At 43.1% G+C, this 566,010-nt stretch overlaps 13 protein-coding genes, 3 long non-coding RNA genes and 1 pseudogene across 40 annotated transcripts; 8 read left to right on the forward strand and 9 right to left on the reverse strand.

Annotated features, from left to right (window-relative positions):
• Window positions 1–16,153: 16,153 nt before the first annotated feature.
• On the reverse strand, window positions 16,154–47,631 carry TBC1D10C (TBC1 domain family member 10C). 4 transcript variants are annotated; one of them, XM_020806049.3, is made up of 9 exons: window positions 46,423–47,631; window positions 33,423–33,522; window positions 31,620–31,727; window positions 30,416–30,522; window positions 26,966–27,080; window positions 26,677–26,742; window positions 25,918–26,107; window positions 24,978–25,132; window positions 16,154–20,400 (listed from the first exon to the last, which is right to left on the reverse strand). In XM_020806049.3, exons 1-9 carry the CDS (start codon window positions 46,620–46,622, stop codon window positions 19,981–19,983), a joined length of 1,461 nt encoding a protein of 486 aa, XP_020661708.3. In that variant the 5' UTR covers window positions 46,623–47,631; the 3' UTR covers window positions 16,154–19,980. The 4 variants fall into 4 exon arrangements, with proteins under 4 accessions (XP_020661708.3, XP_078239620.1, XP_020661710.3 ...); XM_078383494.1 differs by lacking the exon at window positions 46,423–47,631 and adding an exon at window positions 33,736–40,651; XM_020806051.3 differs by lacking the exon at window positions 31,620–31,727.
• A 5,099-nt stretch (window positions 47,632–52,730) lies between these two features.
• PPP1CA (protein phosphatase 1 catalytic subunit alpha) lies at window positions 52,731–64,168 on the forward strand. Its single transcript, XM_072985384.2, has 7 exons — window positions 52,731–52,983; window positions 56,080–56,211; window positions 56,412–56,642; window positions 57,415–57,519; window positions 58,930–59,153; window positions 59,499–59,633; window positions 63,752–64,168. Exons 1-7 carry the CDS (start codon window positions 52,929–52,931, stop codon window positions 63,860–63,862), a joined length of 993 nt encoding a protein of 330 aa, XP_072841485.1. The 5' UTR covers window positions 52,731–52,928; the 3' UTR covers window positions 63,863–64,168.
• A 2,301-nt stretch (window positions 64,169–66,469) lies between these two features.
• On the reverse strand, window positions 66,470–77,744 carry RAD9A (RAD9 checkpoint clamp component A). Of its 3 annotated transcripts, none has more exons than XM_020805997.3 (13): window positions 77,458–77,744; window positions 76,211–76,308; window positions 75,425–75,599; window positions 74,857–74,927; window positions 74,070–74,210; window positions 72,362–72,476; window positions 70,864–70,963; window positions 70,274–70,383; window positions 69,926–70,032; window positions 69,588–69,652; window positions 69,134–69,232; window positions 68,449–68,656; window positions 66,470–66,777 (listed from the first exon to the last, which is right to left on the reverse strand). In XM_020805997.3, exons 3-13 carry the CDS (start codon window positions 75,456–75,458, stop codon window positions 66,673–66,675), a joined length of 1,155 nt encoding a protein of 384 aa, XP_020661656.3. In that variant the 5' UTR covers window positions 75,459–75,599; window positions 76,211–76,308; window positions 77,458–77,744; the 3' UTR covers window positions 66,470–66,672. The 3 variants fall into 3 exon arrangements, with proteins under 3 accessions (XP_020661656.3, XP_020661657.3, XP_020661654.3); XM_020805998.3 differs by having other exon boundaries at window positions 76,242–76,308; window positions 77,458–77,578; XM_020805995.3 differs by lacking the exon at window positions 76,211–76,308 and having other exon boundaries at window positions 77,458–77,715.
• A 36,221-nt stretch (window positions 77,745–113,965) lies between these two features.
• Window positions 113,966–179,351, forward strand: CLCF1 (cardiotrophin like cytokine factor 1). 3 transcript variants are annotated; one of them, XM_020806025.3, is made up of 3 exons: window positions 113,966–118,103; window positions 168,546–168,712; window positions 177,338–179,351. In XM_020806025.3, the coding sequence occupies exons 1-3, from the start codon at window positions 118,088–118,090 to the stop codon at window positions 177,821–177,823; spliced, it is 669 nt and encodes a 222-aa protein (XP_020661684.1). In that variant the 5' UTR covers window positions 113,966–118,087; the 3' UTR covers window positions 177,824–179,351. The 3 variants fall into 3 exon arrangements, with proteins under 3 accessions (XP_020661684.1, XP_020661683.1, XP_072841486.2); XM_020806024.3 differs by lacking the exon at window positions 113,966–118,103 and adding an exon at window positions 118,596–119,089; XM_072985385.2 differs by lacking the exon at window positions 113,966–118,103 and adding an exon at window positions 155,254–159,494.
• Window positions 179,352–195,187: 15,836 nt separating this feature from the next.
• On the reverse strand, window positions 195,188–208,301 carry LOC110085627 (glycine N-acyltransferase-like protein 3). Of its 2 annotated transcripts, none has more exons than XM_020805985.3 (6): window positions 208,054–208,301; window positions 207,532–207,674; window positions 202,478–202,585; window positions 198,389–198,515; window positions 197,741–197,861; window positions 195,188–195,760 (listed from the first exon to the last, which is right to left on the reverse strand). In XM_020805985.3, the coding sequence occupies exons 1-6, from the start codon at window positions 208,094–208,096 to the stop codon at window positions 195,340–195,342; spliced, it is 963 nt and encodes a 320-aa protein (XP_020661644.3). In that variant the 5' UTR covers window positions 208,097–208,301; the 3' UTR covers window positions 195,188–195,339. The 2 variants fall into 2 exon arrangements, with proteins under 2 accessions (XP_020661644.3, XP_020661645.3); XM_020805986.3 differs by having other exon boundaries at window positions 207,532–207,974; window positions 208,054–208,294.
• LOC140703050 (uncharacterized) lies at window positions 207,969–236,311 on the forward strand. Its single transcript, XR_012082350.2, has 3 exons — window positions 207,969–211,448; window positions 229,341–229,500; window positions 236,189–236,311. It is a non-coding gene; the product is annotated as an uncharacterized LOC140703050 (long non-coding RNA).
• LOC110085668 (glycine N-acyltransferase-like protein 3) lies at window positions 225,019–239,190 on the reverse strand. 4 transcript variants are annotated; one of them, XM_020806045.3, is made up of 6 exons: window positions 239,101–239,190; window positions 231,758–231,895; window positions 231,186–231,293; window positions 229,351–229,477; window positions 226,888–227,008; window positions 225,019–225,603 (listed from the first exon to the last, which is right to left on the reverse strand). In XM_020806045.3, the coding sequence occupies exons 2-6, from the start codon at window positions 231,833–231,835 to the stop codon at window positions 225,201–225,203; spliced, it is 837 nt and encodes a 278-aa protein (XP_020661704.3). In that variant the 5' UTR covers window positions 231,836–231,895; window positions 239,101–239,190; the 3' UTR covers window positions 225,019–225,200. The 4 variants fall into 4 exon arrangements, with proteins under 4 accessions (XP_020661704.3, XP_020661702.3, XP_072841492.2 ...); XM_020806043.3 differs by lacking the exon at window positions 239,101–239,190 and adding an exon at window positions 232,141–236,195; XM_072985391.2 differs by lacking the exon at window positions 231,758–231,895.
• Window positions 237,076–245,572, forward strand: POLD4 (DNA polymerase delta 4, accessory subunit). Of its 5 annotated transcripts, none has more exons than XM_072985395.2 (5): window positions 237,076–237,173; window positions 238,201–238,316; window positions 241,430–241,540; window positions 241,796–241,907; window positions 243,693–245,572. In XM_072985395.2, exons 2-5 carry the CDS (start codon window positions 238,220–238,222, stop codon window positions 243,715–243,717), a joined length of 345 nt encoding a protein of 114 aa, XP_072841496.2. In that variant the 5' UTR covers window positions 237,076–237,173; window positions 238,201–238,219; the 3' UTR covers window positions 243,718–245,572. The 5 variants fall into 5 exon arrangements, with proteins under 5 accessions (XP_072841496.2, XP_072841500.2, XP_020661707.3 ...); XM_072985399.2 differs by having other exon boundaries at window positions 241,433–241,540; window positions 243,693–244,089; XM_020806048.3 differs by lacking the exon at window positions 237,076–237,173 and adding an exon at window positions 237,180–237,408.
• A 1,103-nt stretch (window positions 245,573–246,675) lies between these two features.
• On the reverse strand, window positions 246,676–268,504 carry LOC110085667 (MLX-interacting protein). Of its 2 annotated transcripts, XM_078383495.1 has the most exons (18): window positions 266,938–268,504; window positions 261,928–262,034; window positions 261,200–261,282; window positions 261,028–261,117; window positions 260,029–260,070; window positions 259,682–259,835; window positions 259,337–259,432; window positions 257,935–258,066; window positions 257,278–257,315; window positions 256,203–256,662; window positions 253,784–253,827; window positions 253,467–253,569; window positions 250,998–251,080; window positions 250,733–250,849; window positions 250,462–250,589; window positions 250,225–250,348; window positions 249,959–250,088; window positions 246,676–249,073 (listed from the first exon to the last, which is right to left on the reverse strand). In XM_078383495.1, the coding sequence occupies exons 1-18, from the start codon at window positions 267,360–267,362 to the stop codon at window positions 248,952–248,954; spliced, it is 2,478 nt and encodes an 825-aa protein (XP_078239621.1). In that variant the 5' UTR covers window positions 267,363–268,504; the 3' UTR covers window positions 246,676–248,951. The 2 variants fall into 2 exon arrangements, with proteins under 2 accessions (XP_078239621.1, XP_072841488.2); XM_072985387.2 differs by lacking the exon at window positions 257,935–258,066.
• Window positions 268,505–270,640: 2,136 nt separating this feature from the next.
• On the reverse strand, window positions 270,641–307,001 carry SSH3 (slingshot protein phosphatase 3). 2 transcript variants are annotated; one of them, XM_078383496.1, is made up of 14 exons: window positions 306,957–307,001; window positions 299,945–299,985; window positions 298,860–299,049; window positions 289,497–289,615; window positions 281,738–281,809; window positions 278,636–278,701; window positions 277,307–277,501; window positions 276,755–276,848; window positions 276,338–276,466; window positions 275,126–275,172; window positions 274,085–274,231; window positions 273,049–273,249; window positions 271,897–272,332; window positions 270,641–271,661 (listed from the first exon to the last, which is right to left on the reverse strand). In XM_078383496.1, exons 3-14 carry the CDS (start codon window positions 299,034–299,036, stop codon window positions 271,161–271,163), a joined length of 2,184 nt encoding a protein of 727 aa, XP_078239622.1. In that variant the 5' UTR covers window positions 299,037–299,049; window positions 299,945–299,985; window positions 306,957–307,001; the 3' UTR covers window positions 270,641–271,160. The 2 variants fall into 2 exon arrangements, with proteins under 2 accessions (XP_078239622.1, XP_020661659.3); XM_020806000.3 differs by lacking the exon at window positions 306,957–307,001 and adding an exon at window positions 305,581–306,098.
• Window positions 307,002–309,281: 2,280 nt separating this feature from the next.
• ANKRD13D (ankyrin repeat domain 13D) lies at window positions 309,282–332,407 on the reverse strand. Its single transcript, XM_020806011.3, has 15 exons — window positions 331,937–332,407; window positions 324,156–324,291; window positions 323,165–323,289; window positions 322,298–322,343; window positions 321,434–321,577; window positions 321,127–321,316; window positions 319,858–319,924; window positions 319,392–319,473; window positions 316,712–316,773; window positions 316,401–316,531; window positions 315,855–316,012; window positions 315,242–315,406; window positions 314,190–314,353; window positions 313,409–313,488; window positions 309,282–310,375 (listed from the first exon to the last, which is right to left on the reverse strand). Exons 1-15 carry the CDS (start codon window positions 332,024–332,026, stop codon window positions 310,090–310,092), a joined length of 1,926 nt encoding a protein of 641 aa, XP_020661670.1. The 5' UTR covers window positions 332,027–332,407; the 3' UTR covers window positions 309,282–310,089.
• A 150-nt stretch (window positions 332,408–332,557) lies between these two features.
• LOC144586007 (uncharacterized) lies at window positions 332,558–345,327 on the forward strand. The gene is made up of 2 exons (XR_013540681.1): window positions 332,558–339,347; window positions 343,168–345,327. It is a non-coding gene; the product is annotated as an uncharacterized LOC144586007 (long non-coding RNA).
• On the reverse strand, window positions 341,040–386,889 carry GRK2 (G protein-coupled receptor kinase 2). The gene is made up of 21 exons (XM_020805992.3): window positions 385,949–386,889; window positions 373,475–373,551; window positions 367,932–368,005; window positions 366,471–366,572; window positions 364,355–364,429; window positions 363,533–363,594; window positions 362,585–362,636; window positions 361,784–361,875; window positions 359,176–359,275; window positions 358,128–358,206; window positions 357,815–357,945; window positions 356,394–356,488; window positions 354,851–354,958; window positions 354,557–354,623; window positions 350,910–351,010; window positions 348,636–348,702; window positions 348,395–348,490; window positions 346,381–346,543; window positions 346,091–346,227; window positions 345,730–345,843; window positions 341,040–343,063 (listed from the first exon to the last, which is right to left on the reverse strand). The coding sequence occupies exons 1-21, from the start codon at window positions 386,059–386,061 to the stop codon at window positions 342,893–342,895; spliced, it is 2,076 nt and encodes a 691-aa protein (XP_020661651.1). The 5' UTR covers window positions 386,062–386,889; the 3' UTR covers window positions 341,040–342,892.
• Window positions 386,890–413,969: 27,080 nt separating this feature from the next.
• LOC140703051 (uncharacterized) lies at window positions 413,970–420,260 on the forward strand. Its single transcript, XR_012082351.2, has 4 exons — window positions 413,970–414,084; window positions 414,915–414,967; window positions 417,490–417,556; window positions 418,349–420,260. It is a non-coding gene; the product is annotated as an uncharacterized LOC140703051 (long non-coding RNA).
• A 3,484-nt stretch (window positions 420,261–423,744) lies between these two features.
• KDM2A (lysine demethylase 2A) lies at window positions 423,745–492,692 on the reverse strand. Of its 7 annotated transcripts, none has more exons than XM_020805987.3 (22): window positions 492,598–492,692; window positions 491,640–491,667; window positions 489,708–489,812; window positions 476,175–476,313; window positions 464,241–464,319; window positions 462,966–463,012; window positions 462,481–462,659; window positions 460,534–460,640; window positions 459,613–459,706; window positions 451,363–451,516; window positions 449,944–450,059; window positions 448,412–448,538; window positions 447,093–447,484; window positions 435,622–435,705; window positions 434,860–435,126; window positions 434,427–434,558; window positions 434,226–434,315; window positions 431,554–432,263; window positions 428,412–428,575; window positions 427,781–427,939; window positions 427,371–427,586; window positions 423,745–426,193 (listed from the first exon to the last, which is right to left on the reverse strand). In XM_020805987.3, the coding sequence occupies exons 1-22, from the start codon at window positions 492,639–492,641 to the stop codon at window positions 426,012–426,014; spliced, it is 3,615 nt and encodes a 1,204-aa protein (XP_020661646.2). In that variant the 5' UTR covers window positions 492,642–492,692; the 3' UTR covers window positions 423,745–426,011. The 7 variants fall into 7 exon arrangements, with proteins under 7 accessions (XP_020661646.2, XP_020661650.2, XP_072841501.1 ...); XM_020805991.3 differs by having other exon boundaries at window positions 492,559–492,656; XM_072985400.2 differs by having other exon boundaries at window positions 492,563–492,652.
• A 48,193-nt stretch (window positions 492,693–540,885) lies between these two features.
• Window positions 540,886–546,284, forward strand: LOC110085661 (olfactory receptor 4S2-like). The gene has a single exon (XM_078393326.1). The coding sequence runs from the start codon at window positions 544,680–544,682 to the stop codon at window positions 545,649–545,651; it is 972 nt and encodes a 323-aa protein (XP_078249452.1). The 5' UTR covers window positions 540,886–544,679; the 3' UTR covers window positions 545,652–546,284.
• Window positions 546,285–548,853: 2,569 nt separating this feature from the next.
• On the forward strand, window positions 548,854–558,536 carry LOC110085656 (olfactory receptor 4S2-like; annotated as a pseudogene). Its single transcript, XR_013540682.1, has one exon. The product of XR_013540682.1 is annotated as an olfactory receptor 4S2-like (transcript).
• Window positions 558,537–566,010: the final 7,474 nt, after the last annotated feature.

Below are 566,010 nucleotides of genomic sequence, written 5' to 3' on the forward strand. Positions count from 1 at the left end.
TAAAACATGGCAATACTACAGGCGCAAAAATCTTAGAAACAACATCATGGCAAGCAGCAGCAACATCACCATCGTTTGCCAACATCTCCCATAGATGTCTGGGAGGAATCCCTGCCATAAGAAAGCAGAGAATACCAAGAATTGTACTCTCTGTGCCTCCTTGAGCTTTTCTTACTCCTTGGGAAACTTGAGGTTGCCACTGTTTTGTGCTGTCAAGTCACCTCTGACTTATGGTGACCTATGAATGTGCAATCTCCAAAATGTCCTGTCCTCATCCGCCCTGCTCAGCTATTGCAGACTCAAGCCTGTTGGCTCTTTTAATGAATAATTCAGGGTCTTGAACTTCAACTCATCGCTGAGGCACAACATGTGCATCAATCTCTGATTCTTTCTTAGCTGCCAGGAAGCTTTCCCACCCTGCTCTCCCCAGATATGATTCTCCCATTTCAGTCCCCAGGCTCTCCAGTTTTAGAGAGACTCTCAGAGGAGGGGAAATCAGAGGGTGAGTTTTTCCCTGGGATCCTGCAAAATTGCTGCCCCATACGTAGTTGACGATAGTGAGCTGAGTGGTCTGATTCAATATGAAGAAACTCCTGTTTTTATCCTGTTTATTCGTATTCACCCATGTACACCTGCCACTGCTAGCTTTCTGGCGATGACTGCATTCAGCAAAGGATCAAAACAGAGCAGGAGGAAGGGAGGGTTACTGGGGGAACTGGCAACAAGATTCCCTTGGGTTGAATTATGTGTTCCTAATGAATAATAATAATCCCTCATCTGGGAATGAGGTTACCTCAGTGCACAGCAGAGCGCTCAAAAGACAGATCTAGAAGATATAGCATGAAGTCAATCTTCTGTGCCCGTCAGAAACTGCTTTACAGCACCTGCTGATCTGACGGGAATGTTGACTTCTGTGAGAACCTCTGTGGACCCTCTAATCCCACTCTAGAGGGCAGACCAGCTCACAAGGGGTCAGTAGGAAGGTGAAATTATCATGCTGGGCCACTTGCCTGTCCTTGGCCTAAAGTTTTCACTTGCATAAAGCAAGGTTGAAGGCCTTGTCACTCTCCTGGTGCTGTTGGACTTCATTTCATATCACTCCTGGCCAGCAGAGGCAATGGTAAGGAATTATGGGAACTAAAGATGAAAGAACATCTGAAGTTTTGTGCTAAAATGACCATTTCAACTGGAAGAGCTGTGGACAACTGCAGAGGCACTAAGGGGCTTCACAAGCATCCCTGTGTGGGAGACCATGGCCCCAAAGGAATGCTGGCAGACAGCAGAGCAAATGGCGAGAGAGAGAGAGAGACTGGAATGCAGGATCTGTAAGCCAGGGCAATGCTCTATGTATTATCTGGTCATTTAATTTGCTTCCCATTTAGTTTCTGCCAGTTGTCTTGGGATTGCAGAGTGGAACGGAAGCATACACAGCCCCCACCACTGGTCAGTGGATTTGGTGACCTGGTTCAAGTCAGGAAAGGGCTCCTTTATTGTTAAACAGGTATGTTGAAGCCGAAATTTCAGTAGGTGTAAGTGGTCATGGAAAAGTACCGTGCTGAAATCCCCTCCCTTACAGAAATATAAAGGGTGAAGGAGACCTTTCCTCTTTTGCCTCCAGCCACCCTGCTTCATGGACCATGCTACCTTGGCCCCATCCACTGGCCCCAAAAAAACAAAACAAAACAAAAACCCCTGCAAAGAACTTGTTCTCCATACCTCCTTTCTACAATAACCACCCAATTCCTTTTTCCTTTCATATTGTGCTTTTTTTACACAGGATGAGGAAGCAGGAGCAGCACATTGTGACCATTCTTCTCTAGTAAGCTTATCTACTAAATTGCTCATCTAATAAGTTTATTCTTTAATTTTTTCAAGCTACCATTAAACACACCTGGAATTTGGGAAAAAAAATGTATCATTTCCGCTGATACGGTCGCAGCTGTCCCCTCTGCTTCTTCCCTGAGCCGAGCGGCTGATCACAGTATTCTGGTGCCAATGGCCTTGATAGACCAGGGTTCTTCTGGGTCACCAGCGCTCCTCCTGCCTCTCTAGCTCTTGGGAAGCATGTGCTGACACTCTCGGCGGGCTCTGTACTGCGCGGGGGCACCTGAGGCCCTGTATACAAAGGCAGCTCTGTGGGCCCCATTGGCTGGGAACTGCCTTTATCCTTTGTTTACGGGAACACTTGCCATTTGTTTCTTTAGAGACTAGGCCCCTGCTCTGAAGACTTGTGATCCTTTCTTTCTTTTGTGCACCCTCTCCCATCACACTTTGTCAACAAGGCCATGGATTAAAGGAAACCCTTACTGGAGACAGCCCTGCTGTCTTCCGTAAACATGTACCCAGTGAAAAAGAACCACACCACCGCCCGACTCCCTGACTCCTACGACACACGGCCACGGCCACAGACCCAATGGAGATGACAAGCCAGATCTTGAAGTAGCAGCAAGTAACAGTTTGCATTCACGCATGTCGAGCTTTTAAATGTTCATTATGCTTTTAAACATAATCTCATGGTTGCAGGACTAGTCTACAGAAGGAGATGGACCTGAGCAAATTCCTCCCTGATTAATTTAGTGTTTTGTATGCTATGTGTGAAATTGGCTAGACAGCTCAATGGTTTAAGTATCTGTTGTATGCTGTCAAGTCACTTCCAACTTCGTGGAAACTCTAATAAGGTTTTCAAGGTTATATTGCAAGGGGTGGTTTACTGTCCACTGCCACCCTGCAGTGCATTTCCAGACCAAGCAGGGATTTGAACACTGTTATTATTCTTTGCCTGACACTTTGGTGCAGACTGATTCCTAGGTAAAGGTAAAGGTTCCCCTTGACAATTTTTGTCCAGTCGTGTCCGACTCTAGGGGGCGGCGCTCATCCCACTCTTCAAGCCATAGAGCCAGCGTTTGTCCGAAGACAATCTTTCCGTGCTCACATGGCCAGTGTGATTTAGACACGGAACGCTGTTACCTTCCCACTGAGGTGGTCCCTATTTATCTACTCGCATTTGCACGCTTTCGAACTGCTAGGTTGGCGGGAGCTGGGACAAGCGACGGGCGCTCACTCCGTCGCGTGGATTCGATCTTACGACTGCTGGTCTTCTGACCCTGCAGCACAGGCTTCTACGGTTTAGCCCACAGCGCCAAACTGACTTTCATAATTTATTTTAAATTTATTTAATAATTTGCCTAATAATTGCATAACACCACACATATAGTATTGGGAGGATACACTATGTGACAGAAAATGATGTCTGAGGGAAGCTACACTATCACGCTTGTCAGACAAGTCTCAGACTGATCACACATGACAGCAGGGCAAGGCAAAATTGCACAACGTGATTTTCTTTCTTTACTTAGGGAGGACTATTGGCATACTCAGCATACATTAACTTTCTTCTATTTATTTCCCTGTCAACTCTTTGAAATGATATTAAATTCTCACCTGCAAACTTGAATGGGTGTTTGTTTATCAGCCGTTGTATGATGGAACACTCAGCTACATTGTCATCTGGTGTTTTTTTTTTATTTTGCAATTGGGAACGATCAAGTCAGGAAAGCAAATGAAAACCCCAGGAAAGTTGCTTTGTCTATAAGCTACAATCTAAGTCTCAAGATCCGATTTCAGACATTTCAATAGGGTGAAAGAAAATCAAACTGGTTGTGTAACTTTCATTCTCCCCCGCCCCTCACGCCCTACTTCTGCCTCAACAAATACCATATAAAAGGTTTAACTACACAGGCTCTGATTAAATATGAAAGTCTTAAATGACAAAGGAGAGGCGCTCACACTGGCCAGGGGAGAGAAACAAGAGCATTAGCAACAAATATATCGGGCCACATGAGTATCAACCACATTTCTATATGACTTAGTGTGTGAGGGCATGTTTTAGCCTGCTCAACCCAAATGCTGCATAAGCATGGGAGGAAGGTCAGGAGAAGATGGATGCCAGGGAGTCCCCTTTCCAGAGCTTGGTGAAGTCTCCTGTTGGGACTACAGCTCTCAAAAATCCCTGTGAAGCTGGGTATTGTAGTCTCCCCACAGAAGAAAAAATTGTCCAGTTCTACTCATGCCATGAGCCAGTCCTTGAGGAGTGCAGTTGAACTTTATCCTAGTTGCCAGGTTGTTTTAGGGCGCTCCAAGCTCCAAGAGGGAACCCTAATCTCTATGGTCATTGGCAGCATACAATTAATTAAAGGTATAAATACTATGTGAAACAAAAGAGCATGAGTCCTAATATAGAGAACTTTTTCATTGCTTTCGCTTATCACTTGGACACCATGATCTTAAACTCTTGCAGCTTTTGAAATGAGATTCCTATACTCTGCATTTCATGTGGACTTTATTTGTCTACAGCACAGGAACCCAAGGAAGTGGTAGATTCTCTTCAATATTTGAACATGCACATTTTCAAAAGGGATGCAATAGAAGGCTAAAATGTGGAACAAACAACACCCCAAACTCATTCTAACCGGTGTCAAAATGGAAACAATCCTAACCTTCAATTGTCTGTTGGTGTTTCCCAGAATCATTTTCTTCATGCTTCCTCATTTGGAACCCTGGTTCCTGCTATCATCTTATTTCTTTGGGTTTCCTTTCAGGTCTTTTTGCCTCTTGAACAGTTCTACCTATAATTGAATAAATCAATCCTGTGCACGCTTACTTGGATGTAAATATGACTGGATTCAATGGGGTTAACTCTCAAACAAGTATGCAAGAGAGTGCAGTCTTTATGAGAGGCTCAGCTTCAATATTATTCCTTCTTGTCAACAGGGCAGAACAGTAAAAAGGGTTCTGGTAGTGTTGATGTTTTCATTCTACTCCTCTTGTTGTTTGCTGGGCCTCACTTTGCATGGTATTTGTTTTAAAATCCTGCCTTGAATGAAGGTTGCTGCTTGGGTTTCGAAGGCATATGTTTCTTCTCTTGTCTTGCTTTGTATGCATTTAAAGGCAACTGCTAAGAGCCAGATAGTCCAACACTTTCTGGAAGTCAGTGAGGCGAGCAACTATTTATGCCCTGGGGTTGCGCGAGTGTTTTAAAACTTTTTATCACATACAGATGTGATTGTAGCTTGCTTTCAAATCTGGAAACAAATGTGGGTATCAATCAATTTTAGTGGGGTGTTAGCTCATCTGAATCTGATGCATCTCAGATTAGAGGCAGTGGGGAAACTATCCCTCTCATGTGGGAAATACCTATGTGACAAGTTGCTAATATAATTCCACAGGCACTTCCTTCTTCCAACTGGGTGCAAGGGAAAAGTGACTAATGCTGAGCAAACACAGCTTACTCGATAGCTGTGCGGGAAGATTTATGGTGAAATGTTAGTACCACACCTTTACAACATTTTAGAATACAACAGAACTAATAAAAAGCATACATACATTTATTAAAAATATTTTAGAGTGTTTTTTTTAAAAAAACCAAACCCAAACCCAATTAGTCAAGATGAAACAATAGAAATTAAAGTGAAAAGCTAGAGAAACTTTTTGAGAAGTGTTTGCCTGCTGTCAAAATCACACCCAAATGGCTGTCTGGCAAACTTCTCTATGGAGAGCATCCCAAAATACAGCCACCAACACTTTCCCACTCATGTTGTTTCTCCTAGCTGTTGGGAGTTGATGCTAAGAGCTTCATTTGTACAGAGAGAGACCCCCCCCCCCGAGTTATCCACCTATGTGCTCCTAGTCCTCTAGACATGGGTGCAGAAGAAGTAGTCCCTGCCACAGGTAGTGTACTGTGATGGCCTATAGAGATGATTGACATCTTATCCGCCTTTGAGTTTCTGAGGATCAAAGCTGGTAAAATTTTCTTTTGTGGACTGTTACTTCCAGAAATTCCTCCAATGGCCTGGCTGGGAGATTCTGAGAACATTAGTCAACTTTTAAAAAATAATCCAAGCCCATGGCTTGCCATTGACTCTAGTGGGAGTGGATTAATTTACACCTCTTCTCTGGCAAGTGTAACATTATGCTGTTTTAATGAAACTGACCCCTAGTGGAAGATTCCAATTAATGGTGGCATTTCACTTACCAGATATTCAGGGTCAATCAGTTTCTTGCCTTTTGATAATGGGAAACCTACACGTAGAATCCAATCAGCATAAGGACAATGCCACCATTCTAGCCTGTACATAATATGTAGGGTGCAAGATGGAAAAAAGGGGACAAGACTCCTGTACCTTAGATGGCTGTGTGGAATAGAGAATTTCAGGAGGTGTTGCTTTGCATGACAAGCTGAAGGTGCAGGAACCCTGACATCTTTTGCAACTGGCCGCCCTGTAATGTAACACAAGGAGATGATTGCTCTGTATAAAAACAAAAGAGATTAAGTACCAATTCATGTAGTTTTCAGGGAATTTCCAAAAGTGTATTCTTTTCTGCCTCCATTCCTTGCTTTCATTTTTTCGATCTGTTTGTGTTGAAGCCCAATTCTTTACAGGCTGGAAACCCAGCCTAACAGAGAGGGGCTGGGTGTCCCATGTCCTCACTCCCTCTGCATTTCAGCCAACTGAGTGGAACATATTTTGGGAACAACACAGAGGCCTCCTCTGCAGTTGCCAGGCACTCTCAACACTCTTGGTCCCCTCTGATTTCCATCCTTCATCAATTAGGACAAAGGGAGCAGCCCAGGTATGAAAACATATTTTATGTATGCAACACAGTGCACACTATTTTAAAAACCATGTTCCACATGTGCAAAGGTTCTGCTTTATTCTGTGCTCTTATTAGCTTTCCTAGCACTTTTCTCAGGCTTCTAACCTCATCAGTTGAACAGGTGACATTTCAAAGCCTATCTCTGCATCCCCCGCCTATTGCTTTTTCCTGCATGACCTTTTCCCCTTTGAAACCCTGTTGGCCTTTATGGAATTAGAACAGCCCTCCTTCCACCCTGCCATCCATCACCATGTGGTTGTCTTTACCTATCTCTCAACTGACTCCCCTAGCACTCTCAAAGTTGGAGCTAGTAAATGTCAGTTCTAAATATGCACGTTCATTTTGGAAATGGAGATTTTCCAAGGACACTGCTTGCTTGAGATGGGGTTAGAGGGTTACTTACAGTTATTGTGCCAAAAAAACATTTTTTGTTTGTTTTTGCCTCTGACAAAATTGTCTGTCCTCTTTGCTCCCCCCCCCCGCTCTATGGGAATGTAATCTGAAAAGAGTCATAGGCTCATGCAGTTGGAAGAGACCTATAAAGGCTTTGAGTCCAATGCCCACTCAATGCAAGAATTCAAATCAAACTATATCCGACAGATGACTGCTCAACTTTCTCTTAAATGCCTCCAGTGTCAGAGTGCTCACCACCTCCTGAGAAAACTAGTTTCATTTTTAGAGGAGCAAATGAGCACAGGTTTGTAGTCTTTACAATTACACTTTGCATACTTGACACCAATGCATCTGGGGGCTGCTGTAGGAGGATGGCGTCCAAAAACCCCCCAAAATGTTTTGTTTCATGGAAGGAGTATGTGTGGCAGAATGAAGTATGTCATACTTTGCCTCCTAAGCAATATGGGTAAATAAATTTGTATCACCAATTGAAAACATGCAAAAAACACAATCAACATTTTTCAAGTCTATCAAACATTCAGTTCATTTGTGAGACACATCTAGAGCATAATAAATCCAGCTAGATTGGAAACTTTGGTTTTCAGTTACAATTAGAGTGCAGTCCATAGCCCCAGATATATATCAGGGTTGTTTTCCCACAGTAGAGACCATCCAAAAAGTAAATAACCAGGTTCCGAGCAAATAAGAAATAACACAGTTAAAACATGTGTGCATTTGGGCAAATTTATTTATTTATTTATTTATTTCAGTTTCTATACCACCCCATTACTGTTGCCACTCTCTGAGAGATTTACAATATGCAGTAAAAAGATTACAACATTATATAATAAATAAGAAAAAATACAATAAAGTACATTTAAACTCAATGACTAGCTGAAATTACTTTTAAATTAAAATACACAAACTAAAACCCATTTGACCATCTTCAGACAAAATTACACTAGTTGAAGTCAGCTTTGTATAATTCAGTCTTAATTTGTTCCCTAAAAATACCAGTACGACTCAAAATAAACCTTATAATGGAATATGTTTCTGTTTTCGCACACACACACACAAACCCCCCAGTTCCATCTAAAGTTACTTTTTAGACTTGGACAGATGCAGAGTTATTACTGGTCTTACTTTTTTCACCAAATTCTCATCAAAAGCTTTAATCTCATGCTGAGAGCTTTGTACCTTCCAGATGTTGTTAGACTACAATTCCTATTATCCCACACACACACTGGCTGTGCTGACTAAGACTGATGGGAACTGTAGCCCAAAAACACCAGGCAGGATACAAACTGCCCATCTCTGATACCATACAGTACAGTGTTGGATGCAAAATTTTAATTTCTAAATATATATTGAATATATAATGTAAGAAGCATTACAATTACTGAAAAGTAACAAAATGTTGGATTGCCCCTGTTTCCTCCTTTTGGGGCCATGTGGGCACTAAACAAGACTGCAATCCAAGAAAAAATTCAATGATTCAAGGAGGAAGTGCTGGAGTAGTGTTCAAAGGTCTTATTGCAGAGCTTTGATTTTTTTATTTATTTTTATTTATTTATTTTTGCTTAAGTTCCTCTAGCTGCTCAGCAGAAGTGCAGGAATTCACGGAGCAGAATAGCTTTAAGCTCTTGAGAGTAGTCAGCCCCTTTTCTCATTAACTGACACAGTTTCAGTAACTCACGCTAGACATTAGTAGTAGAAACAATGAAAACCATTGTATTTACTTACAGTTTTGGACAGATCAAACATGACTGCTTTCAGCAACAGACCTCAACAGACTAAAGCAGTGGTCCCCAACCTTGGGCCTCCAGATGTTCTTGGACTACAACTCCCAGAAGTCTTCACCACCACCTCTGCTGGCCAGGATTTTTGGGAGCTGAAGTCCAAGAACATCTGGAGGCCCAAGGTTGGGGACCACTGGACTAAAGGAAAGGAAAGAAAAAAAGTAGAGGAGAGAAGTGAGGCTGTCTCTGAATTTTGAGGCAGAACAATTAAGTTAGTGCTGGATAAATTGACAGTCACCTCAGCCCAGAAAGGCCCTTCCCAGTCACACCTTCTCCGGGCAGCATGCAAGGTTGCCAAAACTCCAATAGGACTATGATATCGGCAGTAGTCTGTTTCACAAGACACTGAATGAACAAGGAATCCAGAGGGCTCAATCAGGACCTCTTTTAGATGTTTAAAGAAGACTTTGTTGACACAAATACTGGAGGCACACCACTCACCATTGCGGTAGCACAAACAGATTATATGAATGGTGCAAGAATGTTACTTTTAAACTACTCTTCATTGTCCCTTGAACTGGGTGGGAGGGAAACGTCCTGCAGTGGCTCGATGGCAGGCACTATCAAGGGGCATGTTTTTTTGCTTAAAAATGAAATGTTATTTTTAAAAAAACCAAACATCCCCAAATACCTAGCCAGCACAGCAGGTGGAAGTCTTGCTAAATAGGGTATTCTGGGAATTGTGGCTTAAAAGTAACTTTTTGCATCTCCGGTTATGCTTTGTCTCATCCCCTTCTCTCTTCTAGGCGTTTCTGTGGGAATATGGCAAGATCCAACATTCTACCCATTGTGGGTTATAGTGCTTAAAGACCTCACCTGCCCCTTTTTTTTCAGTGAGGCTCTATAAAAAGGGATTAGTTGTTTTTGTCTCTCTCTCTCTCTCAAACTCACACTTCACTGGTGCTGACTGAGTGAGCGAGGCAGAGACTGTGTGGGCTTGCCTGAGTTTGTGGGCGCTGCCTGAGCTGTTTGGTATGTTTTCTCATGTAGCTTTAGTAATTTTATTGTTTTCTTAGGTTGTCCTGTTTACCTTTTCCTAAGAGAATTACAATAGACAAAGATTATTACTTACATTTTGTCTCAGTGTCTCAAATTTTCCCATCAGTTTGTTCTACAGTTGAGTCCAGGTTGTGGCTGGGCTGTTTCACTCCTTTTTCCAGGAATACATGGCATACATGTCATTGTGAACCACCACTGATAGATGCCTGCTTGCACCTTTTTGGGTTGCAGTCAGAGGCTTTTTGGGGGGGGGGTTCAATGCAAGTAGGATCACTTCATTTTGCTTCATTTCCAGCATTTGTGATCTCCGGGACCGAACCAAAGTTGCTGCATGTGGTCCCTTTGCTTAAGCTGCTTACTGCTCTCGAGAGATGAGACGTTCCCTGGCTGCTCACCTGCAGAGGAGAAGGGAGAGGGGTTTTCCATTTCTTTTTCATTGTTGCTCATGCATCAGTGATGCTTTGAAAGCCCTCTTAAGGTATTGCTGATACACTGAGTCTGTTAGCAATAATGGAAAAGAAGCAGAAAGCTTCATCTCCATTCCCCTCTGGGCAAGTGGAAAGGAAGCCTTCCACTTCTCAAGATCATTAAGCAGCATAGGGAAAACACTGAGGAGGAGATAGGAGGGAGGAATTATTTCTCCTTTCCCTTTAAAGGGAAAGATGATAGATCTAGATCTTGCTAAACAGAATTGCTTGAGGAACAGTGTGGGCAATCCTTATATGCAAGGATGGTCGAAAATGACACACTGCACCTCAAAATGACCCAATTTAGCACAATTATAGACCAATCCAGGCCAAGATAATTGGGCTACCTAACCACTCTTCACCTCCCCTCAGTCCAACATACCTCACAGAATCGTCCTGAGGATAAAAAGGGGGGAGGTGGTAGGAGCTACCTATATCTGAGTGCTGTGAGATTGATGGAGGAAGCACAGCACATCAAAAAGTGAAATAAATCAACACATCTGTATGTCCAGAGGTTTTTTTGTAACTACTGTAATAGGTTTTGCATCTGATAAACCAAGCTGCACTCCACAGAAGTTTTTGCCTAAATTTATACATAATAAATATTTGACTCTTTGTTGATTGTGCTGGAACAGATTAATGCAGCTGTTCCCCTTCCCCTGAAATAGCAATTCCTGTATGTGTGTGCAGACCAGCACCAGCACCTTCAAGCAGTGGTCATGGCCCCATGGGGGCTGATGCCTCGCCGTAGCTTTACTTGGCAGTGGCCACAAAGGATACTGTTGTAGTTTTCCTCCATTGGAATTGGCCCTGTACTTGCATTTCTATCCCCTTCTCCTGAGGAGAAGAAAATTCACCACCTCTGTAAACATAGTAGGGCAGAGCTGGAGAACCTCATTTTCCCATTGAGTTGGGAAACTTATTTTACTGACATGTTATGTTTAATCAGTAGTCACCGAGAGGAAGCTATTTAAAAACATTCAAAGAGGGTCAAGAGACCAGTGTAGGGTTGCAGGTAGAATAGCCCTCAGACACATGGAAAGGTTCAGTAGGAATGCCATAGAGATGATTCAGCGTGTAGAAAAGGTTATCTGTGGAAAAGGTTCTCTGCGGAAGCAGGGAATTTGAAACTGACGAACTTGAGAAATAATCTGCAGGTCTAGAAGGAGTGTTATATAGGTAAAAGGACTTTGCTTATCTTTAGCTGAGATGAATTTAATGGAGAAAATGCTCAGAAAAATACAGTAGTTCTATTTCCCAAATGAACTCCCAGCTGGCTGGGTTATTTTCGGTATTATGGTGCAGAGAAGTACTGTAATATCCTGTAGCTCTGCCCACCCCCAGCCCCCAAGTCTGGCTTGTAACGGTGGAGGTTACATTCTTAAAAACATTTCCAAACATGAGGAAAACTCCTTAGATCTAAATTGGTGCCCTGGCTTACACACAAAGCCTTCATTCTATATATACACTATAATGTTTTACTGGTTGCCTGATATGGAGTCCCGATATGCAAGAGCTGCAAACTGGGAATGTGATTATACATTTTTTCCCTCTTTCCGACAGCAGAGTATATTTACCACTTAAAAGTGAAGCAAAGAAGATCAAGAGATCGTAGCAAGGTGCAGAAAGTCCTTGTAAGGGAAAGACTAGGAAAGCAAACCCGTCCCCACCCAAACTGAAACCACAGCACGATCCATTCCTATGCAGTATAGAGACACCTTGTGGTTGATTAAAAAATACCCAGGAGATTTCCTCACAGCATTTTACTTTTTCATCACAGGGTCACCCCTCTGGAATTTGTCATATTTGATGTGGAATGTTGGGCCAGGTTTCAGGGTCTAGGCAGGGGGGAGTGCTCTAGACTTCTCCTCCGACATCCCTGAGTCTGCCCATCCTGAGTTTCATCACAGAAAATATTGTGGCTTTAAAAATTAAATTATAGTGTTTGTGAGAAAATTTTAAAAGCCTGCTTTGTGGGATAGTAGCTGAGTATTTGGCAAGGACTGGGAGATCCTGGTTCAGAGCTGTATTTGGTCATGAGGCTCACTGGATGCTCTTGATAAGGATGGTAGAAAACTATGCATGTAAGCTTGAGTAGCAGCAAAGAAAATAGAAGACAGAGTCATGAAACAGCTCGAAAAGTTATTCAAATATAAGGAGTGGTTACTGGTGACGAAGGCCATGACCATCCACACTATTGTCTTCCTGGTTACTATGTACAGATGTGAAAGCTGGATGGTGAAGAAAAACTGGTGGGAAAAATATTGATTCATTCCAAACATGGTGCCAGAGGAAGGTTTTGTAGAGTCAATGGACTACTAGAAAGACAATCCAGTGGGTCCTATCTGAAATCCATCTTGAACTCTCTTTAGAGGCAAAAATGATGAAACTGAGGCCGTCTTACTTCGGGCACATTAAGACTTGCTGGAAAAGACAGTAATGCTATGAAAAGTTGAAGGCAGCAGGAAAAGAGAAAGACTAAGTATGAGATGGATTGACTTAATAAAGGAAACCACAGCCTTGAGTTTGCACGAGCAAATGTGAGGACATTTTAGAGGTTGCACATTCATAGGGTCAGTACAAGTCAGAGGTGACTTGAAAGCACATGACAAAACAACAACAACAAAATTTGAGCTGCTGCTCGCTTCGGCAGCACATATACTAAAATTGGAACAGAGAAAAACTGGGATAAATGTATAGGGGTGTGGGGTGGGAAATTAAGAAAGAAAGAAGCCAAAGAATGGTATACAGTACAGTATTTAGTCCCCAACATGTCTCTGCACTGTCTACTGACCTGGTGCCTGCAGGTTAATTAGGTAGCTTTCTTGCTTGTTAGCAACAATAAACTTCAGAGGGTGAAGGGTTGAAGGAGTGTTACAAATTATAAAGTGCTTTGAAGGCTTAGTTCATGCATCATCTAATGACATGATAAACGGTGAGCCAGCCAGTAGTCCAGATTGATTAGTAATTGCACCTTTGCATGTGACTTTGATCAACTCAGAAGAAATTTGCTTCCATCATTCCTAGGGTTAACTTCCACAGAACAGAACAATTCAGCTCAGTTATAAAAAGGGTACCTGAATTGTGTGTGCTAAATCTAGGCTTTGGTTTTGAACGCACATTCCATAAATGCTCACATTGTCTATTTTGTTAGAAAAATCAGGACTCCACCCCTGTTAAATATCTGGCTGGGGAACAACAAGGCTTAGATACATGGATCTACAGCTGGCATTTGTAATCTGAGTCTTAAGAGAACTAATCCTGTCCTCCGGCAAAACCTGAGCTACCTCTGTCCTTTCCCTTCATTAGAATGCTTAGCTATGTGTAACAACATGAAAGGAGATACTAGAAGTGTCCTGAACGGGTTGTGTTCCCAGGGAGGAAGACGGAAACCGGGTGGGAGCACCAGCCTTAGACTACTCAGACCTAACAGACAGGGGCTACAGTGAAGAAGAGGTTGGTCAGACTATCCATTTGTATAAATGCAAAGTCTGTCTGAAAACAAATCTGTGTGATGCTAGAAGGGGTTGACTCACAAACATTGGGGCAGTGGTGGCTGAATCCTAAACTGGACAATGGCAAACCAAACAAACAAAAAAAGGTGATCAAAAGTGAAGAAGTGGGGGAGGAATTGAAACCACCAAGTACATATTTAATGTGCAAATTCAGAACCCAAACCAGGCCTGAAAACCTGGAGAAAGGAGTTTAATGGCCGTTCCTGATTCGTGTCCATTTATTCTGTTGATCAGAGATGGCTCCATTACCTATATAGAATGTAGAGGGGCCCTTCTGACAAATCAGGAATCTGGACAATAGCTGATGATGTGCTAATAGTGGGGAAAGGATGATGACTTCCAACAAGCACAGCTGGATCATGAGAGTTGCCCAAGGGCCATACTTCTATATAACACACTCCACAAAGTTACTGTCAGGCTAAAACATAAAATGGAGGGGTAGAGCCATACATACTCCCTTGAGAAGTGGCAGGCTATAGAGTTGGACAATGTTTGGTCCCTACTTTACAAACTGATTTTCGCTAGACAACGATTTTGACAGCTCCCTCCGCACTCGCAAACAGGTGTTTTCGGGACCTAAGCTTCACAAGATAGCGATTTATACAGCTGATTGGCGGTTCGCAAAGCGGCTTTCCTGTGGCCGATCTTCGATAGACAACGACGATTCTTCCCCATTGGAACACATTAAACAGGTTTCAATGCATTCCAGTGGGGAAATGCTTTTCGCTAGAAAATGATTTCACTAAACAGCGATTTCAGTGGAACGGATTATCATTGTCTAGCGAGGCACCACTCTAAGTAGTTACAGGTAACATAATTATCTACAGCTAGTTACTCTTAGGTGACAAATAACATAACTATTTGTTCTCAAAGGCTTTGACATAACTATTTGTTTGAAAACTATTTTTAGGTGTAACAGGTAACACCTAATTATTTTAAAAAGTTACTCTTTAAAAGCATTTAAATGCATGTTGGCAGGGATTTTTCCAGATTTATGCTATTATACTATTGTATAATATTAACATTCTCAGAATGTATCTACTTCTCACAAAATAGGTATAATAAAATTTCATGCAGCTTTGAAGAATCTTCTCTAATGTGTTCTCTTTCACGGCCAGGATCTGACGGTTGTTGTGGGTTTTTCGTACTGTTTGGCCATGTTCTGGAGGTTTTTCTTCCTAAAATTTCACCAATCTCTGTGGCCAGCATCTTCAGAGGACAGGAGTTAGAACTCTCCCGCTTCTAGTATCACCCAGAACGTTACCTTCTTGATCCACCCCCAACTCCTGCCCCCATTATTGTTACCCTTTTTTCCAGGCTTCTGGGCCAGCTTGGCTGCTGACTTATCTAGTAACCATCAATTACAAGCTGAGCCATCTGAACAAGCACCAATGTAGCTGGGATTTCCCAGTGCCTTACCTGGAGGGCCTTTCTACTCATAACACAGTGAAAGAGAGAAATGCTGGCAGGCTGTTAATTACAGGTGCTGCTTGGCTGGTGCAGCAGTGTCCCGTTGCTCTCCTGGTAGAGCTGCGTGGCGGGTGACAGACTCCATGATAAATTGACATCCCTTTTAGCATCCATTTTCCCTTCTCTGGTGGGGAACAGCTGCACTAATGGGAAGGGACAAGCGCAAATGAAATAACAGTGGTTGGCAGAGCTGGTGCCCCTCTTGTGAGACAGACATGGGGGTGCTAAGAGAGCATCAAGTAACTAGAAGGATGTGGGAGAGTTTTGGCTGCAGGAGTGTCTCATTTGCCATGTGATTTTCCTGAGATTTGGGAAGCAAAGCAGAAGTGGCCTGAATGTAAAATACTTAAGACAGAAGATACCTGTCACATAGACTTGCCCAACTTGTGGTGGACAGAGTCTCCCCACAGCTTTTGAGAACCAAAGCCTCACAGATGAAAATGTTGTTAAACCAACGTTCAGTTAAAATTGTGCTTTTCTACATGAGGTAAACTTTAAACACAGAATAATGCTCATCAGGGTCTTTTACCTGTCTTAGTCTTTCCCCAAGGTCTTCTATCAGGAGTCCCTTCCAAGCTATTCACTAAGAGCCCTAGGGTTTCCAACTCTTTCTCCTTAGCCCTTGATTAACAGGTCCCTCAGACTCAGAAAATTTCTTTTTTTCCCCCTTTGGCTCACTGGAGTTTATTCACATCCTGCTGCACCACCACTTTGTCGCATTCCCCCAGTGTCACCTGTTTGTTTTCCCTCAACCAAAAGTCCACCTTCGGACACAATGTACTATTTTCTCTCTTTACCCGCTGCCACCAGTGGATCTGTATCCACCCTGTACCAAATATGTTTCTTAGACCCCGGCTGCCAAATATAACAGGTTTATTGTGTGCTTGCCACATGAATGGACACATGACATACAATTCGCACTTTGATAATTAACTGCAGTTTTCCATAGTGACTGACACAATTTCACTTGGTCTAGAGTAAAATCCCAGCACGAATCTATCATACAGGGCTTAGAAAAGCTTTCTGGACTACGACTCCCAGAATCACACACATATGCTAGTAGGAGGATTCTGTGGGTTGTCATCCAGAAATTTGCCTTTTACCACCTATGGGCTGTCAGTATTTTAAAATATGATTTAGTGATTTGATTCCATATGCCAAAAATCTGAGGCTCAATATGCCATGTATGAGTCTTGCTTACACATATACAGTAACTAGCATATCATAATGCCAGATCACTCCTTGACTTGCTTATAGTATAGTATAGTATAGTATAGTATAGTATAGTATAGTATAGTATAGTATAGTATAGTATTAGTATTAGTATCAGTATCAGTATCAGTATCAGTATTAGTATCAGTATTAGTATTAGTATAGTACTGTATAGTATAGTATAGTATTTCTGTTCAGAACTGTCTTGGCATAAATAGATACTTTCAGTCCTCAGACAGTTTGCAAGGTGGACTTAATCCTGTTTGAGCACTAATGCTAAAAGGAAACTGAACAGGTGCAGGTATCAGGTCAGGCTAGGGAGAGGATTAGCTGCACCCAGAGGACATCCCCGCAGGTGTTCTGCTGTCTCACTCCATATAATCGGACAAAGGGCTAAACCAGTTACTGCTAGTAAGGACATTAATATTTCTCCAGAGAGACACAGAAAATCATCTGCAATGTCACAAACCTCTTTCTTGTGGTATATTTACTGGGTTGGGGAGTGTGAGATGATCCCTGCTCACAGGAGTACATTAAAATGTCTGCTGCTGGGCCTTTTTTGGGCTAAATTTTGAAACATACATACACACGAGAACTTTTACAAACACAGGCAGTTCACGAACTGCTGCAGGAGGGCACCTCCGCCACAGGGTCATGAGCTTCTTACAATCCCAACAGAGGATATTATTAAGGCAAAGTTTTGGATGTAAGCACTCTGGTGACCTTTAAACTGCCATTCAAAACCTACATTCCGTCAAGTTTATGTCTTCTGTGAGGCTCATTATTCTGTGTGAACCTTTTCCATGTGCCACCATTGTGAACACTTCATTGTGTGGAGACTTGGGGGAGGGCTTTCTTGGGACGGAAAGCCCTCACTTTGGAGGTTCAATTGCTGCAAATGCTGGCATCATTTGAGTGCCAAGTCAAAACGTACACATCTGTTTGAGCTTTTGGTGGTTGTTTAGTGGCACAACAATTTTAATGTCTTAATTCGGTGTTTTAAACTAATTAATTTGGATTTTTTTAAAAAACAAGATCTTATATTTTTAAGCTGATCCCAGCAGAGAGAGGGCTGTGCTGATATTAAAGTCAAGATAATGTCAGAAAAAAAGGTAGCAATCTCAATACAGTATAGCACTAAAGTCATGGTTGAATAAAAGGGATTTGTAGCTAGAAATTTAGGAGTTGAGCACTGGAAGGGTTCTGCCTTGAATAGGTTAATCTCTCAGATTTGCTTTCTCCCAAATTCATAATTTTTTAAAACCTCTTCTTTGAAACTGATGAGGAGATTTGCATATTTTGAGAGGTTCTTACCTAAAAATGAAGTCTCCTTATCCCCAGTCATGAAATACTGAATACTGTACTTCCTTAACCGTCAACAATAGCTTTAATGGGTACAGTCTCAACTGATAACAGCTTTCCCCAACTTGGAGAGGAAACTTGGTAGGAAAATTGTTTCCAGTCAAATTTTGGTGTGTTATGCACCCAGAACACCAAGCACAAGAGAAGTCCATGTTTCCCCGGTGCAGTGAATCACAGAACACTCCTATTCCCTTTTACTCTGTTTATCCTGTGCCCTCCCCATTCTTCCCACCTTGCTCAAATATAAACCAGATTACACATATCTGCTTTGGAAGCAAACGCCCTTCAACAAATGTCCTTCACAAATACATAATCCAAAACAGTTGCATTACAATTGCTGTTTTAAAAGGAGGTGGGGAGCACTTTCATGAAAGGTCACTTTATTATTTTATTGAATGCCTCGGTTGGTTGGTTACCCTTTTCAAAGTATCTGAGTTTGTTTGCATCTCAGTTCTACACAGAAACTGGTAAAATAAATCTTATTTATTTCTATTACCACCTTAGAATCGTGGTGCCAGTTCTCTGGTAGTACTCAGCTAGAGTTCAGATACATAAAGTGAACTTCAGGTTGGATTTCATTTGTATAAGGACTCAACAGTGGCACACCTTTCACACTGACATGGCTGGAGACTAGAATATATGTAGAGTAGATGAAAAGTACCTGTGAGCAGACCTAAGGTATATTTCCCTCACTACAGAGAGTTCATAGTTATGAATGCTCGAATTATGAGGAGAAATATGCAGTGGTACTTAATGATATCTACATATCTCATAACTTGACCAATTTTAGCCTAATCATAGAATTCTACTGTATTACCCTGTTTCCCCTAAAATAAGACCTAACCTGAAAATAAGCCCTAGTATGATTTTTCAGGATGCTCGTAATATAAGTCCTACTTCAAAAATAAGCCCTAGTTAAGTGAAACCCTGCCCTCCACCATTGTGCAGCAACCAGAAGATGACATGACTGCATTTGAATAAATGTAGGTGGTTGTACGTAACAAAAATAAAACATCCCCTGAAAAAATAAGCCGTAATGCATTTTTGGAGCAAAAATTAATATAAGACCCTGTCTTATTTTCGGGGAAACAGGGTATGCACCAACAAGTTGATGCAAGTGAAGGCAATTCTCCCAGCGTCTGTAGGTATAATGTGTCTACCACACATCCTTCTGCTGTTACCATGCAACCTGCTCAAGGCCACATAGGTGGCAAAGCATGTAATCCACTCAGGCACACCTGTTCTGGGTGATCTCAGCTGGATCTGTTTTTAGGGAGTACCATGGGGATTTGAAATCCTCACTCCACCTCCATAACCAGGCTCTCCAAACCAATCATAATAATAATCACCATATGCCATCAAGTCACTTCTGATTTATGGCAACTGTTTTCAGGGTTTTCCAGGTAGAGAGTACTCAGAAGTGGTGCACCATTACCTTCCTGTGGGAACATCCTAGCAGTGTGCAGTTTGCCCAAGGTCACACAGACTGGCTCTTTTCTGTGGAGGGACTTTGAGGAGTCAAACTCCCAAAATCTGGCTCTGCAGCCAGATACCTAACTCACTGAACTTTCCAACCAGCTTTCAAAAACCATCATACTCATCTTAACATAGTAGCTAAGAGGTCTGGAAGGGCAGTCTACCATTAAGCAGAGTTAGGTTCCTCTCTCAGGAATCAGATCCTGTACGTCACAAAAGGGAAGCAAATGTTTATGTACGTTCTTCTTGACTGCATTTTTTTTACTGCAAAGAATGAGGAGATATTCTTATGGGATTTTCCACCTCATATTCCAAAATAATTATGCCTTTTCGTTTGGGTAGATAAGAGGTGCTGTTCTACCTCAGATAACAACATTTCTTGGGAGGTCCCAGCCCTGTCACAAAAAGTAGACAAGATTCCCCTGGTCCCAGTAATTCAAGAACTGTCACACATAGGGCAGGGTTTCAAATTTACAGGCGTTGAGCATCTCTGTTCTTCAAACTAAAGCACCAATGCCAAGGCAGCATGCACGACCTACTGTATTATCATCTTTGGTTGCATTTTCAAAACAGACCAGTGACAGTGTCTTCAAGTTTGTCCTCTCAGAGGCCTGTCTTTCCTTGAGCCCCTGGTCAGAACCAGGTTTCCAGATAAAAGGATGATTTTGTCTTTGGCTCCGGCCTGTCTTCTGTTCCGCGAATAGGGTGCTGTGTCACGTGGAAGGTCTTCCCACGGGTGTCTGGTTTCTTCCTTGTTTTGCCTTTTGTCTGGCCTTGCACCTCAGAGGCTTTCTCCAGCTTTTTATGTTTTTCGGGGGATAGAGGGGGCGGCTCAACCTTGATCTCGGGGATTTGGAAAGTATGTGGGTGGCTGCTGCAATCCCCCACCTCATTCTTTGCATTTGACAGCTGCTGTGCATCAAAGACGGCCTTTGCGCCAGACAGTCGATGCTCTGGTTTGTATTGGAATTCAGGCTGAGTTTTGCGCAACTTTGCTAGCTGGTTTTTATATTCGCGTTCCAAATCACGGTCTGAGATGGGCACATCATGGACCTGCCAGAAACAGAGAAACAGAGTTTTAAGCTTTCGAGGTCTCGACCCGGTACCTCTAGGAAGCTAGGAATTTGGAACTGGTGCAAGAGAAAGGGAACTTCCAATAGAGCAGTCTGGGAAGACTGGGTGCTAATGCCTCTCAGCAGATTGGACAATGAGTGGGCGGAGGAGAGAAAAACAGAGGATATTAGAGACGGCAGATGGAAGATTTTATTTGCAGCAGAGGTGGGCAGGAGATCAGTGGGAGTGTAGTGACAATAAAAAGTTGCCCACCTGCTTAAGCTATATTGCTGAAATGAAGAACATTTGTAGGAAACAAAAGATGATTTGCACGTGAGACAAGTTGTGCCTTCCCTGTTCAGGGCTATAGGCATCTTTTCATAAAAACATAAGAAGAGCCCTGCTGGATCAGGCCAAGGGCCCATCCAGTCCAGCTTCCTGTATCTCACAGGGGCCCCAGTAGATGCCTCGAGGAGCACACAGGACAGATAGATCTGTCACCTGATACCCCTCCCCTGCACCTGGCATTTGGAGGCATCTTCCTTTTAAGCTGCATATTATACAGCCCCATCATGGCTTGCAACCTGTGATGGACTTTTCCTCCAGAAATCTGCCCAGTCAGATTTACGCCAGATGCCATCACCACATCCTGTGGCAGGGAGTTCCACAGACTAACAACACGCTGAGTAAAGGAATATTTCCTTTTGTCTGTTCTCACTCTCCCAACACTCAGTTGGAGTGGATGTCCCCTGGTTCTGGTATTGTGTGAGAGGGAAAAGAGCTTCCTTCTATCCACTTTATCCATCCCCTGCATAATTTTATATATCTCAGTCATGTCCCCCCTCAGGCGCCTTTTCTCTAGACTAAAGAGCCCCAAACACTGTAGCCATTCCTCATAAGGGAAGTGCCCCAACCCAGTCATCATTTTAGTCACTCTCTTCGGCACTTTTTCCAGTTTCACTTTTTTGCAGCGACCAAAACTGTATGCAATACTCCAGGTACTTTACCAGAGTTTTATACAATGGCATTATAAGGTTGGCTGTTTTTTTTTTCAATCCCATTTTTAATTATTCCAACCATGGAATTAGTCTTCTTCACTGTTGCCGCACACTGGGTTGACACTTTCATCAATCTGTCCACCAGCACACCAGGATCTCTTTTCTGATCCATCATGGATGGCTCAGAATCCGAACCTATCAGCTGATAATGTTTTGATTTTTTGCTCCAATGTGCATTACTTTACATTTTCTCATATTGAAACACATTTGTCATTTTGCCGCCCATTCTCCCAGTTTGGAGAATCCTTACTGCTTATCCCTGTCTTCAGGTCATTTATGAACAGGTTGAAAAGCACCGGTCCCAGGACAGATCCCTGGTACACACTGCTTTTCACCTCTCTCCATTGCAAAAACTGCCCATTGGCACCTACCATTTATTTCCTGGTTCTCAATCAATTTTCAGTCCATCAGAGGACCTGCCCTCTTACCCCCTGACTAGGGAGTTTTCTCAGCAGCCTTTGGTGAGGGACCACATCAAACACTTTCTGAAAATCCCAATAGACAACATCCACTGCTTCACCCACACCCACATGCCTGTTGACCTTTTCAAAGATTTCTAAAAGGTTTGTGAGGCAAGACTTACCCTTACAGAAGCCATGCTGATTTTCCCTCAGCAAGGCTTGTTCTTCAAAATGTTAATGATGACATATAAAGCCCTAAACGGTTTAGGACCTTGATACCTAGCAGAACGCCTTCTCCCACCTAGATCTAATCGAATCACTCACTATAGCCAGGAAAGACGGCTGAGGGGCCTAACGCCAAGGGAGGCCCGGAAAGAAAGAACAAGAAACCAGGCCTTCTAGGCAGTGGCCCCTCGGCTCTAGAACAGTCTCCCATCAGAGATCTGCCTGGCATCCTCGCTAGGTGTTTTAAAGAGCCAACTTAAGACCTGGATCTTTAGGCAGGCCTTCCCTCCTGTCAATATTTGATCTTTACTTTTTTACAGTCACTAAACGACGACCCCGCTAAACAACGAATTTGCATAACAATGACTTTTTGCGATCGCTATAGTGATTCGCAAAACAGTCATTCCAATGGGGTTTTTCCGCTGGACGTCGATTAGGTCCGTGCTTCACGAACCGTTTGTTCACAAGATTATGATTTTTTTCGGCTTTGCAAAATGGCTGCCCTGTGTTTTCCGGACCCATGCTTCACAGGGCAGCCATTTTTACGGCTGATCGGCACTCGCAAAATGGCTTCCCTATGAGCGATCTTCGCTGGACGACAAGGTATTTTCCCCATTGGAACGCATTAAACTGGGTTTCAATGCATTCCAATGGGGAAAGGGTTTTTGCACGACGACGATTTCGCTAAACAGCGATTTTCATGGGACGGATTATCATCGCCATGTGGGGCACCACTGTATTTTAATTTCTGTCTATACTTTTTCCATCTTGAATGATACTAATATTACTGATTTAAATTGTTGTTTTTAATTGTTTTATGATATTCCTGTTGTAAGCTGCCCATGTGGTCTAAATGGGTGAGATATAAATTTAAACAAACAAATAAATAAAATATGTGTTTTAAGATTTTATCTTGGATGAGGCTTTCCACCATCTACCCTGGAACAAACGTTAGGTTAACCGGCCTGCAGTTTCCCGGGTCCCCCCTCCTTCCCTTTTCCTTCAATTCAATGCCAGCATTTTTGTCTCAGCCAGTAGTTTTGCCCCTGATCTCAGTTAGTGAACTGGAGGGTTCTTATGCAAAACAAAATACATTATTATTATTATTGCTTCAACTTTGGCACAAGCCTTTGCAGACCAGGTTTACGAAGGCTGCCCAGTTCAAGACTGAGCAGCCAGGTGGTCACTCTGCAGGGGGTGGCAGCAGAACTGGTGGCTGCGGAAGTGGATGGGCAGCGACTAATGCCTGTCCTCAGAGCTGCTTAACGCAATGCCTTCACAGCTGGGATGGGGCCAGGAATGTTTGGCTAGTGCAGGATTGCCCTTAGAAGCCTCCTTCCTCTACGTACAAGTAGTTTTGTTGTTTTTTATAGAAAAACATATAATGAAAAATATTATATGTGAATGTGACAAATACTTTTGCCAGGATGTGTAACACACAACACTCAGCAAGCCTTTAGATGGAAGGCAAAGATGTTTCTTATGAGAGAGCAGGGGTGTGGTAAGGTGGACTGCTTTTAGTACCTGGAAGAATCACGAGGCTGTAAAGGGACAATGGCAACCCTCCTCTCACTCCCTGTTTAGCTCCCAACCCCCTTCAGTACAGCAGCCCAAGACGACTGGCTCAGATCTCCATGAAATCCTATATCTTCTCTTCCTTGTTCTGCTTCCTCTACTTGCAGTTTAGTAGCATTCATGCAACATACACTGCAGAAACTACAGGCTGTGTGTCAAGGTGAAGGGCATGCAGCCTTGGAGATGATGCTGGACTATAAAAAAAATTCCCATTCTCTTCCTCATTAGCTATACTGACCGATGGGTGTTGCAGTCCAAACACATCCCTTGCTATATACAGCCTTTAAAACACCGTATCTTTCTCCTTTCTGTGATCCTGTATGTGGCAGCAGGGAGATGGAGAAACCAGGTGACTTTTTTGACTATGCCAAAAAGCAGTGTCAGATTGAGCATATGAGGCTATGTAGTTAAGGATTGTGGATTCAAAGCTCAGCTGAAGCTTGGAAATTATCACCTCTGCTCAACATGCCAGGGCTGCCAACTTGTTATCATATCTCACATAGGCAATTTTGACTCTGGCTGGATCTGCAGTCATTAGGATTCACAATGCTGTGAAAAAGTCTCCTTTTCTACACATGAAGACACATGATCCAGGAACAGGTCAACTGGCAACCTAAACCACGCAGGAGCCCATTCTGCATGACAGGCAGGAAGAGGCAAGGGGCGGGAGGGAGCTGCTGTTGCCAGTGTATCAAGTGACATAAGTAGGTTCTGCTTCTGCTTCCACCTCCACAAAACATGTTCTCAAGCACACAGTGTTGTGCATAAAAATCAATAGCACATGCAAAAATCTGCAAGATACAGACATGTGGCTTCTGGAGCTCTCAGCCAACATTGATTTCTCCCAGGGAGCCATCCAGAAATTAGAAGTGGAGAAAAACAATGTACAGTATAAGGTGGGTGTTAGTTCCTGAGAGGGAGAGAAGAAGGGCTTATTCAGGACCTCATAAATATTTATACTTGGAGAATACGTCACCCATCCTTGGCATGTGTTATCAGTCACTGGTGTATGTGAGTTAGATTTTTGGAACTTTGTGTTTAATCATATCTTTCATATGTATAATTCTCAGACCTTGCCTTATTTTGAGCTGAGACACGCAATTTGTTATTTTTAATGGACACAATATTGGTGTGTGTGTCTTTTAACCTGTGACTGCCTAACGCAACATTGTGTGTGTTTGGTAGCCTTCATGTGGAGACAACTTATCACTCTTTCTCTGTGGCATCCCTGCCTCTGCTTCCAACCGGAGTCACTAGTGGAAGCCCTTTATGATCTGGAGAAAAGACCCAGAGGAGGAGGAATTCCAGGGGTTTGTACCTCAGCCATGAATGAGTCTTCTTGCAAGAGGTGAGCTGGGATACAACGCAGCTTCTCCAGAGTCTCCACCAGACCTGCGCACCCACGTAGTTTCTCTGAAGAGCCCAGGGCCAAACGGACTAATAGCAGTCCCACACGAAACAGCACTTTAACCCCTGTGAAAGACAAGGTGAAAGGAGGGTTTCAGAGCTGAAGTTTCACATGGAACTGCCTTGTATCAGGACAGTTTCCCTTCTGTTGATATCCTGATTTTAGGAGAGGCCCCAGGAAGAGGAATGTTTCATTAAACTGTGTAAAGCATGGGTGGTAATGGTTCACTACTGAGCAGTTAGATGCTTAATGGAAGCTACTTAATTGTCACTTTCCCAGCCACATAGAACAGGTCATTTAACATAATTACAGAGCACTCCTGCGGTATTTGGATTAGAAAGCTAGTGTGGTGACTTGTTTCAATGTACCTACCAGCCCATCCTATATGCTCAGAGCAAGTGTCTTAAAAGAAGAGTGAGGGATAGGCACCCTTCTTGATATTGTTGGACTACAGCTCCCATCACCCCTCATTATTGGCTGTGCTGGCTCTGGCTGATGGGACTGACAATCTAACAAAATCTGGAGGACCACGTGTTGCCCAGTAGTAGGATAAGCCCTCCCCCTGCCCCATCCCTAAATCCTTCAATTCTTTTTTCCAATTTCTTCCTCACAGTCTTTCAGAAAGAGGAGACAGGAGACATTTTAACATAAAACTCCGTCTGCAGAAACCACCTCTTAAAATAAAGATTTGTCTTCTTTATTCAACATGGCCTCTTCCCATCCTAACCCCCCACCCCCCGTGTTGCCAAAACTGGTGTGCTCTCAACCATCTCACGCTGCTGTTGCTCTTTCCTTGCCATGGCTGGCTGTGAGCTTCCGACGTGCTCCCTAAGCACGGGTTGCCCCTTACCTTCACTCAAGAAGGCATCCCAGACTCTGAGCGCTGTGGGGAAGGGCAGCGTGCGGACAAAGAGGCAAAGAAACCACTCTGGGAGGTAAAGCAATGGGCCCACTCCATGTTTCTGCAGGTGCTTCTGTGCTTTGGGGCATACACGGCGCAAGAGGGCAACAAACACTTCACTGTCCAGGAGAAGCCCCTCCTACAGGAGAAGGGAAGAAAGTGTCACTGCCTTTTGTATAGCAGCTACACAAAAGGCAGAAGTTTAACTGGCAAAGCTCCTTGTTTTTCCTGAAAGAAGAATGCAGCTGGTTAAAAATTCAGAAGAATTACTTCCCCTCCAAATGCAGCAGTTCTACTAATTCTTGAGCCACTTGCCCCTCAACTCATGGCCCTCTCTAGCCCACTCCACGGGTCAATCCTGTCCCTTCATTAACCTGGGTTGTCCCCTTCCTTTTATTATCTTTATAGCTCCCTTCAGATGATTAGCTTTGGGCAGGCTTCCCCAGCCTGCTGTCCTTGAGGTGCATTGGACTAAAACTCCATCATTCCCAGATAGTACAGTCATTGGCAATGCTCTCTGTGGATGATAGGCACTCTATTTTAATGTGTCCAGAGGGCACTATGCTAGGAATGGATAGTGAAAAGGGTGGCCCCGCACTCTGTCTTCACTGTGAAGTGTCTTTGACTCCTTGCAACAATTCTGGCAAAGCAGTGACCCTTCTCCCATCACAGCTGCCCACTCCCTGTGCCTAGGGGAGAATTGCTCACCATCTTCGGACTGTAGTAGCCAGGCAGGTAATGTTCACAGATCTGCACCAGGCACCAGAAGGCTTGCTGGAAAGGACAGGCAGAAACAGTCAGTAATGTTTGCAGGGAAACTGGGAGGGAGTTGGGCAACGGTGGATAGAGGAAGATGGAATGGAGACAATAGTACAATTTAGAGGGAAATCCACTGAATCGAAGGGAAGACTTAAGAGCAAGGATGCTGTTTTGGTAGCAGAAGGGACAGTGGTATCTGCAGAGGTGAAGGGAATTTGGAGGTCTGCACGAGACTCACCTCTGGGGGCATGTGCATGAGTAGCAAGGCAGCCAGTGGTCCTTGGGCCTGACAATAGCCCTCCTGGGGTAGATATACAGTGTAAGCCTTCAGCACCTGCAGGAGTCCTTGTTGCCTATAAGAGAAGAGAGGCTTAGAGTGTGACCTGGAATACACAGACGCATCCTCACTTTAGCTCCTCCAAACAAGATCTGACCCTTCACAGCAACCCGGCTCTTGCTCTTCTCTTTCCTTATATTCGACCGAGACACACTCTGCCCTCCATCTCACTTCAGTCACTGGCTTCCTCTGACATGTCCTCCTCCCCACACACCCTCTGACCAGGATGACCTTCAGGAGAGTCTTTATTCCATATATTAATGAGCTTCCCCATACAAATATGGACCTGAATGCAGCTGGTTGTCCCTGCTGAAACACACCCATCTAATCAATGGGATTTACACACGTGTTGGCTCATCATTCAGCAAAGTATTCAGTGGGTCTACTCTGGCTGAGACTAGCAATTCAATGTAGTTCATGGAAGCAGCTGCTAGAGTACTGGGCATCTCAATATATGTCATTTAAAATTAGTTAACCCTCCATTGCAAGATGCTGTGCAGGGAGGAAGGCAGCTTGAGATGTTTTTGTCTGTATTGAAGACAAACACATGCAGCTTTTGGAGACTCTTCAGTTTCAAACTTGGTGATGTCTGCTCTGCAGAACAACGTGAATTTACTGTTATGGCTACTATTCTTTTGTTTCTATGGCCATCTATTATCAAACTTCATTGCCATTCTTTTCTCCACCCCAACCCATCTGTATCCTTCCTGGCTCTATCCTTGCTAGACTGTTCCGAACAGTGTCAAAAGCTAAAGCTTGAAACAAGAACCAATTATCCAAAGGAAATCAATGCATGTAGATACCATTTACATAACACAACAGGCAGACATAATTTGGGTGATGGATTTGCAGGGATGTTGGCAAGTCTTTGGTTCTGAGTCTGAATCTTTGGTACCAATTCTCAAGTCCCTATTCAAATCAAGCATCCCCCCCTCCAGAAAAAAAGAGAGTGGGTAGGTGGGTTATGAATCATGAACCAAGTCTGAGTTGTTGGGGAAAAACAACCCTGAATCGAGTCACTGATGCAATTTAAGTCCAACTTGACAGGGAGACCCCTGACTCGCGTCTCGATCCCTGCTGATCTTTTTTTTGGGGGGGCACCAGGATGTGTACACTTTTCTGAATGGGATTCTACAAGCTGTTGTACCTGGTGTTTGCCAAGTTCTTGGTGTGTATTGGGCAGTTGGGAAAAATGTTCCAGATGATGTCTGATTTTACATTTATTTCAATATTCTGCCTGATTTTCACCTTCTTAGGTTCCTAGGCCACCAACATGATATAAAAATCTCATCTTGTACAATTTGTACAGTTCTACATCTGTCTATTGTGAAGTGAAACCTGTGAGCCAGAATCCTGTTGGGGGGGGGAAGCGCATGTGCAAGAAAAATTAATCATGCAAGCCATTGCTCCCCTTTGGAAGGGTAGCCATCATATGACTGTAGCACACTTGTAGTGAAATCAGATGTGAAAGGACAAATCACTTGCATGGTGACTCCTTTGCACATCATTTATTACAACACGATTCTGACTGCAGAGCTCAAATGGGCTTACTCCTTAGTATGTGGGTACAGGATGGTACTCAGTACAGGCCTGTTAAAAAAGCAAAGGGAAAAAACTATTTTGAACACCTTAATAAACTATTTTATCTGTATCTCTACTGGCAGGAATAAAACTATGGTAAGGAAGCTCAAAGATGAAGCCTCATGTCTCCCTCTAGAGGAAAGGAAGCAAAGAAGAGACTCTGGATAGCCTTACATTATAGTTTCACACACCACCTACTCTCTACTAACTCAGCCCGTGCTTGACAGAAAGCTGGGTTTGCATCTATTTCAGAATAGGTTGGGGGCTTTCCAATTATAACTGCCCCCTCCCTTTCTTCAAATGTGTGCATGTGGGGGGGGGGTCACAAAGGTTTCCAGAAGCAGGTGCCGGAAACCATATGAGCTTTGCTTATGATGTACAGTCACAGTGCCCTTTCAGCGCAATCCACTCCCTCCACCTGCTGCTTATGCCAGAATCCCCATTAAGACTATCAGGATAACCTTGCTGTAGGATCAGGTTGATCTACTCCAGCCTTTTCCTCTCGGATGATCCAGACACCTCTAGAAATTTATAGAAGGGCCACTGCTTCCCTTCATTAATTTTGATAGGATAAAAGAGTATCTTTTCCTGTAAGATTTAAAAAGTCCTGAGCGGCGTATGTGAGACTAAGGGTGCAATTAGATACCGTATAGGATTGTGTTGGGTCATACTGGAAAGGATTGCTTTTCTGGGAGGGATCTTCCTTGAAATTACTCTTCTGTGGAAACAGAAATTACTCCAATCCCCCTCAAAAAAGGGGGACCAAAAAAGTCTGGATTGGGCATGAAGCAGGGCTGAGCTGGACTGCTATGGCCCATACATTGTGTGATTGCTGGGAAACAGCTCACCCCATACCATGTCTCAAACAATCCAAAATATGAGCTCTATCGCTCTCTGATTGCACCCGTAGTCTAGAGAAAGCCATTCTTAAACTCCCATAGAGTCACATAGCTCTTTAGGTAACCTTGCTTTGTTGGGTTGTTGGAAAGAAAAGATAGAAAAACAACCTTATTTGCTGCCTTGAGCATCTCAGAAGAAAGACAGAATACGCATACAAAAAAAAAAACAATTTCAAACAGATAGAGTCACTGCTTTATCTGTGATGGGGCTTGTGTAATTTGTAAACTGTCACTGAAGTCTTCCCATCTGTAAGCTAATCGGAGGGATATGGCTTTGCTGCAGCTTGATTCACAGCCTGTTTGATGCTTCAGTTCAGATTAGGTGATCACACGGAGACCTGTATTCTTTCAGTGCCAGGATGCACATGGGTTCCTCAATCCAATGTGGTTTGATCCGCACCACAGCTCACAGGCCCCCACCTTCCTTTACTCCTGTTTTTTTTGCCAATCTCTGGCTTTCCTTTTATCAGTCACTGTAAAGCCAATGGGCTGTTTAAAGTGTTGCACAGCAACAGGAAAAAGGGACAGTTTTCCAACGTTCTCCATAACATACAAACACATATACACATACTGCGGAAACATAGTAGTCTGCTGTGCAGTAGCTTGCTGGAGATCCTTCTGTTTCACATTGATCTCTCTCGCTCTCAAAATATCACATGAACCTCCGCCCCCCCCCGCCATTTCCTGGTTTCTCTTTCCCTATATCTCCCCAAACCTGCCCCTACTGGAAGTTCAGGACTGCAGTGCTAGGACACTGGGAGCCAGAGCTGGGCAGAAGGCTGCCCTCCCCCCCCCCGGGTCATCCCACGCCTTCTTGTAGACTTTTCAGAAATAAATCTGCTTCTTATGCTCTCATCTCTCTCTCACTCACCCAGGTCCCTCAGGTGAAAAGAACATCTCATGCAAAGGAAACTGGCGGTGAATGTCCTTTGTAATAGTCTCCACCCACTGTGGATCACCCGACGTATTATACAGTTCCTGCAACAAGAACATAAACGTTAGCAAAACATGTTCAGGATGCTCGATGCAGAAGGGGAAATCAGGATACGTTGCCCATTCCTTCTTTCTCCCATACAAACGCATATTAGAGCAGGGGGCACCATTCTGACCCCATGTGTTCCTTATTTCAAAAGCTAGCTTTAAGGGATCCATTTTGCTCTCTGGCAGGAACTATCTTTCTCCATCTTGGCCTGATACTTCAGGGGAGACTCTCTCTCTGTGTGTGTGTGTGTGTTTGACTGTGGATTAACTGACTGTCTTTAGTTTCATCCATGGCCTCTATAGCTTGCCCACCTGCAAATGAAAACCTTGGCAGAAAAAAAGAGAAGGGTTGCCCGATATTTGAAACTTTTGTAACTTAAGAACTCTTTCCAGTAGAAAACATGCATGGCCACATCTTTGTTTGCTTTTAAATATAACTTTACCCCAACAATTGTTTATATTTTGCTGAAAATGGACTAAGCTCTTAGAACACTGTTGTTTTTAATTTTGGCATTTTAATTTTAATTATGTCAATTGAGTACAGTTTTATGAATCTTTTAGATTAAAACTTACACTGTTTTAATATCTGCAAGCTATCTCGGAAGCATTTTGCCTACAATGCCAGCACAAAATGTCTTAAATAATTAGTAGATACAAAAGGACACATAAAAACAAAGCTTAGCTTTTCTATTTCTCAACACAAAACACAGGTTTAATATTCCAATCTTCTGCACATTTACTTAGAAGTAAGTTCTGTTCTAGTAAACAAGACTTAGTATTTCCATGTAGGTGACCTCGAGACTGTGTTGATCAATATTCTCCTATTATTAGAAGAACTACAGTATTCTTATTTGGGTTGCTATCTTTAAGAGGCATACAACTTATGATAATGCAAAATATTCAAATCCACAGCTTCAAGAAAACACCAGCCTGGAAGAATATGGAGATGAACTATGAAATAAATGGTGAAATTAAAGTAGACCTTAATTTTTAATAAAGGGGAAAAATGGGCAAGGAGAAAGCCAAGGGCAGAAGCTGAAGCAAACGAAGAGCAGGAATGTGTGAGTGTAAAATTATAAGCGAGGTGGCCTTACTTGGTACTTTCCTGGGTTCTTCTCCATTCTGGCATGTCCTCCACACAACAGAGGCCAACAGCGGGCACGTACAGATGAAGGGATCCCTTTCCGGCACAGCAGTTTTACCTGAAGACACAGCCTCATCACCAAAACAATGATCTTGCCAAGAGCCTTCCTATCAAATGTACTCCACTACACTCACAATTCAGAGTCAGCAAAAAGTACATGATATCCAGGGAGACAATATTCAGTTCATTCTCTGTGGGGCTAAATTCTCCTAAAATCCTCAGGTTCATTATGAGGGTGATTAAGTAATATGGCTTTAACTTTTTAAATAATGGCTTTAGTAAACATCCAAGTGACATTTGGCGCTTGGAAAGTCTTCCACTGACCGAGGTTGGTAGGTCAATCGTCTGCCTTTCTTGGCAGAGACAATTTGGATAGGCTTCCCAGCTGACCTCCAGATGAGACTACACTGGTGTGTTCAGTGTGGGGCTCCCTTTCAAGACTTACTGGAAACTGTGGTTCTATAAAATATAACAGTTAGGCTGCTACCTACGACCAGCTGAAGAGAACATCTTTCACTGGTGCTTAAGCAACTACATTGGCTCCCATTCCATTTCTGGATATAGTTCCAAAGTCCTGGTATTAGCCTTGAAAGCACCAGTTTAGGACTTGGGCATTTGTACTTTCCGGACATTTATATTTATTTCATGTATACTTTGCCCTTGTTCTGGTTCCAGGGACAGCTTAGAAAAAATTAAAATGACAATAAAGCAAACGAAAACAGTCTCATACCACAGTAGAAAAGGGCAGTAGAAAAGCAATCAATAGCATGAAAAATAAGCACCAAGCAACATGATAAACACACTGCACAGAGAAATAAGATTGGTTTTAAGTTGTGTTTTAAAATGTTTATGCTTTTATTCAATTTATATTTTGTCTGTATTTGTTCCATCTTACTGTACACCAACATGGGTCCTAATTCATGAGAGAAAAGTGAGATACAAATAGAATGAACAAACAAATTAACACATAAATAAACAGACTGTAAATATATGGACAGGCTTAGAAGATGAAAAATGGTTTTGCCTGGTGTTGAAGAGGACAACTGTGCAAAAACTTCCCACCTACTGAATGTCATTTTAGGTGGTTCCCTTCGTGGGGTCCCAAACATCTGGACTAAGGTTGGTGAGAATAGGGAGAGGGCCTTCTCAGGGTTGACACCCCTTTACCTTGGGAAACTTGCGTGGGGGTTTTCCTGGGAGGAATGCTTATCACAATACTAATAAAGTTTTTCAGGTGGGTGTGATGTTCAAATAGTGGTTTATCATTGCTGCCTTCCCTCCCCAGTGAGTTTCTGCAGCTGAGTGGGATCCACTCCACTCCACTGAATCTCTTTCCCTTTAATCTGATCAGGTTTTTTGTTGACTAGTATCCACTGCGTTCAGTCTATTGTGTTCTTTGTTGTCTATTGTTACATGATTTTATTCTTTCCATTGTCTATTGTGTTTGCAATGTGTGACCTGCCCTATAAACAGTGTTACAGACAGGTGGGAGGAAACTTCCCAAGGAAAGAAAGAGTAAACCACAGTTTCCCTGAATGTATCACAAAAAATAACTGCTATGTCATGTATGCAACACCTGAATTGCCTGAGTTGTGACTTGTGTAAGTATGTGGGGGGGATGAATAAGAGAGAGAAAAGCTCCTTGTAAAATTTATTTTGGGAATGTAGCAGGACTCATAACTAAAGACAGGTCAAAACTGTAGAGCAGAAACACCAACAAAGGCAATATTAATATTCTCTGATTCCCTCCTACCTTTCTGTAGCGCCGGGCCATGGTTTTCTCCCAATGAGCTGTCATCTCCAGCCACTTGGTCTCGCGGTGCCGGATAAGCTCAACAGACAGCTGAACTTGGCTGCATTTGGAGAAGACAAAAAGAAAGCTGAGAACATCTCCCTGAGAAAACGTCTGGAGAGTGCAGGGCTTTCCATGGCCTCTCCTCTCATACTTTGATTGCTTTCTTACAACATTTTATCACCTCTATTCATAACTTTAAAAGTAACAAGTAGCAACATTACATCTAATGCATTGCTTTTTAGATAACGATGTTATGAATTCTAATGCAAACCTGGTGTTTGCAGGCTTAGGCCTTGGCCTGTGTAGCAGCTGCTGGGCCACTCATGAGGCTCACCTGGAAACCTGGTTCTATTTAAGAAGTGGTTCCCCCTCCCATAACTTGCCTCAGCAACAAAGGCGTTTGGCTGTGTTTACTGCCTTGCTGCTTCTAGAGCTCTGGACTCCCTGTGTTCCAGTATTCCTACATCTCTGCGTCTTGACTCCAGTGTTCCTAAACCTGCTTCTGTCCCTGCCCCTGCCTTGGCCCCTGCTCTTGCCCTCCTGTATCTCAGCACCTGGTTCTGGCTCTGTGCACCCAGCCCTGTGCTCCCACCACTGCTTGGTCACAACCAACTGTGGAATGAGTGCCTTTGGACCTGATACTCTGTGTGGTGGATTGGGTCCTGGTGCCTTTGCCCCTGGTGAGAGGCTGCCTGAGATATCTTGGACAGTGATAGCACTGATCATCACAATAGCATAAAGCTTGCCTTTTAACACTTGACCCATAACATTAACCAGAAGGTGTCCATTTGCAACTTCAGCATTCATGGATGTATTTAATACTTACCTTGACTATGCATTCCCTGCCACCCAGTTCTTTCCCTAGCCCTCTCCCTTCCCTTCTAATACAAAACTACCTCTCCCCCTAGTTTTTTCTCACTGGTACTCTACCCCAGTGGTTCTTAACCTTTGTTACTCGGATGCTTTTGAACTGCAACTCCCAGAAACCCCAGTCAGCACAGCTGGTGGTGAAGGCTTCTGGGAGTTGCAGTCCAAAACTCCTGAGTAACTCAAGGTTAAGAACCAGTGCTCTAACCGACACTTAGACTACGAATAAGCCCAGCAGAGTGGTGCGAAGAACCTGGTAAGAATTGCAGTGGGGAAGCAGATCCATAACAAGCACTTCTGGTAGCCAGGGCAAACGGCAGTGTCTCTCACCTACTTTGCCCTGAGGCACTGATGTGAGCCCTCACCAAGAAACAGGAAGACCACATGGTACCTCCTAAAGAAAGAATATTTGTGCTTTCAAGAACATTGTTGTTGTTGTTGTTTAGTTGTTAAGTCGTGTCCGACTCTTCGTGACCCCATGGAGCAGAGCATGCCAGGCCTTCCTGTCTTCCACTGCCTTCCGGAGCTGGGTCAAATTCATGTTGGTTGCTTCAGTGACACTGTCCAACCATCTCATCCTCTGTCATCCCCTTCTTCTCTTGCCTTCACATTTTCCCAATATCAGGGTCTTTTCCATGGAGTCTTCTCTTTTCTCATGAGATGGCCAAAGTATTGAAGCCTCAGCTTTACTGTCTGTCCTTCCAGTGAGCACTCAGGGTTGATTTCCTTCAGGATGGATACGTTTGTTCTCCTTGCCGTCCAGGGGACTCTCAAAAGCCTCCTCCAGCACCACAATTCAAAAGCATCAATTCTTCAGTGGTCAGCCTTCTTTATGGTCCAGCAATGCTGTCATCACTAAAAGTCAACACGGGTTTCTCAAAAACAAGTCATGCCAGACTAATCTGATCTCTTTTTTTGATAGAGTTATAGGCTTGATAGATGAAGGGAACGCTGTGGATGTAGCATATCTTGATTTCAGTAAGGCCTTTGATAAATTTCCCCATGATACTCTTGCAAGGAAGCTAGTAAAATGTGGGCTAGACAGTGCTACTGTTTGGTGGATTTGTAATTAATTGACTGACCGAACCCACAGGGTGCTCACCAATGGCTTCTCTTCATCCTGGACAAGGATGAAGAGAAACTAGTGGGGTGCCTCAGGGTTCTGTTCTGGGCCCTGTGCTATTCAACACCTTTATCAATGACTTGGATGAAGGAATAGATTAAATTAAATGCTGATTAAATTTGCAGATGATACCAAATTGGGAGAGGTTGCTGATTCTCCAGAGGACAGGATTAAAATTCAAAATGACCTTGAAAGATTAGAGTCCTCGGCCAAAACTAACAAAATGAATTTCAAGAAGGAGAAATATAACATCCTACACCTAGGCAGAAAAAATGAACTGCACAGATATAGGATGGAAGACACCTGGCTAGACAACAGTACCTGTGAAAGGGATCTAGGAGTCTTGAAACTGAACATGAGTCAGGAGTGTGATGCGGCTGTCAAGAAAGCCAATGCAATTCTTGGTTGCATCAATAGGAGTATAGTGTCTAGATCAAGGGAAGTGATAGTATCACTCTATTTTGTTTTGGTCGGACCCCACCTTGAGTATTGTGTCCAATTCTGGACACCTCAATTCAAAAAGGATGTTGACAACCTGGAATGTGTCCAGAAGAGGGCGACCAAAATGGTCAAACGTCTGGAAGCCATGTCCTATGAGGAGCAGCTTAGGGAGCTGGGAATGTTTAGCCTTAAAAAAAGAAGGTTAAGAGGGAACATGATAGCCATGTTTAAATATTTGGAGGGATGTCATGTCGAGGAAGGGACAGGTTTGTTTTCCAGGGCTACAGACACTAGGACAAGGAGCAATGGTTTCAAACTACAGGAAAAGAGATTCCACTTGAATCTCAGGAAGAACTTCCTGACAGACAGAGCTGGTCGGCAGTGGAATAAGCTGCCTCAGACTGTGGTGGAGTCTCCTTTTTTGGAGGCTTTTAAGCAGAGGCTAGATGGCCATCTGTCGGGAGTGCTTTGATGGAGTTCCTGCATGGCAGGGGGTTGGACTTGATGGACCCTGCGGTCTCTTCCAACTCTGTGGTTCTGTGATTCTATGAAATATGAAAAACAAAACAATGGTCCATGAACAATGGTTATTTGTTCATGATGTACACAGAACATATCAGGTGGAAAGCCAGATTAGATTCAGATGAAGGAGGAAGGAAAATGAGCAGAAAAACATCAGTAATTTATGATATGCAGATGATACCATCTTACTGGCAGAAAACAGCAATGACTTGACTTTTAGTGAAAGAGGAAAGTACCAAAAAAAGGACTACAGCTGGACATCAAGAAGACCAAAATCATGACTACAGAACTAAACAACTTTAATGTCAAAAATGAAGAAATTGAAAGAGTTAAAGATTTTGTTCAATATTAAATAATAATCACAAGGACATAATAACAGTGCAGAAAATCAAATGAGCATATCAATCAAGTCAAACTAAAAAGAAAGATGGCACAAAAAATTAATAAAAACTTGGTGGCAGAATTGATAACAGCAGAAGGAACCTCTGCACTCTGTTGATGTAATACCTTGAAATGCCTGTCTAAGCAGCCATGTTTTCAGTGATCTCTTAAAACTCTCCAATGAAGGGGCCAGATGAAGTTTGGGTAGGAGTTTATTCCAAAGGTGGGGGGGGGGCAACCACGGAGAAGGCCCAGTTCCTGGTCTTCTCTTTCAAGGATTCTCTTGGTGGTCAATGACCTCAACCACCCAGCTTGAGATGATTTGAGTAGGTTGGGCAGATCTCAGTGGAAGAAGGCATTCTGCCAGGTATCAAGGTCCCAAACCATTTAGGGCCTTATATGTCAGCATCATCAGCTTAAAGCTGGCACAGAAATGGACAAGCAGCCAGTGCAAGACAGCCAGAATAGGGGATATAGGGTGCTCTTTATTTATTCCACACCTCTGGACATCATATTCTGATCCTGTTGAAGTTTCTGTAGCAGCTTCACGGACAGCCCCATGTAAAGAGCATTATAGTAGTCTAATCTTGAGACCACCAACTCATGGAATGGCATGGTGAGGGACCTGGTGTAAAGGCAGGGGCACAACTGGGTAATCTGCCTCAGGTGGAAAAAGGCAGAACAGACCACAGACACTACCTGAGACTCCATTGACAGTGCTGTGTCTAAAAATACACCCAAACTGTGAACCTCATCCTTAGCAGATAGAGTAGCCCCCCAAAAAGAGAGGGAGGCCCCCAAGCTACAGACACTGGGACACCCACCCGCAGAACTTCTTGTCTGGGTTCAGCCTCAGACTGTTGTCTCGCATCCATCCCAACATGGTGTCAAGGCAGCACTGAAGGGACGAGACTGCACCCACTGTAGAAGGATGGAAGGAGAAATACAGCTGGATGTAATCTGCGGGGTATTGGTGACACAAAGCTCCAAAACAACTGATGACCTCCCCCAGTGGCCTCATATAGATATTAAACAGCAACAGGGAGATGAAATACGGTGCTGGGGGAGAGCTTTGCAGATACCCCAGAATGCCAGAAAGACCAAAAAAAAAAAAAAAAAAAAAAAAAATCAGCCCTAGAAGCTTGAACCATCTCTGAAGGCAACACAATGAAACTGAGGCTGTCATATTTTGCATACTCTGGAAAAGACAATAATGCTGGAAAAGGCTGAAGGCAGCAAGAAAAGTGGAAGACCAGATACAAGATGTATTGACTCTCTAAAGGAAGTCACAGGCTTGAATTTGCAAGAGCTGAACAGGGCTGTTGATAACAAGACATTTTGGAGATCACTCATTTGCAGGGTCATAAGTTGGAGGCGATTTGATGGTACATTATAACAACAAATTATGGTGTCCTGGTGCAAAGTCCTAGTTGCCCTGACCAAGTTACAGCCTGTGGGGAAGGATTTAGCATATTTTCCTACCTGATTCTCTCCTGCAAATTCCGTTCTGCTCCTGCTTTATCATTAAACAGCCATGTGCTGAAGACCAATGGGATGGTATATAGTCAACTTTCTTTCTCAGAACTGGTGAAAAGATTCCCACTCTACCTATTCGAGGAACTGTGTATATGTTTACATATCATCATATATGCTCACAAAGTGCCAAATGTGATCCTCAGGGCTACATACTTTGCCCAGCCTTATTTTAGCCACTTGCATGGAAATGGGATTTAGATCTGAGTAGATATGCATTATAGGGGATTGGAATGCTAAAGTAGGGAGTCAAGAGATGAAAGTGCCAGCTTTAAGCTGATGATGCTGAGGTAAGTTTGGCCTCCGAGTTCAAAGCGAAGCAGGGCAAAGGCTAATAGAGTCTTGTCAAGAGAACAAGCTGGTCATCACAAACACTCTTTTCCAACAACATAAGAGGCGACTCTATACATGGACATAACCAGATGGGCAATACCGAAATCAGATTGATTATATTCTCTGCAGCCAAAGATGGAGAAGCTCTATACAGTCAGCAAAAACAAGACCTGGAGCTGATTGTGGCTCTGATCATCAGCTTCTTATAGCAAAACTCAAGCTTAAACTGAAGAAAGTAGGAAAAAACACTGGGCCACTCAGGTATACAGTAATCTAAACCAAATCCCTTATGAATACATAGTGGAAGTGAAGAACAGATTTAAAGAACTAGATTTGGTGGACAGAGTGCCTAAAGAACTATGGATGGAGGCTCGTAACACTGTACAGAAGGCAGCAACGAAAACTATCCCAAAGAAAAGGAAGTGCAAGAAAGCAAAGTGGCTGTCCACCAAGGCCTTACAAATAACAAAGTGGAGAAGGGAAACAAAATGCAAGGGAGATAGGGAAAGTTACAGAAAATGGAATGCAGACTTCCAAAGAATAGCAAGGAGAGACAAGAGGCCCTTCTTAAATGAACAGTACAAAGATATAGAGGAAAATAATAGAAAGGGAAAACCAGAGATCTGTTGAAGAAAATTGGAGATCTGAAAGGAACATTTTGTGCAAAGATGGACATGATAAAGGATAAAAATGGTAGGGACCTCACAGAAGCAGAGGATATCTAGAAGAGGCAGCAGGAATACACAGAGAAATTTATACCAGAAAAATCTGGATGTTCCAGACAACCCAGATAGTATGGTTGCTGATCTTGAGCCAGACAACCTGGAGAGTGATGGCAAGTGGGCCTTAGAAAGCATAGCTAACAACAAGGCCAGTGGAGGTGATGGCATTCCAGTTGAACTATTTAAAAGCTTATAAGATGACGCTGTTAAGGTACTACACTTAATATGCCAACAAGTTTGGAAAACTCAGCAGTGGCCAGAGGATTGGAAAAGATCAGTCTATATCCCAATCCCAAAGAAGGGCAGTGACAAAGAATGCTCCATCTACTGTACAATTGCACTCATTTCACATGCTAGCAAAATCCTCCAAGGTAGGCTTCAGCAGTATGTGGACCGAGAACTCCCAGAAGTACAAGCTGGATTTCGAAGGGGCAGAGGAACTAGAGACCACATTGCTAACACGCGCTGGATTATGGAGAAAGCCAGAGAGTTCCAGAAAAACATCTACTTCTGCTTCATTGACTACGCAAGAGCCTTTGACTGTGTGGACCACATCAAACTATGGCAAGTTCTTCAAGAAATGGGAGTGCCTGACCACCTTCTCTACCTCCTGATAAATCTATATGTGGCACAAGAAGCAACAGTTAGAATTGGATATGGAACAACTGATTGGTTCAAAATTGGGAAAGGAGTATGACAAGGCTTATATTGTCTCCTTGCTTATTTAACTTATATGCAGAATATTGTACATCATGTGAAAGGCTGGACTGGAGGAATCCCAAACCGGGATTAAGATTGCCAGAAGAAATACCAATGACATCTGATGATGCCCCTCTGATGGCAGAAAGTGAGGAGGAATTAAAGAACCTCTTAATGAGGGTGAAAGAGGAGAGTGCAGAAAATGGTCTGAAGCTCAACATCAAAAAACCTAAGATCATGGCCACTGGTCCCATCAACTCCTGGCAAATAGAAGGGGAAGATATGGAGGCAGTGACAGATTTTATCTTCTTAAGCTCCATGAGGACTGCAGATGGTGACAGCAGCCCCGAAATTAAAAGATGCCTGCTTCTTGGGACGAAAGTGATGACAAACCTAGACAGCATCTTAAAAAACAGAGACATCACCTTGCTGATAAAGGTCCGAATAGTCAAAGCTATGGTTTTTCCAGTAGTGATATATGGAAGTGAGAGCTGGACCATAAAGAAGGCTGACTGCCAAAAAATTAATGCTTTTGAATTGTGGTGCTGGAAGAGGCTCTGGAGAGTCCCCAGGACTGCAAGGAGAACAAACGTATCCATCCTGAAGGAAATCAACCCTGACTGCATACTGGAAGGACAGATAGTAAAGCTGAGGCTCCAATACTTTGGCCATCTCACGAGAAGAGAAGACTCCATGGAAAAGATGCTGATGTTGGGAAAATATGAAGGCAGGAGGAGAAGGGGACAACAGAGGAGAAGATGGTTGGACAGTGTCATCGAAGCGACCAAGATGAATTTGACCAAAGTCTGGGAGGCAGTGGAAGACAGGAGGGCCTGGTTTGCTCTGGTCCATGGGGTCACGAAGAGTCAGACACGACTTAACGACTAAACAATAAAGATATGCATGCAGTTGCACTGTATATCAGCGAAGTGTGGTCACTAAGTAGCAAAAAGGGAAACATGGAATATCTATTATATGACGACGTAAAGAAAGACGTCGACAAAGGGCACCAGCTTTGGAGATGCTGAGTAGGTATGACTAAACAGCATGTGACCTGAGTTACATTCAATCTGCTTGAGCAAATCTGAGTAAATATCACTTTTGTGTCTAAACAGAGTAAATATTTCATTTGAAGTTAAGTGATAAAAAACAAATTATTACGCAAATGCAGAGCCAGGCCTAAACAAAAGCAAGTACACGTAAACCCTCACTACCTTTTAAAAGATGTGAGGTTTGTTCATTTCTCTTTAGAAAAATATGAGTCAAGCAAACGGTCACGTTGACATCGCCTGCTCGTATTCTAGGGCCATACCTGTTTGGTTCCCCTGTTTCTACTCTCTCTTGAGCTCTGGCTCTCAAGTCCCTCGTGTAACAAGGGTACAAGAGATACTAGTCGTTATTGTGCTGGTTCTCACTGAGATTGTGTCCATCTTTTCAACCGATTGCATGCTTTTTCTCCCCTAGTTTTACTCTTCCCCCTTTCCCCAATTTTGTTTTACAGCTTGCTATGTACTTTTGCAACATCTGCCATGACCACGTGGATGTGTTAAGGATTTCTTTGAAAAATGTGTGCAACAGGGATGTTAAGAGATTCAGCAAATGAAGCCAAGTTTGCACCCACCAGAGTTTCCCCAGACCTGGGTGTGTGGTGTACCATGTGACACACTCACTTCCTTTCAGTTGGGATTGGCTGGGGAGTAAGCGGGTTATGATTGCTCTTGAAAACACTAGGCTCTCTTTCCATGATGTTATTATGCCATCATAGCATCAAAAAGGAAATACAGTGAGTCACACTTCTTGTGAGGCCAGAACTGGCAGTGGGCTGTGTGCCCAGCGTCAATCATGATTCTCACACTGTTCTACTGACAGGTCATCATGGTGGCAAGTGTGGTCAGTGCCAAGGAGAGAGAGAAAGATTAGACATATCGTGGAGATGTATTGAGTATGCTAGATTAAGCAAGAAAGAACAGGATTTAGCTTTGGTGCAGTGAAGACCAGGCTCCAGTGGCAGAGTGGAGGGAACAACCAGACAGACCATTTTAGACAATGTTAACAAATTTGTTGTGAGGTTAAAGTACGAAAACTGCAACACTGTGCTTTTAGGAAATACAGCATGATACAAATGTGATGTTGTTTAGTTGTTAAGTCGTGTCCGACTTGTCGTGACCCCTTGGACCAGAGCACGCCAGGCCCTCCTATCTTCCACTGCCTCCCAGAGTTGTGTCAAATTCATGTTGGTTGCTTCGATGACACTGTCCAACCATCTCGTCCTCTGTCATCCCCTTCTCCTCTTGACTTCACACTTTCCCAACATGAGGGTCTTTTCCAGCGAGTCTTCTCTTCTCATGAGATGGCCAAAGTATTGGAGCCTCAGCTTCAGGATCTGTCCTTCCAGTGAGCACTCAGGGTTGATTTCCTTTAGAATTGATAGGTTTTGTTCTCCTTGCTGTCCAGGGGACTCTCAAGAGCCTCCTCCAGCAGCACAATTCAAAGGCATCAATTCTTTGGTGGTCAGCTTTCTTTACGGTCCAGCTTTCACTTCCATACATCACTACAGGAAAAACCATAGCTTTGACTATTCAGACTTTTGTTGGCAAGATGATGTCTCTGCTTTTTAAGTTGATGTCAAGGTTTGTCATTGCTTTCCTCCCAAGAAGCAGGCGTCTTTTAATTTCGTGGCTGCTGTCACCATCTGCAGTGATCATGGAGCCCAGGAAAGTAAAATCTCTCATTGACTCCCTATCTCCCCCTTCTATTTGCCAGGAGGTGATGGAACCAGTGGCCATGATCTTAGTTTTTTTTTATGTTGAGCTTCAGACCATTTTTTGCACTCTCCTCTTTCACCCTCATTAAGAGGTTCTTTAATTCCTCCTCACTTTCTGCCATCAGAAGGGTATTATCTGCATATCAGAGATTGTTGATATTTCTTCCGGCAATCTTAATTCCAGTTTGGGATTCATTCAGTCCAGCCTTCCGCATGATGTATTCTGCATATAAGTTAAATAAGCAGGGAGACAATATAAGCCTTGTCGTACTCCCTGGACTACAAGGAGAACAAACCTATCAATTCTAAAGGAAATCAACCCTGAGTGCTCACTGGAAGGACAGATCCTGAAGCTGAGGCTCCAATACTTTGGCCATCTCATGAGAAGAGAAGACTCCCTGGAAAAGACCCTGATGTTGGGAAAGTGTGAAGTCAAGAGGAGAAGGGGATGACAGAGGACGAGATGGTTGGACAGTGTCATCGAAGCAACCAACATGAATTTGACACAACTCTGGGAGGCAGTGGAAGATAGGAGGGCCTGGCGTGCTCTGGTCCATGGGGTCACGACAAGTCGGACACGACTAAACAACTAAATGACGATGACGATGTACTGTATGATGAAGGAATACTTTACTGGGAGAGTATATTCAACACTGAAGATTTATTCAGAAGATAAACTCCCAGATGAGGCATGCCCCCTCGATTCTTATCAAGCAGGGCTATGACAGGCCTTCTCCCTCTGCATTCTCTCTCTCCCTCTCCCTCCCTCGTAGCATGCTCCTATTTCACAGGCTTGAACTGTTTCAACATACATGCCTTTTCCCAAGGAACACTGGCACTTCATTTCTGCAAAGAGGGGGTGGTCCAAGGGAATTTTACAGACATACTCATAACATCTCACTAAACTTGAGTTTCTACAGCATAAAGTTGAAGTGGGTTTGCAGTGCAGATGTAAAGCTAATATAATTTTTCAGAGTTTATGTTTCTCCTGTGTGGTATAATACTATAGGCAGAAGACTCAAGAAAACTTTGTGACTACTAACCACTGTAACCACTGTCCCTGTTGCCATGGAGCACGTTACTATGGGTTACGGTGAGAGGATGTGGCTGCATAGGATTGCTAAAACAGGACGTGTTAGTTAATATATCTGCAAAGGCACTTTCAATCAACTCATCTTCTGATTCTTTCTGTGTTACAGTAATTCTTGATCTCATGTTCATCGTCACTGCTGCTGAGCCAGTTTTCCATGTCACTGTTGGCAGCCAAATTACAAGACAACTCTGCAAACCCTCTAGGATAAATAAACATATAACAACAAGGCTACACAGACCTCTCAGTTTGCATTGTACCAACATGTGTAAAAATGAAAAGTTATTTAGAAGGGAGAAAGAAAGGCGGGTGGTCTTTTCATAAAAACTAAAATAGACTTTCTACAACCATCTGAGCTGGAGAATGTGTGAAGCCATCCAGATCCAATTTATCTCAGACAGAGAAAGAAATATTTTCTGGACTTCATTTCTCAGATTCAAACAGGCAACAAAGCCCACTGGCTATGCTGACCAATGTACCATGAGGATTGTCATCCAGAAGAGTAAAGTTTTTAAGCTAGATTTGACCTTTTTACATATTCTGTATCCATGCTGATTTTTGATCCAACATGTGAAAATGCATTACTAAGACCTTTAATGGATGTTATGAATTGTTTTTACATACTATCCAGTAACAATATTAGCATTACACTGAAAAGCAGCCACCTCTGCACAGCTTAGTTAATTTGAGTCTATGCAGAGACTGTATTTCTACCACCTCTTTAGCAACCCTCTTTCCAAATGTTGCCATCTCAAAAGGGGGCATTTGCCAACCTCATCGTTTCCAGACATTGCAAAGAGTTGTGATCAAAGAATGATGGGGCTCTGATGATGATTTAAAATTACTGAAATAAAAGACCCCCATGGGGTCAATACAAAATACAAATGCAAGAGCAGGCAGTATCTTTATAGACTAGGGTTTTTTTAATCATCATATAGTCTGTGAGCTTCGTGGATCTGGACCATCCACTTTATCAGGCATGTACTCATGTGAAGAACTTAAGAGTCAAAAAGTTCATGGTAAGATGGATTTTGCCAGGAAAGTTATTCTTAGATGTAAAGTCCAAATGTTCTTGGCAAGATTGATTTGTGGCCTAGCAAAATTCATCTTGCCATGAACTTTTTGATTTTAAGTTCTTCACATGAGTACATGCTTGACAAAGTGGCTGCTCCAAATTCACGAAAGTTCACAGATTGTATGATGACTTTTTAGTGGTCTATAAAAGTATTGCCTACTCTTGCATTTGGATTTGAGATTAGGATCTGAGGGGGAAAAACATATGCATTTGCCCCTTTGCTTAAGAGAAGTTTTTCAAACAAAACCTAGCTGATAAACCTTTGTCATGGCTAAAATTAGGCATAAACGCCAAGTGGTTCAGAAGTTGGAGGGGGTAGGGAAGGATCATTTATCTTACATATTTTTTGAACTTCTGGCTAACGGATTATGGGGCTTGTGATCTAAAATGTTTGGAGGTGGCAACAAAGGATTCCCACCCCTTTGCTAATTGAGTCAGATGGAATTGCTAGGAAATGGAGAGTGCCAAAGGCTGGCTCAAATAGTGGCAGCCCTATATGATTGCTAAACACCAGACCAGCTTTCCCCATAGTAGTTGACACCAGAGGTTTTGGATTACCCACCACCACCACCACCACCGTGACCTTCCTCACTGACTGCAGCCCATTCTGATTGAGGCTGCAGTTAAAAACATGCAGAGGATGCCAGGTTGGAAGAAGCAGTCCAAAATATCCAAATCTAGATTCACTGTGAAGGGTTTTGCAAATAAGCAAATTCTACCTCCTTGTCTGAGTGCCCCTAAAAAGCTGGACCTCTGCACCCTGCAGCACCAAGCGATAAACTAAAATGAGCAGAATTACAAATACAGGTTGGAAACAAATGGGGCCTTGGAGTGATGCAGGGAAATGTAACTGTTTAAACATGATTATCTATTAAAATTGTCTGCAACAGAAGTAGCCAGACTGGGAAGAAACTGTGATTAATATATGCCATTATAGCAAGACACAAATAGATGACAGGATGATAGTCTGTTATCTGTATAAATATTATGAGCTCTGTGTTAATGGACTTTGAACCAGGCATAAAGCCCTGTTTACCATGAAAGGCAAATTAGGGCTGCCATTTTGATTCAAGGCAGGAGATCTCATGAGCTCAGCTGGTATCAAGAGGAGTACCTAGAGAGGCAGATGGTCACTCACACTACAGTGTTCATCCACATCCATCATGAATGGACTGGATGCTGTTTCTTGCTGTGGATGTGGATGAACTGCACTGAATCAAGGCCTGTGTCTTATGCCATAGAAAACTAGGGTCGGACTACATATGTTACTGGGCGGCAAGCACAAGAGTGTCCACACCCATTTCCCCTTTGGTTGTCATTCCTTGTACACAATAAACACACACAAACAGAGAGACACACACATCGTGCCCATCCAATGGTCTTTGCAGAAAAAAAAAGCACACCTTACCTGTTCTGGAGGCTGTTGCCCCCAAAAAATCCATACCGATCCGTCTGGCGATAAGGAGGCATCCCGTTTAGCTCAGAATCGGAGCCCAGGGAGCTGGCATCATCGCGCAGGGAGAAATCAAAGGCATCTGGTAGGTCAGCCACAGCGTGGCTTATGTTGCCATCATTGGGAAGCTCTGCGGAAAGGCAGAGGTCTGACATTGTCCCCTATGAGATCTTGGGAATCCGTCTCCCTTCTTGTCTATCCTGTGGGCTCCAATTTAAACTTATCTCATGCGCCCTTGGCTCTGAGCAGCTCCAGGCACACTTTGCATCTGTGCATGTGCCCCTAGTCACTACTGTTGTGACTTGAGTTCCTCTCATGGGCTTTGCAAAGCTGCTTCCTCCCACAACCATTTCCTGATGCAAGGGACGGTATCAAAGCTCTGCAAAAAGTAAACAGGGCACTGGGTGGAGGTGGGGAGGGCAAGAAATGTTGGAAGGGCACAGAAAATACAAGGGAACCCAAATTCCAGGCAGCTTGGGAAGCAGCAGACATCCCCACCAGCTGATGTCCTCACTTTGCCATCCATTCCCCCTCCCCCCCACGCGCTTTAAACAGGGAAGAACAGGTTGCATCTTTGAGTACCTCTCCTTGCCTGTATGTCTATAGCATCCCCTGCTGGAAGATCTCTCTCTCTCTCTCTCTTTTTTTAAAAAAATCTATTTATATATTATATCACCCTCTTTTCTGAACTACAGGGGCACAATAAACAGAAAGTCCAATGGGCTTGGAATCCTGTCCCACAAGTAGTTGTCTTATCAAAGTTAAATCCTAGTTATACACACCCTTTTTCCTCCTCCTTTAAGGAAGCTCATTAGTAGCTGTTGTTCTCCCTGCGTTAGAGGCAGTTACCCTTATGAGTTCTCTGCTGCATGTAGCTGTTGCTATGTGCTGCCAAGTAGCTTCTGACTTAAGGTGACACTATGAATGAGTGACCTCCAGAACATCCTATCCTTAAGACCCTGCTCATCTCTTGCAAACACAAAGCCATGGTTTCCACTGTTGAATCAAACCATCTCCTATTCCCATTTGGTCTACTTATTTTGTTGCTGCCTTCAGCTTTCACCTACATCGTTGTTTTTGAGTGACACTTGTCATCTCATGAGGTGCCCAAAGTGTGACAGCCATGTCCATGGCACAGCTAGGGAACTGGATCCAGGTCTCCCCAATCCTGTGTGTGTGTTTAGTCGTTTAGTCATGTCCGACTCTTCGTGACCCCATGGACCAGAGCACGCCAGGCCCTCCTGTCTTCTACTGCCTCCCGGAGTTGTGTCAGGTTCATGTTGGTTGCTTCGCAGACACTGTCCAGCCATCTCATCCTCGGTCGTCCCCTTCTCCTCTTGCCATCACACCTTCCTAACATCAAGGTTTTTTCCAAGGACTCTTTTCTTCTCATGAGATGGCCAAAGTACTGGAGCCTCAGCTTCAGGATCTGTCCTTCAAGTGAGCATTCAGGGTTGATTTCCCTTAGAACTGATAGGTTTGTTCTCCTTGCAGTCCAGGGGATTCTCAAGAGCCTCCTCCAGCACCACAATTCAAAGGCATCAATTCTTCGGCGGTCTGCTTTCTTTATGGTCCAGCTCTCACTTCCATACATCACGACAGGAAAAACCATAGCTTTGACTATTCGGACTTTTGTTGGCAAGGTGATGTCTCTGCTTTTCAAGATGCTGTCAAGATTTGTCATCGCTTTCCTCCCAAGAAGAAGGCGCCTTTTAATTTCAGGGCTGCTGTCTCCATCTGCAGTGATCATGGAGCCCAGGAAGATAAAATTTGACACTGCCTCCATATCTTCCCCTTCTATTTCCCAGGAGGTGATGGGACCAGTGGCCATGATCTTAGTTTTTTTGATGTTGAGTTTCAGACCGTTTTTTGCACTCTCCTCTTTCACTCTCATTACAAGGTCCTTTAATTCCTCCTCACTCCCCAATCCTAGTCCATTACTGTGTCCACTACACCCCACTTGGTACCCTGATTTGATCTAGCACCCACTTATTTGTCTTTTTTGGCAGTCCGTGGAAGCCATAAAGATCTCCTCCAACACCACATTTCCAATGAATGTGTATTTTCCTGTCCACTTTCTCCACTGCTTAGTTTTCACATCCGTACACAGTAGCTGGTAATACCACCGTCTAGAGATGATTTTCACCTTACATGTGAGGATCTTTCCTAGTTCCTTTCTAGCTGCCCATCCAAGTCTCAATCCTCTTCTGATTTCTTGGCTGCAGTCTCCATTGGGATGGATGACAAAACAGAGGTATTAAAAATCCATCATACTTTCAATGCCTTGTCAATATCAAAGGCATGCATTTTTTCTGTAAACATGATTTTTGTTGACATTGATTTCTGCAGATGTGGCTTTTGCTGAAATCTCATTGAGAGAGGTATAGATAATGAAATGAAATTAATATTGCCTGGATATTTAGCGGCTGCCCTTCTTGCACCTTCCTCCCGCAGTAATTTCAAGTCATCATAGCTTTCTGCCACCAAGATAGGGCCATCTATATGTCTAGGATCACTGATATTTACCGACCCTCACACCTGCCATACATAGAGGCCACCTGCAGAGGCTTCTGCAGCTGAGTCCAGAGTCCAGAGTTTTCATCCTTCATTATTTCTAAACGGATCTCCTTAAGCAATAAATGTACATTTTCTATTTTTAAGTAAACACAGATTTGCTGAATAATTACTAGTGTGACTATTTGCATATCACAAAAAATGAACACAAGAGAGAACAGTGATACCCACAAAACTGCATGTGCTGGTGTATATGTACAGATGAGAAATTAGGAATGAGCTTTATAGTTTAAACGGAATTACAGTGCTTCTCATGGAGGAGGGGAGGGGGCAAGCAGCCATCACAGGACTTCCATGCTTTCTGGATCTGCTGCCCAAATGCTAGCTGTGGTCGGGCACTGTCAAGGTGCCTGATCTCCCTTCTTAGAATTGCTTATCTTTAAGTCACACTTGAACTTGACAGTCCTTCTAAGAGATTGTCCCCTAGCTTCCCTTTGAATGGAGGATCAACTTCCCTAAAAGAGGACACGGTGTATGTTAGTAGTTACCACTATTTAACAATTATGAGGTCAACAGTGGCCTACTGTACTCTGCTAGCATAAAATACCAAACATTCTTACATTATTGTGTCTCATGGTGCAGTGGTTAAACTGCAGTACTGCAGCCAAGACTCTGCTCATTATCTGAGTTCAGTGTCAAAAGACTCAACTAGCTGGCTCAAGGTCAACTCAGTTTTCCATCCTTCCGAGGTTGGTAAATTGAGTACCCATCTTGCTGGGGTCAGAGCAACGTGTAGCCTACAAAATTAAATTGTAAACCACCCAGAGAATGCTCTAGCTAGGGCAGTATATAAGTCAAAATAATAATAATAATAAAAGCAATAATTCCCATATTGATCCTGTGAGATAGGCTAGTCTGAGAGAAAGTCAGTCAGAGAAAAAATCAGTCTTGGGTTTCACTACTGAATCAAGATTTGAACCTGAGCTTCACCAGTTCCTCCTTATTACCTGGCTGCAGCTGAATACTGATGTAACAAGAATCACTGCTGGGCAAATAAAATGGGAATCTCCAGCTGCTGATCATCCCTAACCTCATATGAAGGAGCTCAGATTATGTACCGATCAGCCACAAGCTAATATGTCTGAGATGCTCTTGGCTGAGCCAGAAAACACTCAGGTTAGTCAGTGACCATTCAAATAAATAAATCAATGTGACGCGATGGAAAAAGTTTCATTTACACATAATCCTCATGAGTCTGTGTAATGTCACAATTCAGACTGGACCTGAATCGCTGCCTGTATAAGGACTCCTACAGCACAGAACACTGGCTGGAAATAAAGTGCTGAAAATAGAATCACTGGGGCCCGCCTGCACAATCCCCTTTCTTTCCCAGCATCATCTTAGAAGAGCTGGAAACTGTTGCAACTCCCGTTCTTCCACACAGATAATGTTGTAGCTGCCTGCCTCTTTCATGGGTGTGTGTGTGTGTGTGTGTGCCATCTGGAAAGATGAGGTTGTTGTTAGGGGGCCTGTGATTTTTCACTGCAAATCACCAGATGTCATGCATATGCACGTGCATTTAGGCAAGGAAAAGCTCCATTTGGGCAGCTTCATACTGTATATTGTTTTAAGTAAAAACCACTTACTGTATCTATAGTCTTACAGGCAAAATCCAAAGAAAGAAAACAAAACAAAAAGAAAACATGTGGCACCTTAAAGACTATTATATTTTAATGCAAACTTTTGTGGACATCTCCACTTCATCAGACATATGGGAATACAGTAGAAGTCTTGTGATCTCATGCACAGATTTCCCATGCTGCATAATTCATAGATGGAATACAACTCCTATATGCCCTAGCCAGCAGAGTCAAAGGCAAAGGAAGGATGACAGTTACAGTCCAACAGCTGTTTGGTAGGCTTCAGGTTGCTGCTAATTTATATTTGCATTTTTACTTTTTGTGTGAAGTATATTATTTGATTGTCATTGTTTGTTCAATACATAATGGTTGCCTGTACTGTGGTGCGTGTTGCTCTGGGTGTCTTTGGACAGACGAATGGCACCTGGATGAAGCAGATGAATAAATAATGGGTGGTGGGCTGCATTTAGCTTGTCCCTGGCCATACCTCAAGGTTTCTGAACGATATGTGTGCTGTGCCTGAATAATACACAGCTATTCATCTGTATACAGGTTGCACCTACAGTACTTTCCTAAATCTGGGGTTGGGCAACCTATAGCTAGGGATGGGACTTTGAGGGACAAAGAACTCTCAATCCCATAATTTGATGGGAACTGAATTATGGGACAAGGAGCTCTCCCCGGCTTCCTGAAAGTCACATTCCCACTTATAACCCTCATGCATTTCTTGCCCAATTTTTAAAAAATCTTTGCAGCTGATCAGTTCTGGTCTCTGCAAGAGTGATCTGTCCCTTCTCCAGGATCTTGCTAGGTAGGATGGAAAAAAAAGAGTCAACAGAGTGACAGAAGTAGCTGCGAGAGGGAAAGATAGAAGGGGTTTGCCTCCTTTTGACTATACTGTAGCCCTCTCCACGGCTGGAATGTAACCCTTAACAGATTATCCCTGAAGAGCCGTGGCTCCCAACAACTGCAACAACAAAGTTGCTTTCCCAATTCTAAACCAACAAGTGCTTTCCATATAGGAATTTAATAAAGCAGAACGGCAAAGAATCTTGAGTGATTATGTGTACACAAAAGCTCACATTAAAATATAATAGTCTTTAAGATACATTTTTTTTCTTTTTGTTTTGTTTCTTTGGATTTTGCCTGATCTACACACAAGGAGTGGTCCTAAAATTCTAGAAATATATGTGGAGGGGAAAAAGGAGATTTGAATACAAAAAAAGAGACTGGTACCCACAAGGCAATGACAGGATTTGTAGCTTATGTTGGATGAAATGGTTTCTTTCAGTTTTTTCTTCCTATAGAATAGGAATATAGGAATGCTAAGAAGTGGCCTGACAGGATTGCTATGGAACATGCTAAACATCACCTTCTATTTTTGAATAGAAGAATTATAATTCTTTTTGTATTATCAGTAATATCTACATGGCGTATTCAGAGACCTAAAAGGTTTTGTGACTGTTTTGTCTGAAGGAAGTTGGTGTAACCACCACATGCAGGAGCACATGAAACCTTTAATCAACCATTAAGAATATAAAACAATAAAAGAGTGTGCTTTTGATGATAAATAATCTTCAAGGCTGTGCATCAAGTTCTTGTGGGCAGTTCCAAAGTTATGCACTGTTTTTAATGTTCCAAATTCACATGGCTGATTGTGTGACCACGGGCGGTCAGTCAGTCTCTCTCTCCCCCCCCCCCCCCAGTTTCCAACTAGGCTCTCTGAATTAATCGGCAGACTTCCTGCTTGTCATCCCTGGGGCCATTTTCCTTTCACATTTCTATTCCTACCCAGGCACCTAAATGTTGTGTGCTAGCTAGTCAGATTGATAAGGAGCCCTGGCGAACTCGAAAGCTTGTTGTGGCCTTTCAGTTATTCCAGATAAAGGTTCTTGCCGGCTCTGTCTAGGGGTGATGGTTTACAAAGGCAGAGCTTCAGGCTTCTTCTTCCTCTCCTCCCAGAAACAGCCCTCTTTCTCGGGAGGAGAGCGAGAGGAAGGGAGGGAGGTTGGCGCAATCGCTGTAGATACGCGCACGTCCGGGCCCGCGTCGAGCCCTCCAGCCTGTAGGTGGTGGTGGCGGCAGCAGCAGCATCCGCGGCAGCATCCGCCAGCGGGGCCTGTGTGCGTGTGTGCGCGCTGGGCTTCCTTTCCTGCTCGCTACCTTCGGGGGGGCTCCTCGGCCGAAAGGAAACGAAGAGGAGGAGAGCCGGCCCTTCTTTCCTCCCCCCCCTCCCCGCTGCTCGTTTAGGAGAACCCGCGAAGGAGCCCCGGCGCCCGAAGCTTCCTTCTCCTCCGGAGGGCCGCCATGTCGGACGGCGAGAAGCTCAACTTAGATTCGATCATCGGGCGCCTCTTGGAAGGTGAGCGGCGGAGACTTCGGGGCGGGAGGCCGGGCGCGCCCGCTCTGCAGGGCCGGGGGCGGAGGGGGTGGTGGTCGCCTCCCGCTAACCTCCCGGGCCGGGGAGTGCTGCTGGGCCGGCCGGCGGGTGGGCGGGCTGCCCTGCCCGGTCCCCCCAAGCCTTCCTTTCCCCCCAGAACCGGGACGCGCCGCGGCAGCCCCGCTGGTTTTCGCTCCTTCGGCCCCAACTCGCCGGCAGTGGAGGACTCTCCTCCCGGCTCCCAGCGGCCGCTTCCCGCCCCCGTCCAGGGCGGTAGGGGTGGGGATGAGCCGAAGGGGGTCGTGGCGCCCCGGGGGGGGGTCTCCTCTCTTCTGGCAAGTTCAGAAGACACTGTAACACGGATTAGGCGTCCCTTAAACGCCCCGTCTTCCTCCATCGCTTCCAACTCAGGAACCCAAGGAAAGAGTTTTAACTAGGGCGGGGGCGGCGGGGGCGAAGGGACCCCGCGAACCCGCTGCATGAGTCACGGGTGGCGTTGCTACTATACCGCGCCGTGGAAGCCCCCGCTTGGCACGAAAACAAATACAAGGGCAACCCCGCGGCTGCGCCCTCCATTTAACCCGCTCCTTGCCAGACCCGTGAATTCCCCACCCCACCGCTCCCCACACCACCGGCTACAGTCTCTTTGCTTCCTTGTGAAGACCCGGATAAGGATCGGAAGAGCTTGGGATCGGGAGCGGGCATTCCGCAGGAGGGGGCGGGCGGGGAGGGACGGCTTCCTGGGAAAAGGTGTGGGAGCGCCTGCCCGCCCGCCCGCCCGTGGGATTTCCGCCAGCTGTAGCTGCGGTGGGAAGGGTTTTGTTGGGGGCATTGTTCCTGGAGGCGTGCCTAGAAGAGTAACGATGACCCAGCCCTGTAACGAATAGAGTAGCGGGTCGGCTCGCACCTCGTCACCTTTTTGGTGAGAGCGACGAGCCCTTTCTCCTCCCCCCCCTCAGACTGGGGGGAACGAAGCCATCCAAATACGTATCGCAGCCGAGGTGCGGGGCCGGAAGCCGCCAAGTCCCGCCTCTGAGGAGGGAGAGCCGGCTTGGTGTCCTCGGTGGGATTTGTGGGGCGGGGCTGGGAGGCAGGTGTGGGTCTCCCCCCTCTGCCCGCGGGGGAAGACCTGGCAGCGGCTTGCTGGGGGCGCTCCGGCAAGCCTTCGGAGGGGCTCCTGGCTTGGGCCTTGAAGGGGGCCGGTCCGAGCAAAGCTGGGCAGCCCTTTCTCAGGGGGGGTGACGCGGGGCCCCGACAGCGTCTGCCCGCGGCCTTGGCTTTGCCAGGAGAGCTGCAGGGGCGACCCGTGGAACTCAAGCCGGTGCGCCTCCTGGGAGGCTGGCCTGCGCTGCCTTCCGGGGCGGGTTGTCTCCCCAGGGAGGGAAGGGGCTGGAGCCGCTGCGAAGGAGGCCTTTCCTGGCCGCCTCCAGCCGGCTGCACGCATCCTGCAGCTACTGAGGTGGGGTTCAGCCTTGCTGAGACTGATCCAAACAGCTCCTTTCAGGCTCTCCTACCGCGCGCGGGGGAGGGAATTTGCCAAAGGAAGGAATGGAGATCGCCTGGGGTTTTCCCATTGGGGCTTTTGCCTAGTTTTCAGGCAGACTTTTGCGTTTGCTTTGCTTGCAGCCTCTGCCTGATGTATTGGTCAGGGCTGGTTTCTCCCAGGAGCCTAAACAGGGGAAGGAAAAATCCGCACACACACCCCTTCACAGAGGTGCCTCTGCACTCTTATAGCCAGAAATGAGGATGTGATTTATTCTTATTCTGAAACTGTTGTGTAAACAGATCATATAAAACAGGGGCTTTTCATATTGTTTTGTCTCCAAAATGCCCTCTCCCAAATTTTCTCAGCCTTCCCCCCCCCAACTTCACATGCCTGCATCAGCCTGTTCCAGATGGTGGAGGGAGATGGAAGGCCTTGTGTTCATCCAGTGGTTCCCAGCCAAGACTGAAACTCTCCCAGTCTGAGAGTTTCAGTCGTGGACTGAAACTCTCAGAAGCCTTCAGAACTAGCTGTGCTGGCCAGGATTTCTGGGAGTTGTAGTCCAAGAACATCTGAGACACAACCACTGCACTCACACCATTTCTGCATATGGGTGAGTTTGCTGCAGTTCCCCTCTTATCTAAAAGGCAGTGAATAGCCAGACAGGCAACCTGATTTCTGTTCTCTCTCCTTTTCAGTATGTCTATGTCTTTCTGCCCAACTCATGGCAGGTGACAGATTGGGGGGAAGGGGATGGGCTTCCCTATTTACTGTTCTTACGATCCCCTGGTAGCCAAGCCACGTGGCCTGGGGATAGTGAGAACTAGTGCATCCATCTGATGGGCTGATCTGGCTAAGGATTTTAAAAAAGGGGGGGTAGGTGGAAGATAGATAAAATTTTAGTAAGGTCAAAAGGCCAGCCACCAATAAAACATCTAAAATATATAAATATACAGAAATTTACAAAAATATTGAGATCAAATGCAAAGCAATAGTTAGTTCTGAGGCAAACACCAACAGTGTCAATACATCTCTGAAGCAATGCCAAAATGTCTAGCAGCAGACTATGCTCTGACTACAGAGGGTGGTGGTGGAATATTCTCCTGCTCCTCTGGTGGATTCTTGCTCTGAAGGGGGAAGGCTTGGTTAGGCTTTGTCCAGTACATCACCTAGCTCTCCCCAGGCACCGAAGTGAATTGGGGCTGCCTTTTGGCAAAGTCCCAGGGGAAAGAGGCGACACAACTGGCCACCTCTCTGGCAGCAAGTAACATGGGTGCTGAAATAAAAGCTGCATGATGCCCGGTGCTGGTGTGGATTTAGGGCCTTCCCTGGGACCTGTGAGTTTCCTTGGTACAGTATTTGCTGCCAAGGTAGCTGTGGATTGGGGACCTTTGAGGAACTGGGTTTTCCGTGTCCTCCAAACAGGCCCAACATGGGTCCACCTTCCCAAAGGTCCAGGGATGGACGTGTGTGGGGCTTCTGGAGGCTTTCCACCCTGGCCTGTAGAATAGCATCCAGGATGGGAGGCACTCAGATGGAGAATGGTAGGTAGTGGTTGGGGTGTCAGCAAGTGTGTCTTTTGTTTGCTTTTTCAGTGCAAGGTTCACGCCCCGGCAAGAATGTGCAGCTGACAGAAAATGAGATCAGAGGCCTGTGCTTGAAGTCGCGGGAAATCTTCCTGAGCCAGCCCATCTTGTTGGAGCTGGAAGCCCCGCTCAAGATTTGTGGTAAGTGGAGGCCATCCCACCCACCTCCTGCTCTTCTCCTAAGAAGCACAAGTGGTCCCTGAAGTCTGGTAGGAGGTTGGGAGAAGGGGACCTCTGTCGGTTCCTCTCATTACTTCTCCATGTGGAAAGGAAAGAGGAATTTATTGTAATGGATTGACCTGCCCTTTTCTTCTTTCTTTTTTTGTGCTCCCGCCCTGCAGGTGACATCCACGGGCAGTACTATGATCTGCTCCGACTCTTTGAATATGGGGGCTTCCCCCCAGAGAGCAACTACCTCTTCCTGGGTGACTATGTAGACCGGGGGAAGCAGTCGCTGGAGACGATCTGCCTCTTGCTGGCCTACAAGATTAAGTACCCTGAGAACTTCTTCTTGCTGCGTGGCAACCATGAATGCGCCAGCATCAACCGCATCTATGGCTTCTATGATGAATGTAAGTGTCTGGTGGCCAACACTTTTTGTGGCTTTAAAAGAGGATGGGATAAGTGCATAGGCGGTGATGACACTTGGGTCCTGCCAGCATGCTCCCCGTAGGCCCCTGGGTGCATAGAGAATAGGACTAGACAAGATCTTGGCAGAAACCGGTGTGGGGGGTCTTCTTGTATTAGAATTGCATGTGTGCAAGCACCACTGAAGGAATGAGGGACCTTCCACATGTTACAAACACAGGAAGATGTTTGCAACCCCAGGGGCCACCACCAAACAGTGTGCCATTCTTTGGGTGACGTATTTTGTCTCCCCACAGATCTTCAGCAGAAAGTGAGTCAGGAACCCCTTTCCCTGTTCAAGCAACCCTGCTTGGAAACGTGCTAGAACGGCACGGAAGGTGGATTTAAACATCCCTGTTCTTTAAGGGGAAGAGGGAGTGTGAAGGAAAGCCATTGCGGCAGGTCTGTTCTCCCAGGACAGTCTGACAGGGCCTCAGTTTTGCAATGGAATGCAATGAGTGAGGATGACCCCCCTCCCCTTGATGGCCATAGGTGGGGTGGATGCAGGGGTGCCCCTGTAGGTTGGCCTCTCCTGGCATAAGAGGGCATGGCAGTCTATGGTTCGAAAAGGGCTGTGCCTTCCTGCTTCTGTCCCCACTGACCAGCTAAGCTCCTTTATTCCCCTTCTCCTTCTGGTCCATCCCCATGCAAAATCACTACTTAACCCATTGACCCCACCAACACCACTTTTGCTCATCCTTACCTTCATTTTCATAGGTAAAAGGCGCTATAACATCAAGCTGTGGAAGACCTTCACGGACTGCTTCAACTGTTTGCCTATTGCTGCCATAGTTGACGAGAAGATCTTTTGCTGCCATGGAGGTGGGCTTAAAAAAAAAAAAAGCATGAGGCTTCGGGGGTTGGAGGCATGACGAAGCCAAAATGTTGCTCTTGGTGCTTGCCAGGGGTACGTAAAACACCACTGGAGAGACTGAACGGCTACAGAGCCTGTCCAGCAGCCGAGAGGCAAAGAAAGAACAAGCGCTGCAGGCAACGGTTACCGGCATATTCAGGAATTAGGGGCCTTACCTTGCCTTGAGTTGGCTGGTGAACTTTCTCTGGGGTAAAACAAAATGTGGAGAAAGCTACAGTGAAGGGGAAGAACACCTCCCCTTTTTTTCTGAAGACTTGCTTTATTTGTTGCAGATGTTTAGCTCTGGGGAGGGAGGAATAGGTGAGTCCTCAGATGTCGTTGTCCTGCAGCTCCCACTAGTCCTGGCCAGCACAACCCAAGCAAGAAGGATATAAAAACCATGTTCTAAAAAACAAAATTTAAGAAAGCTAAGCCCATAGTAAATAGGGTTGCAGTCCAGCAGTATCCGGAGGGGGCCACACAATGAAAGCTTTTTCTTGGCCTTTTTGTTTTTGACGCCATAAGGAAGAGTGCCATCTTGGGGCATATAAAGCAGGGTGGAAGAAGGAGAAGCACAGAGAGGTTGATCTCTTGCTTGCATGTTTTTAAAAAAATCCCAAAACTCCAACCAGAGATGGTGGGCTTTGGTAGCACCAGCAACCAGTGGCATGGCAGTGAAGCATATGCAGGTAGGAGCTGCCCATAGAAGTCCAGATGTACACCTGAGGTTCTGCAGAGAGAGTATTCTAATGCTTCTCTCTACAAACTAGCCAGCAGACGTTACAGAAAGGATGAGTCAGTTAATTGGTCAGCATGGCTGAGAATTTTTCTTTCACTTCCTGTTTCTAAGAAATACCAAACTCTTATCATGTTAAGCCCCATTTTGCAGCTGCGGACCCCCAAAACTCCCAAGATTTTCAATGCATTTTCGGTTCTGACAAGTCAGTATGCAGGGAAGTGCACCTTTTTAGTTGTTGCCAGTGAAAAACCATTGGTCTGGTACATACGTATCTTGCTTTCCCTCTGGTGAGTGCAAGGTAGCATTGTGTGGCCAGCAACCTTTGTGAGGTGGCCCAACTTCACCCAGTGGGTTTCATGGCTGAGTGGGAACTTGAAAGTAGATCTCTCAAAGCCCATTCCAGCAATGGGACTAATATCCCACACTGGTTTGTGCGCCATCCAAATAGGCCAGAGTCCCAACAAGTAGGGCAAAGGGATCAAATTTTGCAAGATAAATCCCTTGGAATTCCTGGGAAATTCAGTGCATGGCAGCAGAGGAGTGCGCTGCTTAAAGAAAAAGTGGGTGCAATGATTAGAGTGGGGGCTCAACTCCCCTTCTGCTCTTTCACAGTCTTGACAGCATCCATCCTCTCTTCTAGGACTCTCTCCTGACCTCCAGTCCATGGAACAGATCAGGAGGATCATGAGACCCACAGACGTCCCTGACCAGGGCCTGCTTTGTGACCTACTCTGGTCTGACCCGGACAAAGACGTGCAGGGTTGGGGCGAGAATGACCGTGGGGTCTCCTTCACGTTTGGCTCAGAGGTTGTCGCCAAATTCCTCCACAAACACGATCTGGACTTGATCTGCCGAGCACATCAGGTTGGGGCCCTGGAAGTTGGCCTAGAAGTGGAGGGGGAGGGTGCCTGTCTGCAGCTGGGCTGGAAGCGGAAGAGGTGGAAAGCCTGGGGCTAGAGGTACCTTTGCTTAGGGTTTTCAACAAGGATGTTCTTCCTGCAGGAGTTTGCACTGGATGACCCTTGAAAGCCTTTCTAACTTCTGGGATTAAAGGTCCATTTCTCCAGTGGTTAAAAGCTGAGGCTAGTGGTGGTTGGGAGTGGGGAAGTAGAGGGGCTGAACAGAGGTGGGGTATAAGGAGAAACAAGGGTTGGGAAGATGTGTAACTACTTTTCTTGTTGATCCCTTGTCCTTCTCCCCCGTTAATAGGTGGTAGAAGATGGATATGAATTTTTTGCCAAGCGGCAGCTGGTGACACTCTTTTCGGCTCCAAACTACTGTGGCGAATTTGATAATGCAGGCGCAATGATGAGTGTGGATGAGACCCTCATGTGCTCTTTCCAGGTAAAGACCTTTTTGCAGCTCTTCCCCCATCTTCATTTTTGGCATTATAGGCATCACAACTGGGGTGGAAGGCGGCAGAGCAGAGTTAAAGGTTTGGAAATCTGTTGTTTTCTTTTTTTTTTTTTTTTACTAAAACCTTGAGATCTGGTTTTTGCTTAGTGCAAAATAAAATGTACATGTAGAATTAAAGAATTTGGAGCCCAGGTGTTTGTGTGGGAGGCTCAGAAGTGAGCCATGCTCACAGTCCTTCCACCCAAAACCTGATTTCTGGATGCCCTTAGCTTTCGACAGTTCCAAAGCATCATGTGAATCTTTTTGTTTTTGCTACTTTTGAACAGTTAAAAGTCAGACAGCCCTTCCAGTTTGCTGTACCTCATTTGTACCTACATTTTGCAAGCAAAAAGGAGAGAAACCTTTGAAGAGAAAAAGAAAAAATTGTGAGGGATCTCGGGAATCCAGTATTGTGTGATAAATGTCAAAGCAAACATGTGAGATCGCTGAAGATGAGCAATCCCTCTGTATAAATGTCTTTAAAAATTAGTCATCTCTCAAAATGATTTATGCAGAATCCAGGCAACTGCTGTTATATGTAGAGTGTGTTCTTGTACAAGGTGAACTGAGATAACTACGTAGTCAGGCTTGTCTTTCAGTTTCTGTTTTTTGCATCAGTATATTACTAATGCATACTACAGTAAGATATAGGAACATTAACAAAGTGTCTGGAGTTTGATGTTTTTGTGTTAGAATTTTTTTGTTGTGTTGACTTTCAAGTAATTTTTACTCCTCTTGAACGTCAAGCAGCAGGAAAGTTAGAGCCAGAAACCACAGAGCTTTAGAATTTGGGATTTTCTCAAACGTTTGGGTTTTCCTGAGTTCTTCATCGGGCTGGATGCTGAGCAAAAGTGAACAAAGAAAGAGAGAGAGAGAAAAGACTCAGTGCCTTAGGATGGAGCTAGAACTCTTTAATTTTTCAGGAGACCTTACAGCATAGTAAAGTGGTCATTACATGGGGGAAGGTCCCCATCCTATTATGTGCCCTTGAAGGAAGGGCTTCAGTGAAATACATTGATCCTTGTGATTTTAAATCTTTTGAGGATTTCCTTAATAAATAAAAATCTAAGTATGGAAGGAGGGATGTAAGGAGCCCATTCAGGGCCACCCATGTTGATTGGGGAAGGTCTGAAGTGAAAATAGTCAGAGGCTATTAGTGTACTTGAAGCAGCTGAGAACCCTGCATGGTTAGGATTCATAATCATCTAGAGCAGGGATCTCCAAACTTTTCAGAGTGAGGGCCACAGCATATATTTCAAACTATTTCGAGGGTCGAACACACTCCTGCCCACCCGCCAGGCCGGATGTGGCCTGCAGGCCATACTTTGGTGACCTCGATCTGGAGCTCTGACCATGATTAGTTGAACATAGTTACAGGATTATCTGTTCCCATAAAACAGAGTTCAACAACCCCCGGTCTGTGGCCCGCTGCTGGTCCCCGGCCTGAGTCCGACCGGGCTGCGAAGACAGACCTCCCACCTCACCCCTGCCCTCACTCACCCCTGCAAAGGCTGTTTGCAGCTGCATGCGCACTTGTGCACATGTGCAAGTGATGGCGCTTGTGCGGGTGGGTGCACTCATGTGCATGTGCAAACAGCGGTGCTGCCGTCCGTGCTTGCACATGAGCGTGCGCCCGCCCGCACAAGCGCTGCTGTTCGTGCATGCGCACAAGCACAGGGGATGCCCTGCCTTCCCCAGCCAGTCTGTGGACTGAAAAAGGTTTGGGACCGCTGCCATAAAGGACTAATGTATCTATATTTTCCAGATTTTGTATTGAGAGGCCATGTTTCTATTCTTTTTTTTTATTTTAAAGTACTGTTTTGTGGGGTTGCCCATGTTTTTCTGATCCCTTTATTTATGGAACTCTTTCCCTTGGTATATTGAGCAACATGTATATCTTTATTTTTCCTCTGTTGTTGATGTTTCTGTATTCCTCCATTTCAGCATACGAGGAAATTTCCAAATGAAGCCCACCCCAAACCTTCAGTTTAAATCAAAACCTTATGTTTTGTCTCCCTCCATAAGGAAATTCAGAGCACAAATGACCCTAACACCACCACTGAAAATATTAGTAATGAATATTTCCTTTCAAGTCAATTCTGACTTAGAGTGACCCTTTCCAGGTTTCTCTAGGTAAAAAGTATTCAGAAGCGGCTTCCCATGCCCCTCTTTTGGGGCTTTTCTGGCACCGTGAAGCTTGTGCAAGGCTACACAGGGTGGCTTTTCTCCCAGGAGGTGCAATGGGGAACTAAATTGACACGTGATGCCAAACTCACTCAGCTATCCCAGCCAGCACTAAAAATATTGGCATGTTTATATTCTCTTCTAGTTGCTTAACTTCCACCAGTAACGCAGGCTATAACATAATCCCAGTAACCACTTCACTTCTTATATAACACTTAACTACTAGCTTCAAAAACCTATAATAAATGCTAGCATCTACAAATAGCAGATTTAGTCTTTAGTTAGTTACATAGTTTTTACTCCTACAATGCACATTTTCCTTGTTGAATGGAAGGAAGTTTTGTATCTAATAGGCTTTGCTATGTTATGTGCCTTTGATTCAGAACCAATTTACAGGAAATCTTAACAGCTCTTTCAAGGTAAGTGAGATATTTAAGGAGTGGTCTTTCCAGTTTCGACTCCCCCAGTGAGTTTCCATGGCTCAGCGAGGATTTGAATCCAGACATCCCTGGTTCTAGTCTCTTCATCTGTCCACTAGTCCACAATATTCCAGTAGGCTTAGTTCTAGTTTTTTTGTTTCTAGGAAAGGGTGTATCAGTGTGTCAATGCTTTGAGTGAAGAAAGAAGAGTGGATCTGCAGTTTGAATTTTACTTTTTTGGGGGGGGGGGTTGCTTCAAACTGACTGCATTAAACAACAGATGGGTCTCATTTTCAGGAATGTGGAAAACTGGAGTTGGTCTCCATTCAGATAGCTTAACAGAAGTTCTTAAATTAAAATTGTGACTAATTTTCCCTGGAAGACGAACAAAATTCAAAATGATCTTGATAGGCTGGAGCGCTGGGCTGAAAGCAACAGAATGAAATTCAACAGGGATAAATGCAAAGTACTGCACCTTGGAAAAAGAAACCAAACACAGTTGCAAGATGGGGGAATACCTGGCTCAGCAATACTACAAGTGAGAGAAGGATCTTGGAGTTGTTGTAGATCATAAGCCAACAATGTGATGTGGCTACCAAAAAAAAAAAAAAAAAAAAAAAAAAGGCAAATGCAATTTTAGGCATTAACAGAAGTATCTTTTTTCAAATCCTGTGTGGTGCTGGTTTCCTTATATTCAGCACTTGTTAGGCCTCACCTTGAATATTATGTCCAGTTCTGGACACCACACTTCAAGAAGGATGCTGACAAATTGGAACAAGTTCAGAGGAGGGTGAAAAGGATGATCAGGTGGCTGGAAACCAAGCCCTGTGAGGAAAGACTTGGGCACGGTGGAGACATTCAAGAAAAACTTAAGACAACCTGCCAGATATCCTTTGATTTGTATTCCTGCAGGGGGTTGGACCTAATGGCCTTATAGGCCCCTTACAACTTCACTATGATGTGATTCTAATGAGTTTTTATCTCTAAATAATTTTCTTCATCTTAGAAAAGGGTTCCAAATTGGTGTAGTTTTGGTGAGGGGAGAATATTTCCCAACCATGCTTATGTTTTTTGAAACAAAATAAACGGATGGCTGTCCTCAAGGATCTTGCAACGTTGGATAGTGAGGGAGGACAAGGGTTGAATATAAGCAAGTGAGATTTTAAGTACTTACACTTGGTTATAGCTGAGAATGAAGCTGAAAGCATTAAGCAAAAGGGGCAAGGTTTAATGGTGGAATGGAGTTGCATTTTTCCAATAGGATTCTATTTTTGAGTTGGCGAAAACTTGACAAATTGGTTGGCTTCTGTACTTGTTACTTTGTATGTTTTGTTAAATCAAAATTGCTTCGATGGGATTATTTACCCCCTCCCTAGGGGTGAGGTCCAGCAGAGTTACACAATCCCTGCGTCAGCATCTCATATCCCCTTTTGTCTTTTCTCCTTCCAATCTCTCAATCTACAGATCTTGAAACCAGCTGACAAGAACAAGGGTAAATATGGCCAGTTCAGTGGCCTGAACCCAGGTGGGCGCCCGGTCACGCCTCCACGCAACTCGGCCAAAGCCAAGAAGTAACTGGCCATACCTACCTGCCTGCCTGCCTGCCCGCCCCCAAGCTCTAAGTGTGGGGCCCAGGCTGTCATGTGTAGCGGTTACACTGTACAGCGGCTGCCTACCTCCCCAGGGCCTGGCCATGTAATTTTTTTTAAATGTCTGAATAAGAATTCAATACCAAAAATTCTGCTCCCCTAAGAAAAGGGGATGTCTTTATTTTTGGGGGTATTTTTGATTGAACTTTTTGCCAACTTTGTCCCGATGAGTGCTCCCCCCTCCCCCATGGGGGGTACTGCATCTTTTTGAATAAACATGTAAGATTCTTAAGCATCTGGTCCTGTTTTACTGCTTTCGGAAAATACTGATGTGTCATGCAGAAGTCCCATTTTTCTCTCTCTCTCTCCCCCCCTCCATTTTAGCAAAGGGAACATTTCCCTTTTCTCTCCAAGATCTGGCTCATGACAGAACATTTGAGGATGTCATTCTCCCCTGTCTCTCCTATGGGATGCATGAATGTGCTGATTTGTGGAAGCGTGTTAGTGAAGGGGTGAAATGTCCTTGGGAACAAGAGTCTGTGCGCAGTGAGAAAAGATGCCTTCATGGAGATGGACCACATTGCCCTTATTTTTATGCCAAAACAACAGATCTCTCTCGCCCTAGCTTGTTTCAATACCATTGTTGTCTTAATTTATTTCCACTTAGCATTTCTGTACTTCCAGATTGTAAACTGAACAGTGCAAGCAACTGCTACTAAATTAGATAGTAAAAGTCAAGGGTAACCTCTCCTCCTAGAGGCATCACATCCCAGAAGTTTGACAGGACTACCATGAGCTGCAGTAGAGACCTGTTTAGAAGAGGGTGGTCACAGGTTCCCTACTCCTTTTCTGTAAGGTATTGCTTCTGTAGCTGGCTTCCTCAGACCAGTTTTTTCCCCCCACAGATATGCACTGTATACATCACTTCACAGTGAGGTTATTCCAGTGCATCTGGGGTAAAAGCTACCATTCTGTCTTAGCACGTGGTCCTCCAAGCAGGGTTACCTAACAAAATCCCCCATGTTATAAGCTATTTAAAGGATTGCTTGGCCCTGCCTGCCTGATGTGAATCGCTCTGTTGTTGCTTGCTTAAGCTCTAGGTAAATCCCAAGGCACGGCACAGCAGTGCCTGCTAATGCCATTTGCAGGAATTAGCTTTAGTACTGAGTCAAGGCAGTCACACAGAGCTAAGACAAAGAGAGAGGTGGGGACACTGGGAGCTGGGTGCACATGGAGGAGGACAGCATCTCCAATACTTGGGACAGGGTTGATGGGCACTGTAATCCAGCACTGTTGGAAAGTGCAGGACAAAACTAAGTTCCTAAAAGTAAACAAAGATACATATTTTATCCACAGATGATTATAGCCCTGATGGGTTTGGGCAACCAATAGCATTTTAAGGTACAGGGGTGATGCTGTTAAATCAGGCTGCAGACCTTTTTGGCCCTCTCCAGGTCAAGATTTCCTGCAACACTTGATTGTATGACTTGGTTTGGTTTCCAGAGACTTGTGCAAGAAGGCATTTGGTACTTTCATGCCCAAGCAGTTCCCTGCTGTACCATCTGCACCCGAGCTGGCCTCTCAGTCAGTGGGAGGAGCAGAGGCTCTCAGCTGACTTTACAGAGGCCGGAACATCTCTGTGCTGTGGCCTCCATCCTTCCTGGCAGCCTACGTTAAGTGTGCAAACGGCACTTTCTCCTCTAACTGGAGGTCACAGGAATTTGTCCTGGAAGTTTTGGACTGTGGCTCTCACATTAATTAACCCTGCTCCCTTGGACTTCTGGGAGTTGGCAGTCCAGCAGATTCTAGGCGTGGAGTTCCCTTGTCCCTCCTTCAAACTGGGTACCTTCCTTTTTGACTCCTACCTGCACCAGGGCATCTGGCTTCTACCCATCTATCCTGTAGGCAGATATACCTGGAAGAGGAGCAGAAGCATTTGTTCTAAAGTGACAGCACAGCTCAAAAAGTGCTTTTCTACTTTTTTTTGTGGGAGTGCTTATGTTGAGTACTTGGCTACCTCCCACAGTACTGCCAAAGCGTTACTCAGTAATGCAGCTCTAATAGTAACCTAGCTGACAGCTTCTGTTCCAGTTCCCAAGTAATTTTTAACAAATGATAGGTTCAACAGTAATGTCAGCTAAATGCAAGAGGAGGAAAAGCTGCCCCGGAAGATGCAATGTAAAGGCTTAAAGGTTCATCCGTATCACAGCTACAGTTCACATCATAGCCAAAACAGTTAGAAGCGTATCTATTACACAATGTTACTGTAAACTCAGAGCAAGCCATTTCCACACAGATTTATTCCTCTTTTCAAAGATATGTGAAATGCCTTGTGGAAAAATGGAGAGAAAGTGTGTTTGTATGGATATATGCACGTATGTACTGTGTCCCTGTGATTTAAGTTCGTCCCTGTGATTTAAGTTCAGAAGGTAGGTTGTGTGTGTGTGTGTGTGTGTGTGTGTGTGTGTGTGTGTGTGTGTGTGTGTGTGTGTGTGTGTGTGTGTGTGTGTGGTGTGTGTGTGTGTGTGTGTGTGTGTGAGAGAGAGAGAGAGAGAGAGAGAGAGAGAGAGAGAGAGAGAGAGAGAGAGAGAGAGAGAGAGAGAGATCATTTAATTTTAAAAACTCTGTAAGAAGAGGTTGCTGGTTTAAGTGATTGGGGAACAAGAAGAAAATTAGCTGGTGGGAGTAAGATGAGTCTCCTAACCCGCCAAAAGGAAACTTGGCTTGAAATGTCTTTCCTTGCAAGCTGTAGGAGTTGAGGGGGCTGGTGTGTGCTGGTAGTTGATAGAAGGTCTCTCATGATTCTCCTTCACTGTCCTCTGCCAGCACCTCTTGGCTCGAAGACGACTGGACTGCAGACTGTGACTGGCTTAGAACTGATCCAAAGAACAAAGACCGAAACTGAAGGACAAAAAAGGAAAAAGAGACTAAGAACTGACTAGGCTCAAACAAGGAATAGCAACATAAGTTCCCACAGAAATGCTTGAAAAGAGGCATATGGTACAGTCAGGGTGTGAATGTTTGCAAGGGACATGGAGACTAGCCAGTCACTCCAAGCCTCACACCATCTCCCAAATGTAGTTTCTACCACACCCTTTCAATGTCTGAAAGCCCAGATTTTGCAATAGTAAGATTAATGAAGCCTGACTACAGCTTTTGGAATAACAGGATGCAATCAGCGGCTCTGCTCCAGCTATATTTGTCATGACTTAAGGTGCAGTGAAACTAACAAGCTAGCGGAAAGTGACTGAGGTCCTGTCCCTTCCCATGGAAATCAACTTTGAATTGGATCAGAGTAACTAAGGAAACTGCATGTTACAGTACTAGCTGGAACACATTAAAAATGTTCTATGCACCGTCTAGCTGATGGACAGACATATTACTCTCATTGCAAAAGCATGCTGTGCCAATCCCACCTTCTTGCACTGAAGTGAGTGGCCATGTTTGCTTTTTAGAGTACAGGAGCAGAATTTAACATGCACCACTAGATCAGTAAAATGGTCAAGAGAGTCATAAGTCTACAGTGCCTTATGCTCCCAACCAGAGCTTGGGGGAAATAAATGAATGAATGAGATAATGATGATGATTCCTCAATTTTTGGAGGGAGTCCCAGTTTTGCATTTAAGTTGTTCCCGTAGCTTTGCAGCAACCTGTCCTGATTCCTCAACAGGGTCTGCTGAGCCCTGTAGTCCATTTGTCACCAGATGCCCAGAGGCTACAGCACCTGACACAGTCGTATGGGTTTCTGTTTATTTCCTCTCCTCATAGTTGATGGTTGCTGGACACAGTTGGTCTGGCTTCTCAGCTGAGACCTGTGGGGCCTGGGAGAACCTTCAGGCAGCAACACTACCACCAGCATAGCTCTCAACCTCACTGAAGCACACAAGCCCCTCTGCCATAACGAGATCTGGTCATTACGCAAAAATACTAACTTGGCAGCCTAAAAAAACCCATGGGAACATCAGGTAGAGAAGATGTCAGAAAATAAGGAAGTTAAAATCGTGTGGGATTTTCAGATCCAAACATACACCAGACATAGTAGGAACAGAATGAAGAAATATCTGGATCATTGGCATTGCAATTCCAGGGGATGCCAGAGTTGAAAATAAAGAATTGAAAAAACTAACGAAGTACAGAGACCTGGCAACTGAAACATCTCGCCTCTGGAAGAAACACACCAGTGGTCCCCGTAGTCATTGGGGCTTTGGGAACAATATCAAGAAATTTCACACAGTCCTATAAGCAGTTGCAGATCACAGAAATCACACCATCAGAGCTACAAAAATGGCAGTATTAGGAACAGCATACATACTGTACCGATATTTAACAGCTACTTCGGTTTTTGGTTAAAACTTGTATGTTATATAATACCAGTCAATGTTTTTATAATTTTGATAGACTCTGCCTGGTATTTTTGAGTAACAACAACAACAACAACTTTATTATTATTATTATTATTATTATTATTATTATTATTATTATTATTATTATTATTATTATTATTATTGGACAAAGCATGGCCAGTCTGACTGAGGAATTCTTATAAGTACAGCGGGGCCTTTCAGTACCTACCCGTTTTTGTGGTGGGGTGCCCGGGATGCTTCCCTCGTGATCACTGTCTGACTCCTGTGCACCAGAACTGGTGAGCTTCAGAGGGAAGGTGGGGCTGGGAGACAAACCTGCCCCTTCCATGCCACCGCATGTGGTTTCCATGGCGATCATATAGTCATCAATGTCGTCAGTGGTGAAGTCATGGGCAGGGGCCAGGGGCTTTGGTGTGCTGGCAGGAGAGAAGTGGGAACAGGGACTGTTAGGAAGCCCCAAGCTCTACCTCCCTGGAGGAGGCATCCAATTAACCACAGGAAAGGTTTCCCTTGGCAGGATGTATGATGAATTCAGCAAGTCATGATCTCAAACATAAGACATTTGATATTCCCCCTCCCCCCCATACACATCATTAAAGTTAAAAAGGAGATAATTACAGCAGAAAGTGCTTTATATAAGCTGGAGACACTGAACTATTCCAAGAGTAACCAAGGCAACCAAATAAATGTGCTTCAAATGGCAGCTAACCAAAGGACTAGGGTGTGGCAGAGATCTACTCAGCAGCCACCACTAACAAAAATCTTATACATGACATTGACCGCCCAAAGTTATCCTGCTGTTGAACGAAGGTGGCGCTCCCATTTAATGCCCCTGTCATTTGCCATCTTTCCCTCCATCCTGCCTGTGTGTGAAGCAAAAGGGCCTTGCTTACCAGCTGGTCACCTGCGAACTGGGGCTCTCTGGCTCGACCAGCGTGGCTAGAACAAGGTGTACTGTGAGCACAGGATCCTCCATAGTGAAGATAGCTGGCCTGCAAGGAGAAACGTGAAGTGGGCAGAAGTTTCCAATAACAAGCATTTGGGCTTGAAATGGATGCAAGAATGAGGCAGAGGCATCTCTAGCAAAGCTAACTGAAGTGCTCACTTTTGCGGTACGGAAAAGCCAGTCACTGGCTATTGAAAATAAAGTATAGTATGAAAAACAAAGGATGTTTGCTCTTAAGAACCTTAGAGCAGTAGCAGTGCTACTGCTTAGCCCACCAGCAGGGCATGAGGGCAACAGTATCCTCTTGTGCCTCCCAACAATGAATACACAGTGGCACAGTGACTCTGAATATGGAGCCCCCCTGGAAATTCTCATCCAGAACTTCCTCCCTGAACGCTTACCTGCCAGGAATGTCAAAATAGATATTAAGGGGAAGATTTGAAGACTCAGCAAAACTCAAAAGACCCTGAGAAAGCAAAAGAGAAATGACATATGTCAGAAAGAGTGAAGACATATGAAGACCACTGGTACCTCTAAGCCCTGTATTGTCCATGACTTCATGTAGGATTCTTTTCCATCTCTGTCTGGAGAGCCCCAATATTCCCTGGTGGTCTCTCATTCAAGTACTGACCACACCTGACCCAGCTTAGCTTCTGAAATCAGACAAGAGGGCGTGTCTTTCAGGATACTGTGATGGCAGCCATCTCTTCTGCAGCCAGGAAGTGGGAAGTGCACTCACTCTGAACTCCTTGAGGCAGAAGGTGATTTGGGTCTCTTGCTTGATGTGAAAGGCCTGGAATTCTTCCTCACTCAAACACAGCTCTGTCACCATCGTCCGACTCAGTTCTGAGGCAGAGACAACAGTCAGAACAGCCTGGCCTTCCAGTTTCCCCCGCCTCCATGTCATACTCTTTCCTGCAACACAGCTCATTAAAAAGTGAAGCAATAAGGATATGACAATCTGTGTTCTGTTAAAGAAACCACTACGCCAGAGACTCAGCAGCCATTAACACTGGCTAAGGAAATCTCAGCTACGTTAAGAGGCTGTGAGGACAAGCGGCAAGCCGAGTCATGGAGGCCGGCTCACCTGTCTCTTCTTCCAGGTAACTGCGGAGGCTCACTTTCCCTGCAGGGCTGGCACTCAGGATGACCTCCGCCAGTGTCAGTGGGAAATGCACTACAGCGTCTGCCAAGAGTCTGATTTGGATGAAAGGAAAAAAAGGGTGAACAGAGAGGCAGATTTCATAGTTGCATTCCCCAGCTTCTCCCCAACCCTCTGTACTTTCTGTTTATGAGTATTGCCCTTATTTAAACTATTAAAGAAACAGCCAACACAAGGCTACACATCCATGCCCCTGTCCAAATGGCCTCTACCAGTCTTATACATACACATTGATGGTTTAGTGCTAAACCAGTAATTGAGGGAAACATCTCCTAGGCAAGAAAAGACACATCTTTTCTGAGAACATTCTTTTCCTCTAGATCTATACCTGTGAATTATGTCATGTTGGTTGCACTGTAGCCTTGCCTACCATGTGGATAAGCAAGTGAAGTTAAGGTCCATATAGAAATGCTTGGCTCTGTCTATCTATCTTTAACTATCAAAACTGCCAGCCAGCCCAGCTCTCTCTCTCTCTGCTGGCCATGCAGTCTCACCCAACTACATCTTAGCCCCACCTGGGAGAGGCACGCAGAGTATGAGCACATTGTGCTGTGTCAAAGTCAGCCTGTAGAGATTCACACTCCTGGAAGGACAAGTCATGGGTCTTGACAACACCTGCACAGAAAGAGACAGATGGACGTAGTGGGAGATGGATCTTACAGCAATCTCCTATGATGGAAGAATCTGAACTACACTAAGTATGGAGCAAGATGGACAAAGTACAGACTGTCCATCACACCTGGCCCCCAGGGGACCAAATGTAGTCTCCAGATTCCTGTCCCCTCCACAATTCTTTGTACACAAACACACACACATTTTTAACAATAAGAAGTCACCTTTTGCCTTCTAGAGATGAAGAGCACTTTTGCTTCCTTTTGAGCAACACTGGCACCCCTACCCTCTCATCTGTTTTTAAATATATATACGGTACATCAGTGACTAGAGAGCAGAAGGGGGCTTCTTCAATTTAAAATAATGTAAAGATTTTTTTTAAAAAAATATGTGTTGGGGAGCATTAGAGTGGGTACAGCCCTCCAAGGTCTAGGAATGGCTATTTGTGGCTCCCCAACATTCTCTAGAATTTGCCCACACTTCCTATATGCACCAAAGCCATACCTAAAGACGTAAGAACTGAGGAGGAAGAAAGACAGCTGCACTTTTCCTCTACCAGGGCCTGAACTTGTGGGTGGGTAGGAGACATGAAGGAATTAAAATCTGTCTGAATCACCTTTTCTTCTAAAAAGAGCTCTGTTTAAATATCATTTTGTTACAGCAAGTTCAATCTGCTTGATAAACTTGGAGTTAAAATTCAAACCTAGTAACATTACTGTGCAGAGCCTGAAAAAGTTACTTTTGGAACAACAGAGCTCTCAGCAGCCACCAAGCAAGCGTGATTGCCTTACTTTCTCAACTATAGGGCCCCGTGACAACATGTGCAACAAGGTGGGCAGTTTCACCATCTCCGGCTTTTACAGAAAATAGCCCCTGCTAGTTCCCCCTCCCCCGTCTTCAAAGGCCAAGTTGAATCACAATCTCCAATTAAACGTCTTGGCAAGCCCCACTCCAACAGTGGCTATCAGCTCTGTGTAGCCCTTTACCTCTCAACGCAGGGATGGGGAACCTTTGGCCTGCCTGATATTTTTGCATTCAACTCCCGTAACTCCTGGACTATTAGGCTGACGGGCTATGCAGGTGAAAAGAACTGCCAGGCCACAAGTTCCCCACTTCTGTTTCAGAGGGTGGTGAGGCAAAGGGCATGATGGACTCCTACAGCTGAGCTTCACTGGATTCCTCCTTTCTTGCCTGGACTCTTTTATTCCAGATGCATTAGGAAACTCCCTGTTGTAACCCAATCGCTGCTCATTCAGGATTCCTCCGCTGATAAGTCTTCCATCCAGATTTCTACAGCACCAACATCCAGCTACATTTTGCATGCATGCACACACCACTGGTCTTACACTTTATCCACTTTTCACATCCAGGCAGGATTCCACCCGGTCTCCCAGCACTCACCATACTTGCAGTGCAGCTGCACACGAAAGCGGCTAGCACGGGCATTCAGTGAGATCAGACATTTCTCCACCGTCTTCTCCAGGGAGGGAAGTGAACGGAAGACAGATAGAAAAGACTGGAGGGCAGGAGGAAACGGAGAAGTTATGTGCCTGTGGCTGCTTCCTATCAAACAGGACCCCTCATGAAAGTCAGTGAGTACTAGTTATAGAGTGACAAACTAATTATTTATTCATTATATTTATAACCTGCTTTCTTTCCAGCCAGCTCAAGACGGCATATATACTTTATCTTCACAACAGTGCTGCGAAGTAGGCCAGGCTCAGATAAAGGCCAGACCCAAGCTCTTCTGTTGAGCTTCATGCTCAGTTTAAACCTGGACCAGACTTGAAAAATAAGTCCCTGTCCATTGTTCTAACCACTGCACAATGCTGGTGCTTTAGAGATGGGGAGATCCAGCTTCACATCCCTATATTGCCATGAAACTCTATGGGTTTCTTTCGGATTCACTGATATTTTTCAGACTAGAGAGAGGACAACCTCTAGAACTCTTGGGTTCTTTAGAGGAAATAAATGAAAGGCAGACTATAAATACAGGTAAATAAAATGCGACCCTGTGGTGGCTAGTTCTCACTCTCATCTCAGAGAACTGAGCTGGGGCACCCTTACTCTTGCAGAGTAACTTCCAGGCAGAGTTAAGGCAATTCAGTTTGGAATGTCTCAACAACTACATTTATTTGAATAATGATGGGGGCATGGATCAGTTTCCAATGTGAGCTATAACAGACCGGAAAACATGCTTGCTTCTTTAATCCTTGGAAAGTATTTGGCAACAACAGGGGGAGCAGAGATTGTGAAAAAACCACAGTGGATTACCAAGCCACAAGCAATTCCTAAAAGTGATCTCGGGGAAAAAGGCCACCCACCCTCCAACTACATAACAAAAAGAACCTTGCTGGATCGCATAAATTATTTCCCTGATGCACGATTCTGATTCTACTAGAAATAACCCTGGTGCCACTGAGATGCTCATAAGCTAGATGTGAAGGCGATGGCTTGCCCCCAGATTTGTCTCTAGCATTTGCTCCTCCAAGGCATGGTTTCTTCTGTACATGGAAATTTGTTTACTTGCTACAGTGAACAGCTTATCAGCACATCAGAGCTTGGAAAAGTGTGGGATTCTTGGAGCTACGGTCCAAACCAGTAATATGTCCTGCTCTGCAAAACATTTGTCCTCCATTATTACATCAGAAACAGAGTTAGGGGGACATCAGTCGATCACAGCAAAATGTGCTGCAGTTTGTTAAATGGCATCCACAGTACAACGCACTTGCCATGGAAGAAAGCATATGGTTGCGTACTGCAAAGCTTGGTGGGTATCTGCTGGTCTCTGTGAATAATAGGGGAGATAGTCAAGCTGTGGCTAGATTGCAGGTGGGATGTTCACATGAGCAAGTGCTCCCCCACACTTTTAAAAAAAAGGCCAGGGGAATGGTTAGGCTAGCCTCCTCTGGGACATGCTGGTTTTCCATAGGTATCATTTGTCTCCCTAAGTGGGGGGGGAAGGTGTTCAGACATGCTACTTGTGCTGCCACCTGCAGTCTCAAGTGGTGCATATATACAGTTTGTTCACTAGACCAGTAATGGGATACGAAGGAAAGCACAAGGACTAGGATGGCTGAGATTCGTCCTCTGTCCATGGGCACCTCACCTTCATGTGCACTTTGCACCTGAAAGCACCCACATCTGGGTTGGATCCAGATTCTCCTGGCTGGTACTGCTGGAAGAAGAGCGGGGCAAACAGGAAGCAGGCATAAGCTGAGTGCGATGCATTTATTGCCCGCAAGGACAGCTGGAAAAATGAGAACAAACAGGGTCACTAAGTCCATCACTATGGCAGAGCAAAAGGCACATTTCACAACTTCTTCTCAGCCCTAACACTTGGATCTAAGGGAGGAATGCCTTCAGATGCTGTGTAGTATGCATAGACTATGGGGTCAGGCTCCTCCCCACACCACTCCGGGGTATCTGCCCAGTCTTCATCCTCCTCCTTGTTGACTGCCCCAATTATTCCCGGGTCTCCCTTTTTTTTTTCTCCTGACAGAAGATTTCTTTGGTGGGCCTTTTCCTGCCTTCCTCATTTCCCCACCCTTTTGGCATCCCTTGTCTCTTGGCACCTGAAGAGAGTTTACCCCAGAGTAATATCCAGTAATCCACCCCATACTTGCCTGGTATTCTTGGCAAGGACCCATGGAGGGCCAATGGGATATGAAAGTAGACCTTTCCCATGTGCCCAAACTCGCCCACTCACAGGTGCACACCCAGGTCACAAACAGTATCTCCTTAGTGGCTACAAAGGAGCAACAGGATTCTGATCTATGTGTTGTTGTTGGCAGGAAGTCGGTATATTAATCACACTGTGTGACACTCCCTCCCCATTCACAAACCACATTCCTCTTTTCAATGCTCTCCCCACATTGTTAAGCCTCTTGCCTTACCCCTTCTTGTAGTGGCTCAATATAGATTTCATCTCCAATGCGAGAGAGTGAGTGTACCGCTTTTCCCAGGACTGCAGGAGAGGCAAGAAGAAAATTATGGTGGAACGAATCAATTGAAGGATCTTGAAGTGTCAAGTGTGCTGTATGTATATCACCACATGTTCCCTCTTTTATTAAACCATTATCTGGGTTTATTGTTTACCCACTAATGAAGTCTATGCCCACCCGGGACACAGAATTCTTTTCATTTCACTCTCCAATACAGACCATCACATTCTACTGTACTTGCCAGTCTCCCAAACCGAACCACTCACTTATTCCTGTCTTGCCAGGAAATTCATTTTACTGACAAGGATGAGGAATCTCTTCTTCTATTGAGGAATACATTCCCTTAAAGAGGGGGAATCTGTCAGGGGTCACATGCCAGCAGTATATAAGGTTGGAACGAAAAGTAAAGAGAACCACCTTTTCTAGAATGTCATGTGTGTACACACATGAAAGACTCTGTTTTTGTCAAAGGGCCAGAGGTGTATGTGCCATATACCCAAATCATCTTTTTTTGATTTACCTTTCACATTGCCCCCAGTGACGACACACTTCATGCCAAAAGAGAGAAGCCAGGAAGTCCCCCCACACCAAGCCCAAGGTGAGGGGACCAAACATTTGCAATCTTATTCAACTGGTATCCCGTGGCCAGCTTCGTTCTGTGATATAAAGAATTCTCTAGGACTCGGCAGTGGATGCTGAAAGAAAAAAAAATATAAATTACATACATATACCAAATTCATTTCTTACAGTGCTTGGATAGCCTAAGGAAAAGTTCTGCTAGTGCTGTAATCATCAGGATGTTTTATAACCAAGTACTGTATATGCCTAGAGGATGGCAATCCAGATAACTAAGTGCATATAATTTACCCCAACTCTTTCTCTAAAACAAGTTTTTCTCCTAAGCTGAGGAGGCATTAAAAATTATGTATCCATTCTGATGTATGGCCATTACAGTAAACATTGTTCAGATTCTTTAATCTTTTTATGCACAGTCCAAACATCAAGTATTTTACTCATAAGTACATTTTATTGAAATTCACTATATGTCATTTGCACTTAAGCGTGCATAAGACTGCAGCCTCCATATCTGCTGACTCTAGAAAGCAGGTGGATTTGCTTTGTTTTATTTTGAAAGGCATCTGGAATCTGAATAATAAACATACCATTGTTACTACTCTGTTTGTTCAGTTGGGGATATATGCATATCTATGTATTTACATTAGATCTTTGTTGCGGGCTTTACTTCTCATACACATTCATAACATTTGGAAGATAAATATCACTTCAAATAAGGATGGTCACTTACTGGCTCTTTCTTATTTATCCAAGGAACTTACATATAATCTTATCAGATATCAGTTGCTAGACATGAGACATTCAAATCTATTTGACCAAAAAAGAAGTCTGAAAGACAAGTCAAATGGATGGATGGGTATGAAAAAGCAAGTTTTCAGACACATGCAAATTAAATTTTAAGGCCCATTTTAGTCTTATTGAAAATATAATAATCATAAGCTACTTAGCTACTCCTTCTAGAACAAAATACTGCAAAGTCAATTTGGAAGTTGCTTGGGTAGCAACTGGTTTAACACCCTTCACATGCCTTTCTTGTCAATTCTGGGGGAAGGGATAGTTGCTACTACAGTACTTTGGTAGGAAGACTGGAGATGGGAGGCCAATATCAGGAGGGCCACAGATTCTCCTTCACTGCCTTATATGTTGTACGGGCAAAAGAGCCTTGGAAACAAATTCAGCAGGTGTCCATTAACACTACTGTACAGTAGTAGAAGACTATATATGTGCAGTCAGAAATAATCCAGTGATCAGGTGCTGTATGTGCAGGATCATCACTTTAAAACTTCAGGATTATGGCATCTCTGTCAGGTGTCACTTAGCACACTTAGGAAACATTGTGCCAACCCACAAGTCCACGCCTGGGCAATCCCAACTCCTTGAACCAGAGAGCAAAGGTGGGCAAAGTGCAGCCCTTTAAATGGGCTGCAGCTTCCGTCATTCCTCATCGCTGGCTATGCTGGCAGGCTGATAGGGGCTGTGGTACAAGGCCATCTTGCGGACCCCCGTTTGCCTTTCAAGAGAGGATACCAGTCAATGGAGATCTCAATAATGGATTACCCAGCTGGCGGAGTTTGCAATAAGGTGGGTTAATTAGCTCTTCTCTTTAACTGCTGTGCAATCTCCAAGCTGCTTATGACTCATGGAGACATAATGTGCACAAATATGTGCACTGTGCAACGTTCAAGGAGCGTTTTATCTTTGCCCCCCCTCCTCCTCCTCCCCCAGTGAGTTTCCTGGAGAGGATTTGAACCCAGATCTCCTGGGTCCCAAACCGAAACTCTGTCCACTACGCCACACTGGCCGTTAGACAGAAGATTATAGATCCCAGCTCCAGAAAAGGACACCCCTCTTATGCGCCAATCACTGCGTTAGGAGTTGGCCTCCGAGCCAAAAGACCCCAGCTCCCGAAATGAGGCAGGCGGGCGGGCCGGCCGGCCACCCCCCACCCCTCCCTCTTTCCCCCGGAATAGCTCCTACCTTTCCCCCGAAGTCAAACAAGTGCGCCAAACTCCACCTTTCTTTAAGGCCCGCCTTCTCACCACCACGCTGCCTTCACATTGGACAATACGCCTTCCGTCATCGGGAAGTACGCAAGAGTGAAAGAGTTAAGAGTCCGCTCCAGTATTTCCGCTCACGTGAGCCAATGAGCTCGCGGAGACGACTTTCCTCGCTTCTTCAGACCATAGATGCTTTTTTTTTTTTGTGGTCGTTGTCCTTAGGTCGGGTTGGCTCCAAACGCTCCGCCCCGGATCAGAGTTGCCTCTGGGAAGGAGGGAGCGAGGGACTGCGCCTGCGCCATATGTAACAGGTGGTGGAGGTTCTGGCGGGGTTGGTGATTATGGGGTTGAGTACCCTCGCTGTCCGTTTTTCCGTTTACTGCTGGGCAGGATCCATTCAGTTCTCCCGATTTTTGTAATTTCTTCTATGCCTGTCAGTAACGGGAGGGCAATTATTTCTTTTACTGTCCAAAAAGAATTAGAAATTGGCCGTGTGGTTCAAGATTACGCAAATGCAAGAGTAAGGTGATCCTTTAATTGAACTACTAAAAAAATCATACAAATTGCAAGCTTTCCTGAGTAAATCTCACTTCCTCAGGCTGGGCACATTACTTGATAGATACTAACTAGTTACCTCAGTAACTAGCTACCTGTGTGTGGTTTTTGGATGGATTACTACTTTGATTGGATTTTTAGGGTTTTCCATTTTCCCAAGTGATTTTTTCTTTTTAATATTTATATATTTATTGTTTAATGTTGCTTTTTATTGATGTAAGATGCCTCTTTATACTCATTGTTCTTAGCTTTGAATATTGTCTTTTAATTGTACTAACCACTGTTGTATACTCATTGTTTTCAATTTTAAATACTACCTTTCAGGCAAGCCACCTTGAGTCCTTTTCAAGGGGAATGGTTGGATAAACATATTTTAAATAAATATAGTGCAGAAAAATTGTAGGTAAAGTGTCTTAAAATTCATGGCAGATGTCCATGTTGAGTTTGTTGGCATGAGGTGAATTCAGAGTTTGTAAAGTCAGCTAGGAGGTGTGATTTTCAGCATTCTCCCTTGCAAGAGTGGTTGGAATTTTCCATCCTAAAGTCCAAAGAAAGTATTTGCTAATTACTCTTGTGACTGCTTTCTTTTAAAGTGGTTATCTTCACTTGGGATAATCAGACAAACATATTCCACAAAAATAATTAAAATTTGCACCTGTTCTGCCTTCTCTCCAGTGATCTGTTGACCTGGGTTTTTTAGTTTGATCCTGTCCTTACTGCCTTGTTTATTTTAAAAAAACAACAGAAGTAGCTATACTGATCTATAAGAACAGAACAAAGTCCACTAACTGTAATTCTAGAATGGTGTGAAATGTTGAGAATTCTAGAACTTCCTTAAGTTCCAGTAAAATGCACAGCGGAAGGCCAGCTCCTTAAGGTTAGAATTAGCTGTAGAATTCTCCTTTACCCAATTGTTTTTGGTATCCACACTCACCAAAGCCTAGCAGCTTTAGAAAGTAAGACTCAGGAGGCGATATTTAAGTATGAAAGGTTTTGTGTATTTTACTCAAATGTCCATTTCTAAAACAGGCACTCATTGGGTCTAAGGTTGATAGAAAGGAAAATAGTAAAAATAAGGTTTGTTTCCTCAGCCCATGTGGCTGGGAGGATCTCTACGGTTCAGAGATCCAGCTTCTTCCAAGGTGAAAAAGGGTCTGAGACAAAATGGAGTCTCTCAAAACAGGTGAGGAGAGAGAAGGGAAGAAACAAGGGCGAAGCTTATCTAGCCCAGCAACAACAAACCCCTCTGATTAGTTAGCATGCAAACAGGTTAGTCTGTGATGGAGGGCCTTCCTCCCATATCTTGAAATTTACATCAGGATTGCTAACTAGCCAACATGAAAGTCAGTAAAACTTTATCTAGGAAGAGGGAAAGTATGGATATTCAAAAATTCTGGCAATATAAGCTATGGAGTCTGCAGGTACACCTCACCCCAAGATGTAAGATTTATGAATGCCTGGTAGATGTGGAAGTACTGAAACAGTTAAAAGGCCTGTTGCCATCTCTGAAAACCCAAAGCAGCTTGTAACAGAGGTCTGTCTTGTGCTCTAGGGAATTTACACACATTTCTTGTTGGACTCCAAACATTGTCTCTTAGCCTGTTTTCAGCCAGGATCTCTGGCTTCTCAACTCCCAAATGCCCTTGTGGTCATCTGTCTAGCCCAGGTAACCGTAAGGGGCATTTGTGAGTAGAGAAGCCAGAGATCTTGTCTGTCCTTTAGACTCTCTGACTTCTCCTGACTGTTAGACTGGTACCGTACAGTACTCTCAGCATCTGCCTATCAATCTCATTTTCAGTCTTTCCTGCAGACCATGCATGGTTGCTTCTTATGTGCCCTTGTCGGCACATGCTTATCTAATTGGGATTATAGTTTAGACTTTTCTACCTCAAAGGGACGTGGTGGCACTGCGGGCTAAACCGCAGAAGCCTGTGCTGCAGGGTCAGAAGACCAAGCAGTCGTAAGATCGAATCCACGCGACTGAGTGAGCTCCCGTCGCTTGTCCCAGCTCCCGCTAACCTAGCGGTTTGAAAGCATAGAAATGCAAGTAGATAAATAGGTACCATGCAAGTAGATAAATAGGTAACAGCGTTCTGTGTCTAAGTCACACTGGCCATGTGACCACGGAAGATTGTCTTCGGACAAACGCTGGCTCTATGGCTTGGAAACGGGGATGAGCACCGCCCCCTAGAGTTGAACACGACTGGACAAAAATTGTCAAGGGGAACCTTTACCTACCTCAAATGTACATTTTTAAATAAAGGTTAGTTTGATTTTAACTGTTTTTAACCTTCTTTATTGGTCCCCGGTGTAGTGTAGTGGATAGAGTGATGGACTAGGACTCTGGAGAACAGAGTTCAAATCCTTGCTTGGCCATGGAAACTCACTGAGAGAATGAAACTGGTAAAACTTCTCAACTTTCTCACCTTCAAAGCCCTGTTGAGGTAGCACTATAAGTCATTTTCAACTTGAAAGCACAGAGCACGAACATCTCCTTATTAAGAGACTAACAGCCCATGGGTTGAGGCAGTGCTCACTGGTGCTGAGAAAAATGTCAGTAGTTTTTCTTTTCTCACCTTAGAAACACTCAGAACATCTTTTAGGTGGCATATTGCAGAACAAAAAAAAACAGCACAGTCCTTAAATAACTAAAGTTGATATTAAATTTTAAGTTATCTACCAGTTTAAAGAGTCAACTGAGACTGAATTGAAAGTGTTACCTAGTTCAGTCCTCTTTCAATGGTAGACTTTTCTCTGGTGGTAGATTCTTATTCATTAATGAGATGCATTTATACCCTGTCTTACTGCCACTGTCATTTAATTTATTTATTTATTTATTTATTTACAATATTTTTTAGCCGCACCATTGCCAGTGGCTCTTCTCCTCCCAGCTCTTTCTTCATAAAACTCCTGTGTGATAAATGAGGGGGTGGTTGAAATCCTGTTGCATAATGTTGTAAGTCACAAAAGTGTAGGGTCATCGAATCAATGTAGATGTGATGAATCAATTCTTTTGTAAGTTCCATTGATACATGTTGGCTTATATGGTGACTTGCTAGGCTAAAGTAAGTCATAACTAGAGTAGGCCAATTAAATCAGTGGAATCCATAGAGGAGCTGGTTCACCGGCTCTCCACTGATTCAGTGAACTTATGATTTATTATGCTAGGCAGTAGGATTTTAACTTGGGAGTGATGAGGTCCACCCATTGAGTTCCAATGGCTTAGAATGATCTGACAAGATCCAGTCCAGTACTATAACTCCAATGTCATACTGGGATTTTCTGTGTTCCAGCCTATTATGTGAAATTGTTTGTCTGCTGCCATTCAAAATAATTATTATGTTAGGCAACATAAGAAGAATGTATTTTAGAAATGCCTCTGAAGGGACAGTTAGTCTATACCAGGAGTGAGCAACTGTGATCCTTTGGATATTGCTAGACAACAACTCACAATATTCTTTACTGTTGGCTATGCTGGCTAGGGTCAATAGGAACTGATTTTTTAAAAAAAAAAATTAAAATCAGGGGGCCAGAGTTACACCACCACCCTGGTTTATGCTGAAGTCATCTTATTTGAAAGTCGAGTCTATCGATGTCTTGATACATTGAGATGTTGTGGTCGGTGCTACACCTTGACCAATGATTTGATCTTCAGATGTTCCTAGGTGAACCTTCATATCATAGAGATACTATTATCAACTAAGCTGGGTGCTGGATAGCTTAGTGAATTGGAGCACCACAAAACCAGGGGCAAGGAGCTCAATTTTCTGCCATCCATCCTGGGAAAGGAGCTAGCTTGTTTGGCCTTGGGTACATTACAGAGTCTCAGAATGTCCCTAGAATAGCGGTTCCCAACCTTTAATCTCCAGCTGTTCTTGGACTACAACTCCCAGATAACTTGCCCAGCACAGCTTCTGGGAGTTTTAATCTAAGAACATCTGGGGACCCAAGGTTGAAAATCACTGCCCTAGAAGAAAGGAATGATAAACCACTTCTGAGTACTCTGCCTAGAAATGGGTATGAAAACAGTTGTCTTAAATGTGACTTTACAGCACATAAATATTATAATGTCTGCATATTAAACTTCAGACGCAGCCACAAGTTGGTTCAAAGGTCCGCAACATTGGGGTCAGAGGGAATTGAAATGTAAAAAAAAAAAACCTACAATTTTCTTCCATGTCTTTATTTTTTATAATCCCCCTTTTCCCATAATCATGTAAAATACTTAATTGCAATTCTCAGCTCACCCAAGCATATGTACACTAACCTGCCAACTGAGACAACAAGTCATGGATCTTATAACATGGACTGTAAGTCACCAAAGTTTATATTAAATAAAACATTTTGAATGTTAATGTGCCACAAAATAATTTCCTGGTTTTTCTGCAGCAGACAAATAAGGCAAGCCCTCCTAAAAATAGATAAGTGAAAGCTATCGGCTTTCTGTCAAATAAATCTTGGACAACTCACAGACTTCCTCATTATGTTGATTGTCATCCATATTTTTCATGAATCATCTCTATCTGTGGGGTGTTGTTGGCTTGTACAGTTCCATTCATTTCAAATAACTATTTATTTTACAGTATTTTAATATGTATTTATTTAATATCCCACCTTTCTGCCAAAAAAAAGCACTCGAGGCAGCTCCCTAATAAAATTCAAATAAAAAGGCACAATGAAAACATATTAAAAACACAATTTATTGATGTAAGATTGGATTCACAATCAGCCGGCTCAGTTGCTCTGCTCATAGAAGGTGCCTCCATCCAGTGTTTGAAGACCCTTTCCCATAACATAGTCCCACCATTTGGCAGGGTTTCCCTGTTCTCTGGGGAACATTATTTGTGGTCAGATTTCTGTGGGGGGTGGGAATGGACAGGCAAATACACTTCTATTAGGCCAGCTGTACACACTAAACTTGTGTTGTTTTAAGTGACACAACGTATATGACTTTAGGATCACCATAGTGGAACTTAGAAGAAAAGGCATGTGACTATGTGAAATTATTTTTGTTCTTTATAACAGCAGAGAGTTTAATTCAGTTGGAGGATAGTGGAGCTGGGAGGGGAATGTAAATTAAGACCGATTCTGTCATTTGTTTGGGAACAATTTCCACTAAAGGCAATGGGATTTACCTCTGAGTACACATGCTCAATGGGATGAGGGACGTGGTGGCACTGCAGGCTATACCTCAGAAGCCTGTGCTGCAGGGTCAAAAGACAAAGCAGTCATAAGATCGAATCCACGCGGCGGAGTGAGCTCCCGTCGCTTGTCCCAGCTTCCGCCAACCTAGCGGTTCGAAAGCATGTAAATGCAAGTACAGTGGTGCCCCGTATAGCGAGGTTAATCCGTTCCGGATTAACCCTCGCTATACAGAATCATCGCTAAGCGGGTAGGGGAAACGTATTGAAATGCATTAAACTTCGTTTAATGCGTTCCAATACCTTTGTTACTTACCCGTTCAGCGAGGATTCCAGGTGCCGGCAGCCATTTTCGCGCCTTCGCTAAGCGAGGGCAGGGCGCGAAAACGGCTGCCGGCAGCCATTTCCGGGCTTCTGGCGGCCATTTTGGAACCGCTGATCAGCTGTTTGGCGGCTCCAAAATGGCCGCCGCAATACCCGATCTTCGCAATGCGGGTTTTCCCCATTGCGAAGATCGGGTATGTTTCCGTATAGCGATCCCGAAAAAGGGATCGCTATACGGAAACATCGCTATACGGTGCACTCGTTAAGCGAGGCACCACTGTAGATAAATAGGGACCACCTCGGTGGGAAGGTAACAGCGTTCCATGTCTAAGTCGCACTGGCCATGTGACCACAGAAGATTGTTTATGTACAAACGCTGGCTTTATGAGCACTGCCCCCTAGAATCGAACACGACTGGACAAAAATTGTCAAGGGGAACCTTTACCTTTACACATGCTCAAAGATTTGCTGCCTTTTTGTGTCAGGTGAAGTATTATCGCTGCACAAGAATTCAGCAATAGATGCTGTGCAACAGCCCTATTCAGCAATCCATAAGACAACTGAAAACATAGGGGTGCCCCAAACAAAAAATAATAACTTTGAAACTGGACTTTGGATCAGCACCAGATTTGGCACAGATTTAGGTGCTCTAGCTCTGTGCCAATTTTGGGGATGTTGGGGCAAACTGTTTTCAAGTTATGATTTTTAAAAAGTAGAACTGTCTCCCGCCCACAGACATTGCCAACCTTTTCTGTCTGCAGATTTAAAACAGATCAAATACATTGAAAAAATCCCAAACTTGCTTACCTTGAATCTGCACCCTGTTAAGGTGGTGGGGAGGAGTAATATGCTTTTTCGTGCACTCCTCCTGTTCCCACAGCAAATTGCTAGCCTGATCAGCTAGCAGTTGTGCACATTCCCTGATTCTCCGTCGAGGGACAGGGAAAAATGGGTCCTCCAGTGCTACATATCCATTTAAAGCAAGGTTTACATGGTTTGCTCATGAGTAAGGAGGCAGCTGCAGCGTGAGAGGAGAACATTGGTGAGACAGAAGGGAAGTAAACCCCCCATTGCTCCCCTTTTCTCAGCTGTGGCTCTGCTAGGGCTGTCTGCTTTATATGGGTAGAGCCCATGGAGTCACTATAGCACCCTTGCCTCCTTTTTCTCTCAAAAAAGCATTCAGGGAGCTGGGATGACTCCTTTTTGTTTGATAAAAACGTAAGTAGCATTTTCAAATGAGTGTATCAGTCTGGCGTAGTTTTAGAATGTCATTGCTTCGGTTAGAGAAATATTAAAAATAAAAGATGAAAACAGAGGAGTGGGGGTTCTCTACCCTCTCTTTCAGTGCTACAAGCCACCTAATGCATGACAGGTTTGTCTCCTCACTTAACACTACCCCCAGTGTAATTTTGGTGAAAGTACCCATACAGGAAGGCTAAGCCAGGGGTCTCCAAACTTTTCAGTGTGAGGGCCACATAATGTATGCCCCACATTTTCAAGGGCCAAAGGAACACGTGTGTCCCTCCGTGCACAGGCTGAAGGGAACGGACCTGAGCCTGCAACGTTCACTGGGCCAGATAAAAAGGCATGGCGGGCTGGATGTGGCCATAGTTTGGAGACCCCGGGCTAAACAGAAAGCTGTTTCGCATCTCAACAAATTGTGCCAAACAGATCGAGTGCACTAGCCTTGTGCTAGTTTGGTGCAGGATAATTCTTAAAGGGGAAGGAGTAGAAACACAAACGGATGAGGTCTTTTATTTCATGCCAAAGAGGGCCATCAAGGTTTCCTATATCATAACTATATGCCAGTGTGGACAGGCTCTATATGAGTTATTGACTTCCAAAATGTCCTGTCATTAGCAGCTCTGCTTAGATCTCTGCAAACTAATAGCATCTCATGTTAGGTTGTTCTCTCTTCCTACTTTCCCTTCTTCCTAATAATATTGTATTAACTTCTGCTCCGATCTTGCGAATTAACAGTTATGGCTTCCTCTGTTGAGTCAATCCATCTCATGTTGGATCTTTTTCTGTTCCTACTGTCCCACTATACTTTTTCCAGCAATGTAGTCTATTCTGGTCGCTTATGTAATGCCATTATATGTGCATCGTAGGGTAGGCTCAGTTGACTCATTTTTGCTATGGTGACAGTTCAGGTTTCACTTGATTGAGCACCCACTTTTCTGTCTTTCTGGCTGTGGTATTTACGTATACACCTATCCTCCAACACCACATTCCAAATTAGTTGATTTTTGTCCCTGTCTTTCTTCACTGTCTATCTTTCAAAAAGTATGAATAATTTTGACCTTGGTTTCCAGTGACATTCTTTGCAAACTCTGACCTTTTAAAATTTCAAAATGCAAATGGACATCTTTTTGAAAATATGCACACAACATGTCCATAGTGTTTTTGGTTTGATACAGCTTTTCTTCTTCAGCTTGCCTACTCAAAGAAAGGTTTGGAAATTGGAATACAGTATAGCTTTCTAGTCTGCATTCTGCCAAGTGGGTATGGCAACATTAATTTATCTGAGAGGTTAAAAGGTATGTATGTTTCTCCACTGTACATGTTATACCTACTCACACCTTTGCTTCACCAAAACCGAAAACATCTCTTCAAAATATTTTGGCACATTACCATTCACATTTGTTCAAAAACAACCCGGACCATTGCCTTATGTTTGGGTGAGAAGTGGTTGCCTGAAGAAAAAGGAGTCAACTTCTGGAATTTTCCTTTGCATCGTGTCTCTTTGTGAAAAATAATGAGCAGAAGAGGATATCCTGCAAATTGTCTTGACTGTGCTGCCATTGGTGTCATCAACATGCAAGCTGCCTATTGCTATGTAAAGCTTGCTATCCTTTTTCCTGCTGGCAATGCAGACATGCTATTATGCAAGAATATTGGGCCACTTCCTGGCATTTTGAATCCTGAGTGCAGAAGCACAGTATCCTGCATTCATAAACCAGAGTTTTTTAAAAAAATAATGGAATTAGCCATATTATTCAACATTATTATTTCACTGTTGTTTTCACTAGATATCACAGCTATTGTGGGAAATTTTACTTTTTAATATTCTGAACTTTAAAAGTCTGCATGTTTCCACCACTGGGCCCACCTACTAAAAATGTAAATTTGATTGGCTTCAGAGGTTGTCTGTTCTTTGTTAGCTTTACTATAATCAGCATGGACTATGAAACATAGGGAGGGGGGAAAGTACACTCTAAACAAACACAGGTTATATTTAAATGGTTTCAAGAGCTGCATTTGAGACTGTTCAAAATTGCCCCCTTTCTGCCCTTCCTTTTTTCAGCACCCCCACCCCAAAATAGTACCCCTGGGATACATACCTTAAAAAACCCTATTAAAATTCAAATAGATTTCTTCTCTGGAAATAAAATCTCTTGCCAACACAAGCAGGCATTAAAAAAACAAACTGCAGAATAGGGTAATATTTGCCTATTTTAAATGAGCACCTGGGATTAAACTTGGCACCTGGATGCTACAAAATATAATTAAAAGGTAAACTCATGACCTCATTGCAGCTATGCACAATTTAATCAACTGCAGGATATATATATTAGCAAAAATAAAAGCGGCCCATAAAACTAGTTGCATAAACTCTGGTTTCTAGTCGCAGTCAGCTTGTATGTTAGCTTTCTGTGAAGCCAGTCACCAAGGCCAGGAAAACATTTGGAAACCTAATTGTCCTTTAACATTTACAGTAGTCAACTCTACTCAAACACCAGGCAAACTGAAATTACTTCAATTTGAACTGAGTGGGTTATATAATGGGATTAAGAAATCCAAGTATTTTGTCTCATCAGAGGGTATCATGGATCAGGCTATTAAACAGAAAAAGCAGCACTCCGAGACCCCTTCTAGCTGCCCTGTTGGGACACGAGTCTATTTTTCTCATGAGTAAATCTCCATGTTGTGTAGGAAACACTATTAGAAACTCAGGAGAGCTTTAAAAGAAGTTTGTGTTATGAAATGAATGATGTCTTATTTCATTTTGTCTCTCAAAGTGTCAGCAGTTCTACAATAAATACCCAAAGGAATTTCCTGAGGGCTTAACCAGATGTGTCATGGGAAATCTGTTAGAAACTCTCTTTCTTCCTTTCTTTGAAAAACTTTAAAGCAGCCCTTGGAAGAGGACTAGATTAGAGCAGTGGCAGGAGGGGAAGAGGGTGCTTAGCCCCCTTCACTCACTGTTCCTCAACAGAAATCCCTTCCTCTGAAACAGCTATATTTTAAGCCTTTTGCAGAAGTGGAAGCGGGCAGAAGAGAGCTGCGATTCTAGCAGAGAGGAGGTTATTGGTGGAGGGAACGGGGGGGGGGCAGTCTGAACCTCCCAAGGAAGAAAAATGCAAGGTGGCAATAGAACGCCTGTTGCTGCTGCTGCTCCTTCTCCTCCTAGCAGTCCCCAGTATCTGCTATCTGGTAAGGTGACTGAGAGGAAGAAAAAGGATTGACAAAAAAAATTACCTCTTGTACTCCCTACTGTGGAATCACCCCATTAGCTAGTTTTGGTTAGTCAGTTTTGGTTTTCATTTTTCCTGGGATTACCTTGCTATTCAGTGCTACAAAAACCTGCCTGCACTCAAGATCATCTTCAGAGGCAATGCTTTTGGTTGATCATAAAACCTCTGGAGAATGAACATAAAGGGCAGGGCTTTTTAGTGGTGGCACCATGACACTGGAAATCCCTTCTGATTATGGGATTGAGCCTCCTGTCAGAACTCCAGAAAGGGGAAACCTGCTTGTTTCGATGTTTGAAAAAACGGCTGTTTTAATGTTCTCTTAGGGGCTCTTACAGAAGAGACATCTTTTCTTCTTTAAGTCCTGGGTTCTGCACTGAGGGAAATCCTAATAGGATCCCTCCCCCTCTACTTTGCATAGCCCCTTTTCTCCCTGATTTTTGCTCCTTTGTCATTCCTCCTGACACCCTGGTGGGTTTTTTTTAAATTGCTTTCTAGATGAAAATGAAATGTGGGGAGCAAGACTTAACACTTTGGCTCTTTGCCCCCCCGCCCCCAAAAGTGATGAGTGTGTATTTGGAGGAGAAATGCAAGGGCAGAGAAAAACAGGTCATGGGTATAGTGTGTCTTTTGTACGTGAGAAAGAATAAGTCAGGGCTGGGAGAGGAGGAGACATGACAGTGAAGGGAGCGAGTAAGGAAGCCCTTGCAGCAGGCTTGGGGCCAAGAAGGATGGGTGCAGTTGCTCAGGAAAGAGGAGGGCAAGGCTTAGGGCCGCAGACAAGAAAGGAAAGAAGAGCAGCAGCAAGGGTTCAAGGAAGGACGGGAACTTGCTCTGGAAGGGGGGGGGGCGCTGGGAAGCTAAAGAGACCGGGGGGGGGGGGAGCTCTGGAGAAGCAGGGAATGAAAAGAGGGGAAGAGTGAACAAATACAAAATAATATTACCGTGAAGGCTTACCTCAAAATCTTTGGGGAGCCAGCAAATTATTTAACTTCTCTGGAAGTAAAAGGGTTTAGAAGAAGAGCCTTCACCTTGGCAAGGTGCTCGGCCCTCCTTCCCACTCTACTGAAGGGGAAATACAAGGCTACCCCTTTCACTGGAAGGCCTTTGTCCCTGTCCCTTAAGGGAGGTCGAGAATACACAGCACAGATTCTTCACGTGCCCATATTATGAGGTGGCCCGTAAGGAGATCATCACCCCACTGATCAAAGAAAAATTCCTGGCCATTCAGAAAAAAAGAACAGACCTGCGCTTCTTTCTGATACAGACCCCAGAGATCACTTACCAAATTCTACGGTAAACTAGATATTAGATTTTTAAGTCTTTTAATGCTAAATGTATTTATGAAGTCTTTGGGATTTTCGAAATCTGTAAAGGTTTGTTTTTTCTGTATGATTGGTCTAAGGACTGCTATAATAAACTGACTGACTGAGCTGAACCAAGAAAGAAATATTTGGAGGTGGGTTGCAGGAACAACCTGTAATGTTTGTCAACAAGCATTTAAAAGGTGGGTAAAATAACAACAGCCTGGAAGACACCTCAGATTTTAAAAAAGCTAGGATGGATTCTAATTTCTGTTTGTAGTTTTTAAATGGTGTTTTCAAGCATTTCTATTATTGCATTTTATGCATTTTGGTATAAGCTGTTCTTAATACAATAGTAGAGTAAGATACGAAAAACTATTGTGTAAGTAATCCATAGGATCCTTTGCAAAGTTTGAGTACTGTTCCTTTGTAATTTCTAAACTCCTTTTTTGGTATGGACTGTGGAGGGACCATTGTTGTTATTTGCTTTCTTTGGCCAGTAGGGGGCAATCTCCACCTGAACTGGAGCTTCCTGTGAGTTCAGGATCAACTTGTAGTGGGATGAGAAGCCAACAAGGTAAGCTGAAAGAAAGCAGGGTAAGAGGACAGTGAAATTTTTTAAAAAATCTGTTCCTAGTGTTTCAAGTTTCTGCTGGAAGGTTGTTAGTCATTAAGTCGTGTCTGACTCTTCGTGACCCCATGGACACGCCAGGCCCTCCTGTCTTTCACTGCCTCCCGAAGTTTGGTCAAATTCATGTTGGTAGCTTTGGTGGCACTGTCCATCCATCTCGTCCTCTGTCGTCCCCTTCTCCTCTTTCCTTCACGTTTTCCCAACATCAGGGTCTTTTTCAGGGAGTCTTCTCCTCATGAGATGGAGCCTCAGCTTCAGGATCTGTCCTTCCAGTGAGCACTCAGGGTTAATTTGCTTCAGAATGGATAGGTTTGATGTCCTTTCAGTCCAGGGACTCTCAAGAGTCTCCTCCAGCACCACAATTCAAAAGCATCGATTCTTTGGTGGTCAGCCTTCTTTATGGTCCAGCTCTCACTTCCATACATCGCTACTGGAAAAACCATAGCATTGATGATGTGGACCTTTGTCGGCAAGGTGATGTCTCTGCTTTTTAAGATGGTGTCAAGGTTTGTCATTGCTTTCCTCCCAAGAAGCAGGTGTCTTTTAATTTCATGGCTGCTGTTACCATCTGCAGTGATCATGGAGCCCAAAAAAGTAAAGCTTGTCACTGCCTCTATATCTTCCCCTTCTATTTGCCCAGAGCTGATGGGACCAGTGGCCATGATCTTAGTTTTTTTATGTTGAGCTTCAGACCATTTTTTGTGCTCTCTTTCACCCTCATTACGAGGTTCTTTAATTCCTCCTCACTTTCTGCCATCAGAGTGGTATCGTCTGCATATGTGAGGTTGTTGATATTTCTTCCAGCAATCTTAATTCCATTTGGGATTCCTCCAGTCCAGCCTTTCATATGATGTATTCTTTATATAAGTTAAATAAGCAGGGAGACAATATACAGCCTTGTCGTATTCCTTTCCCAATTTTGAACCAATTAGTTGTTCCATATCCAGTTCTAACTGTTGCTTCCTGTCCCACATATAGATTTCTCAGGAGATAGATAAGGTGGTCAGGCACTCCCATTTCTTTAAGGACTTGCCATAGTTTGCTTTGGTCGACACAGTCAAAGGCTTTTGTGTAGTCAATGAAGCAGGAGTAGATGTTTTTCTGGAACTCTTTGGCTCTCTCCATAATCCAGCGCATGTTAGCAATTTGGGCTCTAGTTCCTCATCGGGCTCCAGCTACCAACCCTGGATGACATCTTCACATCCCGCTGTCTGAGGAAGTCACACAGCATCCTGAGAGACTCTTCCCATCCTGCTTATAACTTTTTTGAACTGTTACCGTCTGGCAGAAGATATAGAACAATTAAGACTCGGACCACACGTTTTCTAAATAGTTTTTATCCTAGAGCTATAATTGCAATTAATAATGAGCTTAAAGACCACCAGTAGTGAATAATTAGTTGGACTGTGTTACTTGGCCTGAGGTGTAGATGTTTGTATTTTTAGTGGGGGACTTCTAGTGGGTGGGGAGTGTTTGGGGAATGTTATGTGTGTGCATGTGTCTGGTCTCTGGGTGTCTGTGAATTTCGTTGTATGGTATACTGTGTATATACTTACAATGACAATAAATATGATGATGATGATGATGATGATGATGATGATGATGATGATGATGATGATGATGATGATGATGATGATGATGATGATGATTACCGGTTTGGAATCTAGCTTTTACTTCTGGGAGTTCTCGGTCCACATACTGTTGAGGCCTACCTTGTAGGATTTTGAGCATAACCTTGCTAGCGTGTGAAATGAGTACAATTGTACTCTAGTAGGAGCATTCTTTGGCACTGTCCTTCTGTGGGATTGGGATGTTGACTGATCTTTTCCAATCCTCTGGCCATTGCTGAGTTTTCCAGACTTGCTGGCATAATGACTGTAGCACCTTAACAGCGTCATCTTTTTAAGATTTTATATAGTTCAGCTGGAATGCCATCACTTCCACTGGCCTTGTTGGTAGCCATGCTTTCTAATGCCCCCTTGGCTTCACTCTCCAGGATGTCTGGCTCAAGGTCAGCCACCACACTATTTGGGTTGTCTGGGATATCAAAATCTTTCTGGTATAACTCCTCTGTGTATTCTTGCCACCTCTTTTTGATGTCTTCTGCTTCTGTGAGGTCCCTACCATTTTTGTTCTTTATCATGTCCATCTTTGCACAAAATGTTCCTTTAATATCTCCAATTTTCTTGAACCAATCTCTGGTTTTTCCCTTTCTATTATTTTCCTCTATTTCTTTGCACTGTTCGTTTAAGAAGGCCCTCTTGTCTCTCCTTGCTATTCTTTGGAAGTCAGCATTCAATTTTCTGTAACTTTCCCTGTCTCTCTTGCATTTTGTTTCCATTCTCTTCTCTGCTATTTGTAAGGCCTCGTTGGACAGCCACTTTGCTTTCTTGCATTTCCTTTTCTTTGGGATGGTTTTTGTTGCTGCCTCCTGTACAATGTTACGAGCCTCTATCCATAGTTCTTCAGGCACTCTATCCACCAAATCGAGTTCCTTAAATCTGTTCTTCACTTCCACTGTGTATTCATAAGGGATTTGGTTTAGATTATACCTGACTAGCCCAGTGGGTTTTCCTACTTTCTTCAGTTTAAGCTTGAGTTTTGCTATAAGAAGCTGATGATCAGAACCGCAATCAGCTCCAGGTCTTGTTTTTGCTAACTGTATAGAGCTTCTCCATCTTTTGGCTGCTGGAAGGTAAATAGCCATAACTGGAACAAGCTATGCAATGGCTACATGGCCAACACCTGCCCATAATGGAAACATCATTAACCATTTCTTCTTATTGATCTTCAGTGACTGTCTGTTCTCCTTTAATGGTACAGTTAATGGGTAGATTAATCAATTCAAGGTTTATTGTCATTTATCAGTTGGGCTCATAGCTCCAAACAGTTTCCCATTTTGAAATACCATATTTCTGGAATGAATGTTCATTTTGAGTTATTTTAGTGATTAGACTAACATTTTGTTTTTGCTATTGAAAGGCATTTTTGTGTGTTCAGAAGTAATCATCCTCATCATCATCTTTGAATTGCAGAGCTGGAAGGGACCCTATGGATCGTCAAGTCCAGCCCATCCCAAGGGAAAATTTAGTGTACGTATGTTTTTTTAAATGGCTGAATTAACGTCCACTGACAGACATGAGATACACACCTGCAAGGATACGAAGCAGGGTGACTTACCTGAAAGCTAAGGCTTTGATTTTCCTCTGTGCCCTAACCTGGAAACAAGTCTCACTAAACAAAGTAGAATGTGTTCTTGAATGCTTTCATGGCTGGGATCTGATGGTTGTTGTGGGTTTTTCGGGCTATTCGGATGTGTTCTGGAAGTTTTTCTTCCTAATGTTTCACCAGTCTGTCAGAATTTTGTCAGACAGAATTCTAACTCCTGTCCTCTGAAGATGCCAGCCACAGAGACTGGCGAAATGTTGGGAAGAAAAAACTCCAGAACATGGCGAAACAGCCTGAAAAACTCACAAACATCAAACAAAGTAGACTTGACTTTGAGGAAATCAGATTAGAATGTAATAATTGTCGTAACACAAAGGATGGTTGTTGCTGGGCAAAATAATGGTATTTCTTCATGAGACAGAAAGTGAAGGTCTGTGCCCTTTGGCAGAGTCCTAAATATTAATTTTGGGAATGAACAAAAACAGTTCAAGTAGCTAGAAAAAGTTTGGGTAGTCATCCGGTAATACTGCCGCATGTCTTAAGGAAGATGATTCAGAGCCAGAGGGAGTCAATGACTAATCATAGTAAGATGCCTCACCAGATGATCTACTAGTGCTTGGCTGGTGGCCCAAATAACAAGCCATAATCCATAGGTACAATACGAACATGTGCCATTTTTCTACAACGATCAACAATGTTGCCCTAACAGTTTCTGCTTTCTTTTTAAAGGCAAGCAACTTTTCATATATGCTATTTAATATCTATATGAGGCCAATGGGGGAGGTCATCAGGAGTTTTGGAGCTTTGTGTCATTAATATGCGGATGAGACGGAGCTCTATCTCTCCTTCCACTCTTCTGCAGTGGATGCTGTCCTGTCCCTTGAGCGCTGCTTGGATGCAGTGCTGGGATGGATGAGGGAAAACAGACTGAGGCTGAATCCGGACAAGATGGAAACCCTGTGGGTGGGGGCCTCTAGTGTCTGTGGTCTGGATGCCTCCCTGCCTTTCGGGGGGGTGTTACTCTTTCCACATAGAATAAGGCGCTTAGCTTAGGTGTACTTCTGGACCCAGCGCTATCAGTGGCATCACAGGTAGTGTCTGTGGTCCCTTCCACTTATTTCCACCTAAACTGGATTGCCCAGCTGCACCCCTACCTTGACACTGGGTCCCTCACCATTCTGGTCCATGCGCTGTTAGTCTTGAGATTAGACTACTGTAATGGCCTCTGCCTTGGGCTGCCCTTGGGACTGCTATGGAGATTGCAGCGGGTCCAGGATGCAGCAGCCAGATTAGTCAGTGGGGTTAGAAAATACCAATATAACCCCCCATCCTGGCCACTACACTGGCTACCTGTTCATTTCCGTACCTGTTTCAAGGTGATGGTACTAACCTATAAGGCCCTAAATGGTTTGGGACCTTGATATCTGGCCGAGCGTCTCCTTCCAGTTAGGTCTGCCCATCCTATAAGATCATCGCAGACAGGGTGGCTGAGAGTTCTGAGCCCGAGATAAGGCCGGAAAACAACTACTAGAAATTGGGCCTTCTCCATGGTAACTCCACAACTATGGAACTCTCTTCTGCCTGAAGTCCGCCTGGCCCCTTCACTGGACACATTTAGGAAGCTGTTAAAAACCTGGCTATTTAAGCAGACCTTCTCTGAACAAACAACTGTATGATACAACATTGTTTGTTAAAATACAGTACCATCCCATTACAGTGTCATGCTTCTTGTCTTCTATATTTTATGCTTTTAATTGTAATTTATATTCTTGTATTTGTACTGCACTTTATGATATTTGATTTATGCCCCAATTGTATTACTGTATTATTATTTTGTACATGTATTATTTTGTTACTCTATCTGCTGTAAACTGCCCAGAGTGGGCCTGGCTGCCAGATGGGTGGTATATAAATCATCATCATCATCATCATCATCATCATCATCATCATCATCATCATCATCATCATCATCATCATCATCATCATCATCATCATCATCATCACATGTGCTTTAAAAAGGTGATTGTATTTAATTTCTTTTAAAACAGAAATTTATAGGTAACTTTTTTAAAAATCCAATTTTAAAATGTTAAAATATGATTATAAGATATCTGTTTTTGTTCACCATGGGAGCAAATTTAACTCCCCCACTCCAAAACTATTGTAATTATCATATGTGTAGCGAGGAGTATAAAAAATCTTTAACATTTAGCAGTGACTGGCATCTTTTGGTTACTTTGTATATTTCAAAGCATGATATCCATTTCCTTTAATTCTAAGATGGCACTTCTACTGAAATTCTAATTGACACCGACTGTTAAACAATTAAATGGCATAGGACCAATTAGTATTATTTACCCTCTGCTTAACTTCACCAGCCCAGAAAGAACAAGTCTATTGTGCATTGAGATCAACGAGGCAAATGGCTGTTCCTTCAGCTCCCATTCATGGCATTTTTGCTTCATATGTGAATGTACCATGCAGGAGAAGCTGATGCCTTTGTTCAGAAGGAGATGCCTTTGTTCAGAATGTCTACTCTGGAAAGAATGAACCATTCAAAGTGCATAACATAGGTGTACAGAAAGGTTAAGAAGGAGAAGAGCAGTGTGTCACACCATGCACAATTAATATACATAACTTCTATTGCCACAAGATTATTTATTTTGAAATGCTATATTCTTCCTACTTCCCTGAAAGGGAACTCCAGTGGTGATCAAAGTCGGCAATCTTCCAAACAAGTTTGAAAACAACTGAGTAATGATAATAGCCAGTGTCCTCGTATAATGTAAATGTCCCTTTCCTTGCTCCAGGATGCTGTCATGGAGCCAGTTTGTGTGACCATTCTTGCAACCAGTGTAAGAACAGGCACATGATGGGCAGTGGGGGATTCTGCCAGAGGGAAAGGAGGCACTTATGCAACTGCCCTTGTGGTGACATTGAGGTAATAGGATACTGGCCAATAGGTTCATAAAAATGGCTTCTCTGAAGCATCAAGTATATTTAAGAACTATTAAAACATACAATCAAATGCCTTCCTAAACTGTCAGATTTTTTTTTCTATTGCCTAAAACCGTACACCTTCTGGAGCCTATTAGATTTTTTTTTTTTGCATCCCTTTTCGCACCCTTCCAAGGATCACTCCCTCAAATTGGGATACTAGACACTAGGGACTCACCATGGAGGGTGTGTTGCTGCCAACATTTTTCCTCATAGGCTTCCCAGAGGCATCTAGCTGACCCCAACTTAGAAACAGAACTCTGTATTGGATTAAGCTTGCTGTGATCCAGCAGGACTTCTGTTAAATTGTTTTGAGGAAGTTAGAGAAAGCACACAGAATCAGACAGAACACGTTTGTGCAGTCTAAGGTATGAATTCCCATAAAATGAGAAAGTCACGAGGGACACTATGTGTGACAAAAAGCTACCAGGTGAAGCAGCAGAACCAAGACACATGAGTATCCCACTCAGGGTTTTATAGTATAGATGGAGGCAGATTTGCAGAAGAAAATGCAGATTGATGGTTTCAAAACTTCGATTCTGTAAACTTTTCCTAAGAGTAAACCCAGTGTAATTTGCTTCAGAGTAAAGATAAGTAGGATTGAGCTGCAGTCCTGTAAAGCACTTATGTCAGCCTCCCAAACTTGGTGCAGAATTGCTTTCTCCAGAGATCAAGGAAGAGGAGCAAAGGGTTAGGAGGGGGAAGGTGCCCCACTCTGCCCTCCTTGTCCAAGGATTTAGGAATCCCTAAGTGAGCGTTGAATTATCCACATCCCTGTCCTTCCTGGAGGAAGGATCGGCAGTCAAAACAGAAGGCTGTCTGTGCAAGGAATCCCATTAAAACAGAGAACGTGTTTGCTCCATTTAGCTTGTAACATGCACTAGTGGCTTTTGCTGTGGGTTACAGCAAATATGTTGTTAGGTCCCAGTGTGGTCTCTAGTGGATAGAGTGGGTGGACTAGGATGCTGCAGAGCTGGGTCTCAAGCCCCTGCTCGGCCGTGGACACCCATGGGGGTGGGTGATGTCTATGTGTGGCAGGCATGGGTAAAACCAATCCTTAAGCCTCTGTTGAAAATACTACCAGGGTCATTATAAAGGGCATGTGAGTTGACAGCATGTAATGCACACACTCTCCTTATGGTAGCACCTTGATCCATGAGCAAGGCTATGACTAGCATTGTGCGGGTTGGGTGAGACTACCAAGAGCCCCTGTGGCCTTTAGAGCTGTGGGGAAGAGGGAGCTACATCTGCTCCAGCTCCCTGCCCCACAGGATTGTTAACGGGGGCCCTGTCTGCTTTCTAGCCACCCCAAAAAATGACACAGAAGAGAAAGGCATCACCTCCAAAAAGAACTAAATGAGTAAGCGCTGTATAATAGGAGCCCCTTCCTCCCGTAATACTGTGGAGACAAAAGGGCTACCTCGCTGGAGGAGATTTGCAGAAGGATGGGGATGGAATGAGTCTGAGGAGGAAGGGTTAACTGATCCGCACCATACCTTTGCTGTATTTCAAAGAGCTGCGGACTTTGTGTATGGTAACTATAGAAACTACAGGAAACCGTTTTCCAGTTTAAAACAAAGGAGGTCACTTGGCAATTTTTATTGATGGATCCCGTTAAAGCAGCCTGGGAAACGGGAACATCAAAAGTTCCAACTCGGCTTTCGTTCAGATCGATGCTGCCAATGACGTCCGTTGAGGTTGCTTAACTTTTCCACTGTGATTCCGCTTCCAGTTTGCTCAGATCTTCACCCAGTTGTAACTGTTAGTGCATGCCCTTTGCAAACACCAGGGTTTCCCTTAGGCTGCTTTCCCCCTCGCGCCAAACGTTCAGTCATCATGGTAACGCTTGTGAGAACGATGGGCCTGAGGCATGAAATGCACGTTCTGTATTAAGCAAACAAAGCAAAACAAACTCGGTTCTTCCGATGTTTTCATTGAGAAATTCCAGCACCTCCGTGCTTTGGAGCAAGGACTTGAAATTTGGCCACCGCTAGGTTTCGCTTTGGTGTTAGGCAGGAGCCTCGCTTTTGTCGGCCTCGGAAAAGTCTGCCCACATTTGGCTGGACTGGAAGCCTCCAAAACACTGAAGCTTATGCATGCTTAGCAGAGACTTTTAAAAACTTGGCAAACGAATTTGCCAAGTTGTCTGCTGTGAGGGCGCGCCAACACATTCGACAGTCCGAACGGAACTCGGAGCTCCCTTCCCTGGCCACCAGGAGGCGCTGCGATGCTGATGAGCAGAGCGCCCCGGATGATCGGCAGGACTCCTCGTCCTGGGGGCAAAGGGGAACGGGTCGATCTGGGGAGGGAGGGGGAGCTACACGGTGGCTGGCTTTTTTCGACAAGTTATGATGTGCCGTGAAAAACCTAGAAATCTAACGATCATTAAAATAAAAGGGTTTCCCCCCCCCCTCTGCATCCCTGTTTGACTGTAATATCTTCATGAACCGTGCCCTTAGGCAACGTGAGGGAAGTGATATTGGCTGGTTTGGGGTTCGTTGGGTGGATTCGGGAGCTGCAAAGACCAACCATCTTGAGGCACCTTAAAGACCAACATGTTTTATCACAGGTTGCTTCATCAGATGCAACTTTTAGCAGCTGGAGAAGTGAGTGGGCTGGGGTCCATGAATGCCCCTGCCAAATTAAATTAATCTTTCTTTAAGGTTCCACAAGAGTCTGTTGTGGTGTTTTGCTGCAAAAATTGAGCTTGTCCAGAGAGCTCTGGTAAACCTGGTTCAGCACTTTGTTGGTTGATTTTTCCTGCTGCCGAGACAACACAGGACTCCACCTGTTGATTCTGAGCCTTTTGACCTGACTCCCCAAACTTTTTTTTTGTCCTGTTGTTTTAGGATTTGTTCTGGGAGTGGAGCTTTAGGGCCATAGCGCTTCTTATGGAGTGTACGTTTCTGCATCTAGTATGAAACTGTTAATTAGGTCTCAAACTTAGCTTTAAAATGGTGGAGAGCTAGAATAGCAAAGCTGCAGTAGGGAAAGTAAGAATTTGTTTCCTAGGGAAGTCACTTTCAAAGTAGCCATGTGGATATGAACAATGGTAAGCCGCCATCCACTCCAGGACAGACCAACTCAGAGACCAGTGGTAATGGCGTGGCTAAAAAAATCTTGTAAATAAAATAAACAAATAAATAAACTCAGCCCCTCCCTGCTTCTTTGATGCAGAACTTTCTGCCCCTTGGGTCAAACCCTGCCATGGCAACCCTCCTTGGAAATGGTTGGAGTGTGCAAAGTACAATCAAAATCCCAGGTTTTCTTTATAGGCTAAGTGACTGAGATGCTGCACAAACTGTACAACAGGCAGGGTCAGTCACAGTCAGTGAGAAGCAGGTATGTGAAAAAAGATGTTGGTTCTGATGTTGAATCACCATGCAAATTTGTCTTGCCAGGTGTCTCTGCTTGCTCTGGTGGTGCTTCTAGCTTTGCCATAACAATCCAGGGCTATTTTGCTGCAAATTGTGTAACGATTCCAACTCCACCCCACCTCCCGCACCCTCAGAGACACTGGCCTCTAATTCTCATGCACAGTCAATTGGACATGCAGGCTGGAGAGGAGTTTGTAGACCAACACATTCAGAGGGTACTGGAGCGAAGAAGACTTACCGGTACATTACACTCTATTACTGGCCTGCTGTGGCTTAGTTGCATCGGAGCTATAACTGTTTATTTGAGAGTACAATAGGTGATAAGTGAAGAATGCTGTCTTACAGGGTAATCTCGAGCACTTTACACAGCAACAGAAGTAGAATTAGTTGTAAGGATTGAGGAGGGGGAAATCATTTCTTCAAATATAGGTGCAAGAATCATAGAAGTAGATACGAGTGTAAAGTTCCGACATCTCTTTATTTCAGGCACAGATGAAATAACAACAGTTGGAGAGCTAGGAATTTAAGCATTTCTCAATCTGGATATACTAGGCTTCATGGGATCCATGTGGAGAGATTGGAAGGCTAAGGAGAAAGCAATACACACTGGGGTATAGATTCAGCTTGTGAGTGCTAGACTTGTATCCCTTAACTTTTCTCTGGAATTGCTGTTCTTTGTTCACACAATTTTTATGGAGCATCCAGACACCATTATCACACAGTGCTTTCTGTGTTGCCCTCCCATATTTATCTGGGCATGACTTGTGGCAATATTTAAAAAAATTATGGGCTTTTATGCCTTTAATTAAAGTTGCCTTTCCATTTTATGGTTTCCTGTTGAACATGGCTGGGGAATTAGTAACAAATTGCTTCTTTTCCAAGGATGCAGGATAGAGTAATAGAACATAGGAAACAAAGACAACAGCAATTTTTTTTCTTTTATCCTTTTCACTAGTTTTAAACTGTGAAACAGCAGTTTTACTGTAAAAAATGACCAAAACAGTAATTAATTTTTTTTTATTCCCAGCATAAAAACAAACTGACATGGGGGCAATTAAAGGAAGCTATTCTAAGGGCAATTAATCATTTAACCCTCCAGCTGCTATGCATAGCAAAAAAAAATATGAAAACAGGAAATGTAGGGCCAAACAATAAATTGTATCCAGTACTTTGTATGCAGATAACTGACCGTTTCTCGCATTAAAGTACGCATGTGGTGTGCTGATCTGTATTGGGATCACCACATGCAGAGAGTTTAAACTTTCCCTTCATGGCCCACAGGCTCTGAAATTGGAAATCTCTTCAGGAGGGGAGAGACTGGTCATGGTGGGTGGGAAATTCTGAGAATTATAGTCAAGAGTAATTTTTCTAAGCTCCAATTGCAGACTCCACAACTTCTGAAAAACAATTTCTCTGCCTATTCTACTGCAGCTTATTTTCTTGACATTACTACTTGGGTTTTTAAAATTGGATCTTGTATAGTCACCAACCCATCCCACCCCTTCTTTGCTGACAGAGAGGAACGCATGAAGCTGCTTTAACCTGAGTCAAAATATTGCTTAAACCAGATGACAGTGGCTCGGTCTTTCTCAGATGGCTTCCAAGATCTTTTCAACAGGACTGAACTAGGACTGACCTGGGTCCTTTCACATGTGTTCTACCACTGAATTTCAGTCTCTCCCTGAGGATGATCTTGCCTCTCTAGAGAGAGATCAAATCTTTGTCTTTCCAGGAACCAAAATATTGTTCTGGGCCAAACCAAAGGCGATGCAAACAGCAATGAAGGCCATTTTATTAAAACAGTCTTCTTCTGAAATATGGACACTGACACCTTCAGCGGCTTGATAATTATTTTAATTCTGCCTCCTTGATAACATATACCAGGGTGATGCGAGGTACAAAATATTAGGAATAGGGCTACAACTCACAGAGTGTCTTTGACTAGACATTATCTCTTACTTAGAAGGAAACAGTGTTACCTGACCCCTTCAGATGTCAGAGGCATGTGGTGCTTATTAGCCAGTGCCCATCATGGCACCAAGAAGCCATCTTCTCAGGGGGAAAAACACATCTTTCAATTTCAAAATTCTTTTTCAAAGCAACCATCATGAAACAGATTTTTAATTGTACAAATTCAAAAGCAGAGCTTTCAGTTTTTCTTTTAGAGACAGATATACCAAGTGAAGCAAGCGCCAGGGGTGAATAAGTGGAAGATGCTGTCAGCACTGGAATAGGAAGCAAAGACATCTTTCATCTGTGGCTCAGAGATGGAAATAAACCTGGCAGGAGATGGAACAGATACTGATTCCTGTTTTCAGATGTGCCGGTATGTCCTTGTTTTCCATTATGTAATTCCATGCTAGCTTTCCCACCAGGAGTCTGACACATCTTATGCCTTCCATGCCAGTGCAGCATTGAGAATACATCTGACTTTGGCAGTAATGAAATCCATTGTCTCTTCAGACCTTTTATATTCCTTTTCAGCAAAAGTGGAGTATTTGTAGAAATGGGAGATAGGGGAACCAGGAAGATGCTACAGGAGTGCTTACAGATAACACCACAAAGAGATGCATTGTGATGCTACCCAGTGAAGTAGGCAGACCAGTCAAATTACCTAGAAAAATACTATGTGCCTGTTGTCCCCTCCTGTAAGTAAATCTAGGTTTGCAGGAGATGCAAACATTTTAAATACTGTGCCAAAATCCTCTTGGGTTGCACAATCACAGATGAATAATCATACATGTAGTGCTAGCCATTTTTCTGGCTTCCCACCATCTTCCCAGTTGTGCCCTGTTTGCACAATTGGACATGTACTCAGGTGCACAACAGATGACCTGCTGGGTGGGGTAAACCATTGCATGGCTGCCCTTTCACACACAGTAAAATGCATCAGATCTGGGCCAGTCCTTCTTCCACATTTTCTGTTACCTCTCCAAGCAAGCCAGCATCCAGTGCTATTCAGGAGATTTGCTTAGAAATCCCTGTGTACAATCATGTATGTACAGCTAAATATGACCAGCTGCAGGGCAGGATATAGAAATATTAAAGACTGAATGAGTTTTTATTTGTAAACAGCCCGGAGTAGTTTTTCTACTAAAGAGGGGGTATAGAAATCAAATCGACCATTCAAACAAACAAGCAAACAAACATACACATAATACATACACAGAAAGAAGATGGGAGCTGGTGCTCTCACAGTCCTGAATATCACATCCCAACTGCCTGCATCACCAAAACACCACGCACAAAAATGTCCTGTTTGTGTGTGTGTGTGTGTGTGTGTGTGTGTGTGTGTGTGTGTGTGTGTGTGTGTGTGTGTGTGTGTGTGTGTGTGTGTTTTTACAAGAACAAATCAATGAATCACATGGAAAAAGTAAATTCCAATTGTTCAGGCTCAGAAAAATTAGAAGCCTACAGTGACAGAGAGGAAAAAAACCCACATTGGGAGCAAAAAAAGGGCCAGACCCATTTGAATCTGACTTTGCATTGTGTGAAAAAAAAGTACTTAAAATTGACCTGTACTAGAACAGCTGCAAATCCCATTGTATTTGATCTTGTTGTCACAGCCCAAGGCGGTGGGGACTCAAAGGAATTGTTCTCTACTTATTCCTGCCGGGTTTCAATATATTCCTTAGTGGTATAGCACTTGTGTACAAGCCTATTGATACTTTTCAAAGCAAATTCACCAAGGAAGGTAGCCACCATTACTACTATGTAGCTGCCCCTTTTATATATTATAAAAGGATAGTACTGTATATAAACACTACCCAATATTGATATATTATTTTAAAAAAATTAATAATGTTAAGTGGCTACAGTGCCCAACAAAAGAGAAAATAAATAAGTGTAGCTGGCTGTAATGATTCAAATAGAAGAAAATCAATCAGTAATGTTAAAACACATTGGGATGTTCATCCAGGTATATATACTGTACCACGTGATTGCAATGCATTACAAGAAAGGTATGGAAAGTATAGTTAGAAGTGGATAACATTTCCCTGGTGCAACTGCGGCCAAAGTTACTTATCTCCTGATGACTAATTGCAAAAGCTCATTTGCAAACTAAAGGAGGTACCAACCACTTCTGCTGTGGTAATCTGATGTTCTCAACACCAAAGAATTCACTCTTCTAATGATGGGCTATTTGTAGTTTATAGTTTGGCCCTTACTCATTTACCAAGTCTAGTTTAGGAGGCAATGAGGATGGCTTGAATAGGTGCCAGGTGAAAGATCAGGCATCCCCCAATATACTGGAAGGTCTGGAATTCAATCCTTCAGCTTACATACACCCAGAAAAGGGCTACTTCGTAGTTTGAGAAGCTGAGTAAAAGCAACCAATCTGTCAGTCTCAATCCAATGTTAAGAGACCGCTGCAAGAGATAAGTTATAATAATTGCTTGTGAGAGGAATAAGTCCCTCCACTGGCAGCTTGCTGAGTGAAGATCAGGCGGGGAGGGGAGGGGAGGGGAGGGGAGAAAGGACTGGCAGAAAGAGAGAGAATGGCCTCTGCAGCACCTCCTGCCAAAATACAGTCCTTGAAAAAGGTTCCCCACCCCATCTTAGGGCACAGTAAGGGAATTCCCAGCTTTGAACATAGACAATGCTGTGTAAGAACTATTACTAATCTGGACAGGAATCTTAAGGAGGGCACCCCAAATTAAATGGGTGTTTTCATCACTATAAAGTATACCTCATCAAGATGCTGTGAAGATAAAAGCCTTGCGTTGATAAAGAGGCTACATGAAGAGTGATGTGGGACACCCTCCGGCAGGGAATGAGTAATTCTCTAGTCAGTTCAGCATTTAACGATTCCAGTAAACAAAGCTTGGGGCCATAAAATGAATGATGAGAGTAACACCAAACAGAGAAGGGAGCAGAACAGAGTGAAATATTTCAGACAAAGCCTCTTTCCCCTCATATAGCCTTTGGTTAAAAACAAAGCAAATATATGTAATAACAGCCTAAGATAAAGGTTTCCCCAAATCTGTTTGCTTCAGGTGGAATAAATAGACAAATAAATGAGCTGAGAATTGAGCCAGTTTTGCATATGCACTACAGAAATGATTCATCATAACATTATTAGTGTTTCTCCCACATTCATCAGTTGCTGAACTGTCTCTTTCTTTACTTTTTACCTTTAAACTATGAAAACTTATTCAACTTTTTTTTTAAAAAAAGGAAAAAGATACGCAATCATATTTTTCATCAGATATTGCAGATTCACATTATAGCAATTTTGTTTATGTTTTAAGATGCCATTGGGCTCTTGGTTGTTAATCCTATTTTATTATTGTCACTCACAATGTTTCTGGTCTTTGGGGAACAGGAGAATAAAGCAAAATCAGTGTCTGAATTCTCTGCCATAAAAGCAAAGCAAAAACCAGCCTAATAAGCATAAAGTATACTCAGGGTGTATCAGCATGGGGTGTGGGTGGCAAGTTGGAGACACTGTTTCATGCCCATTCAATGCCATTTCTATAGAATCCTGCCGTTTTGAACCTAAGTGCATATGCTGACTGGCCCAAATGCTTTTATGATGCAAGCGGGAGTGTTGTATGATCTGAGGTTAAGCCTTAAACTCTGTGTCTGATACACCCTTAAAAAGAGAGCTTCATTTTATTAAGCATAACGTATTGTAAATTATATCCTCTTTCTATACACCGTATAAGTCCAAAGTATTCCTATATATATTTTTATATGTATTCACAGTCCAAAAATAGCTCCAATATTCAACATAATTCCTACATAATATTCAACATAATAATTCCAACATAATAATTCTCTGATTTATAACATTTTATTCTGTAAACTTTTCTCTTTTAAGCAAATATGGCTAGATTTGCATGTCACAGTAAGCCACGGTTCCGTGGCAGCCCCAGATTATCTGGAATGAGCAGGAGGATGATATGTAATTATATCTAATTATATAGGGAGGGGCAAACCAAACCATAGACTTTCCATCTGTGGTTCATTTACTTGATGTCTGAACCCAGCAGAAGCCAACACATCAGCTCCTCTTTTTCTTGATACACTAGCGTAACAGCTACGGGTTTGTTGCAGGATAATTTCTCTGGCTTGTTGAGGAAGGAACAAACCATAGTGCCACTTCTGGCCCAGTTCCTATGTCACAGTAAACTATGGATGGAAGATTCATCTGCAGCAAAGCCAGAATTCTTTAGAATACCAAGTTGTTGTGTCATCTGAATGCAGCCACAAGTTGATGGGAGAAAAAGTTTCCAAAAACACTTCTATATCCTGCTCATAGATAAGCAGTGTTGTTTGGCCTTTGCAGACTATATGGAAAAGTCTCATGAGTTAAGGAACAACCTTAATTATATCCTATTTTTACAATTAGCAATAGTGAATCAAGCTTTATGCTATCATACTGATTAGAAATGGGCCCAAGTTTTTTGTAATATTAGGGCAACAGGAATAACTAGCTAAATTCTGATTAAGGCAAGACAGGAATACGTTGCTTTATTACCTATACTTTCATAGTAATTATATTGGTGGAGAGGTTAAAAAAACACCACAATAACAACTTGTTCTAACAGTGTAAAAATAATAAATAAATGATAAATATTTATTTGTCAAATGTTAAGGAAAATGAACATGTTTTTATTTTTAAAGTCTACTTACTGCCAGACAACCAAGAACATTTAGTAAGAGTTACCTGGCACTGATTGAATTTAGCAATCTTAAGTGCTTCAATTTTTAGTTTTCTCTGATGCCACAAATCAAGTGCTGTCCTCAAAAAGAACAGAGAAAGTAGTAGCACAGACAGTGTAGAGCAGACCCATGAACATGTTCACTGCTGGAAGAACTTGGAAATTTGAAACACTTGGTTTAAAATGTATACATTTGAATTTATACGCCTGCATGACTCATGCTCCACTCAGTTAAGCTCTCCATGCCTTGAAAGGAATGGCTAACCCCTTAACTCTCTTGTAAGCTACCAGTTCCTACACCTGGAGAGTGACAACACTACAGGAGAGATGTTCCTGTTCATGTGTAGGATCCATCTGTGAACAAGAACCTTGGAAAAATGCATTTTTGCTCTGCATTCTAGGAAGTCTGGAATGGAGGGTATGCCATGTGCATGTGAGAGATGTATTCATTACAGGAATACCATAAATATAAAACCAAAAGAAAATATGCAGGTGATTGCATCTTATTGTTGTTTTAGCAGAGTGTGCTCTTAGTAACTGCGGCTGCAAGGCTGACACCTCTCAAGCACCGGAGGTGTGTCCAACAGCAAAGCTGGCCATAGTATGGATCAGAGGCTCTGACATGACAAGTCTGAGTAGGTGAGGTGAGCCCCATCCATCATCTCAGAATATTAGCTTTAGGGATCCAATGACATCATTGCCCTGTCATGTACTCCCCCACATTTGCCAGCCCCGAGAGTGAGTGGATGGGAACCAGGTAAGAAGGGGACCTCAAGCAAGCAGGTTACGAACAGCGGCTGTGGGAATAGCAGCCAAAGATGGCACAGGCATGTTGCGGAGGGAGAGAGGACGGAGAAACAAGAGGGAGGATCCGAGAAGGCTGAGAGCATTATCCTCTTGTGACAGCAGTATAATATTTTCAGCCCTGAGAACAGAATAAACAGCCATCTGTAAACTTCAATTACTAAAGTTTACATTATTGAATGGCTAGGATTTCACTCTGATGCCTGTGGGATCTTCCTAGTGCTATCACTACAGAGTGAGGGAAGAGCCAGAACCCTATAATTCTCATGTCCCACTGCCCTGATTTAAACTTCTGCCAAAGGATGACAAAGAAAGCTCTGCCGAATAGCTACAGGGGTGGGGAGAGAAGAGGCTGGGAAGGAGCTCAGTGAAAGGTCGGACAGTGGGAGGCTTGGCTGGGGCTGGCGCCACTGGAGGGCGAGGGAACGAATCACCCTCCTTTGGTGAGTTCAGCCACCCACCACACTTCCTGTGAGTATGAACTGGAGGGTAGGGGGGAGGAAGTGAGAGAGACAAGGCTGGGGATGACAGAGCCAGGCAGCGTGCCAGGTGGTGCCCTATGCATCCAATGTATGGAACGACTCAGCCTTATGCCAAAGAGGCTGCTGGACTAAGGGTCACGCGACCTCTTCACAAGAAGGCCAGGGAAGCAGCTGCCTCAAAGAGAACCCTTTAAAGCCCTGAAAATCCTCCCATTCCATGTAAGAAGTCTCTCCTGCTGCTGGGAGTGATCCAAAGGGCCTGGGACTTTCCTGGTGGCTCTGCTCTGGAAGGACATTTTAAACGCTGGCCTGTATGCCCGACGTGGGAGAGGGAGGCTGAGGGGGAAAGGAATCCCTTTCTTTAACAAATAACCCTGGATACATTCTCCTCTCATTTAGGGTTGACCCTGAAATGGGGAGTCACATTTATTAAAATGGTGAGGGCAGATTTATTAAAATTTAAGGGAACAAAGGCAGAACATGGTCTACAGGCGCAATGTGGGTCATGAAAACGAATGAAGAGGGGATAGGGGCAGTGGGATGGGGAGGGGGGGAAGGAGTTCAAGAGAGCAGAATAGTTCTATCGGGACACAGATTTAGGCCTGCAGCAAGATAGCCACGGGCGCCTGCCAAGGAAGAGAGGCCCTGCCTGCTCTCTAGCCAGTCCTCAGAAAGGATGCCATAATTTTTCACCCCACAGCAGCGTTTGGATGTACAACCAGGCCATTCCTCATTCTTGGGAATGTTCACAGGAACATCACCAAAACAGTATCAGGGACTTGTTTCGAGAATTATTCTGTACCTTGCTTCTGCATTGTTCATATACATTTTAGAAATGTATAGAACTACATAAAGACAGGGAGAGTGATTCCATCCAGTGATGTCATGTGTATCATAGAATTTCTCCTAGCTATACTTCCTTGAGTGCAATTAAACCATAATTTCTGCCATTGTTAGAGGCACCCTGTGAAGGGGGAAATGCAAGTTCTACTACTACAAGATTTGCACACAAATGTACGGAGCAGGAACTATGGCATTTCAGACGAGTCCTATGTTCCTGCCACTCCCTCATTTAAACTTTTCTCAATTTGAACAGCACACACATTAGGAAACATTATTTACTAAATTTGCTCCTCAAATGTAAGACGATGTTTGCATGGAGACAGCCTGAGGAAAAGTGAGATTATAGAGCATTGCCTGAGGAAAAGGACTACTGGAATATACCGTATTTTTCGCTCCATAAGACGCACCTTTCCATAAGACGCACCGATTTTTTAGGAGAAGAAAACAGGAAAATATAATCTGTTTTCTTCGCTCCATAAGATGCACAGACTTTCCACCCCCCTGTTTTGTGGGAAAAAAGTGAGTCTTATGGTGCAAAAAATACAGTATATGAGATTCTGTAGGACACTGTTCAGTAGATTTAGGGAAATAGTCTTAGAATCACTTAACACCAATAAATTACACTTTAAAGCACTTAATTTGACTTACACATGCTTTTCATATACCGTATATGTCCTCATTAAATCATCCTGGGAATGCGCTTGGTCCATTTTGTATCTGTGACGATTCTAAAATACTAACTTTATTTTTTTAAAACTGGGGACTGGTAAATCCACTATTTAAATACTTACTTTGAAAGTCTATTAGGATTGCTATAAGTTGGTTCAGATGACAGCCTATAATAGATATCTGCTTTAAAAGGTGAAAACAATATTTGTTAACTGGGTAAAGCCAGATGTGACGATTCGGTGTGGGGGGGGCAACTCTGGCTGGGTCAAAAGGAATGCTTCAGACCAGGATTGCTTTTCTAACAAAGGAACATTTATTGTGCTCTTAACAAGTAAACCAGAGTCTTTAATTGTATCTGAGTTCTTATCTCCTTCAGCCAAGGTGGCCAACAGGGGTTTCCAATCATCCATAACAAAAGGGTTATTATAACTACCCTGTTTCCCCCAAAATAAGACTTAACCTGAAAAATAAGCCCTAGTATGATTTTTCAGGATGCTCCAATGTAAGCCCTACTCCCAAAATAACCCCCAGCAAAGTGAAACCTCACCCTTCACCATTGTGGAGCATTGTGCATCAACCAGAAGAAGATTACATGACTGTAAAATAAAACATCCCCTGAAAATAAGCCCTAATGCATTTCTGGAGCAAAAATTAATATAAGACCCTGTTTTGTTTTCAGGGAAACACGGTAGTGTTCCAGGGTCCTGGGAGATCAGTAGATGTCCAATGTTTCAAAGTGGGGGTCGGCGAAACCGGCAACAGGGACACAGTGTCATCTCTGGGAATCTCGTCCCACTGGGTATTCCCCAGATTATCCAGTACTTGCCATCCCTTTTCTTCTCCTCCATTCTCATCTCCAGAATCCTCCAACCTGTCCTCATCTGTCTTTCTGCCTCAACTTTCTCTCTTCCTTCAGCTTTCTCCACTACTCCTTAGCCTCTCTCTCCCCCCAATAAGAAGGATGAACCAAAATGGAGGATCTTCTCCTGTAATCTACCTCCTCACAAGGAACTCTGATTCTCTCCCATCTATCTGTCCAGGGTTCCTTTGTCCATATATATTTCCACCATGGAGGCAAGGGCTCATCTCTTTTTATAGCTTCCCCTTGGCCCGCCTCCCGGGTCTCTATCTTCTTCTTCTGGTTTCCCGCTCTTTTTCCTTCCCCTTCTCCAATACCCATCCCCCTCAAGTCTGACACCAGGATATCAGATTCCCATTCCTCAGTGTGCCTATCCTGTGCCCCTCTTTTGGGCTCTAAACGTGCTTTCTTCTTTCTACTTTTTGGGTCTGTGATGGACGGTGCTCCAGCAAGGGAAGCCTTATCCTTGCTGTCTTTCTCACATACCCCCCCTCCATTCGAGAGGGCCGTCCATTCATCGCAGCTCTTCGCCCAGGGTCTCTGCAGGGAGAAATAATCTACATTAACATGGTCCCTACCCCTCCAGTACTGGGCATGGAAAGAGTATGACTGGTAGGCCAAATACCACTGATGCAACCTGGGGTTGGTATCCTTCATTTGAATCAGCCACTGAAGGGGGGCATGGTCAGTAACCAGGGCAAATGATGCCCCCAAAAAGTAATACAGTACTTTAAAGCATGAATTGCCCACCTAATAGCCAATGCCTCCCTCTTGATTACAACATATTTTTGTTCCCTTGATGTCAATTTCTGGCTCAGATATAATACTGGGTATTCCACCTCATCCCTGACCTGAGCCAATATAGCCCCTAACCCTTTGTCTGAAGCATCGGTGAGGAGCATGAATGGTACCTTAAAGTCCGGGGTAAATTGTATAGGTAGTTTGAAAAGGATAGTTTTCAAGGTTTGGAACACCTTCTCGTGAGTTTCATTCCATTTCACCAGTCTGCTGGCCCTCTTCTTTGTTAAATCAGTCAATGGAGCGGCTATTGTGGCGAATCTGGATACAAATTGTCTGTAATATCCGGCTAACTCCAGGAACTGTTGAACCTTTCTTTTGGTTGTGGTTCGATACCACTGCGAGATCTTTGATACCTTCTCCTCTTGGGGTTGTATGTCTCCACTACCCACCCAAAAGCCCAAATAGTTGACCTTCAGTCTAGCAACCCAACATTTACCCGGATTAACTGTCAAGCCGGCTTTCCTTAACTCTTCCAATACCCATCTCAGGTGTTGCACATGTTCCTTACAGGTATCATTATACATGATTATATCATCTATGTACGCAGCTGCACAATCCTGCACTGATCTGAGTACTTTATCTATTAGTCGTTGAAAGGTGGCAGCTGCCCCATGTAACCTGAATGGTATTCTTTGGAATTGGAAAAGGCCCACAGGTGTGGAGAAAGTGGTTTTCTCTTTGTCTTCTCCTCTCAGGGGAATTTGCCAGTATCCCTTAGTGAGGTAGATTGAAAACAAATATCTGGCTCCACCCAGCCTATCTAGCAAATCTTCCACCTTTGTCATGGGGTATACATCGAATTTAGACACGGCATTCACCTTGCGGTAATCTATGCAAAACCACACACTCCCATCTGGTTTAGGCACCATCACAGGGTAGCTGCGCCAAAGTCCATTGGCTGGTTCGATCACCCCTAATCTCAGCATCTCCAATACTTCCTGTTCTATAACAGACACGAATTGCTGGGGCCAGGTACAGCCAGCTGACCTTATCACCGCCCCTGGTTGGGTCTCTATGCAATGTTCGATAAGGTGTGTATGACCTGGTTTTTTTGAGAATACCTCACGGAAATCCTTTTCTAATTCCTGTACCTGCTGCATTTATCATCTGGCTTTCCATCACTTGGTAAGGTTCCTCTTTCTTTCGAGTTCTCCTATCTCTGGGCCAAATTCCTTCTCAGTGCACTCTCCAAACAAAGACTCTCTATCCACCCACAATGTTAACAAGTTCACATGTAAGACCTGTAATCTCTTCTTGTTCGGCATTGTCCAGCATAGCTATTTTGTAGTCCACCTCACTAACTTTCCTGACCACTTCATACGGCCCTTGCCACTTTGCAAACAACTTAGCTGCTTTGGTAGGAAGCAGTACCAGGACCTTCTGGCCTGGTTCAAACTGCCTCAACTTGACCTTGTGGTCTTACGTAGCCTTTTGTAACCCCTGGGTTTTACACAGAGATTCCTTAGCCATATCCCAGGTGGTGTGAAGGTGTTCTCGCATTTCCACAATCTGTTGGAACAAGGACCTCTTCTCCCTTTTCCCAACATTCCTTTACCATGTCTAGGATGCCCCGGGGGTTTCTCCCGTACAGCAGTTCAAAAGGTGAGAATCCCAAGGAGGCCTGGGGCGCTTCTCTCACCACAAACATCAGTGGGGCTAGCAATGTGTGCCACTGTTTCGGATTGTCCTGTACCAGCCAGTGTGTCAACTATTTCTTGAGGCAATCCTGTCAGGTAAGGCATCAGGATCAGTGCCTAATGTTCAGTCAGCCATTTAGCTGTCGTGGCTAGTTGCTCGAAAGTATTAGGGAATGCTGCGAGGTCCCATCTCTGTAAATTTATGGGGGTTGCTCCCAAAATGTGTGTCATGTTCCCTGTGGTTGGGGTGTTGTTCTGGGTTAAGTGCATCACCAGTAGTTTCTGCTGATCGATGAGTTGTTTCATGAGCACTTCTTGGCCTTCTGACACACGTTGTAGCCATTGTTCCGCCGGACTCTGAGACCAGAGTGGCTCTGCACGTTGGGCGCCAATATATGACAGTTTGGTGTGTGTGTGGGCCAACTCTGGCTCGGTCAAAAGGAATGCTCAAGACGCGGATTGTATTTCTGACAAAGGAACATTTATTGTGCTCTTAACAAATAAACCAGTGTCTTTAATTGTATCTGAGTTCTTATCTCCTTCAGCCAATGTGGCCAACAGGGGTTTCCAATCATCCATAACAAACGGGTTATTAGATTCTCTCACATCAGGATAATCTGTATTTGGGTAGAAATTCATTCTCTGCATCCTCTCAAATAGCAAGCACATGCAACATCCCCAACCCAAACTCCCCCTGCTCATCAAGGTCCCTAGGTAGTGTAATACTTAGAAAAATGGTAGTCAATGGAACTGAACAGGGAAGTGGGAGAAACAGAATTTAATCCATGGAAGTCAAGTATCTTTCTCCTTGTCCTACCTCAGAGGCTTATTCTGAGGACAAAGTGAGGAAGGGAGCAACACACACAGATTTGAGCTTACTGGAAGACAGATGGGATATAAATACCATATATACATAGGCACATACAACCTATAACTCACCAATAGTTCTTAAAAAGAAAACTGGCCAAAATAAAGTGCATGAAATACCTGCCAATGTGAGTGTCCTAGCCACATAATTTGATGTTTAAAAACATACTATTCCTAGAACATCTGAATCATTTGATCAGTCTTCAAAAACCACATCTTAGTAAGGTCAATTTATCTCCAGACACGGTGACTTAGGCACTGTGACAATGCCTAAGCCACCATGTCTGGCAGGGAAGTTGAGTGGTGCATTCCTCCCAATACCACCACAGTGTCAACCAACAAAAGTATCCCACCATAAAGTACATATTAGCATAATGTACATTCTACTGACAGAAATGCTAAAAGATTTGTACTATTGAGGCCTGAGGACTGAGGTTTGCTACCCAGCCCAAAATGAACTCTGCACAGTCTTTTCTCCCTTGCCTGCTTCTCAAAATTGTGTCCCTGGAAGAGAAAGAAAGAAAATGCAAGGCGCATCACAGGACATTTGTCTCATACAGTCTCTCAGTGCGCAGTGGCATTTGTCAGTGGTAAAAGCAAGACTTTTGGTCTTTGTCCTGGCAGATGAGCTTCCTAACCCACTCTGAACTGCCCACTGCTGGTTGTTCCAAGAGAATGTGAACAATGCCGACTGCAGAAAAGGCAAAAATAGAACCCTTTGTTACCAGGCTGTGTCAGCAACAAAATAACATAAAAATTAAAGTTGCAGGTGGAGAAACACTCCTGAAAATGACTTGAGTCTTTAGAGGTTATTTTGAAGTGCCGCCACCCCACCCACCCACCCACGGGGTGGGGGGGGAAGGGAGGGAAGAAAGTGATTAGTCAAATCCTTTGAGCAAGGGGGGTTTAGCACAGCATGAAGACAAGGGCTGAGGTACTGCAAAACTATTGTGGTGCAGAACAATTTTTGAACGGCAACAGAGAGGAGAATTTAGTACTATTTTAGTCCTTAAAACTTTGACCAAACTCCGAGAGGCAGTGGAAGACAGGAGGGCCTGGCGTGCTCTGGTCCATGAGGTCACGAAGAGTCGGACACAACGTAATGACTAAACAACAACAAAGTCTGTAAAACAGAAGCTGCTTGTGTAAGAAGCAAATATTATCTTTAAAAGGGTAAGGGGCTTCCCCTATCCTTTCACTTCTAGAGCCACTCTCTGCAGTGGTTATAGACCCAGCACTTGAAGACAAATGAATGAATCTTTTAAGGCAAAATGACATGACCCTTTTTCTCTTTTCAGTTACCAAGCAGGCACATACATTCCTCTGGCATTTATGTCTCCTAAGGTATATGTGCCTTTCTCCCTTCAACTAGAACATCTCTCCTCTGTGTTTTAGGATCCTGAGTTGTGCCAGCTTATGATTCACAAAACCCATCATGTCCCAAATGGGGCAAACTGTCTGCATGAGCATCACATGCATCATTGTTTGGCACAGCTACTGATCTTTCAGAATGTACCTCCCAATACATATCTAGGGCATATCCTTCACCCACACTTCTGGGACTAACTCCAGGACTGCTTTCAGAACAGGACAAATGAAGACTTGCGATCTAAACATAGACCTTCATTTTGCTATGTTTCACGGACTGTCTGCATATTTTAGAGGAATGGATTTGTATGTGCATAAAAATAACCACAGAGGAAACCCCTCTACCACCATTCCCCAAAACCTCTGTGAATTCTCTCGGCTGCTTCTTAGCATATACACTGTGTTCTACTTACAATTGCCAGCGATATTTGTTTTTGTTTAATGGGATGCCACTTATTAGGAGAACGATATCTTGTTTTATCATATTTGCAGTCCTACAGAACATGTCACACATTTTCTGCACATCCACAACTCATAATAGGTCTGTTACATTCAGAGCTTCTCAAGTGTCCTTTTATTAAAACTAAAGAAAATCCACTGTTTAACGTTTGTGTTGCAAACCTGAGAACTTTTCTGACAGGAATATCTCCTCTGTAGGTCAGGAACGACAAACTCACATCTTAGGATTTGCCTTCTGAGTTCAATGCTGTCCACACCCTGTGTCCCCCCCATCCCCACCCCGCAAAGCCCCTATCAGTTAATTTTGCATTCTATTGGAGCAGATTCAAAAACACAGCATGGAAGGACGAGGAAGCTCTGTGCCCCCAAAAATCCATGATTTCTATGAAGATGTAAATTTGTGTCTAGACAAAAAGGGGACACAACACTTTGTCTCTGCCTCTTGTAACTATGTATCTGGATGGAATGGTTGGTGATTATAGATTTATTTATTCTGTATATAAATTAAATCTCAGCTCACTTCAGCTGAACTTCAGGTTGATAAATCTTTTTTCACACTCATACGTAAAAAGGAGTGTGAAATAGTTGAAAATAGCTATGTGAAAGAATGGGAATTCTATCATATGATGAATATATGGTTTAAACCATTTTATTAGATTCAAGAAGCTGAGCAGTTTAAACTCAAACTGCATTTGAAATGAATCCAGAATTTTACCTTATTGAGGTACAATTTTTTTTAATGGGAGCAAAAAATGCTGAAATGAGTTGTGTCTGTAAGTGCCTTTGTTTTTACACAAAGCCTTCAAGGGGGAAAATGAAATATGTTTCCCTCCCTTTTCCCTTCCTAAAGTTCAAAGCCCTATAATAGTTTTTCCATGTAAATAACGAGTCAGGTTTTAACAATGAAAAATATATATACTCACAAATGCAATTAATTTTGGATGAAGTGATTTGATTTCCTTGTACAGCACAAAACCCGTCTCTTCCTTGCTTTCCCAGTTTGCAAAATATGTAAATATTTAGTAATGTGAATAAACAGGGTTTGGGTTTCCCTCCCACTTTTGGTATATACCTGACATGCCAGGCTTAATAACATTTGATAGTTTATTTTAAAAGTGAAGTTTATTTCCAAAGTCCTCATCGAGTTAGAAAGTATCCCATCAGCAAAGTTGGTCCTAATCAAAGGAGAGTAATTGAAAACAAACAATGTCTTAGCTATTGAAAATCAGGGAATAATTTTTGTACCAGATAACGTTTTAACTGACACAGTAAAAAAGCGCAGACACATTCTGACACTGCACAAAACTCCAGTAAAACGGAACTTCTATGCAGATCCCAAGGTCTTTAAATGTGATTTACTTGTACAAAAGAAACACCCACACTAGACCAATTCTTTCCGCAATGGACATGTTATGGGTCGGAACCACTTTTCCTGCTAATTTGAAAACTGATGCCCATGCAAAGTGCTGCAGAACTGGGGCCTATCCAAAATGTGACTGCCTGCCACACAGTGTGTGCAAATTCTGCTAGGAGTATGGGGGCTTATTTCTGCGTAACAGTGCATACGAAGGAGACAAACATTTACCTCTAAACCAATGCTTAGTGTGTGGTGGTGCTTGAAGTTTTGCTAAAAGGATATCGATTGTATAAAAGACACAGTATCAGTTTCAGTATGTAGTGTGCACCTATTCCCTCAATACAGGATTTTAAAATCTACCATACCAATTTTATTTGCAAGGACATGATGATGTAGGGTTATTATTATTATTATTATTATTTTAGAAAAAGGAATTCTGATCTGATCAAATTTGGTTTGATGCAGAATTCTGACACAGGAATTCTGACACAGGAATTCTGACACAGGAATTCTGCATCAAACCCAATTTGTTTTCCTTCCCTTCCTTCAACTGCCTGAGCTCTCTTTTTTTGCCGTGTCCCCTGTCTCCTTACGCAGAGCCCCTTTCCAGGCTAGCGCAGTTCAGCCATCAGGGAGGTTGCCCCTCATGTTGGACAGCAGAGTGCTGAGTCACAAACTAGGAAGTCTTCTACTGATGAATGAATTACAGTTGGAAGAACCTGCAGATACTGTATCATCACACGCACAAAAGGATGGAAAGGCGGAAGACCCTTGAGAGGAATGAAATAAATGCCTATGAATTGTTTTCTCTGTGTGTGTTTTTTGTTTTTTGTTTGGCTTGGGAGAGGAGGGAAGGAGACAAAGAACATTCCCGCCCTCCCCACACACACCAGTGCCCTGGGCTGCCTGTGGAGCCAACTCCGCGAGCACTCCCTCCCACATCAGCCTTTCTTGACATCTGTCGCCTGGAGGGGTTAGTCACCTGCCAATGACTAAAGCGCACTCCCATTGTGAGACTGGGACAAGCATCTGACCACAGCCCACTGAGCAAGCTATTGTATTTTGCTTCCTGTGAAAAGGGCAGCAGGGAGGCAGCCCTGCTGCCCAAGTACCTGGCACTGAGTTGGCCTCTGAAGTAAACAAACAAGCAAACAAACAAACAAACCCCAAACAAAGAAAAACCAGCCGCCACTGTCCAGGCCAAAACAATGGGGGCAAAGGGATTCTTGATCAGGAAAGTATCCCGGACAGTTAGTTAGTAGGGGAAGGCTGAGGAAAAGGGAAAGAAGTGGAGGAAGAGAAATGGGTCATTTCTTCTTCTTTCTATTCCCCACCCCTTTCCTCCCTCCACCTCCCTTTCCAAATCTGGCATTTCAGCCCGAGACAGGGTGGTTTTCCACACACTCACCTCGCCCTTGTCTCCTCGGGAGGGGAGGGGAGCCAATCTGCGGTACCTCTCCTCCCCCCCCCAATGCCCCCGCACCCTCTCTCCCACCCTCTGGGACTGGGCTTTGCTTTGTGGTTCAAGCTTTACACGTCAGAACGGAAAGGGGGGTTAGAAGAGAAGGGTTCATAAAGATCTTCACCAAATTAAAAAAAAAAAGAACCACACAGGCGCACGCACGCACACACACATTCACATTTAAGAAGGGGGGGGGAACCAAACCCACAACCAAACCCAAGTGAGTGGGATTGGCAAATGGGATTATTAATCCTGGCCCAGAATAAAGGAGGCAGCAGACTCCATGCAGACCCCTCGGCGAAAGGAAGCATTCAGTCACACACCTACCTTCCAGGGCTGCACCGGACTGGGGCTTTAACCAGATGGAGTTCAGAGCAGGTAGGCGCCCCTGGTACCTTTCTCCAGCCTTCCCTCCTCCAAGGGGGAAGCCAACCCATTTATCCTCATTCAGGACCCCAATTGATGAGTCCTCTCTCTCCTCACCAAACACATTTGTTTTTTTTTTCCTCTCCCTCCCAACCTTTTCTGGAAGCCCCCCCTTAGGGGGAAAAATGCCACTAGCAAATCCTGGCAGCATCCAGAGATCTAGAGAGCGGGATGGGGAGGGGGTGGAGTATGGTGGGCTGGCATTTCCTCTGGATAGTTCTTTGACAAAAACAATCCCCCCTCCCAAGTTCTCTCTCTCTTTTTTTTAAGCATGGGGGGGAGCACCTATTGCTACCACCTTTACCTCTCTCCCCCCCCTTCCCACTCCAAAGTTTGAAAAGGGGTATATTGGGGTGGGGGGGGCAGAAAAATGAATGAGCTTTCGCTTGTATACAATTGCATCAAATACATTCTTGAAAGCAACCAGGTTCTGCTTAATACACTTTCAATTTTTTTTAAAGCCAGTCGCTTCGACAGCGGGTGTATGCACTTTTCCTTTTCAATGGTTTTTTTTAAATATATATTCTTACATTCCTGGACACCAATCAAAAGAGCAAATCACGGGAGGTGGAGGGGGAGAGAGAAAGAGCGAGCGAGCGAGCGAGCCGAGCGAGAGCGTGGTGAAAAGTTTGCGCACATACCGGGGGGGGAGAAAAAAAAGTTCAGGCAGCTTTTTTCCCCCCATCTAACACCCAGCAAATACAAACCCAAACAAATAGGGAAGGCAGAGGGGGGAAGTTAAAAAAAAGAAAGAAAAGGAACGGAACGGAACGGATCCCCGGGCAGAGCCGGCCGGGGAGAGAAAGGCAACTTTTCGCTCCGCGCCAGGGATCTGCCGCGATCATTCGGAACAAAACCGTTTGCCTGCTCACCCGCAGCGTCGCCCCCAGCCCACACTCTTGAGGCTACTATGCTATGTGTTGCTGGGGGGGTTTCAGGTAAGGGCTCGCATCTCCTTCATTTCGGAGCGCGGGGGGGATGGGGCGGGGGGTCTTGCCGTGCGCTTCGTCTCCCCCACCCCTCCCGTCCCCACCCCCCAAAAAACCCGCTGCTGATTCTAATTTGATTTGATTAAAACGTCTGTCTGGCTTTGGGGCTGATTTAAGACTTTCCCTCTGCCCCCCCCTTCCCTCTTTCATGCATGTTTGTGATTACCGAAGTTTGGGGGGGGGGGTGGAAGAGAGAGACTGCTTAGCGAGGGAATAACATTCACGACTGACAGAAGAAAATCAAAGTCACCAACTTTTTAGACAAGGGCTGAGAAGGAAGGGGTGTTTTCCCTGCTCCCCACAGCCTGAGTAAAAAGCTGTTCCAACAGAGGGAGAGAATGTAGGTTTGGTTTCCCAAAATAAAAAAAAAAGATTGTTTGTTTGCTTGCTTGCTTTTAAACAAAGAGCTGGAGAAAGGAAAGAGGAAAAAACACATCCTGAAGCCAGTTTTTGGCCAAAGTAAGGAAAAGTCCATCTCTGGGGCAGATGGAAGTTGGGGGGGGGGGGAGAGAACAAAACCCAAGGAAGTGTCCAAGCGGCCTTAAGTAATGTGAAGGGTTTGTGTGTTTTTGGTTTTTGTTAATCCTTAGAGTTTTAACATTTGCAGCCTGGTTAGCAAAACTTTTCTCGCTGCTACTTTGGGAAGGTGTGTGTGTGTGTGTGTGTGATTATTTGGAGTGAGAGTGCTTTTTCCTGCAGGGTGTAATTTTTATAAGCATTGGGGGTGTTTGTGTTTTGCAGACAACACCCCAGGCTTTCTGGAAGAGGGCTTGTGTTTAAAATAAAATATAAATGTAAAAACAAGCCTTAAAAGGTCAAAAAGTGGTTTGTTTCCTGGACTGGCTCTTTTGACAATCACGGCCGGCCTTTGGGGAAGTGGGGAGTCTCTTGCTCCCACAGAGTCACGGCTATTTAAAAAGAAAGAAAGAAGAACAAACAAACAAAGGGAGAAGAAACAAAACAAAAACCTTTGGGATTTGTGTGTGTGTTTGTGTGTGTGGTAATTTTTTAAAATTTTTTTTTTAAAAATTTGCTCTGGATGCTGAAGAAGGCAGAGCAAGGAAAGTAGAGGGGGAGATGCCGGAAAACCGGAGGCCGGGGAGACCAGCCCTATTCATCCCTCTCAGTGCAGGCATGCCTAAAGAGGACTTGCTCTTTCATGTCTCTAATGCCCAAGAGAGCCCAAACTCTCACTGCGAGGTCTGGTGGGGAAAGATGCTAACCATCCGCTTGGGTTTCTGGCGACCAGGCGGGCTGTTCCCGGCCAAGACAGTTGAAGAAAGTGAAAGATGGGGAAGGAGGGAGGGGGAATGGCATAGGAACAAAACTGATAAAACGTTTACATTTCTATCACCCCCCCATCCTGCAGCTGCAGCTAGCAGCTTGGGCCAGGCATTTTTATGAGCTTTTTCTCCAGAATAGCCCAATGGAGCAAAAAATGCTCCTCAAGAACACACGGGGTGGTGGTGGTGGTGGTGGTCAGGCCACTGGTAGGTCTCTTGGGCTGTGGGTGTAGTTGGGGCAGCAGGGCCAAAATGGGGATAGTGTTTCGGGAGAGGTGTGCAAAAAGGATCAGGAAGGATGTGGGTAAAAGCAGAAAAGCTGTCCTGAAACAGAGCACATTTCTTATAAACAGCATCCTTTCTTAGCCTGCATGTACACTGAAGGGGATTATTAGGAAGCACCCATAGACAAGTTCTTGCCTGCAGGGCAGTGGCCATTTACGCAAACAACAGACCACCTGCGGGGTCTTTGGCAACTAGTTCAACCCTGTCTGTGATCTCCCTGATTTGTCCAATGCAGGCAGGTGAATAATATGGGCCTCTGTTAAATCCAAAGGCTATGCGGGAGTCCTTCCTCCAAAGAGACCATTCCCTGTCCCCCCCCAACTCAAAAAGGGCTCCCATAGTGGAGGACTCCATGGTGGAGACGGAAGGAAAGTAAAGTTTTCAGGCAAAACTGTATACAAAGGCTATTTCTACCATATAAGCAAGGATAAGAAGATAATTTGGGCTGACAGCTGTCTGTTAGGAAGGAAATCTCTTAAAAGAGAGACTGAGGGTACTCCAGAAAAACTTTCTGGGGATGCTACCGAGCCATATGTACTGAGAGCAAGGGGGAGTGTGGAACTGGTGGCCCACCAGATATTTTGGGCTACAATTCCCTTAACTATCTAACACTGACAATCCTAGACAGAGCTGATGGGAATTATAGATCAAAATCCTGTACCTTCATTTATCTCCACTCAGAAGTATGTATATAGTATGTCCACAAAAACAGTAATTGCATATGCATATCTGTATGCACATGATGAAATAGACACATACATACTGTACATGTATCGCCTTTCCTTACCAATGCTTAGCACTAAGGTTGTTGCTCAGAGGAGCCTTGGCTTGTGACTTGTTTTCCATTTGGACAGAAAAGCTGGGAGTACCTGGCTAGTCCCATTTTGGAGAAATCTTGTTCTTGTTGATGATGAAGGGATGGCGTGCCTCTCTATATGTAGTTAACTTTTAAATGAGGACTGAACTCATGCCTTTGTCTTATTGGATAACAAAGTCTAGGAGCTTGCTGCCATCTTGACGGATGTGTGTTTGAGAATGGACACATAAGGCTGCATACGTATAAGGATGTTCCTTTCAGGACATATGGGAAACGGACATCCAGGTTATGTGCATAAGAACATCCCTTTCAATGCATGATAGCAGGGCTGGGGCTACTATTAAGCAAAAATGAAGTGATCATCTCAGGCAGCAGAAGCTATGAAGTAAGACTTGGTGGAGAGCTGTTGGATGACAGGGCCGAGTGTGTGCCATGGAGCCTTCCTTGTGCCACGTAGGTTAATCTGCCATACTCAGGTGCAGTGGGGCAAAGCCGCCCACCTGTTACTATCAACGTTAGATTTAACTACCATCCTGGTTTGTACCTGCAGTGGTGGATGGGGGTACCATCTTGACCTTTACCTTAGGGACCAAAATATCAGGACCAGCCAAGAACGGTAGCATCCAGGGAGGTTTGACTCTGTACAGAAGGTGTGGAAAGGAATTACCTGCAGTTCACAAAGGGGACATGAATCTGTATGTGATCAGGCCTTCTTGAGCACAGTAATTGCTGCAACCCTACCAAAGTCTTCATGGGGTCATTTACAATCAGCAGTGACACAGAAGGTCAGGATGCGCAGCTATATAATGGCATTCACACGTACACTGGTGCTTCGCTTAGCGATTGCCTCGTTTAATGATGTATTCGCTTAGCGATGAGGTTTTTGGAGCGATCTTGCACTCCGTTTAGCGATGTTTCCAATGGAGAAATTTTGCATAGTGATGTTCGGGACCTTGCTTCACTTAGCGATGACAGTTTAGGTCCCCCTGTTTCGCTTAGCAATGTTTTTGACAGCTCTGTTTTCACTATTTTTAAAAGGTGTTAAATTGTTTTAAAAGGGTTTAGAGTGCTTGAAATCGTTAGTGCACTTAATAAACCCTTTGTTAACCAAATTTGGCTTCGTTCTGACTCTTTTTGAATTTTTGGTGATTTTTTTCTCCCCCATTGAAATGCATTGAAAAGGTTTCAATGCATTCCAATGGGGGAACTGCGTTTCACTTAGCGATGTTTCCTATGGCAATTTTTGCTTAAGGACGGTAATCCGTTCCCATTGGAACGGATTATCCGGTTTTCAATGCATCTCTATGGGAAAACGCGTTTCGCTTAGCGATGTTTTCCCATAGCGATGAATTTTTTGGAACCAATTAAAATCGTTAAGCGAGGCACCCCTGTACATCAAAATTGTTATGTTATTCTACTGAAACATCAATTCACACACACAGGAATATTTAACATCAGGGGTGCCAGAATTCTAGGCTGACTAGAAATGGCCCCTTCAGCCCTCTGAGGAGAAGACATGCTTCCATGTGCTGAGGGGCCTCTCTTATCAATAAATCTGCTGGAGATCTGACATTGGTACCGTGGCACTGAGCAGCCAATCTTGGCCCTAGTTGGCCAGCTTGGTGTAAAAGTTGTATATTCGTACATCCACCTCCCCTGCCATTTGAGCTGCCTTACACAGAACATGCATCCAGAGGAAATCTCATGCATGAGAGAAACTAATTCCTGCTTCGGGGCACAGTAGAGCTTGTCTGGTAAATTCTCTGTTCCTTGCCTTCTTTTCTCACTGGCTTCCCTCTCCCAGTCAGATATGTTCAACACAGTCTCTTAGTCCCAACAGGTAAACCTCCTGCTGTCCAGCTCCTCTTGCTCGCACACATCTGCGTGTGCGCACACACACTTTTCCATGTGCATGCCCTTTCTCTACAGATGCTCCTCATTAAGCTTGCTGCTGGTTTAGGTTTGTTGATCCTAAGCCTGCAGCCAGGAAATTAAAGAGGGGAAAGGGAAAAGTTACAGGAATGGTTTGTAGATTCCATGCTATTATGACAAGACAATAATGCATTGTACGTATGGGGAGTGACACAAATGAGACACAAACAGGACATTATGAGAGGTGACAATTTTAGGGGAACATATTGACAGCAGTTTCCCCATATTCCTGGTTCAGTGCTATAGCACAGGAATGGCCAAGTCTCAAGGACCACTTTATTCTCCAGGCAGTGCTCTGGAAACTGGAAGTGCAATCTGACCTCCTCACAGGTGGCCAAACTAGAATACAGTCTCTGTGTAACTATCTGCTGGGGCACTGCATGCAAAGCATAAAAGAAAAATAACATTGAACGTATGGAATAACTCAGTGGATCTCACCATTTTTGAAAACAAATTTCCTTTGCTTGCATGTGAAACTCTGGGCAAAATGTGTACCACATGGTTTGAATTTGGTAGGGCTGCCAGGGGCCCAAGAATTGCTTCATGGACCAGAGCTGACATACAGCTGGAAGTACCTTAGAAAAAGGCAAATGTTTTCTCCCTCTCCCCACATCCACTGGCCCTGCCTTCACCAGGCCACCCATCTGCCATCTGTGGAAAGTTAGCATCTGAATGGTGCCTGAATTGCACTGGCCCCATTCTGGCTCCTATCTGTTGCAGAGAGCGCCCAGTGACGAACTTGGGCAGATATACTGTGGTGGATTTTATGCAACAGGGAATTATGTTATAGTGATTTTGAGGCCTTCCAGATGTAAGGGATGATGGGAGATACAGTCCAGCAACATCTGGACGACTACAAGTTCCCTTACCCCAGCTTTATAATATGCAAAGTGAAAAGATTGTAAACAGGAGGTAGTACGAGTTGACAGTTTATTTGTGAAAAACGACAGTCTTCCTCATGCAAGGCAGGGATAGTGATCTCAGTCCTAACATGGACACCTACTTTTAGCCAGAAATTGTTCTTGGAAAGAATTATTTCTCTTTAATAATAATTGTGTTCCGTCAAGTCAGTTCTGACTTATGGTGACCCTTTTCAGCAACTTCTAGGTACAGCGTATTCAGACATGGTTTGCCTTTTTGTTCTTCTGGGGGTTCCCTGGGACGGTGCAGTTTGTCCAAGGCCACACAGGCTGGCTCTGCTCGCAGGAGGCACAGTGGGGGAATCGAACTCCCAACCTCTGGCTCTGCCAGAAGCCTAACTTACCGAGCGATTCAACCAGCATTTATCTTTAAGTAACGTCAAACCAGATCTAGACTTTGCGAATGTTGAGATGATTTACACAGCTCTTATTCCTCACAACAAACAGAGAAATGAAAAGGCCTTGTATAACATTATATTCTAACAACTAGTGCTCTAATCCTGATCATAGGCAGAATTTCTCCATGGAACTCTCTCCCACTTGTCTTATAGAAAGCAAGATTGGAGAAGAAGGGGAGAAAACTTGGAAGTTAACAGATGTAATTTCTCCTGGGCTATGAAAGAGGCAGAAGCCTCCCCTTATTTGGATTCAATCCTCTGAATCCTCTGTTGCTGATTACTAGATTAATTGCTGTTAGAATAGGAAAACACAGGACAGAAACATAGGATTGGACCAGTGGCAATAGTTTATGATTGTGGATATCCAGGAGAGTGATTATGGAGAAACAGGCTGATATCAGGAAAGAACTAGACCAGGCTCACTATACGAACAAGGCTATAAAATAAATAACATAAAGACTTCAAAGCAAGAGAAAAGTGGATCTGCCTAAGCACGGCGGAAGAGTTGGAGTCACAGGCCTTGAATCATCAAGCATGATACAGAAAGTGCACCTCACAGGTAGTGAAGGCAAGGCTATCATAATCTGGGCCATGGACAAACACTTTGGATACTAGCCCAGATGCTGTGGAGGCCTTAGTCACTAGGACTTAGTCACAGAAGGGTGCTTGAGGTCTTGAGAGAAGACTGTGCAAAATGCATCATGGCACGTACCTTGACTATATATGGGAAACTCAAACTTCATTCTGACCACACTGAATTTCAGGCCACTGAGGGCCAGAAGGGAGCTCTGCCATCTTTCACACAGAGGGGAACAGAGGGTCCTGAAGAAGTGATCTGACAGATGTGGGTGGGCAAAGGCACCACAGGAGAGAGTAAAACTGCCTTCATTTTGTATGATGGGGCAGCCAACGCAACCTTGTGGCCTTTTCATAGTGATGAAAATCCATGTAGTCTCTTTTTGGGTGATAACTCTCAGAATCCCAAAGCCAGTATGGCCAGTTATATCCAAAAAGTAACTTTTCCAAACTCTGTGGAAAAGCAAGACACCTTGGGAGCTTCACTGAAAAGTACTGAAGGCAAATCATTTTCCAAGGCCACTCGTTCTAAAGGGTTTTACTTTATGTCCAGCACTGACTGCCACGTTTTCATCTGGATACTTGAGCCAGGTTAAGTGGTCTTCATGCCTAGCTTGGATAGGACATTGGCTGGCTCTGTTCTTACATGTCCCAGTAACCTGATGGGCACTAGGAGTTAGGTTTAGTAATCCCCATCCCACAGAGCATAAATATATGATGAGTCTTGTACAGAATCCCATTGTGCATCATGATTTATTCTCAGTATGACTTCCACGGCTCCCTCTTTTTAAACTTTCAAAAAACTGGGTTTTTCCTATTGCTCGCCCTTCCAGCCTTGACACTCTTGTAAGCTCACGTCACTCTGCGGTTTCAAACTAAGCTGGTGAGATTTAGTTTCAGGAGTGCTGGGCTCAATGTTTACTTCAGCTCCGTTTGCGCCTGTGTTCAACTGTAGAGAACATACCTAAGGAGCCTTTTGCTAAGAAAGCCTCTACTGTCAGCCAGACATAGCCACTAGTATCTTACCAGTCCAGGCTACAGTACTGAGGTTGTATGGGCCTGTCTCATTGCATGTTTACTGAGAATCGATCCTAGGGCAAAATGGGGCTTACGTTGCAGTAAGTGTGCAAAGGAGGACTACTGAATGAGTTTAGGCTAGTATCTCAGCATGCTTCAAATAATACATGTCTGTATATTCTCAAATGTTGCCCTGTTGCCCATCCAATCCTTCAAACTGTTTACTGTTTGTTATCAGCCAGCTCTCCCAATCAATACTTCACTTTTAAGAATGTGCCGCTATAAAATCTGGTGCCAACTCACACCTCACCACATGCAGCAATCGAAATAAAGCATTTCCTTCAGTGTTTCAACACTTCCCTTGTTCTCTGCATGCCTGAGGTCTTTCCACTGATACAATTGCTTTCCCTCAGTGGAAATCTATCATATGTCACCCTGCAGGAAGCCTCTTGTTATGCTTAGACTGCAGGGCGAAGCTTGGCTAGTTGAAGTAGAGCAGCAATCCTGTGCGCACTTACCAAAAAGGAAGTCCCAGTGAATACTGTAGGACCTGCTTCTGAGTAAACATGCATAGGTGTGCTGCTGTATATAAGTTCAATAGAACTCAGTAGGTTTTGCATCTGAATGAGCACCGTAAAGCTTGGCCTGCAAAGATTATATCCATTCCAGATCTTAGGGAATACTTTCCCATGTTCTCCAATAGTTTCAGGCAGTGAGCTTCCTGTAATCTCAGGTATTTGCTATCCCAAATAGAAATCTTTTCAGTGTATATCTACAAGGAGGGGAGTGAAAGGTGCAGAGTTTGGCACTTTCAGTGTTGAAATGGAACTGCCAAAACCTTTGGCTTGAACCCAAATCTGAAATTATTTTTGCATTGTGTAGTCTAGACATGATCTCCTCAACTGTCCTCCAGAGGCACTACACACACTCGGTGGCCATGCTTACAACTTTCTGGCCTAGGCAAATACTCCTTTATTTTGTGTGTGTGTGTGTGTGTGTGTGTGTGTGTGTGTGTGTGTGTGTGTGTGTGTGTGTGTGTGTGTGTGTGTGTGTGTGTGTGTGTGTGTGTGTGTGTGTGTGCAGTCTCCTAGCCCCTAAGCATCACATTTTATCATCTGATCTGGTGCCACTTCTGTCTCTCTCACTGTAAAGGACGTTTTATGTAGTGTCCATGTTTTCTTGGGCACATGGGGAACAATATTAAAAGTGCTCTTTTATAGCCTTAGTGCATCCCAGTTCACTAAACAGCCCGTCAAACTTTCTGCCAATGTCTTTTGCATACTTCTCCATAGGCAAATCACAGAAAACTAAGCACACAGCTAAGTGGTTTCAAATGGAACTTGTACAGATCACCTCTGTGTTACACCACTTGCATTTAATTCCTTGGCCTCCTAAGCATGAAGACTTCCAGTCTTATCCCTTCAGCTGCTTTTCCTACACTCTGCCTCATTTGGCCCCATATCCTCTACCAGAATTCCCCTTTTTGCAGTTGTTCATCACTAATTGTTTTTATATGTAAGTTTGAGAGGTCACAGACCATCCTCTGCTTGTTAATTTTCCACATATGGGATATTTTTATTTACTTCTTACTTGATCAAGCCTTTTTCTCCAGTGAGCTGAAGGCAGCATAAATCGCTCTCTTCTCCCCCACGTTATCCTCACAACAGTCCTGTGAGGTGATTAGAACTCAGCCTGGGGAATGACACAAAGTCACCCAGCGACTTCACAGCTTCGTTGGGATTTGAATCCCAGGGTTTTCCACAGCCCTCACTGCTAAACTACAACAGCTGCGTTCAGGTTCAGGGATGGTTCAGAAACTGCTGCTTCCATCTGAAGCACACGTATCTGGAAGTCAGTCTCACTGAAGTCAATAGGGCTTCTTTCTCAACAAAGGTGATTAAGAGCAACTTCTGAGTATGATAAGGAATGGTTAAAAATGCAATTGGAAGACCAAATAAAGAGTTGATCTCCAGCAGCATACTTGCACATGATGGGTTGTGCCTCCTCTTGTAAACAGCTGGAAGCTCCTCTATAGACCATATAACTTATGGAGAATCATCTATCCAGGAATCTCCTTCCGTGCCTCACTCAGTTTCACACTTTTTCTGTTCCCTGTCACTCCCTACTTCGCCCTGCACTCCTCTCTCCTGGAGCGATGCAGCTTACCTCAGAATGGAAAAATCCTTACAAAGCACAGCCACTGTCTGGTTAATTTCATTGTCCGCTTTCCTGCACAGCCTTGACTCTGTCATTACTGATGCAAACAAGTCCTGCTGGCTGATCAGGGCTCCCCAGTGTCATCAGCAGACTCCTCTAGTTGCTCAGCCTGGATCATGCCTTAGGGAGCAAACAGATGTAAGGACAAGCAGGGTATGCAACCTGCTTGTCAAACATTTTGTCACTCCAGCCCACCTATTTACTGAAGACATGGAGGAACCTGAGTCACAAGCTAGGTCAACCAAAGATTTGCTGTATAATTCTGAATATGAACATATCTCTCTCTCTCAGTTCTGTAAAAATGAGAATGTGTGTGTTTAGTCGTTTAGTCGTGTCCGACTCTTCGTGACCCCATGGACCAGAGCACGCCAGGCCCTCCTGTCTTCTACTGCCTCCCGGAGTTGTGTCAGGTTCATGTTGGTTGCTTCGCAGACACTGTCCAGCCATCTCATCCTCGGTCGTCCCCTTCTCCTCTTGCCATCACACCTTCCTAACATCAAGGTTTTTTCCAAGGACTCTTTTCTTCTCATGAGATGGCCAAAGTACTGGAGCCTCAGCTTCAGGATCTGTCCTTCAAGTGAGCATTCAGGGTTGATTTCCTTTAGAACTGATAGGTTTGTTCTCCTTGCAGTCCAGGGGATTCTCAAGAGCCTCCTCCAGCACCACAATTCAAAGGCATCAATTCTTCGGCGGTCTGCTTTCTTTATGGTCCAGCTCTCACTTCCATACATCACGACAGGAAAAACCATAGCTTTGACTATTCGGACTTTTGTTGGCAAGGTGATGTCTCTGCTTTTCAAGATGCTGTCAAGATTTGTCATCGCTTTCCTCCCAAGAAGAAGGCGCCTTTTAATTTCAGGGCTGCTGTCTCCATCTGCAGTGATCATGGAGCCCAGGAAGATAAAATTTGACACTGCCTCCATATCTTCCCCTTCTATTTCCCAGGAGGTGATGGGACCAGTGGCCATGATCTTAGTTTTTTTGATGTTGAGTTTCAGACCGTTTTTTGCACTCTCCTCTTTCACTCTCATTACAAGGTTCTTTAATTCCTCCTCACTTTCTGCCATCAGAGTGGTATCATCTGCATATCGGAGGTTGTTGATATTTCTTCCGGCAATCTTGATTCCGGCTTGGGTTTCTTCCAGTCCAGCCTTCCGCATGATGTATTCTGCATATAAGTTAAATAAGCTGGGGGACAATATACAGCCTTGCCGTACTCCTTTCCCAATTTTGAACCACTCAGTTGTTCCATGACCAGTTCTAACTGTTGCTTCCTGTCCCACATATAGGTTTCTCAGGAGACAGATAAAGTGGTCAGGCACTCCCATTTCTTTAAGAACTTGCCATAGTTTGCTGTGGTCCACACAGTCAAAGGCTTTCGCATAGTCAATGAAGCAGAAGTAGATATTTTTCTGGAACTCTCTGGCTTTCTCCATAATCCAGCGCAAGTTAGCAATTTGGTCTCGAGTTCCTCTGCCTCTTCGGAATCCAGCTTGTACTTCTGGGAGTTCTCGGTCCACATACTGCTGAAGCCTACCTTGGAGGATTTTGAGCATAACCTTGCTAGCGTGCGAAATGAGTGCAATTGTACGGTAGTTGGAGCATTCTTTGGCACTGCCTTTCTTTGGGATTGGGATGTAGACTGATCTTTTCCAATCCTCTGGCCACTGTTGAGTTTTCCAAACTTGCTGGCATATTGAATGTAGCACCTTAACAGCATCATCTTTCAAGATTTTAAATAGTTCAACTGGAATGCCATCACCTCCACTGGCCTTGTTGTTAGCCAGGCTTTCTAAGGCCCACTTGACTTCGCTCTCCAGGATGTCTGGCTCAAGGTCAGCAACTACATTGTCTGGGTTGTCCGGGATATCCAAATCTTTCTGATATAATTCCTCTGTGTATTCTTGCCACCTCGTCTTGACGTCTTCTGCTTCTGTTAGGTCCTTCCCATTTTTGTCTTTTATCATGTTCATCTTTGCGCAAAATGTTCCTCTAATATGTCCAATTTTCCTGAACAGATCTCTGGTCTTTCCTTTTCTGTTATCTTCCTCTATTTCTTTGCATTGTTCATTTAAGAAGGCCCTCTTGTCTCTCCTTGCTATTCTTTGGAAGTTTGAATTCAAGTTTCTGTAACTTTCCCTATCTCCCTTGCATTTTGCTTCCCTTCTCCTCTCTGCTATTTCTAAGGCCTCGTTGGACAGCCACTTTGCTTTCTTGCATTTCCTTTTCTTTGGGATGGTTTTCGTTGCTGCCTCCTGGACAATGTTACGAGCCTCTATCCAAAGTTCTTCAGGCACTCTGTCCACCAAATCTAGTTCCTTAAATCTGTTCTTTACTTCCACTGTGTATTCATAAGGGATTTGGTTTAGATTATACCTGAGTGGCCCAGTGGTTTTTCCTAATCTCTTCAGTCTAAGCTTGAATTTTGCTATGAGAAGCTGATGATCAGAACCGCAGTCAGCTCCAGGTCTTGTTTTTGCTGACTGTATAGAGCTTCTCCATCTTTGGCTGCAGAGAATATAATCAATCTGATTTCGATATTGCCCATCTGGTGATTTCCATGTATAGAGTCGCCTCTTGTGTTGTTGGAAAAGAGTGTTTGTGATGACCAGCTTATTCTCTTGACAAAACTCTATTAGCCTTTGTCCTGCTTCATTCTGAACTCCAAGGCCAAACTTCCCTGTTGTTCCTTTTATCTCTTGGCTCCCTACTTTAGCATTCCAGTCCCCTAGAATGAGAAGAACATCTTTCTTTGGTGTCAGTTCTAGAAGGTGTTGTAAATCTTCATAGAATTGTTCAATTTCAGTCTCCTCAGCAATGCTGGTTGGTGCATAAACTTGGATTATTGTGATGTTGAATGGTCTGCCTTGGATTCGTATTGACATCATTCTATCATTTTTGAGATTGTATCCCATTACAGCTTTTCCCACTCTTTTGTTGACTATGAGGGCTACTCCATTCCTTCTACGGGATTCTTGTCCACAATAGTAGATATGATAATCATCTGAGCTGAATTCACCCATTCCTGTCCATTTTAGTTCACTGATGCCCAGGATGTCAATGTTTATTCTTGCCATCTCCTGTTTGACCACCTCCAGCTTCCCAACGTTCATAGATCTTACATTCCAGGTTCCTATGCAGTATTCTTCTTTGCAGCATTGGATTTTCCTTTCACTTCCAGGCACGTCCACAGCTGAGCGTCCTTTCGGCTTTGGCCCAACCACTTCATTAGCTCTGGAGCTACTTGTACTTGTCCTCCACTCTTCCTCAGTAGCATGTTGGACGCCTTCCGACCTGAGGGGCCCATCTTCCAGCGTCATATCTTTTAGCCTTTTGTTTCTGATCATGGGGCGTTCTTGGCAAAGATACTGGAGTGGCTTGCCATTTCCTACTCCAGGTGGATTGCGTTTAGTCGGAACTCTCCACTATGTCCTGTCCGTCTTGGGTGTCCCTGCACGGCATAGCCCATAGCTTCTCTGAGTTACTCAAGCCCCTTCGCCACGACAAGGCAGCAATCCATGAAGGTGAGAATACACTCATATTATCTTTCTCCCTTTTATCCTTCTGCAGACAATGACCCATCTCTTCAGGCAGGCTTTTAACAGACATGACTGAATCCCTGAATGCCTTCTTAGAGTCAGATAGTTTTTAAAGTTTACTTGTTTTTAATTGTTCAATTGTATTAGCATATAGTTTAATTCATTTTTCAATGTTAATCTTATTATGTTTTTAACTCTATTCATTTTAATATCGTGAGCCGTCTTGGGTCCCCTTATCGGGAGAAATGGCAGAATATAAATCAAACAAATGAACAAAAGTTACGGTATTCTGAAAAGAAGTGAAGCTGTGATTATGATTATGAAGGCATTTACTTCTTTAAGAATGGTGCTGGCTCTTAGCCAAGCTCCATACACAAAAACGAATATATATATATATGTATTATTGGCTGTTCATTGTTCAGAATACAACATGCTTCACTAAGGTTGTGCTTTCATATGGCACAAAAATAATAGATCTAAGACCTTGGCTTTCTGGGTAAAAAGTTAGATATTGCACCCCATTGTAATCATGTTCATCAGTGATATGCTGATTTATGTTCTGGTTACGTGGGCCTTTTTAAGGCAAGAAAAGTGAACAATGTTGGCAACAAAAGATAGTCACAATCCTACTAAACCTTGACATTGGTGTAAGTACAAGTGTGCAAACTGCAGGAGCAAATTGCTGCTAGTTAATGAGCTGCCACTTGCACTCCTCATTGTGTGCCTGTTGCAAGACTTGGCCTGCAACGAGGAATACAAGGAAGAATACTTTAACTAGGAGGAACAATTCCCCAAGGTAGTTTTATCCCATGGCACTTATGTCAGTGTGTAAAATATCAAAGAGGATTCTGGACAGTGCTTGAGACAGGGGTATTCCCCATTTCACTGAGATCACCACATTAGCCAGTCTCATAGCAACAACACTGTACTCATTCTCCACAAGTATGCACACTTCTGAGGTTTTTCTGTAACCACAATACCATGCAGAGTAAATAAAGACAACCGCCACAATTCAATTGTTTTCTGATGCTGAACCATCATATTATCACCAAAGGCTACAGTATGCAGTGATACAGAAAATGTTTTTTTTAATACCCTACCTCTCAGATCTCAAAGTTGTCATCTAAGAAGCATATCAACATTATCCAGAGTACCTATTAATCCTGGTTTTAAAATCACATTTGAGACACTGGGCTCCTCCTGCAACATAACAGCACACCCTGGAAAATGGTGAACGTGAAGAATATTCTTTGTTGTTTACTCGTTAAGTTGTGTCCGACTCATCGTTACCCCATGGACCAGAGCACGCCAGGCCCTTCTGTCTTCCACTGCCTCCCGGATATTCTTTACAGTTCCTTAATCACTTTGATTTAGCATAGAAGGAAAAACTGCTCAAGATCCATATTATATGATTTTGAGAACATGCTCTTAGTAGTACAAACGCTCTCCAAAAGCTAACTCTGTTCTATAACCCAAATTGGAAGAATCAGTTCATTTATACATGCGGCAGAAGTGCAGGGGACCTGAATTGGGGTTACAGATAAAACCTTCTTTGCTCTCTTACCTGTTCCACTAAGGTTTTCTCTATTAGCCTTCCACTGTCATTTCACAAGGAAAAAACAATTCATGTCCCCTAATCCTAACCCCTCCCCCCAAATCCTGATCCTGTGCAGATTTTGGACTCAAATGGATTTCCCAAAGCATGTTATAAATGTTCTTAGCTTTTATAAGTACTATTGGCTGCTTTGGAGACTGTGGTGATGAAACATACAAATCAAATGAGTACAATGCTTTTATTTATTCATTAATTACTTTAATTTGTAGACTGCTCCCACGAGTGCCGAAGCACTAGTCTGGGCGGTTTACAATAAAACACATATAATCAAAATACAGCAGTATAATAAAAACAATGTAACGATCTAGATGATGGAACAGAGGGAGCCAGAGAAAAGATGAAACTAAAAAAGGAAAATAAAAATAACTGGACAGAGATGTACCATCAACACAACTCAGCTGGGGTCAGAGTGGAAATTCTCCCTGAAAAGCCTCATCTTCCGTTGCCTCTTAAATAACAACAGGGAGGGAGCCAGGAAAAGCTTCTCCAGGAGCTGGTTCCTCAAGGGCTGGAGCCACCACGAAGAAGGCCCTGCCTCTTGGTAGATGATTTATGGGCCTCCCTTGGGATGACCACGCAGAGGAGCCTCATCTGTAATGATCTCATGGAGCAGGCAGTTGACATTTGGGAGAGATGCTCCTACAGGTGACGTGGGCCCAAACTAGGGAGGGCTTTATACATAGGAGTCAAAATCTTGAACCTGATCCAGGACTCCACAGGTAACCAGTGGAGGTGAGCCAGAGCTGGTGTGATGCAATCGTATCTGTTTGCCCCAACCACCAATTTGGCCACTACGTTCTGGACCCATTAGAGTCTCTGGACCAATCTCAAAGGAAGCCCAATGTAGAGAGCATTGCAGTAGTCAATCCAGGAAATGACCAAAGCTTGCACCAGGGTCCTGAAGGAGCCCTTATCTGGGAAGGAGCAGAGTTGGGCAATCAGCATAAGCTGGTTAAAGGCCCATCTGGACATGGCTGTGATCTGGGAATCCAAGGATTTAATTATATTTTAATTATGCAAAAATTAGGGCTTTCCACTTCAGCCTCATTTTACCACCTTTCCCCCACCAATGCCCCTTGAAGCCAGAGTGACTGTTGCTGCATTGTTTTCTGTATAACTAAGGAGCTTGGAAGTGTTTTTCAGAAAGGGGGGCTCAAAGTAATCAGACAGGTTATTATGAAATTTGTGTACTTCAGATGTATTTTTCCCCCACTGTTTTTTAATAGACTAAAGAAATAATATCTCCCTCATACTCCATTCATGGTTGTTTAAATGGGTATCACAATCATACAGTCGAACCTTAAAAAACCCTAAAATTAGTAGTTTATCAAATTTTAAATTATAGAATGGTTATGGAAGAAATCAGGAAAAAAAAACCCTGTCAATATCATGCTGACTTTGTACAAATCCATAGTGGGTCACATCTGGAATACTATGTTCAGTGATTGTCTCTCCATCTAAAAAGTCATATTGTAGAGGTGGAAAAAGTCATCCAGTATCATCAAGTATCAAGGTATTGGAGTAATTCCTCAATGAAGAAAGGCTGCAATACTTGGGACTGCTTTGCTTAAAGATAAGTAAGAAGAGAGATTATGAGGGTATATAAAATTATGTATCTCATGGAGAAATGGGGTGGGCTTTCTCTCATAATACTAGAATCTAAAGAGATAAATGAAGAATGCAGGTATAAAATGAATGTTATATGTCAAATGTGCATATTGGTGTACAAAAATAGTTTTATGCAGCCTAAATCTAGCACATTACTTTAGTCTGAACCACCAATGTTTAAAGTATTTAAATAAGCTCCAGAGTATGTATAGAGTATGGGGAAAACATGTTTTCTGGATGCTACTACAGTAATTCAATAATGCCTCTTGAATTCCAGTGTTGTAGGCCTTTGCTTTTCACTGCAGTATCAGCTGTGGTGGCAGTTGTGTGCTGTCAAGTCGCCTTCAACTTATAATGGTCCTATGAATGAGAGATTTACAAAATCTCCTGTCCTCAACAGCCCTACTAAACTCTTCCAAACTCAGGGCAGTGGCCTCTTTTAGGGACTCAATCCATTTTGCGCTTGGTTTTCTTTTTCTGCTGCCTTCAACCTTTCCTAGCATATGTGGGACTAAACTGTGAAGAGTTAAGTGAGTGATTCTCCACTTCCTTGATGGGCTCCCACAGAAGAAGGAACAGTCCAAAGCGAGCAGTCCTTTCCCTCTGACAGGACAGGGTAATGAATAATTTGGTAACTTTAAATATCTTAATCTGTTGGATAACCTATTAGTTTTAAAGGGACTACAAAACGCACACTCTTTTTCTTGTGAGAAAACAGATTCTGCTGCCCCTTTAAATTTCTATCAGGAGAAAAACATTTATTTCTTTTTTTCAAGTTCTGTGTTCTGGCAGGCAAAAACGTTGCCAATCTTTTTGTACTTGTTTGTATACCTTGTCATGCAGAGCTCTAAAGCTTCATCTTATATCACCTACCTGGGAGTAAGACCTACGGAACAGACTTGCTTATGTCTGTTGCTTTGCAGTCTTAAAAATATAGCAGAGCAGTATTGAACACAGTATTGAAAAATATTGAACACAGTACAGCCAATTTCCAAGTAAACATGTGTAGGGCTAGACTCATTTTCCTGCATCTATAATGTGAATGCAAAAAGCAAAAAGTAAAAGTCTGCAGTATATATTTTATTTCTGCATGGTTCTGTGGGCTGCATTAACAACACTCACACATGCCCACAAAGGGTGAAGGAGACTCAGAGGAGCTTATGCAGAGCTAGTAGCTCCGTTCCTTGCGTGCTCTTTTTCCTCTATTTTTATGATGCTTGATTTGGATTCTGAGGCAATGTCGTCTTCTGTGTGACAGCCATACAGATTTCTGAAGAGTGTGATCATGTCCCTTCTTAGTTTTACTCTTATCTTCCCCAGGCTATGAGGCCCAGTTTCTTTCAGGCTTTCCTTACAGGGCTTGCTTCCAAATCTCTGTCTCTCTTCATTGCCCGCTACAAAACCCATTCCAACCTGCCAATGCCCTTTTTAAAGCACAGCTTCCATAAGTAGTACTCCAGGTTAGCAGACAAGAATCCAAGGGTGTCTATTAAGGTTTAGGAACATAAGAAGAGTCTGCTGGATCATATGAACGATCAATGTACCCAAGCATCCTATTCCTCAGAGCAGCTAGCCAGATACTTTGGGGAAGCCCAGCCACAAGCAGGGCATAAAGACAGCTGACTTCCCCCATTCTGTAGCCCTCAACCAGTGGCCTGAATAGCTGCACCAAAAAGAAAGGAGCACTGAACTGTTTTGGTTGAAGGAGTGGTTGGAAATTTCTGTTGGTATTGAGAGGTCATTAAGAGGCAAACTGGGACTGAGATGTAGATGTGGGGGGAAAAATGCAAATAAAATGGCTATGAGATTTCCTTCCAGATTTCCTGGCACATGTAAACAGGCTGTAAACAGGAAATATGAGCAGGTTTTCTGCATTACCTATGTAAAGAGGTACAGTATAATGTGTGAATGCAGAGGCAGGATAAGACTGCCAGGCTGATGAGCTCGAGTACTCTGATTGGAACTTGGAGGGGTGAAATTTCTCTCACCAGTTCTGGAGCTGCAGATCAGGATGATGGACTGTTGTTGGCAGGAGAAGCAAGATGAGAGCCCCCAGTTCTGGGAAGTGATGGGATTTCCCCCACCAACCGCACTCTTTCCCATTACAGACACACACATAGACACCCCCCCCCCAACCCCACTACACGCCTAGAGAGATGTTAGTTGGATGGAAAAGTGTTGGAAGGAACCAGACGTGACCTTTCCCTATGTTGGGAACAGGCACTTTCGTAACTGGACTCTGACGTCAGGAGTCTCCGTGGTTTCTTGCAAGGCCAGAAAGGTCATTTTATTGTTCTGGCCAGGCTCCCTCTCTTCCCCCACATGGAATTCCCTCCAACTACCAGCCTCACCTCTGAGTCACCACCATGTCATACTCCTTTGGATCTCTTCCCCCTCCATCCCCCCCATCCCAATCTTGCCATATCTCAACCCTCTTCAGTAGCAGCCTGTCCTTAGAAACTGTCTAGGACAACATTCAGGGACAAGGAGTTATTTCTGCCACAGACTCTACTAGAAGGTTTTCCTATAGGATTCACCCCTTCCTAGAATCAGTCCCCCCCCTTTTTTTAGAAGGACAATTTGGAAGGACTGGGGGTAGTGAAATCAGCCCCTCCCTGCATCAAGGTCTGTTTAGTCTGCGGCTCTGTAATAACCCCCCTTCCTTCGGCACCACTGTAAACATCTGTCAGGGTCAATCTATTCCAGGGCCTTGCCAGGCACAGCTTCCTTTGCCCCACCCCCCACCACATTCTCCTCTTCCCTCCCTCCTGCCTTCTGGACCAGGGTTGGACACAAAGCTAAAGGGAATTTAGGAGCCCATGTGAGGCAGTGAGGTTTCTGCCTCTTCCCTCTGTTCCTTTCCAGGTTATAGGAGAAGACCTAAGTGTGCCCTCCCAACTATTTAAAAAAATAAAATAATAACATAAGTGTACACTTGTTATGTGAGCTGGTGACTCATGGTGTGGTAATGAGCAATCAAAGCTTTTGAGTGAATGAGGCATGCTTCCCCCCCCCCCCGCCTGCCACCCCTAGGTTTTTGAAATGCTGGCTGCAGAATATTTTGGCATAGACAGTACTTTTCTGTTCTGCCTAATGGCAAGTTCTGTGTAATACAAAGCATGCAAACTCCTGCTCTGGCAGAAAAAGGTATCATCTTACCTACTTTGTAATGACAAAATATGCAATTTCCTGCAACCTACAATGCAGATGTTTACATTTAGATATAACAAATCACTGGCACATTCTTCATTATCTCTCATCAATTTCCTCCAGTGCTGATTTTTTAAAAAATGAAGATGCATTAGTAAAATTGTTTTAGGTGCTCTCAAAAAGAGCAGGCAATGTAAGGAATCAAGATAGCCCTAGCGAGCCTTGTTTTAGTCATTTTGTGACCCTGGGTGCAGTGTGACCCTGGGTGCAGCCTGTTTATGTGGGGCGGTGAGCGTAACATCATGGAGAAAATAGATCTGAGGGAGCATAATCCAGGACTTTCCCTCCACTCAGAGTCTGGATGAACTGTAATGTGACTTAATGCCCTACATTCTTAGGTTGATGAGGAAGGCTTTTGAAGAAGGCAGGATAATATTTAGATAGGCTTGGGCTCCTTGTACATGTCATTTTAAAAATTTTTTTAAAAAGCATCAGGTTCTCCAAAACCAGTCTGCAAAGAGTCATAATACACTACTCCCTTGAATTACATGGATCTGAGCAGCGCTGTTTGGGTTATGCAGGGTCCCCCCCACCATAACTCAGTCAGTCAGTCAGTCAGTCAGTCAGTCAGTCAGTCAGTCAGTCAGTCAGTCAATATTCAACAAATACTGTGCTGCTATTCACTTCCAGGGGGCATGAAGAAAGGGGTGTGTGTGTGCTCAGGCAGTGTTGCTGGCCTTGTGGCAGCCCCTGCTCTGATAGCAGCAGCCCAGTCAGTCTCCTTTCTTGTCATAGGGGCTGCACATGGTAGCTGAGGAGGGTGCTGGGGCAGGCCTGGATGTTGATGCAGATTTGAAGGGAGAGGTGTGTGTGTGTGTGTTGATCAACTTTTTCCTGCTTTGAATTTATGTTTTGAGAGGCATAAGAATTATACACAGATTTTGAACTGTACGGGGGGTGGTGGTGTCTGGAGCCCCTAACCCCAGTGTTGTTGAAGGGAGAAGTGTATTTGAAATATCCACATCCTGCGTACTCATAATAACTAAAATCAGAAGGAAGTGGAAGACTCCTGCTCCTGTTTGATGCAACTGTTGAGGGTGGGAGTTAGAGAGCCAAGGAGGAGAGAGGAAGGGATGTGGTTTGTTAAGGAGGATGCATCAGTTGCACCATGGTCCAACGGGGGGGGGGGGGAGAGGAATCGAGAGCTAACCCATTTGCTGGAACCTGTGGGCAGCAGCACCTTTTGGGGGACCTTAGATGCTGAGATTGTTGAAAGCTGCCTTGTAGATGAGAATGGGGGTGGGTGGGTTCAGGAGAGTTATTTGCATCTGTAATCCCAGGGACAGGTTTGCAGGAATCATGGGGCATAAATGGAGCTATTTACAGGGCGCTGAGGATTAGAATAGCAGGATGAGGGTGGAATCACAGAATGGAGTCAGTACTATTTTTATGGGGAGCCCTGAACTGGGACAGAATTTGGTTAGCAAGTTGGGGTTGGGACTCATTTGCAGGGAGGAGGCTGGGAGGTGTGGGCAGGGGCAGCATACAGGGCTGAAGGAAGAAGCCGGCCCATTTCCCTCACTAGAAACATTAATAGTCAATGACTTCAAGCAGCCAAATATCCCTGTGGTGTCCAGTGAGGCAGCACTTTGCAGACCATATAAAGGATTGTTTCCCCGACTTGCTACAGAGTACTGCAAAAGAAAGCTGTTCTGGACTGAGCTTGAGTCGCCCAGCAAGGTCAGGTCACAGTGCCTGCTGTGCTAGGGAATGAAGCCCAGCCCAGCACAGGCCTGGCAGACAGAGCACAGGGAGGTGCGTTGCAGCCCCACGTATGGACAGGATGCCAGGGAGCCAAAAAAGACTGTTTATTCAACTCCCTGCAGCTCTGAGCATTCAAAGGAGCCAGATGGCTCACAGTGTACATCACCAAGGTCCCAAACAAAGATAGATATCCCTAATCCACTTTAGGGCTTCTCTCATGCTGCGGAGATCTGCAGATTTCACCCACTATCATCCAATGTAGAGAACAAGGAGCTGGTTTCTCTGGCAGCGGCTGGATTTACTCTTGGGAGGATGCAGAGCAAATATCTCTTTTGTGCTTTTGCTATCATTATTAACCCTTATTTCTCTAGGGGTTTTCCAGAATGGGGCTTGCCCTCTCTGCCTTGCATTCTATGGTGGCTTGGCATTCATGTGAAAATGCCTTAACACCAAGAGCAAAATAATAAAATTAGATATTGTTTGAAAGTTCTGTTTGCCTGGGCTGGATTCATAGACTTCCAGAATACTGAATGTGGCAAAATGTTAGCCTCCTAATAGACAAGTACAGTAGATAAGAGACAATGGTACACAGGTATACACTTAACTTTATTGCCCAGGGAGCAGAGCTGGATTAACCACCAAGTAAAAGAAGCACGTGCTGAGGGCATCAACAAGGGAAGGGGGCACCACAGAGGGTTTTTTTTTCAGTGCTGGATTCACCATGGACTATGGTGCAAATGATGCATCCTCGTTAACAAACCACATCCGTCCCTCCCTCACCCTTGGCTCTCTACATCCCTCCCTCAAGACACCCAAGAAAAATGCCTCCCTGTTGTTGTTGTTTAGTCATTAAGTCATGTCCGACTCTTTGTGACCCCGTTGACCAGAGCAGGACAGGCCCTTCTGTCTTCCACTGCCTCCTGGAGTTGGGTCAAAGTCAGTGACACTGTCCAACCATCTCGTCCTCTGTCGTCCCCTTCTCCTCTTGCCCTCACACTTTCCCAACAGTTCAAACAGAACCATGTGGCTGCTGGGGAAAAATATCGGTACAACAGAGGACTGAGAAGAATCTGTATAACTGGGGTTCTTTTCTCACGTGTGACTGATGTGCAATGCCTAACCCTGTCTTTCAGACTTGGCCACTGCAGGGAGCTTTCTATAATAGATCCTAAATCTGGGTGAGCAACTTTTAAGGATGTGAAGGTCAGTTTTCCACTCCCAAAACCCACCGAGGGTCATATCAGGAAATTTTGGTGGTTTTTTTTTTTTCCAAAAAATCAAAATGAAAAGTTGCCAGAAATTCACTTCTGGTTTCATTTGTGTGAGCAGTTTGGGAATTTTAAGGGTGTGCACCGCATTTTATTGCAAGACCACAACACTTGGCAGCTTCCTGGATCGGAAAGTGACAAAATAATTTTTGCAGAATGCTTTTCACATTTCCCCTTCTTGCCTGCTGGATAGCTTAGTGGTTTAGACAGTTAACCATGCCAGGGTCATTTTCTCCTATCTCTTCTGCTTCACCTTACCATAAAGCTTACATCATCCTCACCTGACCAGATAGGCGGGATATAAATTAATTAAATAAATAAAATAAACAGAGCAGCCTTGCATACCATTTTGCATTAATCCCTGTTTGCCTACCCTTTAGCTATCTTATCTGCTTATCTATGTTAGATGTATGTATGCATGTATTTACATATAGATACATGTAGGTATGTGTGCAGATTAAATGTATATCTGTATCTACATCTTATCTCTGCACTTGCTTATATAACTGGGGATTTATGCCTCATCATTCAATAACATTCCCAGGGTGACTTGCAAAATTTCAAAGTGGAATGAAACATTTTTTTAAAAGGAACATACAAGTTATACAACAATATGATAAAAACAATAAAAATCAGTAGCAGAAGTATCATAAAAACACAACCTTGCCAAGATAAAAAGCTTCAAATCAGATTAATAATAATAATCTTAGAACTGCATAGCTGGAAGGGGACCTTATGAATCATCACGTCCAGCCTGTCAAAGAGGCACAATAGGGAATTGAGCTCCCAACCTCGATGGGTTTTGTCTTTCCTTCTGCTGAGGGTGATCTGGAGGTGGTATATCCACTCAGAGTGGGCAGGTTCATGCCATTCCAACAGCATCTACCACAAGCAGGTTCATGCTGCTCTAGCAGCATATTTTTACCCCCTAGATTTTTGCACTGTGGATAAAAACAGCAGTTGCGCTTCCCTAATTATGGCTCTACTTACGACAATTTCTCTTGATTGGAATTATGTGATAGGATCCATTCAAAGTATCATTCACTTCTGGGGAGAGAACTCTAAAATGTGAGAAATGCTATTAGCAATACTTGTCTACAGGTGCCATTTTTGCTTCCTCAATATTACAAGCTCAGCGGGGAAATGAATTCTCTTATTACTGAGACAGCGAGAGGTCCCCCAGAAAGCCTCTCCTCTGAAGCATTAGAGAAGGCCCAACGTAGCTCTGCAACAGTTTGTGACGGGACAAAATATACAAGGAGGCAAATTTGGGCATTCAGATATTAGATACAATTTCCTTTAATTGCTCAAGGCAAATATTTCCCATAATTCCAAGTGGAGAGGCAGTCTTGGACAATCATAGCCCCAGCTTTCTGCCTGGCACTGAACAGTCCAGTCCAGCACAGGTGAAAGAGACATGCCTGGATCCAGAAAACACGCTTCCTGATATTTTGGTGTGTTTGTGCAACCAAAACTCAGAGGTATGTTGGGATAATCCCATTCTGGGTGCTTATATGCAGCATTTTGGAGCACCAAAAATCCAAAACATCTTTGATATTTTCGGGTGCTTCCTCACAAGTGACATTTATAGAACTTTGGAAAATTTGTCACTTTTTGATGTTGTTAATAGAAGAGAGGTGCTTTAAACAAATTTACGTTTACACAATGTTAATACAGCATGTTTGCTTCATCTGGATGCTTGCTTCTCTATGATTTCGACTGTTCCGTGATTCAGATTTCCCACTTCTAGTTTATGGCCGCTGCTTCTCTGTGTTCCTGATTTGCAGTGCAGTGGGACAGCAGGACTTCTGCTCGCCAGCTAATGTGCTTCAGATTGTAGCCTCAGTATTGCCAGTTTTACTGAGGTGAGATCAGGCACCCCATTGCTTCCCAAACAGGGACATGCTAACAAAATCTGGATTTTGTTCTCAGTTCCTCCAGTCACTTGTGTTACATACTGTAACGTCTGGCAGTCTGATGATCTAGAAAATTCCCACACACACCCTTGTGACCCACTATATAGGAATCACCAGGCCTTGGAACTGTGTATAGAGATCCATCCAAAGCAGCTGATCTTGGCAAGGATTGGATTTGCACAAACCGATTACTCTTCCCCCCCCCCCCCCGCCGCCTTGTCCGTTTGGCATCTTCAGCCCCCTTTCAGTTGTCCCCGTTTGATTTGTAGGTCAGAAGGTGTGTGACTTGGGGAACGATGTTGTTACAGGACCCAAACAGATATTGACGATTTCCGTACATGCTTGTATTTGGCGATGCTGATGTTCTGTGGTGGAAGGAAGTACTGTAAGTGGGTGGGATTATAATGGATCTCACACGCTCGGACTGCCTGGGCCCCTCCATGTGTGGGGTGTGCGCGCGGTCCAGGCCTGCAGTGGGAACCGTGGCTTTCTATCCCTTGGATCCTGCCCCCAGGGTCCCCCCCTCCCCTCTCCAGGCTGGGCTCTTAAAGGGAAATCGTGGCGCCTGTACATGCCAAGTGACCCAGGTGAAGGAACATGTGACACCTGCTTTAATGGGCTGCCGGCTTCCTCCGCTGAATCAGGGCCAGCTCCACTCCGGCCCTGGGCCAGGCCGGCGGGGAGGGGGTCACCAGAAGGCTCGCAGTAGGGGGAGGCCGAGAGAAGTGGAGAAAAGGAGAGCCCCTGCGGCCGAGGGAGATGGGTGGAGAGCGAGAGCGAGAGAGGCGAAGGGGCGTCGTCGAGGAGGGGCTGACATCGGGTGGGTGGGAGAGGAAGGGGGCCCAAGGAAGCCCGCCACCCCATCCCTTTCCCTCTCTCCCGTTCTCCCCATGCAGCCCTGCCAGCTGGACACGCTCTTTCCATTAGGAGCTGGCAAGGCTGTGCAAACTACGCAGAGAGAGAGAGAGAGAGAGAGGATTTCATCCCTCGCTTCTTCGCCTCCTTCCGTGGCCGCCGCATGTTGCTCTAGTCCAGGCAGCTGCCCTGCCCTGCCCCTCCGCCCTCTTCCCCACCCCACTCTTCCTTCTGCGCTCGCTTGTTCTCCTGGTAATTTACCTCACAAGGTTTGTCGGGCATCAGAGTTCCCTAAGGCAACGGGCGGGCGGGCGGGGGGGGGGGGCGCTTGCGTGTTGCCATCTTCCGGGCTGCCTGTCAGTGGCGGGCAGGATGGGGGCAGGGGTGCAAAATAAACCTCACTGGGGCATAACCCCTGCGGCGGTGGGGTGGGGAGGGGAGCCGTAGATAGGGTCAGTCATGAGCAGGCAGCATAGGGCCCCTTGGTACTTAAGACATAATAAGGAGCAATAATAAGGAGAAAACAAAAGAGACTTGTGGCGCTCTAAAGACTGTCGAGTTCTGTCCGGCATAACTATCTTTTGTGGACTGAAGCATTTCATGCAATGCAGAAATTGGGCTGGGTGCCACAAGAGCTTGTGCTCAATAAAACATCTTGGTCTGTAGGATACCACAAGGCTGTCTGTTGTCTTGCAGCACAAGAGAGGGTGGGGGAGAGAATCTTATGGTGCCTTTACAGTAAGGCGTACAGTATAGGTTTATGTCAGCAGGAGCCTTTTGGGATGGCAGCCTGTTTCTTCATCTGAAGACGAAGACAGCGGATTGCAATTTCTGCGAAGGCTCTTGGTAGAATTAAAATGCTGGTTTTAAAAGTGCCACAAGGTTATGATTTGTTTTGTTACGCAGAAACAGACTAAGCATGGCTACCTATCTGAAAAAGATCCACAGTGGACAGCTTGCATGATTGTTTTACCTCTCAGAATTACCTAACAAGGAACAGGGAACCTGAGAACACTAAGAGCAGTCATTTACAGGCAACTCGTGTGCCTTGGAGTTCTTAGGCAACTTGATGTTAAACTTGGAAGTTAAACTTCCTGCCAAGCAAATGGGCATCATTGCTGCCTCAGGAAGACATATAGACTGTACAGTGCATGCTGCATATAGGACCACGAGCTCCTCACTCATGACTGTAGACATTCTCTGCGCCGAGACCGACACCTCACTGCCAACAGCACTATATCGTGCCAAATAAAATGGAATAGATCCAGAGAGTGAATGTGAAAAGACTTACGGGGTTTGATATAAACAGTGTTCCTGTGCTTATCTGTAGATATTAAAATTGGCTTGACCCACTTTTTAGTTTTTCCTAGCCCTGGGCTTTCAAGAAGTAGCCTGACACATAAATTCTGCATTTTCGAGAAGGATAGCTGTGGTGCAAATATGTTGGAGCAAAAGCAAAAATCTTTTGGCATCTTCAAGACTTAACAAATTTATTGATATAAGCATTTGTAAATATAGCTCGTTTTATTAACTGCAGAATTATTAAGTGATGGGGAAAGCTTTCTCTGCGAAACAACTGTGGCCCAAAATGATGCTAAAAGTTGGTGTTCCTACTTTGGGTAAAAATGTTAGTTCTGTTGAACCACCTATTTTAAAACCGTTCTGCAAAAAATACGTCAGCACATACCAAAGGCTGGTAGAAATACATTTCACTTGTGTATTAGATAGCTATTCTAAATACAGCTAATGTGTTTTCTGGTAGACCACATGGGGCAGAGACCTGTGATTTATTTGTGCCCTGCTAACAAAAACACCAGCTTCCAGCCAATGTAGTTACATTATCATTTCTGTCAATGACCTTAAAGTATTTGCTGTGTTGTGTTTTCCTCTTCACTTTATTTGCACTTAATGCCTCATTTCTCATCACCAACTGTTTTGCAAATACTGTGCAGTAGTCTCCAGACAGCCAGACTGAACCGCTAGGGGGGAAAATGCTGTGAAGTAACAGTAGATCAGTATCTTTATTACAAGTGAGCAAAGATCCCAAATTACAATCATGTTTTTGAGCTCACCATAATCCTTTCTCAGGCTGTGTTAAGGAAATCATCACCCAAAAAATGCAAGAGGGAGAAGGAGAGAAAGAGATTACTGTAGCCAAAAAAAGTCCCCGTCTGCAATTTCAAATCCCCGTAAAACAGAATGGCAGAAGAGTCGTGGAAAAGTATGTACTGTAATGGTTTGCACTGTCCTAAAGGACAGAGGAAGTTTCAGGATGCCCAAAAGCCTAGTGGTATAAAATGACTTCTCCTTTAGAAAACGAAATACCAGATAAAAGACATGGAAAAATGTCCTTGGTATATCTTCAGCAAGAGATAGTGAAGCACTCATATTCCTAATTGTTGTTACAACTCAATTTGGAAGCATATCCAGTGTTGCAATATCCTTACAGGCCAGGATAGCAAGCGCAGAAAATATTAACTTGGGCTTTGGCATTGAGAAACTCCATAAAAGAATTGCGGAGAGTGGGATTTAGAGTTGCCTAGTTTCAGGACTATCAGGTAATGGAGTAGGACTCAGGAGACCTGGGTTAGATTTCCTGGCTCTGCCATGGAAACTCATGAGGGGAGTGGAATTGATAAAGTCATTCCTTAATTAACTCACCTTGAAATCTGATTAAAGCCACTTTAAGTCAGTTCTGACTTGACAGCAAGTAACAAGAGTTTCAGGATACCGGCTGGAGTCTCAGCGGCTTGCTGCGCTTTTCCAAGTTGACAGGTGGTGAGACGAATCTCAGGGTGAAAGGTGCTGAGGGAGGAAAATGTTTGCTTTTTGTTTGTGCAGTGGCATTAAAACCCACAGACCTATCTCTTTGTGCATAAAGCTCTTTTCATGTGTGTTGCACTCGGGCACACCAAAAAAACAAGAGTGAAGCAAGTGAACTCATTAGAGAGCTAATGGGTACATGCACTTGAGACACTGTTTCATTTGGACTTATACAAGAAGGGGAACGCCAGAATCACAACTCATGAGCCTTCTTCTTGCGTAGGACCTGTCAACAATAATACAGAGACAAGCTGGGGAGCCTTCCACAAATCCCCAACAGCAGCATAGAATCTGGAAAAACGATGTCCACTGTGTATGCTGTAAGGCAATGCAGAATGGAAGCCATGGAACAAATGGTGGTAGCCATTTCAGAGGCTGGGTATATTCTGTGCTTGACTGGCCCCTATTTGGTTTGGCTTGGCTAGGTTTGATTTCCTGGTTCTGGGTTGCCATATTACCTGATGGGAAACCTTGACGTCTGAGCGTTCAGCCTGGAGGCAGGCGGTGCATCATGGCCTGTCCCAATTTAAAGAGACACTTGTACAGCAGACCGAGGCAAAGAGGCAGTCCCGAAACAAGCAAAACCAGGGAGCTGGACAGGGGACAGATTGGATTTGTCTCCAGTGTGGAAGGGATTGTCACTCTCGAATTGGCCTTCTCAGCCACACAAGACACTGTTCCAAGACCTTCATACAGAGCACGATACCATAGTCTCTTGAGACTGAAGGATGCCTACAATGATTAGTTTTGAAATAACAAACACTGATTAGTTTGGTTTTACTTGGATTTTGGGCCAATTTACCCAGATTCCCTTCCTGTTAGAAAAAGAAAGTGCCCCAGTGCTTGCTTGTTCCAGCTGGCCTTACCCCAGTCAAAAAAAAAAAAAAAAAAGAAAAAAGAAAAAGAAAAGAAAAGAAAAGAAAAGAAAAGAAAGGGGTGGGGATGGCACTTCATTACCTTCTCATTTTCTTAGCAAAATAACATGGCATGTGAAGCCATATATTAAAAGCTGCAAAACAGTTAGTCTTTCCTGTTCTACAATCCTAATTATCCCATTGCCGTTGATAGTGCATGCTTGGACTTCTGGGAACTCAACTCCAAACCTGTGGAAGACCCACAGTTTTACAACCCAGTTACAGACACATGGTGTGAAACAAGACAAGTGGGAATTGCAGTTGTTTATGCATGTGGGAAACACCACCACCCCCAAATATGTGGAACAAGGAATCTTGGACAGTTTTCCAGAACACCCAATGACTCTTTTATCTGCCATTGGCAAAATCATGTTCATTTAATGCTGAACAGAGCTCTGAGCCTAAGTCTATGCCTTACGATTACCGCCCTAAGTGCCTTTCACTTCCAACCACTACTGACTTTTCTTCTGTAGCTCAGTGGCGGGGGGGGGTGCATTTTAGAAGCAAGAGACATTGAGTTTGATCACAGCTGCTACCATGATAGGTTCCAGATGTTCCTGGTTTTATTAACATATACAGAGAAGTCACTTCCCATACTAGTGTAATTCAAGCACATCTTAGGGGCAAGGCAGCTAGCTGATCAATTAGGGATCCTTTCAGTTGTTCCTTAGCTCTGTAGTAGATACAGTATTAGAGTTACAGATACTGAGTTCTTACGCAAGTTTATATATTTATTGATACTGCTCATAAGGCCATGTTATTTGAACAAAACAACATTTCACTCAGCCCAGTAGCCACAATTATTTGAAATAGTTAGAGATTCTGTATACCTCAGTTCAGTCATCAATCTAAATGGAGGTTCCTCAGCCATGGAATCAGAAGAAGATTGAGACTAGGATGGGCACCAATTAGAAAAGCGTATCCAGTGTAAGGGATGTGTCACTGGAGACAAAAACCAAGCACATCCACATTCTTGTATGTGAAAGCTGGATGTGAAAGCTGGACAGTAAAGAAAGCTGACAGGCAAAAAATTGATTTGTTTGAAATGTAGTGCTGGAAGAGCAGAACTTCGCATATAGCCTGGACTATAAGAAAGATTAACCGGTGGCGCCTACATCAAATCAAGTCTGAACTATCTCTGGAGACAATGTTAGCCAGTCCAATGTTATAGTGGTCCACTGACCCATTCCCATTCAACTTACAAAGATGAGGAGGAAATTCATTTAATATGGAAGGATCTGAGTTTTATACAGTAGCAAGGATGGACATTTGTGGGCTGTTTTTTAAAAGATATTTGAACATACTGATCCAGCAACCTGGGGCTGAAGCAAAAGACATACATTAGGTTTTAAGACTTCTGAGTCCAGGAATGTGTTTTTTCATGCCTGAACTTAACGGAGCTCACAGCCCTCCTTCCTTCCACAAATCCACTTCTAGCTGCTTAAGCTCTCTTGATTCCACCATATAATTTGGGTGGAGAGGCACTTTGCTGCTATTGTTAAACAGTTGGGAGATGGAATCCTTGCCACTCAGCTAGAGTTGATTACCTGGCTGCAGAGCCAGAAGTCAGGAGTTTGATTCCCCACTGTGCCTCTCAGGAGGGCAGCCAGCCTGTGTAGTCTTGGGCAATCTGCCCCATCCTGCCCTCAATTGAAGTAGTAAATACTCCATGCCTAGAAACATTGGAAGATATTGCCATGAATAGTAATCAACTTTATGATATCATTGTCGTTGTAGTCGTCATCATCATAGACATCTTATTTCTCAGCATTGCTGATGTAGGGGGCAGAAGCAAGGGTGAAGCGTAAAAATGAGGAGTCGTGTCCTAAACGCTTATGGGTGTGGTGACACATTTGCAAAATCACTGATTTTTCAATTTCAGGAAGCAAATTTGCAGCTATCGATAAGTGTTTTAAATCAGCAACCAAAGATTTTGGAATGACTCCTGGTGTTGAATCATTAAAATCATAATCTTAGAACTGCAAAGCTGGAAGGGACTCTATGGATCATGGGGAATTGAACTCTGGCTATGGGTTAATTAGTATTAGTTAATTAGTATTATATAACAACAACAAAACTTGTAACTGTTATATAATACCAGTCAATGTTTTTATAATTTTGATTATAAATAATAATTATAAAAACATTGACTAGCATTATATAAGTTATGAGTTTTAACCAAAAAGTATCTTCAATATCAGTGAAGTATGTATGCTGTTCCTAATATTACTGTTTTTTGTAGCTCTGATGGTGTTTATTTCTGAGAACTGCAACTGATTATAATACTGTTTGAAATTTCTTGATATTATTCCCAAAGCCCCAATGACTATGGGGCCACTGAAGTGTGTTTCATCCACGTGAGATATTTCGATTGCCAGATCTCTGTATTTTGTTAGTTTTTCTAATTCTCTATTTTCAGCTCTGGCATCCCATGCAATGTCAATGATCCAGACATTTCTCTGTTCTGTGTCTGGTGTGTTATATTCCAGGTGTTGGTTTGGATTTGGAAATCTCACAAGATCTTGACTTCATCATTTTCTGACACCTTCTCTACCTGATGCTCCTATGAGCTTTTAGAGACGGGCAAGTTATAGTTTTTGCATAACAACCAGTGCACTAATTTTGCCACTCTGTCATATTAGATTTTGTAATCTGTTTCTGCAACCTTTGGGCATTCACAGATGCGGCATGACACTGTTTGCTGTTGGCACTAATTCCTTGGACCATAGCTTTCATCACATTGGTTTGGAGTGCTTGTTCTTGTGAAGCAAAAATCAAGCCTTCGGTTTCTTTCTTAATGTTTGCCAGTTTTAGCCATGCCCATGTTGAATTATGATCATGCTTTCCATCAATATTTCTCTGGTGTCATCTATGTAGTGGTTTATTTTTCCATCTGTTTAATTTATTTTCAAATGGTTGTTTCTTTTATTGAGCCTTTGTTCTGTTGTTTTCAAAATATTCTCCATTTTCACCTCCAAAGTAATTTTTCTCTGCTTGCACTGATACAATCATTTAGGCTTCATTTTGCTCCTCTACTACCTGCTGTATTTGCAATAATCCATGGCCTCAAATTTTTCACGGTAAATTTAATCTGTCCACATCACTTTTTGGATATAGTGTGCAATGCACGTTATTAATTTCTGTGTTTTTCAATCCAGTTCTTCTAATTCATTTTGGGTCCAGTCTATTCCAGCTGGGTATCTAATTACTGGAACTGCCCATGTGTTTATGGCTTTAATTGTAGTTCCACCATTTAATTTTGATTTTAAGATTTTCCACAGTCTTTTGATATATTCCCTTTCTGCCAGTTCTTTAACTTTTGTGTGTGGGATGTTATCTGTTTCTAGTATTCCAAGGTATTTATAGTTTTCATCACTTGATAGTGATTTTATAATATTGCCATTTTAACTCAATTTCTTTGGTTTTTGGATCTTGCCATGGTGTATAGACAGAACTACACATTTGTCAATTCCAAATTTTATTTGAATATCTTCACTAAATATTTGCACTGTGTTTAGCAATAATTCTATCTTAGTGGAATTTTTTGCATATAGTTTTAGGTCATCCATGTATGATGGTAATTTTTTTTCTTGCTTTTTCTGAAATATTGCAGCCCAATCCAGTTTTATTTAAAATTATTGACATGGATATTAATGAGATACTAAACAGCACTGGTGGCAAAGAATCCCCTTAAAATATTTCTCTTTTAATGCTAACTTTATTCACCATAGGCCATTAAGACAGTTTTCCATTTTTACACGTATTTCTTGAGGAACTTCTGAATATTTTTACTAATCCCCCCAAAATTCAGGCAGGTATTAATGCAGCTGTGTGGCAATGAGTCAATTGCCTTTTGATAGTTTATCCAGCCCATGTTAAGATTTGTTTTTCATCTTTTTGCATTCTTTAGTATCATTTTATCAATAAACATCTGATCTTTTGTGCCTCTTGACTTTTAAAAGTTCAGTTGGGCATAGGGAAATTTTAAATAAAAGTATTATATATTGATCTTGCAAGTATTCCCTTTGAGGAGTTATGAACATCATTGGGAGGTGTGTAAGTGGTAAGTGATTACTGGTTCATCAGCCTTTGAATGATCTTTTATTATCAGAAATGTGTGGCTTGTTGTCATTCAATCTTCACTGTACAATTTTGAAGTGATTAAATTCCACTACTATAGATTGATGGAAACTTGTTAAATGCTTTAACCAAAATCCATGCAGCTCAGCTGAACCAGGTGCACTCCAATTTTTTCACAGACTTTACTTGTCTCTTAATCATTTCAGTTGTTATTACACTATCATCTATATGTTTTTCTTGAGTTTCTTTACAAATGTCTTTAATTCATGAGATGTTTTTGTTATGGCTGGTTGGACTTTCCCAAATTTATTTCCAAAATTTTAGAGCATCATCTTTATATGAGACTAATTTCTTTTGCTCTGCATTTTTCCTAGTGATTTATAGAACAATCAATTGTTATTTCAAAATTACGTGTTTTCTCTATATGGTTTCAAGTATTCATCATATCTTTCAATTTTCTTTGCTGTAGCTGTTACCCATTGTTTTAATTCTTCCATAATTTAAACAACTGTTTTCTAGGTCATATATTCTGCACAGTTTGGTTTTTACTTTTTCATTTTTAAGTTTTGAATCTTTCAAGTGTTTTGCTAATGTCTCCATTTAATTTTTTGTTTGTTTGTTTCCCAGCTAAATTTTCCATTTTCGAGTGCCAGGTGTTTTCTGGGTTTGTAACTAAATTTAGCTTGTAACTAAGTTCCATGGTAATTATGGTAGCTGTGCTATACATGAGCTGGTTTATTTCCTATGGTGTGTTGCTTGGGATTGTTCTCATTATTATATTTGCACCTCTTAGTAGATCTTTTACTGGTTTACTTTGTAATTGGCACACTATTTTTGCTATTTTTCCCCTCAGTGATGTCTGCAATTTTGTCAGCTCATAATTCCTCGGTTGTTCCATAAGCTGTTCTCTATTGATACATTTTCCTCCACTATAGTGTCTACTTCTACTCTTCATTTGTCTTCCATACTGTGATCATTGTTTTGTGTTGATTTTTCTTTTGCCACCTTTTCTAGTTCTTGAAATTCCAGTCCTAAAAACACTTTACTCCGAATGATAAACTTTCTCTGGTCCATTAATTGTTGTTCAGTTATGTCACTATTTGGGCATTTCCTTTTCAAAATTTCAATCATTCTTTTTTTGAAAACCATAAGCTGTTGGGTTTGCCTCATAATAGCATTTCATAATTTCTCAATTTTTGGCAGGAGTCCAAGTTTTGCATTTATGTTGTTCCAATAGCTTTGCAACAGCCTGCCCTGGTTCCTTGACAATGCTGAGAGCCCTGTAGCCCATTTGTCATCAGATGTCCAGGGGCATCTCACATGGTCCTTGTTGACCTGGGTGACAACTGATCTAGTTTAGATTTCTGTTTATTTCTTCATCATAATTGACGGTTGATGCACACAGTTAGTCTGGCTTGCAAAACCCTTCAGGTAGTGACTCTACCACAAGCATAGCTTTCAGCCTCACTGAAGCACGCAAGCCCCTCCGCCTCAACAAGGCCTGTGTCCATGGAGGTAATTCTTCTTCTTCTTCTTTTTAAATCATTAATTAAAAATGAAGTGGTTAGTTGCTTTTATTTTACTTCTCTGGGATTTGTAGGCACGTGGTGCAATTGCCAATATCTCCCCTCCCCTTCCCCTGTAATGCAGCCAGCCCTGTGGCGCTGCCCACTTACCTGTGAGGTCTAACTTACCGCAGACTTATGGCTGGTCTACACAACCAGCAAATTACATTGCCAGACATCCTGAACTTCATTGTTTCAAGGAATCACTTTAGTGAATATTTCAATAGGAGGAAATGCTGTTGATTGCCACAGACATTAATTCTGTGTTGTTATAAATAGGAAAGAATTGTAAGATCAATACACTGTATGAATTTCTGGGAATGAAACCTTTTCCCATAATTTCTGCTGACCTAAGCAAAGGAAAGAGTAGAAAAGATGGGGACCATGGGGTGCCCTTACCATCTGGAAGAGTGAGGCAAATGCCTCAGGTTATTAAAGGCAGCAATAGCAGCTCAGCAGTCATTCCCCTCTGTTGGAGGATACAAATGTTTATTTGCATGTATCCACCTTTGTCTGCTGCCCACTAATAAGATGGAGAATGATTCCTTCTCTCTGGTGTTTGACGAAGGTTCAGCTGCCAATCCAGTTGGTTTTGGTATGTGGGATGACAGGAGAGGGACGTCTTTTCTTTAGTGTTAGGGAATAAGCTATCTTGGACCAGTCCTGAGCAAGAACGTCCTTCCTTCATAAAATGATGAAATTAATATGAAAAAACTAATAGGGAGGGGAAGGAAGGAAGGAGTTATATAATCAAGTTTCAAAAGGAAAACCATGGTTCCTGCAAGCTGGGATGCTGTGGTATGAAGAAAAAACAGGAGACTTTCTGGAGCGGTTTACTATTTGGTCAGAGGAAACACAACAGATTAAATGATTCCCACCTGCAGTGTGCTAAATTCATATTAAATTGGAGGTAGCCAGCCAGCCCAGCATTGACCCTCTATCCATCCTAAATTCAAAATGCTGGAGCAGCCTATCCATATTAACAATGTCTCAGTTTAAACCTCTTTTTCTTTCTGTACCCCATAGTATTTTGTCTCTTAACAGGCATTTCTGAATTCTTCTCTCTGTCATGCCAACCCTATGTCCTCCCCACTCCGTAGTGCCCAGTCGTTTCTCTCTGAACACTGCAGCACATGCAGTGGGATTCAGTGACTAAACTGAGATGAATCATTGTTTTTGTTGTTCACCTTTTTAAATTATTGTTCGTTGCCTTGCATGTTTCTATCAAAAAGCAGAAGGGGAAAAACCATCTTGTTATAGTTCTAGCCCTTGCTCTCCTTCTTTTTCTATAATATGCTGAGTTGAAATGGTAGCAAAAAGGCTTTTCATTGCTTGGTAAAGGTAAAGGTAAAGGTTCCCCTTGACAATTTTTGTCCAGTCATGTCCGACTCTAGGGGGCGGTGCTCATCCCCGTTTCCAAGCCATAGAGCCAGCGTTTTGTCCAAAAACAATCTTCCGTGGTCACATGGCCAGTGCGACTTAGACACGGAACACTGTTACCTTCCCACTGAGGTGGTCCCTATTTATCTACTTGCATTTGCATGCTTTTGAACCGCTAGGTTGGCGGGAGCTGGGACAAGCAACGGGCGCTCACTCCATTGTGTGGATTCGATCTTACGACTGCTTGGTCTTCTGACCCTGCAGCACAGGCTTCTGCAGTTTAGCCCGCAGCGCCACCACGTCCCCACTTAATACTCCTTGATTATTAAAATATGAAAATGGCTGTCCGAGAGCACCCTGCTGTAGGCATAATCGTTGCTGAGAGGCACACATCTTAAAAGCTGAATGCAGACTCTTCTCTCTGGATGTTGCTATAACTAATATATTGACGTCTCCTACATTTTATTTCTGATATCCCTTTCTGTCCTAATTGGAGAAATATAGGACAACAGGGCAGAACACAATGCAGTCTATACTTTATGGGATATAGTTTGGCCTATGAATGTTATACATGAAGCTAATTTATAAAAAGGAATCTAAGTGGCCTTTCCTAGTGGTAAATGGCACCAAACCCAACACACCCCATGATCTTATTTAAGGTCCAAACTGCTTGTCCAATTCTTGGAAGGGAACTCTATCAACCATTTCTTATTTTTACTAATAAAATTTCTGTTCCTGCTCAATCCCATAGGCATACATCCATAAACTCCTGACACAAGACTGCAAACAATGCACAGTACAACGTTGAACTTGACTATTAGGTTATGTTTCTGAGAAAGCAACAGGGAGTCATTGTGTAACGTAGAAGCTGCTGAGAGCAAAAGAGCCATATGGCTCGATGGGTGAAAGTCTATAAAAAGTTCTTGCGGACACCTGATTCAGGTGGGTTTTGTATATAGATACCCCACTGACAGTTGCACAGCAAAGACCAGCAGTTGTGTGGTTTGTGATATTAGGCTGTAAAGCAAAAGACATAACACCAGCTTTCCGGTATTGCTACTGACCCAGTAGTACTCTGCAGGAGTGGCTTTTCTCAGAGGGTATTAGCAAATTTCAGGAAACAGTTTCCCCTCCGCAACTTATCCACAAAAGGATGTGATGCCTGTGAAAAGGCATGCACACAACTCCTTTATCGGCAACATAAACATGCCAGAAAAATCAAGCACACATCTATGCTTGCAGAATATGCAAGAACATGAATTACGACCCCTGTCTTCTGCATCTGTCCTTTGCTGATGTAGAACAAGACAGGAAATCTGCGGTTGAGGTTCACGCTGATGTTGTCTTGCATCTGGCACACAGTTACATGGTATTTCGAAGTAAGACCTACTATCCTTTATCACTAATCATTCCCACCTCCACTGTCAAGATACATTCTGAAACCCAAGAAGACACCAAGGGAAACAGTGGTGAAGGGAAGGAGAAAAGCAAAGTACTGTAGATTTAACTATGCCTAGGGGTTTGGTATATGATAACCACTCGTGTTCTAATTTCATCTCACTTCCAACTGCTTTCCATTAACCTGTCTCTTACCTATTATGCTGCATGTAGGTTGTGTCAGTTCTCTCCCTCCATATTTTATTTGATTTTGGGATCTGCCTATCTCTAGTAGATTTGTGTTAGTGAATAATGAATACAGGTAGCAGTGTAGCATACCACATACGTTTGCCAAATGTATGACAACATCAGCATGGAGCCTGACCTTTCTACTTCCTGGCTTGTTATAGCTTGGGAAAGAAAAGGGGAAAAGTTAACATGCTTATGATTCACATTAAATTTGCCTCTTCTCTGAAATCACTTCTTTGTATTTCTGGAGCTGAAGCTGATCACAGAACTAAATATTGCTGGCATCCAAGATGCAAAGCTCACAAAGCTATCATGATTGTCAATCAAAATGAAGTTAGCATATATCATTAGCATGCAGGTAGTTGAAAGGAGATGTTTCTCCAAATTGGAGTGGGAGGGGACATTTTTTAAAAGTAAATGAGACTGGCAATCCATTGGTATCTGTAAAGCTCTCCTGCAGCACCACAATTTCAAACAAAACAACTTTTTCTCTGTCAGTTTTCTTCACTATCCAACTTTCACATCCTTATGTAGCAACTGGTAATAACACAGAGTTTATTATTTTCACCTTAGTCTCCTATGATATATCCTTGACATATCTTTGATACTTCCTTCATGGCTGGCCTTCTAATTTCTTGGCTGCAGCAAAAGACAATATTTATTCATTTATTTGTTTATTTGTTTTTTTAATTTTGTTTTTTTTTACCCTACCTTTCTCCTTAAAAAGAACCCAAGGCAGCTTACATAGTTAAAACACAGTATTTAAAGCAACAATGGTGAATATACAAATACAAAGAGAATCAAACAATAACATACTAAAAAACATAAACAACACCAAATCACCATCAAAGCAGTAAGATACAACAATTCATTAAAAACATAGCAGCAAGAGTTGTGTAGTTCTTCTGTAGTTATGCCTTTTGTTTTCCTAATGTTCAAATGAAGTCCTGCTTTTGCACTTTCTCATTTCACCTTCATCTTGAGTAATTTCAAGTTATTGCTCCTTTCTGCCAATAATATTATGTCCTCTGCATATCTTAAATTATTGATTTTTTTTACCAATATTTATTCCTCCTTCAACTGAATATAATCCAGCTTTCCATATGATATTAAGAGAAAGTTGGATTGTCATCTGTCAGATATACTTTGATTTGGATTCCTGCACTGAGCAGCGTATTGAATTTGATGGGCTTATAGATCCCTTCCAATTCCATTATTCTGAGGCTGCAGTACTTTGGCCATCTCATGAGAAGAGAAGACTCCCTGGAAAAAACACTGATGTTGGGAAAGTGTGAAGGCAGGAGGAGAAGGGGACGACAGAGGATGAGATGGTTGGACAGTGTCATCGAAGCGACCAACATGAATTTAACCCAACTCTGGGAGGCAGTGGAAGACAGGAGGGCCTGGTGTGCTCTGGTCCATGGGGTCACAAAGAGTCGGACACGACTAAACGACTAAACAACAAATTCCATTATTCTGTGATTCTATGTTCTACATACAGGTTGAACAGACAGAAGGATAAAATACACTATTGTCTGGCATCTTCGCTTATGGGAAACTCGTTTTTCCATATTTTGTTCTAACATTAATTTTTTTCCCCTGAGTATACGTTATGCAATAGGGCAGTTCAATGTTGGGGCCATTTCTTTTAAAGCTATCCATAGCTTCTCTCAAAAAATATTTAAAGTTTATCGGAGAAAAGAACAATGGATGAAAATTGGAAATTGCCCGTGCTGAAAATGTCTTCTGACCACGGCAACTTTTGATAAATAAAGATTTCCTTGTAGTGTCCTCTGGCTCTTAAGGCTTCCATGTGATTGCAAAAGTTTGGAAAATCTGTAGGACAGAAGAGAGCAGTTTTTAATTACTTTAAATAACTCTCTGCTGGAGATATTCTCACCCTTGGATTTCAGCCAATATATTTGCAGCATTCAGGAAGAATAGTGCATTTGGTGAAGGATACTCTTAAGGAAAGAATAATTACTGGGAATATATGTGTTTATGTTGCGGACAATTTCTGTAACAACATTTAAATTAGAGATCTACGATTTCTATGTGTATATGAATGGTTATGCTTGTTTATATTTTGTTCTCTGTTCCTGAGGACTTTGTGTGTTTGTGTGGGTGGGTAGGAGCACACTGTGGTTCTCCTACACTGATGATAGAGGGCTTTAGAAAAAAACTGTTTGCATTGCTGCTAGCCTGCTTCTAAATGAAAATTCTAGGCTACTTGGCTAGGTTGCAAAGATGTCCATCAAGGTTAGAGTCTAAAGATCTGTGGCTCTCAACATTAGAGGCAGGCTGCACGGCTGCTTTGGTTCCTGGGCCCATCTCTGTGTGCTTTGAAGAGCACTGTGTGGGCTTAGAATGACAATGGATATAATACAAAAAGATACCTTGAAATATATCCCCCAGCCGCAGGATGAGTTTAGCTTCCTTGTAGCCTCACAACTAGAAAAAACAGCCGGAGGTATCTGCAAGTTGTGCTGGCTCAGCTGTCACTTGTTATCCTTCCCCACCTGCTTCACGAAGTTGTCCCTGCTTTTTAAAACCTCTTTTGAAAGTACTGCAGGAGTTTTAATGCCTTGATCATTGCCCCAAGGACGGATATTAAAATCAAGAGTCGCTCCAGGCATTGGGAGTTGGAGAAGTATGTGTTGCAATGACATCACAAGTTCTAGCCAATTGGCTCCAAGCACAGCAAGCTTCTGGTTCAAACTTGGTAGAACTTCATTTGCCTGGCCTCCCACAACACCCCATTCAGTCTTTGGGACAACAACTCCCAGAACACCCTGCGGCCAGCATGGTAGGTGGCAATGGTTGGGCTAAACATTTGGGAGTTGTCATCCAACAAAGTAATTTCTCTGAGCTCTATTTAAGACACCGGAGAGCAGCTTTAACCAGATCTTTCAGGGGGAGCAGCGCTCAGCCTCTGAGATTCTTAGGGGACCACAAAGGCAGTCAGAACTACAAAACAAATTTAAAAAACCAGTCAGACATGAAACTGGAAATGTCTAGAAGCCCCCATCCAGTTTAGGGGAAAAAGTTTTTTTGTTAAATAGCCCAGCATCAGGGGGAGAAGGGCCCCCCTGATACTTGTTTTGTAACTTCACTACTTCCATCACTACTGAAGACATCCAGGAAAATCAGCTCACTTTTTTTTACTGGCAAAGTGGTCAAGGGAGCAGTGAAGATGCAAAACTAGCTGGGGGAGTGGGAAGAAAGGGGTGCGTGTGACCCCCCCAAGGCCACATTTCCCCCCACTCCTGGCTGAAGAAGAAAGGTACGTTTGGACTGAATACCACGAGGGTACTTCTAGAACAGTCCACAGCTTAAAACAAGCACATATGTATTCACTCCCTGAGCTAGTGTGCTTGCTTGCTGCATGATCTGACACTAGAAGGTTTGGTGCTGGGGACCAGAGGAGCAACCTCCTGTTTTTCATTGGCGTTTTGTTTCCTTGTGTCCCTCCCTTGTGGATCTTAAGGCACTCTGTAAAATCTTGGATGAACTTTTATGGAGTCAATGTATTTTCTCTCTCAAATGTTTCCAAAGTAGCAAGCTGTTCGCTTCCAGTAAGAGTCAAATTCAAAGTGCCTTTAATATCACCTTACCCACAAGCTGGGTTTTGGTTATGTGACCAGTTACAGTGCTTTGACCTTAGCGAGCAACTGTGCTCAGCCTCATAACTTCCAGATGTGTCAGGATGACTTTACCAGCAGGGGCAACTTTCAGAAATTAGAGGCTCCCTTGTGTCCTTCAGCCTGCACTTCCCCATAACAGAAGAGATCACATGGGAGCCTTGGGGTCTTCAGGGAGGTGGTGGTGGATCAGAATGTTTTTATTCCTGAAAAATTGCCACAGTTAATGATGCTGTCAAACTTACATGGCATTAGTTACAATTTCAGCCATAGTGTCAAGAGTTTTGATAGATTAAAAGGTACTCAACGGACTTGCAGGTGGTAGAAATGCATCAACCAGGTATATAGTAAAATGGGTAACGGCTAAATAGCTCAATGAATTGTGTATTTGGCTGCAGCACCAAAGGTTAGGAGTTCAATTCCACACGATGCCTCCTATGAGTAGACTCAACCTTTGTGGCCTTGGGCAAGCTACACAATCCCAGGGCGCCCCCAGAAGAAGAGAATGGTAAACCACTTAGGAGGATTCTCTACCTAGAAAACAGAAAGGGTCATCATAAAAAAAAATTCGATAGCACATAATTTTTATTATTATATTGCAGTAGAATGGAGGTGAAAAGCAAGCAGAAACTTTAAAACAACAGAAATGTGAAGAGCAAATATTGCCTGAGAAATACGAACACAATGCTAGAGCTTAGAAAGCTGCTTTAAAAAGTAATTTGTTCCTATAACTTTGTATATGGAATTCATTACATTGTTCTAAAAGTAACATGTTGCCTTGCTTGTTGTGTTGCTCTTAGCTTTCTATTGCTTAACAAAACATTTTAAATTGTTCAAAGGATGGCATAAAACTGGGAAAAGATCCTCGAATTTGCCACTCAGAGTATTAAAGTTATTTTAATGACATTTTTAGAGATATTTTGAAAGAATTCCACCCCAAGTTTTATGCCATCCTTGGATCAAACTAAAGTGTTTTCTTAAGGAAGGAAAAGTAAAGAGCAATATAATAATGCAGCGGCCAGACTCCTCACTGGAGTGAGAAAATACCAACATATTTCTCCAACGCTGGCCGCATTGCATTGGCTGCCCATTCGGTTCCGCATTGACTTCAAAGTCTTAATGCTTACTTACAAGGCCCTAAATGGTTTAGGACCTCGATATTTGGCGGAACGCCTGCTCCCACCAAGGTCTACCCGGATCACCCGTGTGAGTAAGGAGGAGAGGCTGAGGACCCTGATGCCGAGAGAGGCACGGAAGGAGAAGACACAAAACCGGGCCTTCTCGGCAGTGGCTCCTCGCCTCTGGAACAACCTCCCTTCAGAGATTCATGCGGCCCCTATGCTGGGAATCTTTAAAACGCAATTAAAAACATGGTTGTACATCCAGGCCTTCCCTCCAGTCAATACCTGATTTTTTTTCTATTCCTTCTTATTTTATTCTCACTCTGTTTTATTGTAACTGTATCAAATGATTATGTAATGTTCTTGTGTTTTACTGTTTTATCCTATACTGGAAGCCGCCTAGAGTGGTCGAGTAGACCAGATAGGCGGGGTATAAATCAAATAAGTAAATAAAATAAAATAAAATAAATAATGTAACAAATTATTTTTAGAACAGTATAATGGATAATAATAATGAATTGCTTTCCAAACATTGCTTTCCATAAAGTAATGGGAAAACAGTAATGTTGCACCCAAAGAATAACTTCATCTCCTCTCATTATGGGAACTTTGTTTTGCCTTGTTATCAAACAAAGTACTGTAACTCATTGCAGTTAGCTATGGGCGAAGGGAAATCTAGATCATAGAGTTCACGTCACATCCATTGGAAGAGCATTCTGAAAATGAATAGACTGTCTGCTTATTTCCTCAGGATCTGGCCTCAGTCTGCATTTGGCAAATTAGCCTGCTCTGTTTTGCAATTAGTCAGTTAAGGAGATAGCAGGGTTTTGATAGCAGATTGGGGTTATTTCAGCCACGAAGCTCTGGAGGATAGTGTGAGAGAAGGAGATACTGTACACAGATCCCATCTGGCCTGTGATTAGAAGGAGGAAATCCTCAGTTAATGAACTTACTTGTCACACACATGTTTGCTTGTAAACCATTGCATACAAGCTCTGTACAATAGAATAAAAATTAAGGTACATTTGCTTGAACACTAAGACAGACGTAGGTAAGCTGCTGTTAAGAACATTGTTTTACTAGGAATATAGGAAGACATCCTTTGAGTTAGACTACTGACCATGTTGCATGTTCCTTTCTACTCTGACAGTCAGAGGTCAAAGATTTCAAGTAAGGGGGCCTTTCCCAGCCTTGTTCATAAGAAAATTACATGTAGCTGCCAGCTAAGCCTGGAATCCTCTGCCTGAAAAACATATGGTCAGCTACTGAGATACAGGACCAATTTGACAATGTGAGGAGAGGGCATAATGGAATCAGGGAGTCATGTCAAACCAAATCCTGTTAAATGGACTAGCAAATTTCATTTCCAATAGCTACCACCCCTTCACTACCTCTCTCTTGCCTTTGGGTTGACATCTCTCTCTGTCTCTCTGTGTTTGGCTGGAGTAGCTGATTGTATACAAACCTCTGGATCCAAGCCTATGGTCTCTAGCTGTTGATTGCTATCCTTGTTGCTTTATCTAAAGTGTAAACAATAAGATACAGTGTCAATTTACTAATGAATTTTATTTAGAAAGATAAGTTTTCCATTGTGTTGTTCGGAATTTCGAGCCAGAATCTGATAGTATCTGTGAAATGCTTTGGTTTGTGGCCTTGCATTGCAGAAATACCATTTCACAATATTCTACATTCAGTTCCACTCATTATGTCACCATACCAAGCTATCATATTCAAGTCAACTTCATGTATCAACACTAAGTAATATAGCCAATAATCTACAGTCTGTGCTATGAGGATCCCATATAGTTATATTTTGGTTCTAAAGCATTCTAAATTTGAAAGGCATACTGAAGGGCAACTGTGGTATTCTGCCCTTCAAATGCTTTGAAAAGTCAGTGAGAGTGAGAAAGAGAATCCTTTACAGAAGAAAATGTAGAGTGATTAGTAATAAGGCCAAGATAAGTCATTTGTGGGGTTAACGGATCACTTGGTATAATGGGGTCATTTGAACATGAAAGCCTGATGTGAAATCATTTGTCTAGAAGTAGAAACTTTAGGTCACATTCTGAGGCTGTGTCCAGATGGTAGCTTTCACCACAGCTGATTTAGTACTGTAACTACAATAAGGCGGAATTAGGGAAAGCCTCTGTGAGGGAAGAGGCAGAAACTCAAGTGGAGAGTTTTTGCTACATTTTGGCCCTGCTACCCACATTGATCCCGACTAAGGCTGCGACTACATGGTCAAATACCATGGGGTTTGTTCTGCTAATAAAATGGGTGAGTATTGACCACATGGTGCAAAGGCTGATTTGAACCTGTCCAGCTCTTTTTGCTCCCAAAGTGGCTTTCCCCCTCTGCCACAGGGTTGTGGAGGTGGGTCTACCTTTTAAGCCAGAATAATTAAAATGGGTTTTCCCCATGTGGTTTTGTTGTGATATGTTCTTGTAAAGACAGGGTGTGTATCTGTAGGTGTTGTTTCTGGAGGGACATGCCCCTGCATGTTTTCCTCTCCCCAATTGTCCTCCATTTTATTTTTTAATTTTCTTATATGAGATTAGATCCCTCTATCACCTTCTCGCTGAATTATCATTATTTTTTCCTGTATTTACTTCCCCATTAGAATGGCAAAGGCAGGGCCAGAGGAAGGAATGATTGACAGAGGCGGGACTAGAAGAAGGAAGGAAAGAAAGGGGGTGGTGGGCTGGAATGCAAATTGCATCATATCCAGTATGGACTGTGAACTCCCAAATCAATCTGTAGCTGACTGGAATTTCAAACATAATATAGGTTGCACCCTGATTCTGCTAAAGTTGCTGCTGCTCTGAGAACTAATAATAGCATAAAGATCAGTGTAGTCCCCATTTGGTTTGCAGGTGCTGAATCTCCTGACTCAATGTTGCTGATAATTCCCTTCATCTAGTTTTGGAAGTACCTTTAGCTGACAGAGAGGAGAAACTTTTTATTTTTAGAAATATAGTAAAGAATGAATTGTTTAAAGCTGCCTTTAATAATTAACTCTCCAGGATGCTGTCAAAAACAGCAACATTTTAAAAATTCATCTAGATTTTTTGAGGGCCATTTATATTTATGCATATAATTATTGTCTGTTGTATTGCTGTATTGTTTCTGAATGTACCTTTTAAAATTATTATTATTGTGGGGTATTGAGGATTACAAGTATTAATTTTGTGTAAACTGCCCAGTGTAGTGCTTGCAATAATGGGGTGGACTGTAATTTAATAAATGAATGATTGAACTCAGAAACCAGTAAAGCTTAAAAGGGTTAAAGGGTCAGATTTGGCAAAGGATTTTATGTCATAATTGCTTCATGTGAGATACCATGGCTGACAAGGCAGATGTGTTTCTCACTTGTAAATGTAAAAGGGCATCACACAAGAAGTACAATTTCTTGTTTGGTACTACAAGTATTTATTACTAGAGAGTCCTCTTGTATTGTGATTATCCATTCCAAAACAGATATTAGGGGGCGAAAAACTAGAAACAGATATTTTTTTAAATGTGGCATCAAGTAGCATCTGATTTGTGGCAACCCAATAATGAATGACTTCCAATAGTTCTGTCATTAACAACCAAGTTCACATCTCAGAATGTAAGGCCATAGCTTCTTTGATTGAATGAATCAATCTCATGATAGATCGTCATCTTCCCTTACTACCTTCTACTTTTTCTAGTACTATTTGTGCCTTTTCCAGTGAATCCTATATTATTGTGGAAAGTCACTAGTATAATAACCCCTTCTTAGTCATCTTAGCTTAAGTGAGAATTTGGGCCTGATTTGCTCTAGAACTTAATGATTTGCCTTTCTCGTGGTCCAAGGTATCCATATAAGGCCATCCTCAACACCACATTTCACATAAATCAATTTTCCCACCTATCAGTTTGTTTTCTACTGTCCACATATTGTAACCAGGAATATGTACTGTGGCATGGATGATCTTGGCTGTGCTCCTCACACATTATAGCTGTCCTATCAAGTATCAGTCTTCTTCAGATTATGTGGCTGCAGTCTCCATTTTGACTGAGGATCAAAATGCCTCAGGCAGTAAATTCTGAATGGTGGAGAGCAGCGGCAAGGTGTTGCTTGCAGGACAGGGAGGTGTGTTTGAGCTGCGTAGCAGGCCCTGTACCCCAAAGCTAGCTCTCTAAGCTTTGCCAGCTGATGCAGTGGTGGTTACTGTCTTCTTGCGGTATGTCCAGTTAACTTTGCATCTATCATTGGGATAGGAACATATTGGGTCCCTTGCCACATGCAGTGAAATCTCTTGGACCTGTTCTGTTACTTTCAAATTACAGTTCATCAGGAAAGAAAATTGGCCACAGTGCTGTAGTTGTAAAAAATGAGTTGAAAGTATGCTGAGCCTTCCCACAGAGTACTGGGGATAAGAAACATATCTTTCCCTGTTTACTATGGAATTTTCCTCTCATATCTTTCTCACTCCCTCTGAAATGATGGCCAAGATTAGGCAGAAGATGTGGGCTTTCCTTCTTCTACCTCTATGGTTCCCAACCTTTAACCTCCAGATGTTTTGGACTGACTCCGAGGAGTTTAAGTGAGTACAGACAATGGCCAATGATTCTGGGAGCTGGAGTCTCAAACATCTGGAAGCTGAGAAGCTGAGAACCACAGTCCTACCTGATACCCATCAGAAGGGGAGAGCATTTATTGGAGCCTCCTGCGGGTTGGAAGCACATGCCCTCTGTTGTTGACCACCCCCCTTGGAAATTTGAAAGGAATCTCTGTAAGAGAAAAAGCACTGTATTGTGTAAGTGTGTAGGAGAGGGAATGGGTGGGCCCCATCCCTAGTGGGGAAGAGCGGAAGCACTGAAGCAGGGTGGAATAATCCAGGCTGGGCTAGGCCTGGGCGTGGTGCGTACAGGAAAATGCCGCGGGATAGTTTTTAATCAAGCGCGAGTGGCCAGGGCCGGGCTGCGTGTTTCATGGTTGAATCATCACAAGTGGGAGGCACTGGCATGAGTAACGGGTTAGGTTTCTGTGGTGGCTATGCATACAGGCATGACCGTGTTTCCCAGTTTTGGCCTGTTGACATCAAAAGGTACACTCTGAAACTTCAGTCAGTGGGACATGGGTCAAACAGACCAAATAATGAAGCCACTTTTATGGTGTTTACACAATATACAATTTGAAAATGTGTTCGTGTGTGGGGTTTCTCTATGTGCAGTTTTGATGAAAATGGAGCTTGTTTAGCAGTAGATTTGAGCTCATGGCAACATAGTACTCTTCTCTGCTATAATCTCCCAACTTACTCTTAAGATGCTAAAATATTTTAGAATTTTGGAATTCAGGATGCACTAATAAGCTTGCCAAATCCATTTCCTCTAATAGCTCCGTTTCAGCGGAAAACATTAATGTTTGGCAGAGAAGCTTCCAGAAAAGCTATCCTCCAGCAACCTGTTCACATAAGATGGAAACAACTACTATATCTAATGAACAGATACAAACATTAAGGCCAGAATTCTGTTCAAATATTTGCAAATTAAATGGTAATGGTGCAAGCAGTTTTGCACCCTTTGATGGGTGTATCCATTGTATGACAGGTTGCAACTGGTTGAGAAAGGGGTCCTGTGATAGACACCTCCACCACAGGGTGCACATGTCTTCCATTATTATTGCTTCATACCCAGAGTAGTAATTTTTGTACAACAATGAATCCCAAAATGACAACCCCCAAATCTCCAGCCTGTTCTATCCCTACAAGGCTCATGGTTGCGTTGTCTGGGGATGATGAAGACTGTAAGCCAAGGTATCTAGAGGGTGGCTGGTTGAAGAAGGTTGATATAAAGGAGTAAGCAATTGTCGGTCATATCTTGCCTGAAAAATACTACTGTATTTTGGCCCACTTCTGAATTATGACAATGAATTTTATTGGGCTTTTTGAGATACCCATATAAACTGAGGAATGTGTGTGTGAGTGTGTGACTGAGAAAAAAAAATGACTTATTCCTGGGACATCTTGACAAGCTATTAATTGTGTGAATGCAATTTACATGTGGGGTTTCTTTTTTAAAAAAATCGTAATCATGGAGGCAGAGGATGCGCCTTTGGAACATGGGTATTAATACTTTCCTGCTTGGGTCCTGCATATAAACCAAAGATCTCCCTGCACACATAACACACAGTGAAGTTGCTATGAAGCTGTGATTGGCCCTGGGTTTTTTTCTCACTACCAGAGATAAGGGAAATCATATCATAGAGGATGTAGGCCTTAGAGAAAGAGGGGAAACTGTCTGATGAGGTGGTAGCTGATACAACAGAGTTAGAGACATGGAGCATGCATGAAGAGGACAAGACCTTATTGCCCTTATGAGGCCTGTGGTGACTGACTTCCTTTTTTCCCCCTTTGAGCAGTAGGTACCCACAATTTGAACCTGTGTATGGATACCCTAGGGCCTAGGGCCTGGCCAATCTCAAAGGTGGAAAATGTTTTTAAAATTTCACTAAAATTCCTTGTGTCAATGGCTATGCTGGTTGGAGAATAATGGCAATATTACTTAATTTTTTAAAGTAAGTTTTCCAGCCTCTGGCTGTTCTTGGCTCAGGGTACAGTCAGACAGCTGCAAAAGTGCATGCCTTATCACACTGGAAAAGTTTGCTTTGCGGGGAGTGAGCTCCCTTAAACGACTCTTCCGTCTGCTGGGGAATTGCTCCAGTCCAGCCCCCAAAAGTAGAAGCCCTACAGCTGGACCAAAAAAGTCCAGGTTGGGCACGGATTGGATCAGGCTGGGGGGGGGCATTTCTCTGTGCATCTTATATTTGATGGGAAATAGATGGCACTAGAGCATTCCACAAGTGATGCAAATTGCAATCTATTTCCCCAGGTGATCATGCATTAAGTATTTTCTTTGTTCCTGAGCTTTCTAGATCCTCAGAGGTGATATACCATCAATTTAGGGGTAAGCAAAGGTCTAGAGAGAGAACTTGTTCCTGCTCTTTCTTCTGGAAATAGTGAGGGTGGCGGAGGTGGGGGAGGAATGGGGATGGGAAATGCAGGCTTTGCTCACCCCCGTCACAGTGCTCCCTTCGCCCACAGCTCCTTACAAGTGTGCTCCCTGCAGGAGATTCGTGGGGGATCCTTGCCTTCCTGTGTGCCACGCTCTGGAACCTGCCTGTGGTGCCCGCCCTGAACAGCACGGACCAAGTGACCACCAGACAGTCCATCCAGCAGATGTACGACCTTACTCGGTATCTGGAACACCAGCTGCACACCCTTGCGGCTACTTATGTGAGTGTAGAAGCCTTGACAAGAGTCAGAGAAATGACCCAGTTGAGTAACTGTGTAGTTTCTCCTTTCAAGATCCTTCTTCCCTTGTGCCCTTTCCTCCGTCTCTCCCTGTCCAGCCTGTCTCTTTAACCCCTGCTTTGTGAACTGTGCCTCGTTACTTCCTCTCTCCAATTTGATGCCTGCGCGGCAAGGTGAGGCATTTCTTGTTGCTCTCAGTACATCCCAGACACACAGTCACACACTGCTGCCCAACTTCTATTCTGGAAGCCTAGTGCGAAGGGGAGTGCACGAAAGGTGACAGAAACTGAATCTGCCTCTTTAGTTGGGGAAGGATGTAAGGAAGTAGATAAACTAGAACAGTCACACCCTCCTGAGAGAACAACGTCAGCACTATGCTCAAAGGCTGAAACCCTAAATGAAGACTTTAAAAGGATGGTTCCCCGAACAGTTACGGCCTTTGCTGGGCAAAGTATCTGACATGCTTTTCCCTCCCTGCCTTCAGGCGCCGGTGGAGTCTCCCTGTTTACAATCTGTTGTGCATCTCCTGCTGGGCTGAGGTGAGGCCTTGTCTGTCAGAACTCGCCAGGGAAACGCCCAGCTGTGTGGCGAGCAGAGGCTGGGGGCAGCCCCGCGTCAATTTGCATGGTATCCCTGCTCCCTGGCCTACCTGGCATTCCAAGCCCTACCCCTTGGCAGGCTTTCCTGGCACTGAACACCAAGAACAATCACGAGAGTGAATATCAGGATGCTGTTTGGTTTCAGCACTGGTAAATGCTATTTTCTAGCATACAGTACTTGCATTCTAGAATCCTCCTTAGGAAATTCAAATGGAGAAGCCCACATTCTCCTGGTCTGGAAGACTAAGAAGTACAGCAGGCTACTATTCAACAGCCTCTAATTTCCATCTTATTAATGGGCTGCAAGTACTCACTAACTAGAAAGGGTGTATTGGACACAGTAACAGACTAGGACTCGGGAGATCTGCATTCCAATCCCCACTCAGCCATGGAAACTCATGGCGTGGATGGCAGTGGTAAAGCTACCCCTTGAACATCTCTCACACCTCAAAAACCTTGTCAGGGTCACCATGAGTCAGAAAGGGAAAGGGAGACAAGATTGATTTTAAGACCAGGATAGTGGTTATAATCTCTTTTTTATTCCTTATATTTTCTTTTCTGCTTTTGGAAATAAAACATTTAAGGAATGAAAAACTAAGTGGGATAACATTAGTAATAAAAGTGACAGCTGCATATTGTTCCTTGACAAGACCGTCCCCAATCAGATGTTGAAACTTAGATAATGAACGCTCATTGTAACTGCTTGTTTACCAAACATGTTAGGAACTGGAATGGAAATGCATTCCCTAAACATTTGTCCTGGTATATGAATCCAAGAGGATGCGTATTCCCTGAGTGTACTGTGTCAAGTTCTTTTGGTTCCTACGATGTATACATGAAGTGTGACAGATAAGAGCTCATTCAGCCTATATAATGGCATATGGGGATATATGTGTGTAGAGTTTACACACAGGAAATACATACAACTCCCTACAAGCAAGTACGATCTGTAGGTGAAATCTATTAGACATGAATCAGCCCACACAATGGCAGGTTTGGGTCAGCTTCAGTTTTCTGAGGCTGAAATAACATTCTAAATTGCAATTGTATTAATTCTTCACTAAACTTGCTTTTACAGCCTGTCCCTGTATACATGTATGCATACAGATCAAAACTGAGCAAAAAGTACACTATGTAGATCCTTTTGTACTTTCAGTTGACTGTTTTCCTCATAAAAGCAGTGTGTTTGGGCATTTACATTAACTTTATAGAATTTGAAACGTCCTTGGAGGTCATCTCATCTAGCTCTTTGCTCAAGGTAGAAACAGTAGTTACATGCTGATATTTTAGCTTATGTTTCTTTTAAGGATGCTATGAGAATTGGTGGGAGGGAGGTATGTCATTGATGCCACTGATCCTGTTTAACAGGCACTGACTACAGCTTATCTCTAAATGTGTGGGAGAATTGCAAAAACATTGTTTTTTTTCACAGCTTGCCATATGTCTTTAAGACAACAAAGCTACTTCCCCCACATCTTGCTATACCTACAATGGTACATCTGTCTTCACTCTGAGATGAGGCCAAGCAGGGTAAAGTCCTATAGAAATAACCTCACTTTACTTGAGATACCAGAGTGTTGCCATCATGCTTTTAAAGATTTGAGGTTTTGTTAGTGTACTCCCTCCCGTTGGGTCCGCCTCCCCCCCCCCCCATCTATCCCATTTCCTTCTTGCTGTCAGAAAACTAGGCCTTGATCCAGGTCCTTAGGAGGGAGCACAGATCTGAAAGGTGAAAGCTAAGAACAAGAAATAAAGAAGAGTTATGCCATGGAAGCTGCGGAAGCCTCATACCATAATGGTTGGAAGAAGAGGGTTATTTCCCCCTCCCCACAGAGAAGAGGGTTATTCCCCCACCCCACCCGGAGCCATGACAATAGGAACTCAGCAGATACAAAACAGTACATTATGTTAAAGGCTCTCTTAAAGGGCCCACCCATACTGAGCATTTGCTCAACTTTCCTTGCATACACAATACTGGTATTGCATCCCAGGCTGAAACTAATGTTAATTAGAGATGACAGGAAATGAACCAAGAAACCTGGGCCAGTTCGTGGTTTGTTTCATGGGTGGTTTGGAGAACTGCACTTTCATGAAGTGGAATGAAACACTGAGCTTTTTCATCATTGGCATTTTGTTTCACTTTGCCCTTCCCCCCTGAAAGGCCCCCTTCATGGGCCTCAGAACCTACCTTACTTGCTCTGGGCTGCCTCCTCCCTTCTGCTGCCGCTGCCCAGCTGAGTAGGGCAGTAAGCTGTCTGGGGCCTACCTCTTGCCCCAGTGCTTCCTGAAAGGCTTAGGGTATTGTAAGAAATGTAGTTTTGCTGGCCATTGGGCTATATATAGCAGTGGTCCCCAACCTTGGACCTCCAGATGTTTTTGGACTTCAACTCCCAGAAATCCTGGCCTGCAGAGGCGGTGGTGAAGGCTTCTGGGAGTTGTAGTCCAAGAACATCTGGAGGCCCAAGGTTGGGGACCACTGATATATAGGAAACCCTCAAAGAACTACACGTCCCACAATACCCTAAGCCTCCCCTTCATTTAGAGATGGTTCCAAACTGAGTGAACCTTGAACTGATTTGTTTTTTTTTTAAATTGGCATGGTTCGTAGTTCTTGGATATTGACAAATAGAGATGGGGACAAAGCATCAAAATAGCACAGCACTTTGATCCCTTTTCCCCTCCTCTTGCTAAGCAACATCTGCTCATGTGGATGCTAGTACTACACTGTTCCATGCTGAGCTGTGGATCTGTCATTTGATAATGTTTCTTAATGTGTGTGTTTCTGCTGGTCAGCCCCCTTTCCTTCACACCTTACTGTTGCTTTTGTTTAGTCTTCTTGGGATATCAGCTGTTCCTTCTTTTTGCTTTTTAAATTTTTAAAATGCTTTTTTAAAAAACTAAAATTAAAAAGTGAATATATGAAGGTTTCAGAATGGTGGGTGAATAAAATAGGGAAAGGAGGAGACAGTGAAATAGGCAAGGGAGAGGCAGATGTTAGCTGTTTTGCTTTTTCATCTTTAAACCCATGGCACAAAAGTGAAAACTTTAAAAAAAACCACAGAAAATATTGAGGTGAAAACCCTAAGATTTGAGAAAAGGGAAGGAAAAAGAGAGAGTAAAGAATGTGAGGAGAGGGCAGAGAAGATATCAGCTGTTCCTGCATTCTGCTTTTTGATGTTGCAAAAAAGAAAAGAAAAGCAAACTAATTTTAAACCACTTAAAATTAGAAAGCAGAAATATGAAAACATGAAAGTTTGAGAATGGTGAGCTGGTCACAAAAGGGAGGAAGGGAAAAAAAGAGTGAAATGGGTGGTGACAGTATGGGGAAGAGAGGTGAAAAGGAAGTCAGTCTGTGTTAAGAGAGATATGTCAGAGAGTGATTCAGGATATGTATATCCACTCCATGCCAGTACTGTACATCCAACAATAAATGCCTTTCCTATATGTAGACCCCAGTGCTGGGATTATCTATTCAGATCTGTAACAAAATTATTAGGATGCCCCCTTGGCAACCCTGGAATGACTCGGGTCAACAGCACGGTGTGGGTGAGCCTAAAAAGAGGATAAACAACAAAAGGAGTGCCACGTATATGAGAGCATATTCTATGCATATACACAGCATATGTTAATTTTTTTAAGAAAAATGCCTGACATGAGCAACTGTATGCTGTTCTCTGATCAGTTTTCCTAGTACTGTTCTCAGGCTATAATTTAACAGCAGGACAGAACAGAATTTAAGGACTGCTTCTGCCTCCTTTCCCTCTCCGTTGTCTTTCTCTGTTCATCCATACTGGCATTTGTCCTGCTTTAATCTACAGTCCTGCAGATATATCCTTATCTTCTCAAATATCCAGATTATGGGCCAAATAATCTTTCCTAGTTATGCTGGTGTAACACAAACTGTGTAATGTTTGTAGCCAAATTGCTTTAAATTGGCAAATATCTATAGAGATTATCTGTTGCATATACAGTAGAGCTATGTGACTCTGCCTGCAGCTGGTAATTCCTACAGTGGTTCCTTAACTTGGCCTCCAAAATTTGTGCCATTTGCATAGCTATGCTAGAGGATTTGGGCCTATGTTTTGCTAATACAAATTACGGCCAATCTTTTTCTGTAACTTTCTGGTCCTTTTTTTGTGTAGCCTGATCTGTGGGACCTTTGATGGGCGTGTGCAGTATCTCATGATATCTCCAATGACGGTGTCCAAGTATCTAATCTCTCTTGTCTCTCATGCCTTTTGCTGGGCTTACCTTGTATTTATTTATTCATTTTTATTCCATTTTTATACCACCCATCTAGCAGATTGCTACTCTGGGCAGTGTACAAAAAGTAAAACAAAAATCATCACAACAGTTCTAAAATACATACTTCAATCTTTTGAAATGTGAATAATAATACACAGTTATGTTGTTTAGTTTTGTTAAAATTTTGCAATAAGATTAGCACTAGATGGAAAAGAATGAAGTGGCTTAATGCTGACTTCTTTATTCTTGCTGATCTAGCACCACAGATCAGATACCCCATATCCAAAAGTGGTCAAAATATTCTCACAATTCTTTTTTTTTTATTTGATGCAAACTGGTGAACACGTCCTCCACAATTAGTAAAGTTAGCGTTAGCCTGGTAGATTACAAGGAACAAATAATTTTAGCACTAGATTGTGTGTGAGAGAGGGGGGGGGGGAGAGGGAGAGGGAGGGAGGGAGAGAGAAGGGCTTGGCCACAAATAGAGCTATACAACAAAAAATTATTTATTATTGAAACTGTGGTTTGGAGAGACTTGATATCAATGGAAAGAGGGTAAGCAGGCAAAGGGGACAGTGAATGTGGTAGGAGGAGGATTGAAAAGGGCAGAGAACAGGGTTGAGAAACTAACAGATGAGTAGGGGAAGAGGAGGAGACGAGTGAATTTACAAGAAAATATTTCTGTTTTCATCCCCTGTGTGGACTAGGCTAGTGGAATGGCATAGAATAAAAGATGTACATACGTGGATGCCTTGATTGAACAGTAGCATTATGAAGCATGAAGAAGCAACAAGTTGCTTCAGATCATCCCATCTGGATTAGCACTGAGAGAGGAATTTGGGCAATGTGTAGCCTGTATAATTAAATTGTAAACCGCCCGGAGAGTGCTTGTAGCGCTATGGGGCGGTATATAAGTCCAATAAATAAATAAATAAATAAATAAATAAATAAATAAATAAATAAATAAATAAATAAATAAATAAACAAACAAACAAACAAACAAATAAATAAATAAATAAATAAATAAATAAATAAATAAATAAATAAATAAATAAATAAATAAATAAATAAATAAATAAATAAAGGGATTTTTATTAGTGGATCTAGGACATTGCTCAGAGACTTTTGTTAAGCATTGGGAGAAATGCCTAGATTTCTCTTGAAAGTCCTGGAATTTAGACATTCTCCACCATCACAGGTATTTAATCTTAACATTTAACACAGCATTGCCTCTTACTTGCCTGTCCTTATGCATCAGCAAACTGCTTAGAATAGCATCTGTAGCTAGAACCTGGGAAAGTTACTAGGGAGAGTTGTGTAGCCACTAGATTTTATTATGATCCCCTTCATCTCTTTGTATCACACAGCAGTGGTCTTCTAATCTTCTGTTGCCTTACTGCCTCCTAATCTACTGCCTTTTCCTAAGTAGTTTGCTGATGCGTTGTTGTTGTTGTTTAGTCATTAAGTCATGTCCGACTGGTCGTGACCCCATGGACCAGAGCACGCCAGGCCCGCCTGTCTTCCACTTCCTCCCGGAGTTAATGATTAGCAAATAAGCAGGCTAAGAGAGAGGAAATAAAATACGCACACTGGCTGCCACATAACCAGTGGATCCCTGTACTTTCCTGGGAAGGAAACCAGTCAGTTCTGCTGCATTGTTGGCTGCACCTTTCGGGATGTTTTGAAATGTCTACTAAGGGATTTCTATTGAAGCATCACTGCTCCCATGTGTGACAATGGAAGCAATGATTAAGGGAAAGTATTGGAATAGGAAGGTAAAGGTAAAGGAATAGGAAATATGAATTGGAATAGGAAAAATGAATCAAAGTAGCCTGACAGATGATAAATACTAGGTTAACAACCCACATGGCTCTTATTTAGGGGATCAAAATGTATGTTGTTTAAGTGCATTGAATCTCTGCAGGATTCAGTGCTTTTAATTGTAACATTCCTTCCTTGCCTGTCCACTGATCTAAGAAGAATTATTTGTTTTATTGTTCCATTTAAATCCCACCTTTCCTCCGATGAGTTCTAGCTTAGACCATGGTATTTGCATTCTGAACCAGCTCTATGTGTGATCAGGATAGTGAGGATTCTGAGCATTTTGATTCATTCTGTCTATCTGTTCCTCTCTTATTCCACATGGTATGTAGTACTTAGTGTACTAATGAGTAAAACCGATGTGTCAAAAACAACAGCCTTAACACAAAGCTTTTTGAGTGCTTTCACATGCTGCCTGCACAGCACTTCTCTTTTCTTTTTGGCTGTCTCCTTGTACAATAGAGGTTTCTTGTTGCCACATAAACACAAGCTTTCAGGAGCTCCCACCCAGGAACTACCTCATGATTCACATTAAGCATTTTGAGGCTTTAAGCTACAGGTATTCTTCTTTAAGCCTTCTTCCTCTTTTGCCTAGAGGGGGCTTTCTTTGTGGTTTGCAAAGTAAAGCTTGGTGGTAGCCTGTGCAAAATGACCCAGGATTCACAAAGGAAAAGAAAAGAACCTAAATATCACATTTAAATCCTTGTGATTTCGTGGTGGGACAGGAAGTTCATTACCGTGAACATCTGGGGAGGATACCAGTGCAGCTATAACTCTTAGAGTACAGTACTTGGATCAGGGCCCCTAGCTTGCCTGAGATGGCAAACCCAATGAAAAGACGAAAAGAAGGAAAGGAAAGCGTGTGGAGGCTCTGCTGGAAGCTCGAAATACTCTTATCATATAATGTGCATCAAATACATCCTCCAAAATCTGGGGGCTTCACTCGCCCCCCCCACCTTCCCTTCCTTGTTTCTTTCGAAGTCCGCAGCTTGAAGTATTAGGGAAGTTTCCCTTCTCCCTCCCTCCCACCCTCCTGGCTTTCCCCCTCTGCTGGTCTCATGCTCTTGGCCACGTCCCAGCCTGCCCTGTGAGTTGGTTTCTGCTGCCTGCCTAGTTGTTTAAGGGGAGAACCGTCTCTACTTGTCCCCAGGCGACACGGAGGAAATTAATTTGTCTCCTGAGCTTGTCAGATTGTTCACACACCCGCAGGCTTTGACACACCTCCCTTCCGCTCCATGCTTCACCCCACCCGCTCACCCCATCGCCTGGGCAATCCTGCTGCCCCTCAGGGCACCAGTGCTGGTGCGGGCAGGTGGGGGGGAGGGAATCCCAGGAACTTGGCTTAGCAGGGCAGGCGGGTGTTAATAAAAGTGTGTGTGTGTGTGTGTGTGTGTGTGTCTGCCACAGTGTTCAAGGGGAAGCAGAGATCTCTCAGCAGACACCTGCGTGAATGAGCTTCTGAGCTGCAGTTGCATTACGTTAAGTGCTAGGTGTATCGACTAAAAAGGGGATCTTAGCATTTCAGTGGAGACAAGTATATTTGTATCCAGGGAGACATGCCTGCACATGGCTGTGTGTTGGTATGACAGCAGGTGAGTGCATAGTTGAGCTCAGAATATGGAGGAAAATCCCTCTTTTGACTGCAGTTCCCGTAACTATCCAGCCAGGCACCTGCAGACCAAAAAAAGTAACTTTTTCCAGCTCTACATACTCCCTTGCACACATATTTGTAGAGTGTAGCTGCTCATGGTAATTCAGAGTGTCAGTATACATTCATGCCCAGCAGTGTGCTATGTACCTCTAAGAACTCAAAGTTCCCTTACTCTGCCAAAAGTCACATCTCATTGCCTCTGTGAGAGAGCTTGTGGGAAGAGGGCAGTGGTATGAAAATGTGCCGTTCCACTTTAAGCGAGTTTGACATTCTCTTGTTTTTCCCTTTCAGCTCAACTACTTAGGACCACCTTTCAATGAGCCGGACTTTGACCCTCCACGTATCATTGGGGCAAAAGCTGTGCCGAGTGCCACTGTGGACATTCAGGAGTGGCACAGCCTCAATGACAATGCACGGCTAGCAGCTAATTACCAGGCATACAGCTACCTGCTGAGATACCTGAGGACCATGGATAGAGCAACCCCAGCTGCCCTGCCAACTTTGCACCACAGCCTAGCTCACTTCAGTGCCAGCCTGCAAGGCCTCCTGGGCTCTATTGGTGGCATCATGGCTTCCCTGGGCTACTCGCTTCCAACGCCAGAGCCTTCTGTTGTGCCTCAAATTGATCCACCCACCTTCCTGCGCAAGATGGATGACTTCTGGCTGCTCAAAGAGTTGCAGACCTGGCTGTGGCGCTCAGCTAAGGACTTCAATAGATTACGCAAGAGGGTGCCACCTTCTGCTGTTATGCTGCACCTCGAGAGCAGGGGCTTCTGATCCCACCCTGTCGCCAGTCTCTTTCTATCTTCACCTCATCTGCTGATGTCAGATGGCACCTCATCTGCCACTCAAGGTCTAAGGGGTTTCCCAAAACCTCTGAATCCATAGCCCCCTCCCATCTTTCTTCAAAACGCTTCCCCACCATCAGTGCTCCTTCACCCCTTATGGTGCTGCACTGCTCTCTCTGTTAGGGAGCTGTGCCTCTGGGTGAATGAACCCGTTCCACCTATCTGTTGTTTTCCTTTCTCCTGCTCCTCCTTGGTGCCCCGTATTTCTCATTTTCTTCCTAGAGGGGGCCATTAATTTTCCAAAAGGAGAGGAACAACCTTGTTCTGTCCCACCTCAGTGATGAGCAATAAAGCTCTGGCTTCAGGGCAGCAAACATCTGGCAGCCTCCACCTCTGACACTCCACTCTCCGTAAACTGTTTCCCCCAGAGCCTGGGTTCCTGCATTCTCTCTCTCTCTCTCTCTCTCTCTCTCTTTCAATCTCCTTTTCTCTCTCTTTAGGGGACTGTGCCAATTAGGAATTTACAGAGGGCTTTTAAAAAGGCCTTTCGTGAGAAGCCAGCTTTTCAAGATGCCTAGGCTGGTCCTCCTGTCAACCCATAAACTCTAGGGGCAAATCTTAACCAAAAAAGGCAAATGAAACTCTCCACAGGAGGTATCATCAAGTCCAGAATACAAGGCACATGATCCAAATGCAAAACGATGTACGTTTTCAGACACCCCCACCCCCACTGGCCACATTAGAAACCTCCTCTCCTCTAATCATTCATCCAAGCCACATTTATCAGACCCCAGAGATGAGGTGGGCAACTTTGACAGGCCTGGTGACCCAATTTTCTGCCTTTTGTCTAGGCCTGGAAGTACCTCCATAATAGACACACGGCTCAAAAAACAAAAAAAACAAAACTATACAAACACACACACAGAAAAAAACCCCCAAAAGTGCTCAGATAGTGACTTCCTGGTTTGCTTTTAGATTTAGGGAGATGTCGGGGGGGGGGACTTGGGGGCCCTAGACCAAAAACCACCACTTCTGGAAGTTGCCAGGAGCACAAAAAAGAGAGGAGAGTTTCCTTCCATTTTTATATACTTTTCCCCCTCAAAGGGTGAACAGAAAATGGCCTTGGGGAACAGCTGTAGCCCACAGGCTGCACTTTGTCCACTCGTAGCATACTGCCACAGTAACATACAAAAGGGCTATAGTTCAAGCCGGCCCCAAAAGGAGTCACTGCCTGCTTATACCTCTCCCCTCATGCAATGGCAGGCAAGCCTGGTGAGGCTGCGTGGTTTACACTTGTCACCAGCACGGGAGGAAGAGGAGGGTTTCCTACATGTGGACCCATCCTCAGTTCTTTCTCCTCCTCTTTGTCCACTCCTCTTCCTCCCTTCCACTATCAGGTTGTGTTATTCTCAGTTTGTCTGTATTAATATTTATTTATTTTCAGATGTTATTTATTAGATTGTATTTATTGCAGAATTTCTATTCTTGTATTAACAAATAAAAGGCTTTCTCCAGGGGCTGGACTGGCTTTATTTTTCTTTCTTCAGAGCATGTTTTGGGCAGGTCCTTGTTCCAACTTTATAACAAACTCCATTGCCTCTGTGTTTTTCCCCCTCAAGGAATTTCCAGAGAGTTGGCTATGTTAGTTTATTGAAGGAAAAAGCCAACGGGCTGTTGTGGCATTGTCAAAGCCGGCAAATGAGTTATGGCATAATCTTTCATGAAATAAATCCATTTTGTGCATTTGGTGATGTAGACTCAAAGGTCCACAGACATTTATGCTGTAATAAATTTGTTCATCTTTAAGATACCACAGAAAATCACTTCTGTCTGTGTTCAAGGAGTTTCCTTTGAGGGTCCTCTAAATAATTTAGAAAGGAGGCACTGAGCAGGAGGTTGGACTCAGTGGCCTTATAGGCCCCTTCCAACTCAATAATTCTATGATTGTATGATTAAACAAACAAACACCCATGTGGCCCATGAATACAGTTAAAGAGACAAGAGCAGGTGATACCTTTATTAGACAGCTACCATTTTGAAACTTGCTTTAAACACTAGAAGCTGGCCTGCACATGATTTTGGTACTTTTCTCTTTCTTCTGCACTCCCAACCACAACATGTAATGTCTGGCCTGATGATTTGTTTAGGAATCAAAAGCTAGTTTCTGATTGTAATATTTTAGTGGTTTAAACAAGGTGCCTCACACGCTTCTCTTAAGAAGTCGTATCCAGAGTTGTTCAAGTCCTCCATCTTGGAAGTGCTACTGTCCAGGCCAGATCCTTCAAGCCAAATCTGGAGACTGGGGCACCTTCTCCTCAACTGCTTTGCAAATAATTAGTAATGTGTGTGAGGGAAGTTGTTCTATGGGGTGCTAAATTAGGGGGCTTTTTTTTTTTTTGAAACAAACCTGTTACCGTAGATGAGGTTTAAATTTTTCCTTTCTTGGACAGATGACTAGATAAAAAAGTAGTTTGCAGTGGTGAGGGGATGTGTATTATGTTGGACATTTAATGTAAGAATGGTTTTTTTAAAATGGGTAATGAATAAGCAATGGTACTTAAGTGCCAACGAGAGTGCCCCTCCGTTGAGGGGGCAGAAAGAATATAAGATGAAATAAAAGGAAATAAAAGAGACAAGTGCTTTGAATGAATGAGAGACCAATACTTAGAATACAAGGGAAACAATAGTGCATGACCCATGGATTATTTTCATTTTTAAAATATTTATTTAGTTTATATATTTTAGAGCTACGGCTGTTTCTCTTGCCATAGAGTAGGTGTGATGATATATATGGATTGATAGTTGCACAGAGATTTGTTTTAGTCATTCAGCCAGAGAGTGATTGTGCCAGTTTGAGATGATACACACATTCTGAACTTGGAGCTCTTGATGAGGATCATCGGGTAATAAACATAACGTTACATCATGATGAAACAGGTGTCCCTATGGCAAGACTTGAGGTTTTTTTAAAGTTTTAGCCAGAAGAGGATGTTTTTTCCAGAAACCTTGACAAGTCATATTTTATTATTACTTTATTGCACTGATTCTTCTTTCAATGTGGAACTCATGGCAAGCACACACAGGATTCACAGGTGGCCTCTCATCCAGGCACAGATCAGACCTGGGCTTTTACCATCCTATTAAGAGTTATGTCTCTTGTGGGGATAAAGGCTCTGAGCCTATTCAACCACACAACAGGGAGAGGTGAACAAGTCTAGGTGGCAGGGGAGAAGGAAGGGGGAAATACCTTCTGTTTGCACTAGTTACTTAAAGGCCAAGAGCCTCTGCCCGTAAAAAGGTGACAATCTTATCCTGGCTCAGTTCTCCCAAATAGATTTGCTAAGCTGCTGCCCTGTCCATAAGAGACAGTAGCAGAGGAAATGAGGCAGCTAATTTATCAATCCCAGAACTGAGGAGCACAGCAAGTGGATTATTTTCTTCAGTTTGGTGTGAGAGACTGATGAAAAGGTAAAAACCTAACATCAGTGTAAGTAGTTTTGACTACAATATCTGTAGTTTTCATTCCCCCCCCATGTTAATCTGTTTTAGCTCCTCTAACAACAAAAGAGACAAAATAGAAATAGGAATATTGTAGTATTAACAAAGCTAAAGTTTTGAAGCAATCTTCTGTATACCACCTTTACTCTTTGATTTACGTTAAAATGAGTATCACCGTCATACATAGTGCTAATAATAACAGTAGTTGCAGCAGCATAGCAAGTAAAACAGGTGGACAGTGTGACTACCATGAAAGCGATTACAAAACAACAAAAGTGATTGTAGCAGAGAATACGTGAAGTGAAAGGAAAATATGTTAGGAGTCTATTGGGTGAATACTGTATAAACATGGCTGTAAAATCCCCTGTCCCCGCAGCGTTTTTCACGGCTGCATCCAGCACACTACTTTAAATGTTGTGCAGCCCTAGCAGTTTTGTCAGAAAAAAACAAAAAAAAATCCTAATCTAAAGGATTTATTTTGAGTGAACACAACATTAGAACAGCAGCTCATCTATCATTCCCTTCATTTAATTCTTTCAACAATCCTGTATGATATAATAACAGCATGTAGTCAAGTCAATCCCGATTTATGACAATCTTTTCCAAAGTTTCCAAAGTACAGAAAACTCAGAAGTGGTTTATAATTGCCTTCTTCTGGGGGGGGGGCACCCTGGGACTGTGCTGCTTGCCCAAGGCCACACAGGCTGGCTGCAATTAGGCACCTAACTTCGCTATCCAGTCAGCACCATTCTGCATAGTAAAGTAATATGCTCCCCCCCCCGACCTTTGCAGATGAGGAAGATGATGGTGAAACTGTTGGAGTTTTATTTACAACCTCACATGCTGTCTGTAGTTTGAGTGAGTACGAGGGATTTTTCTGGGGTGGTTGTCTGTATATCCAACATTAGCCAACTGTTCCATCCAGCCTTTGATTTTAAAGACAGCTCCACCTCTCTGCTGAGTGTTCTATCCCTCTTTTCATCAGTTGGTGGCAGTTTTGTTGCTGTTGATCTGTTTGGTTGTTTGCTAGCATGTGTGCAGTAAAGACAGCTGTATACACAAGTGTTTCAAACAACTGTAAGTGAAGAAACATTTTTATTCTTTCTCCTACAAATGTCTCAGAATAAATTATTGGGACTCAGTGCCAGGTAATGAGAAGGCAGTGGGCTTTGGGAGTTTGTAGTTTATCTCCTTTGTGGCTCTTGTATACGTCTACTGCACAACAAAAAGAGAATTTTGCCAGAACTTCAAAACTCTGCAACAGAAACAGAGTGGCTTGTTTAGGAACCCATAAACATTTAACAAAAGATATGAATCAATAATTTCCTGCCCACTATGTAATGCAATCTTAGAATTCCCTGCCTATGTGAATAAGAGTTTATTGTTATCTAGAATGATTTTCCCCATCTGTGCCTTGATAAACAAAGTGACACAAGGAGGCCTTAATGACCACGTCTGGAAATCACAAAAGAAAATTGAGATAGCTTGAAAAAAATCCCGGCCCATTATAGTCAAGTCCAAGTTTATTGCATTAGCTAAAAGCCGTCACAATTGTTTAAATACAGAAATGGTCAAATAAAAACATGATAAAAGCCGTCACTATTGTTTAAAATACAGAAATTATATATTTGTCCTCTTTTACAGAATACAGTCCTTGATTTGAAGGTGTCTTCTATTTGAAGGATTATTCATAGCAAGCCTGATTTAAAGATAACCGTAAGAAGGTAGAACTAAATTCAAGAGGTCTTGAAGTTAGGTCCCAAGTACTCTGTAACAAATACAAGACTGAATTAAAGCAGGTCAGCTCATTGTTTTCCTCAACATGATGAGAGGATGTTTCTAGTTAAATAACATAATTTCTAAAATTGCCTATGCACTAAGGTATACCACTTCTGTGCAGATCTACGCCGTTGTTTTGATCTGTGGTTTTGGATTATTTCCTTTAGGATGAGGTAGTGATGTCCAAGGGACCACACAACATAAATATACAGTAAATGTTATTCTGAGCTGTTTAGATAGCTCAGTTATTTGGGTATCCAGCTGTGAAGACTGGGGTAGGATGTTTGATACCCCACTACCACAACAAGAGCCAGCTTGTGTCGCTTTGGGCAAATGGCGCAGTATTGGACTATCACCAGAAGAAGGGACTAGTAAACCACTTTGAGGTACTAAAAATCCCTGAAAAGGAGACAGAGACAGGCAGTAAGTGGGAATCAACTTGATGGCATGCAATTGTTATTATTAAACGCTAACCTAAAAAAGAACATCCAGTATTGTGGTGCATGTCCCCTGTCTAGTATGTCAACAAGACTTAGGTAGAGCAAAGGTAAAGGTAAAGGTTCCCCTTGACATTTTTTATCAAGTCGTGTCTGATTCTAGGGGGCGGTGCTCATCCAGTTTTCAAGCCGTAGAGCCAGCACTTGTCCGAAGACTGTTTCCGTTGTCACGTGGCCAGCGTGACTAGGGAACACCGTTTTACCTTCCCACCAAGGTGGTACCTATTTATCTACTCGCATTTGCATGCTTTCAAACTGCTAGGTTGGCGAGGAGCTGGGACAAAGCGACAGGAGCTCACTCCATCGCGTGGATTCGATCTTACGATTGCTGATCTTCTGACCCTGCAGCACAGGCTTCTGTGGTTCAGCCCACAGCGCCACCACTCCCTGGGTAGGTAGAGCAAAACTGAACCATAAATGCTTCAGGCATATTCCACAAATATTGAAGGGGGGGCCGGGGGGGAATACACAAATAACTTGTAACATAGCGAAGAGGAAAGGGCGGAACAGGACCACTGCATTTACTGATTCAGCACAGATTTAAGAGGAAAAGTGGAGTCCCATTAATGCAGTTTGGCTGCCTTATATTTCCACTAAACCTGATAAATCTTTCCTTCCTCCGCCTATTTCAAGGAAAAGAATAAAGGATTAAACTGATCATTAGTCTCCCACATTCACTCTGTCTCTGTCTCTCTCGCGCACACACAAAACTAATAATCAGTGTAATATAAACACACATATACCTACCCACCCACCCACACATATTTATGTTGTTTCCTTTCTCAGGACTCCTGTGGGGGGTCTAAGGTAACTGAGCAGAGCACCCCTAATACCCTGCAGGTGGTTCAGTAAGCTGTTTCCTCAGACAACAAGACAAAGGGGACAAGGGCAACCAGTCAGAAGGCAGCTATTCCTGAGCCAGGCTGAAAAGCTAAGGCATTTGAAGCTGGAGTTCATAAGGAGAGAAAGGAACTGCCTCAGCAGCTGGATTAAAAAACAAACAAACCTCAAGAGCTAGCAACCATGGGATGGGTTCCTGTTCCCAACTTCATCTCTTTCTGTCTCACTGTGAGACCTGATTCCCATCCCAGAGCCAGGAACACAGTGTAGGGGATTCTTTCACCAACCCCCCACCCCTGTGTCCAAAGACATCGAGGTCGTAACCTGCAGGGCCCCCTCCCCCATACTTCACCTCTTAAAATGTGTCTTCTGCTGGGCTAGAAGAAGCCAGCTCTGGTCCCTGGAGATGGATAACTAGAGGGCTTTCACATCCAGGTTGGCTGCTTTCACCATTTCCAGCTGTGGTGAGATCACTAAAGTGTTAAATGAGGAAGAGAATAGAAACCTGCTTCTGACCAGCCTCCTGTCCACCTCTTAAACACCCTCTCCCCCTGCAATCACATTCATCGTTTTAGACAGTCAACAGAATGGGGCTCTAATATCTCAGTTCCTCCATGCAACTCACCAGATGCTTCCCACTGCCTCTCTCTTTTCCTGACTGCTGCATGACAGCAACCTTACCTCAGTCTTGCTTCCAGGTTTCTTGCAGGCCCTCTTTCTCCCTGGGGTCATGTGAGCAATTGTTCCTTATCACCTGTTTCTTGGGGCAGGAGCTTTATTTAAATAAATATTTTTTAAAAGGTTTACTAGCCTTTAGAGAGCTCTGTCTCTTGCTGAGACAAATCATTCTCACATAGTTCCCTCCATTTCTCTTGCTTATGTTCATTTTTATATCTGGTGCTCAATGGCCTCACTTCTTCCAAAGGTCTGTTGGACCTCCAGAGATATGGAAACATTTTCAGGTATGGAAAACAGCAACGACACCAGACCCATCTCTTCCTGTCTTCTTCCTATGAATAGCTGAGGCACTAAACCAGAAATATACAATGCGGTAAAAGTACTGTCCTCCCCATTTTGTCCATGCTAGTGATGTATTCCATGCTGGTTATTAAAGGATTGCAGAAGAGTTGCTCAAGCAATGGAGACTGAGGACCTTGGGAGGGGAAGGTAAATGCCAGAACATAAATATTCAGCTAGATCAGGCAGTGACCATCTCGTCCAACTGGTGCCCCATGCATGTGTTAGACTACAACTCTTGTCTACCCAAAGTGATGGAAGTTGTAGTCTAACTCACAAAGAGGCCCTAGGTAGGAAAAGTCTGGAAGGTTCTGACATATTGTTCAGTAATTACTCCTTCCTGCACGTAGGGCCTGAAAGATATTATTATTATTATTTGGTCACTAGAAGCTAGCATTATTTCAGACTGTACAGTATATCTTGATTAATAAAATGTAGAGGCAGGTACAGCCTGTGAACATGGGGGTTATGTTTTAAAGGGAGTTGGACAAATTTGTGGGCAATAGTTCTCTGAGTCACTGTCTATTGTAGATTTGTTTCATGTCCAGAAGATGTATGCTGTGTGAGGAAGAGTGATAATGCTGGCCAACACCTGCAGCCCCACTCATTAGTCATGGTCTGGGGCAGAAAACCTCACAAGTCCTTCTCCCTCTTCCCTGGCATTAAAATTACAATACTGTAATTGAATTACTATTTGCTGCCCTTTCTCACAACACTAAAAATAATTGGTATGCTCCCTTATCACTTGTGTGTGATGCACTCTCTACTTATGGAAGACATACATAACTGTTTCCATAAGTTACTTTTTTATTCTTTAAACATTACTGGCACTTTCTATAGGAGTCCAAACTAGCATGTAACCCAGCAACAGTATCAAAACACAGAAGCGATCCAAGGACAGCTAGAACAAACTTATGAAGCAAAATTTGAATTTAATTTTTTTTTCACATGCCAAACCAAAATTGCCCATGACGTAACATTGGACATTCCTTCTTTGAATTGGCCTTCTTAAGCAAAATGTCAAATAATTTGTTAGAAGTGAAAGTCCTGCCATCTGGAAAACTAAATATGACATGTAAGACTGACTGGAAATGTTGGCATTTCAGTGTAATGGTACTATTTCAAAGAAATCAGTCAGATTTATCATCTGTGCTTATAACTGCTTCGCCATTAGAATGGAGTCTGCTGCTACAGCTATAAACAAGGAAGAACTTGGCACAGTAAGTGCAGAGGGGATGTTCATTCCTTCAATAAAATTAATACCCCACCCTAATCCTACCTTATAATAACAGTTTTAGGGAGAAATCTGTCAGGTTTGTCATCTACATTTATATTTGCTTCAGCACTTGAACCTAATCTGTTATGTACAATTGGAAATAAAGAAGCACTTGGCACAGCAAATAGGGTAAAGATATTCATTCATTCAATAAAATGTATACCCCAACCCTAAAATGTAATAACATTTTCAGAGCAGGTTACATAAATCAAGTGGAAAACAGCATTGAAAGAAATATATCAAAACAATAAGTAATATGTTGGATGAAAGTACGTAAATATTAGAACGCTTAATAATAATAATGTGCCGTCAAATCAATCCTGACTTATAGTAACCCTTTTCAGGGTTTTCCAGGTCGAGAGTACTCAGAATAGTTAACCCTTCCCTTTTTCTGGGGCCCTCATGGGACTGTGCAGCTTGCCTAAGGCCACACAGGCTGGCTCTTCTTCCAGGAAGCAACATGGGGATTTGAACTCCCAGCCTAATTCACTGAACCATCCAGGCAGCTTAGAACACTCAAATCCCGGAAAAAAGATTTTCGCCTAGTCCCAGAAAGATCTGCCTCCTTTCAGGTTGTGAAAGCATACATTATATAGGCAGGCTCTCACTGAAATAAGTATGTTGTGATACAAATCCTGCAATCCAGTTTCATCCTACGATTGTCTCAAAGAAAATGAAGAATTGTTTTATGTTACCTGCGTGACTCATTCTCCACAGAGGAATAAGGAACAATTTAAAGAGATCTGAGAGCAAGCATGTCAGCTGAAGAATTTGGGGAGCCTTCAAAACTCATCTAGAGATGACCATTCCATACTATGAATCTGTAGATTCAAATCTATGGTATTGAAATCTAATTCTCAGATGCTATTGTTGTCAGTACACTTTCAGCCAGTTTGTTACCGTAGATCTCTTAGTATAAAAGCCAAGACGTGCTCTACCAGTCAAATAGGTATGGGTGGAAGCTTATGCTCCATTGGAAGTACAAACCAGATATTTGGCAAAAAGTGCTGTAAAAGAGCATGTAAGTATGAATTGGTATCTAATAAGTAAGTATAAACAAAGATTATGCAGCCCTATTGGGCAATATATGCTTGATAGAGGATTGAGGTTCTGGGTTATGGAGGCTGATATAACTCACTATTGGAAATGCGGTTTGTGATTCTTCCCAGAAACCAATGGACAGCATTCCTTTTGTTATGAGTCAAAAGCTAAGGATGTGGACCTTGGTTTGTAAGGAAAGACAAGCCCCCAGTGTAGCCCCCATAAAATAAGACCAATGGCTGGAGCTTGATGCCAATGGCTGGAGTTGAGCTTAATGGGTCGTATTAGTCACCATATCCTAGAAGGATAAAAAAAAGACATAAGGAGGGTGAAGTGGGGGTGAAATGGAATTGATTCATTGATCCTTGACCCACTTGCTCAGAACCCTTTTCTCTCAGGCCCTGCTTGCTCCTTGTGGGATGGGGAGACGTTGGTGGTTGCTGATTCATGCCCTTGCAGATTCCTTAACCTCCCCTTCCTGGGGGTAAGTCTGGAGCAGGGCCTGGGATTGGCACCTCCTGCTGCCAACTGGCCTTTGTTTCATGAAGTCTTTTGTCCTGGAAAGCAACTGACTCATTCTTGATTCCCAGCAAGAGACAAAGCTCAGGGTGCATTTTTCTGGATCTAGGGGATGTAGGAAGGAGGCCAGGAAACAATGTTGAACTGATTATGACCATGCCTTCACTGCCAGCCTTTGCCCCCAGTCATCTGTCCTATTGTTGTTCACCCCCAAAAGCAGACTGCAATGCTAAATCATAGCCTGATAAACATGCCTCCCCACCACAACCCTAGTCATCTACCCAACCGCACACATAGACACAAAGCGTTGAAGCAAAGCACTCCTCTCATCCAATTTTTAGGGTATTTTTTATTTTTAGGGGCTTGAAAGAAAAGGTGGAGATGGTTCTGAATGAAGACTTAGTCTGTGGAACAGAGCTGTAAGGCCTAGAGATTTGCAGTACTTATGAAGGTGAAGAAGATGAGGTTTTGACCACCAAGAAGTTATTCTAAAAGGGTTGGATCTGCTGATTTAAGAATGGAAACTAAGCACTTTCTAACCCTTATGTGACAGACTTTACTTTATTGGGCTACATGATCACTGCAGATGGTGACAGCTGCCACGAAATCAAAAGACGCCTGCTTCTTGAGAGAAAAGCGATGACAAACCTAGACAGCATCTTAAAAAGCAGAGACATCACCTTGCTGACAAAAGTCCATATAGTCAAAGCTATGGTTTTTCAAATAGTGATGTATGGAAGTGAGAGCTGGACCATAAAGAATTGATGCTTTTGAATTGTGGTGCTGGAAGAGACTCTTGAGAGTCCCCTGGACTGCAAGGAAAACAAACCTATCAATTCTGAAGGAAATCAGCCCTGAGTGCTCACTGGAAGGACAGATCCTGAAGCTGAGACTCCAATACTTTGGCCACCTCATGAGAAGAGAAGACTCCCTGGAAAAGATCCTGATTTTGGGAAAGAGTGAAGGCAAGAGGAGAATGGGACAACAGAGGACGACATGGTTGGACAGTGTCATCAAAGCGACCAACAGGAATTTGACCAAACTCCAGGAGGCAGTGGAAGACAGGAGGGCCTGGCATGCTCTGGTCCATGGGGTCACGTAGAGTTGGACACGACTTAACAACTAAACAACAACAAACCCTTATGTAAATCATGTTACATGAAACTACCTCTTGTTTAGGTTCTTAATTATTGCTGCATGAGAGTGCAGCAATATCCTTATGCTGTCAGAACAAATAATTCTATACAGCAACTCTAAAAACAGGGCAGCCAAAACAAACTTTTATAATGTTTAAACTGAACTTTGGATCAGCACCAAATTTGGCACAGCTGAAGCAGACGATCTGCTTTCATTCTGTGCCAAATTTGGGGAAGTTTGGGCAAAGAATTTTCAAGTTCTGGTTTTCTAAATGTAAAATTGTTTTGCCCTGATTCAGATATAGGAGAACTTAAACGTCTTCAGCTTTCAAATAGCTCATATTGAAAAGACCAATACTGTATTGATTATTTTGAAAGGAAATGGTTGGCACTACCCACTTTTTTATTTGGAAAGAATCCAGGCTTCAAGGGTATTGATCCTGAAAAAGGCCTTTCAAAAAGGAAAAACAGTCACTCTGTTTATAAGACTGAGCATGTGTAGAACAGACCTGCCAGCAGGAGCTTTTACAAATGAAATATTATATACATTAATAAGTCTCGGTGGGTGGAATATTCCAGTAAACATTTTCTCAGAATTTTTGAGATCAGTCTCCTCATGTGAGTTTTCAAAGGAGAAATCAGCTGTAAATCTGGGACAATCTAAATTTTTAACCATGTCAGTCAGGTCCCAGTAAACTGACTCTAAGCTAACTTTTTAACTCCATCCTAGCCAAACAGGCTTATCAGAATCAGACTGGCAAAGGGGTTCTGTGTCTGGCTGTAAAAACTGAGACACAAAAATGATATTAAATTGTTTTTTAAAAATTCAAATCTTAAAAATATATATTAAAAAAAGAATACAGAACGAATATTCAGATCTCATTTGTTTAAGCTATGAAATTACTGGGTTTTTTTTGCTTTGTGGCTGAGATGGTCTTACTTGATGTTAGCAGAGCTTTGATACCTATTCCACCCCTCTTGTCACTCACTATACAATTGTTTGGTAATTGAGAAAAATCTCCAAAGATGCTACGTGCCATCTAACTTTCCTGATGAGTGGTAATGATGAGTTATTGACTTCTAAAATGTCATATAATTTGACATATAATTAACTGGTCTGCTCAGATGTTGCAAACGAACAACATCTCATATCCAGTCGTTTTCTCTTCCTACTGCCCCTCCTTCCTTGAAATATTGTCTTTTCTAGTATGTCCTGCTTAGGTTTTGCAAACTTACAACTGTGGTTTCCTTTGTTGTTGTTGTTGTTGTTGTTGTTGTTGCTGTTGCTGTTGCTGTTATTGTTGTTGTTGTTGTTGTTGTTGTTATTATTATTATTATTATTATTATTATTATTATTATTATTATTATTATTATTATTATTATTATTATTATTATTATTATTATTATTATTATTATTATTATTATTATTATTACAGTATTTATTTGATTTATACCCCACCTATCTGGGCGACTCGTCCACTCTGACTCGTTAAGTCAGCCCATCTTATGTTAGGTCTTCCTCTTTTCCTACTGCCTCCCTCCCTTTCCCCAGCAATATTGTCTTTCCTGGTAAGTTTTGTATTCTCACTATATGTGCAGGGTAAAATAATCTCAGTTTACTCCAGTAAGATGTGATTTGATTGAGCACCCACTTATTTGCCTTTCTGGTGGTCTGTGGTATCTGTGAGGCTTACCTCCAACACCACATCACAAATGAGTTAATCCCCCCTCATTTGCTGCTCTTCACTGTCCATCTTTTACATAATATGGATGGTTTCAACCTTATTTTCAAATAACAACCTTCGTTAACTCCCAGTTCCCCATTTTAAAATTATTATTTCAAAAGATAATTGTTAACCGTTGGTAGGCGAAGAGGCTGCTTCTTTGTAGCTCTTTTGCCCCAATGGTTAGAGTGAGTGCGATCGGAAGAAGCTTCGGACTTCCTGGTAAGGTAAGGTGCTGCGTTCTGCTTTTAAAAAACTGTTCTGGGTGGGTTTTGCAGCGTGGTTTTGGGCTGGGTGGTGGGATTATGTTTCTATGCTGTGATGGGTCTTGCAGGGTTTGTTTGCTTTTTGGGTTTTTTCCCCCATTTCCGATGGGTCTTGAGAGGTTTGTTTGTTTTTTGCTTTGCTTTTTTGCATTTCCGATGGGTCTTGCAAGGTTTGCTTGCTTTCTGCTTTTCCTTTTTTTGCATTTCCAATGGGTCTTGCATGGTTTGTTTGCTTTCTGCTTTGCTTTTTTTGCATTTCCAAAGGGTCTTGCATGGTGTGTTTCCTTTTTGCTTTGCTGTTTTTTTGCATTTCCGAAGGGTCTTGCACGGTTTGTTTGCTTTTTGCTTTTCTTTTTTGCATTTCCGAAGGGTCTTGCACAGTTTGTTCACTTTTCTTTTCTTTTTTTTTTCCTTTGGCAGGAATGGATTAATCGTGTTTCTGATGGGTCTTGCAGTGTGTTTTTTTGGGGTGGTGGTGATTATTTTTCCTTCGGCCAGAACTGATTAATTGCATTTCAGTGCATTCCTATGGGAAACGGTGCTTCGACTTACAACCATTTCGAGTTACGACCAGAATTCCGGAACCAATTAAGTTCGTAAGTCGAGGCAGCACTGTAGTAATTCAGTTCAAAACAATGTAAACACTCCCGCTGATATATACACCATGTGACCACTAGAAAAAATGTATCAGAACAAGAGGGAGATGAAAAGAATCTGTATAACTGGGGTTCTTTTCTCACTTGTGATTGAGCCCTAATATACCTGTTTGAGGCAAAGGAGACTGTGATTGGTAGAGCATGAAAGGAACAACCCCAAAATACTTGGAGGGGCATTTGGAAGTGCTTGGTCTTGCAGTTTAATACATTCCCTAGTGGCACTAAGGAATGGTGTCTAGTATTCTAGGTCTTAAAAGATGCCTGCAACCACTGGAGAAGTGTGTGATTAGTTAGTGTGAAAAATAGTGGAAAGATTAGTACATCTGTGAACCAGAACAAAACCACAAAAGGGGGGGGGGGTTGGATGTTGAACTCCAGGAAAACCAAAAATTTCTACACTCTGCTCCCACAGATTTTAATGGGATTTGCAACCATGATCATGTGTTTTGCCATAAGCCTGATTTCTTTCTTAACAGTGGAAATGTTAAAGTCCGTGTTTCCATGACAAAGGAGATTTATACCAGAATTATTATGAATTATTTGGTATAATCCCAGTCTGAATGTTTGAGCTGCTTCCACTCTTATGTATAGATGAAGACAAATGAAATGGATAACATCTAGCTTTTACTGTCATCTTCAGGACCAAAAGTTTAAAGCCTGAAACACTGCCACAGTGCTACTTTTCATGGAGGTAAAAGCGACACCTGGTGGCCAAAGGCAAACGCTCAATGAATCTTAAGAAAATGCATTTTTTTTGGTCCTACAAATACTCACCAGAAATCCACAACATGTTCTTTCCCCCACATCCAGTGCGGATTACTGAAGATATGTAGGAGCTGGTTCCTCAAATATGTGGCAAATTTGTCAAAGCTCTCCTAAATTCTTTCTTCAACCTGGAGTGCTGTCTGGAAGGACAGATCTTGAAGCTAAGGCTTCAGTACTTTGGCCATGTCATGGGAAGAGAAGACTCCCTGGAAAAGACCCTGATGTTGGGATAATGTGAGGGCAAGAGGAGAAGGGGACGACAGAGGACGAGATGGATGGACAGTGTCAATGAAGCTACCAACATGAATCTGACCAAACCCCAGGAGGCGGTGGAAGACCGGAGGGCCTGTTGTGTTCTGGTCCATGGGGTCACAAAGTGTTGGACATGACTTAACGACTAAACAGCAACACATTCTTTCTGAATTAATACTGTACCAATTACGAGTGAACAACCCAAGGTATCTGATGAAGTGAACCACAATCCATGGAAAAAATGGACCAAACGGAATTTCTCAGTCTATAAAGTGTAACGGAACTTTTTGTTGGCCTCGCCTTTCTCGGAATTCCCGCTACAAATGAGCCTGCTAGCTCCTTCTTTGTAATAGCATGCATAAGACTCACAAATGTTTAAATCAGTTTCCATGGCCTCAAAGAATAAATTGTACAAATTAAGCACAGTTTTTTACTTGGGCAGCAGACTGTGTAAGTAAAATTCCATGGGGTGATGCAGAGTTGTATGACTTGTGAGTTTGCTTTTTTCTATACCCACCGAAACTGCCCTGGTACTTGGTGTTTTTTTTTTTTTTTAAAGTTCTTATCTTAATTTTTACTCTGTAATTTTCATGTGAAGAAAACTGGTGAGATGCCACAGAGCTCTTTCTTCCCCCTGGCATGATTTTGCAACACACAGAAAAGATGTCTCTGATCCTTTCCAAGAGGCAGGGAGGGAAAAGGAGAGATTTATTCCAACTCTCCAAAGGCAGGAAAGCTCTACGGCCATGACTCCTATCCGATGGGGCTCCAGATTTTCCAGGACTACATATCCCCCAACCTCACCACCACCATTTTTTTCATGCCAGCTGGGAGTTTAGGGTGTTGAAGCCCAGCTACCTCTGGGGACCCCAGGTGAGGAACCACAGCTCAGCAGCAATAAGCAGCAGCGGCAGGAGCAACGAGAACACACAACTCCTAAGGTGCCTTGGTCTAGGCTAGGGAAACAAAGGCCTGCTGTGTACACATGGCAGAACACAGTGCCAGAGAGCTGACAACCCTGATGGGCTGTGCTGTTTCTGAGTGCAGGTGGGAAGATTCTATTTTAAAATATGACCCACCTGGGGGGAACGGGACAACTTTGATTTTTTTTTAAGGTCAGAAATGAGTTGGATGAGCAGTAATAAACCTTTCCTCCCATATATGTGCTTCTCCAGTTTGTTGGGTAGTTGGTTTCACATGGAAATATTTGAAAAATAACATTTCCTCCTTTCAGTCCAAAGTGGTGCAGTCCAATGGACCCCTTTTGTTTTCCTGCACCAGCCGGGAGAAGGATGATGGGGGAGAAAGACCCATGTTGGCCAAAAAGGATGATGTAAGCTGTGCTCAGCAACAAGGATGGATGTGGTGTGGAAAACTCCCCATGGAGACATTAATAATCTGAAGGCAAGGGCAGGGGCATGGAGATAGTGTGGCCCAATTTACAGAGGAACTCCTCTGTTTGAAGTGTTCCTCAGTCAGTTGAGTTCCAGTTAAGAGACAAAACAAGTGAACGTTTGTCTTGTCAGGTTACTTTTGTTGTTTAGTTGTTAAGTCGTATCCGACTCTTCATGACCCCATGGACCAGAGCACGTCAGGCCTTCCTGTCTTCCACTGCCTCCTGGAGTTGGGTCAAATTCATGTTGGTCACTTCGGTGACACTGTCCAACCATCTCGTTCTCTGTCGTCCCCTTCTCCTCTTGCCTTCACACTTTCCCAACATCAGGGTCTTTTCCAGGGAGTCTTCTCATGAGATGGCCAAAGTACTGGAGCCTCAGCTTCAGGATCTGTCCTTCCAGGGAGCACTCAGGGTTGATTTCCTTCAGAATGGAGTTAGGTTGCTACCATATCATAATATATTTCACTTAATGATTATTTGGTGGAGTTTGCACCTTGTTCTTATTATGCTACTCTAATGGTTTGTGAGCCTCCTCGAGTGCAACTCAGTAGTGGAAATGTAATAAATAATAGCAAGTAATAATAATGTAGTTATACTTGCAAGTTTTGCTGTTGGACCATTTGATTATTTGTTAGGAGCACCGGTATTTTGCTTATTGTAAGCAATAACTACAACATACACTTTTAAAACATTTTCTTCCCCTTGCTTATGATTTAATCATGAAGATGTTCAGAGGAAGAGCCTTTGAACTTCATCCCTCCATTCTAACCATCGCTTTGTCTTTTTTCATCAATGACTTCATTAAGGGGGGAGGTCCAGATCCCCTGAGACCATTGCCCCTTGCTAATTCTTGAGAGCGAGGTTTGGTTTCCCAATCAGCATGTAGTATGTCCCAGGCAAAATATGGAAGCCCTGTTTCTTTAATGTTTGCAAGGAGGGTTGGTTCTCTGCCAGAACCCCAGCATACAACGGAAAGCCAAGGGAGTGGAGCTTTCCACCTAGCCTCTGCAGGACAGTTCCCGAACAGCCCTGTCCCCGGTACTGACGAAGGGTATAGCCATGTGATAAGCAGCTGACGGGATCAGTGAGGGACCAGGAGACAACCTGGTCTTCCTTGTCTACGAGGCAAGCACTAGGGAAGAGACGGATCAAGCTCTCCAGATACCGTCGGCTTCGATGATTGCCCCCAAAGTCCCATACTTCATTGAGAAAACTTGCATGAGATGGGTTGAGGGCCCCAAAACGGAGGAGGTCATTTGTGAGCCTGAAATACAAGAGGATTGGGAAGAGAGGAGAGAACGTGAAAGTTCTAGAAAATCTTCTGACTCTCACTCTCTCACCATGTCTTTCTGTCTCACACACAAACTTGACTGATACATGTAGTGATTTTGAGTTGTACTTAACAGGAATAAAACAACAGAGCCCTTTAAAAGAACGGTCTGAGTTCAGATGACATGCAGCGCTCCCAGTTTCTGTTCCTGAAAGTGGTACAAAATGAAGGTGGTATAAATAAACCAGTTAACAGCTGTGTGGGGTGAGGACTCTCAATATACGATCTCACTTGAATGCAAAGGGAAATAGCGAAACACAGTGTAGAACAGGGGTGCAGAAAGTGCAGCCTTCCAGCATCCTTGGCTACTGGCTATGTTGGCTGGGGCTGATGGGGGCTGCAGTCCAACAACATATGGATGGCCAAACTTTTCCCACCCTAGCCTAAAGGATTTGAGAGAAAGTTTTTAACCCTACAGTTCCCTACGTTATAGGTGGGACAGTTAGAAAAAACCCTACAAGACTGCAAGCATGCCCTGTGGAGCAATCTGTAAGTCGATACAGGCAGAGCTTTAGAAAGGTTGATTCCAAATGGGTGATTCCTAGTATCACCCCTTTCCACTGTAAACTACAAGTGAAATTTCAATAGCAAGTGCTTTCAGGCTGGGTATGTCTGATACTCACAGTCAAAGGCATTGGAGAGTTATTAAATCTTTCTTCCTCAACCAATTTACAACCCCCCCCCCCGTATCCATGGGGGATCAGTTCCGGCCCCTACTCTCATGGATGTTGAAAAAAATGCAGGTCATAGTGAACTCTCTACACAGCATGGTCTCTGGCCAGTTCTGGGAACTTCATCTTTAGAAATATATATTTCTAGGATTTTTCTTTTAATATTTTCAGACTGGGGATAAATGAACCAGCAGATACTGATTCTGTGGATAAGGGAGTCCTACTGTATTTTCCAGGAAGGAAAAAAAAAGAGGGAATACAGGGAAAACATAAGAGGGCTGCAAATCAAACACAATGACCTCTGAGGCTCCTGTAAACATCCACGATCAAGGTAGTGTCCTTACACAATAGACACAACACTGGGAAGTACCTTGACTTTTAGCACTATACGAATATTTCTGTCCACACCTGTGGGTGTGCCACAGCTGTCATGAATGGGACTAAAGCTTGTCACACATCCATTGTAACTCTTATAACCTCGGTTTTGTCAATGTTTTCATTATTTCTCGGCAAACAGAGAAAATATAGATTGAGAAATCTTCCATGCTGCTTGAGGAGCAGTGGTACAAAGCGGAAAATACAAGCTTTTCCAGTGGCTAGACAGAGAAGCAGTAGAGTTTCCCTGCCTGCTCCCCCCTCCCGGTTCACAAACTGCTGTCTGCTAGACCTGAAGGGCATCTATGGCATCTACAGTCTATACCCAACTGAAAGGCTGAAATGGTATTGCAGACTGAAAGAGAGACTGTTCCAGTCAGAGGTGCTGACTGAGTTGTGAGGATTCATGTCTTCTCTTGTGGGTTCTATTGTTAGATAGTCCAACAATAATGATCCAACTATTGTGCAAGGGGTTGGAATTTAGCTATGGCAGTGATCCCCAACCTTGGGCCTCCAGATGTTCTTGGACTACACCTCCCAGAAGCCTTCACCATCACCTCTGCTGGCCAGGATTTCTGGGAGTTGAAGTCCAAGAACATCTGGAGGCCCAAGGCTGGGGACCACTGAGCTATGGGATAGTTAGATGTTCTTTTGTGCAATCAAAGAGTTCTATAGAATCCACATCCCACTGAGCAGGTAACGGGGAGCATGTATAAAGGCCCAGAGACCTTTGAGTAGTGTGGGCAGCATATAAATAAATAAATAAATAAATAAATAAATAAATAAATAAATAAATGAATGAATGAATGAATGAATGAATGAATGAATGAATGAATGAATAGGAGGATGAAAGGGAACACCCACTGACCGACTCTGACGGAGAGTAGATGGATCTGGATGCATCACTGGCCGGTAAAAGTATGGCTCCAGCTGGACATGGCTGGCCTCTGCAATTTCTTTGACAATTTCATATAGGCCATCTTGCAGTCCTGTATGAACATAATAGGTGACTCAGCTGCAGCTGCAACTAAGAATTCTCACTTCTGAAACACTGGGTTTGTATCACCATTCAAAGTATAATTTTTAGGAATAATACTAAACTAGATATGGGAACAATCTGAACAGGGCAGTGTGGTCTGTGGACTGCAAGCACAGTTTACCTTCTTAGATGTATCTTGGAGGATACAGAAAAGAAAAAATATATATCTTTGAGGAAAAAAAGAAGCCAAGAGGTCATGTCTCCGCAGGGGTCTAGCCAATAAACTGGACCTTCCCTGGACCAAGCTGGTCATCAACCTACAGCACTTGAGCCAGGAAGAGGCCAGATGCTCATTGCTTTCATTAGGTGAGGAGGGGCAGCCCTGAAATACAGCTGAATTCACACTGAGGCAGATGAGTGCTTATTTGGGCTGGAAACTTGGTGGTGGGCTCCATTTTATTGAATATACCGTATTTCTCTTGGGGCAATCTGGCCAAAGTATCATTTGGTCACTCCTCAGTGCTTGCAGGGGCTCACCTTGGATCTGGAGGGCTGCACTCCAGTCAACTACATCATTATTTTCCAGGAGTGCTCGGCAGGAATCCGCATCACGGTAGAAAGCAGCATACAAATTGGCATAGTAATCCCATTTGTCTTTCACTACCTGTAGGACAGGGCGTCAAGCGGCATCATGAAATTTGGAGCACTGCTGAAGGCATCTCTTATTCCTGCCTCTGGGACAGGAAATAGGCGACTAGTGCATTCTGGTGCCAGAAAGGATAAAGGACCCAAAAGACAATGGGTGAGGTGCAAAATAGACTCAGGAGGAGGACATGAACCACCTCTATAGCCAACAGTTGTGACAGAGGGAAGGTTTAGATCCCTCTTGGAAACTCGGGGGCATAAAGGAGGACAAGGGACGCTCGGCATTTGTTATTCCGCACCATCAAGTCACCTCCAACTTATGGTGACCTGAAAGGGATTTTGAGATACATGAGATGCTCGTTTGCAACTATCAGCTCCTGGAGATTTTCCATGGCCAAGAGAATCCAAAGAGCCAAGTGCCAGCCTTGGAGGAAATTGCTGGTAAGTGCACAGTCATGTCCAGTGGACAGATCTTGTGTTTAGTCGTTTAGTCGTGTCCGACTCTTCGTGACCCCATGGACCAGAGCACGCCAGGCCCTCCTGTCTTCTACTGCCTCCCGGAGTTGTGTCAGGTTCATGTTGGTTGCTTCGCAGACACTGTCCAGCCATCTCATCCTCGGTCGTCCCCTTCTCCTCTTGCCATCACACCTTCCTAACATCAAGGTTTTTTCCAAGGACTCTTTTCTTCTCATGAGATGGCCAAAGTACTGGAGCCTCAGCTTCAGGATCTGTCCTTCCAGTGAGCACTCAGGGTTGATTTCCTTTAGAATTGATAGGTTTGTTCTCTTTGCAGTCCAGGGGATTCTCAAGAGCCTCCTCCAGCACCACAATTCAAAGGCATCAATTCTTCGGCGGTCTGGTTTCTTTATGGTCCAGCTCTCACTTCCATACATCACGACAGGAAAAACCATAGCTTTGACTATTCGGACTTTTGTTGGCAAGGTGATGTCTCTGCTTTTCAAGATGCTGTCCAGATTTGTCATCGCTTTCCTCCCAAGAAGAAGGCGCCTTTTAATTTCAGGGCTGCTGTCTCCATCTGCAGTGATCATGGAGCCCAGGAAGATAAAATTTGACACTGCCTCCATATCTTCCCCTTCTATTTCCCAGGAGGTGATGGGACCAGTGGCCATGATCTTAGTTTTTTTGATGTTGAGTTTCAGACCGTTTTTTGCACTCTCCTCTTTCACTCTCATTACAAGGTTCTTTAATTCCTCCTCACTTTCTGCCATCAGAGTGGTATCATCTGCATATCGGAGGTTGTTGATATTTCTTCCGGCAATCTTAATTCCGGCTTGGGTTTCTTCCAGTCCAGCCTTCCGCATGATGTATTCTGCATATAAGTTAAATAAGCTGGGGGACAATATACAGCCTTGCCGTACTCCTTTCCCAATTTTGAACCACTCAGTTGTTCCATGACCAGTTCTAACTGTTGCTTCCTGTCCCACATATAGGTTTCTCAGGAGACAGATAAAGTGGTCAGGCACTCCCATTTCTTTAAGAACTTGCCATAGTTTGTTGTGGTCCACACAGTCAAAGGCTTTCGCATAGTCAATGAAGCAGAAGTAGATATTTTTCTGGAACTCTCTGGCTTTCTCCATAATCCAGCGCAAGTTAGCAATTTGGTCTCGAGTTCCTCTGCCTCTTCGGAATCCAGCTTGTACTTCTGGGAGTTCTCGGTCCACATACTGCTGAAGCCTACCTTGGAGGATTTTGAGCATAACCTTGCTAGCGTGCGAAATGAGTGCAATTGTACGGTAGTTGGAGCATTCTTTGGCACTGCCTTTCTTTGGGATTGGGATGTAGACTGATCTTTTCCAATCCTCTGGCCACTGTTGAGTTTTCCAAACTTGCTGGCATATTGAATGTAGCACCTTAACAGCATCATCTTTCAAGATTTTAAATAGTTCAACTGGAATGCCATCACCTCCACTGGCCTTGTTGTTAGCCAGGCTTTCTAAGGCCCACTTGACTTCGCTCTCCAGGATGTCTGGTTCAAGGTCAGCAACTATATTATCTGGGTTGTCCGGGATATCCAAAACTTTCTGATATAATTCCTCTGTGTATTCTTGCCACCTCTTCCTGATGTCTTCTGCTTCTGTGAGGTCCCTCCCATTTTTGTCCTTTATCATGTTCATCTTTGCGCAAAATGTTCCTCTAATATCTCCAATTTTCCTGAACAGATCTCTGGTTTTTCTTTTTCTGTTATTTTCCTCTATTTCTTTGCATTGTTCATTTAAGAAGGCCCTCTTGTCTCTCCTTGCTATTCTTTGGAAGTCTGCATTCAATTTTCTGTAACTTTCCCTATCTCCCTTGCATTTAGTTTCCCTTCTCCTCTCTGCTGTTTCTAAGGCCTCGTTGGATAGCCACTTTGCTTTCTTGCATTTCCTTTTCTTTGGGATGGTTTTCGTTGCTGCCTCCTGGACAATGTTACGAGCCTCTATCCAAAGTTCTTCAGGCACTCTGTCCACCAAATCTAGTTCCTTAAATCTGTTCTTTACTTCCACTGTGTATTCATAAGGGATTTGGTTTAGATTATACCTGAGTGGCCCAGTGGTTTTTCCTACTCTCTTCAGTCTAAGCTTGAATTTTGCTATGAGAAGCTGATGATCAGAACCGCAGTCAGCTCCAGGTCTTGTTTTTGCTGACTGTATAGAGCTTCTCCATCTTTGGCTGCAGAGGATATAATCAATCTGATTTCGATATTGCCCATCTGGTGATTTCCATGTATAGAGTCGCCTCTTGTGTTGTTGGAAAAGAGTGTTTGTGATGATCAGGTTGTTCTCTTGACAAAACTCTATTAGCCTTTGTCCTGCTTCGTTCTGAACTCCAAGGCCAAACTTCCCTGTTGTTCCTTTTATCTCTTGGCTCCCTACTTTAGCATTCCAGTCCCCTAGAATGAGAAGAACATCTTTCTTTGGTGTCAGTTCTAGAAGGTGTTGTAAATCTTCATAGAATTGTTCAATTTCAGTCTCCTCAGCAATGCTGGTTGGTGCATAAACTTGGATTATTGTGATGTTGAATGGTCTGCCTTGGATTCGTATTGACATCATTCTATCATTTTTGAGATTGTATCCCATTACAGCTTTTCCCACTCTTTTGTTGACTATGAGGGCCACTCCATTCCTTCTACGGGATTCTTGCCCACAGTAGTAGATATGATAATCATCTGAGCTGAATTCGCCCATTCCTGTCCATTTTAGTTCACTGATGCCCAGGATGTCGATGTTTATTCTTGCCATCTCCTGTTTGACCACCTCCAGCTTCCCAAGGTTCATAGATCTTACATTCCAGGTTCCTATGCAGTATTTTTCTTTACAGCATTGGACTTTCCTTTCACTTCCAGGCACGTCCACAGCTGAGCGTCCTTTCGGCTTTGGCCCAACCACTTCATTAGCTCTGGAGCTACTTGTACTTGTCCTCTGCTCTTCCTCAGTAGCATGTTGGACGCCTTCCGACCTGAGGGGCCCATCTTCCAGCGTCATATCTTTTAGCCTTTTGTTTCTGATCATGGGGCGTTCTTGGCAAAGATACTGGAGTGGCTTGCCATTTCCTACTCCAGGTGGATTGCGTTTAGTCAGAACTCTCCACTATGTCCTGTCCGTCTTGGGTGTCCCTGCACGGCATAGCCCATAGCTTCTCTGAGTTACTCAAGCCCCTTCGCCACGACAAGGCAGCAATCCATGAAGGGGGGACAGATCTTGGGTCTGGTTAAAAAGAGAATTCATTCATTCATTCATTCATTCATTCATTCATTCATTCATTCATTCATTCATTCATTCATTCATTCATTCATTCATTCATTCATCAATCACACTATCTAGTGGTCTTGCCACTACACTGGGCAGTTTCCGTGGGTTGTTTCTAATCTCTTACAAAAGTCATCCCTAGATTGTTCTGCCTCAGGTTCTGCTGTTTTGAAGTTATCCCTCACAGATTGGGGCTGACTTTGTCCACCACTGCCACTCAGATTTCATATCTTACCTCCTTTTTTGGGCGGGTAATGATAGCTTTAAATTCTGGCCAAGAGTCCACCACCACTTCAGACTGAGCTGGGTTTCCACGGTTGATGTGCAAGATGGCTCCATATATCTGTCAATGAAACATAAAGTTAGAATGACTTAGAGCAGGGATGGGTAAACTCCAGGGATCAAAGAGCCATTGTTGTGGCCCTACAACCTTCCAGTCATGACCAAATGAAATGACTGTTAGGAGAAGAACTTTTTAATTCCTTTCTGGCCAAATAGACATTTAAAAGAGTTTCTGTTTCTGGCATTAAAATGTTTTTAAAATTATTTTTAAAAATGGAGAATAAATATTCAAACGCTTAATCATTTAAGCTCTGAAAATACTGTGCTTTGAGGATGGGGATGGTTTTACAGAGCTTTGGTGCCTATTCCATCCATCCTGTCACTATACTACTGTTTGGTAGTTAAGAAAATCACCCCAAAGACGCTAGGTGTTATGAAGTCACTTCTGATGTTTGGTGACTATACAAGTTACTGACTTGCAAAATCCCTTATCATTAACATCTGTGCTCAGATGTTGAAAACCAACAATATCTCATCTTAGGTTGTTCTCTTTTCCTACTGCCCCTCCTTTATAGTCTTTTCCAGTAAATTCTGCTCAGATCCTGCAAACTAACAGTTGTGGCTTCCTCTGTTGAGTCGATCCATCTCACGTTACGGTTTCTCTTTTTTTCCTATTGCTCCACCCCACTTTCCCCAGCAATATCATCTATTATGTTCATTTCTGTATTTCCATTATAGGATGGGCTCAGGTTATTCATTTTTGCACCAGTGAGAGTTCAGGCTTAACTCGATTGACTTAGATAAGAAGTTTTTAACTGATGAAAAAAAGGGAGTCAGCTTCTCGGATTTTCCCTTGTGTGGTGTCTCTTTGTGAATGGTATTGAGCAGAAGAGAGTGTCTTGTAGACTATCTTGACTGTTGCCGTCGATGTTGTCAACCCTCAGGATGCCCTTTGCTATGTAAAGCTTAGCATCCTTTTTTTTCCCTGCTGGCAACACAGGCACGATATTGTGCAACAATATCAGGCCATTTCCAACTTTTTGAATAGTGGGTACAGAAGCACAATATCTCACATTCATAAACCTTTTTTAAAAAACAGAATTTAATTCCTTACTGGTGCAAGCAGAAGGTAGGCAAAAAGAATACAGTTCATTCCCACACCAGTCTTTACTCTGGGCATCATTAATGATGTCAGCTGAACCTGCCCAGCAATTGCCCAAAAGGACTAATAAAGGCAATCACACAAGTCAAATGTAACACAACATAAAATTACTAAAAACACACACAAAAGCCATTAGCCCTGCCAACCAAATGCATTTAAAAACCCTGTCCCTGGCAGCCAGTTAGAAGCTAAAAGCCTGTCTATGCATGAAAGTTTGTAGGCATTTGAGCTACAGGAGGGAAGTCACCAAACTAGCCTCAGTAGTCAGGGAGTTCCATAATCTGGGAGCAGCTGCTCAAAAGGCCCTACCTTGTGCCCTCACCAAGTGTGCCTCTGAAGGTGACAAGAAGACGTAGTGAAGAGCCTCTCCTTTGAAGAGTCTGGGCAGAATATTTATTTATTTATTTATTTATTTATTTATTTATTTATTTATTTATTTATTTATTTATTTATTTATTTATTTATTTATTTATTTATTTATTTAACTTATATGCCGCCCACACTTCCCAAAGTTTGCACTGCCCCCTGTCATGTAAGGCTGTGAAGGTTATCACCAATCCTTGGAATTGTGCCTGCAACCCTAATGATAACCAGTGAAGCTGCTGTAGCAGGGTAGTTATATGTTCCCTATAACTTAGCATAGGACTTCTTGCGAGCTTTAGCATGGATTCACACAGTCTTATTCTAAGCCTGCATCTATGTTGACAAAAATGTGGTTAATGCTATGGGAATGGGATGGTCTGATTTGCATATATTTAGTTGGCCACAAGACATAAAAGCAAATGCAAATTAGCCTGGAGGCCCCCATCATCTGTAGTTTCCCCCCTGCCACTGGGGGTTTCTACTTTTTTCTCTCTACAGCAGATCCATTCACATCAGTTCAGATGGTGTGTTCTTTTCGTTTGAACTTACACAAAAAAATATGTGCTATGGTTGGCAAGATAATGTGGCGGGTGGTGGGAGGATGAGTGGGGATCCAGTCTGTGTTGTGTTACAGTTGCAGTGGTTAGTCTGTCTAAAGTCATTATAAAGTCATGTAAAAATTTCAAGTAATATGCAGAGCTGTTAAGATTTCTCATCTATTTGGACAATGTAAGTGCTGAATGAAAACCCAAGACATGGGAGATACTCTCCAGCATCTTGTAATAATTTTCCAGCAAATACCATTTTGTAGGTTTCTATTTTGCAAATAATGCCACTTCTTTTTAAAAATAGCTTTGTGCTAGCACTGCTGCACTAGGGCATCTAGACACCAATAAGAGTAAGAGTAAGAATAAAAAACAAGAGGAGAAACAAGAAGAGGAAATTGCCACTTGGCCCTTGTTTCTTAAGCTTATTAAGGTAGTTATCCTGTAATTGCACCTCCTGCATGGCTACAGGAGAGCTAAGTTAGCAAGCTGCAAACAAGGCTGTTTAGCCAATTGGCGTCTCCCTGTGTGGCCAGTTAATCTGCACAGATGTGGGGAAACCCAAATTCCCAAGGAGGATTTCACAGCAGATAAATGTGCATTTCTCTTGCTGTGTAGTTGCATCTGAGGTTTTCTATCATCAGCACGCTGGTTGCTGTCCTACTTATTTCATCACTGCGGAGTCCCTGGTAAACCAAGGGGCTAGTATAGGTACACTCTATGGGAGGGAACACCCAGGAACAATCCTGCTTGCCACACAGAACAATCCTGCTTGCCACACAGGACATTTCTCCATCTCAGAGATCAGTTCCTCTACAGAATTGCCTGTGCAACAGCAAGCAATTGTGCTGTCACACATAATCATAGCAGAGCTTGGAAATATTAGTTTTTTGAGGCTATAATTCCCAGAATGCCCTAGGCAGCATTGCTGGTCCTTTTCCTGGCTCAGAGTCATGGGTAAATAGTATTATGTTTTATTACTAAATAAAGTTATAACACTGGTAATTTATTATAAACTGCTGTTGATCATACAGAGCAGAATGAACATGATAAACTAGTTCTACAAAACATATAAAATTGCTTTGTTGGAAAAGGCACTTTTTTCTGAACTCTTTTCCTGAAACATACTTTTAAAATGAAGGCAGCTTTCATTCTGCTTTTGCAAAATTAAAGAAAAAGGGAAAGGGGGGGGGAAGGGAGGTGGGGTGGTGAAGTCTTTGCCAGTAATAACATTCCTAGTTCCTGATGAAATATGAATAATCCCTAAAAATATGAATACGTTGACTCTAAATGCCTGGATGTAGACCTAGATTTTGCAAGACACGCACACCAGGACCCGTTGTCCAAAGAGAGGAGGCACCTTGCTGAAACACACAAAGGAGATGATGGCGCCATTTGTTCTTTTTCTGTGTTTTCCTTTGGGCATGGGTGCATGTGTGTGTGTGTGTGTGTGTGTGTGTGTGTCTGTCTGTCTGTCTGTCTGTCTGTCTGTCTCTCTCTCTCTCTCTCTCTCTCTCTCTCTCTCTATCTATCTATCTATCTATCTATCTATCTATCTATTTGTTGCAAATATTACCCCACCTTTCTCCCCAAAAAGGCAGTTTACAACACTGAAAGTGAATATTTAAAGTTTAAAACAATGAGTAGACAGCAATGGTTAACATCATTAAAAGACAATAGTGACAGCTAAGGACAAGGAGTATAAAGAGGTATCTTACATCATTAAAAGGCATTAAAGCTAAGAACAAGAAGTATAGAAATACTGAAAAGGGGGGGGAAGTCACTCTGAGAAATGGAAAGCCAAAAAATGAAAAACACAAAAACAATCCCTCTAAAAATCACACAGAGGTAGCTAGTTACTGTGGGAAGGTTTGCCTGAAGGGAAAGGTCTTTGCCTGCTTTCGGAAGGACAGCAAAGATGGGGCCAGTCTGGCCTCCTGTGGGAGGGAGTTCCAAAGCCTAGGAGCAGCAACAGAGAAGGCTCTCTCCTGTGTCCACATCAGATGCACCAGTGAAGGTGGTGAGATCAAGAGAAAGGCCTCTCCTGATTATCTTAACACCGAAGCAGCTCATAATGGGAGAGACGGCCGTTGAGATAGCTTGGACCCAGGCCATTTAGGGTTTAATACATCAAAACTTTGAATTGTGCCTGGAAACAGATCAGGAGCCAGTGGAGCTGGGTTGTGTCATCCCTGTAATCGGCCCCAGTCAGCAATCTGGCTGCTGCATTTTGGACCCGCTGAAGTTTCCTGACACTTTCCATTAGCTTTCCAAATAGAGTGTGTTACAGTAATCCGGCCAGTAATCTGGTCAGATCAGATCTCTCAAGAGACTGATGTGGCTGGTGCAGTAGTTTTAATTGTGCAAATGCTCTCCTGGCCACCACCGAGATCTGGCCATTCAGGCCCAGGGATGAATTCAGGATCACCCGCAAACTGTGCACTTGTTTTTAAAGTGGGAGTGTAATCCCATCTAGTACAGGCTGCATCCCTATTCCTTGTTCTACCTTTCGACTGACCAGAAGCAGCTCCGTCTTGTTTGGGTTAAGTACTGTATAACAGATGTACTCAGTTCTCCAATTAACTGCCTGGATCTTAACTATCCTCAGCTGACTGATTCATTGCTACACTGGGTGAATCTCAGGGATTTGCAGCACAAGAGGGTGTTGAAGTTTGGGTTTGGATTTTGTGGCGTGGGAGGGAGTAGAAGGTGGAGGTTTCCAATCTCCTTTTGCCCCATTCTCTGGTCCTCTGTTTACATTATTTCTGGGGCTGGCATCTTTTTCTAGGTGGGTACCTTTGACTTTTAACTACAGAGGGAAGATGAACACCTGCAACTTCCCTCTAATGAAAGACAGCAGTATCAAAAGGGGACATTTGTTAAATTTACAGACAAAGGCAGCGAGCTCAAGCGATGAGGGAGATGCCGAAGTCTTACCGGAAGCGTCTCAGGCAGGCATCTTCGCAGCACACCCTCTAACAGCTGCAGCTTTGAGGGGCAGGTGAGGATCAGCATGGCAGGCCTAACAGGGGTTGCGAAGCAGGTAAGCACCAGCAAAGGTGATGGAGTTGAGGAAGGACCTGAAAACGGACATGAGAGACAGAGAAACAGAAATGTAGCAGCATTTCTAACCCACTCTCTCCTCCCAACCTATGAAAAACTGGAGTGATTTGATAGCTGGACTAAAATTGTTGATAACACATGAGGCTTGGCAACCAAAAGCAAGTCCATGATTTTGCTAGGTCCACTGTCCCTAAGAGTCTTCACACTTTCTGTCCATCAGAAACACAGAACGGATCCATTTGAGTGCTCCGCATTGGCTCCAGTCCATCTGGATAACCCACTTCCTCTGAATAATTGCAGCAGTTGTATCTGGATTTCTGGAATGGTACAGAAAAACGGTTTCACCATATTTTGGATGGGAATCAGACTGTAGCTCTGTGACCATTGCTTACTGACCTGAAGAGAAAAGAGGAATTGTGTTACGGGGCTGCAGGCACATCTTATGTCAGCCTTGCTGAGGCTCCTTAAGGAATGCCATCCGGAAAAGCAATATTTTATTTCTGACAGAATGAACCATTAATAGAATCATGCCTTTTGTCCCCGAAGTCTCCGCGGAAAGAAAGACTGGTTAAAATGCAGAATGCAGAAACAGCTCTTTTGGCCAACGAACTCCAAAGTCCTTATTAGATGACTTACAAAGAAAAAGGCAGGGGCGGGGGGAGAGCGAGGGTGTGATCAGACAGAGATATAGCTTGCATTTTGTACAATTTGTGGCACGGTCCAGTGCAAGCTATTCTCCAGTGATCAGACAAACCACACTGAACCAAACCAACCCTGCTCCATGCTCAAGTTGGATCTTTTAGATCCCGCAGCAGAGCTAGTTTTGCAGCTGGGCTGGGCAGATTCTTATATGTATGAACAGATTGCTTTAAGGAAGATTGCCCCCCCCCCATTAAGCAGCCCTTTCTAACACAATCAGATGCAATCCTTTATTGCCATCTGATTGCACCTTGATATAGGAAAAGGAATCCTTTTTTCACCTCTTTTTCCTCCTCTGCCTTTTATAAAACTGTGCTTGAGGAAGGGCAATGATCCTGAAAGCTTGAGCTCCAAAATATGTGCCTTTAAAAAAAAAAGCTGGTCTAACAATCAACAAAATAGAGAATTTGAATTTTGGCTGAATGTTGTTTTTTTCATATTGATGTGACCTGTCTGCAAGTCCAGAGGACATTAGAAGCCAGTAGATAATTAATTCATTGCATTCTCAGGGATTTTTCCAAAGGTAGAGGCAAAGATGCACATTGTGATGTGACTCTAACACCCATGAGTTGCCCAGTGCGTGCAAAAATCCTGACAATTTGACCATATGGAGACAGAAGAGTGTTATTGCAAGTGGTGCATGGGATAGCATGAACTCTGAATTTTAGTTGCCATGAGAGGTAGTAAAATAACTAATAATCATCAGGAAGGAGGAAGGGCTGGAGTCAAAAACAGAGATGGGGGGGGGGAGAGAGAGAACAACACTCCTAAGGATTCCATAATGGACATTTCAGGGCATCACCTCATCATTTGTCCTAGCATGATTTCCTACATCCTGGAAACACCAAAACACTGAAGATGGGAATCTGGGGATGGTGAATCATCTAGTGGTACTTCCTCTCCCCCCCCCCCATTTCCATAACTGGAGCTATTATTTCAGCCTTGAGGCTGCTTCCAAACCCAATAATAACAAGGGAACTTCTAAATGCTCTCAGCCAGATAGCTACTGATGCCATTGGCACCCACTTGCCCAAGAATGTCATTGGCTGAGTAGGCAATTGACCCGTGAATTTCCTATGAGTCTCTCTTCCATAAAAGAAGAAGGTAAAGGTGTATGTAGGTTTGGGATGGTTTCTTTTTGTTTTGTTTTGCTTCTTAGTTTTGCCTGTGAGAAGTGACTGTCTATAGACCCATTTCCTTTTGTAGAAGGTACATACATGTTCTCTTTCTTCCTCAGTTCCCCAATATTGCTGGCATTTCTGGCTGGCATTCCCACTGTTCAGGGTTCAATCCATATGCCTATTACAATGCAACCAATTCCTAATACCTAGGTGTTGCTGGCTGTTGTTGCAGTCTTTTTGTTTGACACAATCACTAGGAAGGTGGGGGGGGGAGGAAAGATGGAGGAGGAAAAGATAGAGACTGCTCCCTTGCCAGGCTCATTAATGAACTAACATCAGAGAGAGAGACAGAGAGAGAGAGAGAGAGATTGTGTGTGAGAGAAATCCACTGCTGCAGGCTGCCAAGATTGAAAGGGAATATTGCCTGGAAATGCAATACTAGTGGACTTAGGATCTGTGGCTGTGGCAAAGCCTGTCCTGGACTGCTAATGCCTACACAGGCACAGTGACCTGGTTTAAGTTTGTTAACGGAAAGCCAGCACTATGGATTAAGCCCAGCTTTGGATACTCATACAGAAAGGCAAGACGGAGGTACTTGTTTGGGGTTGAATTTTAAAACTCCTCTTTGGGATATGTGGAGTTAGTGAAGCCTCTACAAACTTGTTCCTTGTTGTTCTCTAGAATCTCTGACTATCTGGCAGTGGCTTAGTTACTAGTACATTAGAAGGATCCATAAGCAAGGCCTTTCCACACTTGTTTTTCAAAGTCATATGCAGCTTCTAAATGGGGAACTTCCATTTAGGAGCACCTCCTGTAATTCTTCCTTGCAACCTGGCACTCAACCCAGCGCAGATGTAAATTTTAATTCTTGATGCTTATCCTGTTGAATATTCTCAGGGAAATGCCACTTGTTGGATGGAGTTCTATGATCATTCAGTTGGACCACTAACTTAATATTCCTAACAATGGCTGCCTATGGGTTTAGGACCAAAACATTTCCCCAGTTTAGATGGAAATGTGAAATAATGTTGGATTATCAACATATTGGTTGCACCAAAATTGAAATAGCTGGAGAATGTCTCCCAGTAGTTTCTTATAAATGTTAAATAGCATATGGAATGAAAAAGAACCTAAGGGACCCCACAGGACAATGGCCATGTGTTCAAACAACACCATCTTCTGAATTCACCACCCCCACCCAAGGAAGGACCACAGCCATTGTCAAACAATGCTTCCAAGTCCCATCCCAGAGAGTTGGCCTAGTAGGATACCATGGTCAATGATACTGAAAGCTGTCCAAAGGTCCAGAAGAACAGGGACATAGTCCTCCATCTGGTGCCTTGCAGAGACTGCCCACCAAGGCATCCAAACGGCTCCATAGGCATACCTGAAGCCAGACTGAAATGGATCTAGATAATCTCTTGCATCCAGGAATCCTTGAAGTGTAGAAGCCACCAGACATGTCAGTATTTCCCTCAAGAATAGAACATGAAAGATTGGCCAGCAGTAATCCACTATGGTGGGATTCATGGAGGCCCTTTTCAATAATGGTCTTAGAACTGTGCTTTGAAGGCACATCGGAATCCTGCCTTTTTGAAGACAGGCATCCACCACTTCTTTACTCACTGTGCCCATAACAACTTTTAGGAACCAGGAAAGGCAATGGCCCAGCATACAGTATTTGGAAAATTGGTTAAAAGTTTTCCCCCCTAGGAACTTCATGTATCACTGATCTGCTGCTTGAAGGGGCCTTCCATACAGAAAGAGTTGTGCCAAAACAAACCTCTCCTTTTTTTTGTATTTTTCTTTTTCATACCATTCAACACTGATGAATGTGAGTAAGGAAGACTAACAACATCAGAAGAAGCTGCACTGAAGCGATTGCTTCTCTTGTCATAGAGTGAAGGAACCTCACACCATGAAACTTCATCATGACCTCTACTCCCATCCACAAAGTTAATGACTTACCTGGTATGATAGTATTTATTTACAGTCTCTAACTTACCGTATAAATGATCTGCAGAAATGTTAATATTGCTGGTCATTGTCAATGACTGCTTTACTTTTATGAAAAAATGCACAGGCAAAGCTATGTGGTCCTTACACAATACAACAGCATGGGCAGGCAATACTTTATCAGACCACAAAACAAAAATGCTAGCTTTCAACTGATACTAGTCTTTATCAGGCTGTGCACCAAGATATTATGGACAGTGCAGGAAAAAAATATTGGCATTCCAACAGTCATGGCAGATGTCTGTGTCAGCTCGGTTTCTTAAAAGTGAGTTCCAAAATCCAGGCTGCAAACAGAAGTCAGGAGTGTTCATTTTCAGTTTTCTTCAGCTGGCAGTCTTGCTTGGCTGGTATTAAGAGTGCATGTTATCTTCTAGATGGTGCTCTGGGTGTCTATTCAGGGTATCCTCCATAGTCCAGAAAAAACGACAACATACAAACAAAGCTGTGTGGTCCTTACACAATGCAATAGCAAGGTGATAAGTTTATTAGACCACGTGTTTTCAGCCACCATTTTGGAACTCACTTTTAAGAAACAGACCTGGCACGTCGTTGTCTAGTCGTTTAGTCGTGTCCGACTCTTTGTGACCCCATGGACCAGAGCATGCCAGGCCCTCCTATCTTCCACTGCCTCCCGGAGTTCTGTCAATTTCATGTTGGTTGCTTCGCAGACACTGTCCAGCCATCTATCTCATCCTCTGTTGTCCCCTTCTCCTCCTGCCGTCACACTTTCCCAACATTAAGGTCTTTTCCAGGGAGTCCTCTCTTCTCATGAGATGGCCAAAGTATTGGAGCCTCAGCTTCAGGATCTGTCCTTCCAGTGAACACTCAGGGTTGATTTCCTTTAGAATTGATAGGTTTGTTCTCCTTGCAGTCCAGGGGACTCTCAAGAGCCTCCTTCAACACCACAATTCAAAAGCATCAATTCTTCGGCGGTCTGCTTTCTTTATGGTCCAGCTCTCACTTCCATACATCACTACAGGAAAAACCATAGCTTTGACTATTCGGACTTTTGTCGGCAAGGTGATGTCTCTGCTTTTTAAGATGCTATCAAGGTTTATCATCGCTTTCCTCCCCAGAAGCAGGCGTCTTTTAATTTTGGGACTGCTATCTCCATCTGCAGTGATCATGGAGCCCAAGAAAGTAAAATCTGTCAGTGCTTCCATATCTTCCCCTTCTATTTGCCAGGAGGTGATGGGATCAGTGGCCATTATCTTAGGTTTTTTGATGTTGAGTTTTAGACCATTTTTTGCACTCTCCTCTTTCACCCTCATTACAAGGTTCTTTAATTCCTCCTCACTTTCTGCCATCAGAGTGGTATCATCTGCATATCTGAGATTGTTGATATTTCTTCCAGCAATCTTAATTCCGGCTTGGGATTCCTCCAGTCCAACCTTCCGCATGATGTATTTTGCGTATAAATTAAATAAGCCAGGGGACAATATACAGCCTTGTCGTACTCCTTTCCCAATTTTGAGCCAATCAGTTGTTCCATATCTAGTTCTAACTGTTGCTTCCTGTCCCACATATAGGTTTCTCAGGAGATAGACAAGGTGGTCAGGCACTCCCATTTCTTTAAGAACTTGCCATAGTTTGCATAGTGGTCCACACAGTCAAAGGCTTTTGCATAGTCACTTTTAAGAAACAGACGTGGCACAGGGACCTGCTATTATTTTTGGAACTTTAATATGTTTTCTTCTACACTATCCACAATATCTTGGTGTACAGACTTGTGTAGGTTGAAAGCTTGCTGTTACTTTTATGAGAGATATTAAAAATGGATGCAAAAATCCCACAAGCAGAAAGACTACACCTTATTCTTGGATATTTTGGCTCGGCCATGCTGTCACAGAATAAGATTTCTATATACTGGCATTTGGATTCTCATGAGTATTTTCTATATACATGGCAATTGGTGTGTGTGTTGTATGTCATCATCTGCGTGCAAAGCTTGCCTTGGCTCCATGTAGCCACTGTACATTGGAGTCAGACCAACAACCCATCAAACCTAGTACAGTAATATCTATTGTGAAAGCTGCTCTCCAATTCCTCAAGCAGAAGGTCCTTCCTAGCTTGTGACTGTGTGGAGTAGGATAGCCCCATTCCCTCAAGAGTTCCCTTTGGTACACAAAAGAGTCAGTCTGAATGGCTAGAAACTCTTCTATCCATATAGGGTCTCTATATGAACCAGTGTTTGAAAAAAAAAATTAAGGTCACATGGAGAGACTGCTTAGATAGACTAGCTTCCTCCCTCAGCAGACTCTTGCTTTTGTGTGATGAAAAGGGCAGACCTTGTACACTTTATTTTCAATGTATGAGGGAAACATGATTTCAGAACAACTGAAGAGGACTATAATTTCATGAAATCCATTCAGCAATAAAACAAGAGGAGACATCCTTGATAGGTACAAAAGGTCCTAGGGCTTGCTTCCACGTACTGAGTGTGCGGGCAGCCATTATGGGGAAGATCTTCTCCATAATGGTTAACGGTTGCTCTCTAACAAAGAAGAAGAATGATAACTAATGGCTGGAAAAGGAGGAAAGAAGTGAAGCTGAGAACAGCAATCCACACACCAACAGGTGGATAGAAAAGACAAAAGGCAGGAAGCTATCTTAGCTCTCTAGCTTCCTACTATAGCTACTTCCTCCCATTGTACTGGTTTGAATTATTTGCTGCAGATTTTGGTGAAGAGGTTCCAAAACAAAAGAAGAAATGAGGAATGAAGGAATGTTAAGTCCTTCCTCCACCCTCATTTACCTCCAGAAAAGTCATCCTGAACTGTTGTCATTCTTGCCAGTGTTCCAGCCCTTTGTTTTGAGTCACATCTGGATGAGGAAAGTGACTGGCAGAGAAAGAGTTAAGTAAATCTTCTGCCTTTTTCTTTTTATACTGTTAATTGCCCCCTCCTATGACACTTTTAAATGGGATGGGGCCACCACAGGGTTTTAGTGTGGTTTGCTTTATTTCAGCCACCCTAAGACATAAGGCTTGTTTAAGCCCATGCAGAGGGACGTGGTGGTGTTGAGGGACGTGGTGGCGCTGTGGGCTAAACCGCAGAAGCCTGTGCTGCAGGGTCAGAAGACCAAGCAGTCGTAAGATCGAATCCACACGACGGAGTGAGCACCCGTCGCTTGTCCCAGCTCTTGCCAACCTGGTGGTTCAAAAGCATGCAAATGCAAGTAGATAAATAGGGACCATCTTGTTGGGAAGGTAACAGCGTTCCGTGTCTAAGTCACACTGGCCATGTGACTACGGAAAGATTGTCTTCGGACAAAACGCTGGCTCTATGGCTTGGAAACGGGGATGAGCACCGCCCCCTAGAGTCGAACACGACTGGACAAAAAATGTCAAGGGGAGCCTTTACCTTTACCTTAAGCCCATGCAGCAACATTTATACCTATGCGCTCTATTTAGGTTTTTAATTTTAGACTTTTCTAGTGCTCCTTAGTGGGAGAAATGTACTTTGATCTGTTTGTAACATGATGAAGAGCTTCATGCTCATTGACCTGTGATACTTGGTCGCACATCTCCTCCCTTTTGTTTGCTGGAACAAGGGGTGGAGCCTGAAAGGAATATTGTATTCAAAACATGTGACCAGGGCCGACTTCTCTGTGCTTCACCTTGGGACAAGTTGCTTCTTTAACCAACCATGGACTTCTAATAAACATTCAATCCCATTAAGTATGTATGAATTCAGTGCTCTGTGGCTTTAGACATAGTTGGCTGAACCAGATACGCCTTTAATTGCCTCCCAGGTTATATCAAACATAATTTCAGTGAAAAGTGCTGTGTTGAACAAAAATGATGTCAGCATTGCTGAAGCAAATTAAAGAAAGTTGAGTTTGAATTGATTTGGAGTAGAGAACAGCCTCTTGCATTCAAATCCCCTGGGGACATTCACAAGATTCTTATATAATCAGTCTTAAGAATAAATGGAAATGATATTTATTACACAGAGTGAGGGGATTTGGAGGAACAAAAATGTGTTGCATACAAAGGGGATGGAAAACCTCTTTTAAAAAAGTGTTGAGGGCCACATTTCCCTGTGGAGAATCTGCTGGACCACAGATGTCAATGGTGGTCAGGACTAGTGGTCAGGGTGAGCACTGGGGCTACAGGGCTCTGTCTCTTTCTAACCTTTTCCCTTTTGCTAACCCAATTCCTTTTCCTTTCACCCATCCTGCATCTCCTTCCAACGTCCCCCTCTGTTGATATTAGACCAAACAGCACATTGCTGTAGAAGTATGAAGTTTCTGGTTCCTACCACGGTCTACAACAGAATCTAGAATACATTTTAGGCAGGGACCGCAGAGCTATTTTTAAGGTGGGGTGGATGTGTGTCAAAACTGACAGGAAGGTCATTATGCATTTTCCTTATATGCAAGAACTTTTTGTATGTCTGCTTATTGAATAGGCTGAATAAATAACACATTTTATAATAACAAATAAGTAATCAATCTATTCCCCAAAGAAAATGCATAGCATATATATATCTACCAAGTCTGAGATGTAGATACCGTAATCTCCCTGTGCAAGACATGGATTTAGAAGTAGATAGTTAGGTGGCTATGTTTCCTTATGACACTAAATTATTGGGGTAGAGGGTGTTATTTCTTGTCAAGTTGCATCTGACTTACAGTAATCCTATCAGAGTTTCCATGGTATGTCAAATATTTAAGGTTTTTAGCATTGCCACTCCCTCAGTGAATTTCCAGGGCTAAGCAGGGATTCAAACTCAGGTTTCTAGTCCATTATCCACTATATTAATTTCAGGAGTGAAAAACAAAAACAGCTGAAGTCCAGGGGAGGTGATCTCAGTGCCCTTGCTGGGATCTTTTCCAGAATGGTTAAGCCAACAATTGAAGACCCCCCCCCCCCAGAGTCCAGCTTTCATGCCCTCGGGCAGTGTTCAGTCTTATGGATCACTTATGCAATACATTAGGAGCTGTCCACAAGTAATATATTGCCAGAGCTTGGATGTAGCTCATAAAACATAAATAATTACTTGTAACTGATTCCTTGTAAAAAAAATAAATAATTACTTGTAACTGATTTTTCAATATGGAAGGTATTGTAAGGTTACAGTACAACTCTAACTTAATGAGAGATATGGCTATACCTTTTGTGTTGTAAGTTTTAGTTACTTTTACAGTTACACATGATGACACATGATGTGACCTTAAATATATCATAGATTTCTAGAACTGTTGCAGGGGAAGGGACCCAAGGGCTGTGGAGTCCAACCTCATGCCAATGTAGGAAATCCACCCTCTGTTTCTTAAAAAAAAAAACACCACCATCTGAGGTAGGAGAGCCCACCACTGTCAGGCAACTCTTATTGTTCTTTTTAATGTTCAGCTGAAATCCCCCTTCTTAGAATTTGAATCCATTGGCTCAGGTCTTAACCCGCTGGAAGCACAGAAAATGACCTTGCTCCACTGTCTATGTAACAGTCTTTGCATTCCCTATACATATCTTGTTTAGGTTAGGCATCCTTCAGTCTTGAGAGACTGAAGGTAACGTGCTCTGAAGAGAGGACTTTGGAACAGCATCTAGTGTGGCTGAGAAGGCCAATTCGAGAGTGACAATCCCTTCCACACCAGAGACAAATACAATCTGTCCAGCTCTCTGATTTTGCTGGTTTCGGGACTGCCTCTTGCCTCAGCCTGCTGAACAAGTGTCTCTTCAAATTCGGAGAGGCCATGATGCCCTGCCTGCCTCCAGGCTAAACACTCAGATGTCAAGGTTTCCCATCTACTGAGGTCCATTCCTAAGGCCTTCAGATCCTGCTTGCAGATATCCTTGTATCACAGCTGTGGTCTCCTTCTGGGGCGATTTCCATGCACTAATTCTCCATACAGGAGATCTTTTGGAATCCAACCATCAGTCATTCTCAAGACATGCCCAAGCCAACATATATGTCGCTGTTTCAGTAATGTATACATGCTGAAAATTCCAGCTCAATCTAGGACTACTCTATTTGTAATTTTGTCCTGCCAGGTGATACCAAAAATCCATCGGAGGCAACGCGTATGGAAGGTGTTCAGCTTCCTCTCCTGCCGTGCACAAAGGGTCCAGGGCTCACTGCAGTACAGGAGTACACAGGCTCTATAGACCTGGATCTTGGTACAGTATATACACCAAGGTCCAAGACATTTATACAGTACCAAGATGTCTTGTTTACATCTCAAATAAAAATAATTGTGTGCCATCAAGTCAATCCTGACTTATGATAACCCTTTCCAGGGTTTTACCAGATAGAGAAGTGATACTCAGAAGTGGTTTATCATGCCTTTCTTCAGGGGGCATTGTGGAACTGTTCAGCTTGCATGAGGCCACACAGGCTGGCTCGACTTGCAGGAGGCTCACTGGGGAACGGAACTCCCAGCACTTTGGCCGTTCCCCTTGCAATTTATGTTGGACTGAGCACTGATACATTTGAACATTGCACAATGTTAAGCTCAATATGGGGAAGCCTGTTGAAGACTCTCCCCCCCCCCATGGGGAACTGCCAGGGTGGTTTAAATTTGTTCTGATTGATTTAATATTGTTTTTGTCTGTTTTCTGCCCAATGCGATTGCCTGATCTGATGTAAAGGGCGTTGCAAGGTTGTTTGTTTTCCTCAACCAAGCACCCTTTGTCTCCAAACTCTTTCTCTCCCTTTTCTTTTTCTTCTTTTCTAAGGTTTCTCCTCAGTGTTGGAAAAGTGTTTTGCCAAAGTACTTAGGAGAACATTAAAAAAAAAGTGGTGGAGGTTGCCAATTAACACTTGTTAGCCCCTTAAGGCAGCTTCTGCTGTTAGAACAAACCGAGCTGTCTTCCTCTGCCCCTGTGGAATCCTGCAAACTGGTCTGGACAGCTGCAACAATTGCACTCAGGGAAACAATTTCCATGGGTGAGAATTACACCAGACCACAGCTGCTGTAGAGCCACATCCTCAGATTCTTTCCAAGTGGTATAGAAGAAAAAAATGGCAGTTGGAAATCAAAGGCAGCACTGGGTCCATGTCATGATGGATATCTCTGGAATGGGATGAGGACTGTGCTAATTAAAAACATATGTTCCTGTATTTGCCTTTAGCCAAAAAGGGCTACCTTGATGGTATTTGAAGAGGTACTGTATATGGTAAAAGGAGCTCTAAGTGGAGAGTAGATGGAGCTATAACGAGCTTCTATCCTGTGATGTTGTTCCTTGTGTGTTTTCCTAATGTGGTTCTAGACCTTTTTATTGTACACAGATATTCTAAACCACATTTAGATTAGCAGCTGATTTTCTACATTTTGGTAATTGTAACCCTCAAATGATGGAACATGATGATCATGTTGACATTTAAGGTAGACACTCTGCTGGCTACCTCATGGTAGATTCAGTGGGCATGTGAGGAGATTCTCAACCCCTCAAGTACATCATTAGCATACTTCCAGCCCAATGCATTTAGCACAAGACCAGTGTAACTGAGCAATAAATTCTTAATGTTCTATATGTTATACATTTTCAATAGAACAAATACAAATTTTTAAAAGAAAGTCAGATTAACTTTTAAGGGACCTCTCCATGGTCTCTTACTTAGGCGCTAAATAGTTCCAGTCTCCATGCCTTCTTTGCTCCATCATTAACAGAGGGCTAAGTATTCCCAGAGGAATCAGTAACCAGTATGAAGGGACAATGTGAATTTTGAAAGGCTGCAGTGAGAGAAATGTACATCAATTCAAGTAGAATTATTCCTCTTTATCATCTCCCTCTGTTCCCCTTCTGCATATTCCACCCCTCCTCATCTCCTCCCACTCTCTGGCCAAGAACTCACTGGCCATGAAAACTGAGAGCCGTGGGACAGTCTGTCTCCAGATGGATCCTTTCCTTATATCAACCATAAAATTGTGTCTGCTCTGAGGCCGCCATTGTGGCGCTGGGCAGAGGCTAGCCCATTCCAGCTGTTTGGCATTGGGCAGGAAGAGGGCATGTAAGATGCCAATGTAGGATCCCCCAGAGAGTCACCATAATCCACATTTCCACAGCCCCCTTGCATCCTGTGGCATGAACATTCCTTCTGAGAAGAGCAACTGGTGGTATCTCAGGCAATGAAGGAGCCTCTGTTGCTTTGGTGTGATAGCAGTGTGGATAATTTCTTCATTCCATCAGTGGACGTTTTCTGTGTTGGGAGATCAGGGCCTTGGAAAGATGCCAAGGCCTCCCAGTTGGTACCCAGTCATCGTTCTGGCCACATCCTCCTGCCTATAGCCACTGTGACATTCTTACCAGGAGTGGATTCTGTTTTTAGGATAGAAGAATAAAGGCTTTTTAGATACCATTGTGGACGTTGACGCCAATAGGAAGGCCTGGGTGAGGTAGTGGCTGACCCCTGTGAAATTGCTGTGGTAAAATCAAATCACACCAAAACAATGGTAATAACCCAAAGCAAATAGCTCGTGAAACCTTGTGTGAGAATGTATCCCCATCCCAGAACTCCTTGTCCTCTTACCTTTTAAAACCTCTTTACTGTATGCAGTCAGCAAAGCCTGCTACCACCCTTTCCTCATCTTTCTCATTGGTCTGCACGTGAGACACCTCTCTGTTTGCCATGGTGGAGATGATGTTATCATAAGTCACCTAAGATGAAGCAACTTTGGAATGCATGTTGGATGGCTGGCCAGGGCTAGTTATTACAACGAACAGGCATTTCCCGTGTGAGGACAGCTTCACTGGTGGAAATAGCAATGATTTATGAAGCCTTGTATGATTTGGCTCCAGGTTTAATAATAATAATCTTGGAAGTGTGGTGCTGGATGGGACCCTATGGATCATCAAGTCCACTCCCTGTGGACTTGATAGGGAACTCCCAGCCTCTGGCTCCGCAGCTAGATACCTAAGCCACTAAGCTATCCTTCTGAAGGTCCATATTCTCTATATGACCCTGTGCCTGCCTGAGCTTTGAGGTTCTGACAGTAGACCCTGCTCACCAGCCTACAATATCCAAAGTTACATTTGATGGACACACAAGAAAGAACGTTCTCAGTGATCGCCCCTTGCCTGTGGGTCACCTTTCCAAGAAGACTGAGCTGGTTCACTCCCTGTTGTCCTTCCATTGACAAGCAGATTTTTCTTTAAAAATGCAAGAGCATTTTATCTACTAAGTTGTGTTGTTATAAAAGAGGCTTTTAACTATATTGGTGTGTGTATGCCACCCTACCTCAAACCCCCCCCCCACTGGTGTATTTTGGTAGCTTTTAAATGTATCTTATGATGCAATTGATCTGTTTTATATATATATTAATTGCAGTTTTAAAATTCTTTTTGTTGTTAGCTTGAGCAACATGTTCCAGGGCACAAAGCCAACCATATAAACAAAATTTTACTGAGTTATTAAGTCTTTGTTATAAGAATCATAGAAATACGGAGTATTTGAGACAGTTGACATTTGCTGAGATGAGTCTATTGCTGCAGACCAGTGCTCTAGCAACACTAGCAATTGAATTGCCACTGCAAATGTTTGACTCAACCCATATTTTCTTATTCTGGTTGCTGCTCAATTACTAATAAGTAAGTCTCCTCCAACATCTGGATTTAAGCAATTTAAATGTCCAATTTAATGTCAAAGTTCACTGTGTTTCTGATGGGTTGCCACCCCCTTCACATTCCACTGAGGATATTTCATGGCATTGGAAATGGGTAATAAATTGCATTTGTCACATATAAGGATGGGTGAGTGCAAAAAGACAAGTAATCAAAGCAGGATGTATGGGTACATCCTGAGGTTAAACCTGGTTACCAAACACCCAGAGAGAAAATTAAATGTTTTCAAATGTTGCAGTTTAGCACTAGATGGCAGCAAGAGCAACACTTTTTGAAGTAAAATATTTTGGAGTCTCCAGAGCTGGTCTTTTGCCCACTAGCCACCAGCTCTTTCTCCCGTCATAAGGAGATTACATCCTTAGGATGGAGGGGGGAGGCTTTCTTCATTCACCCCCAAAAGATTTTTCACTGCTTTGTCCTCTGTTGTTTATTGTTTTGCATTTTGAAGGAATATAGCAGTCATTTGTTGTGATGGGGGAGGGGGAATTCTCTCTTTCCAAGTCTGTTTCTTGAGTGAGTTGGAACCCACAAGCTCAACCACATCCTATGTCCTTCTCACTCTCCCATCCCTTTAATTCAAAAAATGATTCCTTCTTGGCTCCCAAGCGCCATTCTAATTTATTCTTAAGTGCACAAAGCTTATTGGGCTCAGCTAGTTGCTGAATTGGTAGGGGACGTGGTGGTGCTGCAGGTTAAACTGCAGAAACCTCTGTACTGCAAGGTCAGAAGACCAGCAGTCATAAGATCGAATCCATGTGACAGAGTGAGCTCCCGTCTCTTGTCCCAGCTCCTGCCAACCTAGCAGTTCGAAAGCATGTAAATGCGAGTAGATAAACAGGTACCACCTCGGTGGGAAGGTAATGGCGTTCTGTGTCTAGTTGCGCAGGCCACGTGACCACGGAAACTGTCTTCAGACAAACGCTGACTCTACGGCTTGGAAATGGGGATGAGCACTGTAGCGTTCAGCCCTGCCCTCACCTGTCCGTCACAGCTAAGCAGTGGAAAGGGAGCCAATGAGGGAACGGAAGGTGGTGCTAAAAGTGGAGGGGCTGGGATATAAAGGGGGGTGTATGGAGTATGAGAAAAATAGATTTGTGAGTCTGTGGGCCTGTGAGCCAGTAAGTCAGTGAGAGTAGGGTTCTGTGTGTCAGTGAGTTCAGTGAGTGAGAGAGATTGATTAGCAACTTGTGATTTACCTATTACAGTACAGTGGTGCCTCGCTTAACGAGCGCACCGTTGAAAAACGAATCCGCATACCGAGGAGGTTTTTGCGATCACAAACGTGATCGCATACCGATGGCCCCTATGGGCGAAAATTGCTCTGCGATGATCAGTAAGCGTTTCGCTTACCGATCTTCGCATTGCGATGCCCGGGAATCAGCTGATCGGCGGTTCCAAAATGGCCACCGGAAGCCCCAAAATGGCCACGCGCAGTGTTTTCGCGCCCTGCCCTCACTTACTGAGGGCGTGAAAATGCCTGCACTATGGAGAAATTTCACTGAACGGTACGTTTGGGGCCTAATGGAATGCATTAAATGAAGTTTAATGCGTTTCAATGGGTTTTTACTTCCCGTACAGCGATGTTTTGCCATAACGACGGTTAATCCGGAACGGATTAACCTCGCTATGCGGGGCACCACTGTATATATTACTGATCAAATAAATAAGTTTGAGTTTCAAAGTAACACAGGTCTCATGGACTAATTAGTATTGAAATTGCAATACTGGTGGCAGCAACTAATAATAATAATAATAATAATAATAATAATAATAATAATAATAATAATAATAATAATAATAATAATAATAATACTCAAGACATAAAGTCCAAGCTATGGGCAGTGTGTGGGACCCTTTCTGCTAACACTTAAATGCGTGCGGTTTTCTTCCTGACAAGAAGAAACATGGAGGAAGTGGTGGCAAAACAAGATAGGGATGGAAATGAAACTAGTTGTTGGCTGAACCTCCTATAACATTTTGTTTATGAGGCAGTGTGGTTGTAAAAGCTTTGAGGATTTCCAAGTGGGGGACTTCTTGTGGTAGTAATTAGAACACAGTCTCCAAGTCTTCCATTTTTTTCTCTTTAATGAAATGTTTATTGGAAGGAAAAAGATGGAAGAAGTGAGTGAAGGATGAAGATACCTGGACCCTTTGTGCATGGCAGGAGAGGAAGCTGAACACGTTCCATATGTGTTGTCTCTGACGGATTTTTGCCATCACCTGGCAGGAGGAAGTTCCAAATAGAGTAGTCCAGGAATGAGCTGGAATTTTTAGCATGCATACATTACAAATCTATCCATTTTGCAGGAAATCAACCCTGAGTGCTCACTGGAAGGACAGATCCTGAAGCTGAGGCTCCAATGGAGGCTTTGGCCATCTCATGAGAAGAGAAGACTCCCTGGAAAAGACCCTGATGTTGGGAAAGAGTGAAGTCAAGAGAAGAAGGGGATGACAGAGGGTGAGATATTTGGACAGTGTCATCGAAGCTACCAACATGAATTTGACCCAGCTCCGGGAGGGCAGCGGAAGACAGGAGGGCCTGGCGTGCTCTGGTCCATGGGGTCACAAAGAGTCGGACATGATTAAAGGACTAAACAACAACAACAACAATACATTACTGAAACAGCGAAGTCTACGTTGGCTTGGGCATGTTGTGAGAATGGCTGATGGTCGGATTCCAAAAGATCTCCTGTATGGAGAATTAGTACAGGGAAAGCGCCCCAGAGGGAGACCACAGCTGCGATACAAGGATATCTGTAAGCAGGATCTGAAGGCCTTAGGAATGGAACAGATGGGAAACCTTGACATCTGAGTGTTCAGCCTGGAGGCAGGCGGTGCATCACAGCCTCTCCGAATTTGAAGAGACACTTGTTCAGCAGGCCGAGGCAAAGAGGCAGTCCCGAAATTGGCAAAATCAGAGAGCTGGACAGGGGACAGATTGTATTTGTCTTCAATGTGGAAGAGATTGTCACTCTCGAATTGGCCTTCTCGCACATACTAGATGCTGTTCCAAGTCCTCTCTTCAGAGCACGTTATCATAGTCTCTTGAGACTGAAGGATGCCTACTCAAGATGGCTTCACATGAAGAAATGAAAAAAAAATTCCTACACAATGCCAGGATTTGAGATTTTGAGCTAATGTATTATAGTAAGAAAAATATACAATCAGCCAGAAAACATGTTGTATGTACACTTATTGCTTTTTCATGCAGTCAAATTGTTCCCAAGTTATTATGACTCTTAACATAAAATTTTGTGGCTTTTTCCTTCCTAAAATGGCTATGCTTTACAATGCATAACAAAGCACACATAAGTACAGGTATATTAACTTTTAATATCATGTCAGTCTCTGCTTTGGCAGTGGTGTGTAATTTATCTGAAATGATGTACAAAGAGACAAATGTATAAAAGACAGGATAAAGGGGAAAAATGGTTGATGGGACCAGATGAATGGTAGACAGTATGGTAAATGGTTTGCATTCTACCTAAAATTACACAGTATTGTGAAAAAAAAATAGCAGGGGAATAGTCATGTTAAGGATCTTCTATGGGTGGTGGTGTTTGCACCCTTTTTTCTCCTAGTTTGACCCCTTCCATTATGGAGGGGGATGGGGTTTACCAGTATTTGTGCTCAGACCTAAGCTACAGCAGTAAATCCTTCAAATCTGTAAATAAAAGTATGACACACACACACATACACACCAATTTTCCATTGTAGCTTCTCCTCAATTTCTCTTCCTTTCAGTCTCCCTCATTAGTGATTGTACAGTAGATTGAAAGCTGAGGCCTCTGAAATGAATTTAAAGGACCAGAGAGCAAAACTCTGCCCCATGGAACCAATCACAATAAAAACAAACTAGCCTTCAGGAGGGGAGAGGACAGCCTGGAAAGACGTGGATTTTGTAGCTCAACATACAAAGAAAAGCCTTATCTGGGCACTGACACAAATACAGATAACTGATGTGATGAAGCAGATATATTTTGGAGAGCAAATGCCTGCAGATGTAATCCCTCTTAGTCTGTTGCAGCAAAAAATTAGAAAAATCTTGTGACATCTTAAAGACTAGCAAGATTTATTTGGCCAAAAGGTGAAGGAACCAGGCAGGCTGATGGAGATGGGTCTTTCCCCCTCTTCTTATCCTATATTTCAGAATGGACACAGATATGATACAAACCAGGCAATCTCTGGTGGCCATTACGATCTTGCAACTTATGCATGACGACATTATCTTGGGCAACGTGGCCATATATCGGGAAGCCAGCTGCATGAATTTTTATGGCCAGTGCCTTTTGCACCACATGTATATAACCCTTTCCACGGAATGAGGGAAGGGTGTAGCCATGTCCCATTGCTGCAAAAGTGTCCATTATGACCCAGCTGACTGGTTGACCTTGAGTGTCCAGAAGGCACATTGTGGGGAAGTACTGCAACATATTGACCAGGTATCTATGGCTTTGTTTGTTGCCCCCATAGGGCCATGCTTCATTCAGCAGGTCAGCATGGGAGCTATTCAGGGAGGAAAGCGTGAAACCGGGATCTAGCCTAGAAGAGGAGGGAGGCAATGAGAATACAGTCAAAGAGAGCTGGACGTAAGGACTTACATTCTGGCTCAGAGCAAAAAGCTTTCGAGTTCAGCATTTTAACAATGGGCAGCCATGAGCTGCTTCCAATGTGCTCAGTTTGTTGATCCAAGCATTATACTGGAGGTATTCTGCTTTTCTCCAGAGACGCTGCTTTCGCTTTTGCTGTGGTGTCAAAATCCTCAAACTAATCATAAAAAACTTTAAGAACTGATGACCAGATTACAAAAATTACTGGCTCATAGTACAGAGAGCTAGAAAGACACTTCCCCATAATGAAGATACTCAATGAGTGTTACTTTCCTTCTCCTGGTGTTTGGAAGATTGGTGCCTGTCTTGCTATGCCAAACTACCTTTGGCCACTAGAGCAGAGAGCAGGAAGAGAAGTCACTCTTTCCTGTTTACTGGATGAGCTCTTCTTGCTCAGCTTTTATTTATTCAAAATAAAAGGAACAATGCTAAGCAACTTTTGTGCAGTTGTATTTTAAGAAACATTAAGGAATGTGTGCTTCCCTGGGTGACATGATCCTCACAAACTATGAATCCCAAAGGTTTTTGTGCATATAGGCATAAGGGAGAGCCGGTTAGTAGGTGGGACAATTATTCATAATTAAATGGAAAAGATATTGATCCCAGGAACAGTGAGAGCCAATTCTGTTGATTTATTGAACCAAAATCTGAGCAAATCTCTTTGCTTCCACATAAGGGTGGAGAGTGTGCAATGTATGGGTCAGAGCCATAAGAAATGGTAGATTAAAGGGCATATATTAGGTTTACTCCCAGGCACCCTGCCACGATGCTTCTCAGACTGGAAGCACCTGACTTTACCTGGCATCCCAGCACCACCTATAGCAGAACTATGGCTACCACCCTCTTGCGAAGCTCTGTAGGTTCACTGGGAGTGATGTCACTGGCAGTGGCAGATTGCTGTTCATTAAAGAGTTCTGTTTCTATGTCGGAATGTGTGCGGCTCACACACAATGAGAGAAAGGCTGAAATCCAGTAGGAAATTGCAATAAGAGTAGGTCCATTGAATCAATGGGGATTTGGTGGATGAAGTCTGTTGTAAGTTTTATTAATTCAGTCTTCCTACTCTAGTTGTGATTTACTACTGGATTTCAGGCAAAGTCACATGCTCTCTGAAACTGCTCTCCTTAATTAGCAGGAGTATGCTGCTACCACTGGTTGCGCTCCAGAAGAGAACACTAACCTATGTGTATGGAGTAAGGATGGTCAGAATACTCACTGACGTTCAGGGATTTTATAAGGGTCAGGATGCATGTAACTGATATAGGAAGTTGCTGACAACGGCACTTGCTTGATGGCAGCAGCATCTCGGGAGACTTCATATATCCCATCCTGGATTCCTACAGGGAGCAATGAAACATGCAATTACCATGAGAAAGGTCTGTGTCTGTGCTGAGGAAATCAGCACCATTTTCACAGAGGCATACATCTCAGTGCTGCCGCTCAACAGTTCATCAGAGAATACAGTGGTGCCCCGCATGACAATGATAATCCGTTCCATAGAAATAGCTGTTTAACTAAATCATCATTATGCGAAAACTGTTTCCCCATTGGAATGCACTTAAACCTGTTTAATGTGTTCTAATGGGGAAAATACATCGTTGTCCTGCGAAGATCGCCCATAGGGAAGCCATTTTGCTAGCGCCGATCAGCTGTTAAAATGGCTGTCCTGAGAAGCATAGGTCCCGAAAACATAGAGAAGACATTTTGCGAAGCCGCTGATCAGCTGTAAATATCGTCTTGCGGAAAAACGGTCCACGAAGCACGGACCAAATCATCGTCCAGCGAAAATCGCTCATTGGAATCACTGTTTTGTGAATTGCTATAGCAATCGCAAAACCTCATCATCATGCGGATTCATTGTTTTACGAGGTCATCGTCTAGCGAGGTACTACTGTAAAGCAACAGACAGGGATTGTAGTGTCTGCCCAGGTCATGAATATTCATATGCTATCTGCATAGACCAATGGAAGTGCTGGAGAGGCGGAGTCACAAGATATAAGAGACTCAGTTGGAGGAGGGGGAGTTTAGATAGGGAGTTAGAGGAGGTTGAAGATTTTGGTGTGGTTTTGGGGGTTTGGGCGAGAGAGTGGTGGTTGAGAGTGGATAAAATAGGGTGTTTGTTTAAGAGTTAACAACATTGCTTGTCCTATCATGATCTGTAACAATCAACAATTTCTGTTTGGTTCTTTTAAAATGACATATGGCCTGGACCTCGATTATTAATAATAGGTATTGTTGATATAATCAACTGGTGGCAGCTGAGGGGCACGCAGCGTGAGCTCTTAATCTGGTGAAACAATCAGGGGCCACGTGGGAACCATGATAGGTATATTTTCAGATAAACAGGTACAGGGGCCATAGTAGTTGGGTTGACAATGACATCACATACCAGTAGCCAAACAATCTTGGGTGATTCTTGAAGAGAATAGCCAGAATGACCTCATGAACCTTATGGGTTTTGGATGTGGATGCCAAACCATCCCAGGTGACCTTCTTGCCCAGGTAAAAATCAAATACAGAAACAGTCATGGTTGCATCACGTGGCTAGATACCTTTTACATACCATTTTTAAAAACCATAAAAAAGAGTACTTGAAAATATAAATGCTCCCTTACTCCTTCTGTACATGGACTAGAAATAAGCAGCTGTTTTAAAGACAGGAAGAATCCCATAAGTGTAGAAAGAACATTGCCCAACGGCAAGGCAACTTATCAGTTGCTGTTTTCCAATATTGTGAAAAATATCTTCTTTTTTCCTGGTTTTTAATATTCAGCCATATCTTTCGTTTTTAATCAGGTGTCCATGCCCCTGTGGTTTTTGTTTGTTTGTTTGTGGGTTTTTTTTTAATCATATTGTGTTTTACTATACTTCAGCAGCTTGTTTGCTTGCTTGCCCCCCCCCCAGGATTGTTTTTAAGCAGGATATTTCTGCTCTTAGTCAGGTTGTTGAGTCATGACACTCTTGTGTATGTCATGCAAGTGCAGCAAACAGTCTTTTACATATTATCCTTACAATTCTTTTGCCAAGATGAGGCATTTATGGAGTATTCTGCCTTGGGAGGGTGGGGGAGAATAACTTGCAGCTTTGTTACTGGAAAGAGTGTCAACTGCTGGTCTGCTTCAGGAACCAAAAATACTGTGGGCCAGCCCTGACACTTTAAAATTAAATGTTCTTAAATTCTTCCAGTATCTACACTCTTTAATGCCTTCTTGATACTTTTTATATGCTTTCTTGTCATTTGTACTCAGCCAATACTTTCTTCTAGACTAAACCTCATGGCTTTCATTTCTTTGACCTCACGTCTTCATCTTCTGACCCCCTCCCTCCCTACTTCCCATTTTCTCTGAAATTCTTGACCTCCTAACAATCAGCCCTTTCCCCTCCTTCCTTATGTTTAAGCAGCATGATCATGTTCCTATCCCAAAGCTTCCTCCCTGCCTTCAGTTTCTGATTCTCTATTACTTTCTTCCTTTCATGTTCATCCCACTCCTATTTTGGATTGGTACATCAGAGCTGAATTAAATCATTGCACTTTTAAAAAAAAGGCATTTTAATAATCATGACGCCATTTTGTACGCAGCAGGAGAGGGAACATTGTTCCGTTTCTCCAAGCCACATCTTTATCAAAGCACTGTAAACTTCAATCGATCTTCCTAATCCTTTCCCAAGAAAGAATTACCTTGGATCCGGCAGGACTGGGCCCAGTTGACAGCGTTTTTATTCAAGACCAAATCCCGGTACACTTCAAGATCGCGGTAAAATCCTGCATATGCATTGGCATATATATCTGAATCATCAGAAGCAATCTAAGTCAGAGAGATACAGAACTGTAAGTAATATCTAAATTAATCTTACTTTCTATGCCCTGCTTGACAAGTAAAAGCCAACATGCTGGATCCCACTGAAGGCATAAACTATGAAAAAATCAAGCAAGATGTTCTCAGCTTGCTTAACTTACCGGAAGATGCTTACTGTAGCCAGTTTTGTCAGTTAAACCCCAAGCCAGGACTGTACCCAGGAGCTAATGTGATGCACTGGCTAAAACCAGCCATACATGCCTCTGACAAAACTGTAGGACTAATGTTGTTGGAACAATTGGTAGCTACCTTGGGTCCTGCTCTTCAAAGCTGAGTGTGTAGACACCAACCCACATCCTTAGAGGAGGTGACAACTACATTAGAGATGTATTGTATTGCAGATGAGACCCCAGGAATTTCTGCTGGTCATAGTTGAGATGTGATGCAGCCTCTACCTCATCCCAGTCTCCCACCTATTCCCTATAGGCCTAGGTCCACCCAGTCCAGTTTTACAATTTTCACAATCCCACAGGCAGTGTGACTATGATTGACATGGTTAACTGATCTCACACTAAAATCAGTGCAAAGGTGTGAACAGAGATAATGATTCTTTAGCATACTGCATTTATTAGTAGACTATTCAGTGTTCAGCATAAGGGTCTTGTATATTACTAGGCTTCTGGAACAAACAGAAATACCCATGACAGTGTTCAGTTGCTTTACAACCTAAGATAACTTCTAAGCAGAAAAACAGTGAGAACTACTCTATAAGGCACCTATAGCATCAGGTACAGATTCCAATCATATCACCTAGTACCATGATGTTTATGTAATTCCCACAGTTATTAATTTTAATTTTTAATTTGCTCTTACTATATTCTCTATATCAGAAGTTCTTAAGCTTATACCACACACACCCTTTAAATATATTTTGTTGGTACAGACCAAGAATTAACTCGTGTGCTTTCTCTCAGCCCCTCAGTTGCACTCACCAGCATGTTGTCAAGGGGTGCACAAATGTGAAACAGTTATTTGCTATTAAACAGCTATTTTCATAACTGATTTTTTTTAACTTTTGTTTGTTTTTAATGGAGACAGTAGGTTAGAAAAGCCAAGTTGTACACAAACTAGCAAGGGGAATTAAGATGTTGTTCTACGTTTCCTTTTCTTCCTAGCTTTCTTCCTCTTGTTCTTTCTTTCTTTCTATTTCAACTGCAAGGGATCATAACCTTTCTTCAAGCTCTTGAGTTCCCCCTGTGAGGACATTGCAGCTCCCTGGGGGTCTGTGAACCACAAGTTAAGAGTCTAAACTCTATATCCTATTGCCAATCATAATAATAAATATAATAATTATATGGCATCAAGTCAATTCTGATTTATGGCAATCATTTCCAGGGGCTCTTGGGTATATACAACTCAGAAGTGGTTTACCAGTCTCTTCTGGGATACCCTGGGACTGTGCAGGTTGTACAAGGCTAACACAGGAAGATTTCTCTCCCAGGAGGCACTGTGAGGGATCAAACTCCCAAACTCTGGCTCTGCAGTTGGATGCCCAACTCTCTGCACTGTCCAGCCAACCAGCCATATGGACTGTAAATACATCTGGAGTCCTAAAACTTTACTGTCTGCATTCGAAGATGTGGTCTTAGAGGCACAGAAGAAATTTTGGCCCTCCCAAATCAAACTATGTATTAGATTAAGCTCAAGTACTTGTTACCTCTCTGCGTGGCCGAGCGAGGACTGCTTTGAAGTCTGGCCAAGAATCCACAACAATCTCATAACCAAGAGGGTTTCCACGGTTTATGTTCATTACTGCCCCATGGACCTGCCAAGAACCAGATGTTAGAGATGGTGCTGAAGTGCAGCTCAAGAAGGCAGCCTGAAACAGGGGTGTGGGAAGAGAATCGGAGTACTGTCTAATTCAGGCTCATCTGACTGCAGTTAACCAGATGACCCTAAATCTGGGTCACTGTATATTCCCACCCAAAGCACACCCAGCTCCTTTGTTCCTACCTACTAGGTGATGGAAGAAATTCACAGGCCCATTTTACAAATACTACCTCAATGTCCTCAGTTTTGCCACATGCTGTACAGTACTTCTAGCAGGGGAAGCATTGACTCTCGGCAACTGGCTGAATGTTTCTGTATGACACCAGGTATCAGACACACTATGTGTTATGCTAAATGCTGCAGGTAAGGTCTGAAGCTGCCCTCAGAATGTGAGAGGTGATAGGAGACATCTGGCCCCCACCTCTGGTTCCTAACTCAGATTGCATAGCTCAGGAGTACCGTAAGTGTCTGAGGGAGGCTCTTCCTCAGCATTCCCTCCAGAAGTTGCAACTTCGAAGAACAGGTTAGAATCAACATAGCTTGGGAGGCAGAGTTTGTCCGGTAGGAATGAGCAGAAAGGGTGTGAATCCTAAGCACCTGTGGAAGAGAGAGGGAGGGAGGGAGGGAGACCAGTTATCTCTAGTCCCTGCAGTCCCCAAACTGAGAAGTCTTATCTCTCATTAACATAACAGACCCATCTAAACTCCATGACAAGACAGGCTGCTGATTGATGTGCCAACAGGAAGAGGCCCTACCTTCCTCCCAGCTTGGACTTCAACAAAGAAATGATTTTTTTTTTAAAAATGACCCACTGATGTTTTGTCACAAAATCAGTTACTCACACAGTCAGTCAACCACTTCTTCTTGGTGAGAAGAACAGATGAGAAATGGAAAGCTGAAGAAGTAATTAGAAACCTACTTTGTCAGTGTCCCCTCTAGCTAGGAGACTTTTCTTTTGGAAAGACTCCTTGAATTGTGAGAGAGGAAAGTGACTTAGTCAATATCTAACTAGAGTCCATGAAGTATTAACAGAGGGTTTTTTTGGGATAACAGTCATAGGGTGGGTTGGGTCCAGACAGTACAGTATAACTAATGGGGGCCTTTCATGTAGACCCAATGGGTATGCTTCTGAGGGATGGATGATGGGTCCTGATTCATCTGGATGTTACCCTCCTAAATCAGATTATCAAATATTCAAAGAGATAGTACAATATTGGGAGACTTAAACTATGCTGATATCAGTTGCAAGTCAAACATTAAAGCAAAAGCAAAGTGTGTTGCTTATATACTACCACATAGCATTTAAAACACTCTCTGGATGGTTTACAATTTAATTATGCAGGCTACACATTGCACCCCACCACCACCTCGTGAGCTGGATACTCATTACTTGTGGACAGCTCTCAATATATTGCATAAGTGATTCAGAAGACTACACTGCCCGAGGGCATGAGAGCTGGACTCTGGTGTTAAATGTTAAAGAGGAGGTAGGTTAAGGCTTGGAGGAAGATGGTGGGGGGAGCCAAGGGCTGGCATAGGGACAGTTAGCACTATTGGAACAGAGAAAGGATGGGATAGTCAGAGGGTGGTCCCAAGGTAGAATTGCAGATGTAGGACAAAGGTCGTTTGTGTTATATGGAGCTGAAGATCTTTAATCTCTTGATGTGACTTGGGAGTGTTAAAATTTGGTCTCAGGTTTTATTTTCCAGTTGTCTCCTGTAGAAGAGGGGCTGCTCAGAAACATAAGCAAAGTTTCCACAAGCAGCAAGAGAGAATTCTGCTCTTTGATCTTCTGGATTAACTATCTTGTCACAGGCAAAGCTGCACATGCTTTAGCATTCGAAAGATTTGTCTTCTCAGAAGTAAACAACAGTGTTCAGTGGTGCTTACTCCCAGGTGAGTGTGTGCTGGATCCTGGTGACAAACATATTGACCATGAATAAGTTGATTAGATCTACTTGTAGTCCAGTCTACAAGGGAGTCACTGAGAGCTTTAGAACCTAGGAATCAACCTAATTAGGAATCAACTAAATTAAGAAACAAATTAATGGTAGAAACTGTTGTCTAAAAGCAGAAGAGAAAGGAATGCTAATTTCCAAAAAATTAAATTACAGTGGTGCCTCGACTTACGAACTTCATTGGTTCCAGAACTCCAGTCGTAACTCAAAACGGTCATAAGTCGAAGCACCATTTCCCATAGGAATGCATTGAAATGCAATTAATCCGTTCCAGCCAAAGGAAAAAAAAAAACACCAAAAACCCCCACAAAAAACACTGGAAGACCCATCGGAAACGTGATTAATCCGTTCCGGCTGAAGGGAAAAGAAAAAGAAAAGCAAACAAACCGTGCAAGACCCTTCAGAAATGCGCAAAAACCAAAGCAAAAAGCAAGCAAACTGTGCAAGACCCATCAGAAATGCAAAAAAGCAAAGCAGAAAGGAAGCAACCCATGCAAGACCCATCAGAAATGCAAAAAAAGCAAAGCAAAAAGCAAACAAACCCCCAAGGCCCATCAGAAATGGGAAAAAAACCCAAAAGCAAACAAACCCTGCAAGACCCATCACAGCATAGAAACATAATCCCACCACCCAGCCCAAAACCACTCTGCAAAACCCACCCAAAAAAGTTTTTAAAAAGCAGAAAGCAGCACCTTACTTTACCAGGCAGCCTGAAGTCTCCTCTGATCGCACTCACTCTAACCATTGGGGCAAAAGAGGTACAAAGAAGCAGCATCTTCACCTAACAACAGTTAGTAACTTGAATTCCTCACCTTTTCTTGTTGTAATTCGAAGCTTCAGACGCAAGTTGAAGCAAAACTCTGCGGCTGGAGCTGGTCATAACTCAAATTGGTCATATGTCGGGACATTCGTAAGTCGAGGCACCACTGTAGTCAATATTTTAAACTCAAATCTCCTATATTTTTCTTCCCTGTGATGGAAGTTTAAATTCTAACATTCTTGTGTGAGAAAATATCTACAGCAATGGAGGAAACAATACAATAGAAGTTATGTTTTTGTATTTAAAAAATCATTTTTAGATCCTGATCTGACTGGACAGAACAATTCTATACTATTCCACAAGCTGACAAAAACGGCTGAGAGAGAAGTTCTTCATTTCAAGATTAATTTTATTTGTAGGACTCTCCAGGTTCTGCCTGGTCTTCAGGCACCAGCCAATGGAAAGGAGACAAAATGCACTTCATACTTGCAATGTTTCATGACACTAGGGTCCTTTTGTTGCCTGCATTTCACATGCAAGGATAATGCATAATTCTTTCCTTACATCAAGAAAAGCCAAAGATACTTATGATATGCAGTGACCAAGGGAGAACATGGAAAACATCTACATAAACATTTTGTCTTCTTCAGATTCTCAGATGTACGCTTGGACGTAGAATTAGAAGGGCATTTAAGGAGCCAGTTTTGAGTTCACAGAAGGGATGAAATTTCACTAGCATTTTAAGGACGTATCAAACGATGAACACAATGATGTCTTCTTCTGTCCTAACATTCATTCTAATCTAAGTAAATCCTACAAAATAATCCAAAAATAAAAAAATAAAAATTAATCCACTACCAGCATAATGGATGGAATCCTATTACATATTTATGACACCCCAACTCTATCAGCACAAATTTAGGCAGTGAACTGCTGCAAATTAAAAAGTCTGTGTGGGCATGTATCTGTTGCACACTAAGACACAAGAGGCATCGGTGGGACTGCCGTCTCGCCCCAAGGCAACTGTGGGAACTCAGACCACTCCGCTTCCCTTCCCTCCCAAGCTGATACATCAAGCCATCGACACCTTGGATTTGGAAAAGGGGATGAAAGGGTTATCTGTAGCTACCCAAGCCCCATAGGATTTGGCGGGAAAAGAAGAGGGGAGGCGGGCCATAGCGGAGGCAGGAATGGGAGATATAAAAGGGGACTGGGACAGTATCCCGGGTGGCTGTGAGATGGTGTGGATGCAGGACCCATGGACTGGGAAGTGGGAGCAAGTAAGAGTGCCTAAGCAGGAGGCTGAGAGTCGTTGAAAGAAAGGACTACCCCAGTGCCCGTCTTATTGGGGTGAGTCAGAGACTCGAGAGTGGCGGCGCAAGTTAAGAGAGGAAAAGGAGGCCGCTGAGAGGGAGCGAGAAGCCAAGAGAGCATGGCACATGGAGGAGTTGAGAAAGATGGGGTGCTTCCTGGGCCCTGGGACACCCACCTGGGAGAGGGATCCCCGTTATGGGGATGGAGTGGGGATGAGGAGACCATTCCTCTATTAATCCCCGACCCAGAAGACGTCGTGCCCCAAGAATCTGAAAGAGTTCTGGCTGGTCCCTGGGCACTGAAGTCAACTAACCCGTTTGAAACCGAAGCCTGCTTACCCCTGTCGGAGCCATTGCTCCTACCGGAGAAGTTCAACCCCAGTTCGGGGAATGTTTCTGTGCCGTTGCCAAGTTTAATAAATCCAGATGAGTCTTTTGGTTTGAAAACGTCTCCTGGTTTATTTGGAGCGGGGGAGGAGATAACTGGTGAACCTTCACAGGCATGTATCTGTTGCACACTAAGACACATGGCTGAAGTGCAATAGTAGGACATGCCTACACCTACTTCTTTACTTGCAGCAATTTGCCACAGAAATTTTATACAGACTGAGTTATGCCAATGGGAGTAAGTAACAGGATTCTGGCTACTATATAGTGTGTCACTAGTAGTGTGGCAGAGCCTAAATGAAAGAGAGGTGTAGACAGTGTCAATATGTCAAAACAGTACAAAATATACTAGTACATTTACAGCACAATCCTCTTCAACTGCATGACATTTCTTAGTCAAACCCAGCTGTTCTGCATTTGAGGGAAGTCTTTTTGTTCAATGGGTCTAACCCTAGATTTTTTTTCCTTTTAGAGAACCAGAGAAGAGTTCATCTTATGTGTCTCCAATGGAAATTACAAAAACGGTGCATCAATGTTTCCCTGCTTGGAGTGAGGAGGGGGATTGCATGCTTGCATATACTGTACACTTTACAAGGTTTACTCCCTGTCTCTTTTTTGGAAATGTTCAGTGATTGTCTACAGCAGTTATGTGTAAGGTGACACTTTCCGATTATTTAATTTAATGGAGCGTGGCATGAATTTTTGTAAAACAGCGTCCATCCGATCAAAAACATAACAGCTTGCGCATGTAAAAAAAGTGTTCAGGAACTACAGAAGGTCCAAAATCCAGCAGCCATATAGTTAACTGGAGCTGGTTATAGGGATCACGTAAAACAAACAAACAAACACACACACACACACACACCATTACAATAGCTCCACTGGATGCTATCTTTCTACAGGCAGGCAAGGTCTTCAGCCGCCTTGGGTTCTTTTAAGGAGAAAGGCGGGGCAAAAATATTTTAAATAAATAAATCCAGACTTTTCTCAATAACCGCGTGCCTAAGAGTTGGGCTGCTTCTCTTTTGTTCTTTGTTTCCCTCCTCCAGGTTTTTATATTGTTTTTTGCAAACTGCCTTAGATCCTCTTGAGGAGAAAAGAGGGCTATAAATATTTTAAATAAATAAATATAAATATACAAAAACTGTATAAATACAGCTTATCTCTGTACATACAATCCTTTGCGAAAATGGTGATGCTTTTTAAAAAAAAGGTCATCCCGTGCAAGAAACACCCTTTGCGGCACTTGCCCTAGGAAAACCGGACCAAGGCATGCCCGGACCAAGGCATGCCCACCTCCGCCGCCTCTCCCGCCCCTCCCCTTGAAGTTTGATGCAAAACGAAAGCAGCTCCGCCATTGGTTGATACAGGCCACCAACCCGCCCTCGCAGGCGGCTCTTCCGTGTGGCGGATCCCCCGAGTGACGACACAAGGGGGATCCTCGGCACCCACTCGCGGTATCCCTCATCTCTTTCACTACATTGCCCTCCTTGGGAGGGGGGGCGGAGGCATTTCTAGCGCGCGCGCCCCCCCAGCCTCGCTCCGGGTAACGCCTGGAGGAGCAACTCTTCCGGGTTGGCCTCCCTCCCCGCCCCCTTCGCCGAGGCAGGCGGGGCTCGGGGCCGGGGGTGTCCATCCCCTCTCGTAGGGTTGTTGTATGGGGTACCGGGGCAAAAGACGCAGAGCGAGTGGGTGAGCTGGCACCAGGACGTGTTTTTTTTGGGGGGGGGGGAAGGCTGAGCTTACGGGTCGGCGGGGAGCAGGCCGGCGGTCTGACCTCAAATAAACATTCGGTCCGGGCGAGCGCGCGCCTGGCCCCAAAAGAACTTCGTATTTAGATACACGTGTGGATATGTTTATATACTTATTGAACTGCTGGATAGCTCAGTGCTTTAAGCATATTCAGAGGTCTGGTTCCGCCCCCCCCCCGCCGTTCTTCCTTGATAGGATTTGTACTGGATGATGCAGATGATGCCTCTTCCAGCCTTGCAGTTCTAAGATGGTAAGAACGGCTGGATAGCTCGGTGGTTTAGGTCTCTGGCAGCAGAGCTAGAGGTTGAGCGTTTGATTTCCCGCTTGAACTCCTCCATAAGGCCTCTTCCCCCTGCACTGTTCATTATGTTCTTGTCATTGTTGACACGCGAGTGTATCTATGTAGGGGTGTGAGTCTGTGTACAGTATAGGTATGGAAGGGAGTTCCTTTTGAAGCAGGCAGGCACCCAAGATTCTGTGGAAGGCCTGAAAAGGGGGCGGATGGCTAGGGGCAGGCTTGGCGGAGGGTACCTGGCAAACGTTTCTTGAGGGTTGGACCTGCGTGCCAACTCTGCTGTGCTCCTTTCATGGCTGCACAAGAACTCAAAAGTCTAGGATGGGGAGTGAGAAAACTTCTTCCATCTCTCTCATAAGGTTCAGAGAGGACGCGTATATTGGTCTCTTAGATCAAAAACAGTAATGGGCTTTGTTTCTCCTTTTTCTCTTACTTAGGGCTGCCTGTTATGGAGCCATGGGTAGGAAACGCCTCATCACCGACTCTTTCCAAGTAGTAAAGAAAAGGAAAAGAGACTGTAAGGAAGTCAAGGAGAATCAGAGCCCACTCCATGGTGAGTATTTCAATAGTAAATTGAGGGTCCTGACTAAGCACATGCCGCCCTGTTAACCTGTTACTAGGCATGACTCTAGGGGAACTGCAAATAAATCTGAAAAGTTAATAGTATATAAGTGGGAAGTAGATCATTAATTGAGCCATGAGCATAACTTGCAAAAGTTCTGTGTTGTTGCCTCTTTCTTAAGCTGCTTGGAGGATCTGAGTTTTCTCAGTATCAGGAACACGCAAGAAAGGCAGATTTTAGTTCATTGATGTTCTTACCACTAGTTAAGCTAAATCAAGTTATTACAGGACATGTATTTCACCTGTGATAATCTCTATTGGAGGAATATTGATTACCATATTCCTTTATAAAAGATTGTGACTCTGACTACAGTTCCACCAGCCCTGTTCTTTTCAATCTAGCTAGGTTCTGTAACAGTTTAAAGCACTGGTTCCCAACCTTTTATGTAAGATGTTCCACCAGTCACTTTACCAAAGAGTACCGAGCCCATTGTGACAGAGATAAAGAACCCAACTTTCCCAAAGGGGCATGCATGTGTTTACAGATGTCTTATGAAAAAATGCAGTAATATTGTTGGGAGTAACAAAGGAATACTATTAGGAGCCAAAAATTATGATGATACTGTTGAGTACAAATTCAACTCCTGCTCTTAACTGTAAGTCACAAAGATAGTAGTCAGGGAAAACAGGAACATAAGAAAAACATCAACTATCCTTCTATTACTGTGCCAAATATACCACTAACTGCTATTAAGAATAGGATCAGTGGTACTTACAGGATGACATAGGGATTCAGAGTGCAGATTCTTAGTAATTGTTATGAAAAACTTGCAACCCACCTAAGATTGCTTGTTTCTCCCACCTGTTTTATTCATTTTACTGGTTCTAAATGAGTGCTCTAAAACACCTGTAGAGTATTAGGAGATTGAAAACACCAGCTGTTCAGTAACAGGGCTCTTTATTTTGCTTAAATTCTGTACACAGCAAAGATACGTGGTGTTTGTGCGTGGTTGTGGATTTGGTGCATTCAAACATTAAAATCTTGGAATACAGTTATGCGTAGAAAAAAGTACACCCTTTTTTAATTCTGTGGTTTTACATATTAGGACATAATAAAAATCATTTGGTGCTTAGCAGGTCTGATAATTAAGTAAATAAAACCTCAGATGAACAACAACATATGACATATTACATTGTGTCATGATTTGTTTTACAAAAATACAACCAAAATGGAGAAGGCATCTGTGAAATACTAACTACACGTTATGATTTAGTAGCTTGTAGAACTACCTGTATGAGCAATAACATGAAGTAATTGTTTTCTGTATTACTTTATCAGTCTCTTACATTGTTGTGGTGGAATATTAGCCCATTCTTCTTTACAGTGTTGCTTCAGTTAATTGAGGTTGGCAGACATTTTTTATGCATAGCTGTCTTAAGATCCCATCATAGCATTTCATTCAGGTTGAGGTCTGGACTTTGACTGGGCCGTTGCAACACCTTTGACTCTTAGCTTTTTCAGCCATTCTGTTATAGATTTCCTGGTATGCTTAGGATCATTGTCCTGTTGCATGACTCAGTTTCGGCCAAGCTTTAGCTGTCAGACAGATGGCCTCACATTTGACTCTAGAATATTTTGGTATATTGGTCAACTCAATGACTGCAAGCTGCCCAGGTCCTGTGGCTGAAAAACAAGGCCAAATCATCACACACACCCCTCAACTGTGATTGACAGTTGGTATAAGGTGTTTGTGCTGATATGCTGTGTTTGGTTTTCATCAAACATGACGCTGTGCATTATGGTCAAATATCACCACTTTGGCCTCATCTGTCCAAAGGACATTGCTCCAGAAGTCTTGTGGTTTGTCTAGATGCAACTTGGCAAACCTAAGCCATGCAGCCAATATTCGTTTTAGAGAGAAGAGGATTTCTCCTGGCAACCCTTCCAAACAAACCATACTTGTTCAGTCTTTTGTAATTGTACTGTCATGAACTGTAACATTTAAAATGCTAATAGAGGCCTGTAAATTCTGAGATTTAACTCTTGGGCTTTTTTGCAATTTCTCTGAACATTGTACAGTCTGACCTTGGGGTGAATTTGTGTAGATGTCCAGGCCTAGGAAGATTGGCAGCTGTCTTGAATGTTTTCCACTTGTGAATAATCTTCCTCATTGTAGAATGATGGAGTTTAAATTGTTTGGAAATGGCTTTATAACCCTTCCCAGATTGATGGGCAGCAACAACTACTTCTCTACGAACATTGCTGACGTGTTTCCTCCTTTGCATTGTATTAGCACACACCTAAATGCTTCAGACCAGCAGACTGCTAAAACCTTGGCTTTTATAGAGGTGGTCACACTTGCTGATGATCAGTTATTCAAGGGCATTTGGTTAGCAGCACCTGACTGCTACTTAGCCTCTTAATTTCTGTGGAAGCAGTAAAGGTGTACTTCGTTATTCACACATGGCTTCTCCTATTATGGCTTTATTTTTGTTAAATAAATCATGGCACAGTGTAATATGTTTTTGTTCACATGAAGTTGTATTTACCTAGTTTTCAGACTTGCTAAGAACCAGATGGTTTTTATCATGTTCTGATATGTAAAACCATAAAATTCAAAGAGCGTGTGCTTTCTTTTTCACATGATTTTATGAAGAGAAGAAGTATCTTGATTGTGAAATCCAGGGTAGTTGTGGACAAATCACACCCTGTTTCATACTGTATATATGGAATATCTTACAAAACAGGTGTGAAAATGAATTTGAGAATTCTTTTCAAACAGAATTATTTCAGAATATAAATGGATACATCAGTAAATAAGAGAAAAAAAGTATGGAAAACTATCTTACTTTTGTATTTGACATGGAGAGAAATATGCACTATCACTAGAATGCTTACTGACAAAGTGCTACTCGAGCCTTGCATACATTTTCCACAATCAAAGTGTGCAGATCGAGAGATGCAGAAGAACATAGCCATGGTTGTTTGGATTGTATGGCAGGTCATTGAGAGTTAAAGGAATGCTGATCCCATCACAGGCGTTCATTGCAAATGAAGAAACCAGCCAGTACAACCACAGAGTAATGCTAATCTCTATACTTTAGCAGATGCAGCAGCAGTTGAGACAGAATCTTCCCTGCAAGATGCTGCACAGACAGATGAAGTGGAGCTACTTAAGCAGTTTGACCTCAGCTGGCAGTATGGTCCCTGCACTGGTAAGAACCGTTTGCCCTTTTGTTACTAAACACACATTATTGAACTGAACGCATTCTTGTGCCCACTAGCCGTCATTCTTCAGGGACTCTTTAAAGTTGTGTGCATAAAGATATTGTCAAATAGTTTGGAGAGAAAGAGATTGATGGTTTATTCTGACATTTCCTCAACTGCAGTAACCTCTGTCTTGTTGAAACTGGTGAGGAAGCGTTACTCTTGGCACAGCATCTTAATTATTTACTTTGTTTTATTGGCAGGAATTACCCGCTTGCAGCGCTGGGAGAGAGCAGAATTATTGGGTCTCAGTCCACCTATCTCTGTGCGGGAGCTCCTGCTGAAGTACAAAATGGACCCTGCTGCAACATACAGGTCAGTATAAATGTCATATTCTACCCCTCTTGTTCCCTGAGTAGAAGAGCTTTAAAAAAGAGGGTCATTCCAAAGAACAAGAATGTTGAGGTTACTTTGCCAGTGCAGGCAATGGCAGTACGAAGCAGATAATAGGGTACTTCTCAACAGCTTTTATGTACAGTATTATAAATGGACAGTAATTATTTTTTTGGAGCAAACATGGGTATGGGAAACAATGGTGAAAATCCTGTTGCGCAACTAGGCACACACAAATTGAGGTTGTACAGGTAGTAGTTGTACCAGGACAGAGATGGAAATGCTATCTCTGAAGCAGTTCTGCCAGCATATGGTGGTTGTGCCAGGAATGTGTGGCTGATTCCGCAGTTGCATAGTACGGCTCTTTGTTGGCAGTGTAACTGTCCATTACACCAGCATGAACAGGATACTGGCCAATTTATAAAAAAAAAACTATTTTATTCACTTTGATGTTTTGGATGAGAAGGAATACAGTTAGCCCCCATTTCTTGGAGCTGTCCCCATCACGTTACAACATCAGCAAGCATAGGGTGCGACTGTCCCTCCCTTCAAGAACATTACTCCTTGGCTTCACTTCTTTGGAGTAGCTGTATTCAAATGCATTTACTTTACTGCAATCCCATTTGAAGTATAATTGAGTACTGAAGTTTTGTTGCTTGATGTATAATACATACTTATCCTTTATTCAAATGTATCTTCTCTTAGAAAGGTCAGAGTACTTTACAGCAATGCCTTGCAAGACGAATGCCTCACGCATCGAAAAACTCACAAGACTGAAGCGTTTTGTGATTTTTTGGTGACTCACAAGACTAATTTTTCTATGGCCATGCTTCGCAAGACAATTTCTCCCCCTTTTTTGGGTGTGTGTGTGTTTTAAATAGCACAACCGTTAGTACCACGCCTCGCAAGATGAAAATTTCGCAATACGACACAGCTCGCTGAATGAATTAATTTCGTCTTGCGAGGCATCGCTGTATATGGTGCATCTGGATGGTATTTTGTGAAGCACCAACTGGCTCTGTACTTTCTTAACCCATTCATGCTACAGGACTAGGTGAGAGTGGGCCTGATGTTCAGTTGTGTCTCTAGAAACTAATGGCACTGAGCCTGCTTCTAAGATTTGAGTGTGTTTATAGAGGGAGAATTAAAAACACAACATATATTTGAGTGCATGTGCAGCTTGGTCATTCAACTGACATCATACATGGCTCTCGGGACTGAAAATGCTATCCGTCCTGGAGTAAGTGCTCCCAGAGCAGTTAGGCCTAGTTTATGGGAGTATTTCAGATTGGTAGTAGGGCATCTTTGTTAGTCTTTTGCAGCATTAACAACAAAGAACATGTGGCACCTTCAAGACTGTCAGGTTCTCTTTGCTGTAAGTTTCCATGGACTGTTGTATCTTTTTCCCATGTTGAAACAGAACTGTATACTCATTTCAAATAGAAATACTCGTATAGGCATCTAAATAGTTATAACAAGTGTTGTTCCTGTTTAGCATCTCCTTCTATTTCCTTTTTGTTTTTCCTCTCATCTTCTCTGGCAACAAAGCTTGCTGGCCCTGAAAACTGAGAGGCGTGGGACAGTCTGTCTCCAGATGGATCATATGCTTATATCAACCATAAAAATTGTGTCTGTTCTGATGCTGCCATTGTGGCACTGGAGGTAGCCTAGTCCATTCCAGCTGTTTGGCATGGGTGTGTTAGTGGGAAAACAACAAGTAAGATGCCAAAGTGAGAAGTAACTCTGCTTTGAATTCTTCCTTTGCAGCCTGTGGCATGACTACTCGCTCTGAAAAAAGCAACCAGCGATAGGCCAGACTACAAAGAAGGTGCCCCTGCTGCTTTGATGCAATAGCTGTGTGAATAATTTCTTCATTGCGACAACAGATGTTATTGATGCTGGTAGATAGGGTGCCCAGTCATATTTTGGGCCTTGGCCTTCCTGTCTGCATTCCCCTTAGCGCTTCCTATCAGACATAGCATCTAGAACAGAAGAGTGGCTTGTCTGAAGCTTTGCTGAAATCTAGGCCAAATTAAGGTTTGTGGATTGATTTGTGCTCATTAGTTATAGTTTAAAAACGAACAGATGAGAAGTCAAGCTTGATATTCTTTTTAACATTGTAATTTCATGTATTTTTTTTAAAAAATTGATTTTTGTATGGTCATTGGCTAAATTGATTGATTTGATTGATTTCACACCTCAAGTGATGCTTAAAGATAGATATGGTTAACTCTTACCACGTTTCATTTCTGCCATATACATTATAAACCAATACTTTTAAAAATGCATTATATTCTCTTCCAAAATTGGAAAACTAATTTTAAACCACTGGTGACTACAGTACTGAGAATTTTTATCATAGTGTTTAATTGTATCTGTGCATTCTTTTAAGGCACAATGAAACTGATTTCACTGTATGTTGAATACCGCACCCCTGCCGTCCACTATTTTATACTTAAGAAAAAAAAGAAAGCATGACAGCAGGTTCCACCCACCCACCGACCTTTTCCTTGTACCTTAACAATTAGTCTTCCATTGCCAAAACGTTCAAGTGGCTGGTGAGTGTCAACTAGACATGAATACTGTATGTTTCAGATGTCCCTGGGAATTGAAGTGTGTTGTGTGAATGGGAATATCTCGCTCAAATCAAGTGGAACACTAAAAGTCCCACCCCATATACCTCTAAAAGGAAGTGGCCTTCCTTCAGGATAGTCTAAATGTTAAGTCATATTTCCCAGCCTGTCTCTACCTACTTCCTTCCACAGTGGCCCTGAATTTTGTCAAACATGCAAACTTCGTTCTCTCTTTGCTCATTGATTTTTGTGTGAGACACTGAAGTGGGAAACACCAGCTCTGGGGAATGCATAAGCATAAGCAGCTCCATGTGGGTGAGTTCAAGGACTAGTTAAAAGGAAAAACACACTTTCTTCACATGCTGGGATTTTTAAAATTGGTTTGTTTGCAAAGGTGTCAAATGTTATACCTGTTACTTGCAGGATCTTTGGTCCTATGCCACCTGAAAGGATTTCACAAATAGCTAATGCATCACTTAGAAAGGTGCAACTTTATTTATTAGGTGGCCACTTCTAGTCCATTAGGTGATGGATAAAACCTTTAATATCTTTTCTCATCCCACATGCATCTCACACATTCACTGTTAACTGCCTTACCTCTTCTATGACTAAGGTGTTCTCAAAGAGATGGTTTGGAGAAGTCAGCACCAGTCTCTCTCTCTCTCTCTCTCTCTCTCTCTCTCTCTCACACACACACACACACACACACACACACACACACACAACCAATACTTTAAAAAAAATCTATATTTGTGTTATATATAAGGCAAAAACATTGTTGCACCTTTAAGATTAACTGCTATATTTTATTGTGAGCTTTCGTGGACAAGTCTACTTCCTTATCCATGAAAGCTCACATTATAATATAGCAGTTAGTCTTTAAGGTGCCACCACTTTTGTCTTTATTATGCTTTTGTTTTGGCCTGATACGCTAGCACAGACTTAACACGGCTATCTCTTCTAAAACTATCTGTACTAGACAATACAGTATTTGCTTCTAAGGAACTTGGTGGATCTTATTCATCTATTGTATTTACATGAAATTTGCATATATAAATGAAAGTGACAAAAATATGCCATTGCCTTACCCTGTACCACATTTTTATTAGTTCATGTCCCTATTTATTCAGATCATAATCCTAATTGACCAGTTATGAACTGCTAACCCTTCTAAGGCATCTGTGTATGAATATGTGAGAGTAGTTGGTATGTATAAGTTTAAGATCATACAGAAATACTGTTATCAAGTACATAAAGCCAATTCAGCCTGGCTGAGAAATGTGTCAATAGAAGCCTTATAGTGGTGGCTAAGGGGAAAAGAATATCAAACTGGAGTGAACCTGCTACTCATCAGGAACAAGCCATACTAATACTTTTTCATTGCCTCCTCCTTCCATTATCATAGCTGCTAGCACAGCATGCTTTGAAGCTACATCAGCCCACTTGTCTTCAAGCAGGCAACCTTTCGGAAATGGTACAGACAAAAGGACATTTCATAGTGGCCAAATGGCCATAGCAAAAGGTGCTGAAGTGATATAGACTGCTTCCCTTATGAACAACAAAATGCAAAGATGCTTGGGCCACCAGTAAAGGTGCTCAGAAGTAATAAGCATCAGCTATGAATTCATTTTACAGTTAGTTGCAAGATTTTCTCCACTGTGAAATTGGGAAAAGGCTTAATAAACAGTTTGGTAGACATACACTCGGCTGCAGTTAATCATCTGCAATTGCTGAAGCAGAAGATTCTGTAATCCAGGTGCTAGCATCATGCATTCAGGGGCCATTCAAATACCCAAATGCTGGTTTTCTGGCCTTGTGAAGCATCACGGGAACAGTGGAGAACATAGCTTGAATTCACTATCAAAGACATGAGCTGTAACTTAGACTGTTGCTCCACAAAATCAACACAAAATATACATTTGTTGAAAACCTGTAATAGCAACAATTTTAAAAAAATTAAAAACGTCTCTGTGAAGATATAAAAAGCAGGAATTAGGTAGTAGCAATGTGCGCCAGTCTTCCATGAAGGGAAATACAGTGCAGAAAAAGGGAAATTAGAAAGATGACATCATCAATGAACACTAATTACAGATTACTCAAATACATTTTAGAACCATATTTAAGACAGACAAGAATGTAGCATCTGAAATTAAAAAATTAAAAAGGAACACAGTAACTGAAAGCATGTATTGAATATATTTTGAAACAGGAAAATTACAATCAAGTATACTGTCATTTAAAAAAAAAACAGCTAAGAAAGTGATACATAATTATTGCTCAGGTAGCAATAATTTGTTCACTAAACTTTTTTCCACAGCGAATCTCCCTTCAATGGCTGCTTTCCAAACAGCAAAAAGGCCTGGTATTTGGTACATTATCATCCAATACATGCAAGTTGTCAATGGTCTGTAGACCCCTTACAACCACTACCACCACCATATTAATGTGGGAATATACAGGAGCTAAGCCAGTTTAGTGTCAGCCACGCAAGTCAAGGCCAACAGTCTAATCTGGAGTTTTAAAAAAAGTGTAATTAGCAGGTTGAGATATAAGGGCTGAAGGTGGCTTTTGTATATTGGGAATCTCTAAGGGCACCACCTGAGCTTGAAGCTGTGGAAAGCCATCACACTACCACTTTATAATAAAGGATTAGTATTTTGGGCTTACTGCTGGCTGGAGGTTATTTGCCTGCATCAAAATGAAGATACAGTATAGAAGAGATCAGTGGAAATGAACAAGGGGCCAAACGCAATCTCGAATTCATCTTTGTAGTTTAAGAGATGGTTTCTGTCATACACATGCATATACACTTTACACGCAAGCCGGAAGAAAAAGTTTAAAACCCTAAAACCTGGCTTCTGAGAAAGAAACTTTTGTCATACAACATGATTGTATCTTGTTCTCTGCTGATGTCTTAATACTAGAGATAAGATATGTTAGTAATGAATAAGCTTCAGGTAAATTCACGCAAACTCTTTGAAGCAGTCCATTTCCTGTTTGATTATCACTGCAATCAGGAATTGCCATGAAATACAATAAGGCAACTGTCTCTTGCTCAGTTTGAGATACCATCAGGAAAGAAATCATTAGGAATTAAGTAGAAAAGGTTTACCCACCAGGCCCTCTTAATAAGAGGTATGCAAATACACCATGCTACATTCTAACTGAGCTCCTGCCCTTTCAAGAGTGATAAATTTTTTTTGGCTGTGGCCAATATTAATTAAAGGGTGGTCAAAAGAGTGGTATACATTTGTATTTTCTATCTCAGGTGCTAAAACATTTTGAGCTAATTTAGTTTCCACCTCAAGGTTCTGCAGTTATGGAGATGATGCATGGATCAGTGGTCACTGATTTTCCTCAACCGTATTAGCCTACATTCAGATATTGCAACATCTGCTCCCTAACAGGAAGCTAAAAGAAAAGCATGGAGATAATGGCACATGGCTTGACTCTGTACCTGTAAGATTACAATTGTATACAAAGGTAGTCTGTGACAGAGAGCAACGGAGAGACACATACAGTGTGTGTGTGTGTGTGCGTGCAAGGCCAAGGGCTAGAGAAGAACAGATATGACTGCAGTCCTACACCATTCTGGAAAGTGAGCCCCACTGAAGAGCCTTGCTTCTAATGAGAATGTATGGAACTGCAATCTGAAAATGCCCCAACCCATCAACAGTCCTCATCAGTCCCTGTACTTCAAACCTTTCATCCTAGCTGTACAGCCTCCTCCAAGCAGACATTATGAAAATTTTAAGTGCTAAAAGCCTTCAGTCCTTATGTAGAAATCCAGCAGATGCCCTCAAATAGCATATTACTGTGCAGGTCTCTGAATCAGAGTGAAGAACACCAAAATACATGAACTGCATCTAAGAGAGACTCACAGATAGGGTTGCACAGATAAAATCTGTCATCAGCCTATATCACCCACTGTGTTTTTCCTACATCATAAACAGATTATGAAGTGGTCATAAACACACAAATGCAAGTAGAACCCTGAGCTACAGATGGGAAAGACCTCTCTGCAACATTGCAAGCATGTCATTGTGAAGAGTCACTGTGCTGCCCTCTAATGGGAAAACAAGGAACAGAGGCCACACTGAACTCAATGCAAGTGTCATCCCCAATTCCAACCAAAAGATGGTAAAGCCTTGCCCAGTATCCAACTTCTAAAGATTTAATTTGCATTCTGACTCTGTGCTGTTGCATCTCCCACTCCACTATCGGAAGTCCACATTTTGTTTTGCAGCAGCAAGACTTAAGAAGGTGGCCAGCACCAAAGTGAAATCCCCAGAGATTTCTCGCTCTGGAACCCTAGAACCCCAATACCATCACATAGGCTAGTTTCTTTGTGTGATAAAGGAATCCCTGAGCTATAAGTCCCTGCTGTTGGTTTTCGTAGCATTATCTTGGGCAGTGTGACGATGTCCACGTATAACTGAACCTAGTCTTCATCCTAACTATTGCCTTTGCTGTGTGGCGGGCAAGACACTGCCTGTAGGGCTTGCTCAGGCAAACGGGCCGGATGAGTCAATATAGATGTGATCTTGCTGAGTTTTAGTAGAGAGCCAGAGATAGCTGTAAGAAAAAAAAGCAAAGGGTTAGAAGCATATCCAAGCCAGATGCTTTCTGACCAAGAGGTTGCTTTGATTATTCAGCCAATATTCCAGAGTCACAGCTAAGCCAGGATGCCAGGAATGTTGGCTTTAAGACATGAAATGGAATACTGTACTATCCAAATGATAGAAAATTGTCCTTAGTACCTTCATAGCTTAGCAAAGCAGGAAAGTGTACTGATAATCAAGATTTTGGAGTTCAGCAATAGCAGTTCATTTCATTAGATATTTGCTTCTAAAAAAACCTTAAAGCTGACTGTAAGCATCTTGTAATTATCAAATCTACAAAAGTTAAAAGCAAGAATAAAAATACCATCTGTAATATAAAGCTACACCAACAACAACAACAATAATTGTGTGCTATCAAGTCGATTCTGACTTCTGCCACAATACATGAGGCTAATACAGTAATTGACATAATGCTTTTTTTTTTAAAAGCAGACAATCATAACCCATGAAATGTGGGGGCAGAGGAATATTGTAAACTGGCATTATAAAGATAGGGCCACACAGACCTCTCTATGAAAATTATACCACAGCCGGGGGCCGGGGGAGGGTAACAGCTGAAAAGGCCTTCTCGTCACTTTCTTGGAAGAAGCACTCAAGAGTATGGTGATAGATGCTGATCTCAAGGTATAGGTCAATTCATAATGGGTTCTGTCAGGTTTTGGAGTCCCAAGCCACAGGCTTTGTAGGCTAAATGCAAGTCATTGAACTGGGCCTAGAAACGTACTGGCAACTAGCATAGCCACTCCTGAAAATTGCTCAGATGTTCTGATTCCAGTCATGTGGCTGCAACATTCTGCAGTAGCTATATTTTCTAATCCATCTTTAAAGGCACACATACCTGGACGCAAGACGGGTAGGGTACAATGCTGCTCCAACCAGTTCAATACTGATTGGTGGAATTCCTTAACACTGCTTGTGTTCACTGCTCTGCTGTAGCTCTCAAACAATGGCTTAATCACCACACTGAACTGCACATGGGAAGGCGTTAAGGATCCTCTTTTAATGGTTGGCAGGGCTTTTCTACCATGTCATATCTCATGGCCCTCCCTTACTTGTTTCCCTTTTGCTTCCCCCAAAATCACCCTGTCCCACATAGGTGGATACAAGCCAAAAGCGCCAGTCCTGCAAGGTGCGTCGGCACACATATTCTTCATAGAGTTGAGAAGCTCGATCTGACTGAGGTGGCACCACAGGGGCTCCACTAGGTGGAAGCTGGCGCTGGAACTCACTGCAAGAAACAGAAAAGACACACGATTAAATGATGTCCCTTCACCTATGAATCTCTAACCCTTGCCCTAATCCAATGGTGACTCTAACACTTATGCCTGGATTGCAACTCACTCAATGGCAGTGCTCAGCTCTTCAATTTCACTCCGCAGACTTTCTACTGTCTCCTGAGTTTGTCTGCGCTCTTGCTGCAACCTTCCAACATAGGCCACACTCTTCTGTAGAAGCATAGCTTTACTGAGCTGCAGGAAGAGCAAAGAAGTAAACTAGGGTAGAAAGGTAAAGAGAGCAAGAACAACTCCAGTAAGATCACAGGAACCAGAAAGGGATAACAAATGGCAGAGATGGCCTGTTCCTTTCTTTGGTGCAAAGAGGAGATATATACCTTAGCATTTGTCTGATCAGATCCTGGCAGCACCAGATTAGCAAGAGTATTAAAGCCGGAGCTGATGATCATGCGACGGACACAGTCAGAAGACGTAAAACTTGAATGGCAGTTTCCCTGCAAGAGATGCTAGATTTCAGACAATAGGAAACTTCCACGTATGTACCTAACCCTTGGCTCCATTCTTAAAAGCCAGGTCTCCTGTCCCATGTTCAAGATCTGTGCTGGGGAGATGAAAATGTGTGCATAGTGTTACTCCTGTTACCTTAGCAGTGTAGCGTTGATGGCTGTATGTATCTTGGGGATTGCTGACTACTTTATCCATAGCTCTTTCCTTGGTTCTGCTACCTGGAAGGATTAAAAAAAAGAAGAGTGGATGGTAGGTTCTGTCTTAAAGATCATGGTCCATTTTCACCTTGGTAAGACATGTGGATTAATTCATCAGATTCAAATATTATAGAATAATGAAGTTGGAAGGGGCCTGTAAGGCCATCGAGTCCAACCCCCTGCTCAATACAAATCAAGGGATATCTACCAGATGGCTGTCAAAATTTCTCTTGAGTGCCTCCAGTGCAGGAGGACTCACCACTTCTTGAGGTACTTTATTCCATTGCCATACTGGTCTAACAGGAAGTTTTTCATAATATTCAACCAAAATCTGGCTCTTTATAACTTGAACCCATTGTTGGGTGTCCTGCACTCCGGGATAATCAAGAAGAGATCCTGCCCTTCCTCTGTATGACAGACTTTAAGTATTTGAAAAGTGCTATCATATCTTTCCTCAGTCTTCTTTCTTCAAGGCTAAACAAGCCCAGTTCTTTCAGTCTTTTCTCATAGGGCTTGGTTTCCAGCCCCCGATCATCCTTGTTGCCCTCCTCTGAACTTATTCCAATTTGTCCGCATTCTTCTTGAAGTGCAGTGTCCAAAACTGGACATAGAACTCAAGATGAGGCCTAACCAGTGCCGAAGAGAGAGGAACTTATGGGATTTGGAGACGACTGTTCATGCAGCCTAAAATAGCATTTGCTTCTTTTGTAGCCACGTCACACTGTTGCCTCATATTCAGCTTATAATCTTCAAAGACTCCAAGATCCTTCTTGCTTTTAGTATTGCTGAGCAGGGCATCCCCCATCTTGTAACTGTGTGTTTGGTTTCTTTTCTCCAGGTGTAACTTTGCACTTATCCCTGTTAAATTTCATTCTGTTGTTTTCTGCCCAGTGCTCAAGCTTATCCAGATCATTTTGATTTTTCCCCTGTCTTCCAGAGTATTAGCTATTCTACCAATTTTGAGTCATTCACAAATTTGATTAACATTCCCTGCACCAGGTCATTAATAAAAATGTTGAAGAGTACAGGGCCCAGGACTGAGCTCTGGGGGTACCCCACTTGTTATTTCCACCCAGTTTGAAAAGGAGCCATTGATCATTACCCTCTGAGTTTGATTCTGTAGCCAAATATGTACCCACCTGACAGTTGTTCTATCCAGCCCATACTTAGATAGCTTGCTAATCAGAATATCATGAGGCACTTTGTCAAAAGCTTTGCTGAAGTATACTATGTCTAAAGCATTCCCTCTGTCTATTAGGGAGGTTACCTGATTTAAAAAAATTAGATCAGGTTAGCCTGGCAGGATTTGTTCTTGATGTTGGCTTCCAGTTATTACTGCTTTATTTCTAACTGCTTGCATAGTGACCGCTTTATAATCTGTTCCAGAATTTTCCCTGGGATTGATGTCAGGCTGACTGGTCTGTAGTTCTCAGGTTCCCCCCTTTTGCCTTAGAAGACAGGGATATTAGCCTTCCTCCAATCATCTGGCATCTCACTCATTTCCCATGATTTCAAGAAAACAATGGACAGTTGTTCTGAGAGTTCTTCAGCCAGTTCCTTCAATATTCTTGATGCATCTGGCCTTGGGGATTTGAACTCGTTCATGGAGTAAGGTATTCCTTGACTATTTGTGTATCAATCTCCAGATGCAGTCCTGTCTCCTTCACTCATGCTTGACATTTGTCTGGAAGGTCATAGTCTGTCCCCTGGGGAAAATCTAAAATAGGAATTGAGCACTTCTGCCTTTTCTTTGTCTTCTGCTACACATATACCTGAAGAATGCTTTTTTGTTGTTGCTTTTAGTGTTTCTAGTTCGCCTCAGGTCATTCTCAGCTTTTGCCCTCCTAATGTCATCTTTGCAATTCCTTGCTACTTGTTTGTACTCTTCCTTTGTGGCCTGGCCTCCTTTCCACTTCCTATATGTGTCCTTTTTTATGTTCAGGTCCTGTCTGACCTTTTTGTGAAGTCACAGTAGCCTTTTTTGCTGTCTTTTTTCTTGTTGGAATTGTTTTTAGTTGTGCCTTTAGAACTTCCTTTTTTTAGAAGCTCTCACCCTTCTTGGACTCCTTTTTTTGTTAGGATCTCATGCCATGGGACATTACTTACCACTGTCTTAAGTTATTAAAATTGGCTTTTAAAAAATCCAGTATATATGTGTGGCTACACTCTCCTTTGACTTCCTTCCAAATCAAGAATTCTAGTAAAATGTGGTCATTCTTTTCCAGAGCCCCTTCCTGCCACTTCCTCAACCAAGTCATCTCTACTGGTTAGAATTGTCAAGGATAGCTAGCCCTCTAATTTCTCCGCTTTTTGTAGGAGAAAATTATCAGTTTAGTTCAGCAGATTCAGATACGATACTGCTAAGAAGAGATGTCAGGTGACTTCACGTCTTCCCTAGCCTGCTTACCGGTGGCAGGGAAGGCAGCAGAAGAGATGGGCTGAGGAGACTTATCTGTTGCAGTGGATGAGCTTGGTATGAGCTTAGCAGGAAGCTTTGAGGGTCCACACACCTGTGGGAGTAAACAGGCAGGATTAAGAGAGAGAAACCAGCAAAGAACAGGGAAAGAAACCATGCCTGTCAGCCCAAGTAGGTAAAAATAACACTATCAACTGGAGGCCTCCGAGCAGATAATGTGGGGCAGAAGCAGAAGCAGAAGCAGGTGGCAAAGGCAACACAGCACAATCCTACCCTTTCCGGAACATGGCAGCAGACCGTTTCCATACCTGTACAGAGTTTGTGACTGAAGTGAGGGGCACTGGGGCAGGACCTAGAGATGAGAGAGGGAAAGAGTTCTTTTTGTTCTTGTTTTCCCAGAGTCTACACATGCCCCCCTCCCCATGATTGGCTAGAGAGGCCAATCAGTCAACAACATCTCCCACACTCTCTAGTTACACATGCTCAGCACTAGCTTCAACATGGGGCAATCTACACTGATTTGCTTACCTTAACCTGCTGCCCCATTAAATCCCACCCAGCAAAGCCAAAAATCTAAGCCAAGGATTGCCACTTAAGAGAGTGGAACCTTAGCCCTTGTAGCAGCTACTAAGTGTCATTGTTTCAAAGCATTCCTCTGCAAGCGTGCTCAGAAGCCCACAATCACTGGTTCCCACTAACATTCTTGTGTGTACTGCTCAGCCAGGCAACTACTTGTTATCACAACTGCTAGATATGGAAAACTGGATTTAAGGAGTTCTGTACCTTTACAGAGGCATATAAATCTATATTTGGATGGTGAAAGTTGTGTATATTTTAACTTTTTTTTGTAGTGTTGTCCAGTTTTACCTTGGGGAAGAGCACCTCATTTTGTTGCACCCACTTGTGAGCGCAATGACAAATAAATTTCTTATGTCTTATGTCTTAAATGGGAGAGGAATTTTGTTAAGCAGAGCTTTTACCCTTTGAATGATTCCTTGCTATTACTACACCTCCTCAAAGCAGTTTTTAAAAACCACAATGAACCTGTTCCATGTTGTAGTTAAAATCCTCTTCAGCTACTTCTACTTGAACAATGGAAATAGCATCACTGACAGCAGAAGACTGACACTGATTAAAAGATTTATTTTTTTCAAGTTTGGGGTGCACTCAGTGTCGTCTTATTGCATATGAGGTATGAGCAGCCTGAAGTCGAAAAAGGAAGCCTTTGGTGAATGGCAAGCTGCTGCTAACCATGACATCATCCCCCCTGCACAGGTGGAGCTATGCAACAGGATTTCAGCCTGAGTTGGGCAAATCTGTGGACAACCTGTAGACAACAGACTATGAATAAAAACTGGGGAGAGAAAACTTAAAACTTTTTTCTCAATATGTATTGTAAAGGATGAACTTTGCATCTTAAAAGAGTTTTCATTTCACTTTAACCTCAAAGATAAAGATTTTTACATTTTATTTATTTATTTTATAACAGTGAGGTTCAGGAGCACCTTCATGTTTATAATAATAAAATAATAATCATGCTGTCAAGTCCATTCTCACTAATGGCAACCTTTTCCAGGGTTTTCCAGGTACATAATCCTTAGAAGTGGTTTACCATTCCCTCCTTCTAGGGGCATCCTTGGATTGTGCAGCTTGCTCTAGGCCTCACAGGCTGGGTCTACTCACAGGAGGTACAGTGGGGAACTGAACTCTCAGCCTTGAGCCAGATACCTAAACTACTGAGTTATCTACAGTTATTATTTAGATGGTTCTGTTTGACCTCATGCAAAGAAAGCTACCCATTTAAATCAATATCTGGAGAGACACAAAAGTGGATAAAAGCAAAGCAGAAAAGCAACGTGTGCTGCTTATATACCGCTCCAAAGTGTTTAAAGCAGTCGCCAGGTGGTTTATAATTTTTAATTATGCAAGCTACACCTTGGCCTTGCCAGCGAGCTGGATACTCTATTTACCAACTTCAGAGGGATGGAAGGCTGAATCAACCTCAAGCCGGCTACCTGAGCCCAGGATTGAACTCAGGTCATAAGCAGAGTCTTCACTGCAGCACTGCAGTTTAACCACTGCATCACAATGCTCATAAAAGCAGGAATGTGGGCAGATGATAAATTCCCCCTTCTACATTTGAAACCTAAGGGAACCAGCAGCAGAGAAATGTGGGAGTAAATTTGGTGTACTTACTGTGTCTAAGTATACATATGCTTACACATATGTTTAGGTCTAGTTCAAGAAAGTGTTTTTAAATCTAGATTAGGATGTGTAATCTAGATAGAACTTTTTGTTTCATTTGTGACAAAAAAAATTCTGCTAGCCTGTGGACTAGTCGTTGCACAGATCTCAGTAAAAACTTCTCACAATCATCACATGCTGGCACTGCTGCTCAATGCTCAAATTTTAGAGTAACAAAAATATTCTCTCTCAATCTTATTTTCTATTTTTCCTATACAACAGTTATAGCCTTATCTATACATTTCAAGTCTATTTTCAGATAAGCTAGTCAGGTGAAAATAAAGACTACTAATCCATGCAGATGCCTAAATGGAGAGTTCCATTTCTAGTGAGACCTCCAAAGAATCCCTTCCTAGCTTCTCCAAGGCTGGCAGCGATGAAGAAGGCTGGCTTACAATAGCCTCAGGTCTAGGAATAAGACAATGGCAGAAAGTGAAAAACAAAGAGTAGGTGAATCTAAAAGGTGTCTACAAATCCACCTACCAGTTGTAAGCAGGTGACTGAGAGAGGGACAGGCCGGTGCTGCCTGATGACCAGAGGAGGGTGCTGGAGCAATTCGTTGTAGTTGTCTGCCCCTCCCACCCTTGGCTGCGGGAGCTGACGTTGGTGCAGCAAAAGTGCTCCTGGGTGAAGATGGGGACAGTGAGGGGTTATTTTCTGATCCTGTGTGTGTGATGACAGAGAAAACTAAGGTAGTTTGAGGTTGAACATGCAAGACAGGAGGCGTGGGTGGTGGTGGGCTGACTCTTGGTGGAGAGGTAGGGAAAAATGGCAAGAAAGTCTGTTGTCCGTTCAGAGGCGTCGGTGGCTCTACATCCAGGGAGACTGGAAGGGGGATGAGAGGGTCTCTGGGAGGTGGAAGTTCCTTGGCGCCAAGGGCAACTGGAGCCACATCTGGGCCACACTGACCCAAGGCAGCTGCGTCTGTCAGCAGTGTAGGAGCCTAAAGGGAAAAAAGAACAAGTCAAACACAACTTCTCAGTCCAAACTTGAATCCACCTAGAGGAAGCTACACCAGAAGTCATGCAGACACACTGAAGTCAGTTACAAGGGCGGGGCTTCACCCTGCCCCTACTTTTTGCAATGCTAAGAAAAAGCTTCACAGCACCTGAAGTGAGCACAGACCACGATGTTGCAACAAACACCAGAGGCTGGAGCTACCTAAGAATGTAGAGTAAGGTAAAGGTAACGGTTCCCCTTGACATTTAGTCCAGTCGTGTCCGACTCTAGGGCGCGGTGCTCATCCCTGTTTCCAAGCCATAGAGCCAGCGTTTTGTCCAAAGACAGGTTCCGTGGTCAAGTGGCCAACACGACTAGACATGGAACGCCGTTACCTTCCCACCGTGGTGGTACCTATTTATCTACTTGCATTTTTACATGCTTTTAAACTGCTAGGTTGGCAGGAGCGGGGACAAGCGACGGGAGCTCACTCCGTCACATGGATTCAATCTTACAACTGCTGGTCTTCTGACGCTGCAGCACAGAGGCTTCCGCGGGTTAACCTGAGCACCACCACGTCCCTATAAAAAAGTAGAGTAAGCTAAACGCTGCTCCTTACCTGGACTGCAGGCTGGGAACGGCAAGAAGTAATGAATTCTGTGGAAAGAAAAGGAAATTTAAGGGATGTTGGCTGGAGTCAGAGAAGAACACGAAAAATTAAAAGCAACTGACAGTATTTACATATTTAACCAAAGAATAATCAGAATTTCTCCAGGCTGTCCTCAGAAACAGCATTGTAGTATTTGGCCTAGGTGGATCAGAAAATGAAGATAGTGGGTATGTAGGTATACACTATATAAAAATACTGGGGTTATATAATGCATATTCTCAAAATCCTAAAGCAGTCACTTGATTTGGTGCTGAACATAAACATCTACACCTTTTTATGTATCCTTAATGATGAAAAAATCAGTGGGGAATGGTGAGTAAACGCCTATGTAAGGTCTAATGATTCAATGGGCCTACTCTAGCTGAAACTTACCATTGGATTTCAGCCATTGACTATATGTGTATAAGTGGTTGTCTTGATCTTTAATATGAAGAAATGGGACAAGACAACATTTTTGTATATGCTTTCCTGCTGACCTCAAACCTTTCTAATCATATACATTTACAACACTGATCACAAACTCTGCACTGAACTACAGTGATTGTATTAGACACTAGATTACAGGCAGGGCTCCAATATGTAGGAGGAAAAACCTACTCAGGTTACCTTTCCTTGTAGTGATTGTTGGAATTGATAAGAGAAGTTCAAAGAAGTCAGGAGAAATAGAAGTGGCACATGAAGCAACGCTGAACCACTGGAGGCCATGAAAGATGAAAGGAAAGTTAGCCAGGCTGACTGCTAAGAGTCCAGGCAGAAAGAGAAAGAGAGAGGTTGGAGAAAAAGAAAACCAGTGAGAAGGGAAGATTGGTTTAAACATGGGAGCCACAGTGCTGCAGCTTCGTGCAACCTTTCCTGAGTGAAATGTGTGACTGTGAACCCAAAGGTTAGTGCAAGATGGGGATTCTACTGGATCACAGTCATGCTCAATCATACCACCAACTGGATACCCAATTTCTATACATAACTCTGGGCAAGAGGGCACGGCTGATGAAAATTTGCTAAAAGCCTGTGTAAACAAGATCATCTTCACCAGTTGCCAGAAGGAAAAGAGGAAGGCAGCCAACCTAGCCTCTCAAGGGAGAGCATTTCGTAATCTGGGAGCACATTATAAGATAAGCCCCAGTTTGCAAAACAGACAGACACCTAATAATGTGAACACTGCATTATTAGTTAGAGTCAATACAACACCATGAGCTAAACAATGTAACTTACGAGTAAATCATCAACAGCATTCTGGACTATATTTCTAACCTGCCTTATATCAATAGATCTCAGGGTGCAATATAATGCAAAACCAAGAACCATAAAAAGGTATCACTGTCAAACAATAAAACAGCAAAATACCATAACTCAATATATACTGCCAATGAAGTTAAATCTAAAACTAACAATGATTGATAATATCTAAAAGTTTGGCAGATAATCACCAAGTCCCATGCTGAAATGGGACTACTATCAGCGTCAGGTAGACTTTTTACAGGAAGGCGATCCACATAATTGAGGTGCCATTGCTAAGAAGGTCCTCTCTCCCATTATGTGCAATCCCTTACAATAGGACACAGCAGAGGAAGGGCTGTCATGGTAGATTTTAATACCAGGGAAGATGTGCAGAGGAAGAGAAACATTTATCACATTTTCCACTGTTTTCCCGCAAATCATGAAAGTTAGAAAGAAAGATTTATAAAATATGCACAATACTATTTCAAGAAACTAAAGGCAATCCTTACATCATATTAGGAAAATAAGCTTTGCTATCCAGGTACACATCACAGGGAGTTATAGCCTATCAGGAGATCCCAACAATACACACCTACACTGCACTGTTTTAGTATACAAATGACCAATTTTAAATGATCAAATATGGAGATGGGTCTGCACACACTGATTCTACTCAAAACATTCCTACGGATACAAAATTAGTCCCACCACCTAATTTCCTCAACCTTGTTGTGTTGAACAGAAAGGCCCACAGGAGAGGCAATACAAGTTGATGACTCTGTAATATTACCATGAATGGGGTCTAAGGTGTCCATGAATTCCTCTCCAAAGAATGGGTGTAGTTGAGTCAGGGTGGGCTGGATCATGTCTGCATTACCCTGGTGAGCTGAGGGCATAAAACAAGAAAGTATCACTCACTGGCCATTCTATTATACAGCAAAGTATTGCCCATCACTGTATTAACCAGAGCTAAGATATTATGAAGATATACGCAAGGCTCTCTACCACCAGGAATTAAGAAGACAGCCTTCATTATGAATATCTGGGAACAGAGGTGAAGGCTTTCAAATGTGATACTTGATAGGAGAGGGCAGATCCCAAGATGGATGGAAGAGCACAAAGTAAAGCTACTCACCAAGGCCTCGTAGGTTTGGGCCACCATACAGATTGCGGCTGGGGTAAATGGTGTCCAGAAATGCTTCCAGGTCATGCAAAGGGTCAAGGTCCATGGGGCTCCCACCTGCCACTTCACTGTTCAGCTCCACCCCTGGAACAGCATCAGCTACTTTCTATCCAAAAATCAAGGAAAAAGAACTATGAGCAGCAACATACCTTTGAGAACACTCAAGCAGGAAAAGACTGGATTGCTAAGTAGCTGCAGACAACTGCAAGCATTTCCAGTTTCAGTTTCTTGCTATAGAGGGAGGGGAATCTATAGGGTGCAGTGGAAAAACAAGGTCAAATGGAACATTGAAACAGCACCTGAGGAGGACCATAGACTGATCTGTCCATCTTCTTTTGGACCTAAAACAGAACCAACAGGATTGTAAAGATCACCACAGATTCAATTACTATATTTAGAGCTTGGAAGCAATTAGTTACAAATACAAATTTACTTGTAAGTAATTGCTTTTTACAATCAGACATACATTACTAAGTTACAGTATGACTGCAATTTAATGAAAACTTCAATACTCTTTATTTCTGGGTGCAGGATATGACTTCATCAAATGGTAAAAGAGGGATATCACATGATCCTAGTATAAACTTGTGTTCCTGTCCTATGCTCTGTTGTGGGTATTTAGGTGATGGCAAAGTGGATGGTATTCCAGGGTTTGTAGCATTCTCTGTCTGAAGCAATTCTTTTAGTTACCTTTCATAAATGAGAAAGTAAAACTATAATTGTAAGTAACAACTTCTAAGAACCAGTTTCTCGATTTCTGTGTTTTCACAGCTAGCTCATTCAAACAAACTTGGAGCCTCAAAGACCCATCACAGGGAGGAGGATATAAGTGTGATAGAGGAAAAGTTACAGCAGCTGTAGCGGTTCCTTCTAAACTTTTTATTTTAGCAGCCACACCATTCACCAAATGACAATTTGGCCTTAAATCCAGTCATTAGAACAACAGAGGAAATCAAACACTACTTGCCAAATGGAAATCCAAGAGCATTTTGCTAAAAATGCTATCAGCAGAATGACTAAAAATGCTATCAGCAGAATGCAGGCAGGGATATGAATCTATTAGCTAAGACATCAATCAAAGTAAAACACAAAGCCAGATAGTAGATAACTCTAATACCAGCTAGTTTTATGGCTACCAGCTTCTGCTGCCTGGTTCCCAAGGCCCACTTAGGACAAGGTTAGCATATACCTTCAGCTGATGCTAACAAGACTTATGTCAAGACAACAACTGGGAACAAAACAGCACCAGGGAGGGGAAGGGGGTGCACAAAGTACATATTTTGGGGGAAGGAACTTACTCGGGTATGAAAAAAGGTCCTCCATTTGTGATATTCCCGAATAACAACCCCGATTTGGCGTTTCCAGTATTTTCCCTCCATGATGACAGCCTGCCAAGTAGAAGGACAACAAGGAGTCACTCAAGAAAATTGTACAACAAGCCAGCAAGGCTCAAATGCAACTCCTGCTCACCTCAGGTTTGCAGTGCTCCTCTACATCGCTGCACTCCAGCGGAGTCACGAAGTTGCACACAGGGTTCTGCCGCTTCTCCACATCTGTGATCGGAATGAAAGAGAGTTGAGCACTTCGGCGTAGCTTCGGACAGACTCAAACGTAATGCTTATTTGCTACCTCGACTTACGAACTTAACCCGTATTAGAATTAAGTTTGTATGTTGAAAAATTTGTAAGTCGAGGCAAACTTTTCCATAGGAATGCACTGTGTCTGCTGTTTGTTGTTTGTATGTTGAGGTGCTGTTCGTAGGTAGAGGCATTAGTTCCCATAGGAACTAATGCAAAGCTGGTTAAGCCGTACTCTACCACTAGGGGGCGAATTTTTTAAAATTTTTCTTCTTTTGACCTAAGGTGAACTTATGTCAAAAAAAAAGGTCAGGAAAGGTGTTTTTTTTTTCTTTTCTTTTCCTTTTCTTTTTTGGTTCATAAGTTGAGGATCTGTTCGCAAGTAGGGACGTTTGTAAGTTGAGGTACCACTGTACTCTGATTTCAGTATCCAACAAACTACAAGATAACTTTGTCTCCAGAAGCTATTAAGTACATGACTCTTGCTTTTGTGATGTTTTGCTTATATTCCAGAATTCTGTATTAAATAATTCCCTTGGCTAAAAAGCTAACAGACAACACTTGCTTTCAAACAAAATGAACATGTCAGCGCTTGACATCACTCTGTTACACGGTACTCACACTGCAGATACCAGGCCCTCCAAATGGCATTATTGAGGCGGATCTTGTCACGTTGTAGCAACTTCAGCCCCTTAAAGGTCTTCCATTTGGGAGAGACAATTTTCCCACTAGAAATGAAGAAACAAAGCCCAATGTAGTACTTTCAATATATCTTGTTTTCAAGAGGAACTGGATTTTTCAACAAACCTGAGAACAGCAAGAAAAGCCAAAATATAATAGGTACAAATATTTTTCTAACAATCCTGACAATATAAGTTATTTACGTCCCGTCAAGTTGGAACAAACCTAATAAGACTTTCAAGGTGAGTGAGATATTTCAGAAGTGGTTTTACCAGTTCCATTCTCTGTATGAGTTTTCATGGTCAAGTGGGGATTCGAACCCTGGTTCTCCAGAGTCCTAGCCAATCACTCTATCCACTACACCACACTGGGTGTTTCCAACTATATAGCCACAGTATTTTCTATTCTATGTAATAAAAGGAGAGCAAGTAAATTATGTGCTCAAAGGAAACTAATAACATTTTCATCTTCTACAAAGATACTATCAGTGCTTGGATGATTGGTTCTTCATCTTTGGATTTTATGGCAAATGGAGAGAGAAGTGAGAAGCAGTGGGATCACAAATGGAAAGACAACTAGAGGTCATGAACAGGTAAAAGAAGCTTTGCTGATCCCAGAAGCTCTGCCCTGAGACTAACACAGTTTTCTACATACATTTCTCTTCCTGTTCTTCTGTTGTACCTCCACGTGTCAGGAAAAAAATTTGCAATAAAAATGACACGATCAATGTGAATTTCTGTGTGGAAAGCCTTATGGCCCTGATCAAAGAAAGAAAGAAAGGAGCACTCAGATTTAGGTGGCAGGTAGGGCATGCTTCTACTCTTCTACCTGAGGTGTTCTTTCGGGTGCCAGCACCATTACTGTAGCAGAACCCCCGTTGTGAGAAGTGCTGGACAAATATTTCTGAACAGAAACTACCCTGGCCGTGAAAGCCTTCCCGAATACACTAAACTAAACAACTCAGAGGCAGATGGTACAAGGACGATTCGAAACATGTTTAAGTAAAGGAGATGAATTTTGCAAACAGTAATTACCTAGATCAGTAAAAGTATCTCTTTCTAACACACAAATTAAGTTTTGATTTAAGTAACTGAAATGATGAAAAAACTTGTACAGGGAATTTACTTCAGTTGTTTCTTCTCTTCATTGTTAGAAAAAGAACAGTGCCCTATCTATACTCCTTGATATCATCTGCTACCTGGCAAAAATTAGTTCTAATAAGCCAACCTCTCAGGATTTCAAGCTGACATTAGCAGCTGTCATACTGCTCCCTCTCCCTGTCTAATCAGAATCAAGACACAGTGACATCGTACCCTTCTGATGTTCACGTGAATGCTCACCAACATCCCACATGGCAAGTGTAACAAAGTACATTCTCTAATCACCTCCTTGCACTCTCGAACATTTCAAACCTGGCAGCTATTTCACTGAGCAACTGCATGAAGACCAAAGAGGTCAGAATCCACATTCCTTTTTCTACTCGCCCCACAGGACCTTGGTCAAAATCACTCCAGTCTGAGAGTGTCTCAATGGTAAATAAGGCCAGGCTGATACCTCAGTTACATGGCTAATAAACAGCCTTGAAAAGATCAAAAATATAATACATTACTTACAAGAATTTGCAAAAACCTTTGATAGTTTAGTAAATATGTTGATACTGAGATGCCAAAATAAAGCCATGGTTCCCAATGTGACAACCTAGGCAGTTATAGAAAAGGAAATGCATTAAAACTATGTCCGTTAACATATCCAGGGCAATCTGTATCTACCCATTAAAGGGAAAAGAAAGAGATAATGAAATAAAACTAGAAGCCATTTCCTTACTGCAAGCACTCACTGCCCCAGATTTTAGTCTAGACCTAGAGGCTTCCTTAAACTTCCCAGCCAGAAGTCCTTTGTCACTGTCACTTAGTCATCTCTACTGAGAATGTTAGACAAAAGGAAAGCAGTATTCCAAATAACTGAAGATGGCTTCACAGGGTATTTCCCCCTCTCTTGACCTAAAGTTGCTCCATGCCTTTTTCCCTTACAAAAAGATAATGCTTACATATAGTCACAATTATGGTTATTTTGTTGCTAACATACTGATGAGAAATACATTCTAACAGCTTGATCTATCTATTGGAATTTTACTTGTAAAACTGCAACAAAATTAGGAATTTGTAAAATAATTAATTATTGTTCTTTGTTTATAATAGGTCAAAATATTGTAAGCTACTTTATGCAGGACTTCTGCCTTGAAAAGTGAAGTCAAAGTATTTAAATGAGATGGTGCAAAAATGCTATGTGGAAAACATCTCTTTTTTTTAAGGGTCAGGATAGTCTTTGCTATGTTACAATTGAGTGCTGAACATCACTCAGGGACACAACACTGACCAAAGTTTGTTCTAATGCAGCACTGTTCATTTTAATTATTTATAGAACTGGGGAAAAGCCCAAAGACCAGAAGAGGACAGATGGCTTGGCATTGAGATTCAAACAGAGGATGTTATTGTTTTTACCATTACATGTTCAATTTATCTCTGCAAACCAGGTCAAAAGTTACTTCTAAAAAAAAGAAAGAAAGAGGCACAATGCCATAAATCAAGAGCTCTGGTCACCATATGTGACCGGGAGACTGCAGATTTCTTATCAATCTAGTCTGAATACTGTCTCAATGAATATTCCAAACAGTTGGCTACATAGCCCTTAAAAAATGTCTTCAAGGAAATTTCATAACTTTCCTGGGCCCTTCTTTCATTGCACAGCTTAATTGCTCCCCTGCTCATCAGAAATATTGAAACCAATTTGAAAGCTTTAGGACGTTCCTTCAGTTTCAACAAAATAAACATAAATAACAGAGTTGAAACTGAATTACTGTATGCAGAACAGGCAAGTCCTCACCTTAGTAATCAGAATGGCACCCAAGAGTTTGCAAATTATCTCCATTAGGATGAAGAAAGGGAAGCAGAGGCAGAAATATATGCCCTGTGACAAGACAATTAGTAATTTGTAGAATTCTGTCAGTTTTCATGTAGTCTAACCATATAGGAATAAATGACAGACATGGACTATGGTGGGCAAATTTTCTCATGTTCTTTCCCTACCAACAGCTCTTTGATAATACATTAGTAGTGTTTGAAGGCATAGCAGTTATAGTCCTTGTGCATGTCTAACCTAAAGTCATGGCAATTGTATACCCACTGTTCCACAACCTCAACATAAGCTTCTATTATTTAAAGCAACCTGCTTCCAGATATTGAAGAGAACACACTTTTGTTTATGATTAAGGAACCTGACTAGTAATTGAACAAATCAGACAAAGTTTAAGAAATGCTTAATTGTGAATGCAGGCCATGTATTTAAGATACAATCTAACCAGAAAGATTTGGCAAGAGAGCAACAGGAATCTCTCCCTTGGCAGGCATGCCACAGGTCCCAATCTGGCTAAGAGAGAATCCTGCTTAAAACCCTGAAGAGCCATTTCATCCAGTCAGAGTTTGACAATATTGGCTTAAGTGGACCAAGGATTTAACTCAGTATAAGGCAAGTTCCTATATTCCAAAGATTTAACATGTATAGTTCAGATGGTGCTGAGACTGTTGTTATGTGTCATAAATTCAGAACTGACTTATAGTGACCCTAGTAGGGTTTTCAAGGTAAGTGAGGGATTTAAGGAATAGGTTTACCAGTCCCACACCCCCAGTGAGATTCCATGACGAAGCCAAGGAATTGAACCCAAGTCTCCTGAGACATAGTCCATTACTCTATCTTATTGGATAGATGCTAAGACAATATCATTTGTATTACACTTCCTTCCTTCCTCAGCTCCTTCCTTCCTTCCTTTGTCACCTTTCTCCTGATAAGAAGACTCTTTATTGTGTTTATTATTGTTATTGCTTTTATCATTTAACATCATTTAAAAAAACACAGTATAGAAAAATGTGTTGGTTTCAACTATTTAATGTTCCTCTGTTTCTGAACAGTCTGCTTCCCCTGGCTGCTATTTTGTGTTCATACATGACAGTAACAGAAATTTCGAACTTCACTTATGCTATCTATGTGTAACCAAGAAAGGGATACGTGGAAATAGAAAATAACTTTTAAAACTAGAATGCTTTAATGCAGTATAGAGGTGTAAGAAAAATGCAAAACACACTTTTATGCCCTAGGTGAAAGCACTGATTACAACACTAAGCAACCAGACAATATTCTTCAAAAAGGATATGTTAGGAAAAAAAATTGCACAAAAGAGCAGTGAAATGATCAAGAGACTGGAAGATTACAATATTTGGAGTTTTCTTTCGCTTAGCTCCAAATAGAGGGTAAGATGTGACAGAAAAGGATAAAATTATCCATGAGGAGGAAGTGGGAAAGAAATGTGTTTTCCGTCTTATAATATTACAACCCACTGCCATATGATGAAGCTGGATGGTAGAAAATTCAAGACAAATAGAAATACTTCTCCATTGCAGCTCCTCGATACCACAGGATGCAGTGATGGCCACCATGTTGGATTGTCTGAAAATGGGATTCTGCAAAGGAATGGGCATCCCTGGCAATGATTCCTGATCTCTGTTCCTTCCCACCAGCGTCAGAGGCAGCCTGCTTGTGGATGGCAGCTAGAGCCGTCCATGTCTTTCTTGGGAGCATTTCCTGGGCATCTACCTGGTCGCCCACTGTGGGCAGGCAGTACTGGATCAGATATTTCGGCCTTAGAAGAATAAGCTCAGGCAACGACTGGAAGTAAGGCAGCTAAGCTGCTGCTTCTAAGCTGAGCCAAGCAGGTAAGCAACCCCGGCGGCGTGCTCCTGAGGGCAAACCCTGGAGAGAAAGCGGGCACTGCCTTGCCCTGCACGGTGGACGGCACTCTCCCCCGCCCCAGTTAGCCCGCCCCCCCCCGCGCCTCCCCAGCCACGGGCTGCGCCCTCCGCCCCCTCCCTCCCTCCCTCCCTCCCTCCCCTTCCTCACCTGTAGGCCAGCGACATGCACTCGAAGAGCTTGGTGAGGGAGGCGTCGATGTTGAGGGCTCCGCTGCTCCGCGGGCCGTAGCGGTAGATCTGGCACGTCCCCTCGTTCACCGTGTCGAAGTCGTAACCGGCCCGGCCACTGGCCTTCCCGGCCTGGGCCGACTTCTCCCCCGAGGCGGCCTTCCTCTCTCGCTCCGCCGCGCCCAACCCCGGCCTCGACCCCGGCCCCGGCCCCGTCAGGCACGAAGCGGCGGAGCCCCCCGGGCTCAGGACCCCCTCGGGATTGGAGTCCGGATCCGGGTCGGGCTCGGCGTGTGGCTCCGACACCATGAAGTGGCCGCTGTGGATGATCTGGGGGCGCGCCATCATCATCCCAGGCAGGGGCTCGGAGCTTTTCCCTCTGGCTCCTTCCTCTGCCTGCGGCATCGCTAGCCAGGCCGGCGCAGCGTTAGAGTCACCATGGCGACAACGATCGCGAAAAGGCGGCCTTGCCCCTCCAAATCACCGGCGTGAAATAAGAAAAAGAACGCAGGATCTCCGACTAAACTTTGTCCTGACAGCTTTCCTGTAACAGGCTCCCATAGCAACAAAAGGAGAAGCTTTCTGCGCATGCGTCTCAGAGGTTGCCGCAGGGCATGGTGGTTATTGTAGTTTTGTTTGCTTTTATTTCCGCATCTAAGGGGCGAAGTTAGATCTAGAATAGAAACCGTAGACCGATATACAGTACAAAGGAATCATCTGTCTTCTTTCAGATGTTAGTGGGGACATTTATTAAAAGCCCCGCGCGACACACGGAAATCAAAGTTCTGCACGGAAGTCAACAGCAAACGGGGCTTCTGGACGAGCTACAAGCGAAGTATTTGAGCTGGAAGTTGGGGGGGGGGACTTGGGTTGCTTAATATTTTGTTGCAACCTGAAAGATATTTTATAGAGCGTTGTTCTGGAAATCCAAGCCGCCCTTAACCTTGCATCTGATTTGCAGTATTAAGAGTAATGGCTGGATAGCCCACTGAGTTAGACCACTGGAGTTCAATTCCCCCCTGTGCCTCCTTGCGAGAAAGAGGCAGCTTGTGTAGCCTTGGGCAAGTGACAAGAGCCCCAGATCATCTCCAGCACTGGAAAGTCCCTTCGGAATAACTGGAAAAGGCAAAGAAGGGTCGCCTTAAGTGGGACTCTTACGACTAAACACATTAAGACCAGACAGAGCACAAAATGTTGTATTTCAGCTTCAGAAGGAGCGCGGTGCTGCACAGTCGCTGTTGCGCTAAAACCATGGGTTTATGACTCCTGGTTTCTGCAGACAGTTCCCATTTTCAATATTGCTTCTAAAATACACCTGGATTTTTCCTTCTAAACGGTAAGGTCCACTGTATTTGTATCTCTATGTTCATTAACAGGGATGAAATGAGGCAATCGTAGACCGGCTGGGGGAAGGGGTCGTCGAAAAAACTACAGATCCCAAAATGCGTGGCAGCAAGAATGCCACGGCGCAGGCGTGAGCCAGAAGGAAAGGGACGCTGGGAAGAATCGTTCTTTCGATCCGCGATGTTTTATTGCCGTACAAGCAGGTTAAAATGGCCACCCGTGTAGAAAGATGGGTGCTGTATAGCGAATATGGGTTTAACGATTCCTCTCATAACTCAGCAGGCTCGTCGCTTCGGTTATAAACTGCCTTGAAAGGTACCACCGTGGATAGAAACCTGTGTCCAAGGAAGCTCAGGACGAAATCTTGTTAGTCTTAAAGTTAACATATATATGAAATTTTGCTTTCTTTTTGTTACGAGTGTTGAAAGAGGGTTTTTGCTTTTTTTTTGTTACACATGCTGAAACACAGCAACGCGACAGCCCCTTAGGAACGGAGTGATTGTAAGGGTGCAGGTCTTACACAACGAGGAAGCCGGTCTGGGGATCACAGCAGCTGTGAAATCCTAGCCCAAACCTTGGTCAAAAATGCTTTTGGATCAGTGGCTCTGCTGGCTGTTAGATTTCGAGTCTTATAGTACAACGAGTAACCTTTTTTTCCCCCCAAACTCTGCTCTAGCTCCTAACGCCACCTCACAAACCAACCAGTTATGTGGGTGGATCCATCCAGAGAATGTCTGTTATGTTGTTTCTGTTTATATAGGTCAACTTTGTAATCTTCAAATTGTTTGTTTTTCCTTTGCCCAGCCTTTTGTAAACAGACCCTTGCTCATTTTGCCTGCTCTGTGTTTGTTGTTTGTGAGGATTTCAGTCAAATACTGCCCATAAGGAGTCTGTCAGAACAATCTATTTCGCTGTCTGTAGACTGACTATATTTATTATTTCAGCTTGTATAGGACCCACTTAGCGCAGAGCACTCTCTGGGCAGCAAGCCAGGCCTTGTCGCCTGTGCTGTTGTGTGTTCTGCTAATTTAAGGCCAGGTTGAAACCACTGTGCAAATAAGATATCAAGTCTTTTAATGGCTGGCTGTTCTAACAAGGCTGGTCCTCTTATTAGGCAAAGATCTGAATTAGGCTGGGGGCGGGCAGCAATGACACCCTCCCAACTGTTCCTCCACCCCCACAGGAAAACATGTGTGTGTTCCAGACACTTTAAATGAGCCACAGGTGTGAAGGTCACCTCAATGTTGATGCTGAAGTAAAATTCATATGGCAGTCCCATCAGCCTCTGTATGCAAGTGTGAGGGTTCAGTCTCTGCCTCCCCAGTTTTAAACAATAAACCAGGGGATGTTTTGATTTCCAAAGCTTTCTTGTGTTTTATTTCCTTTTCTAACAATAACTGTTCATTAACATCATGTTTAGATAACTTCTCCTGAGAGACCTGGGGCAACCAAAGTTCCGTTTCAAATGGGTTCAAACTTTTAGATTCCCAAAGTCCTGGGGTGTGAGGGGTGAGTTCTGGCAAATCCCTTCCCAACACATCGTCTATGAGTAAGGGTAAGGTTTCCTCATCTCCCTCATATCCCCATAACGGTGATCCCTCTCCCTGACCACGGTCTGGGGGGGTATCTCCTCCGACGTACTTCTGCTCACCATGCCTTACATTCTTCAGCTTCTCTGGTGACTGCTTCCCGTTCTTCTTTCAGCCTTCTCTGTCACTCCCTTGCCTCGGATTCTCCCCAGTACGAGGGTCGTTGGGGCAGTCCTTTACGCCGTCTGTAATCAGCCTCTTCCCTGGAGACTTTCACCTGTTCCCATAGTCCGGTCCAGGGATCCTGCACCCAGATCAATTCCCAACCCCCCGGTATATTGTCCCGGGCGGTATTTATATCTCCTAGACCTCTCTCAACTGTAGACTGTCCTCCTCCCTTTCCCACCAAAACCTTCTCTGTTTGTGTAGCCACACAACCCTTTCATACTTGACTCCATCTCTTGGGTGTCTATACATTGATGTACCATCCGGGGCAAAGTTGGCGGTGGCGTGGTTTGTACTCCTTTATTGGCCTTAGGGAGAAACGGCACTCCAAGAGGGCTTCAGCCGCCTCGTCTCCTGTACTACAGCAAGTCAGGGCAAGATGTTATCCTTTTCTCAGGCAGCAACATATCTTGCGCCAGCCCTGCAGTTCTATGTACATAAATTGATAGTCTTGTTTAAGGCCAGAAACTCCTCTCAGAATTTCTGTCCTGAGGGGAAAAAACCTGCCCCTTCTCTTTCTGCTGAATGAAGTTCACACAGTGGAATGTAATTTAAGAGAAAGGACTAGACTAAGGCGACCACCAGTGGAAAAGTGAGAAAACTCTTTATTTTCAGGCAGAGCGAAGCTGGCAATGACACAATGAGTGTATCTGTGTGCAAAAATAAGAAGGGGCCAATTGCTCCTTCTCAATCACAGTGTGAGCTCTTGCCCTGGTCCCATGTCCAAAAGCCCTGTGGCATCCAATACAAGCTAAAGACGTGAGCAGAACTGGTCTGCAGGATGTAGAATCCAAAGCTGTACAGGTTCAGAGGTTATTAAGAGGTCTAAGACAAGTGGACGGAAGGAGTGCCCCATAAAAATGCTGGTTTTGCTCCTCAAGGAAAGGGGTGGAGATGAACTTGTAAAATATTTCTGTCTACTGACGCATTTTTCTTCTCTTCCTGTGCCCTGTGCTCCCCTCCGATAGTGTTCATGATGGCTAAATGCCATTAATGCTTATGCAGGAGGAAGACTCCAGTATAAAGGAAAACACCTCTGTTTAGCCTTTGTGCTGCATGAATTGCTCCACTGAATGACATTGAAGAGGAGAAAGGCAGTGACTGTTCATCCTAAGCTGGGGTCCATGTCAACACTGGCCTGACGTACCATCCGCCGAGTCCGGGAGGAAGGCACGGAACAGAGGGCAGTGTTTTCTCCAGGTTGGGAATTTTTTGAAGGCGGCGATGGAAGCTTTTGAGGACTTTCAGGATCTGTCTGTCCTTCAAACTCTTTGGTCCGACTCACCACTAGAGCAGCATCTGCCAACTGAGCCACAGAGAGGCGGTGCTGCAAAGCAGGCTTCCGGGCATATGGGACAGGACCCTCCATGTGCCGGACAACTTTCCGCACCCTACCTGATGCTGGGTGATATGAGAGCTGCTTGCAGGGCTGGGAATGGCCCCGAGAAGCCCTATGCCCACATTGCCTAGGCCTGCGACCATGTGCCCGCTCTACCCTTGGCAAGGACCTCTTTGCTGTAGAGTCAGTTGCTGAACTTAAATTCTCTTCATTTTGAGAAGATAGTTCAGAGTTCACAGGGGTCTTCTTCTCAGCATGAAGAAATACCTGTTGGGGGAAGAAGAGATAATTTGAGTTTCATCAGGACTCCCCTTCATTTTACTGGTGCCATTCCTCTCTAAGCCCCATAGGTTCCAGCTTTGTTGCCCCTCGCTCAGCATCTAAGTATGCACTGACACTTTGTTTCTTATGGTATTCCAGGCTCTGTTACTCCTTGCCTCTAGGTTGCTTACTACATCAACTGGCCCTTCCCTGTGTACATGCCCTTCCGTCGCCGCCATACCTCTTCCTCAGTGGCACTCTCTCCTGGCACAGGGATGAGTTCTGGGCTATCCATCTCACTGATGCTGCGCATGACAGCATAGAGATTAATGCGCTCCCGTCGAAGTGTGGCTGGTTTCTCAGGTACTCTCATGGTAGCCAAATGTCTTCGCACTTCTTCGGCTCCTGAGTCATCTGATGCCCCAGGTTCCTCTGTTGCCTGAAGGCCAAGTTGGGGGCCTTGAGGGATGTCAAGAGGGTGGCTGGGTTCTTCAGGCGGTTCCCTCAAAGGTCGAAAGCAATACTGGGGGGTTGTCACTGGCTCCACAGAGTCTTCTTCTGAGCTGAGAGTCTCATAATCTGGGCTTCCTGAAAGATCACTGCTGGCATCACTTATATCCGGAGAGCCTTCTGAGTGGGTATCTCCAACCTTCTGTTCCCACAGGCTACTGTTCCTGCTGCAGAAAGATACAGTACATAGTGAGAATGGTATATTCAGATGCTATGATAAACATCTTGTTTATACATGCTGCTGTGCTGCTAACCACAAATGAGTAAAGAATGTGGTGTCACTTTTTGGGAAAGAACCTACTAAGCAAAAGATTACAGTGACAGCTGGGAAATGAAACTGTTTAGAAACCATAACAAATTCCTTTCTTGTTTTAGCTGCAGTCTTCTATGGGTGAATTTTGCTGCAACTAGTTTATTGACTAGACATCCTGAAACAAAGACAGTGTGTAACAACGACACCAAACAGCCCTTTTGAATGGGCACTGAAGAAGCAGTGGGGAGTGCTCAACATTTCCCTGCTTGCTCAGGCCATTAATTTCCCTCATGCCCCCACTGAGGACTCTATGCACACGTGCCTTGCAAACAAGTACTTAAATTCCTGGGAGACAGAGGGATGAGTTAAGCATCCACCCCCACCTCTTCTTCTCTGATCTCAGTAGCTTGACCTCTTTGAAGTTAGTTTTCTAGGTCAGATGAGATCTGCAGAGCCCTGTTGCCCAGGCTGTAATGTAACCTGTTTGGTCCTTGAAAAAACACCAAAAATTCTGTATTTACTTTTTATACAAGTGTTAAGACAGTCCTGAAGAGCTGCAAGCCCACCAGTCCCATGGACCCTCTTGTGTACACACCAGCCATTCTCTCCCCATCTGTGTCTTGCAGTTACCTGGCATCCAGAATGCCCTCGTAAAACTCTAGCTGTCTCATGAAGCCCGGATTGGGGTGGACGATCGGGCGCCGCTCCTGCACATAGCCAAGGGCCTGTTCCAGTGACCAGCCATACTCCTTCATGGCATAGGCAATCACCGTGGAGCCTGAGCGGCTCACACCCATCTTGCAGTGAACCAGCACTCGACAATCTCGTGTCCTGCAAGGGACAACTGCAGCTGTAAGCAGTGCTATCTCAACACCCAGAAAACAAAGCAAAACACACGACTGAGTATCCAGATGCCCCAATTTCAGCCCATACAAGATACCCCCTTTTGGGGAGGGGGCTAACAGTTGTCAAGCCAGAGATTCCTTGTATTCTGCCGAGGCTGCAGTGACTGATAGTGATCTCAGAAGAATGCAACACTCGGGACTCCTTTGGAAAGAATTCTGCTTGTTCAAGTGGCAGCGCTCCCTGCTTTGGCAAACAGAGGAAATTTGCCGGCATTGTTCCCATTAGTGACAAGAGGCTGTAAACTAGCAACCTTCTAACAAGTGAGGAGGTAGCTGGCTTTGGTTTTTTGCTCCTCCAGACCCATTACTTGCCCTGTCAGACTTCGCAATATCTGTCCTTTACTAATTCCCATGCCTGTCTGTCAGAAAGTGCTGGATTCAGAATTAGAAGCCAGTCACATGGTAGACACTGATCCTGTTGAGACAGGAGAGGCAGCAGGGATGTCCCCAAAGAACATCTACGGTGAAAAGAGGAAAGAAGAGAATGGATCAAAACGGCCACCATTTTTGCAGGCCCTCTCAAACAACTGCTGAAATGGGTCCCTACACGCACATGGCATTTGGGAAGTGGGGAGTGTTTCTCATGAAGTGGGTCCTCCCACACCAAGCCAGCTGAACCCAAGGATTCACTCGCAAAGGCCCATTTCCGTGCATGCACTGCCCTCAACGGGACTGGGGCAATGTTAATTAACCTCTTTGCAATGCACGACGCTGCAGCCGTGTTCCTGTCTACATCTTCTATCTTGGTGCCCACTTCTCACCGGGCATCTGAAATGAAGCTGTAGGTGTCTGTCCAGTGTGGTAGCAGTTGGGAGGTCTCCTCATCATACAGCCGCACATTCATGTAAGTGAACTGGTCTGGGAAGAAGTTGTCAATCTCACGGGTCACATTAAGTATGTGGGTGACTCTAGAAAATATAGCAGGGAATCAACTGGGCCCTCAACATCCAAGCTGGAAAATGACATTTTGTTAGACTACAGCTCCCAGAATCCCTCAGCCAGTGTGGCCTATTGCAATCTAAAATACAGTGGTGCCTCGCTTAACGAGTGCTTCGTTTAACGATGAATTCACTTAGCGATGACTTTTTCGGAGCATTTTTGCGCTCCGTTTAACGATGTTTCCTATGGGCAATTTTCGCTTAGCGATTTCGGGATCATGCATCGCATAACGATTAGGTTTTTGGGTCCCCTGTTTTGCTTAACAATGGTTTAAACAGCCTCATGTTTGCTGTTTTTTAAATGTTATAAAGTTAAAGTTTACTGTGTAAAATGTTTGAAATCATAAAGTGCACTTAATAAACCCTTTGTTAACCAAATTTGACTTTGTTCTGACTCTTTTTAATTTGTTGTTGAATTTTTCCCACCATTGAGATGCATTGAATAGGTTTCAATGCATTTCAATTGGGGAACTGTGTTTCGCTTAGCGATATTTCCTATGGCGATTTTCGCTTAAGGACGGCAATCCGTTCCTATTGGAACGGATTATCCGGTTTTCAATGCATTTCAATGGGAAACCGCGTTTTGCTTAGCGATGTTTTCCCATAGCGATGATTTTTTTGGAACCAATTAAAATCGTTAAGCGAGGCACCACTGCAGTAATGTCACCTAGATCTGTTCCCAGTTCACCCCCCCCCCCTCAGGATCTGAGAGTAAAATCAAAAGTGTAAGTGGACATCCCTTCTAACTGAAAAACAAGTATAAACCAAGAATCTTGACAAATTTTCATCTCAAGGTTTGGGGATTCTCAATCAGATGAACTTCCTCAAGGTGCTAGTAATGTTGTATAGGTATAGACCACACACCTGTTCTTTTGGAGTTCCTCAAGGTTGGCTGCATTCCACTCAGAGCCCTGAGGAAAAAATGGGACAAGACACAAGTCAGTCTGACTATGGATAAGCTACTGTTGGTATACATATGTTCTGGACCTGCTCCTTAAATGTCTCTGGCCCCAGGGATCCTAGAGCTGGATGACACATTTAGCAAGCTCATGAGCTTGAGTTGACACAATGGTTAACAACTGCTAATATATTTTTAAAGCCCTCTTACTGGAATGCTTTGTTTTAATATCCAGGGCTACAACCAGTCAATGTATCTTTCATGCACCTGAGAGGGCATACATGGTGACAGGGCACTTGGACGGTATGGGTACTTCAATCTGCATTTGATTATTAAAAAAAATACTTTAAAAGCTTAAACATAAATGTATGCAAGAAATTAATCAGCTATTTCACCTAACACTGCAGTTCTATACATGCCTTCTCATAAGTAAGGCTTTCTATGTTCAATAGCACTCACTCCCAGGTATATGTAAATTCCTGCACCTGTTTTATCATTTAGGTAAAAGGACAATACCAAACTTTCACCTACATAAAATTACTTCCATGTTCCCTGTAATAGAGCAGGAGCACCACTGCAGAAAAAGAAAGGCCCAACTTCTTCCTCTGGATCCTACTGAAGTCTATCACCCTCTCTCTACTTCATGCCTACTATGGCATTCATTTCTGAATTATAGCAGGTAGTAAACAATATGGAGCAAGTGGATCACAACTAAAGAATAGAGGAAGAGAGAAGGGAACTTGTCACTTGATGGCAGAATTGTTTAGCATAGGCTCTAGCACAACTCCATTTAAAGGAGAAAATAAAACTTGCTTTTTCATACTTTGCTTGTGTTTTACACCTGCAGCAATAAAACTATCCACAATTAAGACTATACTGTTCAAAAAGTACATCCTGTTAATTTCATATGATGCTGAAAACAATCAGCTGTAAAGGATTAGTCGACACTCATAAATTGCTAGACACGAAAGCTCCATCTCTAGAAAACAGTTCTCTAATGAGAAATTGATGGGATGCTGCGGCATAATTTAATCTGAACATCGCTATTGATGTAGTCATTAGGGAGGCCGCAAAGAGCCGCAAGACCTCCATCGTTCTACCATATGGGAAGAATCTGAGGGGCTGGAAGGAACTGGGGTGGGGTGTAACTCCAGAGATCCTTTCTTGTACTCTCTCACCAGGAAGAGGTAGTCAAAGATCCTGGAGGGCCGATCCATCTGAGCCATAATGAGCAGCATTTCATTGTCAATAAACTCCTTGTAGTCTTTCAGGCTACAGCCAGCTCGCCGCTCCAGTTCTGCACGGATCTTTGGAAGAAAAGAGGGAGCCTGTGAATATGTCACTCATGCCCCAGTTGGGCTCTTCTCTCATTGCATACCTTTACCCATCGTTCCCAAAATTTCTGTTCCCAGAGGGCCCCCCCAAATGGTTCTCCTTCCCTGCCCCAATGGGTCCCTCTCCTGTGTCCACACCCAATATCCACCTCATACACAAATCTCCCTTCCATCACATTGTCTTTTCCTGTACACATGTGCGCACACACACATAAACCCCTTAACTTTCTATTGCAGCATCCTCTTGCCTCATCATCCCACCTCCTTGGAGGTGATGTTCTCCAGGTCGGTGGTGGCCATCACCTCACGCAGCTTGGCCCGGATCATTCGCTCTGTCATCTCCTGAGCTGTTCGCCTGAGGCACAGAGACGGAAGTTTGGCAAAGATCTCGGCATACCAGGCTCTACCCCAGACCAGCTCTTCCCTATATTGCCATCCCACCACCCCACCACCCCCATAATGGCAGCAGGGTAATAAAATCTCATATTGTCCTGAAGTGTTTCCTTTTCCTTGATAGTTTATTCACTCAGGACTGAAAAAAAATATGCAATAGGGCTGATATAAGCATGGGGGTTGGGAGATTTTGCTCTAATCAGTGTCCCCAATCAGCCTCTTTCTCTCCCCCAAATTCTTATCTCCCTCTTGGTGACTGGGCTGGGCTGCAGAAGTGGACACCTAGGGGAAAGGAGTACAGGAGAGCCCATCAAGACCACCCCAAGTGTCCTTATTTTGGACTCGATGGTTCTCCTTTGAGCCACCAAGAGAACCATTCCAACCAGCCCTGGGGGGTGGGGTGGGGAGGGCATCACTGACTGGTCAGAGAAGGCTGCAGGAGAACTGGGGCGCACAGACTCCAAGTCGGACATGGCTAGCCATTCATGAATGCAGCTCTGCTCGGAGTTCACCGCCTTCTGATACCACTCTGTCCAGTTCAAAGCACTGCCTCCTGGGAAATGATTGTTGCAGACGGCTTCGCTACAGGCCTTGTGTAGCACTTGCAGTGCCGACCTGAGGGCAGAGATGACAGCCAGAAAAACATTAGGAAAATATTATGGAACAGAAGAAGGACCCGGAATGGTAGACAGCACAGCCCCAGTGGTTAGACTGGGAGCCTGATTTCATATTAGCCTCTTTAGAGCCACCCTTTCTTGGCCCAAGGATTGAATTGGCTGTAGGCAAATAAGGAGGGGCTACATGCCTCAAGTGAGTGGTAACATTCTTACCACTAGGGTTGCTTGCCTGGACCTCCTTTGCACGGATGCTGCAAGCACGCCCACCCTCTTCACATACCTCACCTTCCCTTTAATTTTTTTCACCCTTCTCTTTCTCACGCACATCCCACAACTACATGCATAATCCCTTCCTCTGCCCAACACACAGGAAGATCCCATCACCCTCTTGCTTATTTTCCCCTCCCTTGTTTGTTTGTTTAACTTATACACTGCTTCATAGTGCTTTTTTCTCACACACACCCAGCCATCATACAGATTCTATTTACATAGTACTTCTTTCCCCACAACACACACACACACACACACAAACTCCATTCACTTGCATCTACTCATGCCCTCCATACACAAATACACTGAGAGCCCCCAGCTTGAAGGGCACTCCTCAAGCCAAGCCGGTACACCAGTCAAGAGCTGTTTCTACTTGCTCCTTTCTGAGCAAAGCAGGCCCAGCTGACAGTTCAAGGAGTGCTCTTCAGCAAGTGGCTTAGCTAGGAGCGACCCACTCCTACGCTACTCCCTTCCCTGAGACTGCAGAGCCATTCAAGAGGACTTTGATGAAAGGGTAGGACTGGGCCAAATGCAGTCTGCAAGTCAAGGCTCACCATCCCTGCTTTAAAAAAAAAAAAAAAGAACATTGGGAAAGAGGTCTTTTGTTACAAACAGAAAAACAAGGATGGTGGTAAAGCACAAAATGAGGAGGAACTCCGTTATCTAGTTTCTTCCTCCAGAGAATAAATTTTAAATCTTTTTGAGTTTACCATTGCTAATAGTAATCATTCTCCTTTTCTTTTATAACATTTAGTCCCCACCCCACCCCCCAAAGCAAAAATGACATTTATATTCTTCTCCCCAAAAGTATGCATTCATCCTCTCCCACCCGCTTTGTGCCCTGCCCCATAGCTTTGCTCACCACATGGTCTGGACCGAGATGGGCTTAAAGATACGGGTTTGTCCCCCGGATGTAACACTGAAGCCCCTAAAGAAAAAGAAGGGGGCAGTCATTTCACAATCCACTTGGAAATGATCCATCAGGGATGAAGCAGTACCAGAAGAAGGAAATAAAGATGCTACAGGCTGGCATGGTTGTATAACTCTCTTGAGATACTCCCTAATGCCAAATCCTATTTGGAAGCAGAAACAATGAGCCCTTTCTGGCCCTAGGATTTAAAAGTCAAGTTGGTTGTGCAACGGCAGAAGACTTAATCTATGAGTTCTAAAAAATTGATTGTACCAGTTCAAGTTAATAGACCAAGCATTTTCTCCATTAATTCTGCAGATTTTTTTAAAAAAAGAGTATTGGCTTTCATATAGAAATTCTCCTTTTTTAGCAGGAATCAGTGTCTTTCTATAAGAACCAGGCAACATATAGGAGATTAATAGCACTGTACTATTACTCTTAGACTGCCCATTGTTAAGACAGAGGAACAGGGTTAGTCAGGCATCCTTGATTTTGCTTTATGTCAGCAGTGGTCAAAATGCTGTGTTTCCCCCTAAATCCCTTTAACAAAAAAGAGGGAATTTAGTAAGGGAAATTTAGAAAAACTGTTAATAAATAAATAAAGTAAAATAAAATAAAATAAAATAAATAAATAAAAGGTAGGGGTATTCACGTATTTTCAGAAGCAAAGTACTCAGCTTCCTGTCATTGCTCAGCATATGTAGACCAAGGAAAGGGCTGGGATCATGAACTGTTCTTCCAGTCGGCTGCACTCACCATGGCCCCTGGAAGTCTGAATGCAACGTTCCAGTAGGTGTCTCCCTATATCCTGTTCTCAGAGTTTGCAATGTTACTTGTTAAAATTGATGCATTAATCTCCCCTCCCCCACCTCATTTAATGGGTTGCCAAAAAACATATCTTGTTACAAAAAAAGTATCTTGTTACATTGTTTGTTTTCTTTTAATTAACAAGCTTAGCATAGATAAATGAATGGCACATCACTTGAAAATATGCATTTAAAATGTCTCTAGAAATGTCCTTTAAACAAAACAAGTTATTTATTCATTATGTCCAAGCGTACAATCCAAATTATACTGTACAATTTCAGAGAGCTCCTTCAATGGACAGTAAAACCTGAAAAGTCTGTCTCGTGGCTTAAGGAGTGGCTATTGTCCTATCTAAGCTGACACATGCTTTTTCAGTATGGAAACAGTGTCTGGAAGAATACAGTATGTATGTTTGGGAAGGGTGTGTATCTGAGTACTGATCATTGTTTAGGTCTTTTCAGTGAAGCATTTATTACTGATGAAAATGGTATTCCATAGGTTTAGCTGCATGATGCAGTTCTGCAAATAAAACAGCAAAATACAACGTCCAAGTCTGTGCGCCTGCAGCATTGTGCTTATCATTGCAAGGCTTATGTAACCATCACACCTGGAAAGAAAGTTCAAACACTTTCTAAAGCTGCGTTTGCCCTAAACTATGTATGCTGTAACCAAGATCAAATGCAATTGGCAAGAGTGAGACATCAGGAATGACCCTGGGCAGTGAGGTATCTTACAAAGTGCCTGTTGGAAAAGATACAGGTTTGGGGGGGAAATGAGTGGGGAACCAATACAAGGAGCTCACAGCACCTTTGAACCTGCAGACCTGACTGGGTCAGATAGCGAGGATACAACCAAGGGATGAGGAGCATGTAGCCTTCCATGTGCTCTTTCTTAGACTACCGCTCCCAGCAGCCTTAATGAGCAAAATTCATGGTAAGGGTTGATGAGTGTTGCAGTCTAGCAACAGTGAGGGGTGGGGAAAAGAATATGGTTCCCCAACTCTGGCAAGGCAGCCTATAAGGCTGGATTAAATACAGTTAAGTTTGGGTGGATTGTGGACCCCATGTTCTAACAGAGCTGGCTCTAGCATCAGGCTGAGTGAGATGGATTGCTGCAGAAAGCAAATGTTGAGTGCCATTTAAAAGAGGCCAGTATTTTTTTTCTTTAAGGGGTATGCCATCTACACTTCATTTTGTCTGAGGCACCAAAATGTCTTGAACTGGCCCTCTGTCCTCATTAAACCTCGAGAGGCTCAAATTGTTGCTGCTATCAACATCCCATGATGTCTCTTTGCTCTTATTTCCAGACACATGCCTGCTCAAGATCTTTGCTGTGCCAGCTTCCCTCCCCCTCATGAGTCTGAACCTTATCTTGCTCCCTCCCCGTCTCCCTGGTTGCCCTGCAGCCTTGGAACGGCCTCTCAGAACACCTCCATGAGGCAGTCTCTCCGGATTCCCACAAATCACTCCTCAGATCCTACATTTTCTGAGAAGACTTTGAGATATCTCCTTGGACCTCCAGGCCTAGCTGAAAGCAACATGCATCCTTCTTCCATTTTCTCCTCCACTCCCTCTTGTCTCTATGTCAGGTTTTAGATTGGAAGGGACTGGAAGCAAGGCCCAGTTTTCTTGCATTCCATAAAGAGCCGTGTATGTTGGTGGTGCTATACTATTATCAATATTATTAACAATGGTAGGATGAGAAATAAGAAGAGGAAGCATAGGGCAGGCTCTTTGGGGGGGGGAGGTAGAAACAGAGCACATAGAAAATAAGGGGGAAAATGCTGGTTGCCACCAATGCAGAAGAAAGGGTGGGTTAATCCAGAAGCAACCCAAATCCCTTTCTGAACAATTAACTCAGGATAAACTACATACCACTTTTAACCCCCGTGACAATTGTTAGAAGGGAGGATCTCCTGCCTATTCCACTTCAGCACAGGCACAAATATGTGAAGGCTATAATAAAGACACACAAACAATGCCTTTTCATTATTCCAGACTATCTGTGTGACCCAGGCTGTTTGCAAAGCAAACATGTGCTAGTTTTATAGTTAACGTAAGGATTAGTATTATATGAAGCAAACCCTGGAAAAGTAACTTTTTGAACCTCAGATCCCAGAATCCCCCAGCTCTTCATGGCCAGTGGAATGCTACCTGGGAACTTCTGAGACTTGTAGTAAAAAATGTAACTTCTCCCAGTTTCAACATGAAGTTGTAATGTGAATGGGACAGGGGTGGGGCATCTTACCCATCGCCATCCAGAAAGACCTGGGTATCACTCCAGAGGGGTAGCACCATTCCCAGGGTGCATCGAGCCATACTGAAAAAAAGAGAGAGAGAGAGAGGATGAGAATAGGACGAGTGCGTGTACAAAGAGAAGATAAACGCGGTAGAACCCCAAAGGGTTATTGTAGACCTCTCTTATTTATTCCCGTACATTCTTTCCCCTCTGCCAGTGTTGGCTGTAGTTTGATAATTTGTTTCTACAACATTTGCCAGCTGCAAAGTGAAAGGAACAATGCATGGCTGTGCCAAAGGTACACAGTTTCTTAGGGACCATTCAGGGGCTTCAAATTGTAGTTAATTGTTTACAATCTTGACCTGAAATCTCACGCTTGAGTACCTGCATTCTAACTGAATGCATAAACAAAGGCTTTTGGAGTGAGGGAAAAAACCAGGCAGTGAACAGTTGCTAAACTGGTTTGACCAGGGAGGAAAATACTTTGAGATGGCTTCAAGAAAGCAGAAAACAATGTTCAGAGCTGATCCTTTTGAGAAGGTTTTTTACTTGTACTAAGTTCATGGACTGAAAAAAAAGGGGTTGCCCATTTCAGACCCCAGCTGCCTTTGCTTTCTTCCAGTGATTTCAAGGGCCTTGGACTGCAACTAACCGTGGTTATGGAGAAAACTTTTGCTCTAAAGCAGACCTCACAGGCTGATGCACTGCAAGTTTGCTCAGTGGACCTCCTGATTTCCCCAGGAATTAACTAAATAAGGGGCAGGGTCAAATCCAAACCGGCTGGGGCAGCTGAAAAAAGGCCGCAGCCCTTTTACCCTTGCCACCTTGCAGTCTTGTGCATCGGCAGAGCCCTCGGGTCAGGAAGCAGTTTGGGGATGGCAAAAGCCTTTCTTGGCACCCCCAAACTGCTTTCTGACCCAAGGGTTCCAACATCGCGCCGCATGGCCCGCGTGGTTAAAATCGAAACCACTAAGGGACCCGCTATGAGGCTGCTGCCTCCAATGCCAAAGAGGAAGGAAGAGCGATGTGAGGCTGGGAAGCCTTCTTCAAGGCTTCGCTCTTGCCCAGCCGCCTCACCCGATCCGATGCAGGAGTGCGTGCATCTGCCTCCTCCATCTGGGTGGGCAAAGGAGCCCCGCCAGCGAAGCGCCTCGCAGAGAGGCCCATCTGCACTCTCACAACAATATAGTAGTAAAACAATGTGAAAGCCATGACCGACCCTGGGCACACTGTTTGAGACTCCAGAGTCTGGCTCTGTGTGTGATGCTATGATAACAGGAAGGAAAGGGAGCATGATACTATGATGGATTATGACAAACATTGCCACGTACCGTCCCTCCGCCAGCATCAGCATAGAGGGATTACATGCCCTGGCAGGTGATCCATGAAAGAGGCAGGGAGGCTCTGTGTCTTCAGCTGCTGAGTCCCTTAACATGCCCACATGGGAATGGCATGTGAAACCCTCCTCATCCAACAAAGGTGTGTGTGAATTGCTGATATAATAACTGTGTGTAACAAATTGCACGGCCAAAGAAGGCAGAGAAGATAGTGAGACTAATATGGAAAGTGCATCTAGTAAGTTGTGGAACCACAAGAGAATAAAATAAGGATACATGAGGAAGTAAGGACCAGCATCTGCTTTCCCTCAGCACTTCAGGTGAGAAATATTGGATGTTACTCTGTTCTCTCACCATATAAGCAGAGCGTTATAATATTGCACTTCAACAGCATCCATATTTCTTCCCCTGGGGTATTTCCAGAGGTACAGTGGTGCCTCGCAAGACGATTTTAATTCATTCCTCGAAAATCGTCTTGTGAAAAAATCGTCTTGCGAGGCTCCCTATGCATCGGTCTCAAAAAAAAAAGTATTGCAAAGCATCGGTCTAAAAAAAAAAGTCTTGCAAAGAATCGGTCTTAAAAAAAAACCACCACATCTTGCGAAGCACAGTCATAGAGAAAGAAAGAAAAAGTCTTGCGAGGCACCATAGTGATCACAAAAACCAATCGTCTTGCAGGTTTTTCATCCTGTGAGGCAATCGTCTAGCGAGGCACCATGGTAGTTTAAATGCTGAGATCAGGAGTATTGTTCCCTGTAGCAGAAAACATCAGCTAGATCCCAAACTTGGTTCAGTAGTCAGGCTCAGAGCTCTCCTGTCTTCGGAATGCCATCACTAGTTTCTTCACACTTGATTATATGTCTGCCTCTCCTATAGCCTGCCATGCTTTGTGTAGTCATTTGTAAAATGAATAAAGGGGAAAAATACTGACCCTCAACAGGTCATTCTTTAAAGTTTGCTGATGCCAAATAATTCAGAATGATAAGATATAACACTGAGATAAAATTAACTCAATGAGCAGACCATGAGGTACTAAACAGCACACAAAGACTGACTTCCTGTTGCAGTCCAGAAGAATAAGAGAGCATATCTAAGCTAGAGAGTTTTTAGTTGCTGACATATCACATTGCTTTGCAGCAAGCTAGGGACTAATATAATAGGGACGTGGTGGCGCTGCTGGTTAACCCGCAGAAACCTCTGTGTTGTAAGGTCAGAAGACCAGCCATTGTAAGATCAAATCCACGCAATGGAGTGAGCTCCCATCGCTTGTCCCAGCTCCTGCCAGCCTAGCAGTTCGAAAGCATGTAAACACGAGTAGATAAATAGGTACCACCATGGTAGGAAGGAAATGGTGTTCCATATCTAGTCACACTGGCCACGTGACCACGGAAACTATCTACAGTGGTGCCTCGCACAGCGAGGTTAATCCGTTCCGGATTAACCCTCGCTGTGTGAAACATCACTGTACGGAAGTAAAAAAGCCATTGAAACGCATTAAACTACGTTTAATGCGTTCCAATCGGCACATTTACTTACCGTACAGCGATGCCGGCAGCCATTTTCGCGCCCTCCCCTCGCAGAACGAGGGGCGAAAATGGCTGCGATCAGCTGTCCGCCGGGTCCAAAATGGCCGCGGAACAGCCAAAAGGGGCCGGGGCGCAGCGTTTTCGCGCCCTTGGTAAGCAAGGGGAGGGCGCGAAAACGCTGCCGGAAGCCCTGAAATGGCTGCACGCAGCGTTTTCACGCCCTCGCCTTGCTTACTAAGGGCGTGAAAATGCTGCGCCCCGGCCCCTTTCGGCTGTTCCGACGGCCATTTTGGACCCGCTGGACAGCTGATTGTCGGGTCGCAAAGCGAAGGTCGGTAAGTGAGCAGCTTACCGACCTTCGCTCTGCGATTTCCCGCCTATACGATCGCAAAAACAGCCTCGTAGAGCGAATTCATCGCTCTACGAGGCGCCTGTTCTGCGAGGCACCACTGTATGGACAAACGCTGGCTCTACGGCTTGGAAATGGGGATGAGCACCGCCCCCTAGAGTCGGACACGACTGGACAGTTTGTCAAGGGGAACCTTTACCTTTACCTAGGGACCAGTATGAAACAACAGGGAAGTATCTTGAGCAACAAGCTAGTGCACACTTGCCTGATTTCTCCCTTTGTGCTATTTAACTTAGCAAAAGGAGGGGGAAAGAGATCAAAGCAATCCTGTGACTGCATGATCATTTTGATCCCTTTGCCCCTTATACAGCCATGGGATTGCTTTGATCCTTCCCCCTACACTTGCTAAGCCCCATGGGACTTAGTAAGCAGAGGGGAAAGCAAGGATCAAAGCCATCCTGCAGATGGGTTTCACCCATAGAAGCATTTGTTCATCTCAACCTTCTGAATGTTAGAAAAATTTTGACTTATACAGATATTTTAGACAAAGATAGGCGATTAAAGCCAAAACAAGACCTTATAGACCAGGGGTTAGATGCATCGTGGTGGTCTATAATGCAAATACAATCAAGATATGAACGGGACCTAAAAATGTATGATTTTTATAAAGAACAGACAACTTTTGACCAAATAATGTTAACATCAGATGACAAATTAATTAGGAAAGTATATAAATACCTTCTAAATTGGAAAATGGAGGATGAACAGGTCAAAGAAATGATGGTTCCATGGGCAAAATTTTTTGGGTACAATATTGACTTAGAAAAATGGCAAGGGCTGTGGTCTAGAAACTATAAGATGACAATGGCAACATCTTATAAAGAGAATCTATATAAAATGCTTTATAGATGGCATTTACCTTCTGATAGATTAGCTAAGATGTACTCTAACAGGTCAAGTAAATGTTGGAAATGTCATAAAAAACCTGGAACCTATTATCACCTCTGGTGGACTTGTGATAAAGCAAAAAAATTTTGGAACAAAATACATACATGGCTTGTTAAAATAATCAAAAAACATGTAGATTTTAGGCCAGAGCTCTTTCTGTTAGGTATAATACCAGAAAGTGTTGATAGACAAAATGTATATTTAATACTGCATATTCTAACAGTGGCGAGGATTATTTATGCACAGTACTGGAAAAATGAAGGAACACCTACGGATCAAGAAATAATTAAAAAGATACTGGACTGCGCCGAAATGGACAGACTAACACTGAAAATCAAAGGAAAAGAAGATACAAAATATTATCAAATATGGGACTTATTCTATCAATGGTTAGAAGGATGTTGTATAGATTAGGAGTGTAATGTGTGTAGTAGTTGTTTTACAAATGATTATAAGCTGTACCCTGGTGACACGATGTTAAACCAGTATGGATGGATTTATATAATAATAATAATAATAAAAAAGCCATCCTGCAGCACTCTGATCCCTGTTTTCCTTTTGCTAAGGCTTAGCAAGTGGAGGGGAAAGCAGGGATCAAAGCCCTGCAAGATCACTTTGATTCCTGCTTTCCCCTCCATTTGTTTTTTCTCTCCTCAGCTTACTTCCATGTATAAGATGACCCTAAGTTTTTAGTCTAAATATTTAGTAGTCTTATATATGGAAAAATATAGTACATTAAAATTAATAAATGAATTGTTGTAAGGATATTTGGAGTTATAGTGCAGCCAATGTTGGCTAGTGTAAAATTAATATTTAATTTCCTGCAAGTGTGGTTGGTAAGGTTATCAGCCAGCCAAAATGGCCTCTAAAAAAGAGCAAGAGGGGGGAAAAGGAAAACAGCTTGCTAAACGTAACCCCCCTGCCCCCCATGTTCACCACCTGTAATTTCTTCATCTGATGAGGAGGACTGGCCAGACTATAAGTCTATGTGGGAGAAGCTTAGCATGCTGGAAAGGGCACAAGCCAGAGGGGCCAGGGAATCCTCTGCAGTCCAGAGATCACGTAGAGAATCCAAGGCTCATAAATTAGCAGAAATTAAGAGGATGGGGGACATTATGTTATCTCACACTGCTATTCTAGGAGGAGAGCAGCCTAGACCTTCTGGAGCATCTTCAGCGGCAATCACTCCAGTGAGGCGCCAAGTCAAGGCCAACCCCAGATGACATCAATGTGTACACAGACCCAGGAGGACGAGGCTGATGGTAGAAATAGCACAGTTAATAAAGTTGAGGCCCTAGTTAACCCATATATCTGTGTCTGTCTCTTTATTCCAGACTGGGAGGGTAAAGTCAATATCAAGAAGAAAGCATAAGAGTACCCTCCTCCTGGACATGTACTTAGATTAAGAATGAAATAGCAGGATTTAGCTACAGTATGATGGAGGCAAGGCTCTCGAAAACACAGTGAGAAGAACAGTGGGTCTACTAGAATGATGAATAAGGAACCGGTTGGGGAAAGGGTGTACCCTTACACAGATGGTGCCACCCACTGGGGATATGTGTGACTGACGCCATCACTGCCTGAAACAGAACACACCTACTGCAACTGCAATACAGTACATAATAGCAAACAAAACACTCTGCAAACATAAGCAATACAGTACCTCCTCGTTCCACATCTTGTTAGTTTAAAAGTGGCATGAAAAAACTGTAGTCCACAATGATTCATCACAGAACACAGGGATAGATCACATCTTTACCGAAAGGCAAACTGAAATACTCTGCAAAGCCAAACAGTAATAAACTTCACATCTGCTTCCCCTCAGTAGCTCCTTCTTTGTCTGTGGACTTTGCAATCCTCAAAGGGAAAAAAGGCTGTTCCTTCACCTCACATTCCTTTGAAGGCCAAGGACCCCTGTACTAGCACAGAATTAAATGGTGTAGGACAGAGGTGGGAAGAAGGACGATTGGAATCAACTGGTGATTGGCAAGAGTCTCTTACTCCCATTTGTTTAACTATGGCAACAACAAAAAAGCACACCCACTTCTTTCTAATTTTGTCGTTAGCACTGCTGCCCTGTTACAAGATCAGATGCAAACTTGCACATGCAGGTTAATTCTAGAGTATGGTTTAAGAGGTGCAGCAGGAAATTGTCTATAGCAGAGGTCCCCAACCCCAGTGGTCCGTGGCCTATCCAGAACTGGGCCGCGGACACAGATCTCCTACATCCCCACGAGTGCCTACCCCGTGAGTGCTGTCGTGCACATGCACATTCTACCCTCTGTGTGCGTGCTGTGCACATGCATGCAAGTGCCCCTGCAAGCGCTGTTGTGTGCATGCACGCAAGCATGTTTCACCCCCTGTGAGCACACTGTGTGCATATGCACGAGTGGTCCCTCCCCGAGTGCTACATGCGCATGTGCACACGTGAGCTCCGCCCCCTTGCGGGCGCACCAAAAACACACACACAACCGGTCCGTGGTTGGGAAAAGGTTGGAGAACCACTGGGCTATAGTATAAGCCACCATTTTGTATCTGACTCTGCCACCAGCCACTCTTCTATATCCTGCTTCAGCTGATGGGCAGCAAGGTTCAAGTAAAAAAGTAACAAAAGAAAAACAACTACAGCAGGTCCTGAAGTCATTATGCTTTTCTCTCCCTGGAGTAGTAGAGGCTGAAGAGGGGCCTGAATTGGGAGTAGGTGACTTATGAGAAATCCCAGCTTCTCATACAAAGTGGCAGCCATCTGCATATAGGACTGGCTGCAGTCAATTAATTTCTCTGGTCAGCCCTCCTTTTCCCCTCACCCTACACCTTCCTGCTGCATTGAAAGACAGAACTGGCAACTTAGGCCAAGAAAAGGGGACATCCTTGTGCCACACAGAAGTATATGTTACTGATCTGTTCTGTTTCTGACTTTTCCCAAAGCATGAAGGAAACGTGCATATGAATTTTGCTGTTTCATCCTCCTCACTGTCTATGAGATAAGCAACATGAAAAAGAGTAATTTATTCAAGGCCATCATGTTCAGGATTGAACAGGGGTTTGCACCAGCACCCCCTATGTCAACATCTGGCTCTTTTTAATCCTCCCCTCTGCCCGAAACCTTCTCTACACTTACTGATTTGAAACGTTTGACCACGTTATTAATGTTTCAGTACAGAAAATTTTAAACAGCTTTCTCTTGCACAATGGTCAAACTAGATGCTACTCTTAGCATTTTGGTGGAAGAAAGACTTGCGTAAGTGCTGCAAGATGGCTTTTGTTAGCATAAGTATTTTTCACTTCTTGTATCTTACAAATCAGCGTGCTTTGCTGTGCAGTTGGTCAGCAGAAATAAACACAGGTTAGATGTACAACCCTGGTTGCTCAAGTATACAGCTTTGAGGAAACTGCATTGCTAGAGAGAACTAACAGGCTATCAGCTTCTAAATGCAAGCTGAATGTCTCAGGTAGTTTGAGTCCAGGGATACTGACAGGGATTTTACGTCTATTCAGAAGTAACTTCTACTGAATTCAGTGAGGTTTTTATTTGTGTAGGACTTCTGTCTGAGTCAAATATAGCTTCTCCTTCTCCGTCCCTTCTGCTCCCTCCCTTGGGTTCTCACCCTTCTTCTAGGAAGTCCACTCCCAGCAACACCGTCTCATTCTTGCTCTCCACTTTTTCTGCAGACACAACCAACAGGTACCGGATTCTGTGAGGTCGAGCCGACTCTAGCCTCACAGCCTGGAGGAAAAAACACACAACTGTCAGAAGATGGCCCTTCAAGATCAACTGCACATAGGCCAATGAGTTTTGCCCAAACCTGTACTGCTGTCCTCAGTCTAAGGCTGGCATCGTAGTTAGCATCAGGGGCTACTTTGGAAGCTATCCACTATTCCTAAGGCCAATGCTACGGCTATGACAGGTTCCAGGCAAAGCCAGACTAGACACATTTCTTGATATCTTCTTTGTAGTCTTCTGTATAATTTCCAGTATAACAAGAGGTCATCATTTTGACAAAAATTGCATTTTATCCAGAAATATTTGTTTTGCAACACTGCTAAAAACAGAAGTGAGCTGAAATTCACATTACTATACTACATTTGAATCTGTCTCTGCACCCTGGTATTGCTAAATTCAGATTCTCAAAACCATAAATCATTTTCAAAAGTCATAGTATATAAAATATTAAAGTAAAATAATTTAGACTATAGGAGTATCTTTTCAGCTGTCAGAATTAGGGTGGACCTGATTTAAACCAAATGCATTGGAATCACTGTAATATCACAAACTGAATAAGTTTTTTTTTATGTTTACTGGCTTTTAATTGTTCAATTGTATTCTAACTAACATATAGTTTAATTGTTTTTAATGTTCAACTTATGTTTTTAATTCCATTCCTTTTAACATTGCAAACTCCCTTGGGTCTCCTTATCTGAAGAAAAGTGATCTATAAATAAAACAAATAAAATAAATATGAGCCAAAAATGTGAAGTAGCTGCAAAAAAGGCAAATGCTATTTTAGGCTGCATTGACAGAATAGTCTCCGAATCCCATGAGGTTTTAGTCTCCATATATTTGGCACTAGTTAGGCCTCATCTTGAGTACTGAGTCCAGTTCTGCACGCCATACTTTAAGAAGGATGCTAATAATTTGGACCAATCTCGGAGAAGGGCAACAAGGATGATGAGGACTGGAAAACCTTTTGAGGAAAGACTGAAAGAACTGAGCATGTTTAGCCTTGAGAAAAGATGACAAGACATTTGATAGCACTCTTCAAATACTTCAAAGCTTGTCATACAGAGGAGGGGCAGGACCTGTTTGCAGTCATTCCAGAGTGCAGGACATGCAACAATGGGCTCAAATTACAAGAAGCCAGATTTCATCTGAATAGTAGGAAAAGTTTCCTGGTGCTACAATGGAACCAATTATTTTGGTGGTGGTGAGGGCTCCAGCCTTCTTCATGGATTGCTGCCTTGTCGTGGCGAAGGGGCTTGAGTAACTCAGAGAAACTATGGGCTATGCCGTGCAGGGACACCCAAGACGGACAGGACATAGTGGAGAGTTCCGACTAAACGCAATCCACCTGGAGTAGGAAATGGCAAGCCACTCCAGTATCTTTGCCAAGAACGCCCCATGATCAGAAACAAAAGGCTAAAAGATATGACGCTGGAAGATGGGCCCCTCAGGTCGGAAGGCGTCCAACATGCTACTGAGGAAGAGCGGAGGACAAGTACAAGTAGCTCCAGAGCTAATGAAGTGGTTGGGCCAAAGCCGAAAGGACGCTCAGCTGTGGACGTGCCTGGAAGTGAAAGGAAAATCCAATGCTGCAAAGAAAAATACTGCATAGGAACCTGGAATGTAAGATCTATGAACATTGGGAAGCTGGAGGTGGTCAAACAGGAGATGGCAAGAATAAACATCGACATCCTGGGCATCAGTGAACTAAAATGGACAGGAATGGGCGAATTCAGTTCAGATGAGCATCATATCTACTATTGTGGACAAGAATCCCGTAGAAGGAATGGAGTAGCCGTCATAGTCAACAAAAGAGTGGGAAAAGCTGTAATGGGATACAATCTCAAAAATGATAGAATGATGTCAATACGAATCCAAGGCAGACCATTCAACATCACAATAATCCAAGTTTATGCACCAACCAGCATTGCTGAGGAGACTGAAATTGAACAATTCTATGAAGATTTACAACACCTTCTAGAACTGACACCAAAGAAAGATGTTCTTCTCATTCTAGGGGACTGGAATGCTAAAGTAGGGAGCCAAGAGATAAAAGGAACAACAGGGAAGTTTGGCCTTGGAGTTCAGAACGAAGCAGGACAAAGGCTAATAGAGTTTTGTCAAGAGAATAAGCTGGTCATCACAAACACTCTTTTCCAACAACACAAGAGGCGACTCTATACATGGAAATCACCAGATGGGCAATATCGAAATCAGATTGATTATATTCTCTGCAGCCAAAGATGGAGAAGCTCTATACAGTCAGCAAAAACAAGACCTGGAGCTGACTGCGGTTCTGATCATCAGCTTCTCATAGCAAAATTCAAGCTTAGACTGAAGAGATTAGGAAAAACCACTGGGCCACTCAGGTATAATCTAAACCAAATCCCTTATGAATACACAGTGGAAGTAAAGAACAGATTTAAGGAACTAGATTTGGTGGACAGAGTGCCTGAAGAACTTTGGATAGAGGCTCGTAACATTGTCCAGGAGGCAGCAACGAAAACCATCCCAAAGAAAAGGAAATGCAAGAAAGCAAAGTGGCTGTCCAACGAGGCCTTAGAAATAGCAGAGAGGAGAAGGGAAGCAAAATGCAAGGGAGATAGGGAAAGTTACAGAAACTTGAATTCAGACTTCCAAAGAATAGCAAGGAGAGACAAGAGGGCCTTCTTAAATGAACAATGCAAAGAAATAGAGGAAGATAACAGAAAAGGAAAGACCAGAGATCTGTTCAGGAAAATTGGACATATTAGAGGAACATTTTGCGCAAAGATGAACATGATAAAAGACAAAAATGGGAGGGACCTAACAGAAGCAGAAGACGTCAAGAAGAGGTGGCAAGAATACACGGAGGAATTATATCAGAAAGATGTGGATATCCCGGACAACCCAGACAATGTAGTTGCTGACCTTGAGCCAGACATCCTGGAGAGCGAAGTCAAGTGGGCCTTAGAAAGCCTGGCTAACAACAAGGCCAGTGGAGGTGATGGCATTCCAGTTGAACTATTTAAAATCTTGAAAGATGATGCTGTTAAGGTGCTACATTCAATATGCCAGCAAGTTTGGAAAACTCAACAGTGGCCAGAGGATTGGAAAAGATCAGTCTACATCCCAATCCCAAAGAAAGGCAGTGCCAAAGAATGCTCCAACTACCGTACAATTGCACTCATTTCGCACGCTAGCAAGGTTATGCTCAAAATCCTACAAGGTAGGCTTCAGCAGTATGTGGACCGAGAACTCCCAGAAGTACAAGCTGGATTCCGAAGAGGCAGAGGAACTCGAGACCAAATTGCTAACTTGCGCTGGATTATGGAGAAAGCCAGAGAGTTCCAGAAAAATATCTACTTCTGCTTCATTGACTATGCGAAAGCCTTTGACTGTGTGGACCACAGCAAACTATGGCAAGTTCTTAAAGAAATGGGAGTGCCTGACCACTTTATCTGTCTCCTGAGAAACCTATATGTGGGACAGGAAGCAACAGTTAGAACTGGTCATGGAACAACTGAGTGGTTCAAAATTGGGAAAGGAGTACGGCAAGGCTGTATATTGTCCCCCAGCTTATTTAACTTATATGCAGAATACATCATGCGGAAGGCTGGACTGGAAGAAACCCAAGCCGGAATTAAGATTGCCGGAAGAAATATCAACAACCTCCGATATGCAGATGATACCACTCTGATGGCAGAAAGTGAGGAGGAATTAAAGAACCTTGTAATGAGAGTGAAAGAGGAGAGTGCAAAAAACGGTCTGAAACTCAACATCAAAAAAACTAAGATCATGGCCACTGGTCCCATCACCTCCTGGGAAATAGAAGGGGAAGATATGGAGGCAGTGTCAAATTTTATCTTCCTGGGCTCCATGATCACTGCAGATGGAGACAGCAGCCCTGAAATTAAAAGGCGCCTTCTTCTTGGGAGGAAAGCGATGACAAATCTGGACAGCATCTTGAAAAGCAGAGACATCACCTTGCCAACAAAAGTCCGAATAGTCAAAGCTATGGTTTTTCCTGTCGTGATGTATGGAAGTGAGAGCTGGACCATAAAGAAAGCAGACCGCCGAAGAATTGATGCCTTTGAATTGTGGTGCTGGAGGAGGCTCTTGAGAATCCCCTGGACTGCAAGGAGAACAAACCTATCAGTTCTAAAGGAAATCAACCCTGAGTGCTCTCTGGAAGGACAGATCCTGAAGCTGAGGCTCCAGTACTTTGGCCATCTAATGAGAAGAAAAGACTCCCTGGAAAAGACCCTGATGTTGGGAAAGTGTGATGGCAAGAGGAGAAGGGGACGACCGAGGATGAGATGGCTGGACAGTGTCTGCGAAGCAACCAACATGAACCTGACACAACTCCGGGAGGCAGTAGAAGACAGGAGGGCCTGGCGTGCTCTGGTCCATGGGGTCACGAAGAGTCGGACACGACTAAACGACTAAACACACACGAGGGCTCCAGCGCTGGAGGCATTCAAGAGAAAGTTAGTCCACCATGCCTTTGATTTAGATTCTTGCATTGAGCAGGGGGTACAACCTGATGGTCTTATAGGCCCCTTCCAACTCCATTATTCTATGAAATTACTGTTTAAACTCTGATTTAAATCACTACTCAGAAAGACTTGATTTGAATCACTATTATTTCCCCCTCTCCATACCATATAGATATATTTGGGGGGGGGGGGTTGAACAGGTTGAGAAATGCACTTCTATATAGGAGTATAGAGAACCCCACAAAACCATGGCTCCAGTCCAAGAACTGTTGGATCATATTTCAAAACTTTTAAAAAAGATTATATTGTCTCACAGAATTAACAATCCCTATTGCATAATAGCACCTTTGAGCTTTAGCACTTTTTAAACTAAGACCACTGTCATAAAGGGCAAGGGATGGGTGATCTTGGGAGCTTGAGTGATAGGATGCTTTCTGGCCCCCTGCTATGCCCTAATCCCAACAAGCTGCTCCATACCTGGAAATAATTGGGTTTGGACTTTATATTTAAAATGTAAGCAGGAAGTGCCTGGTTCAGCACTTGTAGCTTTACTTTTTTTCCCCTTTTAATTTGGGAGTCAGGAACCTGAAGTGTAACTCACCCATCCGCAAAGGGAAAGCTGCTGTTCCTGGATGCTTTCAAGTGCAAAAATAAACTTTTGCAAATTAAAAAAAAATCTTTATATTTTTAAAGATGAGTGCCTTGGAGTGGCACAAAATAGCTTAAGGTAGTTTTATATTATTTCTTTGGCGATTTTAAACCTGCAACATTTAAAAGTGTCTCTCATCCCCATCCCTGAATTTGAACTTTTTGTTAACACTGCTAATTTAGGGCATAATGTCGAAAAAAAGCAAACATAAACAAATTGCAAATGTGAATATGAATACGAAAGAGAAATTCGTAACATCTGATTATATTTCTACTGCAAACCAGTGTAACCTATATCATTACAGGCATTTTCACAGGGTAGCCTTAAATAATGTTAAGCTTCGTGTGTGAAAATGCTGTAAAGCAGTAAGTAGATGCAGTTTGGCATTGCATAGTAGGATCTCAAGAAAGAAGCCTCTGTGCTAGAGTTTTCAAGCAGAATGTTTCAAAATTCCTGCCTCAAGAGAACACTTTCCACATTGACATCTGCCCTGGAATTCCAGTAATCTTGGTAAGGATTCTGGTGGAAGTTCTAAATGTAGGAACTTTATTTGCAGCCTTGCATGCTGCCTGTAAATTGTGTGACTGGGAAGGACTTTTCTGAGCTGGGGTGATTGTCTGTCCAGCACTAACCAATTGTTCCTTCCAGCCTTTTGAATTCAAAGGAAACCCTGCGTCTCTATTAAGTGTTCCCTTTCCCTTTCTTTCCTTGGCTGGTGGCAGTTGTTTGTTTGCTGTTGATCTGTTCAGTATGTGTGCAATAAAGAAAGCAATATAGACAACTCTGTAACTTCAAATAACTGTAAATAAATGTTTTTTATTCTTTGTCTTACAAATGTCTCAAAGTGAGTTGAGACTTTAAGTGCCAGTTAAGGAAAAAGGGGTGGACTCTGGGAAACTGGTACCAACTCTCCTCTATGAGTCTCTGTACTTCTACTGCATAGCAAGAAGTAATTTTACCAGAAATTCAAAACTCTGCAACACTAATAGGATATACACATTATTACGGTGAAGTCCTGAAGCATGTTTAGTCTCACTATTGTCTTATTTGAACTGTGAGCATACATGACACATGCAGGCATTTACTTCTCAACATCCCACTCTGTTAGAGAAGGTCAGCAACGATAAGCCAGCTGCCTTTTCGTGTAGCTTCTCTGCCATTGTTGATCTTCCAATTAAACAACCCCAGGCAGGCTTCTACAGAGCACCCAGACTCTACTAGAAAGCTGCCCCAAAGCCTTAAGGAATTCTTCTTGGTGCTTGTGAGTGACTCACTCTTTAGCAGGAAAAAAAAAGTTACTTAAGCTTCCCAACAAGGTCCCCCACAGCCAGAGCTGCAACCAGGCTCAGTAGAGACGCCTGCTCTGGCTGCCTGCCCAAAACAGCAAAAGACCCACAGGCCATAAATGGGGAAGTGGCTGCAGCTCCCAGCTGACAGTCGGCTGGAAAGCTACATTCCAAAAGGAAAAGAATTCTTCTCTGTCCCCATCCCAACCCTTTGCAAACTTCTGCAAACAAGGACAATGAGGTCCTGGGGGGTGGCAGGCAGGCAAGGCTGAATTCATGTACCACAAGAAGGCTGGGAAAGGACAACATGAAAATTCTGGACTCACATGGAACACAAGGCAAAGGCGAAGTCAGGTCATTAAAAAAAAGAATCATATTCAGATTACTAGTATATAGAAACCGGGTGTTATCGAGATGTTCCCAGGGAGAAGCTAAATATGTGACTCTACTTCACCGCTTATAGGTATGGGCTCACAACACGATTTAGTGCTGATGGTAAGAAATACCCATAATAGTCATACAAATACAAGGGTATTTTTATTTATTTTATTAGATTTATACCCTGCCCATCTAGACAGATAGTCTACTCTGGGCAGAAAAAGGTAGCACGTGAGGGAGAAGACTAGGCTAAAACCCTTCTTCTTGACTTTTAGTTTTCTCTGTGCAGCAGACAATTCTTCCCTGGTGGAGCAGTGGAGAGGAACTTTTGAGCTTCCATACATTTTGGATGAAAGCTTCCACAGTCCCCATGTTGGCTGAGACTTCTTGGAATTGAAATCCAAAATGTCCAGAAGGCCGGATGTTCCTTATTGCTACTATCGAGGAACACTCAAGAATGTGAACCCCCATATCTAGTCTGAAATGACACTGGGTAGACAAAATGCTGGGAAAAGAAAAGTAAAAAAAATACGTGGCACTTTAAAGAATACAAATTTCAGTGTGAGCTTTTGTGAATCTAAGTCCACTTCCTCTGACAATGGGGTACAAGCACATTGCCACTATCTTTATACAGATACTCTCAACCAGATGAGAATACAGATAATAGACAAAGTCACAATGATTCATTTAGACAGGAATGGGGTTATCAAGCAGTTAACTGTTTCAATTAACAGGTCTTGGCCACAGTGATAGGACTTGCTAATTGACCTGCAGGTGGAGTTGGCTGCTGAGATATGTTCTGGGACAGAGGTCAGAATCTCACACCTTTCGGTAACATTTTACGCCCATAAGCTACTACAAAAAGCCGGGTTATTAATATATGTTGTGAGGTAAGAAGCTTTGATCTCTATTGAGTCCCTTAGAGATTCAATTGAACTTTTTTATGTTGCCAACTTGTGCCTCTTGCGTGAGCACACATCACTGCTGTCTGAAATACTGCTTTCTCAAAATAAAACACCACTTTCTAATTTCTAACACCTCTAGAAGGTCACAGCCTGAAAAGCATTCAGAGTACAACTGTTGGTTTTTGTCAGAGTGAAAGTTCAGTAGGACCAGAGCCCATTTATACTCCTAAGAAGACAGACGGGCTCATAAAATGCAAGGGGAGTAAAAGAATTTGACTGCTAGGATGGAAACGAAAACTGGTCTTTGAAGGCAGCTATTCACCCTACAGCAGGAAACGCTAAACCAAGGCCCTGAGGGTTGGTCAAAGTAGGCCCTGAAATGATAAATAAAGCCAACTCTAGTGTGAGAGAAGCAGGTGGGTCAGGACAGAGATTCAAGTAAGCTATCTGAATAGCTCAGTGCATCAGAGCACCTGGCTGTGGAGCCAGGAGTTGGGTGTTTGACCACTTCTGAATACCCTGCATCAACAAAACTATGGGAAAAGTCATCACCATAAGTTAAAATCACTTTGATGGCAAGTAATTAAAATACCCTATAAGGGACTGCAAAACACTGAAAGTACACAATTACAGTACAGTGGTGCCTTGATTTACGAATGACCCGACTTACGACCATTTCGAGTTACGACCAGCTCCGGCTGCAAAATTTAGCTTCCACTTGCGGCTGGAGCTGCCAGTTAGGAACACAAAAAGGCAGGGGGAAAAGGCGGGAAGTTCAACTTGCTAACTGTTGGTGGCAAAGAGGCTGCTTCTTTGTTGCTCTTTCGCCCCAGCAGTTACAGAGTGTGCCATCCGAGGAAGCTTGGGACTGCCTGGCTTCTGCTTCTGAGTGAGAGTGTGTTTGTTTGCAGGGAGGCTTGGGACTGCCTGGTAAGGTAAGGTGCTGCTTTCTGCTTTTTAAAAACTGCCTGTTCTGGGTGGGTTTTGCAGAGTGGGTTTGGGCTGGGGGGGTTTATGTTTCTGTGCTGTTGTTTTGGTTTTTTTTGTGATTTTTTTGCAGCCCCAGCACCTTCCGATGGGGCTTGCTCTGTTGTTTATCTTTGGAAGACTTTTTTTAAAGCCCCAGCACCTTCGGGATTTGCTGTTGTTTATTTATTTATTTATTTATTTAAGCCCCAGCGCCTTCGGGGCTTGCTCCGTTGTTTATTTTTGGATTTTTTTGTTTTTGTTTTGTTTTTTGCAGCCCCAGCATGTTCCCATGGGGCTTGCAGTCTTTTACTTTTATTTTTGTTTTTTTTTTCCTTCTTCTTCTGGAACGGTTTAATTGCGTTCCAATGCATTTCAATGGGAAACGGTGATTCGACTTATGTCTATTTTGAGTTACATCCATCTTCTGGAACGGATTATGGTTGTAAGTCGAGGCACCAATGTAGCTGTTTCAGACTCACTGAGTTTCTCTGAGAGCCACATTTTATGGTCTCAGACCATAATTATTTTCCATTCTCCATCATCCCCATCCCTGTGATATCAGCCGCTCCATTAACAGCCTCTCACCAGCCGGATTGTGTCTTCTGGCCGCAAGAGCCCAACCATCTGCTGTAAATGCACTTCCTGCTGTCCGGCTGGAGCATCCTCTGCCTTCGGCTCCTGGTCGATGGAAGCTGCCGGACCCTCCTGCACAGACTCTAGCTTTTCTTCTTCTTGCAAGAGCAAAGCAGCTCCTTTGACCATGACGAAGCTGTGCCTGAAGAAAAGCAGGTGGGGGAGGGGGACAGAAGACAGATATAAAGGGGGAAAAACACCTCTCATTGTTTTAGAGACCACTGATGTAAAAAATAAAAATCGGACATGATTGCAGCGGAAAGCCAGCAGGGAGTTGCTCTATCTTAGGAAAAAGAGCTTGCCCGTGTCCCATGGGGACGAGGTTTAGAAAACAATTTGTGATTACAAAACAGCCTGGGAATCTGAAATGCTCGTGATGAGAGAGCCCTTGTGTTTGGAGGGAAACCAAAGAGAAAATTCAGCTGATAGGAATAATAATAGGAAATGCTATTACAAGGAGAATTTGGTTTCATTTATGATTCATATATATTTAGGGCATGGTATCCTTCCATACACTTATTTGGTACATATTTTCCGTAAGTAGACACTCTGCTTTACTCCCCACTGTTCTAAGGTTTTTTTTTCTGTACACTTATTGCTCTTTTGTTATGGGACAACACTGATGTCCTTCTTTATGACTGTGGTTCTCTTGGGAAATTGTGGTTCTGTCCCAATGCAACTTCAATTGCTACTTGGATTTTGGCTCTGTGAGTTTCAGATGGTAATGAGACTTAATAATTAGTAACTTCACACAGATACAGTTCTGAATTTTTTCACTGCAGAAATCCAGAACTTTTTAAAATAACTGTTAACCCCCCCCCCCCGCAAACCTCTGATAACTGTTCCTCTCTTAGCTGGGATACAACATTGTGCTATTAGCACTGATGGGCTCTAGTCGGGATGTTACACTACATCTAAACCTGAAGATTTTAAAAGGATGTTTACAATAGCCTGGTTCTGGACAACCATGAGGGTTGATGCTGGACTTTTGCATTTCCTTATATAAAAGGACAAAACAATAAAGGCCACCTCCTCACCGTCGCTGCAGCTGTCTTCTCCGCGAAGAAACATCTTCGTCCTGCAAGGGAATTCCAGGTAGAGGAGTCATTTTTGCTTCAGATCAGAGGTGAAGAACCTTCTGATGCAGGTGGTGGTGGGTGACTGCTAGCTTCCACATGCTCAGCACTGATACCCTGCTGAATTTCCATGCAACTTACCCTCCAGTTTCTACCATGAGCTTCCAGAGGCTGTGACAGTCTACCCAATAAAAGTAGTGGAATTCTGGTGAAGTAAGGCTCTGGCTCAGCCTTTCCTAACCAGCAATACTGCAGTCTTGGATTACAGCTCCCACCATCCCTAATCATCACAGCCAAATTGGCTGGAGATTATGGGAGTTGTCCCCCACACCTGGAAGGCTCAGGTTGAGGAAGGCTGCCCTTACTCTGAGTTGATGGAACTCCAAAAAGTATTTATTTATTTAACCTATATGCCACCCACACTACCCAAAGGTCTCTGGGTAGGCCTCTCGTCTTTTACTTTTCTTTGTCTAGGCAGTAGGGCAGAATAATACGCCGTCTGACTCATACAAATGCTATAAATGCAATTAAACCATAAACTATGCCCTGCTGGTGTCAGGCACAGTAAAGAAGGCAAGCACAAACTTGCCATCATAAAAGCATATGAAACACTGCACCAGATCAAAACCTTCCTGTTCCAGAAGGTTTTTAATTGAAATAATATCAACTGTGGGTCCTGATGGCAATTTTTAGAGCATTGTATTTTGATTGTATTTAAGTGTTTTTATCTTTTGATCCTTTTATTGAAATCAAATTGTTGTAAGCCGCCCAGAGACCTTTGGGTAGTGTGGGCGGTATATAAGTTAAATAAATAAATAAATAAAAATATTGTGGTGCCCCGCTTGACGATTACCCCGCTCCATGACGAATCCGCATTACGATGAGGTTTTTGCGATTGCAATACAATGTTTAAATGGGAAAAATTCTCTTTACGACAATCGGTTCCCTACTTCGAGAACCGATTCTTCACTAAATGACTATTTTAAAGCAGCTGATCGGCGGCTCTCAAAATGGCTCCCCGCTGTGCAAAACAGCTCCCCACTGTGTTTAGGACAGATTCCTCGCTTAACAGGCACCGGAAAATGGCTTCCCTATGGAGGATCTTCGCTGCACGATGAGGTATTTCACCTATTGGAATGCATTGAACCGGTTTTCAATGCATTTCAATGGGTTTTTTAATTTCGCAATGAGCATCGTGGCGCAATGGTTAAACCGCTGTACTGCAGCCAAAACTGTGCTCACGACCTGGGTTTCAAATCCCAGGTAGCTGGCTCAAGGTTGACTCAGCCTTCTATCCTTCCGAGGTCGGTAAAATGAGTACCCAGCTTGCTGGGCGGGCAATGTGTAGCCTGCATAATTAACTTGTAAACCGCCCAGAGTGCTTGAAGCACTATGGGGCAGTATATAAGCAGCACGTTTTGCTTTTGCTTTGCTTGACGATGATTTCGTTCTACAGCGATTTTGCTGGAACGGATTATCGTTGTCAAGTGAGGCACCACTGTAGAGATAGATAGATAGATAGATAGATAGATAGATAGATAGATAGATAGATAGATAGATAGATAGATAGATAGATAGATAGATAGATAGATAGATAGATAGATAGATAGATAGAGAGAGAGAGAGAGAGAGAGAGAGAGAGAGAGAGAGAGAGACAGACAGACAGACAGACAGACAGACAGACAGATAGATAGATCGGTAGGTAGATCGATCGGTAGGTAGGTAGATCGGTAGGTAGGTAGACAGACAGACAGATAGATGATGAATTAGGTCAGTGATCAAATCAAAAAAGGAAATGGTTGGGCCCTTTCCACAGCAGCCTGAGAGCAGCTTCTGCATCAAGTTTGTGTGTCAAAATCTGCAAAGCAAAGTATCACTCCATACAGCTGATGAAATGGAGGCTGGGACACAGAAGCTTATGATGTAAGCTTGTTCGTCTTTATGTTGCCACATAGCACTTATTGCTGTTTCCACTGCGAAGGACTAATATAGCTATCCCTCTGGAAATCTGTACCAGGAAAACTAGGTGGAATCCACATATTTATAAGTCACCTTGTAAATAACTAACTACCTTGAGTGCTGGAAATTTTGTTTTGGTGGAAAGGTAGGGTATAAATAAGACAAGATGATCATCCATCAGTGAGTGAGTCAATTCTGTTTGCACTCCTAGCTTTGGCAACAGAGAAGAATCCAGGATTCTGTTTTATAATGGCTGCTTTCATAAACTCTTGACCCACTTGGCTAGAACATATGCTCACAGAAAACTGGGAGCAAAGGGAAACAACTATAATATTATCCATTTTTCAACTCTATCCTTGTTCCGACATATATGGGATTTCCACTTATACCATAGCACTTACTCAGTTCTGAAGGCACTTCACACAGATTATCTCTGTTGACAACCCTATAAGGCAGACCAGTGTTGCTCATCCTTGCACCAAAGATGACAGGGCACAATGAAAAGTGACTTTTCCATGTCTACACAATAAATTTCCAGGTATAAACAACCCTGAAACCAAGGGCTTTCCAACTTAGATTCTCAGTTGCAACTCTAACACTCATTATTCTGTACCAAGTATGGATGTCTTACAGTGGGGTCTCTACTAAAGAACTTAATCCGTATTGGAAGGTGGGTTCTCAAGTGGAAAAGTTCTTATGTAGAATCTGCATTTCCCATAGGAATGCATTGAAAACCATTTAATCCGTATCTGCTCTTTTCCGTCCATAGAAACTAATGGGAAGCTGCTATTCCGCCTTCTGCCACTAGAGGGGGATATTTTTCTTTTTTTTTTCTTAGGTCAGGGAACAGTGTTAAAAGCACTTCTGACGAAGCTAATTTTGAAGCAATGGACTGAAAACCAATTAATCCGTTCTGGCTGTTTTTTTGTTATGTAGAGGTGCGTTCGTACATTGAAGCATTAGTTCCTATAGGAACTAATGCAAAGCTGGTTAATACGTACTCTACCACTAGGGGGAGAATTTTTTTTAACCTAAGATGACCTAAGGTTAAAAAAAGAGCAGGAAAGGTTTTTTTTCCTGTTCTTATCTAGGATTTCTGTTCTCCAGTAGAAGCAAAATTTAGCAAACGGAGCTGTTCTTAAGTAGAATTGTTCTTAAGTAGGGACGTTCTTAAGTAGAGACCCCACTGTATTTCTACCAAGCCAAGGACTTCCTATCTGCTATGCCAGGTGTTATGGGCTGTGAGATGGCAGACAACGGAGTGTTTGTACCCTAGTTCCATATAGCAGGGATAGCAATCATATGGCTGTTGGTGGACTGCAACTCCCATCATTCTTAACCCTCTCACTATGCTGGTCAGAGCTGACAGAAGATGAAGCAACATTTGGAGGGCCACATATTCCTTACCAACAAGATAGCAAAACCAGAAAGTTCATCAGACCCGTCACAATATATGGTTAGGTAAGGCTGGTCACAAATTGTGCATTAAAAACACCCCAACCTAGACTGAATCCTTTAATAAAAGTTATCTAGACCTAGGCTCTGTCACTGCCTGGCAGCAACAGGAAAACCTCCCTTACGTGCAAGGGCCAGAACAATTTCTCTTGTGGGCCACTTTCCATGACTTGTCTCCCTGGAATAGCTAATATTTTCCTGGACTATCCTTGAATTCATACTCTTGTATAACTTTATCTCTGTGCTTCCCAGTCAGCTGGCAATTTCCTGTGACATTATTAAGCATGAAAACAAAACAAACAGTCTTCCTGCCATTTCCTAATTGCCAGTTGCTTGCACAATGTCTCATTACACATTAAACCCAACCAGTCATGCAGTCTACCAAACTTGAGGTGTTAATTCAGGTGCCCTAGTTCAGCATTAAGCAATGGTATAACCCACTGCTGGTATTTCAGGCTGGATCTCTTTCCTTCTCTGAGGGAGGCTGCCATGCAAGGGACATTTTTGCTGCTCTCCATGGGTCTCTGATGTTGCAATCAGCAAAGAGCAGGCAGGAAGTGGCAGATGGTGAAACTCACTGACATGTCACTCTTATTGCCCACTTCTCCACACAGGATCCAGAGCTGTCAGAACACTGATTAGAGAACGCCCCCCCCCCCCATTCACAGGGACACCAGGAAAGAATGGTCATTGGACACTGGCATCCTTTTGATTGGGCTCCTAAATTGTTCCCTTACAAGGAGAAACTGGTACTGGAGAAAGCTCGGAAGGGAAGGGAAGAGCTCTACAACAAGCTATCCTCTGTTGGAAAAGAGACCCATGTGAAAAGAGATGAATGTTGCTTTTCACAACTGGCCTCTTCTTTTTGTTGCTTACCACAGCCAGCTGAGTTTCAAAGGGCCAGCCTTTCAGAAGCCAGACTACCCCTCTCTTAATACAAGGTACAGGTTGGTATAATCAAACACCTGCTGCTACAACAGATTCAACCACACATTCAAGTTTTCCTCCAACCTGGCATCCTCCACGTATGCTGGACTATATCTTTCATCATTCACATGGACAGTGATCAAGCAGCCATGCTGATTTAGGGATATGGGGTTTGTAGTCCAATGTTTTTGGAGTGTGTTTGCATTTTGACTATGTCTTTCTTCCACCATTTAATCACTCAGAATAATGGCCGCCGCCACCCCCCCCCCCCAATTTTGCATTCCTCTAACTTCTATGAGGACCTCTTCAACTGTATGCTTAATATCCTCCACAAAACATGCAAAGGCTGGCCTTTAAAAAAGAAGAAATCCATTTTTGCTTATTTTTGGCTGTCCTGATTGCAAATCTGGCCAAACTGATTGCAGACTTTCCATTACTAGAAATATTCTTCCACACTCTGGAGCCACCAAGGCGGGCCTACAGGGCCCCAGTCTTTGAGCCCATGACCCAGCCCCACCTCCCCGCAGGCCTAGCAAGTGGTTAAACTACCAGAGGGTAAACAACCTTTACGGAGAAGTTAGAATGACTGGCTGGAACGGCGCAAGGCTGTTCAGTCCCAACATTTATACCCTCTGCTTTTCCACTACAATGAGCCTTCCAGGCGGCTAACGATGAAACGCAAATCTATTAAAAGTTGCAGATAAAAACCCAGTGCATGGCAGCAACGAGTCAGCTGAGACGTGCGTCTCTGAAGAAAGAAGGTCTTGTTTTCCCTCCAGCCAAAGGCGGACAGAGACGGTGCCAGCCTGTTTTGCCCTTGGCCCAGGAGGCTAAGAGGACACCCACCCGGGGCTGTGGAGGGGGCTCCCGCCACCCTGCTCCCTCGCCTGGGCCGAGAGGCCGGACAGGAGGCACTGCGGAAAACCTCGGCCTTCGACGCCCCCGCCACGTTCCTTAAATTGCCCTCGTTTCCCGACGGCGCCCCCTGCAGGAAAGAGCGAGAACAATGGCCCTTTCCGCGGAGAGACCCTCTGGCACCCGGCTTGCAACGGGAGATACGAAACGGACGGCGTGCCGAGTGCCTTCGGGGGAAAGGCAACAGGGTGGAGCGGAGGCATGCCCAGGAAGCGGGGGTGGAGGACGGGGGCAGCGGAGACAGGATCGCGGTGAGGCGGCTCCAAGGTGCGGGGGGGGGGTCCCTGCGCGGGCGGGGTGTGGGAAGCCCTGCTTCTCTGGGAAGGGGGGGCACCGCTCACCTTGCAGCCGGTGGGTGTCGAGTGGCCACTCCCGGAGGGGGAGCGACAGACCGTCACCAGCGCCATGCGCCCACTTCCTCCGCTCCTCGCCGAGCGCTACGGAGGATCGTGTCCTGGGGAGCCCGCGCGGCCGCAGACGGTCTCCAGGGGGCGGAGGGAAGGAGCCCCTCATTCGCTGGCCCCCGAGGTGGGAGGACCTGCCCGACATAAACTTTCCCGTCTCTGCCGACGGGCTGCCGCTTCGAGGAAGCAGCGCCCGGGCGAGCTGCAGCGAAGGCAACGGCGGAGGGACCGTCCTTGGCGAGGCGGGGAGAGGGGAGGTCCTTAAAGGAACAGGCCCAGGAGGCGAGAGCGTTTCTTCTCACCCCCCCCGCCCCGGAGGGCACGGCAGGAGGGAGAAAGGCAGGCAGGGGAGTGCGCGGAGCCGCAGCCCCTCCGACAGCGGTTTGCTTGGGTCAAGGCTCAGCCGGGGCGCCTCGCTGAAGGAAGAGGGAGCCTTCATTCGCGTCAGGAAAAGGAGAGCGCCTCGGAGGATACGCAGAGTGTCTTTCCCCGCCCCCCCCGGGTGGACTAGAACCTCGGCACACCTCCGCCACCTCGCTGCCCTGTGCCAGGTCGTTCCCCTCGCCGTGCCAGGGTAGCGCTCCCATTCCCCCCCCCCAGGGCCCCGCTCTTTCCAGAAATTACTCCCATCGAGTAGAAGCGCAGCACCTCCGAGCGGTGGCTGCTGGGCTGGCACGGGAGGGGAGAAGACAGCACAGGGCCGTGTGTGGACGGTGTGCTGTGCAGGGTATGGCCAGCCACGCGCTTCTCGTTAAGCTGAGGAGAGGGAGACCTCACTGCCGCCCAGCTGATGTGATGGCCGGGGGACCGGGGGGGGGGGGGGACGACGGCGACTCCCGCGCTCGTTTCCATGCAAGCAGATTCGAAACCTGACGAGCGCCCTGACACCGAGTCTGAAGTTCAACGAGAAGCCTCCGCCCGAGTGGGAGCGACATCCCAGGCTTCCTGTATGTCAAATGAATTTAAAACATGACTCAGCAAGAGGTTGAGCAAGTAAGCCGAGCATCCCAGCCCCGGGAAGCCGCACCGACGCCTCTCCTCCCCGCTCGTCCTCAACCACGACGCATCTAGGGATCGCGCCACTCATTCATCACGAAATGAGCCCATCTCCTTGGGTCCCACGCGCAAGGAGGAACGGCAAAAGGCGCCGGCAAAACAGCATCCGCTTCTCTACCAGGGGAGCCGGGCCTGCTGAGGATCAAAGGGCGGAGTAAACGGCGCAGTGCTGAAAGTCTTTGCGGAGTGGCGCCGGGGGGACGGAGGGAGGGAAGAGGGTTGAGGAAGGCAGCCATCAATCGGCTGGCAGGTCTTACCTGTCTCTTTAAAACAGCCTCCCCCCGCGGGGTGTTTCGGTGCTAAGAATGACTGAATTACAAACCCCACCAGCCCCAGCCGTCATGGTCACGGAGCGAGGCGTCCCGAGGGAGCTGCATTCGGGGAAGGCGGCTTAGAAAGCTCAAATCGCAACAAGCGCTGGAAGCAGCTTTGATTCAACCCAGTCGTTTTAAAGCGGCTTGAATAAATTGCCCCCCCCGCCGCGTTTGTGAATTGTTAGAAGGGGGGGCAGTACCTTACACACAGTTCACAGATCAGTTCTTTTAGCAAGCAAACATTACATTCCCTATTTAGTTTAGAGAGTGATCAATTCAACAGTGGATTGAGAATGTGCTGCTCATACCTGGGCCAACTCCTTTATTTATTTTTGTAGTCAATGTAAGTTGCTGGATAGCTCAGTGAGTCGTCTAGCTGCAGAGCCAGAGGTTGGGAGTTCAATTCTCTGCTGTGCCTGCTACTAGTAGAAACAGCCTGTATGGCCTTGGGCAAACTGCACAGTCTCAGGACACCCCCCCCCCCCCCAGAAGAAAGGAATGGTAAACCTGTTTTGTATTCAATACTGAGAAAACCCCGAAAAAGGTGGCCATAAGCCAGAATTAACTTGGCAGCATGCACATATTTTAAGTTGCTTCATCCTCATCTTGTTATATGCCATCCAGTCGGGTCTGATGTATGGCCACCCTAGCAGTTAATGACCTCCAGAAAGTCCTGTCGTTAAGAACCCTGCATGGGTCTCATTTCCAAAGAATCTCGCTTCATCTTGCAACATCCTGACATAGCTGGGCTTGCACTTTGGCTTGTATTTGTTCTTGCTGGATAGCTCAAGTCGGTTTAGTCGTCTGGTTGGGCATTCAATTTCCCACTGTGCTTCCAAGTTTTAGCTGTGCTACGTAATACCCACCATGGCACAGACAAAACTTCGGAGTGATGAGTCACAACCGCTATCTGTAATGAGGTTTGGATGGGTAGCAGCAAGGCAGAGCAGTTAAAAGGAACACAGCAACTAGGAACAAAGTTAGAGCACTGGGCAAACAAGTGACATTTCCTGATTACTCTCCTTTTTAAAAGGCCTTTTAGAGGCATTTTGACCATTTTCCAAGTATCCATTTGTGAGGAGGCTTAATACAGCAAACAATTTTACTGCTCCAAAATGGGGTAGAAAGAGGAAAGGTTGTGCCAGGTGATGTCGGCCAAAGAGTGGGCAGTGGACTGAGAAAGAGGAACCGGACAAAAGAGGTAGTGGGAAATGTACAGACTCTCAGAAAAAGGCAGAAATAAGGCAAGGGACAAAACTGATGAAATGGGTGACTTGTGTTGCTTAATCTGGAGTCACTATATGCTGGGGGGCAGGGCGGAGAGAGAGGAATGCATGCTTGAGGACTAGCTCAAGAATGGCTAAAGCAGGGGTGGGAAATATGTGTTTCTCCAGATGGTCGCTGACTATAGCTTCCATCTGCCTTGCTATATAATGATCAGGGAATAAATGTTAGTAAGCGGAATAAATGAGGCCGTTGTGAGAAGTAGGGACCAGAGAAAACAATGACTGGTGTGGAAAAATTGCTAGTAAAGGGGTCTAAGTCCTTTTCAGAGCCCTGAGTCATGAGGATGGGGAGGGCATTATAAGATGACAGGACCCCCCCCCCCCACAGGAAATCCGGAACATTGTGAACAAAAAGCTCATGAAAACTGTAAGTATGGGTGGTGAGCAGTTCACACAGTGATGTAAATGAGCCAGATCTCATTTTGACTGCAGGCTTCCAGTTTTGAGAAATGGAATTGTCATCCCCCCTTTTTTGGGGTGTGTGTGTGAATCACCTGGAAATATTGCTGAATTGCAACTCCTACTAGATCTAGCCAGCATATGTGGTGAAGTATGGAAGTCCAATCATGTCTGAAGAGGCACACGTTGCCCACTCGTGGTCTGGAAGGTTCCTACATATGAATCTTCCCAGCCTGTTACGTTCTAGGTTTCTTAGACTCCAACTGTATGGAGAAGACCACCGTACATGATGGATATCAAAAACTACTGTGCACACAATTTCAGGACTGTACAATGTGTAGACTTTCAGATCTCGTTGAACTGCAGCTCCTTGCTCCCTTTGTGAGGGGATAATCCCTGTCCCGCCTCTTGAGGATCAGAAGTTGCCCTCTCTGAAATCAATCAGCTTCTTCAGGGCTTTACATATAACGTTGCGAGATGAGCCACAGAAACATGAAAATACAGTGGACCTTGTTTATGGTGAAGAGCCAGCTGCGTGGCTTGACACCAAGAAAGAAAAAAGGGAAGACCATCACAAAAAAGCTGGCTTCGTAGTTTTATTTAGTAGTTCCTGCTGCCCAGAGCCCCCTGTTGTGCCTGGTCTCCAGACGACAGGAGAAAGCCACTCAAGAGTGGGCACAGCTGTTCCCTTTAGACCCACTGGGTTCTAGTTTTTTTTTTAAAAAAAACAAATACACACCTCCCACTCCCCTTTCTTGTATATATCCTCAGATATATAAATAAAATAAATTAAACTTCAGGGCAGGGGAGGAGTGGGGAGAGCAGCAGCTCACAATGAGGAGTGGAAAAATGCAGGACTGAAAATTATTCATCACACCACCGCCTGGCTTCAGAGCTCACTGCAAACATCTGCGTTATGCATCAAGGTTCAAGATACGACTTCCCCTACAAGCCAGCCCCATTTGCAAGGGCAGAGAAGGCAGTGCACTTGTTTCAGTCTCAGAAAACATCATGCTCATGCTGAGTAATTAAAATTTCCCCTACTTCTTCCTCTTTTTCCACTCCTATCAGCCTGCCCCTCCTCACCTCCTTCTCTCTGCCCCACTCTGTGCTATATAAAACATTTCCTCAGTGAAGAATGAGGAATATAAAGCAATTTAAAAAAATCTTACAGGAAATAAGACCAGAGGATGAAACTGCATGAGTCCCAGAAAATGCAGAAGGTGCTGTCTTCTCACATTGAGCCTGTCCCCAAGAGGAAAGGGGGGCAAAGCATGGAACCCACCCCACCCACCCCCAGAGATTAAAAATACAATGATGGCAAGGACAGTTAGGCTGGGCGGTGTGAGGCTTGAGGGAGGCAAGGGGCCCCTTGCTGGCAGGCTGGGACGCTACTTCTCCGTCAGGGAGAGCTGGAGGATACGTTGCAGCTCCTCGTCTTCCTCACGGCGTTGACGCTCCCGTTCCTCCTGCTCCCTGGAGGACAGCTCCATGGCCAGACGCAGCTGCTCATCAAAACTAGGATACGGTGGAGGCAAGTTGGAGGAGCTGCCCCCAGTGCCACCGTTAGTGCTGAGAGCTTGGTTGCTGTCGGGAGGAGGATCTCCGTTGCTGCTCCCGGACTCTGCTGTGCCCAGGCCTGGCCCAGACTGAAGGAACATGCTCTCTTGGATGGCTCTGGAAAGAGCAGAAAGTATGGAAGAAGAGCCATGAATGAAAAGGGTGCCCAACAACTGCTCAGCAGCACTCCCACAGGCCAGCCTCATTCCACCTTCCCTCCCAACAGGCCACCCTCACTCCACCACCCTCACTCTCTCTCTCTCTCCCCCAGCCTGAGACCAACCTCATTACTGGACTTTCTCCATCCCCATCCAAGGGCCCACAGCCTACTGGCTGCCAATGAAGATGAGTATTTAATGGGATACTCCTCTTTGAATCCAGTTGTACATATTATAGAAAAGTCCCAACTCCAACAGCTTTAGAGAAAATGAATGTTCGGATAGACTTCTGTGAGTAGGTGAAACTGTGCATTTTGTACATATGTGTCTGTTCTACCTCTGATGTCCCAGAGACTCTACATGAGTGGCTGACAACATGTGGCCTTCCACGTTTTGGACTTCAGCCTCAGCAATCCTTGACTATTGGCCATTCTGCCTGGGGTTTCTGGGACTTGAAATCCAAAGTAATGATCACTGGATTACATTGTTGTTGCAAGGGTTCTGTCTTTCATATTTTCAAAATTGATTTACATTAAAAATCAATTATCCAAACAGAAATCAACAAACACTGCATTATGAATTAGGCTAATTCTTCAACTTGTATAACTTATACAATTTCATTCTGCATCTGCTATCCACTGAGAGAGTAAAGGGCAATGCTAGACAACTGTTGCTACTTATAACATACAAAATTTGGCTCCCCTCCTCCTGAGATTTCAGTAGACATCATATACATACTTTAAAGTCTGTCACCACTGTCATATAGGTCAGAAGTATGTTGTTTAAATGGAATGAAGGGCTTAGTAAGCCCGGGGACATTTTTTGTGTAAAGAGAAAAGCTGTCCTGGACTTAAGAGTAAAGAAATGACAGATGGAGGGGGGGGGGATAAAACCATTTTATCTTGCCACACATTTCCTACTGTAAATTAATCCTTTTACATTAACAGCTACCTTTCACTTTGGGTAGTTCTAAACACAGAAATTCAAAGTTAAGTGAATCGGCTCATTTGTGGGAAAGTGGCTTGCTGGGGCTGTGGGAGACACTGGGGTGGCACACAGAGGAAGGACAAATGCTTCCTGCCTGCAACTGCAGCAGTTTCTCCAGTCTAAAGTCTGCATGTGCGCACACATGCACACACATACACTTCTGCCTCTTAAAAAAAAGGCTGCTGGGGTTTGGGGTGCACATTTGATGGCAACCTTCAGCTAGGCACTCCTTTCAGGGTGCTAAACTTCATAATCTACAAAATGATGTACTTGCAAAATATGACCATGGGTCAATGCCATAAACCCATGCGGGAATGGGCAGGGAACGAAAAAATCCAATAAAGGTTGCAATGAATTGACTGATGAATTTCAAAAGCTTTCCATCAACTAGGTAGCAGATAAATACAATAAATACTAGTTTTTAATATTAGTACTTATGTAAATTCCAAGTGACAATGGCTATTTTACAAAAGATATGGCTCCCCTTTGCCCTCATTAGGCAGTCATATGTTATTTAAAGCATATGGTGCACTATGGGCACAATCCTGTTTGTGTTCCTTAATACCACATAATCTGAATTGCGAGGCAGAAACATTAAATTTAAAGTAGATTTTAAAAGCTTCCTAACCCCACAGATTCCACCCCAGATGAAGGACAGGGCAGAGGCAGAGGTGTTAAATGCAGGAGCCTCGCAAGCTGAAAGAGACCAATTCCCCTGTCTTACTGGACTGAGCAGTCTGTCCGGGGAGGCCTGGCCAAGGGAGCAATGGGACTAATGTGCCCAGTGAGAGAGTGTTCTCTCAGTGATCATGGTCAATCCTCATTGTTCACACCAGGAACATGGATTTCTGGAAAAACATATTTTCCTTAAGGTCAAGCTACCATTGCTGGGCTTCCCTGAAGTCCTGTTTAAGAAAAAGAGAAGGGCACACTCTGCTCACAGGATGAGGTATGCCATGCTTTGGTCGGCTGCCCCCTCCTTCCTCTTTCATTCTTCTAACAGCTACTCCAAGGTTGTGCCTACTTGCTCAACTGTGCTGTGCCCCAGGGCTGCTGGCACAGTTCCCACCCACCACAGGCTATCCGCTGCTTCAATCTCCCTCCCGGTCCTGTCCAGGTTATTTGCTGTCCCCAGCATAACCGATCTTCTGTTTCCCCATTGATGCTGACATTTCCTGCTAACATTCCCATTGTCCAACATTCAATCAGTCTGCCCATGACAATCGTTTCTTAATACCTATGCACTGCTGGATGTTGTTATGCATTCTTTTTGTTTGGCACAAAACAAAATGGTGTCAGAGGACACAGGGAAATCCTTTAAAAAGGTTCTGCCTGCCTGTCATATTCTGAAGGGGAAAATAAACTGTATAGTATTCATATTGACTGTATATCCCAAAATTCTGATTTTTAAAAATTCCAAATCTGAATTCTGAATCTGAATTTGGTGCTGGTGTACATCCCTAAATTGGCCTTAATTTACGTAACTGTATAAAAGAGATAAAACTCCGGTCTGAGGACTTGAGACTTATTTCATACCTCTGCTGGCACCGCTCCCCCCACCACCTCACCAACTTTTCAAATTCTTTGCTGTAGCAGCTGCTGCAGCAAAGGGAACAAAAGAGAGCCAGGCAGGTGGGTAGCATGTATGTGTGAAGGGACAGAGTGGGTCTGTTTCTATGTGAAAGACTGTGTCTTTCTATGTGAAAGAAAAAAGTGTGAGGAAGTGATGATCTTAATTGAAGAAATGATCACTCCTTGCAACATATCAATTACCTTCGCTTCCTAGAGATTCATATAAGAAAAAGATACATTATATGGTGATTGTGAGGGACCATTCTTGCTCCATTTGCTGCTGGCTCTGGCCCCACCACCTCTAACATGTACCCTGACAGATTATCTCTTAGAGACTGTCTCCCCTCCACATGAAAATAATTACCCTTCTGCTGGCACATGCTCTATAAGTGAATCCAGACTACTTTCTGCTTTTTGCCAGGTAAACACTTACCGTTCCAACTGCAGTTCCTCATCATAAGGTGGAGGATTGGATCCTGGCCGTGTGTTGGTCAGAGCTTCCCAGATGGTGACCTGGTGGTGTAATGTATTTATTTAATTATTCATTTGATTTATACCCCGCCTATCTGGACCACCGGACCACTCTATGTACATGTTAAAATCATGAACAGGAGAGAGCAGGAGAGAGAAAGGGGGAGACTGATGTATTCTCCAGTTGCAGAAAACATCTGAGGCTTCTTGATTTTTTTTTTTTAAATTATCTGTCACATTCATATCCTGCACTTCTTCCAGGGAACATACGGCTCTTCATTTCTACTTTTCCCCACACAACAACCCTCTTGAGGTAGGACAGGCAGAGTATAACTAACCCAAGCTAACGGCCAGTGAGCCTCGTGGCCAAACAGTGAGTTGAGCCTTGATTTCCCAGGTCTCATCCCAACACTCTCAAGCACTACACATCACTGGTTTTTAACTCAGCCACTATCTTGGCCTCACAATCACTCTACCACCCGGCACACTTGTGAAAAGAAAGTAAGGAAGTGTTAATAAGATGGAGATTTATAAAGCATTCTCCTAGCCCTACAATTGACAGCCAAGACTTTTTTCTTGAGTGCCAACATCTCAAAGATAGTTTCCTATGTCACACAGACCAACATTAACCTGGTACCTTGTACCAACACAACTCTTGCCAACATGTGCCCTAGGTAGAAGAATCGGTTAGCTATTCTAAATGGGCCCTGAAACCCTCTAGCAACACAGGCCAGCCCAATCACCTGGTCTGTTTCTGTGCCAGCATCCAGAAGGCTTTGCTGGATGGCAAACTGGAGCAAGTCATCATCTTCATCCCTCATGGGTTCTGTTCGGCCCGCGCCCAGCATTGTGTAGCCCTGGGGTACCTCGAATACCACTGGGTCCACCTCACAAGGAAAAGGGTACACTAGGGACAAAGAGAAAGGCATCACGATGGTTAGCATGCTTGCCAGGGAATTAGAAACACTTGTGTCCTGTCTCACCAAGGACCAGCCCCTTCATCTCTTGCTTACCCCAAATGGGTGAATACATGCCCAGGAATTCACATTGCAGTCACTGCAGTATGTCTGATGAATTTCAGCTTCTGATTAAAAGGCATCATTGGGCAGAGTCTAGCCCATGGGCCGCACGTGGCCTCCTAAGCCAATATGTCTTAATCTCTACCCAAAAATTAAGAGGCAGATCATTTTTCTTACTGCAAAGCTTCTAGGACTGGTTATTTTTCTGTGTCTTCTTCTCTCCCCTGTATTTAAATTGTTGTAAGCCACCCAGAGACCTTTGGATAGTGTGGGTGGCACATAAGTTAAATAAAATAAAATAAAATAAATAAAATAAACCAAAAAAACCTCACTACTGAAACGGGACATTGGGATGCTTCTTGTTTTGGGGACTGATATGGCCCATCATGGGTCAAAAAATTGCCCCAAGACCCATGGATTATGCCCAGCCTGGTATATACACATGGTATCAGGCAGAGGGAAGAACCTCAGATGAAGGTTCATGGTACCTGATAGAGATCTTAGAACAGATGTTGATCAAAATCCTGAAACAATGTGGGCATTCTTAAAATATTCTTGTCAGCTGAATCAATGGGATCCTGAAGGAGTCTCTGTCCCAGAAACTGTTTACTTGTCCACAGGGAAGGAGGATCATCCTTTATCAACCTCACTTCCAAGTCTACTTCTTGCAGAAGCTCCTCTTCCTTCCTCTCTCAAAAATTTGGATCAGTGAAATTGCTCAAACCACTGGCCTTGTCCCAATGCGGCTTCCCATGAACCAAGGCCCCAGTACCTACCTTTGGTGTTATTGGTGGCCTCTGCTCCAGCACTTGCTGCCTCTTCCGTGGCAGTTCCTGGAGTATGGGTGGGAGTACAGATCCGTACGGAACTCAGCGGCTCGTCACAGCCACATAAGTTGCTAAAAGTGATCCGGGCGTTCAGCACATGGAAGAGGGGGATCTCTGAAAAGGAGGAGAAAGGGGGAACATACAAAGAAGATGGTTGGTTGTGTGTGTGTGTGTGTGTGGATGAAAAATCTCTACTTCTAAGCTTTTTGATGTTTTCCTTTTTGAGCTGTCAAATACAAGCCCTTCTGGATCAGACCCAAAGTCTATCTGGTTCAACATCTTCCTGTCACAGTGGCCAATCAGAGACCTAGGAGGAGCCCACAAGCAGGACACAAATGCAACAATACATTCCTGCCTGTGTTCCCTAATAACCGGTATTCAGATGTATAACCTTTCCCATACTGGAGGTAAAATCTTGAAATCAAGAAGAGTAGTTGTTGATCTTTTCCCCACCATAAAAGCCGACAGCCCTCCCCACCACCACTTTTATCCCACTTTTACTGTCTGCCCCTCCTGGTACTCTCAGTCCAGTTCCTCTCTTCTACAGCCAGTTGTCTCTCACCAATTTTGACCGGGAAGCCAGGAGGCAACTTGAGGGTGATGAAGTCACGCAGCTTGGCAAAGTGGGCATTACTAATGGCCATCAGGTCAATGATGGGGGTCACTTGCTCCACCAGGGAGAGGGGATGATCTTCACAGAGCCACAAAGTGGCCTTGAACCTAACAAAAAAGGAAACACATCAGACTCACCACAGACCCATTCACGACCCTCCACTAGTTAACATGCTGAATTTGGGGAAGTCATCCTTTTGAACTGCAGCATTCAGAATCCCCCAGCTTGCAAGTCAAGTCTCCAAGCTAGCTGGGGGGATTATGGGAACTGATGCCCAAAAAGGGCCTCTTCCAAGTTCTGGAGAGACGAGGCTACTTGAATGGGTAAATATCAGCTGGTCTTCCCCTTCTTACTTCTCCCCTGGTATGTCCTGCTTTGCAGAGCAACCCTTGTTGAAGTCACATACCATGCCTTCCATACAGGCTTCTTACTTTGCATCTGCTATCCCATCCTGCCTTGCACCCCTCTTCTCCTGCCCTCACCAGGCTCACTCACCTCTGCACCTTGCTGGACATCTCTATAGGGCGGCCAATATTGCGAGACTCCAAATTGAAGTCAGGGTCAAAATATTCCTCTGGAGTAATAGATGTCGGGTTGGTGGGGCTGGCTGACTGCTGCACTGGGGCCTGCAAAAGTGTAGGGGAGTAGAGTTTAGTTCATGTAAAAGATTCCAGCAGTTCCTGTAAATGCCCAGACTCTCCATTCACAAACCCTTCTCCCTGCTCTAGCGTATCCCTCCTCATTGACTCCACGGCCCCAGCATCCTGTTTCTGCATGTAGGGAAGGGATTGGACCTTGCCACTCACCCCATTCTGGGCCGCATGCTGCTGGGCAATCCCCAAAAATGACTGGAATGGAGTCTTGGAACCTGGATGGCAAAGAGAAGGCACTCCAGAGAATGAGTCCTGGCCTGATCTCCGAAGAAACCCTTCCCTTCATCTCACTGCCTAAAACTATTCAACTGATAGTTATATTTTTTGATTATTATAAAGTGCTCCTATCCTCACTACCCAAGCCACAGTTTGATGTAGCCTTTAAGCTCTGAAACAACAAGATACAAGAAAGGACAAAAAAACCCAACAACAACAGTTATCGTATTATTAACAGGCAGACATAGATTATAAAAGCTCTTAGAGCAAACTTAACATGACACCCGGGATAAAATCAGCAGCAAAATCAAAGGCAAAAATAAATGCCTACTGAAAAGGGAGACTACCTGAGCAGCGGTGGTAACCTGCCATAGAGGAGGCAAGAATGGCCTCAAGCATCCAAAACATGACTGGAGAAAAGATGCTCTTTCTTTTTTTTAGTAGCAACACCCATAGGCTGTGATCCCCCCCCCCCAACATTATACACACACGTGTGTGTGCATGCATTTTAAATACAATTCAGGAATAACAATAAGTAGAATCTGCCTAGTACAGAGAAATCTGGTGACATTCCTCATCATTGCAGCAATATTCTAGGAAAAGCTGTCCATGCCAAAGTAACTATGCCCTGAATTTTGACATTTTTGGGAGTAAGTCAGGGATCCTGGTCCTCCTGACATTCTTGGACTGCAACTTCCACCGTTACTCTTAACTGGCTATATGCAGTGAGGCAGGCAGGTGCTTCAGTTTGATGTCCACCATATCTAGAGCGCCACAAATTCCCTGCCCAACCCCACACCGGCTAGAAGGGAACTGGAAATGCCAGATTTAAGAGTCCTTCCAAACTTTGCCATTCTGTTATGTTGGCTAGGAAGAACCCAACATGAGAGAAGAGACTTACCTCGTAGATCAGTGTAGTGGGAGGAGGGAGCAATTTTATTTACAGTGGTGCCTCGCTTAACAATGTTAATTGGTTCCATAAAAAAAATCGTTATGTGAAAACATCGTTAAGTGAAACACCATTTCCCATAGGAATGCATTGAAAACCGGTTAATCCGTTCCAATTGGAACAGATTAATGCTTGCAATCATTAGCCCACCTCCTGAAACCTATGCAAACTTAATTTGGTGTTGTTCTGAGTCGTCGTTAATTTTTGGTGATTTTTTGTTTTCTCCATTGAAAGCCTTTGAACGGACCATTCAAAGGCTTTCAATGGAGAATTAAAAAAATCACCAAAAATTAACAACGACTCAGAACAACACCAAATTAAGTTTGCATAGGGTTCAGGAGGTGGGCTAACGATTGCAAGCATTTAGAACAGGCTTCAAACAGTTTAAGACACTTTTACAGGAGCGAAAAAGGGACATCGTTAAGTGAAATTCCCCCATAGAGAACATCATTAAACAATGGGGGAAATTCCTCAAAGAAACCCATCGCTGTGTGAATTCATCGTTGTATGAAGCAATCGTTGTGCGAGGCACCACTGTATTTCTTACATTTATACCCCACCTTTCCTCCGTGGAGTTCACAGGGGCATAAAAGAGGCAATTCCCACTCATTTTACTCTCACAAGAAGCCTGCAAGGTAGGTTGGGATGAGAGACTGGCCCAAGGTCATCCAGTTAGTTCCATGGCTACGTGGGATTTTGAAGTGGGGCACCTCAGTTCTAATCTGGATTCTAAACACTGAAACGTTTTCCCCAACGCCTCCTTCCATTTCTATCAGTACTACTGCTGGTGCCACCACAGTGTGCAGCAATGGCAACAAAGGCTTCGGTGTTTGTAGCACGCTGGCCGGCAAGAGCAGATCTTTTTCTCCACTAGTGGACTTCCTTCTCCATGCACAGAGATAGGGTTTTTTTGTTTTGTTTTGTTTTCTGCTAAATTTTACAGCTTTGGAGACACCCTTCCAGAGAGTACAGACAGGAAGGGAAGCCTTTGAGGACCACGATGGTGATGGGAATGAATTGCTTAACAGTGCCAGGCAAAGCCTGTTCTCTGCTGCCCTGTTACCATCTACAGTTGAGAGGTGTGATATAAATTGGACAAATAAAAGAGAACAAGCAAATTAGGAAGAGAAAAAGAAGTGGCCCATCCTATGAGCGGTACACAGAACAAAGCACTTCTAAGGCTCCGTTGCTCTTCACAGCACTTAGCGCTAGCTTTCCGAAAGATGGGCATAAAAGTACGTCTGTTTCTCACATCTTCAGCCCTTCTAAAAACAAAAAGCATGTTTCAAACTTCTCAATCCTCCCCACACTACTATGAGGCCACGTTGGGTATGCCAGACTGGCATGCAAAAAAAGCTTAAGTCCTCTTCCCTGCTGTTACAAACCAGTCTCCACTTTGCCTCTAACCCCAATGCTTTTCAAATGTTCATCTCAAGCCTGCCTCCCAGCTCTGCTTAGGAGGGTAGTTCTCAAAAGGGCTTAAAGAAGGAAGGGGAGATGCATTAAGACAAGTCACCTGAGGCAAAAGGGCAAAACAACTGCATAAAATTAGGAACAATCCACCAGGAACTGAGTTTTCAAGGGTAGTTTTAGGGAATCCTTAGCAGCACAACAAGTCATTAGCTGAATCCATAATGTCACAACTGGAGAGGGTTGGGGAATGCTTACCTTTGTTGCGTGTTTTGTCCTGGTCTGACAAGTGCTCAGTGCGAGTTTTGGTGACAAGCTCTACATTGCTGGCACTGTAAACCTGAAGAAACACAGAAGCCATGGATGGCACCCGAACCCATTCCAAAAGCTAAAACTTTTAAGGGGAGAACTGTTCTCCTATCCTTTTGAAATGTTTGTGTTTTAACTGATTTTTTACTGGGGTTTCATTTTCTGCTTTTTAATAATTAACAGATTGTAATCATTCTTTAATAATGTGATTTTTCCATTTTCCACTTATTCTAACATTTGTGTTTTCCAGACTACTTGTAGACCACTCTGAATCTGTCTATAGGGAGAAAGGCAGGATAAAAATCAAGGCAATACATTAAAAAAATAAAGAAGTAAGATCTTGCACACAGAGGCCCAGTACTCGTGTTGGGGGATCATGCACCGAAGGATATGATATGACTGAGGAGGGCTGTACCTTGGCTTCATAGCCACTGATATTTTCCATTTTCTCAGAGCGCCAACCCCAGATGCCAGACTTATTCCTGAAGAGAAGGAAACATTCAAGTCAGTGGTGGAGAACTATTTCAGCCTTAGTTCGATTACTCCCCGGGAGTCAGCAAGGAGCTGAAGGACATCAGAGGTGAACCACTCTTATCCCAAGCTCCAGCTTCTTCCTCAGAGCCTGTCATCAATCCCCAAACTTTGCACTGCAGAGACGAATGCCTTTTTTTTTTTTTTTTGCAGCAACTGAACTGAAAATCCAAGCCCTTCTCGACAATCAGTAATGGATTATATGAAATGGGATTCCCAGCTGCTGCTGCTGCTGTTGACGCAAGGTAGCTCTTTCTGTAATGCTGAGTTGGGAAAACCCAGTGATGGTGGGACCTCAGGAGGAAGAAGAAGCAGGTAGGCTGAATGGGGCTGTTCATGGACTATATTTGGCCCAGGGGCCAAAGGTTCCCCATCCCTGCCCCAAATCAAGCAACAAACAGCCTATTAGATAGGAGACACTTCTACCTTTTCCACCTAAAAATGCTGGTTTCAAAATGCCAGCTTCTTTGTTCTCCACTCCATGAGACTCACACTCCTGCACTTCTAGATCTGCCCTTAAAAGACAGACTAGGAAGCAGTAAGTAGAGATCATCTCTGGGCCAAATCTTGCCCTCTGAAGGGTGAGATGTCTCACCTCCAGTTCCAAACCAAAGGCGAAATAAAGATGTTGTCATGTGGCATTTATGCTAACAAGGCTGAAAGCTATTTTAGTGGCAGGGCCGAGAACTTTGGACCACCTGTTCTCTGGAAAAGCTTGCTGTTCAAGGTTGTGGGCAGACTTCCTTCCCCCCAAATTTGGTCCCATCTCAACTGTGATCTCATGTGTCTCATTTAACTATCATATCAGATATAAGAAGACAACCCTGCAGGATTTAGCCCATCAACCGGTTTTCCTCAGTGGCTTACCAGATCCCCATGGGAAAGTCACAAGTAATCCACAGTAACTGGTATTCAGAGAAGAACTTGGGAAAGGGATTTCTGGAGTACAGCCTCCAAAATCTCGTAAACATGTAGCTAGTGGCCATGTGGAAACTTGGGAAGTTATAGATAAAAAGGCCCCATTTCCCAGCTCAGAGGCCTGTCACCTCAAATACTGGAGGGAGCATACAGCCATCATGGAGGGGAGCCTCTGATGTTACCAGCATAGATGCCATACATCCCTGGAGTCTACTCATCCCCTGCCAAACCTTACCGCTCAAAGGCAATGTTCTTGGTGTCAAGGTGGGTGGAGACAATGGGAGAAGTGAGGCGGCTGGCCACGTGCTCTTCGGATGGCTGCATGGCAGCCAGCATCAGCTCAGGCTCATGCAAGGCTAGCGACAACATCTCGGTGTACACAACCTGCTTGTCATGGTCCACCTCCATCACCACAGCATTCTCATCTGTCCAGCAAGGAAGAGAGAAAGAGGGCAGGGGGGTAACACAGACAGAGCGGTCAGTATTGAAGATGCAAATGTCACCAGTGACACACAGATCTCCCTGGAAAGGGACAGACTGACCTTCGCCTTTGAAGATGTAGCTGCGCCGGCCTCGCTGCCAGGTCATGTGCTCAAATCCCAATAAGGTTGTATCCACTCGCAAATTTTCACCTCGCTTCCACACTCGGTACACATCACTTGGGCATATTTTGGAGACCAAGGGAACTGGGAATGGAGAAAGAGAGAGCAAACAGAGATAGGAAGAACATGGCCCAGAATCATTTACTAATTTTCTATAGGTGTCCTCTACTTTTTTCCCAAGGGGGGGGAGCATTACACTCCATAGGTAGGTTGAAATGAGACCTAGTAACATTCTCCAAGGATATGAAGGGAAGTTAACAGCCAAGAGGAACTCCTTCCCCACCTTCCTAGGATACTCCCATTCCTACAAAACCAAGGGTGGAGAACATGTGATCCTTCAGATGTTGTTGGACTACAACTCCTACCCTCCCTTGACCACTGGCCATGCTGGCCACAGTTGATGGGAGTTGGTGTCGTACAGCATTTGGAAGGCCAAAAGTTCCCCATTCCTCCTTCACAGTGTCAACTCCCACCTACGGAGGGCTGTTGTGATGTCATTGGTCAAATGCAGCAACAAGGGATCTCTGCTCCTTGATAAAACTGCTACTGGAAACCATGGCTTGACCAGAAAGGAAGAGGTTGCTGTTCTCTTTCCCTACATGTAGACCAGATTCCCGTGATATGTTAGTGATGAGCACTGAGCAACTGGTGGGCCAAGTGAGGTCCAATGAATGTGGAAGAGTCTGCTGCCACTTTTAAGGAAGACCTCTTTTCTCCAGTCCCAGCCACCAATGCGGGTCATCTATTTTTTTATGAGCTTTTCTGTTTTACTCCCAGAAGGCAGGTCTCCAAGCACCAACTTACCCCAACTGGTAAACTCCCACTTCATCTCCACGTAGAAATCAGGAGCCTGAGGAAATGGAAAACCAGAAATGAAGGGACGGATTAGCTCATGAGAGTGAAGAAGAAGAAGAAAGGGCAAGCCCTGCTTTTTAGAAGCAGTTTGGGTGTTGCCATACAACTATCACATGGTGGCAATTTGTCAATGGAAGTTCTATCTTCATTTAGACTTACCCACTGTTAAAAATCTCAGGGATGTTTTCAAAGCATCCTAAAGGGGTGAGGTTTAAAAGGGAAGGCCTGAGATTTCTCAAATTCATAAAAATTATTTCTGTGATCCTAAAAATTTGGTGTTCAGCTGCATTTTCCTCCAACCTTGCTTGTAAAGGAATACAGAAGGAGACATAAATTTCCCCCTGCTTGAAGGATGCACTGGAGGAATACAGGGACAATTCAGCTGCAACAGCTCTAACCCAAATTTGAAAAAGTATGGGATGTAGGGCTGATGCTCTCTTGGGGGAGAAGATTCTATAGCCATAGCAAAACACATCCACTGGGGCTGGAGGAGCATGGGGTGGAGTCACATCAACATCGAATTTGCTGTTCAACTTCTTCCTATATGGACAGCTTAGGAGGAGTGCTGAGAATGAAGCCATCAGCCCCATCTGCTAGATAGAGTGGGACTATCCTTGATCGCCAGTGTTTTGTTTTGTTTGATTTAAATGTACAGAACTCTGGAAAGAAAAGAATGACGTTCCAATAGAAGAACACTTATAGCAAGGTTCCTGCTCTGCCCCCAGCTTTCCTAAATGACATCCCTGGGATAAAATTTGTATCCTCTGATGGAGGATGGAAAATGGGTTCAAGTCAAGTAAGAGATGGCAGACATACCCTGCGTAGTTTGTTGAGCAGTTCTGGGATGCCAGCTAGGCGCTGCGTGGCACGCTGGTAATCGCGATACTGGAGCACCAGTTGCACCATCTCCGGGTCCCCTGTGCTCACGGCCTCCTGGAGGACTAGAGGGCAATGACAAAGGCACAGAAAAAGAAGAGTTGTGTGGCTTCTTGAATCCATTCCATGTCCACATCCAGGTCACTGGCCAACCTATAAGTCCAAGGAAGTTTCTCTTTCACCCTTCTTCCCAACCAGTAGGAGCCAAGCCAGTCTACTGGACTGTCAAACAGGCATGTCTAATTCCCAAAGTCAGTAGTGTTACTTGGAATTCAGCTCCTGGTGAAATTCTGCCACAAAACTCAGACAAACTGGTCTGAAAGGTCAGGGTAGATATCCCACACAAAAGTGCAGAGAAGAAGGAATGAAGGTTGGCCAAATGACTCCCCCCCCCCACTTGCATCTCCCAGAATCTCACATTCAGCTTCTGGGAAGTCATTTCCAAGCTCAGAGAAGGAAAAACACACTCATATTGGAAAAGCAGAGAAACTAACTTCTAGACCTCATCTTTTACTGCATCTTTCTTACAAGCCCAGCCCGTCAACCACAATATCAAACCCTTCCTTTCTCAACAGCTTCGCTTCTCTGCTCCACTTCCAGGACAACCCTTTCCATACTTCTTGCTTAACTCACTGACCTATAATGAACTGCTTTACTCAAAGTAGGAACAATTGAGAGATCCTATACGCACTGAGCGCCAGCAGGTCTCCATGGTTTCAAGCACAGATCTTTTAAAGTTATGCAACCTGACATCCTTTAATAGTTTCAAACCTTCAGTCCCCAGATGCTCACGAACCAAAACTCCCAGGAGCCTTCATCACTAGCTGTACTGGGCAGGATTTCAAGGTTGGGAAGCACTGGAAGAATCCAGCAAGTGAACCTGTGCTTTTGTTCAAGAACTATGTGCGTGTGGCCACAGAGGGTGCCATACCTGTCCAGCCATTGGCATTCTCCTGGCCCACACTGGCGTTGTGTCGCAGGAGCACTCGCACAGATTCCAGGTTCCCCAGGGACACGGCCAGCTCCAAGGGTGTTCGGCCACGTGGGTCCAACTTCTCAATATCATGCTGCAAGCGAAGCACAGTTTACTGCTCTAGACCAGACGGAGACTGAATGTGGTCAAAGTGCAAGTGACCGCTGAAAGGCATTTTTGCAGCCTGCTCCCCCCTTGGGAATACATTTGGGCGCAGGACCTTCTGTGGGCTTCCAGGATCCACTTTTTTTTAGGGGCGATTCACAATTTCATTAACCTCTTCCCCCCACTCAAAACTGGAAATTAAATCCACCTTTGATTCTTTGTTGTTGTTTTTTAAATCACTACTGACTTGTTGTGGCCTTCCAGGGTGTTCGGGTGAAAATCTGGCCTCCAGAACCATCAAAGGCACTCCGATCTAGACAAAGAATCCCTTACAAGAGATGCAGGGATGGGTTTTAATCTGAGTCATGGCTCAGCCATGGAATCCTTGGTCAGTGCTAGAACTCACTCAGCCTCGTGAATTGAGATCTGAATGCATTTGGAGTAATCTTGCTTGTTAAAATGACCATCTAGCATTGTCCCCAGATACTGCTGTTATTTTGCAAGTTCACCCAGATTCCAGAATACAATTCTCATACCCGATAGACTAATATGATTCAAGGGATCATAATATAATCATACGTACCTACTGGCTAAGGTAGAGGTCCCCAACTCCCGGTCCGCAACCTGGCAGCGGTCCATGGCCTAGGCACTAGTGGGCCGCAGACACAGATCTCCTGCCCCCCGTTAGTGCACTGCGCGCATGCGTGTGAGCGCGCTCTGCCCCCTGCGAGTGTGCCACACCCCCGCAAGCATGATATGCCCCCATGAGCATGCCACGCTCCCCCAACCCATCCACGGTTGGGAAAGGTTGGGGACCCCTGGGCTAAGGAACAGTAAAAGCAATATCACTGCTTAATTTAAACAAATGATATTTGGTCCCAGAATCCTCTTCAAAAGCCTGTACTGGCCAGAATTCTAGTGGAGATCATATAAGGTTTCCATAACTTGTCACAGCTAAATGATGACGGAATGGACAATTTGAGTCATGGACAAGTCACTTCCTACTGATATTCAACCTGGCTATCATGACACCTCTCCGCAGGGAGAATGGACCCATGAAAACGGTCCACCCTCACAGGCTTCTCGACCCAGAATACTGTAGTTCCAAAAGGTTCTGGAGTGTAGAACCTTCCGGCCGACCCAATAGATGACCCTGTCAAAGCCCAGGTCGATAGATGGTATCTGAAGATGACCCAGCCGGCTGACACGATCACCTCCAAACACCCTCTCTACTCCACAGCTTGAGCTGCCGCTTGGTATACTGAGGGGACACGAGCTATGAAGTTATTGAGTGGACAACTAGAGCAGGTGGAGAAAAGATCAGTCAGCACAAAATAAGGCTGCAGTTAAGACTATGGACAATAAATATGCTAATATCCTGAAATAGGCAAGAAAGACTTTTAACATCCAGAGGATTGGTGAAGCTGTGAACTGACAAGCAGAACTATTCTAGGTTGTCCATGATCTTACCAGTTCTGGGCATTGAAGGCCTTATTTTTAGTGATCAGTGTGCAGCCTTTTTAGAGCAAACATCACGGCCATTTATGCTGACCTTGACTCTACCAGCAGCCTTGCTGATCTAGGGGTGATCATTGATGCCCCATCTCCCATTGCAATGTTGGCTCAGTTTGACCCTGTATTAGAGGAGGAAGCCTCCAGGGTGATAATTAGCTGGGCCCAGCGCCTCCTCACTGGATCCTTGCCCAGTATGGCTGATCAGAGCCACCAAGGGGGCCAGGATTGATTGGGTTGTGAACATTATTAATTCATCATGGAACCACCATCTGACCCATCATTAAACACCCCCAATTAGAGTCAGGTGATCTTAACAATTTCTGTCCAGTCACTAACATACAATTCCTGGGCAAAGTGATCAAGTGGGTGGTGGCCAATCAGCTGAAGTCATACTGGGAGGAGCAGGATTCCCTTGACCTATTCCAGTCTGGATTCAGGTCACGATGATGTACTGAGACAACACTGGTCGTATTGCAGGACAACCTTTTAAGGGAGGCTGACGGGGCAGATGCACCCTGTTGGTACTCCTAGATCTCTCAGTGGTTTTTGATACCGTTGACCAGGGTATCCTCCTGGACAGGCTCTCTGAGGTTGGGACTGGGAGCTTAGCATTGAGCTGGCCCTGATCCTTCCTCGAGAACCATGTCCAGAGAGTTTAGCTAAGGGAGGAGGTGTTGGCAACTTGGAGCCTTTGGTACAGGGTTCCTCAAGGATTGGCGCTATCCCTGATGCTGTTGAACATCTATGTTAAGTTGTTGGGGGAGGTCATCAGGAGTTTTCGAGTAAAGTGTCATCAGTATGCTAATGACATGCAACTCTGTCTCTCCATTACCACCTCTGCAGTGAATGCCATCCAGACACTGCCTGGTGCATTACTGGAATGGACCAGGGCTAACATGCTCAAACTGAACCCGAACAAAACAGATTTCCTTCAGATTTTCCATATCATCCTTTAATCAGCTTAGGATAATTGCCCAGCTTTGCCCTTACCTATACAAGGACTCCCCCAGGAATTTGGTGCAGCCTGTGGTCATTTCACGGATCGACTACTGCAATGCTCTCTATGTGGGGCTCCTCTTGAACCTGACCCGGAGAGTTCAGTGGGTCCAGAATGCGGCAGCCAGACTGGTGGTTGGTGCAAGTAAATTTGACCACATCCCTCTGGTTCTGGCTCGCCTCCACGGGTTGCCTGTGGCACCCTGGATCAGGTTCAATGTTTTGACACTTCCATACAAAGCCCTCCACAGTTTGGGCCCATGTTACTTGTCAGAGCGACTTTCCTTAATGTCATCTGCCCAACCTACAAGATCCTCTAGGTCACGGCTCCTTTGGGTGGCGACTCCGAGGGAGGCCCATAAATCCTCTACAAGAGGTAGGGCTTTCTTTGTGGTGGCTCCAACGTCATGAAACCAGCTTCCAGAGGAGCTCCGCCTAGCCCCCTCCCCTGTGAATCTTTAGGAAGCAATTAAAGCCATTGCTTTTCAGGCAGGCTTTCCACACTGAGGCTAGCTGACAACCTTCTCCCCCTTTTTTCTTTCCCCTCCTCTTCTTCCCTCCCCTCTTTTACTCTATCCACTGTGAGATTGGACATTGCCGTCTGGGTTTTTTTAAGGGTTATTGCTGTTGGTTTTAATGTCTCTATTTTTATTTTTGTTTTCTATTTTACATGATGTAACCCACCCAGAGTAGTGCTAACAGGAGAGAGATACAAAATGACTTACAGTACTATATTTTGGTCATGTGTCTACTCACAAGTCTGACTATGCAACAGTGATAAACTCCAACATCATGTAAATTATTGCAAATTAGCTGCTGCAAGTTACGCAAACCTGATAAGAACACCAACAGAATTCTGGCTGTCACTGTAGGCCGTGCTTCCTAAGAGAACAATCTCCCCAGGAAGGCAATGCTGCTTTTTATTCTGAATTTCACTAAAGGTGTTTATCCAACGCAATAGCATCTGTCCCCATATGATAAAAGGAGATGGGAAAACCTTGATAAACAAATTATTTCATTAGTTTTTGAATATAGGAAGTGTGCAATGTTACACAGCCTATATGACTGAGGCAGATTACTTGCAATTCACCATTGATGGCAGCAGATGCTGAGAAGAAGTTATAAAATCTTGGAACAGAAAGGGAGGTCATGTAATCCAGTTAGATTCAACAAGATGCAAATGAAGCATCTCTGAGAGATGGTCAACCAACTTCTGCTTAAGTATCAGTAAAAGAGAGTGCATCACCTCCTGAGGAGTCTATTCTACAGTTGAGCCTCCTGTACTGCTAAAAAGTTAATCCTAATGCTTATCTAAAATCTGCTTTCTTGCAATCATTCTGTTTACTGATTTCAAAACCAACAGAGAACAGTTTGGCCCTAAAAATCAGCTTTTTTTTGACAAACAAGATGGAGAACTTGTAGGTGATAACACTGCTCCCACAGCTAGCATGTCAGGTTTTTCAGAAGCATGTCTTTGTCCTATTAGAAGCAGCACTCAGGTGGGCTAGACAGAGAAATGTGCCTTGTTGCAGACCACCTCATAGGCATCCTTCAGTCTCGAGAGACTATGGTAACGTGCTCTGTATGGAGGACTTGGAACAGTGTCTAGTGTTTTGACGCTGTACGCGAAGCTGGAGTGTCCTCTCTAGGGCACGAAGCCTGGGTAAAATAATATGGAGGATAGGCTGTTACCCAAGCAGCAAATCCCCCCTCTCCACATTGCTGAAATAGTCCAATGGAAAGGCAAGAGCCAACACGACTGGTTTCAGCGACGTTGCAGGATTTGACAGAATGACATGAACTGCTTCCGGACTCCGGCTCCAGATTTTGCCTTGAGGTTAACTCCTGAAGCCTTTTCCATCAGTGGATATACCCACAAGGCAATGGGGGGTTTGAAATTGGAGTTTTCCTTCTCCTAGATGGGCTGCCTTCCAGGCTTTGGACCCAATAGTCCAAAGAATTTTTAAAACGATGGTTCCAAAACAAAGTGCTTTCTGTATACTTGTGTCCTTGTTTCCAATTTGCTGCCAGTAAGAAAAAACAAGGCAGGCCTCCCATGTTTGGCCTGCCGGGAAACAATACCTTGACCAAACTTTGTCATCCCACTTTGTGATGCAGTTCATCACCTTTATAAATATCTGGTCCAGCAGAGACTTTTTGCCCCTCTCTGAGGTAGAGTCATGTTGTCCTCAAGAGACAAGAATCTGGAAAGCAGCAGAGGCTTGCTGTCAGCATAATCAAAAAAGAGAGAGGAAAAGACCCCAGAAGACATTTCTTGAGCAAGAGATCCAGGGCAGGGAAGTTCATTCTAACTTGCTGCTTATGTTGCATTTGTGTCTCTCCACCGAAATCACCAGCAGGGTTGGCAATTGATGACAACTCCAAAGAGGGAAAAGAGTCAGAGGCATAACACCATTACCAGGTAAAGTATTCTAACAGTTTGGGGACTGAAATAGGTGGCAGGGAAGGCCAGGGAGTCCTCTGGAGGCAGAGGCGGCTTTTCCGGAGGGGGGGGACCAGGCCTACCAGAGAAGACCCAAGACCTTTCGTCGGATAAAACAACTGGGGTCAGGAAACCAAGGGTTTTATACTTCATCTGTGCCACAAACTTACAAGAAAATCATGGGGGATTGAACTGCTAGGACAAAACTACCGCCACAATGTCACGTTTGCTGCTGTAATGTCTGTTTGATAGAAGGCAAACTAGTGAGGCCAAAAGAGGAGAGTGATTTAACTAACACTGCGAAACTGTACAAGGCAATGGGCCCCAAAGACCCAAAGTCATTTCCTGCTTCCCCAGTATTACCACTCTGTCCTGACCCTTTGTTTCAACAGCATGGCATACCAATAGCTGAAATTATTCCTCCCTCACTATTCCCATTCCCACATTTCTCATGCACTGAGGCACAGAACAAAAATCAAAACAAAACAAAACCCCATGAGACAGCCTTGTAAACTAATGTTGTGCACATGGCATCTTTTCACAATGCATGATGAGTTTCTTGGATTTAGTATTCCATGATATGGTGGTGGTGGCCATTAAGCGAGATAATTTGTTTTAAAAGAGTAACAATCCCAAGAGGAAGGCTGAGCAAAATGGAGTGTTACATTTCTGAGCATCTGATGCTAAGGACAAGCAGAACAAGAAGATCATTACCTTAATGTCATGCTTGTGAGCTTCCTGAGACATTCTGACTGCCCATACGCCTACTCAAATTCCTTTCTTTCCAAGAACCTCCCAAAAATCATCATCCCAAATGCTCCCAAGTTTCACCTTTCCAAGTGTCCCAATTAATTTTCTCTTCCTGTTTTTCCCCTTCAGAAAAAAAGGGGGGGGAATGCTTTTTCTGAGTCACCATCAACTTCTCTCTGCCTCTTCCCATCTTCTTCAAATTAGTGATTGATTGATTGATTGAACTTGTATACCACTCATCTAGTGACATGTCATTACTCTGGTCGGTTTACACAGATAAAATCATATAAAATCAACAACCCAGCACATTCATCAAACATATGATCAAGAAAACAACCATGAACCCCAATGATAACAACCAAAACAAAGTGTAAAATAATTGTAATAGGTTGTTATGAGGGGAGGATACTCTGAAAAGCTTCTCTGAATAGGTAGGTTTTTTATTAGTTTTCAAAATGCTAGGAGGGAAGGGGCCGCCAGGCTCACCTCCCTTACTAGGGTGTTCCATAAAGTAGCAGCCGCCACCAAGAAGGCCAGATTCCAGGTTTTCCTTGGGGTGACCATCAGCAGCATCAGAGCTGATGTGGCCTGATCCACATTTCTCTTTGTTCTGAATTAGTTGCCAGGCCGAACTCCTCCCCAACATTCCCACACAGGCCTTCTAACACCCTGCTTCCCTTGGCTCCACTTCCGGGCTGGAGAAGAAAAGCAAAATATTTAAAAGGCAATTGTTATCTAACCCACTGGTTTTTAACCTTGGGTTACTCAGGAGTTTTGGACTGCAACTCCCAGAAGCCTTCACCACCAGCTGTCCTGACTGGGGTTTCTGGGAGTTGCAGTTCAAAAGCATCCGAGTAACAAAGGTTAAGAACCACTGACCTAACCAGCAGCCACCAACCTGTGACCACCTGGTTAGCTGGCCTCTACCATTTATCTACTACCACCATTTCCTAGCACAGGTTCGCCTGCCCAGTGTTCAATGCAACAGCTGATAGGGAAGGGCACAAACTGGGGGAACAAAATACACGCATACTGTATACAAAAAGAGACTATACCAGCCATGTCCTTGCATCCTTATTTTTAAGGGTTATTTTGCATTCTCCCTAAAATGGTGGGGAGCTGTATATTGAACAGGGGTCTACTATGGGCTGAGGACAGGATACACTAGGCTTCAGTGTTACAGTACCCTGGTAATTATTTGACTAGAACCAGCTGTATGTGAATCTTCAGAATGAGGCTTGTCCTCATGTGCCCCCACCTGGTTTAGGGCTGCTGCCAGGTAGAAATGAAAAAGTGCTGGATTGTGGGATTCCAAGCAGATGGCCTCAAAAGAAGGGCTTTTTTTCCCCCTTTCAAATTTCGAGTGCCAATTTCAGTGAGGAGTGAAGGCATTCCTGGCTTGCCCCTCAACTGGGGATTCCAAGCACAAGGGAAGCATGGCATTTATCTACGTAACTATTCTCCAAACTAGAAAGATTGGGATGTGGATAAAAAGGCTGGTGTTTAAAGAAGTAATTGAAATAAGGGAACAAGAACATTCTGAGATTAAGAGGAGAGGGGAATGATGGTGCCATCCCAACTAAAGAAATATCCCTCCCATAGCTTTCACCCTCTGTATGTGTATTCCTGGGATGGGAATTCACTGAAAAAAGTGGATTCAATAACATGCAGGTGACACCTAAGCCAGAAGGAGCCATCTCAGGATAAATACCGGATCTGGGGCCTTCTTCATTGTCTCTCCCCCCCCCTCCCCCGCTTCCCGTGACTGCACTGATTTCCATGGGGCTACCATGGCAAAGGGTCCTGAACCACATCCTCCTCTCCCTACACATCTCCGACTATAAGGGAGCAATCGGCTGGCCTGGGATGACAGGATGAGAAAAGAGATGACCCTGGGCGAGTCGGCGACAGAGACTTGACCAGCTCCTACCTGTCCCTTGCGCAGCTCGCTGTCCAGCGCCTGGTGCCGGTTATGCCAGACGAGCAGGTGCAGAGGGAAGGCGTCTGCGATGCGGGACATCCCGTCACCATGTCCCCGAGCCCGGCCGGGTCTCTGCTCCGATTTCTCTCCGCCAAAGGCCTTGCCGGGCGGCGGCGGGAGAGTCGGCGCCTCCCGTCCTGCTCGGCTCTGCGTTGGGCCCCGCTGCGACGGCGGCGGCGGTGGCGGATGCGCTCTCTCGGGAGGAGAGAGAAAGGCAGGCAGGCAGGCCGGCAGGCCGGCAGAGAAGGGAAGAAGGGGAGGGAGGGGCGCCCGCGCGGCCTGGCCGGGCTCCGCTGCGGCTCCCGGGGCCGACCCAGAGCCAGAGAGCGGCGAGCTGGGAAGAAGAAGGGGCGGGCCTGCGGGGCGCAGGGAGGAGACCGCGCGGCTGGGGCGCGGAAACCTCGCTCGGCCCTGGCACTTTTCCGGCCTGGCGTCTCAGCTCCAGCCCACGCGAGAGGACCGCACTCGGAGGGCTCGGGAGGACAACACCCCTTGCGTCACCGCCGCCGCCGCCGCCGCCGCCAGCGGGAGGGCTCCGAGGAGCCTCGTCGCTCCCTTTATCGGCTGTCAGAGGGAGAGGAGGACGAGGGGAGGGGAGGTTGCATAATTGCCTCTGGGGCACCCATGGCTTCTTGTGGGCCTTGGAGCCTCGGAGGGGGCTGGAGGAAGAGAAAGTGGGGGCGCCTGGAGTGGCCTCCATCCCCGCTTGCATTTTTTCTTTTTTTAGAAGAAAGGCTTTGAGCCTCTCCCACGTCCCTCTTTCAGAGGTCCCTGAGGGAAATAATAATTTTATCGGGGGTCTTGGCTTCTGGCTGGTGTCAAACTGACATGCGGAGTTTCATTTGAGACCTCGAGGTGATTTTGGCTCCTCATTTTTTCTGCCGCGAGAAACATGTGACTCGCCAGGCTGTTGGCGAGCATGTGCAGAGTGGCTTTCCCACCCCGGCTCAAGCTGGACATCGGAGTATCTTTGCTGGCGCCAGACCTTGAGTCCGGCCATCTCGCATTCTGGATGAACACTTCGCCTAACTCTGAGTCATCCAGAACTTTACCTGCAGAGTTACTTTGCGTTTTATCTTTCAAGGAAGGGAAGGCTCCTTTAACCACAGAATTTTGTCCATGCCCACATGCTTCTGAAAGGAGCACATTTTCCTATCCAGGGCCTGTAGTTCATGGCCTGTTGTCCTAATGCCAAGCTTTACCAGACTGACATACTGCATTTCTTGGCTGAAGGCACAGAGAAGTAACTGGGCACCTTCCAAAACCTGAAGAGAAGCTGCTTCCTCAAATAGGGAGAGGCGTTTAGTAAACAAGAGGCCTCCTCTCTCCTATGACCAGGCCTAGAAAAATGTCACACAGGAAGTGAAGAGGAGGCACCTTAAAACAACAAGGAGAGAATTCATGATGGGGAAACCAGGCAGTTTCTTTGGGAATGTGCTGGTCCGGTCATCAGATCTCTCAGTTGGGCAACCTGCTCTTCAACTACAGTAATAATGTGGCCACTTCTGTTCAATTACTGTATATTGTCTAGAACAGGCGCCTAAAAGAAGAAAACCTTTTTTCCTCCATTTTTGGCAGGCCCCAGGGGAGGATTCCTGTGGTTCTTATGATGATGATTCAACAGTACCAGTTCTTCTGTCACTCCAAATGTTGGAAGCTACAGCTGTTACATTTCTGGTATAGTCCTACTAAGTAAAGGAAAAAAGGGGAGGGAGGAAAGTAGCCCTATTGACCTCCAGTGAGTCTAGGAGGTCAGTTTTGAAAAGCAAAGCTGTCCAGTGCTAGACTTCACCTCTGGCTCCAACTGTGCCAATTTGTTTTTACTAAATTCATTGAGACTGTGGCAGCTACAGTATTTAAAAAACAACAAACTAGTCTTGTAGCACATGCAAATGGATTTATGGTGGAACAAGCTGTCATGGACTAAGGCCCCAATTATATTGTATTTTGGTACATGCTGGCTAAAATCTTGTTCATGGAGCTGTGCCACGTGAGGCTGAGGATGCCAACAGCTATGGTGATTGTTTGCAAGTTGAAATTGTCAGATTCCTCCCACAAAAGCCCTCAGGCTCTCATCACATCACTTTCATCATGGGGAAGCTGTTGAGGGCCGCAGGGCAGGGTGGGGGTCTTTAACTTCCAAAAATTGCTGCTGCCAGTAAAATCTCTCTGGCAGCAATATTTGGAAATTAACCCCCCCCCCCATCCTGCAGCTCCCCAATGGCTTCTGCACACACGCGCACGCACACACACGATTGAAGAGGGAGAGACATGATAACAATGATCCAAAAGACCATAAAAGGCAAGGATTGGCAGCAGGTTTGTGATATTTCAATACAGAGCCCATGGTAAGAACAAAATAATGCATTCATAACAATAGTCACTAGTGGTAATGCTTCCATCCTGCTATGCAGTTTACACATTTTTGTCATGTATCAGCTCATCTTCCAGGGCAATATGTGTGCCATCACTTACTAGCACTGCCCTAACCACATCTGCACAAGACAGACAGTGCATACAATATCTGCACAAAATAGTACATGAACACATATTTGACATAAATAGCAATACTGTATTCCAAATAATGGAAAAGCTCAAAATAAATTAACACAAACAAATGTGAGGTGGCCATACTCGAATAAAAGAATTTCAAGGATAGATTTCAACATTAAATTAAGCAATGGTTAATAAAAAGTTGAACTATTTAAAATCTTTAAAGATGACGCTGTTAAGGTGCTACACTCAATATGCCAGCAAGTTTTGAAAACTCAGCAGTGGCCAGAGGATTGGAAAAGATCAGTCTACATCCCAATCCCAAAGAAGGGCAGTGCCAAAAATGCTCCAACTACCGTACAATTTCACTCATTTCACACGCTAGCAATGTTATGCTCAAAATCCTACAAGATAGGCTTCAGCAGTATGTGGACCAAGAAGTACAAGCTGGATTTCGAAGGGGCAGAGGATCTAGAGACCAAATTGCTAACATGAGCTGGATTATGGAGAAAGCCAGAGTGTTCCAGAAAAACATCTATAGTGGTGCCTCACTTAACGACGATAATCTGTTCCAGGAAAATCGCCGTTAAGTGAAAACATTGTAAAGCAAAAATAAAAACCCCATTGAAATGCGTTGAAACCAATTCAATGTGTTCCAATGGGCTAAAAACTCACGGTCCAGCGAAGATCATACGGCGGCCATTTTCGCTGCCTGTATAGCAAGGAATCCGTCCCTAAACACAGCAGGGAGCCATTTTAATCACCTGGTGGCCATTTTGAAACTGCTGATCAGCTGTTCAAAAAACGTTTTGTGAAGAATCGGTTCCCGAAGCAGGGAACCGATCATCACAAAGCAAAATTCCCCCATTCACACATCATTTTGTGATCACAATTGTGATCGCAAAAAGATTGTTGTTAAGCAGATTTGTCGTAATGCGAGGCAATCGTAAAGTGAGGCACCACTGTACTTCTGCTTCATTGACTACGCAAAAGCCTTTGACTGTTTGGACCACAGCAAACTATGGCAAGTTCTTAAAGAAATGGGAGTACCTGACCACCTTATCTATCTCCTGAGAAATCTATATGTGGGACAGGAAGCAACAGTTAGAGTTGGCTATGGAACAACTGATTGGTTCAAACTTGGGAAAGGAGTATGACAAGGCTGTATATTGGCTCCCTGCTTATTTAATTTATATGCAGAATACATCATGCGAAAGGCAAGACTGGATGAATCCCAAACCAGAATTAAGATTTTCAGAAGAAATCTCAACAATCTCAGATATGCAGATGATACCACTCTGATGGCCTTAATGAGGGTGAAAGAGGTGAGTGTAAAAAATGGTCTGAAGCTGAACATCAAAAAAACTAAGATCATGGCCACTGGTCCCATCACCTCCTGGCAAATAGAAGGGGAAGATATGGAGGCAGTGATAGATTTTATTTTCTTGTGCTCTATGATAATTGCAGACGGTAACAGCAGCCACAACATTAAAAGACACCTGATTCTTGGGAGGAAAGCGATGACAAACCTAGACAGCATCTTAAAAAGCAGAGACATCACCTTGCCGACAAAGGTCCACGTAGCCAACGCTATGGTTTTTCCAGTAGCAATGTATGGAATTGATGCTTTTGAATTGTGGTGCTGGAGGAGACTCGAGTCCCCTTGACTGCAAGGAGAACAAACCAGAGGTGGGATTCAGCCGGTTTGTACCGGATTTATAGAAGTGGTTCCTAAATTTGCTTTTGGTTCGTAGATCCAGTTGCTGGCCTGAGATGAATGAAGGAGGAGGGGCCAGGTGACCAGCAACGAGCTGGGGGGAGGGGCTATGATTTTTTTTTCAAGTTAAAGGTACCATATAACTAAGACTGTTGCTCTGACAATTTGGGGAGACAAATGGCACACAGATTGCCCACTCTGTCAGAAGCAGGAAGACAGCTATCAGTTTTTTAACACTAGTAAGATTTACCATTATTGAAGGCCTGGACCAAGAAAGGAAAGCAGATCAACATATCAAAGGGGAAATTGAAACTATCCAGACATTCAGGCTGGGGGGCTGGGGGCTGGAGGGACTCTGAGGGGGAGGGACTAAAGGGCACAGAGCATACTAATCTTCAGAGGACTGTTGAGTTTGGCTTTCAAGCTTTCATTTTTGAGATTACTTTCAAGTAAGTATGCTTCTTTTTGTTCACAGGATTTTTTAAAAACTTAAGAGACATGTAATTTTGCATATGATGAAATACAGATATGTAGAATAGGTCTGGTCTGGCAGCAACAGAGATTTCCATCCTGGGGGATTTTATACTACATCAGCTTGTGGAGACAAGTCTCTTCCCCCCCCCCCCCCCCAAATTAAGGGCATTTATTTGCAAAGGCTTTCATGGTCGGGATCTGATGGTTGTTGTGGATTTTTCTGGCTCTTAGGCCATGTTCTGAAGGTTAAAATGTTAGGAAGAACAACCTTCAGAACACGGCCAAAGAGCCTGAAAAACCCACAACAACCAATTAAGGGAATAACCTTTCAACTTTTTGGAATTGGCAGGTAGATGTGGGGAATCCATACAAAACCCGTGGTTGCTGTTATTGTTATGTGTCGTCAATTTCCCCCCTACTTAGGGCGACCCTAGGAATGAGCAATCTCCAACATGGCCTGGCCTCAACAGCCAAGCCCATCTATTGCAAACTCAAGCTTGTGGTTTCCTTAGGGAGTAGGTCTATCTTGCATTTAGCCTTCCTCTTTCCCTGCTGCCTTCCACATTTCCCAGTATTCTGGTCTTTTTCAATCTATGCCTGCCTTCTCATGATGTGCCCGAAGTAGGATAGCCTCATTTTTTTTTTTTTTTGCCTCTGGAGATAATTTAGGCTTAATTGGATCTAGAACCCACTTACTCATCTTTTTTGGCAGTCCAGGGTATCTGCCATACGATCCAATCAGGCCGAGGGTGTCTACAAAGATGATAATAATTTTGTTAATTGGGACAATCCTCTTTGAAGAGCCACATGTCAGCAATCTGTTTTAAGCTTCTGTTGTTGTTACATGCTATTGTCGCCCCTGGTTTAGGGTGACCCTACGAATGAACGATCTCTGAAATGTGCTGTCCTCAACAGCCCTGCACAGTTGCTGCAAACTCAACCCTGTGGGTTCTCTGATGGTGTCAATCCATCCCACATTTGGTTTTCCTCTTTTCCTGTTGCCTCCAACTTTTCTACAGAACCGGGAATGGGGAGGGATTAAATGACTGTGGCGTTGTTCAGAGACCAGTTCACATCCCAGGGTGGCAGCCCTCTCTTGCTTGTGCTACAGAAAAAGCTTCATTGCTATTACTATTACTGTTGCTTTGTGGTAAAAACTTTTTTTTCAGAAGGGGTCAGAGAATTTGAGAGTTATTCTCAGCTTCGCTTTACATGTGTGTTACGTGCCATTCAAGATGACCCTAATGGGCCTTTCAAGGCAACTTCCTCTTCCTTCTCTTCTTCCCACACAACTACAGTACCTTCCTTGTTTCCCCAAACCAGGGAATAGAGATTAAACCTGAACTGCATTGGGTTACTCTCCCTGAAAACTAAGGCTTGTATAGGACTCTTCCCTGAGGACTTGTGTGGGGCTGAAGGAGAAAAGGGGCAGAGGAGGACAGAGGAGATGAAAATGGAAGGTGGAAATTTGGGGAAGACAGTGGAGTGGGGAGAGTCTTATGTTTCTGGTGAAACTGGCATGAAGGGAAAGCAGGAACTGAGAAGAAGCGGCTGCCAGGGCTCTGAGGGAAGCCATCATCGCCACCAACACCAAAACTCCTCAAAGCGACTGGTGAGGCGAAACAGTGGGCACGGGGTGGAGGGGAAAGATGGAGGAGGAGGAGACCTCAGAGGAGTCAGTAACTGAAGGACTGATTGAGGTGGAGTGGTGACAGACTGAAAAGAGACCATACCTTCCAAGCCAGAAGGAAGCGGGGGGGGGTGAGAATAACTCCATAACAGGTACGCAAAGGCGGCCTCCAGGTAACAACAAACAGGGCTATCAGTCATTTCAGGAGCAGGAAAGGGGAGGGAAGCAATTTTTACTGGTGAGCTATAGGGCAAAATAGGTAAAGGGAAGGAGAGATATGTCAGTTCTCTGTCAAACTTGGTCATAAGCACCCACTGTGAAGTGTGTGTTTGTGTGTGTGTTTTTGGCACATGCCCATGGTGAGGGTAACAGCAGCGGTATGCCCAAACAGATACACTTATCCAGATGTCTTAATCATGTGAGAAGTAGTTGTGATAATAGGCAGCAGGGAGACCATTGTGGAAGAAACCCTCATCAGATCCCACTATCCTGGGCATCTATCTATCTATCTATCTATCTATCTATCTATCTATCTATCTATCTATCTATCTATCTATCTATCTATCTATCTATCTATCTATCTATCTATCTATCTATCTATCTATCTATCTATCTATCTATCTATCTATCTATCTATCTATCTATCTATCTATCTATCTATCTATCGGACATAGAATCTATTGTTAATTTATTTGAACCCCACCACTGGAACAAACCTATCAATTCTAAAGGAAATCAACCGAGTGCTCACTGGAAGGACAGATCCTGAAGCAGAGGCTCCAATACTTTGGCCATCTCATGAGAAGAGAAGGCTCCCTGGAAAAGCCCCTGATGTCGAGAAAGTGTGAAGGCAAGAGGAGAAGGGGACGACAGAGGACGAGATGGTTGGACAGTGTCATCGAAGCTACCAACATGAATTTGACCCAACTCCGGGAGGCAGTGGAAGACAGGAGGGCCTGATGTGCTCTGGTCCATGGGGTCACAAAGAGTCAGACACGACTTAACAGCGATAAAGAGTTATATGCAGTGGACTGGGTGCAACTCCTGTAAGTGGTAGATACCTTCATTTCATATCAGTGGATTTTTTTTTCATTAAATATATTGGAATTTTCTTTTTCCATTCAGGTATTATTTTATTTATTTATTTATTTATATGCTGCCTGTCTAGTCAATTGACCACTCTGGGCACATTTTATTATATCATTTTGACACTAGCTTGCCTTTTGCACCGAGTATTTTATTTATTCCTGTAAGATTCAAATTCCAGGAGATTTTCTCCTCTTTTTCCTCAAATTCTGCATAGATCTTATAAAAACATTTTTGTCTAATCTATTTGTTCAGTAAAAGCTGTCCCATCTTATGTACAAGTGTAAGTCCCACTAAACTCAATTGAGGTTTACTTCTGAATCGAGATGTATTGGACTACACAAAAAATGTTTATTCTACTCCTTTTTTTAAATGCCATTCACTCCTCTAATTCAAAATAGATCACCAGCAACAGCTGCATGATCATTTCTTGCTTACATGTTTTCTTTCTTTTAACCTGCTGTCAAAAGCACTTATATTGTATACAGTATTGTAATGAAAATTGTGACACAATTCTTTCTCCTCCATAAGCCACTTACTATTTTTATTTAGAACATATTTTGGGAGGTGGGTGGATTTATGTAGGCTTACAAGAGAAAAGACATTTAACTAAAGTTCATTAAGCAAGCAGTAGCCATTTATTTTAATGGCATTATGCTACTGCTAGCATTTGCTAGCAGCACACTTTCAGTAATCATTTTCTTACAGGACATTCTACACTTAACCACATCACCTTTTTTTTCAGTTTTAAAAAGGCAAGTAGGCCTTTGGGTCTTTAAGACATAAATAAAGCTGAACACTGTTCAGCTTCCTGTTGGAGGTACTGTGATTCTGTATGGAAAGGAAATGCCTTTTGCTGGAAGAAGTTTGGAGCTAGGCAATTGAAGAGTTATCTAACAATTTCCATGGCAATTTAGAATTCTTTTCTCGTCACAAACCAACAAAAAGGGAATAACAATGTTAAAGGATATACTGTACCTTCCTTTTAAGCCTGGAGATTATACATCCCCATCATGGCTTGGAACTTGAGATGCACTTTCTAAAAAACTCTTAATTTATTGAGAGCCCATGATAGTGCTTTTATAGTTAGCATATGCTGCAAGATAAACTTTTCTGGATAGATTCTTTCAAACATACTGTATGTTCCAAAAATATGGAACTGACCAGCCCAGTGTTTGCCCTCTCCACAAACCCAATGTTTCAGGTGAAAGGGTCCATTACCTCCTGCAATGCAAATTCTTAGGACATATGTGTGCACACATACAGTACTGCCTTTCTCTTTCCTAGCACAGTCCCTATATCAGGGATGGAGAATGTTTAGTTCTCCAAATGCCTTTGACTTTAGCTCTCAGAAGACTCAGCCAGCACGACCAATCAAGGCTTTTTGGGAAGTGTAATTAATCCAAAAGATCTTGGAGGGTCCTCTTCAGCTTAAGATGAACCACACTTCTTACTTCTGTATGAAACAGGAGTCAAAAATCCCACAGCAAAACGTACACTTTGTGTATATAAGGCCTGGGATTCAGGCACCATTATCTTGGGCCTAAATGATTCCAGGACTTGGGAAGTACTGAGCTGAAGATCTAATAATTACTCCAAGTCAGCTGTGTATGAGGTTAAACCCATACTGCACAGAAGAGTCTGTTCCACAGTTGGGGGTTTTGGATTTTTTTATTATAAAAACAGTCTTTATCCCACTCATTAAAATCACATTCAAAAATCGGCAAAAAATCCATAATAATAACCCAGAAAGACAAACCAGAGATCAATATTTACAAACACTGCAGGGGAAAGGGGCTGTGTTCCACCTCTCCCCTTCCAAGGCTAGGTGCCAAGGACAAAGTGTAGGAATCGGGTGGCAGAACAGGCAAAACTCATCACATGGGGGGAGGCATGCAGCAGAGGCAATCGCATGCGCTTGGAGCATGAGACTGTGGGGACAAGGCCTGATCCCCAACCAAAAGCCATCCACCCCAACCCCTGGAAATGGAGGGCAAAGGAAGGGAACAGGGATAATTCAACCTGAGATTTCTCTCCATCCTGTGGGAGAAATCATTAACACTGCTGGGGAGGAGGGAACGCTGTTCATACAAGGCATACTGGAAGGGAAGGGAATGGTGGGCCCAGTTTTTCAAACTCAGCCCAGCCCCTTGGCACAGAGATATTTACAGAATCCTTCAAATACTTGGGAGTTGGCACAGGGCATTATCCGGGCTGTTGCCAGCTACTGTGTCTCACCCACACTCTAGCCCCAGTCCCAACCTAGAGAGGTGCTGAGCAGAAGACATAGGCAGCTCAAAATCTCTTTGAGCATGAAGCTTGCTGCCCCTTTCCTGTTCCCACAGAAAAGCAGGATGGGTTTTGGCAGTGGAGAGAGCAGAGCACAGGCAGTTCTCACCCCATCCCAAGAAGTGCTAGAGGCAATGATATAGTCTGAACAAGTTAAACATAGAGAACGTGTCCAGATCTGGCCTGGGGTCACAGAGTACAGCTTTACACACTTTCCACTGGCCAACTGGGAGGGGCACAAAAATCTGCTTGAAATTTGGCACGGTTGACAGAGAATTCTGTTTAGGCCTCAGACAGCAGGACAGCACAGGCAGAGGATAATAATTCCTAAGGCTGCTGTGAAAATGGCAGCCAGCAGGACAAGAAGGAGGTGTAGGTAAGGTGTAAGCATAGGTAAGGCTTAGGGACCTGGACTCAGGAAAACAGGAGAAGAAGAGAACAGAAGCAAACCTTCATTTATGTTAGAAATTTTTGTTAAAGAGTGTAACAGTTTCAAGGCAATTCCTTAACATGCCTCCCCCTAGGGTAAAAATTCAGAACGATCCTGAAAGGGATGTTTATGGCACACACTGGCTGCCTTACTAATGACGGCAGTGGAAATAAATGTACTCTTGAGTTCTTCTGACAGAGCTAGAGCACACTTGCTTCAGGATCCACTGTGGAACCCCCGCCAAGAGCCCGGGGCTAGAAGGGAAAGGGGCTGGAATTCAGATTGTCACACAGATTTTTCTTCCTCTCTGCCAATACAAGGGGATTTGCCACAGAGGACATGCCTTCCCACTCACCCATGGGGAGCAAGAGCTACACAAGCATGTTCTGGGAGGCTCCTGCTATGTGCACAAGCGCAGGTTTGGCACCACAGGGAGGAAGCAGGAATTGTCCAAGAGGCAGAGGACACCTCGGGACATCTCCTTCCATTGGTCCGATTAAAAGGCAGGGCCAAAATTCCAGCCTTGCTCAGTTGGGGACAGGTAGGCTCTTACCTACCTTACCCACCAGTCTCCTTCCCCTTCAGTGGGTATCAGTCCCCATGTGCTGGGGTGTGGGATTGGGAAGCCTGTCCCACACCTCCTAGATGCCCCACCCCCTCACTATAATACCCCAGGGGGCTGGGGTGGACGTCACAACGATCAGCAAAGATAGACAGGAGAGAGGGTGGGCACGGTGGACAAACCCAGCCGAATAAATTAAGGATGGGAGAGGAAGGTGAGGAGGGTCAGAGGCCATTAGTGCTGCTGCTGCTGCGCTGGATCAGGGGGACCTTGCTTAGCTCGACCACTGGAGAGCGTGGCTTGTGTTTCATTTTGGGCACCCTTTGCAGTAACTGCTGAGCTTCCTGGTAGGCATCGCGCAGCTCTTTCTTCCATTGCACCAGCTCAGGATCACTCTGTGGGGAAGAGACAGAAGGGTTACCGAAAGGCCGCAGAGCAGGGAGATGATAACTGAAGAAACCACCACTTACAGTCCCCATTTTTTTTGTTTCTTTCCCAGGAGCATTTGCCAGCCACTATTTCAGGGTTGACAGTTGGAGAAGCGAACAAGGAACAGGCCACGGTGAGAATATCACAACAGAATTGTAAGTCAACAATGAACCACGGGATCAGACTGTGGTTTGGGCTACTTAACAAACCAATGCCTCATTGCACAGTGGTTAAATTGCAGCACTGCAGCCAACACTCTGCTCACCACCTCGGTTTGAGCCCAAGGCTCAGGTAGCCACCTCAAGGTTGACACAGCCTTTCCATCCTTCCAAGGCTGGTAAATTGAGTGCCCAGCTCATGGGGTGGAGTGGGGTTGGGGATGGAGGGCAATGTGTAGCCTGTATAATTGAACTGTAAACCGTGCAGAGAGTGCTTTAAGCTGTATGGGGCAATATATAAGCAGCACGCTTTCTTTGCTTTTCTTGTTAGCTGAGGCAGGTTGGCATGATCACAAAAAGCACAATTTCAACTAACTATGACTTGCGATGCTACATGAATAAGGATCATAACTGCTGCCAACCATCTTTCCTTAATTGAAAGATATGGCCCCAATTACAAACTAGTCACTAGTTGGGGCTAGAGAGTTTCCTACCTTCAGCGTTAATGTCTCCCCTACATCTTTTTTACACAGCTGGCCAGCAGACTTCCTAAAAACCCTTCACTTATTCACATTTTAACAATTGTAAAGAACATGTGTCTGGTGTCAGTGTCTCTTTCTGTCACATTTGTTAATTCCAGTTCATTCATCTCTCACAATGGACTAGACATCAAATAAAATGAATTCTCCTGTTCACGTATTATGCTGTAATGTACAAAAATCTCTATAGCTTCTTGTTTTTAGTTGCAGCCTCCCTGACACAAAAAGTTTGTATGTGAGAATTTAATAATATGGTCCCTGGTATGGAACCCAAGGAAATTCAACCACTTTGTTTTCAAAGCTATGGAACATTATTTTGCAGTATAAAAACTTCCAACCAAAATCACTGAGATTCAAACAAAATACAAAGCCCACTAAAATTAATGAGATAGAAAGAATGGTTAACTTGGACCATATTGTTCTCCTGCTTTGTGTGGACTTTAAATAGGCATAGCAAGACTCTCCTAAAAAATCAAAAGCCAAAGGGCTTTTCAATGGGATTTCCCGTGGTTAGGGTAAAATCTCTTGCACCCACACAAACTCTTAGTCTCACAATATGGTTAATACCAGTTGCTTGGCTCCTCTGGATCAACAACCTGCAGGAAAAGTATGCAGTTAAATTCTACATATATGCTGAATATGCATAGATTCTTCTGACTGTAGTCGGCAGTATACAATCTTTTTGAAATCCATCAAAATGTGAACTGGCCTTATTAACCAAGCAGGCTACATTTCTCAGAGATTGAGAAGCATGCCCCCTATTCCTCAGACTTACCAGAAACCCTGTGACCACAAAATTCAAGAAAGGAATCACAAGGTGTTTTAAGAAAAAAAAATATTTAGGGGAAAAGGAAACACAAGCATTTTGAATTTCCCATTTCTCCTGTTCTCAATCTTGTAAAAAATAAATATGCTGAACTCCCACCCCGCTCATATTAGGAGCATTATAGTGCATTTCATTTTGAGTAGATGCGAAAAATAATGCTCCAGACAGAAACAAGAACTGCAAGATACTTGTGCCTCTTCCTCTTCTTGCAACTGGATTTTGGTTCATGCCAGACTACAAGATGACCAACGCACCCCTCTCCAACTTCATCTCATCCAACTTACCATAATAACCTATCAAATCAAGGTCACAATATGGGAAGGCTGTTTGTCATCCTAACACCTCTGAGTAGCTTATGCAAGCCATAAGCAACAGGAATAGACAAATCCTTTGGAGTGTCAGTAAGTCTGGGACAGGCTCCTTCTGGAGCCCAGACAGGTACTCAAATGCAGGATATTTGATGGACCACAGAATAGTGGCTAAGACATTCGGCTGTGAGATCACAGAGCCTCTGGTTCCATTTTTGCCTCAGCCATAAACCCATGAAGTAGCCTTAGCCAAGCCAAATTCTCTCTTAGAAGCCCAATCTGCAATCTGGGGAAAATAAAGCAATCTTCTTACACAGCTCTTGTACTAACTACCAACACATCTGAAGGACTTTGAACAAACAAGACATATTATACCAATGCCAGTTATTATCAATACTGCCCATCTATCAGATCATGCAGCTGAAAATTTGGGTATGATAATTGCTGTGCTGGATTCCCAGCGTAATGGATAGAGTCACAGACTAGGATTCTCAATGACAGGGTTCAAATCCCTGCTCAGCCATGGAAGCTCACTGGGGGAATGGAACTGGTAAAACCACTCCTTAAAAATCTCACGGACCTTGAAAGCCCTATTAGGGCCACTATAAGTCAGTTCTGACTTGAGGGCACAAAACACGCACACACAACTGTTGTGCTAAACAGAATAATCCTGGCAGAGCCCAAATGTTCTCTGTCCATCTCCAGCCACAGTCAAAGAGGGTTCGGGAAGGTGGGATCTTCAGTCTCTGTATTCCTCAGACTTCCTCCTATGAGAAATAATACGAGGGAGAAAAGACTCACATCACACTGCAGGACAAACTGCTTGCCTCCCCGAATCTTGAGCAAGATGCACTTCCGATCTTTTATCTGCGTCTCCTCGACTGACTGGATCTCTTCCATGGTAAGCAGTGACTGCTGTTATGGGGCAGGAGAAAATATTTGGTCAGAGAAAGAGCAACTTTCCAGCTTCAACATACATTCTGTGTCCATATCCAGACAAACCCTCCTCCTCCAGGCACTGCACTCAACCCTTCCCACCTCCCACACAAGTGCTCATGCAAGCCAGAACTCAAGTCATGTGTACATATATGGCAAATCCTCGCCCCACCCAAAATCTGGCATTTCCCCTCCCTAGTCCACTGGAGCAAAGCTTTTCCCTTACCGGGGACTCTCCCTCTCCACGCCACTCCAACCGATTTGGAAAGAGGTAGAAGTATCGCCTCTGCCACTGAGTGAGAAAAGGGTTCCCCAGCTTTGACATGTAGCCATGCATGATGCAGTCCTTGCCCAGGGCGTAATCTGTACAGAAGAGGCAAGGTGATGTGTCAAGAACAACAAAAAGGTGTGGGTCTCGCCATCTGGATTTGAACAGGCAGAGCTGTCTGGTCGAGAGACCCGTTACCTGCCTCAGCAAAAGGAATCAACGGCTGCAACCCTTGCAGTGGGGCTTACCTTCTTCATGGCCCAGCTGCTTGTTCTTGGCTCTCTTGCGGGCCTCGATCTTGTCAGTCTCAGCATTGACGGTGTCAAATACAGTCTCTGTCACCTCTTGCTGCCAGCGCTCTGAGATAGTGAGCGGAAAGTTGCGATACAGCTCCTGGTCACTATCCAACAGCTGGAATGAGACACAGGTTATGTCCCTCTGTTTCTAGGATCCGAGGCACTCTGCTTCTGAGTATCAGCTGGCTGGGAAACATGAGCAGGAGGGCGCCTATTGCCCTCATGCCACAATAGCATCTGTGGGCAAATAGATGCTGTACAAAGAAGGCTTTTGGCTTGTTCTAGCTGGACTCTTTTCATGTTTTAGTGCAGATTTTCACTGCACTAAAGCATGAAATCTCCCTGTGTTCTGTCTCAGCCCCTTTATTTCTTTTCTATTTCTGTACTAAGTAACTGGCATAGTTGTTTGCTTGAACTCCCCTACTTCTAGCTGGCACTATACTCCATCTTCCTAGCTTATATGGTGCTTTCTAAACCCACCCACCCCCACACACACTCCTTCCCTTCCTGGTTTTTCCAGCTTCCAGCATGTTTCTTGTTGTCTCTAGCTCTCCCCTACTTCCCTCCCATGTAGGAGTCCATTCCTTCAATCTCTCCATTATTATTTATAAGCCTTCTACACAGAGTTCAGTGAATGCCAATACCACCATGTCAGAGGAAGGTTATTTCCATTCCTGAGGCATCAGGCTGGCTTGAATCAATGTGAAGGACCAGATGGACATTTGGTCTAAGCCAGCCTGACAGTTTTTAAAATTCATTCCATGGCACCTACATCACTGAAAGACAACAGTCTCTAAAAATATGTTATATCCTGGAATTCCCCCCCCCCCCTTCATCATCCTCACTGTTATTTACATTTATATCTCATTCTTCTTTTAAAGAGCTCAAGGCCTCTTTGACCCCACTTTATTCCTCACAATAAACCTGTGATGTTCGGCTGAGAAAAAAGTGAGCCAAGGACAAAGAAGTAATCAAGTTTTGTCGTTAGACTACGAGGACAGCCATAGGAGGAAAGAGAACATCTATTCAGCGACTAAATGACAAACATCCTTTACAAATAAGGAACGATTTTACTAAGGCCAACTATGAACATATATTTCACTTGTGGACATTGTTATTAAAGATGAGACTGCTGGGCAGCCCTATAAAGGAAATAGCGAATTTGTAGCTACTAGGTATGGTGGTGCTGGAGGAGGCTCTTGAGGGTCCCCTGGACTGCAAGGAGAACAAACCGATCCATTCTAAAGGAAATCAACCCTGAGTGCTCACTGGAAGGACAGATCCTGAAGCTGAGGCTCCAATACTTTGGCCATCTCATGAGAAGAGCCCTGGAAAAGACCCTGATGTCGAGAAAGTGTGAAGGCAAGAGGAGAAGGGGACGACAGAGGACGAGATTGGCTGGACAGTGTGATCAAAGCAACCAACATGAATTTGACGCAACTCCAGGAGGCAGTGGAAGACAGGAGGGCCTGGCGTGCTCTGGTCCATGGGGTCACGAAGAGTCGGACATGACTAATCGACTAAACAACAACAAGGTATGCAAAATGGAACCTCTAGGTTTAGATGCAGTATACCTGCAACTGTTGCAGAGATATTAGACAGATGGCTATCTGAAGCACACTCTGCTTGTGACATTTCCAGGGGCTTCCTGGTGGGTGTGGGTATTGGGGAACAAATGCCAGACTAACTGGATCTTGGGCCAGATCCAGCAATCCAGTTCTGAGATGAATCGCTATCCCTTATGGCAAAACACAATACTGTAGCCTCCACTACTACTGCTCCTGGTGCCTGCATGCAAAGGTTATCTGTTTTGTGATGCTATCTGTTTTGAGATCCAGTTTTGGGGAAAAAATGGGATAAAACAGCAATCAGAGTAGCAAGCAGAAGAGGAAGCATCAGCTGTCCAGCAGAGCACAGTATAACCTTGTGAGAGAAGACCGGAATTCCTCGCCCTGGACCCCAATACCTTGATTCCTTTGGTGTCCTCTTCATCAAAAGAACCAATGTCAAAAGCATCTGCTGCATTCACTTCCCCACGTGGTGGAATCAAAGGTGGTGGATACTGAGAAGACACGAGAGAGGAAAATCAGCTGAGAGCTAAAAGAAAGTCACCCTTCCCTTCTGATTTCTTCCTCCTTTATGACAGCTGAGAAGGATATTTACTTCTCATGACTACCATGTCTGTCCTTCCAAGATATCTTGCCTACCTTCTGGAGGAAAACCATCTGCCAGTCCAGATCCCGGAAAAAGGGGCTCTCCTTGACTTCAAGGGCCCTGGTGGAAGCATCAGAGCAGACAATATTGAACCCTTCTTTGAACACAGCATAACCAGCAGGTGGACAGAAAGCTAGGTGACAACAGCTCCTTTGTGAACAGAAGCACACAACTAGCATGCTACCTTTGTCTCTATCAAATTCCATTGAGAAAAAGGTCATTGAAAACATATCAGAATTCAGCTTGGCCTTACTGCTTCTGGCATCTGTGGGATTTTATCTTCTATGGCCACTTGATGTGGTGTGCCTTATTTCCTCCAAAGGAATAACTGTTCCGTTTTACTGCAGCAAACAAATCCATAATTCTGCACATGTGCAGAAGAACAATCTGATAGTGGATGCAGAATCTAGAGTCCAGAGCATTTCCGATCTCTTCTCCTAGACTTCATGGCTCTGAAGGTAAGTTTGAAAGCATGCAATCAAAGGCTGCTGACATCTCGGAACTGCCACTCAAAGAGGATGGGCCAGAGCCAGTGTGCTATATAGGGACTTGTCTCTCCCCATGAAAGAGAAAAATCTGAAGCCAAATTATGCAAATCCAAAAATAAATGAATAATCAACAGAATTAATGCACATGGTAGAATACACTGTGTGCACTTGCTGGATGTGTATATAAGTCATCCAAATAGTTTTACAGAATTTGGATTGTTTGGCCATAATATTTGGGTAGTGCAGAATACACACATAGCTGCTGAAAGACTAACTGACTCATTGTTGCATAAACATGCATAGGCAAAGGCCTACGTCATCTAATACATAGGTAAGTAAAGATGATTTTGTTCCTACAGTATATGAAACACACCAAGTTCTATATTGTACACCTTTATCTTGAAAGTGTATAATGTCCAGTTCTGGGGCTAAGGTGAATTAATTAAGCCCCTTGCCTCTCTACTAATTGTTAAAACGGCAATTCAACATCCCACCATGATAGAAGTGCCCAACATAAAAGGGGATCCTGTTCACACTATTCCCCTAGAAGGGATAGCCAACAGGCAACAGAATGTTAAAAAAAGTAATGATAATTTGTATCTTTGGAAACAGCCACTTTTTATTAAGCACTTCTGACTGCACAGTTTTGACTCCCCCTGCCCCTATACATGAAATTTACTAACGAAGACTGAAGCAGTGGAGCATCAAGACAGAGGGATGTTGTAGAAGAGCAACAGATTCCAGGACAAGGGTGGAAAATGCAGGGAAGAGCATGGTATGCAAGTTACATCCTCAGTAATAACTGGAAGCCTCACATAGTCCCCTTTTTGACTTCTAAACTGCTTCAGAGAGCTCCCTGGGAATTATTAATGGCTCGTTTTTAAACAAATGAGATCTGTGATTCCTTGGGATTCCAGGTCCTATGTTAAACATGCTGCTTAGCAGTGTATGCATGGAAAGCCTGGAGCTAAGCCTAATAATAAGGCTGAAGTACAAATGCACATTCCTGAACTTCCTCTGTATATTCCAGCTCCTAGCTCATCGAAATTCAGTCATCAGATTGGGACCCACTCCTGAACCTGAAGAAAGGGGCAAGTAGAACGCTTCGGTACATCAAGACAGCAGCAGAACACCAATGTATGGATGTGTACATGTATACGATGGGGAAGGAGGGAGCATTTAAGTAATAAGGAGTTATTTTTCTTGGTCACATGATACTCCTATTCAGGTACTACAGCCTGAAAACCCAGAGAGCTCCAATCTAGGTGAGGATGTTGGGATGCACATAAGCTCCATACCCATCATCCCCTCTCCATGTTCACCTCAACATACATGCCACATTCCTATGTCTATGAGTTCTGATAAAGCTGAACATGCAAAAAGGTCTGCCTTACCTCCAGGCAGTTGAAAACACTGGGGCAAAGCCTATCCTTGACTGCCATTAGAATCCTCTGTGTTTTCAAGCAAAACACCTGAACAGGGCTTCTTATAGCATCATGCATACATTCAGTTTAATGCATGTAATATATATCTAGAGCAGTCATGTTTTAAACCCGTCCTGTTTGTAGCAACCAGAGCATCTGAACACATTGTGTTTGTTATTAATTACACTTTTTTTTAACGACGAGTGGGTGACATGTTTTCAGCTGAGTTCGAAACTCTATTTTGTTTAGAATTTTTCAGCTGTTTTCAACATACAAAGATGGGTACCCTTAAACGCCCTGTCCACTTAGATAACTCCTAAACCAAGATCTTTCTGCTCCTCTGCAGAAGACTCACCCACGGCCCATACAACCCAGGCGGCGGTTGACATCTCTCTGTAGCAGCCCCTCCAGCAGGGAGCGCAGCTCCGGTGAGAAGGAATCTGGCAGCTCCACAGCCTGGGAAAAGAAAGAGGGCACAGTGAGATCCCTGGTTCTCAGGTGGATAGGATAGGATAGGAAGCTGAGAACAAAATATCATAGCAAGGCAGATGGTTCCTGCACATCATGCATTTGTGGTCAATGTTCCAAACATTGTGCCTCATGAGCATAAGCTGTGAAGAACGACTAGGCCTGTTGGTTCACTTACGCTGCCAAGAAGGGACAAAACCTCCTATTTCATGGACTAAAGCAACTTCTTCAGAAAAAAATAAGCTACTTGCAAGTGATTAGCAGTGCAGTCACAATCTAAAAACAGGGAACAGAAGAGAGGAGATGGAGTGAAGCGGGTGGGAAGTCTACAGCCCCAGAGTCACAAGTGACCCCCAGTTCCATTTCATGTGGCTTTTAGGATCTCTGGCGATCTGAACACTACAGGCCCACTCTTACTACCTCAACTGCCTTCTAAAAATCACTTCCTCTTCTGCTGAGTGTGTGGGCACATGTAAGAATGTGAGTAAGGGACAACTAGATGGGGGAGAAAGTGGGAAAGCTGTAGAATCCTGCACACTCCAGCCAGTTTTGGTTCTGCTCATCACTGACTCTTGTCAAGCATCAGCACTATCGCCCAGGCGACTTTTCCCTTGAGTCAATTACCTTCACAGGGGGAAAAAATTCACCATCCCAAAGCTGTAGAAATCCTCAGTCTCCACCATCACTGCAACCATTACAGGTGTCTCTACACTAATGCCACTTCAGCCGACAAACATTTCACACACACGCTCACCACCACTCTGATCTCCGGCAGATAGCAGCCTTTTTTGTCCAGCCTGCTTGCTCGTAACTATTTTTTCTCTCTGCAACTTGACCCAAGAGAATGCAGTGGTTCACTGCAAACAGCCAGCTCTGTCTCCTCTTTGCTTTTCCCCACAACTCCTCCCCTCCTCTCCTTCCTTCACCAAGGTGTCTTTAGAGGCCTGTCAAACAGTTCAGCTGCTGATGCATCACAATCTGAGTTGATTGTGATGATCTGTATTGTCTCCCTCTTTTCACTCTTCCTCTTGCTGTCAGCACTACCAAGCTCTATTGTGTGCAAAAGGGCCGTGGGAGGGAGCTTACACTCCCAAGAAACCTAGTGTAAAACATGAGTTACGATGCTCAGCCAGGAAGGAGAATGAAATCTGTGATTTTCTAGAAGCAGCAACAGTGGCAACAGCAGCCAAATCATCCATATAGCTTACAATCCACACACTCTCCCCATACACATTACACATTCTGAAATAATCCTACAGGCCAACAGGTGCAACCATACCACCTGTGTACCCACACCTAAACTAATGGGAGATAGGGGGACTTTTCATCACCTCCACACCCAGGACAGGAAAAGAACATCTCACTGCCTGAGATGTAACACCCAGCAGGCACTAGACAGACATGGAAAGCATGAATCTACTGCACTGTAGGCATCTTTCAGTCTTGAGAGACTATGGTAATGTGCTTGGTTGCTTTCCATGAATCTAGTAGATTCATGGAAAGCATGAATCTACTAGAAAGCAGGAATACCAATCAAATGATATCCGCAAGGCGGTTGTCTAAATTTCTCTTTGCCTGCATTCAAGAGAAATCAAGGTATTTGATTCCATTGCCATACTGCTCTAACAGTTAGGAAGTTTTTCCTGACATTCAACTGAAATCTGGCACCCTATAACTTGAGCCCATGATTGTGTGTCCTACATTCTGGGATGATCGAGAACAGATCCTGCCCTTCCTCTGTATGACAGTCTTTCAAGTATTTGAAAATTGTTATCACATCTCCCCCTCAGTATTTTCTCAAGGCTAAACATGCCCAGTTCTTTCAGTCTTTCCTCGTAAGGTTTGGTTTCCAGTCCCCTGATTACCCTTGTTGCCCTCCTCTGAACTTGTTCCAATTTGTCAGCGTCCTTCTTGAAGTGCGATGTCCAGAAAGGAGAGCTTTGGTTTTCACTCTTGGAACAGTGGCTTCAGGGAAATGTTTGGCTTACCATTTTTGGAAATGGGATGTTGGGCTAAATTGACCTCTGGACTGTTCCAGAAGGGCTCACTGTATGTTTTACATGGGTTTTCTATGAATATAAGCTTTCTATTCTCTGCAATGCATTTACTAGAAAACTTCACGACTGGCAAGGTATGTGCTGTGATGAGAAAGGCTACTCCCCCACCCACTGAAGCATGCTACAATTCCCTCTATTTCTGATGTCTCTCTGTAGCAGTTGTTGCTTATGAGGCCAAAATGGAACAACTCATGCATAAGACTGTGGTATCAACAGGCTTGAGATGACCATAAGATTTGCAGAAATAAAAATGTTAAAGGAAAAACATTGTCAGAGAGAAAATCTCAACTCCTACTGAAAACTGAGCATGCTTTGGAGCTGTTGCAGGCAGGATGATGCTGATTAGTTGGAGAAAGCAGTGGGGGGGACCCTATATATTAGGTCTCGCTTGCTTATTTGTTTATTTTACAATATTAAATGTGTATTTTAAGCACCATTATTAATTTGCAAAACAATGTACAGCTTGAGTCTCACAGCCGTTCTTCATGGTAGGACTCTATTATTCCCATTTTATAGACATCAGAGCTGCCTGAGCAATAGTGAGTTGCCTAATAGCAAGTTCATGGTCAAGCTTTCAGTCTGAATCCAGCTTTTCAGGATGGGCACTACTCTGCTTTGGAAGTGAAGCCTGAACAACTAACACAAAGAGAACTCAAAATAATTTCCGTTCCGAAACTCTGCAGTCAACACACACTGAATGCCCAGGAGCAGACAGAACATGACTGGAATGTGCCAGACAAGAGCATTTGATTGCACTGTCTGTGGGGCACCTCTCTACCCCCAAAGTCTGATGGCCTGGACACCTTGGCAAGAGTTGTACAGTTTGCCCTGCCAAACAATTACCACAGAGTCGAACTGAATAGCACCTGTTTATTGTCTTCATAAGTTCTCTGGGGGAGGGAATTTCTTTGCTATTGTCTGTATGGTGCTAAAAATAGAAGACCCCTGATCTACTGAGGTTCCTAAAGAAAACACCAAAATTACCAGGCCAATTGTAAGAAACATACTTTGCGTCCTTCTCCCCGCTTCCCACATGCAAATATACAAACACTGACTCATGACCAACCAGAATACACTGAAAATAATAGAAGCAGGGACTGGTCCAAAATCTGGGGACAACTGATCTGGGAATTCAGCAGAGGAGAAACTTGTGGCAAAAGTGTTAAAACAGTAACTTCTTCCACCTCTTGTGTGTAACATAACTGTATGGCAATCCATTTATTGATCTCTGAAAGGCAAAGGTATGCTTACAGTCGGGGACTGTTACATGGGACACTTTACTTTTTTAGACACTGCCTGAGGTATTCTGGGAGGTGCAGCCCCAAAAAGTAACATTTCCCATCTCTGGAAATGGGAGTACAGTCGGGGTGGCTGAGACTTTGTAGAACCAAAGGACTAAGAGGTGCAAAGCTCAGTCCCACCATGATTTCCGGTCAATACAGATCCCTGACAAGCATGAGAGGCAAAAGTGGCTTACCATCGTGAGTGTCATGCGGTCGATCTCGTGTTTATCCTTAGTCTTGTGCTGCCGAAAGGGGCTATGCCTGAGATAACACCAAGGCAAGTGTCAAAAGAGATGCCTTTCTCACCTGCACCCCTTTAAAACTCTTTTTTTTCCTCAGGTACTTGTTCTCAGTTTCAGCAGTGCCGATCCCTCCAGGCTAATGCCCACTTTAACCACAGCTCTCCCTGCCAGTCAGGCCTCCTTGCTTCCCTCCCACCCCTGCGGTCTTTCTAGACCTTGAACCCTCCTTCCATGCTACCCACTTACCCCCTCAGTAGTTTGAAGAGCATGCAGCCTAGAGAGAACCAGTCAGCACTGCTATCGTAGGCCACACCCTTCTGCAGCACCTCTGGCGCCATGTACCCATGTGTGCCACTGTAGGGATGGAATAAACCAGGAGTTAACGAGAATGTGCTGGAGGCCCCCAGCAGAAGGTGTCACTGGAAAACATCTCAACTGATTCCTGTGGGAAAGATTTGCACTTTTGCATTTGGTAACATGGGCTCTGTAAGGAGAGATATATATCAACCCCTTTATGCATGCCATTTGGTGTAAAATCACAAGTAGCAAGAACTTTCTGTGCATGGAAGTTGTTTCAACTGGAAACTCTAGCAAAGATAAGGGTCCTTGCAACACCAGTTATCAATCAACAGGGGCTCCTCACACTTTCTGGGGAATCATTTATTTATATATTTAGAATATTTATATGCTGCCTTCCTTGGATCCAAGGTGGCTTACAGTATAAAAAGAAACAAAGTTAAAAACCAAATAATAAATTGGTTACGATATTTAAAAAGGATTTAACAAATATCAAATAATGCAGAGCTAAAGGAAGTTGATTTTTTGGACTATAATTGCCTCAGTAATTCAGCCAGTAAGGCCATGCTGCCTATGGGACTCTTATAAGTTAAAAAGCAAAATTTCCCATCCCTGGAATGAAGACATTTGCAACAGTTAGGAACTGGGTTAACACTGGGTTATCCTACCCAATGCCTTCCAAAAGTTACTTCACTCATGCAAGCCTTTGAATGGATAGCCCAGAATGTGCAGGGCTGAGACTTGTAATCAGTAGATTACAAATCTATGAGATGCAGATAATTTGTTTACATATAGGCTGGGGTACAAATATAAAATATCACCAGTGAGGAAGCTAACGCAACATTGATCTCCACGGCATACAGTATTGGAATAAATATTTAAACCAGGGTGTGAGTTATCTCACAGGGTCAAGGGTCACTTTTCAGATTTGCCAGCAGGCCAAGGGATGGACTCCTAAGGAAGAGGGGGGAGAGGTGTGCTTCAAAAGACTCATCTGCATATTTGATGTTTATTATTATTATAAGTATTTGGAGAGAATGGTCCAAGGAGTTTTTTTTACCTGAAAAATGAGTTTAGTAACAACAAAATCCAAATTAAATTCTGAAAAAGCTCCCTCATGTCTGCTATTAGCCACTTTTTAAAATTAATGGGGAGCCATTGGGGGTCAGTGATACTGAAGGGGACAAAAACATGGTGAGATTGTCCCAAAACCCTCTTGAGGGCACAAAAGAACTTTCTGAACAAATGATTTTTTTTCACCAAAAAAAACCAAAAACATTTTAACTTGGGCCGGGGGGGGGAGTTGGAGGGGACCCAAATCACTCTTGGGAGCTGCATGTAGAGGATGTTGGGGAAGAAGGGGAGAGAGGAGAGGGTCCCCCTAGCCATTATTCTGCCACACCTATTGGGGAAGGAGTCAGCCACAGGGTAGGGAGAGACAGTAGAGAAAACCCTTATGGGCTGAGGAATAAATGCTTTGTTGGATACTCACACACTCGCATGAGGCTTCTTCTTGGAGAAATCACATGCAAGGCCCAGATCTGAGATGCGGACATGGCCAAACTCATCCAGCAAAATGTTGGCAGGCTGTAAGGAGAACAGAATATCTTGAGGAGGAAGGAGGGCTGGGGCCCAGTGTGTGTGTGAGAGAACACAAAAACACAAGTCCTCTTCCGTCATATTTTAACTTGCCTACTATGGGATTTGAGAGATAAAGGCAATTCTCTCTGGGGAAACTGAAGAAGAGTTCAGCTTTGGTGGTGGTTAGACTCAAATCTGAAATAACTAGGAACTTATAATATACCCCTTCATCTGGGTGTGTTCCTCACATGAACAAAATCGTGGGTGGGTGAGCATGTCTTTCTGCATGCATGTAGCAACTTCCACACTCACTCAAGGGTTGTTTCCCTCTTATTTCTGGCCTTCCATGAGTTGAAAGACAAACTGCTGAAGTGCGAAGCTTCTAACTCATGGCTGCTCCTCATATTATTGAAACCCTGACTTCCTAGGCAACTCCACATGTGCAGACTCCACTCCTTAGAAGGTGGCCCTTCAACTGCCAGAGGATTGAAAACGAAGACCTGCTGGCAGAAGCAGAGTTTGCTGATCCCTCCTCTCCCAGCGTTTCTGCACATGCAGTTTTACTCACACGAAGAAAAAGAATGCTTAGATGGGGCTGTACAAAACAAGGAACACACACTCATTCCCTTCCACTTCATAAAAAGTGACAACTGTTATTCAAAGTGAGTGGGTGTCAAACAGCATAATAAACCATGGGATCAAATCCCAAAGCTTTTCAAGCGCCAATGCATTTCATCAGGAGATATTAGGAACAAATTCTACTTCCTCTGGTAAAGTAGGATGCATCTGTATCTGTGCATCTCCATTTTCTGAAGAAGCAGGTGGCAGTCTTTAGATTTTGGCATCCTGCAATGGAATACACTGCCACCCAAAATGAGTCATGACACGCAGCTTAACGCTGGCTTCCACAGAGAGAAGGGTGGCACAGCTCTGTGCGAGTGTCATTCACCATGGCATCCGAGTGAACTGTGTTCTATGTATAACCAAATTAAAAAAAAATAACAACAAATACTGTGGCACCTTAAAGAACAACCCATCTATTTCAGTGTGGGCTTCCATGTATTACCATCTACTTCCTCAGACACACTGAGTGAAATGTTTAGCCACAAGTTTTACATTACAAGTATACATTGTGGAGACAGAAACCTTGCCAACAGGTTTTGAAAAGTAGATTTTGTTTTATGTGTAGGCAGGAGGGCAGCACTGAGGACCCCTATGCTGAAGATAGCCAGGAACTAGCTCCCTTTGTAGGAAAAGACAACAGGTAGGGCAGGTGACTCTGCTGGGCAACGATGGTGCAACAACTGGGCTGGACGAGGTGCCTTGTCTCACCTTGAGGTCACGATAAACCACAAAGCGATTGTGCATGTGTTCCAGCCCTAGGATGATCTCCGCTGCATAGAAACGCATCTCGGCCTCAGAGAAGACTCCATGCTGAGAGAGATGATAATGGAGGTCACCTCCTGCAAGAAGAAGAGGAGAAACCCATGCGATGAACACCGGCTGGACATGAGCAGGGGTAAGGGGCAGAGAGGCAGCAATGGAGTGGGAAGGAGTCCCTTGAAAAGAGACCTAGGGGGGGAGGAGGAGGAGGAGGTCGCGGAAGAGGAGGTAGGGCTATTCTAGGCAGGCTCCTGGCTCTCACCATTCATAAGGTCCAGGATGAAGCTGAGCTTGTCAGGCGTTTGGAAGGCATATGACATGCAGACGATGAATGGGCAATCCTGGCAGAGACAGAAGGAGCAATGTCATAGCGGGGGGGGGGAAGGGGGAAAAATAAATCAGAAAACATTCATGGACACATAGGTGGACAATTTTCCTATGATCCGTTGCTTGAACCTCTGCTCCCACCTATACACGTTTTCCTACACTGCTGTATATATTCACAATTCCCTTCAGCACTCTCTGATACAACCCTGAACATATTTGCTATGCAACATATTCTTCTGTGCATGCAAATACACATACATTTGGCAATGTGGGACTAGGTTGCGCAACACATCTTTCAAGCTCTTGCTTCATACACTAGCATTGCCTCTTCCACTGGCTGGTTCAGCCCTTAACCCCTAGCTGTCATTCCACAGTTTTCACACTGTTCTTTGCACCAACTCCTACACAACCATCACATAACCTTTCTGCTTCTTTGCATCTCTCTCTCTCTCACACACACACACACACACACACAGAAAGAGAGAGAGAGAGAGAAAGACTTGTCATATACACCCACAGTGGGCTTGCCCCTCCTGCTACACAAGTCACTTTCCTGCACACACGTCTCTGCTTTTCCTTCCACACCCATGCACATCTCTTGCCCCCACACTCACTGCATGGCCTCTCCTCCCCTTCCCTGAGTATAATATTCACTGCACTGCCTACATACATCCCAACCCTGCTGCTAGCTTACTGCAGACGTCACACTTGGAACCACATGCTCAACATCACCTCCTGCTCACCTTGTCCTCCCCCTTCATGCCCAGCATGTTCCACAAACTGTCTGCCACATCTACACGGGTGTATCATAGCTTTGAATCTAAGCACAAAGCCTGGTTCCCCCGCCCCGCCCTGCCCCTTCTGTGCATTTGCTGCATCACTCCACTTCCCCCATGGCAGGAAGCTGATTTACTAGGGAGACTCCAGACTGGCCTGTTCCCTCCTCCCTCCCTGGTCCATTCGCTCAAGGCAGCCCAGCTCACCCCAGTGCTGACAAGGGACAGCATGATGCGCTCATTCAGGGCCAGTGTCTCTCCTTGCTTCATCTTAATTCGTTTCTTATCCAGACATTTCATGGCATACCTGTCAAGAGAGAAAGAGGCAACAGCCTGCTGTTACTTCCTGCAGTGGATTGCTGGTAATGCCACTGCTGAAGGAGCCATCCCTGCAGACACCCCTCCAGAAGAGTCTGAATGCCTCCTCCATAGAAGCTACACATGTCCTCCTACTAATGGAGCTTCCAGTTATGACTGTGTTAAGATTCCTCCAAACCCTCCAGCTTTTCATGGGAATGGATTTGCCAGAGACATCCCTGTGATCTCACCATGGAACCTCCCTGGCACCCCTAAACAAAAATTGCCCAGTTTGCCAACAGATAAGAGTATATTCCCCTTTATTTTCAACAGGACACTTTCTGCCAGCTGGTTCTCAGCACGTAAAAGGGAAGTGAAAATGCTCACAGCTATTGTATTTGGCTTGGTCAAATGGTGGAGTTTTCCAAAGCAAAGTACCACACAATTAATCCCACTCACAAGGGAAGAGTAAAGGGGAAATGTATACGTAGGTATGATATGAATCTGGAATTCTTTCAAATTGGAGAGATAGCACCTTTAGCACAAGAAAAATCCTGGCCCTCTCTACTGTCAGGTACACCAGGAGGCAAACGAGGCATATCTTTAGTCAAGAGATCATGAGGCTCATTGGCACTTGTGTTTCATTCTACACACACTTCTTTTATTCTATAAAATTCTAAATAAAATAAAATCAATCAAAAGCAAATAACTCTGTCTCCAGTCACGTTTAATCTGCTGTAGCTAGACAAGAAGTATTTTGTAGCTACCAGGAAAGTAGTAGTCTTGGCTGTCTGAAGGATTACAGTGGTGCACCGCATAACGAGCAATTTGTTTAACGACAAATCCGCATAGCGATGTTTTTTGCGATTGCAAAAGCGATCGCATTGGGATGTTTCTAATGGTAAAACATCGCTTTGGCGATGATCGGTAAGTGTTTCGCTTACTGATTTTCGCATAGCGATGGTTTTTTAAACAGCTGATCGGTGGTTCCAAAATGGCCGCCGGGTAAAGAAAATGACCGCCCACTGTGTTTTCCTGCCCTTTCCTCGCTTACCGGGCAGCAAAAATGGCAGCCGCATGGAGGATTTCCGCATAACGGTGAGTTTTTTGCTCATAGGAACGCATTAAACGTGTTTTAATGCATTCCTATGGGCTTTTTTGCCCCGCATAGCGACGAATCCACATAGCGACGATTTTTTCGGAATGGATTATCGTCGCTATGCGGGGCACCACTGTATTTCTTCACATGAATGTGCCTGGACATTAAGATCTTAGCTAGAAGCTCTTTACTTGGTGGCAATAAGATGAGAAGGCCTGCCTGCTGATGTAGCCCAAATAATGGAATTTATTTTTTTAAACACATGCACTGGGTGCTTTTCACTATTTACTTTCAGATGACGGGCACCTGGTTTGTTCAGGTTCTACAAAGCATTTGATCTGTCTTTTTAATCACCTCCCTTCCCTCTATCTCGTGTCTTGTTTGATTGGGTCCGACTTTATTTTACAGGTTTTATACTGCCTCTTGCTGTTTTTATTATGTTGTCTTACTGTGCTTTATTCTGCTGCCAGCTGTCTTGACATTTCAGTTAGCGAATAAACTCGGAGTTACTGACACTACACAGGCAGCCATTGTTTTCTTTGATGTTTCATACACTCTTCTGAGTGTTCTGCACTTTACACTGGCACTGCTTGTGGGTATCCAGAAGACAGAAGCAAGCTGCAAAATGGCCACAGATAACTCTGCTTCCCGCTGGGGCCAGAATGGTGAGAGCAGGCTCTTTTCCCTCACGCCGCAATACCAGGACCAGGTGACATCCACTCAAATTGAGTGTTGGGAGAGAGAACAGGCAAAAGAAAATATTTCTTTACTCAGCATGTTGTTAGTCTGTGGAACCCCTTGGCACAGGACGTGGTGATGGCATCTGCCTAGATGCCTTGAAAAGGAGACTGGACAGATTCCTCAAGGAAAGTACATTGCAGGTTACAAGCCATGATGGGGATGTATAATCTCCAGGCCTAAAAGGAAGGTACCACAAAATGCCAGATATAGGGGAGAGGTATCAGGAGACAGGTATCTAGTTGTCTCATGTGCTCCCCGAGGCATCTGGTGGGGCCTCTGTTTGATACAGGAAGCTAGACTAGGTGGGCCCTTGGCCTGATCCAGCAGGGATCTTCTTATGTTCTTATGGACTTACTTATGTTAGTGCTGGGGACCAGTAGGGCTGCCTGGGAGCTTAAATATCAGATATGGCCAACACTACCATTCTCCCCTACCACTGTGACAAGCCAGAGCCATGTCTATACAGAACGTTATGCTCTCTTTCAGAGGGTACAGAGTACATTGCCATGGTACAAATACAGAAGAGCACTGTTGAAAAGACAAACCTATGAAATATATGGAAAACCCTGTCTGCTGGAATAAGCTAAGGGGGATTGCTGAGGAGCATTTCTCTGTCCACACTAGTCCTGTTCTTAAGAGAGTCTCATAACAATTTGACAAAATCATCCTGAACATTACATTTTGCCTGTGTCTGCTTTCCGGCAGCCGTAGACCTCGCCAAAGCCTCCACGTCCAATGATCCGGTGGACACTGAAGTCATTCATGGTCAGCTGGGTCCCACAGGGCAAGAAAAACGCAACAAAGATAAAGAGAAAAAGAGAGCAGGACAAGAATGTTAATGCCATAAGGGGCCTGGGCACTATTTTGCCCCGATAGCATTGTGGGGCGAAAATGGAGCATGGCTGATCTCCCTGAAGTTTTCAAGGCTGGCCCTACCATGTCTAGGGTCATATGCCACATGCACTTCCTTCCCCTCCAGTCATGGCTGCACAGGTAGCTTCGTAACCTGATATAAGCATTCGTTAATTATGTGAACACTCAACATGTTCTTACATGTGTAAGGCTCCCTGTATGATGGGAGGAAGGAACCTATAACCTGCCAGATGTTGTTGTTAACTTCCAGTCAAGCAAGGTCAGGGACTGTGGGAACCATTGTCCAAAACATTTTGAGGGCTGACATGTTTCCCACTCCTGTCTGGGCACCAGTCTAAATTCCATCCTGAATTTCTGTCAATTGACTCAGAGCCCCCAAATTGTCAACCTCATTTACCAAGTAAAGACAGCAACCATTCAAGTTTCTTGTAGGTACTGTGAGCTTCCAGAAGCTGGGTCACGTGTTACCAGATTTCTGAAAATATCATACCCCCTGCCATGATATGATAAAAATGGCTGCAGGCAGGCTTATGCTCTGTGTCTTTTGACAGCTCTTTCCTTATCATCCCAGCTCTCATAAATGCCTTCCCAACTTCAGGCACTCACATGGATGTTCAGCTCCACATTCTTCCACTGGCAGAAGCGTGTGAACTTGTCACTAAAACAGAACAGAGGGAGGAGAAATCAAAGAAAATACACACACACTCTCTCTCTCTCGTACTCCTTCTCTCACATAAGCACATGTACACACCACTCAGCTTCTTCACCAAACCTTTCTGCCAAGTCAAACATCCTGGCAACCTTAATTTACAGAAACTCCTTCACACAAGTAGGCCAGAAATGAAATGGTGGCTGAAATCCTGTTGTGCAGTTACACAAATGGCACAACTTTTTGAAGTGAATGGCTGTAAGGTAAAAAGTGTCCATAGACATTATCTCTGTTGCACACTACAGTACTGACTCGGCAAGGTCTACAGAGAGTTCTTAAATTATGGCAATCGGCCTCTAAAAGCTTCGTCTCCACTGCAAGCCAGCTGTAGGTAGGTTTACACAGAAACATGTTCCAAGTCTCATCATAATTTTCCCCATTAGTCTCCTCTGAGAGAACTTGCTCAGTGTCCTCCAGGTATTTCTTTCCCATCAGCTATTGTTTGTCAAGGATTTCCCCAGGCAGCGGCAGACTGTAGAAGGACACTATATCCTATGTACTAGTAAGAAATTTACTCTCCCACACACAAGACTGAAACCAGAGGAATGAACCCCCAAGTTTCGCAGAAGTACAAAAAAATAAAAAATAAATAAAAGACTTTGGGTTGGGATAGAAATTCCTAAGACCCCCATTCTTCCACATAACAACTCGGTAAGGACAAAGCACAATTCCTGAGCATGGAATGCCAACTGAACACTGTGATGGGGAAAGGAAGAAGAACGGAGGGAAAAAGAATGGCTGAAAATAAAAGTACTGTTGCCCGGTTTGAAAACTGAACGGAAGCACTGTACCATTTTGTCATTTATCCCAATGGGGGCAGAGTAGCGACATCCCTCAGCACTCACCTTTCAATGAACTTCTGGAAGACATTCCCATTCAGACACTGACAGATCTCTTCAATGTATGGCTGGCAAAAACAGCAGACAGATGAGGATAAACACCAAGAATCTACCCACTAACTCTTCAACCTATGGATTCCAATTCCCTTCTCTCTGGCCCCTGCAATGTTCAAAGTACAGTACAGTGGTGCCTTGCTTGACGATGTTAATTCATGCCAGCGAAATCGCTGTAGAGCGAAAACATAGTCAAATGAAATTTAAAAACCCATTGAAACGCATTAAAAACCGGTTAATGCATTCCAATGGTCGAAATACCTAATTGTCCAGCGAAGATCCTCCATACGGCTGCCATTTTCGGGTGCCTGTCTTGCGAAAAATGCCTCCTAAAAACAGCGGGGAGCCATTTTGAGCAGCCGGTGACCATTTTGAAAACCCGACAATCAGCTGTTTTGATCGTCGTAATGCGAAGAATTGGTTCCCGAAGCAGGGAACTGATCATCGCAAAGTGAAAAAAAACCATTAAAACATGGTTTTGCGATCACAATTGCGATCGCAAAAACATCGTTGTGAAGCGGATTCGTTGTTATACGGGGTAATCGTTAAGCGGGGCACGACTGTAGTTGAAATCCCTGGCCTCTTACTCCAGGTCACTGGTACAGACTGAGAAATATCAGCTGCACCAGGCCATGGTTCAGTCTGCACACAAACAACTTTGCTCAGATCTTTGTCTTACGTAGATATTGGTTCTAAATATGCCTGTGTTCCCATCTGTAACAAATGAGGTTTCAAACTTGGTAGACTCCTTTTAGCCTGCCAAGAGGGAATTACCTGGAAGAGATCAGGTGGCACCTGCTTTTTGCTGAGGCGGCTCTGCACATACTCCGTTGCTGTCTTGGAGAAGGGCTGTATGGAAGAGAGAAAAACAGATAAGCTTGGAGTAGGACTGCTGCCTAGAAAGAAACCAGACCGCTGAAGAATTGAGGCTTTTGATTTGTGGTCCTGGAGGAGGCTCTTGAGAGTCCCCTGGACTGCAAGGAGAACAAACCTATCCATTCTAAAGGAAATCAACCCTGAGTGCTCAATGGAAGGACAGATCCTGAAGCTGAGGCTCCAGTACTTTGGCCATCTTATGAGAAGAGAAGACTCCTTGGAAAAGATCTTGATGTTAGGAAAGTGTGACGGCAAGAGGAGAAGGGGATGACAGATGAGATGGTTGGACAGTGTCATCGAAGCAACCAACATGAATTTGACACAACTACGGGAAGCAGTGGAAGACAGGAGGGCCTGGCGTGCTCTGGTCCACGGGGTCACAAACAGTCGGACACGATTAAACAACTAAACGACGACGAGGACTGCTGCCAGCTTTCCATTGGGCAGAAGAGTCAGGGCCAAGCAGCAGGTAGGTACATCACGGGTAACCTCAGTTCCAACTCTGCTGGTATAACACTTTGGCTAAGGAGAGCAAGAGCCAAACTATCCATACAGGAAACAAGGTATCATGAGAACAGAAAGGACTAGAAGGCAGAGTCTGAGTTAGACTTAGTTTTGGAGGAGGTAGCTGTGTTAAGTCTGTGCAAGCCTATCAGGCAAAATTCAAAGAAACAAAACAAAAAAAAGACAAAAACATGTGGCACAAGCTTTATTATATTGTATTACTACAACCTGCCTCTGAGGCCTCTAGTGTCTACTACTTCTTCCTAACTCCACAAACTACAAGAAATCCAATCTCCTGCTCTCTTGCCAGATACATATTGTCCATGTGTAATTCCCACCAAACCCATTGCTCTGAGGCTTCAAGGATCTGTTGTTGCTTTCGAAGCATCTACATGGTTCAGATTATTTCTCTTTCTAGCCCTATGCTGCCTACTCTGGTTGGCAGCTACTCTCCGGGGACAAGGCAGAAAACGATCTGTTCCTTCAATTACTATGTCACCCTTTGAATTTGAGTTACAAGAGACTGCAGCTGGAACCTTCTGAATACACAGCCTATCTTCCAGCAGTTCCCAGGATGGAAGGGACCGTCTCACCAAACATACTCCTGGGTTGTCTCCTGTTGCTGTCCCTTGCCAGCAGCCCCTTCTCTCTATAGTTCTCTTCGTCTTTCCTTCTTTCCTGTTTGATCTGAGCACGAAAATGAACCAGATGTCCCAGCGCAAGACATCATATCATAGTCAGTGGCCGTACTGGCTAAACATCACAGTTCAAAGCTGTGCAAGAGAATATGCAGAATATATGCACATAGGACAAGATGCTGCATCACTCCAATCTGCATTTCCCTGAACCCACAGCCAACAAGTGAGAATGTGAGGAAACTGCAGGACACACACAAGCAGTGAGCAATGCCACAACACACACAGTGTCATGCCTGGAAGGAGGAATAATAGCAAGACATGAAGCTTCAGATACTGTGTGCTTTTGCAGCAGAACTATATGGCTTTAAAGCAAGGGTAGAAATGTTTTCGAACTGCAAGTCCTATCGTCTCTGGCAAGTACAGTCACTGAGAAGGGAGGGGGATGGGAGTTGTAGTCCAACAACAACTAAAAGGCTATGATTTGTACACTGCTGTTCTAAAGAAAGGTGAAAGCAGCAGCAAAGACACATTTCAGGATGGGCTGCCCTAAGTAATGACCCACAAATCACAAAAAGACCAGCCATTGGCAGGAAAGGAGCCGCTGCCTGTCACTGGTAGGCCAAAAAGAAGTAATGAAAGCTGGGGTGGGTTGTTCTATGGGGGCTGCCTGTGCCTCTTAGCAATTGCTAAAAAGTACTTTGGTGGTGAAAAGGATGCACGCATCATGCTGGTTGGTAAGCTCCTCCCACACAGTCCATGTAGCATTACATTTCTAAGATCTCATTCAAGGTGATCAGAAGTGGATTTCATGCCAATTGTGAAGGGACTTTTCTTTACTCTCTCTTGTGAGAAGAGGCATGCAGGGCACTCACGTGAGAGCAGGACAACAGCTCTTTCATGATGTATGTGTCAAAGATCTGGCGGCTCTTAATAGCTCGTTCCTCTTCAGAATCCAACTTCTCATACTTTTTGATCTGGAGAGAACAGGCTAAGTCACATCACAGATGCAAGCGCCACAAATGTGCTTTTCCCCCGAGACAGATTATATGAGGCCCACCAGTAAAGGGGAATTGTGGGGGGGGGGGGGAGAGAAGGAGAAAGAACTTCCTCAAATCCTACACCTGTCCTCTTCTGCATCCAAATTACTGGAAGGCAACGTTTGGAGCAAGGTCTTTTTCATTTATTTTATTATTGTATCTTCCTTTGAGTAGAGGGCATACATTAAAGCAGGGTAGCAGTGTCAACAAAGGTGACATTAAATGAAGTCAAAAGGGTCAGGAACCAGAATTAGAAGACACGGAAACAGGGTGGATTTGATTTTGATTTAAATTACAATTTAAATTTTTTAAAAAAACATTTTTTCCATTTAAATTTTTTTTAAATCAATTTTTCTGATTTAAATTAATTTGATTTTTAAAAGCGTTGGTTTTTATCCACCCTGCACACAAATGATCTTAATATCACACCAAAAAGTCACAACAAAGATTTCTCTTTAGATCTATATTGTAAAATTTCAATTCAAATACTGTAGAAAAAATTCCATGTACTATATACATAGAATATTATACAGTTTTAAAAACATAATATAAAACACCTGATTTTGCCCCTTTAAATAGAATATTTTGTCATCTTCAAATGCTTCTCTCATACCTTTCACACACATCCCGTAAGATTTTTTTTAAAGTACTACACGCTGTCCTAAATAGGGTTTCTAGGTCATAACCTAGAGATTCTTCCTGTATCTTTACATTCCTAGATGAACTGGGTGATGAAACAAGCATGGTTCTCACACCCAGTTTCCCCCGATTGTGCCACCTGACCCTTTTCTCACCCGCTGTAATGACAAGTTTCAAATTATGCTGCCAGGGAGGGAGAGGAAGGGCCGGCAGAGACATGGCTGCCAGAAATATTAAAAAGTAAGATGGAAACCTCGTGGAGACTATTTCACTGTAATCTGATGAGGCAGTTTTTGCTTTCGGCACAACAGTAAAAACCATGCCCTCCACCTGACTCTCTGAAGGAGGCCTCTATGGCTGCAGGAAGGCACAGGGGAGAAGAGATCTACTCCACCAGCAGAATCTCTTCCATGGACAGATGCAGCCACTGGGCACAACCTAATGTTTGGTTTCACTCCTCCCTAAAGACACTTCTTCATCTTTGGAAAGAACTCTCTAAAGTCCTCTCCTTTAGCATGCCAGGGCTAGTTGGGGCAAATGACCTCTCTCTCGTGTCAAAAAGGAAATTCAAACCTTGGTGTGTCAGACCCAAAGAAGGCAACCCTTGTTTGAACACACCGGAGGAATAGGGACCTTCTCCCACCGTCAAAGCCTCACCTCTTCATAGAATTCCACCAACGGTTTGGCCTCCTCCATCTGATTCAGGCAGAAGTCTCGGAACAGTAGGAACCCTGAGAAATACACACAGTTGCCATCAGTTGCTTACCACCTTATACAGTCAGCCAGGTTCCAGTTAAAACCTTCAGGAGGTCATGTCATGGCCCTAGATCTCACCCTTTGTGCCCGTCAAACTGGGACAGGGCAACCTGTCTGATGAAAAGGATTGTGTTGAAGCATGCTGAACAAACCACTCAAGGTGCTGCCGCCAGTATCTTATCAACAAGAAGTTTCTCTTTTCTGCGTAAAATTGCGTGCTCTTCTCCTCTGGCCTGCTGTTTCTACTGTGGCCTGCCAGAGGCTCCACTCTCGAGAAGCTCATCATCAGAACTGACAGCCAAGCCGCTTTCCCATATTTTTCCCTTTAGCTGTTTTTGTTTTTGTTTTTTGAAGGGCAGAAAGACAAAAGAAATGCTAGGGAAAACATGGGAGGATTAAAAACGAGAGGACTGCCTTGTAAAATTCTGTGAAAAGACGTATAGTAAAACCTTCATCTGGAAGCACCCTGAGTCATAACCTGGACATCCCACGTACAGAAAAATACCGAGCAAATAGGACACCATGTAGTTGCAGCAAAGGAAAGGTACTGCCACAGAAGAGACAGGCTAGAAGAAGCTTCAAGCTGCTCTGTCTAACATTTTCTAAATGATACAGCCAGCATCTCTGGCTTGTAACTAGGCAATCCCAAAACATAACTTGATGGCAACGTCTTGTCCACATGTGTGTGTCTGTGCAAGAATGGGTACATACTCAAAGATGCACTGCCACCAAATATGGAGGTTTCAGCCTACAGCTAGTGATGGATGTATCTTCCACAAAATACTCTTGTTTTTTTTCCTGGGGTGGTGGCCTTTGCTGCATTTTGTTTTTACTGGTAATGGCTTTGTGCCTTTAACAGCAGCTTAAGAGGAAAAATTTTAAATTGTTTTTACGAGGACCCATTAGTGTGCTAAAGTGTTGATTTCTGCCCAATGCATCGCCATTAAGAGTCAAGAACCTCTATCCATTCAAAACGACCACACATAAATATCTAATTAGTTTTAGAGCGACAAATGAAACCAAGCAAGCAAGAACAGGATTTGAGATTTCTGGTAAATATTTTAATTCTTTTCTGTGTGCAAACAGCTTTATGAAACAGTTTCATAGGCTGCTTTAGAGACTCTTAGGATTTGCTAAACGTAAAGGTTATACTCCAACACAAGAATCATTATATTTTTGGAAAGAGACGGGGCCCATGATGTAATTTAAGATGAAATATATTGATGAAGACATATATAAATATAAGAGAGAGAGGAAAACGACTTGCTCACGCTTGCTGTGCCTCTGTCAAAGCCTGCCATAACTTCCACATGCTAGAATCGTTATCCTAACCCAGGGGTGGGCAATTAATTTCTATAGGGGGCCACATGAAAAAACTGAACTGTGTTCAGGGGCTGAACCAACTTTACTTAAAAATAAAAGATAAGCAACTGATCAACTTTAGACAAAAAGCTATAAATGGTTTTGATGTTCAGCTTGTTCAGTGAGAGAAATCCAGTCTGTCTTGGGCTTGAACAAGTGCTTGAACACTGGGCTGGAGCGACGACCGGCGGGCCGGACAGAAGCTGCTCGCGGGCCGTATGTGGCCCTCGGGCTGGACTTCGCCCAGGTCTGTCCTAACCCAAAGGACTTTTGTGTAAATACATGGCAGAAACCCACTTGCCAGTGATAGTGAGAAAGTCTTCCATGGCTCCCATGATGCGTATGAATGTGCACATCTTTGCCTACATGTATTCTTGTGAGAAGCAGATCTCTGGTAATAATGCAGTCCATGTAGACACATCCACACCGGTGTTACCAAATGAGCAGCTGAAAAGGTACAGTTAAGAAGACTTATCCCCACACCTGAGGAACAGTTACTAATTTCTCAAAACACCCATGCACACACTTCCGCCTTCCTTTCCTCCTCTGCAGAGGAACACGCTGATCAACAGCCACCTCAGCTTGTGGCTAAACAGCTCCTGCTTCTAAGCCCTTCCCCCAGGGCAGGCATGCACCATCATCCCCAGGTGACAGGAGGAGAAAGGCAAACCCAAGCAACTGCTGGGAAAGCAACAGGAGAGTAAGGAGCAATGGGAGAGCCTGCAGGGGCGGGACGGGGGGGGGGGTTGCTTTAACTGAGACTTATCATGCGGAAACCACAAGTGGCCGTGGGTGTGGGAGGAAGCAAGAGTGTTTCCTGTTGGGGCGGGGTGTACTAACTGAAAGGGGGAAACTTCCCTTACAAACAGAGAGGCCTGGCATAGTAGGGACAACAGTCCAGTGCCACCCAAGAAGTCCTTAGGCAAGGGGGGACCACACACAAAAAAGGGGACAGATCTCCTGTCTTTTTAAGTAGCCACATGAAAGAAGAAATTTCAGCAAGCGTAGCTCTGCGTGACAAGTTATGCCTCCCGAAATTCTGCACAATCATTTTTGGCATCTAGCCACGCTACCTGAGCCATTTTTTAAGTGAACCTCCTTAATCTGTATTTTCATCATCTTTTCTCCAGATGGTCCCAGCAACCACAACACATCTCCAGCTACTTACTCCTAACTGGTATGCAGGAACTGTCAGGTAAAATTTCTGCCAGCCCTCTATTTACTGAGAAGCCAAAACATATTCTCCTGCTGATTTTTGTTTAATTTCTTCATACAGCTGTTAATAGAGTAGCAGCCCTGCCAGGAAACAAACTAGCTTTCCTAGTTTCTAAAAGGCTAATTTATTTTAAAGAGATGCATGGAGTGGGGGGCGGGGAGGCAGAATTCAATCTTGCACAGATTTTTTTTACTGATTACTGTGATAAGTAAACCTGTTTCCCATGCCATCCTACTTGCTATATTATTCTTAAGTTCACAAAAACCCACTGAGGGTCCAGTGGTCCAATAATCACCAAAGCAGGCCTTGGGCAATATGAAGTCCCCAATATTGTGTTGAACTCCAGTTCCACTAGCCACAGCCATCCTAGTAAAAGCCAAGAAACAGCCAAAAATCATTTATCAACAACTGGAAACTCACTACTTCTTCATGCCAACCTAGAGGGAGAACATTACAAATTTAATGTAACTCTTATGCTTTCTTCTCCCTGTGAAAGGACTTAAGGCAGCTCACAATGAAATAAAACAACACACTAAGCACAATTAAATTTCGTGTTAAAGACAAAGAATTAAGAACTGCGATTTCAAAACACTTAAAAACACACATCTATTAATTCAACAGGGAACAAAGGTATATCCAGCATCCCATAATGACACTACTGGTCCAAATCAGTTGAAAGTCTCCCTAAAAACAAAATGTCACCCTAAAAAAGAATTACCAATAGGTGGAAGGACAAGGAGGAGGGGGCCAGCCTTGCCTCCAAGGGGATTGATTTCTGCAGTCTGGGAGCAGACACTAACAAAATCCTTTTGTATGCCTCATGCCAGAACTGGGAAACATGTGGCTCTCCTGATAGTAAAAGGTAAAGGTAAAGGTTCCCCTTGACAATTTTTGTCCAGTCGTGTCCGACTCTAAGGGGTGGCGCTCATCCCGCTCTTCAAGCCATAGAGCCAGCATTTGTCCGAAGACAATCTTTCCGTGGTCACATGGCCAGTGTGATTTAGACACGGAACGCTGTTTACCTTCCCACCGAGATGGTACCTATTTATCTACTCGCATTTGCATGCTTTCGAACCGCTAGGTTGGCGGGAGCTGGGACAAGCAACGGGCCCTCACTCCGTCACGTGGATTCGATCTTACGACTGCTTGGTCTTCTGACCCTGCAGCACAGGCTTCTGCGGTTTAGTCCACAGCGCCACCACGTCCCCTTTCTCCTAATAGTATTGGATCACAATTCCCCTCATCCTTCATCACTGGATATGCTGCCTAGCACTAGTGAGACTCCCCACGGACAATCTGTTGGGGCCCATGTTTCCTAGCCTTGCCTTAAACTGGATTCTTTTCAATCCTTTTCTCTTCCAATATCCTTCAAGTGAAGCAAGCACCACCCAGTTCACCACTCGGTAGGGGAAAAAGAATCATCACCAACTGCACAAGAAGCAGCAGAATTTCTTCACTGACCTCAAAGAATTCCCTCTTTCAGCAAATCCACTTGCATAACCTCTCTGCTCATCTCCCTTAGGGCTTTACAACACCAGCATGATCCATAAATTAACCAAACTCAAAAGGGGCACAGGACATTTTCTGCTTATTTTAGACCAAAACAATTTGGCTGACTCAGAGTTTATCATTGCACACCCAAGGGTGGGCAACATCGAAAAACCCAGGAGCCACGTATGCCCATTCTTGTACCTTGGGCAGTCATATCCACTTTTGCAACCCTTTTTTCCCTACAAAAATTGGACTTTTTAACCTGAAGAAGGGGCTCTGCACCCCCAGTAACCCAATTTTTTTAAAAAAGTTTTGGATTGTGGATGGTCAGGAATGTTGTGGAGCCCTCAGGTCATGGCAAAATTAACCCTCCCATGTTGAAAAAGACCTTTTCTGCATTATTATTATTTTTGCAGGGTAGAGGGTGCTGGGGGCAACACTGGGACTCTGTGTGTTCCTTACCCATGTCCTAGCAGAACAATGCCAAAGCAGTGACAAGCAATGCCTTTCAGAAGACCTTTCCTACACACTTTATGAATGTACAGGAGCACTGGCTTCCTTCTGGTTTCCATACGAGACTCACTAACCTACGTTCTGAATGAGGACAGTCACCAGGTTTTCAGTAACTGGTAAGAACAGTAGGTGAGAATTCCCCTAATGCAGGATAAAAAGAAACCCCACCTATGGCACCTTCTCTCTTGTACAACTAGAGGAAGTTTGGAAGAAACAACTTCCTTTTCTTGTTTTTACATTTAGGACATAAAGAAGACACACTGCAAAAGCACCATAATGAGTAAGAGCCAAGTTAATGTCATAAGTGTAACGAACATAAGAAGAGCCCTGCTGGATCAGGCCAAGGGCCCATCTAGTCCAGCGTCCTGTATCTCACAGTGGCCCCACCAGATGCCTCTGGGAGCACACAAGACAACTAGATACCTGCCTCCTGATACCCCTCCCTTGCATCTGGCATTTGGACGAAGAATGCTTTCTAGTTACTCTTTAAAATTGCTTCTCAAGAGCACTTTTTAAATGCTTCATGCCATTCTCCTTTCACTTATAAGTTTCCACCAAGAAAGTAAAGAAAAAACATGCAATGTAATTATTACCTTTCTAATAAAAACTACAGCACTTTTAAAAACTAATAATAATAATAATCTACTGTAACAAATTGGTTTTTAAAAATATCCGAATTCTGACAGAAGCTATTTGCACATCAGAAGCTGAAGAGGGACGAAATGACAGACTGAGCTTCTATAAGAAGCTGTGCAATATCCTGTTCCACCAACCCTACCATCATCTCGTCCTTCTCTCCAGGCTGAATTAAGTGCAAGCATGTACTTTTGAAGTCCTGACCTGGGCAAAGGCTCGTACTCACCAATCTTCTGAGAAAATATCTTTTCAAAGGTCACCTCACCCCGGTCTTCCAGGTATTTCTGCATAACGCTGCGGATGCTGCCAGGAGAAGGTACAGAAGAGTTAATTGGGAAGCATATCTTTCGCATGGCATATTCTTTCCAGACACTTTTTCTGAATGACAAAAGAGAGAACCTTGCAGTACCTCCAAAGACTAGCTATTTTAGACTTCAGCGCTCGCTTTGTCATTTTTGTTGCAGCAGACAAACGCGGCTATTCCTCCAGAACTTGTGCCTATGAAGCAGCTTTCCCCAACTCCACATACCTTGTCATCATGGAAAGTAAGATACACTGAGTGGGGAGGGGGGATCTCTCATCTTTGAGATCAGCAGAACTCAAAGGCACTAAGTTAGAGCGATCTAAGGCAAATGAGTGCAGCTGTCCTGTACCTTTAAAGGGTGTGCAGAATTGAGTGGGGATTTCAGCAGGTCTATAGCATGGGCTACGAGGGTTATATTCTGAGTCCAATCCATTTTATTAAAATATCATGTTTGTTTGCCTTTCCAGCTATTTTTCTTTTCTTTTCTTTTTTCTTTTTATGACCAAGAAGGACATACAAAATGGGAAGAAACTGGGAATACAGTACCTTTTTGCTGAGAACAAATCTAGCATTTCAAGGTCCAAAAGTACACTGACTAGTTTCAAAGATGAATTGGCAAGATTTCCAGCTGGCAGCTTGGAATACACTATACTGTCTGGCCACTAGACACAGTCATGCTAGGTTAATGAATTACAAATGATTGAGAGACTGTTTTGGAGCAAACCGTCCCCCTTTTCCCCTGAAATGGGTGAAAACCTGATTTTTCTTGCGAATATTAACTCATTGAACAGGACACAAGATACGTCTATAGATGAACTTTCATTCCCATCTCACTCTACAGCAGGCAATGGAATTTCCTGAGGACCATTCACAAGGATATACCCTACTCACAAAAATATCAGGGAACGTCCCTTAGTATTCTCCTTCTTTAGACCTAATAGATTTTATTTGAAAAATCCACAGAATTATTTCTAATGACTTGCTCTTCACAGTTTACCTGAAAGGAAGCACTACAGATGTAAATAGGATTATCTCCAACTAAGTGTGCTTACATTTGCAATACTGGTGCATTTCTCTAGATAAGAGAAGGACATGCCAGTGAGAAGCACATGCCAATTTTGGAAGACCCAGCTTAAGATATGACTTGACAGGTATGCTGAGTTAGCATTCTTGATCCCTACAATCCACCCGTTGACTGTACAGATCCTTGAACTGGTTGAAACAAGAAATAGCAATGCACGTGGCACATGTAGCACTAATTCCCTATGCTAGACACCATAGCTTGCAAAATGAGCTGTGCTACCAGAAATGGGGAAAGATGCATCTAAAAGTGTTCTTGTGGCCAGTTTACACAATAATCAAAACCTAATTGGTAAAGACTTAGACTCCTCTACTGCAGGCTGCAAGTGTTTGAAAAGAAGAAAAAAAGTTGGTTTGAATGTTTTCTCACGGGAAATCCCTTCACGGAAAACTAGCACAAGAAAGTAGCCCTTCATCCTGATGTGCATACTTTCTTACTAGTTTGAATATTGGGTAAAATAGTCCATGATCCAGGCAGGCCCTTTGTCCAAAGTGGTATTATCTAGGAGGAAAAAGGCATCCCTTGTTTCTGATGTCGAATCAAGCCCCTGCCTCCCACGGTATCTTAAAAAACATCAAATGGAAAATGAGCAGAATAAAAGCCTGTAAGAAAGCCACTACAGCATCCTCAGAGCACAAGGGAACAGTATTTCCACTTATTTTGCTATTTTACATATTCTGTTAAAGCATTAAGATCAACTTTTGTGGATACAATCTACTAGTTAGAGCTTGAGGTTAAAAACGTGCGACTGCTAGACCCTCATTCTGTCTTCCAGAGAAAGGCAATATAGAAGATTCCATGGGGGTTTAATGCAAAGAATATCTAGCCTCTAAGGGACAAAATGTGTTGAGTTGGTTCTCTTTTGTCTTCTCTTTTGTCCACCAGATCAGGTGGAACTGGAAGGTAGAGAATCAGTATCTTAGAATCTTGCTGCAGTAAGTAACAGAAGCCTGCATGATTTTTTTTTCTCCTTTGAACAATTTCCTTCCAAGGAATTATTAAGCAAGAGGCATTTCTAAGGTACATGGAGGAACCAATTTTTCAGGGCTCTGGATCCTGAAGCTAGTGACTCTTGGGGAAATGGGGAGAAGATCCTGTGACTGATATGGAAGAACAGTGGGAGGAAGGAGGATGGTTGTGTTTCTGGAGCCTGCTGCTGTTATGGGACTGGGATAATGCGTCTCTACCATCTCCATGACAACCCTCTCCAGGGGGCAGGTCTATTTGAATGATAGCAGTAATATTATTACATAAAATGCCTTCTGTGGAAGAAGGACTTAACACTCATCATCTGGTTATTCCTGCAATGTCCTGGTAAGGTAGACAAATCAGAATTGTTACCTGATTTATGCATTCAGCAGAAGGTTGAACGTGGGTCTCTTAGCTTCAAGACATTAGCTCTGTGCCAGAGCAGCACAACTGCATTTAGCCCAGACGTAAATGTAGTCTGGTCATCCGTGGTGAATAAGAATGCAATCCACGCAACCATAAAATGAAAGCTTTACAAAAGGGAGTTAATTTAAGCCACAAGTGACTAGCATGTCTTTGTGCGGTTGAGCAGCCTAGAAAACTATCAAGGTGGGCTTGTAAGTGCTTTGTAATCTACAGAAGTGATTCTAAGGCTTTCTGACAATGGACTAGAGACTGGAGGCTTTAAAGAGGTGGTTCAAGTAATCCAATTTCTGCCTCACTTTCCCTCTTAGTAAAAGAGGATACTAAATGACAGCAAGGGAGAAATACTGAGAAAGTCAGCTCCCTAGAGTTCTTCTTGCACAGACTCTTAATGAGAGGCAGTTACAACTAAAAATAATCAGCCAGCTGTTGACAATGCTCTTGTTCCCTTAAAGGCCATTGGGGAGGAAATGGGAAGTGGCTTGCATGTATCCCTGGGCACTGGAGCTGTGCGTGTGTGTGTGTGTTCTCTCTTTCTTTATGCTCTTGTGGATTGAAAGCTCAGCTAGTCTGATTCTAGTACTTCATGGAACTCTGGCAAGCTTCATACCCAGTGCCAACGAAAGGAAATGAATGCACAGAAAATAATTTGGTACCCTTAACAAGAAGAGAAACCCTGCGCCCTGCAGCAACCAGCAAAGGGAAAACTTGCCTCACTCCTTTTGAAGTATCTTCTCTCCACTCTTTATTATCCACAGTCCCACTGAATCTACATTCTGCCTTTTCATAAATGCCACACTGATCCATTCCTGACACATTTCTAACTCCTCTACGAAGCCTGCAAGAAAGGATGAGGACATGGTGGATGCTACAAAAGCCACAGGTTGCCCCAAGTCTTGCTCTCTGCCGCAGTTGCTTACGTTGCAGCAGATCCAACTGCCTACACTCGCAAGTGACACAATTTCCTGGCAGCTGCACCAGAGAGACACCTTCCCTTTGATACTAGGCTGTGTGTTGCTTTGGCAGGAGTAACATGAGACACTGCACCACACAAAGGGCCAACTAGCGTGATGCTTGCAGGAAGCGCAGTTGTGTGACAATCTATTGAAGAAAGCCAAAGGGAGAGACTTAAGTGATGCTCCATAATAGGAATTATGGAGCCCCCTCCCCCCCCCCTTTCCTGATCTCTGATTCTGCTCTGTGTGACAAATTAAAAAGCGATGCTTAGGAGAAGTGGGCTCCGTTCCCCACCAACCTATGAAGTTCTCTTGGTGCTCATGGCTTGGTACACACACACTGCCCGATCTACTCCGCTGGGTTGTTATTGTGAGGATAAAAGCAGATGCAATAGAGAGGCGGTTCCTTCTCACTGTCACTTTTGAGATACAGCCATGTGTCAGAATTTAGCTAATATATAAATGTATTAGAAATAGCCAATGTACATAGTATAGCTAGTTACATGTATTATGAGAGAGAGTAATTCTTTAGACACACTGGAACAAAGAAGGATACTAATTTTAATTACTTACTTATAGCGCTTTATGTAATCACCTATAAAAGCTACCCTTTGTATTTTGGAAGTTTGGACTCCTATACTGACACCTTAGGGTATTTATGTATTTGATTTCCCTGCTGGCATTAAGAAATGCTGTCCTGATACTGTGCAACTTTAAATGCCTCTAGGCAGATTTGTAAGAGAAAAAGTCTCTACAATGGGACCCAGTATGAGCTGCTTGGGAGGAACTAGGATATCACATAATAAATAAAAAATTAAGACTCCCTCTAAATGTTAAAAGATGAAAGTGGCTTTGAGAGGCAGTAGCTCTAAGTAGTCCTGCCCTCACCCCCCAGAATAACTACCCCACATAAATAGAGCTCTTTAATATAGGCTTTTAGTAACAGGGACCAGAACCACAGACTTCAATGGTGGGGAACTTTGATTCAAATCTTCATTTCGTTACTAATCTCCATGAGATTTAGCTCAGGAAAAATGGCAGTATCTTAGTTTAATCTCTTTTAGAGGGTGGTTGTGAGGACAACATGCTGACTTCAAATGCCTCAGAGCAGGGATGGGGAACACGTGAATCTCCAGATGTTGTGTTGCCCCCCTCACCACTGGGTGTGCTGAGAAAGTCTGACAGGATTACAATGGTGCAACATCTGGAAGGCCACATTGCCCTTATGCACTTGCCTCACGGTAGTGATTCTCAATCTCTCATTTTACAGATTTTTAAAAACTTCAATGCGCAGAATCTGTTGCCACTGGCCAAGGTGTCTGGGGCTTCTGGGAGTTGAAGGCCAGACCACCTGGATGGCCAAATGTTGAAAACCACTGGTTTAAAGCAGTGGTCCCCAACCTTTCTAATGCCAGGGACCGGTTTCATTAAAGACCATTCTTCCAAGGACCGGGGGGGGGGGGGGCTGCCGCCATCGCCGCCCGGGAGTGGGGAGGGGCGTGGGGGGGCATCCGTGCATGGGGGTACTTGTTATGCAGTAGGTTGTTGGAGGAATTTCCAAGGGATTAGATATACCATGGAGCACAGTGAAGACAGTCATCATCAAGTGGAGAAAATATCGCACAACAGTGACATTACCAAGAACTGGACATCCCTGCAAAATTGATGAAAAGACTAGAAGAAAATTGGTCAGGGAGGCTGCCAAGAGGCCTACAGCAACATTAAAGGAGCTGCAGGAATATCTGGCAAGTACTGGCTGTGTGATACATGTGACAACAATCTCCCGTACTCTTCATGTGTCTGGGCTATGGGGTAGAGTGGCAAGATGAAAGCGTTTTCTTATGAAGAAAAACATCCAAGCCCGGCTAAATTTTGTAATAACACATCTGAAGTCTCCCAAAAGCATGTGGGAAAAAGTGGTCTGGTGAAACCAAGGTTGAATTTTTCTGCCATAATTCCAAAAGATCTGTTTGGCGGAAAAACAACACTGTGCATCACCAAAAGAACACCATACCCACAGTGAAGCATGGTGGTGGCCGCATCATGCTTTGGGGCTGTTTTTCTTCAGCTGGGACAGGGACCTTAGTCAAGTCAGAGGGAATTATGAGCAGTTCCAAATGCCAGTCAATATTGGCACAAAACCTTCAGGTTTCTGCCAGAAAGCTGAACATGAGGAGGAACTTCATCTTTCAGCATGACAACGACCCAAGGCAGACATCCAAATCAACAAAGGAATGGCTTCACCAGAAGAAGATCAACGTTTTGGAATGGCCAAGCCTGAGCCCAGACCTGAATCCAATTGAATATCTGTGGAGAGGGCTGTGCACAGGAGACGCCCTTGCAATCTGAGAGATTTGGAGCATTTTTGCAAAGAAGACTGGGCAAATGTTGCCAAGTGAGGATATGCCATACTGATAGACTCATACCCCAAAAGGCTGAGTGCTGCAACAAAATCAAAAGGTGTTTTGACAAAGTATTAGTGTAAGGGTGTGCACACAAATGCAACCATATTATTTCAGGGGTTTTTTATTTTTTATTTCCCTCTACCTAAAAAAATTCTGTTTGCTGTTCAACTGAGTTGTACAGTTCATAGGTCTCATTAAAGGTGGAAGAAGTTCCAGAACTGTCTTGCTTTTGCTTTCACTGAGATTTCATAACACTGGATTGATTGATTGATTGATTGATTGATTGATTGATTGTGTGTGTGTGTGTGTGTGTGTGTGTGTGTGTGTGTGAGAGAGAGAGAGAGAGAGAGAGAGAGAGAGAGTGCATTCCCAAATTTTCCTTGTAATATTTTATGTATACTTTTCACTGTTTTATCACAGGGGTGTGAGGTGTTTCTGCTTTAACCAGTGCTTATCAAGTAGAATTTAAAGCAATACATTATACATATGAAATATAATGAAATCACTTCTCATATTAAAGCAGATTACCAAAGCTCTTCATAAAATATGCAGATAAAATAATTATTGTGAACAATAGTAAAGCATAGCATATCCCCAAAAGATCCTGTCCTTATGAAATTATCATCTCATCAAATCATCACACCATCATCAGGCTACAGTTCTATCTATGAACAGCCTGCTGTGTAAGTTGTCAGGACCAAACCCCCATTCTCATGGCTTGGAAGGTGCAGGATTAGTCCTTTTGCCAGCATGAGAGGGGGAAGGAGGGGGTGGATGTAACCCTTCAGGCAGCAGAAGGGGTTGGGCTCCCTTCTGGCTGCCTCTCCTGCCCGGTCTTGGGGGCTTCCCTCCCCTCGGCTGCATTTGGAGTTGGGGGACCCTCACTCCCCTACCTGCCCCTCGCCTCCTGCCAGCCTCCTCCAGTCCTGCCCCCGCACTCACCATCCCAGGCAGCCCTGCTGGGACACACTCACCATCTCTCCCAGTTGCAATGGTGGGGGGTGTTGGGGGGGAAGAGGTGGAGGCTCCCTGGATCCCAGAAAGGGAGAAGCAGGTCCCAGGCAGCCTTTCCAGCCACCCAAGCCTCACTTTCCTCCAGAGGAAGAAAAAGGGCGGACAGGAAGGGACATGTTTTTAGAGAGGTAACATTTCCAATGGGGACAGAAAGGTCTCCTTCTTCCAAGCTCCCCTTCCCTTCTAGGAATCCCCACTCGGTGTATTTAACCCTTAGTTGGCTCGCCATCCTAAAGAAGTCCAGGGAAGCATTGCGTGGAGTTTTGGTTCCTTGGATTCCTTCTGGGTTTTTGAAGGGAAGGGCCGGCACCTCCACCCGCTTGCTGCCTAGCTGAGGAGCAACCCTCTCCATCCTGCTCAGGAAGGGAGCCCGGGGCTGCCAGCTGGGAGGTGCAGGGCGGTGGGAGAAGTGGAGTCCCAGTCAAGGGTGGCTGTTGCTGCTGTTGCTCGCCGACCCCACCCCAAAACATCTCGAGAGCTCTCTTTAACACCCCTCCTCCTCCTCCTCCCCCTCCTCCCTCAACCACGACGAGAAGTGCTTGGCGGTGTGTGCTGCCTTGCACATAGCATACTGGCAGGAGCGACCATGGGCAGGCAATGAAGCGCTCCGGCACCAAGTCGCCCAAGTGGCCGGTGGGGCAGCTGGCCAGAAGCGCCATGCTTCCTCTCACCCTCTCTGAGGAGGCGGCCCCTCCCGCTTTCTTCCTCTTCCTCTCTTTCTTTTCGGTTGGTTCTTTGTGTATTCTTTGCCCTGAAAGCACACCGTTCTCCCTTGAGAAATATATTTCCCAGGTTGGGGTCGTGCAAAGCCCCCGCGGGGGCCCTGCCTCTGCCCCAAGGGACCCTGGGGGAGTCCATGCGCCACAAGGAGGTGCAGCCACTGGGTGGGGTGGGGAGTAGGGGAGAGGCCACTCCAAAGAGGACCCTCCGAGTGACCCTCCCGACCGGGCCCGGGAAGTTTTTTGCCCAACGCCAGAAGAGAGAAGAGCAGCCCCCCCCGGGGGGGGGACTAACCGCCTGTGCCCGCCTCTTCTCCGTGGCTGCTCTTCTCCGTGGCTGCCCAGCCGAGCCCTGCAGAAGAGCTCGGGGGACTCAGGTGCCAGTCCCGTCCCCTTTGGCTGCAGAAAGGGGCACAGCCGCCGCCGCTGCCAAACACCTCCCGCGAGTAGCCCCGCTGCAGCAAGAGCTCCGGGATCAAACGGGCGGGCTGATGACCACCGGCTGCCTAGCCTGGCCCCGCCCGGACCAGAGCCACCCCCCCTCCCATTCCGCCATGTAAAAGTAGCCTCTCCAAAGTTGCAAGGCCCACCCGCGCGGCTCACTCCATCCATCCATCCCTCTCCCTCCTTCCTCACCCCCGGGAGGCGCTTCCCTGGGGCTCCCTTTTCTCCTCCCAAGCCCAGGAAGAGACCCAGGCTGCGGCCCCGAGTGGGCTCAGGCGGCAAAGAGCGGGGTCAGCAGTGGCCGTTTCCCTTTCTCCCTACCCCCGCCCCGCAAGTCCAGCAATGGAAAGGGCAAGGGAGGGGAGTGGGCCGCCCCGCCCACCCCGGGCTTCCTGACAGCCCTTCCCGGTGAAGCCCCTGCCCCCCACCCCCCGCACCTGAAGCGGGGCGAGTCCTTGAGGCACTCCTTAAAATCGACGGCCACCTGCATCACGGCCTTCCTTGCTTCTGCTCCTGCTTTCGGAGGACAGAGGGAGGAAGGGAGGCGGTAGGGCTTTTGCGGGGGTGGGTGAGTGCGGGGGGGCAGGAAGTCTGTCTCCGCGGCCCGGTCCAGCTCAGACCAGGGACCGGTACTGGGCCGCGGACCGGGGGTTGATGACCCCGGGGTTTAAAGGACAAGCAGGATACAACTGTAACAAGACATTAAAAATAGTGTATCCCTGCTACTGTATTATAGTCATGAATACATTTAATCCTGTGCAACCTGTTCAATAGCTTTTACTGATGTTCCCTGTTGCAATATCTCTGTCCTATTTTTGTTATTCTAAAATTCCAGAAGATGGTCTAGCATTTTAATCAAAGTCATAAAATAATCCTTTCAGAATGGAAGGCCCACTGAGATGACAACAGTGTGCTTCATATTAGATTTTATTGTATTTCCAAGACGCAGGTAAAAACAGACAGGAAGCCTTTCAATCAATTACTCATTAAGAAATGTTCATGAAAGGCAGAGTGCTTAGATTATTTTGCCTCAGTTTACAGTAGTTTGCCCATATAATGATGTTTGTGATAATCTGTTTTTAAGGAGTGTTACAGTTGCATGCGAATAGGATTGTGGCTCTTCACACAAGACAAACATAAAAATTAGCATGGGGTACTAAATCAACATCCTGAGACTCTTCCCATAAAAAGAGAAAGGAAAAAGCAAAGCAAGCTTCTAGTCCTTCTGATCTGTGAAGACAGTGTATTGGAGCACAATCTAGGCAGACACTGGAATCTGAATTTTTCATGAGAAGGGAAAAAACTACATTTCAAGTTGTGGTGGTGTGTGGCTGAATTTCCAGCAATCTCAGGGTGGGGTGTCTGGCTTCCTACATTGCTTTTTGCTCTTTCCCATGGCAGCTGCAAGTAAAATAAATTATGCAAAAATATGCACATATCTTTGATTTGCACATTGTACTGCAAAGCACATACTCAATGCTGCTTAGGATCCAAACCCACTTTCCTCCATCTTGTGATTTCAGATGGACTATGCCTGGGGGCCTATCAATTTTATGTGTTCAGATGGGGGCATTAAGAATTCCGTCAGCCTCTGCCTTATCACGTTCTCTGTAAGCCTACCTATTTCTGACATTTCCTTTTTTTTATTCCCTGTTAAATTCCACAATGGAGTGTATGTGGTTGCCCTTCAAAAACAAAATACCTTAAGCAAGACAGACACATCTCCTGGCCTAACTACTAGAGGAAGATCCTAAATCCCAGTATCAGATTCCGGCAGATGTCTGGAACATAGTCACACACAGTTCCACACTCATTTTGACACACTCCCCCCCATGCTATCCTGTTATTCCTTCTGATGGGAAATTTCTGCACCTTAGTAAGCTCCCTATTGTGATTAAGACAAGACCTCTCTAGGGGCTTCTTAATCCTTAGCCTTCTTTCAGAGCATTGAGTTGCTCCTCTGATTAGCCATCTGACCCCCCCCCCCCAATTCCCCAATAAAGGCAAAGCTCACAACTGTATCCTTCTGTATTTTGAGCTGCAGTCAAGATAATCCCTTTCCTCTACTCCAAATGGCTATTAAACTAGAATACTGCAAAGCAGGAAATGATATGGGAAGAAGCAAGCAAATGAAAAAGGAACTGAGGCTACTTGCCTATAAAGAAATATTACAACATACAGAGATTTTTTTTAGGCTGGGTGAAAAACATCGCAAAGTGTGGAAGGGGCACAGAAATATTTAAAATTATGCACGGTGTAGAGAAAGTGGACAAGGAGAGGTTACTCTTCCTCATAATGCTAAAACTCAAGGTCATCCAGTGAAGCTATGTGGGGGCAGATTCAGGACAGATAAAGGGAAGTCTGTATTCACATAGTGCAGAGCCACCCTGTGAAATCTGCTTCCTCAAAACATGCTGAGGGGTGCAGCCTAGGTAGCTTTAAATGAGAAGTGGACAAATTCATTGAGGATAAGGTTACTAGTGGCTATTAGCTATGACAGCTACTGTATCTGCAGCATCCTGTGTCTGAGACAACACGCCTCTGAATACTAGTGGCTGCTATTGCCTTCATGTCCTGTTTGGGGGCTTTCCATAAGCGGCCAGTTGGCTTCTGTGGGATCAGAATGCTGACCTGGCCTCCTCTAGCAGATTTTTTTTTTTGGTTACAAAAATCAAAGGCCTTGCTGGTGTGCCTCAAGGAGAGGGCCATCAGGCATGCAAGAAAAAAAACGACACTATCAAGACAAGTGACGCTTCGCTTAGGCACCACAACAGCCAGATGAGAGGTGGTTAGAACCTCAATGAGAAACAGCAAATAGGACTTAACTCTGCAGCTTCAAAACAGTGATTTTAAATTGCCCTCAAGATTATGACTCAGGCCAAATGGACGGGGTGTGTGCGCTACCACCAAGCAGCTACTGGCTGAGATGATAAGCAAATGAAAAGACTCAGTTATTCGGTTGCACCGATTTCAATATCATTTCCCCCTAAGCCTATGGAAGGTCACCTGAAGTACCCATGTGGGTACTTCCACACTGAAACTATCAGCCACTTGAAGAGCACAAAGGCTACAGGGATGACCACAATAACGCATCCATTTCATCCTCTGCAAGGGGAGCTGCCACTGCTTTTGGCAAGGGGCCTGTTTGATCTTCCTGAGAGACAATCCACCTCTCCTTCAACAGAAAGAAGGGAGGCAAATTCTGTTTGAATAGACATCTCAGTTGAGACAACCCAAGATTATTGGCTAGAATGAGAGACCAGATGAAAGTGCATTGAGGGCCGACTGAGGAGGGCCTGCACTTGTCTACACATTGTAGCTACAGGATGTCTGTCAGGCCCAAGCCTATAACCTTCAATAACTGCTGCCAGCAAGACGTAAGAGCTGGCCAAACTAAGTTGTGGCTCTGTGATCCAAATGGATGGCCAGCTGACATTATTTGACTTAAGGATCTAGTAGTGCCTTTGTACGCATGTGCCACCTGGAAACAAGAGCCTTAAAAGACACAGTTTTCTTCAACTGCATTTCCCTACATACGCTTTGAGGAAAGCTGCGTCTCAGTGACTTTGCAGCAGGCTTGCAGTGTTGTTTAGGGAGCCCCAATTCCCACGAGTTCAGAGCAGACAGAAGGTAAGCAAAGGTGTGGGTGTTACTAGCAACCATGCTACCAAAAGCATAGTTCTGGAGGAATATCATGATAGCTGCCCTGCGCGCTTGTGGACGTAAGCCTTACAAGAGATTCTTCTGCATAAGCAACAGGGGCCCACTGCTTCCACAGTGATGATCAAAAAAATGCAAAGCAGTGGTCAGGGTATCAGGAGAATGGCACCCAGGCACTGCTGTATGTTCCTCAGAACATGCAGTACCACAGAAATGTAGTGTATATTCATACACAGTCTAGTGTATTAGCCTGACTCTGCGGGGGCTAATAACTACATGTTACACATCCATAGTGAGAAGGCAACAGAGGGGGGGAAGGGGGGGTGTTTTGATTCTCTGGGGATATGGACTACAAGGTTGCTGCTGGGAAGCCTAGGAATGGTATCTAGAGCTCTGGGCTGAAGGAAGAACCAGGAAACAGAGCCAGGGCGCCCTGACAGTCCATCATCCTGCCCACTAGAATAACAAGCACGTAAGCCGAACTATACCGCTTTCAGGAGCCCCCACCCCCGCGATACGATTCGGTTTTAGGTACCTCAATACCTCCTCTGCAAGAGGCAAGACTGGTTGCCTCGGTTCATTTCACAACCGTGAAAAGCTCACGTCTGCATGGATTCACAGACGCGCTCTTCCCCCACACTCACACCGCTTTCATCCAGACCCAGGCAAGCCCGCCTTAGGGAACCGTGTCTCGTGGACGGGCCCGGCACCTGCCCCCGGCTCACCTCGGTTCAGGTAGCACGATCTTTTTGCTTGCCCGGGCGGCTGGAGTAGATTTACTTTTCTCCATAGCCATCAAGTAGCTCACATCAGCGAGCACAGCCTCCAAGTCGGCCATCTTGCCAGGAAATAATTTCTTCTGCTTTTCTTTTTTTTCACAATCAATTCTCTGATGACTCCCCGCGGCCTCTCCGGCTCCTTTGCCTTTTCTTTCCTCGTCGACGCGTGTTATGCCTCCGGCTGTGCGTATGCGTTGAGAGGGGGGGGAGGAGTGGGGGTGGGGGAGAGAAGGAGAGGGGATCTGGCCCCCCCACCCCTCTTACAAACAGATCCACATGATGCCTGGGCAGAGAAGCAGCGACCCTTCCTGATTTCTGCCTGCTTGCTCTTCCTCTGCCCCCCCTTGCCCTCCGGCTTCTCTTTTCTCCAGGGCTGGCGGGATGCGTGTCGGCGGAGGGGGGAGAGGCGGCGGCGGCGGCGGCGGCGTGCAGAGAAAGACGAGAGGGAGGCTGCCTCGCCGCCGCTGCTGGTCTCGCTGCCTGTCAACGCGGATCGGCGGCGCAGGGGTAGTCTAGGGGTGGCTGGCGCTTGATCGCGACTCTATCTGTCAACGCTCCTCTTTCCTGTGCCGGGCTGTGGTCCGAATTTGGAGGGGAGGAAGCAGCGACGGAAACAGGAGCAGACCCACAAAAAAGTGCTAGTAAAAGAGAGGTGAAGGTTGCCCTGGTGAAAAGAAGGCGAAGCCGCCGAGCGGAGACGAAGCTTTGCGCCCTGCTTCCTCGCCCCTTCTCCCCCTTCCTCGTCCTTTTGTGGTTTTTGTTTTTCTGCAAGGGCAAGGAACTCCGGGCCCCGCCAAGGCAGCAGCTTCTGCCTTTCCCCCTTCGCCTTCTCTGGGCTCCAGCTTAAAGCAACAGCACCCGGGCAAGAGGCGGGGAATGGAAGAAGCCTGCTTTGTACACATAAGGAAGTTCGTCGCTCGGTGCCGCCCTCTGGAGACTGCAGGAGGATTTGCCATTTGCTTGGGTTTTTTTTTTAATTATTATTTATTTTTATTTTTTTAAAAAAAGACTCTTTCCATTTCGATTCAAGCGCAGCCTGAGGCAATACGCTGCAGTGCGGGGTGCTCAACTCGAGAAACGCTCGGAGGCCTAACGGGGCCCTCCGTTCCTTGCTCCGTTCCTTTCGCTGCTGCACGACAGCGTTCAGTTAGGGACGCCTTCGAGCGGGCTGCGTTAGGAATCACAGTTATGTGGAGGAAGGAGGCTATACTCCTTGTACCTTAAATGTAAAAGAAATTCATCATATGGATGCAAAAGGAAAAAAAAGAGGTCCTTTCCATTGGGCCTGGGGTAGCAGAGGAAAGTAGGGGTTGCTAATGCACAATGTCAAAATGCCCTAGGAATTTTGAGAGAGAAAGAAAGCCATGTTAGCCTGTTTCAGCGAAAACAGAAGTACAGTATAACTATAACGTCCTACAGTCTAGAAAAGAACTGCGACATAAATATGTGGCGTCTAATCCTTCACACCCTGAGTACTGACGTATTAAAGATTAAAATTCCAGAGCAAACTTTTGAGATGCTGTTCTGGAGCAGAATGAGTGTTTGGGTATTGATACTAAGCAATCCGCATCAGTGGGATACGCACACAACACACACACAGTAGGTGGCTAGAAAGCACAGTTTCAAATGTGGTGTGTAACCAGGCCGGTCTAGACACACTGAAAAATGAGTTGAGAGTTTCCCCATGTTTCTCCATCTTTTGGTAAAATATTTACACATGAATAGTTAGGTTTTTCCCCCCAAGGAAATGGCATATGATATCTGGTATAAAGAATACCCAGGGCCAACCCTGCCGTTACACTGAGTGAAGCAACTACCTCAGGTAAAGGATGCTGGGGAAAGATAACAGTTTCTTAGCTGTTTCTCTGCTCTCCCAGTCATTATCTGTTGTGTGTGTGCCACACATGAGTTTGTCTTGCTCCCCTAAACTAGTTTGATGTCCTCAGGAGTGCAGGAGCATGGTGCAGTATTCCATTGCCAGTGTCCCACTGGGCCCCCAGTCAGCTTAGTACAGTACTTGAAAAAAAAGGGAGAGGGTAGTGCCACGTTATCCACCTCAGGCAGCAAAATGTCTTGGTCCAGGCTTGAAAAGACCCTGCATAAAGGATAGAACGGTTCAGCTTTCTCTGTTGTTGAAGACCAGCTCTCAGGGGTCCAGAAGGTCATGGGTGTGCAACCTCTGAATTTTTAAAAGTTGCCCACTCTTGTTCAATGGAACAAATTTCAAGACTGGGTACTAACACAGGATTCCGAGTTCAGACAGGATCCTGGCCTCCCCAAATGCAAGGGTTTTTCCAATTCCCAAATCATCCCAATGGAAATGTAACTTTTATTTGAAACACTTCCAAATAAATTATTCAAGCCTCTTTCACCAGTTTGGTGTCATGCCGTTACCATTTGGTTTTTGCTAGTCAATGCCGGCATCCTTTACTGAGCCTCAAACCTCAGATTTTGACACCTTGTTCTCTCCAGAAGGTCTGTACAGCCGATTATGCCAAACTCAATTCCTTTCTCAAATGTTTATTTGAAATTCTCTCTGGCGTGGAAAAATATATAATCAAGTCGGGTCCCCCCCCCCCCCCCCTGTATTCTTACTTGTCTCAAACAACATACAGGATGGGGGAGGGGTGTAGCTTGACTTTCACCAAAGGTTAAGCTTTCAGCTTGCCAGATCAGATTGTGTTCTCATTAACACATGCAATGTTCATCACCATGACTGCAAAAGCAAGTGATGACTTCCCTGTGGAAACGGACTGCCACAAATCTAACACTGGGAAGAGGACTTCTATACCTTCTCCTATTGGCTCACGTACAATTATTTTCAATGAAGCCAGCTCACAATCAACAGGCCCAGTGTACAGAAATCAATTGTCTTCGATGCCACTTGATTCTGATGCATTGGTTCAACAGACTCCACCCCCATCTCCCTTGTAAATGTATTTTATGATTGCTCACATATATTAAATTTTACTGCTAAACAGATGTATCCAGAAAGTGGTTAATCCAGTTCTTAGGAACTGTTTTCCTTGACCAAACTGAAGTGCTTTTTATTAGCACTAGTCACGTGGTTGCATCATTATTTCCTTAAACAATCATACATTTCTAACTACCTTTTATGTTTTTTTTTTGCTTTCCATACCTGCATATTTATGAGTACAGACACAGAATATATATCTATATTCAAGAACAGGCACTTTTGGAAAAGTAAAAATGATTTTATTTCCAACCTGTATTAATATTAAGTAGCAGTTAATATCACTGCATGATCATGCCCTTCCTTTTAGCCTTTCAGTGACTGAAATCCTTTCTGTATGTTACACTGCAAAAGTCTGTGGGGGGGGGGGAAATCCACCACAGTGATTGTATTTAGAAATAAAACATTTTCAGTTTCTGCCCTAAAGATCCTGAGGCACCCATTGAATCCCTTTTGTTGCCAGGAAGCTGTGGGGGCATGGGATGAGAAGAAAGTATTTGATTAATGAAAATCTCTGTTGCTGGGACAGCTTCAATTTTCAGTAATTAAAGACTTCCCCATCCCATGGGCCCCAATATTTGATAAGCAAAAATCACTGTTGCTGGGATTCGATTTCTCCATTCCATGGCTGCCAATGGCTTCCTGATGAAAGGGATTCTGATGGAAACCTTGGGACCTTTGAGAGAAGGGGAATCAGAAATATTTTATTACCACCACCACCCAAAATGAGACTGATGACACCAGTTTTACATGGTGTTACTTACAGAACAGGATTTCAACTAGTCTTTCAGGTAGGATAATCTGGTATGTCTATATTAGCAACAGGGATGTGAGTGAGAGTCACCAAGTGTGCAGTCCTCCCAGAAGAATCAGCCAAAAGATAACAAAGGATGTGCCGTAGGAGAACTTATTAAAATTGATGATGGAGAAATAGGGTGGAATAAAGCGGTTGAGGTGTTCTTAGCTGAGGGAAGACAGAAACAGAAGTGGGCGGAGCTGGATCTGATGAAGTGGGGATGAGATAAAAGAGGAGGAGGAGAAAGAGGAGGGACAGAAAGGAAAAGATGACAAGAGCGTGCAGACCGAGGAAACAGGAGAGACAAGGTACAGATTCATAAACCTAGTAAAAGAATCCCCCAATTTAAGAACGGGAGGCGGTCTGCTTCCAGACCCTCCCAGGGAGATAAAGAAAGACAGGCTGAGGCAAGGAACAGGATGGAATATGGGAGTGGTTTATCCTACAATGGATTTGGGGAAGAAGGAGATCCATTCTGGTGTCAGCAACAATCTCCCCTGGCTGGAAGATTATGTGAAGCATCCCTGTTGCGTGACAATGTGTGTGGTATTGAGCTTCCTGGCACAGAGCAGAGTTTCTCCAAACATCCTTGGGATGAAGAAGGAATAAGGAAAGGAAGAAATACTGAGTTTGAGAAAGTTAAAAGTTATAAGCTGTTGCAGGAGGTGAATGAGTTGGACCCTTTTGGTTTAGGTGTTTTGGATGTTAAAACGAATAAAGAACCGTTGTTTGTACCGGACGCCTCCACTCCTTCTGTTCTTCCCGCCGAAACCCTGGGCCCGCCCACACTTGCGAAAGAACCCAATCACAAGCGAGCAATCTAGTCTGGGTTACAATCTAGAATGGTTGGAATGATGGGGCTTGATTGCTCCTATAGCCCCTGTAGTTGCGATCTAGTCGGCCAAATGTTGATGTTAGATCACTTCTTTTGGTCTGTTTGGCCCTCTTCTTGCTGCTGCCCTCCTCCTGCCTTCTCTTTTGCAATAGCTGTCAGCCAGTTGGGAAAGAGCCTGCTAGCATTTGCTTGCAGGTGAGCATTAATGCAGGGTTTTTATGCACACAAAGGGGGGGTATGTACAGAGTGCCATATTTCAGCCCTGTTTCTCCTTTCCTCCTTTCTAAAATTAATTTTTGGTAAGTGACACAATGCCCAAGTGATGCAGCACAATAGTGAGTTTAATTTTTTTTAAGGAACATGCTTTTCCCCCACTTCAAAATAAGATGTAGGGTGCCATCCACAATCAGACCACACCCACCTGTACACATCACCCCTGATGCGTAGGAAGAACACATACCAAACTCCACACTGGAGTGATCTAAGTGATTGCACTGCAAGGAAACTGTGTGTATTTGGACCATTCTTAATTGTTTCAATTATTTTATTTATTTAAAACATTTTTTACCCCATCTTTCTCCTTGAAAAGGCCCTAGGACAGTTTACAACACTGAAATACAATATTTAAGGTAAGACAGTAGGTTCCAACACTAAGCCAATCTGAGACGGATAGGTCCCCAATGGGACAGGCTGGAGTATTTTAACAAGAACATCATGTAGTGAATATTTTTAGAGCAATCCCAGCTCTTCTAACAAGGGGGTACATAGTGGCCTAAAGTCCTGTGTAGCTGGCCTCTCAGTCAATGTCTAATTTCTTTCTTTTTAAAAATATAGGTCACATTTTGTATGAATAAATAATACAGTATTAGTTTTACAAATGTTTTGGTGATGTGAAAGCAGCTTCCAAAAGCTATAAATAATTTAAAATGTTGATTCCACACTATTTGAATCATGTTTGTTATACAAGTAGACCTGCAGATGGGAAAAGTCCTGAACTCAATCCAGTGAGTGGGAGCTGATAGTCTCCAAAGAAACCATGACTCCTTTGTTGGAGGAAGTGAACTTGATCCACAGAAGCTCACATTAAAATATAGAAGTTAGTTAGTCTTTAAGGAGCCTCAATATTTTAGTCTGTTGTTTTTGTTTTGTCTGATACTACTCCTTCAGATCACAACAGTTAATCTTCTATTCCTGTTAAACAAGCAAACAAAAATATAGATAAAACAAATCACCTTCCTTTACAAAGGCCTTTGGTGATGATGTGCAAGAGTATATATGTATGCATCTGGAGATGGGCTGGCTCAGCAGAGTGTGTCTTCTCAACATATCTAAATACAACCTCAAGTACCTGAATATTTGAAAAGTAGTAGCAATGGCCCTGTCTACCTTGCAGTAGCTATGGTGTTTCCAGTAGCGATGTATGGAGGTGAAAGCTGGACCATAAAGAAGGCTGACCGCTGAAGAATTGATGCTTTTGAATTGTGGTGCTGGAGGAGACTCTTGAGAGTCCCCTGGACTGCAAAGAGAAAAAACCTATCCATTCTGAAGGAAATCAAGCCTGAGTGCTCACTGGAAGGACAGATCCTGAAGCTGAGGCTCCAATACTTTGGCCATCTCATGGGAAGAGAAGACTCCATGGAAAAGACCCTAATGTTGGGAAAGTGTGAAGGCAAGAGGAGAAGAGGACGACAGAGGACAAGATGGTTGGACAGTGTCACCTAAGCGACCAACATGAATTTGACCCAACTCTGGGAGGCAGTGGAAGACAGGAGGGCCTGTCGTGCTCTGGTCCATGGGGTCGCGAAGAGTCGGACACGACTTAATGACTAAACAACAAAAACCTTGCAGTATGAAAGAAGACTAGTTTATTCCTCTACTTGTGTAAAAAATTCCTACAGGATTGGAGAGAAGAGTTAAAAATGAGTTGGCATAAGGTCAGAATTGTTCTTATGCACCAATGTAACATTTGCAAAACAATAATAGGGAAGTTGCCACTTCTTTAGAATTGTCCTGATCAGCAAACTTCGTCTTTGATAGAATGTTTAGTTACTGCAGTATCAATGGCGATGTGGTTTCTCAGGCTTGCCTTCCCTCTAGCTTTTAGTGACAAAAAAGGGAAGAAGGCAGTCTCTTAAGACAGAACAATACTAACAATGTAATGTTGTTGTTTTATCTTTTATTGATTATTATGCATACTTCCACATTAATGCTGAGAGTATTTGTCTTCCTCTATAGGTTCTTTTACACAATAATTTGTCTTTGACAGTATACTAAAATCTGTGCTGTAGAACACAGCAGAGGAAAATCACCATTCCCTTCAAGCTTAGCTTGTTTAGCCATTGCTAAAGCATGACAGAAGTGATATTTCAAAATCACCTAGAAGACTAATAGTTCCCCATTCTTTTCCTAGGATATAATTGGCAAAATATTGTTGCGTATTGTAGTAAACTGTATTAGAGTAGGGCCACTGAATCAACAGGAATCTATTAAGTTAGATTCTCCAGAATTTCCATTTATTCAAATAGGCCTACTGTAACTGTGACTTACTTTAGTATACAGTAATATTTATGTTATGGAACTTATGGAGGAGTTGACACACTAAATCCTAATTGATTCAACAGGCCTCTTCTAACACAGTTTACTATACGAAGCAACAGGATTTTGGCCAGTGGATTTGTTCCAGACTTAGAGTAGACCCATTTAAATCAATGGGACTAAAGCCAGTCATGACAAACTTAAGTGCCATTGGTTTAATTTGGTCTACTTTAAAGATCTAATTTAGTGGACATCTCTTGTTACAGAATTCCATCCTGGTAACATTGTAATTGTAAATAAACATTCTAAATAAAGTACTCACCTTATTGATCACAATTATCTATTCACCAATTTCTGTCTACTGTATGTGGTTGAAATGTTTCTTTCCACTGAGCATGGTTTCTGTTGTATATGGCTGGCTATATGTCTTACTTGCATGTGTTTGCAACTGTGCATTTATGTATATATTCCCTTTTGCAAAAAAGAGTAGAGAAAATAAAAGGTAGGTTTTAAATGAAAGATTTCAAATTCTGCTTTGCGCCCAAGTGGCCTCATTGGCAATGATGCTGGAATAGGTTACTGAAGGCAGTGTGTTTATGTCTCAGTCATGCTTTCATTTTTAACACAGGGTCCACTAACAAGGCTTTTCTCTTATCATGCCTATAAAGGTGTTTTTCCCATTAGCGCTCTAATCTAATCTAAGACTAATCTTCACGCGTCTGTACCTTCATTCTCTCTTTCCTACTTTCTTTTTCATCTGGCCTCCTCTCATGCCATTGATTGAGTTGTCTGATGTCATAATGGGCCTGAAGGAGCCATGGCTTTTTGGGGCACTATCCGTTTAGCTTATGTGATACCCCAGATGGTGAGAGCATTCTGTGTGATAATCTGTATATATTGTGGGAGTGGATTTTCAATGATTTTATTTTTTTGAGATATAGAAGAATTAAGTAAGCCACTTTCTAGAAAGCAGCAGTCAGTATAAGAACATAAGAGAAGCTCTACTGAATTTGACAAAAGTGCTATCATGTGTCATGTCCTCCTACTGCTTCCCAAAATCGCCAACTAGATGCTGCTAGGAAGCCCATAAACCAGTGCGGGGAAAAAAGTATTTCCCTCATGTTCCTCCCCACTTTCAGGAACTGGTATGATTTATCTAATTCTCCTTTTAAAGTAATCTATGACAGTGAAAGTAATCTATGACAGAGAAGACTCCTTGGAAAAGACCTTGATGTTAGGAAAGTGTGAGGGCAAGAGGAGAAGGGGACGACAGAGGATAAGATGGTTGGACAGTGTCATCGAAGCAACCAACATGAATTTGAAACAACTACGGGAGGCAGTGGAAGACAGGAGGGCCTGGCGTGCTCTGGTCCATGGGGTCACAAAGAGTCAGACACGACTAAACGACTAAACAACAATAACAACAATGATAGTGATAACTTGAGCTTCTGGGAAGGTTAATGGAGGGTGCAATCCACCCCTTTTGAAGGCCTTCAGGAAAGATCCATTTGTTCTTGATGGATAGTCCTCTCTCTTCCTATTCCCTCCCCCTTTTCCTTGTTTTGTTTTGACTGCTGATCTTGTCTGCTAAAGTTGCTTTTTTTTGCATTGTATGAAAAAACACTTCCTTTGTTTGCCCAGAATCTGCCACCAGTTTAGATCACTAGGTGTCCCCAGATTTAACTGTTGTACAGGGGTTATCCCATCCTGATTCTCTAGTCTATTCCATTTTATAAAACTTTGACGCATCTCAATTTTTAACAAATTTATTGTCTCTCTACAGGGACAGTGCCCCAATTCCCTGAACATTTTTGTTGTCTCTTTCTGTCCCTTTTCCTGCTCAACAGTATCCTTTCTGAGATGGAAAGATAAAATGATGTGCAGTGTTCCTAATATGGCCACATGACAGACTTTTGTAAAGGGATTGTAATACCAGGATTTTCTTTGCTTTTCCTAATAATCCCTCCCTTACATGGAATCTGTCTTTTTCACTGTTGTCATACAATGAGTTGAGGTTTTCATTAAGTCATCTACTGTATTGGGAAAGCAAGCTGTTTCCCTGCCAGATATCTCCAGTTCAGATTGCACTATGTCCATGTGGTTAGAATTTTATTCTTTTTTTTTACCCTAGTCTGCTTTGGCCAGTTTTTTACTTTACATTGAATTTAATTTGTCATATTGTTACCTGCTCACTCATTTTGATGAGATCCTTTTGGAGGATTTCAGTTTGATTGGTCATTACCTGCAAATTTTGCAGTTGGCTTCAGTATTATCTATAAATCTTGCTAGTTTACAACTAATTTCTAATACTAGATATGTATGAACAAATTAAACATCACAAGTAAGGAATCTTGTTGGTTCTTACTTTCTTTAGGAGAATGGTTCCCTTATTCCTCCTGCTCCACGGTCTTTAACTATTTTTTTGTTTTTGTTTTCATGTGCCATAATGTTGCCTCTGACTTATGGTAGCACCATGAATGAGTGACCTACTCAGCTCTTGAAAATGCAAGGCCATGGCTTCCTGTATCAATTGAATCCATCTTATAGTTGGTCTTCCTCATTTCTTGCTGTCTTCACATTTTTCTAGCATTGTTGTCTTATCCAGTAACTCTTGTCTTAACACAATGTGCCTGAAGTACGACAGCTTCCATTTTTTCATCTTTTGCTTCTAGAGAGAATTCAGACTTGATATGAGGTAAGACCCACTTATTTGACTTTCTGGCAGTCCTGAAAGCTCTCCTCCACCATGACATTTCAAACAAATAAACATTTTTCTTGTCAACATAGTAATTGGGAATACAGTAGTGTGGATGATTTTGGGCTTAGTCTCCAGGAACATTGCCTTCATGCTTGATAATCTTTTCTAGTGCTTTCATTGCTGCCTTTTTGAGTCTCAGTCTTCTACCAATTTCTTCATTGCATTCTGCATTTGGATAGAGTATATTACTTCTTTAACAATTTGGTTTTTTTTCATTGTCAACATTCAAGTTCTGTAGTTATGATTTTTGTCTTCTCAATGTTCAACTGCTGTCCTGATGTTGCACCTTATTCTTTCATCTTCATCAGGAATCATTCCAAATAATTGCTGCTTTCTGCCAGTAATATGGTGTCATCTGGTAGATTAGAAATCTCAGCATTACTAGGTTGTCTCTGTGTGCCAGTTCTCTCCAGAATCTCCTTGCTTCACATTTTAGTGCATGCTTCTCTTGGAGGTGGTGCCAGGCCAAACGTCTGCCCTCCCTGGTTGTTCAAGGTCTCATATAGCAAGAAGGGGTTGGAATGAGGCTGTGGAGAGGTGTTGCCTGTTGGAATAGGTTGTACAGTGCAGAACAGATCCAGATCTCAGGAAAGCTATAGCTTACTGCTACGGCCACTCCTTTGCACCTAGTATGTTTCCCAGCTTCAGTGCCCGTTGCCTCCTGGCATAGTTTGGAAAAACCACAAGCACTCTGAAAAAACTCCAAAAGCGTAGTCAGGCAGGATTTCACTTTATAGGAATCATGGTGTTTATTCCTATGCAACCCCTCCTCTTTTTCATTCTTAATGGTTCTGTTTAATAATACTTTCCTCTGAGTTACACAAAGTAGATGTTTGCTAATTGACTTGTCATAACATTATGTAGGCTACTTTTCAGTCTTCTAGATGCTTATTTTAGTGACAAGTCACCTATTATTATTAAATCATTGTCAAAGTCCTATTTGATTTCTTCTACAGCACTTGAATGGATACCATCTGGACATAGTGATGTACTAGTTTTAATTTATCAACAAACCTAAAACTTTCTCTTTTGTCATTATTTGACTCAAGATGTGCTTCCTGGGAAATAAGTTCTACAATTTCCACAGAAAAAAAATGGAAGGATACATTTAGTATGGTTGTTGTAGGTTTTTCGGGCTGTTTGGCTGTGTTCTGGAAGTTTTTCTTCCTAATGTTTTGCCAGTCTCTGTGGCCGGCATCTTCAGAGGACAGGTTAGAACTCTGTGTTCTGGTGTAGTGTGTGGGATATTTGAGTATTTGTAGCAGTGGGATCAGCTTTAAACCTCCAAAACATGGCCAAACAGCCCGAAAAACCTACAACAGCCATCGGATCCCATCTGTGATAGCCTTAGAGCAGTGGTCCCCAACCTAGGGCCTCCAGATGTTCTTGGACTTCAACTCCCAGAAATCCTGACCAGCACAGGTGGTGGTGAAGGCTTCTGGGAGTTGCAGTCCAAGAACATCTGGAGGCCCAAGGTTGGGGACCACCACCTTAGAGAATACATACATTTAGTACAGTGGACCCTTGACTTACAGATGGCTTGACTTACAGACTTTTTGAGTTACAGACTTCTCTGGCCGCAAAATTTAGGTTTGACTTGCAGACTGAGATTTGACTTACAGACCAGAAAAAAACCAAAATGGAACAAAAATGGAACAAAAACTGCCAGTTACGGGATTGATCGGTTTTCAGTGCACTGTAGGTCAATGGAGACTTGACCTACAGACTTTTTGACTTGAGAACTGCCTTCCAATACGGATTAAGTTCTCAAGTCAAGACCCCACTGTATCTCTACAATCTTCCTGTCTTCGTTTGCTGCCCAGAGTCCAACTTCTTCCCTGATTGGCTTCTTACTTTTGCCATGTTTCAATTTCAGTTTTTTTCCCTTTTTTTCTTTTAGAATTATGCTCATTCCCACCTACAGTATGTCCTCTTCCATTGCCTTGTTCAATTACATCAGCTTTGCCTGGGTGTATGCTGTTCATATTCTCCCTGTTGCAGCAAGACTTCAATTTTCAGCAAGAAATCTTCTTACATGATGGCTTCTGTGGCACTTATATGGTCAAATGGAATGAACTCTTAGACTCAAATGAAGTGTGCATATGTACTGAGATCTCTATTTGAATGGTGACAAATGCCTCATAGAGCAAATACAGATGGTCTATTGTTTGTGATAAAGGGAAAATAGGGACTTGCGCTTAAGAAAAGAGTAATCATTCTTTAATCCTAAAAGCAGGAATGAAACACTTGTGAATATACAGTAATCTCTTGTGCTGTCTGTCTACTAGTGGCAGGAACACTGATGATGGACTGGATTTCCACTTCCTCCTTTACAGCCCCCCCCCCCTTACTCCAGTGTATAGATGGAGTTTTTGGAGCAGATGCAGGAACATGGGGTGTGCAAGGGGCAGGAAAGGAAGGGTGGAGTCATGTTGTACAAGCAGAAGTCTATTCACATAATGCTGAACATCAATATAGAGAGTAAGCATGCAGTGGCACAGAAACTATATTAACTTGTGGGATCAGACTTTCGAAGCTCAGTGTGAATACTGGGGCCATTTTCTTTTTAAAGGAAATTGATGTAAAGGAATCACAACAATTTTTCTTTTTGCTTAAGAGAATAAGCAATCTTGTGTTTATTAGAGAAATACACCTGGAATGGGTAAGATGATAAAACTCGTAGTTCTGGTGAATTATGTTGGAGAAGCCAGACACTGTGGCTGTGCTTTTTATCTCTAGAGAAGAAAGGCAAGATGTGTCCTCCTTGAAGGGGCAAGGGGGAAACAAAAAGGAGAGAGAAGGAGAGAGGTGACGTCAGTAACCATAAGAGAAGCAATTTAAGATCAAAGGAAGGTCAGTACAGATCAGAGCAGGTAAAGGACAGTCTGGGAAACCAGACAAGATCCTTTCTCTTGTTTTTCTTTCCCAAGCAAAGACATGCATTTCCTAGGGTAAGGTGTGCTGAACCCAATCCCTCCGATAGGATTTAGCCAACCAGGAACAGAAGATATAAGTATATACTTAGGAAAAATGAGTAAAAGTGAATTCTTTTGTTTAAAAATAGTATAAAATTATTGAGAAGATGTAGTTAGAGCAAAATACTATTACCACATTTTTCCATGTAGAAGACACCCCAATGTATGAGATGCCCTCCACTTTTCTAACCCCAAATTTCTTTCTTTGCAAGAAAATGGAGGTGGAAGGCAGGCATCAAAGTGCTTTGATTCCTGCTTTCCCCCTCCACTTTCTTGGGAAGAAAGTGCTTTCCCCTCCACTTTCTTTGCAAAAAGCTGCTTTCCCCCTTGCAAAAAGTGGAGGGGAAAAGCAGCTTTTTGCAATGAAAGTGCTTTTCCTGTACACTTTATTTGCAAAAAGTGGAGGAGGAAAGCAGAGATCAAAGTGTTTTGTCATTCCCCCCCCCCACTTACTACTGTGTATAAAACAACCCTCAATTTTTCCTCTAATTATTTTAGAGAAAAGTGTTGTTTTATACACGGAAAAATACAGTAAATCCAACTGAAGGTTTTTAACTTTTCACCTAAGAAAAAAAAAGAGAGAGTATTTTACTGACAGCTGCAAATGCAAGGAATATCCTGAGACACTTTACAGAGGAAATCTGCAATTCAGCACACACATACATGGGAATAAATTCCCACTGAATACAGTGGGAGTCAATCATGCTTAGAAGTAGATGAGTGACCCACTGTGGAAGACGAACAAGTCTCGGTAAGCAGACTATAGCCTGCCAGCAGATGCAAGTCAGTGTACTTACAAAAACATTTGCAGCAATAAATTAGCTTCAAAAGTGCCACCAGTCTCTTTGCTGAAATACACATATGTATTCTTCTCCCTCTCCAAAGTGTGTATGCAGTTTCCTGCCTTATCTCTGTGAACACAAAAGTGGGAGAAAGATGCAGAAAAGTGTTTTGGGACTAATTGGTCCTTGTGATCAGAACATCAAATGACAAATATAATACCAACAGCACATACATTTGGAAGAGTTACACTGGATTGACCCATCTAATGTTTTCCAGGGAAGATTATGTACATTACCTGCATTCTGATGATCACATTTCCCCACCACCACCATCCTTGCTCTTGTAGCTCTGTTTCTCATCAGCACTGTCCACACTATTTTGCTCACAATTTTAATGAATGTTTAATTGTTTTTGTTGAATGCGCAAGGAGGACAAATGTATATACAAGCTCTAATTCTACAGCTGTTTGGGGATGTACTAAGTGACTGCAAAGATTCAGAAAATGATGAAAGTGCCCCACCACCACTTTCCAGGACAGCATCCCACCCATAAATGGAGACCTTTTCCTCCAGTCTATCAGTCTAGTCCAGATCACAGCTTGCCAGTGGAGGAGGAGCAAATGTTGTTTACCACACTCTCCCCAAGCGATACCAGCAATACCTTAGAGCAGACGACACTCTCTGCTCCATGGCAATAAACCAATAGTCCATACTGGGGCGGGGGGAGAGAGATGCCATGTTTGTGGCCAGGAAATAATATGCCTACATGATTGAAGAACTGTAGGATTCCAGGGGTTGACAAAAATGTTATGTATTAGGCACTGGATGAAACCGGAACAGTGGTTTTTGCAAAACGTCTGTCTTGATTCACTACCCCCACCCCCATGTTAGCTTGACCGCTGAGGATTCCAGTTTGTCTGCCTGTCTGCCATGGAAACTGTGCGTTTCAAAGGATTGTGGAGCAAATTCTTTGGGCACGTGCCGAGTACTGGTCAGGCCCGTTTGGCTTGGCTGTTGTCTTTGTCACACCCCTCCTCTCTGATACCAAAGTCAAACCTCCCTTTGTCTTGCCATTTGACTATTCAAATTACCACAGGAATAAACATGATTTGTTTAATGATCTTATTCCCTTTTTTTTCACAGCCACTAACCTTTAGCTGCTCCTATGTGCATCTGTATATTCAACCCTTCACTCAGGCCCTTTTAGCATCCTCGACAGAGCCAGCACTCGGGCATTGAACTCAGCACCATTTCGAAAAGAACAAACAAGATTTATTAAAACAACAGTGTTAAAAACAGTGTTGTTTATTCCTAGGCTTTAAATTTATTCAGCACAGTTCTTTATTATCTCCCTCCCTCCTTCTCTCTCAGACTTCTCTGTCAAACCCCAGACTCCGACAGCTCCCTCTCCCTCTCCCTGATCTCTCTACATCAGGCTGGTCTTATATCAGACTCAAGACTAATTAGTCTAAAACGCAAACTCCCCCTCTTTACCCAATTTCTCTCCCAGCCAATCAAAATCCTTCTTTCCAACATTCCATGCTCCTCCCTCCCTCCTGTCACAAACTCACCAAAGCATATAAACAAGAATTTTTTTAAAAAAACCCTGAGCATCACAGTCCTGCATGAATCCAATCGAAGCATGCATCCTGAAATGCATTTCCCCCCACCTAAGTGCCACATGGAGAAGGGAAAGGAGGAGTGATGGGCACATGGTCTTTCGGAAGAGAAGAAGCTGCTATATACCAGTTTCTCAGCCTTGAGTCTCTAGATCAGTGATCCTCAACCTTGGGCCTCCAGATGTTCTTGGACTACAGCTCCCAGAAGCCTTCACCACCACCTCTGCTGGCCAGGATTTCTGGGAGTTGAAGTCCAAGAACATCTGGAGGCCCAAGATTGGGGACCACTGCTCTAGATGATGTTCTTAGGTCTTTGGCTGCACTGACAGCAGCTGCTGGGAGTTGTTATTCAACAGCATCTGGGGACCCAAGGTGAGAAATTCTGCAGCACACTCTATTCTGACCAGTAACAGGAGCACTTGGGCAAAGGCCTGCCCTATTGCCTGTTTGCCTGATTCTTTAAGGTGGCAACAACATACAACTTGTTATACAGGAGGTGGTGATGTCACTATGTACTTCTAGCACCTATTAAAAGCTTACCTACTTTTGAAAATATTTTCCTCATTGCTTAATGCTGGATCTTACTGCCTTGGATTTTAATTATTATTTTTTGTGTTTTTCTTGTTAGCTATTCAAGCTATATTTTATATATGTTTATATACCACGTAGACATTTTAAACAGGGCTCACTCTTTGAATTGTGGTGCTGGAGGAGGCTCTTGAGAATCCCCTGGACTGCAAGGAGAACAAACCTATCAATTCTAAAGGAAATCAACCCTGAGTGCTCACTAGAAGGACAGATCCTGAAGCTGAGGCTCCAGTACTTTGGCCATCTCATGAGAAGAGAAGACTCCCTGGAAAAAACCTTGATGTTAGGAAAGTGCGACGGCAAGATTAGAAGGGGACGACAGAGGATGAGATGGCTGGACAGTGTCATTGAAGCGACCAACATGAATTTGACACAACTCCGGGAGGCAGTGGGAGATAGGAGGGCCTGGCGTGCTCTGGTCCATGGGGTCACGAAGAGTCGGACACGACTAAACGACGACACTCTATAAATATTTATAAAGCATATAATACAGTCAATTTTCCCCTCCTAACTCTTTCCCTAAAAGCATGAAAATGCAAAGATAGATAATTGTTTCTAACCTTAGCTCTTGTCACGGGTATGCCATAGGCTCTAAGTGGTGAGTTATTACTAACTACTATTATGACTTGGTTGCATGTGTTACTATTGTTTCATTTGTTCATTTAACAATTCTGAACAATCAACTTGTATTTAACTGTTAACAACACTACTGTTAAGGCTATTGTTCCTTCATTATATTTGGCAAATTGTTTTTCATACCTCACAGGAGAACTGGGAGCTTTGTGCTTTGACTCAACTACCAGAGAAGATGGAATGCAGTTTAAATGGGTGTGTTTGTTTGTCATATGTGAGGGATGTTGTGTGTATTTGCTCAAGAGTCACTGTTGGTTACTTTGGGGCATGACAGTTATAAAATATGGTATATCTGTGTGTAAAGTGTTTGACATTTATTTTTAAAATACTTCTTTGATATTACACGCCCCATTTTGCTAGATAGTGGATACATTCAGCATACAAACGTAATGAGTTGTGCCACAGCCTTTCCAGCATGCTGCTCTCCAGGAGTGTGTGGAACTCCAGCTTCCATCATTCCCAGCCAGTATAGCCAAGGGACATGTTGGCCAGAGAATGGGGGGTGCTTATAGTCTGGCACAGGTTGAGGGTGGTGGAGGAAAGCTGGTCTGCAGTTTCCCCTTTTCACTGAAATTTGCCTGCTGCTCCTGTTCTTCTCCTGAGGAATCATTTGATGATCTTGGGAGGAAGCTTACTGAATAACCATTGACTAAGAGGAAATGTACTGAGCAAATGACTACGAATGACAGGATCTTTCTCAGCCTGATCAATACGCATGTCCATTTTGTCCACTGCAGAAAAAAAAGGAGGGGGGAAGTGTTGGATCCAGTTTTAGTTATCTTAAAGGTAAAGGTAAAGATTCCCCTTGACATTTAGTCCAGTCGTGTCCGACTCTAGGGGGCGGTGCTCATCCTCGTCTCCAGGCTGTAGAGCCAGCGTTTGTCCATAGTTTACGTTGTCACGTGTACAGCGCGACTAGACACGGAACTCCGTTACCTTCCCACCGTGGTGGTACCTATTTATCTACTCGCATTTACATGCTTTCGAACTACTAGGTTGGCAGGAGCTGGGACAAGCGACGGGAGCTCACTCCGTAATGTGGATTCAATCTTACGACGGCTGGTCTTCTGACCTTGCAGCACAGAGGCTTCTAAGGTTTAACCCACAGCGCCACCACATCCCACTTAGTTATCTTAGGATCCAGTTAAGTCAATGGGACTTAAATTAGTCCTTACTAACACAAATCCCATTTACTTTCAAAATGTACTTAGATTATGACTAAATTTGGACTGAACCCTATTATTTTATACTAATATTTATAATACCCAAATCTGGAATTAGTGCCATATACTGGATCTGTTCAGCTGGAAGATAATCTCACATATTAGGCAGTAAAGGAAGACCCTGGTGAGGAGAGACACACTGCACTGTCGTCCGGTGGAAATGTAAAGGAACATTTGTTTGCCAGCAATGCTCAGTTCCAGCCTAGTTTGTATTGTGATTACTGTTCTGTGCTGTGCAATGTCCACAGGGGCTTGGAGCTATTAAGTACAGTATTCGTTAGTAGAGCACAAAAGATAGCTAGGGTCTGGGAATGTGCAAAATGTTTTACAAGCCACTGATGGAAGAAACCATATTGTCTCAGGCAAAGAAGGATATGTGATGCTGTGCTTTGCTGTTGTTTAAATTAAGGCAGTTCAGTTACCACGGCGGTCCCTTGACAGGGAACTGACTGCAGAGCCGCTGAAACTGCCAGCTCTCTTGGGTTCAGTTCAGGCTCTAGAGACAAAGAGTGTGTCGTTAATTGAATTCAGCCTCACTGAGTAGGAGAGACTTGCCTTAGATGAAATCACAGGTAGACCTGGGGTGTGGGTGACAGCTGATCAGGTTATACCTGAAACTTGCATCCTGCCTTGTTTGGAGGAAATCCTGCCCTCCAGTTGACCACCCCCTTTCTCCTGTCAGTGTGGCTGTAGCAGCATAGCTGTTTGCTGCTTACCAAGAACAAGGCAATTTAAAGCCTTCTGCCCTTCCATGGATGAGTGTTTACCTTCACAGTTTGTCACATCCTGGTCAGCTTTTAATGGATCACTTTGAACCTGCTTGGCAGGGAGAGATTTGGTGGGTGTAGCTTCCATATTTCAGTACAGCCCTGTGGATAGAAACAGTAGCTCTCTGGAACTTTTGCTTACTCAAGATCACTTAATAAGGATTATGAGGCCTATTAACAATCTTTTAATCCAGTGTTGTACTCACACAAACGATGCCTAGGACTGAAGGGGCATGAGATAATAGTTAACTAAAATTATTATTAAAAATAAGAAATTACTTGATTTACAGATTTTAATCTTAGTGTAATAAGGAAAATCATGTTTGGTTTGGGAAACTTTCCATGAGGTAAATTAGAAACCAACAGCAGAATGCAGAGTGAAATTCATTCCCATGTCTAAATGTTAAGTGCAAGGTCTTTGTTGACTATACAGGTGAAAATCCAGATTTGTCAGCCAAATTCTGCCAGTTATTCATGAGCAAGATTATATCATGGAGTAGAATATTAAACAAAACCCACAGACAACTTATATTTGATCTCTTACAACTCCCTAACAACATTCAACCCCATAAGCAGTGCCTTTGGATAATATCATTCAAATTAGCATGAAGACTTGGCTGTACTGTAACCTCTCCCCATCTGGTATGTTCAGGATGGATTGGACTACAACTTCCATTACAACCATTCAGTATGATAGGATATGTACCCCATCAGAATTGGATGTGCCAGGTTAGGTAAGATTGGCCTCTTCAGCAAAATTTCTACCGTTTATGACCATAATTTCCAAAATTAGTCATCCAGAGTGCAAGAACATGAGGTTGTGCAAATAGTCAACTGAGGAATTTGTGAAGCAAATTATCTCAACAATAACGAGTTAAGTCAGGACCATGACATTTGGAGTCTCATGTGCCCTAGTGTGTGTTCATTGCCAGGTCTCTCATGAGATCACATCTAAGCAATGGGAACCAGAGACACCACTCTCTAACCATAGAGAGATTCTGTGGTTAGACAATGAGGAAGAGGAACAAGCCCCTTAAGTACAGAGCTTTCACTTCACAGTCTAGGTTCCATTCTGCTTTCTGGACAGAAATAGTCTTGGTGGATTAATTAACTTTAAATATTGTCTTTTAATAATGTAAACCATCATTGTATACTCATTGTTTTCAGCTTTAAATATCATCTTTCAATGATGTAAGCTGCCTTGGGTCCCTTTTAAAGGAGAAAGGCAGAGTAAAAATATTTTAAATAAAAATAGGATAGGGATTGAATGGTGGGAATGTCACCCTCTTCACTTGCCTTCCTCAGCCTGGCACCCCTCTAGATCATAGAATAACAGAGTTGTAAAGGGCCTATAGGGCCATTGGATCTAACCCCCTACTCAATGCAGGAATCCAAATAAAATATACCTGACAGATGGTTGTTTAATTTTCCCTTGAATGCCTCCAGCATTAAAGTGCTCAACATCTCCAGAGGTAATTGGCCGCAGAGGTAATTGTTACAATTAGGAAGTTTTCCTGATAATCTGACTTCCTGTAACTTGAGCCCTTTATTACGTGTCCTGCACTTTGGGATGATCGAGAACCAATCCTACCCCTCCTCTGTATGACACTTTTAAAGTATTTGAAGAGTGCTATCATATCTTTGCTCCATATTTTTTTCCTCAAAGCTAAACTTGTCTGGTTCTTTTAGTCTTTCCTCATAGGGCTTGGTTTCCAGTCCCCCTGATCATCCTTTTTGACCTCCTCAGAACTTGCTTCAGAACATCCTTCTTAAAGAGCTTGAATTAAGAATGTCTGAATTGTTCCCACTTCACACAGTCATTAGAAGTTGAAGTTCAAAACAACAAGAAGTTCAGGGAAAACCGCTGTTTGTCATACTGGATCTGTCAGTGGTGTTTGATACTATTAGCAACATTATTTTCTTGTGCTAATTGTGGGGCATGGTGTGATAATTGTTTTGGTCCTTCCTAGACGAATAGGTTTTGTGTGGCAATATTGGCTGATGTGTTCTCTGTCCCATGTTCTTTGACTCAATGGGCTATCATGGGATTCAATCCTGTTCCCAGTCTCTGATAGCAGCTGTTTGAAATCCCTTGAGAAAGTCACCTGGAACTTCAGTCTTTGCTGTAAGTATGCTGACTACATACAGTCTGCCCCTCTTTTCTATTTAATGATTTGGGGTGGCTATGGAGCTCTAGAAAAGGTGTCTTGAATTTGGTTCTGGTAGTGTGGCAGGAAAAGAAATTGAAATGTAATCCTAAAAAAAGAGATTTCACAACTGGACTAAATGTCAAGGGGAACCTTTACCTTTACAGTATTTTATGAGAGAGAAAAGTAGCTAGCTGATCTGGATAGTGGTATGCAACTATTCCTGGATGAGATTGCCATTCAAAGTCATTCAGGGATTTGTCAGATGCATGGAAGTTTTCTCAGGTGGCAGATTGTTACACAGACACTTGGGTGGGCAGTTAATATGAGGGAATCGGAATAGGAAACAATGATTATTACTTTAACGGTGGTCCATAGTAGACAGTAGTTGCTTTGTAACACATACACTGTGGTATAGATTAGCTGGTTGACACATCTATTGTGACAAATAGATACTGTGATAAATAAATAGCGGACCTCTTGATTAATTCTTATGGGTGGACAATTAAAGTACAGTAATAGGAATCATAGAAAATTTAAATGCAAAAGGCATCTGAAGTTATATTTACCTTGATGCTGGTAAAGAAAAACTAGTTGGATTGTAATACAGACATCCCTGCATTTATGAGCTTAATAATGCATGTACTGAAATAAGTGTTGGCCGCCCCCCTTCAAGCCACAGGAGATAGCGCTGAATTTCTTGATGAATTATTTTCAGCTGTTTCCTATTAGAATCTGGTTTTCAATTTTTTTTTTGTTCCAAGACAGCCAGTGTGATCAGAGACAAAATGCCTTGGGACAGTAAGGACTATCTTTTGAGAGTGGTCCTATTTCTAATGTCAGATTTAAGTTCATTTATTCTTTTGCAGAAAGGGTGCCTTGTTTCATCCAATGGAAAATGCAGTGCAGCCCTGCTGTATGTGACAGTATGTGTCATGTTGGAAAATGAGCAAATGAATTAATTCCTCATGTTGTGGGTGACATATCATATGTGCTATAGGTACAGCTGTGTAAGATGCAAGACTTGTTTGGGGGAACAGCAACAACCAGTGCAGCAGCTGGACAGTTTTTGTCTGAAATGCCAAATGGTCAGTCCCCTCTCCCGAGATTAGTTGGGCTTTTACCTAGATTCTTGGCCTGTTTATCTGGATTTCCCACATGCCTGTTTTCACATGCCCAGAAGTACCGTATTTTTCCATGTATACGACTATACTTTTGTCTAAAATCTTTAAACTAAAAATTGATGGTTGTCTTATACACGGAAGAAAGCTGAGGAGAGAACAAAAACAAGTGGAGAGGAAAGCAGGGATCAATGCTATCCTGTGGCACTTTGATCCCTTTCCCCCCACCCTTGCTAAGCCCCACTTAGATTTCTTAATTTTGGCTTAGAAAAGTGGGGGCATCTTATACACAGAAAAATATGGTAGTTCCAGTTTCCACCCACCTTTGCCTATCCCATCTCTGTGACATCATAAGGTTCAGCTCCTGGTCTCAGTTTTTCATCTTGAAATCTCGGGGAATGACATGTAACTGCTCTGGCAACCTTAAGTTGCACTACATACTTTTGGACATCTGTTTGGATATGATCATCTTTTAATTGCCCCTTTGCTTTCAATTTTTGGAAGTGTGAAAACCTTGCTTAGAAATAGGTTGTAAACAGACATACTGAATAGGGCTGGGATGGAGATTGGGGTCTGAAATACAGGGGGAAAAATACAGAATTCATAACATGGTGAACTATGTTAAAAGTGAGCATTCTAGAAGGAGGGGGACAGAACTTTAACCACCATTACAGTTACTCTGATAAGCTAGAGTTCTGGTATTTTAGATAGCTTAGTAGACACTATACTATTTTAATAAATTCTTTTGTGTGTATATATGAGCACAAATTGCCCCTTTTAAAAAGACAAACTAGAGTCTCCAGATATATGGAACCAAACGGGATGTGTGCATGCATGCAGTAGAACTTAAGTTGGATTTGTGATATGATCCTGAATAAGCAGATCTGCTGCCTAAAGGCTCCCAAAGAGTTTTTCTATATTGAAATGGATAAAGAAATCATGCTGGCCAAATCACATCTGAAATATGGCCCACTCTGCAGAAATTGCAACCTCAGACTGCTAATCTTACATCACTCAAAGTCAAAACTTAAATGCCAGAGAACTGTGTGAAGGTAGGAGAAAAAAATTATTACTGAGAAGGAACTTTCTCCACTCAGTTCTCCCTAAACAAAAAGACATGCACCTCCTTTCCTCAGACTTCTCTCATATTATAACAAGGGACAAACTAAAATTCAGCCTTTAGTGGTATATGTATGAAATCATGTAACCGCACAACAAGAAAAAAAACTTCGTACCTGTTCACTCTGAAGCTCACAAAAAGATTCCCACGTCCATAAGTACCTATAGTGTTTCAGATTCATATACTGTAGCATAAATCTGCGTGAACAGAAAGGCCACAGTTAATGCCTCCGATGCAGCATTCCCTTCCTGGTGCCATGCAGATGCTATGGCTGAAGAGCACCAGTTGAGTTAGGTGAATTTCATAGTGTGGATTTTCAGTTGATCTTCTGTTTCTGCCAGCATTCCCCTTCATCTGCATCCCCCCCCCATTTCTAAGTGCCCCACACGATCACAGAGAAAAATTCAAAGGATCAAAGGAGGTTGCAGAGGGAAGATGGAAGAGGATATGGACTCACGTTTTATACATACTGTACAGTACATAGGAAGTTAAGGACTAATTCAATGGTTTGAGCAACTGCTTGATCCTTAAACTAGAAAATGGTTCGTGCATGTGCACACCCTTTGCTGTTGTTTAGTCGTTAAGTCGTGTCCGACTCTTCGTGACCCCATGGACCAGAGCACGCTGTGCCCTCCTGTCTTCCACTGCTTCCCGGAGTTTGGTCAAATTCATGTTGGTAGTTTCGATGGCACTGTCCAAACATTTTGTCCTCTGTCTTTTCCAGGGACTCTTCTCTTCTCATGAGATGGCCAAAGTATTGGAGCCTCAGCTTCAGCATCTGTCCTTCCAGTTGAGCACTCAGGGTTGATTTCCTTCAAAATGGATAGGTTTGTTCTCTTTGCAGTCCAGAGGGCTCTCAAGAGTCTCCTCCAGCACCACAATTCAAAAGCATCAATTCTTCGGCGGTCAGCTTTCTTTATGGTCCAGCTCTCACCTCCATACATCAGAACTGGAAAAACCATAGCTTTGACTATGCGGACTTTTGTTGGCATGGTGAAGTCTCTGCTTTTTAAGATGCTGTCTAGGTTTGTCATCACTTTCCTCCCAAGTAGCAGGCGTCTTTTAATTTCGTGGCTGCTGTCACCATCTGCAGTGATAATGGAGCCCAAGAAAGTAAAATCTGTCACTGCCTCCATATCTTCCCCTTCTATTTGCCAGGAGGTGATGGGACCAGTGGCCATGATCTTAGTGTTTTGATGTTGAACTTCAGACAATTTTTTGTGCTCTCCTCTTTCACCCTCATTAAGACATTCTTTAATTCCTCCTCACTTTCTACCATCAGAGTGGTTATGATCTGCATATCTGAGGTTGTTGATATTTCTTCCAGCAATCTTAATTGCACACCCTTACATACATACATATATGAGTGCTTTACAAACACAAATATGTAAGCATATTTCCGCCTCCTTCAGTTGCTTTAGTAAAAGTATGCTGTTTCCCACATGGCTGTTCAACGTGTATCATTAGGACAGATTGCAAATCTTAATCCACATACTGTACAGTGTATTCCCTTTCAAACTTTAATTTGTTGCAGAATAAAAGTAAATAACCATAGAAATGAGAAAGAAAACCATGGCACTCTCAATTTGGTTTCCCTCCTTAATACTTGTAATAATATAAGTCATTCACAAATGGGACCAATGACTCTATGTTCCCCTCCCTATAGATATTAAGAAATTAATGGCTGATTAGAGGGTGACAAAACACCATTTAGATAAGATAATTAAGTTGTTGGATGGCAATCTTGCATCTGAAGAAGTAGACTCTCCTGCAAACCTCCATGTTCCATTAGGGTGCCACAAAACAAGTCATCCTATGTTTCTTGGCTATAACAGAGCAACACGCCATATTCTAAAAGGTTACAGTGCGCTAAATAGACTTAATAATGCAGAAACATGGCTCAAATAAACAGCCACAGATTGGATTTCCCTGGGGGTGAATCAAGTGCTGAACTGAAGAAATGACACACTGGGCCTATAAAGCAACATTAAAATTTCATTTAAATAGGACCTGTAGGTGAAGGGTCTTGAAAGAGACGAAGGGCTCTTAAGATACACTTAATACTCTCCTTCCACACAGTAACTTTCTTTCACCACACCAGTCAAGTCCTTGGTGATCCTTTCTTACATCCTTCTCCTGAACGTCCTCTCTCCTTTGCATAGCATCCAAATTTTGGAACACAGCATATTTGAATGACACAGCAAGCCAGGCATCTACAAGAACTTGTTTATTGGACCAAAGAACAGGCTAGTGCCTGCAATTTGTTTAACCCTTCTTGCAATGAGAATGGCTAAGAGTAAACAAATGTTCAAGCTTTGCTTGGTGGTTTGTTTACTGTATCAGACAAACTGGGTCCAGTTGCTAGTCTGGGTTCAGCTGCAGTTCAGTTTTCCTTCCTGAGAAAGCAGTGATGTATAGCCATGAACAAGCCTGCTGCAAGCCATGGATCCTGTCTCTGCTTTGCTGGGAGACAGAAACTTGAGCAGCAGCTGCCTCTTGTTTCATAGCATAGGACACACCAGGGGCAGGCAAAGTGTAGACCTCTGGGTATTATTGGACTGCAACTCCCACCATTCCTTGCCCATGTGAGCCCCAGTTAGGGGCTGATGATACATCTTGATGAAACAAGAAATTTTAGGAAAGGATAATCCTGAACTCATTGTATAGTCCCTTGTATCAGAGGCAAATTCCATTGACTTCAGAGGACTTATCCCCTTGACTTATGCTCAGAGGCAGATTGCATTGAATTCAAAGGGCTTACTCCCAGATAAATAGGTAAAGAAGTGCAGGTTCGTTCACTGATTTCACAGCACTGGTTAAGTCTTCTTGTGAAACACTGGTGGAAGAATAAAGTCTGATTAGAAGGTTGATGTTACTGAGCACCATGATCTGAATCAAATGCCTTAGGTCTACTTCCCAAAATTTCACTCCAACATGTATTTCTAGAATGGCCACATAAGAAAAAGACTGTAATCCTGTAATTCTGGTTCTTCGAGTGGTCATCTGTGTATTCACACTAATGGGTTTCATCTGCGCATGTGCAGAGGTCTCCAGAATATTCTAGAGCTTTATGCTACGTTCACCAAGGACCGCCTCCCTAGCCCACAAGGTCTGCCCACCCTCACAATCACCTCAGTTCTGAAGAACAGCCCACAGCTACATCAAGAGATACAGGAGTGACGGACAGAGGGGAGGATGGGTGAGAAGTGTGAATTCACAGATGACCACTCGAAGAAACAGTTACAGGTAAATAAACTCTCTTTCTTTTTTGTGGTCTCTGTGAATGCACACTAATGGGTGACTAACAGGCTTACCTTATAGGTGGAGGGATGTCACTGCAAGATTGAAGAAAGGACGGCTCTCCCAAATGAAGCATCTTTTTTGGCTCTTAAGTCAAGTCTGTAGTGGGGGGCAAAAGTGGAAGGTGTTGCCCATGTGGCAGCTTTGCAAATGTCTGAGAGTTCAGAAGCCCTGCGAGCAGATGTGATGGCAACAAGGAAGAGGGTCTTGAGAGAGAGAAGGTATTCTGAAACGGTGGCAAGTGGTTCAGAGGGAGGACGAGAAAGGCAGTGGAGAACAAGGGATAAGGACCACTGCGGAGGAGGAGGAGGCGCCGATGGACGCATATTGGCTACATCTCTTAAAAATCGTTTTAGTGTGGGATGTCTGAAAATTGTGGCAGCATCTGAATCTTGAGGCTGATATGCAATAATTGCTGATAGCAATTTCAAACCTTGAGGTTTGAAAGAAATAGCTGATTGTCAAACAGGTAGGAGAGAAACTGCAGGACAGTTTGTAAACTTGTAGGATTAGTAGGAAGATTATGTTGGTGAGCAAATTTGATGAAGGCTGACCATTTGTGAGAATAGAGTTTGATTGTGGAAGGTTTCCAGGCATGAGCGAGGATAGTTTCTACCAGTTTCTCCATGCCATGAGATGGAGGGTGTGGACATCCGGGTGGTGGGTCCTGCCTTGGTGTTGTGTGAGGAGGTGTGAGATAAGGGGTAGGCAGATGTAGTCACTGGTGATGGAGCATAGCATGGTGAACCAAAGTTGTCATGGCCACCAAGGAGCGATCAGGATTGCATTTGTATGATCGTTCCTGATTTTGACTATTGTCCTTAGAAGTAGAGGAACGGGAGGGAATAGATACATGAGATGCATAGTCCAGTTTGCCATGAATGCGTCTCGCATTGATCCCTGTCCCATTCGTGCTCTTGAGAAGAATAGGTCGCATTTGGCATTTTGAGGTGTAGCAAAGGCGTCGGCCTGTGGTTGACCCCAGATGTTGCATAGTTGAAGAAACACTGCTTGGTCCAGCGATCACTCATGCATTTGGGTATGCCGTCGCCTGAGTTTGTCTGCTACCATGTTGTCTTGTATGGCGATGTGTACTGCCATGGGAAAGATATGGTGTTCGAGACACCATTCTCAGAGTTGCACTGCGAGAAAAAGAACCAGAAGGGAGTGTGTACCTCCTTGCTTGTTGATATACAATAATGTTGTGGTGTTGTCTGTTGTTACTTGTATGATGTTGCCTAGGATGATTGGTTCAAAAACTCTGAACACCTTCAAAATGGCAAGAAGTTCAAGGTTGTTTATGTGCAGGGCACGTTCCCTGCGGGACCAAGTAGCATGTAGATGCAGATTGTTCCAATGTGCGCCACATCCTATAGTGCTTGTGTCTGCAGTAATTTGTAGTGACGGTTGAAGGGGAGTAAAAGGGTGTTCCATGAATAGGTTGGGTGGATTGATCCACCACAGGAGTTGAGTGGAGAGCTCGGGAATGACACTGAGAAGCTTTGACGGTGATTCTGTCATTGGGTCGAAGAAGGTAAGATACCAAGATTGGGGTGAATGCATTTTTAGCCTGGAGTGAGCAATGGTCGAGGTTGTAGAGGCCATAAGGCCCAGAAGTTGCTGAACGGAATGTGTGGTGATGCAGGAGTGAGGAGGAAAGAGAGTGATGAGCGAGTGAAGCTTCATGGCCCTCTCTTGAGGAAGAAACACTCTTGCTTTCGTAGAATCGAGGAGAGCACCTATGTAAGTAATGTGTTGGGTAGGAATAAGAATTGACTTTTCCATGTTGACTTTCAGACCCAGATCCGCAAGAAGAGAGAGAACCGTCCGGATATCTGTCGCAGCTTGAGCGCGAGAAGGGGAGACCACGAGCCAGTCATCTATGTACAGAAACACCGAAATTCCCAGGGTACGTAGGTGAGCTGCGACGGGTGCCATGCATTTTGTAAATACTCTTGGTGCTGTAGAAAGGCCGAAAGGGAGGGCTTTGAATTCGTAGGCGTGATCTCCTACTGCAAACCTGAGGAATTTGCAGTGGTCTTGTTGACTAGTGATGTGGAAATATGTGTAGCTTAAATCTATGACAGCAAACCAATCTCCCTGTTGGAGGATGGGTAGAATTCATTCTTGTGTGACTATATGGAATCGAATCGTCTTTGAATGATGTAGAAATTGAGTTCTCAAAGGTCGAGAATAGGTCTTAGTCTGCCATCTCATTTCGGGATTGTGAAGTAGCGGGAAAAGAATCCTGGATGGTGTTCTGTGTTAGTAATGGGTGACATGGCATCTTTTGAGAGGAGAGATTGGATTTCTTGTTTGAGGACAACGGATGGTGGCGTTAGAATGTTCCTTGGTGGAGGTGGGTAAGTGAACTCTATGGCATAACCCGTAGCGATGATGGTGAGTACCCAAGAATCGGTTGTAATAGAAGACTGGACTGGAAGATGAGGTTATAGATGAGTGGCTGATGTCAAGAGGTGAGTTGTGCAGATCTGGGGGACAAAGAAGTCAAAGGCCCTGCTTTTTCTTTTTCTCTGGGCCACGGAAGGATTGCTTTGGACACTGACGCTGGACTGCATGTCCAGGTTGGAATGCTGAAGCTGATTGAGCTGAATATTTCTTTCTGTCAAAATAAGACCTTGGTTGTTGATATTGGTAAGGGTGATGCCATTGGGCACACTGCGGTCTATAATATGGCGGAGTATTGTAAGATCGAGCTGTCTTTTTAAATTTTTGCAGGTTCTCCAAAATCTCATCTGTCTTCTGATCAAAGAGGTTTCAACCGTCAAAGGGTAAGTCCTCTATTCTCATTCTGACACCATCAGGGATATGAGCAGATCACAGCCATGCATATCTATGGAGGGCTACTGCTGTTGCCATGTGTTGTGAGGAGGCATCAATGATGTGACTAGCTGTAATTCTTTCTTGATGTGCCAGAGCCATGGCCTCTTCATGGAAGGCAAGACCATGGGCTTTATATTCTCCTGCAGTAGATTGGAGTGATGGGAGGGCCTTGTTCCACAAATAACGGTGGTAGGCTCCCATAGCTGCAATGTAATTGGCAGCACGTAGGGTGAATGAGACAAGGGAGTAGATATGACATCCCACAATGTCCAGTTTTCTACCTTCCTTAGTATTTGGAGTTGTACTACAGTGGACCCTCGACTTACAGACGGCTCGACTTACAGACTTTTCGAGTTACAGACTTCTCTGGCCACAAAATTTAGATTCGACTTGCAGCCGGAGAATCGACTTACAGACCAGAAAAAACCCAAAATGGAACAAAAATATAATAAAAACTGCTGGTTATGGGATTAATCGGTTTTCAATGCATTGTAGGTCAATGGAGATTCGACCTACAGACTTTTCGACTTGCAGCCACTGTTCCAATACGGATTAATTCCGTAAGTAGAGGGTCCACTGTAGATGGTTATGTGCTCCGTTTTGAGTTGCATCAAGAAAAAGTGAATTTGGAGGTGGATGCTTAAATAGAAAAGCTGTGTTGTCTCCATGTGTCTTATAAAGGTTTTTGAACATATGAGACATCTGCGGTACAGAGAAGGGTTTAGACCACATATGTTTGGTAAGTTCTAGTAGGAAGGAATAAAGCTCATGCTTAAAGGCAGAGTCTGTTGTTCGCTGATATCCTCAAAAACTTTGTCTGATTGAACTTGGGATGGTGACTGGACACCAAGTCCCATTGCTTTAGTGATTCGTAAAACCAACTGTGAATACAAGGAAAAATCGTCAGATGGAGAAGGACTATTAGTGTTGAAATCAGAATCAGTTGTTGGTAGATTAGTTGGTGAGTCCGGTATGGATTGGGAAGTATCTGAAGAAAATGACTGAGATGAAAGCGTTGGAGAGGCTGGACAGAATTACGGGATAGTAGAAGTTGACTCCAGAAGATGGCGGTGAGATCGAAAGGAAGAGTGTTGAGGTGGTAGTGGGGTGGTTTGTGATTTAGAAGTTTTCTTCTGAGTGTGTTTAGTATTAGAAGGTTGAGGTGGAGGACCTGTGTAGGTCATGGTTGCTTGTACTGAAGGTTGTTGAGTTGAGGCTGACGTGCAAACTCCTTTTGGTACCGTGGATTGAGTGTGTTGTATATCCGGGTGCTGTCTCTTTGATCTATGCTTCGATATCGAGACAGGTGGTACCGAACCCTCCTCCCATGATGATTGGGACTGGTAAGCTTCCTGGTACCGGGATCAGTATCTCGGTTATGGAGATGAGTTGGAGTAGTCTGAATCATAGTAGTATCAGCGTCAATGTTGACAGTTGGGGTAGAAATCAAGCTCGGACGGATAGTACCGATATGCTTGATATCGAGAGCTTCTATAGGCAGGGCCATAGTACTCCAGAGGCTCATAGAGCATGACCTGTTTAGATTGCCTGTGTCCTCTGTATCGCTCTCAAGACATGAAGGACCCAGTTGGAGTGGCGGGTCTTTCCAATTGATACTGCAGAGGTCACCATTATTCCAACTTCATTGCACTCATGTTCTTTCCTCGATCTCTTACTGGGAGGAGAAACATTTAGTGTCTGGTATTGATAGTCAGATTCAGTGACCAAGATGGAGCACACTGTTGATAAAGAACTAGAGTGCAATGGAGTTGGAATAATGGTGACCTCTGCAGTATCAATTGGAGAAAGCAGACACTGAGCCAGAATGGGAGACTTGAGTTGGCCAGATGGAGGCAACAAGGCATCATCTGGAGAATCGATCCTCATGGTGGATTGATCCTGAAGTGGAGGTTGTTGTGATACCGATCTATGTAGATGGATATCAGTAGAGGATTTCTTGTGCTTTTTCGACGAGATTGATCCTATATCGAAGGAGACTTTGGTACTGGAGTTGACTTGGTTGAACTTGGTGGTTTGGAGTTTGATTTTTGAGAGGTTTTAGAACACGATCTTGCAGATGGGGAAACAGTAGATGGGACCGGAGATTGTCTCGGAGGTTGTGAGTTGTGAGGTGACTCCATGATCTGGGCATGTTGAAGTGATTTTTCCCAGAGAAAAGACCTGAGTTGTCACAATTTAAGAACTTGCTTTGTAAAATGTTTACAGAACTGACAAGATGAGGTTCGGTGGTATTCTCCCAGACAGAAGAGGCAGATCTTATGGCCGTCTGTGAGGGGAATTTTATTTGAGCACAACGTCCACTTTTTAAAGGGAGGAAGGGGTGCCATAAATGGCGGTGACAGGGAAGGGGGGAATTGTCTAAATAATCAAGAGTCTCTTACAATTTCTTGACTAAGAGGCTGATTTGAAGATATTTAATAGACTGAAACAATTTATTTATTCCTTTCAGAAGCAGAATGGACGAATGCAGCAGCTCAACAGAGGAGAGACCTCGGCGGCAGCAAAAAGGAACTGAGGTGATTGCTAGGGTGGGCGGACCTCATGGACTGGGGGGGCAATACCTGATGAACGTAGCATAAAGCTCTAGAATATTTCAGAGACTTCTGCGCACATGCAGATGAAACCTATTTTTGTATATTCACAGAGAACACGAAGAATAACCAGGTTTTAGATAGCGAAAGACTGATGCCATTCTTGGTAAATCTTGAAGGCATAATCAGGGCAAACTTAGTGCTGTCTGCAAAGGAAGAGGAATCATTTTTCTTCAAATGGTTTAAGGAGATAAGTGGGTCGAAGTCTGACACAGGGTGAAACTGTACAGGGTGAGCACATTCTGTAGCTTTTGAGAGCTCCATGGCTGACTGAAATAACATATTAGTGGCTGTAACAGAAAAAAATATTGACTGAAGCTGCAATTGTATTTGCACATAATATACACTAGAAATATGGTATATAAAAGACATGTGCAAAAAAGATGCAGAAAATTATAGCTCATTGGTATGTATCCACCTAGTAAAAAAATAAAGGTAAAGGTTCCCCTTGGCATTTAGTCCAGTCGTGTCCGACTCTAGGGGGCGATGCTCATTCCTGTCTCCAAGCCGTACAGCCAGTGTCACATGGCCAGTGCGACTTAGACACAGAACGCTGTTACCTTCCCACCTTGGTGGTACCCATTTATCTACTTGCATTTATCTACTTGCATTTACATGCTTTTGAACTGCTAGGTTGGCAGGAGCTGGGACAATTGACGGGAGCTCATTCCGCTACATGGATTCGATCTTACGACTGCTGTTCTTCTGACTTTGCAGCACAGAGACTTCTGCGGTTTAATCTGCAGCGCCACCACATCCCAATCCACCTAGTACTCCTGCATAAAGATTCACCTCTTCAACTGTGCTTCAAGATATGCAGATGATACCATCTTACTGGCAGAAAGCAGCAATGATCTGAAAAGACTTTTGGTGAAAGTGAAAGAGGAAAGCAGGACTGCAGCTGAACATTAAGAAAACCAAATCATGACTACATAAGAACTACACACCTTTGAAGTTGGCAATGAAGAAATTGAAATGGTTCAATCATTAATCCAAATAGAGAGTGCAGCCAAGAAATCAGAAGACTGAGATTTGGAAGGACAGTGATGAAGGAACTGGAAAAGAGAATCAAGTGTAGGAATGTGTCACTGGAGATCAAGGCCAAGATCCTCCACGCTCTTGTATTCGCTATTATTATGGATGGGTATGGAAGCTGGGCAGTGAAGAAGGCTGACAGGGAAAAATTGATTCATTTGAAATGTAGTGCTGGAGTATAGCTTTGCAGATACCCCAGAGATAGCCAGATAGATGAACAAGTGTAAATCACACCTGAACTATCTCTGGAGGCAAAAATGACAAACTGTGGGCACATCACGTATAAGGTAGGATTTTTCTGGAAGAATAGTAATGCTAAAAAAAGTTGAAGAAAGCAGGAGAAAAGACCACACACAAGATGAACAGACTCCCTAAAGGAATTCACAGGCTTGAGTTTACAGGAGCAGAGTAGGACTGTTGAGGACAGGACATTTTGGAGATTGCTCGTTCATAGGGTCACCATATGTCAGAGACAATTGGACAGCATGAAACAACAGCAACAAAACAATTCCGCCTAGAGTGGTCTTTTAGGCCAGATGGGCGGGGTATAAATCAAATAAATAAATTCACGGTGTAGTATCAGAGTATTCCAAAGCTGCATTTGGTTTTCACATATCAGTCTGCTGGTTTTAATCAGTCAATGAATGAGAAAGAGCAGACTTGAATTTGCAAAACTGTACTCTAGGAAAATGTTTCAAAGCCACCACGTACAGTACCAAGATTATGAACAAAGCTCAGTGGATGCCACTGTTTCCCCACAAGGATGTTATTTTGTAGCCATGAGTAGAGAATACTCAGAAATGATTTAAGACTTGACCTAAATGATGGCAATACACAATGATGGGGAAGCACAAAGGTAAAGCAGTAGCACAGCAGCTAAGCCCAAGTTGCTTCTAAAAGGGCAACCCAGGCTTAGCTGTATGAAGACACAAGGGATTTTCAGAAACCTAAGTGGCACCTCTCTCCCCTTTAAAGCAGAAATAGAAAAATATCTCAATAAACTGCCAGGAAATTTATGCAGCATGGCACTTGGTTGTGCAGCCACTGAGAGGCAGTGTTTTATAGCTCCAAAGATGCTGAAGTATATGAGATGCTGCCTTATATGGAATCAGACTATTATTCAGCTAGCTCACAGCAGTTCAGTTGAAACTCTCCTAGGCTACAGGCAGAGCTGTTTTCCTATCCTGATTGTAGAAAGCCCTTTTACTAAGAGTTCTTGGAGTAAACCTGGGATCTTTTCTAGATGGACTGAATATAATCTTTGTATGACAGCTGTATACAGAGTTGTAGGTTTGTTTCAGCCTCCGCAACTCTAAATCTTCCTCTGGCTGTCATTAGAGACTGCTAGAGGAATGCACCATCATTAGCATTAGCTTTTTGGCAAATTTCAGCATTTCACAAGAGAATTTCTGCCTATTGATTGGAAAAAGACAATTCCTTTTGTAATTGCAATACTGTATTTTGTTTCAAATTGTATTGTCTTTGATGTTCATACAAGAAATGCAATGCTTTTTCAGCTTGGAAGGCATGTCCTGACATGATGGTTGTTTTGTTAACTAGCAGAGTTCATGCCACTTTTTCTGCCTTTATCCCAGAGGCTTCTGTGTGCACTTTTGTAACCACCACCATTGCAAACTTTATTCTCATAATCTAGATGGTTTGCTTTTAGTAGTTTTCATGTGCCCTCATTAGATCAGTGCTTGCTTTTAGCCAAAACCTAAGTTTCCATATGCATACTAAACATTTTGCTTTTTCTCCTCTATTTATTTTTACTCTACTTATTGCATTTATCTCCTGCATCTTCAAGAGTACCATGTATTCAGAACACAGGCTGATTAAAATTAGATTAATTTTAAGAAACAAACATTTAAGCACTTATTTAAGCCCTTCCTTCCTTCCAACATACTCACCTACCTACAATTCATTTCAGCCATACCAACCTAAAACATTAATACAGTATTGGAGCATGTGAATCACAAGTGGTTGGGTAACAGTTGGTGACCCTTCTCAAGATTTCTAAGTGGAGAATACTCAGAAATGATTTACTATTCTCTTCTTCTGGAGGTGCCCTGGGACTGTGCAGCTTTCCCAAGACCACACAGGTTGGCTTTTCTCCCAGGAGGCACAGTGGCAAATTAAACTCCCAACGGTTGTTGTGGGTTTTTCAGGCTCTTGGCCATGTTCTGAAGGTTGTTCTTCCTAACAAGAGCCTGAAAAACCCACAACAACCATTAGATCTCGGCCGTCAAAGTCTTCGTGAATACATTAAACTCTCAACCTCTGGTTCCATAGCCAGATAGCTAACTCATTGAGCTAACCTGTCTTCAGACAGGAGCAGATTAGTATGCATCATTCAGAAAGAATGAGGCCAGATACAGATACCACAACCTATTAAAAGGGACATCTGGATTAGAAGACAAAGGATGGAATATCTGATAGTCCCTTGCCATAACAAATTTGAATGACCCTTGTTGCTCTTGATATCTACCAGGGAATATTTTGCATTTAAAATTACACAAATACAAGAGTAGAGTGATAACTTTTATTGGCCACTAAAAAAAATATCAAATTGCAAGCTTCCATGCAGAAAGCTCAATTTCATCAGGCTGGGCACCACATCTTCATGGATAGCGCAGAATTTTTTTAGGTGAGAATAATCTAAAATTCTAAAATGAGAAACAGATTAAAAAGCTAAGTGACTGAGGCTAGAGAGTGCCACAAGACAAAAATGCTCAAGATGTGGACATAACAGGAAAAATTGGCACAGAAAAATTGGCAGGACACACAACAATGGGCTCAAGTTCCAGGAAGCCAGATTGCAATTGAGTATCAAGAAAAACTTCCTAGCTCTTAGTGAGACAGTGGAACCAATTACCTCAAGAGGTGGCGAGCGTTCCAACACTGGAGGCATTCAAGAGAAACTTAGACAACCACCTGGCAGATATCCTTTGATTTGTATTCCTGCATCCAGCAGGGGATTGGACCTTATAGGCCCCTTCCAGCTTCACCATTCTATGATTCTATGAATATTTGGGAGGTGGCTGCACTTTGACTGTTACCTGGGAAGCCAATGGAAACAGAAGCTCTTTGGCCATTATTCAACCCCACACTACAATCGTGCCTAGTTCCACCCTGCATTCAGCACATTCTTCAAGATTACAGCACTGTGTCTGAAAAGTCCTGACCATGTGCAGACACTGCATATAAACAAGAACCCAGATTTTTCCAGTGTTGATGCTTGTGGATGAAATCTAAAGGTGACTAGGAACCTTTCTACTTCAGAGTTCGTGCTGTAACCAAGAAGCATGTGGTGAAGGTGCATTACTCAAGGTACATGTGCAGCTCCAGGCAGAATAATGCCTGAATAAGGCTATATAGAACTTCTGTCACCTTTGGAACTCCATTCACCTTTAGTCTAAACACACAGAGCCTATATGTCAAGAGTAACTCCATAGACCCACTTATCCCGTTTCCAATGCAAAAAGCAGCAGTTTGAAAATAGGGAGGGCCACTCAGATGTTGGCTCATATAAAGAGGTTTATCCAGGCAGAGCAGAGGTAGTGTGCTCCCCCTCAAAGAGTGGGAGCTTCATGCACTTTGATGAATAAAAAGGATTAGAATGATTTCAAGAATACTTCTACAATTTTATAATAATGGAGTCCGATCTTAACATTCTTGCAATTCTGTGCTTTTCCTAGTTTATTTATCAAGAAATGAACTAAGTTCCGAGCTGTATTAATAGCTACATCTTGTAGGTGTGGACACTTGAAGGAGAGATGGTTGACCAAGGTCTGGCTCTTCTGTTCTTATAACCAGTCATATCTGAATCAAACATACTAACGCCATAATTAGAGTGTTCAAGATCTAAAAATACTGTGGCCCTACAGTCCAGACTTCCCACTGAAAAAAACAGATGAAGGAAGCTGTAAAGGCCCTTGTCCCAAAGTGCATTTCAGTAAGAGATCAGTGTCTGGTTGTAGTTACAGACTGGGTGAGGGCAAATAAACTGAACTTGATCCAGACAAAACAGAGGTGATCCTGGTCAGTTGAAAGGTGGATCAAGGAATAGGAACCCAGCTGATACTGGATGGGAGTTACACCCCCCGTGAAAACACATGTACACAGTTTAGATATACATCTAGATTCATCTCTGAGCTTAGATGCTCAGGTTTTAGCAGTTGCCAAGACTACATTTGCAGTTACAATTTCTAGCTGTGCCTGTTCCTAGAGAGATCCGGCCTGGCCACAATGACATATGCCATAGTTACATCACAGCTAGATTACTGTAATACACTCTATGTGGGGTGTCCTTTGGAAAGTGCTTGGAACTGTGTGTGTTAAGATCATCAGGGGAGGTCTTTCTCTTGCTATCGACCACCCTCATGGGCACATTTGGTGTGGACATGGGAGAGGCCCTTCTTTGTCGCTGGTCCCAGATTCTGGAACCCCCTCCTACAGGGGCCAGGCTGGCCTCATCTTTGTTGTCCTTTGCAAGCAGGCAAAGACCTTTCTTTTCAGGCAGGCCTTAAAAGAACACCTAACAAGCAAAAAACTTTCCTTCATTCAGCCTTGACCTCACTGGAAGACAGGCAGGTTATCAACAAGTAAACAGTTATTATTTTAACAGTAACTGACACCAGCTGCAGAATTCCGCTTTTCTAGGCACATAAACATGGAATTCTTCAAATCCAGATTATTCGATAAAAAAGCACATAAAATCTTGGGATACAGGAGATATTAATGCATGGTTAAATGAACCACCAAGTCCTTATTCAAGCTGGGATTTCCCTTGGATTTAAATTGACATAATAATCAATATGCAGATGCACACATTTTTTTTCTTGAAATTTTTATTCCAAAATCCACCCCATGAAACAAAGTCTCCCTTCAGAGGCTGGTATATTTTCTTTCCCCTTTCTTTTGTGTATCATTCCTGTGGTAATATGTCTGAGGAAAGATTCTTTAAAACCATTATTGGCAAATGATTAGAAAATGAAAAAATCCCAACTAGCTCCCCCCCCTTAGCCCCAAATATCCCCCAACCCTAAACATGTCAACCGAGAGAGCGCAAGACTTGGTTTCTTTTACCCTTAATGCTTACATTTAATTTTAAAGCACAACATTGGAGATTGACTGTAAGTTAGCAACAAAAAATATATATTTACATTTTTTTTCAAAAAAACCCCAAAAAACACAAAAGAACAACCAAACCCTTTCAGACAATAGTGACTTTCTTCAGGGAGTTTTATTTAGGGAGCATGTTTGTTTTTAATCACTAAGTGATTTTATATATAATTTCTCTTTCCTTTATGTCACCCACTTGCCTTCTGAGGTGGCAGCCTGTTTAGGCAGTTAAGTTTTACATTTTGTTTTTAGTCTCTTAAGCCACAGTCATTTGAGGGCCACATTTGAGAAGGCTGTAGGACAGCAAAGCCTAAACCCACAATGATACCCTCCCCAATCAGTCTGCTGCTTGCTTCATCCCTCTTGCCGCAGGATGAAATTCCTCCCAGACTAATGCTCCTGACATGCCAACTTGCTGCAGCTCAGCACTTCTCAGGCTGATCAATGCATATGGAGAGTTATGAAGGTGCTCCCACTTCTGAGAGAAGAAAAACACAAAATACCCAGAGCCTACTAATCTCCGAGATGGGAGCTATCTGGGCAGATGCACTTGAATCTCCTATTTATGGCTATTCTCACCTTCCTCTTTTGAAAAACAAAACCAACAAAGAAAGAAAAGTTTGATTCTACATATTTTTTTCCACAGGAGCCAACACAACAAGGCAGAAAGTTTCCACTTCTAGAAGATCATCAGTGGGCGTTTTTGCAGAAAAATTCAATTTGCAGCAAAGCTCCTGTGTACTGAGGCACTCTGGAACTCATCACACTAGCATTGTCCTCTTGGCAAAGAAGCCTGCTCCTCAAATGGAAGTGAGGGGGAACTTCTGGATTTCAGTAGATCTATATATCCCTCACCCCATCCCCAACAGTGCAGGGGAAGCTGCTCTTCCCCCAAGGCTCAGGTGCCACAGCGTTCAATGCAACTGGGCTGGGCAATATGGAGAGCTATGGGTGGATTCCTCCCCCTCCCTTATTGCTTCAGAAGCAGCGAGGGTACATTGGGTCTTCCTCCAACTCTATCGCCACTCTTCTCCTTTCCCTTACTGCGCAGCCACTGGAGAGCTCTTGTTTTTGTTTTGTCATGTGAGGCTCAGAGGGGGAGGCAAGCGTGAAAGGCAGTCTAATTTGTGCTATCACTATGGGGAAGAGAGCAGAGTGCAAAGTGTGCATTCAAACCCTGACAAGCTCAGACAGCTGGAAGGAGTGTCCAGTCACTCAGGCAGGGGGAAATAAAATAGGGATCCAAAATATTACCTTTCTTTCTAAAGTGCAAAAAGCTCTCTGCTGCCCAAGAGAGAAGTTCTTTGGACCGGCCATTCATTGCAAAGGAAGAGAGGCAGCTAATGGGGCATTCGCCCATCTCCCAGTTCAAGAGCCAACAGCTATGCACTCCCCAATACGCTGGCAGGAGAAAAATGCCTACCTCTCCCAGAATGCTTGTTTCAGCAATGTAATGATATAGACCACTACTGCTGGTGTTTGAAATCCCACTAGATGCCTCTCAAGCCTTCAAACTTGACTGCAGCTTTCCTTCTACATATGCTGCCATCTTTTTCAAACATGGCTCCTGCAGTGTGAAAGCTTGGCCACCCCTCACCACCAGCCTCTAGCTGGATGAAACCTGCCGGCTAAGCAAAGGACACATGGGAACACCTCTGTTCAGAAGAGGCACCATTACTGTGGACACCGCAACTCTGAGTAATCAGCACAAAGCAGTAGCTGCCCATGCAGCTGCTGATGGGTGAGAAAAGGAAGCGTAGCAGAGTGCAGTGGGCACAAGAAGTACTCCTAGCCCAATCATTCAGTAACAGGTTGCATACCAAGGCAGCAAAGACAGAAGCAGAAGGTACCTGTTCTATGCCATCTTGATCTGCTCCCCCAACAAGCTAAGGGGGAAGGGCGATCTGTTTTTATGGGACTTATGAGGGTGAGGGACTGAGACGAGAGGAAGGGGCACATTGCCCCTGACAACGCTGCTACAAGAACATCAGTTAGAGCATGTAGCTGATGAGCAAGCACCCCACAAGAGCCATCTCTTCTTATTGCCACTTCCTCAAACACCTGGTGGGATTTCCGGGTCTGCAGAACTCCCAAGCAGAGGAGGGACATTATAGTCACAGGCTGGCATCTTCTCTGGGTGGGGGAACTAGGGGGAGGGTCTGCTCTCCAAGAGGGGTTGTCTGTGATTTTTCCTTCTCTTCAGTCTGTCTGTGGCAAATCTCTAGCTGATTTTCTGGATCAGCTTTTCATCAGACAGGCAATAGAGGCTGTTGATTGACAGATCTGAGATGAAGTGCTCGCAGGCTTTGCGGGTGATCTGCTTGCAGCCACGCAGGTCTATCAGGGTGATATTAGAGATGCGTCGCAGGTAAATCAGGGACTGGTCTGTGAGCTTATTGCAGCCTGTAGAGATGAGGACAGTATTATGATTGTGCACACTGAACAGCTGCAAATGCTGCAGGCAAGCAGAACAGCTGTAGATGAAGTAGTATCAATAGACCTAGGAAATGTCAAACACAGGCATAAAATTTAATTCTCAGACAAGCAACATAACAAAACAGAAAAAAAATTAAAGACGACAAAAATGTTTTGGTAAAAGACTGATATATTTTAATGTGAGCTTTAATAGATCAAGTGTACTTCCTCAGGTATAAGAGAGACTACATGGCAACCCATGAAAACTCACATTATATAGCAGTTAGCCTTTTAGGTACTAAAACAGTTTTGTCTTCTTTATTTTCTCTCTTTCTGTTTTATTATGTTTCTTGTCTGATGTGCTTGCACAGACTAACATGGATACTACTTCAAAAAACACATTCAGATTATAGATAGTAGCTTTCTACATTAAGCACAAGGGGGACAAAATTATGACCAGCTTCCTTACAGGTCATTTTTGACCTAGGGGACCTGTCAGCATGTACTGAGTACAGATGCTACAAAGGAGGCACCATGTACTGCCATCACATATGAATATGGATTTAGATATCCTATTCCAAATCTTGCTTTTAAATACTGTTCAAATTAATATAATATACTTGGTTCTGAAAGGAAACAGATCAATAATGGCTGAAAAAGAAATCTATGAAAGATGTGAAATAAGCACCCCAACAGGAGACGAAACAGAGGAAGCTGCCCTTTGCTGTGTCAGACCGCTGGTCTAACTAGCCCATGTTGTCCAATCTGTTAGTAGCCCCACAGTGGTACAGGCAGGATTTGTTCCTGCCCTGCCTGCAGATCCCCTCTGTTCTTGATAGAGCTTCCACTCACGTACTAATCAACCTTGACTCTGCTAACTTTCTAAATCAGTGGTTCTTAACTCTGGGTTGTTCAGGTGTTTTTGGACTGCAACTTCCAGAAGCCTTCACCACCATCTGTGCTGGATAGGGTTTCTGGGAGTTGCAGTTCAAAAACACCCGAGTAATCCAAGGTTAAGAACCACTGTTCTAAATCACCTGAGACTGGGCAAATCCAAGATGCTGTTATGGCTAGATGTTATGGAGCCTTTGTATTATCAGCAGCCCATGACATGTCTTGGTGAAGAACAAAAGGTACACTTAGAAAGCCCCCAAGTTGCACACACCTGCCATGTTGAGTTCAGTGAGGGAGTTTCGTGTGGAAGATCCCACAGCTGTTAACAGGTTGGTTGACTGGTCTGTAAGGTGATTGCAGTGACTAAGATCAAGTCGTGAAAGCAGAGGCATGTGGCGGATGATGAGCCGGAGTGTGGCATCAGTAATGTCCAGCCCAGCCAACCGGAAGTCTATCATGTTACGGAGTTTGCTGCGATTGTCTTGGCCTTTGGAAAGATACAGGAGGATGTTAGAAGGAAAGAGATCTTTCCCTTTCAGAATTTATGCTGCATCCGGCTCTAATCTTCACCATCCTCTTGTTTAACCTAACCCTTCCCACCGATCCAAGCAGCACCTTACTGCAATATACAACAAAAACAAGCAAGCACACAGACAGACAGGCACAGACACACATACGTACTGGGTTTATCTGATGGAGGGGTAAGCAAGTCCCGAATCTGAGGATCCTTGATTCCTACTGCCCACCGAAGATCGAGGGTCCTGAGAAGGGGGCAGGTGGAGGTACTGAGAGCAGACACTGCTGACCAGGAGCAGCCTGCTAAGATGAGGTCTTTGAGGCCTGTTGTATCATGACAAAAAGAAGGGGGGATGTTATAATCCTCTACTTCAGAACAGCTGTCTTCCCACAAACACTTTGAAACCAACAGCAAAGCACTGTCACCCCCCCCCCCCCAAAAAACACCAAAATAACTGTGTAACACTATATTCAGATTTGTATTCTAAGCTCTTATATAAAAGATGGGAGACAGTATGTCACCTGGTCTAGGTTCAAATTCTGCACCACTGCTTGCCATAGAGACCTTTGCCAGAACATTCAGAGTAATGGTAAAAAAGTAATGTCACCATTGGCTATCTTTCAAGGTGCATACATAACACACAGTCATCTCATACTTTGATTCCATGCTTGAATTTACTGAGCAGTTTTTAATGACTCAGTATGGAGGATTAACTTGGTTCAAGTCAGAGCACTTAAGCTGAAGCTAGTATTCTCAATATTCAGCATCCACCATAACACAGTACAAAATACGCACCTGGTAGTCTGTTGATAAGCCAAGTGAGCTGTTTTCTGGAAATATTGGTCCAGCTGAGGTCAAGGCTGACTGGCTGCCTCCTGATTATGCCACCAAGAGCCAGGGGTGTGATGGACTTGTACCTGCTTAAATCAATCTTTGTCCACAATCTCCTGTCACCACACCTAACAAACAAAGACTACGTTAAACAGGGTAAACCTTACATCTGCCACATCTATATATTTGTTGGTCCTTTTACCTATCTTTTGTGGCACAATCTCTTCTAGAAATGAACACATTTCCTGTGCAGTCATGGATGCACATACCTTTTAATTGAAGAGTGGAGAAAAGACACAAAATAATTTTCCAATCTCAACAACTACCCTCGCCCCCTGGGAGAAACTTAGCTTTATTCTGCCTAGAGTTATTTTGCCACACATCTCTTGCAAGCCACAAAAAAATTAAAAAATAAAAAATTTAGTATTTAAGAGAGCTTCTTCATTCACCTCCAAGGCTATTTGTTCACGGCATGCTCAATGGAAGACAAGCCAGAACCTATGTGGGAAATGAAAAAACTTGCAGGCTGATTATAACTAGTTGAGTATAGGCAAAAGTGAAAAGGTATATTGCAATTATACTTTAAGTATAAGAAAGTATATTTAAGATAGAACTTTCCTGAGAGAACAGCGGGGGGAAAAAAGAATATGGTTCAAGCTTAATAGCTTTTACCTCCTGACTCCAGCCTGCACATGAGTCAATTAATCAGGTGCATCTACTAGTGGGGATTGGGGTCTAGGGTCTTTTTCACTATGAAGAAACACCACAAGGTTAGGTCAAAATGTTAAGCAATACCATATATCCAGTTCCAATCCTTCAATGGCACAGAGGCACAATGGTGAAGATATGGCTATTTCCAATCACTGTACAACTCTTTTACGAATTAGAAGACTGAAGAGTCAGCCTTAGCTAATCTGCTGCAGCTCTTACACAAAAGCTTTTAAACTATCCATTATGAGCCAGATTGCTATTTTCATTTGTCAACATGCATGTTTTATCTAGGTGAGAAAAGGAGGTGGCTTATTTCAGTTTCCTAATATGATCTAGAATCATGGTCCTGTAAGAAAAAATGTCTAAAGCCACAGACCCTTAAGCTTGACAAATATGTTTTAAAAAGGGAGCCTGGGTATGAGAATGACTTATTACCGCAGCAAAACAATGTCATCACCAGTGTGCATAAATTAGCAACTAGGAGGTCCTGAGTACCACTATTATTCCTTTCTGAATTCTGATGTATTGGTAGGACAAGATCTGGGCAGACATGCTGTTGATATACTTGGCTGACAAAACATCATGCACCTTTTGATGTGGACCATCAGCAATAAATACTGTAAGCACATCATTTGAATTCTACCTCTTTGTCTGTTCTTACAAAATATTTCCATGACCTCCAAATGTGAGAATTCTATATCACCCTTTTGTAGTTGTGGATGCACTGTATAAATGAACCAGGAGCTTTGACATGTGGTGCTGCTCAGCTGAGTTTCTGAGATTTGACCAATCAGGTCAAGATGATTACTGCTATAACTTTTAAGCAGTATATGGGGCTCAATCAGGCCACGGCCAATCAGGACAGACTGAAATTTGTATTTGTATTCTAACATTCAGTATTCATAAGAAAGGTAAGTTAGTTTCTTAAAGTCACACTTCTTTTCTGTCCCAACATGGTTGTAAATCCTGAAAGATATCTTGCTCCTGACAATGGAAGTTTGATTTTTTGGCTATTTCAAATAAGAATAATTTATTCATAAATCCATCCATGGATTTGTCTAATGCTTTCAAAAATCATGATCCAAGCCTCTAGACATCGCTGCATCCTATAGTATACACTCAAAATGTTAACTATAAATACCTTCACTTTTGCTGCCTGGCTGGAACCCTTCTTTTTAAAATTGATTTATATAGATCTATAAGACCAGGTCTAGCAAACTGAACTAGACAGAAAGAAAGGAATTTATAATTTTAAAAGAGGTAGTGGTATTAGTCTGCTAACATATCAGGCAAAAATAAAAGGAAAAAAATAAAGAAGATAATGGCCTTAAAGACTAACTGCTATACAGTGGTGCCTCGACTTACAAACTTTATTGGTTCTGGAACTCCGGTCTTAACTAGAAACGGTTGTAAGTCGAAGCACCATTTCCCATAGGAATGCATTGAAATGCAATTAATCCGTTCTGGCCAAAGAAAAAAGTCACCAAAAAAACCAACAAAACAAAACAAAAACCACTGCAAGACCCATCGGAAACACGATCAATCCGTTCTGGCCAAAAGGGCGGGGGAGAAGAAAAACAAAAAAACCGTGTAAGACCCTTTGGAAATGCAAAAAAAAAAAAAAAAAAAAAAAAAAAAAAAAAAAAAAAAAGCAGAAAGCAAACAAACTGTGCAAGAGCCATCGGAAATGGGGAAAAAGCAAAGCAGAAAGCAAACAAACTGTGCAAGAGCCATCAGAAATGGGGAAAAAGCAAAGCAGAAAGCAAACAAACCGTGCAAGACCCATCAGAAATGGCGGGGAAACCCCCCAAAAAGGAACCAAACCCAGCAAGATCCATCGGAAACGAGAAAAAAAAAGCAAATAAATCCCGCAAGACCCATTGGAAACTGGGGGGGGGGGAGCAAACAAACCCTACAAGACCCATCAGAAATGAGAAACCCTCCCCAAAAACAAACCCTGCAAGACCCACAGCATAGAAACATAATCCCACTACCCAGTCCAAAACCACGCTGCAAAACACACCCAGAACAGTTTTTAAAAAGTAGAGCAGCACCTTACCATGCAGTCTGAAGCCTCCTCCGATTGCACACTCTCTAACCACTGGGGTGAAAGAGCTACAAATAAGCAGCCTCTTCGCCACCAAAGCTTAGCAATTTGAATTCCCTGCCTTTTTTGGTTGTAACTTAAAATGGCCATAAGTTGGGATGTTCGTAAGTCAAGGCACCAGTGTATTTCAATGTTAATATACTAAATATATATATCTACTGAACTAGACAGTACACACACACACACACATACACACAAATACAGGAATTTGTAAGGCATACTGAAAAATAAAAATATTATGCAAATAAGCAGAAAACACCACCTGAGCAGCAATTTCTGTTCACTTACCATTTGTACCAGGTTTTGCATACACGCATACATTCACAAAGCTCCTTGCGAGTGAGATAGCGGAAGACAGACATCCACACTTCCTTTTGCATCCAGATTTCCTCACTATCTGGTGCCTTGCTGCCCTGACCATTCAGTCTGGCTGCCCCACTCTCCTCCACATTCTCCTCTTCCTCCTCTGCACTTTCCTCTGCTTCTTCTTCTTCCTCAGCTGCTTCATCATCTCCACCACGTTGGGTTGTCCTGGCTGAGCTCTGACGCATGACCACACGGGGAGAGTGCCGTAGATTTGTGGAGGCCGTGATCGCCTGCAGCTTGGGCACAATGGAGGTGCCATGCACATCTTTGGTAGGTCTCTGCAATGTGACTGTAAGATAAGAACCATGGAGCTTAGCCTTTTCTACTTCTGAAAGCTCCTTTTTGCCACTAGGGTTGTTCTCTTTTTCCCGGACTACCGTACGCTCTGTACCCTGCAGCCGAAGTAGCTGACGTCTCTTAAAGCGTTCATCCCGGCTGGCACCATGTTCACTAGGACCTGCCCCTGGAGAGGACCGTGTCACTATGCTTCGTGGTGATACAGGGTCATGGATCAGCTGCAGCATTGGAGTAGGTGAATGTGGTGGTGGAGTCAGAGGCTCCTCACAGCTTCGCAATGGTCGCAGGACTTTGGCTTGGACTGTGTCATCATCACCATCATCCATTTTCCGCTTCTGCAAAGTGATTGGCATTAAGTTTACCAAGAAGCAATTTTAGGGTTGAGACTGTCACAATAAAATAAATTAGGTTAAAGCAAATTACTACACCAGAGTGGATGGGAATGAGGATGTCTGCTCTCATATACTGAAGGGAACTAAACTTTCCTCACTGAAGGATACATTTTCCTTTCCTTGTGGCATCCAGCACAAGGTTTTTCACAATTACTACTGAAAACTCAAAATAGTAGGTATTGCACTTGTTTATTAGAGGAGAAGAGAGAGTAATCTAGAATGCAGATATATGCCCTGAATCTCAGGAGTGCAAGAGTGCTAAAAGAATCCTCCTGGTGGACCCAAAAAAGGTTCTTTGCTGCTGACTCTTTACTCCTTAATGCTTTTGAGTTCTAATTATTTCCACCCAAGGGGAGCGCAGAAGCAGCTGTGCCACTATAGCTAAGAGAGGAGATGGACCTGCTGTGTTAACACTTCTTCCTGCATGGGACAGAACGGAAATAGAAAGAGGCAGAAGATGAATGGAAAGATTGACTGGGGGAGGGAGCTCAAAGAGGGAAGAGGCTGTGCAAAGCCCCAAAGAACTGCTACCTCGGTTTGGAAGAGGACCAGGAAGGGGAAGAGCTTTGGCCTTTTCTCAACAAACGCCAGAACAAGACCATAAATGCTGCTCATGCAGAGCTACAAAAGAGCACCTGGAACATCCAGGAGCACACATTTCTATTTGGCTCCTTTCCCTTGGATACTCTTTCGGCTTTTCCAGAAGGCACTTCCAACATTCCTTTTGCTTTGTCCACCTTCACTTTCCTACAGTGATGCCTCACAAGACGAATGCCTCGCACAACGAAAAACTCGCAAGACAAAAGTGTTTTGTGAGTTTTTCAGTGACTTGCAAGACATGTCACCTTGCAAAAATTTTCGTCTTGCCAGGTGCGTATGGGAATGTATTTCAACACATTTCAATTGAAATTTCATAAATACGTTCGTATGGGCGAAAAAAGTCACTTACCAGGTAGCCCCGGAGACCAAGGAGCATCTGTAACAATGGCCCGGAACGCCACTCCCCCTCGGCCCACTACATTCATCCGCCTCTGCCTCTTTGGCGCACACGGGGCTTCTCCCCGGATGTTTGAATCCGGCTGTTCTATTGGATCCCGGCGCTGTTTCCTCCTAAGGGGTGTGTGTGAGCACAGCGCCAAACAGCTGAGAGGTGGGCAGAGGGGGGCATTTTATTAATAATAAACGCTAAGAGGGTTGCTGCCTCTCAGTTGTTCGGCGCTGTGCTCACCCCCCCCCTTAGGAGCAAACAGCGCCAGGATCCAATAGAACAGCCAGTTCCTTCAGTACTTTCAGATGCAGTTCATCTGGCCCTGGAGATCTGAACTCATTCAAGGTGGCAAGGTATCCTTTATCAATCTCCAGCTGCCATCCTGTCCCCTCCACTTGCACTACATTTGCCTGGAGGTCCACAGTCTGTCCTATGGGAAAAGAATGAACTAAAATAGGAATTGAGCACCTCTGCCTGGTTGGATAGCTCAGTGGGTTAGTTATTTGGCTGCGGGGCCACTGCTTGGAAGTTAAATTCCCCAGTGTCTCCTGTGAACAGTGTTAGCCTATGTGTCCTTGGACAAGCTGCAGGATGCCATCAGAAGATGGGAATGGTAAACTACCTCTGAGTATTCTCTACTTAGAAAATCTGAAAAGGGTCACCGTAAGTCAGAATTGACTTGATGGCACATGATTATTATCATGGATCTTCTTACAGCATGCAAGGACAAATAAGGTGCGTACACTGAGACTCAAGAATATAATGTTTCTGTTATCTTAGGTACTGACAAGAGAGAATTTTTAAGCCTTTCTATATGCAACGGTTTGTCTTGTCACTACTCAAGAGCAGTGTGTTACACAAATGCTTTTTCTAATAGCAAAAGACAAGTGTACTGCTATTTGAAAATTATTTCTTACCTGTCCTTTCTCTGCCTCATCTCCCTTGTAGCACTTTGGACACTCCCAGCAGTTGGGCAGTTCATCATTAAGTAACCCTTCCCCATTCATCTGCACAGAAAAGAAACTCAGTAATAATTTCCAGAAATGCAAGCATTTCTGAAACCTGTGCTAAGATGAGTTAAGCAACTACATGGAAGTATGGTGTTCAGGTTTTCTCACCTGCAGACAACCGGGGTGAACAATCTCATTGCAGATGCAGCACTCCATTAGCTTCTTCTCAAAGTCCTGTGAATCCTCATTCTTATCTACCTCCCCACAAAGTGCACAAGTGACAGAGTGAGGCAGTCTAGGCTATGAAGCAAACAGAGCAAAACAAATGATTACACCATAAATTCTCCTCTAAACTTCAACAATGACTGCCATGTTAACCTCAACTGAAAAACTGGCTACATCTGGACCTATGCTTTTTTCCAATCAGTTTCTTTAGTTGTTCTCATGATATCTGAAAAGTTGCAGGATCCGTCCTGTTCCCTCAAGCAAATTGAAGCCAACCCTTCTACAGTAGCATACGTCCATAATTGTAACTTGTGCAACACTCTGATTTGAATAAGGAAAGCTACAATTTCCCCATTTAATATACCACAGGACATACCGCCAAGCACTGCCGTAGAACACAGGACTGCTTCATGCGACCAGGGCCTCCAAACTTCTTCATATCCCTACAGTAGTGGCACATTCCACATTCACCCTGCAAACAGGCTTTACATTTACGACACCGCACCCGTCTTCTACGTGCACCAGAAACTATAGGAGACACTGTGGGCCTCACAGTTGCAGGTCGTGGAGCTGGTTTCATGGTGTGTGGCTTGGTGATTGGGATGGCGGGTAATCTTAACTTTGGCCGAGTCTGAAATTTGAGCTGTAAATGGGAAAAGATTGTGAGAAATTAGGAAGCTGACATAGATCAGTGACCAAGGAAGAGTCTCTATCTCAAAAGACCAATGGCGGCAGACACATAGAAGTTAATTTTCAGAGACTGCAACAGAAAATATTATGTACAAAAAGAGCTAGGACTTTGTTCCTAGAAACAGAATGTTCAAATAATGGCCATGTATTTATCATTAACTAATTCTGAGTTATGTCAAAGATGGTTCCTCAAAGCAGAAGCTATGACCATGACTCCTGGATATTTTAAGGCTGCAATTTTCACCACACTTAATTTAACTAACTACAATTTGTGCCAGACCAATTTGCCCTTACAGATGTAAGGGAAGTACCTGATATGTTTTTGGTCCTCTGATATAAATTACGAGGCTGTTCCTGCCAGCTGACAAGACTTCCAAGCACTGAGAAGATTCCTGCCTCTCCCACCACCTCCAGTTCTCTGAGCCAAATTATTGAGCTATTATTTTACCTTATCCCTCTTCGGCCACTGGACAATAGGGATTCCAGTAAGTGCCAGTTTGGGATCACTGTTTGCGTATTCTTCAAGCAGCAGCTGTAATACAGTGAAAAAACAGAAATCCTAATGTTAGACTTAACATTTATATGTAGTATTATATATTCACAATTTAAAATATATTGTCTTAATTATTCTTACAGCTATTCTTTAAAAGAAATCAGTATTGCTGTCTCCATATGAAGGGACTGAAGGATGGCAGACAGTGGTTTGCCTTTCTCACATATAATCAGCCAATGTTGTAGATGAACATACACCAGAGGCTTCCTGCTTTGCTTATTTAAAATCACATTAGCAGCAACAAAAACAATAGAACACATGCAGATAATCTGGGTTTTCCTTTCAGACCAAGAATGGCTTCTTCCACACTACTGCAGTGTCCTCCATCCAACTCAATATGCATTTTTCAGACCTGATACATTAGTGCAGAGCTATGGTGATTAGATCTGCATAGCCTGGCTGTTCAACCTAGAAGCTATATTTCTTGAAGAACAGGCTGTTTTAGTACACCTCTCTGCTGCACAAAGCTAGATAATGTCAAAGTTACTAGCTTAAGTTCAGTTCAGTGTTAGCAGCAACTGGTTGGAGTCCTAGGGGACCTGGCCCACACAGTCCTGTTCCTGATGCTTTTGCTGCCCACCCCACCCACCTACTCTTGACTGCAGTTTCCGATGCACTTTATTTACTTGAGGTTACTATGGTTACATTGCTGGCATCCTTTTGTGAAGGGAGTGCAGTGTTTCCTGCTGCCAAGAGGGAAAGAACACTGCATGGGCTGGGCTTGCTCTCCCTGGCACCAACATACCAAGAAGACTTATATTCCCCTATGAAGCCTGTACAGGGAGCTGCCTTCTGGCAGGGTAATTAGGTTCAAGTTGCCAAGATAGAGGGACACTTTACACCAGTGATTTAAACCACTTTCCAATCTTCTGATAAAGAAGCAATATTAATTGGATCCTATGACAAATTAAAGCATCTATCTGCAACTAGACAGTCATCACGTGACTTATGGAGTGTAGCAAAATCTCTGAGCATGCAGATTATTTGTTCTTACACTTAACATGTGCGCTTGTTTAAGGAAGCAGATACAAAATTAAAATTTTATTTGCTTCTCACTGTACAAATGGAAGAACACTAAGCAAGAAAACTGAACTGAATATTAAATGCTTAGAACTTTCTAGAACCTAGGCCTAGTGGTTTATTTTATTCCACGGCATGAAATGTAGTACATACTGGTTTGGGTCTGCCTAAATCAGTAGTTCTTGTCCAGGATACTACACTCCCACAGTAGGTAATGTACAACGTGGAGCAGTCAGAATTTAAGGGGGCAAAATTGGGAAGAGAGCCCCTTCTTTCTTTTTGCAATAGCTTCTGACACCTAGTCCAGAAGAGCTCTTGTGTGCTACGCAAATTTCCCTCTTAGATCCCTCCCCACTAAAAAGCTCTCTCTCATACAGGAATTCCCTCTCCCCCAGGAGCTGGACAATATTCTTCCATCTGTTTACAGTGAGACTTAAGTATATCTGACAACCTCCCAAAAAGGAAATATAAAGGAATAATGCTGACAATGATGACAAAAGAAAAAACAGGTTCCCACAGAAGAGTCAGACTCAAACTAATCTAAAATTAAGGAACTGGCTGATGGCACGAAGGTATTTAATGTATAGCTGAAATCTTTGTGGCACATATCTATCTCCCAGACAAAAGTTACATTCTCTGGAGTGCTATTTTATGTCTCACAATGTCCTGGTGGTGGAATGATTAAAGGTGAAAAGCTACCATTGAAATATTAGTAACACAAGTAGTAATAATATGTGTAACATTAATAGTGATAACTGGCCACTTCAGTTGTTACATTTCAGCCCATCACTAGTTATTTTCTGTCAAACACCAAGTAAATTTGACAAGAGTGCCACAGATTTGGTTTTTCGAAACTTAACAAACTTTTTATATGTTTGCATCACATTAAGGGTTTTAAAAAGAATATTAAATGTCTCTTACATAATCCGTTATTCCAAAGAGGAAAATGTATTTGGTTTAATTCCCCCCCCCCCCGAAAAAAAACATGACTTTCACCCTGTCCGCTTTACAGCTGCTTCCCCACCCTAGAAAAAAGGCCGTGGGTGGAAGGAAGTGGCTGGTTTGACTCGCCCAGCAGACGTGCAGAAGCCCCGCCCTCTTCCTAGCCGCGTCTGCTGAAGAGGAAAGGTCGGCTGTTGAGGGCACGAAGGCACCCACATGCTTCGCGAGGTAGAAAAGGAAACGTCTTCTACTATCTCAGCCTGAGGCACTTCAAGAGAAAAGGCTTTACCGGTGCAAACCTTGGGTATAAAACCACTCGGCTCTATCCTGGAAGATGATGTTAGGAAAGAGCACCTCTCATAGGGGTGGAGTGAGGGCAGAATAGCAAAGACTGCACTGATCACAAACAGAAAAACCACCATCCCCGACTGCTCCAAACTTACAAGCCAGCTATGCAAAAGTGGGTCCTGCCCTCAACATCCAGGAGAAGTCTCCTGCATTCCATTCTCTTCTTACAGTTTCTTCCGTACAAGCACACTTCCGACAAAATGCGGAGAAGCTCGGAGATCAAAATCCTGTAGGCAAGCCCTAGTAACGTAATCCTGCAGAAATGAAGGAAGCACTCACTTCCTCCTCAACCGATTTCCCCCTCCCGGTTCTGAACCATGCCCCCAAGCTTCGCGTGTGCCTGACCTTGTGTGCTTCATCCACTGAAGGTGCTGAAAGTCTCGAAGGAACTTTCCAAGTCCCTTTGTTTTCTGCTTTGCCAAGTTAGCGCCGCAGTCTCGATTTTTCCAGTGTACGAGCTACTTTAGGACAATACTCGTTCCTTCCACGAGGAGCTCAGACAAACTGACCACTTTCCAACTCCGGCAGCCCGAGCGGCTGTCCCACCAGCAGCATGCTCCTTCCAGAACCCCTTCAGCGGAAGCTTCCCCTGCCCGCAAACAATGCTGCTGCGTCACCCACATGCAGTTCCCAGCAATGCTTTGCAACGGAAGATGGCAGGAGAGAAAAAAGACCGAGGGAGGGAGGCAGGCATGCGAGGAACGGCAAAGCTGTTCTGCTGCAGAGCAGGGACGAGGGCTGGACTAAGCCGTTGGCTGCTTGCTGATTGGGCGAAGCGGACGCCGAAGCAGCCTGTCTCTGTCTTCCCCTCCCCCGCCTCTACTACAATTGGAGAACCCCGGGCCAACACCCCCGCGACCTGACGGCGGCAGACTTTAGAGAACAGCCCAGGAAGCTTTTCACCCGTCCTGTGCAATGCAGGTACACCCTTCCCACAACTTGCCCTTGTCTCACGGGCAATGACTCCCGTTTAAGGCTTTAAATGGTATTTTAAAATTACAGTTCCCATACCCCCATGCTCTGCTATGGAAACACACTCCTGTAACATACACGATTATATTTCAGTGGCACACATTATTTTTCAGAATTAAAATACATATTTTTTTAAAAAAGTAATAATAATAGTGTGCCACCAAGTCAATCCTGACTTATGGCGACCCTTTTCAAGTATAGAGTATTCAGAAGTGGTTTACCTTACCCTTCTCTTCTAGGGGGAACCCTGGGACTCTGCAGCTTACCTAAAGACACAAAGGCTGGCTCTACTCACAGGAGGCACAGTAGAGAAATTGTACTCCCCACTTTCGGCCCCACAGCCAGATAGTACCTAGTTCACTGAGCTATTCAGCCAACCATAAGTAGATTGTTGTTGTTTAGTCGTTAAGTTGTGTCCAACTCTTCGTGACCCCATGGACCAGAGCACACCAGGCCCTCCTGTCTTCCACTGCCTCCCAGAGTTGGGTCGAATTCATGTTGGTAGATAGCTGGGTACAAAATTTGGAATCCTATAGACTTCCACTTTCTTTTCTTAAAAATATAAGTTTTTATTGTTTAAATCTATACAGAAAAAAATCAAATTGTGGAGAGATTGTTTCAAAAGGCAGTCCTACACACATTCTCCTGTGATGAAATCCACTAAAGGCTTATGTCTGAGTAGACGTGCACAAGATTGCACTATGAAGCACGGAATTCTGTGACTAGGGCTTTTAGGTTCTGAGGATTTTGGATCAGTTAGTGCCTTTGCATAGATTTCCCTGTACTTATCTGATGAGTAACCACTTAAAGGAAAGGGGCAGAAGAAGCACCACTTCTTTCTTTGCTTCTCTCTTCATATTAAACTCTAGCTGAGCAACATTCCTACCTATAGAGGATTTTATAACGACGAGAATAGAATAGAATGACACTTTATTGTTGTTGGATGTGCAACGAAATCACCAGAGTGCTATCCAGACAGTGCATCACTCACTCAGCTAAAACTCCATGTAAACTCCTTACAAAATTCCAATGGCAACAAAACACATTCACACTCTGAATCACCCTCTGGAGAAATTTTCTCTGGGCCATTGTACAACCCTCATACCATGTGCACATGCAGTATGACAATACACTTTCTATTCAGCATCGATAAAAGGACACCAACGGTCTCTGAGTGATGTTATTCTTACTAAGCATCCTTAGAAAGAACAATCTCTGTTGAATGTTTTTCAGTACCTTTAAGGTATTTACGTTCCAAGTCATGTTCTTCTCAATATGGACACCCAAAAAATGAAAAAAAAAACAAAAACCCTCACCTTTTTACCCAGTCTCCACTGATGAATAATGGTGGAATATTCATCCCCTTCTTCCTATAATTTATTACTAGTTCCTTAGTTTCTGAAGTATTTAGAAGCAAGTTATTCTCGCTACACCATCTTATCAATTGTTTCACCTTGTCCCTATAAGCAGACTCATTCTCCTCTGAGATGAGTCCCACTACTGTGGTATCATCCGCGAACTTAACGATGATATTGCTGTTATAAGTAGAAAGACGACCAAGTACGAGATGGACTGACTCCCTAAAAGAAGCACAGACTGAGTCTGCAAGAGCTGTTGAGGACAGGAGATTGCTCATTCATGGGGTTGCCATAAGTCAAGGGTGACTTTATGGCACATAACACCAACTGGAAAAAGAATCAGTAAAATCTAGTGCACCAACCCACAGACATGCCAAACAGCTCCACCAACTCCTTCCAGGCTTTGGAGCAGCTATTTGCTTTTTGGGGTAAACCCTGGCCCAAAAGATGCATACACATGTAAAACTCCACTTTCCCCACTCCAGTCCAGGATAGTCCTCATCTTTCCATCCAATGCAGAGCAGATAACAAATATTCCAAAGTCATGACTACATAGGTCAGACTATTTTGTTCTTCTTTCCTTTTTCACTTGTTACCTGCCTTTCTTTGCCTTGCCTCTGCCTGCTCATTCTATTAGTGTTGCTCACAAAGTCCTAGGAGGGGTGATGGGGTTAGAGTCTCCCAGAAGCTAATTCATTTTTTTCCATGGAATGAGTGATGGCACACAGCAAGGAGGGATGCAATCTGTAAGAGGTAGATGATTTTTCACTCCACTAGAAAGAAAAGACTGAACGAAGTTCCAGAGGAGCAACCAAGTGTGAGAAGAAGAAGAAAGGGAAAATGAGAGGCAAAAAAGAATGGCTCAACTGGAGGAGAGAAATAATGTAAGAATTGCTGGCTGAGCATTCATACAAATAGAACTCACATCCCCCAAATATTCTGCAGACAAAGGATATCTTTCCTTCAAGATGATGAACTCCATGGGGGCTTTTCTGCTCCTATATAATCTCTCATTAAAAGTGCTCACTGATGCTCCATTCTTTTCCTAACTTCCTTCATAGGCTCGTGTGTGTGTGTGTGTGTGTGTGTGTGTGTGTGTGTGTGTGTGTGTGTGTGTGTGTGTGTGTGTGTGTGTGTGTGTGTGTGTGTGTGTGTGTGTGTGTGTGTGTGTGTGTGTGTGTGTGTGTGTGTGTGTTGGGAGACAGTAACAACAGCAAAAGCCACTCAAGACTCTGAATGGGCATAAGAGCAATTGCAATGCTATACATACTGTATTCTATTTCTGCTTATAAGTCAAGGAGAAAAATTCATTGCTGAGGGGAGCTGGGGATTGGATGCATAGTCACCTGTGAATCCAAGCAGCTCCCCCATTGCTATACCCTGGTAACCTGCACATACTCTATGGCCACCAAGGCTTTTGCTGTTCCATATTAACCCTAACTATCTACAGTACTTGTGGTGTTTGAAGGCAGCCTTCTGCATAAACTCAATGTTACATGCATGCAACACCTCTGACCAATAGTTTATCAATACTACAAAGGCCCACACAGTCCCCTTCCCATGACAGAATTCAGCATGGTAGCAATACCCAGTACCTAAGCAAAGCACTTGCTATACCAACTGAGCAGATATTACTAAATGGTATGCTACATTTCTGGTTGGCTGAGAACTACAGTGGTGCCTCGCATTACGACGTTAATTCGTTCCAGCAAAATTGCTGTAGAACGAAAACGTCGTTGTGCGAAAATAAAAAGCCCATTGAAATGCACTGAAACCCCTTCAATGCATTCCAATGGGCTGGAAACTCACCGTCCAGTGAAGATCCTCCATAGGGCGGCCATTTTCAGTGCCTGTGCAGCGAGGAATCCGTCCCAGAAAACAGCGGGGAGCCATTTCATTTACCTGGCGGCCATTCTGAAACAGCCGATCAGCTGTCCAAAAATCGTCGTTTTGTGAGGAATCGGTTCCCGAAGCAGGGAACCGATCATCGCAAAGTGAAACAAGCCCATTCAGATCACCGTTTTGCGATCACAAAAGCAATTGCAAAAACGTTGTTGTAATGCGGTTTCATCGTAATGCGGGGCAATTGTAAAGCGGGGCACGATTGTATTTAGATATAACTTTCACTTACTTGTTAAAAGGCTGAAATACATTAGGACCTCCTATCAACAGGATCATTATCCACCAACATACACTCTAACTCTCTTGTGTGCATGTGTGCACAACTCTGTCCCTGTGCACAGGGTTCCACTGCAACCAGAACTTAATGTGATTGCTGTGCAGAGGAGGAAGACAGCTGTTTGCAGGGAGGCAGAGAGGTGCATGCACTTGCCTAGCTTAAAGGGAGCCTTGGTATCCACTGTTTCACTTATCCATGGTTTGAAAATATTAAAATTATTAAAAGAAAAAAATCCAGAAAAAAAACTATTTTCACAGGCATTTCCAGAACTGGCCATTAGAGAGAGACAGAGACGGTGCTATGTATACTTATTAGTGAATAACACATAGCATGGTCTCTGGTACCTTCTTGGGGCCAGTTCTGTTAATGCATGTGAATTTTTTCCCCTTTCACCATGTTTTATATATATATGTTACCATGTTTATATATATATATATACACACACACACACACACACACAGACAGAGTGGGGTCTCTACTTAAGAATGTCCCTACTTAAGAACAATCCAACTTAAGAACAGCTCCATTTGCTAAATTTTGCTTCTACTTGAGAACAGAAATCCAAGATAAGAACAGGAAAAAAAACCTTTCCTGCTCTTTTTTTAACCTTAGGTCATCTTAGGTTAAAAAAAATTCTCTCCCTAGTGGTAGAGTACGTATTAACCAGCTTTGCATTAGTTCCTATGGGAACTAATGCTTCAATGTACGAACACACCTCTACATAACAAAAAACAACAACAGCCAGAACGGATTAATTGGTTTTCAGTCCATTCCTATGGGAAATTTTGCTTCAACTTAAAAACGTTTCAACTTAAGAACACCATTCCAAAACGGGTTAAGTTCTGAAGTAGAGGTTCCACTGTAGTTTCTATGGACGGAAAAAAGCAGATACGGATTAAATGGTTTTCAATGCATTCCTATGGGAAATGCAGATTCAACATAAGAACTTTTCAACTTGAGAACCACCTTCCAATACGGATTAAGTTCTTAAGTAGAGACCCCACTCTGTGTGTGTGTGTGTGTGTGTGTTTTACCATGTTATATATAGGCGTTATATTGATGTGTATTGATGTGTGTGTGTGTGTGTGTGTGTGTGTGTGTGTGTGTGTATACCAAGCACCAGTGGGTATGGGGGGGTCCTACTGTACATAATTGTACATAATACCGTACAATTACACTCATTGCATTCATTCCACACGTTAGCAAGGTTATGGTCAAAAACCTACAAGATATGCTTCAGCAGTATGTGGACCGAGAACTCCCAGAAGTACAAGCTGGATTTTGAAGGGGCAGAGGAACTAGAGGCCAAATTGCTGACATGCGCTGGATTATGGGGAAAGCAAGAGAGTTCCAGAAAAACATCTACTTCTACTTCATAGACTATGCAAAAGTCTTTGACTGTGTGGACCACAACAAACTATGGCAAGTTCTTAAAGAAATGGGAGTGCCTGACCACCTTATCTATCTCCTGAGAAATCTGTATGTGGGACAGGAAGCAACAGTTAGAACTGGATATGGAGCAACTGATTGGTTCAAAATTGGGAAAGGAGTATGACAAGGCTATATAGTGTAATGTCCCCTGGCTTATTTAACTTATATGCAGAATACATCATGCGGAATTCTGGACTGGAGGAATCCGAAGCCGGAATTAAGATTGTTGGAAGAAATATCAACAACCTCAGATATGCAGATGATAACCACTCTGATGGCAGAAAGTGAGGAGTAATTAAAGAACCTCTTAATGAGGGTGAAAGAGGAGAGTGCCAAAAATGGTCTGAAGTTCAACATAAGAAAAACTAAGCTCATGGCCAGTAGTCCCATCACCTCCTGGCAAATAGAATAGAACTTATGTAAGCCGCCCCGAGTAGACGTTGTCTAGAGGGGCGGGGTAAAAATCAAATAAATAAATAAATGAAGATATGGAGGCAGTGACAGATTTTACTTTCTTGGGCTCCATGATCACTGCAGATGGTGACAGCAGCCACAAAATTAAAAGATGCCTGTTTCTTGGGAGGAAAGCGATGACAAACCTAGACAGCATCTTAAAAAGCAGAGCCATCGCCTTGCCAACACAGTCAAAGATATGATTTTTCCAGTAGCGATGTATGAGAGCTGGATCATAAAGAAGGCTGACTGTCGAAGAATTTATGCTTTTGTATTGTGGTGCTGGAGGAGACTCTTGAGAGTCCTCTGGACTGCAAAGAGAACAAACCTATCCATTTTGAAGGAAATCAACACTGAGTGCTCACTGGAAGGACAGATCCTGAAGCTGAGGCGCCAATACCTTGGCAATCTCATGAGAAGAGAAGACTCCTGGAAAAGACCCTGATGTTGGAAAAGTGTGAAGGAAAGAGGAGAAGGGGACGGCAGAGGACAAGATGGTTGGATATTATCACCAAAGCTATCAATATGAATTTGACCAAACTCTGGGAGGCAATGAAAGACAGGAGGGCCTGGCGTGCTCTGGTCCATGGGGTTACGAAGAGTTGGACACGATTTAAAAACAACAACAACTGTACATAAAGATGACTGAGCTGGCATCATGCCTATGCATCTATGAACCTTCAGGCACTGTACAAACAATGCAACAAAATTGCTTTAGCTCACAATGTCTTTGATTGGAACTGTAACAATTTCAGATACTAAAATCAGAATTGTAATCTTTTACAAAGCACAACTGATAGATAGTATACATAAATATGATACTCTTTTAGCAACAGTTCTCCCCCATTTACCCCCAAAGACCAGCTTTTACATCACTTTTGAACCTGGAGCAAATTTAAGTCAGCATACATGAACAGCTAACAAATTCAAATATGTATTCGTACATAAGCAACAGCCTTTTTAAATCAGATTCCAGCTCCAATATTCTGTACATATGTGCACTATTAACAAGTGACAATGTTTCTATGTATTTCCATTTGGAAATTATGTGTCAAGTTAGTAGCCAGTAGAATTCAATGAAACATTCTATGCTGGTGAGCAGCAAGAGAAAATCCATAAATTGTGTAGGCAATGTATCGTATTTTTCCTTTTATAAGATGCTACTTTTTCCTAAAATTGTTAGATTAAAAATTGAGGGTCATCTTACACATTGAAGTAAGCTGAGGAGAGAACAAAATGGCTCATGTCTTGTCTCTGCAAACAGGCTTCCTTCAATCACAAAGCTTAGCTTCCTACAGTCATGAGCCTTATGTAACTGACATCAGCTGATGCTGAACAAACCAATTGCTACAGTGCTCAGATGCAACAGGGACTCCTAATGTCCCGTGTTCTAAGCCCAGAGGCTGAAAAGTGTGATGCATAATATGAATATGACAGTACTGGTATGTAAATGTTACCTAATTACTAAATAAAAATGTGTTCTGTTTTATGTTTAGAATATTGATTTCTTAATTTTGGGTTAGAAAAGGGGGGGCTTCATTCAAGCAAAATCTGTGGCAGAAATATGCACAGAATTCTAATTAATGCACAAGAGATCAAGAAAGCAAGTATTTTACAGTCACTCAGTTTTCATATTCAAGGTGGTATTTTAGGACCTTGTCAACAGCTTCTATAACAAAACCAGTATTCTGAAATTAAACAGAGTTGTAAGCTGAACGATTGCTTTATTCTTGCAGGACACTTATACCACATTATCCTATATTTTCCATGGGAAGCTGTATCATTTAGTCATGTTTCTCAGCAAACAGATCAGATGACATTGTATGTAGCACAAGGAAAACATATGCTAGTAGGCAACAGTTTTCATTGCCTCTGGGAAAGTTAAGCTGCTTGAGGATCTCATTTATTATTTGGATCAAGCTTCAAATAAGAGAATCCTGTCTTTCAAGCTCAAGGAAACATTTTGTTACTCATCTACACTGAGGAAGCCCATCTTTTTCAAACATTTCTAGTTAGGAAAATTTATAGCAAGAGGAAGAAAGCTACATAGACTAACTGTAAGAAGCAGAAAAATTATTAAGAATTAAGAAAACAATAGATAATTTATTACCCCACTTCCCAATTAATCATCGTTTGGTTGTCAAACCATTATTCATTAATTACTGCTTCATTCTCTAACGAAATCCCATGTGCACTTTTTGAGAAATTCTGTAAAATGTTAATCAGTGTGTATAGAGTGTAAGTGCACCTGTTTGTTATTGAAAACCAAAAGAGTCAAGACCACAAAGCACAGGAGCAAGAGGAATCAAGTTCCAACAACTCTTTCCAAAGCCAGGCTCAGGTAGCCCCTAAAATAGTCAACAACATACAGAGAGATACAGGGGAAGGGTGCAGAGGTGATTTAACTATACTGTTACTGTGCCACTTGTTTCATAAGGGTAAAGCTTGGATTGATATTAACCTAACATGCTTAGGCTGAATAATTGTAGTAAAATGAATGAACACTTCACAAAACATATATTTATTTCCTGTAGAAAAATAGTTCAGGACATAAAAGGAAAACTTTTCAGCTTGCAGATGGCCAAAATTCAACGTATGCTATTGGCCTCTTGACCAAAACACACACACACAAATCAAAAGAAAAATAAGAGGATTCATCATACCTTAACATCCGCAATAAGGGCATCCTCATCTTCTATGCCTGTGGGCACACACTTCTTGTGTAGGGGTAAAGACTCCAACTTGTCCACCAGACAGCGAAGACCTTCAAGCTCAAATTGTGTCAGGTGCACCTTCTTCTCCTTATGAGGGCTGTGAGAGCCCCAGGTTTGTCCATTGTGAGAGCTGCGGCTGGACTCGGAGTCCATGGAGAGAGTCCTCTTAAGACCTGGCAAACTCCGGCAGCCTTTGCCTAGCTCTTCATAATCTAGATTAGCACCATTGGCCACAGGACTGGTGAGGACTGACCGTCTAGTAACCGGGCGATGTGACTCCTTTCCTCCTGTTGGATCATCTTCATCCATGTTCCCTGACTCTGAGCTGCACAGCTCCATGTCTGTATGTATATAAAACACATAATAATGATACTATGTTGAATAGGTTTGTGTATTGGGCATGTATGTTTATTTAGCATATTTTATTGCCTTCTTTAACTCCTCCCCCTCAAAGCAGCTCACATTGATAAAAAAAAAGAAAAAAAGAAAAGGAACAGGACCTGTCATCAGGTTTTAAAACCATACTAAAAGCAAAGGAGGAAAATTCCTTCTGGTGGGAAGGAGAAGCAAGCTCCTCACATCTGCTCTTTCCATGAATGATGCATGGCCCAAGTTGACCTCCCCTATCTCTTATGTTACTCCTTGAAAGGAGCTGGTGCAGACTTCCCGTGGCCCTAGGCTCCCTTGCTGATGACTGATGACAAAGTGTATTTCCCTCCTGTTCTCCAGTTTGAAGGCAACTCATTAAAGGGGATTAACGTGCTTCAGCATTTATTATATTTACTCAGTATTTGTAGTGTTCCCCTCACCAAGTGAAAAATAATAGATCTTTGCAGCTCTGCACATACTCACTTTTAAACATACCCCAAGTGTGTCAGCATATCTGTGGGTTGCAGTGTTCTGTAGTATTTTCTGGCTAAAAAATAATCCTACAGCACTATTTGCCACTCATATGTCCATCAGGACAATTTTCGTTTGGTCTACTGGAAATTACATAACCATGCTATCTACAATTTTGCCTCACCCTGATGAATTCTCACAGAGTGACTTATCCAAAAATAGTACATTATATCAGAAGAAAAGGGAGAAAAGAAAGAAAAAAAGAAGAGATACCTCAGTGCATACAAAGAATTAACGGGTACCAAGAAGATATTTGAAAGAGTTATTCTCCTTATTTCTACTGTAAATCTTGATAGCATTTGAGCATGAATGGAAGTTTTAGGATTTCAAAATAGCAAAAACGGTAAAAACTAAGGAGTAGTTCTTACCCATATTGAGTGACTCCTTCTGAAAGTCCTTGGTCAGGTGCGAACGGTTGGTGATGCAGTAGACATAGCGTTCCAGTACATACCAGCACATTTCATAATAAAAAGGATAACGAAATTTATTTGGGACCTGTCAAAAGGCAAGGCATAAGAAGGTTAAGTATATAATCCTAAACAGCCAAGATCTGGCTGAGCTGACACTAGCCTAGTTGAGGTTCTGCTGAATCCAAACCCCTTCCAACCCAGAGATGTTGGAAATTATTTAGGACCACTCTTACACTAGCCTGACTTTGAGTGAGCATAGTAGTGGGGAATCTGGGCTCAGATAGGTTTGGATCTTGCTTTACTCAGTTTCTCACCTTCTTTGCCCCTTGTCTGCATTTTTCTCCTGTTCAAACTCAGCTAGCACAGCACTTGTGGTGACAGATCAAGTTCTGTCAGCAGATCTGAGGTCAGCCAACATGAGTGGTTTTGCCAGTAAAACAGGCTTCTGCTAATTCCAAACCCACTACAGCTGGTGTATGGCTGAATCTATATTGCTCTGGGAGTCAAGTGATAGCATCTGCAACATACATTGATAAACACCTCTGTTTCTTTGTCATTCATCCCCTTCAAGAGAAATGAAAAGGCATGAAGTACATAAAACGATGCTGTGCAGCAGTTTAGTCAGTGAGTCTAACATGTTTATTATTCAGTGTTCAGCCTAATGATTTTTCTGCTAGATCTTGAATTATGTTTTTTGGACAATCATTAAATCAGTCTTGTCTCGAGAGCTAGAAAACAGCCAAATGTGACATTTTAAAAAAAGCTTCCAGGAAGTCAGGTTAACCCCTGTTGTGGATGAACTGGTATAAAGCATTACACTTCAAAATTTAAAAATATTTTTAAAACCCAAGTTTCATCCTGAGAAAACATTACAGTTGTTTTTGTAATGTAATAATCTTGCCACGCCAACATTTTAAAATTCTCTGAATCCCCCCCCCCCCCCGAGCGTATGTACTAATGGGCACGGCTTGGATCCTAACTATCCATTCTCCAATTGGAAGGACTTCCTTCTGCCCACAAAAACATTTTTGATCAAGTGGTAGATTTCTATGGCAGAAAGGCAGGGGCAATTATCTTCAATGCCTGCCTCTAAACTTCCAAAATATTTCCAAGGGGCAGAAAATAAAGGTGGCAAAAGTTGTCTTGTTTTTAGGTGGAGGAATCATCTTGGGAGACAAAGTTTGTATTTGCAGCTGATTGTTGAAGGAGAGAGTTTTAAATTTGGGTGGAGGGGATAATCTTCTGTACTTTTTTCAGTAATGTGTCTTTAAATTCCTTTTAATTTAATGGATTTTTTTTGCTATAAAAATCTGTTTGTGTGTCCGTTAGCATTATGTGTTGAGAGAGAAGAACTGCCTCCCATTTCATTCAATAAGATAAACAGTTACAATGAATTTTTTTAAAAAATCAGGAAGCGCTATGCTATAAACATTAGTTCCTGAAATGCCTAGGTTATGAAGCTTTGAAAACCATTTTGGAATTTTTCTTACCCGTGTGCGGTCTTCAATGCTGTAGATCCGCAGCTGCATAGGTATGTTGAAACTGTGCAGAAAGTTACCCCCAAAAACAAGGGTGTCCATAGGAGTGTATACTGCATGGATCCAACCTGAAAGAAAATAACCTATAAATTAGACATCCTGAAGTTCAACAGAACCTTGTACAATCTTGTCAGTACCAGATGAGATGTACTGTATTTTTCCTTGTATAAGATGATAATTTTCTCTAAAATATTTGGATTAAAAATTTAGGTTCATTTTATACAGGGAAGTAAGGAGGGGGGAGTGATCAAAGCACTTTGATCCCTGCTTTTCCCCTCCACTTTCTTTGCAAGAAAGTGGAGGGGAAAAGCAGGAATCATCAAAGCGATTCATCAAAGTGATTCCTGCTTTGATCAAAGCACTTTGATCGCTGCTTTCCCCCTCCACTTTCCTCACAAGAAAGCACTTTCTAGTGAGGAAAGTGTTTTGCCCCTCCACTTTCTTCTGAAGAAAGTGTGGGGGGAAGCAGGAATCGCTTTGATGAATTGCTTTGATGATTTCTGCTTTCCCCCTCCACCTTCCTGCAAAGTAAGAAATTCTGGGTTACAAAAGTGGGGAGTGTCTAATACATGGGGCGTATTATACATGGGAAAATATGGTAACTAAGGCATGTGTCACAGTGGTCAGATCAAATATTTCAAGAAATGGTCATAGCTGGTGCACTAGTTTTAATTGTGCAAATGCGCTCATGACCACCACCAAGACCAGGCTCAGAGAGGAATCCAGGAGCACCCCCAAGCTGCGCACCTATGTTTTCAGGGGCAGCAGAACCCCATCCAGCACAAGCTGCATCCCTATTCCTTAATCTGCCTTTTTACCAACCAGGATTATCTGGATTCATCCTCATTCAGTCCATCAGTGATACCAAACACTGATCTAGGGCTGAAACAACGTCCTTGGATTTAGGGGGCAAGGAGAGGTACAGCTGAGTGTCATCCACATACTAGCAACACCAAACTTCAAAACTCAGAAGAATGTTTCCCAGTGCTCTTACTTAAAAGATCATCATAATAAAATGCTTTGACCAAAATAAAAGAACATTATATTTGATAATGTCAAGCTGACTATAACCCATTCTGCTCAATCCTGCTCTCTTAAATTATTTGCACATGTAACAGACAGTCTCTCTGAGTCTGCACAGGCAATAACTATTGATATTACATGGCTAACCAAGAACTGCAAGAAATATTTTAGATTTTTTGGGCTGTTTGGCCATGTTCTGGAACACGGCCAAACAGCCCAAAAAACCTACAACAACCATCGGATCCCGGCCATGAAAGCCTTTGTGAATAAATTACAAGAAATATTCTTCCCATGTTTCAAATTTCACACACAATTCTGGCTTAAGAACTTATCTTAAGTTCTGTTTACCTGAGGGTATAACAAAAGTATAGCCTTGTTTGAGCTCAATGCGCTGACAATTTGACACCCTGTCCCCAAGAAAGATGTCTCCTTGTTTCCCTGAAAGCAGCCAGTTTTCATACAACTCCAGGTTCTGTGGCGTAGGAGGAATTAACCAAAAAATCTGCATGTGGAAAAAGATAAAAAAGACCACCCCAATGTAAAACCTGGGCCTTCTTTAGATCTATTTGCTATTTGATATCTCAACCACATTTAAAAGGAGCTCACAATAACATTTTAACTATGGAACAAGTAGCTAAGGTATAGTGATGTGCCAGTGCCCTCCCTCCAAAAAAGCTTCCCAACTAAAAAAGGTTACTTACCTGTAACCATAGTTTTTCGAGTGGTCCTCTGTGAATTCACATATGGGTATTGTCCGTGCCTGCGCTGACGATCTCAGAAGATTCTAGAGCTAAAAGTAACAATTTTATGGTATGATCTCCCATGAGGCAATGCTCCTCCCCTTTGCCTCCACTCTCAGTTCCTAGGATATGTCCGCCTGGCAAAGTTATGGAATTGTTAACTATTAAAGTGCCGTGACGGACAGAGGGGAGGATGGGTGGGTAGTGTGAATTCACAGAGGACCACTCGAAGAACTATGGTTACATGTAAGTAACCTTCTTTTCTTCATCATGGCCTCTGTGAATGCACACATATGGGTGACTTGCAAGCTTCACTTACTGGCAGGTGGTACGACACGGTAAGAAGGATGCTAAGACAGCTCTGCCAAAACCAGTATCTGTGTATTCTGACATCTAGCCGGTAGTGCTTGACAAAGGTCAACAGTGTGGACCATGTTGCAGCATGGCAGATCTCTGGAATGTCTGTACCACGTTGGAATGCAACTGACGTGGAAAGTGCTCTGGTGGAATGTCCCTTGAGTTGGTCAGGTGGAGGTTTTCCTGACAGTTGGTAAGCAAGTGATATAGCTTGCACTATCCACCTGGAGATAGATTGTGAAGATGCTGGGCTGCCCTTGTTGGGACCATGGAAACAAACAAACAACCTGTTTGTGGCCCTGAAGTCCTTGGTTCTATTTAAATAGAAAGCCAATGAACGTCTGACATCAATTTTGTGAAGCATGTTCACTAAAGGAGATGATGTAGAATTGAAAAAGGAGGGCAGAATGATTGGTTGGTTTCTTTGGAAATCAGTCACAATTTTGGGGAGAAAAGACACGTCAAAATGAAGAGTGACTTTTTCAGGATGGAATTGAAGGAAAGGAGGATCCAACCGGAGTGCAGAGAGTTCACTGGCTTTTTTGGCTGAAGTAATAGACACCAGAAAAGCTGTCTTCAAGGTAAGTAACTTGAGGTAACAGATGGCCATGGGCTCGAAGGGTGGGTGCATCAGGGCATTAAGGATGATCTGTAATGACCACTGAGGAGTAATGCGTTGAGGAGGGGGACGGGTGTTATTAAGTACTTTGAGAAACTTTTTCACAGCTGGGTAAGAAAAAATTCTTGCAGAGGGTGAGTCATCAGGTTGGTGAGCAATGATCGCTGCAATATAGACTCTGAGGGTTGACATCGACAAGCCCAAATTGAAGAGATGGAGAAGATAAGAGAGTAAGGTTTTTATAGAAACTGGTATTGCAGCAAGGTCATTGTGTGTAGTGTGTTTGAGAAAGGACTTCCATTTGTTCTCATACAGGAGTCTCGTAGATGGTTTTCAAGCCCAATTACTGATTGAATGTCGGGATCACCCTCCAAGCTGTCAAGTAGAGGGATGAGAGGTCTGGGTGGTAAACCATCCCGTAGTTCATCGTTAGAAGATGGGGGAGCAGAGGGAGTCTGAATGTGTCTGTCAACATCGGCCAGAGGTAAGAGAACCATGGTTGTCTTGGCGACCAGGGAACTATCAGGACTGCGTCTCGATGGAAGTCGTGGATCCGAATCACAGTCTGTTGAATTAGTGGGATTGAGGGGGGGGAAGGTAGAGAAGTCCCCTGGACCAGTTGATCATAAAAGCATCCCCGATGGAATTGGCATCGGTTCCAGCTCGAGTGCAGTAAGTCTTGCATTTTGTGTTCGATTTCGAGGCAAAGACATTGATGACTGGTGTTCCACATCGATGGCAGAGGAGTTGGAAGATCGACATCTTCAGGGACCAGTGCGATCTCGATGTTAGGCTACTTAGATGGTCCGCCAGGTAGTTCTCCTCTGTGGAGATGTGTACTGCCATTGGGAAGATATGGTGCTGGTAAGACCATTCCCAGAAGTCTATCGCTAGGTGCAAGAGGGAGGAGGAGTGGGAGCCCCCTTGTTTGTTGACATAGAAAAGGGCACTACGGTAACTGAAATAAAGAATATCAAGGACCACTTGTCATTTGTAATGTGCTCCCAGAAGGGGAAAAAGGGTCGCAGGGCTGAATTGAATGCAGATTTGTCTGGATAGGGGTATCAATATCGCCGATATCCCTTGCCCTTCGCTTGTGTGTTTGTCGGAGGCTGTTGATGTTGCTGCTGGTTCCGAGCACGGGTGCTCGAGGTCGATGGTCCCTGTATCGAAAAGGGTATGTCAGATTGTTGTTGACCAAAGGGACGATATGTCTGGTATCTCTGAAATGGTTGGAATATTTGCTGGAAGTATGGATTTGATCTGTAGTTAAGTTTGTAGGGACGAAAGGAAGATTGGTTTGCATAGGTCTTGGCCATTTTGCGCATCTTGGTATTGTCTGTTTTTTGATGGAAAAGACCAATGCCATCAAATGGTAACTTCTCGATTTTATGCTTGGCATCATCGTTGAGAGATGTGGATCTGAGCCACGCGTGTCTGTGGATGGCTATGGAAGATGCCAGAAATTTAGAAGCTGCTTCAGCTGTATGTCTGGCAGCTATTTTCTGTTGCTTTGCTAGGGATGTCGCTTCGGAATGGGCATTCATGAGGTCTGTCTTGATAGACTCAGGGGCAGACTCAAGAAGGGGCAGTATTTTCGCCCAAAGATGTCATTGGTAAGTGCCCATTGCTGCTTGGTAATTTGCAGCTCTCAGTAAGAAGGACTGCAATGAATAGATTCTACGAGCTATGACGTCGAGTTTTCTTCCTTCTTTATTAGCTGGTGAAGTAGACGGTTTACCCCTGGACTTCAGTAAGTTGGATTCTACTATGATCAAATTGGGAGTCGGATGTTTTGCTAAGAATTCTATGTTGAGATCTTGGGTTCTGTACATGTTGTCCGTGCGTCTGGACATTTTCAAGTCTGTAGGTGGTGTGTCCCAGGCTTCTTTGATGATTCTTTCCATGGCTGGGATGTATGCCAGACTGAGAGGCTGTGACTTTTCAGTGTGGATATCATCAAAAATGATATCCGCCTCAGGAGAAGGAGGTTCCTCAACTTTAAGTTTGAGTGTAGTGGCCATACAAGAAACCACATTGGAGTAGGAAGTAAAGTCTTTTGACGGAGATGATGGGCTCGGATCAATAGAGTTGGATTCGGGTGTAGGGATATTCTGGGGAGACTCAGGTGAAGATTCATCTTCGGTGTCATGATCTGAAGGTGGTGGAGTAGATGATGAATCGTCATCAGAGTGAGAAATGGTCTGAGATCCCTTAACAGGAACAGTTCTCAAAGTCGTTTTAGGTGTAACATGATGATCTTTTGAAGAATCCTTAGGCTGCTTAGATGGTAGGGCAGTCGAAGAGTGTGAATGTCATTTTATCGATGTCGAAAGGGATGTCGATGTCAAGAATGTTTCTGTCGGTTTCAATGTCAGTGTCGGTGGTGGAACTTGTGAACACTGTTGAGAAGATTCATGGCGGAATCTTTTAGCCGGAGTCGTTTGTGAAAAGCCCTGGTAGGCTTCCATCTGGAATTGGTTCGCAAAGGGGAAAAGATTGTCCATGCCAAGCTGCTGGAAAGCGAACTGTTGGTAAGGAGGAAAAAATGGAAACTGGTAACACTGACCGAATTGAGGCACTGATGGAGTTGGTTCCACATGCTTCCTCTTCTCCTTATGTTTCTTTGGAGATCGAGGAGAAGTTTTGGGTTCAGACGGCTCGGTGTTGAAAGCCCGCCCTGACATTGGGCTCAAATTGGCAGTGGCTGGACTGGATGGAGGCTCAGTCCCAACATGGCCAGTGGAGGGAGAGAAGCTACCAGTCAGGACTAGAGCCTGTGCTGATGGGATAAGCACCTCATCCCGTTCTACAATAGACACCACAGCTTCCATGGAAGATTCTTCCAATATAGGAGAGGGTGGACGCTCTCCTGGCGGATCCAGATGAACAGATTTAGCTTTCTTAGCTTTAGGAGCAGGTTTCTCTTTTTTCTTCTTGGATTGCTCCTTTGGGGCTTTTAATTTTGAAGCCCTCGAAGTATCAGAGCCCACTTTGGAATGGGGCGAAGGAGTAGAATGCCCAGAGTGGTAGCTGAAACTTGTCGTGGCAAGTCTGTTTCTGAGTGAGGTAACTCAGCAGGAGCTGCTGCAGCAGGATTCGTGGAGGCTTCCCAAAGATGAGATCTCAATCTCTGGAGTCTGTGTTTTAGTGCCGGCTTGGTAAAACCTTTACAAGCCGTGCAAGATTGGGTTTGATGTTTCTCGCCCAAACAGAATAAGCACTTGTGGCCGTCTGAAGATGGAATTTTGCTATTGCAGCTGACACAGAGCTTGAAAAGGGCCGAGGAGGCCATAAAGGGCGGGAAACAACAGCTGGAAGTCCAAGGGGAAGGTATTTGAGGTAAAAAACGGTGAATGAAAAGAAAAGCAACTCACAGGAGATCAAGTAAGAAGTTGTTGATTGAAAAATAAGATGTGTAACTGGTAATTTGCAGGTAATTGCTGGCACAAAAAAGGTGTAATAATTGCTTTCTTCTGTAGAACGTTTCAGCACAGCGGAAAAAAGGAACTGAGAGGGGAGGCGAAGGGGAGGAGCACTGCCTCATGGGAGACTATACTATAAAATTGTTACTTTCAGCTCTAGAATCTTCTGAGATCGTCGGTGCAGGCGTGGACAATACCCATATGTGTGCATTCACAGAGGCCACGATGAAGAAGACCCCTTTACACTTTATTCAGCAGTCTGGACACAACAGTACTTGCCAAGATCAACACATCAGGTTTGAAGAAGAAGAAACATGAGTGTACTGCATGTTTGGATACAGTACCACTCTCACCCATGTCTCATTCTTTTTAGGGAGGGGACAAAGTCCCCCCTTCAAACTGCAACAGACATCAATAGATTAATGTGGAGAAACCACTTCACACTAACCTGATGTGAATTAAACCACTTCATACTAACCCGAGTTTATTTCTGACACCTCTCTGTAGGCATTCTGGCATGCTGCTGATTATGCTTAAAAAATTATTTTGTCCCTATTTTTCAATAATGTACTCCACAATATCCAATTTTCCACCAAGATCTTTCCTAGGAGCATTCTACCACCATCTTTATCTCTCTCGAGTACACCTTTGTTCCACTGTCTGACTTGTGTTTATAGCACATACTAGCCTTCTACAATTCGGTGTTTTCAAAACGTTTGATTACCACCAGTGCCAGACCGCATGGCAAACAACCATGGCTATGGATTATCCAGACTGTATAGCCTAACACATCTGAAGTGCATGTGACTTACTCATCAATCCTGATACAGAAACACATAATTTATATTCTATGTGTGTCTATCTTACTAAGAGTATGTCATAAGAAACCTATCACGAGAGACAGCCTCAACAATATGAATTATGTAGAGACTACTGTTTTTGTGAAGCATAGTATGTCTGGACTGAGTAGTTACTATAAACTCATGAGATAGAACAAAACATCCCATTGAACAAACAGTGGTGAGACAAGGTTGTTCAGAAAAATGAGAGTCACTGCAGCAATAAGATATGCCAAATGTGGATAGAGAAGGGTACAAAAAAAACAAGGCATCATTATGGAGTCAATGAGTGCTGTTCTGCGGCACAGGTCAGCCTCTGATGTAGTATTTTCAGTACTAAGGGGCAGAAAAGGAAACTGCAATTGGAAATCAGGGCTTCATAAATTTTGAAACCTGCCTTCCACAGTTAATTCAACTGAGACATTCCCATGATAGTATTGAGGTTTGTTCATACATAATAAACGTGGGGGAGAGGTATTTGGTGTTCACAATAACACATTGGAATTATTGAGACTCAAACTGTGATAGCAGGCAAAGGTTTTCAACAAGATAGAAAAGGAAGATCTGCTACAACTTTCTTGAGAAGGAAATGATATGTCCTAATGACTAAAGAACATGTCACACACATGAAGCTCTTTCTGCAAATAAAACTAAATAAAAAGGTCCATGGTTCATACTTTCTGTTGATGCTAAGAATAAATTTTGACAATGCCTTTTAAAGATTCCATGAAAAGCTGACAGGAGGTGGATTACTTTTTATATAACATGGAACTAACAGCTGCCATGACCTCCCTCTCTATCCATTCAAGATGAAGGAAACCCATGCTTCTCCAACAGATGTGAGAGTTTCGGTTGTGGGATCAGTTCCCTTCCATGGGTCTGGGAAGTGTAATTAACAAAAGAAAGAAAAAAAAGCAAGCAGCCTAAGGGCTCATCCTCCCCTTTCTTAAATAGGAAACTTATTGGTATGTGAATCAAGCAGACAACTTCTGGACAGGCTGGATTGTATCTAAGAAGGCACCAAACTTTACTATATTTTAAGGAAGAGAGTTACAACATATTAAAAACAAAAGATTAATGCAAGACAGAAAAATCATACAAGTGGATCTCTGGGCTCAAGATTTAAAAAACACAAACAGTAATGGAAAATGGACAACAAATGCAGTCATTTTTGGAGAACTAGCCCAGCCAAAACAGAATCATAATCCATGATGCAAACTAGCTCATTACAGACTTTATCCCCCACTGTCCTAGGATCAACTGCTCTCCCCACACAAGGCCAGCTGAAGAGAAGATGGAAATAAGACCAAAAAGGAGTGATTTGCTGGCAATTTAAAGATCACTCCATGAAACCATTTGGCTGATAGGGGTGAGGCATCAGCTGGCCCTGTAAGTCACCAGTAGCATCCCCACTGACATAGCAAATTTCCTTCTCAGGGTGTTATCCCTGTCCAGCCTTTCTAGGCATGTTATGGTGCAAGCTGTAACATGAACAATGGGGCCTTTTATATATGTTGCTGCACTTTAACAAGGATGAATCTACTATCATAAACCAGATTAACCAACTGATCTTACTATATCATCTATTACTATACTATTTCTATAACTAAAACAAAGTATTGTAATCCTACAAATGTCCTTATTTTGTTAAGTTACATAAACAAGCACTTCTAGTCTATAAAACAGTACAAGTAAAAAGGGAGGAAAAGAGGGGAAAGAAATTTGAGAAAAGGATCGAGAGATGAGTTGAGACGACATGGATGATCTAGAGCTGCATGTTCAGATATACAGAACTATTACACATTTTCATAGAAAACTTGTTATACTTCACTACAAATGATACATGGGCGCATTTATTTGTTAATTTTATAGAACAGATAGGATGAAGTGCCTGTAACCATTTAACAAAACAGGGATAGTATGGAAAGACTGTCTTGACTAGGAAGCTTCACAATTCATGAAAAAGCTAAGCCACTTTCATAAAAGTAAAACTTCAAAGTTTTAAGATCTATTGAATAGATATGCTAGATTTTTACATTTTCCAGTGCTATCTAAAAGTCATTTCATGGAATGACCCCTGTAGGAGATTTGAAGTATTTATATCCCGCCATACAAATACAGGATCTTCAAGACAGCTAAGCTTAACCATATAACTGATTATATAGTATCTGCTTCATTACTCATTCATACAGTTCTTTTTAAATTTGTCTCGTGTTCTATTAGCAACATACTGAACCCAACAAGTAACCACAACGACACCATAATAAAGCTTAAATTCTACGGTGGGGTGGCCAGATACCAGCTAATGAGCTGCTTGTGGTAACGGGATAGCTCAAAAAGGGGATTGATGATACAGTACTATAGTTTCTCAGCAGGCAAATGTGTTAAGAGCAAACAGAACTGGGCTCATACTATCTCAATCAGATGTCATACTGAAGGAGCTGAAGAAAGCAGAAGTCGCCTACTGGAAAAGAAACCAGTAATGTAGAGGTTTAAGATGCTGTATGATCCTTCCATTGGCAGATTAACTGAATTTTAATTCTATTCAATTGAGCATTAAAACATCCTGCCCATTCTCCCCCATAAAACAGAGCAAAGTGCTGGGATTATCACAATACCTTTCCCCCTCTATGGATGTGATACCATACTGAAGTACCACCAAAGTCTACATGGAAGTCTGTATAGCAGCCCTTGACACTCATCAGGCAGTATCTGCAATGAAACAAGAACCAGAAATAAAGTTGTAACTCAGTCTTGCATTTCTATATAAACATGGAATAAATACTTTGCACTGGAGTACTACCTGACAGTATTTTAATGATTTGCACTTTAAGAACACTGTGTCTGTGTGGATGCACGCTTGCGTACGTGTGTGTGCTTGAGTGTGTGTGCACATGCACACGTGCATGTGTGCTTTCAAGTGAATTCTAACTTACGGTGACCCTTTTCAGGGTTTTCTAGGAAGAAAGTACTCAGAAGTGGTTTATCATTCACTTCTTCTGGGGGCAACCTGCAGCTCACCCAAGGCTGGCTCTTTTCCCTGGAACTGAACTACCAACCTCTGGTTTCACAGCCAGATGCCCATCCGACTGAGCTATCCAACCAGCTATTAAGAGCACTAGTCACTCAGAATCAACACATTCACAATTCCACTCTCCATGCCAATCACTGTTCATCCAAAATGGAATGCTTAGATAAATATAAAAGACATGGCTACTACTGCATCAGAACAGGGACAACTTACATTCCTGTAATAAGAAATACATTTAGTGCATTGTTGCAATTGCTATTATTTAAGAGAATAAATATATTTGCCTTTCTACAACATAAAGTACAAGACAGTTGTTCTGTGCCACTGTCTTTACTTACGAGAACATTAAGGACTGCCTTTAGGCCTTCAACTTGATGTACTGAAAGTAAAATTTTAGCAATACAGTATCTAGAATGCCTGAAAAGGAAGCAACAGCACTAGAGACATCTTTCTGAAACCTCAACTCAGTAGATGGCTGATTGTACAAACACAATTTCAAGTTACTTACTTCTGCACCTTAGGGTACTGCATATCCAGAATAGCGTTTGTCGATTCTGTCTGACTTTCTTTCAGATGTCTTGGCCACATGTTATCAACCCAATCAATCAAATCCACCTGAAACAATATAAAGGCACGTTGTTGAAGCTCAAGTAGTATTAAGATGCCTTGCTACTATTGAATTATATTTCTAGAAGTAAAATAATTTACTGAAATAAAGACTGAGATTTATATGTTGAGGAATAGGATCACTGAAATATCTGAGAACAGATTATAATTTCATTTAGCACCTACTCTTTAAAAAAGACAAAGTCAAATTTCTAAAACTCAACTACAGATTAGATGTACAACTACTGTACATCTTAATCAAAATATGATGCTCATTTTACCTTCTCCCATGACCAGTCCATTTTTCTCCCTAGCAGACTGTAATTATTACTCCATTATAGTAGTCTTTGTTGTGCAGTACAATCCTATATGCACTTATATGGAAATAAGACCAATGACTTCAGTACAGATTATTCTAAATAGGTAGACATAAGATTGCAGTCTTAAATGTATCTGTAAGGAATTACCAAGAGGTATGTTAAAACAGTTTCACATAACTGCATGGGGGAAGAATAGATCCATGGCACAATACTTTGCTTTCTTGAAAGTGACACCAGATTATTGCTAAGCTAAATGAAAACACAATAAAATTATGACTCGAATCCTGTTGGCGGAGCTGAGCAGTCACAAGTCCTCAGGTTTTGAGGGTTCCTACAGTTCCTTTTTAACCTGGGGAAGACTTTGGAAGCCTTGGGATAGAGTGGGGAGCTTTTAATATCCCAAAATTGCTGTTGCTGATCTGCAATTAGGTTTGGGAACACCAGAGGCCATTTGTGGATATTAAAGGCTCCCCACCCTATCCCAAGGTTCCCATAGGCTTCTTCAACTTGGAAAGGAATCCCCCAGAGTGTGTTGGAACCTGGAGACTGGGGATAGGGAACTTTAAATTAAAGAGCTAATGGCATCATCAGGCTTATGACCACACAGCTCTTCCAACAGCTAATGTCTGCTTTCTCTAAAAAAAAATTAACCAGTTTCTAGTCAACCTTTAAGCACACATTTAACATTACTATGTTTCCTTAATACTAAGTTGTACTGTGATATACATTATATAATAATAATAATAATAATAATAATAATTTATTGTCATTGTAAGTATATACACATACAACGAAATTCACAGACACCCAGAGACCAGACACATGCACACACATAAAATTCCCAAACACTCCCCACCCACTAAAAGTCCCCCACTAAAAATACGAACATCTACACCGCAGGCCAAGTAACACAGTCCAACTAATTATTCACTACTGGTGGTCTTTAAGCTCATTATTAATTGCAATTATAGCTCTGGGATAAGTTTTTTTTTTTTTTTTTTTTTTTTTTTTTATATAAGTTTTCTCAAGTTTTCTCCCTGAATGCTACCACTCACCACTGTAACATGGCCACAATTTCTCATTAGCATTGATAATTCTGTCTATGGAAAGCATAATGTTTAGAAATCTGAATCCCTTTTGACAGCGAGAACTGCTGATAGATTTCAGCATTTAAGTTTTATGTTCAAGTAGTATAAGTGTAGTTCTACAGATACATAGCATCCTTCCAAAATATCTATCTGAACCATGGGTGGGCAAAGTTCAGCTCTCCAATTGTTATTGGAAGGCATCTCCCAGTATTTCTCACTGTTGGCTGTGCTGCTGATGGGATTTGCATCCCAATAACATATGGAGGACTGCACTCTGCCCACTCCTAGTTTATTCCATTGTTACTATCAGCTCTGTGTAATATGAGTTAAGCACACATCCTCCAAAAATCTGTATTAAGAGTAGGCAAGCCATTTTCCACAAAAATGAAATAAACAGAGCAGAAAGATGTTTGCCAGCAGAAGGAAAGACATCCCACTAACCGTATTTGGTCTTTGCACCAGGTTCTCAAGCCGGGTGTGGCTGAACTCCAAGCTGATGACATTATACAGTTTCTCTCGCTCCTCCTCTGGAGTTTCATAGTAGCGTGCCCACTGTGCCATTGTCATCTCAATGTCTCTTTGGGTGTTCACATCCATGACATCCACCATTCTCCGACTCCCTATGAACACATACACACACGTAACTATTTTGGCTAGGAACAGTAGCAGAGAAGTTGGAAGGAAATAAGATAGGAAAGAAAAATACATATTAGGAAGCCTCAGAGGGAAAAGTATACAATCCTCATCCAAGGCCCTCTGATTTACGAGTCCTTTGTCCTTAAGAATTTCCCTATCATTTTTGCACAAGCCTAAATTCTGCTCTTGATTTTAAAAATTCAGTGAAAAGAAAATTCTACACTAGACTCCAAGATATATAAATATCATATATAGTCTTTCACCTGATTAACTAAAAAAAATGCAGTTACCTACGTAGAGTCGCACGTCATTCACACTGAAGTCTGGATCTGGCATCCTGTAACAGAAAATAAAAATAAATTAACAGTCTCACCATACCCCTGTCCTCTATGCAATGTACTCTGATCTCCAGAAATACGTAGGTGTAAATAGAATGGGCTAGACTTGCAAACAGATTATGATTGGATGATATCTCCCCTCCCCCGCTCCAATCCCATCATGACATTCCACCATTGTGTCTCTCTCTTCCTTAAGGAGCAGAAAACTGCAACACTGCAAAGTCCCAAAGCACAGGTGTAGCCATTTCAATACTACATTGAAACCACAGAGCCCCACCTGCCCAATCTTTTCATATAAATCACTCTGTGTAAGGTTCACCTGAAAAGCAGAATAAATATAAGTCAAAGAAACACAACGAATGCAGCTTAATTTCCCCCCAGGAATTTAGATTATTAGCAGTCATTTCCCACTACAAAAATGTCAGACTCTAATAGAATTATTGTCTCTAGTGACTAAGAGGCATATTTCAGAATCAGTATGCCCTTTGAGTTCCAACAGTTATGGTTGGCACTTTTGCTTAAATTCTAGTCATTCTGAAGAATACAGAAATGGCCTGTACATGCTATGACATGTTTGGAATCACTGAGGGTAAAAATGTTTTATATTCCATCTCAACTTGGGAGAGGGTAATAATGATAGCTGTGCACAACAGGTCTTTTGAAATTCTCCACCTTATTACTTGGAAAAGAAACTATTTCATCAAATTTCTGCAAGGAAAGAAAGAGAAAATCTCCAATAATTTCCCAGAGGTAGAATCCACCATCAGCAGTGTTTTTTAGCCAATCTTGTTATTTTTCCCCCAAATAATTTTTGAGTTTTGCACTGCTACTGTACAGAGCAACAAGAGCAATGGTGTTGGCTGCCTGGTCTTCACTTCCTCCAAAATGCTCTCTGTGTCCAATGTCACCCTGAGGCATCATGGTTAATTGTGGGGACAGCCAAACAAATAATGGCAGAGAAATTTCTGAAATATATATAATTAACAGTAGTGTGAATGGAAGGACTCCTGGAGCTGTATCAGCACAAGGTAGGAAGGCACATATGTGGACAGAATATACAAAAGAGTTCTCTTCAGAGGAAGATGAAGCAATGAACCAAGCAACATACAGGTTCTTTGTCAGCAGAATCACGTTTTGTCTTAATAGTCAAAGTAGTAACAGAGAACATCTTGCCAGAATCAGTGACCATCTTACATAATATTAACCATTCACTGCACCATTACTTACTTTATTCCAAGTCCATCACAATTCTTGAAGATTAAAGGATCCCTTAAGCCTCCACGCTGAATATATTCCGCGGTGAAGTCTTTCAGGAGAAGATGGAGAGAACTCTGGTTAGAGAGACTTAAGAGGTGACAAATATAAACCAGGAAAGGAAACTGTTGTGGCAAGGAGAGTAACAAAGAATGTGAGCAGTAATGATTCTAAAGCAACAGATTTGCCATCTCAGGTTACATCAGCTCTAACTTAATATACTTTCTTTAGCCACCTGTAGACAGGCACAAGTACAGAAATATTATACTAGTTAAAAGCTGGGTTGAGATGGTCAGAACCACTTGTGTTGATTTATTCCCCAAAGTACTAAAATTATCTATTTAGTTTTCAGGTAGTCTTATGCAAGAACATGATTTCAGGCTTAAAGACAAAATCATTATTCCAACCCTTCTCTATTCCCATTTATTAAAAGGCACATAATTCTGCTAAGCCCCACATATGTTCCTGGTCACTGAAGTCCTCAATCTCAGCACCGTACAGCTGCAAAATAACAGTTCTATAGCTCTGACTGCTGAGTCTCAAAGCTAAGGCAGCCAAAATCTAAAGCTGTGCTTCAATGGTGTAATGTTACAAGATGGGGGATATTTGGCTCAATGCTACCACCAGTGAGAAGGCTCTTTGAATTGTTGTAGATCACAAGTTGAATATGAGTCCACAGTGTGGTGTGGCTGAAAAATAGGCAAATGCTATTTTAGGATGCATTAACAGAAGTATAGTCTCCAAACCCCGTGAAGTACTAGTCCCCCTCCATTAAGAATGGGTTACGCCTCATCTTGAGTACTGTGTCCAGTTCTGGACACTGCACTTTAAGAAGGATTCCTACAAACTGGAACATGTTCAGAGGAGGGCAACAAGGATGATCAAGGGACTGAAAACCAAACGCTATAGGGAAAGATTAAAGGAACAGGGCATGTTTAGCCTTGAGAAAAGATGATGGAGGGGGAGAGATGATAGCACTCTTGAAATACTGGGAAGATTCTCAAACAGAGGAGGGGCAGGATCTCTTCTCTATCATTCTAGAGTGCAAGACATGTAATAATGGGCTCAAGATACAGGAAGCCAGATTTTGGCTGAATGTCAGGAAAAACCTCCTAACTGTAAGAGCACGAGATGGCGAGCGCTCCCAACACTGGGGGCATTCAAAACAAAACTGGACAACCATACAACAGATCTACTTTGATTTGGATTCTTGCACTGAGGAGGAGGTTGGCCTCAGGTCTCTTCTAACTCAATTATTTTATGATTCTATGTGACAAGGCAACGTATTTATCTATCCTTCCATAATGTCCATAGGAAAAGGAGGAGAGATATACTATTCACTTTCTGATCTTAATCCAATATATAGAATACTCTTACAGGTTTGACCAGGACTGTTTCCTTAATTCGTGTTTTATGTTCCTGAACATGCCATCCTTCCTTGTCTACAGCAAAAGCCCTCAAGTCTGAAATTTACAAATTAATGACTGAAATCCTGTTGTATTGCTACACAAAAAAGTGTAACTTTTGGATGTGAACTGCCTCAAGAAATCTCTGTAGGTAGTATCTGTCACACACTGAGTTGCATGGCTCAGCATGCAATAGATAATGTCTACAGACATTTCTTAGCTCAAGGCAATTCACCTCCAAAAGTTACTCCTTCTGCATAGCAAAATATTATGCAGGATATATATGCATAATATATATGTACAGATATAGATAGATAAGTCCAGATATCTCTGCCCATCTTGTCTAATGTTTCATTTTACATTGATAAATCTAACAAATCTAGTAATCATAAAATATTTAGTCCACAGTAGATATGAAAGCAACCCTGACAAATGGTATTCAATTGTTGTTTTAAAAATCCCCACTAACAGAGTTCACAGAAGGTAGTCCATTCAATCAGAAAACTGATCTTACTATCAAGAAACTTGTACTAATATTTAGCTGAAATATCACTTTTTGTAATTTAAATCCAATGGGCTGTGACCCGCCTTATGGAGTTGCATAAAATAAGGTTTCTCCTTCCATGTGACATCCTGTGAGGCTGGGAGTACCCAAGGGGCACTTCTCAGAGTGCACCATTCACCTCCTCGGCTGAAGACACTGAGGGACAGATGCCCACCCTGGAGGAGAACCTAAAGAGACTGTATTTGGCAGAGCAGGGGCATAAAGAACACGAGAAGAAGGAACCACCAGAGGGTGCCATTTCGGCAGGAAGGAGAGAGGAAATAAAAGAAAAGGGGGCAGTTGGAAACTGAAGAGGGAGAAGCATGTTGGGTGGAGGGAGGATGAGAGGGAAAAAAAGACTGGGTGGAGATAATACAAGAGGACCCCGGACAGGGGAGTGGCCTAAGTTTAAAGTCCCAAGGAAGTATGCTGAGAAGGAATGGAGCAGAAAAACCTATAGAGAACCACCTTACTGGGGAGAGATGGAAGAAAGAGAACAGAGGAGAAAGTTCAGGGAGTGGCAGCAGCAGGCGATACAAAGAAGGGAGAACAAGCCATGTCCAGACCGTCCTGGGAAGCTCCATGGGATGAGCCCATTCAGACTGAGGATAAGACAAAACCCGGGCAAGAAAGTATGGGAAACCACAGGTGGGATGGGTTTTCCACCCTCCCCAGTAAGGTCAGCTGTAGATGTACCCAATAGATCAGGCGTTCCAAAGAGGGGACGTTCCACAGACTTGAGTTCTACCCCTATGCAATTAGAGTGGGATTTGTTATGGCTCAATGAGAAAAGAAAAGGCACAACATTCCTGAAGCAAGAGATGGAGTTTGTTTTTAATGATGAGTTGAGCAAGCTATCAAAGAACAAAGGATTTTTGTTAGAAACTTCTGGTGTCCCCGAGTCGTCCATCCAGCAAGATCCAGATAAAGAAGAAAATGGAATTACACCAGATCACACAGGTTTTCAAATATATAAAGATGGCAACCATAGATACTTCAACCTTTTCTCTTCTAAGGTAAATGTATCCAACTCTATTAACTGTTCTTTCCAGGACTTCATTTCCAGACTTTTTTCCATGTTGACTGACCTCCTTTGAACATGTTCCAGCTTGTCAACATTCTTAAACTGGTCTCCAGAAAGGGATAGTATCTCAAATAAAATCTGACCAATGCAGAATAGGGTTGTACTGCTTTTCCCCCTGCTTTAGACACTACACTTCTGTAGATGCAGTGTAGTAACACATTCCTTTTCTTGTTGAAGTATCATGCTGTTGACATTTGTTTAATTTGTAATCTACAAAAATCCTCAAATTCCTTCCACACATAACGAGGCACAAATCAGTTGTCACCTGTCCGTCATGTGTGCATCTGATCTTCCCTGTCTAAATGAAGAACTTTATATTCTTTCTTGTTGAAACTCATTTTGTTTTGGCTAAGTTCTTCAAACTGTCACAGTATGTAATCTGTGACAGATAGATCATGTCTTCTGAGCCATTACCTGTCTCCCACCAGTTAGATTAGTATCCCCTCCACATTCTCAGCCATGTCATTTATAAAGGAGAATGTCATGAGAATGGTTGACAGTCGGATTCCAAAAGATCTCCTGTATGGAGAATGAGTACAGGGAAAGCACCCCAGAGGGACACCACAGCTGCGATACAAGGATATCTGCAAGCAGGTTCTGAAGGCCTTAGGAATGGACCTCAACAGATGGGAAACCTTGACATCCGAGCATTCAGCCTGGAGGCAGGGCGGTACAGCATGGCCCCTCTCAAGGCACTTGTTCAGCAGGCCGAGGCAAAGAGGCAGTCCCAAAACCAGTAAAACCAGGGAGCTGGACAGGGGACAGATTGTATTTGTCTTCAGCATGGAAGGGACTGTCACTCTTGAATTGGCCTTCTCAGCCACTCTAAACACTGTTCCAAGACCTATGTTCAGAGCACGTTACCATAGTCTCTCGAGACTGAAGGATGCCTACATTTATAAAGATGCTGACCAAGGCCCAAGACTGAACCCTGGGGCCTTCGGGTTGTCATTTCTCTCCAGAATCACAAATAACTGTTGGTGAGCATTTTTGGGGTAGGTAAAGGTGAAGGTTCCCCTTGGCATTTAGTCCAGTCGTGTCTGACTCTAAGGTGCGGTGCTCATCCCCGTTTCCAAGCCATAAAGCGAGTGTTTGTCCACAGACAGTTTCTGTGGTCACGTGGCCAGCATGACTAGACACGGAATGGCATTACCTTCTCACTGAGGTGGTAGCTATTTATCTACTTGCATTTTTACATGCTTTCGAACTGCTACATTGGCAGGAGCTGGAACAAGTGACAGGAGCTCACTCTATTGCTTGGATTCGATCTTACGATTGCTGGTCTTCTGACCTTGCAGCACAGAGGCTTCTGTGGTTTAACCCACTGTGCCACCACGTCCTTTTTTGGGTACAGTCTGCATACTGCTACAAATCTACCTAATGGTAACACTGACTAACTAAAATTTTACCAGCCTGACAACACCATGAGGGACCTTGCTTTGCTGAAATCAAATTATACTACATTCACAGTATTCTCCTCACCTCATTTACCAAGCTCATGACTATCAAAAAGAGGCAAAATTAATCTGAAACAACTTATTTCTGAGAACCACTATCTGCTTAATCATCACAGCATTATTTTAAAATTATGCAAGGTCTATATGATCTGTTCTAGAACCTTTCCTCATATCAATATCAAGCTGACAGAGCACCAGTTGTCCAAATCCCTTCTTCCACTTTTTGAAGACAGGGATGACATTTGCCCACTTCTGGGAAAATTCTTGTTCTCCAAGAATTCTCAGAAAGAATAGACAGAAGTTCTGAGATTACAAGTGTAAATTCCTTTTGTACTCTTGAATACAGTTCACCTAATGCAGACTTAGATTTATTTAAAGAGGCTAGGTGTTCATATACCTCCTCTTTACTTATCCTGGACAGCAGTTGCCTTGTTGCCTCTTTTATTCTACTTATACTAGCATTTACTTTTGGGAGAAGGCATTCAGCAGTTTTGCCTTCTCTCCATTACTCGTAAGTGTTTCTCCATCTTTTCTATACATTGGATCTAGCACTTCTTTGTTTTTTCTCTTGCTCTGAGTATTTTGAACCTCTCTTGTATGTCTGAACTTATTCTGAGCTTCATCCCTCTTGACCTTTTCCCTATAAATAGTGGCAACTCATACATACTCTTCCTTGGCAATTTGCCCCTTCTTCTGTTTCCTCTACATGTTCCCTTTTGAATCTCAGCTCAGTTGAAAGCTCCTTATACAGCCACCTAAGTTTCTTCAGTTGTCTCTCATTTCTCTTTCTCATCAGAACTGTCATTCTGCCTTCAACATTTCATCTTTAAGAAACTGCCATCCCTTGTGTACTTTCTCTTTTAGCATTTCTGACCATGAGACGCCACCCAGTGCTTCCTTACACTTGCTGAAATCAGCTTTTCTAGAGTCCAGGATGGATTTTCTCTTAGAAGTCCAGAGTAGTATAAAAGACTTTTTTAGAGTTCATTATACTAGACTCAGCTTTCCTGTTCTTCAACATAAGAAATCCAAAGAGGACATGGGGCCACCTGAATGTCTACTATTTCCAGTTCTCTGATCAGTTCTTCCCTGATGGAAAGCACAAAATCCAGAACCAATTATCTTGTTTCTTCTTCTGTTGTTGGCAGGGGCACATAAGGAATTTATTGGACATTATACTTTTGGCTAAGTTAAACTTCTAACATAGCATAGTAGTTGAAGTCTGTCATTGCTACTATGTCCTTCCTCTTTCAATGTTTGGTAATGTGATCTAGTATATAGTCTTTAGCAGACTCCTCTGTGATGTCATTACATTCTTTTGTCTTTTTTTCTGTCCCAAACAATCTCTACCAGCTTTCCTTGCATCAGCAGTTCATTGATCTCCTCACTGCTGCACATATCCTTAGAACACAGTGCTACCCTCCCTTTCTGAGTATTCCTTTTGAATATACACTATTAATTTATTACATTCCAGTTTCAAACAATTTGCCAGGTTACTGTAATGCCTACTACAGAATACAGCAGTCTACAGTTCACACTCATCTTTTCCCCACATGCCCTAAACATTGGTTTAGAGACATCTGAAATCAGGGGTCATTCCTTTTCCATTAATTAATGGACTCTTGTTCTACCATCTTAGTTTCTGATGCTGGATCAACATTCTTCTCCCAGCACTTGGTGTCTCCCTGTTCTCTGGAATACTCCCTCTCTCTTTCCCTCCTCCCCCTAATTCAGTTTAAAGACACCTGGTTTACAAGATTCCCTGGAAAAACGTAATTCTCATATCCTGTACGGTGCAACCCATCACTTGCCAGGAGTATCCAATCATGGAAGCACAGACTACGGTCCAAGAAGATAAAATATTCCATTTGTGCAGCCAGGTATTCTCTTCCAGTACACTTGCTTCTCCTCCCAGGTCATGACTTTTAAAAGGACAGAAACCCCCCACTTATAAACAAAAGTCCCTCACCCGCTTACCAAGCACCATACAGAAACTTGAAATACGCTGAAGGCTATGTTACCAGCATCATTTGTTCCCATAGGGATCAGAAGGAAGGAATGATGTCAACGGGCTTGCTTTCAGCCATATCCTGAATCTTCACATAGGGGAGAAAACATCCCCCACCAAGATGCTAAAATGCTGATTCTATTTCCCTCATGAGGGAGCCATTCACTAACAAAAAACATTTCCTTCTCTAGAAACTGGCAGATATCCTTCCATTTACAGAAACCTCTACTGCCACTTCTATGCTTTTTGGTGTCCTGGTTCTAAAAGCTCAGAATCACTAAGAAGCAGATGCAACCTATGAAGAGAAACTGACACTGATTCTATCACTCATAGAACGGCATATTTTCTAACAGTCCTTCTGTGTCACATGCCTCCAAGTGTCTGCCTCCTGCACTTGGTACTCTTCTTCCACTCTAGAAGCACCCCACTCTGTTGCTCTTCTAGGAGAGTCTTCTCAGCTATACCCAGAAATGCTTTACTGTCCCTGATGATTTGAAATGCAGGCAAGCAGGCTTCAAGCTGCTGCTCTTCTTAGGAGAGAAACCAGCCTCTCTTTGCTGCACATCCTCAGGGAAAAAAAGACAAACATTCCACAGGGGATGTGGTTCAATGCAGAAGTTCTTTTGACATACATGTCTCTTCTTCTATGCAAATATCCTGGGCTCCCCTCAAGCTCCTCTTCAAATGCTCATTTACTCACACTGTTCTCAAGCTCCCAAGGGATCTGAGGGTACCTAAAGACATACTCTCTACTAGTTACTCCCCACAACAATGTTAGAGACTCATTTCTCCTCATCATTACTTTCCTTTCAGCTATAGCCCCTCCCCCAACATATGCTTGGAGAAGATCACCCAGCTACAGTCAAAAAGCCACAAACACACAGGTCTCCAAACTGCTCAGACAATTAGCCTCAAACCAGCAGACATAGCCTTAATCTCTTTGCCCATGCTAACCACCACTGTTTATTCAACTTGTTACAGGGTTCTGCTTCTGAGGTCCATCCCTCCCACCGAGGCCACTTTAGGCGGTTCACAACACGATAAAACAGACAACCCTTTAAAAAACATGAAATGTAATAGTTGGACAAAGATCAAAATTAAACATACCAATACAAGACAAGACAACTTCAAAATAAATAAAACTAATTTAAAAGGCAAGATGGAGGGACAGATGATATAAGCACTGAAAAAGCCTGAGTTGATGATGTGATCTCTGGAAAAGTCTGTCTAAACAGCCATGTTTTCAAGGATCGGTTTCTGGTCTTCTCCTTCCGGGCCTCTCTAGGGTTCAATGATCTCAAGTGCCCAGCCTGGGAAGATCGGGTAGGTCAGGCAGATCTCACTGGAAGGCAGTGTTCTGTCACATACTGTATTGAGGTCCCAAACTGTTAAGGGTCTTGTATGCCAGCACCAGCAGCTTGAAGCTGGCATGGAAATGAACAGGCAGCCAGTGCAGCGGAGATATAATGATATTTCTTCACTTCACTGAATAATCCGGCTGCCATATTCTGGACCTACTGGAGTTTCCATGACAGCCTCATGGGCAGCCCCACATAAAATGCATTGCAGTAATCTAATCTCAAGACTACCAATGCATGGACCAGCATGGTGAGGGACCTAGTGCCAAAGTAGGGACGCAAATGGACGATCCGCCTCAGGTAGAAAAAGGCGGAACGGACCACATATGCTACCTGGGACTCCACTGATAGTGCCGGGTCTAAAAGTACACCCAGACTATGAGTAAAGGTTCCGCTTGACATTTAGTCCAGTCGTGTCCAACTCTAGGGCGTGGTGCTCATCCCCATTTCCAAGCCATAGAGCCAGCGTCTGTCCAAAGACAGTTTCCGTGGTCACATGGCCAGCGCGACTAGACACAGAATGCTGTTACCTTCCCGCCAAGGTGATACCTATTTATCTACTTGCATTTCCATGCTTTCGAACTGCTAAGTTGGCAGGAGCTGGGACAAGCAACAGGAGCTCACTCTATTACTTGGATTCGATTTTACAACTGCTGGTCTTCTGACCTTGCAGCACAGAAGCTTCTGTGGTTTAACCTGCAGCGGCACCACCTCCCTAGACTGTGAGTAGTACCCCCAAAAGAAATAGAGCCCCCCAAACCACAGACACTAGGGGCATCCACCCGCAGGACCTCCATCTTGTCTGCATTCAGCCTCAGTCTGTTGTCCCTCATCCACCCCAGCACGACATCCAGACAGCACTCAGGGGATGCGATGGCATCCACTGCAGAAGGGGAGAAGGGGAGACAGAGCTGGGTGTCAGCTGCATATTGGTGACACAGAGCTCCAAAATTCCAGATGACCTCCCCCAGGAGCCTCATATAGATATTAAACAGCAAAGGGGAGATTATCGACCCCATAGGACTCCACAATTAAGCTTCCCAAACAGCTCTCTCTGAGTGTGGTCCTCTAGGAAGGACTGGAGCCAGGACAATGCCAGGCCACTGATCCCCAACCCAGAGATTCTCCCCAGGAGGAAACCATGGTCAACAGTACTGAAGGCTGCTGAGAGGTTGAGGAGGAACAGCAGGGACATTTTGTCCCTGTCGGTTTCCCTCAAAAGGTCATTTTGCATGGTGAATAATGCCATGTCTGTTCCATGACACAGTCTGAACCCAGACTGGAATGAGTCAAGGGCACTGGTGTCCTGCAGAAGTGGCTGTAACTGATAGGCCACCACTCTCTCCACTAGTTTGTTTAAGAAAGAAACATTGGAACAGGTCTATGGTTATTAAGGTTGTCTGTCACCAAGTTTGTTTTTTTATAGATAAGCCTAATAATGAGTGTCACCTTGAGGCATGGGGGACCCTGTCCCCAAGGAAATACTCACTAATGATGGTCATGGGCCATTCCATAGTTACAAACCTGGCGACTTTTATGAGCCAGGCCAGGTAAGGATCTAGGGAGATTGTGTTGCCCTACAGTGAGCAAGTACTCTGTCACCTACAGCTGATGTTACAGTTTGAAACTATGTTAGTCACGAGGCAAGGCGGCGCAGTGGACGTGTCAGCTTGATCTACTGAGGAAAAATGATAGTCAAGGTCCCCCCTCTTTTCTAACCCCAAATTAAGAAATCAATATTTTAAACATAAAACAGAACACATTTTTATTTAGTAAGTAGGTAACATTTATATACCAGTACTGTCATATTCATATTATGCATCACACTTTGACTTTATTCAGCCTCTGGGCTCAGAACACTCGGATATCAGGAGTCCCTCTTGCATCTGAGCACTGTTGCAATTGGTTTGTTCAGCATCAGCTGATGTTAGTTACATAAGGCTCCTGACTGGAGGAAGCTAAGCCTCATGATTGGAAGAAGCCTGTTTGCAGAGGCAAGGTATGGGCCATTTTGTTCTCTCCTCAGCTTACTTCCAAGTATAAGACGACACTAAATTTTTAGTTTAAAGATTTTAGACAAAAGTATTGTGTTATACATGGAAAAATATGGTAGTTCAGCCTGATTGTTTTGGGTTTTGCTTTTCTGGGTAACAAAGTATGTTCTCCTCATGGCCTTCATCTTAGCTAGATACTTAACACAATTTTTGCAACTTTCAAATTAGATTCTGCTGGAGTCCATCTCCAGATGCTCTCCAGCCTCCTCCTGTTCTGCTTCATTGCCCATAGTTGTTGACTGTACTAACAGCCCAGATGGGCTCAGCAGTGGATGGGGTATTTGAGTGTGTTTATGTCAGCAGCCCTGGTCACAGCAGCATGCCATCCTTCAACCAGAGCTTCGACAGGAGCACCAACCAGATCAGCCGGTACCTCACACGTTACATCTTGGAAACCAAATGGATTTAATAGCCTGTGGGGGTGTACCATCTTAATGGGTCCTGTCTCCATGTGGGGAGGGTCACAGAGAGGCTGCCTTTAATCAGGTGTGATCTGACCATGATGGGAACCGACACTAGGTCTGTCACTTTCGAGTCACTTTCTCTCTTTGTCCTGTTGAAAACACCAGGTCTAGCATAAGACCCGCCATGGGGATGGAGCCGTTGACATATTGTGACATGTCCAAAGAAGCCATAGTTTGAAAGAACTCAAGAACCGACCCAGCGAACCTAGCCACTTATCATTCATGGATGATGAATTCCCCCAGCACAAGCAGTCTGGGGGACCTAAACAGTGACACAGAGACGAAGCCGACCTCATTTGCAGCATTTCCACCCCAAACCAGAAACTGATAAGTTTGATCACATACAATTATTTTCACTGCTTGTATGTTTCCTACATGAGTAGTCTAATTTATTAATAAAATGTAGTTTCTTCATGCAAGGTACATATCTTTGTCTGATGCTGACAGTACATTTAAATTTTTATTGAGGAAAAAAGCAAGCCACTTTGAGGCCCATAAGGATTTAGTTTAATCAAATATTTATACCAATCCAAATGCTGCCTAACCCACTAAGCTGTCACAGCATGCTCTATATAATGTCATGGATAGAGATGGGCATGAACCACTGGTTTACTGGTTTGTGTTTGTTCAGCCTTCGGATTAACAGACGTTTGGCGTTTCCGAGCCCCACCTCCTCTGGTGGGAGCCCCACTTAGAGGCAGTGCCCTGGCTTCCCTGCCCAGCCTCCTCAGGGCACTGCCGCTGAGTGGGCACTCACCAGAGGAGGCAGGGCTGGGAAGTGTCAAACATCTGTTGTCCGAAGGACAAAGCAGCAGTTCATACCCATCTTTAGTCATGGACATGACAGACAGGAAGCTACCAACTTTATATATTCCTAACTAGAGATGGGGTATTTGTATTCGTATATCCTCCCACAGGCAGAGATAATGAGGGTTGGAGATAACACGATTACGCTGCTGTTGCAAGCTGCACAGAGCCTTCCTATAGTTCCGTTACTTGCGATGGATTAGCCACTCTGCGAACTCGCAGAGAGGCTTGTCATCCCACCTTCTGCCAGGACTGGCTAATCTATCGTGAGCAACGGAGCGATAGGAAGGCTCCGAGCAGCTCACGGCAGCAGCACCATTGTGAGTGGACAGCCCGGCCCCATGGGGATGGACCCTCATTATCTCCACATGTGGGGAAACATGAATATGAATACCCCCATCTCTATTCCTAACCATGAATTGTTACTCACAAAAGTGCAAAACTGTAACTTATGCGAGCTTTTAATTTTTATTTCTTTTGTTACTTTTTTGTGTTTTTCACGTAATTTCCACCACCAATTTAAAATCCTATATACAATGACAAGGTGCATCAATTTGCCCCAAAAGAGAAAGCAATATAGACTGTTCAGATTCCCAATATTCCAAGATCATTTAAGGAATCAAATATAATGCAAGGTGTATATTGTTGCAAAAAGGGAAAATGCTGATAAAGTCCTGCATCCCTGAAGTGCAAATTGTCAGATTAATGCAGAAGGGGGCACTCACCTTTGCCTTCCATGAACACCACAAAGTTGGCATTAAATTTGGTGGTAGAAAGTTTTTCTTCGAGATCAAATGTCCTTTTCCCCTCTATTTCATCATCTGAGATTCCATCATCCTCATAGCGCCGCCTCATAGCACCACGCTGTCAAAATAGGAACAAACAGATACACTGTTGGGAATCCAGTAACTGTATACCAAAAGAATTCCCAAGATATACAATGTACAAATGTACTTGATCTGATTATTTTCTTCAATAAAGAATTGCATAATTGTAACATTCCATAAAATGTCAAAGAAAATTATTCTCTTCACAATATTATTTATACGGCAATCATTTTACCAAGGATATATCATTCTTTATCTGGATATTCTGTCCCTACCATTGCACCAAAATATTATAACAACAATAAAATACAACATCCAGGGGTCATTCCTGCCTGCTCATCGCTATGTTTCCAATCTTTCAAGTGTTTTGATGCATGCTAATTAGCCTTTTTACACATTTCAAATTCCACAAGCATTCTACCAAAGTACAGTTTTCCTCTGAACAAGACGACATTAAGATGTTCAAGAGAGACGTATTACCATGTCACATCCTTGGAAATACATCTGCATACTGCGAAGCACATTTGTATACCATGTGTATACAGCCTTAATACCTATCAAATCAGATGTTGCAATGCAGTGAGCAGAAAAAGAAAGTGTAATCGAAAAAAATGCTCTGATTTGCAATTCATAATAACTGCCACCAAGTCAATTCTGACTTACAGCAACTCCTTCTACTGTTTTCTAGGTGGAGTACTTAGAAGTGATTTACCATTTCCTTTTTCTGGGAGTACACTGGGTATGTGCAGGTTGTTCAAGTCCACACAGGCTGGCTCTTCTTCTTGAAAGCACAGTGGGGAATCAAACCCCCAAATCCTGGCTCCACAGCAACATACACAATTTACTAAACTATCCAGGTTGTCTGCAATTTCACCAAGCATAAGGCCTTGGGGAAATCTGAGACTAGGCAACAATTTTTGTAAGTTGAAGGAGAAAAATATTTTCACCCTTATCTGTGTGGAAGCCTCATAGAACAGTGAAGTTGAAATGATCCTATAAGGCCATCAAGTCCAACCCCCTGCTCGATGCAGGAGTACAAATCAAAGAATATCTGCTAGTGGTTGTCTAAATTTCTCTTGAATGCCTCCAGTGTTGGAGCACTTACCACCTCTCGAGGTAACTGGTTCCACTGTCGTACAGCTCTAACACTTTGGTTGCTTTTCCTGATATTCAATTGAAATCTGGCTTCCTTTAACTTGAGCACATTGTTACATGTCCTGCTCTCTGGGATGATCAAGAACAGATCCTTCCCCTCCTTTGTATGACAGCCTTTCAAGTATTGGAAAAGTGTTATCATATCACCCCTCTGTCTTCTTTTCTCAAGGCTAATTATGCCCAATTATTTCAGTCATTCCTGATAGGGCCTGGTTGCCCGCCCTCTGATTGTCCTTGTTCCCTGAACTTGTTCCAATTTGTCAGCACCCTTCTTGGTGTCCATAACTGGACACAATACTCAATGTGAAGCCTAACCAGTGATGAATAGAGGAGAACTAGTACTTCACAGGATTTGGAAACTATACTTTTGTTAATGCAGCCTAAAATGGCATTTGCCTTTTTTGTAGGATGGCTCATAGTCAACTTGTGATCCGCAACAATTCCACGATCCCTCTTGCTTGTAGTATTGCTGAGTCCAATCCACCACTCTAATTACATTTTTATTTACATTAGGCAAACACATTTCAGAATTGAATCTGCAACATATTTCAGTTTCTCAGTTCATAATCTTAGATCTTACAGTTTGAAATACCAGATTGTGACCGTTTTTCCTTTTCCATTATAAATTAAACAACAATTAATAAGTTCATATAGAACACATATCAGTGAAGTTGTTTGAAACTATTTCCTGAAGACATTTCTTATTTTTTCATCTTTTATGAAGATATTTCATTATTTCACATGGATTTCAGTTATTTCTACCAGTTTCTGAAAACAGATTTCATGGATATGAAGAAAAAACAGGTTTCATTAAAAGGATTTGTATTAATTTCACATGGGGGTTTCAAATCATTTACTAAAATAGTCAGTAGCTTTAAAGCCCTTCAGAAACTGCATGAACTAGCTTGGCAGCATTCCAAGAGGCTTGGGGAGTGGGCTTTGTTGTTTAGTTCATTGGTTTTTGCTAGAGTCCTAGTTGTCACTCTACTACACCACACTGGGAATCACCTTTATTAGACCACTAAAAATCAAACAATCAGCAAGCATTCATGGATCAAATCCACTTCTTCAGGTCATGCACTGATATGTTGTGGACAGTGCAGAAAAGTTATAAACGAGTGACCTAAAAATTCACGGCAGATATTTGAGCAGGTCTGCTTCTTAGAGGTGAGTTAGAAAAAAATGGAGATTTCATTGGAGGGGTGGTTTTCAAACTACACACCAGGTAGCTGTTGGTTGGATATCACCTAAGCTCAAACAAAGAATCTCAAAGCTCCCTTCTAAAGCATGAGCATTCTAAAGCATTTTGAGCAGCGTAACTAACAATGTGAACATAGTCTGTAGTACAGATGGAGAACTGGTGGCCTTCGGTATTTTTCTGGCTTCCTCCAGAATTCTAGGAAATGAAGCCCACAATATTTGAGGGATAAAGGTCCCTACAAGTCATCTACATAATGTGTCAATTTTGAAATAAAGTTTAACTTACTCATCCTGAAAGTCACTATAATTGGTCATGTAAACAAAGAAACTTATTTCCATGCTGATTGTAGATGATGAAAAGTCCAACTTTAAGCTCTCTTTTGCTTAGGAGATACTCTTTAAAAAACTTGCATTTCCATTCTCTTTTCTTTGTGTCAGAAGCACCACAGTACAATTAACAAATATACCAGGTAATTTTTGTCTGGAAATGAGTACAATTAAGAGCTTTTGAGGCACATCCAATCTTTTATAGTACATGCTTAGGGATACAGAGTACACTGACATAAATGTTAAGCTGTTTGTTCTTCATTTTTACAGACAACTATCGATACAAAAGTTCCATTTTCTTAGGTTTATCTTGGTTCTGTCAACTCATGTCTGTAACCTGTTAAGTGACTTCCAAGCAAACCCAGTTCTCCATGTGACCAGGGTCTAGACCAGCGATGGCGAATCTATGGTACATGTACCACAGCTGGCATCCATAGCCCTCTCTGTGGGCACACGAGCCATATGTCGCATATGTCAGCTTGCCATTAATAGGCAAGTTCCATGCTTCTATAAACCATTCACTTATTTGGAAGTTATATTTAATGTTCCTTTTGGGGGGCATAATTTGCTTTGCTGCCATAACTAAGTGTGTAATAAATTTCTTCCCATCCCTATTAACAGACAAAAATGAAAGTTTGGGGCATGCTTCTCAATACATAGTATTTCAGTAATTTCCTCAAATACAATTTTCCAAAATTTCAAAGTGAAATCACATTTCCACCACATATGAAAATAAGTATGAATATCTTGGCTACAGCTCCAACATAATACAAAATATTTTTAATCCATACAACTCAGTTTTACTAGTGTTAAATACTATCTCCATATTTATAGCAATTTTCCTTTGTCGTCACATACATACTTTTTAACATTCTTTTATTCCATATATTCTTCTACACCTCAGTATTTCTTTACCTAAATCATCTTTCCACACATTTAAGGCTATGTTGTTGGTTTTCTATCTCTATCAATACAGTGGTGCCTCGTATAATGAGTGCCCCGGTTAACAATGAATTCGCATAGCGATGGCAAAAAAGCAATCACTTTTGCCATCGCTTTGTGATGTTGCCTATGGGGAAAAATTGCTTTCCGAAGGGTCGTTCCAAGGCCACCGTCGGGATTCCCCTTTGGATGCCTGAAAGGCATCCGGACCCCTGCCACCGCCGCTTGAATCCGCCCCGTGGCCAGCTACCCCCGCCATGGTCGGACTCTCAGGAGTCCGACCATGGATGGGGTAGCTGGCCGTGACGCGGATCCAAGCGGCGGCAGGGGTCTGGATGCGCTAGGATCCACCCCCCCGGCCGGTGCCCCTTCCATGGTCGGACTCTCAGGAGTCCGGCCATGAATGGGGTAACCGGACAGGTGGCGGATCCAAGCCCCTACCACCGACCATGGAAGGGGAACCGGCCGGGGGCCGGATCCAAGCGGCGGCGGTAGGGGCTTGGATCCGCCCCCCTGCCGGTTACCCCATCCATGGCCGGACTCCTGAGAGACCGACCATGGAAGGGGAAGCCGGCCGGGGGGTGGATCCCAGCCGCCCTCCTCCCAACCCTTCACCCCCTTCTCCACCGCTACTGGGCTTTGGAAGCGGCTTCCGAAACCCAGCAACGGCGGAGATGAGGGTGAGGGGTGGGTCGGGCAGAGGCGGGAGGAGGGGGAAGGCTCCGCCGCCACCGCTCGGACGCGCTGGCCAGCATTTTCGCGGCCAGCGCGTCCGAGAGGCCTCGGGGGAAGGCTTCTCCACCGCCTCTCGGACGCGCTGGCCGGGCGCGGGGCAGCTACAAGCGGCGGCGGCAGGGGCAGGGGGGTTCCGAATGGCTTCCAGTGCTTCGCCTGGAAGCCATCTGGACACCCCCTACCCTGTCCCCGCCGCCGCTGAGAGCCTTCCAAGCTCTCAAAGGGCTTTCTCCAATGTGGGGGGGAAGCCCTTTGAGAGCTCAGAAGGCAAATGTCGGTGGTGGCTTTGGGGTCCATCGAAAGCCACCGCCGACTGCCGACATTTTCCCCCAGCTGAGCGGTGGGGCTTTGAAGCTCCCACCACTCAGCTGGGGGAAAATGCCAAAGGCCCCATTTTTGGTCAGCTGGTCGGCGGTTCCAAAATGGGCGACCCGCTGTGCTGCCTCGCTTTAGAGGCACCGAAAATGGCCGCCCCTATGGAGGAACATCGCTGAACGGTGAGTTTATCCCCCATAGGAACGCATTAAACAAAGTTTAATGCGTTCCTATGGATTTTTCCGTTCCGTTTAGCGATGTTTCCGCATAGCGACGATTAATCCGGAATGGATTAACATCGCTATGCGAGGCACCACTTGTATTTTATAAATTTTGCCTATCTTCCCTTTCATTTTTTACTTTTTTCCCTTTAATCTATTTTTCTTTAAATTCTGTCACCTTTATTTATTTATTTAACTTATATGCCACCCACACTACCCAAAGGTCTCTGGGCAGCTTACAACATTTAAAATACAATAAAAAGACAAAATAATTAAAATGCAATTAAAAGATATACTCTAAAAATTGCCATCGGACCCACAGCTGATATTATTTCAATTAAAAGCCTTCTGGAACAGGAAGGTTTTGACCTGGCACCAAAATGTCATCAGCGTTGGCGCTAAATGACTCTCAATTGGGAGGGCATTCCATAGTCTGGGGGCACCTGCCGAAAAGGCCCTTTCTCTACAAGCCATGTCTCTTATCTCCTTAAGGGATGGCTCTTTCAAAAGGGCCCCCTGACTAGATCTTAACTGTCGGGTAGGTTCATTGGAAGGAGGTGGTCCTTCAGGTATCCAGGGCCCAAGCCATTTAGGGATTTATATGTCAAAACAAGCACTTTGAATTGGGCCAGGGCAGCAACTGGTAGCCAATGTAACTTAAACAAAATCGGCTTGATATGTTCCCTAGCGGCCTCACCAGCTGCACAGATCGATTCTGGACCATCTTCAAAGGCAGCCCCACGTAGACCACATTGCAGTAATCAATGCGAGATGTTACCGGTGCATGTGTAACTGTCATGAGACTCCGCTTGTCCAGGTAGGGCTGTAGCTGGTATAATTTCCGCAGCTGAAGGAAGGTGCCTCTGGCCACCAAGTCCACCTGGGCTTCCAGTGTTAGACCAGGGTCCAGGAGCACCCCCAAGCTGTGGACCCTGTCCCTTAGGGGGAGTGTAACCCCATTCAGGGCAGGGAAATGGCTCTCCAGCCTGCCCGGTGAAAGACCCATTTACATGTACCATTTCTTTCACCTCCCCAATCTTTTGTCCATTGATCCAACTGAATCATATTAAACCATGATATCCTCTCACCTCCTAACCCCAACCTTATTTGCTCTGTACTTGACATCTTTTCTGCCCATTCTTTTAATCTGATGTTTTTCTTTAATAGTGTCAATAAACTCTTTCAGATTTTGTGGAAATGTATCTAAATTCACTACAGGTGTTAGCACAAAGATTACTGGGCTAAATATTTTCTTATACTTGTTCCAAATTTATATAATATTCTTTTTAAAAAGCACATTTGTGGTTTTAATAGAGAATTAAACCATAACTAAAGAGCTACATTCATCTTGAGCTACAGAGTTGTCACATTCTACAGCAAGCAGCCTGTTATTTCATTGTAGCCATCTACTGTTCTGCTACACTGATCACATTTAGACAGTGTGAGAATCCTGGCCTATTATGGCAAACCAACATATTACCTCCTGCTTTTCAATCCTTCCTGCTTACTGGATTCATATTGAGAGAGTTGCTGATGATCAAACATACCTGGTTTGTTTCTCATGAAGCCTGAAAGCAGCAACAGTTGGTGCGTGCTTTCATTTGTCTGTGTCCTGAAAAACTAGAACATTTACTGCTGACACATTTGGATGTCATGAGAAACAAAGCATGGGCCAAAGGTTCTTTTGCAGTGGCTCAACATGTACTATATTGTTGTGACAAATAAACCCAGTCATTAAGTACAGCAAAATCAAATACAGTGGTGCCTCGACTTACGAGCGCCCTGACTTATGACCATTTCGAGTTACGACCAGCTCTGGCTGCAAAATTTTGCTTCAACTTGTGGCTGGAGCTTCAACTTACGAACAGAAAAAGGCTGGGGAAAAAGGCGGGAAATTCAAATTGCTAATTTATGGTAGGTGAAGAGGCTGCTTCTTTGTAGCTCTTTCACCCCAGCAGTTAGAGAGTGTGTGATTGGAGGCTGCTTTGGACTGCCTGGTAAGGTGCTGCTTTCTGCTTTTTAAAAACTATTCTGGGTAGGTTTTGCAGTGTGGTTTGGGGCTGTGGGGGTTATGTTTCTGTGCTGTGATGGGTCCTGGGGGGTTATTTTGGTTTTGGTTTTCCCCTCCCATTTCCGATGGCTCTTGGGGGTTCTGTTTGGTTTTTTTGTGTGTGTGTTTGGAGTTTTCCCCCCATTTCCAATGGGTCTTGGGGGTTGGCTTGCTTTTTGGAGTCCCCCCCACTTCTGATGGGCCTTGGGGGGTTTGTTTGTTGGTGCTTTACTTTTCCCCCATTTCCGATACGTCTCACATATTTCACTTGCCTTTTGCTTTGCTTTTTCCCCATTTCTGATCTGTCTTGCATGCATTGCTTGCTTTTTGCTTTGCTTTTTCCCCCATTTCCAATTTGTCTTGCATGCTTCGCTTGCTGTTTGCTTTGCTTTCCCCCCATTTCTGATCTGTCTGGCATGTTCTGCTTGCTTCCCCCCCCCCCCTCCAGCTCCGGCTGGAACGGATTAATTGCAGTTCAATGGGAAATGGTGCTTCAACTTACGACCATTTCAAGTTACGCCCATCTTCCAGAACGGATTACGTTCATAAGTCAAGACAATTTCCTAATTTTTCCATTAAGAGTGATAAAAATTCAGTGTTTGCCCTCCAACTTTCTTGTAAACTATTTTGTTCAAAACTACTGGAGACTAAATACTTTTGTTGTCCCCACCAAGTACATCTGTGAGGATGGTGGGACAGAAAATAAGGCCTCCCCTGATGATCTTAATGTCCAGGCAGGATCACAGACAGCAGTGTGGTCTTTTAGATAGCTTGAACCAAACCTGTTTAGGGCTTTGTAGATTAAAACCAGCACTTTGAATTGTGCTGGTCAGAAATAGAGGCAGCCAGTGGAATTGCTGTAACAGCAGAGTTATATGTTCCCTATAACCAGATGTTTAAAAAAAATCTTTGATTTTTATCCATTCTGAATGAAAGTAAATTGAAGTAGTAGAGGAATAAAATTACAACATCCTAATGAAGCATCCAGACTGTGTTCAGTATTCACCCATATTCTACTACAAAGTAGCTTTGCCCAACTTTAGGTCCCCAGACATTGCTCAGACTATGACACTCATAATCCTCAATCATTGAACATGATGGATGGGGATAATAGAGACTAAAATCTAACAGCATTTAGAATTAAGACATGGGAGCTTCGCATTTGTATCCCTGGGGATATGAATACAAAGTGCAGCACCACATTTCCTCACCCCAGAACCATCCCGGTCCACTCACTGTGCTTCACATAGCAAACACAACCATTATTGGTAACATTCCGCCAATTGTGGAAGTAGCCCCGCTGGCGCTTCCCTGCCTTCCTGTGCTGCTAACCACTCCAGTGAGGAGGCAGGAGGATGAGCCTCCTTGCTCATCTGCTGAGTGGTCAGTACCACAGGGAGGTGCAGAAACAATGGCTGGGCTACTTTCACAATTGGCGTGATTTTACTGACAATGGATACGAACCTCACGTGAAGTCCAGTGAGTGGACTCAGATGGTTCTGGAGGGAGGGTCCAAAGGTGGTTGCGATACTTGTATTCCTCTCCCATCTCTATCTAGAAACCTGAGGCTATGAAAACCTGCTCTAGAAACAGGACAACAGTAACCACCAGTAGTTAAAAAAAAACACACATCAGAGATACAGAATGGATTTTAGTCTTTTAAGAGCCATTAACAGCTTAAAGCCTACATATATATTCTGTGCTCAGGTTTCTGCAAGGCAATCATAAATCATACCCTATTTTTTATATTTTTAAAATTGAAGAAAATAGGGGAGGGCACCCAATTGGCTGAAGAACCTTGGAGACTGCTTTGGATATAGCACATATTTATGATTTAGAGCACCCGCATCCAAAGTCAGTATATCCATGACAATATTAAACCACTGGGGGTGGTGGGTTCAAGATTTCACAAACAGTGCCAAGGTTAAACACCAAGGTTTCTTCTAAGCCAGGCATGCATGCAGGTGCGTGCAACTCTACCTCACTCCATGCACCTCTCTTTCTCCTCCGCGCAGCAATCGCATTTAACTCCTTTGGTTTTGGTCACAACAGAACCCTGCGTGCAGGTGGGGTGGTGAGCTGCACATATGCAGGGGTTAAGTTGCACGAGAGAAAGAAACATAGCTCTGGCCAGTGGGACTGAAAATTAGAGAGTAACCACCATTTCACGCAAACCAATTTTGTGATTTTTGAAGCTTTTTTCTTTGGTGTTATTATTTTGGAGAAGCAGATAAACCATTCTTTTAAATGTTAGGCCACCTTTTCTCTATTAAGCATTCGAAAGCAGGTGACTATTAGTAAATGAAATTCTAAGTCTACATAAACTAAAGACATTCACACTGCACTTAAAACCTCTACTTGAAAATAAACCTGTGAATAAAATCTCAGTTTTGTACATTATCTCAACTATGCCTAATTACATTATCTTAACTATGGAAGTGGAAGTCCAATGCTGCAAAGAAAAATACTGCACAGGAACCTGGAATGTAAGATCTATGAACCTTGGGAAGCTGGAGGTGGTCAAACAGGAGATGGCAAGAATAAACATTGACATCCTGGGCATGAATGAACTAAAATGGACGGGAATGGGTGAATTCATTCAGATGATTATCATATCTACTATTGTGGGCAAGAATCCTATACAGTAGAAGAAATGGACTAGCCCTCATAGTAAAATAAAAAGAGTGGGGAAAACTGTACTGGGATACAATCTCAAACATGATAGAACAATTTCAATACGAATCCAAGGCAGACCTTTCAACATCACAGTCATCCAAGTTTATGCACCAACCACCAATGCTGAAGAGCCTGAAATTGACCAATTCTATGAAGAATTATAACACCTTCTAGAACTGATACCAAAGAAAAAGGTTCCTCTCATTATAGGGGACTGGAATGCTAAAGTAGGGAGTCAAGAGATAAAAGGAAAAACAGGTAGGTTTGGCTTTGGAGTTCAAAGCGAAGCAGGGCAAAGGCTAATAGAGTTTTCTCAAGAGAACAAGCTGGTTATCACAAATACTCTTTTCCAACAACACAAGAGGTGACTCTACACATGGACATCACCAGATGGGAAATACCGAAATCACACTGATTGTGTTCTCTTCAGACAAAGATGGAGAAGCTCTATACAGTCAGTAAAAACAAGATCTGGAACCGATTGTGGCTCTGATCATCAGCTTCTTATAGCAAAATTCAAACTTAAACTGAAGAAAGTAGGAAAAGCCACTGGGCTAGTCAGGTATAATCTAAACCAAATCCCTTATGAATATGCAGTGGAAGTGAAGAACAGATTTAAGGAACTAGATTTGGTGGATAGAGTGCAGGAAGTACTATGGATGGAGGCTCGTAACATTGTACAGGAGGCAGCAACAAAAACCATTCCAAAGAAAAGGAAATGCAAGAAAGTAAAATGGCTGTCCAATGAGGCCTTACAAATAGCAGAGTAGAGAAGAAAAACAAAATGCAAGGAAGATAGGGAAACTTACAGAAAATTGAAGGCTGACTTCCAAAGAATAGCAAGGAGAAACAAGAGGGCCTTCTTAAACGAAGAGTGCAAAGAAATAGAGGAAAATAATAAAAGGGAAAAACCCAAGATCTGTTCAAGAAAATTGAAGATATTAAAGGAACATTTTGTGCAAAGATGGACATGATAAATGACAAAAATGGTAGGGACCTAGCAGAAGACATCAAGAAGAAGTGGCAAGAATATACAGAGGAATGATAGCAGAAAGATCTGGATGTCCCGGACAACCCAGATAGCGTAGTTGCTGACCTTGAGCCAGACATCCTGGAGAGTGAAGTCAAGTGGGCCTTAGAATGCATGGATAATAAGGCCAGTGCAGGTGATGGCATACCAGTTGAACTATTTAAATTCTTAAAAGATGATGCTGTTAAGGTGCTACACTCAATATGCCAGCAAGTTTGGAAAACTCAGCAGTGGCCAGAGGATTGGAAAAAAAATTTGTCTACATCCCAATCCCAAAGAAGGGCAGTGCCAAAGAATGCCCCAAATACCGTACAATTGCACTCATTTCCCATGCTAGCAAGGTTATGCTCAAAAGTCCTACAAGGTAGGCTTCAGCAGTATGTGGACTGAGAACAAGCTGGATTTCGAAGGGGCAGAGGAACTAGAGACCAAATTGCTAACATGTGCTGGATTATGGAGAAAGCCAGAGAGTTCCAGAAAAACATCTACTCCTGCTTCACTGATTACGCAAAAGCCTTTGACTGTGTCAAACTATGGCAAGTTCTTAAATAAATGTAAGTGCCTGCCCAGCTAATCCATCTCCTGAGAAATCTATATGTGGGACAGGAAGCAACAGTTAGAACTGGGTATGGAACAACTGATTGGTTCACAATTGGGAAAGGAATACGACAAGGCTGTATATTGTCTCCCTGCTTATTTAACTTATATGCAGAATACATCATGTGAACGGCTGGACTGGATGAATCCCAAGCCAGAATCAAGATTGCTGGAAGAAATCTCAACAACCTCAGATACGCAGATGATACCACTCTGATGGCAGAAAGTGAGGACGAATTAAAGAACCTTGTAATAAGGGTGAAAGAGGAGAGCACAAAAAATGGTCTGAAGCTCAACATCAAAAAAACTAAGATCATGGTCATTGGTCCTTTCACCTCGTGGCAAATAGAAGGGAAGATATGGAGATAGTGACAGGTTTTACTTTCCCAGGCTCCATGATCACTGCAGATGGTGACAGCAGCCACAAAATTAAAAGATTCCTGCTTCTTGGGAAGAAAGCGATGACAAACCTCTATAGCATCTTAAAAAGCAGAGACATCACCTTGCCGAAAAAGGTCCACATAGTCAAAGCTATGGCTTTTCCAGCAGCGATGTATGGAAGTGAGAGCTGGACTGTAAAGAAGGCTGACCACCAAAGAATTGATGCTTTTGAATTGTGGTGTTGGAGGAGACTCTTGAGAGTCCCCTGGACTGCAAGGAGATCAAACCTATCCATTCTGAAGGAAATCAACTCTGAGTGCTCACTGGAAGGACAGGTCCTGAAGCTGAGGCTCCAATACTTCGGCCATTTCCTGGGAAGAGAAGACTCCCTGGAAAAGACCCTGATGTTGGGAAAATGTGAAAGCAAGAGGAGAAAGGAACTACAGAGGACAAGATGATTGGACAGTGTCATCAAAGCTACCAACATGAATTTGACCAAACTCCAGGAAGCAGTGAAAGACAGGAGGCCCTGGCATGCTCTGGTCCATGGGGTCACAAAGTCAGACACAACTTAACGACTAAACAACAAAACCATTTCTTCTATCACCTTTTAATTTTCTTTCTGTGAAAGCTCTGCTCATTTTACACTCCTCCAAACACAACCATTTCCAACCTCATTTCTCAACTTCACTTAAGGAGCAAAATATCACCAATCTACCTTGCTACTGACAACCATGACTAACTAGACTATTGAACATACACTTCCTTACTAAAATGTTCTATGACAGACTAGTAGTCAGATAATTTGATTTCTAAGTCCCATCTTAGGACTGCAGAACAAGGAATTAACATTTCAATCCATCCTAAATAAAATATCTGTGCCAAAAGGCTACTGCAAAATTAAGTCATCCCTACTGTCTTGAATATAGCTAAAATGTTATCCAATAAATCAGAAAATGATTTGTAGTCAGACTTTGTGAATTCCCAGGGAAAGGATATTTTTACAGCTCTATGTAGCCTCAAAGTTTTGTTTTGTTTACCTTCTTATTTAACTTTTCCAATTGACTCCTATAGTCAAGAGATATTTTAAACTGATTTAAAGAACAATGAAAAGTAAGGAAAAAACATTGTTTTCAGGATTTCACATATCAAAGCAACTATGTTAAGCACGAAATATAAAGGGCAGTCTGGACAAATACTGGAGCACTAGGTGTAGTGTGTCCTCTACAATTTACTCCTGATAGGAAATGAGCTGCTGTACACTACACTACTCAGTAAAGAATCTTTAAAGGATGCCATGCAAAACACATTGCAGATATTTAGTTTCAAAGTTACACACTCACCTTGTGCAGTCAATTAAATCACTGTGAATACCACAATCTGCATTTCCATTCAGTGATAAATCCAATACTATAAATTGTTCTGTTCACACTCTTTGTCTCCACCCCAACCCTACATAATAACTACTATTATTTCTACACCTAGTTTTTATATAATTCCTACAGTCTGGTCCATGCCCTCTCCCCAGCAATAATAAGCAAAGTATTAATTATACTAGAACAGGGGGGCAACTTGCAGCCCAACAATATTTGGAGGACCACAGGCTATCCACCTCTTTATTTAGTAAGGGGATCTAACTAGTCCCACTGGCTATAAAGTAAATATGTGAAAACGAGCTTGTTAAATACAACTGTGAAACTTTATTTTATATTGATTAGGGTGGATCTAAAGTCCTCACAAGTTCAGAAAAGTGCATGCTGTACACCCGAGTGCATACAAGTGAAATGGAAGTTCATACTAACCAGTCTTTTGCTATAACGAATTCGTTCTTCTTCAGGCTCCATCTCAGAATCTTCTGATGAGAGTGAAAAAGTGATATCAGAACTGCTATCTTCCTCCTCTTCCTCCTTAAGATGCAAGAACAAGGAACCAAAACACATTATAAAAATTTACACTCTATGTATCTTTGATTTCCTTGTTTCTATCAAAAGTGCTATAAAAGCCAAGAACCAACAATGGAAAATCAACAAATCCAATGAATTAATGAAATAAATTTATTTTTTAAAAAAACAGACTCATTCATTACCACTGATCTGGAGCCAGTACCATAGCTATTAATTGACTAGAAAGAGTTCAGTTAGGTTATGTTCACTTACAAAAATGTACAAAACAAATGTTGGTTTGCCCATTCCGTTACAGAATCATGCCCAGGTTATGTATAATTGAATATCAAGCAATACGTCTGAAGTTTAGGAAATATCAATGTACGCTGGGTTAGGTACAGTGCTGTCCCAGCCTTGCATGTGCCCTCCCCTGCAAGCTATCTGAGTAGCTCCCATCCCTGTCCTAACTCTCTCTGTGTTCAGTTAAAAAAGCTTTAAAATTATGTTAAAGCTCCTTGCAAACTTGAGAAGTGGCTTCAACTTTTACAATGGTCACAAAAAACCCTTGCACAATTTAACACCTCAAAATACTCCATTTTCAAAACTGAAAGAATACACCCATCCATGTCCATATTAATTTTTTCAGCAATCTGTGTAGCCTCTGGAAAGTCCAGGGAGTGTGAAACTAGTTCCTCAACCAGACAAAGTTGCCTACATGGGACATATTTATATACATTAGGCAGTGATACAGAACATTCTATGTATTCTATGTACTGTATGTCTTCAAACAAGATAAGAAGTTAAAAAACAAACAGGTTTGACTGAGCCAGTAAAATGCCAATAGGAATTTTCCTAGGAAGCATATAAAAACAAAGGCTTAGATGTCACATTTTGTCAGGCCAGTGTCCTACTACATAGTACCCCCTCAACATTTTCATGCACTTTTCCAAAACAAACTGTGTTTCGTTGGTAGTTTATATACTTTTGAGGATATCTAAAAAAAACACCTCTACAGAATACCTTCTTGCTTAGGTTCACTCAAGTCATCATAGATACATAAGACCCCAACTACAGCAGAACTTTCGACAGAAAAACATAGCTAATATATGGTTGCAAGTTATCCTGTTATAGGTTTGAGTTCATTCACACTACTACTGCATTATATCACAGTCAGAACTATGTGCCATAATCACTTCATTATACAGTTAAGGCTATGCATCAGGAATGAAACAACTGATCTTGCAGAAAGGAGAAAAAGGGGCGCAAAAGGGGTGCAAGGACTAATATTACAAATTCTTGGCATTATCAGTCACAAAGAAGACAGACAGGGAGACTCAGTCAATTTTAACAGTGGGTAAGCTGTGGTGGTAGCCAGCAGCTACTATTTCTCAGTAGGTGGCAAGGGTGACCTTAAGGGTATTCCAACTTCAATTGTCAAGATATAAAAACAATAAGCTAATGTTAGCACATTGAGATTTCATTACTGTTTCAAGTAGTACCAATGCTGCAAAAATGGGTCAGAAATCTATCTCAAAATAACTATCAGCCCAATAGCAACCTATATAAATCTTGTTAGTGTTCAACAAATAATATTTACCTGGCAGGGGAGATACCATGATCAAGAAAAAGAAGCAATTTGGTGTTCCATATACCACCCCAACACCACCCAACCTAAAGGGAGGTGCAAATTCGGACCAGCAGAAGCTTTGTCTCCATTTCAAGTTCATAATAACACACCAAGTTTGCAATGACATTAATGCAATGAGGCAATTACACTTTCCTTGAAAAAATAAACAACAACATAAAATGCTATTTGTAAAGCTACAGAATACAAATAAAGTCAAAGCTTACCAGGTCTCTGGTTTTTCTTTGCCCCTTTCTAGGGCAGGAAAAAAAGGTCAGAATATTAGTTAATTCCCAAGATGATTTGTCTTTGACACCGAAGGCTGGAGAAAGTTAGCATCTACAAAGGGTAATAAGCACCTCAAATAGGAGGGGCACCCCAATCGTGATGTAGGGGGAAAAGGGGTGGCATCAGGTGAGTCCTGGAAAAAGCCTGCAATACTTCAGTTCCTCCCAGCAAGGCCAGACTCAGGGGCGGGGAAGGGCGCCCTAAGAGCTAGATTCTCTTCACCTAACCTCCGGTAAGATAAACCAGGGACACTAACTCCTGACAGAGAAAAGCAACTCTCTCCAACTCTTGCCCCCCCCCCCGCACATAAAGTCCCCTCCACGTCCATCCAATTACTGTATTAAATAAATAAACTCCTGGTTACTGTTCTGGCTCATCAGCCTCTAGAATCCACTCATTTCTAAACCAGTCTTACGTATACTTCCAACCCTCGGAGTCCCACAACTTGCTTTTCTAGTATGGACACACACCCCTCAGACTCAAACCTTAGTACACTTGGTTTACCTCAAACGCCTTCAGCAAGCCCAACCCCGTTCCCCTTCCGCTCGAGCTCACGAAAGCCGGCCCCATACGAGGGTCCCCATCTCATCCTAAACTCGCACGCCAAGATAAGCCCTAAAGCCTCCAGCCCTCACAGTCCCCGGGACACAACCAGAGCCTCTCTCTCCACTGGGCCAAGAGGCACCGTTGCGCTGGCTCTTGGGACCTAAACAAGCGACCCACGACCGTTCTACCCGACCCCTCAACCCACCGGCTCCCGCCCGCCGCTAGCATTCGTCCCCTCCTTGCCACCCCCAGCCTCTTCCCCTCACATAGAAGCAGCCGCCGCCATTTTGAACCCGTCAGACTCTCACATACACACATACTCGGCCGCCATACTGCGCCTGCGCGGCGTACCCTTCTTTTGCGGGTCCCCCTCCCGACAGCCAAGGCCCTCCCATGCGCAGGCGTACTTTTCCCCACCCGAGACGAACCCGCCTTAGCTACGCATGCGCAGGACTCGAAGCTACTTTTTGGCCTAGAGATGATACATAGACGGGCATGCGCAGTATTATTATTTTTGTCACCCTTCTGGTTTGACCGGACCCTTACGTAAAACTGTAGTTTTCTGTTCCTTTGCCTATGGGAATATTACAGTTTCTGACGCCTGCGCAGTGGTCGCCCGTCTGCTTGCTCTAAAAACTGCGGGCAGCGACAGCAGTTCATGCGTTTAGATTGGATTAAAGCTATTGATCTCAGTGGAATTAATCTGGACTAAGAAGTTTAAAAGAGATCTTATTTTTAAGAGTTTAGATCGCCAGGTAGATTCCTTCCTGTTTCACCTACAAAGGGTTTACCTTTGTGCAGCCTGGAATGGAGGGAAATACTGTACAGGATTTTGGTCCCACTTCAGGCCCATGTAGCAACATGCAGTGTTCTGACCGTTTCCTGTCCAGATCACTTTTCCGATCTAATCTTGCCTGTATTTCTCCTCCTAGTATGAGGGGAAGCAGTTAAGGTCTGGGGGCTTTGGTAAGGCTTTGTTTATCTGAGCTGAGGAGGTAGCAAATCGACACGGATAAAAAAAAACAGGGTCTTATTTGTTTTATTTTAGCTTCCCCCCTTAAAAACGACATATCTTTCCCCACCCCCACCCCCAAAGATCGATATTAGGGTTTGTGCCCAATTTTGGGCAGCGAAATGAGGGAGCGATACGATTCTGGGGTCTAGGGACCTGCCTCCCGACAGCATAGACTGAGATTACGGAGAGTGAGGTTTTAAATATTTGGACATGGCATGCTGAGTGATAGAAACACTTTTTACATCTAACATCGTCTGTACTAACAATATCTCACCTTTGATTCCCCCATTAATAAAACGGGCAGAGAGGGGGAACTCGCATTTTTCAGAAACCTCTCGGAATGATCCTGAAATAAAACCAAAGGGCCGTACGGATTGACACGTACTCAACAAAACTAATTAGAGAATGATTGGTATCTGTTAGCAGTTTCTAATTGCATTAGTATGGGTTAATGTTTAAGTAAGTTTCTCAAAAGGCGTGATCTTAAACTAATCTTTTTGGAATTTTTTTGGTTGACAAAACCCAGGGGCAGGGCTCTTCAGTTTGATTTAATCGGGTGCTTCGTTCCGTTTGATACAATTAACTTCACGAAGTAGTGAAAAGACGAGTTTGTGTCTGGGGTTTGAGTAAAATGCATTAGTTTTTTACGACAATAGACTTTAGTGTAACAATAAACATGACAATTATCTGTTCTATCTGCACTGAGTCCCAGTGGAATTTACTGTCAAATAAACCTGCATAGAACCGGATGCGAGTTTTCTTTAAATCCTTTTAGACGCACGCAATTTACAGCCTGCTCAAACAAAACTGACATATTAATACTGTATTCGATTCCCATTATACCACGTGGTGATTTTATATTTCGCTGTAATGAATGAATTTTACTTGGAAATGTTGTGGAACTATTTCGCGGTTTGCCGGGTTTATAGTGAATGACAGGATACACGATGCGGTCATGTAGACTTAACACTACCATCCTAACTATTACTGTACTTCGAACTGCTTTTCTGCTGAAAAACCAAGCAGTGTGTTTTTTAATTAGGATATATTCAGTTTACAGCCACACAGTTTTTAGGAAGTTCAGGTACCCAGTGAGTAAAATACAACTCAGTATTAGTGGACTTCAAATCAAGCCTATTGAAGCTGAACTCTTCAAAAAAGAAAGGATGGTTGTTCAATTTTGCAAATTATTTTAAATACCTTTTAAATTATCCTAATGGGTAATGTGAGGCAGATATGTTTCAGTCTTACACATCTTCATGCAACTCACAGAAAATCAAACAAATCACATGTCCCTTCCCTTCTTCAGATATTTAATTAAAACCCATAGGTTGGTTGTACTAGTAGCAGTAGAGTCTCATCACCATAACACAATCTGTTTAATTTCCCTTTCTTTACATTGCTTTGTAAAACAATAGCCAGGTTAGTCAGTATAGATACCATTCCTGCCTCCCAGCCTGTATCTCTTTTCTGCTTTAGTTTCAGTGAAGTCTGAAATTAGGTGGAGATACTTGCTTAATTTGAAATAGGGGAAGGGAAATGCAACCACAAATTAGCTTACAACAACTTGCTTGTTCTGAGAACTTGTTTGTTCTCATATTGCATTTCTCCTTGCCAATGCTTGGCTTTAGCATCTCAGATCACAGATATGGGCAGAACAAAACTAATTTCTGTGAATCAGTGGAAACATCCTTTTGTCCAGGAGCACTGAGCCATTCATTTGTCCGGCTATATAAAGATCTGCTCCATCTTTGTAGTTTCTTCCTGCCCCCCCACAATGACATATACCTGAAAGGGGGGGAAACACCCAACTGCTTTTTACTGTTGCTTCAGCATATTTACAGAGCTCAATTCCAAAAAGAAAGTGATACAAGCGATGCTGAGGCTTTAAACCACCCGCCTCCTAATCCTATCTGACTTGTACACTGTCCTGTTTTGCTTTACATTTGGGTTGGGCCAGCAGTGGTTCCTGAGCAACATAAAAAGGGGCACTCTGCACATGTTCAGATATAATGCTGACATATATTAATTGTGAACTCAGTCTCCAAATGTTGACACCTGTGTAACCAAAATACGGTACAGTAAGAGGGATGCATAATGGGGAACTATTAGTCTGTGGTGAAACAACAACATTTGCAGAAGCCTACAAAGTCCTAAGGGAGAAACTGTAAAATAGCCCAGTAAAGTCTGAGCATTCTTATTCTTAAAACCAGCTGTGCAGGTGGTAAAATAGATTGTATGGCAAGGGATTCATTCATTCATTCATTCATTCATTCATTCATTCATTTGACTTGTATGCTGCCTGCACTCTGCAGGAGTCTCCTAGCTGGGAAGCTGAAGAGCTATGCTAAACACCATGGTATTTGTGTCCAGATCCCTAAATGTGACATTAGGTTGGGGAACTTTAGGGCTCACTTCTGGTCACAATGAAGCCTGGCATTGTGTTTTGACCAATAGACTAGAATCTGAATTGACTAAATGGAGTCTATCTTACTTTAAGTGTATCACAAGAAGACAGGATTCACTGGAAAAGACAATAATGTTAGAAAAACTTGTCGGTAGTAAGAAAAAAATGATCACCTAGTATGACTGACTCATTAATACAAACCACAGCCATTAGTCTTCAAGACTTAATGTTAATCTCTTAATGATAAGACTATTGTTGTTACATGTTGTCAAGTCAATTGTCAAGTCACTCATGGTGACCTTATGATTGACAGATCTAGAAAATTTTCAGTCTTCAACAGCCGTCCTTAAAGCCTGTGGGTCTTTTTGGGAGTCAATGGACCTTGTCTTCCTGTTTTCCTGCTGCTTTCAAGTTCAACCCTTCCAAGCATTATTGTCTTTTCTGAAGAATCTTGCTCTTTTAATGATGTGCCCAAAATATGTTAGCCTCAGTTTCAATATTTTTGCCTCAATAGATAATCCAGGCTTGATTTGATGTAGGGCCCACTTTTTTTGTCTTCCTGGCAATCCAGGGTATCTGCAAAGCTCACCTCCAGCACCATATTTAAAATTAATCTTTTTTTTTCTTGTCAGCTTTCTTTACTGACCAGCTTTTACGGATGGTAATCAGAAAGTGTGTGGATGGTAATCAGAAACTGTGTGGTTGATCTTGGTCTCCAGAGACATCCTTACACTTGATGATGTTTCCTAATTCCTTCATTGCTGCCCTTCAAGTCTCATTCTCCTGATGATTTATTTGCTGCCATCCATTAGGATTGATGATTGAACCAAGTTATACAAAATCTTTAATAGTTTCAATTTCTTTATTGTCAACATCAAAGTTCTGTAATTCTTCTGTATACATCATTTTAGTCTTCTTGATCTTCAACTGCAGTCTCACTTTGATACTTTCTTTAATTTTTGTTAAAAGTTATTTCAAGTCTGCTTTCTACTAGTAAGATGGCGTTATCTGCATATCTTAAAGTATTGTTTCTGTTGAGATAGCAAACAATCTTGCATGCTTTCTAACACTGGTTTATCAGTGGGAGGGGGAGGGCTTTTAGGAACTAAAGGGATTTTCCTTTCCTTTCCTACTAAGCTATTGCTAAAGTTCTTCCCACCCCTGTCTTTAACTTGCCCTGCTCCCTTCTTTTTGTTTGTTTCACTTCCTTTGCTTATTAGTCTCTCTCTCTCTCTCCTGATATCTGAGAATGCAGGAAGCATGGCGGGATCTCTCCTACTTGTGGAGACTTAATGTTTCCCATTTTTCTACTGACTGTAACTATAGAGAACAACTGTAAGTAAAGATACCCCCCCCTTTGCTCAAAATGCTTCCAGGGTGATTCTTGACATGTAAAGTGCTAGTCAGTGTGAGAAGGGGTGGCCTATTGAGACTTAAGCTGTTCTCCCATGCTTTCTTGTTTGTACCTGATACTCTGCTAACTTTAAAAAGAGTTAATAAATTCTTCACCAGTATCTTCTGTCAATTTTCATTCCACCTTCATCTAGTCTCACTTTCTGTATGATATGTTCTGCATTTGGATTGAACAGATAAGGGGATAAAATGTACTATTGTCTGACACCTTTGCCTATAGGAAATCATTCTCCATATTCTGTCCTAACATTTGTATTTTTGTTAAAAATACAGGTTACTCATCTGGATTTATGTAGTACTGCTACAATTCCTACTAATGTCTTCTTTCAGTTGGAGGGAATTTATGGCTATGTTTATAGCCAGAGAAACACTGTGTGATCTGTCCAGTTAGAGATATGGCTCAACTATCAACAAAGTGCTTCATCACTAAAATTGCATTTAGTTTGTTTTAGGCAGATGGATAATTTCCAAATGGGGGTCCCCAAATGTCATTGAATATCAGGTTTAACAGCCCTAGGCCATTGGACTTACTGATGACTGGGGCTTCTATAATTTGAAGTCCAGTATTATCTGGGGTATCATGTTTTGGAGCCTCTTGGATAGACAGCTAGGGAGGTGTCTCACAGTTTTCACTTTTCTGTACCATATATTCAAAGAAGTTTCATCCAGCTGGGTGGAGTCAAGATCACTGAGGTGTGAGACAATGTGGGTTTCCTGTAATACACACATATATATGCTTTTGCATTGAACCAGTGAGCAATGGTACCAGAGGGAAGTGATGGATGCTCAAGTGTTAAAATCACTACTTATTATAAAATAAGAGCTTTGTCTTCTTGCAGACTGGCTCATTCTGAGCTTAGTCTTCCTGCTTGGAGACCCAGGAAAGAGTGTCTGTTCCATGAGATTTAAGCCAGCAACCTGGACCTGGTAACCCAAACACCAGTACACCCTTCTAACCCTGTTCAGACATTGACTGGGGAGGAGGACACTGAGAGCTGCGTTCTTAAACATGTGCTCGACTGGGAAGAGCAGTCCTTTTGTCTTTCCTTAGAAGTCTGTTTGCGATGATACATTTAGAGTAAAAATTCTAAATGGAAAATCAGGCAAAGTTTTCAAATGCAACCTTTAAACTAAATAGATCACTCTTTTAGCTTGTCTGTATCCCTGAGGGAATTCTGTGCTCCATCCAACTACACCAAGTGTAATTGGTTGGTTGTGCTGCCACCTTCTTTTTCAAAAAATGCAGATCTCACAAGAAATTTGGAAGCTCCCTGTAGCGTTTACCCCTCGTGCTCCCTTTGGCTTTAGTCCCTCGTCTCTGACAGTCATCACAAGTTTTGCAAAAATAAGTAATCTGGTTACCCATACCTGGCCAAAAGAAGTTCTGGGCAACCCTTCTTTTGGTTCGAATGATCCCCATGTGAGCCTCAAACAAACTACTGTGAGCTTGATTTATGATGTTCTCCCTGTATTTACTAGGGACCACTAATTGCTTTCAGGGTTCCCCCTTTCCTCTGTATGGGGTGGCTAACATTTCCCTATATAAAAGGTCTTTATGCCTGCAAAATCTCTCAGGGCATTCAGGAGACAGTTCAGTGGACGTTCTGGCTGCTTCAAAGCAACCCCCCAAGCTAAAGTCTTCCTTCTGCTCCTGGACAAAATTATTTTTATGGGGATTCTTCAGTTGTATGAAATCAGCTTCAGCACCAGTATTAAGCTGGGTATCCAAGGAAACCTCTCTCTCCAGGCTTCTCTCTGATACTGTATCAATCTCAGCTGCAGAGGGTGAGGCTTGCCCCCCCTTTGAGCGTGTAAGCACTAAAGCACTCTTGACATGCTCTATTAAGTCCCAACCAAGTAGAAAAGCTGCTGGTATTTTGTCTGAAATGGCTACCTGCCACTTTCCAAACCAATTCCTATAGCCTATTTGAATCTCAGCCACTTTTAACTCCACCGTTTCTTTTCCAATCCCTTTTAGGGTCATTGTTCTGCCTGGAATTATGTCATCCTGGGCTATCAGATCAGAATGTACTATGGAAATTTGAGACCCTGTGTCCCTTATAGCGATGTATTTCTTTCCTCCCACAACTATCTCTTCACCAGCATTTCTGAGAAGGGTACTGTCATTTCTAATGTAAAAACAATGTACTACAGGGGCTTCAGGAATGTACACCTCCTCAAGATCAGTAGAAGCTGTGGTTGTCATGGAAACAGGTCTCTGGTTACTGCTTCTCTCAGCCAATTCCACTTGTTTTAAACAATACACTTATTTTGGTTTGATTATCACTCTTCCCTGTATTAGGTTTATTTCACACACACTGGAATTGTAAGTGCCTGGCTGGTTGCAGTTAAAACATTTCTAATTCTTTCTCTCATTCTGAGGAGATTTGGTGAACTTTGACTCAGGGTTTATTTGCTTTGGTGGACTAGGCCTTGGCAATTTAGGTGAGGTACTACCCTGGCCTTCTCTTCTTGTTGTTTTGCTGAGGTAATTTTTATTAAAGGGCTTTTTATTGTTGTCCCTGTTTGGTCTGTTAACATTTAGCTTTGAGAATCTGGGGTTCCTGTACTTATTAATATAATCTGCCTGTTCACCTGCTTCTAGTAGATTTTTAGGATTTTTGTCCCTAACTAAATAACGCAATTTCCCAGGTAATATGGAGTAAAATTGTTCTAACTCAATCAAATTCTTCATTTGTTCTAGAGAAGTAATCTTTTCCCTTTCCATACACTTCTCAAGACATTGCAGGAATTTCGCTCCCAACTGTGAATAAGATTCCTCCTGCCTTTTAGTAAGAGAGCGAAATTTTTGCCTCAGGTGTTCAGCGTTAATACAAAACCTTGAATAAACCATCTTTTTATACGCGTCAAAATCTCTTGCCTTCTCTAAGGGCATCTGTGAATATAATCCAGCCAAATCTCCAGTTATTTGAGCTCTCAAAACAATCATCCTTTCATCATCTCAAATTTCAAAGTCCCAGCAGGCGTGCTCAAAAGCAATGAGAAAAGATTCAGGACAGTCCCATCTTTTATATTGGTGAAACATCTTAAGATCAATTTTTGAGAGAATTCCCCCTCCAACACTGTTGTTATTGTTAAGGCTATTGTTTTGAGCAGAAATTTCTAATTGTCTCATCTGTCATTGAAACTTCCTTCCTTTCTGTCTATTTTCTTGTTCAAATGCCATTAGTCTAGCCTCAACTTCAGCTTTTTCTCTGATTTCTAGTTCCCTTTGTTTGGTCTCTTGCTCAAAAGCAATTTGTCTGGCCTCTTGCTCAGCTCTGAGCTGTAGTTCCTTAAATTTTAATTCCTTGGCGTTTAGCATTATTTCCTGTTCCAGCTTCCATTTTTCAAACTCTTGGGAGCTTAATTCCTTTCGTTCCTCTGAGGCACCCTCATTAATTTCTTCCTGTTCTATTTGAGTTAAAGGGTCACCGTTTTCTTGAGGTAAAACCTCGACCTCAGGACTCCCCCTTTTGGTACATTTGGGTGGCATATTTACTTCTGGTGTTAATTAATTTTAAAAGAGTGTTAATTGATTTTAAAAGGACCTGTCTTTCTTCTTTTACTTCCAGTCACTAAAATAGTTCTATTTCAAGCAAAGGCTTTCTCCTCTCTTCCCTCAGATCTGCTCTCACCCCTGGCTTCTGCTTTTCTCACAAGCACTCTCTAAACTCTTAGCGCCTTGAACCTTAAACTAGCCCACTGGGTCTTCAAATCATGAGGTAAAAATACAAGAATTTTCTTTCAGAGTCCTTCCCTAACAGACTCCCCCCCCAGATCTGGGTTCAGAAGCCCCCACCACTAAGCTTTTCCTAAAAGCTCTAGTGAGGAACCAAACTTCTTTGCCACAGACCTCTGTCTAAAAGGTACCCTTGACTCAAGAAAATTATTTTTAAAATCAGGCTTGACTGAAGTTCTTTGCGTCCAAACTCAGGCTTCACTGGATTCCTTCGTATCCCACCACTGGACACCAATTGTAGCATTCACCCCTTGTGCCCTTGCTTGACCATCAAGGCTTAGAGCACTCGAAGGCAAACAATTCCCTCTTTTACACTGCTGCCACCAGGTGATCACTAAATCACCATTACTTCAGGAAGATGAAGATTCAGGTCCACACTTCAAAATCTTTTAAATATAACTTTTGTTTATTGATTACAGAAATTGATAGTGATTCATGAATATCTTCTTTAGGTAAGTTTATTATTAACAACAATCTTCTATTTGATAATACACTCCTAACTCTAATCACTCCTTAGATTTCCCCAAACTCCACACTTTATCTCCTTCTCCACTCTCTCATGCTATTCAGACTCTCTCTCTCTGACTGCCTCTCTCTCAGGCTCCACCTCTCAGCAACATGAATATACATGAACAATTAACATAAGAAACATGAACCATTGACATAATAAAGGGGAATGCTACACCCCCCCTCCAAAAAGAGGTCACAATTCTGTAAATAGTGCACAAGTGGTCATGCAATGGTGTCAGCTAATGGAGGATGAGGCTTGAGTAACAGCCCTTCAGTGATTCATTAAGTGAGTAGAATCCTGGTCAAAGACCCAGTCATAAATTGGTGCAGTTTGCCCCAACACAGGAACTGCTAGGTGTAGGAAAATAAAGAAATATCTGTCCCCTTTTGATGATTTTACATTTTATTTACACTGTTCACAGAATAAACTAATGAGAGTGGGAGAAGAAGGAAAAAGCTTTTCCAGTGCTGTTAATGTATAGTTTCTTTCATTTCTTATTTGGCCAGTTAGTCTGTTGAGGCATGTTGCTTAAAGCAGTCAGCCATGTTGTTAGCTTGCTGTTATCTGTTCACTGTAAGTAAATTTATTTATTTATTTATTTATTTATTTATTTATTTATTTATTTATTTATTTATTTATTTATTTATTTATTTATTTATTTATTTATTTATTTATATTTGATTTACAACCAGCCCATCTAGACATTTTAATTCTATCTCCCAACAATGTCTCAAAGTTATTGAGACTGTAAGTACCAGTTGATGAGAAAAGGAGTGGAGTACTCTGGGAAACTTGAAGCTAATTCTGCTCTGTGAACCTCTGCAACAGAAACTTCCAGTTCTCTGCCAGAGAAATGAAAGTACTTCACCAAACTGCAAATTTGAGGATTCCACAAGACGCATCCACAACATGTAACATGGTATCAAATTCTTATACCCAAATAGTGTGGATATACAGTCATCAGTATAGTTCCCCCACAACCACTGCCAAAAATCCAAAATCCAAGGGCAGAATCTGCAGTGACTCACAGTTCAGCCTAGCTTAGCAGCAACAAGTGCTGTGTGTCCCACAAATCCACGTAATGACAGGCAACTCCACCCTGTGTCTTTTCTCATTCCCTTACCCAGATTATAGGGTTGACTCATCCTCGGCCAGAATGTCCAGCCTAGAGTGAAAGTTCATTTTCAGTTTCCCTTCTTTTTTACCATGCTACAGAGCTTCAGGGTTAATTGACATTCCTGGGCTCAGACATTGGGAGAGCTCTTTTCCCTGTAACAGTAGCACAGAAGGCATGATTGCTAAAGTTGCAATTTTCCTATCACAATCTACAATGCTGGAGAAGTTGCATTTAGCACAATTTCTTCCTTTAAGTGTTAGGCTAGTTCTGGGTCACAGCTTGGAAAATGGCTATGATGGGTATGGGATTCTGGGAACTACAGTATAGTATAAAAGAGGAACTTCTCTAAGCTCTGGTTTGGATTTGAAAAACATCAGAGAAATCTTCTGAGAACTGTCTTAGAACTGTCAGTTTAGTTGTTAACATAGGATACTCCAATACTATTGGTAAATGAAAAATGCAGCTGGGTGGCTCAGTGCTCTAGTGAGCATGTTTAAGATTATAGCTTTAAGAGACCATTTATTTGGGATTTTGCTGCCATCATGTGGTGAGCAAAACCTTTGAACCTAATTTGTTACCTTGCCCATTAGTGAAACAATCAATATTGTGCATCCTCAGAATGTTGTAATATTTCCAGAGCAGTGTGACTTTGAAATGAAGGGCAGGGAAATATAAAAAAATACATTTTCATAGTCATAAAGGTAACTGAATACCTTGGACAGATTGATCATTATCTCTCTGCACAGTATACTTTTGTATGGCAGTGAGAAAGAAACCAAATAATGTTTGCATGCTGAATTGTGATGCAGAAACAACAATAATTTAACTACATTTAAATAATATAAATAAAAGCAACATTTTGTTCATTTGTTTGCTCTTGCTGCCACATCCCCCGTCAAAACAACAACAGCTGGATGGATTTTCATTTGTTTCAGAGGTAATTTAGAAATGGTCTGGTTTGACACATGAATATCACTTTGGGGAAAAATTCAGCTATTTCCCCATAAACTGCTGGATGGATTTGCAGCAGACTTGGAGGGTAATATTTGAGATGGTTTGAACTGAAATGCTATACAGTGTACACAAAAATCATTTTGGGGACCCCCAAGGGCACCCCCTTTTTGGTGTCTATAGAGTCATGTGAAACACCATTTAAAAGATTTTTTTCTGAGTTGAGTTCAGAAATTGGTATGATCTCAATTATATTGTAATTTTATAAATGGGGAGGAGCTTCTGGCTGCAAGATTGTATAAACTGATGATGTGTGTATCTTTGGTGAGAGACATCAGATCAGAAGAAAGAAGGGGGTGCACAGAGAAGAGAAATGCACTATGGATGAAGATGGCATTCCAAGGATTTTAACCATATTCATTGGTTTGTAATGCATAATATCATATGTTTGTCATGTGCTGCTACATCACATCCAACTTACAGTAACCCTAATAGGGTTTTCCAGCTACAGTATGTGAAATGTTTAATGAGTGGTTTTACCAGTGCCAACCCCACTCCCCCTAATTCTCCATTGTGGAGTGGCGATTTGAACCCAGGATTCCTGAGTCCATCATTCTGTCCTCTCCTTCAGGTTCCTATTGAGTTGTCACCACAAATGGAGTACATAGATGTTTGCAATAGGCAGCAAACCATAGGTTGACTGCAAACAAGAACAACCTCGCTTGCATCATGGTGTCTGGATGTGAAGAATCACCTTCAAGCAAGATGTGTAGGTCCAACCATCTAATCAGTGCTGGGAGGCTTCCCAGTTACTGAGAACTGGCAATGGTGGGGCTGGGGTAGCAGTTTGGAGCCCCACATGCAGTGAGAATGGAGCTTCCTCCTTGCAATAACACTGTTGCCAGCTGGCAAGAGCTGAGATGGCCAGGAAGGCTGGCACTGGCGAGAGAGGTGGCGCTGTTCTTGCCTGGCAGCAGTTCCAGTGCCTCAGTTTTTGTTACATGTCAAGCAGGTAAGGATTATACTGCTCAGCACTGTCAGTAGCCAGGAAGCCTCTCAGGATTGTCCGGCCAGCAATGGGAACCTAATGCTGTTTGAATGGGGGCAGAGTTGTGCCACTTTAAAATCGCAGTGGGGCTTGCATTGTGTCCAGTGACAGGAGTCACTGCAGATTCTGTCCGACTTTTCCTAGCAATGTCATTTTGGCCATGGATATTGACTTTGACAGAAAAGCCTTTGATCCAACAGGCTCCTACTGGTAGAAGAGAGGCATATTTTTTGTGAGGGTCCTCTGTTCTTTGCCTTATTTCAGTGGCAGATTTCAAAAGTTCCTTGTCCAGGGACACACACACCCTGACAGCAAACTTTTGAAATCTCCCACTGAAATCTCACTCCATTCCAGCAGTGGGAGTATTCAATAGGCAGAATTTTCCCCATAAAATCTCTTCATTTCCAAGCTTAGATCTGTTGCGTTTCCTAAATAGAACAAACTACCTCATGATGGCAGCAAAGCCTTAGATATAACTGATGGTACCCAGTTATGTTAGCTGAGGGCAATCTTCTGCAGTGGAATTATCTCATCTTCCCTGCAATGAAACAGCAATATTTTAGAACTAGTATAAGCTCAAAGAGTGCATTACTTCACATTGTTTATTTATTTGTTCAGTTAGCTCCCCTTTAGCAATTTATCAATCTAAGTTTTGATAAGCAAAGGCAGAACAGAGACAGAATACAGAGCTCTTGAAACCTGACAGGACTATGGGAAATCTGGGTTTTCTCCATTGATCTCCAAGCACTTTGTTAGACATATCTAATCAAGGTCTTGAATTGTCCTTAACAGTTAAAACAAATCTAAAAGATCTTAGTAGTAAATGCCTTCCCTTTTTGAATAGTTTTGCCTTTTGTAGTTGCTCCTTTCAGGCTCTCATCAATTCTGAAAGACTATTTCTTCTCTCAGTATCTAAGTGAGAAGTAAACTGTTGAAAGATACAGTGCTTGGAAATACTGTAGTAGTTTTTTTGGGTTACGTCTCCCAGATACTGCGTGTGGCCAAGCTGCCTGTGGAATTTCGAAAGCTATACCTTACAAAGGCACTTTTCCAAGCTATGGAAAAACAACAGAGGTTACAAGAGAAAAATTGGCCTCTGGAGCTGCTGGCAGCTTCAGAGGTGTGCCTGTCAACAGCTTTTGAGGGATTACGTAACTCAGGAAAAAATGAAACCACATTACCATCCCAAACAAACCCTATAGACGTCTATTTTTAGAACCTATGTGGAGTAAGACCTGGCCAGTCCTTGGATGGGAGACCACTGGGATCTCTAGATAGGACCAGGGAAGAACCCAACACAAAAATAAAATCCAAGAAAGCTGTTGATTGTCAGAAGCAACAATACGGAGCTAGATGGGCCCACAGGCCCAGCCCCGGATTAACCATTAAGCAAGAGAAGCACGTGCTTAAAAAGGGCAGCACAGAGTTTTTTTCCCCCCAGTGCCAGATTCACTCTGGACCATGGTGCAAATGCTGCATAATCCTTAACAAACCACATCCATCTATCCATCTCTCACTCCCTTGGCTCCCTCCCTCAAGAGCCCCAAGAAAACCATCTCCCTACCTCAAGCAATTGGGTATGAGCCAGGAAAAACTAAAAAGTATAAAGACTCAGGTAGCAAGAAAACTTTTGAGTTTTGAGTGAAATGGTTCTTCTTCTTCATCATCATCATCATCAGTTGGTGTTTTTTGAAGGTTTTACTTCTGTATTTGGGGGTGGGTTGTGTGGGGATAAAAATAAAAAGAGCTGCTGGTCTTTCAGACTGCTATATGTGCGAGCCAAAGAAATAACAGCCCCTGTTAAAAATGCCCCCAAAGGGGTTTTGTTTGAATTTTTCAATTTATAAATTCTGATAAAATCTGTCTACATTAATCAAAGTGTGAAAGTGCAATAATTGTCTGTAAGCCAGTAATGTATGATTTTGCATATTATATGTGACAAACCCAGACCTACTGGGATATGTCACACAGTTACACTAAGCTGCCACCAACCATTCCCTTTAAGAAGTCACACAGACCAGGGATGGATTTTTAAACAATAAAAGAATAAGGTTTATTTTAAATACACACAGGGAAAAATAAACAATCAGGTGAATAGGATAAAATAACGTGGCTTATTCTCACTCATACAAGCATACAGTTTGGTTCACCCAGAACCCTTAACTTGAAGCACAGACCCTGAACCTATCAGTTCTGGCTAACCAACAGACACCTGAACCTATCAGGTTGGTACTCTGACACACAGTAGTACCCTGTCTGACACTCAGACTCCCACAACAGCTTCTTCTTCCCAGCTGCTGCTTCGTCACATCCCAGTGTCTCTCAGCATCTCTCAGTGTCTCCTCACACACGCATCACATATTTATACAGTACAGCCCCTCCTCCTGATGTCCCGCCTTCCACTCCCCATAGGATGGAACTTTCCCTCCAAACCCATGACAGACAGGTAACATCAGTTCTGTATGTAACACCTCCCCTCTTTATAAGTTGTTTTGTAGGGGGAAAGCTAAGGTGCTTTTCACCAAAAAACAACCTTGATAAAACACACAACAACAGTTATACATACCATATTATACTTACTCATACTTACATTCTAAGTTAACCATAGCAAATAGGCATATAAACATTTATCATATACATTACATCAATTTACCTTTATTCATACAAACCAAATTCAAAACCAGGTACATTTAACCTTTTGTCACCAATATATACACATAGTCCATGTTCTTTCGCCGTCTTCATTCTTCAGGTCTTCTTGATAAGGCGTCAGCAACACAGTTCACTGACCCTCTGACCACCTTCACTTCAAAGTCATAGTCCTGTAGGTTTAAAGCCCACCTCATAAGTTTGCTATTGTGGGTTTTCATTGTCTTTAACCATTGCAATGGTGAATGGTCAGTACACAGAATAAAATGTCTTCCCCAGATGTAAGGCTTGGCCTTCTGGATCGCGTAGACTATGGCCAAACACTCCTTCTCCACGGTTGCCAAATGTCTCTCACCTTTTTGAAGTTTCCTACTCAGGTAGGACACTGGATGCTGGTCACCATTCTCATCCTCCTGGCACAGAACTGCTCCTACCCCGCTGTTAGACGCATCGGTGTAGATGATGAACTCCCGGTCGAAGTCTGGAGCACGCAGGACAGGATAGTTGATTAACGCCTCCTTCAACCTCTGGAACGCCTCCTCACAGTCGCTGGTCCACGGGATGCGGTCATCAGCCTTCTTTCTCGTCAGATCGGTCAGCGGAGCCGCAATCTCGCTAAACCTCGGGATGAACTTTCTGTAGTAGCCCACCAACCCAAGAAATGATTTGACCTTTTTCTTGGTGTTGGGTCTAGGCCAATCACGAACTGCTTCTATTTTGGCCTCTAGGGGTTTTATCATTCCTCCCCCTACCATGTGACCCAAGTATTTTATTTCTGGGCTACCCAGCTGACACTTGCTGGCCTTTACTGTTAGCCCTGCTGCACTTAACCTCTGCAGCACTAACTCCAGGTGTATCAGGTGATCTTCCCAGGTATTACTGAAGATCCCTATGTCGTCAATGTAGGCCACTGTAAAGTCACTGAGCCCTGCCAAGGTCTGGTCCATCAGCCTTTGGAATGTGGCTGGTGCATTTCTGAGACCAAAGCTCAGGACTCGAAACTCATAGAGACCAAAAGGGCTGCAAAAGGCAGTCTTTTCTTGATCCCTGGGATCAATTCTTAATTGCCAATATCCCTTTACCAGGTCCAATGATGAGATGAACCGACAACCCCCTATGGTTTCAATCAGGTTGTCTAGCCTGGGCATTGGGTAGGCATCAGGAGTGGTTACACGGTTTAATTTCCTGTAATCGACACAAAACCTAATGCTCCCATCAGGCTTGTCCACAAGGACTATCGGAGAGGACCAAGGACTAGAAGAGGGGACGATTATGTTCTCCCTCAGCATCTCGTCCAGCTCCTTCCGCACCTTGTCCCTATAGGGTCCCGTTACTCGGTATGGGGATACTGCCTGCGGGGGTGCATCCCCTGTGTGGATCCGATGCATCACTCCCTTCACTATCCCCGGCTTGTTGGAAAACACCTGTTGATATTTACTAAGCAGCATTTTCAGTTCTTGCTGCTGGTCTTGGGTGAGTGCAGGACTGATCTTTACCTCCTCTGGGTTGTATTTTACTTCCCCTCTACCCTCCCAGAAGGGTAATTCAGCTTCCTCACTCTCAGCTGCTTTTATCGCGAATAAAACCCTCTGTTCCCCTCTGTAGTAGGGTTTTAGGGCATTGACATGAACCACCCTCCTTGCTTGGTTCTCTTCCTGCTCTATTAGGTAGTTCAGGTCTGACATCTTGGAAATGACCCTATATGGTCCTGCCCATTTGAGCTGCAGTTTATTCTCTCTGCAGGGCCTAAGCCAAAGCACTTCCTCCCCTGGGTCAAAGTGCCTCTCTCTAGCTTTGTGGTCATACCATGTTTTCTGTCTGACCTTCTGAGCTTGCAGGTTTTCTGCTGCCAGCTCTAGATTTCTCCTTAGGTCATTCATCAAGGTGTCTATGTATGTCACAACGTCTTGTGGGTCATCCTGGGTGATCTGCTCCCAATTTTGTTTGATCAAATCAAGGGGCCCTTTCACCCTTCTCCCAAATAAAAGTTCAAATGGACTGAACCCGGTACTGGCTTGTGGCACTGATCGATAAGCAAACAAAAGGGATTGCAGCTTCTGGTCCCAATTGTTTGGATTCTCTGCCAAGTAAGCCCTAATCATGCGCATTAGAGTCCCATTGAACTTCTCAGTTAACCCATTACTTTCCGGATGATAGGCAGTGGTTTCCTTGTGCTTAATTCCACAGATTTGCCATAAGCGTTTCATGAGCTTTGATGTGAACGATGCGCCCAAATCTGTGATTATCTCTGAGGCAAATCCCATCCTGGACATATACCCCACCAAAGCATCGGCCACTGTGTTAGTTTCAATGTTAGTCAAGGGTATGGCTTCAGGATACCTTGTGGCATGGTCCACAATTGTTAGGATGAACCTGTTCCCCCTCTTTGTGGCCTTGGGCAAAGGTCCCACAATATCCACCCCTATGCATTTGAACGGAGTGTCAATCACAGGCAAAGGGCACAACTTTGCTTTGGTCCTGTCGCGGTTATTCCCCTGCCTTTGACACACATCACATTGCTTACAGAACTCCCTGATCTGCTTCCCTATGTCAGGCCAGTAGAAATTCTGTGTGATTCTCTGCTGTGTTTTGTTCACCCCTAAGTGTGCAGCAAACATGTCAGAGTGCCCCCTTTGTAAGATCATGGGGCGATACTTTTCAGGTGCCACCAGCTGACTTCTGATCCCATCTCCCCCTTTTGAGATATTCCTCAGGGTTTCTCTGTATAAAATCCCCTTTTTCTCCAGAAATCTCACTGGGGTTTCAGGTGTTAGCTGGGCGTCAGTCACCTGTTCAAAACACTTTTGGAGAGTGGCGTCTGCCTTTTGCTCCTGTCCAAATCTGCTGTCTGTGGTTAAGGTTTCCACCACAGCTTCTGAACTCCCTTCTGCTTCCGTCTCTGGCTCATCATTACCCCCCTGAACTGTCCCTGTGGTGGCTTGTGAGCGTGTAATCACTAGCACCCGTTTCACATGTTCAGCCAGGTCATTTCCCACGAGCACGGCTGCTGGCAGAGTAGATGAAATCGCTAGCCGCCAATCTCCCCTCCAGCCTTGAAAGTTGACAGGTACCTCTGCTACTGGCAGAGAGATTACCTGCCCCTCAATCCCTGCCACCTTCATGCTCTCATTTGGGATTATATACTCCCTAGGGATGATATCTGGATGGCACAGGGTTACCTGGGAACAAGTGTCCCGCAGCCCCCTATACTGACGGTCAAGTATTCCTACGTCCACCCCTGCTGTCTCAAACAACTGAGAATCTGTTTTTATCAGCAAGCAGCGTTTTACCTCCACAAGAGGACCATTTTCCTCAGCCTGATCAGCAGAGGTAGCTGTTCCAGACTGAGTAGTCATGGCAACCGGCTCCCTCTGTGACACTGAGCCTTGCTCTTTCTGGACACAGAACACAGCTTTTGGCTTGGTCCCACTAGAATTCTGAGGCACCATTCCTTTTAGCTGCTTTAATTTCTCACACTCTGAGATTAGATGACCCTTTCCCTGACAGAAATAGCATTTTCTGGTGTATTTTGATTCTCTCTCATCTTGTTTTGGTTTTCCCTCCAAAATCTGAGGTCTTGGTTTCATGTCTGAGGGCTTCCCTTCACCATGGGCCCCTCCCCCTTGCTGGCTTTTCCCTGGTCCCTGAGAGTACTTGCTGTAGGTTTCTTTGGGTTTACCTACAGATTTCCCCTCACCCAAGGGCTTTCTTATTTGGGAAATAAAATCTGCGATCTCTGCGGCTGCTGCCACAGATTTCGGTTTCCTTTCCCTCACCTGGAATTTCAATTCCCCATGCAGGACTGAATAGAACTGTTCCAGCGCTATCAAGTCTTTAAGCTGCTCATAGGTCTCTGTTCCTTCCTGCGATAGCCATTTCTCAAGCAGCCTCACCAATTGGGCCCCCACTTGGGTAAAAGTCTGTTCTGGTTTTTTTGTGAGGGACCTGAATCTTTGTCTCAGCTGCTCTGCATTTATCCCATGTCTGGCAAACACCAGTTTTTTAAACTCTGCAAAATCTTTCATCAGTTCCTCAGGCATCTCGGCATAAACCTCAGCCAGGCTACCACTGATTAAAGACCGCATGATGGTCATCTTCTCAGTTTCCCTCACTGAGAAGTCCACAAACGCTCTTTCCACTAAGGAAAAGAACACCTCGGGACAATCTCCCTTGTGGTACACAGGGAATTTCTTCAGGTCAGCTTTAGACAATTGGCCTCCCTCAGAATCCCTATTGTTATTATTGTTCTGGTTCATCAGTTCCAGTTTTCTTAATTCAAACGCCATTTTCTCTCTCTCCAATGCCAATTCAAATTGTCTCTGTCTCTCTCTTTCCCTTTCCTCCATTTCAAATTGCCGCTGTTTCTCTCTTTCCTCCACTTCAAATTGCCTCATCCTCAGTTCATGCTGTTGGGCTATGAGCAATTTTCTAAGTTCTGGGTTCTGCTCTCCTGTGCTGTCACCCTGCACTGAGCCAAATTCATCCTCAGAACCTTGGTCAATCTGGGGGTCTTTCACTTCACTCATTTCGGCCATCTGGCTTCGAGTCAAGGGCATAATCCCCCCTCAGAACAGGCTGCTTTAAAAAGTCAAGCCTCAGAATAAAACGACCACTTTTTTCCTTTTTGCCTCAGAACCAGCTCTCCCTAGAGATTGCTGCTGTTCTTCAGCACTAACTTGCAACAGTATCGAGTCAGAGCCTACCCCCCTCTGCTGGGCCTCTCAGCTGGCAGGCTAGATCACTGTTACTACGCAGTTTTGCCTCAGCTTTTTCCCGCCAAAACTAGGCTGCCTCAGAGCACCTTAATCTAAGTCTCCCCAGTTGGCACGTTCTTCTACTAGCGCACCTCCCCGTGAGGTACACCTAGAAGATTACCTACGCGCCTCAGACTGTCCCTGACTAGACCCCCCTTGCTCTGGGCACACTTGCCAAGGCTTTGCTGGACCACTGGACAACTGGACCAGTCGTATCCCACACGCTGGACACCAATCAATGTGACAAACCCAGACCTACTGGGATATGTCACACAGTTACACTAAGCTGCCACCAACCATTCCCTTTAAGAAGTCACACAGACCAGGGATGGATTTTTAAACAATAAAAGAATAAGGTTTATTTTAAATACACACAGGGAAAAATAAACAATCAGGTGAATAGGATAAAATAACGTGGCTTATTCTCACTCATACAAGCATACAGTTTGGTTCACCCAGAACCCTTAACTTGAAGCACAGACCCTGAACCTATCAGTTCTGGCTAACCAACAGACACCTGAACCTATCAGGTTGGTACTCTGACACACAGTAGTACCCTGTCTGACACTCAGACTCCCACAACAGCTTCTTCTTCCCAGCTGCTGCTTCGTCACATCCCAGTGTCTCTCAGCATCTCTCAGTGTCTCCTCACACACGCATCACATATTTATACAGTACAGCCCCTCCTCCTGATGTCCCGCCTTCCACTCCCCATAGGATGGAACTTTCCCTCCAAACCCATGACAGACAGGTAACATCAGTTCTGTATGTAACATATACATGTTTCCTTTTTTGCCCTGTGCTATACAATTAAATTACTGTATTTTCATGCATAGCATGTGCACATCTCTGTACTGTACGTATATGTTTTTTCCCAAGCCATGTGGGGGGGAGAAACCACAATCTTTTCAGTGTTTAGGGCATCTAAAGTCTTAATTTGGCCTTGATCAGGCAATTTCTCATTTTCCTGAAGATCTTCTTTTTCTTTTCCATTGTCCATTATCCCATTTGCATAGCTGCACTTTGTTGTTACATGCCAGCATGTTGCTCCTGACTTATGCCAACCCTATGAATCACTGACCTCCAAAAGGTCCTGTTGTTTACAGCTTTGCTCAGGTCTTGAAAACTTACTGCTATGTCTTCCTTTATTGTGTCAATCAATCTCTTACTTGGCCTTCCTCTTTTCTTGCTGCCTTAGACCTTTCCCAGCATTGTTGTCTTTTCCACAGAGTCTTGTCTTCTTGTGACATGCCTGTGGTGTGATAACCCACAGAGAGTTCAGGCTTAACTTGATTTAGCAATCCCTTATTTCTCTTTACAGCAGTCCCTGCCATTCATAAAGCTCTCCTGCAACACCATGGCTGAAATAGTTCCACAAAGGTCAGACTTCCCATTCCTTACCCATGGCCATTACAGGTTCCTGCAAATTAAAGGAATTACTTGTGACCACAGAGGTCTCAGGACAGGAGGAGGAAATGATTACTTTCATTTTTTTAAAAAGTGAAACTCAATTTAGCCACATATAGGAAGTTCATGTTTAGATACCCAATATCGTATAGTGGATAAAGTGAGGGACTAGGCTGGGATTCAAATCCCCTCTGAGTCAGGGAAACTCACTGGAGGGTAGAACCCATAAAACCACTCCTTAAATATCTCACTTACCTCGAAAACCCTATTAGAGTCACTATGAGCAGGTTCCAGCTTGATGCCACAGAATGACATAAACTCCTGTTTAAATGGCCTCCAACCTCTTTTTATTCTTGCTCAGTTTCTGACAGACTCTACCAATGCCCCCAGAAGAAAACGATGGCTTAGAAAAACAACTGCTGGGACATAAACTTTAGCTTTCTCCAGCTCTCTTTCTGTTGGCATATAAAATTATACAATACAGCATGTATATGAGTATGTGTATGTTTAAATGTGTTTGCTAGAAAAGACCAGAATGTTGTATTTGCATTGCATAGCATTCTGGCCAATCAGAATGTGTATCGAGTCAGCCAGGCAGCTATATAAGGCACACAGAAGTCTGTCAGTGTGAGACAGAGGGCGAGAGAAAGAAGCCTCTCGCTGGAGTGCCCTCCCTTCCACAAACAGCAGAAAGGGAGAGAGAGACCTCATCCACTCTACCTCCCATTAGGAAAGAACAATGGGAAACCGACATCCGGGACCTGGAAGTTAAAATGCGTGGGTTAACGGTAGCCATTCAAACAGAGGAACATTTGGTAGGAACGAGTAGAAAAAAAGAGGGTGGAGCTAGAGGCGGGGATGGCAGAAATAAAAAAAAGGGGGGGAGGAACGGGATTGCCTACAGGCTGGGAATGGGTCTGGATGCAAGACCCTTGAACTGGAGAGTGGGAACGACTACGTGTGCCCAAGGAGGAAGCTGAGTACCGCCAGAGACTGGAGGTTTCCCCATGGCTGTCATACTGGGGCAAAGCGGAAGCTCATGAGTGGCGGAGGCAGCTGAGGGAAGAGAAGGAAAAGGTAGAAAGAGAAAAGCAGGAGAGGTTGAGATGGAGAGCAGAAGAGGTGAAGCGGAGGGGCTTCCGAGGCCCCCCTGGATCTTATTTCCATCCACCGGAGATGCCGAGTGGGTCAGAACCATCGAGGACGAAACCATTGCCCTACTAGAAAGAGAGGATGCTGAGATGTTGAAAGACAATCCCTTCCTAGGATGGCCGGGCCCCTGGAACCATGAAAAGACTAATACGTTCTTGAATGATGCTTGGGTACCCTTGTCCGACCCGCTGGCGACAAGAGAACAGTTGTGGGACAATTTCATAGATAAGGATTTTATGGTAAACACTCCAATAAACCTTTCCTGTTACCAAACTCTAAGGATGTTTTTGTGGAGACCCAAATTCTAAAGCCCAAACTCTCACAGTCAGATACAGAAAGGGATAAAATGTGACATATACTAAAATATGTAACAGTGGTCAGATAAGGCTGATATGGCCAGATAGGACTTATAAGTGTAATAAGGTTATGATGTGACAGTTACTTACTGGAGATAAAATATGTCGATAAGTCAAGAATATGGTATGACAAATACCAAATGTCTAAGCACTATGAGTTGTGTTATATTTTACATAAATAATATACATTTTTAAAAAATGTTAATAAAGACATAAGTTATTGTTTAAATATCAATTGAAGATGCCAGCCACAGAGACTGGCGAAACGTCAGGAAGAACAACCTTCAGAACACGGCCAAAGAGCCCAAAAAACCCAGAACAATCTCTGGTTCACCTTTCTCTTTCCCCAGAGAGACAGCATAATAAGCCTTTGTCCTTCCCTTCCTCCTCCTCTATGGCCACAATGCTAAACAGCTCTACAGGGGGGTGAGTTCAACAAAACACTACTGGCAATTACTGGCAAGGTTGTGCCTCAAAGAAAGCCATGTTTTAAACTGCCATGCAATTGCTGCATACAAGCAGCATAAAGGTACTGTAATTCTTAGTGGCTGCTGACCAGCTGTGGAGGTTTATTTTTTATCAGGTGTCACCAAATCAGTTCTGACTTATGGAAACCTTTTCCAGGGTTTTCCAGGTAGCGAACTCTCAGGAGTGTTTGGCCCTTCCCTTCTTTTGGGGGGCGCCCTGGGACTGTGCAGCTTGCCCAAGGCCACACAGACTGGCTGTTCTCACAGGAGGCACAGTGGGGAATCGAACTCCCAACCACAGATACCAAAACCACTATCCAGAATTTTTGCTATTAACTCATCTTGTGATGGATTATCTGGGTCTTTCCAATGTTTTGCAAATTCTTGCAGCTGTCAAGATATGGATGGCTAAATATGTTTTCATTTGTTCTATTGATTTCAGAATTATGTTTAGAAGAAAGAATTCAGGGGTTACAATTATTGGAATCTCTAGAACCTCTTGCAAAAGCATTTCAACCCTTTCCCAATATTTTTGGGCTTTCCCGCATGACCACCACATATGGTAAAAAGAACCTTCTTTTTGTTTACATCTCCAGAAGAGGTTTGAAATTTTTACATCCATTTTGGCTAGTTTTGTGGGAGTTATAAAATGCAAAACATTATATATATATATTATTAAAATGCTACTGTTTTATATTGTTTTTCCATATTTGTTCCCACTGATCCAAACTTACATTGAGCCCAATATTCTGTGCCTACCTTATCATACATTCCTTAACCACCTCCTCCTAGGTATCAAAATCTAATAAAAATTACATAGGGCTTTAATATGCTTGCCTTTGGTATCCAGAAGGATTCTGTCAAAGCGAGTATCTTTACCATATCTTGAAATTAATTGAGCATGTGACCACCAATCTATATCAAACCCCTGCACTACTAATTCATCTTTGTTTTTCAGTGTCCCATCTGGTTTTAGTACTTCTGTATATCTTAAGATTTTCTTGTTTTCTCTCAAGTTCAGAAGAGAAAATGCCCCCACTGGTGTTACCCAACATAGTATTTTGACATAGATCTGACTTTGAATTTTAGTCCAAGACCATAGTAAAGATTTTCTCAAGATATGATTATTAAATTGTTTAAACAAACTTAGAAATAAGATGGTCGAATTCTTTAAATATTGATTGTTTCAAAATCACTGGAATGTTTTGAAATAAAAAGATCAACTTTGGTAGGATATTAATTTTAATGGTTGCAATCTTGTCCATCATTGTTAATTGTAGATTGCCTCATCTAGTCAAGTCTTTCTTTATTTGGTTGTTGTGGGTTTGGTTGTTGGTGGGTTTTTCGGGCTCTTTGGCCATGTTCTGAAGGTTGTTCTTCCTAACGTTTCACAGGTCTCTGTGGCCGGCATCTTCAGAGGACAGCACAGAGTGCTGAAGAACAACCTGCAGAAGAACAACCTTCAGAAGAGAGCACAGAGTGCTGTCCTCTGAAGATGCCAGCCACAGAGACTGTCGAAACGGTAGGAAGAACAACCTTCAGAACATGGCCAAAGAGCCCGAAAAACCTACAACAACCATTAGATCCCGGCCGTGAAAGCCTTCGCGAATATCTTTCTTTATTTCTCCCATCAATTTCAGGTAATTGTCTTTCGTTAAGGTTCTTGTGTTTTTTGTAAAGTTTATTCCAAGATATTTTACTTTCTTTTCCTCCTGGAAATATGTAAGATTCAAGAGGTCATCTATTTCTTTACATCGCATGTTTCTGGATAGAATTTTTTGTCTTTCTATGGTTTATTTTCAGGCTTGCCATTTCTCCAAACTCTTTTTTACTTGTTTCATAAGTGCTTTAGTTCATTCTTGTGGATCTTCCCCCACTACAAGTAAGTCATCTGTGAAGGCCTGTACTTTAAATAACTCACCTCTAATTTTGAGCCCTTTGATTTTATCAGAAATTCTTATCTGATGCATTGAAATTTCAATTACTATCAAAAACAGCAATGGTGATAATGGGCAACCTTGTCTGATGCCTTTTTGTATTTCAATTTCTTCTGATAGTTCTCCATTAGTTCTTATTTTTGCTTTTTGATGGGAATAGATCGTTTTTATATTGTTCATAAAGGATTGGCCCACCTACATTTCTTTTTGAAATATCATAAAGTTCCAGTTTATGTTATCGCATCAATAAAGAACAATGCTGTTGATTTTTCTGGATGTGCCTCATAGCATTCTAGGAAGTTTATGAGATTCCTCACATTATGTCTTAAATATCTTTTTTGGCAGAAATCCTGATTGATTTTCATGAGTTACATTGATCAATACCTTCTTCAATCTTGTAGCTAGAATAGCTATATATATATTATAGTCAATGTAAAGAAGAGATATTGGTCTGTAATTTTGAATCTCTTCAGGATCAGTGTCTTCTTTGTGAATTATTGTCATTATAGCTTCTTTCCATGTATTCAATATCATTTTTTCCTGTTGAATTTCGTAGAGTAGTTTCTTAAAAGGTAAAATCAATATTTCTTTGAACTTTCTATAATACTCTGCACTAATCCCATTATTTCCTGGATATTTCATAAGTTTTTAGAGAAAGCAGTTTAAAATCATTCATGGGATATGGTTGATTTAAAATTTCCTGTTATTCTTTGAATAATTTCAAATGTTTTTCCCCTGTAAATATATTTTTTGATCTTGGGATGGCAGTCCATTCTCCATGTAGAGTGTTGCATACATTTTTTCCACTTTTTTTTTTTTTCATCTTAATTTTTGTAAAGGTCTCAACCCACTTTATTCTTAAGACTTTGAATGTAGTTTTTGGATCTTTCTCTCTTCAATTTGTATGCAAGCCATCTTCCATTTTTATTGACATTCTCAAAATAATTTTATTTATCAAATTTGAGTTTGGTTGCAATATGTTCTGTCAAAAGAGTATTTAGTTTATGTTGTGTTATTTGAATTTTCTGTTTTATTTTTGCTGCTGATTGATTTTTTCATTTGTTTCTCTAAATTTGCTGATTCTTTTTCCAAATTCTTATATCTTGCTTCTTTTGACTTCCTTCTTTTTGCTCCAAATCTTATCAAAATGCCTCTAAGGACCACCTTACTAGCTTCCCATACCATCCACATGGGCATTCCTTCTGTGAAGTTCCTCTGAAAATAGTCCTTCAATTCTTCTTCATCTCTAAGTGAGTTTGTATTCAGTCGCCACCGTATTGGTCATTTAGATGTCTCCAGCTCTAATTTTATTATACAAAGGTCTGTCCCAACGAAATTCTTTATCCATGTTTTTGGAATCCATAAAGCGTTGATTCTGGACCAAGATTGATGTCTATTTGAGAAGAAAGTATAATCTCTAGACTTTGGGTATCTTGTTCTCCATGCATTAATCAATGAGAGCTTCTCCACCATCTGTAGAAAAGATTTGGGGATCAAGGTTCGGCTTTCAGTTCCTTTTTTGCTCTGTGTCTTAGATGAATCTCTTTCTTTGTCAAAGACCTCATTGAAGTCCCCTACTATACAGCATTCCTCATATTCTCTAATTGTTGTATCATTGTATATTTTTTCAAAAAAATGCCTTTTGGTTGCAGTTCGGTGCATAAATATTGACTAGCAGTGCTCACTTTTCTTTTTGGACTTCTGCCATTAAAATTCTTCCATCTTCAGATGCATGGATCAATTTAGGTTATAATTTTTCTTTAACAAACATCACCACTCCCTTCTTTTTCTTCTCTCGGTCAGAAGATAAGAATAGCTTTCTCAGACCTTTGTTTTCAATCAGTTTGGAGTCTTGTCTTTTTATATGGGTTTCTTGGAAACAGATTATATCCATATTCAGTTTTCTCAAATATTGAAATGCTTTGGCACGCTTTTGAGGTGAATTTAGACCATTGATATTCAAAGAACAGATCTTCCATCTTCCCTTAAGCATCTTTTGTTTTTAATTAATTTTATCATCTTTCTGGTTCTTGGTTTTTTCTCTTGGTGCCCTCCTGGTCAGTGATGGTGTTGCCACTCGCGTCAGATCCTCTTCCGGTTGGCATTCTTATTTTGTATGCCTACCAGGTTTTCTTCTAGGTTTGACCCTATTTCTAATTTATCTGAATAATCAAATTTATCCACATGGTTATCCTTCTCTTTGGCCTCCTTGGTTTTTTCCTTAATTTTTCTTAAGTGATCTGCTTTCATAGTAGACGTGATGAAGTATCTCTAAGACTGATATTCAAATGTAAGTCCCTCTGGTGTGATCCATCTATAAGGAATTGAGTTTGTTCCGAGGAAGACCATCAGTTTTCCATATTCTTTCCTTTTAACTCTGTCTTTCCATGGAATGTGTTTCAGAGCTTTAACATTCCTATCATCTTGCGCTAACTGTTTATCTTGTATTGCTCTTAGGATTCTGTCTCTAAAGGTTGTTTTGATGAAACAAATATGAAGTTCTTTGGGTGAACGGTTCTTTTTGATGTATGCTGATGACGTCCTTTTCACCAAATCGATATTCTGTAATATCTCTTCTCTTCCAGTTCCAGACCATGTTGACAGAAGTTTGCTGGTGACTTCTAGTAAATCCTCAGATTGTTTCTCAGGGACATTTTGAAGTCTTACATATGGTTAGCTTGTTGCATTTATATCTGTATCAAGTCTGTCTAATCTTGTTGCCAGCATCTTTTGCTGTCTTCTAGGTTCTTCTTGACTTCATCTACTTTTTGCTCTGCTCTTTGAGATGTTTTGGTTGCCTTGTGTATTTCTTTTTTTATCGTCCACCTCTTTTTTCATCTGGGTTAGCTGCATAGAAATCTCTTTTGTTTGTTGTTTCAGTGCCTCAATGTTTGTTTTCATTTCCTGTGCCTGACTATAATATAATATAATATAATATAATATAATATAATATAATATAATATAATATAATATAATATAATATAATATAATATAATATAATATAATATAATGTAATGTAATGTAATGTAATGTAATGTAATATAATATAATATAATATATACTGCTATGCTCCATGTTTTTATTTTTCTATGCTTTTAACTGTTTAAAAGGTAAAGGTAAAGATTCCCCTTGACAATTTTTGTCCAGTCCTGTTCGACTCTAGGGGGCGGTGCTCATCCCCGTTTCCAAGCCATGGAGCCAGCGTTTTGTCCGAAGACAATCTTCCGTGATCACATGGCCAGTGCGACTTAGACACGGAACGCTGTTACCTTCCCACCGAGGTGATCCCTATTTATCTACTCGCATTTTGCATACTTTCGAACCGCTAAGTTGGCAGGAGCTGGGACAAGCGACGGGAGCTCACTCCATTGCGTGGATTCGAACTTACAGCTGAAGATCTACAGATCTTACAGCACCAGAGGCTTCTGCGGTTTAACCTGCAGCGCCACCACATCCCTTTAACTATTTATTGTATTATAATTTTATCCTCACTTTACTTTATGATTTTCACCCCTATGTATTAATGTCCCTATTTGCTATTTTGTTACTCTGTTGTTTTTTGTTATTTGTTGTAAACCACTTGGCTGTCAGATAGATGGTATATAAATCAATCAAGTAAATAAATAAATAAGTAAGTAAATAAAGAGTGATTCCAAAGACTCTGAGCCATGGGGGGGGGAAGGTCTAAGTTTAGTGGCATCTACGGAACATACTCATAGGCACCCAGTGTTAAAAGAGAAGAGTATCAGACTATTTTTTCCCCAACAGGAACAGCAACAAAGAACATTTGAGGTGAAAACAAACAACCAAACATAATGTTCACTTGAAGCCCTGAGATAAAGATATACATTCCACTCAGCCTCAGTGTTACAGTGAGCCTCATGGTGCAGTATTTAACCTGCAGTACGGTACCCAAAACTCTACTCACAACCTGGGTTCAATCCGAGGTAGTTGGTTCAAGGTTTGCTCAGCCTTGCATCCTTCTGAAGTAGATAAACTGAATATTCAGATTGCTGGAGGCAGGGGAATGTGTGGCATGCATAATTAAATTCTTAACTGCCCATAGAGTGCTTTAAGTGCTATAGCATGGCATATAAGCAACAAATTTTGCTTTGCCTTATGCAAAAATACACAGAACTGTTGATTGAGCAATATAATTATGATTTCTAGCTAAGAAAAATAATGTTCTCAACCCTGCCCTTCTGAATGTTCATATTAATGGAAAATTGAAACAAGTTGAATACAAATATATCTGTGCTGATATTTCAGAATTAAATCTGACATAATTGGCACAATGAATGAAGAATCAAGAACTTTTTAACCTATTGCATTTTCATGTTCTATAAAAAGATTGCATATTTTACACAATAGGCCATTGCTATTCTTGCTGATAATTATTTCTGATTCAACAAGTTTCCTGAACTAAAACTCCTTTCAAAAAGAAACTTCCATAAAAATATTCTAACCATTTGGTGGGCATTTTCCTTTCATTTATTGTTTATGTCCATATATGTGACATTTAAATTCTCACACCACGTTTTCATTAATATGGATTACCCAGCAAAACTGTGGTAGAAAAAGCCATGTTCATTGAGGAAGTGAGTGTCTATATTGCCAACTCTCTCTTCTGATTCTTATGACTGGTTCTGCCCTGGAGCCTATGCAGACATAACCTGTAATCTGATAGAACCTTATCAGTATGCAGGTCTTCCCTCTTCTATTGTATTTCAAGTCACCACGAAGACTGCGTCACTATCATGTCACTTTCCCCCCACTCCTGATCAACTACCAGGGTAGATTTTATATGTTGCCCTGAGACTATTCAAATAAATGATGGGATAAAAATATGATCAATAAACTAAACAGTATCAGTAATGCTATGAAGTTGTTTAGAGGGCTGGCCCTGCCATGGGGCAGAGTGAAGCAGCTGCCTCAGAAGATGCATTCTGCTGGAGATGGGAGTGGCATGAAGAGCTCTGTGTTATATTGTCTTAATCTGTTGCATACGCTGAGTTATTCTGTCAGGCTGGAAGATTTTGCCTTATCCCCGGTATTGAAGCAGCACTGCCAGGCCAGTTGGCTTTTGTTTTGGGAATGGGAATGGAGATAATCTTGTCCTTTACTTGAGCCAGTTATCTTCTACTTGGTTGTGATACTCTAAAAAAGCAGGCTGATGTTGCATGGGCAGTATCTGATCCATTCCTGATTTAAAAGCCCAGATGCATGTGCAGCAGAAAAGGGACAACTCCTTTGGCCAATAATATGGGGACTGTTCCAGGATTAGCATGGTCAAATATGCATTATATTCCATTGACAAGTTGCTGCTAATTAACCCAGAGTTTCCCCCCCCCCTCCTAATACAAATTGTTTTCCTCCCCTGCTGGGGCATCTACTTTTTTCTCTGAGGCAAATGCATTCACATCATTTCAGATGGTGTGCTTGCTTGAGCTGATGCAGAAAAGCATGCCCAAGGGTGCTGGCATTTGATGAGATGGGGAGAGAGGAAGGAAAAGGACACATGTGGGGGTCAGTTCCCCTCAAATGTCTTAAGAGACCACTCCCCAAACCTGCTTCATTGCCTTCTTTAGGCTTCATCTTCTGTTGGCTGTATTCCTCTCAACTGCCCAGGAAAGTGCCAGTCATACCCATGGGATAAGGTGGCAAGGAGAGATCCCAGAAAGGAAATACTACCTCTCGTCCAAATCCATTGTCTAGGCAGCAAGAAGAATGGAAGTATCACCTGGGTTGTGTCAGTCAGGTGTTAATCTGGGAAATTTTCCCTATAGGAAGCAGTTGCCCCCGGAATGAGAGCACAAGAGGCTGGCATGGCCCCATATTAAGTGGTGCATGCCCAGCTCAGACCCTGCTGTGAGACTTTGGATGTTTGCTAATAATACCATATTTTTCAAAAATGTAGTGCCAACACTACACTTTGAAGACCAAAAAGAGAGATAGAGAGAGAAAGAGGGGAGGAAATTGCTAATCAGCACTTGTTTGCAGTACTGTTAAAGTGATTTGCTGTAGCAATGCCTCCTGCAAATCTGGATGGCTACAGCAGAAGTGGGAGTTTGTTCTTATAATGTGCCATCAAGCTGCCTCTTACACACAGTGACCCTGTGAATGAGTGATCTCCAAAATGTCCTGTTCTCAACAGTGCTGCTCACCTCTTGTAGACTCACGCCTGTGGCTTCTTTGGGGAATCAGTCAATATTTTATTTGGTCTTCTTTTCCTGCTGCCTCCCACCTTTCACAGAATTATTGTCTTTTCCAGGGAATCCTGTCTTCTCATGATGTGCCAAAGAAGGACAGCCTCCGTTCCAACGTTTTTGCCTCCAGAGATAGTTCAGGCTTGATTTGATCTAGGACCCACTTGTTCACTTTCTGGCAGTCCAGGGTATCCACAAAGCTCTCCTTCAGCAACACTTTTGAAACAAATCATTTTTTTCTGTGTCAGTTTTCTGCACTGTCAAGCTTTCTTACCCATACATAATGAATGGAAATTCAAGAGTGTGGATGATCTTGGTTTTCATCTCCAATGACACATCTTTATACTTGATGATTTTTTCTAATTCATTGCTGCCCTTCCTTGTCTCTTCTTCTGATTTCTTGGCTGCAGTCTCCATTTGGATTGATGACTGAATCAAGATATACAAAAATCTCTTAAATATTTCTATTTCTTCATTGTCAATGCTGAAGTTGCATAGTTCTTCTGTAGATATGATTTTGGTCTTCTTGATGTTCAGCTGCAGTCCTGCTTTGGCACTTTCTTTTTTCCTTTTCACTAAAGTTGTTTCAGGTCATTTCTGCTTTCTGCCAGTAAGATGGTGTTATCTGCATACCTTAATGTAATTGATGTTTCTTCCACATGTCAGACCTTACTGGGAAGCACTCTGTACTTACAGGCCAACTTAAAAGCAGATCTATAGAGCAAATTACACAAGCCTATAACTCTTTATAGGTGAGAAAAATATTTTTGGTTCATGTTCATTTGTCGTTTAGTTGTGTCCGACTCTTTATAGCCCCATGGACCAGAGCATGCCAGGCCCTCCTATCTTCCACTGCCACCCGGAGTTGTGTCAAATTCATGTTGGTTGCTTTGATGACACTGTCCAACCATCCTATCCTCTGTCATACCCTTCTCCTCTTGCCCTCACACTTTCCTAACATCAAGGTCTTTTCCAAGGAGTCTTCTCTTCTCATGAGATGGCCAAAGTATTGGAGCCTCAGCTTCAGGATCTGTCCTTCCAGTGAGCACTCAGGGTTGATTTCCTTCAGAATGGATAGGTTTGTTCTCTTTGCAGTCCAGGGGACTCTCAAAATCCTCCTCCAGCACCACAATTCAAAAGCATCAATTCTTCAGCGGTCCACTTTCTTTATGGTCCAGCTCTCACTTCCATACATCATGTTCATTACATCATGTTAAAATTAAGTTTCAAAATCCGAGGAACATAAATTTTAAAATGCAAGAATGTATAGCCCCAAAGGGCAGAGAATACATCTCCTGACTACATCAGCATTTTTAAGAATAAAATGATAAAATAATAAGAAGCAAAAAGCATTTATAAGGCATGGAAAAGTAATTAAACTTATAGAAGTAAAAAATATAAAGTAATATATAATATATAAGGTTATATAAGATATCTCTTGAAGTGTTGCTTCTTATAGTGTGAGAAATCACTGGTTATTTATATATTTTAATCTTTCTTTACCATATTCTGCCACAAAGCAATAGATACGTCTTTTAAGTAGCAGCTTTGTTGCTATTTAGCAGGTTTTGTTCATTTTGTTTGTTTTTTGCTTATAAGCAGAATAAGAACATTGTTTATGTCATCAAATTGCCAACAAGCAAGTAATATGTGTATTTACATTAACAATCCATCAGATGTCAGTGTTTACTATTTTTGTATTTCTTCTGTCCAATTGGAGAGGAAAACAAAATAGGCAACTGTGAAAATGCTTTTCTTTCCATGACCTTGTTTGCCAGACTGGTTCACTGTTTTAAAATCACTTGTGATAAACAATAAACTATGCTGCAAGTTTAAAAGAACTCTCCTTTTAAGACAGTTTTTAGGGCATTTTTATACCCCATGATTGTTCTAATATGTTAAATGGACAAACAGCAAACTTTGACACACAAATTTTCCTTCATCTGAATCTAATGTGGCTTTCCGTATGATATGTTTTGTGTACAGACTGAACAGATACGAGGATAAAATGCATCTGTCTTTGCCTATAGGAAACCATTCTCTTTCTCTCTCTCTCCGTATTCTGTCCTAATGGTAGCTTCTTGTCCATGATACAAATTAAGCATCATGACAATCAAGTGCTGAGGCACACTCATTTCTTTCAGAACAATACATAGATTCTCATGATTTATGCAGCCAAGGGCTTTGCTGTAGTCCATAAAACAAAGACTTATCTTCAAAAATTCGTTGGTGCATCGCAGTATCTGCTATATGATCTTGAGTGCCTCTTCTTTTTTGGAATCCAGGTTGAACATCAGACATTTCTCACTCCATATAAGATAGAAGCTTTCAACATCCTGGGCATCACTTTTCTTTTATTGGATATTAGAACAGTAGCTCTGTAATTACTCCACTCCTTACTTAGGATTTCCTTCCTTAGCGATTGGTATGAATATTGAGTGTTTCCAGTCTGAGGACCATTGCTTTGTTTTCCATATTTGTTGATGTATTCTTGGTAGGATTTTGGCAAATTTAGTCTCTGTGGCTTGAAACAGTTCTATCGGTATCCCCTGGTGATTTATTTCTTCCTAATTTTTTTCAGAGCAATTTTCACCGTGCTTTCTATAACTGCAGGTTCTCTATCACAGAATTCCTCTTCAAATGAATCTGTAATGCAACATAGAGTTCTGACTCCTGTCCTCTGAAGATGCTGGCCACACAGACTGGTGAAATATTAGGAAGAAAAATCTTAAGAACACAGCCAAACAGCCTGGAAAACCTACAACAGCCATTGGATCCTGGCCGTGAAAGCCTTTGGGAACACATTGAATCTGTCATCCTTTTTATCCCTTTTGTATAGGTCTTCAGTATACTGTTTCCACCTTCTCTTTAATGCTGAATGACCAACAGAGAAACACACTATCTGACTGGAAGCTGCATCATGAAGTTGCAAACAGGGATGATTGCCAATTTCCTTCTCTCTGCTGACACCTATGTGACTGGCTGTGGTGCAACCCCCACATCACGCCTGTCCATCATGGGGAGCTCAAGGGCAGCAGCCTATGAGAGGACAGGAGGGGTGGAACCAAAAGAACAGTTAGACAGTTAGTTAGACAGAGAGGAGAGTTGGAGAAAAGAAGTTGGAGAAAGGGAATTGAAGAGAGAGAGTTAGAAGATTGAATTGAGAAAGTTAAGACAGAGATTGGAAAGTTGTAATACTAGAGAGAATAGGAAAGAGTTCAAAAGTATAGAGAATATATAGATAGTCAAAGAATATTGTAACAGTGAATAAATACACATGCAAACCAACGTGAAAGCAAAGGAGATTTAATGAATAATCCTAAACATCTGTGATTTTCTCCTGTGATTTGCCTAACATATATAATCTCAATAAATCTGTTGTATTGGCAGCACGTGTCTAAGATCTATCTATTTGGTACTGAGGGAATAATACCTGGTGGCAGCATGAAGTGAGGAAGCGCATCCAGAGGGTGTGTCAACGATCACCTCCTCTAAAGGAATGCTTGACCGGTCAGACAGAGAGTAATTAGAAGCCTGTGCCCCCTTATACAGCTGGGTTGAGTCCTGGTGACCTGAGCCAAGGGCAGCCCCAAACCTCTGCTTACAAGTCTGCCCTAAAAAGATACTTCAGCAATCTTAGAAAATTCCAAAAAAGAAAAACACATGAGCTACATAGTCCTTAGACTCACTGAGCTCAACAGGGTAGGACTCAGTAGTGTAAATGTGGCCTAATTTCCCCCTCAGGGTAATACTAAGACAGCTACACTGTTCAAGAGGCCAAATGATTTTTATAATTATTATTTTATTTAAAAAGATATAAAGATTTACAAAATACAGTAAAGTCAGGTTAATGCATAAGCAAACATATTACCATTTTCAAGGCTTGTTACAAAATAGAAATGAAGCAACAATTCTCTTTAAATACAAAAACACTAAAAAAAATCCTAAAAATCTCTAAAAAGCTCTATTAGGGTAGGCAAGAGGCATAAAGCCCCCCCCCCCTTCTCCCTAGTCTCCCTACATCTCTATTAGTCCTTTACCTGCACTGCGCAGCAGGCAAAAAGACCTAGAAAAACTATAATGGACAAGTAGTCCAAAAAGGTCAAGGAAAGATAGAATGAATATTGTCCATAGCAAAAGTTCCTTTTTCAAGCTTCGCTGGAACCTCCCTTCTTCTCCATCTCTCATGCTCTCATCCAATCAAGGCACGAGGTTAGGTAAACAGTCCCTCCTTATCTTCTTTCTTCTCTTCTCATGGGAACAGGTGTTGTTTTCCTTAGCACATCTGCAGCTCCACCAAAACAAATGACCAGTCTTCTTATCTAGGAATGTCCTCTTCAGGCCTACAAGAAAACATCCCCACATCTCTCTGGAAAATACACTGTCAGCATGCAGAATCATTTATACAGAGAACCAATATGGAATCCTTTTTACATTGTTTACAACTACATATCCCATCTTCAGTACAAGATTTAATCCACCTAAATCAATCCATGACAGGGTGGACTTGTGTTTAGGGAAAATAAACAAAGAACACTGGGTGGACGTTGTGACAAACCCAGACCTACTGGGATCTGCCACACGTTAACTAAGCTGCCACCAACCATTCCCTATAAGAAGTCACACAGACCAGGGATGGATTTTTAAACAAATAAAAGAATAAGGTTTATTTAAATACAACACACAGGGAAAATAAAATGATCAGGTGAATAAGATATAGTAACGTGGCTTAGTCTCATTCATACATGCACACAGTTTGGTTCACACAGAACCCTTAACTTGAAGCACAGACCCTGAACCTATCAGTTCTGGCTAACCAACAGACACCTGAACCTATCAGGTTGGTACTGACACACAGTAGTACCCTGTCTGACACACAGACTCCCACACCAGCTTCTTCTTCCCAGCTGCTGCTTCGTCACATCCCAGCGTCTGCCCTTCACCACACAGGCTTCACATATATATACAGTACAGCCCCTCCTCCTGATGTCCCGCCTTCCACTCCCCATAGGATGGAACTTTCCCTCCAAACCCATGACAGACAGGTAACATCAGTGCTGTATGTAACACCTCCCCTCTTTATAAGTTGTTTTGTAGGGGGAAAGCTAAGGTGCTTTTTCCCCAAAAAAACAACCTGGATAAAACACACAACAACAGTTATACATACCATATCATACTTACTTATACTTACATTCTAAGTTAACAATAGCAATTAGGCATTTAAACATTTACCATATACATTACATCAATCTACCTTTATTCATACAAACCAAGTTCAAAAAACAGGTACATTTAACTTTTTGTCATCAATATATATACATAGTCCATGTTTCTTTCGCCGTCTTCATTCTTCAGGTCTTCTTGACAAGGCGTCAGCAACACAGTTCACTGACCCTCTGACCACCTTCACTTCAAAGTCATAGTCCTGTAGGTTTAAAGCCCACCTCATAAGTTTGCTATTGTGGGTTTTCATTGTCTTTAACCATTGCAGTGGTGAATGGTCAGTGCACAGAACAAAATGTCTTCCCCAGATGTAAGGCTTGGCCTTCTGGATCGCGTAGACTATGGCCAAACACTCCTTCTCCACGGTTGCCAAATGTCTCTCACCTTTTTGAAGTTTCCTACTCAGGTAGGACACTGGATGCTGGTCACCATTCTCATCCTCCTGGCACAGAACTGCTCCTACCCCGCTGTTAGACGCATCGGTGTAGATGATGAACTCCCGGTCGAAGTCTGGAGCCCGCAGCACTGGATAGTTGATGAGCGCCTGCTTCAACCTCTGGAATGCCTCCTCACAGTCGCTGGTCCACGGGATGCGGTCATCAGCCTTCTTCCTCGTCAGATCGGTCAGCGGAGCCGCAATCTCGCTAAACCTCGGGATGAACTTTCTGTAGTAGCCCACCAACCCAAGAAATGATTTGACTTTTCTCTTGGTGGTGGGTCTAGGCCAATCACGAACTGCTTCTATTTTGGCCTCCAGGGGTTTTATCACTCCTCCCCCTACCATGTGACCCAAGTATTTTCTTTCTGGGCTACCCAGCTGCAGTTTGTTTTCTTTGCAGGGCCTGGGCCAAAGCACTTCCTCCCCTGGGTCAAAGTGCCTCTCCCCGGCTTTCTGGTCATCCCAATCTTTCTTTCTGACCTTTTGAGCTTGCAGGGTCTCTGCTGCTAGCTCTAAGTTTCTCTTTAGGTTATTCCTTAAAGAGTCTATGTATGTCACAACGTCTTGTGGGTCATCCTGGGTGATCTGCTCCCAATTTTGTTTGATCAAATCAAGGGGCCCTTTCACCCTTCTCCCAAATAAAAGTTCAAATGGACTGAACCCGGTACTGGCTTGTGGCACTGATCGATACGCAAACAAAAGGGATTGCAGCTTCTGGTCCCAATTGTTTGGATTCTCTGCCAAGTAAGCCCTAATCATGCGCATTAGAGTCCCATTGAACTTCTCAGTTAACCCATTACTTTCAGGATGATAGGCAGTGGTTTCCTTGTGCTTAATTCCACAGATTTGCCATAAGCGTTTCATGAGCTTTGATGTGAATGATGCTCCCAAATCTGTGATTATTTCTGAGGCAAATCCCATCCTGGACATATACCCCACCAAGGCATCTGCCACTGTGTTAGTTTCAATGTTAGTCAAGGGTATGGCTTCAGGGTACCTCGTGGCATGGTCCACAATGGTGAGAATGAACCTATTCCCCCTCTTTGTGGCCTTGGGCAAAGGTCCCACAATATCCACCCCTATGCATTTGAACGGAGTGTCAATCACAGGCAAAGGGCACAACTTTGCTTTGGTCCTGTCGCGGTTATTCCCCTGCCTTTGACACACATCACATTGTTTACAGAACTCCCTGATCTGCTTCCCTATGTCAGGCCAGTAGAAATTCTGTGTGATTCTCTGCTGTGTTTTGTTCACCCCTAAGTGTGCAGCAAACATGTCAGAGTGCCCCCTTTGTAAGATCATGGGGCGATACTTTTCAGGTACCACCAGCTGACTTCTGATCCCATCTCCCCCTTTTGAGATATTCCTCAGGGTCTCTCTATATAAAATCCCCTTTTTCTCCAGAAATCTCACTGGGGTTTCAGGTGTTAGCTGGGCGTCAGTCACCTGTTCAAAACACTTCTGGAGAGTGGCGTCTGCCTTTTGCTCTTGTCCAAATCTGCTGTCTGTGGTTAAGGTTTCCACCACAGCTTCTGAACTCCCCTCTGCTTCCGTCTCTGGCTCATCATTACCCCCCTGAACTGTCCCCGTGGTGGCTTGTGAGCGTGTAATCACTAGCACCCGTTTCACATGTTCAGCCAGGTCATTTCCCACGAGCACGGCTGCTGGCAGAGTCGATGAAATCGCTAGCCGCCAAACTCCCCTCCAGCCTTGAAAGTTGACAGGTACCTCTGCTACTGGCAGAGAGATTACCTGCCCCTCAATCCCTGCCACCTTCATGCTCTCATTTGGGATTACATACTCCCTAGGAATAATATCTGGATGGCACAGGGTCACCTGGGAACAAGTGTCCCGCAGCCCCCGATACTGATGGCCAAGTATTCCTACGTCCACCCCTGCTGTCTCAAACAACTGGGAATCTGTTCTCACCAACAGGCAGCGCCTGACCTCTACAAGAGGACCATTTTCCTCAGCCTGATCAGCAGATGTAGCTGTTTCAGATTGAGTAGCCATGGCAACAGGCTCCCTCAGTGACAATGAGCCTTGCTCTTTCTGGACACAGAACACAGCTTTTGGCTTGGTTCCACTCGAATCCTGAGGCACCATTCCTTTTAGCTGCCTTAATTTCTCACACTCTGAGATTAGATGGCCCTTTCCCTGACAGAAATAACATTTTCTGGTGTATTTTGATTCTCTCTCATCTTGTTTTGGTTTTCCCTCCAAAATCTGAGGTCTTGGTTTCATGTCTGAGGGCTTCCCTTCACCATGGGCCCCTCCCCCTTGCTGGCTTTTCCCTGGTCCCTGAGAGTACTTGCTGTAGGTTTCTTTGGGTTTACCTACAGATTTCTCCTCACCTAAGGGCTTTCTTATCTGGTGAATAAAATCTGCAATCTCGGCGGCTTCTGCCACAGATTTTGGTTTCCTTTCCCTCACCTGGAATTTCAATTCCCCATGCAGGACTGAATAGAACTGCTCCAGCGCTATCAAATCTTTAAGCTGTTGAAAGGTCTCTGTCCCCTCCTGAGATAGCCATTTCTCAAGCAGCCTCACCAATTGGGCCCCCACTTGGGTAAAAGTCTGTTCTGGCTTCTTGGTGATTGACCTGAATCTTTGTCTCAGTTGTTCCGCATTTATCCCATGTCTTGCAAACACCAGTTTTTTAAACTCTGCAAAATCTCTCATCAGTTCCTCAGGCATCTCGGCATAGACCTCAGCCAGGCTACCACTGATTAAAGATCGCATGATGGTCATCTTCTCAGTTTCCCTCACTGAGAAGTCCACAAACGCTCTTTCCACTAAGGAAAAGAACACCTCAGGACAATCTCCCTTGTGGTACACAGGGAATTTCTTCAGGTCAGCTTTAGACAATTGGCCTCCCTCAGAATCCCTATTGTTATTATTGTTCTGGTTCATCAGTTCCAATTTTCTTAATTCAAACGCCATTCTTTCTTTTTCCAGATCAAATTGTCTTTGCCTTTCCCTTTCCTGCATTCTTTCTCTCTCTAATCTTTCCTCCATTTCCCTCACCCTCAGTTCATGCTGTTGGGCCAGGAGTATTTTTCTGAGTTCTGGGTTTTGTTCTCCCGTGCTGTCACCCTGCACTGAGCCAAATTCATCCTCAGAACCTTGGTCAATCTGGGGGTCTTTCACTTCACCCATTTCTGCCATCTGGCTTCGAGTCAAGGGCATAATCCCCCCCCAGCACAGGCTGCTTTAAAAAGTCAAGCCTCAAAATAAAACGACCACTTTTTTCTCTTTTGCCTCAGAACCAGCTTTCTATAGATTGCTGCTGTTCTTCAGCACTTAACTTGCAACAGTAGCGAGTCAGAGTCTACCCCCCTCTGCTGGGCCTCTCAGCAGGCAGGCTAGATCACTGCTACTACACAGTTTTGCCTCAGCTTTTTTCCCGCCAAAAACAGGCTGCCTCAGAGCACCTTAATCTAGTCTCCCCAGTTGGCACGTTCTTCCACTAGCGCACCTCCCCGTGAGGTACACCTAGAAGATTACCTACGCGCCTCAGATTGTCCCTGACTAGACCCCCCTTGCTCTGGGCACACTTGCCAAGGCTTTGCTGGACCGCTGGACAACTGGACCAGTCGTATCCCACACGCTGGACACCAATCAATGTGACAAACCCAGACCTACTGGGATCTGCCACACGTTAACTAAGCTGCCACCAACCATTCCCTATAAGAAGTCACACAGACCAGGGATGAATTTTTAAACAAATAAAAGAATAAGGTTTATTTAAATACAACACACAGGGAAAATAAAATGATCAGGTGAATAAGATATAGTAACGTGGCTTAGTCTCATTCATACATGCACACAGTTTGGTTCACACAGAACCCTTAACTTGAAGCACAGACCCTGAACCTATCAGTTCTGGCTAACCAACAGACACCTGAACCTATCAGGTTGGTACTGACACACAGTAGTACCCTGTCTGACACACAGACTCCCACACCAGCTTCTTCTTCCCAGCTGCTGCTTCGTCACATCCCAGTGTCTGCCCTTCACCACACAGGCTTCACATATATATACAGTACAGCCCCTCCTCCTGATGTCCCGCCTTCCACTCCCCATAGGATGGAACTTTCCCTCCAAACCCATGACAGACAGGTAACATCAGTGCTGTATGTAACAGACGTGACACAGGTGTGAGTGGGTTCTCTGTCTTTAAAGGGCTTTTCTTTATTTGGAGACATAAGAGAGGATTCAGAAGTATTTAACGAAACATTTTTATTAATATGCTCACTTGTCATTTCTTTGTTGCTAACATTTAAACCATGAACAGACAACGAGGGAGGAGAACTCTCCCAGAACCATAACAACGATTTATCTTCCTCTAACCCTTTTAGTAATAGGTTCTTGTTTTCTCTTCCTCTTCCGTGGGTAGTCTCAGAAAATTGTTGCGAACAGCGCACAGGGTCCCGCAACAAGGGTGGCGGGCCCAATCCCCCTCTCTCGACATTTCCTTCTCCACTTCTGGGGGAATGTGATGCACTATTCGAGCAGGACCACGCTTCTTCGGGAAGACCAATACGGTCCATTCTTCGGGGCTCAGCCCAGGAATGATCGGTCTTGTCGCACTGGTCTTTCCCTCCTCACTTCCACCTTCAAACAGGGCTTGAGCAGATCTCTTCACTGGGACTGAGAAGGCTTGAACATCTTCAATGGTCTTTCCCGACTCTCTTTCTTTAAACACAGACACCTTCTCCGTCTCCTTAGAGATCTCTCCCTCTTCGGTAGTTAGGAAAACATCTATCTGCTCCCTTTCACGGCACACCTTGCTTCTCGCACCTTCCCTTTCCTCTCTCAACCGTTTCAACTGACTTTCTCTCACGCGCCTGTCATCCTCACCCGCGCGCCTTTCCTCCTCTCGAGCTTTCTCTACTCTGCCCGCGCGACCTTCCTCTATCTCCTCTGCTTGTTCTTTTATTTCGGGCTTCACTGATATCTCTGACTCCACGATAACTATCTGAGGGGACGGCTCACTACTTGTTGTTTCCTTACTTTCCTCCTCACATGCCCCCTCCCTTGAGTGGGCCGTCCTCTCGGCTTCTATGTTCTCTTCCACCTCCTGTCGAGAAAAATAATCAGCGTTAATATGATTTTTTCCCTTTCTATACTGAACTTGGAAAGAAAAAGGTTGTAGCGACAAATACCACCGAGTTAATCTCGCGTTAGAATCTTTCATCTTATTTAACCATTGCAAAGGTGCATGGTCTGTCATCAATATAAAAGGAGCACCCAATAAATAATACTTGAAAGATTGAATAGCCCATTTTACAGCCAAAGCTTCTTTTTCGATGGTGGCGTAACGTCTTTCTCTATCACTCAATTTCCTACTAATATACATAATCGGGTACTCTTTTTGCTCATCTGTTTGAGAAAGAATGGCTCCGATCCCCCTATCAGAAGCATCGGTTTGTACAATAAATGTCTTTTGAAAATCAGGAGCATATCGATGAGGCAACTCACTCAAAATACTTTTCACTTTTTCAAAAGCAATTTGTTCTAATCTCCCCCACACTATCTTATTACACTTCTTTTTCGTCAAATCAGTCAGAGGCGCTGTAATCTCTGAATAATTCGGTATAAACTGTCTATAGTAACCAGCCAGTCCAAGGAATTGTTGCACTTCCCTTTTATTCCTAGGAACCATCCATTTATTAATCTTATCTACCTTTTCAGGCACGGGCCTAATTTTCCCATCTTCTATCAAAAATCCTAAATATTTTATGCCCCGGCGTGCTATTTTACATTTAGATGGACTGACACATAAATTAGCTTTCCTCAATTCAATTAATACTTTTTCCAAATGTCTGACATGTTCCTCAAAAGTCTTACTGTATATTAATATGTCGTCAATATAAGCAGCTGAAAATTCTTTCACAGGCTCTAATACTTTATCCATTACTCTTTGGAATGTAGCAGAGGCTCCATGTAATCCAAATGGCATTCGTGAAAATTGGTAAAGGCCTTTAGGGGTTACGAAGGCCGTCTTTTCTTTATCCTCATCTCTTAACGGAATTTGCCAGTAACCTTTTACTAAGTCAAGAGAACTGAGCACGGTGGCTCCTCCAATTCTTTCCAATAAATCTTCTATTTTAGGCATAGGGTATGCATCAAATTTGGACACGTCGTTTAGTTTCCTAAAATCAATGCATAACCTAATACTTCCATCTGACTTAGGCACCATAACTGGGTAACTTCTCCAAGGACTATAAGACATCTCTATTACTCCCAAGGCTAACATTTCATCAACTTCTTTATTAATTTTTTCTTTAAGATGATATGGCCAATTTCGTGCACCCGACCTTACTATCTTCCCTGGTATGGTATTTATGCAATGCATTCCCACTTTAGTAAACCCCGGTTTATTACAAAATACGTCTTTAAATTTGGATTGCAATCTCCTAATTTCTAATTTTTGTGTCTCATTCAAATTTTCCTCTAATATCAATTCCTCTTCCGGTGATTTACACCCTAGTATGTCTGGTCCAAAATCTTCCTCATTAATGTCTCCTATAAAAATGTCTCTTTCCATCCATTCTTTTAATAGATTAACATGGAAAATCCCTGATTTCTTCTTTTTATCTGGAGTAGCTATCTCATAGTTAGTTTCATTCAATCTTTTTATCACAGTATATGGTCCTTGCCACCTGGCGAATAATTTTGATTGTTCAGACGGAAGTAACAACAAAACTTTATCACCAGCTTCAAAATACCTTTCCCTTACCTTCTTATCATACCTGAATTTTTGACCTTTTTGAGTTTTCCTTAATTGTTCTTTCGCCTCCTTAGCAACGTGGTTTAAATGTTCTCTCATTTCGATAATTTGTTTAATTTGTAATTGTGACTCATCTTTACCGAATTCCCAACCTTCTTTTATTAAATCTAAAATTCCCCTAGGGTTTCTTCCGTATAGTAACTCAAATGGGGAGAAACCCGTTGAAGCTTGGGGCACTTCCCTAATAGCAAACATTAATGGGGCAACAAGTAAGTGCCAATTTCTAGGTTTGTCTATAACTAATTTTCTTAACATTCCTTTTAATGTCTTATTAAATCTTTCCACGAGGCCGTTAGATTGAGGATGATATACTGTAGTTTTTAGTGGTTTTACATCTAATAACTTCCACATCTCCTTAAAAGTTTGACTCATAAAGTTAGATCCTTGATCCGTGATTACTTCCTTAGGGAACCCTAACCTTGAAAAGATTTGCATTAATTCTTTAGCCAAAACTTTTGCAGAAGTGGTTCTTAAGGGAATTGCCTCAGGATATCTGGTTGCGTAATCTATTAGTACCAAAATATAATTATATCCAGCATTAGACTTGGTTAAAGGTCCTATTATGTCTAACCCAATCCGTTCAAAAGGCGTATCAACTAAAGGCATCGGTATTAAACCAGCTCCAGGTTCTGGTTTAGGTTGAGTCATTTGACATTGTCTACATGTTTTACAATATTTTTCTATATCTGCCCATACATTGGGCCACCAAAATCTTTGTAAAATTCTAGCACTCATTTTCTGAACAGCTAAGTGGCCAGCCATTGGTATGTCATGAGCCAACTGTAAAATATTTACCCTCCATTTCTTGGGGACTACTAACTGTGGGATGCCTTCAATTGATATCCTGTATAAAAGACCATCACGCATTTCAAAACCCACTTCGCCATTCCTAACCATCCCTTCTTCCTTTGCTTTTCCCATAAACTTAACCAAAGTATCATCGTCTTGTTGCCACAGTCGCGTATTATGTCTAGACACATCTTCAAACATTTCATTTACATTTTGTTTCACACATTCCCCTTGCATAACTTCTGTGGAAGTCATCAACTCTTTCATTTCTAACCAATCTCTTCCTAAAATCATTTCTCTGACCAAACCAGGTACAATACCAATTACCATATCTCTTTTTACATTGTTAATCTCAACAGTTGCAATAGCAGTCTTATAGGTTTTTACCTCTCCATGTATACATCTAACTGTTAATTCCCCCTTTTCCACAACCCTCTTTAAGTCTTTTACCAAAGTTTTCCCACTTCCGGAGTCAATTAAGGCTTTCTTCGTTTCTCCGTTTACACACGCGATCACCTCCCATCCATTCTTTTGTTCCCCACTTCCCCCAGTCACCTGACTCCAATCTTTAATCCATGAGCAATCTACTCCGGGGCAATTTTTCTTTTGATGTTCTAAAGATCCACATTGGAAACAAGCCCCTCTGAATTCTCTGGGTTCTTTCCATTTTGGATAAGCTTCCATAATTTTTCTCGATCCTCCCGGCTTGCTGGTTTCACCCTTCATGTCGCGCACAGGCCGTTGCGAACCAGCCACGTTGCTTTCGGACGCCATCTTCTCTCTGACTCTCCCTTTCTCGTTGTAAGACCAGTGACTCTCGCGCGATCCTTCGTCGGCAATACAGAAGTCTTCGACCAATCGTATCGCGGCATCTAGGTCACATGGGTGATTTCTCTGGACCCAGGCTCTCATATTCGCGGGTAAAGTGGTTACTAGTTGTTCCAATACGACTGCATCAAGTATTTGTTCTTTGCTTCTTTCTTCAGGTCGGACCCATCTTATCAGGTTAGCTTTCAGTTTTTGTACTAAAGTACGCGGATGTAATCCATTTTTCCATTTCAAACTGCGGAATTTTTTCCGATAAGCTTCCTCTGTTAAATTGAGAGTTTGTAAGATCATGGATTTTACTTTGTTATATTGCAGAGCTTCACTAGGGGGTAAAGTGTCGACCATTTCTTGTAAATTTCCAGACAAACAAGGTGTTAAAATTAAAGTCCATTGCTCTTTGGGCCATCCAGCTGCAAGAGCTACTCTTTCGAATGTATTTAAATATGCTTCAGGGTCATCATCCGTCGTCATTTTTTGTAATCGGATTGGAGCTGGTCCTGCTACCCATGCGTTTTTATTTGCAGCCTCCTCCCTCGGTTCTTTACGATCTGTATTTCTCGCTAGTTGAGATAGTATTATATTCTGTTGTTCTACTAATAAATTGATCATTCTCTCTTGTCTTGCTATTGTTTGTTTTACATCTCCCTCTTTCTTCGTTGGTGTCTCCGAAGCAGCCCCGGGTTGGGCGCCAATGTGAGTGGGTTCTCTGTCTTTAAAGGGCTTTTCTTTATTTGGAGACATAAGAGAGGATTCAGAAGTATTTAACGAAACATTTTTATTAATATGCTCACTTGTCATTTCTTTGTTGCTAACATTTAAACCATGAACAGACAACGAGGGAGGAGAACTCTCCCAGAACCATAACAACGATTTATCTTCCTCTAACCCTTTTAGTAATAGGTTCTTGTTTTCTCTTCCTCTTCCGTGGGTAGTCTCAGAAAATTGTTGCGAACAGCGCACAGGGTCCCGCAACAAGGGTGGCGGGCCCAATCCCCCTCTCTCGACATTTCCTTCTCCACTTCTGGGGGAATGTGATGCACTATTCGAGCAGGACCACGCTTCTTCGGGAAGACCAATACGGTCCATTCTTCGGGGCTCAGCCCAGGAATGATCGGTCTTGTCGCACTGGTCTTTCCCTCCTCACTTCCACCTTCAAACAGGGCTTGAGCAGATCTCTTCACTGGGACTGAGAAGGCTTGAACATCTTCAATGGTCTTTCCCGACTCTCTTTCTTTAAACACAGACACCTTCTCCGTCTCCTTAGAGATCTCTCCCTCTTCGGTAGTTAGGAAAACATCTATCTGCTCCCTTTCACGGCACACCTTGCTTCTCGCACCTTCCCTTTCCTCTCTCAACCGTTTCAACTGACTTTCTCTCACGCGCCTGTCATCCTCACCCGCGCGCCTTTCCTCCTCTCGAGCTTTCTCTACTCTGCCCGCGCGACCTTCCTCTATCTCCTCTGCTTGTTCTTTTATTTCGGGCTTCACTGATATCTCTGACTCCACGATAACTATCTGAGGGGACGGCTCACTACTTGTTGTTTCCTTACTTTCCTCCTCACAACAGGCCAAAGTAAATTCTCCTGGAGAGACCTGAGTTCATGTGTGCAAATCACAACAGAACAGTGTGATTTGTTCCCACTGTGTAGTTGCACCCAAACTAGGACAAAATAGTATAGATTTATGCAAAAGTTTGGGTTTTCCTTCCCAATGAGCAGCCAGCCAGAGACAGTTTGCTGCCTGAGGTGAAGGACAAGATGATACCCAACTTTCTCACCTAAAGAGGCTAACTGGGTTGCCATATACATTATTCTTCAACAGTGGAGATTGTGTCTTCCTTCATGTCTGAGAAAGTCAGTTTATGGAACTTACAAAAGTCTTGTGACACACACAGCTCTGTCCTACAACAAGGAGGAAAGACTGAAGAGCTCAGGAAGATGAGCAAAAAGACATATCCTTGCTACGTCTAACATAGTCCCCCACATCTTTCACATGAGATGGCCAGCTCAAGGCTAAAATATACATTATAAATAAGTCATGATTGAAAGAGAAAATTCTTAAGGGGTGATTGTGTATGATTGTCACAGCAGGAGCTTTTCCTTATGTCCTGTAATTTGCAAATTCATTTGCTTTGTTTTGTGATTGGTCTTCAGCACAGAAGCACTTTCTTTATAAAAGTGGAATCATATGGCTTCAAAGATAAGCGCCTCATCTTTAAAGGGTCTCTTTAACGGGAGCAATCTCTTTTAAATTGACTCTTCCAGCAGCTGGGGAACTGCTCTAACCTGACCCCCAAAAGCAGAATCCCTACAGCTGGACCAAAACTGTCCAACTTGGGCATGGACAGGGGTTGGGCTGGAGCATATTTCTCTGTGTGTCATGTGATTGCTAAGAAATAGATTGTACTGTATGGTCCAAATTGTGATTTATTTCCCTGTGTGATCACACCTTAAGTCTGATATCTCAGACTTAAAAACTTGCATACTAGCCTCTTTAGAGCTGTGATATGATTTCAGATGTAATTCTGGGCTATCATTTATATTTTGGTTGTCATTCTCCCTACTGGCAGCAGCTCTGTTGATAAAGAGAGTAGGAGGATGGTTGTTGTGGGTTTTTCAGGCTCTTTGACCGTGTTCTGAAGGTTGTTCTTCCTAACGTTTTGCCAGTTTCTGTGGCTGGCATCTTCAGAGGACAGACAAAGAGTTCTGAGTCCTGTCCTCTGAAGATGCCAGCCACAGAGACTGGCAAAACGTTAGGAAGAACAACCTTCAGAACGCGACCAAAGAGCCCGAAAAACCCACAACAACCACCAGATCCTGGCCATGAAAGCCTTCGAGAATACAGAGTAGGAGGACTTTACCAACGCGTCACCTTGTCCACCCTGTGTCCTCATGACACCTGGCCTTCTCTGTTGTGCCTACATATGTACTGAAACAGATGTACTGTAACAGTATATGACATAAGCATTCATTCTTCTAAAGCAGGCTTGTCCAACCTGCGGCCCGAGGGCCGCATGCGGCCCAGGTCAGCTCGTAATGCAGCTCAGTGCAATTTTTATTTTTAAAGAAATTCCAAAGTTTCAAGTTACACTGCTGGTGCTTGTGGTCGGAATGTGGCCGGGGCATTTCACAACAGTAGAGGGGGAGAGAGGGAAGGAAGGAAGAAGTGGGAGGGGAGGGGACAGGGGGGCTGCATGACTGCATTGCACCATCCCCATCAATAGGTGGGCCCCCTCCTGGCCCCATAAAACCGCCGGAGTCGAAGCTGGCAGCCTCTGCTGTCTGAGATCGCAGCTGCCTGTAAGTGCGTTTGGAGCGGGGCTGCGGAGGACGGCTAGGGCTACCTCCCCATGCAGCCCAAACCAAATGTATGTGCGGCCCAAACCAAATTTTCATCTTCTAATGTGGCCCAGGGAAGGTAAAAGGTTGGACACCCCTGTTCTAAAGTATCCTTCCAACCCCCGCAGTTAAAGAATTGCAGGGCACATGCATCAGCCGAGCTAAACACATGAAATTTGAAGAGAATTTCAAAACCTGCTATTGATACTTTTCTGAAGGGATACAAAGCTTAGCTTTTTAGGTTTATGTCCCTCTTGCCCTTTTCTTGGCTCTTAGGATCTTGCTAACTAGGTCGACTATTTCCTTTTAGAATGAAGTATGTCAGTTCAGATTCTACAAACAAGTTGTTTGCACCTACTTGCTCCATCATTTACCTCCCTCCCCATGGATTCCAATAATTTGTAGACTGTATACAGTACCAAATAAAGATTAATGAACCCTTTCCAAAACAGGAAGGTTAAAAAAAGTACTTTTTTATACCAATGTGGGTATTAAAAAAAATCTAAGATGCACTGTCAGCCTCCCATTGGTGCAGAACTCATTAGCTACTGTATTAATAAGCAAAGCATTCTATTAGAAGAATTGTTACTGGAGCAGTCTACACATTGTTATTTTGAATGCAGGCAGGAATTTGGGGTAAAACCAGACCACGGATGTTTTTTTACTCATTAAACTTTCTGCACAAATAATTTAAAAAAACAGCTCCAGGTAAGGATCTATGACTTCTAAATGCATTTTGCTTTCAAGATGTTGTATCAGGGCCAATGCAAAACTTCATGGAAAACTGCAGATATAACTAAGGTATGTCATTGCAGTATGTCATGTGCTTTAAAAATGCTAATCTATACTGAATATTTCTCTCTTTCATTGTTTTCGCCAAAGACAGGCAGGCTCCTAAACACTCCATCACATTTTAATCAACAAGGCTTAAAAGTACTTAATTTGGTTTGGATTGTACTTTGTCATTTAAAAACACAACATGGAGTAAAAAGAAAAGAACTCTATTATTATTGTTTCACTTGCAGGGAAGCAGATCTGTTTTCAGTACAATATTTCACAGAGAAAATCCTCTACTGTTCCAGTAAAGTAGTCAGCAAACTTCTGAAGGTGTTTATTTGGATATAGTACTTTATTAGCTGTTTTTCCTGAAAATGAGTGATATCCAATAAATAATCGTAAATACTATTTTGAAGGTTAAAATTGACTGTGTGTGTGTGTGTGTGTGAGAGAGAGAGAGTGAGTGAGAGAGAGAGAGAGAGAGAGAGAGAGAGTTCCAGATTCATCATAACACTATTAGGAGGAAATTCAGTAAGAGTGGCTTCACTCAACATCCAAAAACAAAAACCCCACACAAAAAACCAAACACAAGATAAAATCTATCAGGGAGAACTCAGTACATTTCTACAGGGGAGCAGCTTCAAAGAACAAACAGTCATTTGTGATCCACTGCATTCTTCCAAGTTCTAGAAATAAGATGGTTGTTGTGGTTTTTTCGGGCTCTTTGTCCGTGTTCTTAAGGTTGTTCTTCCTAACGTTTCGCCAGTTTCTGTGGCTGGCATCTTCAGAGGACAGCACTCCCACAAGAAAACCCACAATAACCATTAGATCCCGGCTGTGAAAGCCTTCACGAATATCTAGAAATAAGACATTAGTCTTATTGTAGAACTTTAACATTTCCATTGTAACATTACAGATTTCTTTTCCCAAAAAGTGAGCCCCAAAACAAGAAAATCCTTTGGTACTTAAAGATGAACAAATTTATTATAGGACTTTTTATAGCCTAATTAGTCATATGCCTGAAAAGGTTACCCACTATCTCTGATAAATTTGTCAATTTTTAAGCATCATAGGACTCTTGCTATTTTAGAGCTATTATTCTATTTTCCCTCAAGATACTATGATAGCATCATATCATCTAGGAATGTGTGCTTGACATTATTGGGGTTTCCCCCTGTTTTTAGGTTTGTTGTTTTTTTTTTTAAAAAACCCTTCCTTCAGGATTAGTTTATTTACATCCATTTCCTAGTTTATATTTTGGAATGTACAATTTGCATTGATTTATCCCTTTGTGGGTTCAGTGTATTAGTTCACATGTTTTTTCTGTCCTCTACCAATGTTCGCAGGATTTCAGGCTACTCGTTCACAATGATATATTATTGTTGTTATTTTTCTGTTCTAAATTGTATTTCATGTAACATTTAATAAATATTTTTCATTATTATGCTTCAGGTAGAAGATAGATCAGGATCTCCTAGTAGTTTTCTGGATGATTTTGAGTAGATCAGGCAAGTTTAACAATAGGAACAAGTGGGACGAGTGTCCCCTCTCAACCACACTGCTGGTGCACTGAAACCTTGAGGTACTGTAACCAGAAATAGATTTGGTGCTGAAGGATTGTGGGCTGCATTAATCAACAATGATGCCTGGCCACATAATTCTTTAATTCTGAGGACAGCAGGAGACAGTTCCATGGTGGCACTTACAAGACAAACAGATCTACCTGAACATAAATTGCTTAGTTTCTTAAAAGGGCATGAGACCTTTCCCCCAACTCTTTGTTGCCTCTTTTTTTAAAATGCTAAAACAAACATGACTAAAACTTTGAAAACAAACATTGTTATAGTATGTATTTTGTGTCAGGCTCCAGCTAATAGAATTCAGCTGTCTGCCACAAAATAGATTCAGCAAGCCTTTAGCCAGCTGTCTAGGGACTTTTAAAAATTGATTCTGCGGATGTTCATTTCAACCATTTTGATTGCTAGCAAAGGTTTTTGCAATACAAATCTTTATTTTTTCAGTTATGTACGAATAACAAATTGTAAAATCCCTTTTTGTAATTTCATCTCTAGTTTAGACTGGTCTTATGCTGGGTTCCTTAGGCTTCTCCTATTAATTTTTCCCATAGATTATTAACTAATCCTACCTCTTGCTAACCAGAACTCTATTATTATTGTTTTATTTGCAGGGAAGCAGATCCCTTTTCAATACAATATTTCACAGAGGAAGTCCTCTACTGTTCCAGTGAAGCGGTCAGCACACTTCTGAAGGTGTTTGCTTGGATACAGTATAATACTTTGTTAGCTGTTTTTCCTGAAAATGAGCGGCATCCAATAAATAATTGTAAATACTATTTTGAAGCTTAAAATTGACTTCAGTTCCAGTGAGAAACTGACCACGCGAGATTGCATTCATTAATGGACTGAACTCTCTGGATCTCATATGGCTGTTAGATACAGTACAGTATCTCCTGTTTGTTTTATTTTGACCTGGTAACATTTCCCCTTACTTGTAAAATGCTGTATCTTTCTAGCTTGCATTTGATGTCTTTCCAGCAAAGAATCCATAGAATGCACTTGATTACCTAGCAAAAGAATGGAGGGTAGAAGACAGATAGTTAAGAGGATAATGTATTGGTGGAATATTTGTTTTCATCAGTAATTTACTCTGAAATTTTAAGCACAACATTTATGCCACAGAATCAGGTGGTACAAGAAGAGACTGTGACACTTCTGACTGTAGACACTGCTCACATTTTGTTTTTCAAATTCCTCTCTCTCTCTCTCTCTCTCTCTCTCTCTCTCTGTGTGTGTGTGTGTGTGTGTGTGTGTGTGTGTGTGTGTGTGTGTGTTTACTATGTAAACTCTCCTAAGTATAAACCAAGTACATCTGGGCTCCTATCAGTTATTGTGATTTTTTAAATTTGAGAAGTGTTTTTTTTAATTGATGAAAATATTTAAAATGTGATTCCTTGCCATTTGCACTCTGAACATGTAAATGTCTTACTCTGCTGCTACAGTCTGATTCTCTTTCATGCGTATGATCAGGTTGGCTATAACCCCTGAGAGTATATGCCCTCTGCTAAGCCTATTCATTCAATGTTATTGCAGGTATGAATGTCACAGCCCTGATGCAGGACTTCAATAATGTGACTGAATTTGTCTTCCTTGGCCTCACCCAAAATGAAGAGATGCAGAAAATATGTTTTGTAGTGTTCCTGCTTTTTTATTTGGCCAATGTGATGGGAAACCTTCTGATAGTTGTCACTATCATCTTCAGCTCCTGCTTGAATGCCCCCATGTATTTCTTCCTCAGTTACTTGTCGTTTGTAGACATCTGCTACTCCTCTGTCACAGCTCCCAAAATGATTGCAGACTTCCTCGTTGAAAAGAAAAGGATTTCATTCATTGGCTGCATAACACAGCTCTTTGGGGTCCATTTCTTTGGCTGCACAGAGATCTTCATCCTCACAGTGATGGCGTATGATCGGTACATTGCGATCTGTAAACCACTTCACTATACCACCATTATTACAAAGCGGGTTTGCGGGCAGATGGTGGCAGCCTCCTGGCTTGGAGGGTTTATGCATTCCTTAGTACAGACTCTTATGACCATCCGGCTTCCATTTTGTGGTCCCAATGAAATCGACCATTATTTCTGTGATGTTCACCCTTTACTGCAACTGGCTTGCACCAATACCTACATCGTGGGCATCATAGTGGTTGCCAACAGTGGAATGATTGCGCTGAGTTGTTTCCTCATCTTGGTTGTGTCATATATTGTCATCTTGGTCTCCCTGAGATCTCGGTCCTCTGAAGGACGCCGCAAAGCTCTTTCTACCTGTGCCTCCCATGTCATGGTAGTCATTTTGTTTTTTGGGCCATGCACTTTTACATACATACGTCCTTCCAGCAACTTCTCAGAAGACAAGACCGTGGCTCTGTTTTACACTATTATCACCCCAATGCTGAATCCACTGATCTACACCCTAAGAAACGAGGAGGTGAAAAATGCAATGAGAAAATTATGGATCAGGAAAGTGTCTTCACATGAGAAAACAAAAATACAAACACAGTGGGAGTAGAAATTACTCAAACAGGCTTACCTGGCATGTTCTTGTTAGAGGAACGCTTTTTCGTCTTCCCAGCCATTTTAATCAACCCAAACTTTAATTTGTTTCATCTCTGCTGTTTTTATGCTGTTATGCATTTTATTGTTATGCCATAGGTATTTTTGTCCTAGTGTTATTGTAAACTGCATTGAGAACTGTGTTACAGGACCTATCTATAAATGGTTGGAAAGAAACAAATTAATAAAACATGCCTCCGGAACTCTGTTTCAGAGAAAAAGTTATTTCTTTGAAATAATTTACATACCACTCTGCCTTTCTGAAGAGATCACAGTGGTGTCCACTAAAAGTAAAATAAAATAAATCAAATCAATATAACAGGCAATAACACTCAATCAAAATCACAGCAAATCAAGTTCAAAAGTCTTTTTAGAAAGTTGCAATTGTATTTCTATATGCAAGTTATTGCAGCATCTTAGAGGTTGTCCAAGGGGTGGGGGTGGGGTTCCAAAGGAAAACGACTATGCCAGAAAAGGCCCTCTCACACGCCATGAGACAATTTGGAGCAGAAGTAAGATGGGCCTCTGTGGAGTCTTGCACACTTCTCATGTAATGCTACAGCAAGGAAGACCAGCCTGTTATTGCTACTCTCTAGTCTCTACTGTCTGATGCAGCCACTTTGCTTTGCTTAATGGCAATGACAGCCTGGAGGTATACTGGCCTTCACATGACATAGTTCAAAGCCATTTAGAGCTTTACTGGCGAAAACCTGCATCCTTCAATTGTGCACAAAAATGCATAGGGTATTAATGATGTTCATGTAAAAGACCAAGGGATAACATGAGCCCTATATTTCATCCACTAGGAAGGCTGGTTGTAGTATTATGAACCAATGGCAGTCTCACATATGGAACGGTACAATGGTACAACGGTACAATGATCAGGACCAGAGGTAACTTAAAAAATGAACCATACATTGTGTAGTTTCAATCCACTCATCATCTATGTGTTTATGTACAGTCTTTAGAGGGTTTGGTGAAAAAGGCTTTAGTGCATGTAGATGCAACTGCAGAAGACATCAATGAAGGAGAACTTTTGGAGAAAGAGGAGCAGCTGTAGAAGCCTACCCTATCATGACTGGCCTTATAACCCTGCCACTAGTGTTGCCAGCTCCAGTATCCTCTCCCAAAACTACTACAGAAACAGCAGTGACTCCCTATAACTGAATACATGAGTGGGATGATGATGGATCTGCTTCTCTAGGCAGGGTGGGAATGGCAAGGTTCCAGCATTCATCCAGGTTTTCTTGAAGGTGGCTTTGGGTGTATCATATGGCACTGATTAGTCTTGTAAGCCAACAGATTGAGGATGAGTGAATCATTGAGTAGCTTCCCCTTTCTGAATTTCCAGGGCCCAGGATGCTTTCCTTTTACTCCATGCCTTTTCATCTAGAATGAAGTAGTAACTAACACTTAAAACAATGCTTTCTACCTAGGACTTCACATTTTCTCTGCATCCCCTTTCAGATCTTCCTGGCTTTGTCCCCACTGGCACATGTTGTCTTTCAATGGGTCCATCCCTTCACACTACAAGGCCTGCTGCCATTTTGGGCAGGACCAAGTAATACCCCACCTTCACTTGTGATCCTTATTGGAATAAGAGCATTCATACATTGCTAGCAATTGGAAATGATGGAGGGGGATGAGTGAGTTATGCACATGCAGATGGGTTTCCCCCTGAACACATCACAGTTTCTGAGACAGACCCTTCCTTCCTGTGACTTCCTTTGTGCCTTTCCTCTCTCCTCCCTTTTTTGTTCTTTGAAGACAGAATCCTGTTAGTTGAGGCACAGTGTAACATTATGCCTGCGTAAATGTTCTGGGGATTCCACCCCAGCAACAAGAATAGAACAAAATGATTGCACAATTGGTTATATGATTCCTGTTGTAACCAATTGCTTAATGCACTAGGAAAGTGTTTCATAAGTAGCACTTCTGTCTTATTTAATTTTATTTATTTTATTCAAATATTTTACCCTACCTTTCTCTTTAAAAGGACCCAAGGCAGTACACCTCAGTGTGACCACAGATTCTGTGAGTGTAAGATTGAGGTACACTCATGTAGCTAGTCAACGTGATTTAAGCCTATATATTAATAGTCAATTCTTTGAAAACCCTCCGGTTTATGAATGTGGGATACTGTGTGTCTGTACGCATGAGTCAAAAAGCCAGGAAATGGCTTGATATTGCTGCACAATATCGTGCCTGCATTGGCAGCAGGAAAAAGAATGCCAACTGCAGGTGATGCCGCTCTGTTCCTCCAGCACTGCCTGGGGGCTGTACTGCAACAGATGCAGGAAAATGGGCTGAGGCTGAACCCGGACAAGATGGAGGTTCTGAGGGTGGGTGCCCCCACTATTGGTGGCTTGGGTGACTCTCTCTCATTTGGGGGGGGTGACCCTTGCTGCAAAGAGTGGGGTCCGCAGTCTGGGGATTCATCTGGACCCGGCACTCACCATGGAGACTCAGGTGGTGTCGGTGGTCCGCACCGCCTTTTTCCATCTTTGGCGGATAGCCCGGGTGTGACCCTATCTCGATGTGGGGGCGCTCACTACCTTGGTGCGCTCTACGTGGGGCTACTTTTGAAGTTGACGTGGAAACTCCAAGTGGTGCAGAATGCGGCAGCCAGAGTCCTTAGCAGAGCGAGAAAACACCACCACATTTCTCCTATTTTGGCCGCGCTGCATTGGCTGCACATTCAGTTCCGCATTGACTTCAAAGTCTTGGTGCTTATGTATAAAGCCCTAAATGGTTTAGGGCCTCGATACTTGGTGGAACGCTTACTCCCACCTAGTTCTACCCGTGTCTCTCATGCGAGTCAGGAGGTGAGGCTGAAGAGCTTGATGCCGAGGGAGGCCTGGAAGGAAAAAACAAGAAACCAGGCCTTCTCAGCAGTGGCTCCTCGCCTCTGGAACAATCTGCCTCCGGAGATTTGCGTGGCTCCCTCGCTGGGTATTTTTAAAAACCAACTAAAAATGTGGATGTTTAGGCAGGCCTCCTCTCCCAGTTAATTCCTGACCTTCTCCCTTTCTTTCTCTATTATGATTTATTTTGTTTGCTCTCCATCTTGTAGAATTCTTTGTGTAAAAATTCCTTTTTTTAATTGTTCTTGTATTTTGTGTTGTAAGTCGCCTAGAGTGGTCGCAATGGAATGAATGGTATAAATGGAATGAATGAATGAATGAATGAAATAAAATGTTTACATAGCAAAGAGCAGCCTGAATGTTGACAACACCAATGGCAGCAGTCGAGATGGTCTATGGATACCCTCTTGTGCTTACTACCATTCACAAAGTTATACTACACAAAGGAAAATCCCAGAAATTGACTCCTTTTTTCATCAACTACTTCTCACACAAACATAAAGCAATAGTCAAGGCTGTTTTTCAGCATGTGAATGGTGGTGAGCACAAGAGTGTATCCAGTAGACCATATTGACTGCTGCCATTGGTGTTGTCAACATTCAGGCTGTCTTTTGCTATATAAAGCTATTTAAAGCAGCACACTTTTGGACTTGTAAGCAACTTGTGGAAAAAGGTGTGTGTGTGTTAGTTACCCCATTCCTGAATTTTGAAGTAAGACATCCTGTTTGTCTATAACAATCACTGGTAAGCATTCACTTTCAACTGAAAAAGGGGTGCTATAGTAAAGCATTGAAATTTTGGTTTAATTTTATATTCTTCATATTAAAAAGCTGAGTTGTTTTGTCACAAACTCACTTCCTATTGGGAAGCATCTAAATCCTTCTGCGAACTTATTAAGCAAGTGATCAACTTGCCTGACGTGACCACATCTAACTATTTCACTTAAACTTTATGAAGAAGGAAACAGAAAGAAATGGAAAGTGTGTCTGTGGGTGGGTGCAGACAAAATCTTCTCCAGAAATGATGTAAATACAGTGGGTTTAGCTGGTATTCTGGTTTGAAGAGAACATGGTCTCTGAGACAGAACAGCTGTAGACAAGAAAGAACTGTATAGCATTCAAAGGCTGTTCCCTCACTGAAGCCAGGAATAATATTCTAACTATTCTTCGTAGAGACAGAAGGATATTTGGAAAAGAAATTTCAGTAAGATTTTGGCAATAATTAGCTGCTGTTGTTGACTAGTAACCTGTATCCTGAGTATACCAGTAGCACTGGAGACAGGACCCAGGAAAGACCGACCAGGTAATTATGGAGATCAGCAGTAACTGAATTATGTCTTCAGGTAACTGATAATTACTGCACTAAGGAAAATCTTGATTAGGTTTCTTATCTTCTCCAAGGTTTTCTTCCCTCAATGTTTTTTCGTTGCATTTAATTTCCAGCCTCTCTCTGTCTGTTGTAGAAACAATAAGGGCCAAAATCCTGTTGTGAATACCACATGCATGAGGGTAATTTTGTACCAGGTGGGTTTTTAATTTTTTAAATTTTTTTACTTTCACTAGTCCAAGGATGTCAGGGACAGTTGGCACAGTTGTGGGCACTGCTTGTGCAATTGCCGTTTCAACAATTCTGAGAGGATTCTGGCCAAACAGCCTTTCTGACTCTTGAAGGAGAATCTTATTTTATAGCCCTCTTCCTCCAATGCATCCTGAATTTCAGTATGCTGAAGTTCATGACAGCTTATTCTGAATAAAACCTTTTAGTCCCACAAGATTCTTTGCTGTTTTTACTGAAAGATTTTCTTAATGCTTCTGAATGGTTTATTTTAAAAAATGTCCCTTTTACTGTTTCTTTGGAACCCATGGGAGCTTCCAGTGAAGTGATTCCTATCAAGATTGATTACATTCTGGAGCTCTTCTGCCTTTCCCTCCTTAACAGATTTTCAGTGAAAGTAAAACAAAACAAAACAAAACAAAAGACAGAAGAAAGAGTGAGAAAACACAGGGAAGCCATAAATGGAAGGAGTTATTCTTTGCACTTGTTTTACCGATGTAGTAAGACTGCACAATTAAAAAAAAGCTCATCCATAAGTGCCTTTACTTCCTGGAAAGGACTTGGGGCAGTAATTCTGTTTTGTGAGGTAAATATGGGTGCAAAACATGGACTAGCATGGGAACAAGACTTAAGGGAAGACCAGTGGCCAGAAGAAGATGTAGATACTACTTCTCCTGCTTATACCTTCTCCTTGTAAGGGTTTGTGGCTATTTACTTAGCAAGTGTTGTGAATTAGTACTGTAAGAGTATGATTGTAGAATGGTAGCAGTCCTTATGTACAGTATGCCCATATAGTTCCATGAATCAACTCAGGGTGGGTGGGAAACAGCTAGGAAAAAAAAACTCTGAAGAAAATGTAGGCTTTGCTAAAGAAGTTCCTGTAACTTGTACATGTAAACATATGCTGGTAATCAACAGGGAGGGATAACTTTGTCATTTAACTACCCCCCCCCCAACAAAGCCATATCAAAATGATTCCCTTTCCACAGTGAAGAAGGAAAGAGACCTGGGTGTCTGTCTAGCAAACAAAGCGATTTTTTAGAAAAAACTCAGAAACCCACCCCTACCCAACTTTCTATCTATCCACCTTCAGTTGGTGCTTGTTACTTAAACACAGTGTTCCTGCAGCTCTCCAACACTCTTGAGCCACTCAAATGTTTTAACATCTTGCTAGATTTTTGGGCTTGTATACTTTAAATTCAGGCAAAGTTAATTCATTTTTTAAAATGGCATGTGTTTTGCCATGGCTAGGTGCTGTTGGTCACTGATGCTGGTCAACAAAAGAAAGTCTAGAGTGTATGACCTGAAACTCGTGCCGCTGTTGTTAAATGTCCAGTGCAGGGATATTTTTCTTCCCCGTTCCTCCTCTTCATTATAGCCCCTGCACTACTGGGAAACTGGGTCCAGAAGGGTTTCCGATCTCTTGGAGCAGGTCTCAGTGGTGCACAGCAGTGGTGGGCAGGTGTTAGTGGAAGGAGGTTGTTTTACGAAGGTGGCCTCACTCTTTTATGGTTCTGAGCAGAGCCACCTCCCTGGATGAAAGACCTGAGTTCATCATTTGATATCATCCACAGCCACCCAGAGACCTTTGGGTAGAGTGGGTGGCATGCATAAATAAATAAATAAATAAATAAATAAATAAATAAATAAATAAATAAATAAATAAATAAATAAATAAATAAGAAAGAAAGAAAGAAAGAAAGAAAGAAAGAAAGAAAGAAAGATTTCATCTCAAATTTCATAACCTTAGAATTGGAATGGATGCCAAAACTACACAGCATTGAATATGATAATCTCATTTTCTGAGTCCATTTGTGCTTACAGTTCCTTTCGGAAGGACTGGTGGTAGGTGGGAGGAAAAGAGAGAGAGATATTATAATTGGCCCTTCTAGTCCGGTGTTAGTATATACCGAAATAGGAGTGTAACATTTCTTGTTGTTGTTTAGTCATTTAGTTGTGACCCCATGGACCAGAGCACGCCAGGCCCTCCTGTCTTCCACTGCCTCCCGGAGTTGGGTTAAATTCATGTTGGTTGCTTTGATGACACTGTCCAACCATCTCATCCTCTGTCGTCCCCTTTGCCTCCTGCCTTCACACTTCCCCAACATCAGTGTCTTTTCCAGGGAGTCTTCTCTTCTCATGAGATGGCCAAAGTATTGCAGCCTCAGCTCCAGGATCTGTCCTTCCAGTGAGCACTCAGGGTTGATTTCCTTTAGAATGGATAGGTTTGTTCTCCTTGCAGTCCAGGGGACTCTCAAGAGCTTCCGTCAACACCACAATTCAATTCTTTGGTGGTCAGCTTTCTTTCTGGTCCAGCTCTCACTTCCATACATCACTACAGGGAAAACCATAGCTTTGACTATTCGGACTTTTGTTAGCAAGGTGATGTCTCTGCTTTTTAAGATGCTATAGAGGTTTGTCATCGCTTTCCTCCCAAGAAGCAGGCATCGTTTAATTTCGTGGCTGCTGTCACCATCTGCAGTGATCATGGAAAGTAAAATCTGTCACTGCCTCCATATTTTCCCCTTTGATTTGCCAGGAGGTGATGGGACCAGTGGCCATGATCTTAGTTTTTTTGATGTTGAGCTTCAGACCATTTTTTGCACTCTCCTCTTTCACCCTCATTACAAGGTTCCTTAATTCCTCCTCACTTTCTGCCATCAGAGTGGCATCATCTGCATATTGGAGGTTGTTGATATTTCTTCTGGCAATCTTAATTCCGGCTTGGGATTCCTCAAGTCCGGCCTTTTGCATGATGTATTCTGCATATAAGTTAAATAAGCAGGGGGACAATATACAGCCTTGTCATACTCCTTTCCCAATTTTGAACCAATCAGTGTTTCCATATCCAGTTCAATACAATCTTGTATTGTTTCTTGTATTGTCTCATTTTCAGTAACATTTCTTAGCAGGTAGTTAAAGTCCTAGGGAACAAAAAAACCCTGTTTAATGTCTGTTTTCTCATTAGTTAAAGACACAGAGCTTCTGGCTGTAGAAGAGATGGATGATTTTTAATGATGGGGAAGACAGAACTAATTTTAGAAATAAATGATTTTAACATGTGATTTCTAAGCTCTGAGGCTAAGGTAAAAATGAGACAATGCATTAATGATCTTGTATTGTCTCATTTTCGTTTTAACCCCAGAGTTTAGAAATAACTTGTTACAAATAATGAGTACTTTCAAAAAATAATTTCTGTATTATAATAACTCAACTATAATTGAATAACATTAAAATTGGAACAAGGGGTAATTTCACTGATTTTATAGCATAACTGTACTTTTTCAACAATAATTTCTAATCATTTTTTAAAAATTATATATTAGCAGTATTTCAATGAATTAAAGTCCCATGCATTGATTTCAGTGGCGCTTATTCCAAAGATCAGTATGTATTGGACTCTAGTTGAGTTATTGTATGTGGGATAGAGGTAGACAGTGAAGAGAACAGAAAGATCAGCTAAATTTTAGTGGCATCTTTATTTGCAAAATAATCAAAGCTAACTGCTGGGTTATTTTTTTAAAAAAAGAAACAACATTTTAAAAATCTTTCTTATCCTTTTGCACAAAAGGAATCCTCACTCTTCAAGCAGATGGTTTTTCTGAGGCAGAACAAAGCTATATTTTCAAACCAGCATTTTAATTGTAATATTTCAAATGAAAAAAAGAGAGAACAGTTTAATGCATTGTTTCTGGGCAAGGCAGGTCTTGACACACTGTTATGATGTACAATATATGGAGGATTAACGAAAGGTTAATTTTAAAAAGCATAACAGTGCATTCAGATATAAGAAGACAGAAACACTATGATACTTTAAAGACTTGTCCACAAATACTTAAATTATAAATTCAAATTTAATTATCCAATTATCCAATTATTCTTTTACCACAGACCATTCCAAGCATAACATATTTCTCCAGTGATGTTGACTGCATGACATGGCAGAAATAACTAAGTCCAAGTTTTGCTATTTTGCCTTCTAGTGACATGTCCGGTTTTATGTGCTTCAGCACTTTTTTATTTGTTATACAGTATTTGGAGTCAATAGAATGCGCAAGAGCCTCCTCCAACACAATAGCTCGAAAGCTGCAATTTTTCTTCTATCCATCTTCATCATCGTCCAGCTTTCACAGCCATATGTAGTTATGGGGAACATGATGGCACAAACTAATCTGCATTTGGTTATCAAGCTGACGTCCTTACTTTTCCATATTTGATTCATATTCATCATTGCTTTGTGACTTAGCATGATTCAACATTTTATTTTCTTGGCTGCAACTGCCATTTTGAGTGACCAGTGAACTTAGATGAATTCTCCCGCATATTTAACCTCCTCTCCAGCAATTACTATTTTGATGTTTCTATTCTTTTCAGGTGTCATGAGTTTAGTCTTTTTAATAATCAAAAAGAGGCCAGACTTCCCACTTTCTTCTTTGAGTTTCATGATCAGATACTTTAGACCTTCCTGAGTTTCTCAGAGGAGGGTTGTATCATCTGCATAGCAAAGGTTATTGATGTTTCTTCCACCAGTTTTACCCCAATTTTTGATTCTTCTAACTCCAGGTTTCTGATTATCACTTCAATGTACAAGTTGAGTAAGAAAGGGACAGGATGCAACCTTGCCACACACTTTGCTCGATCTTAAACCAGTCAGTGTCTCAATATTGAGTTTGTACCAAGACTTCCTGATTTTCAAACAGTGATTTCACCGACTTCACCAAATGTAGTGGCACCCAATGTCTTTTAGGGCTTTCCATAGTTCGTCATGGTCAACACAGTGAAAAGCTTTCCTATAATTGATGAAGCACATGTAACTGTGTTTTTGATATTATAACATGTTTCCATTATCCATTGAATTATAAAGGTAAAGGTAAAGGTTCCGCTTGACATTTAGTCCAGTTGTGTCTGACTCTAGGGCACGGTGCTCATCCTTGTTTCCAAGCCATAGAGCCAGCGTTTGTCCGAAGACAGTTTCTGTGGTCACGTGGCCAGCGTGTAAGCCTATCAGCTCTCCTAAGAGATTACTAAAGGGTTGGGATAGAGAGGTTCCAGGTCCAATAGACCCCTATTTGAGTTGAGATGACTCCTTGTCTGAACCAGGCTGTCTATCTGGCCCCCTTCTACCAAGTCTATCCCCAATTAAAAACCACTAAGAAACCAAATTATAACCATGAGTCTTAGAGACATTTAGAACTCTCAGAACTTAGGAAAATAATGGACTCAAAGTAGCATAGTTTTGTGGCCTGTAAGTAATCCAATTAAGTATGGTAGCAGATTACCTGTTCAAGAGACCAAGCATAAGTTCTTAAGTATTATTGTTTTATTAGAAAAATAAAGATTTAGATAAATTCAGTTTGTTGCCAAGCATAGCATTCAAAATCATTTCCATAACTACAGGTAGTTAGAATCTTAGCAAATCGCAGCTACAAAAATAAAATAAGAAAATTCTACTAACTAGAAAACAGGTAAGGCTAAGCCCCCCTTTCTATTCTCTACTAAGAACTACATCTTAGCATTGGGAACTCCAAAGTCCATTCAAAAGTCAAAAACCCATGGTAAAATCCATTAATCCAAAATGAGTTAGAAAAGAGTCAAAAAGAGAGTCTCTCTCTCCCTCTGTTCCATCCTGTCATTTTCTTCACACGCTGAAAACACCCCCTCCTTCACTCTCCACTGGCGTAAGCCAATCAGAACGAAGGATTCTTATCTCTCTCCACCTCCTCTTCTCATGAGAACTGCGATTTTGTTGACATTCTTCCGTGATGTTATGACTTCTTGGCTTCGCCTTCGCCATGCTTAACCTTGGCCACGCTATCTACATGATAACATTCCTAGCTAACTGTAAAGAAAACAATTTCTACATGCTTCTAGAAAAATGACACAGGCTGAGATGAATTCCTTTTACACCATTCCATGACTACAAATCCCATTTAGAAATTACATTTTAGCTTCAATAACCTAGATCATGACAGCGACTAGAGACGGAATACTGTTACCTTCCCACCGTGGTGGTACCTATTTATCTACTTGCATTTTAACATGCTTTTGAACTGCTAGGTTGGCAGGAGCTGGGACAAGCGATGGGAACTCACTCCGTCGCTTGGATTCGATCTTATGACTGCTGGTCTTCTGACCTTACAGCACAGAGGCTTCTGCGTTTTAACCCACAGCGCCACCACATCCCTATTGAATTATAAATGACATTATAAATTAGCTCACATTAAATTATAGTTTATAAGGTGCCACAATGTATTTGTCTTTTTATTCTTTTGTTTTTCGGCCTGATATGCTAGCATAGACTAATACAGCTGCCGCTTCTAAAACTACACTTATACTGCTTATATATATTCATGTGTATGTGTGTGCATGTGTCTGCAACTATATTTTTCTTTCTTTTCTTTAAAATTTGGGTGTGCATGTGTGTGTGCATCTATATCTTCTATCCTTTCTGTGTGTATTATTTACACAAACAGGCTTATGCTGGGGCCAATGACTTTAGATTGTATCTTTACAGTAACAAAAAATAATAAGTTATTTTAAAAATGCAACTATATGGGTAATATCTTTTTTTGCTTGTAACTGTGAGGGTAATTAATTAAGTAATAAGCTGCACCAGAGCACAGAGTGCTGTCCTCTGAAGATGCCGGCCACAGAGACTGGCGAAACGTCAGGAAGAACAACCTTCAGAACACGGCCAAAGAGCCCGAAAACCCCAGAACAACCAATTAATTACTTTCTTTAAAAAACTTTTCAAGAACCAGTTAAGTTTTCACATTCATAAGATAATTAATCATTATTGGGACAACTTGACAATAGTTACAAAAAGTTCATTTCTCAAGATAATCTGATGGCACCCAAAAATAGTAGAATAGCTCTATTATTTATATGAGTTTCAATGATGAAGGCTAACAGTAAGTTGCAGAGTTTGTTGTCAGGGATTTCAGAAAAAAATGAACTAGTAAAATAACAAAGTGTTGAATAAATGAATTCCCATAGTATTTATGTACAGATGCTGAAGATAAATGTAGGCTTTATTTATTTATCCATTCTTAAACTTTATTTAAACAAGACAGAAAACTTTTGTTTTTGAATCACTAGACTTGCTGTCCAAGCACTAGGCAACTAAGTGACCAAATCAAAAAAATAGTGAAGAATTGTTAGAGAGAAAGGAGGACGTTATTGATCAGCCTTGTTTCCAGCTTGTTAAAGTAGTTCTGCTTTAACTATGCCTCCTGCAAATTTAGATGGCTAGAGCAGAGCTAAACAACCTGCAAACAAAGCTGAGTGCCAGTTTCATCTCCTCTCTGAGCTAACTCCTGTACAAGTGGCTGAAGCTAATTAACCTTGGAGAACCTGCCTTCTCAGATGTGATTTCACAGTGTTGAATTCTTGTGGCTGTATATGGAAAGAACATTCAGCTGAAATTATTTCTAATTTTCTATAACAGCAGATAATTGCATACCCCATTGTAACGCATTGTTGACTGTGATTCATGGAGAAGAAGAACAATGTGTCAGAATTCATTCTTTTGGGACTCACCCAGGATCAGGATTTACAAAGACTCTGCTTTGGGATCTTTTTGATCTTCTACATTGCCATTCTGTTGGGGAATCTCCTCATCATTGTCACCATCAAGAGCAGCCCCCGACTGACCTCTCCCATGTACTTCTTTCTCAGTTATCTCTCCTTTGTAGATATGTGTTACTCCTCTGTCACAGCTCCAAAACTGATAGCAGACTTCCTTGTCAAAAAGAAAACCGTATCTTCTGTTGAATGCATGACACAGCTCTTTGGTGTTCATTTTTTTTGGCTGCACTGAAATATTCCTTCTCACAGTGATGGCATATGATCGGTACATTGCCATCTGCAAACCCCTCCATTACACAACCATTATCAGCAAAAGTGTATGTAGGTGGATGGTTGCCCTGTCATGGCTTGGAGGCTTTGTGCATTCCATTGTTCAGACTCTCCTGACTGTGCATCTTCCCTTCTGTGGGCCCTATGAGATAGACCACTATTTCTGTGACGTCCACCCTTTACTGAAACTGGCCTGCACTGATACCTATACTGTTGGGCTCCTTGTGATGGCCAATAGTGGCATGATTTCTCTGAGCTGCTTTCTGGTGTTGACTGTGTCTTACATTGTGATCTTACTCACACTGAGGACTCATTCATCTGAGGGGCGCCTGAAAGCTCTCTCCACCTGTGCCTCCCACATTACGGCAGTGATCTTGTTTTTTGGGCCATGCATTTTCATCTACCTGAGGCCTTCCATCACCTTCTCAGAAGACAAGAGTGTGTCTGTTTTCTACACCATTATCACTCCCATGCTCAATCCTTTAATTTACACTCTGAGGAATAAAGAGGTGAAGAATGCCATGAGAAAGTTATGGAGCAGAAAGAGACTTTGGAGTGAAAAATGAAAGTTTTAATGTAAAGTTAATATATTTTGATCTATCCCTGTGCTACACTTACAGTGTAGGTAGCGTTTGTCAGCGAGAGATTAGGATCAGCACCACATTATGCTGTAAGTAAATCTTTAACCCTTCTGCCCCCAGGAATTATGATCAGAAAAATCACTCCTTCATCCTCAGAAGAAAGCTCTAATTTTACCAATCATTTTTCTTAAACTTTCGCCTGGAAATGGAAATCTTGGATCTCTTCCCTGCATGCAGTTGAGCCAATGATGGTCTTCCCCACGATGACTGATCTTATTGCTAATCATGCTCCAGTGGGTAGTTAATCTGAAAATGAGGGAATCTGCTTAGCATTATTTTATTTTATTACAGTAATGATTGATCTTTTATTGTTACATTTTACAGTTGCTGTTATTGTTACTGATTCCAGGCCATTGATTTTTTTGAAGGGATCTTCCAAGTGTTTCCAAATTTCAACAGGAACACAGAATGTTTATGTGTGTTGTTTATGTAATGTAATGAATGTTTATGTAAGCCTCCTTGGGTTCTTTTCAAGGAGAGGTGTGGGATAAAAATCATTTAAATAAATAAATAAATAAATAAATAAATAAATAAATAAATAAATAAATAAATAAATAAATAAATCCCTTTAATGCAATCATGCTTGAATGTATATGAAGTTGAAACTCCATGTGTGGAAAACTGACTCTTATGGAGTAGAATTTGTTGTAAACCACTTCTGGGTATTACCTGTTTAGAAAACCCTAGGAAGGGTCACCATAAGTTGGAATCAATTTGGCAGACACTATTATTATTATTATTATTATTATTATTATTATTATTATTATTATTATTATTATTATTATTATTATTATTATCATCATCATCATCATCATCATCATCATCATCATCATCATCATCATCATCATCATCATCATCAAATTGGATTTTAAATATGTTGCTTATATATGTTGGAAACCACCCAGAGTGGCCTTGGCCAGATGGGTAGGATTGAAATGAAATGAAATGAATAATGTATAAAGTCTTCATAAAACAATAAAAATAAGGAAAACCAAATTTAATAATGAAATCAAGTAAAAACTCCAGTGCAAAAAATTAAAATAAGTACCCAATTAAAAACACCAGAGCTAGCTGGATAGCTCAGTGAGTCAGGCATCTGGCTGCAGGGCCATAGGTTAGGAGTTTCATTATCCACTGTGCTTCCTGAGAAGAGACCCAGCCTGAGTGGCCTTGGGCAAGCTGCACAGTCCCAGGGCACTCCCAGGAGAAGGGCATGATAAATCACCTACGCACATACGCTCTACTTAGGATACCGTGGAAAAGAGTGCCATGTGTCAGAATGGACTCGTTGGCACACAATTATTACACCTGCAAAGCAGGTGTCTGGAATTAGTTTTTGAACAAGTTTAAGATCTTAAGTATTAAAGTTGTTTGAGAAGATATCCTTGTACAAGGAGCAGAGCCACAATGAGTATGGCATATGAAGCTGAATTCTTTTGCAGCAGCACTAGAGACAATCTGGCAAAAATCCTGCACTTCTCCCTAGCTTTCCTAAGTGAAGAAGTAAACTTACCTACTTGCCCTTGCACAACTATGTTGCTCTTTCCATCCCATGCTGGATGTTGCTTTCACTACTATCTTAACTGGCTGATCATTATTGTTCATGTTTTACGAAGTGTGACTTGTGACAAAGAGATATGGTTAGCGATTTAGTTAGAGTTAGGATTGGAGCTACAGAATAGCTTCAAAGACGTTATTGTTACCAGTGCAACTCTAGTAACATTCAGAGTATCTGACACTTACTACATACTGCCTGAATGCAGTAGTAAGTTGCAACTAGTGTAGGCCCATTGAATCAGTGAGGATTTGGTGACTCCTCTGTATGTTCCATTGATTCAATGGGCCTACTTTAGGTGTGATTTCAGTCAATAATTTGTATTAAAATGTAGGGCCAGTCAAATCCTGGTACCTGTTGAATGGTAATAAAGAAGGTAACATATCTCAATATAGTAGACACAGCCAGTGTGCTGTAGTGGACAGAGTGTCAGACTAGGATTCAAGAGACCTGGGTTCAAATCTCTATTCACCCATGCAAACTCTGTGGAAGATACCTTGGCACATACCTTGGAAACACTATTAGGTAAAAGTAAAGGTTCCCCTTGACAATTTTTGTCTAGTTGTGTTCGACTCTAGGGGGCGGTGCTCATCCCCGTTTCCAAGTGATAGAGCCAGCGTTTTGTCCGAAGACAATCTTCCGTGGTCACATGGCCAAGTGCGACTTAGACACTGAACGCTGTTACCTTCCCACCGAGGTGGTCCCTATTTATCTACTTGCATTTGCATGCTTTCGAACCGCTAGGTTGGCAGGGAGCTGGGACAAAGCAACGGGAGCTCACTCCGTCGCGTGGATTCGATCTTACGACTGCTTGGTCTTCTGACCCTGCAGCACAGGCTTCTGTGGTTTAGCCCGCAGCGCCACCACGTCCCTTGGAAACACTATTAGCGTCACCATAAGTTAGACTCAAAATGATGGCACATCACACCCACGAGCAGAAGTGGGCTTCTCTTACAATTTAATGGCCACCCCCATTTGTATAAGAAGGCCAGTTCCACATACTGTTGTTGCAATATGGTCACGTTCTACAGTACTGAGTTTTCAATAGTTCATGCTGCTTCTGATTCTTAGAGGACTAATAGAGAGAGAGAGAAAAAACTAAACCCATTTTCTGATCACTACCTCACTTCTCACCTCCTTGTTCCAAAGCCGTTTGTAGAGCAAGGGTGTGTGTGTGTATCAAAATGAATTATGTACCTAGCTTAATGACCCCTTCTATTTTTTGATATTTGGAGCATGAGGGCTGATGCTCTGTGTAGTCAAAACAGCACTGGCTGTACACAAAAGAAAAGTATTAGCAGAGTTCCCTGACAGGAGCATGTACTACATTAGCAGTAGCTGAACATGCCCTGAAACAAGCTAGACATGAAATCCTATTTCAAAACACAGATGGACAACACCAGCAATCATCATGTTAGACTACACAGGGAAGCCATTGAAATCCACAAACATCAGCAAAGCTTCAACAAAAAAAGAAGAAAGTCTAAAACTCAACAAAGCCTGGATCCCAGCACTGAAAAATATAGCCTGCAAAAAGGTCAATGAACTCTACCCATCCACAAGGACTGGTGATCACTACACACAAAAGACTAGCTAACAACACCCATCAATCACAGTGACAGATGATCTACCCACTTATCACAACAATACACCCATAACAGAAAGCATGCTGATCACCATAATCACCCAATCTCCTAAAAAGTACAAAAAGTTGATCCCATAGCTACAAATACTCAATTATGCCACACACTACACCAGAATACAGACAGAGTTCTACTCCTGTCCTTTGAAGATGCCGGCCACAGAGACTGGCAAAACATTAGGAAGAAAAACCTCCAGAATATGGCCAAACAGCCCGAAAAGTCCACAGCAACCATACTACATCCATTCTCTCTCTCTCTCTCTCTCTCTCTCTCTCTCTCTCTCTCTCTCTGTGTGTGTGTGTGGTGCTTTGAGGAATTTGCAAGTTGTGCCACGTGGCTCAGCCCAATAAGCTAATGGTGATTCCAGGCAGACAGAAACCCAGAAGACTGAAGTCCAATATACCATAGCTTCTTGAAGCTCCTGAACATGGCCCAGTAACATACATAGGAAAATGTTCTGCAACTGCCAAAAAGAGAAATAATTCCTGCCATAATTCCTTATGAGTGAGGGTCAAGAACCAAGCATTAAGTGTGAATGCACCCAGAGTCACATACCCCAAATGGTATTCTCCAAATATAACTATTTTGCCCACCCCACAAACACAGTATTTTAGAAAGTTCATACTTTGATTGGATTTGTGCAACATTACATAGTTTAAGAATCACTTGGTCACTGCCCCACTAAGACCTGGATTTTACTCAGTGTCTCATTCTCTTTTTATACACTTAGTATAGTACTTGGTGAGCAACCCTCCCACCTTTAAAAGTATGAAATATCTTTGGATATCAGGAGATTAGCTGCTATGTCAATGACTTCTTTTCCTGCTTAATGCAGAACTGGCAAAATAATTCATGGTCCCCCTGTATGGCTATTTCCCCTGCCTCTTTCACTAGCTTATTTAGGGCATGACTAGAGATGAGCACCTACTCAGACAAAGAGGCAGGACAAGCAAACCCATGCTCCTTCCAGGGACTGGTTGCACAGCTGGAGAGGAGGAGGAGAGGAACATGCTCTGACTGGTGAATGGGTCATTTGCTGGGAAGGCAGGGGAAAGGAACATGTGTGTGCATACAAACTAGCATGAACCTCTGAACCTAGGTTTGTGCCCATCTCTAGGTGTGACTACACTGGAAAGTCAGAGCAATTAAACTTTGCTGAAATTTGATTCTCAATTTACATTACGTTTGAAATTGCAGTCAGTGTTCACACAGTAGCTGTGGATTTACTCAGGAATTCATGGTTCATACTGGATGCAATGTGATTAGCATTGTCACACCCCCTCTCCTTCCTTCCGCTAGTCCCATCTCTGATGATCTTTCCTTTCTCTGGATGTCTAGGCTTATTGAGGGATGCTAGATTGTTCAGATGGGCATGTGTCCCACTGTTTGGTGTGTTGTGGAGGTGGATTGGTTTGCACTTTTTTCTGGTGACCACAAGACATAATCACCAGAGAGGACTAATTTGATTAAATTCCAAAAAAGACCTAAGTGGCAGAGGAGAAAAAATCCCTATGGACTGGGGTAAGAGGAAACACTGGCCTGATTTGCACTGACATTTTTGCCATGCAGGCAATGGAAAATGATGCATATTGGACCAGCTTAATTTTGGAACATTTGGCACACAGTATTTGTCAGTGTAGTTGCATGTAAACTGGTTTAATCCCAGTATAGGCAACCCTAATCCTTTACTTGAATTTGAAACCCATCTCATTTTCACCAGACCTAATCTGAGTCCATATAGCTCCTATTAATCCTGCAGTACTATATTTCAATGAAATTACATTTACTTTATTCATATCCAACTTAGCTGAATGGATGGTGCTAAAGAAGCAGGAGAGAAAGATCAGGGTTTCTTATCTTACACAGTATTCAAATACCATGTAGCTTGTAAATGGGCATGAAAAGCCACTTCAAAATTGTCTGACGTGGCTAGCTATGAAATATCTTCGCTGAGTGAACAAACTCAAGTGTACAAATTGTAAAAATAGAACCCACACAAAAATAACTCAGCAAAAACTCATTTTCCTGGTTCATATGTCATGATTAATCATATCTATAGAAATATTTGCCTCCTGGTAGCCCAGAAAGGATGAATTCAGACACGGTGCTTGTGTTCTCTACATACTCAAATGCTTGATAAATTACAACAGAAAAATTGATCACCTGCTGACATGAGACAGGAACAGCATCAACTAAAATTGTTCTGGTTATGTACAACAACACTGAAAAATTAAAACATCCAAGAAAAGGAGATTTCTACTTCACCATCTTCAGGGCTCTCACTCCAAAAATATAACAAATGTCACTGAAGTTAATTTAACCAAAATCATTCCACTTCTAGTATCATTTCAATTAAGGACAATAAGGATGTGCTCAAATTGTGGAAAGGTGTGCCAGAAGGGGTCACTTGGCAGGGAGTGATCTTTCTTGAAACAACCCTTATGTTTGCCAGGGAATCACTCTAGTCTAGACCTCAAATGCCCAACCCTCCTGCCACACCAGAAAGATGCAACTTGGACACAGATTGGGGGCTAGGCCGGAGCAGGGAATTGCTCTAGAGAGAGGTTTTTAAATGGAGGGTTGAGTCTTGTTTCGGTGTTCATTATTTCCTTTAAAAATGTAAGCCACCTTGGATCTTTTTTGAGGTGAAAGGCAGGGCAAATTTATTTTAAACAAACAAACAAGCAAGCAAGCAGGCAAACAAACATTTATATGCTGCATATTAGAAAGCTAGGTTCTTTATTCACCAGCTGATTTCCCTTTGGGAAGCATCTAAATCCTTCCAGGAATTTATTAAGCAACCAATTTACTTGCAGGACATGATTACGATGAACTGTTTCATTTATAAGTTAAGAAAAAGGAAAAAGAGAGAGCCAGAAAGGAGGCTGGCAGCAGAGACAGAATGTTCCCTGGAAATTTTGTAGAACGAATGGGTTTAACTGGTTTCCTAGTGTAAAGAGGAGAACATTTTCTCTGAGACATTCTGAGGCAGAAAAGCTGTTGGCCTGAAAGATCTGTATAGCATTCAGAGGCTATTCCTTCACTGAAGCCAGGAATAATATTCTGACTAATCTTGGTAAAGATAGAGGGATATTTGGAAAAGAAATTTCAGTGAGATTTTGGCGATAATTTCCTATGTTGTTGACTTGTAGTCTGTATCCTGAGTAGCACTGGAGATAGGCCCCAAGAAAGACCCACCAGGTAATTATGGAGATCAGCAGAACAGTAAATGAATTATGTCTTCAGGTAGCTGATAATGAGTGCACTAAGGAAAATCTTGATTTGATTTCTTATCTTTTTCAAGGTTATCTTCCCTTAATTCATTTTCTATGCATATATGACATAGTAGTTCTTCTTATTTTCCAGTGTTTGCTTGTCTGTTGTAGAAACAACAAAGGCCAAAATCATATTGCAAAATATGACATGCATGAGGAAAATTTTGTACAAGGTGGTTTGTTTGTTTGTTTGCTTTGCATTTCGCTACTGGCAGTCACAAACCTAGGTGTGCAACTGACTCTGCTGTGTTTTTTTCCTGAAAGATTCTCTTGCTACTTCTGAATGGTTAATTTTTAAAATTATCATTTTACTGCTTCCAGCAAAGTGATTCCTAGCACGACCAGTGAACTGATGAAGTTCTTCTGTCTTTCATTCCTTAACAGATTTTCAGTGGGTGTTAAAAAAAAAAAGGAAGGGTGAGAAAACACAGGGAGGTCATAGATGGAAGAAGTCATTGCTTGCACTTCTTATCAAGTTTTGTTTAATGAGGTTGGAAGATAGCACAGTAAAAACAAACAAAACAAAAACAACAACAACAAAAAAAAACAACAAATTCACCCAGAAGCACCCTTGTTTCCTAGAAAAGTCTTAGGGCAATAATTGCAGCTGATTGCAAGCTATTGTTCCATGAATCAACTCAGGGTAGGAATTAATTGTGGGAGGGGGGGACCTGAAGAAGATGTAGACTTTGTTAGAGAAGCTCCTGAAAACTGTATGTGTAGACATCTGCTGGTAAACAGGGAGGGATAACTCTGTCATTTAACTCCCCCCCCCCCAGTAACAAAGCCATATCAAAACGATCCCCTTGCCACAGTGAAGTAGGAAGGAGAACTGGGTGTCCACCTAGCAAACAAAGTGATTTCTTAGAAAAGTCCTGAAAAAGCCCAGAAACCCACCCCTACCCGACTTTCTATCTATCCACCTT

The sequence above is a fragment of the Pogona vitticeps genome, chromosome 1, assembly GCF_051106095.1.
Source record: "Pogona vitticeps strain Pit_001003342236 chromosome 1, PviZW2.1, whole genome shotgun sequence".
NCBI lineage: Eukaryota > Metazoa > Chordata > Lepidosauria > Squamata > Agamidae > Pogona > Pogona vitticeps.

Excerpts from the sequence above, each read along its gene's own strand:
- ANKRD13D (XM_020806011.3), bottom strand. The coding sequence starts at position 332,026 with ATGTCCCGCATCGCAGACGCCTTCCCTCTGCACCTGCTCGTCTGGCAT. Across the intron at positions 324,292-331,936 it reads GCGAGCTGCGCAAGGGACAG|CATGATATTGAGAAGTTGGA; the intron begins GTAGGAGCTGGT and ends CTTCGCTTGCAG. Across the intron at positions 316,774-319,391 it reads GGACAAAACACGCAACAAAG|GTTCCAAGACTCCATTCCAG; the intron begins GTAAGCATTCCC and ends TTTGCCATCCAG.
- PPP1CA (XM_072985384.2), top strand. The coding sequence starts at position 52,929 with ATGTCGGACGGCGAGAAGCTCAACTTAGATTCGATCATCGGGCGCCTC. Across the intron at positions 56,643-57,414 it reads CTATGGCTTCTATGATGAAT|GTAAAAGGCGCTATAACATC; the intron begins GTAAGTGTCTGG and ends TCATTTTCATAG. Across the intron at positions 57,520-58,929 it reads GATCTTTTGCTGCCATGGAG|GACTCTCTCCTGACCTCCAG; the intron begins GTGGGCTTAAAA and ends CCTCTCTTCTAG.
- LOC110085667 (XM_078383495.1), bottom strand. The coding sequence starts at position 267,362 with ATGCCGCAGGCAGAGGAAGGAGCCAGAGGGAAAAGCTCCGAGCCCCTG. Across the intron at positions 259,836-260,028 it reads CAGTCTATGGTCCTCCTCAG|AAAGTAGCTGATGCTGTTCC; the intron begins GTGCTGTTTCAA and ends ATTTTTGGATAG. Across the intron at positions 249,074-249,958 it reads CCTACCCGTCTTGCGTCCAG|CTATCTCTGGCTCTCTACTA; the intron begins GTATGTGTGCCT and ends TTTTTCTTACAG.
- SSH3 (XM_020806000.3), bottom strand. The coding sequence starts at position 305,646 with ATGGCGCTGGTGACGGTCTGTCGCTCCCCCTCCGGGAGTGGCCACTCG. Across the intron at positions 299,986-305,580 it reads CGACACCCACCGGCTGCAAG|GACGAAGATGTTTCTTCGCG; the intron begins GTGAGCGGTGCC and ends ATTCCCTTGCAG. Across the intron at positions 281,810-289,496 it reads GTGGACTTCCTAGAAGAAGG|TATGGCTCGATGCACCCTGG; the intron begins GTGAGAACCCAA and ends TCTTTTTTTCAG.
- TBC1D10C (XM_020806049.3), bottom strand. The coding sequence starts at position 46,622 with ATGTCAGACCTCTGCCTTTCCGCAGAGCTTCCCAATGATGGCAACATA. Across the intron at positions 33,523-46,422 it reads GGCAACAGCCTCCAGAACAG|CCAAGTTCAGCTGTCTGTTG; the intron begins GTAAGGTGTGCT and ends CTCCAAATGCAG. Across the intron at positions 26,743-26,965 it reads TCATGCACATGCCCCCAGAG|CAAGCCTTCTGGTGCCTGGT; the intron begins GTGAGTCTCGTG and ends TGTCCTTTCCAG.
- KDM2A (XM_020805991.3), bottom strand. The coding sequence starts at position 492,641 with ATGGGAGGGCCTTGGCTGTCGGGAGGGGGACCCGCAAAAGAAGGGTAC. Across the intron at positions 459,707-460,533 it reads CAGTACCCTAAGGTGCAGAA|ATACTGCCTGATGAGTGTCA; the intron begins GTAAGTAACTTG and ends GTTTCATTGCAG. Across the intron at positions 434,559-434,859 it reads TTCTACGGCAGTGCTTGGCG|CCTAGACTGCCTCACTCTGT; the intron begins GTATGTCCTGTG and ends TTTGCTTCATAG.
- LOC110085627 (XM_020805985.3), bottom strand. The coding sequence starts at position 208,096 with ATGTGCCTGCAGCCCCGTAACACAATTCCTCTTTTCTCTTCAG. Across the intron at positions 207,675-208,053 it reads AATTCCTCTTTTCTCTTCAG|GTCCTTCCTCAACTCCATCA; the intron begins GTCAGTAAGCAA and ends GTCCGTTTTCAG. Across the intron at positions 198,516-202,477 it reads TTACCCGCCCAAAAAAGGAG|GTAGTGAAAGACAAATGGGA; the intron begins GTAAGATATGAA and ends CCTGTCCTACAG.
- CLCF1 (XM_072985385.2), top strand. The coding sequence starts at position 159,341 with ATGTGTTGCAATGACATCACAAGTTCTAGCCAATTGGCTCCAAGCACA. Across the intron at positions 159,495-168,545 it reads AACACCCTGCGGCCAGCATG|GAGATTCGTGGGGGATCCTT; the intron begins GTAGGTGGCAAT and ends TGCTCCCTGCAG. Across the intron at positions 168,713-177,337 it reads ACACCCTTGCGGCTACTTAT|CTCAACTACTTAGGACCACC; the intron begins GTGAGTGTAGAA and ends TTTCCCTTTCAG.
- GRK2 (XM_020805992.3), bottom strand. The coding sequence starts at position 386,061 with ATGGCCGACTTGGAGGCTGTGCTCGCTGATGTGAGCTACTTGATGGCT. Across the intron at positions 368,006-373,474 it reads GATATTTTCTCAGAAGATTG|GGTTCCTACTGTTCCGAGAC; the intron begins GTGAGTACGAGC and ends TGTATTTCTCAG. Across the intron at positions 357,946-358,127 it reads CATCCTGGACCTTATGAATG|GAGGTGACCTCCATTATCAT; the intron begins GTGAGAGCCAGG and ends TTCTTCTTGCAG.
- RAD9A (XM_020805997.3), bottom strand. The coding sequence starts at position 75,458 with ATGAAGTGTGTCGTCACTGGGGGCAATGTGAAAG. Across the intron at positions 70,033-70,273 it reads TTACCTGGAAGAAGAGACAG|AACTGAGTCGGACGATGGTG; the intron begins GTGAGCCGGCCT and ends TCTCTGCCTCAG. Across the intron at positions 68,657-69,133 it reads AGTTCGCAGGTGACCAGCTG|CACACCAAAGCCCCTGGCCC; the intron begins GTAAGCAAGGCC and ends CTCTCCTGCCAG.
- LOC110085661 (XM_078393326.1), top strand. The coding sequence starts at position 544,680 with ATGAATGTCACAGCCCTGATGCAGGACTTCAATAATGTGACTGAATTT.
- POLD4 (XM_020806048.3), top strand. The coding sequence starts at position 237,374 with ATGGGGTACCGGGGCAAAAGACGCAGAGCGAGTGG. Across the intron at positions 237,409-238,200 it reads AAAAGACGCAGAGCGAGTGG|GGCTGCCTGTTATGGAGCCA; the intron begins GTGAGCTGGCAC and ends TCTCTTACTTAG. Across the intron at positions 241,908-243,692 it reads GACCCTGCTGCAACATACAG|CCTGTGGCATGACTACTCGC; the intron begins GTCAGTATAAAT and ends CTTCCTTTGCAG.
- LOC110085668 (XM_020806045.3), bottom strand. The coding sequence starts at position 231,835 with ATGTTGATTCTAACCTGTTCTTCGAAGTTGCAACTTCTGGAGGGAATG. Across the intron at positions 231,294-231,757 it reads GCCTCCCTCAGACACTTACG|GTCCATGGGGCAGTAATGAA; the intron begins GTACTCCTGAGC and ends GGTTCTTGGCAG. Across the intron at positions 229,478-231,185 it reads TCGCTCGGCCACGCAGAGAG|ATTGCTTCTGATGATTCAGA; the intron begins GTAACAAGTACT and ends TCTCTGACTTAG.